At 38.1% G+C, this 564,150-nt stretch overlaps 3 protein-coding genes, 1 long non-coding RNA gene and 1 other non-coding gene across 17 annotated transcripts; 3 read left to right on the forward strand and 2 right to left on the reverse strand.

Moving 5' to 3' along the window:
- Positions 1–6,377: 6,377 nt before the first annotated feature.
- Positions 6,378–31,242, reverse strand: LOC135362959 (uncharacterized). The gene is made up of 3 exons (XR_010408512.1): positions 30,752–31,242; positions 29,703–29,853; positions 6,378–8,808 (listed from the first exon to the last, which is right to left on the reverse strand). It is a non-coding gene; the product is annotated as an uncharacterized LOC135362959 (long non-coding RNA).
- An 11,836-nt stretch (positions 31,243–43,078) lies between these two features.
- CXCL13 (C-X-C motif chemokine ligand 13) lies at positions 43,079–48,971 on the forward strand. Its single transcript, XM_045881773.2, has 4 exons — positions 43,079–43,228; positions 45,016–45,148; positions 48,032–48,112; positions 48,401–48,971. The coding sequence occupies exons 1-4, from the start codon at positions 43,165–43,167 to the stop codon at positions 48,453–48,455; spliced, it is 333 nt and encodes a 110-aa protein (XP_045737729.1). The 5' UTR covers positions 43,079–43,164; the 3' UTR covers positions 48,456–48,971.
- Positions 48,972–158,620: 109,649 nt separating this feature from the next.
- Positions 158,621–158,756, forward strand: LOC123849182 (small nucleolar RNA U109). Its single transcript, XR_006792008.1, has one exon. It is a non-coding gene; the product is annotated as a small nucleolar RNA U109 (small nucleolar RNA).
- A 65,272-nt stretch (positions 158,757–224,028) lies between these two features.
- Positions 224,029–338,719, reverse strand: CNOT6L (CCR4-NOT transcription complex subunit 6 like). 7 transcript variants are annotated; one of them, XM_045880930.3, is made up of 12 exons: positions 338,592–338,719; positions 295,594–295,715; positions 292,567–292,753; positions 291,223–291,308; positions 268,914–269,003; positions 260,680–260,748; positions 257,882–258,039; positions 255,494–255,648; positions 243,646–243,797; positions 238,802–239,029; positions 236,281–236,483; positions 224,029–231,411 (listed from the first exon to the last, which is right to left on the reverse strand). In XM_045880930.3, exons 2-12 carry the CDS (start codon positions 295,703–295,705, stop codon positions 231,199–231,201), a joined length of 1,653 nt encoding a protein of 550 aa, XP_045736886.2. In that variant the 5' UTR covers positions 295,706–295,715; positions 338,592–338,719; the 3' UTR covers positions 224,029–231,198. The 7 variants fall into 7 exon arrangements, with proteins under 7 accessions (XP_045736886.2, XP_045736889.1, XP_045736888.1 ...); XM_045880933.3 differs by lacking the exon at positions 338,592–338,719 and adding an exon at positions 337,760–338,080; XM_045880932.3 differs by lacking the exon at positions 338,592–338,719 and adding an exon at positions 337,480–337,618.
- Positions 338,672–485,584, forward strand: MRPL1 (mitochondrial ribosomal protein L1). Of its 7 annotated transcripts, XM_064584665.1 has the most exons (11): positions 338,672–338,811; positions 348,414–348,501; positions 349,478–349,633; positions 398,668–398,779; positions 408,762–409,020; positions 411,750–411,833; positions 413,453–413,524; positions 417,567–417,678; positions 434,881–434,987; positions 465,956–466,037; positions 475,922–485,584. In XM_064584665.1, the coding sequence occupies exons 4-11, from the start codon at positions 398,703–398,705 to the stop codon at positions 476,038–476,040; spliced, it is 912 nt and encodes a 303-aa protein (XP_064440735.1). In that variant the 5' UTR covers positions 338,672–338,811; positions 348,414–348,501; positions 349,478–349,633; positions 398,668–398,702; the 3' UTR covers positions 476,041–485,584. The 7 variants fall into 7 exon arrangements, with proteins under 7 accessions (XP_064440735.1, XP_064440736.1, XP_064440734.1 ...); XM_064584666.1 differs by lacking the exon at positions 348,414–348,501 and having other exon boundaries at positions 338,680–338,811; XM_064584664.1 differs by lacking the exons at positions 338,672–338,811; positions 348,414–348,501; positions 349,478–349,633 and adding an exon at positions 385,813–385,947.
- Positions 485,585–564,150: the final 78,566 nt, after the last annotated feature.

The raw sequence follows: 564,150 nt of genomic DNA on the forward strand, positions 1-564,150 counted from the left end.
ACTATGGAAAGAGCCAAGATGTCCATCGACAGATGAATGGATAAAGAAGATGTGGTATGTATATACAATGGAATATTATGCAGCCATAAAAAAAAAAAAACCCGAAATCTTGCCATTTGCAACGACGTGGGTGAAACTAGAGGGTATTATGCTAAGCGAAATAAGTCAAACAGAGAAAGACATGTATCATATGACCTCACTGATATAAGGATTTCTTAATCTCAGGAAACAAACAGGGTTGCTCGAGTGGAGGGGGTGGGAGGGATGGGGTGACTGGGTGATAGACATTGGGGAGGGTATGTGCTATGGTGAGTGCTGTGAATTGTGTAAGACTGATGAATCACAGACCTGTACCTCTGAAACAAATAATATATTATATGTTAAGAAAAAAAAAAGATAGTAAGAAGGGAAAAATAAAGGGCGGGAAATTGGAGGGGGAGACAAACCATGAAAGACTATGGACTCTGAGAAGCAAACTGAGGGTTCTAGAGGGGCGGGGGGTTGGGGGATGGATTAGCCTGGTGATGGGTATTAAAGTGGGCACGTACTGAATGGAGCACTGGGTGTTATATGCAAACAATGAATCATGGAACACTACATCAAAGCTAATGATATAATGTATGGTGATTAACACAATAAAATTAAATTAAATTAAATTAAAATAATAAAATAAAATAATAAGATAAAAGAAAAGATAAAGAAAAAACAAGCCAAGCCAACAGACTGATAGAAAATATTTGCATTGCATATATCTGAGGCTAAGAACTTGTATCCATAATATATATAGGACTTTTACAACTTGATAATCATGATAGAAACAATCCAGTTTTAAAATTGGGCAAATAATTTGATCCTAAAAATAAAAAAGATATGATAATGGCCAGTACATATATTAAAAGATGCTCATCATTTTTAGTCATCAGGGACATATAACACACGACATATAACGTACTAAATATAACAAATAAACCACACTAACACATTATTATATACCAAGAGAATGGCTACAAATAAAAACTGAGAATACCCAATGTTGAGAGTATAGAGCAACTGGAACTCTTGTATATTGTTGGGGCATATAGTACAACCACTTTGAAAAACAGTATGGTAGTTTCTAATAAGGTTAAACCTAAAGAGAGGATGAGGATCAAGATGGTAAAGTGGGAAGATCCTGAGCTCAGCCTCTCCTATGGACACACCCAACACTACAACATACAGAACAACTTTTTTTTTTTAACATATTATTTATTTATTTGACAGAGAGAGACACAGTGAAAGAGGGAACACAAGCAGGGGGAGCAGGAGAGGGAGAAGCAGGCTTCCCGCTGAGCAGGGAGCCCGATGTGGGGCTCGATCCCAGGGCCCTGGGATCATGACCTGAGCAGAAGGAAGACGCTTAACGACTGAGCCACCCAGGGGCCCCGCAACTCTGGTATTTCTATTCCCACTTACTATGAGCTATTGCTTTATTCATGCACTTAAGAGCCACAGTAGGAGTGTGTTTACACCATCTCTTGGTGTCCTTGCCAAAATTTTAAATCATATATCCTAGAAGAGTCTCTCAAATTGATAAGCTCTCTTTTCAAACAGTAATTTCTGACCCCTTGATCCAGCATCCACAGAAACCATCTATAATCTTCCAGTTAGTGTTTGTGAAAGATGGCTAGGTCCTGTATCTCCTTTGGGATACAGTCCCTTTTCTTCCTTATCATGCCCAGCATATCTCTCATTATTTGTGCTGCAACTTATAGGACAGTGACAAGTGGATGGTGGGGCCAGATCCTGAGGCAGGCACATGTTGTCTTGCAAGAAAAAGGCTTCTGCATGGTCTTCAAGTAAGAGAAGAGTGCTAATCCTTAACAGGAAGGAACAAACTATTTCTGTAGGAGGGAAATCTGGAGATTCAAGGTTTTACAGAGGAAGAGGAGCAATCAACAATCTACCCAGGTGTCCCCAACCCACATGTTACAACCTTGGTATGGCAGATCTGCTATGAGTGTTGAGAGTTTAAACTCTTTTGAAGTTCAGCTACTCTTACATTCGTTCCTGGTCCTCGATATTTTCAGCTCTTCATGCTGAGGGAAATGAGAGCTTCTTTACATGCAATTAAGGAGAACCTCTTCTTTTCACCTCTGGCTTATCTTTTTTCCAAAGCTTCAACTGAGTTTTAAAAAGGCACTCAATTCCACTATTTTTATAGTTAGTATTTCCCTATTTTTCCAATAGCAGAAACCAATACCAGCTAATGTATTTTCTTTTACCAGCATAGCATCCAACTTCATCACCTGTGATCATTTTAACACCTGCACTATCACCTTGTGCCAGTGGCTATATGTCTTCCACTTAACGACCAGCAGCACCACCTGCCACAGGCTGGATTCTCCAGGAAGCCGACTCTAAGATGGAAATTATCATGTAGGAGGTTTAACGCGTGAAGGGGAGAGGAGGATATAGGATTTGGGCAGAGGAAAAAACTGAGATATGATGCAGTCTGGGTGAGGTTTCAGTTGACCCCATGGAGATTTGTTTTTCTTTTTTTTTTTTTTTAAGATTCCATTTATGTATTTGACAGAGAGAGACACAGCGAGAGATGGAACACAAGCAGGGGGAGTGGGAGAGGGAGAAGCAGGCTTCCCGCCTGGCAGGGAGCCCAATGTGGGGTTCGAACCCAGGACCCTGGGACCATGACCTGAGCCGAAGGCAGACGCTTAACGACTGAGCCACCCAGGCGCCCCGACCCCAGGAGATTTCTGAAGATGAAAAACCTTTCAGAGCTGTTCACAACTGAGAAGGATGAGCCTTTACATCTCTGTGCCAACAGTCACTGGATATGGACCACCCAAAGAAGAGGCATGACTTTCGGCAAGGTGGCTTTCTTCAGCTAGAGGCACTCCCAGTAGTGGGGCAATAGCTTCTTTATTCCTGAGGGGGAATTTGGGCAGCACATCATAGAAACCATCCACCCTTCTCTTTTATGAAAACACTAAAATTTGCTCTGTGTATGTGTGGTCATTGACAGCATAAGCTGAAACTATATATACAGACATACATGCTCCCAGATATATCTCTAGATATAAATACTTCTAGATATAGATACTTCTACACACACACACACACACACACACACACACCTGAATATCTTGGAGCTCATCTTTGTGGCCCGCTTCACCTCCTAGAATTTCCTAGTCAGAAGCATTGCTGTGACCACAATAAGTTTTGTTTCTTTCATTCTCTCTCTCTCTCTCTCTCTGCGGGCCTTTCTCATTCTGTTTTGAATATGTTAGTGCTTACTATCTATCAAATACTTACTATGTACCAGGCCCTGTACTAAGAAATATACAGTGGATTTCCTTTCATGAATTTTATTTTTAAAAAAGATTTATTCATTTATTTTAGACAGAGAGAGAGCAAGTGAGAGAACGGTGGTGGGAGGGAGGTGGGGAGGGGCAGAGGGAGGGTGAGAATCTTAAGCAGACTCCCCACTGAGCACGGAGCTCAACACGGGACTCCGTGACTGAGATCATGATCTGAGCTGAAATCAAGAGTTGGGTACTTAATGAACTGAGCCACCCAGGTGCCCCTCCCTTCAAGAATTTTCTAATCATCACTTCAATCCTTTTTAGAAATCTTGAAATCAACAGTTTATGCATAAGAAACTAGAGATTTAAGGTGAATGATGTTTCTGAGTCCCACAGCTAGCTCTTGTTGAAATCTGTGTGTGAACCCAGATCTAACTCCATGTTTCATAATTTTAATGATTATAATACTTATAAAATACTTATAAAAAATACTTATAAAAAGCCACTTGCTTTTTTACCTCCATCTCCCTCGGCGGAGGGTCAAAAAGTGCATTGTGTGCCACTGTTCTTAGCCAAGCCCTGTTACTGACATTACATACTCCTAAACAGTGCCCCCCCCTTTTTAAGATTTTTATTTATTTGTCAGCAAGAAAGAGAGAAAGAAAGAGAGAGCACAAGCAGGCAGAGTGGCAAGAGTAGGCAGAGGGAGAAGCAGGCTCCCCGCTGAGCAGGGAGCCTGATGTGGGGCTGGATCCCAGGACCCTGGGATCATGACCTGAGCCGAAGGCAGATGCTTAAGCAACTGAGCCACCCAAGCATCCCAACAGTGCCCTTTCTGAGGCACATTTTATAAAATCATTTCTCTAAAGTTATGACTATTTTCCTATACATTCCCACAATAGTCAAAGGAAGACTTACCTGTCTTCTGAAATCTCAGCTGAAATCCCTCCTTCCAACAGTATTTTCCCCAGGTATTCCAGACCAAAATAACCTCCCTGTGCCTAACAAAGCTCTCCCACTAAGGAGAATTATTCACATTTTTACTGTTTAGTATCTTCATTTATGTATCTATCTGTTCCCCTCAACAAACTGTAAACAGCACAAACATGCTTTTACATTTCTACCCTTCATAATGTATTGCACATAGGAGACATCTCAAAGCACATCACATTAATTTTATATTAGTGCCATGTGTCATGAATTGCTTAGAAATATGTTTCAAGGTCTCTTCTTTTTCCTCATTCTCTAATAATGATGCAACTTTTGGGCTTTCTTAGGTTTCCCATAATGCTGAAATCCTTATCTATTCTATATATTTTTCACTCTGCACTTTGTCTCTTGTGTAACTCTGCTCTGGGAACCCCAGGCAGTTAAGTTTATTAGCAGTGATTAACACAGCTGGTTATTTTCCATATAAGGCTCTTGTGGATGTGTTCAAAATTTTTTTTTAACTATGATTAAACTCAGCAGATACAGGGAAAATGTTTTATGACTTACTGTATACAGTGGTTAAAGAGAAATTTTAGAATGGTTTAAAATCTCACTGTGTAAAGAATGGTCCATGGACCAGCAGCATCAGTATCACCTGGGAGCTTGTTAGAAATGCAGAACCTCATTCCCCATCCAGGTATGTAAAGTCAGAATCTGCCCTCTAACAAGATTTTCAAGTGATTGCTATGAATATTTAGTTTTGAGAAATACTGGTTTAAAAAAAACAATTTAATGGCACTATTTATGTAAATGGCTATGTCTGTTGCTTCATACAATTCTAATAATCCCAAGAACACTGAAGGTAGGTAAATGGTGGTATTTCTATGTTAACTCACCCCAAATCATTCTTCTAATAAGTTGAGCTGATCTCAGAACCCAGAGCTGTTTGCTTTGAAGACCCTCTTTCCAATGTTCTATTGCAGATATAGCAGACAACATCAGCATTTTCCCATCCCTGAGACCATACCATCCCAGAGTGCACTGGCTGGATTTAGCCTTGCCCCCTCTCAGCAGTTCTCAATCCCAGTGATTGACGGGCATTGATGTCTATGGTCCCCACCTCCTTGAGCCCCCAAGTGAGATAATTCTGTGGTGTGTGCTTTAGTATCTCAGAGTTTCTTTGCAGGATTAATATCCAATTGACCATTGTGATAGATGGCTTAATAATTCATCATTTGGTGCCACCTTTCCTACTTCCTAACAAACTATTAATCATTAAATCCTTATTTCAGGCTCCACGTCTGGAGGGTATCAGCATTAAGATAGAAAAGTCAGCTCGGTTCTTCAGAAAGATTCCTCACACAACAAAAGAAGCACTGAGAAGTGAATAACCTCCTTTTATATAGTGAATATAACACCATTAGCAATAGTGAATTTTTTTATAAGACTGATGACAGCTGAAAGATGAGACTCTGTGATCTTTATTAAAATAAAAATATCATTGGGGAATGCAAGAAAAAAAAATTGAGTCAACTCCTTCCCCAGTGGAGAGAGATGTGATTTCCCTCTAAAGGAATCTGTTATACGGATCTTTAGACAGAATCCCTTGTCTTTTGTTTACAACTATTATCTGTGGGAAGATTAAGCAAATGTCTTTGGAACATATATACTTTCTGTCCCTAAAGCCGTCATACATAAAAGTAAGAGAAATTGTAACTGAACCAATGTGAGTTCACTCCTTGGTGAGTCACAGAAACTACACCAAGTTGTCACACAAAGAAAACTTCATTTGCAGCAAATAGGATCACAGGGATGGTTTACAAAGCCATGACTCCTTAGAGAGGGTGAATGGGTGACTTTTGTTTAGGATTAGGATGGATATTTTATTTTTTTAATTTAAATTCAATTAGCCAACATATGGTTTATTTTTGGTATAGTGTTCAATGATTCAGTAGTTGTGTATAACACCCAGTGCTCAACACATCACATCCTTAATGCCCATCACCCAGTTACCCCATCCCCCCACCCACCTCCCTTTCCACAACACTGTTTTTTCCCCCCGGAGTCAAGAGTCTCTTCTGGTTTGGCTCCCTTTCTGATTTCTCCCCATTCAGTTTTCCCTCCCTTCCCCTCTGATCCTCTGCACTATTTCTTAAAATGCCTATGCTTCCCAGAGCAATCTACACATTCAATGCAATCCCTATCAAAATACCATCGACATTTTTCACAGAGCTGGAACAAATAATCCTAAAATTTGTATGGAACCAGAAAAGACCCCAAATAGCCAGAGGAATGTTGAAAAAGAAAACCAAACCTGGTGGCATCACAATTCCGGACTTCAAGCTCTATTACAAAGCTGTAATCATCAAGACAGCATGGTACTGGCACAAAAACAGACACATAGATCAATGGAACAGAATAGAGAGCCCAGAAATGGACCCTCAACTCTATGGTCAACTAATCTTTGGTAAAGCAGGGAAGAATATCCAATGGAAAAAAGACAGTCTCTTTAATAAATGGTGCTGGGAAAATTGGACAGCCACATGCAGAAGGATGAAACTGGACCATTTCCTTACACCTTACACAAATATAAACTCAAAATGGATGAAAGATCTAAATGTGATATAGGAATCCATCAAAATCCTAGAGGAGAACATAGGCAGCAACCATTTCAACTTAGGCCGCAGCAACCTCTTGCAAGACACATCTCTAAAGGCAAGAAAAACAAAGGCAAAAATGAACTTTGGGGACTTCATCAAGATAAAAAGCTTCTGCACAGCAAAGGAAACAGTCAACAAAACTAAAAGACAACCTATGGAATGGGAGAAGAAAATGACATAACAGATAAAGGGCTGGTATCCAAAATCTATAGGATAAATATTTTAGATAGGGAAGCCTTGTCATCCTATGTGGAGGCAGACATAAGATTGATCATGCGCCTTAAGGAAACATGCCTATACATACATTGCATGTCATATAAATGAGGCTGAGTCTCCTTCTTGGGTGGAAATTTTAGTATTATGATGAGGTAAAGGCAACTACCAGTCATGAGGGGTGGGGTCACTCCACAGTCCATCTGTGCAGGCCTTTGAGAGGAGGTGGGGGGTTAACTCAAAGGGTCTGGGTGGTCTTGTCTGGGCAGTTGCCATCCCCTGAGGGGTGGTTTCAGGTTTCATTTGCCAGAGTTAAGAGGCAAGCCAGAAAGAAGAGATTAAGGAAAAATATAAGACAAAGGCTAGTGAGTACAAGCAGGTAGACAGTAAAAGTTAGGTCTTGGGGTCTAGCAAGTGACAAAAATCTTACTGTGTAAATTGCATATCCCATCCTGATTGTGGCATAAATAAAGCAAAGCCTTTAAATATGTTTGTACTCAGGGCCAGTTTCATGGCCCTGCACTTGGTTTAATGCTTTGCTGTCACTGCCTTGAAATTCTTAATAATTGTGAACAAGGCACCTACATTTTCATTTTGCAATGGGTCCTGAAAATTATGTGGCCAGTCCTGTTTGTACTAATTAAAAATTGTTTGAAATATAGATTTTTCAAGATACAAGAAGGAAAAGTCAAACTAAAAGAACTATAGGAGTTGAAAGACAAAGTATCTTTGGGAAAACTAAAACCAACAAAGTTGGAGTTTCTAGAAACTTCTGGGAGTAGTCATTATGGTTTTGCTGCTCAGAGAACAGAAGGAAAGCAGTGACACCTGGAAATGATGTGGTACTTCTCAAACTTACACATCATAGGTGTGATTGCAGAGGACACATGTTCGATTTGGAGCCAGCAAGGAAAATTTAGATGACCCAGAAAATTAAGTGCAAAAGGAGCAAACTATTTGAGCTAGCTGTTCTGTGTCAGGCAAGCAAACAGACTGTGTTCCTAATGACATCTTGTATTTGCCAAACATTTACTCTATCTGTCACTGTTCTAAAGGACTTACAGTCATTATCTTGTTTAATCCTTACAGCAACCCTGTGAGGCAGGTGCTATTACTGTCCTTATATCACCAGTGAGGAAATTTGGGACAAAATGGGAGTAAGTGACTGCCTAGGCTCTTGCATCTAGCAAGTCCTGGAGCCTGGCTTTGAGCCCTGGCAGTCAGACTCTAGAGCTCAAATTCTTAATTACAACAGAGAACCCCCCTCCCCAGTGAAATGGCTTTGTACTCACAGAGGTGGATGAAGCATATATTGTGCTGAAGGGCCCCCAGTGGAGAAGTGAAAGGGGAAAGGCCAAGTCCCCAGTGGTGCAATCCTTAGTGCAGCAAAGTTCCCCATTCCCCCAGGGGTGAGGGATGGGGTGGGGGCAGCAGAAAATAAACGCAGACCTTGCGGAGCCCAAGCGGGGTTTTCCTGGGTCCATTTTGCTTCACAAGCACATTTTCCATGGATTTTCACCAGGCCGAGTCAGGTTGTCAGTGGTCTTCAAACTGTTCCACTGAGTTTGCAGGTCAGCTGACAGACTCAAATGTCTTCAGGGGAGAGAGAGGACTCAGTGGGAGGGGCTCAGGCTCCTGCTGATGAAAACTTGGTCAGCTGTACTTTCACCCAGTTTAGTTTAAATACAGGAATGATGAGTAAGAATCTGCAAAAAAAAAACGAGTTTGTGCAGCTGAAAATAAAAGTTTAAAAACCATTGCTCTGTCACTTCAAAACAAATGGGAGAAAAATGAATTAGCTGTAGGTTGATCACATGTCCCTCCCCTCCCCCTCCCTAAACACAACTCATGTTTGACCTGGGTCAGCAGAGAAAAGATGATACTGGTATTTGGTGTTTGTGGAACCCTGGACAGAACATATTTGAATCTTCTCTGTGCCAAAGGCTTACTGTGAGTTTATTCCTGGCTTAAAGTTTTTCTTAGGGGCGCCTGGGTGCCTTAGTCAGTTAAGCATCTGCCTTCGGCTCGGGTCATGATCTCAGGGTCCTGGGATCAAGCTCAAGTCAGGCTCTCTGCTCATCGAGGAGTCTGCTTCTCCCTCTGCCCTTCCCCCACCTCATTCAAGCCATCTCTCCCTCTCTCTCAAATAAATAAATAAATAAAATCTTTTTTTTTAAGTTTCTTTTAATTGTTTGCACCAGGTCCTTAAATATATATATATGTAATAGTCAAATAATTGTTGGATCCTGTAGGAAAGCAGAGGAAGGAACAGTTAATTCCAGGTGTTGAATGAAAGGAATGTCATTTGTAAGTGTTTCTGAGATGGCCCTATATGGAGATACATCTTTCTCTCTCTTTCCCCCCACCCCACCTTCTAAAACAAAAAAAGAAATGCAGTCCACTGAATGGATATGTAAGTAGTTTCCCAAGAGAAGGTGAAATAACTGCTTCATAGAAACAGGAACAAATCCCATGTACCTTGAAAAGTCTTCTTTGAGGGCAGGAACTTGATTTTTAAATATTTTCCTGGAGGACTCTCATATCCCATACACTCTTCAACATCTGGGCCTATGTGTCAAATTCCATAGACCTTTGTTTATGATCCACATGGACTTCTGTATGATTCAGCTCTTATTTGAGGATGACAGCACACCTTCCTTACTGATCTAATTCTAATAAGAATGTATCAGCAAGCAGTGTTTGTGGAGAGTCCAATGTGTATAGCCCTCTGGGATAATCCAAGTATTTACTATATATTTAATAATTTAAATTCATTTACAATTTTCTAAAACATCCAGAGCTAGAAATGTATGTCCCTACCTCTTGTTTACCAGTCCATTCAGGGGCTTAAAAAGTACACCTATCAGGGGCGCCTGGGTGGCTCAGATGGTTAAGTGTCTCCCTTTGGCTCAGGTCATGATCTCAGGGTCCTGGGATTGAGGCCCAAGTCAGGCTCCCCACACAGTGGGGAGTCTGCTTCTCCCTCTCTCCCTGCCTCTCCCCTTGCTTGTGCTCTCTCGCTTTCTCGCTCTCTCAAATGAATAAATAACATCTTAAAAAAAAGAAAAGTACACCTATCAGAGAACAAACTGGTGGTTGCCTGAGATGGGGGGGATGGGCAAAATAGATGAAAGGGATTCAGAGGTAAAAACTTCCAATTATTAAATAAATAAGTCACAGAGATGAAAAATACATGAATATGACTATGAATATAGTCAATAATAGTGTAATAACTTGGTGACAGATGGTGACTACACTTATAGTGAGCACTGAGTAATGTATACAATTGTTGGATCATTGTGTTGTACACCTGAAACCAATATAACATTGTATAGTAATTATACTTCAATTAAAAAAGATATACCTGTTACAAAAGCAAACCATTGCACAAAACCTTGACTCCCTATTTGGCACTGTTCCTTCAAATAATAGGGATTAGAGAAGAGACCAAGTGTAATTTAAGACATGTCAGCTCTAAAACTATTGCTATGGGTTTGTTTGTTTTTTTTTAAGATTTTGTTTATTTATTTGACAGAGAGAGACACAGCGAGAGAGGAAACACAAGCAGGGAGAGTGGGAGAGGGAGAAGCAGACTTCCCGCCAAGCAGGGAGCCTGATGTGGGACTCAATCCCAGGACCCTGGGATCATGACCTGAGCCAAAGCAGCTTAACGACTGAGCCACCCAGGCACCCCTTGCTATGTTTTTATTCCCTGGACCATACCCTTCTTTCCCCCTTTTTAAGAAAATTATTATTGTGGTAAAATATAAATACTGTGAAATTTACCATATACCTTGTTTTAAATTCTAAAAATAAGTTTTTAGAATGTAAAATGTGAAAATTGAGATCCGTGAAGGGTTTTTTTTCAATTTATAACTTGTTTTTCCTACAAGCACAGAAACTACCAAAATATTTCAGAACATCCTGTCCTTCCCTCTCCTAATTTTAGAGAGTGTTTCCTTGTCTCCTTTTATCCCAAAGCAGCCTTTTAAATAGCAATGAGTAAAATTTATCAACCAGTCATCTGTGAACTCAAAAACACAACTGTAAGAATGGTTTTAGATGTTCGACAAGTTGTACCTCTTGAGTTAGGTTGTAAATTATCATACTAAAGAAAATTTCAGGATTCCAGGATATGTCCCAAATTTTGATATTAAGAATAGTAACCACTCTTCCCACAAATATTTCTTGGCATGGTTTCTAATCCATTCAGAGCTTTTCACAAGATGGAGGGAAGCTATTTTCTCCTCTATATCAGGAGCTATATAACAACTAAAGCAGCATCAAGTTAGGATGGGCTGCCTCAAAGTAGACCCCCATCGTTGAAGAGATTGAAGCAGAAACAAAATAACCTACTGGGAATGTTGGCCAGAGGTAAAAGAGTGTCAGGATTTATAGACTTGGGGGACTTAAATGACCAGCACTGGCAAGGGACACAGTAATAATAAACAGGAATTTCTTTTGTTTTTTTCTCTCCAGGCCATCCTATTTGAATCTGCCACCTACAGTGTGAGCAATCTCTTGGATGCTCAGGCTCCCCTACAGAGTAGAGAAGTCTTCCACATCTGCAGGGCCCTGGGTATCCAGGAGGCACAAGAAGAGGCTGGTTGGGAAGCAGTCCTGGATGCTAGTGACTGGCCGTCTTCAAGACCTGTGAAAAGTAACTCAGCCTTTCTGGGCTTTGTTATTCTCAAATGCAAACTCAGGAAACAAGGCTCAATGCCCCTATATCTATTATGTGATAGGTCCTTGCCTCCTTCCCCTTCTGCCTAGGCAACAAATGTTGTTTAATATTCTGTTTCTTGGGGCACCCGGGTGGTGGACTGGGTTAGGTGCCCCACTCTTGGTTTTGCCTCAGGTCCTGATCTCAAGGTCGTGGGATCGAGCCCCCAGCCCTGCGCCAGCCTCCACGGTCAATGCCAACTCTGCCTTAGATTCTCTCTCCTCCCTCTGCCCCTCCCGCTTGTGCTCTCTAAAATAAATAAATATTTTTTAAAAATATATATTCTGTTTCTTCGAGTTCCTGGTCACTAGTAAATGCCAGAAAATCCAATACATCTTCTTCACATTTTTAATCTGGATGTAGAGAAGCAACTAGCAGTGTGTGCGACGGGAACGAGGGATTAGCACCCTCTTCTCTCCCAGCAGCGTAATCACACTCCTGAGGTTACCTGGTGTGTAATCTTAGAGAATAAATGTGCAGTCCCTAACTCCTCTTGCCGTTGCATATGGCCAGATGACTACATCTGACCCATAGAATATCAGCAGAAGTGTTAGATGGCCGTCTCTGGGCGTTCCTTAAAGGGCAGTGGGAAGCAGCTTTTTGAATTTATTTCATCATCTTTTCTTCCATCTGTTGCCTCCACCGAGAATGTGAGGCCAGGGCGGCAGCACTGCAGGGGCCACACTCTGGAGACCGTGGGGCAGGGAGGTGAGCGCGCTGGGTGGCTAGACCCTGAGCAAGAGCTGCGGTACTGCATGGGACCGCCTTCCGCCAAACCCACACCTAGCAGGAGATGCACATTGGCACTCCTATTTGGGCTTGCAGATACCCATTGAATCCTAACTGATACAGTTTTACCCACGCAAAATACTTTTTGTTCAGAAGGCTCTTCATGAGTCTCTGCCTAGGTGTAACTTTGGAAAGCTAGAGCGGGGCCGCTTCTGTGATGATGCTGGTACTGCTGGTGTTACCCATCACAGATATGGGTCCTCTGCCCATCCAACGTCATCCCTGGGGCCAAGTGCAGACTCAACACTGGTGAAGCGACCATCATCAGACCTAATTATACTCTCACTGGAAAGTCATGGTGTGCTGTGCTGTTGGAAGCCCCCAGGAGTCTTGCAATCTTTATCAGCTCTGTGTCCAACTCATACCCCTATTTTAAACAGGCTTCTTTGTTCTTGTGGCTTTACTGAAAATTCCAGTCATGTCCCCTGGTAGGCTGTTGATGAAGAATTTTTTTTTTCCCCTTGAGTGCTAAGCCCTTGATATTAGACCTGCTAGCTCCCTCAGGAATGGTATGCTCAGCTGCCTGAAAACTCTGCTTCTTTGCAGAGGATTATTGTCTTCTTTGGATGATTGTCTTTATTATTATAAGCAGATAACCCTAAAAGTCTTGGGGCTAGGTGCCCAGGATCCTTCAATTATATTCTCTCTCTCTCTCTCTCCCCTGCTCCCTTGCTTATTCTGAGCAATGCTAGTAACTAGAACCAAGGACTTACTCAAGGATCATACCCTGAAGAGCAGCATGCAACCCAGGGTGATGTATCTTTTAGAAACAGGCAGCAGAGGCACAATCTGGTCAGACCTTGGCTGTGCAAACCACTGATACACCCAAGCTTATGCACACCAGTGACCTCTCAGCCCTGGTGCAGACCATCAAAATCAAAGCTTTCACACAGATTGATCTTTGAGGTGTCCATACATGTAGCAGCAGAATACCTTCAGGACTTTTTCTGACTTTGCCTTTTCTTCATTTCCAAGGGATAGTTTTCAAACCCTGACATACTCTTCTCTTCCCTACTCACCTTGGTGTTAGGACAACCTGGCTTTTCCTTTCACTGAGATTAAAGGCCTTCCAAATTCTTCATATTCCTACTTCTTTGCTTAAAAAATACCACCTCCTAGTGAAAGAAGCCAGTCCCAAAAGACCACATAATATACAATTCCACCTAAAGGAAATATCCTATAGAGACAGAAATGTCTATAGAGACAGAAAGTAGTTCAGTGATTGCCTAGGGGTGAGGAAGTGGGCAGACAGAGAATTGATAACTAAAGGGTCCAGCTCTCTTTTTGATGATGAAAATGTGTGAGAATTATCTGTGGTAATGGTTGCACATGTTTTTGAATTTACTAAAAACTAAAACTTTACTAAAATTTACTAACGTTTTCATTACTCTACTGAAACTCTTCTATTTAAGGTCATTAGTGAATCATACACTTTAAATGGGTGAACTATATTTGTGAATTTTATCTCAGTAAAACTGTTAAATGCCATACCAGCAACTATGGTCTAGAGAAATACGTACTAAAATACAGGTTTTCAAGTGGTTGCCACTTGATTGAATATTGGTGTTTTTATTTACTTCTGCTTAAGTCAGTCATCAAAATTTAAAAATAAAAGTATCTCACATAAAAATCCAGTTTCTTGAATCTCCAGTATGAGTGGCTCCATATTCCTGCATGGGGACAAGTGCCTGGCTCACAGTTGCGTAGGAACCCTGAGATGAGACCTGAATTCTCACTCCATCAGGTTGACTTGTTTATTACATTATTTATTGAGTACGTATTAGGTGTCATGTACCTTTTCTCTCAGGATAAAAACCTCACAAATCTCTATAATCTCTTTCTACCAACTTCTTCCCCTTCAGCCTACAGACTTTTCCTGGTATCTACTAGCATAAAAAATCTATTAGCTAAACAATCTTCTGTTGATCCTGTTACTTTCTCAAGTCAGCTGTTATATCTTTCCCCTTTATTTTTACCTACAAACTTGTCAGGTGTAACTTATATTTGCTGCCATTTCTTTACCTCCTACTCCTTTTTTTTTTTCCTGGACATTTTTTTAAAATTTTTTTATTGTTATGTTAATCCCCATACATTATTACATCATTAGTTTTAGATGTAGTGTTCCATGATTCATTGTTTGTGCATAACACCCAGTGCTCCATGCAGAACGTGCCCTCCTCAATACCCATCACCAGGCTAACCCATCCTCCCACCACCCTCCCCGCTAGAACCCTCAGTTTGTTTTTCAGAGTCCATCGTCTCTCATGGTTCATCTCCCCTTCCGATTTCCCCCCCTTCATTCTTCCCCTCCTGCTATCTTCTTCTTTTTTTTTCCTTAACATATATTGCATTATTTGTTTCAGAGGTACAGATCTGAGATTCAACAGTCTTGCACAATTCACAGCACTTACCAGAGCACATACCCTCTCCAGTGTCTATCACCCAGTCACCCCCTCCCTCCCACCCCCCACCACTCCAGCAACCCTCAGTTTGTTTCCTGAGATTAAGAATTCCTCATATCAGTGAGGTCATATGATACATGTCTTTCTCTGTTTGACTTATTTCGCTCAGCATAATACCCTCCAGTTCCATCGACGTCGTTGCAAATGGCAAGATCTCATTCCTTTTGATGGCTGCATAATATTCCATTGTATATATATACCACCTCTTCTTTATCCATTCATCTGTCGATGGACATCTTGGCTCTTTCCACAGTTTGGCTATTGTGGACATTGCTGCTATAAACATCGGGGTGCACGTACCCTTTTGGATCCCTACATTTGTATCTTTGGGGTAAATACCCAGTAGTGCAATTGCTGGGTCATAGGGTAGCTCTATTTTCAACTTTTTGAGGAACCTCCATACTGTTTTCCAGAGTGGCTGCACCAGCTTGCATTCCCACCAACAGTGTAGGAGGGTTCCCCTTTCTCTGCATCCCCACCAACATCTGTCATTTCCTGACTTGTTAATTTTAGCCATTCTGACTGGTGTGAGGTGGTATCTCATTGAGGTTTTGATTTGGATTTCCCTGATGCTGAGTGATATTGAGCACTTTTTCATGTGTCTGTTGGCCATTTGGATGTCTTCTTTGGAAAAATGTCTTTTCATGTCTTCTGCCCACTTCTTGATTGGATCATTTGTTCTTTGGGTGTTGAGTTTGATAAGTTCTTTATAGATTTTAGATACTAGCCCTTTATCTGATATGTCATTTGCAAATATCTTCTCCCATTCTGTTGGTTGTCTTTTGGTTTTGCTGACTGTTTCCTTTGCTTTGCAAAAGCTTTTTATCTTGATGAAGTCCCAATAGTTCATTTTTGCCCTTGCTTCCCTTGCCTTTAGCGATGTTTCTAGGAAGAAGTTGCTGGGGCTGAGGTCAAAGAGGTTGCTGCCTGTGTTCTCCTCAAGGATTTTGATGGACTCCTGTCTCACATTGAGGTCTTTCAACCATTTGGAGTCTCTTTTTGTGTGTGGTGTAAGGAAATGGTCCAGTATCATTCTTCTGCATGTGGCTGTCCCATTTTCCCAACACCATTTGTTGAAGAGACTGTCTTTTTTCCATTGGACATTCTTTCCTGCTTTGTCAAAGATGAGTTGACCATAGAGTTGAGGGTCCATTTCTGGGCTCTCTGTTCTGTTCCATTGATCTATGTGTCTGTTTTTGTGCCAGTACCATACTGTCTTGATGATTACAGCTTTGTAATAGAGCTGGAAGTCTGGAATTGTGATGCCACCAGCTTTGCTTTTCTTTTTCAACATTCCTCTGGCTATTTGGGGTCTTTTCTGGTTCCATACAAATTTTAGGATTATTTGTTCCATTTCTTTGAAAAAAGTGGATGGTATTTTGATAGGGATTGCATTGAATGTGTAGATTGCTCTAGGTAGCTTTGATATCTTCACAATATTTGTTCTTCCAAACCATGAGCATGGAACGTTTTTCCATTCTTTTTGTCTTCCTCAATTTCTTTCATGAGTATTTTATAGTTTTCTGAGTACAGATCCTTTGTCTCTTCAGTTAGATTTATTCCTAGGTATCTTATGGTTTGGGGTGCAATTGTAAATGGGATCGACTCCTTAATTTCTCTTTCTTCTGTCTTGTTGTTGGTGTATAGGAATGCCACTGACTTCTGTGCATTGATTTTATATCTTGCCACTTTACTGAATTCCTGTATGAGTTCTAGCAGTTTTGGGGTGGAGTCTTTGGGGTTTTCCACATAAAGTATCATATCATCTGCAAAGAGTGAGAGTTTGACTTCTTTGCCGATTTGGATGCCTTTGATTTCTTTTTGTTGCCTGATTGCTGTGGCTAGGACTTCTAATACTATATTGAATAGCAGTGGTGATAGTGGACATCCCTGCCACGTTCCTGACCTTAGGCGGAAAGCTCTCAGTTTTTCCCCATTGAGAAGGATACACGCTGTAGGTTTTTCATAGATGGCTTTTATGATATTGAGCTATGTGCCCTCTATGCCTATACTCTGAAGAGTTTTGATCAAGAAAGGATGCTGTACTTTGTCAAATGCTTTTTCTGCATCTATTGAGAGGATCATATGATTCTTGTTCTTTCTTTTGTTAATGTATTGTATCACATTGATTGATTTGCGGATGTTGAACAAACCTTGCAGCCCAGGGATAAATCCCACTTGGTCATGGTGAATAATCCTTTTAATGTACTGTTGGATCCTATTGGCTAGTATTTTGGTGAGAATTTTTGCATCCATGTTCATCAGGGATATTGGTCTGTAGTTCTCCTTTTTGATGGGGTCTTTGTCTGGTTTGGGGATCAAGGTAATGGTGGCCTCATAAAATGAGTTTGGAAGTTTTCCTTCCATTTCTATTTTTTGGAACAATAGGTATTAATTCTTCTTTAAATGTTTGGTAGAATTCCCCTGGGAAGCCATCTGGCCCTGGGCTTTGGTTTTTTGGGAGATTTTTGATGACTGCTTCAATTTCCTTAGTGGTTATAGGTCTGTTCAGGTTTTCTATTTCTTCTTGGTTCAGTTTTGGTAGTTGATACATCTCTAGGAATGCATCCATTTCTTCCAGGTTATCTAATTTGCTGGCATAGAGTTGCCCATAATATGTTCTTAGAATTGTTTGTATTTCTTTGGTGTTGGTTGTGATCTCTCCTCTTTCATTCATGATTTTGTTCATTTGGGTCATTTCTCTTTTCTTTTTGATAAGTCTGGCCAGGGGTTTATCAATCTTGTTAATTCTTTCAAAGAACCAGCTCCTAGTTTCATTAATCTGTTCTACTGTTCTTTTAGTTTCTATTTCATTGATTTCTGCTCTGATCTTTATTATTTCTCTTCTCCTGCTGGGTTTAGGCTTTATTTTCTGTTCTTTCTCCAGCTCCTTTAGGTGGAGGGTTAGGTTGTGTACTTGAGACCATTCCTGTTTCTTGAGAAAGGCTTGTATTGCTATATACTTTCCTCTTAGGACTGCCTTTGCTGCATCCCAAAGATTTTGAACAGTTGTGTTTTCATGTTCATTGGTTTCCAGGAATTATTTTAATTCTTCTTTAATTTCCTGGTTGACCCATTCATTCTTTAGTAGGATGCTCTTTAGCCTGCATGTATTTGAGTTCTTTCTGACTTTCCTCTTGTGATTGAGTTCCAGTTTCAAAGCATTGTGGTCTGAAAATAGGCAGGGAATGACCCCAACCTTTTGGTACCAGTTGAGACCTGATTTATGACGTAGGATGTGATCGATTCTGGAGAATGTTCCATGGGCACTAGAGAAGAATGTGTATTCTGTTGCTTTGGGATGGAATGTTCTGAATATGTCTGTGATGTCCATTAATCCAGTGTGTCATTTAAGGTCTTTATTTCCTTGTTGATATTTTGCTTAGATGATATGTCCATTTCAGTGAGGGGGGTGTTAAAATCCCCCACTCTTATTGTATTGTTCTCAATGTGTTTCTTTGCTTTTGTTATTAATTGCCTTATATAATTGGCTGCTCCCATGTTAGGGGCATAGATATTTACAATTGTTAGATCTTCCTGTTGGATAGACCCTTTAAGTAGGATAGAGTGTCCTTCCTCATCTCTTATTACAGTCTTTGGTTTAAAATCTAATTTGTCTGATATAAGGATTGCCACCCCAGCTTTCTTTTGGTGTCCATTAGCATGGTAAATGGTTTCCCACCCCCTCACTTTCAATCTGGGGGTGTCTTTGGTTCTAAAATGAGTCCCTTGCAGACAGCATATCGATGGGTCTTGTTTTTTAATCCAATCTGATAGCCTGTGTCTTTTGATTGGGGCATTTAGCCCATTTACATTCAGGGTAACTTTTGAAAGATATGAATTTAGTGCCATTGTATTGCCTGAAAGGTGACTGTTACTGTATATTGTCTGTGTTCCTTTCTGGTCTATGTTGCTTTTATGGTCTCTCTTTGCTTAGAGGACCCCTTTCAATGTTTCTTGTAGGGCTGGTTTCGTGTTTGCAAATTCCTTTAGTTTTTATTTGTCCTGGAAGCTTTTTATCTCTCCTATTTTCAGTGACAGCCTAGCTGGATAGAGTATTCTTGGCTGCATATTTTTCTCATTTAGTGCTCTGAATATATCCTGCCAGTCTTTCTGGCCTGCCAGGTCCCTGTGGATAGGTCTGTTGCCACTCTAATGTTTCTACCATTGTAGGTTACATATCTCTTCTCCCGAGCTGCTTTCAGGATTTTCTCTTTGTCTATGAGACTCGTAAGTTTTACTATTAGATGTTGGGGTGTTGACCTATTTTTATTGATTTTGAGAGGGGTTCTCTGTGCTTCCTGGATTTTGATGCGTGTTTCCTTCCCCAAATTAGGGGAGTTCTCTGCTATAATTTGCTCCAATATACCTTCTGCCCCTCTCTCTCTTTCTTCTTCTTCTGGGATCCCAATTATTCTAATGTTGTTTCATCTTATGGTATTGCTTATCTCTCGAATTCTGCCCTCATGATCCAGTAGTTGTTTATCTCTCTTTTTCTCAGCTTCTTTATTTTCCATCATTTGGTCTTCTATATCACTGATTCTCTCTTCTGCCTCATTTATCCTAGCAGTTATTGCCCCCATATTTGATTGCACCTCATTAATAGCCTTTTTGATTTCTACTTGGTTAGATTTTAGTTCTTTTACTTCTCCAGAAAGGGTTTCTCTAATAACTTCCATGCTTTTCTCAAGCCCAGCTAGTATCTTTAAAGTGATGATTCTGAACTCTAGATCCGACATCGTACTAATGTCTGTATTGAGTAGGTCCCTGGCAGTCGGTACTACCTCTTATTCTTTTTGTTGAGGTGATTTTTTCCGTCTTGTCATTTTGTGCAGAGGAGAATAGATTAATGAGAGAAAAAAATGCTAACAGGGTAACAACGTTCCCAGAAAATATACTCTAAACAAATCAGAAAAGACCTGAAGCAGTGGGAAAAGAAAAGGAAAGAGAGAAAAAGAAAAAGAAAAAAAAGAAAAAGATAAAGATAAAAACAAACAAAAACAGAACAATACAAAAAAAAAAAAAAAAAACCAGAATGTGATCAAATATGATCAGGCTGGTATATAGATCAGTGCCACACACTAGATTTTGGGTGTATTTTGGTCTGTTAGAAGAAAGTGTCTCCCAAAATTTTAAAGAAAGAAAAACTTATATATGTACAAAAATAAGGGTTGATATGATGAAGGGATGGAACATGACTGTAAAGATGGAAATTATAAAAAATTTTATAAAAGGAATTGATAAGAAGTTGTTTGAAAAAAGAAAGAAGAGGATTTTAAAAAAAGAAAAAAGAAAAAAAAAGGGAGAGAATGTGATCAGGCAGGGGAGTAGAAAAAAAACATACACTAGAGATTTAGGGTATATTTTGATCTGTTAGAAGAAACTATCTCAAAATTCTAAAGAGAGAACAACTTATATATATATGCCAAAAATACGGGTAACTACTATGAAGGGATAGAATATGACTCTAAAAATGAAAAACAAAAATGAAAAATAAAATTTTTTTTTTTTAAAAAAAGGGATTGATAAGATGTTGGTTGAAAAAGGGAAAAAGAAAAATTCAAAAAAAAAAAAAAAGACAGTTAAAAAAAATTAACTTTGAAAGACTAAAGAATCATGGTGAAAAAGCCATGAATTCTATGTGCATTATTCCCCTAGCGCTGGAGTTCTGCCATTCTCATTGATCGGTAAACTTGGTCTTGGCTGGCTGTTCTCGCTGATCTTCTGGGGGAGGGGCCTGTTGCTGTGGTTTCCAAAAGTCTTTGCCTGAGGTGGAATTGCCCTGCCCTTGCCCCCTTCCGGGCTAAGTAATCTGCTCGGGTTTGCTCTCCAGAGCTTTTGTTCCCTGCAAGCTTTCCGTACAGCATCGGAGGCTGAGAGTGAAAATGGTGGCCTCCCAATCTTGCCTCGGAGGAGCCAAGAACTCGGGCCCTGCTCTTCAGTGAGCCCCCAGAGAAAAGCCGTCAATCACTCCCGTCTCCCTGGTCTCTGGCCGCACTCCATGCTCACCCGGCCTGTAACCAAGCGTTTCTATCTCTGGCACCCGACCCCGGGTGGAGTCTCCAGACCCAGCAGATCCCTGCGGTGTTCTCCCGCGCCGCTCCTCCTGGGGGAGGAAGAGGAGTCTCCCTGAATCTGCCGCTTGTTGGGTCCCTGCTGGAGGAGCAGTGGCCCGACTGTGCCGCAGATCACAGTTTATGGCAACCCCGAGCTGAGAGCCCACTCCTTGTCTCTGTCTCTGCAGCCGGCTTCCCCGCTCCGATACCTGGGAGCTCTGCCGCACTCAGCCACCCCCGGTCTTTCTGTGACCCCAAGGGTCCTAAGACCACACTGTCCCACGAGGGTTCCACCCCCCGCTTAGCCACCAGAGTGACGTCCCTCAGCGGAGCAGACTTCTAAAAGTTCTGATTTTGTGCTCCGCAGCTCTATCACTTGCCAGAAGCAGCCAACAGAGGCCCCTCCCCCGCTGTCTATCCTCCTGAATATTGCCTCGGATTCACTTCTCCGCATGTCCTACCTTCCAGAAAGTGGTCGCTTTTCTGTTCAAAGAGTTGCTGCTCTTCTTTTCTTCGATCTCCTGTTGTGTTCGTAGGTGTTTGGAATGGTTTGATCCCTATCCAGCTGAATTCCTGAGAGGAGACAAAATCCAGGTCTCCTACTCCTCCGCCATCTTGCTGTGCCTCCTACCTCCTACTCCTTTGCTAACAATTTTGATTTTCATTACTCTACCAAAACTCTTTTATTAAAGGTCATTAGAAAAGAGCATTAAATCATCAAATCTAATGCCCTTTTATTAATTCTCACTTTCTTCAATGCTTTGCCATCTTTCTGCCCAGAAAAATATAGAAAAATAGAAAAGGAAAAAAAATCATCTACTCCCCTAACATAGCAATTTTAAAACTCCAAGAAAATGGGTTTCCTTTTGTTTTCCCCAGACAGAGCTCTTCTGATATTTCGTGGATCTTCCTCAAGGACTACTCCTCTCCCTGTATACATTGGGCTGCCCCACTCATTCAACATATAATTAACTAAGCCAGGCTGTTATGTCCAGAGCAAATTATGCTTAGATACTGAGACTGTCTTTGCTAATGTTTTATTTAACACAGGTTCATTGCAGGAATTATAATTTGTAATAATAATATTTCAGAAGCAAATAGCATACAGGATAACATTTCTTAAGAAGCCAATAAAGAAATAACATACTCCAAACCAATAATAGATTAATTACACTATTGTTCCAAATAAGGGGGAGATGAAAGAAACAAAGTTCTAATTTAGGTGAGGTGTACCTTTCTACAAGGTTCTTGGAAGAGTCAGCTTAGCCAACCAAGAGATTATGTCCCACAGCCAGCACAAAGCAAAAGTCCCTTATGGCTAGAGCACCTGGCTAAGGGAATGAAGGCTCTGGTGTTGGCAGCCAAGAAGATCTCCTTCGCCACGCTGCTGCAGGACCTACTGCCTCAAGGGCTCTAGAGAACTACTTAGATCAGCAAAGGGTAGCCTTGCCCAGACCAGACTCTCTTGGCAAATCCCCACAAACTCTTGGTATTTAAAGTTTAAGTGACTATTACATCATGGCCACTCTTCCACATGTTCTTACTGATAAGTCCCCAGAGGCACCTGACAACAGTTGAGCTACTGAGTGCTTATCAAAACAACAGATGACAACAATACCCTGACACAGAATCTTCAATGTAAACACATTCACCTTTAGATCAAAACAACTTCACTTAAGTCACCAACAAGTGGATTTGAAATCATAACAAATCAATATACAACATGGGCCCTGGGACAAACAAGACCCTGTCCTCATAGAGTTTATAGTCTGGTGGAGTATTACATGAATGTATAATATTCAAGTGGGCAGAACTTCAAAAAAAAGAGACCACACACTGACAAAGGAAGGTGACCTAGATGAGATGGGTGATGGGATCAGGGAAGATGTTCATGGGCAAGTTATGTTTGTCCAGTTAACTTCTACTTATCCTTTGCTTCTCCCCTTATAGCAAATGAGCAAGGGTGGGGAGAGAGAAAGGGAGAGAGGAGGCATTCCAGGCAGAAAAACAATAACAACCACTGTGCAAGAAGGACAAAGAGAATACAAGGTGAGGCTCAAGAGATTAGACAAGATCTTCTAAGTCATGGTAAGACCTCTGTTTTTTATCCTAAAAGCAATAGTAAGGCACTGAAAGTTATAAGCAAGAGAGATGACATCATCACATCAATTTTTTAAAAAAATGGTTCTGCTGCATTTTGTAGAGAATTAGTACAAGAGCCAGAGAAGAGAGAGGTTACACTTAGTAGGCTATTAATGTACGCAGGTGAGAATTAATTGTTGTCAGAATCCACAGAGATTTAAATAAACAGAAGGCATGTGGACTTTTGGGATACCATCCAACCATCAGAAAATCTCAAGGCTTTGTCCCCATTCCCTCCAAACTCAAGAAGAAAGTATTCATATCTAAGTCATGGCTGAGGATACTGTTGCTCATGGTGTTGTCAGGGTTGGAGTTTTTTTATGTAAGGAACAAAGGCTTAAAACACTTTCTTTCAGTTAAGCAGAGTAATCTGACTGTGACAGGCTCCCCCTTCACCCCTTCCTCAGGTCAGAAGACCATGAAAGACTATAGACAGATTGAGGAGCCTGTTAGAAAAGCTACCCGAAGTCTTGAGCTAGAAGAACAAAAGTTTCTCTTGTGGTTCACTCTTTGTCCATCTGGACCACCTGGTTAGGTTTAGGCCCAAACCTCAGCCCTTTGGGAACCGAAAAGAGCTCAATGCAAAAGCAAAATCCCTCAAAGATACTTTTCCATTCTTTATCTGCTGACACATTTTTCTCTTTGCTCGCTTGTTCCTGCCAGCCTTATGATTTGACAAATATTATTCAAGTGTGACTGCTGCTGAAGCCATTGCTTCAGATAGTGAAGAAAAGATAGAGAGTAAAGGATGGGGAAATAATTTTCCTGCATGCACCCCTCAACCTTTTCAGAAAAAAACGACTCCTTCCCTTTCACTTCCTTTTGCATTTCAATTAAGACCTTTCTGTACAGCACTTCTTGTGTGGTACTGAGTTGTCCTTTCCCTGGGCCCCAGATGCACTTGCAGTAGGATATAAAAATCTATAAGACTTTGTTGTTACTTCACCAGATTAAACAGCATATAAATTATGATATTGCACTGACTGGGCCCTCTGACCGGCAGAGAAAGCATTAGATGCTCTTCCTCATCAAGGCCCTTTTTGGCCATATGGGAAAGTACTGGTGGAAGTAATGAAGGCATTGAGGATAACCATTTATCTGAAATGTACTCTTCAAAGACTAGGTGGGTTTATTTGGTGTTTGCTGTTATTGTTTATCTGCTCTGTCTTGTTCATTAGTGTTCATTTTTGTTGCTGTTGTCTTAGATTTCAACGAGCCCACCTGAAGAACTACATGGTACACCCTCTCCCTTCATTCCCACTTTCCTCCTTTAAAATTAAGTAAGTGGGAGCCAAGGTAGGACCCAGGGAAAATGGGCCAAGGATGCCACTGAAATTATTCTAGTTGAGGTCCTAAAATGGAGGGGGCAAGGGGGCTTCATGATGGAGATCCATCCCATTTAGAACACTACGTTTGAGCTTAGGGCCAACACACAGACAAATGGCATTGTTCCAAGGCCTACAATAGCCTTTAAATATTATTCCTCAAAAACTGTAGTGTGACCAAAATAGAGGGATACCCAGGATTTGTATCCCAACCACTGGTTAATACTTACCTATCCAGCTCTTCTTACCACCCAATTCTGTTCAAATCACCTTGGTCTACTTGCCATTCCACCAACATGCCCTGTCTTCATTAGACAGTGGATGAAACAAATGTGGGTTCAGAACAAGAAAGAAGTCCATTCCAAGCCTTTTGTCATTTTATGCTGACATTGTTCCAATATGTAGTGAATAGAGAAAATATTCTTTCTTTAGTTGCTACCTGAAATCAAAATAGTCTCAAAATTTGACAGAAAAAAAGTCAGATCTTTCCAAAATCTTCTAAAAATCTGAATTATCTTTAGAAGATACATTTTTTACAGTGTGGGAAAATTCACTGAAGAGAAGCCATGGTTCAGTTGGACTTTCTGGGGCACTGGAATGCCAAGGAATCAGCTGAGAGAGAAGGAGCATTATTATCAGCCCAGAATATCCAGCTCATTGACTATCTGAGAAAGTTGTGGCAAGAAGATAATTACCTGAAAGGAGATGGACTTCTACCCCTTAGGCAAGTGGTAGAAGACAAGTAGGATACTCTGATCTGCTTGCTTTACTCTAGGTTTTGCTTAATGGCAAAAGTAAGGAGATATAGTAGACATTGTAATCCGAGCATTTAAAATTCAATTATCCTCAATCCTAAAGCTGCTTTAATGACAGCTATAACTTATACCTTTCCAGAACCTATTATATGCTCTGAAGATTCTCCCTTCTCCAAAGACTTCAAAATGAAGACACACAGCTGGCTGAGCACACTATGTTGCAGTATGCCCAAGACTTCTTGCAAGCTTTTCTAAAGGAGTGCTCTGAATCACACCTCTTGGGCCACCATCTTGCAGCATCGCTGTATCTCAGAACCCCTGTCAGGCCACTGAAAGCAGAGACTTTACCAAAGCTGGTGGTTTCTTTATTTAATAAAAGTCTCAATCTTAGTATTTTGGTTATTTAAAATCTCTCTTGCTTATATGTAGCATCCTAAAAAAACAAAACAAATGAACAAAAAACCCAGACTCTTCTTTTTTTTAGAGAAAGAGAAAGAGAGTGTATGGGGGGGAGGGAGGCAGAGGGAGGGGGAGAGAGAGAATCTTGAGCGGGGTCCACGCCCAGCTCTGAGCCTGACACGGGGTTCAATCTCATGACCCTGAGATCATGACCTGAGCCAAAATCAAGGGTTGGATGCTTAACCAACTGAACCACCCAGGTGCCCCCAAAACAAGGTCTTAAATACAGAGAATAAACTGGTGGCTGCTTGAGGGGAGAGGGGTGGGGGGGGTGGGAAAAACTGATGAAGGGGACTAAAAGGTGCAAACTTTCAGCTATAAAATAAATCATGGAGATGAAAAGTACAGTACAGGGAATCTAGTCAATAAAATTATAATATTGTATAGTGACAGATGGCGGCTATAATTATCATGGTGAGCACTGAGTAATATAGAGAATTGTCAAATTACTATGTTGTACACCTGAAACTAATATAGCATTGCACATTAAACTATACTTAAAAAAAAAAAAACTGTACTTCAACAATAAAAAATAAATTACATAAATTAAATAATGGGATAAAATTTCTCTCCAAGTGTGGACGCTCAGGGGCAGGGGGACTCAGATAATGCAGATCAGGAACATTTAATTTAAGGACAAATTAAGTTTCAAAACATGTTTACTTAACTTGTGATAAACCTCAAGGTCTGCAGAGTAGTTTGGTGCTGATGCTACTGGCCAGGAAGCTACAGTACTGTTTCCTAAACTTCCTCAGGCACATCATATGAGCTTTTCCCATAATACACTCAAAAATGGTAATTACACAGCCTGGTGAGCAGAGCCTTTGACACTCCACCTCCTCTCCATTCATTTACACGGAGTCAGGGAAAGAGAAGCTGCTCTATCCAGTGAATACCAAATCTATGGCATTTTAAACCTAGTCCATGATTAATGATTCCTAATTATTAGGTAACCACACTCACTTGAAGAATATTTTTTTAGAACTACGCTTTTGGGGTAAATTAACTGGCTATGTATACTTTGAATGTCATGAAACATTTGAGAAGCTCTAATAAACCTGCAGTTGACTGAGAACCTTTCCACCTCCATAGGGCACGCAGCAAGTTTTATCATGAGAGATGAAATCTACACGTGCTGGTTTTCCTGAGGCCTTAGATGCCACTTACACCCGGCACTTCCCAGAGTTTGAGCCCCAATCTATTTAACAAGGACCTGTCAAAACAAGGTTATAAAAATAGAGTGTATTTTAAGTGTTTACATTTTAATAAATTAACACGTGTAAAATAAATAAACTTAGAACAACTGTGCTATTACAAAGTAACTTATAAAATTAATTCAGGCTGTTTAGTATTATAATGAGACAATTGTATAGTTGAATGGAAAAAAAAAAGTCTTTCACTCCTGTCTTGGGTCTCTGTTGTAGAATGTAAAACCTCATTTGAAGTTAAAGGTAAAGTCTAAATTTGATACATTTCCCGACATGAGGCCTGGGCCTACACCAATGGCCATCCTGGGTTAGACTTTGCTCTTCCTCCTTCAAAGGGACACACTGAAATCATATTTTTAAATTTTTTAAAGGAACAAGATTATTAAATTTGGTAAGAGAGAGCTATTCTTTAAACCAAGATATTGGCAGGATCCTTTTCTTTTTTCATCTTTCATAAGGTGTGCAATATCTCTGGCTAGGCAATAATATGGAATATCATGGTCTGGTTTTTATATACGGCTGACTGTGTATCTCATGCCACGGCAGCTGAATTAAGCGAAGTTAACAGGTAATATGTACAAGTGATCTAAAATTCCACTGTGTCCAGGTAACACCAAGTGCCCTGGGCAAGAAATACAGGCAATTACCTACACAAAGTGGCTCACCAGAGGTGCATATTCAGGACAGGACCTCCAACAGTGGGCAAGTATAGCTTTTTCACTCATTGCTTTTTTCCAACTGTAAATATTTTTTCCAACTGTAAAAAAAAATTATTTTTTCCAACTGTAAATAGAGGACTGAGCTTCATGTGATCTTACTGCTGGTCAGGGACACTTTGAGGGATAATTTTACAGCAGAGGTGAAAGTCCTGGGGGAAAAAAGGATGTAGACATCAATTGAAGATTGTGTGAAAATGAAGGATGGTCAGACACCAGAGTTCCCACATACAAACTGCAGACCCTGCTGCAGCAAGCAGGGCTGAAATGTGAGAGGGGGAGGACTCTGCCCTCTCCAGCAGGTGACAGATAATGGGAAACTACACTGTGTCCTGGCAGCTAGAGGTTTCTTCTTCTGAGTCACTCCTAACTTAGCAGCCTAGTATTGAAAGTCTGAGGAGGCTTCCCTGCCTGGCTCTTTAAAAGTAAATACAGCCTGGACTTCCTTTATTTGCAAACTAGTCAACAATGCTCAGAGTAAAATCCGGTAAATCTACTGTCATATTTGCTGAACCCGTCAAAACAAGAAAAGGATGCTATGTTGGAACATTTCCCTCTATTAACGAAAACCTCTAGTTTCATTTCCCCCTCCCCCCATCCGCGGCCCCATTCATTCACTAATGCATTCAGTCAGCAGAGGAGCCAGGGGATCCCATGAACTTTCATTGAACATGTTCTAGTTACAGTGTGAGGAATACAAAACTGTAAGGTTTGACCTCATCCTGCAGGAACTCACAGTCTAGCTAAGGATAATGTATAAAAATAATGTATAAAAACCAATGGTTGCATTCCTTAGGGTTGAATGCAATAATGCAGGTGGGTGCTTGGTAGAACAGTGGCTCAAAGGAGGAAGACGAGGAATCTGCTTCATTGGAATATTCACAAAGGCTGATATCTGTGCCAGGCAGTGCCAAATACTTTACCTCCTTCAGCTCATTTAATTCTCCAATGACCCTCACCTTAAAGATTAGAAAACTAAGGCTCCAAGAAAGCAAGTAATACACCCAAGGCTACGCATCTAATAAGAGGCAGAACCAAGATTCAAGTCCAGGTTTGTCTTTTCAGGTCTCTGATACTCCTCAGCCAGTGACTGATTGCCAGGACAGTGAGCATGAAACCGTCCAGTATATTTGGCTTGGGGGAATAGGGTCGTGTAAGGGATGGCAGCAGTGCAGACAGGCTTAAGCCAAGGACAACTTCTGCTTCTGACTGCGGAGGGCACTGGATAGAGGAGCCAGCCCTCAGGACTGGTATGAACTCTTGACAGCATTCTTTACCTTTACATCCTTTCCTGCTGCTTTCAAGGAATGCTGTGCCCACCTTCTCAGTCTCATCACCATTCCTTAAAAGGCTTTGGAACAATGCAGGGTACTAGCGCAGTAGCCAAGGAGATTTCTGTCTTGCTTCCTTTGTATGATCTTTATTTCCTCTTTTTACCTTCAGTAGATTCAGGAAAGAGAAAAAGTCTCTTCGGTTAAATGTTGCTACTCCCACATTAACTTTCCAAGAGGGCTGCTCCCCCCTATTTCCACCACTGTAGTCTTCATAGAAAAAGTCCCAGTGAACAATCATATGTTACTGTGAATTTGGGTACATACTTTATTCTACTGTTTCTTAAACCCGCCCCCACCCCCAGGAGGGTATAAGACAAAAAACAATTCTGAAAACTGGATCACTACAATTGGGGTGGGTGAGGAAGATTGGTCCCAACCCTCAGGGATTCTGGCGTCAAACCTGCTGCCCACCTCTGAGAATCAGTGTTCCAGCAGCTAAGTATCATCAGCATCTTCATACTCCAGTCAGCTTAGTTCAGCCTGATAGAAGTTCAGCTGTATTCACTACTGACAATGCTGATATCCCCTGAGAGAGCACGCCAGGAGAATTATTTAAAACCTGTAATCTCTTCTTATTTGTCCTTGGCATGTGTATACATCACCAATGGAGTTTCTCCCTAAAACTACCTACCTGGATGTTCTGTCCTTTAAATTATGAGTTCACTCTAGCCCAAGAGGGGATCAGGCTCTCACTTCCATTCTCTTCATCTGCCCTCATGGATTCTCTTTCTCCAGGTCTTTTCGTGGGTTAACTTCTTAGGCTCTGCTCACCCCCAACCCACCTGTTTCAAACATAGAGAAACGAGAACCAAAATGAACACTCCCATAGAAACCACTGCTCACTACCCTTAAAACCACTAAATGAAGTAATGTAGGTAAATCAAACCCAAGGAGATGAGGTTAGAAGGTTCCCTTTTACAACTACCAGAAATGAAAATTATCCCCCACGGCTGAAGCAATTTCCTCTGCGCCACTTCTATTTTCAGTCTGTCTAAGTTTCTATTTCAGGCTCGCGTGGCTGGAAAGGCTACAGATTATTATGGACATATACACTTTGTAACTTACAGAAGTACTTGCAGGGGCCTTGCTTTTATGGTAGGAGGGGTAGAGGAAATTGTTGAAAGTTATATCAAAGTTCTACTTCCTGACCCCAGGGCCGAACACCAAGCGCTTGGCATGGAGGTGACATTTGGCAAAGATTTGAGGAAGATTGTTTGCTCTACTGGAGTCACGGAAAGACTTTGAAAGATGTTCGTGTTTTCAACTGAAAACTGTTGAAAAGCTCAGGTTCTCTAATGTTCCTTTTCCATCAATTTGACGTAGGAAGTTTGGAGGAGGTTCAATCAATTCAATAGACAACACACAACACATTGCGTGTGCCTGCATCAGAAGGGTGATATGACTCTGCTTCACTCTTCCATCCCCCTCAACACCTGCACAGACATTCCCCACACTCATGTCTCCTGTACACCAAAAGTTCATGGCCCATGTTAGTTTGCTCCATGATTCAAGTACATAGAAGATGGTTTTAATGAAAGTGTGATCACAGCCCCTTGGGGTTTGCAGGGAACTTCCAAGTCAGAGGCCTTTGCATTGAGTGGCTCCAGGAGATGGTAAGATATATTTTTAATTCAGAAGAGAATAACCTTCAAATTTATATATAAATTGCTATCCACTTACCACGCATGTCTGATATGTCCTTTTTGAGAATGTCTCTTCTTAGTCTTTAGAAACCAGTTTCTATAGGAGAAAGGAACAGTCAAAGGTAAAGCAGAGTCTTTTCCTTCCAGCAGAGCAATGTGTGGGCCAAGGTCAAAAGTGCTTATTCAAGTCGCCATCCCACTTCAAAGAAGCTGATGGCTGTGGGGGAATCACAGAGGCAATTTACGGGAAGTTTGAACTCTTCACTAACTTCAGCCAATACAAGTATTATTCCTTTTTCAAAAAATAAATAAATAAATGGTTCCAAATAGAAATGCACTTGGCATAATAATTTAATAAAGCTAAACACAGTATCAAAGTGTTGATCATAAGTTTACCTCCAAAAGGCCTAAAGAATGCACTGTCCTTGGATACAAGTCACATTGTAATTCCCTCCTTTTCTGCTCCTGGGTTTAAAACCAAACAGCTAAGATAAGATCTGTTGGCATGGCAGTAGCCCATGAATTATCCCCTCTCCTACAAAGATGCCCCACACTAATCCTGTGGGACAGGATTAAGAGCATTCTAAATTCAGGGGACTTAGAATGAGTGCAGTTCTGTTCTCCAAACTCCAGTATAGGGCCGGTGCTCTGGTTTTGTGACTATAAAGAGCTTGTTGTGTTTTGTTTGTTTGTTTTTTAAAGATTTATTTATTTATTTATTTATTTATCTATCAGAGAGAGTGCACAATCGGGGGGAGCTGCAGGCAGAGGGAGAAGCAGGCTCCCCGCTGAGCAAGGAGCCCAATGTAGGACCTGATCCCAGGACGTTGGGATCATGACCTGAGCTGAAGGCAGACGCTTAACCAACTGAGCCACCCAGGCATCCCGAAAGAGCTTGTTAAAAACTTTTCATGCCATGTAAACTTTATCTATAAGAAATCCTACCTGTGTCATACTATTTACTATGTATATATGCTATTTATGGCTGGTATCACCATATTAGAATGGTTCTCAAACTTTACCAAGAATCAGAATCCTCTGGGGAGCTTTTTTTTCAATTGAGATATAATTGACATATAACATTGTATAAGCTTAAAGTGTACAATGTGGGGCACCTGGGTGACTCAGTCAGTTAAGTGTCTGCCTTCAGCTCAGGTCATGATCTCAGGGTCCTGGGATTAAGCTCAGCATGCGGCTCTCTGCTCAGCGGGGAGTCTGCTTCTCTCTCTCCCTCTGCCGTTCCTCTTGCTCATGCTCTCTCTCAAATAAATAAATAAAATCTTTTAAAAAATAAAGTGTACAGTGTGTTGATTTGATCCATTTATATACTGCAAAATGATTACCTACCACCATAGCATTAGATAATACCTCCAACACATCACATAATAACCATTTCTTTTTTTTTTTTTAGTGGTGCAAACATTTAAGATCTAGTCTCTTAGCAGCTTTCAAGTATATAATACAATACTGTTAACTATAATCAATATGTTGTGCATTATTAGATCCCCAGAACCTGGGGAGCTTATCAACCATGCAGCTTTTCTAGTCTGACCCCCATAAATTTGGATCCAGTAAGTTGGAGTCTGGAATCCACAGGTGTATAGGTTCCCCAAATGGTCCTGAAACCTAGAGGACCCAGGCCACACTTCACACAGCCCTGCCCTGGCTTTCTATCCATGTCATTTACCACCCTGTCCTTCATGCCAGCTAAGTGCCTGACACTGTCTCCCAAGACACACAATAGGATATTTCTCCAAAACAAGAAATTTTGAAAGCTGCACAGCTAAATGTACATTATGGTATGATTGGCTCCACTTTAAGTAATCCAGAGAGGTTAATAACTTACAAACAAGTGGGCAAAGTTGTAACTTTAACTCAGATCTTTCTTCTCTCTAGACCCCTCTCTGTAGGCACTCTTCTTTCATCATTTTCTTGGGTTCAGGTGGCCTCAGGGACTAGTAGAAACTGAAAGATTGCACCAATTCCCTGATTGTGTGCTGTTATGAATCACTTGCTAATAAAACAAAACTGTCTAAGTACATATTAAGCATTTTAAGAGCCAATTAGGCTTGAAAGTGTAGAGAGAATCATCTCCAATTTACAGTAAGAGCAATAACCATTGCCTCACATCATCTCCCATAAGTGCCCCCTGTTGGGAGTCATACCAGAGTTGGAGATCTGTCACTGGTGTTGCCATGAGGACTGAATGGACATTCCCTTGAGACCTGGGCTTTCAAATTCATGAGGCTTTGGGCGCCTGGGTGGCTCAGTCGTTAAGCGTCTGCCTTCGGCTCAGGTCATGATCCCAGGGTCCTGGGATCGAGTCCCACATCAGGCTCCCTCCTCGGGGGGAGGCCTGCTTCTCCCTCTCCCCCTCCCGCTGCTTGTGTTCCTGCTCTCGCTATCTCTGTCTCTGTCAAATAAATAAATAAAATCTTAAAAAAAAAAAATTCATGAGGCTTTGAGGAATTCAATCTCAGGAACTAAAATCAATGGAAATATGTAAATGGAGTGATGAAGAGATAGTAAAATACCTTCAATTTCAAAATCATTTTGTATTTTATAAAGCACTTTCACATACATTAATTTCTTATATCACCCGCATGTAGACAGATTTTATTCCCTTTCTGCAGCTGAGAAAATTTGGAGTTCAGAGTTTAAGTAGTCAGTTCCAGAAAACAATGAGCTTCCAAATCTAGGTCTCCTGATTCCAGTGAAAACATTGGAGTGTTTGAAGGCAAAGGTTGTTCTTATACAAAGGAACGCATGCCACAGTGGTATTATCAGCTGGGCAGAAACTCTGATTTCAAATCAACTAGTAGAGGAGAAGGGAGGGGAGGACCAGTGCTGCCCCAGACATGGGAGCAGACAGAGGGCTACTTGCAGGTAGGAGGACAGAGGTTTATCTAACAGTTACCAGGGACTGGACCCAGAGATTGGGCTGGCTGAAGGGAGAAAGAGGGTAGGGTCACTCTCTGAGTACTAGCAAAAGGGCAGCATCGCTCCTGTGTGATGTGGAATTCACACGGGAAGCCATGTTGTAGCAGGCAAGGCTGGGCATGCTGCTTTTGAGTTCTCTACCAAGATCCCTTCCACTTCATAATTAAGACAAAAAATTGTTGTACTAGAACATTTCAATCACCCTTAGTAAAAGTAATGCTAGTTTGGGGACGCCTGGATGGCTCAGTCGTTAAGCGTCTGCCTTCGGCTCAGGTCACAATCTCAGGGTCCTGGGATCGAGCCGAGCCCAGGGTCAGGCTCCCTGCTCAGCCGGGAGTCTCCTTCTCCCTCTCCCTCTGCCTCCTCCCCCACCCCCGACTTGTGCACTCTCTCTCTCTCTCAAACAAATAAATAAAATCCTTAAAAAAAAAAGTAATGCTGGTTGTGCTTTTCAACTCTGGGCCAGCCTGTGTTGCACTTAGAAACCCAAGGGCATGCAGTAAAGGTGCTAAATTTTTGGCTGACTTTCACAGGGCATGGGCCATACCTTTTTTTTTTTTTAAGTACATTGCATAATGCCTGACATATAGTAGACACTCAATTGTTTGTTCATTTGAAGGAAAGAACAGAGCAATGATAGTGATTTAGTTCACACATGGATCCTAAATAAAACTGAACCACAGAAGGAGATTTAATAAGCTTTTCTTTGTTCATGACTCACAGAGGAATGCAGCATAAAAGTGTGAAAGCCCCAGACTTTGACTATAAATGTAGCCATGTATGTATTGATATTACACTTCTAAAACTTTGACCTGCTTATCTTCCACCCACTACCCCTACCCCCGAGAAGCACCCTACTGGTTTCTGGGAGATGTGTAACAAGACTGTCAGTGATTTTTGCTCTAGCTTCCTTGCCAGGACCCATCACAGCTGCCCTGCAAAGGCCTTCTGAGGATCTGCTCTGTCACCTGAACCTTCATAGTCTCAGAGCTTTACCGCTATCTGCAGCACAGTTAGGGGAAATGGCCTCTACCCAGTTCTCTGTCCCACTTCCTAAGACAATGTCTTCTGGACTTCAAATAAGCATGCTTCTATCCAGAGATGTTATCACACAGAGTGTGCTCAATTTGGCATTCCAACCATCTATTAATGGTCCCAAATAGTCTTTTAGCTTGGGTGGGGATGGAGAATTGACTATCCCATGCTACCTCTTTATGGACTTTGTCATACTAAAAAAAAAAAAAAATTGTTGCCTTCACAGAACTAGACCAAATAACCCTAAAATTTGTATGGAACCACAAAAGACCCTGAATAGCCAAAGCAATCTTGAGAAAAAAAGAACAAACCTGGAAGTATCACAATTCCAGGTTTCAAAAGATACTACCAAGCTATGGTACTGGCACAAAAATACACACATAGGTCAATGGAACAGAAATATTCCATTGGGTAGAGAGCCCAGAAATAAACCATGCTTATATGGTCAACTAATCTACAACAAAGGAAGCAAGAATATACAATGAGGAAGGGCCAGTCTGTTCAATAAATAGTCCTGGGAAAACTGGACAGCTACATGCAAAAGAATAAAAGGAACCACTTTCTTACACCATACACAAAAACAAACTCAAAATGGATTAAAGACCTAAGTGTGAGACCTAAAACCATAAAACTCCTAAAAGAAAACCGAGGCAATAATCTCTTTGACATCAGCCTTAGCAGGATTTTTCTAGATATGTCTCCTGAGGCAAGGGAAGCAAAAGCAAAAATAAACTATTGGGATTACACCAAAATAAAAAGCTTTTGCACAGTGAAGAAAACCATCAGCAAAATGAAAAGGCAACCCACTAAATGGGAGAAGATATTCCAAATGATATATCTGATAAAGTATTAATATCCAAAATATGTAAAGAACTTATAAAACTCACCACAAATAATCTAATTAAAAATGGGCAGAGGACCTGAATAGACATTTTTTCCATAAAGATGGGCCACAGACACTTGAAAAGATGTTCAATATCATTAATCATTAGGGAAATGCAAATCAAAACTACAGTGAGATATCACCTCACACCTGTCAGAATGGCTAGTATCTAAAATACAAGAAATAATAAGTGTTGAAAGGATGTAGAGAAAAGGGAAAGCTGAAGCTCTACTGGAGGTGGGAGTGCAAACTGGTGCAGCCACTGTGGAAAACAGTATGCAGAGTCCTCAAAAAATTAAAAATGGAAATAATATATGATCCAGTAATTCAACTACTGGGTATTTACCCAAAGAAAATGAAACTACAAATCCCAAAAGCTATACATACCCCTATGTTTATTGCAGAATTATTTACAATAGCCAGTATATAGAAGCAATCCAAGTGTCCATCTATGGATGGATAAAGAAGACACACACACACACACACACACAATGTAATATTACATAGCCATAAAAAAAAGAATGAGATTTTGCCATTTGCAACAACAGAGATGGACCTAGAGGGTATTGTGCTAAGTGAAAGATGTCCTAGACAGCAGGAAAGCGAGCATCAATATAGTAGAGTCAAGGTTATTGGGTAAGTTTTTCCTCATTATATACCAACAAGTTGAGAGTTCATAGTAAACATGTTCTACTCAGGAGGAGGTAGGGTAGTGCCCAATCTAAGCTTCAAAAATATACACGTCCCATTACTAGCGGAGGAGTAGGGGACCCTATTTCTATTTATTGAGAATAAATAGAAATAAAGCCATAGAAGTAGAACTAGAGGAAAACATTTAAAATATTCAGGTACTGCCAATGAGGAAGGGGATATTAATTTAGAATACAAAATTGGAGTCTTTGCTGAAGATGCTCAACCTGTGAAATTCAGACCCCTAGTGGAAGGCAGAGTGATTGCACAGGGTCCTCAAATCAACCTGAAAAGTTGAGTGGAGAGCAAGGGAGTGAGGAAAGATGAAACTGGAGAGAAGGCCAGGATCCACATAAGGACTTAGCCACATAAGGACAATGAGAAGCTTCTGGAGCAGAGCAATGAGATGATCAGGTTTGTGTTTTGAAAAGATGACTGACTGGCTGTAGTGTGAAAACAGATTGGAGTAGGGATGGGAAGAGAGCGGTCAGCAGGCTCCTGTTGGACCCATTGGTCCAACAACAGACGATGGTGGCTTGGAATAGGAGATAGCAATGAGAGTGGAGAAAAGTGGACAAAGCCAAGACACTTTAATAGATACAAGTGGCAGCTCTTGGAGAACAAGATTAAGGGAAATGGAGGAAGGATGACTTACTGGCTTCTGAGCAACTGGGTGGATGACGATACCATTTACTAAGACTGGGAATACTGGAAGTAGAGCAGATTTTGGAGAAACTAAGTTCAGTTTTGAATATGATGGGTTGGAGAGACCTAAGAGGCCTCTATGAAGAATTGACCAGTAGGCTGTTGGGTAGATACCAATGTAAGTGGACTTACATCTAAATTTGAAGCAGGGAAAAGACATGCTTTCCAGTGAGAAGAGGAGCTTAAGGTCTGGTTAGACAAAGGGAAGACACTGGCAAAGAGATGTGAGGCCAAGAGGATTGCCTGGGGGCACCTGAGGTCTGAGGATCAGCTGTTTTTAATAGAACAGTGATATGCCAAAAACTTTCAAAAGTAAATAGGGGTGCTCTTGCTGGAAAATTCAACCATCGACTTTTATTTATAATATGCAGGACTCCGTGCATTGTTGTAAAATAAAGATATGCTCAGTGAAAAAAGCAGATGATGAAATAATATGCATATTATGGAATCCAAATGAAACAAGGTGACTATTTTGTTGATGTTCACTGTGCTGTTTTTTTTATTTATTATTATTATTATTTAAAGATTTTATTTATTTGACAGAGAGAGAGAGATAGCGAGAGCAGGAGCACAAGCGGGGGAGTGGGAGAGGGAGAAGCAGGCTTCCCGCAGAGCAGGGAGCCCGATGCGGGGCTCGATCCCAGGACCCCGGGATCATGACCTGAGCCAAAGGCAGACGCTTAACCACTGAGCCACCCAGGCGCCTCTGTGCTGTGCTTTAAAAGGCTGGAAAATCTGACTACACTTTGACATTGGTATGTGGCAGCCTCACTGTTCTCTGAAAACTTTCTGATGGTAGAAGGTTCACACCCAGCTCTGCTGAGGCTGTCATTGCCTGCCAGAGAACTGATGCGTCTGGTTTTGCAACCTTAGGGCCAGGAAATTGGATTTGGCCCAGAATTTGTTAGATGACTTCAGATTTTTAGGGGTTTTTCTCCCCTCTTTGATTAACATTTCAGCCTAACTCATATATATCTTAAAAAAGCAATAAACCAAATCAAATAAATGACTTGAACGTTGAAATAATAATGCAACGCTGCCCTCTTATCAGCACTGTAGTTTTTACCTGAGCATAGGCCTTTCCCTTCCCACAAGCTGTTTTTCTAAGTAATGCTGCCACCTAGCAGTCTTCTGGCAAATCACTGTACTAATAGGTGGGAAAGGAGTTTTAGGCACATTTTAGCTTCATCCGGGATTCACTGTTTTTGAGTTGAGCTCAAACAAAACTTGAAATGTAAATTTAATTACCTTGGGAAAATACCTTTTCTGCAGATATGGGTCTCAAAACCATTATCTGGTGAACAACAGACTTTTGCAAGCAATTCAGTTGAGATTCAATTGATGGCAAAAGGTAAGACACCCTCTTTGTAGGACTTCAGTACATTTGTAACTAAATACAAACCTCCATGGGTCTCTCCTTAGGGAAAATAGATCAACATTTTTGTTGAAAGTGGGTAAAAATAAAGTGTGGGTGATCAGTCTCAAAGAGGAACAGCTTTTTGACCAGAGGACCTTTAAACTCAAGGAATCATAAATGTTCAATGCAAACCTAAATGACATTTTAATTCATGTCAGGAGCTTGACTTACAAACTAAGCCAAAGTTGCTTCTTTAAAAAGATGACTAAGATCCAGAGACCCGCTGTACAACATCGTACTTAGAGTCAACAATACCATATGGTACACTTAAAAATTTGTTAAGAGGGTCGATCTCATGTTGTATTCTTACCACAATAAAATAAAATAAAATAAAAATTAAATAAAATAGAAAAAAATGAAAAACTAATATATTTTGTGTTTTCACAAAGGTAAAACAAAAAAAATCTAACATTTATTGAGTGTTTGTCATTTGCCCAAACACTGAGCAAAGCACTTTCCTGGCATCGTGTTCCCTGTAGAACTCTCTAAGAAGGTATTACAGTAATTAATACTATTCACTATTAATACAGTAATTAATACTATTAATACTCAGGAGGAACTGAGCCTTGAGGACCATAACAGGACAAGTAAGTGTTGGACGGGGATATAAACCCAGATGGTCTGATTTCAGAACCTGAGCTCTTACCTGCCAGCAATCTATTGGAAGCAAATAGATATCAGATTTTCAGCAGGTTAAAACATTTGTTAATGGAATGAAGTGGGTTTCTGTTTTCTACTTGAGTTGCTTTTTAAATGGCATAAAAGAAAATGTTCTCAATTTGGTCAGAGTGACCTTTGTCTTACCTTCTATTTTATTACACACTACTTAAAATTATAAGAATTTTATCCTTTAATCATCATCAACTCTATGATAGGTCCTCTGTTCAACGCCTATCAGCTAGCTAGATTGGTAGATACTTTGGCCAGTTTTGCCACCTCTTAGTGACATTTCACTTTTTGATATCTTGAGAGAGAATGTCTTTCTTGTTGATGTTACCCTCTGTATCTAGCTGTCAGTGGGCACGTTTGTCTCTGTACACTCCTAGGGGATCTATACATCATACCCTCAGGAGATGACTTGGTCAAACATTTCTCTGAAGACAATTTGAATATGCATGTGGCTCATGCTCTGCTACCAGTGTTTCTCAGACTTTCAGGTGCATTTAAATCACCTAGGAATCTTGTTAAAATGACCTGAGATCCTGCATTTTTAACAACCTCTCAGGTGAAGCTGATGGTGCTAGTCCATGGACTATGAATACTAAGGTGCTCAAGACTACTCAGTTTTTCTTGGGTGTGGGGAGAAAATCTGGTTTATTTCCAAAGTCAAGGGGGAAAAAAACCCTCCCCATTATTTTCTCATTTTTCCTGTTTTTATGTATCTTATCATAAAAATCAGGTTACAAACCAAGTTATGTGTTTTTTACATTTTTTTAAAGATTTTATTTATTTATTTATTTATTTATTTATTTATTTAAGAAAGAGCACAAACAGGGGGAGCATGAGCAGGGGGAGGGAGAGGGGCAAAGGGAGAGGGGAACAGGAGGGGGCAGGAAGGGCAGAGGGAGAGGGGAAGGGGGAGAGGGGGAAGCAGGCTCCCTGCTCATCCTGGGGGCTCATCCTAGGACCCTGGGATCATAACCTGAGCCAAAGGCAGACAATGCTTAACTGCTAAACCGACTAAGCCACCGAGGTGCCCCATGTGTTTTTATGTTTATAAACAAAGGTATCTATAAGAGCTATTTTAAAAATAAAATCCCTTTAGGCCCTAAGTCCATTGGTTCAATTTTTTTTTCTTAGATTCAAACTCTTTGCAATTTTTACCCCTAGTATAAATGAGATCATGGAGAGTCATACCTGAAACTTCTAGAATCATCTGGTTACCAGAGAGCTGCCCAACCTCCAATCCCATCTTGGGGCAGGCAGGTATAAGTCTCCTTTAGTCAGTATAAGTTAAATCCAGAACTCTGGGCATTAAAAGGACCAAAATCAAACTTTAGAATTGCTCTGGAAATAGCTCCTTGACCCAGTGGTCCTATTTTAACAAGACCCAATTGGGGAATTTCCTAGATTTATTCAGGTACTTTTGTCTCTTTCAGGTACCTTTGTCTTTATGTTCTTTCTCTTATTATCAGCATCACTCATTTTTGCTCTAACAAGGAGATATATAGCACATATAACAGAGGCAAATGTAGAACTGCTACACTTGGTTCCCAAGATCAAATTGCACAAGAGTGAAACAAATGAGACAGAGTAATAAATTGGCCATTTTCAAAAGAAACAAATTTCATTGCCTACCTACTCAATATAAGTGACCAGAATAATGTCATTCAGTCTAGGAATGCATTAGTAGGAGAATAGTGCCTAGGACAAAGGAGGTAATGGGCTTCCTCTAGTTTGCATTGGCAAAGCCATACTTGGGGTACTATGGTGTTTAGATGTGTGTGTACACAGGTGTGTGTGTGTGTGTGTGTTTGTCAGCAAAAGTATTGGAGGGCATAAAGAAGAGCAGTCATGATTTAGGAGAAACAATGAAAAAGACCCAACAGATAAGTGATGGAAAGAAGTTGAGAGAACTTCAAACTGTGTTGTAAGTTAAAGGACCTAGAGATATTTACCTCTGAAGTGTGTACATGTGGGTTTTAGAGTGGAAATTAGTTAAGACCTGGTTGATAATGGATGGATGGACAGACGGATGGATAGATGGATGAATGGACAAACAGACATGCTATCTATTGAATATATTATATGTGTCGGGCACTCTACCAAGAACTCTACATGTACTGTATGATTTCACTCTCCAAACAATCCTTTAAAATTAGTATTATCCCCATGTGAAAACTGGTAAATATAAGGCATAGATAAATTAAGTGACCTGTCCAAAGTCATTGACCGGGTGACTCCATAGTTTGTGCTCTTAACCTCTAGTTAATAACCCTGTGTGACAACCACAGACTTTCACTGCTCAGACCTCCCTTAAATAACTTGCTGGCCAGCCGTGAAAAGTACAGTTGGCTGACAGCCTCCAGCTGTTAACATCCCCAGGATCTGCTTGCACATTCTACCACAAACCATGCTGTTTCTGAGAAGCCCCAATGACAGCATGGCAGGGGTGGTAGGACCTGGATATTTCTGCCCATTGTGGGGCTCCTCTAGTAGTCTTTCCTCAGGATATCCCCATTAAGTTGTCACAGACTTTGTGGGATCAGTACTGCAGTCTGAGGCTCTCCCTGCCCACCTGTGTTCCTCCCCCCTTTATCTATGACAGGATTCATTCTGAAAACAATGACAACAAAAGATTTTTTTTACTCTAAAATCCATCTCAGCATCTGCTTCCTGAGGGACCCAAGTGGCACACACTGTGTCTTCAAATATTTGGGGTGCTATCATATGAAAGAGCATTTACAATTGTTTCCACATGGTGATAAGGGGTTAAATTAGGAGAAACTGACTGAACTATTAAGGAAGCAGCTTTCACATATGCATACGGGACAACTTTCTAACAACTAGACCTGTGCAAACATTGGGATCGGCTGTCTCAACACTGAGGAGTTTTCCGTCACTGCAGTCATTCAGGCCAAGAGGAGAACTGCTCGTTGTAAGGGGGTGTGACATCACCACAACCCCCATCGCATAGACTGTGGAGCATCGAGATGCTAAACATCCACAATGCTAAGTGAGTAGCAAAAATCAAATTGTTTAGGAAGCCACACCAGGAAGCCCAAACCTCTGATTTTTCAGTGGTTCAGTGGGTCTGCTTTCATATACCCATACCCATATACTCCCAGGACAGCCCAGTGGTACTCCAGGCCAAACCACCCACTGTCCACATACTTTTCTTTTCTTTTTTAATCAAAGAGCTCCTAGCAAGGGAGTTAAGACTATGGACTCATTGTCCTCATGGGCTATTTTGCAGGATCAAAGCCAAATTGCCCATATGCTTTGTTAAACAAAATATAATATTGACTTTAGTATCTGATGAAATTTTCATGACACCCTCCACTGACACCTGTTTTCAAGCTTGAGAACCTGCATCCCAGAGATGGAAAGATTCTCTTCCTCAAAGCTGTTGCCTCCCTTCCTTCATCAAGACACATGCACACCAATGAAGAGACACACATTTGCCCCTTCCAGGATTTCCACAATGGTCAAATTACATACGTAATTATAGATTTCAGATAACAAAATAAAAGGTGGGAAATTCTGGTAGAAAAACAGTAACCTAGTCAGCATGGGAATCTGTACATAAGGAGACATTCATTAGATCTGCAAATATTTACTGAGCACCTGCCAAAGGCTAGACTCTCTTACAGGGGCCGGGGGCACAAGGATGTGCTCGACAGAGTCCCTCGTTTCCTAGATCATGTATTCAAATGTCATTGAGAAAGCCTGCTGACCCTTCAATGAGAGAAGCAATCAAAGCCACGATCCCAGAGAGTAATCCTAAAGAGAGTGCTGTGGAACCGCCAGTCTGATGTCTTTTCCCTCTCTCTCCACCCCCAAATTTCTGCAGCATCCCTACCATTTAGAGTCTACATTTTCAAGAACTATTTCATTATACTTATAGTGCTCTGGAGCCAATTCATAAAATTTGCAAGAGGAGTTCAAAAAAAAGCAAGCTCAGCAGTATTTGGGGACTTTTAAAAATGATGACACAGCTAACCTATTGGAGACAAAGACAGTGGGAGGGCCCTCACTGGCCTAAATAAATACGAGTCTGTGTGCTCAGAAACCACAGTTTAGACCCAGAGCTGAAGTCTGAACTCCACCTTGAGGCAGAATGAGGTTCACCCTGGGATCTCTGCTGCTCATGCTGCTGGTCTGCAGCCTCCCTCCAGTCCATGGTGAGGACTTTCATGTAGCTTATCATTGTGCTTTGTGCAGAAATAGTCTTCAGCCATTTCTTTCTTTCTTTTTAATTAGAAAATGGGGAGCAATATGACTGGTGGCGGGGAGACTACTCAATTGCTTCTAGATTTCTAAAAGTAATGTGCTTAGAGATTTAGAGGCTAGAAGCATGGTTGTTGTTAAGATTCTTATCCATAGATGGAGATACTGAAGTCCAGCATCCGTGTGACTTATACTTGGTTTGTCTATTCCTGGTCTTTTTTGGATTCAGCTCTGCTATAACTAATTCTTCCCGTGTATATCTTCTTTGCTCTGCCTTTCAACGCTACCCCTCCTGACTAAATTCTTTATAGGGTTTAAAGATAATTGACCTCAACAGGTTGGTCTCCTGAAGGGAATGTTTTGTGTAATTCTATACGGCTAGCTCTGACATGAGCCATTGTAAGCACAACACGGGTACTTAAGTACATGCTTTCTACAAAGAAGCAGACTTCCAAGTCCAAATGGGGTGACTATGTTTGTGTAAATAGACAAATATCTAGTTGAAGCTGTAAGTTTTTATACAGCTGAAGAAATCCGAAGCATGTGCAGAATGATATACTCTGCTCAGGCGTCTGCTCAGGTGTAAAAGACGAATTTTTGTTCTTAAAGTTGCAAGCAATTGTTTTTCAATTGTTATTTTGCTTCACATGCTATTTTTATTCTTCAAGACCTTCATCTCTCTCTTCCTCTGTAAAGCTTTCCCATTGCCCTGGCAAGGTCCTCTGTTCTCATCATGCAGTTTGGATCTTGGGTGTGAAATAGAACATTCTGGGGCACCTGGGTGGCTCAGTTGGTTAAGCGACTGCCTTCGGCTCAGGTTATGATCCTGGAGTCCCGGGATCGAGTCCCACATTGGGCTCCCTGCTCAGCAGGGGGTCTGCTTCTCCCTCTGACCCTCTTCCCTCTCGTGCTCTCTGTCTCTCATTCTCTCTCTCAAATAAATAAATAAAATCTTAAAAAAAAAAAAAGAAATAGAACATTCTGTGACATTTTTAGTCTTTGTCCATTGGTTTCCTCCACCAAATTGTAAATGCCTTGAGAGCCAGGTCCCTTTTATTTCAAATACATGTCAAGCATGGTGGTAGGCACTGGGTTTAAAGAGGATAGAATTCATTAAAATACATGAGATAGATAACTTATAAAAGTATTTGGTGCTAATCACCAGTGTTGTTGAATAAAAATAATCCTGAATTTTTATTATTGGACTTTGGTTGGTAACGATTTGCAACTGATATGGAGGACCAACATATTACAAAAAACAAAAAATATCTTCCGTGGTATTTCCTTGGAGAGACGGGGGGGGGGGGGGTTTGGGCATGATAAGAACAATCCTGTTACAGCTTATTATTGCTCTGGGGACACTGTAAGGAATTCATATCTTTGGTTTTTATGTATTTGGAGGGAAGATCAGTTGACTTTATGCTGTATTAATTATAACTGAGTTTCAAGTCCCCAGAGTGGAGGTTCTCAAATTTTATTATATAGACAATTACCTGAGCACCAATATAACACTATCACAAATTTCAATAGGTGTGTTTTTAGAAAGCTGATTTTATTTTTAAGGTTTTGGTAGAAAATGTTTGAAAATAAGCCAAGACAAGCAGAAATACATAAACTAAAAGCATCTGGGTGAAAGTGCCGACTTGAAATTTTTAAATCTTCAAATGCACTGTATGAAAGATTAGTAATTAAAGTTATGCATTATATGCCAGGCGATTAAAATAACTGATTGTGTTTACAGGTGTTCTGGAGGCCTACAATACAAACTTAAAGTGTAAATGCATCCAAGAGACCTCAGGCATTATCCCGATCCACCACATTGACAAGCTTCAGATCCTCCCTCCTGGGAATGGGTGCCCAAACAAAGAAGTCATGTAAGTTGCAGAAGAAAAATTTATGTGATTCTTTTCTCCCCATGAAAATCAGATCAAATGTTGCCATATAGTATTTTTTTAGTATTGTTGACATACAATGTTGCATTCATTTCAGGTATACAACATAGCATTCTTATTCAAGAATCTCAGTGATTTCCTTTGAGAGTTGCTAACAATTCTCAAGCTAATAATGAGACTCAGTAATATCTGTTAAGTACCTATTTTGCCTCTGCCCTGAGCTAAGTGCTTTATGCACATTCACTCATCTTTAACAGCCCTATTAAGTTATGTCTAATGTTATCACTCCTCTACAGATGCAGAAACTGAGGCTTGGGGAGGTTAACTAACTGCCCTGAGGCATACCACTAGAAAGGGACAGAACCAGGACTCCACCCAGGTGTTCCCCCACCAAGCCTCTTCTCTCCTCCACCAAATTCAAATTGTCAGCAGAAGCAGACACTTTGCTCCCCAGAAGTTAAAGAGCAAGAAAATAAGTATTCACAACAGTCCTTGGTCTGAACATCTATGTTATGGAACTGTCCTTTAGCCTTAAGATCAACTTTGAAGAGTTAGGCTAAGGGCACAATAGTGGCTACAAGAAATTCAATAGGTATTTTCTTTTACTGAAATGTTTCTGTGACCCTTCCTTTTCAGTGCTTTCAGAGAAATCTGTTCATACTTCTATCATAGCATTTTCCATGGCACATCAAATGAGAATTTACACATTGCATATAAAGCTCCTTGTATAGTACCTGGCACAGTAATAAATGTAATAAATGTTAAGTGAATGTTAGCTGTGATTATCATAGCATCACTGTGTTGAAACAATCAGGTTTGTGGTGTTCTCTCTTTCTCTCTCTCTCTCTCTCTCTTTCACTCCCACCAGAAAATAAGTTCTCTCCAGAGAAGGATCAGATTTATTTGTTTCTCTACTCCCAGTGCTTTACCCCTTACCTGGCATAGAATAGAGGTACAACCTATGTTGCATTGTTACACTTAATATTTTAAATACAGCCTATAGATCTTTTGTGTATCACTACTTGGAACTTTTATTTCTCCTTCTTTGATCTATCTTTATGAACCAAGCACCCACAATACCTTGAAGTATTAGGTATAGCATCTTTCTCAGGGCATCCCTGACTTCATTTTCATTAGCAGCCCTTCCCTTGGACTTCTTTAGACTTTTGATATGTTTGTAAGCAGCTACTTTTTGTTTGTCCCATTTTGCTATGTGCTTTGGGTCTCTCTCGCACTAGTTGGATTCAACTTGCAAAAAAGAAATATGGGATATTAAAAATATGTATGAAAATTTTTCATTAAAAAGGCATTGTACTTTCCCTAATGTCTTTACCAATGAAGGTTCTAACTAAACCACAATTATTGTCCTCAAACTCAGAGATGTCAGTGAGCACTCGGTGGTATACACAACTGATGAATTGTTGAACACTACATCTGAAACTAATGATGTACTATATGTTGGCTAATTTAATTTAAATTAAAAAAAAACTCAGAGATGTCAAGTCTAACCATGACCTATTTGGGAGCAGTTCCTCTGGCTGTTTAAAAAACTGAGACTTTCTCTGTCTCTCTTTTTAAATTACATTCCCTCTACCATGCGTCATCTCTCACCTCTCAACCTGAGGAAGTAATGCACCCTAATTTTCTCTTTGTTAACTTCAATCATTTCGAAGTGACAAGAATTGGATTTTATATCTTCTCCCCAAATTTCTGTTTCTGAATTTTAATCAGATATAGAAACAAAAGCTGGAAATTATGAGAAACTCATAGCAATCGGGATAAAAATCCTATGAGTCCAAATGGTCAGAAATCTATTTTCCATCCTGAACTCAGAAACCAAATTGGAAGGTTCTGCCCAAGAACCCAACAGTGCTATGACCTCGTACCTCTTTAAGATTCATTTACAAGGGTAGTTTCAAAGCTAGATGGATGGATCCTTGCTATCTGCTATTTCATAACTAAGGTAAATGTGAAGAAATTGCTTTGTTCAAAGTCCACCCCAATAGAGAGTTGAGTGTCCCAGGGAACCTCACGTCTTCCACTGCATGTAAAATATTTGACACTGTGTCCAGCACTTGATAACCATTCAGATCCTGCGCATGTAGAGTGGTGGCTATCTAGAGGCAGATAACCTTCATTTGGATGCTGCTCTATCACTGCATTTGTTGTGCAGTCCTAGACAAGCTTTTTAAACTCTCTAAGCCTCAAGTTCCTCATCTGAATGTAAGGAAATAATAGTTCTCTAGCACAGGATTTGTGTGAGATTAAGATAATTCATGCTACCTGCTGAGCATAGTGATTGACACATTGTAAGTGCTTGATCAATATTAGCTAGTAATTATTATTGCTGCTTTTGTTGTTGTTGAATCTCTTAAAGCAGTGAAAACCTCACTAGAGGTTCAACAAAATGCAGATGTCACTCTCCCACATTAAATTTCATTGAATTTTTTTTTCAAATAAAATTTTCTCAAGAGAGTGTTCTCTAGAGTTTATTTTGTTCTCCCAAGCTCAATGGACAAATACATTTTAAAGATATTGTGATACAGATTTCGAAGTGAGCCAATCTTGGGGTCAGCTATTTGGCCCACCTCCAACTCATGTAAAGACTGTCAGCAAAGCATTAACCCTTGACACTTGAGATTCTATAAACTTCATCTTCAGCTCCACTGGCTCACACATGACCATTCTGCAAATGCTTTCCTCATTCCTCAGACCTCACACTACAAATCACCTACTTCAGATCCTACACTGCCCACCTCCAATTTCACTTCATCCAGGAATACTTTTATACCCAACTCTTCTTAAGTGCAGGATTGACTAAAATGTAACACTGCTTTATTTTTATTTTTGTTTCCTTTCCCCCAGAATTTGGAAAAAGAATAAGTCAGTCCTATGCTTGAACCCTAACTTGAAATGGACACAAAGATTAATAAAAATATTACAGAGGTAAGTCAGGCATACAAAGGGTTTCCAGATTCCAATTTGTACTGAAGGGTTTCTCTTTATTGGGAAATCAAAATGGAGACCATTTTAAATTTATGAGATATTCCTAAGACAAATACCTATTCTTCACTATTATTACTTTTCAAATGAGTGAGGGTGACTGATTTCAGTAGCTCAATAAACTAAATTGGAAGCCAGTATGTACAATATTCCTTGTTTGACATCTTTAACAGAAAGCCAGTTTCTAGTAAGTCTCTAAACATGACTCCCTTGTTTTTGTTTTTATTATAGAAAAAATGCTACTTCAACTCGACCAGCTCCAGTGCTTAAGAGAAAGATCAAGTGATGCCAATATCCCCACAAAGGACACCTGTATTCCCCCAGACCTGCTCTGGGTTTTAGTTCTGTATTTGGATGAACCTTTCTGAGAAAAAGAACTTCTCCATATAAGCAAGCATGAAAATATATGTAAAATAACCCTGAGCAGCTTATGGAGCCAAGTTGGGCTTTTTGAAAAATATGGTACCCTATATACTTGGGCTTTGCATTCTCATTCATCACAGAGGAAAGTTTCTTTGAGGGTAGTTACTTAGTAATAAATCACATAGGTTTCTTTTAATAGTATATCTATTGCTTAGTGCTAAATTTTCCTAGAAAATAAGGGAATAAGAATTTAAACCTCAAAATCTGAACATGTGGCTTGAGTTAAGAAAGAAATGATGGAATTCACTTCAATCATTTTACACTGTAAGAAAAGCAGGCTTCCATAAGAGACTTGAAACCTGCCTGGGAAACCCAGGGAACTTTATGAGACAGAGGGCTCTCATAGCTGATACCTTCCATTTAAAAGCTCAGTATTGAGAGAAATGGGGTCCTACTTTTAAGAGTTCTTTTATGAAATTTACTGTCATATGCAAAAACTAATAACATTCAATGATCCCCAGACTTAAACTCATAGAATATTCAGGAAAAGCATTTAAAAGCTGATGTTCAGATGTACTCTTTCATATAGTTGCTTTAATGAACTTTTTTTACTCACATCGTTTGCACAGACTTTTTTTTTTATTGGTCTCTGGTACCTGATTCTTTAATGCTTCTTATTAATCTAATGCTATTCAATAAACTTGAGTAAACATTTTACTTAATTATGAGCAACTCATTCTTAACAGAGCATTTGCTCAAATTTAGACATTCTCTGACTCATCACAATGAAAAGTAGGATTTCATCATATTAATTTTTATTTGCATGATGCTTGCCTATTACAGAAGATCTAAATTATGTGGCAATGGGTGAGTGAAGTTGTTCCTGATATTAACACAGTGAGAAAATGCTTGCCTGTGAGACCCTCTTTTCCTTGATATACTCATCATTATTTCCTCCAGAAATCTCCAAACTTTTACCAAAACCTATTTTCACTGTCTCATTATACTGATTCTTAAAATCGCCAATATTTCCTTTGACGAAGTTTTGCGCTGGGTTTGACAAACAGAAGAAGATCCTTAAACTCCCATTCCCTCCTTCCCTGGATGCAGCCTGGCTCTCCCAGCGGGCTGAGCTTCCCTGTCCTAGTGCCCCTCACTCCCCTTGCCGCTTTAGGGGGCCCCACTCCAGCATGCCCAGGTTTGAAGCTCTATCTGGCTCCTGCTTTCATTTTTCTCTTTTTATTTTTTTCTTTATTTTTACTAAATAGATTTCTTGGATGGAAGTAAAGAGAACCTATGCATCCTACATTTTCTGTTGTCTACAATTCAGTGTTTATTTATTTATCACACACACAAGGGATTATAAAATGCCATCAAAATCCTGTATTCTAGCATTTTTCAGATTTCTACTTTTAGAGGTCATGAATCATATCACTCTTTAGTTTTATTTTGGTCTTCTTTGAGAATGCAGCTAGATGAATATTCAGGATCCTCAAATAAGAAATATTACCATTTCATATGAGGCAGGTACTGTTATCTTGATAGCCACTAAGAGCCCTCATTTTACAGAGGTAGAATTTGTTAGTTACACAGGGGTTAAGTAACTTGCTCAAGGCCATACAGCTACTAAACAACAAACCAAAATACAAACCCAGGCAGAGTTCACACTTCTAATCACCACACTATGCTGACTCTATATGGAGTAGACATCACCAGCTGCATTTTACAGAGCAGAAACTGAGGCAATAAGACATTTACTTGCCCCAAATCACATAACTAGTAAGAGACAAAATCAGAATTCAAACCCAGAGCCTCCTGACTCCTAAGCAAATGGTCTTAATCATGACACCATACTGCCTAAAGTTTGCTTATCCCTAAATGTATTTCTTACCTCAGCCCTTTTGTCCACCATCCTTTTCAGGGCCAGCCAAAGCCTGAGAAAGTTCAAGCCACTCCTGGTTGAAAGGGCAACATGAAGACAGTGGGCAAATGTGGGATGAAGAGCAAAACAACAGGGCCAGGGAGGGTTCCCAAACTTGTTTTTCTTGCCATACAAGTAGCCGCTTCTCAAAGTCACAGTAGATTTAGAGGTATTCAGCCTGATTTGGGACAGGGATCTTAACCCACAGTTAAATGCAGGATGACTTGTTGAGTCAGTTAATGGAGTGTCTGAGGAAAAGTGATCATTAGCTGATCTGAGCGGGTTTGGGTTCAGGAAGGGAGAATACTGAAACAGTAAGATAGACTTTAGGTAATTCATGGCCACATACATACAAAATACACATACATATTAATTAAAATCCAAAGTAAAATAGAACCGAAGAGAAAAAAGGTAATGCTGACCAAAGCAGGATGTTCAACTCTGGGAAATGGAATGCAGGATCTAGAAGGCCAAGCTACACAGGGAGCTCTTAGTAGCAGAATGCAGGGATCCTCTAACAAAGTGAGTTGAGCCTCAATTGCTCTGCTCAAAACTATCTGACAGTAGAGGCCCAGGGAGGAAAAGAATTTTTCTCAAAGGTAATCCTAGTCATGAGGGCTCCAATATGACTCCGCCTGATGCTAATTAACCCCCAAAGGCCCCCACCTCTTAATACACTGAAGGGTAGAGTTTCAACATATGAATTTTGGGGAGACACAAACATTTGGTTCATTACAACCCCAGATCCTGTTCTGTTCTTGTAATTTTGCCTTTTCCAGAAGGTCATATAAATGGACTTACACAGTATGCAACCTTTTTTGACTGGCTACTTTCACTTTGCATAAGATTTTTTTTATTTTTTTTAATTAACATATACTGTATTATTTGTTTCAGGGGTACAGGTCTGTGATTCATCAGTCTTACACAATTCACAGCACTTACCATAGTACATACCCTCACCAATGTCCATCACCCAGCCACCCAATCCCTCCAACCCCCCTCCATTCCAGCAACCCTCAGTTTGTTTCCTGAAATTAAGAGTCTCTTATGGTTTGTCTCCCTCTCTGGTTTCGTCTTGTTTCATTTTTCCCTCCCTTCCCCTATGATCCTCTACCTTGTTTCTCAAATCCCTCATATCAGTGAGATCATATGATACTTGTCTTTCTCTGATTGACTTATTTAGCTGAGCATACATCCTCTAGTTCCATCCACGTCATTGCAAATGGCAAGATTTCTTTTTTTTTGATGGCTGCATAATATTCCATTGTGTATATATATATACCACATCTTCTTTATCCATTCATATGTTGATGCACATCGAGGCTCTTTCCATAGTTTGACTATTGTGGACATTACTGCTATAAACATCAGGGTGCACATACCCCTTCAGATCGCTACAATGTATCTGGGGTAAATACCCAGTAGTGCAATTGCTGGGTTGTACGGTAATCCTATTTTCAACTTTTTGAGGAACCTCCATACTGTTTTCCAGAGACTGCACCAGTTTGCATTCCCACCAACAGTGTAGGAGGTTTCCCCTTTCTCCGCATCTCCGCTAACATCTATTGTTTCCTGACTTGTTAATTTTAGTCATTCTGACTGGTGTGAGGTGGTATCTCATTGAAGTTTTGATTTGGATTTCCTTGATGCTGAGTAATGTTGAACACTTTTTCATGTGTCTGTTAGCCATTTGGATGTCTTCTTTGGAAAAATGTCTTTTCATGTCTTCTGCCCACTTCTTTATTGGATTATTTGTTCTTTGGGTGCTGAGTTTGATAAGTTCTTTATAGATTTTGGATACTAGCCCTTTATCTGATATGACATTTACAAATATCTTCCATTCTGTCAGTTGTCTTTTGGTTTTCTTGACTGTTTCCTTTACTGTGCAAAAGCTTCTTATCTAGATGGAGTCCCAGTAGTTCATTTTTGTCCTTGCTTCCCTTGCCATTGGCGATGTGTCTAGGAAGAAGTTGCTGCAGCTGAGGTCGAAGAGGTGGCTGCCTATGTTCTCCTTTAGGATTTTGATGGTCTCCTGTCTCACATTGAGGTCTTTCAACCATTTGGAGTCTATTTTTGTGTGTGGTGTAAGGAAATGGTCCAGTTTCATTCTTCTGCATGTGACTGTCCAATTTTCCAAATACCATTTGTTGAAGAGACTGTCTTTTTTCCATTGGACATTCTTTCCTCCTTTGTTGAAGATTAGTTGACCATAGAGTTGAGGGTATATTTCTGGCCTCTCTATTCTCCTCCATTGATCTATGCATCTGTTTTTTGTGCCAGTACCATACTGTCTTGATGATTGCAGCTTTATAACAGAGCTTGAAGTCTGGAATTGTGATGCCACCAGCTTTGCTATTCTTTTTCAACATTCCTCTGGCTATTCGGGGTCTTTTCTGGTTCCATACAAATGTTAGGATTATTTGTTCCATTTCTTTGAAAAAAGTGGATGGTATTTTGATAGAGAATGCACTAAGTGTGTAGATTGCTCTAAGTCACATAGACATTTTCACAATATTTTTCTTCCAATCCATGAGCATGGAATGTTTTTCCATTTCTTTGTGTCTGCCTCAATTTCTTTCATGAGTATTTTATAGTTTTCTGAGTACAGATTCTTTGCCTCTTTGGTTAGATTTATTCCTAGGTATCTTATGGTTTTGGGTGCAACTGTAAATGGGATGTACTCCTTAATTTCTCTTTCTTCTGTCTTATTGTTGGTGTATAGAAATGCCACTGATTTCTGTGCATTGATTTTATATCCTGCCACTTTACTGAATTCCTGTATGAGTTCTAGCATTTTTGGGGTGGAGTCTTTGGGGTTTTCCACATAAAGTATCATATCATCTGCAAAGAGTGAGAGTTTGATTTCTTCTTTGCCGATATGGATGCCTTTTCTTTTGGCTGTCTGATGGCTGAGGCTAGGACTTCTAGTACTATGTTGAATAGCAGTGGTGATAGTGGACATCCCTCCTATGTTCCTGACTTTAGGGGGAAAGCTCTCAGTTTTTCCCCATTGAGAATGATATTCACTGTGGGTTTTTCATAGATGGCTTTTACGATATTGAGGTATGTACCCCCTATCCCTACACTATGAAGAGTTTTAATCAAGAAAGGATGCTGTACTTTGTCAAATGCTTTTTCTTCATCAACTGAGAGGATCATATGGTTTTTGTTCTTTCTTTTATTAATGTATCACATTGATTGATTTGCAGACATTGAACCACACTTTCAGCCCAGGAATAAATCCCACTTGGTCATGGTGAAAAATCCTTTTAATGTACTATTGGCTAGTATCTTGGTGAGAATTCCTGCATACATGTTCATCAGGGATATTGGTCTGTAATTCTCCCTTTTGATGGGGTCTTTGTCTGGTTTGGGGACCGAGGTAATGCTGGCCTCATAAAATGAGTTTGGAAGTTTCCTTCCATTTCTATTTTTTGGAACAGTTTCAGAAGAATAGGTATTAATTCTTCTTGAAATGTTTAGTAGAATTCCCCTGGGAAGCCATCTGGCCCTGGGCTCTTGTTTGTTGGGAGAGTTTTGATGACTGCTTCAATTTCCTTACTGGTTATGGGTCTGTTCAGGTTTTTTATTTCTTCCTGGTTCAGTTTTGGTAGTTTATACGTCTCTAGGAATGCATTCATTTCTTCCAAATTATCTAATTTGCTGGCATATAGTTGCTCATAATATGTTCTTAGATTTGTTTGTATTTCTTTGGTGTTGGTTGTGATCTCTCCTCTTTCATTCATGATTTTATTTATTTGGGTCATTTCTCTTTTTTTGATAAGTCTGGCCAGGGGTTTATCAATCTTATTAACTCTTTCAAAGAACCAGCTCCTAGTTTTGTTGATCTGTTCTACTTTTCTTTTGGTTTCTATTTCATTGATTTCTGCTCTGATCTTTATTCTCCTGCTGGGTTTAGGCTTTATTTGCTGTTCTTTCTCCAGCTCCATTAGGTGTAGGGTTAAGTTGTGTATTTGAGACCTTTCTTGTTCCTTGAAAAAGGCTTGTAGTGTTATATACCTCCCTTTTAGGATGATTTTCCTGCATCCCAAAGATTTTGAACAGTTGTGTTTTCATGTTCATTGGTTTCCATGAATTTTTTTAATTCTTCTTTAATTTCCTGGTTGACCCATTCTTTCTTTAGTAGGATGCTCTTTAGCCTCCATGTATTTGAGTTCTTTCTGACTTTCCTCTTATGATAGAGTTCTAGTTTCAAAGCATTGTGGTCTGAAAATAGGCAGGGAATGATCCCAATCTTTTGGTACGCACTGAGACCTGATTTGTGACCTAGGATGTGATCTATTCTGGAGAATGTTCCATGGGCACTAGAGAAGAATGTGCATTCTGTTGCTTTGGGATGGAATGTTCTGAATATATCTGTGTAGTCCATTTGGTCCAGTGTGTCATTTAAAGTCTTTATTTCCTTGTTGATCTTTTGCTTAGATGATCTGTCCATTTCAGTGAGGGGGGTGTTAAAGTCCCCCACTGTTATTGTATTGTTGTCGGTGTGTTTCTTTGCTTTTGTTATTAATTGGCTTATATAATTGGCTGCTCCCATGTTAGGGGCATAGATATTTACAATTGTTAGATATTCTTGTTGGATAGACCCTTTAAGTAGGATATAGTGTCCTTCCTCATCTCTTATTATAGTCTTTGGTTTAAAATCTAATTTGTCTGATATAAGGATCGCCACCCCAGCTTTCTTTTGGTGTCCATTAGCACAGTAAATTGTTTTCCACCCCCTCACTTTCAATCTGGAGGTGTCTTTGGGTCTAAAATGAGTCTCTTGCAGACAGCATATTGATGGGTCTTATTTTTTTATCCAATCTGATAGCCTGTGTCTTTTGATTGGGGCATTGAGACCATTTACATTCAGAGTAACTACTGAAAAATATAAATTTAGCACCATTGTATTGCCTGTAAGGTGATGTTACTGTGTATTGTCTGTGTTCCCTTCTGTTCTATGTTGCTTTTAGGCTCTCTCTTTGCTTAGAGGACCCCTTTCAAGATTTCTTGTAGGGCTGGTTTGGTGTTTGCAAATTCTATTAGTTTTTGTTTGTCCTGGAAGCTTTTTCTCTCTCCTATTTTCAGTGACAGCCTAGCTGGATATAGTATTCTTGGCTGCATATTTTTCTCGTTTAGTCCTCTAAATATATCATGCCAGTCCCTTGTGGCCTTCCAGGTCTCTGTGGATAGGTCTGTTGCCAATCTAATGTTTCTACCATTGTAGGTTACAGACCTCTTGTCCCGAGCTATTTTCAGGATTTTCTCTTTGCTTCTGAGACTTGTGAGTTTTACTATTAGATATTGGGGTGTTGACTTATTTTTATTGATTTTGAGGGAGGTTCTCTGTGCCTCCTGAATTTTGATGCCTGTTTCCTTCCCCAAATTAGGAAAGTTCTCTGCTATAATTTGCTCCAATATACCTTCTGCCCCTCTCTCTCTTTCTTCTTCTTCTGGGATCCCAATTATTCTAATATTGTTTTGTCTTATGGTATCACTTATCTCTCGAATTCTCCCCTCATGATCCAGTAGTTGTTTATCTCCTTTTTCTCAGCTTCTTTATTCTCCTTCATTTGGTCTTCTATATCACTAATTCTCTCTTCTGCCTCATTTATCCTAGCAGTTAGAGCCTCCATTTTTGATTGCACCTCATTAATAGCCTTTTTGATTTCGACTTGGTTAGATTTTAGTTCTTTAATTTCTCCAGAAAGGGATTCTCTAGTATCTTCTATGCTCCTTTCAAGCCCAGCTAGTATCTCTATAATCATCATTCTGAACTCTAGTTCTGATATCTTACTAATGTCCATATTGATTAGGTCCCTGGCAGTCAGTACTGCCTCTTGTTTTTTTGTTTTTTGGGTTTTTTTTGAGGTGAGTTTTTCTGTCTTGTCATTTTATCCAGAGGAGAATAGATGAATGAGAGAACAAAATGCTAAAAGAGTAACAAGGACCCCAGAAAAATATAAACAAATCAGAAGAGACCCAGAACCAGGGGAAAAGAAAGGGAAAAAGAAAAAAAGAATAGGATCAGGCTGGTGAATAGGACAGAGCCACACAGATTTTGGGTGGATTTTGGTCTGTTAGAAGAAATTGCTTCCCAAATTTTTAAAAAAGAAAAACATATATATACAAAAATAAGGGTAAATACGATGAAGGGATGGAATATGACTGTAACGATGAAAATTAAAAAGAATTTTAAAAAAGGAATTGATACGATAAGAAGTTGGTTGAAAAAAGTGAAAAACAATTAAAAAAGAGAGAGAGAATGTGTCAGGTGGGAGACTAGGACAAAGTCATACACTAGATTTAGGGTATATTTTGCTCTGTTAGAAGAAACTGTATCCCAAAATTTTAAAGAAAGAAAAACTTATATATATACAAAAAATAAGGTTAAATACAATGAAGGGATAGAATATGACTGTAAAAATGAAAATTAAAAAAAAATTTTTTAAAGGAATTGTTAAGATGTTGGTTGAAAAAAGAAGAAAAATTCAACTAAAAAAATAGAAAAAGAAAAAAATAAAGAAAATTTAAAAAATTAACTTTGAAAGACTAAAGAATCACGGGGAAAAGCCATGAATTCTATGTGCTGTATTCCCCTAGCACTGGGGTTTTGCCATTCTCATTGATCAGTAAACTTGGTCGTGGCTGGGTGTTCTTGTGGATCTTCTGGGGGAGGGGCCTGTTGCAGTGAGTTTCAAATGTCTTTGCCTGAGGCAGAATTGCACCACCCTTGCCAGGGGCCAGGCTGAATAATTTGCTCGGGTTTGCTCTTGGTAGCTTTTGTTCCCTGAAAGCTTTCCATACAGCTTTGGAGGATGAGAATGAAAATAGCAGCCTCCCAGTCTATGACCTAGAGGAGCTGAGAACTCGGGGCCCCACTCCTCAGTGAGCCTCCAGAGAAAAGCAATCACTCCTGTCTTCCTGGTCTCAGGCCACACTCCGTGCTCACCTGGCCTGTGACTGAGAGTTTCTATCTCTGGCACACGACCCCATTTGGAGTCTCCAAACCCAGCAGATTCCTGTGGTGCTTCCTCCCCTCCGAGGGGAGGAAAGGGAGTCTCCCCGGATCTGCTGCTTCTTGGGTCCCTACTGGAAGAGCAGTGGCCCAACTGTGCTGCAGATCACAGTTTATGGCAACCCCGAGCTGAGAGCCCACTCCTCAGCTCTGTCTTTGCAGCCAGCCTCCCTTCGCTGATACCTGGGAGCTCTGCCACACTCAGGCACCCCCAGTCTTTCTGTGACCCCAAGGGTCCTGAGACCACACTGTCCCAGCAAGTGTTCCACCCCCCGCTTAGCGACCTAGTGACGTCCCTCAGCGGAGCAGACTTCTAAAAGTTCCGATTTTGTGCTCTGCTGCTCTATCACTTGCTGGTAGCTGGCTCCCTCCCCCCACTGTCTATCTTCCCATATATTGCCTCGGATTCACTTCTCCACATGTCCTACCTTCCAGAAAGTGGTCGCTTTTCTGTTCATAGAATTGCTGCTATTCTTTTCTTCGATCTCCTGTTGAGTTTGTAGGTATTCTGAATGGTTTGATACCTGTCTAGCTGAATTCCTGGACCAGACGAAATTTAGTTCCCCTACTCCTCTGCCATCTTGCTCCTCCCCCCACCTACATAAGATTTTGATAACATAATTCATCGTGTTATTGAATGCATCAATGGTTTATTTTTTGTTGTTGCTGACTCCTATTCCATTGTATGGATATACCACAGTTGATTCATTTACTAGTTGATGGACACTTGAGTTGTTTCCAGTTTTTGACTATTATGAATCTGTTTTCAACATTCACACCCAAGTTTTCATTTGTCTTGATTAGTGGAGGTTAATAGTAAGTCTTAAAATTCAGTAGCAGGATGCTTCCTACTTTGTTCTTTTTCAAAATTATTTTGGACCCATGTCCTTTGCTTTTCCATATGAATTTTAGAATCACCTTGTCAATTTCTACCCCCTAAAATGATTTTGACTGGGATTGTATTGAATCTTATAGATCTATTTGGAGAGAATTTGCATTTTAATGATACTGAGTCTTCTAGTCATGAACATAGTACATCTCTCCATTTATATAAAATTTTTCTAATATTTCCAGCAATGTTTTGTAGTTGTACACATTCAGATCTTATAGTCCCCCCAAACCAAACCATGAGCTATAACCAATGAAGGACAATCATATGAAGGAGCAAGACAAACAGTTCCTTATTTATCATCTATATCATTTGGGAAGTGGTCAGATGTGACTTCTAGCCCAACTTCAATTGGACAGTATTTCTCCCTCCTTCACAGAAAAGTAGTAAATCACTTAAAGTGGTAAGATGGGACACATTCTAATTCCCCCCGCTAGATCTACAAGTCTACCCAAATTTCCTCCTTTATCAATTCCCTTTTGCTACATCAGAGTAGGCACCTCTTCTCCTCATTCCTCCATGGCCAATCCCTCTACTGTGTTTTAAATCTCAGCCCCTCTTACCATCTCAGGAGCCAACAACTATCCTTTTGTCCTCTATAATCAGCCACTGCCTTCTAATTAGTTCCATCCCCATACCATTTAAACATATTTTAGTCTCTCCCATCTCAAAAACAAAAACAAACAAAAAATTCTTCCTGGTCCTCTTCTGACTATTGTCCCGCCCCTTTCTTTACCTCCATCACAGCCAAACCTCTTGAGTTGTCTATACTCAACGTCCCCATTTCCCCAGGTCTCTCTCTCTGTAGCACCCTCCAGATCAGGCTTTCACTCCCTCACTACCCCTAAGACAACTGTCAGTAAGGTCATCAATGACCATTGTAGCCATATCATTCAGCTATTTCCACCAAAGTGCTATGTAGCTCAGTGGCTTACAACAAAAGCATTTATTTCTTGTTCACGTGTCTTTAGTTGAGTTGAGGTTCAGCTGACAAGAGTGAGTTTGGGATTGATTCAGTCTATTTAGTTCAGGTCTATTCCATATGTCTCTTATTTTGGGGGGATCAGATGATACTCAGGGCATATTCTTCTCATGGTGAAGGCAGATGCAGAAAGGAGGTGAGCAAAAATATGCTATGCTTCCATGGTTGAGGCTCAACCAGTTTCTTACAGTCACATTTTATTGGCCAAGGCAAGTCATATATCCTTGCCCAATATCAGTGGGGCAGAAAGTTTATTTCAACCTTTAGTGGAACTGCAAAACCATATGGCAAAGAAGATGAGTACAGGGAGAGGTAAAGAATTGGGAACAGGGCGCCTGGGTGGCTCAGTCATTAAGCTTCTGCCTTCAGCTCAGGTCATGATCCCAGGGTCCTGGGATAGAGCCCCACATCAGGCTCCCTGCTCAGCGGGAAGCCTGCTTCTCCCTCTCCCACTCCCCCACTTGTATTCCCTCTCTCGCTGTCTCTCTCTCTCTGTCAAATAAATAAATAAATAAAATCTTTTTAAAAAAAGAATTGGGAACAATATTAAATCTGCCACAGTTGGCAAGTACAATGATCAATGTTTCATACTCATCTGATGGAACTCAATTTTTCAGGAAAAGTGGACTAGTGCAGTTACAGTCTCTCCCCTTGTCACTCAGAACAACACACTTCTGGATTTCCTCCTACCTTTCTGGCCACTCCTTCTCAGTCATATTTTCAGGCTCAGCCTTCTCTCTCTAACCACTCAATAATAGAGAAGGTGACTTTGTTCCTCTTTTATCTTCATATCCTTTCTCTCCAAGAGCTATCTAAGACCAAGTTTTCATTACCATGTAAACACTAATGACTCCCAATTTTTCATCCCTGGTTCTCTTCTGAATTTCATTCCATTCTACCCAAATGACTCTGCTATATCTCCACTTTGGATCTTGCAAAGGTACTTCAAAAACTCAATGTCAAGGACCAAAATTCATGGTCCAATTCCAGCACTACCTATCTCAGTGACAGCTCCACAATTGTCCAAATGTGCAAGATGGAAAACTTGGACTCATTTAAAAATTCATTTTCAATCACTACTAGCTCCATATCCAATCCATAACAAAACCCAGTTGACCTATTTCAATAAATATTCCCCTAATCTGTCCACACCCTCCATTTTTATCAATACCCTATGCCAAGATGCCATCAATTCTCACCTGAACCAATTAAATAGCTTAAAGTTGTGTGTATCCTCCACCCTCTCTGATGCCTCTCTATAATGTGCTAAGGTGATCCTTACAACATGCACATCAGATGATGTCACTCCTGTTTCATTTCTAAGTTCAAGGGTAATTTCCTCAGGAAAGCCTTCCATGTCCTTCCAGTCTATTTCAGATCTTTTGTCATATGTTCTCATAGCGTATCTCTTTTCCTTAAGAAGATTTACCTCAGTCTAATAATACATTGTTAGTGTGATCATGTAATAAATATATATGTCCCCTCATTAGGCTATAAACTCCATGAGATCAAGAACTATGTTTGGTTTTGCTCATCCTTGTATTCTTAGCATCAGTTATGGCCTGGAACATAGTAGGAGTTCAAGAAATATTTGTTGAATGAATGAATGCCTTGTAATTGTCTCATTTATTATTATTTATAATACTACAAAAATAACTTTTCACATGTTAATCCTATTTCTCTAACTGGATTAAAAATTTCTTGGAGACAGTGAGTCCAATTTTTGTCTCTCACACAGCATCCCAGATACTGAATAAAGAACTTTTGTGCAAAACGAAGAGCATCTTGTATAGCACATAATTTGTTTGGAATATTTAGGAAATAATTTTTTTTACCATAATACCTAGAATATATGACTAGGAGAAAGTAGGATCTAACTACATTTGTAACTACCACTGTACATCTGAACATGCTGGCAGATTTAAATCAATTGGTAATTGTCATTGAAATTTAATATAATTGTGTAATATTAAGATCTTCCAGTTAAATTCTTATTAAATTAGTAAATTTTAAATAATAAAACTATGTCATGATATTAGAGCACTAGTATTTTTCTAGGATACTACTGGGAAGAGCAAAATTAATAATGAATACATCCTCACTATAAATTTAAAATGACTAACTTTTATTAAATTCTTACTTGCTGTATCATTTAGGATCCCATTAGGAAACAGCATGCTCAGCTGGAACCTGAAGAGAATGCAATAAACTATTTCAGAGGTGTAGACAGGATTAAGGGAACCAATAAAGAATGTTGGGGCATCCAAGGACCAGTAACCATCCTGTCTTTAACTCCACTCTAAGCCAAGAGGTGGGAAGGAGAAGAAGGAGGAAGGGAAGGAAATGGTATTATGGAAGGTTTTTTTGGAGATCTGCAGGTTGGAAGCTAGATTGCCTGACAAAAACCATAGGCATGGAGGGATCAGTCACAAGAACTGAGTATAAACAAGGAGTGGAAGAAATAAATTCTTCTACCTCTGTTTCCTCTCATCCTCCGATCTCCTTTTCATATCCCATACCTAATTGACCAAGCACATCCAGCAGGGGTCAGATGAGGAAATTAAAGTTCAGAGAGATTAAAAAGTTTGCCCAGAGTCACACAGCAACTAAATATCAGTTCTGGTATTTGAATCCTAGCAGGTGGACTCCAAATACCATAATCTCATTTATTATTTTACATGTGCAGTGGAGGACTGTCTCAATTACAACACATTATAATAAAAGTTAATGAAGCCTACACACATATGTTTTCATCATATATTCCACTATTGAAAAGAATTGCTCATTCCTATGGTAGATAACCAATGTGACTTGCAAGCATTTTTTTTTATCCGAATGATAGACTCTTTCTTTGAAATATGAAAATTAAATAAATAAATAAATAAATAAATAAATAAATAAATAAATATCTTATATTTCAAAATTTAGGGGGCTAGAAGACCCAGAAAAAAATCCCTGATTTAGCACCCACTCTTAAGTAGATAATGGGACTAACATCATTCTCCCTCAAAGGTGGGTGATGAAGAGGGCCACCTCTCCATCACTGCCTCCTTGGCCTGATCCTTTCTGTTGATCTCTGGGCAAGACTCTCAGCAGGGCTTCCAGCTCTGTCTCTGAAACAGCCTCTGGTCTGGAGGCCCTTCTGTTTCTTGTCCACTCCTGAACAGTGCCCTCCCCACCAATCCAGAAGCTAGCCTAGGACCCTCTGAGAGCATTCGGGTAACCTCACAGGGCTCTGTAGCTCTTTTAAGGAACTTCTTCAGCATCCCCTAATGGTTAGCCCCCAAAATACCGTGATCCAATTGAAGACAGGCCGTGAGAGAGGTGACGTTAACTCTGGGTACAAATTCCCTGCTTCCTTCTCCATTCAGAGTGAGACCCCCTAAGAGTATCTCCTAGGAATCACAGACAGGTATCTCCCAGGGATCACAGACAGAGTCCTCCAACCAGCAACATCAGCATCATTTGAGAGCATGTTAGAAGTGCAGAATCTGAACCAGAACCTGCATTTTAACAAGACTCCCAGATGATTTATATGCAACTAAAGCTGAGAAGCTCTTTCTTTTACATTTCTCCCTGCCTACTCACTGCAGAAAGACAATATGTAATCAAATCTGAGGGCTGAACCATAATTCCCCCAAGCTAGGTCTGCAACCAGGGTAAGGATGAAAAGAGGTAAAGTCAGAAGATCTTGGATCAAAATTTGTCCTACTAGTGATTAACTGAAATATAATTAATTTCTGAGTCACACTAGTCTAAATTTTCAGATGAAAATAATATCTACCCTTTAGGGAACTAAGAATAAAAACATTTTCAGATCAGCTACATGTAACTTGGGATCATTTATGGGATTTGTAAATTCCAGGAAGTTGGGATTATTCTTCCATTTAGAATGTTATTCCACTGGTCTCCTACAAATAATTATGTTCAACCTTTTGAGTTTAAGCCTCTACTGGCATCCAGTGGCAGATGGTGCAATGTGGCAACATCAAACTCCCCAAACATGGGAATTTAGTGTACTCTAGAACTGATCCAGGAAGTTAGGGCCCAGCACCAGCATAGGACTCACCATATGACCTCCAAAATAGAGACTAAAGAGAGAAATAGAAGAAATGTGCTTAAAGTCCAATGTCAGCAGAGACCTGGGCACCTTTGGACTTATCGATCTGAGCAAGAAAATTTATACCAGGTCATTATTAGTTGCCAGGTGCCAAGCTAAAGAAATATGTGCTCAATGTTCTACTCTGCATCATTTCAAATTAGATGTAAAATAATTGCTGAGACTTCAGTCAAGCTGAGACCCACTATTCAGTACCAAGAGACTTCATCAAGATAAAAAAAAACTTCACAGTGAAGAAAACAATCAACAAAACTAAAAGGCAACCTTTGGAATGGGAGGAGATATTTGCAAATGACATATCTGATAAAGAGTTAGTATACAAAATATTTAAAGAACTTAACAAACACAACACCCAAAAAACAAATAATCCAGTTTAAAAAGGGGCAGAAGACATGAACAGACACTTTTCCAAAGAAGACATACAGATGGCTAACCAACACATGAAAAGATGCTCAATATCACTCTTCATCAGGGAAATGCAAATCAAAACTACAATGAGATACCACCTCACACCAGTCAGAATGGCTAAAATTAACAACACTGGAAACAGTGTATGTTGGTAAGAATGTGGAGAAAGGGGAACTCTCTTACACTGTTGGTGGGCATGCAAACTGGTGCAGCTACTCTGGAAAACAGTATGGAGGTCCTTCAAAAAGTTAAAGACAGAATTACTCTAGAATCCAGCAATTGCACTACTGGGTATTTACCCAAAGGATACAAAAGTATTAATTCAAAGAGATACATGCACCCTGATGTTTATAGCAGCATTATCAACAATAGCCAAATTGTGGAAAGAGCCCAAATGTCCATCAACTGATGAATGGATAAAGAAGAGATATTATATACACACAATGGAATATTACTTAGCCATGAAAAAGAATGAAATCTTGCCATTTGCAATGATGCAGATGGAGTTAGAGAGTATTATGCTAAGCAAAATAAGTCAATCAGAGAAAGACAAACACCATATGATTTCACTCATATGTGGAATTTAAGAAACCCAACAGATGAACATGGGGGGAAAAAGGAGAGGCAAACCAAGAAAAAGACTCTTAACTATAAAGAACACACTGACGGTTGCTGGAAGGGAGCTGGGTTGGGGTGGGGATGGGTTAAATGGGTGATGGGTATTAAGGAGGGTATATGTTGTGATGAACACTGGGTATTGTATATAAGTAATAAATCACTAAATCATATACCTGAAAGCAATATTACACTATATGTTAATTAACTGGAATTTAAATAAAAACTTGGAAGAAAAAAACATTTCTAACATACTTTGTAACAAACAGCAGGTTGGTTCACTCAATTTCCTTAACTAAATCATGCTTTAAGTCTTTCTATTTGCTTTACTTACATGTTCTGCCCTTTCTGCCTCCAACCTCCTGAAAGTAAAAAAATGAAGAGAAAAAAAAAAGCACACTGATTCTTGCTTTCAATAAAGGAGATGTTCCATTTATTAGATATCCAATATCTATGGATGGCCATAGATATTCCATTTTTAGCATGGTCAGTGTCCCTGATATATTATCATGATGTCCACAAAGCCAGAAAACATTTTTTAAAATTTTGCCTGACATCTAGTTTTGAAAGTTGTGGTATGCTTTATTGTTAATTGTAATGTGTAGACTCTCTGCCTAGGAGCAACTTCAAAGAATTCCATTTGGGAAATATAAGCACATCATTTTAAAGAATTAAAGCATCTTCCCACATTTTCTTATGTAGGATAACCTCATATGCAGATATACTTTTCACTAAAGTAAATGAGAATCTGAAAATCTCAATTGCAATGAGGGCATAGACAGGCGTTTGTTTAACAGGACTCACTATGCCACAATCACTCTAATCTGGATTCTAGTCTTTGGAGGTTTTTTTTTTTTTCCCTACTTGTTAAAAGTAAAAGTTTTTAAACCTTCCTTATGCATGCTCCCTTTTATTATCCAACTACCCTTAGATGATTAATGAAAGTGAGCTTTTTTTCCTAAATACTTCTTAGAGAGACTCTTGAATGTCTGACCTCAACAGGCCACTCCTGAAGGAGCTCACCTGGTGGCTAGGTGAAGAAAGTGGTCGTGTCCACCTCCAGTCCATGTTGTGGTGCTTCTGTGTAAAAGGCAGGTAGGGTGGTTCCACATTCTATGAATGCCTGTGATTTCTGGAAATGCTGGCCAGTTCCAAACTCTACTGACTGTAAGGGACCTTGAAGTTCCCTCTAAGTCTCTTGTCACAATGAGAAGAACCAGGAAGGCACTTTTTTTTCCTGGCAAAAGCTAAAATTCCAAGGAAGATTAAAATTGAGGAAGTCTTCTCTTTTTTGGCCCTCTTAATTGTCCATGTGCTCCAGCTCTGCATTCTTGAGTTCCTCAGAACAGAAAGGGAACCTCGGTGTTAGTCTATGACTAGTAAGATCATCCAGCCAATTCAAAGTGAAAAAATTTATGTAACTTTGGAAAAACCTTGGCCAAAATCTGAGGTTGGTTTTTGGCAATGCTAAACTCAACATATATTAACAACACAAATGCTTCTTTGTGTTCTGCAACCGTGGGACAAGCCGTAGATGTTGACATCTAGCATTAACTTTCATATCCTACCTGTGGAGTTGGTGGCAGAGTGTGGCATCTTACCAAAGGCAAAATGACAACTTGCTTGTACATACACTGTATATACTTATAGTTTTTTTTAAGTCCTTATTTTGTATCATCTCAAAATGTGAGTGAAATCCTGGAAGCAACTTTTCTACTGTCTGCTTTGTTTGTCCATAATCCAGTACTTACAAGACAAAGAACAATTTCTCCAGGATTGCACTTCATCCTGTCCATTTTTGAGACAGAAATACTAAAATGAGAAACATGCGTGTCACTCTCTAGCTGTACATTGAAAAAGTTTTCTTTTTTTGGAAAAGGTTTATTATTGAAAATGAAATCACTTAGGACTTCCAAGGAAGATGGCAGAAGAGGAGGATCCTGGCTCACCTCATTCCACAGATACAACTAGATAACACACTTGTCAGTGTAAATAACCCAGAAACAACCTGAAGACTAGCATAACATACTCTCCAGAGCTAAATGTAGAGAAGAGGCCATATCAAGGAGAGTAAAGAGGGTAGAGATTTGATCAGGAATGAAATGGACCCATGGGACTGTCCATGGGAGGGAGGGTTGCTGTGGCTGTGGAGAAGGGAGAGGAACAGACCCCACACCAGGCACTCCAGTCATGGGGGAACTGCACTGGGAAAATGAATCCCTATAATATTTGGCTTTGAAAACTAGAGGGGCCTGGCTTTGTGAGTTCTTATAGACAGTGGGGTTTAGCACCTGGAACTTAAAAAAAAAAAAAAAGCAGGCTTGGTTCTGAGAGAAGCAGGAAGGTGAAAGGAAGCTGAGCCCCTGCCTTTAAAGAGATAGCACAACAAAAAGCCCTGCAGAGATACAGCATAGACGCAACAGTTTGAAAAATGCCTGGGATATATGGGAAGGAAAGTCATATACTAATCTCAGAGTGTGTGCCAGAGGGACATTGATCTCTGGGAAACTTCTCCAAGAGCAAAGGAGCTCATGGGAACCATTTCCCTCCCCCAGTCCCCAGCCTAGATACACAGACACATGTGGGAATGAGCACAAACTCTTTCTACCTAGTTTGTTAACAATGCTCCCATCCCCATGTGTTTTATGGATCTGCCTCCTCCGATCCAGCCATCCTCACCAAGAGTTTTCCCAGGCAGCTGCAGGTACCTGCCCAAAGTGGACATAAGCAGAACTCACTGGCACCACATGCCCTGTCTCTGCCCTTCAACACACCCTTGGCAGGAGTCCATCCAAAGTGGTGCCACAAGCCTGGCAGTATGCAGGCAGCCCCAACAGGGGCCAGCACCACTCCAAAGTGACTCCTGCCCCAAGAAGAGGTGGAAATAACCATAGAGACCAGTCTAATTTTGGCCCCAGCAATGGGCTATGGGCAGACATCTGCTCTGACTGCAAGCCCCACCCACCAACAAAAGCCTCTCAAGGACAACACAGGGAGAGTACCCTGAAGCTCTGGCAAACATCTGGTCTGACCCAACTCAAACCCAAGGTGGCCCCAGACAGGACGATTAAAGCACAGGGCCCAAACTTTACCCGCAAGAAGCAAAGAGAGCCATTGACTGGACTAAAGGCAAAAGTGGCTTAGCCACAACAGTGGGGCACATGCAACACACATAGGAGACACCCTTGAAGTGCCAGGTTCTGGTGAACAGGGGAAATTGCACTGCAGGGCTATTCTTCATAAGACCACTGCTCTCAAGAGGAGGAGATGTAGCAGACTTTCCTAACACAGAGAAACAGACACAAAGAGTTAGATAAAATAACAGAGGAATTGTCCCAAATGAAAGAACAGGACAAAAATCACAGCAAGAGATCTAAATGAAACATATATAAGTAGTATGTCTGATAGAGAATTTAAAGTAATGGGCATAAAGACATACAGTGGACATGAAAAAAGAGTGGAGCATCACAGTGAGATCCTTTACAAAGAGATAGAAAACATTAAAAAGATCCAATCAGAGATGAAGAACTCAGTAACAAATTAAAAATCCACTAGAAGGAATAAATAGTAGACTAGAGGAAGCAGAAGAATTGATCAGTGACTTGGAGGACAGAGTAATGGAAAGCAATAAAGCTGGAGAGGAGAGAGAAAAACCAATAATAAAAAGTGAAAATAGATTAAGGGAACTCAGTGACACCATCAAGCATAATAACATTTGATTATAGGGATCCCAGAAGAGAGGGTAGAAAATTTATTTGAAGAAATAATAGCTGAAAACTCCCCAAATATAGGGAAGGAAACAGAAATCTAGATCCAGGAGGCATGGAGAGGCCCCAACAAAATCAACTCAAGAAGGTCCAAACCAGGACATACAGTAATTAAAATGGCAAAAAGTTGTGATAATGAGAGAACTTTAAAAGCAGCAAGAGATTATTTTTGCTTTTGTTTCCCTTGCCTCAGGAGACATATCTAGTAAGAAGATGCTATGGTCAATGTCAAAGAGGTGTTCTCCTCTAGGATTTGATGGTTTCCTGTCTCAGATTTAGGTCTTTAATCCATTTTGAATTTATTTTTGTGTATGGTGTAAAAAAGTGGTACAGTTTCATTCTTTTGCATATTGTTATCCAGTTTTCTATTGGGACTTCATCAAAATAAAAAGCTTCTGCAGGATGTAAAGTATGACACCATATACCTAAAACAGGTGGAGGGGGGAAGGAGAGAAGTAAAAATTTTCTGTTTTCAGAATGGGTTGCACTTAAATGACCATCAACTTAGTCAATAAAACTAAAAGGCAGCCTATGGAATGGGGGAAGATATTTGCAAATGACATATCTGATAAAGAGTTAGTATACAAAATATATAAAGAACTTACACCCAAAAAGAAAATAATCCAGTTTAAAAAGGGGCAGAAAACATGAATAGACATTTTTCCAAAGACATACAGATGGCAAACAGACACATGAAAAGATGCTCAACATCAGTCATCATCAGGGAAATACAAATCAAAACTACAATGAGATACCACTTCACACCAGTCAGAATGGCTAAAATCAACAACACTGGAAACAGTGTATGTTGGTAAGGATGTGGAAAAAGGGGAACCCTCTTACACTGCTGGTGGGCATGCAAACTGGTGCAGCTACTCTGGAAAACAGTATGGAGGTCCTTCAAAAAGTTAAAGATAGAATTACTCTACAGTCCAGCAATTGCACTACTGGGTATTTACCCAAAGGACACAAAAATACTAATTTGAAGGGATACATGTGCCCTGATGTTTATAGCAGCATTATCAACAATAGCCAAATTATGGAAAGAGCCCAAATGTCCATCAACTGATGAATGGATAAAGAAGAGGTGATATATATATATCAGCCATAAAAAGGAATGAAATCTTGCCATTTGGAATGATGTGGATGGAGTTATAGTATTATGCCAAGCAAAATAAGTCAGTCAGAGAAAGACAAACACCATATTATTTCACTAATATATGGAATTTAAAAAACAAAACAAATGAAATAAGAGATAGAGAATTTTCAGACCAACAAATGTTAAAGGAATTCATCACCAGTAAAGCACCCCTACAAGAAATGTTAAAGGGAACTCTGTGAGTGGAAAGAAAAGACCATAAGCAGGAGTAAGGAAAGTAGGAAGCACAAAAACAGTAACATTAAGTATATGTATAAAACACAGTCAAGGAATTCACACAATAAAAGGATGTAAAGTATGACACCATATACCTAAAACAGGTGGAGGGGGGAAGGAGAGAAGTAAAAATTTTCTGTTTTCAGAATGGGTTGCACTTAAATGACCATCAACTTAATTTAGATTGCTATCTGTGTAAGATGTTATATATAAACCTAATGGTAACCACAGGGGCACCTGGGTGGTGCAACTGGTTAAGCGTGTGCCTTTGACGCAGGTCATGATCTCAGAGTCCTGGGATTGAGCCTGAGTCAGGCTCTCTGCTCAGTGGGGAGTCTACTTCTCCTTCTCCCTCTTCCCCTCCCCCCACTTATATCCTCTCTCTCTCTCTCAAGTAAATAAATAAAATATTTTTTTAAATAACCAGTAATATTATTTGTGGAACATAAGGAATAACATGGAGGACATTAGGAGAAGGAAGGCAAAAATGGGCAGGGGGAATTGGAGGGAGAGATGAACCATGAGAGACTATGGACTCTGAGAAACAAATAGGGTTTTAGAGGGGAGGGGGGAGGGGGATTGGTTAGCCTGGTGATGGGTATTAAGGAGGGCATGTACTGCATGGAGCACTGGGTGTTATATAAAGACAATGGATCGTGGATCACTACATCAAAAACTAATGATGTATTGTATGGTGACTAACATAACATAACATAATTTAAAAAATAATAATAACCAGTAATAGATAAGCAAAAAAATTAAAAGAAAGGGAGCAGTTAAGATGGCAGAGTAATAGGGTAAACCTGAGCTTGCCTCATCCCTCAAACATGGCTAGATCAACATCAGATCATTTTGAACAACTAGGAAATCAATCTGAGGATTAAGAAAACAATCTATATAATTGGAGGGAGAGAACATGGCAGATGCAAGGTTCAGAGCCAGGAATCAGGGGAGAGAAAAGCTGTGGTGCTGGGAAGGGGAAGGAGCCCTTTTCATGGAATGAAGTCAGAGAGAGAGGGAGAGGGCAGGAGAAAGAGCGGCATGTAGGGTTCTCACAACACGCTATGGTAAGGGGATCCCCTGGGTTGCACTGGGAAAGATTGCTCCCTTCCTGGAGTATATTTGGAAGATGGCATTTTGCCTCTCCAAGGATAAAGGGCTTACTGGGAGCCACTGAATGGCTATTCAGCAGCAGAGGACAGAGGCATGTGCAGAGGGCAGATATCCTAGTTGCAGGTTGTCTCCGTGCATCACAATAGACTTCAGCCACCAAGTGCTCACCGTGCGACTGCTTTTCTGGGACAAAATGGTGCTAGGCACACCTCAAGTCTCTCATCTGGGGGAGGGGAGCAGGTCTGTGCCTTCCCAGGTCCTTCAAGATTTGGAGTTTTGAATCTCAGGCACCAGCCAGAAATAAAACACAGGAGAACTGTAGTGCCAGGTGTGCCAATGGCCAGGTATAGACAGGGTGAGGGCAGTGATCTGATGAAAGCCTAGGACATAGGAGAGGAGATTCTTTGCTTTTCTGTGAGGACCTCCTGAACAGTGGCAGCCATGAGTCACCCTCCCTCCCCAGGGAGGAGAGGGTACGGTGATGAGGAGGTCATCTTCCATGCTCCCCGCCCCCACCCCTCCACTAGTATGGTCAGACCTTGGAGAGAAACATAGTGCCTCCAAAGCAACTTGGTGGTTGCTTACACCAAACCTGCCCCCTGAGCCTGGCAGGGGCATCTTTGCAAGGGCAGGTCTATGAGCCAGTACAGTGGGCCTTTCCCTCAGAAGACCAACACAGATTCCCCCCACAACCACCTTCATGTACTAGATCTGCTGATCATAGAGTGCTCCAAAGCATCAGCTTCAGTTCTAGTGGAAATAGGATGAAGCTTTATTTTTTTTTCTTTTTCTTTTCTTTTATCACTTCTTCTTTTTTTCTTTTTTCTTTGCTATCAGGCTTATAGTTTCTTGTTCATTTGTTGGTTTGTTTGTTTCCTTTCCTTGTTTTTTGTATCAGCCTTCTTTTTTTCTTTTCTTTTTTCCTTCTATCTTTCTTATTCCTTGAAATCAGGCTTATAGCATTTCGTTTGTTTGCTTCTCTGTTGCTTTTCCTTTTCTCTTTTCTTGGATAAGGCCTTTGTTTAAAATCAGGCTTATCTTAACAAACAAATCAAAGCACACCTAGTTAAACATTCAAACACTCCCCACTGCAAGCAAGGAGGAATTCTGTAGAGAACTGACCTGTAGGAAAGAGCAGCCAAAACCCAACAGCAGGGTGCACACAGCATATACCAGAAACACTTCTTAAAGAGCCAGGCCCTGGACAGTATAGGACCTCTTCTTAATATAGCCATTACTCTCAGGAGCAGGAAACATAATAAACTTCCATAATACACAAAAGACAGAAACCTAGACATTATGACAAGATGAGAAATTCTCCCCAAAAGAAAGATCAAGAAGAAATCACAGGCAGGGATTTGCTCAAAGCAGATATAAGCAATATATCTGAACAAGAATTTAGAACAGAAGTCACAGGAATACTAGTTGGTCTTGAAATAAGAATAGAAGACACCAGAGAAACCCTGGGTACAGAGATAAAAGACCTAAAAACTAGTGAGGCTGAAATAAAAAATGCTATAACTGAGATGCAAAACCAACTGGATGTAATCATAGCAAGGATGGAAGAAGCAGAGGACTGAATAGGTGATAAGGAAGAAAAATTATGGAAATAATGAAGCTGAAAAGAAGAGGGAAAGAAAACTATTAGATCATGAATATAGACTTTGGGAACTCAGCAATTCCACAAAGTGCAATATCTTATCCTGAAATCCCAGGATAAGAAGAGTGGGACTGAATACCTCCTAATCTGGGGAAGGAAACAGGCATTCAAGTCCAAAAGGCACACAGAACCCCCCCAAAATCAACAAAAACAGGTCAACACAAAGACATATCATAGTCAAAACTGCAAAATACAAAGATAAAGAGAGAGAATTCTGAAAGCAGCTAAGAACAAAAGGTCCTTAACTTACAAGGGTAGACACATAAGGTTAGCAGCAGACGGGTCCACAGAAATTTGGCAGGCTAGAAAAATGTGGCATGATATATTCAACATGCTAAATGGAAAAATTTGCAGCCAAGAATACTTTATCCAGCAAGGCTGTCATTCAGAAAAGGAGAGAGAAAGAGTTTCTAAGACAAGCAAAAACTAAAGGAATTTGTAAACACTAACCCAGTTCTGCAAGAAATACTAAAGGGTACCCTTTGAGGGGGGAAAAAGATACCCAAAGCACAAAGACGAGAAAGGAAAAGAGAAAATCTACAGGAACAGCTACTTTACAGGTAATACAATGGCACTAAGTTCATACCTATCAATAATTACTCTGAATGTAAATGGACTCAATGCTCCAATCAAAAGACATAGGGTATCAGAATGGATTAAAAAAAAAAAAAGATCCATCCATATACTGCTTACAAGAGACTCATGTTAGATCCAAAGTCACCTCCAGATTGAAAGTGAGGGGGTGGAGAACCATCTATCATACTAATGGACATCAAAAGAAATCTGGAGGAGCCATACTTATATCAGACAATCTAGATTTTAAACCAAAGACTGTAATAAGAGATGAAGGAGGACACTATATCATAATAAAGGGGTCTAACCAACAAGAAGATCTAACAATTGAAAATAGTTATGCCCCCAACTTGGGAGCAGCCAAATATATAAACCAATTAATAACAAACATAAAGAAACTCATTGATAATAATATAATAGTAGTAGAGGACTTTAACACCCCACTCACAGCAATGGAGAGATCATCCAAGCAGAAGATCAACAAGGAAACAATGGCTTTGAATGACACACTGGACCAGATGGACTTAATAGACATATTCAGAGCATTTCATCCTAAAACAACAGAATACACATTCTTTTTCAAGTACACATAGAACATTCTGCAGAACAGATCACATACTGGGTCACAAATCAGCCCTCAACAAGTACTAAAAGATCGAGATCATACCAGGCATATTTTCAGACCACAATACTATGAAACTTGAAGTCAACCACAGAAAAAATTTGGAAAGACCACAAATACATGGAAGTTAAAGAACATCCTACTAAAGAATGAATGGGTCAACCAGGAAATTAAAGAAATTAAAAAAACAAACAAACATGGAAGTAAATGAAAACAAAAACACAACAGTCCAAAACCTTTGGGATGTACCAAAGTTAGTCATAAGAGGGAAGTATATAGCAATACATCCTTCCTCAAGAAGCAAGAAAAGTCTCAAATACATAACATAACCTTACACCTAAAGGAACTGGAGAAAGAATAGCAAATAAAGCCTAAACCCAACAGAAGAAGGGAAATAATTAAGATTAGAGCAGAAATAAATGATATAGAAATTTTAAAAAATGATTAGAACAGATCAGTGAAACAAGGAGCTGGTTTTTGAAAGAATTAACAAAATTGATAACTCCCTAGCCAGACTTATCAAAAAGAAAAGAGAAAGAACCCAAACAGATAAAATCACAAATGAAAGAGGAGATATCACAACCAATACCACAAAAATACAAACAATTATAAGAGAATATTATGAGCAATTACATGCCAACAAATTATGCAATCTCAAAAAAAAATTCCTAGAAACATATAAACTACCAAAACTGAAACAAGAAGACAGAAAACCTGAACAGACCCATAACCAGCAAAGAAATTAAATTAGTAATAAAAAATCTCCCAACACACAAGAGTCCAGGGCCAAATGGTTTCCCAGGGGAATTCTACCAAACATTTAAAGAATTAATACCTATTCTTCTGAAGCTGTTCCACAAAATAGAAACGGAAGGAAAACTTCCAAACTCATTCTATGAGGCCAGCATTATCTTGATTCCATAACCAAACAAAGACCCCACTAAAAAGGAGAATTACAGACCAATATTTCTGATAAACATGGATGCAAAATTCTCAACAAGATACTAGTTAATCAAATACAACAGTACATTAAAAGGATTATTCACCATGACCAAGTGGGATTTATTCCTGGGCTGAAGGGGTGGTTTAAGATCCACAAATCAATCAATGTGATATGCCACATTAATAAAAGGACAAGAACCATATGATCCTCTCAAGAGATGCAGAAAAGGCATTTGACAAAGTACAACATCCTTTCTTGATAAAAACCCTCAAGAAAATAGGGAAAGAAGGAACATACCTCAATATCATAAAGGCCATATACAAAAGACCAACAGCTAATATCCTCAATGGGGAAAAATTAAGGGCTTTTCCCCTAAGGTCTGGAACATGACAGGGATGTCCATTCTCACCACTGTTGTTCAACATAGTACTGGAAATCCTAGCCTCAGCAATCAGACAACAAACGGATATGAAAGGCATCCAAATCAGCAAGGAAGAAGTCAAACTGTCATTATTTGCAGACAACATGATACTCTATGTAGAAAACCCAAAAAACTCCACCAAAAAATTGCTAGAACTGATGCATGAATTCAGCAAAGTTATAGGATATAAAATCAACATACAGAAATCTGTTGCATTTCTATACATCAATAATAAAGCAGCAGAAAGAGAAATCAAGAAATTGATCTCATTTACAATTGCACCAAAAATCATAAGATACCTAGGACTGAATCTAACCAAAGAGCTAAAGGATCTGTACACTGAAAAAAATAGAACAGTTATGAAAGACATTGAGGTAGACACAAAGAAATGGAAAAACATCTATGCTCATGGATTGGAAGAACAAATATTGTTAAAATGTCTATGCTACCCAAAGTGATCTACACATTCAATGCAGTAGTTATCAAAATATCACCAGCATTTTTTTTCCACAGAGCTAGAAAAAACAATCCTAAAATGTTTATGGAACCAGAAAATATCCCAAATAGCCAAAGCAATCCTGAAAAAGAAAAGCAGAACAGGAGGTACCACAATTCCAGACTTCAAGCTGTATTACAAAGCTGTAATCATCAAGACAATATGGTACTGACATAAAAACAGACCCATAGATCAATGGAACAGAATAGAGAACTCAGAAATGGCCCCACAATGTATGGTCAACTAATCTTCAACAGAGCAAGAAAGAATATCCAATGGAAAAAAGACAGTCTCTTCCACAAATGGTGTTGGGAAAATTGGACAGCCACATGCAGAAGAATGAAACTGGACCATTCTCTTAAACCATACACAAAAATAAGCTCAAAATGGATGAAAGACCTAACTGTGAGACAAGAATCCATCAAAATCCTTGAGGAGAACACAGGCAGCAACCTCTTTGACCTTGGCCACAACTTCTTCTTAGACACATCGCCAAAGGCAAGGGAAACAAAGGCAAAAATGAGCTATTCGGATCTCATCAAGATAAAAAGCTTCTGCACAGCAAAACAAATAATCAACAAAACTAAAAGGCAACCTTTGGAATGAGAGAAGATATTTGCAAATGACATATCTAATAAAGGATTAGTATCCAAAATCTATAAAGAACTTATCCCACTCAATACCCAAAAAACAAACCAGTTAAGAAATGGGCAGAAGACATGAATAGACACTTTTCCTAAGAAGACATCCTGATGGCTAACAGGCACATGTAAAGATACTCAACATCACTCCTCATCAGGGAAATACAAATCAAAACCACAATGTGATACCACCTCACACCTGTCAGGGTGGCTAAAATTAACAATTCAGGAAACAAGAGGTGTTGGTGAGGATGTGGAGAAAGGGGAAACCTTTTGCACTGTTGGTGGGAATGCAAACTGGTGCAACCACTCTGAAAAACAGTATGGAGATTTCTCAAAAAGTTAAAAATAGAACTACCCTATGACCCTGGGGCAGCTGAGTGGCTTCATCAGTTAAGCATCAGACTCTTGATTTTGGCTCAGGTCATGATCTCAGGGTCATGAGATTGTGCTCCACATCAGGCTCCATGCTCAGCAGGGAGTGTGCTTGAGATTCTCTCCCTCTATATCTCTCTGCCCCTCCACACCCCTTCAAATCTCTCTCAAATAAATCAATAAATCTTTAACAAATTTTTAAAAAGAACTACCCTATGACCCAGCAATTGCACTAAGTATTTATCCAAAGGATCCAAAAATGCTGATTCAAAGGGGCACATGCACCCCAATGTTTATAGCAGCACTACCAACAATAGCCAAATTATGGAAAGAGCCCAAATGTCCATCGACTGATGAATGGATAAAGAAAATGTGGTATATATATATACAATGGAATATTACTCAGAGATCAAAAAGAATGAAATCTTGCCATTTGCAACAACATGGAATGAACTGAAGTGTATTACACTGAGTGAAGTCAATTAGAGAAAGATAAATATCATATGATTTCACTCATATGTGGAATTTAAGAAACAAAACATGAACATAGGGGAAGGGAAGTTAAAATAAGAAAAAGAGAGAGGGAGGCAAACCATAAGAGACTCATAAATATAGAGAACAAACTGAGTGTTGCTGGAGAGCAGGTGGGTGAGGGGAAAGGGTGAAATAGGTGATGGGCATTAAGGAGGGTACTTGGGATGAGCACTGGGTATTGTATGTGGATGATTAATCACTGGATTCTGCTCCTAGAACTAGTACTGTACTGTATGTTAACTAACTTGAATTTAAGTAAAATAATAATAATAATAATAATTAATAATAATAAAGGGAAAGGAATCTAAGTATATCATTAAGAAAGCCGACAAACCATGAGGGAAGAGAACAATAGAAGAAAGGAACAGAGAAGAACTACAAAAACAACCATAAAACAAGTAATAAAATGGCAATAAGCACATACTTATCAATAATTACTTTGAATGTAAATGGACCACACACTCGTCAAAAGACATAGGGTGATGGAATGGATAAAAAAGCAAGATCCCTCTATACAGTCCCTACTTGTAACTCATTTCAGACCTAAAGATACACACAGAATAAAAGTGAAGAGGTGGAAAAACATTTATCATGTAAATGGAAGTAAAAAGAAAGCTGGGATAGCAATATTTATATCAGACAAAATAGAATTTAAAACAGACTGTAAAAGAGACAAAGAAGGATACTACATAATCATAAAGGGAATAATCCAACAAGAAGAAATAACAATTGTAAGTAATTCTGCATCCAAGATGGAAGCACCCACATACATAAAGCACCTATTAACAAATATAGAGGGATGAAACAATAGTAATATAATAATAGTAGGGACTATAACACCCCACATGGGTATATCATCCAAACAGAAAATCAACAACAAAACAGTGGCTATGAATGACACATTGGACCAGATGGATCCATCAGATATATTCAGAACATTTCCATCCTAAACAGCAGAATACACATTCTTTTCAAGTGCACATGGAACATTCTCCAGAATATATCACATGTTAGGACACAAAACAAGTCTCAACAATTTAAAAGAGATTGAAGTCATATCATGTACCTTTTCTTTTTTTTAGATCTCTAAATTTATATATTTTTTAATTTTATTTTATTATGTGCCTTTTCTGACCATAACACTATGAAACTAGAAATCAACCACAAGAAAAAAATCTGGACAGGGGCTCCCTGTTCAGTGGGGAGCCTGCTTCTCCCTCTCCCTTTCCCCACCCCCCATGCTCTCTCTCTGTCAAATAAATAAAATCTTTTTTAAAAATCTGGGCAGAACAGAAATATGTGGGGGCTAAAATAATGTGCTACTAAACAATGAATGGGTCAACCAAGAAATAAAAGAGAAAGTCAAAGAATACAGGGAACCAAATGACAATGAAAACACAATGGTCCAAAATCTTTGGGAGAAAGCTGTTCTAAGATGAAAGTTTATAGCAGTACAGGCCGAACTCAAGAAGCAAAAAAAAAAAAATCTTAAATAAACAACCTAACCCTACACCTAAAGGAGCTGGAAAAAGAACAAAAAAATCCAAAACCAGTAGAAGGAAGGATTAGAACACAAATAAATGAAATAGAAACTAAAAAACAATAGAACAGGTCAATGAAACTAGGAGGTGGTTCTTTGAAAGATCAACAAAATTGATAAACCTTTAGCCAGACTGATCAAAGAGAGAGAGAGAGGACTCAAATAAATAAAATCAGAAATGCAAAAGGAGAAATCACTACTGGCACCACAGAAATGAAAAGGATTATAAGAGAATATTATGAAAAACTATATGCAACAAATTAGACAACCTAGAAGAAATGGATAAAATTCCCAGAAACATATAACCTCTGAAAACTGAATCAGAAAGAAATAGGAAATTTGAACAGACCAATTACCAGTACTAAATTGAATCAGTAATCAGAAAACTCCCAACAAACAAAAGTCCAGTACCAGATGGCTTCACAGATGAATACCACCGAACACTTAAAAAAGAGTTAATACCTATTCTTCTCAAACTATTCCAAAAATAGAAGAGGAAGAAAAGCTTCCAAATTCATTCTATCAGGACAGCATTACCCTGATACCAAAACCAGATACTCTACAAAAAAAAAAAAAAAAAAAAAGATTACAGGCCAATATCTCAAACGAACATAGATGCAAAAATCCTCAATCAAATTCAGCAAACTAAATACAACAATACACTTAGAAACTCATTCACCACAATAAAGTGGGATTTATCCCCAGGATGCATGGGTGGTTCAGTATTAACAAATCAACCAATGTGATACATCACATTAGTAAGAGAAGGATAAAAACCATATGATCATTTTAATAACTGCAGGAAAAGCATTTGACAAAGTACAACATCCACTCATGATAAAAACCCTCAACAAAGTAGGTTTAGAAGGCACATACGTCAACATAATAAAGCCTATATATGACAAACCCACAGCTAATATCATAGTCCGTGGTGAAAACAAAGCTTTTCCCCTAACAAGACAAGGATTTCCACTCTCACGGCCTATATTCAACATAGTACTGGAAGTTCTAGCCACAGTAATCAGACAACTAAAAGAAATAAAAGGCATCCAAATCACTAAGGAAGAAGTAAAACTCATATTTGCAGATGACAAGATACTATATATAAAAAACCTTAAGACTCCACCAAAAAACTACTAAAACTGATAACTGAATTTAGCAAGGTCACAGGATACATAATCAATATACAGAAATCTACTATGTTTCTATATACTAATCATGAAGTAACAGAGAAATTAAGAAAATCATCTCGGGGGAGGAGCAAGATGGTGGAGGAGTAGGAACCTAAATTTCATCTGGTCCCAGGAATTCAGCTGGATAGGGATCAAACCATTCTGAACAACTACGAACTCAACAGGAGATCGAAGAAAAGAATAGCAGCAACTCTCTGAATAGAAAAGCGACCACTTACTTGCGGAGAAGTGAATCTGAGGGGATATTCGGGAGGATAGACGGCAGGGGAGGGAGCCTCCATCAGCCGCTACTGGCAAGTGATAGAGCAGCAGAGCACAAAATCGGAACTTTTAGAAGTCGGCTCTGCTGAGAGACGTCGCTCCAGTGGCTAAGTGGGGGGTGGGACCCTCGCTGGGACGGTGTGGTCTCAGGACGCTCAGGGTCACAGGAAGACCGGGGGTGCCTGAGTGCAGGAGAGCTCTCAGGTATCAGAGCGGGGAAGCCGGCTGCAGAGACAGAGACGAGGAGCGGACTCTCAGCTCAGGGTTGCCATAAACTGTGATCTGTGGCACAGTCAGGCCACTGCTCCTCCAGCAGGGACACAACAAGCAGCAGATCCAGGGAGATTCCCCTTCCTCCCCCAGGAGGAGCAGCACGGGAGCACACTGCAGGGATCTGCTGGGTTTGGAGACTCCACATGGGGTCAGGTGCCAGAGATAGAAATGCTCTGTCATAGACTGGGTGAGCACAGAGTGCGGCCAGAGACCGGGGAGACGGGAGTGATTGCCTGCTTTTCTCTGGGAATTCACTGAGGAGTGGGGCCCCGAGTTCTAGGCTCCTCCGGGGCAGAGATTGGGAGGCCGCCATTTTCACTCTCGTCCTCCAAAGCCATACGGAAAGCTTGCAGGGAACAAAAGCTCCCAAGAGCAAACCCCAGCAGATTACTTAGCCCAGACCGGCAAGGGCAGGGCAATTCCGCCTCCAGCAAAGACATTTGGAAACCATGGCAACAGGCCCCTCCCCAGAAGATCAGCAAGAACAGCCAGCAAAGACCAAGTTTACCAATCAATGAGAATGGCAGAACTCCAGCACTAGGGGAATACAGCACATAGAATTTATGGCTATTTTCCCATGATTTTTTAGCCTTTCAAAGTTAATTTTTTTTTCTTTTAACTGTCTTTTCTTTTCTTTTCTTTTTTGAATTTGTCTTTTTCCCTTCTTCAACCAACATCTTATCAATCCCTTTTTTAAAAAATCTTTTTTATTTTTCATTTTTAGAGTCATATTCTATCCCTTCATAGTAGTTAACCTTATTTTTGGTATATATATATATATATAAGTTGTTCTCTCTTTAAAATTTTGGGATACAGTTTCTTCTAAAAGACCAAAATATACCCTAAATCTCTAGTGTATGGCTTTGTTCTAGTCTCCTGCCTGATCACATTCTCTCCATATTTTCTTTTTTTTAAATCCTCTTCGGGTGCCTGGGTGGCTCGGTTAAGCGACTGCCTTCGGCTCAGGTCATGATCCTGGAGTCCCGGGATTGAGTCCCACATCGGGCTCCCTGCTCAGCAGGGAGTCTGCTTCTCCCTCTGACCCTCCTCCCTCTCGTGCTCTCTTTCATTCTCTCTCTCGCAAAAAAAAAAAAAAAAATTAAATCCTCTTCTTTATTTTTTCAACCAACTTCTTACCAGTTCCTTTTATAAAATCTTTTATAATTTTCATCATTACAGTCATATTCAATCCCTTCATTGTATTTACCCTTATTTTATACATACATAAGTTTTTCTTTCTTTAAAATTTTGGGAGGCACTTTCTTCTAACAGACCAAAATATGCCCAAATCTAGTGTGTGGCACTGATTTACGTATCAGTCTGATAATATTTATCATATTCTTTTTTTTTATCTTTATCTTTTTCTTTTTTTCTGTCTTTTTTCTTTCTTTTCCCCCAGTGTCAGGTCTCTTCTGATTTGTTTAGTGTATATTTTTCTGGGGTTGTTGTTACCCTGTTAGCATTTTGTTCTCTCATTCATCTATACTCCTCTGGACAAAATGACAACACAGAAAAATCACCTCAAAAAAAAAAAAACCAAAAAACAAGAGGCAGTGCCGACTCCCAGGGACCTAATCAATATGGACATTAGTAAGATGTTGTAACTAGAGTTCAGAATGATGATTTTAAAGATACTAGCTGGGCTTGAAAAAAGCATGGAATATATTAGAGAATCCCTTTCTGGAGAAATAAAAGAACTAAAATCTAACCAAGTCAAAATCAAAAAGGCTATTAATGAGGTGCAATAAAAAAAGGAAGCTCTACTGCTAGGATAAATGAGGCAGAAGAGAGAATTAGTGATATATAAGACCAAATGATGGAAAATAAAGAAGCTGAGAAAAACAGAGATAAACAACTACTGGATCATGAGGGGAGAATTCAAGAGACAAGTGATACCATAAGATGAAACAACATTAGAATAATTGGGATCCCAGAAAAAGAAGAAAGAGAGAGAGGGGCAGAAGGTATACTGGAGCAAATTATAGCAGAGATCTTCCCTAATTTGGGGAAGGAAACAGACATCAAAATCTAGGAGGCACAGAGAACTCCCCTCAAAATCAATAAAAATAGCTCAACACCCTGACATCTAATAATAAAACTTACGAGTCTCAGAGACAAAGAGAAAATCCTGAAAGCAGCTTGGGATAAGAGATCTGTAACCTACAATGGTAGAAACATTAGATTGGCAACAGACCTATCCACAGAGACCTGGCAGGCCAGAAAGGACTCGTATGATATATTCAGAGCATTGAACAAGAAAAATATGCAGCCAAGAATACTATATCCAGCTAGGTTGTCATTGAAAATAGAAGGAGAGATAAAAAGCTTCCAGGACAAATAAAAACTAAAGGAATTTGCAACACGAAACCAGCCCTACAAGAAACATTGAAAGGGGCCCTCTAAGCAAAGAGAGAGCCTAAAAGTAACATAGGCCAGAAAGGAACACAGACAATACACAGTAACAGTCACCTTACAGGCAATACAGTGGCACTAAATTCATATCTTTCAATAGTTACCCTGAATGTAAATGGGCTAAATGCCCCAATCAAAAGACACAGGCTATCAGATTGGGTAAAAAAATAAGACCCATCAATACGCTGTCTGCAAGAGACTCATTTTAGACCGAAAGCCACCCCCAGATTGAAAGTGAGAAGGTGGAAAACAATTTACCATGCTAATGGACACCAAAAGAAAGCTGGGGTGGCAATCCTTTTATCAGACAAATTAGATTTTAAACCAAAAACTACAATAAGAGATGAGGAAGGACACTATATCCTACTTAAAGGGTCTATCCAACAAGAAGATCTAACAATTGCAAATATCTATGCCCCTAACATGGGAGCAGCCAATTATAGAAGCCAATTAATAACAAAAGCAAAGAAACACACCGACAACAATACAATAACAGTGGGGGACTTTAACACCCCCCTCACTGAAATGGACAGATCATCTAAGCAAAAGATCAACAAGGAAATAAAGACTTTAAATGACACACTGGACCAAATGGACTTCACAGATATATTTAGAACATTCCATCCCAAAGCAACAGAATACACATTCTTCTCTAGTGCCCATGGAACATTCTCCAGAATAGATCACATCCTAGGTCACAAATCAGGTCTCAACCATACCAAAAGATTGGGATCATTCCCTGCCTATTTTCAGACCACAATGCTTTGAAACTAGAACTCTATCACAAGAGGAAAGTCAGAAAGAACTCAAATATGTGGAGGCTAAAAAGCATCCTAATGAAGAATGAGTGGGTCAACCAGGAAATTAAAGAAGAATTTTAAAAATTCATGGAAACCAATGAAAATGAAAACACAACTGTTCAAAATCTTTGGGATGCAGCAAAGGCAGTCCTAAGAGGAAAGTATATAGCAATACAAGACTTTCTCAAGAAACAAGAAAGGTCTCAAAGACACAACCTAACCCTACACCTAAAGGAGCTGGAGAAAGAACAGCAAATAAAGCCTAAACCCAGCAGGAGAAGAGAAATAACAAAGATCAGAACAGAAATCAATGAAATAGAAACCAAAAGAACAGTAGAACAGATCAACAAAACTAGGAGGTGGTCTTTGAAAGAATTAACAAGATTGATAAACCCCTGGCCAGACTTATCAAAAAGAAAAGAGAAATGACCCAAATCAACAAAATCATGAACGAAAGAGATCACAACCAACACCAAAGAAATAGAAACAATTATAAAAACATATTATGAGGAACTCTATGCCAGCAAATTAGATAACCTGGAAGAAATGGATGCATTCCTAGAGATGTATCAACTACCAAAACTGAACCAGGAAGAAATAGAAAACCTGAACAGACCTATAACCACTAAGGAATTTGAGGCAGTAATCAAATATTTCCCAACAAACAAGAGCCAGGGCCAGATGGCTTCCCAGGGAAATTCTACCAAACATTTCAAGAAGAATTAATACCTATTCTTCTGAAACTGTTCCAAAAAATAGAAATGGAAGGAAAACTTCCAAACTCATTTTATGAGGCCAGCATTACCTTGATCCCCAAACCAAAGACCCCAACAAAAAGGAGAATTACAGACCAATATCCTTGATGAACATGGATCTAAAATTCTCACCAAAATACTGGCCAGTACGATCCAACAGTACATTAAAAGGATCATTCACCACAACCAAGTGGGATTTATCCCTGGGCTGCAAGCCTGGTGCAACCTCTTCAAATCAATCAATGTGATACAATACATTAATAAAAGAAAGACCAAGAACCCTATGATCCTCTCAATAGATGCAGAAAAAGCTTTTGACAAAGTACAGCATCCTTTCTTGATCAAAACTCTTCAGAGTATAGGGATCGAGGGTACATACCTCAATATCATAAAAGCTATCAATGAAAAACCCACAGCGAATATCATTCTCAATGTGGAAAAACTGAGAGCTTTCCCCTTAAGGTCAGGGACACGGCAAGGATGTTCACTATCACCACTGCCATTCAACATAGTACTAGAAGTCCTAGGCACAGCAATCAGACAAGAAAAAGAAATAAAAGGCATCCAAATCGGCAAATAAGAAGTCAAACTCTCACTCTTTGCAGATGATATGATACGTTATGTGGAAAACCCAAAGGACTCCACCCCAAAACTGCTAGAACTCATACAGGAATTCAGTAAAGTGGCAGGATATAAAATCAATGCACAGAAATCAGTGGCATTCCTATACACCAACAACAAGACAGAAGGAAGAAAAATTAAGGAGTCGATCCCATTTACAATTGCACCCAAAACCATAAGATTCTAGGAATAAATCTAACCAAAGAGACAAAGAATCTGTACTCAGAAAACTATAAAATACTCATGAAAGAAATTGAGGAAGACACAAAGAAATGGAAAAATATTCCATGCTCATGGATTGGAAGAACAAATATGGTGAAGACGTCAATGCTACCTAAAGCAATCTACACATTCAATGCAATCCCCATCAAAATACCATCAACTTTTTCAAAGAAATGGAACAAATAATCCTAAAATTTGTATGGAACCAGAAAAGACCCCTAATAGCCAGAGGAATGTTGAAAAAGAAAAGCAAAGCTGGCAGCATCACAATTCCGGACCTCAAGCTCTATTACAAAGCTGTCATCATCAAGACAGTATGGTACTGGCACAAAAACAGACACATAGATCAATGGAACAGAATAGAGAACCCAGAAATGGACCCTCAACTCTATGGTCAACTAATCTTCGAAAAAGCAGGAAAAAATATCCAATGGAAAAAAGACAGTCTCTTCAACAAATGGTATTTGAAAAATTGGACAGCCACATGCAGAAGAATGAAACTGGACCATTTCCTTACACTACACACAAAAGGAGACTCCAAATGGTTAAAAGACCTCAATGTGAGACAGGAGTCCATCAAAATCCTAAAGGAGAACACAGGCAGCAACCTCTTCGACCTCAGCCACGCCAACTTCTTCCTAGAAACATTGCCAAAGGCAAGGGAAGCAAGGGCAAAAATGAACTATTGGGATTTCATCAAGATAAAAAGCTTTTGCACAGCAAAAGAAACAGTCAACAAAACCAAAAGACAACTGACAGAATGGGAGATGATATTTGCAAATGACATGTCAGATAAAGGGCTAGTATCCAAAATCTATAAAGAACTTATCAAACTCAACACCCAAAGAACAAATGATCCAATCAAGAAGTGGGCAGAAGACATGAACAGACATTTTTCCAAAGAAGACATCCAAATGGCCAACAGACACATGAAGAAGTGCTCAACATCGCTTGGCATCAGGGAAATCCAAATCAATACCTCAATGAGATACCACCTCACACCAGTCAGAATGGCTAAAATTAACAAGTCAGGAAATGACAGATGTTGGCCGGGATGTGGAGAAAGGGGAACCCTCCTACACTGTTGGTGGGAATGCAAGCTGGTGCAGCCACTCTGGAAAACTGTATGGAGGTTCCTCAAAAAGTTGAAAATAGAGCTACCATATGATCCAGCAATTGCACTACTGGGTATTTACCCCAAAGATACAAATGTAGGGATCCAAAGGGGTACATGCACCCCGATGTTTATGGCAGCAATGTCCACAATAGCCAAACTGTGGAAAGAGCCAAGATGTCCATCGACAGATGAATGGATAAAGAAGATGTGGTATATATATACAATGGAATATTATGCAGCCATCAAAAGGAATGAGATCTTGCCATTTGCAATGACATGGATAGAACTGGAGGTTATTATGCTAAGCGAAATAAGTCAATCTGAGAAAGACATGTATCATATGATCTCACCGATATGAGGAATTCTTAATCTCAGGAAACAAACTGAGTGTTGCTGGAGTGGTGGGGGCTGGGAGCTATGGGGTGGCTGTGTATAGACACTGGGGAGTGTATATGCTATGGTGAGCGCTGTGAATTGTGTAAGACTGATGAATCACAGACCTGTATCTCTGAAATGAATAATATACTATATGTTAAAAAAAAAAAAGAAGAAGAAGATAGCAGGAAGGGAGAAATGAAGGGGGCAAAATCAGAGGGGGAGATGAATCATGAGAGACTATGGACTCTGAGAAACAAACTGAGAGTTCTAGAGGGGCAGGGGGTGGAGATGGGTTAGCCTGGTGTTGGGTATTAAAGAGGGCACGTACTGAATGGAGCACTGGGTGTTATATGCAAACAATGATCATGGAACTCTACATAAAAAACTAATGATGTAATGCATGGGGATTAACATAACATAATAAAATTTAAAAAAAGAATCTTATTTACAATTAAACCAAAAATAATAAAATATTTAGAAATAAACTTAACCAAGGAGGTGAAAGACCTGTACTCTGAAAACTATAAGACATTAATAAAAGAATTTGAAGATGACACAAACAAATAGAAAAATATTCCATGCTCATAGATTGGGAGAATAACTATTATTAAAATGTCCATTCTACCCAAAGCAATCTACAAATTTAATGCAATCCTTATCAAAATACCAATAACATTTTTCACAGCACTAGAACAAATAATCTTAAAATTTGTATGGAACCACAAAAGACCTCGAATAGCCAAAGTATTTTGAAAAAGAACAAAACTGGAGATATAATTCCAGATTTCAAGATATACTACAAAGCTATAGTAATCACAAAAGTACAGTACTGGCATAAATAGAGACACATAGATCAATGGAACAGAGTAGAAAACCCAGAAATAAACCCGTAATTATTAATAATATTCAACAATGGAAGCAAGAATATGCAATGGAAAAAGACATTCTCTTCAACAAATAGTCTTGGGAAAACGGGACAGCTACATGCAAAAGAATGAAACTGGACCACTTTCTTACACCATACACAAAAATAAACCCAAAATGGATTAAGGGCCTACATGTGAGACCTAAAAGCATAAAAATCCTAAAAGGGAGCACAGGCAGTAATTTCTCTGACATTGGCCATAGCAACATCTTTCTAGATATATCTCCTGAGAAAAGGGAAACAAAGCAAAAATAAACTACTGGAACTATATCAAAATAAAAATCCTCTGCATGCCAACGAAACCATCAACAAAACTAAAAGACAACCTGCAGATTGGGAGAAGATATTTGCAAATGACATGTTTGATAATGGCTTATTATCCAAAATACGTGAAGAACTTATACAACTTGACACACACACACAAAAATAACACAATTTAAAAAATGGGCAGAGGACCTAAATAGATGTTTTCCCAAAGAAGAAGACCTACAGATGGCCAACAGACACATGAAAAAGATACTCAACATCACTAATCATCAGGGAAATGCAAATCAAAACCAAAATGAAAAAAAAAAAAAAACACACCACACACAAGATATCACCTCACACCTGTCAGAATGGCTAAAATCAAAAACACAAGAAACAAGTGTTGACAAGGATGTGAAGAAAAAGGAACCTTTCTGCACTGTTGGTAGGAATGCAAACTGGTGCAGCCACTGTAGAAAATAGTATGGAGGGTCCTCAAAAATTTAAAATAGAAATACCATTTGATGGCCAACAGACACATGAAAAAGTGCTCAATATCGCTCGGCATCAGGGAAATCCAAATCAAAACCTCAATGAGATACCACCTCACACCAGTCAGAATGGCTAAAATTAACAAGTCAGGAAACGACAGATGTTGGCGGGGATGCGGAGAAAGGGGAACCCTCCTACACTGTTGGTGGGAATGCAAGCTGGTGCAGCCACTCTGGAAAACTGTATGGAGGTTCCTCAAAAAGTTGAAAATAGAGCTACCATATGATCCAGCAATTGCACTACTGGGTATTTACCCCAAAGATACAAAAGTAGGGATCCGAAGGGGTACGTGCACCCCAATGTTTATAGCAGCAATGTCCACAATAGCCAAACTGTGGAAAGAGCCAAGATGTCCATCGACAGATGAATGGATAAAGAAGAGGTGGTATATATATACAATGGAATATTATGCAGCCATCAAAAGGAATGAGATCTTGCCATTTGCAACGACGTGGATGGAACTGGAGGGTATTATGTTGAGTGAAATAAGTCAAACAGAGAAAGATATGTATCATATGATCTCACTGATATGAGGAATTCTTAATTGTAGGAAACAAACTGAGGGTTGCTGGAGTGGGGGGTGGGGTGGGAGGGATGAGGTGACTGGGTGATAGACACTGGGGAGGGTATGTGCTCTGCTAAGCGCTGTGAATTGTGCAAGACTGTTGAATCTCAGATCTGTATCTCTGAAACAAATAATGCAATATATGTTAAGGGAAAAAAAAAGAAGAAGAAGAAGGTAGCGGGAGGGGAAGAATGAAGTGGGGGAAATCAGAGGTGTAGACGAACCATGAGAGACGATGGACTCTGAAAAACAAACTGAGGGTTCTAGAGGGGAGGGGGGTGGGAGGATGGGTTAGCCTGGTGGTGGGTATTGAGGAGGGCACATTCTGCATGGAGCACTGGGTGTTATGCACAAACAATGAATCATGGAACACTTCATCTAAAACTAATGATGTAATGTATGGGGATTAACATAAGAATAAAAAAAAAAAAAGAAATACCATTTGATCCACTAATTCCACAACTGAGTATTTACCCAAAGAACACAAAAACACTAATTCAAAGAGATATATGCACCCCTATGTTTATAGGAGCATTAGTCATAATAGCCAAATTATGGAAGCAACCTAAGTGTTCTTTAATACATGAATGGATAAAGATGTGGTACACACACACACACACACATACACACACACACAGAGGAATATTACTCAGCCATAAAAAAAGAATGAACAACAACAAGGATAAAGCTAGAGAGTATAAAGCTAAGTGAAATAAGTCAGTCATAGAAAGGGTGAAATACCATATTTCACTCATATGTGGAATTTAAGAAACAAAACAAACAAATGAAGGGGAAAAAAAGAGAGAGAGAAACCAAAAAACAGACTCTTAACTATAGAGGACAAACTGATGGTTACTGATGGTTACAGAGGCGGAATGGGTGAAATAGGTGGAGGGGGTTAGGAGTACACTTACAGGATGAGCACTGGATAATGTATAAAATTGCTGAATCACTATATTGTACACCTGAAACTAATATAACACTATATGTTAACTACACTGGAATTCATTTTTTTTTTAAAAGAAAAAGAAATGTCTTGATTTCTGAACCTGTTTCCTTACCTGTAAATTAGAAGAGTGACTTGGACAACTGCCAAGGCATCTGTCAGTCCTAAAATTCATACTGCTACCCCTCCCACTTCCTTTCTTCCTCTGATCCTTCCTATCTCAGTAAATTTTGGCAGTACTATCCACTAAAATTAAACTTAAGTGTCAGCTTTGACCCCCCTCTCTCCCTAACTTTCCTCTTTAAACCACTCATCAAGAGCCTACTGTCCCCACCTCCATAACATCTCTGGGATCCATCCATTTTATTTCTACCACTGCATTTGACTATGTGAATGAGCTCTCCTTATTTGGGGAAGTGATTTTACAAGCCAGGAAGGTTTAGAATTACATTTTTAGAGATGACAGAATAAATCAAACTCATGTATTTATAAAGTAAAAGAATCTGGCCTCCCAGGAAATATGACTTCAATTTGAAGTGTTTAAGTCTGTGACTTTATGCTGAAAAGTTTATTTAATATCAATTTTAAGCATATTAGAGTCTAAGAAAATTCAATATGCAAAAATTTATAATTTTATGTATTTGATTAACAAGATTTTCTTAAATAGTCAGGAAGACTTGTGTGTTGGTTTTTTTTAGGAAGACTTAAGGTTGTAATTTTTCCTTGCCAAGCACTTTCAATACCTAGAAAAAAATGGAATATATTACATTATGATGTTTATTATAAAATTTTTAAAGGAATGTATCCAACCAAGTTTACAAATAAGCCTGACTGTTTAACATAAGTTTTGTTTGTTAGACTAGAGTTAAGCATTAATTAAACAATTAAAAGTGATTATTAATATTTATATAAATATTAGAATAAGATTTATAGGCAAACTTAAGCAACCACTAATAGTCCTTTCTGTATTTATATTCTCCTCCAGACATTACTGACTATGGTAAAAAGAGTTCCCTTTTATCATGGAACTGCTAACATGATATAGGGATTTCATCTGGAACACCTTAATCTGTGTCTCATCTCTTAATTAAATACTTGAGTGCAAGTTCTAGAACATACAGCAATTTAAATACTTTTATTCCAGTGTAACTTTTTATGATTAGTGTAGAGAAAAGCCACACAGTATCTCTCAGGGTCCTACTGAAATGCTGCATTCCAAATATATTTCAAAAACAGAGAAAATGTCTTAGCAACTTCATTTTCTCAAAACTATGACCCAGTCTTTACTAAAAATTTGTCCTTTTTTCTATATAACTAGAACTTCTTTCTTTTTCTCTAACTTCTTTCTCTGGCTTGGATTTGTTATTAGTTGGGTGATATTCTTTAAACATAGCTGTTATGGATTGATAAAATCTGTAAATACAAACTAAGTTACCCTATAAGAAGGAAGTTCACCAAGTCTCTGTCATAATAAAGAGGTTTCTCTGTATTCACTTTGCTAATATCCCCATCCATGCCATCAGTGTTTACTATCCTTCCAATTAATATGCTTTATTATTTTAAACTCAAATAAGCAGTAAGAACTGAATGAAGGGCTCTTCTACTTTACAGATCATCTCTTCCTTTGCCTGAAGACATTTTGGAAGAAATCCAGCTTGCTGCATTCTGACTTGTACCGTGCACAACCTTATGGAGTGGGGAAAGTTTGTGAAGAGATTTCTAGAGCCGAGTCCTCCCAGTGTCCTCTAACTATATGCTGAACTGAATGTGAACAAACCAAGCATGAGTCTACATATATAAAAATCCATAAGGTGGACCATCACTATTGCTACTTCCTTCTCCCCACCCCCACAACCTCCCTAACAGCTGATTATATGTATCTACAGTGTTTTTCCTTTATAGGAGGTAGAAAGTGAAGACTCACACAGATTATCCTCCCATGGTTTCTCAACAGGAGCACTGTTAGCATTTTTATTCCTGGCGTGAGTGCCTGCTGCACATTGGGAGATGCTTCTCATCTCTAGCCCCAAGCCACAAAATACCACTAATCACTGAAAATTTGTGGGAGCATATTTGTCACCAACATCACACCTGTAAGGCACCTCTCCCCACTCCCCCAAGAACCACTAGACCTCAGTAGAACACAGAAGACTTTCTACTACTGTTTTCAACCCCTTGAACTCTGTGTGGGGGACCAGCTCTTTGCCATATCTCTGCTTTAACAGAATGAATGTCCTCATAAATAAATGAAACCTCAAAGCCAGTCTTCACAGACTTTTTTTTTAAAGATTTTATTTATTTACTTGACAGTGAAGGACAGAGCACAAGCAGGGGGAGCTGCAGGCAGAGGGAGAAGCAGTCTCCCTGCTCAGCAAGGAGCCCAATGCAGGTCTCCATCCCAGGACCCTGAGATCATGACCTGAGCCAAAGGCAGATGCTTCACCAACTGGGCTACCCAGGTGCCCCTTCAGGCATTTTCTAACCCATCTTTCTGCCATTTGGCACAGAGCCCCAGCAGCAAGGAGAAGCAGGCGTTTATGTTGTGATATCAGCTTTAGCAGAAAAGGAGATGGTAGAATATTTGAGTTAGAAGGTATATTAATAATCATCTAGTCAAACACCCTCACTTTAGAGATGAAAGAATTGGGTTGTGAATCATTACCTGTAAAATATATTCCAAATGTTAGTTATTACTATGATAATTAGTAATTTTTATATTTACTATTACCGTATCTGTCTTAAAATTGCTTAGCCTCATGAGAGGCCATTTTAGTTCGGGTGTTCACCAGAAACTGAGCCTGATCCAAAGATGTGGGTGAAAGTACTTTATGCTAGCAGTGACCCAGGCAGTGTGGTGAGGACTGAGGAAGTGATATAGTATTGGAGGCTGTGCTGGGCCACCAGATCCGCCTTCAGGACTGAAGCATTTATTCCCTCAGCTGCTGGGCATGCAGTGGGCAGTCTCTGGGGATTGCCTTTATTTGCAGTCATGCTCCCTTCCTGGGAGCAGCCTGCATCCAGGGACTGGTTGACACAAGGAAGTCTATGTGCCACCCCCACCTTCCTAACTCCCAACAAATCTGAATGGTCATCCTAGCTTCACAGCTATCTGTGGGGTCACTGATACCTTTGCTGCAAATACCTCCTGCTCAACTTTTCCCTCTGCTCATCCTGCTCACTTCTCTTCCCCTGCAGGTGTTAATCCCAAAACACTCCCAAGTAAATGTTCTGCTTGCTAGTCTCCTTATCAGTATACTTAACCAGGGAGCCTGGCCTGCAAAGGTAGGTACCAGGAGTTGTTAGAAACAGAGGTTAAAAGGGGATTCTAGAGCTGAATCATGTGCCAGCCAGCTGGCAATGAGGACCACATTACTGGTCACACAGGGAGTTCACCAGCCCCTGCACAAGGTAGCAGTGGAACTGTGAATATTTTTACCAGTCATGAACAGGAATAGATGGCAAACTGGTTAAAGCAAATGCACTAGGAGATGTAATGTATCAGGTGTTTAAGAAAGGGGGGAGGGTGGCACGCCTGGGTGGCTCAGTCATTAGGCGTCTGCCTTCGGCTCAGGTCATGATCCCAGGGTCCTGGGATCGAGCCCCACATCGGGCTCCCTGCTCCGCGGGAAGCCTGCTTCTCCCTCTCCCACTCCCCCTGCTTGTGTTCCCTCTCTCACTGTGTCTCTCTCTGTCAAATAAATAAATAAAATATTTTTTTTTAAAAAGAAATATGGGGGTATTAATCATTACAAGACAAATGGAATTGGATGGCTATTGCTGAAAGCATTAAATGATTTGGGAAAAGGTAACAGAAGAACAAAATGATCACCAGCAATTAAAGACAGATAAGAAAGCCAGACGGCCTCTTTGGAACACATGTAGAGATTATCCTCCCCTGCTGGCAAAGAGCAGGGAAGTCTGAGGACCTAGTCCAGGCCTTAATCATAACAGCAGAACTCAGAGAAAGTTGAACTCTCAAACTAGCAATATGGGACTGCAATCATGGGACCCTAAAACTGAGATGGGATCTTTGGGGTTGATGCACTTGAAACATTAAATCCTCAGAATCCACTGGGGTCTTGAACCCACAGAAATGGGCAGCACTGTTAGAGTCAGAATGTTCCCCCTGGCCTTGCAAGACAATGTGTGCCTCTTTTGGTCTCTGCCTCACCACTTCTCCTTCTATCAGATCAGTAAGTAGAGTAGATCACAAGACAAATGTGAGGCCTACTAAGGGAAAAAAAGGCACTACACCCCAGAGGACCTAAAGCACCTAGTTAACATGTGCCAGTAAGACTTGCAAGAGCACATGTCAAAGTAAATTCTAAGAGTGCCAAGTCAAAGGGCTGGTAGGACATAAAGTGGGATAAGGCAGAGTTTACCAATATGGGAATGCTTCCTTGGGGTAAAGGATTTAACCCCAAGGCAGACACATTCCTAGGTAGTTCTTAGTCTGGGCTGTCACTTTCTCAAGCTCCTAAATGAAGTAGAACTGCTAAATTTGCTGTGGCAGACAGTGCAAGAGAGATTAAATGTTTCAGAAAAGTGGGCATGCTGGAGTGGAAACACTGTTTCATACAGGAAACCCCATCACACAATTATGTCCGGGGGCAAGGCTGAAAGACACTCAGTTTACTAAAGAGTTATGATCTCTTGCCCAGTGTTTAGAACTGAGCCCATTTTTTTGGTCCCATAAATTGTTGACGGAAGAAGGCCAGTTCCCCAGGAGAAAAGACTCTGGCAACATCGTAAGATATGCATATGGAAATGATTCTCCCAAGTTGACTCCAAACAGACCATTTACTAAGAAAACTCTATACAGGAGGAAGAACAATACCCACATATTTGGAGAACTTTTAGACACCAGGAGTAAGGTGGCACTGATACCCATGGCATGTGAAACACCATCACGGCCCAGATCCAGTTCACAGTAAGTTCACCAAGTTTACAGACCTACCCAGTAGTTATTTTCCCAATCACTAAAAGTATCATTGAAATAGTCATACTTGTAAGTTGGCAAAATCCCCACATTGGTTCCTTGGCCTGTGGTATAAGAGCTATTACAGCATGAAAGATCAAATGGGAACTCCCCCCACCACCCCCACCTGATACAATCCAGCAATACAGTAAATCAAAAAGTACAGCATCATGGGGAAAATGGCAAAGATTAGTACCACTCTTAAAGACCTAAAGGATGCAGAAGTGATAGTCTCTATCATATCTCCCTTTCATTCACCAGTATGGCCTATACAAAAGCCAGTGGGATCCTGAAAATAGCATTCTCCAAACTTACTCAAATATTTACACTAATTGTATACTGGGCCAGGTGCCGTATCTCTGACAGCAGATTAACAAGTCCTCAACCACATGGTATACAGTCATTAATCTGGTGAACAGTTTCTTTTCCATTCCCATCAGAAAGGAGATTCAGAAACAGTTTTTGTTCACTTGGAACAGACTACAATACACTATAAATGCTATATTTATAGTTTAGCCTCAGGACCAGGTTTACTTTCCCATCCTCTACCATAATATAATCTAACATTCCCCTAGAATATCACCCTGGCCCACTATATTAATGACATCATGCTGATCAGACTAGATAAGCAACAAGTGGCAAGTATGTTAAAAAACCTTACTAAGACATATGTGCTCCAGAGAGGGTAAGACAAAACATGGAGGCTTAGGAGTCAACCTTACCAATGAAATGTTTAGGGATCCAGTGGTCTTGTGATGCAAGCACCTGACTTAAGTTTCAATTGCCAGGCATCCATTTCAGAGAGGGATCCTCTACAAGCATGGTTATCTCCAATAAACACATTGCCACATGACTAGATGAAGACCAAGCTGGCTCCCCTAACTTAGCCTCCTTTGTTTTAGAAATCCTGGTTGATTCCAATAACTGACTATTTGAGGCACTTGTTTTTTGTCTTCCCAGTCTTTAAATTCCTACTCTTATGTTTAAAATTCACCAATTAAGAGTGAGCCCAAGAAACCTAGGTCCCCCACCCTCAACTCCAATAAAAGCAGAACCCCAGTCCCTTGCAGCACTCACTCTTGCATACTCACTGTCTTCTCTCTATCTGCAACCTCATGGTGTAGCCCCAGGTGTGCTGTGTAGCTTCCAGGTCCTGTAATAAACCTTCATTTTTTCAATTTCTTAAAGGTTATTGCTGAAGGGTGTCTTGCAATCCTAATAAGAACTGAAAGGGCTGGAACAACCACAACATTGGTTATCAGTAGGCTGAGACTGGCACACAATATCATGAGGGTGGGGCCTTCTTGATGGAAATGAATGCCCTTATAAAAAGAGGAAGAGACACAAGATCTTTCTCTCCACATGCATGCATCAAGAAAGACCATGTTACAAGAAGACAGACATCTGCAAACCAGGCAGAGGGACTTCACCACACACCAAATGTGCTGGCACCTTGATCTTGAACTTCCCAAGCTCCAGAACTGTGAGAAATAAATATTTGTTGTTTAAGCCACCCAATCTAAGGTATTTTGTTATAGCAGCCTGAACTATGACATGGACTCATGATGACAGGTTTATCAGCTGGTGAGAAGCCTGAAAGGAGAAAAGTAGAAAAAAGGAAACATGAAGGTCTGGGTTCGGAGCATGTGGATCTATGGGAGTGGGCACAGAGTGAAGACCTCTGCACTGCATGTTAACATCCATCAAAGCATATCCACTACGGAAGAGGCACTAAACAATCAAGTACATAGAATTATTTAATCAGATGACATCATCCATCTTCTGTCACCGGCCACCTGAGTGCTGGCACAGTGAGTCCATACAGAAACTGGCATAATCTCCATGGGATCAATGGCATGGCCTCCCATTCAACAATGCTGGTCTAGATATTGCTGCTACCAAACGACCATCCCAACAGCATCAAAACCCAGTCCTGAACTCCTGATTCAACACCATCCCTTGAGGAGCCACATGGTGCCAAAGTAACTACATTTGACCCATTCTATCCAAAAAGGGACAGAAATTCATTTTGACTGGAATCAACACATACTTTTGGTGAGGCTTTTCCTTTCCTGCCCATGGGGCCTTAGCCAGCACCATTAACAAGGAATTACAGAGTGTTTGATCCACATCACACTTCAGAACAAAGAACCCCCTTTACAGAAAAGTCGATGTGGCATCTAATGCATGACCTCTGGATCTACTGGTACCATCCTAAATCATGCCACCTAGATGATGCTAGCCTAATACAGTGATAGAAGGCCTTTAGGGGCACAACTGAGGTGTCGCTCAGAGACAACAGACAGAATGAGGCACACTCAAGGATCCAGTACACAGTCTAAATTAATTATCACTATATGGTGCTGTGTCTACAACATGAAGAATATATGGTTCTAGAAACCAAAGGGTAGGAATAGGTGGAGTGCTATTTATTATTCCCAGTGACCCTCTTTAGGATTTTCCCATTCTTGCATCTCTATGCCTTGTGTTTAGGTATACAGGTTCCCCAAAAGAAAAATGTTTCTGCTTGGGGATAAAGCAGGAATGGCATTAGATTTAAGCTATAGCAACCTCTGGCAACTTTGGACTACTCATTTCAAAGGACAATCAAGAAGAGTCACTATCTTAGGGAGGTGGGGGTGAGGGGAATCAGATAAGTGAGGCTCCCTTATACACGCAAAGAGGCATATTAAGAATATGTTTGACACCCAAGCAATTCACTTAGGCATCTCTAGGTATTCCCTTGCCCAATTTTGCCTATAAATGAACAACTTCAATAGCCACAGCTTGAGAAGGGAATGGCAACCAGGTTAAAAGCCCTCAAGAATGAGATAAACCCATGGAACACTACATCAAAAACTAATGATGTACTTTTTGGTGACTAACATAACATAATTTAAAAAAAAAAAAAAAGAATGAGATAAACCAGGGCACCTGGGTGGCTCCATCATTAAGTGTCTGCCTTCAGCTCAGGTCATGATCCAGGAGTCCCGGGATCAAGCACCACATCAGGCTCCTTGCTCAGCAGGGAGTCTGCTTCACCCTCTCCCCCCACTTCTCTGCTCCTCTCTCAACTCATGTTCTCTCTCTCTTTCTGTCTCTCTCACTCTCAAATAAAAAAAAAAGAGAGAGATAAACCACAATGGAGTGTAAAGGAGGGAGATAATGGGTATCATTCATAGCCTTGATGTCAGCCCTATAGAGGCTGTAGTTCATCCCTCCAACTTTCTTCTTATAAGTTTACCCCAGGAAAAGAGGCCTATCAGAATCCTAGAAGAGCTGCTCTATGACTTAGATGAAGTGAATCTGAGTGGAGCAAGGAGTGAAGCAAGCCATTAGCCTGTAAGGGGACTGTCGTCCCCAGGGTAGGTGTAGTGAATGCTGTGATGCACACTGCTCAGATCCCTCTCCAAGGCTGAAAGAACTGCTAGGAGTGCTGCTGAACACTGCAACCTCTCACCAGCCTTGCCTTAGCTCTCTCCAAATATTGCCTTCAGTGTAAGATCTATCTCATAAAATTATTCCCCTTTCCCAGGGACAGATTGAATTTGATAATAACTTGGCAATTCAGGGATATTATGGCCTGGCTCTTGCCCCAGTTCAGATAACTATTAAGAACCATCCCAGCGGGGCGCCTGGGTGGTTCAGTTGTTGGGCGTCTGCCTTCGGCTCAGGTCATGGTCCCGGGGTCCTGGGATCGAGCCCCGCATCGGGCTCCCCGCTCTGCGGGGAGCCTGCTTCTCCCTCTCCCACTCCCCCTGCTTGTGTTCCCTCATTTGCTGTGTCTCTCTCTGTCAAATAAATGAATAAAATCTTTAAAAAAAATAAAATAAAATAAAATAAAAAGAACCATCCCAGCTTCAGATCTCCCTGTGGGATCAGTTGATGCTTTTTATATAATTACATTACTGTTCAACTTCTCCCTTGGTCCAACCTTCCCTACTTCCTTCCCTTCCCTTCTTACTGATTAATCCCGAAAGCACTTTCTAGTTCATCTCCTTGACACTAATCTTCTCAGAGTCAGTTTCCTGGGAATCCCAACCTCAAACAGGGAAGGAAGTTGCATTGACAAGCACATTACTACTATGAATAACTAGGACTCTGTCTCCCTAGGGTCCTTCTCAGAGGCTATGTTGGACATGTCTCGGAATTTTCCCATTGAGAAATGAGGGAGTCAGAGTATTTATCCACCAATTCCTACCCTCATTAGGGTCATTCTGGGGGTTTTAACACTTTGGCACTTTCTTCCTGCTCTGTGCATAGGCTGAGGAAGCTCCTGCAGCTACAGAATACCATCAGGTAGAACATTTCAGGAAGCCATTAGCTTAAAAGGGGACTGCCATCAGTGTAGAGGTTACAAGAGGAACACTGGCATCACTGGCAACAGAGGTCATATGGAGCCATATAGCTTATTTCTATTGATGGGAGAAAGGCTAAATTATGTTTGTGAATGACAAAAAATGGACCCAAGAAGACTGTTGGAATAAAGCAACATAGTTTGAGGCCATGAGGGAAAACATCTAATAATTCTTTTTTAGTATATATTTTTGGTATGGGGTGTATAAGACAGTACTGGGAGAGGGAGTATGGGTGGGTGTGATAGGGTTGCTGTGGGGGAAAGGCCCATCCTGACCATATTTTAAAAACCTACAAGCATTTCACTGGTTCCTGAGTTGAAAAGGAGACAAAGCTCTTGAGGAAAGGAACTGTCGTGCTCATCTTTGATGTGGCAGAATGTCATAGGTTTGGGGGCCACCTTGCCTCCCCATGTCAGGCACCATGATTGATATGCCAGAAAAACTGGGCCTCAGATATCAGTTCTGCCACTCAACAGCTCTAGGACCTTAGCTTTGTTACTGAGACTCTCTACATCAGCATTTCATCACTTACAAAATGGAGATAATAGTACTTATTTCATGGGGTTGTCAAGAGCAGACAAGGAATATGAAACTGGCACAACTCTCAGCAAGTAGGGGTGCCAATGAATGTCCATTGACCTTTCCTCAAAGAGTATTTTTGGGGTGAATGAATGAATCTAAACTTACCTGAAAAGCCCATAACATTACACAAATCCAAAAGTTGTCATGAAGGCATTAATGAAGGATTATACTGTCATGAAGGATTGCTGTTGTCATGAAGGACATGACAATCCTTCAGTTGTCATGAAGGATTATATTGTTAGGACCCAAATTAGGTTATGAGTTCTGATTTCAGTGAAATCATCAGAGAAGCCTTCTAAAAGGCTCTAATATGGATAGTATTTAAATTTAGTTTCAAACTACAATATGTCTAAGTGGAAACAAGTGACAGCCACAGTGGTGACTGACTGAAATCACTTGGATCACTTGGAGTCTGCTTACTAATAGTGTCTTTAAAATGCCTTTTGAATCAAGGCCACTCTACTCTACTTATGACAGTTTGGTATTTAAAAGCATGCTCCATTTCTCCAGAGCTGTTTTTTTTTTTTAACAATTTTTAAATATGCGTTATATCATGAGTGGAAGAGTAAAAAAACACTTAGTACTTAATCCCACTAATTTTTCCTCTTCTGAGTACAATCCATCTTCCCAATCATTCCCCATTCATTTTACTCACTCCCTGAAATGCAGTGTTGGAAAGAATAAAATAACTTACTCAAGGCTACTGGGGGAGAGTTTCAGGATCAGTTGTGGGGATTTTCATTCATCTTGCAGAAACTTCAAATCCTTGCAGTTGTCGACTATACCCCAAATCCCTGAATCTGTCATCATCAGATTTTTTTAGAGAAATTGTAGAATGGCCTTATGCTTTATGGATTGACAAAAAGTCTGAACTGAAGGAAACCTTGAGAAAGTCACCACACACCAAAAGAAACAGAAGGAGTCAGTTCATGAAAGGCTGCCGAGGACAAGGCAAGTAAAGATTATTTATGTTAAGAAATACAGGGGCTGGGAATTGGCTTTGTAATCTGCTAATCACTATTTCAAGTTAATGCTCAGTCAAAGCCATCTCAATTTATTTGTAGTTGGCAACCAGTAATAATGATAATAACAATAGCTAATACTTATTGAGTTTACATTAATACTCAGTATTAATACTTTGTAATATTAATACATTTGTATTAGTACTCAGTAAAGTACTTTGTATTAAGTGTATACTTACTGAGTATTAAGTACAGTGTTAAGTGCTTACCATGTATTAAGTACTTTTTAAGTTTTATTTCAACTAACCCTCACTCCTGCCCAATGAAATGGGTTCTTTTATTATACCCATATTACAAGAGATGAGAAAAGTGAGGTTATAAGGGTTTATAACAATCTAAGTTCTGGCAGGAAAAAGAAAATGATCTCCTTCAAGCATTTAAATAAGGTGTTTAATGAAGAATCCCTTTGGCCTCCTTTATATAATTGTGAGTGGAGCTAAAAGGAACTACAGGGAACCAGCAAAAGCTGGAGTTGTGGGAGAGGTCCACTGCCAAAGTCATGGCCCTGCAGCAAAGGAGTGGGGACCAACTCCCTGCCCTCAGATCTCCTGCCAATTTCTCCCATTGGCTAAACCATTCAGATACCAGAGGGAAAGGTAGCCCAGGTGCTGTATTTGGTGGAAGGAAGCAGGGCAGAGAAAGATGGAGAATGGATCTGGAATGGAAAAAAAAGAATGATCGCTGTCACACGGCTACATGGCTTGCTCATGGCACCCAGTAAGAACCACTTGAAAGCTCATACTATGTGATGTATGATAGGCCCAAGGGACCTGCTGAACAACTTGAAAGCTCATACTATGTGATGTATGATAGGCCCAAGAGACCTGCTTCATTATTGTTCCCAACACAGGTCCTAGAAATGAAATAGAATACTTTACCTATCCATAGCCTATCTGTGGCAAGTTCAACCTTCAACCTGCTGAGCCTGAAGAGAAAGTGGGGACCAGAGATGGGTAGAGCTAGCTGGATCCCAGAGCTCTCTTGGAATAATGGTGGTAAGTGGGCAGGGCTGGCCTTATTCAGGGATTATGATTTTAGGGGCTGAAGAAAATTACACAAAGCAAAAATGATTACCTCTCTGCTTTCTCCCAAGGCAGTGATATACCTCAGTTTCAATAGAAAAGACAAAGTTATTATATTAGTTTCACCACCATCCTCATTTAAACTTTGATCCCTCCTTGCACCCAGAGATACAAGGTAATATGGTAGCAGAAACTTTATCCTTGGAAAGTATATTTTGATGATGATAATAATAATAATAATACAGTATAACTAAGCAAAGACTCATATAGCCTTTTTAGCTTATTAATTTATATTTAAATGAGTTAACTCAAGGAACTTTTAAAGCAGTCCTGTGAAGTAGACGAGACAGATATCGTGAGCCCCATATATAGATGGCCCTCAAGTGACAGAGATAAGACCTATGAAATCACTTTTTAAAAAAAATTTGAGTGTAGTTAACACACAATGTTACATTAGCTTTTAGGTGTACAACTTAGTGATCTGACAAGTTTATACATTATGCTATGCTCACAAGTATAGCTACCATCTGTCTCATTACATCGCTATTACAATATCAGTGACTGTATTCCTTATGCTCTGCTTTTTATTCCCATGGCTTATTCATTCCATAACTGGAAGCCTGTATTTCCCTCTCTCCTTCACCTATTTTGCTCAACTTCCTACCACCCTCTCCTCTGGCAACCATCAGTTTGTTCTCTGTATTTATATTTCTGATTCTGCTTTTTGTTTATTCATTGTTTTACATTCCATTTATGAGTGAAATCCTATGGTATGTGTCTTTCTCAGTCTGACTTATTTCACTTAGTATAATACCCTCTAGGTCCATTCATGTTGTCTCAAATGGCATGATGTCATCCTTTTTCATGGCAGGGTAATATTTCTAGTGTCTGCGTGTCTGTGTGTGTGTGCAGACATGCATTTTCTTTATCCATTCATCTATTGATAGGAACCTAGTTTGCTTCCATGTCCTGGCTATTGTAAATAATGCTGCAGTAAACATAAGAGTGCATATATCTTTTTAAGTTAGTGTTTTTGTTTTCCCTGGGTAAATACCCAATAGTGAAATTATTGGATTATGTGGTATTTCTATTTTTAATTTTTTGTAGAACCTCCATACTGTTTTCCACAGTGGCTGCACCAATTTGCAATAATGCAAGGGGGTTCCTTTTTCTCCACATCCTCACTAACACTTGTTTCTTGTGTTTTTTTTAATTTTAACAGTTCTGACAGGGGTGAGGTGATATCTCATTGTAATTTTGATCTGCATTTCCCTGATGGTGAGTGATGTTGAGCATCCTTTCATGTGTCTGTTGGCCATCTGTATGTCATCTTTGGAAAAATATCTATTCAGGTCCTCTGACCTCTGACCATGTTTTAATCACATTGTTTTTTAAAATTACTTTTGTTGAAATAAAGCTCTCTCTCTCTCCCTCTTATATATATATATATATATATATATATATATATGAAACCTCTTTATACATATAACCTCTTTATGTATGTAATCTTTAGGGACTCACATAGGTGTGTATATGTGTGTGTTGTGTGTATGCATGTTGTGTGTGTTGTGTGTATGTATGTTGTGTATATGTGTGTATGTGTATAAAACCTGAGGATTAGACTCTGTCCTCTCAAATGTGCAAGATGCAGGTACCTTCTATAACCATCAATGCCAGATTACAACTACACCAGTCAGGAAAACATTTTTGTGCACCAACCCTAGAGGAGGCAGAGAAGGCTTTGTAAGTAGAGGACAAGTTCCAGAAGATAGACACTACAAAAGCTGCCATGCCCCTTCCTCACTACAGATTTTCCACTTACAACAGACCTAAACTAAGGAGAAGCTTTCATTTGGATTAGGGAAAAAGAAATTCCAGTCCCATCTAATATAAACATTTTAACCTCCTAAAAAATCAAATTCTTTATTAATCCCTGAGAATAACCAGAAAAACTATGGTATTTGCCCAATATTTTGTCCAAGTCCTTAGAGACAAATGATAACAAAGAAGAAAGTTGCTTTCTTCTCACCTCTAAATGTCCTGACACTGAGGTCAATGGTAACATGACAGGGGCATGGTCTAGTGTCAGGGCTGGATGGACTGGATTGAGGAATGAGAGGGGTTGAAGAAATGTGGACAGCAAGAGTAGACACTCACTGGAGTTTTTTCCTTAAGAAATTCCCTTTCAGGGGCGCCTTGGTGGCTCAATCAGTTAAGCGTCTGCCTTCAGCTCAAGTCATGAACCCAAGGTCCTGGGATGGAGCCCCACATCGGGCTCCCCGCTCAGTGGGGAGCCTGCTTCTCGCTCTCCCTCTGCCTGCCACTCTGCCTACTTGTGCTCTCTTTCTATCTTTCTGTCATATAAATAAATAAAATCTTAAAAAAAAGAAATTCCCTTTCAAGAAGTTTGGTTGTGAAAGTAAGAGAAGAGACTGGAGGTGTGCTAGAGATGAATATGAGATCAATGGAGCAGCTTCTTTTCTTAAAGAGAGAAAAATTGAAATATGTTTAAATGCTATGGGGATGACCTAATGGAGAGGCAATGTTGAAGACAGAGAAAAGAGACAAGATATGGAATACAGGTCCAGAAAGGAGTGGGGAGGGGAGGACCTAGGCACATGGGGAGGTATTGGCCTTGAATGGGGATGGAGGGCAGTTACTCCATTCAACAGAAAGAAAGGAGGAAGGAATGGGTAAAAGCAGGATCTGGCTTTGTGGATCTGGGAATGGGAAAGTAATATATTTTTTCTAGAATAGTTGCAATTTTCCTTACGAAATTAGAAATAATATAATAGCAGAAAATAAAAAAATTGATCCATCTTCTCATTGATTCTGTCTTGCATACTAATTGCCAACTGGTATTTGAGAATCCAATAAGGGGATAAATTTTTCCATTCTTTATGTTTTTTACAGTGGTTGAGAATGTTTTTAGTAACATTGCTGAAAAGGTTTTTAAAATTCCAAATGATCACTTCCAGCTAGCTTTTTGGATCACCTATAATTAAATCATCCCACAGCTGCCAAAGTGGAGTTTTGGAAGTCCCCTACTCAAATGTAAACAGAACACTCTCTCCAATCCACTTTTCTCTTTCTTTTTCCTCTTATTTTTTTAAATTTCAGTCATCAGGACCCAACACTTCCTTCAGTGTGAAAATTAGAGGAAGCAGTAGCTGTGTATAATCCCTGTGGACAGATATTATTTTGCAGTTATAATCTCTGATCTTTACTGAACCCATAATCTTGCTCACAGTCTTTTTGCTTTTTTGAAGAAAAAAAGTTGATATAAAGGGTAGAGATTAAAATAATAAATTCCCATGTACCCACCACCAGAATCAACAAATCTGAATATATTTACTTCAAATCTTATTTTTTTCTTTGTACTAAGAAGAATAAAACGTAACTGATGAAGTTGAAGTCTTCTTGAATTGGAAAAGCCAACAGAGAGAAAGAATGCGAGACAGAGAGAGAGAGAGACTGAAGATACAGCAGAATGAGGGTATAATCAATTGACCAAGGTCCCTAGATGGCAATTGACAGCTCACAGCAATTCTGAGGAGAACATGTAATACAGCACAGGCAAAGATATTAGCCTCCAACAGTAGGGGTCCTCCTCTTGTCTCTTGCAGAAGGAAAGGAGCAAAAAGTGCCTGTCAATTCAGAGCTGGTAGCAAGAAGTTGAGAAAGTTTTTGTCTTACAGTTTCTATTTTTTCTGTGAGATGGAAGCCCATTCATTTGTTGAGAGTAAAGGGGTCATTGGTATGCTCAGGAGCTTGGGAAAAATAGAGATTTGAAACAACCCTTGGTGCAGGAGGCAAAGAGACATGATAGGGCTGTAGCTCTGCAGGTTGCTTCCTGTAGGGCTTTATAGTCAAGTCTCCCGAGTCTCTTCTGCCTCGATTTCTTCTGTAAAATGATAGAATTCAAATAAATGATTTATAAGGTCTCTTCAGGTTGTGAATCATAAGGCCTACCCTCAAGTTGCCCCCAAACCATTAGAAAGGTTTCCAAAGACTTTTAATAGAATTCTCTAATCAGGAGTACTCCAAGGCTTCATTTGCCTTTATCCTCAGATGGCAGTTTGACTGGCATCATCCCTACCTCAAATGACCCAGTCCCTATCCCCTCCTCATTGCATCCTTTCTCACTTTGAAGGTGGCATAACCAATTTCTCACGTGGGTAGTTAACATTATCACTTGAAGAACTACGAGATTTTTAAATTAACATCCAGTGCAATTATACTCTATAGCTTTTGTGTTTATGCCGTTGGTGAAAAGTAGTGTCTCTTCCCTGAGAACTGGTTATTAAAAACAAGAACAAAATGGTCTTAGATGAGACTTATCTGGAAAAACATATTTCTAATTTATATGCTTATTGTTTGAGAAACAAAACAAAATAAGCTACTCTGTGAATCTTAAGATTTGACCACCAGATATTTGGTCCGTGTTCAGCAGTAATCATTAACATTTCACTCCTGTTCACCAGTAAGTATTGATTCCAGTTTCCCTATGAAAAACAAAAGAAACCCCAAAGTCCTCTCTTCGCCATGAAGGAACTTGCATGACAATATACTATTGTTCTGGATTATTGAGACAATGGAAAAATAGCTCTCTAATCAGAACTTTCTCCTTTAAGTTTCAACATGAGCTGTATGAGCAGCTAGCATTGTTTGTTCAAGATAAGGACTTTTTTCATTGGAGCCCTTCCTTGTATGGGGAAGAAAAATGAAAGTCAACATACCACAGTGTGCTCAGGGATGTGTGACTTCAAACAAGCTATTACTTTTTGCCATTCTAACTGGTGTAAGGTGGTATCTCAATGTGGTTTTGATTTGAATTTCCCTGATGGCTAATGATGATGAACATTGTTTCATGTGTCTGTTAGCCATTTGTATGTCTTCTTCAGAGAAGTGTCTGTTCATATCTTCTGTCCATTTTTTGACTTGATTATTTGTTTTTTGGGTGTTGAGTTCGAGTTCTTTATAGATCTTGGATACCAGCCCTTTATCTGTAGTGTCATTTGCAAATGACATTCTCCCATTCCGTGGGTTGCCCCTTTGTTTTGTTGACTGTTTCCTTTGCTGTGCAGAAGCTTTTTACCTTGATGAAGTCCCAAAAGTTCATTTTTGCTTTTGTTTCACTAGTTTTTGGAGATGTATCTTGAAAGAAGTTGCTTGGCCGATGTCAAAGAGGTTACTGCCTATGTTCTCCTCTAGGATTTTGATGGATTCCTGTCTCACATTGAGGTATTTCATCCATTTTGAGTTTATCTTTGTGTATGGTGTTAGAGAATGGTCAAGTTTCATTCTTCTGCATGTGGCTGTCCAATTTTCCCAACACCATTTATTGAAGAGACTGTCTTTTTTCCATTGCATATTTTTTCCTGCTTTATCGAAGATTATTTGACCATAGAGTTGAGGTCCATATCTGGGCTCTCCTATTCTGTTCCATTGGTCTATATGTCTGTTTTTGTGCCAGTACCACGCTGTTGCAGCAATGTCCGCAATAGCCAAACTGTGGAAAGAGCTGAGATGCCCTTCAACAGATGAATGGATAAAGAAGATATGGTCCATATATACAATGGAATGTTACTCAGCCATCAGAAAGGATGAATACCCAACTTTTACATCAACATGGATGGCACTGGAGATTATGCTAAGTGAAATAAGTCAAGCAGAGAAAGTCAATTATCATATGGTTTCACTTATTTGTGGAACATAAGGAATAGCATAGAGGACATTAGGAGAAGGAAGGGAAAAATGAAGGGGGGGAAATCAGAGGGAGAGATGAACCATGAGAGACTACGGACTCTGAGAAACAACCTGAGGGTTTTAGAGGGGAAGGGGGTGGGGGGATGGGTATTAAGGAAGGCACTACTGCATGGAGCACTGGGTGTTATATGAAAACAGTGAATCGTGTATCACTACATCAGAAACTAATGATGTATTGTATGGTGACTAACATAATAAAATTAAATTTAAAAAAAAAAACAAGTTATTACTTTTTTGTCTTGGGCTCACCCTATCCTGAGAAATGTTTTCTTCCCCTTATTAACCTTTCTCTTTAGAAACTGAAGTATGTTTAATCTTAAATGTGGTAAGGAAAAGGTGATGGAATCACAGACTCTCAGAGTCAGAACAAATAGGAGAAGTCATCTAACCAAATTATCCCTCTTTCCAGATGAAGAAAGAGTAAAATCCAAGCTGGGTAATAGCCTTGCCAAGGTCATATCCTTGTAGATTTAAGAGTAAAGACAGGGCCAAAAATGGTTTATGGTGTCTTCCTTATTCAATGTTCTTTCTGTCATCTGAGCCTAATGTTGGAATAGAAAACGAAGAGGAAGACACACAACTCTAATTAATTAATTAATAATTAATAATTAATTAAGTTTGAGGATCTAGTCCTTGAAGTGTCTCCATCATTCCCACTTTGCGTACTGGTTGCCTACAGATTACAAAATAGTGAGAGAGAAGTTCCAAGAAAGCTTAATTCAAAAAATAAATATTAGAGACAATACAGAATGAATTATATACTTCAGGCACCACAGTGAATGCACCATTATTTCAAGGCAGAGAAATCACAAAATTTTGTTTGCATCCCATTTCAGAGATTAGAACTAAGGCCTAAAAGAGCTAAGCCCCACAGAATATCCTTGGCACAGCCAAAAGGAAGACTCCAGCCCTCTGACTACTTGCCAGCTTACCATCTTAAGCAAGTAACCTCTCCATATCTCAGTTTCCTAACCCATAAAATGGGTGCAATAATAGCACTATCCTCATAAGGTTGTTATGAGGACCAAAAGCATTAATATATATTTTTATAATAACTATTACTATAATATAATTATTAATATGTTATTATTACATGTTATACTATATGTAATCACAAACATTGTGTAGCACTATATTTCTATTTCTTGTTAATGTATCTAAAAGGGTCTTATGCAACATAACTGATTTGGGGGAATAAAAGCATAAAAAGGAAGTCTGAATTAGTACTTGTCAGATGGACTCAAGAAAAAATTTCCCCTAGGTACAGAACTGCACAATTGAGTAACCTGAGAGTAGAAGGAGGTTAATGGGGGGATAAATTGAAATATGGTTGCAGAGAGGTATGAAAGCACAAACTATCTTGTAAGATTAATCACCTTGGGCACTAATATTTCCAAGAGATACCACCACTCTTTGCCACAATGCTGACCAAACTTCAATGTAAACACTTGGGGTACAGTTTCCTAAGGGTAAACTAGCATACAGAACAAAAGGTAATCTGAGGTTTCTTTCTGTCCTGAATTCTATGACTTTAAGGGACTGACCTGAGACTACAAAGCCAATCAGTGGCAGGACCAGAGTTAAAATTCACATTTCCTGACTCTCACTACACTTTCACTTCTCCATTCTTGCTCCCATTACACAATTTTTTTGTGTGCTTTTTGTGTTTCTATAGGTCTGCTCTTTGCTCTTTTTAAAGTTGAATTTTATTAAGTTAGATAATGACTTTATCCTAATTTTTTTTAAAAACCCAATGCATTCAATTTCAGTCATTTGTCTTATCAATATTTGAGAGGTAAAAAGCTATGTGGAAATAATAATAAGAGTTAGATGGACCTAGTTAAAATTCTAGTTCTATTATTTAAGAGCCAGATGACCTTGGCCCAGCTACTTACCTTTGCTGATTCTTAGTTTCTCCATCTAGAAAATGGAATGAATAATATTGACTTCTCAGATTTGGATGAGGATTAAGATAACATTTTTAAAGGAACTGACACTCTACACCTTCTCCCTTGTGTTAGCCAGTACTCTCAGTTATAAGTGATAAAACTTTTTTAGCTTACTTACGAAAAGGAATTTTATTTGTGCCATGGAACTCAAGGATGGAAGGCAAGAGGTGCATGGTGTAAGCAGAAAAGCGAGACACCGTCAGATTGCTCCCATGTGAAGTTAGTTGGAACCCACACAGAACCAGAACCAGAGACAGCTGAGGTCAAGAGGACTGAAAAGGCAATAAAGGTGTGTGATCAAAGTGGCTCCCCAGAAAGAAAGGTGCTGTGCAAACAATGCATGTCTGCTACTCCCCCACTGTGGATAGGCATTGTGAGCACTGGGATCTGATTTACATCATAGGCAGCTTGTTGTTAATGTATGTCATAGGCCAGATGTTCATGATCAAAATTAATCCTAGCTCACTAAGGTAACATATATTTCCAATATTCTGCTACACCACATTGACATTATCATTCTAGACTTCAACTTGATGAGCCATACAGGCTGTTTCACAATTCTCATTTCCAACTGTTTTACCTTTTTCAGTATTTTCTCTGTGTCCTCGTTGATATGGAGTTCCATTTTGGTGATAAAATCTGTTGATGTTGCCTTTAAAGTTTCATTGACCTAGAAAAAAATAGTCTTACGGTTTTCACACCTGGTTCAGCTACCTTCACACATATAAACATTTGAGGAAGTAGATAAATCCTCAAAACACATCCAACCATTTGATTATAGCACATGAAATTCTAAAAACTGCATTGTTTCTGAGCCTTGGTTCACTTAAACTTCAGAGCAGGAAACACATGTTTAATTTTGTCTGTGCCAAAAATTCTAAGTGTAAACTTCTAAAGATTCAAATGAATTGAATCTAGAGATTCAATGACCAAGTACATTTGCATAGAAGCCAAACCTGGCTCCATCTTCTCTCTGCTTCTGACTCACCTTAATGTTACCTTTAAGTCTTAGTACAATTAGAAAAAATTCTCCCCTTGCTCTGCACTGGGAAGCTCTGTCTACACTTGAGACTTCTCCAAATCTTTGTTTCTATCCCGAGTGGCTTATCAAGAAACGTCTTCTGAACCAAATAAAGTATTCTCTATGAAATATGTACAACTTCACTTCAAAGCATGTTCAAATTAACAGAATGATATAAAGTATAAAGCTGCATCTTCCAAATATGGAATACTATTATTATTTTATGATCACATAAAAATCTAAAATTTTAGGTGTGGATCAAGGATATAGAGAGACTTTGGGCAGAGGCCTCTAAAAATTACACCCCTGAGTAAGTGAATTCTACTTTAATGTAATTAAGACTGGTCCAGAATTTCTCTTTCATTCCTACTTTCCTCAGTACAATGACAGCTTCAGAATCTTTTCCTGAATTTCAGATGATGATATTGTTGGGAAATAGAGTATTTCTAATACTGCAGGGGTACAGTGATGATTCGTGGCTTTTCCAGGTGTTTCCAGGAACCACAGGGGCCAGGACTGAAAATCAGTCAATTTGATATAAAAAACAGTGGGGGGAAAAAAAAAAAAACAGTGAAATGACTGGTTTTGCATAGGCCAGCCTAGGCAGTCTTAGCTACTCCTTCCCTACCTCTTCTTCCACACTTCAGCACATCTGTTTCTTCCAAGATTCTGAAGGCATTATGCTCAAGAGTTTGAAAGCACCTGCCTACCTTTTCTGCCGTCTTTTCTCTTTGAAGCAGCAGCAGCAGCAGCAGCAGCAAATCTGACTCATCCTTTGAGGTAGCCAAGGGCAGCTTCCATGGAAAATTGAGAAATAGAGCAAATCATATAAATGAAGTTCAGATGGCCTTGGAAATCTCAGCCAAGCATTATTGAGCTCCTACTCACTGAACTGTAAGGGGAAACCGAAATGAGTAAAACATAGTCCTTACTCTTAAGCTGCTCATCATCTCACTGGGAGGTAACTATATTGCCCAGCAAAATACAAGAGCTGTGACAGCAAGATTGAGAGAGGAGGGCTTAACTCTTACTGGCTGGACAAGGGAAAATATGCTGGGTTTTGAAGAGTAAGCAGTGTTCATACTTGTGAATATAAGAGAAAATTACTTTTCACGTGGAGGAAAGAGCTTGAACAAAGGCATGGGGACATATGAAAGTGTGTTGTGTGGAGATGGAGCCCAGAGAGTAGAAATGCTAGGAATAGAATGGCAGGTCTCCTAGGCAACAAGTACATTGTAGGGCCACCTGCCTGGATCAGTTGTTGGAGCACACAACTCTTGATCTTGGGGTCATGAGTTCAAGCCTCATGTTGGGTGTAGAGATTACTTAAAAAAATAAAATAAGAGGGGAAAGGAAAGATGGCAGAGGAGTAGGGGACCCTATTTCAACTGGTCCCCGGAATTGAGCTGGATATCTACCAGACCACTCTGAGCGCCCACGAAACCAGCCTGAGATGTAAGAAGATCTGGATCTCTACAAGCAGAATATCGCAGGCAGTTGGCTTTGAGGTATGAAGTGGGGAGCCGTGATTCCGCGGGCAGATATTGGAGGATAAATGGCAGCGGGAGGGTGCCTGGCCATGGGGATCCTACACCACCGGTGAGTGACAGCCTCAGGCGCTGGGGACGGGGCACAGACACACAGACCAGTAGTGGTGGGGTAAGGACTTTAGGGCAGCCTCCGGGGCGGAAACCTGGAGCCGCGGGGTCGCGCGTGCAAACTGGGAGGGCTGGCGGCTTTAGAAGCACAAAGGCAGAGATGTGCCCCAACCTGGAGGCAGGACTGGGGGCACTGCAGAGGGGTGCACAACCCAGGATGCTGCAGTTCATAGCAGCACAGACAGAAATGGAGACAGTGTGGCCTGGAGAGCTCACTGAAGAACAGACTGTGGTCTCTCTGCTCTGAGGCAGAGGGTTGGAAACAGTCTCTTCTGCTCTGACTCATGGAAGAGACGCATAAAGCCACCAGGGAAAGCTGCCAGAGAACAAAAGCCCCAAAAACTAATTCCCACTGAGCCCATCCCCCACCACAGGGGGGCAGGGCAACTCCTCCCAAGCAGGGTTGCCTGAGTAACAGCGTGGCAGGCTCCTCCCCCAGAACACAGGCTGGGAAAACAAGAGACCAGAAACCCTAAGGTCCCAAGAAAACAGGTGCATCTGTTTGGACTCTATACATTCCCTCAAACACCCATCAAAAGAATGACTAGGAGGAGGAGCCCCCCAAATAGAAAACACTCAGAGGTTATGACCTATGCTGAAGATTTACAAATGGATGCAGATATAACCAAGATGTCGGAGATGGAATTCAGGCTAGCAATTGTGAAGACAATGGCTAGAATGCAGAAATCAATTAATGGCAACACAAAGTCTCTAAGGGCAGAAATGAAAGATGAATTGGCAGAACTTAAAAATGCTATCAGTGAGATCCAATCCAATCTAGATAATCTAACAGCTAGGGTAACTGAGGCAGAAGAGAGAATAAGTGACCTGGAAGACAATATAATAGATAAAAAGGGAAAAGAGGAGGCCAGGGAAATACAACTCAGAATCCATGAAAATAAAATCAGAGTAATAAGGGACACCATGAAACATTCCAATGTCAGAATAATTGGAATCCCAGAGGGAGTAGAAGAGAGAGAGGACTAGAAGATGTATTTGAGCAAATCGTAGATGAGAACTTCCCTAATCTGGGGAATGAAATGAACATTTGCATCCTAGGGACTGAGAGGACCCCTCCCAAGATCAAGGAAAACAGGCCAACACCCCGGCATGTAACAGTAAAACTTGCAAATCTTAGAACCAAGGAAACCATCTTAAGGGCAGTTGGGGGAAGAGATTCCTTACGTACAGAGGGAGGAACATCAGAATAACGTCAGACCTATCCACAGAGACCTGGCAAGCCAGAAAGGCCTGGCAAGACATATTCAGGGTACTAAATGAGAAGAACATTCAGCCAAGAATACTTTATCCGGCAAGGCTTTCATTTAGAATGGATGGAGAGATGCACACCTTCCACGACCGGCAGAAACTGAAAGAATATGTGACCACCAAGCTGGCCCTGCAAGAAATATTAAGGGGGGTTCTATAAAAGGAAAAAGACCCCAAGAGTGATATACAACAGAAATTTACAGGGACAATCTATAAAAACAACATCTTCACAGGCAACATGATGACAATTAATTCATATCTTTCAATAATCACTTTCAACGTGAATGGCCTAAACGCTCCCATAAAACAGCACAGGGTTGCAGATTGGATAAGAAGACAGGACCCATCCATATGCTGCCTACAAGAGACTCATTTTGAACCTAAAGATACATCCAGACTGAAAGTGAAGGGATGGAGATCCACCTTCCACGCCAGCGGACCTCAAAAGAAAGCTGGGGTGGGGGGCAGAGCAAGATGGCAGAGGAGTAGGAGACCTGGATTTCGTCTGGTCTCAGGAAGTCAGCTGGGGATAGGGATCAAACCAGTCTGTACAAAGACTACAAACTCAACAGGAGATCGATGAAAAGAATAGCAACAACTCTCTGAACAGGAAAGCGACCACTTTCTGGAAGGACGTGCAGAGAAGTGAATCCGAGGCGATATTCGGGAAGATAGATGGTGGGGGAAGGGGCCTCCATTGGCCACTTCTGGAAAGTGATAGAGTAGCGGAGCACAAAATCAGAACTTTTAGAAGTCTGCTCAGCTGAGGGATGTTGCTCCAGTGGCTAAGCAGGGGATGGAATCCTCAGGGGACAGTGTGGTCTCAGGACCCTCGGGGTCACAGAAAGACCGGGGGTGTCTGAGTGTGGCAGAGCTCCCAGGTATTGGAGAGGGGAAGCTGGCTGCAGAGACAGAGCCGAGGAGCAGACTCTCTGCTTGGGGTTGCCATAAACCGTGATCTGCAGCAGTCGTGCCACTGCTGCTCCAGCAAGGACCCAACAAGCGGCAGATCTGGGGAGACTCCCCTTCCTGCCCCGGGAGGAGTGGAGCAGGAGTGCACCACAGGGATCTGCAGGGTTTGGAGACTCCACACGGGGTCGGGTGCAAGAGATAGAAACACTTGGTCACAGGCCAGGTGAACACGGAGTGCGGCTGGAGACCAGGGAGATGGGAGTGATTGCTTTTCTCTGGTGGCTCACTGAGGAGCAGGGCCCCAAGTTTTTGGCTCCTCCGGGGCAGAGATTGGGAGGCCACCATTTTCACACTCTCAGCCTCCAAAGCTGTATGGAAAGCTTGCAGGGAACAAAAGCTCCGGAGAGCAAACCCAAGCAGATTACTTAGCCTGGACTGGCAAGGGTGGGGCAATTCCGCCTCTGGCAAAGACATTTGAAACCACGGCAACAGGCCCCTCACCAGAAGATCAGCAAGAACAGCCAGCCAAGACCCAAGTTTACCGATCAATGAGAACGGCAGACCTCCAGAGCTAGGGGAATAATGCACATAGACTCCATGGCTTTTTTACCATGATTCTTTAGTCTTTCAAAGTTAATTTTTTTTAACTTTTTTTTTTTTTAATTTTTCTTCTCCCTTTTTCAACTGACATCTTATCAATACCTTTTTTAAAAAACATTTTTATTTTTCATTTTTAGAGTCATATTCTATCCCTTCATGGTAGTTACCCTTATTTTTGGAATATATATATGTTGTTCTGTCTTTAAAATTTGAAAGTTTCTTCTAACAGATCAAAATATACCCTAAAACTCTAATGTATGGTTTTGTTCTACTCTCCTGCCTGATCACATTCTCTCCTTTTTTTTTCATTTTTTTTAAATCCTCTTCTTTCTTTTTTCAAACAACTTATCAATTCCTTTTATAAAATTTTTTATAATTTTCATCTTTACAGTCATATTCCACCCCTTCATCATACCAACCCTTATTTTTGTACATATATAAATTTTTTTCTTTAAAATTTTGGGAGGCACTTTCTTCTCACAGACCAAAATACATCCAAAATCTAGTGTGTGACACTTATCTATGCACCAGCCTAATCATATTTGATCATATTCTGTTTTTTTTTTTTGTTTTGTTCTGTTTTTGTTTGTTTCCTTTATCTATTTCTTTTTCTTTTTTTCTCTTTTCTTTCTTTCCCTTTCTTTTCCCCTGGCTTGAGGTCTTTTCTGATTTGTTTAGAGTATATTTTCTGAGGACGTTGTTACCCTGTTAGCATGTTTTTCTCTCATTCATCTATTCTCCTCTGGACAAAATGACAAGACCGAAAAAATCACCGCAACAAAAAGAACAAGAGGTAGTACCAACTGCCAAGGACCTACTCAATACAGACATTAGTACGACGTCAGATCTAGAGTTCAGAATCATCACTTTAAAGATACTAGCTGGGCTTGAGAAAGGCATGGAGGTATTAGAGAAACCCTTTCTGGAGAAATAAAAGAACTAAAATCTAACCAAGTCGGGAAAAAAAGGCTATTAATGAGGTGCAATCAAAAATGGGGGTGCTAACTATTAGGATGAATGAGGCAGAAGAGAGAATAGTGATATAGAAGACCAAACGATGGAAAATAAAGAAGCTGAGAAAAAGAGAGATAAATAACTACTGGATCACGAGAGCAGATTTGAGAGATACGTGATACCATAAGATGAAACAACATTAGAATAATTGGGATCCAAGAAGAAGAAGAAGAAAGGGGGGGGGGGCAGAAGGTATACAGAGCAAATTATAGCAGAGAACTTCCCCAATTTGGGGAAGGAAACAGGCATCAAAATCCAGGAAGCACAGAGAACCCATCTCAAAATCAATGAAAACATGTCAACACACTGACATCTAATAGTAAAACGTAGGAGTTTCAGAGACAAACAGAAAATCCTGAAAGCAGCTCGGGACAAGAGATATGTAACCCAAAATGGTAGAAACATTAGAGTGGCAACAGACCTATCCACAGAGACCTGGCAGGGCAAGAAGGACTGGCATGATATATTCAGAGCATTAACGAGAAAAATATGCAGCCAAGAATACTATATCCAGCTAGGCTGTCATTGAAAATAGAAGGAGAGACAAAAAGCTTCCCGGACAAAGAAAAACTAAAGGAATATGCAAACATGAAACCAGCCCTACAAGAAAGATTGAAAGGGGTTCTCTAAGCAAAGAAAGAGCCTAAAAGTAAAATAGACCAGAAAGGAAGACAGACAATATACAGTAACAGTCACCTTCCAGGCAATACAATGGCCCTAAATTCATATCTTTCAATAGTTACCCTGAATGTAAATGGGCTAAAAGCCCCAATCAAAAGACACAGGCTATCAGATTGAATTAAAAAACAAGACCCAACAATACGCTGTCAGCAAGAGACTCATTTTAGACCCAAAGCCACCCCCAGATTGAAAGTGAGGAGGTGGAAAACAATTTACCATGCTAATGGACACCAAAAGAAAGCTGGGGTGGCAATCCTTTTATCAGACAAATTAGATTTTAAACCAAAAACTACAATAAGAGATGAGGAAGGACACTATATCCTACTTAAAGGGTCTATGCAACAAGAATATCTAACAATTGTAAATATCTATGCCCCTAACATGGGAGCAGCCCAATATATAAGCCAATTAATAACAAAAGCAAAGAAACCCATTGACAACAATACAATAACAGTGGGGGACTTTAACACGCCCCTCACTGAAATGGACAGATCATCTAAGCAAAAGATCAACAAGGAAATAAAGAATTTAAATGACACACTGGACCAAATGGACTTCACAGACATATTCAGAACATTCCATCCCAAAGCAACGGAATGCACATTCTTCTCTAGTGCCCATGGAACATTCTCCAGAATAGATCACAATCCTAGGTCACAAATCAGGTCTCAGCGGGTACCAAAATATTGGGATCATTCTCTGCATATTTTCAGACCACATTGCTTTGAAACTAGAACTCAATCACAAGAGGAAAGTCGGAAAGAACTCAAATACATGGAGGCTAAAGAGCATCCTACTAAAGAATGAATGAGTCAACCAGGAAATTAAAGAAGAATTTAAAAAATTCATGGAAACCAATGAAAATGAAAACACAACTATTCAAAATCCTTGGGATGCAGCAAAGGCGGTCCTAAGAGGAAAATATATACGAATACAAGCCTTTCTCAATAAACAAGAAAGGTCTCAAGTAAACAACCTAACCCTACACCTAAAGGAGCTGGAGAAAGAACAGCAAATAAAGCCTAAACCCAGCAGGAGAAGAGAAATAATAAAGATCAGAGCAGAAATCAATGAAATAGAAACTAAAAGAACAGTTGAACAGATCAATGAAACTAGGAGCTGGTTCTTTGAAAGAATTAACAAGATTGATAAACCCCTGGCCAGACTTATCAAAAAGAAAAGAGAAATGACCCAAACCAAAAAATCATGAATGAAAAGAGGAGAGATCACAACCAACATCAAAGAAATAGAAACAATTCTAAGAACTTATTATGAGCAACTCTATGCCAGCAAATTAGATAACCTGGAAGAAATGGATGCATTCCTAGAGATGTATCAATTACCAAAACTGAACCAGGAAGGAATAGAAAACCTGAACAGACCTATAACCACTAAGGAAATTGAAGCAGTCATCAAAAATCTCCCAAAAAACAAAAGCCCAGGGCCTGATGGATTCCCTGGGGAATTCTACCAAACATTTCAAGAAGAATTAATACCTATCCTTCTGAAACTGTTCCAAAAAATAGAAATGGAAGGAAAACTTCCAAACTCATTTTATGAGGCCAGCATTACCTTGATCCCAAAACCAGACAAAGACCCCACCAAAAAGGAGAATTACAGACCAATATCCCTGATGAACATGGATGCAAAAATTCTCACCAAAATACTAGCCAGTAGGATCCAACAGTACATGAAAAGGATTATTCACCATGACCAAGTGGGATTTATCCCTGGGCTGCAAGGTTGGTTCAACATCTGCAAATCAATCAATGTGATACAACACATTAATAAAAGAAAGAACAAGAATCATATGATCATTTTCAATAGATGCAGAAAAAGCATTTGACAAAGTACAGCATCCTTTCTTGATCAAACTCTTCTGAGTATAGGCATAGAGGGTACATACCTCAATATCATAAAAGACATCTATGAAAAACCTACAGCGAATATCATTCTCAATGGAGAAAAACTGAGAGCTTTCCGCCTAAGGTCAGGAACGTGGCAGGGATGTCCAGTATCACCACTGCTATTCAACACAGTATTAGAAGCCCTAGCCACAGCAATCAGACAACAACAAAAAAAAATCAAAGGCATCCAAATCGGCAAAGAAGAAGTCAAACTCTCACTGTTTGCAGATGATATGATGATACTTTATGTGGAACACCCAAAAGACTCCACCCCAAAACTGCTAGAACTCATTCAGGAATTCAGTAAAGTGGCAGGATATAAAATCAATGCACATAAATCAGTGGCATTCCTATACACCACCAACAAGACAGAAGGAAGAGAAATTAAGGAGTCGATCCCATTTACAATTGCACCCAAAACCATGATACCTAGGAATAAATCAAACCAAAGAAGCAAAGGATCTGTACTCAGAAAACTATAAAATACTCATGTAACAAATTGAGGAAGACAGAAAGAAATAGGTAAACGTTCCATGTTCATGGATTGGAAAAACAAATATAGTGAAGATGTCAATGCTACCTAGAGCCATCTACACATTCAATGCAATCCCCATCAAAATACCATCCACTTTTTTCAAAGAACTGGAACAAATAATCCTAAAATTTGTATGGAACCAGAAAAGACCCTGAATAGCCAAGGAATGTTGAAAAAGAAAAGCAAAGCTGGCAGCATTGCAATTCCGGACTTCCAGCTCTATTACGAAGCTGTCATCATCAACACAGTATGGTACTGGCACAAAAACAGACACATAGAGCAATGGAACAGACTAGAGAGCCCAGAAATGGACCCTCAACTCTATGGTCAACTCATCTTCAAAAAACCAGGAAAGAATGTCCAATGGAAAAAAGACAGTCACTTCACAAATGGTATTGGAAAAATTGGACAGCCACATGCAGAAGAATGAAACTGGACCATTTCCTTACACCACACACAAAAAGAGATTCCAAATGGATGAAAGACCTCAATGTGAGACAGGAGTCCATCAAAATCCTAAAGGAGAACATAGGCAGCAACCTCTTTGACCTAAGCCGCAGCAACTTCTTCCTAGAAACATCACCAAAGGCAAGGGAAGCAAGGGCAAAAATGAACTATTGGGACTTCATCAAGATAAAAAGTTTTTGCACAGCAAAAGAAACAGTCAACAAAGCCAAAAGACAACCAACAGAATGGGAGAAGATATTTGCAAATGACATATCAGATAAAGGGCTAGTATCCAAAATCTATAAAGAACTTATCAAACTCAACACCCAAAGAACAAAGAATCCAATAAGGAAATGGGTAGAAGACATGAACAGACTTTTCCAAATAAGACATCCAAATGGCCAACAGACACATGAAAAAGTGCTCAACATCGCTTGGCATCAGGGAAATCCAAATCCAAACCTCAATGAGATACCACCTCACACCAGCCAGAACGGCTAAAATTAACAAGTCAGGAAATGACAGATGTTGGCAGGGATGCGGAGAAAGGGGAACCCTCCTACACCGTTGGTGGGAATGCAAGCTGGTGCAACTACTCTGGAAAACAGTATGGAGGTTCCTCAAAAAGTTGAAAATAGAGCTACCCTATGATCCAGCAATTGCACTACTGGGTATTTACCCCAAAGATACAAATGTGGGGACCCGAAGGGGTACGTGCACCCCGATGTTTATAGCAGCAATGTTCACAATAGCCAAACTGTGGAAAGAGCCAAGATGTCCATCGACAGATGAATGGATAAAGAAGTGGTATATATATACAATGGAATATTATGCAGCCATCAAAAGGAATGAGATCTTGCCATTTGCAATGACGTCGATGGAACTGGAGGGTGTTATGCTGAGTGAAATAAGTCAATCAGAGAAAGACATGTATCATATGACCTCACTGGTATGAGGAATTCTTAATCTCAGGAAACAAACTGAGGGTTGCTGGAGTGGGGGGTGCGGTGGGAGGGATGGGGTGGCTGGGTGATAGACACTGGGGAGGGTATGTGCTATGGTGAGCACTGTGAATTGTGCAAGACTGTTGAATCTCAGATCTGTACCTTTGAAACAAATAATGCAATATATATTAAGAAAAAAAAAAGAAGAAGAAGACAGCAGGAGGGGAAGAATGAAGGGGGAGGAAATCAGGGGGGGAGACAAACCATGAGAGACGATGGACTCTGAAAAACAAACTGAGGGTTCTAGAGGGGTGGGGGGTGGGAGGATGGGTTAGCCTTGTGATGGGTATTAAAGAGGGCACGTTCTGCATGGAGCACTGGGTGTTATGCACAATGAATCATGGAACACTACATCAAAAACTAATGGTGTAATGTATGGTGATTAACATAACATTAAAAAAATTTTAAAAAACGAAAGCTGGGGTAGCAATTCTTATATCAGACAAATTAGATTTTAAACTAAAGTCTGTAATTAGAGACACAGAAGGACACTTTATCATTCTTAAAGGGTCTATCCAATAAGAAGATCTAACAATTGTAAATACCTATGTCCCCAACATGGGAGCAGACATCTACATAAGCCAACTGTTAACCAAAATAAAGAGTCATATTGATAACAATACGTTAATTGCAGGAGACCTCAATACTCCACTCTCAGCAATGGACAGATCATCTAAGCAGAAAATCAACAAGGAAACAAGAGCTTTGAATGATACATTGGACCAGATGGACCTCATAGATATTTACAGAACATTCCACCCTAAAACAACAGAATACTCATTCTTCTCGAGCGCGCATGGAACTTTCTCCAGAATAGACCACATACTGGGTCACAAATCAGGTCTCAACCGATACCAAAAGACTGAGATTATTCCCTGCATATTCTCAGACCACAATACTTTAAAACTGGAACTCAATCACAAGAAAAAATTTGGCAGAAATTGAAACACTTGGGAGCTAAAGACCACTCTACTCAAGAATGTTTGGGTCAACCAGGAAATCAAAGAAGAACTTAAACAATTCATGGAAATCAGTGAGAACAAAAACACATGGGTCCAAAATCTATGGGATACTGCAAAGGCGGTCCTAACGGGGAAATACATAGCCATCCAAGCCTCACTCAAAAAAATAGAAAAATCCCGAATTCACCAACTAACTCTACACCTTAAAGAACTAGAGAAAAAGCAACAAATGATGCCTAAGCCACGCATTAGAAGAGAAATAATTAAAATTAGAGCAGAAATCAATGAATTAGAAACCAGAAACACAGTAGATCAGATCATGAAACTAGAAGTTGGTTCTTTGAAAGAATTAATAAGATTGATAAACCACTGGCCAGACTTATCCAAAAGAAAAGAGAAAGGACCCAAATTAATAAAATTATGAATGAAAGGGGGGAGATCATGACTAACACCAAGGAAATAGAAACAATTATTAGAAATTATTATCAACAACTATATGCCAATAAACTGAGCAATCTGGATGAAATGGAGGCCTTCCTGGAAACTTATAAGCTGCCAAGACTGAAACAGGAAGAAATTGACAACCTGAATAGGCCAATAACCAGTAATGAGATTGAAACAGTGATCAAAAACCTCCCAAAAAAACAAGAGTCCAGGGCCTGATGGATTCCCTGAGGAATTCTACCAAACATTCAAAGAAGAAATAATACCTATTCTACTGAAGCTGTTTCAAAAAATAGAAACAGAAGGAAAAATTCCAAACTCATTTTATTGGGCCAGCATTACCTTAATCCCCAAATCAGACAAAGACCCCATTAAAAAGGAGAATTTCAGACCGATATCCCTGATGAATATGGATTCCAAAATCCTCAATAAAATCCTAGCTAATAGGATCCAACAATACATTAAAAGGATCATCCACCACGAGCAAGTGGGATTTATCCCCGGGATGCAAGGGTGGTTCAACATTCGCAAATCAATCAATGTGATAGAACACATTAATAAGAGGAGGGAGAAGAACCATAGGGTCCTCTCAATTGATGCAGAAAAAGCATTTGACAAAATACAACATCCTTTCCTGATTAAAACTCTTCAGAGTATAGGGATAGAGGGAACATTCCTCAAGTTCATAAAATCCATCTATGAAAAACCCACAGCGAGTATCATCCTCAATGGGGAAAAGCTGAGAGCCTTTCCCTTAAGATCAGGAGCACGTCAAGGATGCCCACTCTCGCCACTATTGTTCAACATAGTACTAGAAGTCCTAGCAACAGCAATCAGACAACAAAAAGAAATAAAAGGTATTCAAATTGGCAAAGAAGAAGTCAAACTCTCTCTTTTCCCAGACGACATGATATTTTATGTGGAAAACCCAAAAGACTCCACCCCCAAATTACTAGAACTCATACAGCAATTCAGTAATGTGGCAGGATACAAAATCAATGCACAGAAATCAGTTGCTTTCTTATACACTAACAACGCAACTGTAGAAAGAGAAATTAGAGAAATGATTCCATTTACAATAGCACCAAAAACCATAAGATACCTCGGAATAAACCTAACCAAAGAGGTAAAGGATCTATACTCTAGGAACCACAGAACACTCATGAAAGAAATTGAAGAAGACACAAAAAGATGGAAAAACATTCCATGCTCATGGATCAGAAGAATAAACATTGTTAAAATGTCTATGCTACCCAGAGCAATCTATACCTTCAATGCCATCCCGATCAAAATTCCAATGACATTTTTCAAAGTGCTGGAACAAACAATCCTAAAATTTGTATGGAATCAGAAAAGACCCTGAATCGCCAAGGAAATGTTGAAAAAGAAAAACAAAGCTGGGGGCATCACGTTGCCCGATTTCAAGCTATATTACAAAGCTGTGATCACCAAGACAGCATGGTACTGGCACAAAAACAGACATACAGACCAATGGAACAGAATAGAGAACCCAGATATGAACCCTCAACTCTATGGTCAACTAATCTTTGACAAAGCAGGAAAGAATATCCAATGGAAAAAAGACAGTCTCTTCAATAAATGGTGCTGGGAAAATTAGATAGCTATATACAGAAGAATAAAACTCGACCATTCTCTAACACCACACACTAAGATAAACTCAAAGTGGATGAAAGACCTCAATGTGAGACAGGAATCCATCAAAATCCTAGAGGAGAACATAGGCAGTAACCCCTTTAACATCGCCCACAGCAACTTCTTCCAAGATACATCTCCAAAAGCTAGTGAAACAAAAGCAAAAATGAGCTTTTGGGACTTCATCAAGATAAAAAGCTTCTGCACAGCAAAGGAAACAGTCAACAAAACAAAGAGGCAACCCACAGAATGGGAGAAGATATTTGCAAATGACACTACAGATAAAGGGCTGGTATCCAAGATCTATAAAGAACTTCTCAAACTCAACACCCAAAAAACAAATAATCAAGTCAAAAAGTGGGCAGAAGATATGAAAAGACACTTCTCTGAAGAAGACATACAAATGACTAAGAGACGCATGAAAAAATGTTCATCATCATTAGCCATCAGGGAAATCCAAATCAAAACCACATTGAGATACCACCTTACACCAGTTAGAATGGCAAAACTTGACAGGGCAAGAAACAACAAATGTTGGAGAGGTTGTGGAGAAAGGGGAACCCTCTTACACTGTTGGTGGGAATGCAAATTGGTACATCCACTTTGGAAAACAGTGTGGAGGGTCCTCAAAAATTTAAAAATAGAGCTACCCTATGACCCAGCAGCTACACTAGTGGGTATTTACCCCAAAGACACAGATGTAGTGAAAAGAAGGGCCATATGCACCCCAATGTTCATAGCAGCAATGTCACAATAGCCAAACTGTGGAAAGAGCCGAGATGCCCTTCAACAGATGAATGGATAAAGAAGATGTGGTCCATATATACAATGGAATATTACTCAGCCATCAGAAAGGATGAATACCCAACTTTTACATCAACATGGATGGCATTGGAGGAGATTATGCTAAGTGAAATAAGTCAAGCAGAGAAAGTCAATTATCATATGGTTTCACTTATTTGTGGAACATAAGGAATAGCATGGAGGACATTAGGAGAAGGAAGGGAAAAATGAGAGGGGGAGGAATTGGAGGGACAGATGAAGCATGAGAGACTATGGATTTCTTGTGGAAATATATGTGTATATATTTATATATATAAAGACAAACTGTGTGCTATCTCCATACTAGCCATCTGCCACTCACGTTGCTTTTCATTTCTACATGTTCAGAATTATAGTAGAAGACAAATATTTTAACTGTCATGAAAATATCAGTTGTACATCACTCTTGCCAATTTTCCCATATGAATATTTGGAGCTATTGTCTTGAGAGTACTGTTGTTCTTGATGAATCCCTTCCCTCTGGCTCCCATTGTGACATCCTACCTGTTTCAGGGCTTTGCAGCCAGTGAGCAGAATCTCCTCGCACAACTTTACAAGTTTTTAGGAGTTTTCGCAAACTTCCCACAGGAAAGAACTTAAGTGTTGGTGCTTTTCATAGCACTAGCCCACCCAGCCAACCTCTGAACAATCAACTTCCTGAGGACACTGATATCCACAACCTAAGGAATCACCTCTCTCAAGCACTGTACATTGTCTATCAGGAGCATGGGGGCAATAGAATCACTTTTCTTTCATTGACCTTTCATGACTGAACTTTCTAAAATAACCATGACCATGCCATTCCCAAGTTTAAGATCTTTTGGTATCTCCTTTATATCTTTCAAGATTAAAGCCAAAGTGCTTGGCTCAGCATACGGCCCTACAAGCTGGGTCCCCTGACTTTGTCATCTCCTCTAACTCTCCCTCATCCAACCTCTCTTACAGCCATGATACAGCTCCCTGGAGGAGTTAGAATATTTTATGCAAACCTGTTCCTTCTGATTAGAATTATCCTTGTTTTATTTTCAAAATTTTAAAAAAATGTATTTGGTTTAGAAGAGTGAAATAGTTCTACAAGACTTAGGTAAGTTTCTTACCCCTGACTCTTAATACCCAGAAACAACCAAAATCTACTCTTTTATTATGTCTTATTTGGCTCCATATTTCTAAATAACATGCTTATACTAGTCTTTTTTCAGGTTTTGATATTATTATTTATTGACTTCCAACTATATTGACTTCCAAGGATTTAGCTATCTAACACATACACATGATTTCCAGTATCTTGATTCTTCTAGTTACGATGTGTGGTTAGCTTAACATTTAGTGTTAATATTATTCTGACTTTTAAGTATTAGTCACATAAGGTCCATGTAGATACTTTGATTACAGTTTCTGTCCGGTTTTGTTTTCCCCCAATTTAATAATTGTCTTGTTTTCAATTTATTTTCTTTGTTTTCTCTGTACTTATCATTTATTAATCCCCAAGCCCCCTAAAAAAGGATTGCTCTCCAATAACTTCAAATGTGTCTGATAACCAGTCAGTTTCACCTTTTTCTTTGATACATCTGTCCTGATCTTTTCATTCCTGTTCCCATCTAGGCTGGTTGGTGCAGTTGTCATCCTAAAATCTTCCTTTATCCCTTCCCATGTTGGATCCACTGGCTACTCCCTCCTTTTGTTGGAGCACATCCTACAACAGCTTTCTAAAAGGGAAGGGAAACTTTTTGAGACATTGTGTCAAATTATAGGTTGGAAGTATTCTCCTCAGAAGTTTAAAGACATTGCTCTTTCAGCTTCCAGCCTCCAGCATTGGTATGAACAAATTTGATATGATTCTAACTACTGATCACTTGTATATAATCTCTGTTCCTTTTTTTAATCTCTGAGAGGTTTAAATATCTCCTATTTGGCTCAGGGTTCAGATATATCCTCGTTGATGTGAATCCTTTTACACATCTATTATGTAAAGTTTTATGGAATGAATTATTCCTCTTCAGAGTTTCCTTTACTTTCAAAGAGGATCCCACTTACTCTGGTCCACTAAGTTAATTACCACTTGTCCATTTTTTATAACTTCCTTTTTCTCTCAGTATCTTTGGTCTTGGGTTTTTGCCTTTTATTTTTTTTTTTTTTAAGATTTTATTTATTTATTCATGAGAGACAGAGAGAGAGAGAGAGAGAGAGAGAGAGAAGCAGAGGGAGAAGCAGGCTCCCAAGGAGCAGGGAGCCCGATGTGGGACTTGATCCCAGGACCCTGGGATCATGACCTGAGCCGAAGGCAGACGCTTAACCATCTGAGCCACCCAGGTGCCCTTGGGTTTTTGCCTTTTAAAAATTTCTTTAATGTCATTTCAGTGGGATTTGCATACTTTCAGTCTCTGTTAGAGGGTGGGCCCCACCACAATAGAGTAAGACTAGGTTTGGACCCAGAACAGGCTTGGGCAGCTCCCCTCCCCTCCTTCAGCCAGGCTGCTTTTTTCTGTGACTTCCCATGTGACCTGAGGCCTATGCCACACAGGACCCTCCATGTTCAGGCTGGGAACCAGCCAGGATGCTTGATCTAAATCAAGTGTTGACAGTATTGGAATTGAACACACTGGGCAAATAAAGTTGAGATTTAAAAAAATGTGAGAAAAAGAGGGACCTCTTCAGCCTTGAAACCTCTAAGTTCATTCCCCAGGGTGCTGAGAATCCCTCCTCCCCAGAGAACCAAGGTAGTTACAGTTTTTCTTCCCCTTGGTCAGTTGTTCCAAACCTTTTAGTTATAATGGCTCCCTTTTGTTGTATATATGTCCTCTTGCTCCCTGCAAGAGGGTGCAAAAACTCATCCTGATTTTTTTAAATGAAATTACCCATTTTCCGGGGGCGCCTGAGTGGCTCAGTCATTAAGCGTCTGCCTTCAGGTCAGGTCATGATCCTAGGGTCCTGGGATCGAGCCCCGCATCGGGCTCCCTGCTCAACGGGAAGCCTGCTTCTCCCTCTCCCACTCCCCCTGCTTGTGTTCCCTCTCTCTCTGTATCTCTCTCTGTCAAATAAATAAATAAAATCTTAAAAAAAAAATTACCCATTTTCCTTTAACTACTCCCAAGCAGCACACAAAAACAAATGAACAAACAAACAAACAAACAAAACCCAGTGTGTTCATTACAGTTTTAAGTCAAACCAAGCTGTTAACAGGGTAAAGAGTCAAAATATTCAATGAAAATTATATAAAGACACTCTAAAAGTACCATTAGTGCAAAGTCATTTGTGATTCATATTCTTAAGAAAAACAAAACTGGTGAGATTCAGTGATCAACATTTCATCACCTTCAGCTTCCTCACAATCATACTAAGGATGGAATTATTGGAAGCTGGCTAATGTGTTGGATTTTTTGAAATGGCATACTCATCAGTTTCCCCATGGTAGTTGCTTTTCCTTGGAACTGTTCTCTCTTCCAGGACAAATGTGCCACCCGTTCATATAGAGGGCACCAGCTGTCTCCTATCAACATCAAAGTGGTGTTAAGAGAGATGGACAAAACTCACTCTGACTTGCACCCATATAGGGATCTGGCCTATTTCACTCAATGTTTGCTCCAGGGTCTGCACAGGAAACATCTCAAGCTCCTGAGCTATAAGTTATAAAATAATAGACAAAAGCAGGAACAACTAACTCATCCTAGGAAAAAATTCCAAGTGTTGATAAGCCTATTTATGCTCAATTTATCATATTCAACTGGAAGTCCTCTGTTTAGAATACTCCTCACCTACCTATAAGGTTGGACCATATTAAATTACCAATAATCAACCATTTCTGATATAAGAATGGACATTTCATACAGTTCAACCCAAATAACTTCTACTTGTCCTTCAGGACTTGGCTCAGCTATCCCCTCATCAGGACTCCTTTGGCTTCCCTTATTTAGATGCTATTGCTCTGCTCCCACTGCATGCTGGGCATATCACTATGTAGTACTTATTTCACTATGATAGTGAAATACTACCTCTCTGTCTTTCCCACCAGACTTAAAGTAAGGAACCATGTCTTATTTAATTTTTAATGCCCTGAATGTAACTCAGAGACTTGTAAACAGTAAGCATTCAATAAGTGCTTAAGTAAATAAGAATAAAAAGAGAACAGCTGGCCGGGCAGTGTGTATTGGTGTCAAAATCCATAATCTTCTCATCTAAATAAGATCCAGGTATGGATGAGGCTCTTGGATGTATGTCCTAAATACATTCTTTTGAGTACAGTTCCTCTCAATCTGTAGATCTGTAAAACTAAAGCTATAATGATCTGTTTCATGTACACCCAAAGTACAATGATGGTACAGGCGTAGGGCAATCACTATAGATACTCCTTCTCCAGAAAGGGGGAAAACGAGATACACAAAGGAGTCACTGCCCATAGAATTCTGAAATTCAACAAGGAAAATGTTGGAGGCTCCTCCATTAGTTTTCAAGGTCCAAGAATAATTCTCTATGGCTCTCAGCTCTACTCGCTGGGCTACTGTTCCCCCTTGGAGTTATCCTTCCTTTTTCGTGGAAAGTAGCATTTGTTTGTAACTGAATAATTTTCTCAGCCTGCTTCCCACCAGTAGAATTTTGGAGGGCTAATTGCCTCTTTTCATTGTGTCCTTCCCTGTCCTTTTCAATCCAAGCCAGCAGTGTATCTGTGGATACAGTTTTCTCTAAAACTTTCTAGGACTTCCGTGAAATGCATTGGTGTTCACACTATTAAACAAATGCTGCACCCATAATCTTCTAAATAAGCTCTTCTCTACACTGCGCTCCTGCTGAGAAGGCTGAGACAATAGTGTAAGCTTCTCTGGGGCCTGTGAGATGCATGCTTTTTCTCTTTAAGTGGCCTTTTGTGAACTGAATAATGACCTGGTCCTTCAATCCTTCTGAAGTCTGAATATGTTACAGTTACTTCCTTGGCTTTATCTCTAGATCATTTTTCTGACAGTACACAGAAGCCATTTCTTAATTTTACCATTTTTTATTCTCTGGGGAGGAGGAGAATTTTCAAAACCATCCATTTCTGTCTCTCTCTCTCTCTTTTTTTTTCTGTCTCTTTTTTGATTAACCATTCTCCTTTCTTGCATTTCCCTTCCTTGCACAAGCAGCAAGAAGAAACTAGCACCTTAAACACTCTTCTTGGAAATCTCATCTATGTTACCAAGTTCATAGGTACTTTTTCTGCTTCCCATATAAGTGCAGATGACAGTTTTTCCACCAATACATAACAAGAATTCTTTCAGTTTCCAATAGCATGTTTCTCACTTCCCTTTGATCCCTCCCAGGCAGCATCCCCAAGGTCCAGATTTCTACTGCCAGTTTTTTCAAGGCAACTTAGGTTTCTTTTATTGTACTCCTCAAAATCTTTCCAGCCTCCTCCCACTGCCTGGTCCCAAAGCAGCTCTGAAATTTTTAAGTATTTGTTACTAAGGCACATCACCTCTAGTACCAAAATATGTATTAGTATTAGTCATGTATTACTTCATAACAAATTATCCCAAACTTACTGGATTAAAATAGCAAACATTATGTCACAGTTTCTGTGGGTTGGGAATCTAGGTGCAGCTTAGCTGAATCCTCTGGCTCAGTGTCTGTCACAAGGTTCCAATTATGCTGTCAGAGGGGCTGCAATCATCTCAAGACTTGAATAGAGAAGAGCCCTCTTCCTAGCTCACTTCCATGGTTGTTGGCAAGATTTGGTTCTTGGCAGGCTGTTGGACTGAGGGCCTCAGTTCCTCACCGGCTGTTGGCAGCTCATAGTATGGCAGTTTTCTTTATCAAAGTGAGCAAGTGAAAAGAGCCAGAGAAAGAGAGTACAAGCAAGACAGAAGTCACCATCTTTTATAACCCTGTCTCAGAAGTGACATCCCATCATTTATCCCATATTCTGTTAATTATTAGCAAGCCTCTCCAGCCCACATTAAGGAAGGGAATTACAAATGAGTATGAGTAAAAAATGGCAGGGATCACTGGGACCCATTTTAGAAGCTGCTGAACTAGAATTTCCTAAAGATGCATGATTGGGCAGTTACTATTTTTAAAGTTAATATTTATTCAAAGCTTTTATGTGCCTCTCTACTATTCTAAGTGTTTTGTAGACATTCATTTGATTGTCACAAGTCTTTTGAGGAAAGTACTATTATCACCCCTATTTTACATTTAAGTAATCTCAGAATTTAAGCTTAAGTAATTTAAATGTAAGAGTTTAAACAATTTACCAAGGATTTACAATAAGTAAGCAGTTAAGCCGATATTTATTTTTTTAAGATTTATTTATTTGAGAGACAGAGAGGGAGGGAGCAGGAGGAAGGGCAAAGGGGGATATATATATATAGAGAGAGAGATTCCTCAAGCAGACGCTGAGTGAGGAGCCCATCATGGGGCTCCATCCCAGGACCCTGAGATCATGACCTGAGCTGAAAGCAAGAGTCAGTCACTTAACTGACTGAACTACCTAGGCGCCACAAGCCAATATTTAAACCCAGGCAGTATGGCCCTAGAGCCCCTTAACTACCATAATCTATACCATCTTATAAAAAATGGGACTTCAGGGAAGAGTAGATTTGTAGTTGAATCTAGACATTGTGGAGTGTCCACTAAATAAAAAACTTCAGAGCAAATTTTCTTTCTTCTGAACTTTTCATGGTTGTAAAAGAGACAGGATAATAAATATCTCTATATTAACTTTAAGTTTTCCTAAATATTCTTTTCATGGGAAGAATGATGATTGGAAAGGTTTGAGTGACTTGCTCTAAGACACTAGACTCTATGCTGCTTTTATCATAATATAAATATTTTCCCATATCGTTAATCATTCTTGAAAAATATGACAATTAATGTCTGTACTTCTTGAGCTTTAATTCAATATGCATATCACACTGTTTCACTGACTATGGTATTTTATTTTATTTTTTTATTTTTTTGAGATCAGAAGGCCACAGAGCCATTCTGAACATACTTGACACATTTGGATTAAATCCTTTAAAGTTACAGTGTGTTGCTATGTGGAATTAGAAATTCTGAAGGAAAAATAATTAAAGCACATTGCTAGAACATGATAGTGTCAGGCAATATGGAATATGGACCCTCTTCTCTCCCATGCCCTTTGAAATTCCCATTTAAATAAAGGAACCATTATAAAATTAGGGGAACATAGCAACAACCCTGAAACTACTGTCCACGTATAAGATTCTTTGTGGTATCTCTCTTTGATAAAATGGATTTTTATAGCACTGATTTCCTTTTTTTTATTATTACATGATAACATTAAAGGTTTAAGAGACAGACAGAATTTTAACAGAAATTTAACGGTACCACACAATCTTTTTAAGATTCATCCTTTTTTTTTACACATATGTTTATTTCTTTTTTATTGTTGAATAGTATTTAATTGGGTGTAGAAACCATAATTTGAATGTACCTAATGCCACTGAGCTGTACACTTAAAATGGTTAAAATGGTAAATTTTGTTCTGTATATATTTCATTACAATTAGCAATAGATTAAAATTGTTTCACTACAAAATATTAGAAAGGAATATGGCTTGATAAGATCAGAAGTCTGTTCCAAAAGTTTTAAGTTGAAGTACTTAAGAGATTTTTCAAAGAAAAATGTGAAAATTGACTAAAAGAAACAGATACTAAAAAACTGGGATTTATAGTAATTTAAAGACTGATGTTTCAAGTGATAGTTTTTGTTGAATTTTTATTCAATTTGGAAACTGGGCTTACATATATAATAGAGTCTGATGTTGTATTACTCCATGATCATAGACTGTAATACAATCAGAAAAACAGAACAGATTTCTGAGTTGCATCTGAGATTCCAGCTCTGATTTGCTATGCGGTCCTAGTCAAAAAATCTTGAGTGCTCATAGGAGATCTCTACAGTTTTATTTCTATGAAAAAAGTTATCATTTAAAAGTAACACATGGGGGCGCCTGGGTGCCTCAGTCGTTAAGCGTCTGCCTTCGGCTCAGGTCATAATCCCGGGGTCCTGGGATCGAGCCCCACGTGGGGAGCCTGCTTCTCCCTCTCCCACTCCCCCTGCTTGTGTTCCATCTCTCTCTGTCAAATAAATAAAGTCTTTTAAAAAACAAATAAATAAAAGTAACACATGACTTTTATGTTTGATCATGACAGATTTTTTTTTCTCTACTATGGATCACATTATCCTGTTTATTTTCATGTATAGTAATTTTTTATTGTATGCTGAATATACTAGAATCCTACTTAGCAATAAAAGGAACTATAAATAACTTTAAAAATCAGAAGAAACAAATGAAAAATAAATAGCAAGATGTAGACATAACTCAAACCAAACCAATAATTACATTAAATGTAAACAGTCTCAACACTCCAAGTAAAAGGCAGCAATTGACAGATTAGATTAAAAACAAGACCAAACTATATGCTATCTATATTGGTTGGCTAGGGCTGCATAAACAAAACACCACAGACTGAATAAGCTTAAACAACAGAAACAGTTGTTTTTTTTCCCACAGTTCTTAGACCTGAGGCCTCTCTCCTTGGCTTGCAGATGGCCACCTTCTGACTTTGACCTCATATAGCCTTTCTCTGTGCTTAAGCATCCCTGCTATCTCTTCCTCTTCTTGTAAGGACATTTGTCCTATTGGATTAGGACCCCACCCTTGTGACCTCATTTAACAGTAAGTACTGCTTTTAAAAGCTCCATTTCCAGGGGCAACTGGGTGGCTCAGTTGGTTAAGAGACTGACTCTCGATTGAAGTCTAGATTCATTTTTTTAATATGGATTTCATTAACTTACTTTTTAGAAGCTGAAGATATCTTTCTGCCATGCATTTTCCTTAAACAAACACACAAAAACTGCTGCAAGGAAATTCTATATTTTTTGTATTAAACATAATAAACAATCTTAATATTTGTATCAGTTATGATTAGGTTTGCCTGTGTGTAACAGAGATTAGAAAAACAGTGATTCAAGAGAGCTAGATAGTTCTTTCTCTTTCACATAAAAGTAGAGGAGAATAGACAGTTCCAAGCTTATACAGTACCTGAATAGTCATCAGAGACTCAGGCTCCTTCTAACTTCTTTGCCATCCCTAAGCTGTTACCCTCATTCTCATAATCCAATGTGTGGATGGATATCTAACCAATATGCCCATGTTCCCAACAACAAGAGAGAGGAAGGAAAAAAAGCATTTGAGCACCTTTCAGGTGACTTACCAGAAATTCCATTTATATATCATAGGTCAGATTTTACTCATTTCATCACATCTAACTACAAATGAGTATTTTAGCAAGGTGGTTAAGTGACCAACTAAAAGTTAGGGTTCTATTAAGAGGAAGAGCAGAGTTAATACAAGAAGTACTTAGTACTCTCCTGAATGGTGTACAGCACCCTGACACTTTAGAAAAATGTGCAACCATTCAACCTTAAACAAAACAAAACAACTCATAAGCTTTTCTTCTTGGACAAAATCCATCACATTTGTTTTTCTTTAATTTTCAATTAATCTTTTAAGTATTTCAATAAATCTTCTCCACACCGTAATGCCAATTAGAAGAAAGGTCATTTTCCCTACTTTGGCGTCACTTGTATCCTTCCATAGCCTGTTAAAAGAAGCTTTAGAAAAAGTGTGACAGTGGGTGCCTGGGTGGCTCAGTCATTAAGCATCTGCCTTCAGCTCAGATCATGAACCCAGGGTCCCGGGATTGAGTCCCACATCGGGCTCCCTGCTGTGCGGGAAGCCTGCTTCTCCCTCTCCCACTCCCCCTGCTTGTGTTCCCTCTCTCGCTGTGTCTCTCTCTGTCAAATAAATAAAATCTTGGGAAAAAAAAGAAAAGAAAAAGTGTGACAGCAAACAGCCCTGTGTGGAGAGAGGCTATTTATTTAATACACACAAGGAAATGACCCCAATAAGAACTGAATCTAAAGAAAAAAGGCATCTGATATCATTCCCAACCTCAACTTTCCCTAAAACAGGTTTCACAAAATCTTAGAGGGATTAAAAACCCAGTTAAGTACTCTATAGTACTTCATGACACGTATATCTCCATATTCCACTTGACTTTGTTTTGTTATTGCTGTTTTTTTTTTTTTTAATTTCTCCTTGGTCTCTAAGACCAAATAATCTTTGAATTTCAACTGCTGCTTAAAACTATTGTCAAAAATGGTCATATAGAGGAGAGAGGCAAGATGGCAGAAGTATAGGGAACCTCATTTCATCTGGTCCCTTGAATTTAGCTAGAAAACTATCCAGTGATTCTGAACACCTATGAATTCAACCTGAGATGTAAGAAAAGAATTACTGGAATTCTACAAGTAGAAAAGCAACCACTTTCTGGAAGGTTGGAGGTGCAGAGAAGTGAATCTGAGGGCATATATTGGAAAATAAATGGTGGGTACGGGGAGCCTCCATAAGCTGGCTACCAGAAAGTGATGGAGCCCCAGAGGGCAAAATCAGAACCCTTAGAAATCTGCTCCAGTGAAAGACATCCCTGCCTGAAAGGTGCTCAGGTGGTGAAGCAGGGCAGAATCCTAGGTGGGACAGTGTAGTCTCAGGATCCTGAGGATCATAGTAAGGGGGGGGGGGCTGAGCTGGCAGAGTTCCCAAGCATTGGGTCAGGGAAACTAGCTATGGTCAGCTCGGTTTGCCATAAACTGTGACCCACAACCTGATTAGGTGACCACTCTCCATGCAAGGGCTCAGCAAAGGGTAGAAACACAGCGACCCTCCACCTTCCCCCGGGAGGATCTGTGTGGGCACACATGGCAGGAGTCTGCAGAGTTTGGTGCAGACAAAAGTGAAAACGGCTTTTCCCTGAGGGTTTACTGAAGAGAGGGGGCTGTGATCTTTCAGCTCTAGGGCTGGAGATCACGGTGCAGCCATTTTTATTTTCATCTTCTAAAGCAATTCAGAAAGCCTTCAGGGAATAAAAGCCACATAGAGCAACCAGAAGCAGCTTACACTGAGCCCAGCCCACTGCCAAGTGGCAGTGCAACTCTGCTCAGGAAAGATACCTGAGAATCAATGCAGCAGCCCCTTCCCCAGAAGACCAGCTGGAACAGAAGGTGAATACCAAGTTTACCAAGCACACAGAACTGCAAAACTCCAGTGATAGGGGAAAATAGTATATAGAATTTTTCTCATGATTCTTTTCTTTCAGTTTAAAATTTTCCTTCTCTCTTTTTTCTCTTTTTCCTTTTCAACTAGTTTCTTATTTTGTCAACTCTTTCTTTTTAAGTCCTTTTTTAACTTTCATTTTTACATTTACATTTTATAGATATATGCTTCATTTTTGGCTTCCATTCACTACATTTAATTTTATTTTAGTATATATATCAGTTTTGCTTCCTTTACAGTTTTGGGATTTAGTGTCTTCTAACAAACAGACCAAAATACACCCAGGACCAAGTAGATCACCTGGTTTTGTCCACCTGACAGACTATATTCTCTTCCCCACGCGTCCCCCTTTTTTCCTTTTTCCTTTCTTTTTTGATTTCTGACCTCTTCAGATTTGTCTAATGTGTATTGCATTTGGGTCATGGTTGATATTTTTGATTTTGTTCTCTTGTTCATCCATTCTTCTCTGGGCAAAATGACTAGAAGGAGGAACTCACAAGAAAAGAAAGAACCAGAGGTAATACTCTCTCCCACAGATCTAATCAATATGGATACAAGTAAAATGTCAGAGCTGGAATTCAGGATAATGATTATAAAGTTACCAGCTGGCTCTGAAAAAAGCATAAAAGACACTAGAGAATCTCTTAGTGCAGAAATAAAATCTAATCAGGCTGAAGTTAAAAATGCTTTAACTGAGATGCAGTCTAAAATAGATGCTCTAACAGCTAGGGAAAATGAGGCAGAAGTGAGTCAGTGACATAGAAGACCAGATGATGGAAAGGAAGGAAGCTGAGGAAAAGAGAGCAAAACAAATAATCGACCATGAGGGAAGGCCTTGAGAAACCAGCCATACCATAAAGTGAAACAATATTAGAATTATTGGGATCCCAGAGGAAGAAGAAAGAGAGAGGGAGGGATAGAAGGTATATTTGAGCAAATCATACCTGAGAACTTCTCTAATCTGTGGAAGGAAAGAGGCATTCATGTCCAAGTGGCAGAGAGAACCCACCTCAAAATCAACAAAAATAGATAAATGCACCAACATATAATAGTGAAGCTTGCAAATTTCAGAGATAAAGAGAAAATCATGAAAGCAGCTGGAGACAAGAGGTTTTTAACCTACGGGGCTAGGAGCATTAGACTGGCAGCAGACCTATCCACAGAGACCTGGCAGGTCAGAAATGGCTGACATGATATATTTGGGGTACTAAATGAGAAAAAACATGCAGCCAAGAATACTTTATCCAGCAAGCCTGTCATTAAAATAGAAGGAGAGATAAAAAAAACTTCCAGGACAAACAAAAACTAAAAGAATTTGTGGCCACTAAACCAGCCCTGCAAGAAATATTAAATGGGATCCTGTAAGTGAAGAGACAGCCCAAAAGTAACATAGACCAGAAAGGAACAGAGACAATCTACAGAAACAGGGACTTTACAGGTAATACAATGGCACCAAATTCTTATCTTTCAATAGTTACCTTGAATGTAAGTGTGCTAAATGCTCCAATCAAAAGACACAGGGTATCAGACTGCATAAAAAAGCAAGAGCCATCCATACACTGTCTACAAGAGACTCATTTTAGATCTAAAGGCACCTCCAGATTGAAAGTGAGGGGGTGGGAAATCATTTATCATGCTAATGGACCTCAAAAGATACCTGGGGTAGCAATCCTCATATCGCACCAATTAGATTTTAAACCAAAGACTGTAGTAAGGGATGAAGAGAAACACTATATCATACGTAAAGGGTCTATCCAACAAGATGATCTAAAAATTGTAAACATTTATGCTACTAACTTGGGAGCAGCCAATTATATAAACCAATCAATATCAAAATTAAAGAAACACATTGATAATAATACAATAATAGTAGGTGACTTCAACACCCCAATCACTGCAATGGACATGTCATCTAAGCAGAAGATCAACAAGGTGTAAGAGAATGGTCTAGTTTCATTCTTCTTCATGTGGCTGTCCAATTTTCCCAGCACCATTTATTGAAGAGACTGTCCTTTTTTCCATTGGATATTCTTTCCTGCATTGTCGAAGATTAGCTGACCATAAATAGGTCAAGCAGAGAAAGACAATTATCATATGGTTCCACTCATATGTGGAATATAAGGAATAGTGCAGAGAACCATAGGGGAAGGGAGGGAAAACTGAATGGGAAGAAATCAGAGAGGGAGACAAACCATGAAAGACTCTGGACACTGGGAAACAGAGGGTTACAAAAGGGAGGGGGTGGGGGGATGGAGTAACCGGGTGATGGGTATTAAGGAGAGCACATGTTGTAATGAGCACTGGGTCTTATATGCAACTAATGAATCATTGAACACTACATCAAAAACTAATGATGTACAATATGTTGGCTAATTGAACATAAAAAAAAAAAGAAGACCAACAAGGAAACAAGGGCTTTGAATGACACACTGGACCAGTTGGACTTCACAGATATGTACAGAGCATTCCATCCTAAAGCAACAAATACACATTCATAAGTGCACATGGAATACTCTCCAGAATAGATCATATCCTGGGTCACAAATCCAGAATCAACTGGTACCAAAAGATTGGGATCATTCCCTGCATATTTTCAGACCACTATGCTTTGAAACTTGAACTCAATCACAAGAGGAAATTTGGAAAGAACTCAAACACTTGGAGGTTAAAGAGCATTCTGCTAAAGAATGAACAGGTCAACCAAGGAATTAAAGAAAAATTAAACAAGTTCATGGAAACAAATGAAAATGAAAACACAACTATTCAAAACCTTTGGGATACAGCAAAGGTGGTCCTAAGATGGAAGTACATAGCAATACAAGCTTTCCTCAAAAAATTAGAAAAGTCTCAAATACACAAGTTAACCTTACATCTAAAGGAGCTGGAGGAAGAATGGCGAATAAAGCCTAAACCCATCAGGAGAAGAGAAATAATAAAGATCAGAGCAGAAATCAATGAAATAGAAACCAAAAGAACAGTAGAACAGATCAATGAAACTAGGAGCTGGTTCTTTGAAAGAATTAATAAGATTGATAAACCCCTGGCCAGTCTTATCAAAAAGAAAAGAGAAAGGATCCAAGTTAATAAAATGAATGAAAAAGGAGAGATCACAACCAACACTGAAGAAATACAATAATAAAAACACATTATGTGCAACTATATGCCAACAAATTGTGCAATCTGGAAGCAATGGATGCATTCCTAGAAACTTATAAACTACCAAAACTAAAACAGAAGAAATAGAAAACCTGAATAGACCCAGAACCAGCAAGGAAATTGAAGCAGTAATCAAAAATCTCCCAACACACAAAAGTCCAGGGCCAGATGACTTCCCAGGGCATTTTTACCAAACATTTAAAAGAATTAATACCTATTCTTCTGAAGCTATTTCAAAAAAATAGAAATGGAAGGAAAACTTCCAAACTCGTTTTATGAGGCCACCATTACCTTGATCCCCAAACCAGACAAAGACCCCACCAAAAAGGAGAATTATAGACCAATATCCCTGATGAACATGGATGCCAAAATTGGATGCCTATTGGAAAGATCCTAGCCAATAGGATCCAACATTACATTAAAAGGATTATTCACCACGACCAAGTGGGATTTATTACTGGCCTGCAAGGATGGTTCAACATTCGCCAATCAATCATTGTGTACACTACATTAATAAAAGAAAGAATAAGAACCATATCCTCTCAAATGATGCAGAAAAAGCATTTGACAAAATACAGCATCCTTTCTTGATTAAAACTCTTCACAGTGTAGGGGAAGAGGGAACATACCTCAGTATCATAAAAGCCATATATGAAAAGCCCATAGTGAATATCATGCTCAATGGGGAAAAATTGAGAGCTTTCCTCCTAAGGTCAGGAACACAACAGGGATGCCCACTCTCACTACTGTTGTTCAATGTAGTACTAGAAGTTCTAGTCTCAGCAATCAGACAATAAAAATAAATAAAAGGCATTCAAACTGGCAAAGAAGTTAAACTCACACTCTTTGCAGATGACATGATACTTTATGTGGAAAACCCAAAAGACTAAATCCCAAAATTGCTAGAACTCACGCAGGAATTCAGCAATGTGGCAGGATATAAAATCAATGCACAGAAATCAGTTGCATTTCTATACACTAACACTGAGACAGAAGAAACAGAAATTAAGGAATCTATCCATTTACAATTGCAAAAAAAAACCATAGGATGCCTAGGAATAAATCTAACCAAAGAGGTAAAGGATCTATATTCTAAAAACTACAGAACAATTATGAAAGAAATTGAGGAAGACACAAAGAAATGGAAAAACATTCCACATTCATGGAATGGAAGAAAAAATATTGTTAAAATGTTTATGCTACCTAGAGCAATCTACACATTCAATGCAATCCCTATCAAAATACCATTGACATTCATCACAGAGCTAGAACAAATAACTCTAAAATTTGTATGGAACCAGAAAAGTCCCCGAATAGCCAGAGGTATGTTGAAAAAGAAAATCAAACCTGGTGGCATCACAATGCCAGACTTGAAGTTATATTACAAAGCTATAATCATCAAGACAATATGGTACTGGCACAAAAACAGGCACATGGATCAATGGAACAGAATAGAGAGCCCAGAAATGGACCCTCAACTCGATGATCAACTAATGTTTGACAAAGCAGGACAGAATATCCAATGGAAAAAAGGACAGTCTCTTCAATAAATGGTGTTGGGAAAATTGGACAGCCACATGTAGAAGAATGAAACTCGACCATTCTCTTACACCATATGCAAAAATAAACTCAAAATGGATGAACGACCTAAATGTGGGACAGGAACCCATCAAAACCCTTGAGGAGAACACAGGCAGCAACCTCTTCAACGTTGGCCACAGCAATTTCTTGCTATATATGTCTCCAAAGGCAAGGGAAACACAAGCAAAAAATGAACTATTGGGACTTCATCAAGATAAAAAGCTTCTGCACAGCAAAAGAAACAGTCAACAAAACTAAAAGGCAACCTACTGAATGGGAGAAGATATTTGCAAATGTCTTATTAGATAAAGGGCCAGTATCCAAGACCTATAAAGAGCTTATCAAACTCAACACCCAAACAACAAATAATCCAATCAAGAAATGGGCATAAGACATGAACAGACACTTCTCCAAAGAAGACATACAAATGGCCAACAGACACATGAAAAAATGCTCAACATCACTCATCATCAGGGAAATATAAATCAAAACTACAATGAGATACCACCTCACAGCAGTCAGAATGGCTAAAATTAATAACACAGGAAACAACAAAGTTGGTGAGGATGCAGAGAAAGGGCAACCCTTTTATATTGTTGGTGGGAATGCAAGCTGGTACAGCCACCCTGGGAAACAGTATGGAGGTTCCCCAAGAAGGTAAAAATAGAGCTACCGTACAATACTAGGTATTTATCCAAAGGATACAAATATAATGATTCAAAGAGACACATGAACCCCAATGTTTATAGCAGCCATGTCCACAATAGCCAAACTGTGGAAAGAGCTGAGATGTCCATTGACAGATGAATGGATAAAGAAGATGTGGTGTGTGTGTGTGTTTATGATGGAATATTACTCAGCCATCAAAAATAATGAAGTCTTGCCATTTTCAACAATGTGGATGGAAGTGGAGGGTATCATGCTAAGCGAAATGAGTCAATCAGAAAAAGACAAATAACATATGATTTCACTCATGTGGAATTTAAGAAACAAAACAGATGAACATAGGGGAAGGGAGGAAAAATAAAATAAGAGGAAAACAGAGAAGGAGGCAAACCATAAGAGACTCTTAACTATAGGGAACAAACGGTTGCTGGAGGGGAGGTGGGTGGGGGGATGAGGTACTTGGGTGATGGGCATTAAGGAGGGCACTTGAAGTAATGAGCACTGGGTGTTGTATGCAACTGATGAATCACTAAATTCTACCTCTGAAACTAATAATACAGTATATGTTAATTAAATTGAATTAAAAAAATTAAAAAATAACCTTTACAATCCTATACATCCCAAATCCTATACATCCCAAATTTAAATTGAATTTAAAAAAATTAAAAAATAACCTGTACAATCCTATACAACCCAAAACTTGCTGAATCCACTTTGGCAAATACTGTGTTAAAGGATACACATGAGATACTCAGGATTTGATGACTTGGAAAAGCAAACAAAGTAAAACTAATTTGCACCTAGACAGGGGTTTATATATCAATATTCTGAGTAAAATCCAAGTCCCTAGTCACCTAGCTTCTATACAGAATCATAGGAAGTGAAAACACAAAGATGACTCCAGGTGCCTTGAGGAATAGTACAGACCTTTACTGTTGGGGTTTTATATAGCATACCATGCAGAAATCTTCCCAATTATTTTCTCTAAATATCTACATTTCCTAAATGTCTACATTCATCCAGTCATCAAAATAACTCCCCTGCTCTATTTTTATACATGTTTCTTCCACTATCTTGCTGCTCACCTCTGTTTGCTTCTTTCTTCATCTCCACTCTTTTTGGACCCATCTTCCAGCTGGTAGTAATTGCTAAGACTTGAGCCCAACTGATAGCTCTACTATTCCATTCTGGGACAGCTGTGGAACCCAGAAGCTCCAGTCCCCTGTTTCTCTTGCTCTCGGGGGGGGGGCGGGGATAGAAGGGAAGCCCCTTGACAGTCCTCTTCTCACTTTTATTCTTAAAGCTTTTCTTATGAGGTTTTACAGTAGAGCAGTTTTAGTGATGAGTTGCCTGTTATCTATCAGAGACAACACTTCTAATTGCATTGAATGTCCCTGAATTTTAATTTTAATTTTTTAAAGTAGTGCTAACAGTTCCTTGTTATATCTGATTTTTAATTTTTTAAAGTAGTGCTAACAGTTCCTTGTTATATCTGATTAAAGTCAATAAATATTCCCAAGGAATATTGACAAATTTTTGCAGATTCAAATCTATAAAATAGCTTCTATTCTACACTAAAGGATTTCCCCTTTCTACTTCAAAAGGATGATAAATTAACCAGAACAGTGCGTCCTCACTCAGAGCTACAGAAGTTGAAATCAATGAAGCTGAAAAATTAAGATAAAACTATAAAGGTAGTTGAGTCCTGGTGTGGGAGATAATGGTACCCCAGAATGGAAGAGGCGTGCCATTGATCAATACTTCTTTAGCAGATAGTCAACATATATCTGAACAAACTGAATATGGGTTTAGACTCAACTGGCACCACCACCCCATTCTCCATCTCCACCCCACTCTATAAATACACAAATTCTGATATGTTAACAGTTTTCTGGAAAAACATTTTTTAAAAGATTTTATTTATTTATTTGACACAGAGAGAGCGCGCGATAGAGTGAACACAAGCAAGGGGAGTGGCAGAAGGAGAAGCAGGCTTCCCGCTGAGCAGGGAACCTGATGCAAGGCTTGATCCCAGGACCCTAGGATCATGACCTGAGCCGAAGGCAGACGTTTAACAACTGAGCCACCCAGGCGCCCCTGGAAAACATTTTAAGGAGATTTCTGAATCACAATTTCATCCATTCTGTCAATTTTACTGGAAACTCCTGCCTTTTATTCCCATCTGCCTTTCTAATCTTATTTTTATTTTCCGCTTTTTTTCCAATTGATATTATCATAATAATTCTTATGTTGTTACATAGTTTTTGTTACTTTCTCTCCAATGGCTGTATAATACTCATCAAATAGTTGTAGCATAATATACTTACCATTCCCCTATTATTGGGCATTTGTATTGCTCTATTGGGTTGTGTATTAGTCAGGATAAGTTAGGTTATGCTATGGCAACAAACAGGTACAAAATATAAGTTGTTTAAGAGACAAAGATTTATTCTTGCTAATGCAAAGTCATCTGTAGATCTAAATGGCTCTTTAGGGCACCTGTCCTCCATGCAAGGGCTCAGCTATCTAGGCTGCTTTGATCCTGTGGTTTTCTTCTCTGAGTCTCAATTATAGAGATAGAGGAAGAAGGTTAGAGAGTTTGTGTGGGCTTTCACTGTCATAGCCCAGAAGTAGCACATACTTTCTTCACAGCCCATTGGTCAGAACTAGTTACTTGTCCCTCTCTGACTGCAAGAGTACTGAGCACACAGGGAGCCAATAGAATAAGGAGCATGGGATGAGCTGATGGACTAGGAGTGTTGAGCATGGAGGGAGCTAATAGTCTATTGGGTAAGCATTACTGTCTCTGCCTCAGGTTGTTTAGAAGACCTTTTTTTTTTTTTTTAAAGTAATCTCTATGCCCAACATGAGGCTCAAATTCATGACTGAGAGATCAAAAGGCACATGCTTTACCAACTGAGCCAGCCAGAGAAAACCCCTTTTTTAGACTTTTATATTTGCATTTATTTTTTCCCAACTTTATTGAGGTATAATTGACATATAACATTGTGTAAATTTAAGGTGTACAATGTGTTGATTTGATCCATTTATATATTCCAAAATGATTACCACCATAGTTTTAGCTAACACCTCCATCCTGTCACATAATTACAATTTCTTTTTTGTGGTGAGAACATTTAAGATCTACTCTCTTAGCAACTTTCAAGTATATAGCATGGTATTAGCTATAACCACCATGCTATACATTAGATCACCAGAACTTGTTAATTCTATAGGTGGAAGTTTGTACACATTGACCTCCATTTCCCCATATACTCCCACTCCCCCAAGCCCCCAACCATCACTCCACTCTGTTTCTATGGGTTCAGCGTTTTTACATTTCACATATAAACGATATCATACAGTATTTGTCTTTCTCTGTCTGACTTTTTTCACTTAGCATAGTGTCCTCCAGATTCATCCATGTTGTCACAATTAGCAGGATTCCCTTCTCTTTTTTGTGGCTAAATAATATTCATATTTATGTGTGTGTATATGTGTATAATATAAAATAACATAAGTTTTCTTTATCAATTTGTTGACATACACTTGGGCTGTTTCCATATCTTGGCTATTGTGAATAATGTTGCAATGAACATGGGGGTGCAGATATAAATCTGAGAGCCTTTTCATTTTCTTCAGATATATACCCAGAAGTGAGAATGCTGGACCATACAGTAATTTTATTTTTAATTTTTTTAGGAACCTCCATACTGTTTTTCATAGTGGCTGCACCAATTTACATTCCCACCAACAGTGCACCAGGGATCCCTTTTCTCCGTACTCCTGTCTTTTTGATGATAGCCATTCTAACAGGTGTGAGTTGTGATATCTCATTGTGGTTTTGATGTGCATTTCCCTGAGGCTAGCGATATTGAGCTCTATTTTTACCTTCTTGGGGAACCTCCATACTGTTTCCCAGGGTGGCTGTACCAGCTTGCATTCCCACCAACAATATAAAAGGGTTGCCCTTTCTCTGCATCCTCACCAACTTTCTGTTTCCTGTGTTATTAATTTTAGCCATTCTGACTGCTGTGAGGTGGTATTTTCATGAGGTGGTATTTTCATGTAGCTGTTGGCCATTTGTATGTGTTCTTTGGAAAAATGACCACATTCAATTATTTGTTTTTTTGCTATTGAGTTATATGAGCTCTCTATATATTTTGGATATTAACCCCTTATCAGATATATGATATGCAAATATTTTCTCCCATTCCACAGATTGCCTTTTTAATCTGTTGTTTCTTTTGCTTGCAGAAGCTTTTTATTTTCTTTTTAATTTTATTATGTTGGTCACCATACAATACATCATTAGTTTTTGATGTAGTGATCCATGATCCATTGTTTTCGTATAGCACCCAGTGCTCCATGCAATACATGCCCTCCTTAATACCCATCACCGGGCTAACCCATCCCCCCACCCCCTGTTTGTTTCTCTAAAACCCTGTTTCTCAGAGTCCATAGTCTCTCATGGTTCATCTTGCAGAAGCTTTTTAATTTGATGTAGTCCCACTTGTTTATTTTTGCTTTTGTTGCTTGTGCTTTTGGTATATATGACCACTTTTTAAAAGATTCACATATTTATTAGAGAGAGAGAAAGAGAGAGAGGGCACAAACAAGAGGGGCAGAGGGAGAGGGAGAGAGAATCCCAGCAGACTCTGCACTGAGTGTGTAGCCCAACATACTCGATCTCATGACCTTGAGATCACAACCTGAGTTGAAACTAAGAGTCAGATGCTCAACCTACATGAGCCACCCAGGTGCCCCATTTCTGACCATTTTTTAAGTTGAAATTCAATTAGCCAACATACAGTACATCATGAGTTTCAGATCTAATGTTCAACAATCCATCAGTTGCATATAACACCCAGGGCTCAACACATCTTGTGCCCTCCTTAAAGCCCATCACCCATTACCCCATCCACCCCCACCTACCTCCCCTCCAGAAATCCTCAGTTTGTTTCCTATAGTTAAGATGGTTTTTCTCCCTCTCTGATGACCCCCCATTCAGTTTTCTCTCCCTTCCCCTATGATTCTCTGCACTGTTTCTTAAATTCCACATGTGAGTGAAACCATATGATAACTGTCTTTCTCTGATTGACTTATTTCACTCAGCATAATACCCTCCCATAATATCCATAATACCCTCCATCCATAACATAAATGGTAATTATTCATCCTTTCTGATGGCTGAGTAATATTCCATTGTGTACATATATACACAATTGTGTATATACACACACACACACACACACACATATATATACCACATCTTCTTTATCCATTCATCTGTCAATGGACATCTCAGCTCTTTCCACAGTTTGGCTATTGTGGACATGGCTGCTATAAACATTGGGGTTCATGTGTCTCTTTGAATCATTATATTTGTATCCTTTGGATAAATACCTAGTATTGTACGGTAGCTCTATTTTTACCTTCTTGGGGAACCTCCATACTGTTTCCCAGGGTGGCTGTACCAGCTTGCATTCCCACCAACAATATAAAAGGGTTGCCCTTTCTCTGCATCCTCACCAACTTTGTTGTTTCCTGTGTTATTAATTTTAGCCATTCTGACTGCTGTGAGGTGGTATCTCATTGTAGTTTTGATTTATATTTCCCTGATGATGAGTGATGTTGAGCATTTTTTCATGTGTCTGTTGGCCATTTGTATGTCTTCTTTGGAGAAGTGTCTGTTCATGTCTTATGCCCATTTCTTGATTGGATTATTTGTTGTTTGGGTGTTGAGTTTGATAAGCTCTTTATAGGTCTTGGATACTGGCCCTTTATCTAATAAGACATTTGCAAATATCTTCTCCCATTCAGTAGGTTGCCTTTTAGTTTTGTTGACTGTTTCTTTTGCTGTGCAGAAGCTTTTTATCTTGATGAAGTCCCAATAGTTCATTTTTTGCTTGTGTTTCCCTTGCCTTTGGAGACATATATAGCAAGAAATTGCTGTGGCCAACGTTGAAGAGGTTGCTGCCTGTGTTCTCCTCAAGGGTTTTGATGGGTTCCTGTCCCACATTTAGGTCGTTCATCCATTTTGAGTTTATTTTTGCATATGGTGTAAGAGAATGGTCGAGTTTCATTCTTCTACATGTGGCTGTCCAATTTTCCCAACACCATTTATTGAAGAGACTGTCCTTTTTTCCATTGGATATTCTTTCCTGCTTTGTCGAACATTAGTTGATCATCGAGTTGAGGGTCCATTTCTGGGCTCTCTATTCTGTTCCATTGATCCATGTGCCTGTTTTTGTGCCAGAATTGTACAGTTTTAACATGAGTTCTTTGCTGTTGGATTTCTCAGCACCTTTAACATTCAAATGTTACTATAATTGGCCAAGAAGGAGACATGGTATGTCACATTTCTCAAATTTGACCACAGAATCCTTTTTCTCAAGGCATTTCAGGATACTACTGTTCCATGGAGCAAACTCTAGGGAATAATTCTGATGGATTGCCTACCTCTGTTTGAGTTAGAATGTGGCCTTAGTAGATATGGTAAAGAGAAATTTGTTTGCAATTGTTATGAAATAGCATCTTGCAAGATACATTTTTCATCTTATTACAATCTACCAATTGTTTTAACTATGAAATTGTTATTTTTCATTTATGTCAATATGCATGATCACATTCAGCTAAGTAATTTATTTCAAAGCCTCCTGTATTGTTCTCTCTTTGTGGCACCACATGTGGTTGGTCTCATTTTCCTAAGAGTGTGTAAACTCCATAAAGTCAAGTCATGCCTCCACCTTCACTAAATCATGCATAGCACCTGCTGCAGTGTTAGATGCAAGATCAAGATTCAGTAGGCACACCTTGGTTGAAGAAAATAAAACTTAAAAATGCAGCAGAAGCAAATTTTTATAAACTTCCTATGTATTTGATAACATATCATCTAAGTATTCTTGTACTTTAATTATCACTCTCTGCTCCTTTTTCCTTTGTCCCTTTTAGTACTAAGCACACCCTGCAAGGAAGATAGAGGCAATAAATCTAAACAAGGCAATCCTGAAAAGGTTTTTTTTATTTGTTCCAATATTAAGGATAAATCTTTGGCCAACTTAAAACTATTCCAACTAGTCTTTTGTTTGATTCCCACCCAATTTATTCATTAATTGGCCAACATTTTCATTCCCACTTTTCATGGCTGTCTTTTCCTTAATCATAAAATACAGTATCTTTCAGAACTTTTTCTTTGCTTTGTAAGTCAGGAAAATTTTCCCTACCATCTCATTCTGAAAGCACTTGGCAGGTAAACTTCTGTTTTCATATCCTTGTGTAAGAAGGTCCTTAGCTTAGTCTAATGGTATTTTGCCAAATAAACAATTTATAGTCTATTATTTCCACTGGAAATTCCCTTTTTCAAATTGAAGAATTTCACAATAAAAAAAATCACTAGTCAGAGAAACCCCAAGTTCTTCTTAGCTTTGGCATTTGAGGGGTGCAATTTAATGGGGTCATTATTCATATGACCAGGTTGATGACACCAATCAAATTTATAATGGAAAATTTAGGACCAAGTATTTCTGTCAACAGTTTCATTGTTCCCACTTCCCTTGTCTGCCTGCTACTTCCTCCAACCCCTTCATCCATAAAATCATTGGCCTCTCTGCCTAGACCTCTTCAGACCCTGCCCTTACTATCCTCTCAGCCTTATCCCTACCCCTAATCTTGTCCCTTATCCTTGCTTCTTCCGATTAACAACCTTTGTTGGCTTCTTTCATTGTTCCTTTCCAAACTTTATTAACTGGGCGCCTGGGTGGCTCAGTCATTAAGCGTCTGCCTTCGTCTCAGGTCATGATCCCAGAGTCCTGGGATCGAGCCCCGCATCGAGCTCCCTGCTCCGTGGGAGGCCTTCTTCTCCCTCTCCCACTCCCCTTGCTTGTGTTCCCTCTCTTGCTGTACCTCTGTCAAATAAATAAATAAAATCTTTTTTTAAAAGTTTATTAACTGTCCACATACTTCCTGTTTTTTCTCAAGTATCTCAATAAGTGGCCTTCCTTTCTTCCAGTCTAACCCAAAAGCAAGCCAAGATATGATTGGCATACTCTTCACTGAAGCTTCCAGACTATAGCTCCAAAACATTTATCAATAATCACATTTACTGGGGCGCCTGGGTGGCTCAGTTGGTTGAGCGACTGCCTTCGGCTTGGGTCATGATCCTGGAGTCCCGGGATCGAGTCCCGCATCCGGCTCCCTGCTCGGCAGGGAGCCTGCTTCTGCCTCTGACCCTCCCCCCTCTCATGCTCTCTCTATCTCATTCTCTCTCTCAAATAAATAAATAATAAAAAAATCAAAAAAAAATCACATTTACTCTGTCCATACAGGATTCTCCCAACATTCCTATGGCTGTCCTCCATAGCCTCTAGGGCCATCCCACAGCTTCCTTGAAGTCAAACTCAGTTTTCATTCCTACCACACTCCCTACCATCCTGTATATGGATTACAATATCAAAGCTGACCATCCAGCCAACATCCTGGCCTCCCAGCTCCTCAGACTTTTCCTCCTTTCTTTCTTTCTAATTCACTCCACCTAGGTGCATCCCAACCACCCATGCCCATACAGTCATTCCTTAGAGGTTTATATTGACTGCTGACCAGGTCTAAGATTTTGTAACTGGCTTATCAAACAAGCTGGACTCAGTAGGGGTGACATTATAAACTAGTTTAGTGTTTATTTTCATACAACTGTCTTTGAGTCCACTGAGCTTGTTCAGTCTTTGCCATTCCTGAATGAAATTTCAGGCAGATTCCATGTTTTTTCTGGTTACTCTTGGGTGTTAATATATAGCTTCATCTTTGATTTAGTAAAAAAGTTCAATTAAATCTAAATCAAAACTCTTTTAGTCCATTCAATTGTTTCTTCCCCTCTATTCTTTGAGCTATTTCCTTCTATCTCCTCCCTGTTGCTGGTTAATTAGCCACTCATTTTGACCTCTAGGGAAGGTGAGGGAGGTGGAAGGGAAAGATTTAAGGAAAAGGAGAAGTCTCATTACACTGATGCCCCTGAAATCTCTGTGTTTCATGCCCAAATTCTGGCTCTTTTTCTCTTTAGTGCTTTTATGAATTTTTAGGACACTCATCTACATTCCTTTACCAAAGGCGTTGTCTCCTCCTTATGGTCACACACAACATAGCTCTCAGGCTCTGACTTCTGGTGGCCTCTGAGGGTCTGACCTTCTCACTCTTCCCAAGAAGACTGTATGGCAGAAATCCTTTAAGACAACTCAAAAACAGCTATCCATAACTCAACAATAGAAAGATAAATTATCCAATTTTTAAAACTGAGAAAAGGATTTAAATACATTTCTTCAGAGAAAATATACAAATGGCCAATAAACACATGAAAAGATGCTCAACATCAATATTATTAGTGTAATGAAAATCAAAACTACAATCAGATGCCACTTTATACCTAGTAGGTTGGCTATAGTTAAAAAAAAAGGACAACAAGAAGTGTTGACAAAGATGTGGAGAAATCTAAACTCTCATACACTGCATTCTCATTGTTGGTGGAACTATACAATGCTACAGCAGCTTTGCCAACAGTCTGGAAATTCCTCAAAAGGATGAATGTAAAGTTACATATGACTCAGCAATTCCATTCTCAGATATATACTCAAGAGAACTGAAAACAGACATTCAAACAAAAACTTAAAACACAAATATTCATAGTAACATTATTTATAATATCAAAAACAAATATCCCTCAACTGTTGAAGGGACAAATATGGTATACCCACACAATGGAATATTACTCAGCCATAAAAAGTAATGAAGCACTGATTCATGCTATAACACAGATAAACCTTAAAAACATTATGCTAAGTGAAAGAAACCAGATCAAAAAAGGGGGGGGCAATATTTTGTATAATTCCATTTATATGAAATGTCCCAAGTGGGCAATCTATAGATACAGAAAGTAGATTAGTGGTTAACTACAGCAGATGGGTGGGAGGAATGGAATAGGGAGTGACTCCTAATGGATATAGGGTCTCTTTTTGGGAGATGGAAATGTTCCACAATTAGACAATAGTGATAGTTGCACAACTCTGTGACTAATCTAAAATCCACTGAGTTGTATACTTTAAGAGGGTAAATTTGATGGTAAAATAAGGCTGAGGAAGAGGAGAAGGAGGTCACTATATCAGGTCCATATCACTGCCACTGTGGTCCTTTCCCCTTGCTCTAACCCGCCACCCTCTAATTAGGCTTTCCCTATGAGACATGTTTTTCAGGAACTAGTCTCTGTATCAGCCAAGTTTCAGGAAGCATATGTTAAGCTCTCAAAGTGACTCTGAAAAAGTAGTGTGTTACAGATAAAAAGAAATGAATGAGCATGGTTGTGTTCCAATAAAACTTTAATTACAAAAATGGGTGGTGGCCAGAGTTGGTCCATGGGTCTTAGTAGACTTATCCTGTTCTACAGTCAAGTGGAGGAATTTAGATAGTGAAGAAGGATACTTGACACCTTTGTTCAACTGGAAGAGCCCATTTTAACATCCTGTTATAGTATCACATGATGAAAACTCTCTCCCCAACCCTACTATCAAGATAGTCCCAACACTGAGACACCACTTTGCCCTCATTACCCCTCCTGTCCCTTCACACCTCTCTATTTACCTGATTGCCTCATTTCAGTCATTTCCTTACATCCTGGTCCACAATCTCAATTTTGCTATGCCTTCATCCTACATTCACTTACCCCCCTGATCTCATACCACAACTTCCTTAAGAATTCCCAAGTCTCAGGAAATCCAGCCTTGTGGGACTTACCTGGTCCTGTACTGCCCAGTGGTGCCAGGGCAATCTCACAACCACAGTGGTAAATTGTTCTATCACACAGTTAAATCTCTGGCTGCATCAGAGCCTTGCCACACACCAGCAGGCTTTTCTCTAACTCTTAATTTCTGTCTTGCAGAGATGGTAGGGACCACCTTTATGAACTCTCATTATCCAAATTAAAAGTGCTTTGTATCTCAATCTATACCTAAATTGTCCAATATGGTGGCCACTAGCTACATATGGCTATTGAGTACATGAAAAATGTGTAGCATAACTGAGGAACTAAATTTCTAAATCTTATTGAAGCTTAATTCATTTAAATGTAAAAACTGAAGCAGTGTAAAATATTTTCTGCTAAACACACAGTTTGGTGTTATCAGGACTATTTCACTGTAACCACTGAAAATGTAGCATGTGAATTAAGATGTGCTATAAGTATAAAATGCACACTGAATTTCAAATACTTAGTAAGAAAAACATGTGAAATACTTCATTGATAGTTTTATAATGTTACCTGTTGAAATAATAATATTTGATATTATTTCTATTAGACAGTATGATGCTATACTCTTCTCAGCTCTTCCTGTATCAGAAGAATAAGGAACTTTTTTTTTCCCTTCAGGGCCATCTCCTACAGAATTATCCTGAATGCATTTATCCTATAGAATGCCACATAGTATTCCTTTTCTTAATTATCATCAAACATTTCCTCTCTACTAGTTCATTTTTTTATCAACAAAATATCAGAAAATAAGGGAAGATGGTTAGTGGCCAGTTCTCTGAGGCTTCCAGGAGGAATGAAGAAAATGACTCAGAGTCAGCCCAGATATCCAAAGCTAAGGGCTGAAAAGTCCAAAGGGAATTTCTTTCCTTACCCAGGTGATTAGAAGCCAGGAAGAGAAGAGGCCCTATCCCCCAAAATGGAAGAGACCCTCAGTATATTTGCATTAGTACAGTTGCTAGTTATGTCTACCTAAGTAATAAAGAACTTGATCTAGAATTTAATCCAGACAGGGTTCCTAAAAACAGACTGAGACAGTCCACCAATTGGAATTTTGGAAATGTGTTTATGAAAGACTTATCTGCCTTCATTTCAGTAAAGACCAACCAATAACTATTTGTGTTTGAGGGCATTTTTGCTCCTATTTCTTGTTTTTTTTTGGGGGGGGTTAAGATTTTATTTATTTATTCGACAGAGAGAGAGACAGCGAGAGCAGGAACACAAGCAGGGGGAGTGGGAGAGGGAGAAGCAGGCTTCCCGCTGAGCAGGGAGCCCGACGGGGGGCTCGATCCCAGGACTCTGGGATCATGACCTGAGCCGAATGCAGCCACTTAACTGACTGAGCCACCCAGGTGCCCCCTATTTCTTGTTTTTAATACTATTTTTTTTTATTCTGCATAATTGCTAACAGTAAAAACAAAAAGAAGAAATGATGAATGTGTGTCCTCTTTTGAGAAGGAAATTATGTTTCTCTTCCCCAAGACTCATTGGGTACTGAACCTGGTTTCCAAATGGAAATAGAAGCTAGCAGGTCAAATATCTGGGCTTCTAAGGAAAAAAAAGAAACACTAACCATTTCAGAGGCCCAAGCTGGGCTTTTGCAAGTCCACTACTCCTTAATAAAGAAGAGTGCTGGATCCATATTTTATTTTCATTTTATCTTCAGTCTATCAAAACAAGAGGTAGTGGCTGGTTTTATGTCTGAGTTTCATCTTTGAGTTTCATTTTTGAATGTACCTGAATAATTTTTAGAAACTTCCCTTTCAGGATTAAGGAGTGCACTTGTGATGAGCACCAAGTGATGTATGGAAGTGTACTATTTTGTATACCTGAAACTGATATTACACTGTATGTTAACTAACTAGAATTTAAATAAAAACTAAAAAAAGAAAAAAAGAAAAAAACCTTCCCTTTCAAATCTCTGGTTTCAGTGTATAGTCTTTGATAAGCTTCTGGCATAGAGAGAAGATTTTTTTTTTAAAGATTTTTATTTATTTGTCAGAGAGAGAGGGCACAGGCAGGGGGAGCTGCAGAGGGAGAGGGAGAAGCAGGCTCCCCATTGAGCAGGGAGCCCGATGCGGTACTCGATCCCAGGACCCTGGGATCATGACCGGAGCTGAAGACAGACACTTAAGGACTGAGCCACCCAGGTATCCCGAGAGAAGATTTTATTGGTAGCCAGGATTTTGACTTTTGAGATCTCTCTGTGTAGACCTTTATGGATCTCTTTGTGTAGAGACAAGAAAGAAGAGAGATTTTGTGTGTGAACATTTGTACATGAGTGCATACCCATGTATGACATGATCCAGAAGGTAATGCCAGAATAAAATTAATATAAAACTGGAATTTTAAAGAAATCTGAGCTGCCCTCAAATGAAGGTAAATCTGACTTCCTTCCAAAGAGTATGGTATGGAAATGGGAGAAAGTAACTTTACGGTAAAGAAAACTAATAAATACTATTATCAAGCAGGTGGTCCAGTCAACATCAACAGCAATAAAACATGTTGATAGTATGTACCTTTGATATGATGTGATGAGAATGGCCCTTTATTTCTGTGGCCTTCCTCCCCCAAACACCTAACTCAAGTCTAGTCATGATTTTACTACATCAAAAACTAATGATGTATTGTATGGTGACTAACATAACATAATAAAATAAAATAAAATAAAATAAAAAAAGAAATCAGAAAAGTCCCAAATGAGGGGTGCCTGGGAGTCTCAGTCAGTTAAACGTCTAATTCTTGATTTCAGCTCGGATCATGATAACAGGGTCGTGAGATCAAGCCCTGCATCAGGCTCTTCCCTGGGCATGGAGCCTATTTAAGATTCTCTCTCTCCCTTTGCCCCTCTCCCCAGATTTTTCTCTCTAAAAATAAAAAAAAATCCCAAATGAGGGATATTCTACAAAATACCTGATGAATATTCCTCAAAATTGTCGAAGTCCTCAAAACCAAGGAAAGTTGGAGAAACTGTCACAGCCAAGGGGAGCCTAAGCAGATATGACAATTAAATGTAATGTGGTGGGGCATCTGGGTGGCTCAGTCAGTTGAAGTGTCTGCCTTCTGCTCAGGTCATGATCCTAAGGTCCTGAGATTGAGCCCCGTTGGAGCTCCCTGCTCAGTGGGGAGCCTGCTTCTCCCGCTCCCTCTGCTGCTTCCCCTCCTTGTGCACACACTGTCTTTCTCAAATAAATAAAGCAAATAATAAATTAAATAAATAAATAAATAAATAAATAAATAAATAAATAAATAAATAAATAAAATGTGGTATCCTGAATGGGAACCTGGAAAGGAAAAAGAGCATTAGGTAATTAACTAAAAAAGAGCATTAGGTAATTAACATAATTTATTCAGGTTTCTGAATAAATTATGGATTTAAGCTAATAATAACATAATGCTGGTTCATTAATTATTGTAAATGTACCATACTAATGCAAGATGTTAACCATAGTGGGGAGGGCATGTGCTATGGTGAGCACTGTGAATTGTGTAAGACTATGAATCACAGACCTGTACCCCTGAAACAAATAATACATTATATGTTAAAAGTAAATAAATAAATAAATAAGTGATGTTAACCATAGGGAACCTGGGTGCAAAATATATGGGAATTCTTTGCACCCATATTGTTCTAAAATAAAAGGTTTATTAAACATAAAAAAGAGAAATGTTGCTTGTTTGTTCTAGTATAGGCCCCTAATAGATTATTTTAAAAAATGAATATAAATGACTTGTTATGAACCTTGCTGTAAAAACATCCTGGAGTCCATGCCATATAATTAAAATAATTACCTTATAAATAAGTAATTCAATGCCCCAAATAGTATTCCAAACCCAAAAAAGTAGGTGGATTCCTGGATCACACTAACCTCAAACAGATAAAAGTTTTAGCCTAGCCAATTATACTGCCCATTCTGGTATTGGCTGGAACCCACCATTATTTATGCCATTAGTAACTGGATTTTCTTGGAAGAAATCCTTCTCAGTGTAATAAACCATAAAGTTCAAACTGAGTAGCAATAGGCAACTTTTAATAACCCAATCTGCTCCCAGTTGCAAAGTAAACCAATTTGGAAAGAAGCTTGTAGACATATAAAATAAAGTATTTGTTTTATTTGCTAATCCCATTTTTCTGTTCAGTTTTTTCTCAATTTAGGTAATAAGTTAAAGTTATAGATTGACTAATACTAGTTTCCAATTGAAAAGCAGAATCTCTGTAACTCTTACTTTAACTACTCCTTTAACTTGAGACACAATGCTAGATTTTTCAAAAGACGTTGCAAATTGAATGTTACGGTATTATACTTTCACAAATGATCACCTTCAAAAAGCATTTAATTATCATTAGGAGTTTGTGCAACTTTTTCGTTAGAACATAAATAGTGGTAATGAGAAAAACAAATCATTCATGTCACCCATTCACCAAATATTGAAGCATCATCTGCCATGTCCCAGGCCCTATGCTAAGCATAGGGATATAGTGGGGGCCAAAAACAGATGCAGACCTTGTCTTCTTCGTGCAGGTGACATTAGCCAAGTAATTTATGTCAGGTTTTGTAACTGATTTGATTCAGCAGCCTCAACAACTTGGGTGTAAACACAGAACTATTTTATTTTTCTAATAAATATTTTTAATTCTGCTCTGCTAATCCTCCTTTTAATGGATAGCAGGACCCCTACTATCATCTCTGCCCTACTCCATAATTTGCTGTCCCTTCCAGTTACATAACAGAATGGTTTTGTTTACGAAGTTCTGTTTATTTTTAAATATCAATCACTTATTTCATAGACACTCCCTTAACTACCTTGCAACTAGACTTACAGCTTTAGGCAGGTATAGGTGGCGCATGTGGGGATTTCCTTTCACAGCACATCCTCCTTCCCTGCAATTTCCCTTCTTTTGAGTCTAACCCCAGAGGGGTCAGAAAAAAAGACATCTGGTTATGGAACATCCCAGGCAATGCTGATGTATCCTTTCTTTTATCATCACCACTGATCAAGCTTGCTGTCCATAGACATGGTGTGGGGAACCAGTGCCCAACAGGTTTACTGATGAGGAGTTTATCCCAAGTAATTTGTCTAGGTTTGGTATTCCCTTGGAGATTCAGCCATATTTTCCAGCTGGAGGCCTCATACCGTGTTCTTCTGATGTGCATGCCCCTTTGTCACCCACTGGAACAGCAAGCCTGCAACCCCAAATTTCAACTACGCTCCATGGTCCCAATTCTGCAGTATATGGAAATGGGCCAGATCCATTTTCTGTACATATCTGGAAACACAAATTTCCTTCCTTGCCTGCATTATCATACACATGTATTCTCAGACCTCTTTCCTGATCTTTCCCCTTCTCAGGTGAGAGCAGGTCAACAAGACCGTGACAAAGAGCAACTTGGAAAGAAAGTGCCAATCTCCAGATACCCTCTTACTTACTAGCAATTCTCTTGCCCACCACTCCTTGCCTCCTAGGCTTTGGGGGTGGGGAGGGGCTAACCAAGTTTACCCCTTCCCTACAAAGAAATTGGAAGAGGGAAGTATTCCATGCTGCTGTCTTCAATGGCAACTGTGTATCAACTAATTATGCAGTGGCCTATACCCCAGCCCCTGAGATGTCTGAAGCTCCTGGGCCTCCATCAGGAAATATGGGAAATTACAGGTGAAATATATGTGAAATGTGTACAGGAAATAGAGTTCAAGCAATCCAGATGCAGAACATCTGTTTTGCAGTATCTATTAAAGCTGAACACACAGTTCAGCTTTAATACTACTGGTCATACAGTCAACAAAAATGAGTACATAAGCACCCCAAAAGGTACAACAGTATTCATAATAGTCAAAACCGAAAAGAAATAGAAATTTAGTAAAACAGCTAAATAAATTGTGGCATTCACACACAAGAATACTTTGCAGCAAAGAAAAGAGAGAAACTCTTGCTATATGAAACATGGATGAATTTCACAAATACAATATTGAGGCAAAGGAGTCAAAGGCAAAAAAAAAAAAAAGCCATTTATGTGAAGCTTAAAAGTAAGTAACATAAATGACAGTGCTAGGTATCAGGATAATGATTACCCTTGGGGAAGAAGGATGTATAGTTGTGGGAGAATAGGGTGGTGTTAATGTTCTATTTCTTGATTCAAAGTGTTTATTGAGCTCTACACTTTACAATCTGTGCATTTTCCTGTGGATTACATAAATTACACTTCAACAGAATGATTACTTTTTAAAAAAGGACAATGTAATTCCTTCTATAAAAAGTTAGCAGTTGTTATGTAAAAACTGTGCCCAAAGAAGCAGATTTAACACATGTAGCTTCAGGAGTTAGTACTTATATATTTCCAGATAAAGCATGACTTCATTTGGAGCAAACTTATAAATTATTTTGCTCATTTTCAATTCTAAGTGTTTTTTGCATGTACAAAAGTAAAGTGAGAACTACCAATATGTTGGCTCCAATAGCAGAAGAAGAACTTCTCAAAGTGTTAAATTACGTCAGTTTTACTTCAAAGCCTTTAGACACTTCAGAGAGAAAGTCATTTAGGATGAGTCCAATGAAAATTCATTGTTTTCTTCTATTGCAGGGAATCAAGGTTAGAAGTTCATTATGATGAAAGTGAAACAGCTCTCATTATTGTGAATGCCATTGTAATTCAGTTTAAAATTTCAACATTCAAGATAAATTTACTTGGCTTTTGTAGTAATGATATTTTGGCTTAACATACATAAGTATATACTTCTATTGCAAATGTTTTTTTGCAAATATTTTTAAATAGAACTGTTTTATAGGCCTACCAGTGTAACAAAGCCAATATCTTACATAGTTAATAAATTCCAAAAATTATATAATTTTAATAATTTTAACCACTCCCTCTCAAAAGTGTCCCAGTTGAGTTATATATTATATATAAATTAAGTTCACTCTCATCTGCTCCTCATTCTTTGGGGAGCAGGAATACACCCATTACATGCTACATTAAAAAAAGGAGTTCTCAGGGCTTCCAACCTTACAGTAAATTAAGTTCCCTCTCAAAAGTGTTCCAGTTAGGAGTGGCATCAATAAGATGACAGAATGGGAAGCCCCAGACCTCATTCCCCCAACAGAGACACCAACTTAACAGAAGTAAAAAAGAGTCTTTTTGGGAACTCCAGAAAATAGTTAAGAAATTACAGTACTCCAGGCTAGTGCACAGGCAAGAATAGTGGTGTTGAAATGAATAAGAAAAGCCACTGCCTTTTTTTTTTTTAAAGATTTTATTTATTTATTTGAGAGAGAGAGAGAGAACACATGAGAGGGGATAGGGTCAGAGGACGAAGTAGACTCCCTGCTGAGCAGGGAGCCCAATGCAGGACTTGATCCCGGGACTCCAGGATCATGACCTGAGCCGAAGGCAGTCGCTTAACCAACTGAGCCACCCAGGCGCCCCAAGCCATTGCCTTTTATCCAAGATAACCCTTTCACCCAGCTGGCACAGCTCAGCTTGATCAGGATAAAATACTCAACTCATGGCTTCTCTCTCAGGAAGGAAAGAAAGAGTAACGTTCCAGAGTGTGCTTTTCTTTTCTTTTTTTTCTTTTTTTTTAAATTTTATTGTGTTATGTTAGTCACCATACAGTACATCATTAGTTTTTGATGTAGTGATCCACGATCCATTGTTTTCGTATAACACCCAGTGCTCCCTGCAGTACGTGCCCTTCTTAATACCCATCACCGGGCTAAACAATCCCCCTCCCCTCTCCCCTCTAAAACCCTATTTGTTTCTCAGAGTCCATAGTCTCTCATGGTTCATCTCTCCCTCCAATTCCCATCCCCCACTTCATTTTTCTCTTTCTTCTCCTAATGTCCTCCATGCTATCCACCCTTTCAAGTGCTACCAAGGACTGGTTTCTGTCTAACCCAATTTGGAACACTGACAGGGAGCTGACATACTTTGGATATCTGAGGGACACTGAAAACGAAGGAGAACTCAGTAGCTTCTTGCAGCACCTGAGAACCTGCAATTCAGATAGACATCAGAGGAAACAAGAGGTTATGAACTTCAGAAAAAGAAATAGGCAAACCTCTCTAGCTGGGAAATCCTATGTACAAGCCCAGAAGACACATCTCCAGAAAACACTTTAAAGGCCTCCAGAATCTCTAGCCAGGCTGATTGGTAAAGGTCTTCCCCCATACAAAGCCAGTCTATAAAGAATGGGAGAGGTGCCCATTCTTTCAAATGCCCAAATTTCAGCAAAATATAACATAGCAGATGAAGCAACAGGGAAATATGGCACAATCAAAGAAACAAAAATCTCTAGAAACTGACTCTAAAGAAACAGAAATCTATGAATTACCTGAAAAATAATTTAAAATAACCTTCTTTTAAATGGTCAATGAGCTCTAAGAGAACACAGATAGACAACTACCAAAAGAAAAAAAAATCAGGAAATGATGCATGAACAAAAATGAGAGTATCAAGAGGGAGGGGCAAGATGGTGGCAGAGTAGGGGACCTCATTTCATCCGGTCCCTCAAATGTAACTGGATATCTATCAAACCATTCTGAACACACATGAATTCAACCTGAGATGTAAGAAAATTTATCTGGACCTCTACAAGCAGAAAAATGACTACTTTTTGCAAGGTAGGAGGTGCAGAACCTTGAATCTTTGGGGGAAATGTCAGAAGCTAAATGGAGGGGGGAGGGGGCCTTCATAAGCCGGCCACCAGAAAGTGATATAACACTGGAGCACAAAATCGGGACCTTTAGAAATCTGCTCCAGTGAGAGACATCCCTTTCTGAAAAGGGCATGGGATCAATAGGGCAGAATTCTAGGTGGATCATTGTGGTCTCAGGATCCCAGGAGACTCAGAAAGAATGGGGGAGTCTGAACTGATAGAGTGTGCAAGCAGTGGAGCAGGGAGACTGGTTATGGTCAGTGAACCCAGAAGGGACTCAGCTCCGGTCACCATAAACCTTGAGCTGGGCCGGTAGGGAGACCACTCTCTGCCTGACCACCCTCAAAAGGACTAGACGGTGCATCCCAGGGGATATATGAAGTGGCTTGTACCCACCACTGAGCAACAGCTCTCAGGGCAGTGTGGCCCCTGAAAGGACAGCAGGGGGCACCCAGACATGACCTGGGAGCTGTGGAAGAGGGTGCATGTGCAAGCCCATGGCCACTAGCAATTGCAAAGGCACAAAGCACAGAGATGGCCTTAGGTCTCTGGAACTCCCCCAGGAGAGTTGCAGCAGGTGCGAATAGCATGAGTCTGTGGAGTTTGGTACACACAGAAGTGGAGATGGTTTGACCTGGAGGGTTTATTGAAGAAAAGGAACCCCGACCTTGTGTCTCCAGGCCAGAGATTCCCACATGGCCATATTTGCTCTGACCCTCCAAAGAGAAGTGGAAAGAGAAGAGAAAGGGACAAAAGCCACACAGAGGACCAGCTCACATTAAGCCCATACCTCTGACAAGGGTGGGGCAACTCCACCCAAGCAAAGACACCTGAGAAGCCGAGCAGCAGGCCCCTCCTCCAGAAGACAGACTGGAAAAACAGGTGAATGATAAGCTTATTTCTCAAAGGACTGTAAAACTCCAGCGCCAGGGGAAATAATATAGGGAGCTCCAGGTGTTCCCTCATGACTCACTTATACTTCAGGCTAAAATATTTCTTTTTTGTTTCTTTTCTTTTTCTTTTTTTTTTTTTTACCCTGTTCCCATTTCAAATAGATTCTAATTTCCCAAATTATGTTTTTAAGTTGCTTTTTAACTTTCATTTTTTTCATATCTATGTTTTATAGATTTATGCTCCACACTAGTCTGTTTTTCACTCTCTCTATATATGAAGTTCTGATTTCTTTGCAATTTTGGGATATAGTATCTTCTAACACAGAGACCAAAAATCAGTCACAAGCAGGTAGATCACCCTGCTTTGTCCACCCTGAGAGATTATAGTCTCCCCCACCCCTTTTATATTGTTTTGGATCATCTTGGCTTTGTTTCCATATCTGTGGTAGCTTCTGACGACCTCGGATTTTTTCTAGGGTGCATTTTGCTTGGGTTGTTAATATGTTGGACTCAGCATTCACTCAACCATCTCTTGACAGAATGACTAGGAGAAGGAACTCTCAACAAAGAAAAGAACCAGAGACAATGTCCTCTGCCACAGAACTAATAGATATTGATATAAGCAAGATGTCAGAGATAGAATTCAGGATAGCAATTATAAAGCTTATAACTAGGCTTGAAAAGAGCATACATGACAATATGGAATTTCTAAGGGCAGAAATGAGATCTAATCAGGTCAAACATAAAAATGCTATGAATGAGATGCAGTCTAAATTGGATACTCTAACAGCTAGGGTAAGTGAGGCAGAAGAGAGAATAATCACCATGATCTAGAAGACAGGCTGATGGAAAGGAAGGAAATTGAAGAAAAGGGAGATAAACAACTCATAGCACATGAAGAGAGACTTAGAGAATTTAATGATACATTTAAAAGAACCAATATCAGGATCATCAGGCTCCAAGAAAGGGTGGGGGGGAGGGCTAAAAGATATATTTGAGCAAATCATGGCTGAGAACTTCCATAATCAGGGGAAGGAAACAAGAATTCACATCCAAGAGGCAGAGAGGACTCCTTCCAAAATCAATAAAAATAGATCAACACCCCAACATATAAGAGTGAAACTTGCAAATCTTACAGCTGAGGAAGCTATCCTGAGAGCAGATAGGGGGAACAGATTTCTTACCTACGAAGGGACAAACATCAGAATTACATCATAACTATCCACAGAAACTGGCAGGCCAGAAAGGGCTGGCAAGATATATTCAGGGTACTAAATGAGAAGAAAATTCAGCCAAGAATACATTATCCAGCAAGGCTATCATTCAGAATGGAAGGAGTATAAAGAGTTTCTAGGATGGACAGAAACTGAAAGAATATGTGACCACAAAGCCAGCCCTGCAATATTAAGTGGGATACTGTAAGCGAAGAGGGACCCCAAGAATAACATAGACCAGAAAGTAACAGGGACAGTCTTACAGAAACAGGGACTTTACAGGCAATACAAGGGCACTAAATATGTATCTTTCAATAGTTACTCTAAATGTAAACTGGCTGAATGCTCCAATTAAAAGACACAGAATATCAGATTAGGTAAAAAAGCAGGACCCATCCATACGCTGTCTACAAGAGACTCATTTTGAACCTAAAGACACCTCCATATTGAAAGTGAAGGGATGGAGAATTACTTACCATGCTAATGGACCTCAAAAGAAAGCTGGAGTATCAAGCCTCATATCAAACAAATCAGACTTCAAACCAAAGACAGTAGTAAGAGACGTAGAGAGATACTATATCATACTTAAAGGGTCTATCCAACAAGAAGCTCAACAATTATAAATATCTATGCCCCCAACATGGGAGCAGCCAATTATAAAAACCAATTAATAACCAAAGTAAAGAAACATATCAATAATAATACAATGATAGTAGAATACTTCAACACTCCACTCATAGCAATGGACAGATCATCTAAGCAGAAGATCAACAAAGAAACAAGAGCTTTGAATGACACATTAGACCAGATGGACTTCAAAGATATATACAAAACATCCCATCCTAAAACAACAGAATACACATTCTTCTCAAGTGCACATGGAACTTTCTCCAGAACAGTTCACATACTGGGTCACAAATCAGGTCTCAACTGATACCAAAAGACTGAGATTATTCCCTGCATATTTTCAGACCACAAATCACAAGAAGAAATTTAGAAGAAACTCAAACACCTGGAGGTTAAAGAGCATCCTGCTAAAGAATGAATGGGTCAACCAAGAAATTAAAGAACTTAAACAATTCATTGAAACTAATGAGAATGAAAACACATTGACTCAAAACCTATGGGCTACTGCAAAGGCAGTCCTAAGAGGGAAGTACAAGCCACCCAAGCCTCTCTCAAAAAATTAGAAAAATCTAAAATGCACAAGCTAACCTTACACCTAAAGGAGCTGGAGAAAAAACAGCAAATAAAGCCTAAGCCCAGCAGGAGAAGAGAATTAATAAAGATTAGAGCAGAAATCAATGAAATAGAAACCAGAAAAACAGAACAGATCAACAAAACTAGAAGCTGGTTCTTTGAATGAACTAATAAGAATGATAAACCTTTGACCAGACTTATCCAAAAGAAAAGAGCCAAATTAATAAAATCATGAATGAAAGGGAAGAGATCACGAATAATGCCAACGAAATAGAAAAAATTGTTAGAAATTTTTATCAGCAACTATATGCCAACAAATTAGGCAATCTGGAAGAAATGAATGCATTCCTAGAAACTTATAAACTACCACTACTGAAACAGGAAGAAATAGGCAATCTGAACAGACCTATAACTAGCAAGGAAATTGAAGCAGTAATCAAAAATCTCCCCAAAAAACAAGCGTCCAGGGCCAGATGGCTTCTCATGGGAATTCTACCAAATATTTATATAAGAAATAATACCTATTCTACTGAAGCTGTTTCAAAAAATAGAAATCGAAGGAAAACTTCCAAACTCGTTTTATGAGGCCAAATTACCCTGATTCCAAAGCCAAAGACCCCACCAAAAAGGAGAATTACACACCAATATCCCTGACAAATACAGATGCCAAAATACTCATCAAGATCTTAGCCAACAGGATCCAACAGTACAATAGAAGGATTATTCACCATGACCAGGTGGGATTTATTCCTGTAATGCAAGGGTGATTCAACATTCGCAAATCAACCACTGTAATAGAGCACATTAATAAAAGACAAGACAATAACCATATGATCCTCTCAACTGATGCAGAGAAAGCATTCGACAAAATACAGCATCCTTTCTTGATTAAAACTCTTCACAGTGTAGGGATAGAGGGAACATAACACAATATCATAAAAGCCATCTATGAAAAAAGCCCACAGTGAATATCATTCTCATTGGGGAAAAACTGAGAGCTTTTTCCCTAAGGTCAGGAACACAACAGGGATGCCCATTCTCACCATGATTGTTCAACATAGTACTAGAAGTCCTAGCCTCAGCAATCAGAAAACAAAAAGAAATAAAAGACATTCAAATTGGCAAAGAACTCAAACTCTCACTCTTTGCAGATGACATGATACTTTATGTGGAAAACCCAAAAGACTCCACCCCAAAATTGCTAGAAATCACACAGGAATTCAGTAACATGGCAGGATATAAAATCAATGCACAGAAATCAGTTGCATTTCTATACAATAACAATGAGACAGAAGAAAGAGAAATTAAGGAATTGATCCCATTTATAATTGCATCAAAAACCATAAAGTACCTAGGAATAAAACTAACCAAAGAGGTATATTATCTATACTCCAAAAACTACAGAACAATTATGAAAGAAATTGAGGAAGACACAAAGAAATGGAAAAATATTCCTTGCTCATGGATTGGAAGAATAAACATTGTTAAAATGTCTATGATGCCCAGAGCATCCTACACATTCAATGCAATCCCTATCAAAATATCATCAACATTTTTCACAGAGCTGGAACAAACAATCCTAAAATTTGTATGGAACCAGAGAAGAGCCCAAATCACCAGGGGAATGTTGAAAAAGAAAACCAGAGCTGGGAGCATTACAATGCCTGACTTCAAGTTATATCATAAAGCTTTGATCATCAAGACAACATGGTACTGGCACAAAAACAGACACATAGATCAATGGAACAGAATAGAGAGCCCAGAAATGGACCCTCAACTCTATGGTCAACTAATCTTTGACAAAGCAGGAAAGAATATCCAGTGGAAAGACAGTCTCTTCAATAAATGGTGCTGGAAAAATTGGACAGCCACATGCAGAAGAATGAAATTGGACCATTCTCTTACACCATACACAAAGATAAACTCAAATGGATGAAAGAGGTAAATGTGAGACAGGAATCCATCAAAATCCTAGAGGAGAACAAAGGCAACAACCTTTTTGATATTGGACAAAGCAATTTTTTTGCAAGACATGTCTCCAAAGGCAAGGGAAACAAAAGCAAAAAATGAACCCTTGGGACTTCATCAAGATCAAAAGCTTCTGCACAGCAAAGGAAACAGTCAACAAAACTAAAAGGCAACCTACAGAATGGGAGAAGATATTTGCAAATAACATTACAGATAAATGGCTGGTATCCAAGATCTATAAAGAACTTCTCAAACTCAACACCCAAAAAACAAATAATCCAGTCAAGAAATGGGCAGAAGACATGAACAGACACTTCTCCAAAGAAGACATACAAAATGCCAATAGACACATGAAAAAATGCTCCACATCACTTACCATCAGGTAAATACAAATCAAAACCACAATGAGATACCACCTTACACCAGTCAGAATGGCTAAAATTAACAAAACAGAAAACTACAAATGTTGGCAAGGATGTGGAGAAAGGGAAACCCTCTCACACTGTTAGTGGGAATGCAAGCTGGTACAACCATTCTTGGAAAACAGTATGGAGGTTCCTCAAAAAGTTAAAAACAGAGCTACCCTATGATCCAGCAATTGTACTACTGGGTATTTACCCCAAAGATACAGATGTAGTGAAAAGAAGGAGCACATGCACCCCAATGTTCATAGCAGTAATGTCCACAGCAGGTCAACTATGGAAGGAGACAAGATATCCTTCAATGGATGAATGGATAAAGAAGATGTTCATATATAGAATGGAATATTACTCAGCCATCAGAAAGGATGAATATCTACATTTACACTGGCATGGATGGTACTGGAGAGGATTATGCTAAGTGAAATAAGTCAAGCAGAGAAAGACAATTATTGTATGGCTTCATTCATATGTGGAACATAAGGAAGAGTGCAGAGGACCACAGGGGAAGGGAGGGAAAACTGAATGGGAAGAAATCAGAGAGGGAGACAATCCATAAGAGACTTGACTCTGGGAAACAAACTGAGGGTGGTGGAAAGGGAGGTGGGTGGGGGATGCGGTAACTGGGTGATGGGTATTGGAGGGCACGTGATGTGATGAGCACTGGGTGTTATAGTGAACTGATGAATCATTGAACATTATATCAAAAACCAGTGATATACTTACTATACCTTGGCTAATTGAAATTTAAAAAACAAACAAAACAAAAAAAAATGGGAATATCAACAAAGAGACAGAAACTATAAAAAAGAACCAAACAGAAAATCTGGAGTTGAAGAATCCAACTAAACTGGAAAATTCACTAGACGGTTTCAAACACAGACTTGATCAAACAGAAGAATCAGTAAACTCAAACACGTCATTTTTAATTGTTGAGTCAGAGCAGCACAAAGAAAAGGATGAAGAAAAGTAGAGAGGCCCCTGGCTTGCTCAGTCGGTGGAGTATGATTGATTTCAGGGTTGTGAATTCAAGCCACACATTGGGCGTAAGAGATTACTTAAAAATAAACTTTAAAAAAAAAGAAAGAAAAATGAAGAAGACCTAAGGGATTTATGAGATGCCACACAGAAGACCACTCATGGGAGCATTTGTGGTCTTGTAGGAGCCCAGAAGGAAGAGAGAAGACCAAAAAAAAAAAAAGAGAGAGAGAGAGAGAGGTTACTTAAAGAAATAACAGCCAAAATGTCTTAAATCTGAGTAAGAAAATGGACATCCAAGTGCAAGAAGCTCAAGAGATACCAACTAGTATGAATACAAAAAGTCCCTCACCAAGACACATTATAAACAAACTGTCAAAAGTCAAAGACAAAGAGAAGATCTTGAAAACAGCAAGAGAAAAGTGACTTTTCATGTGCAAGGGAGCTCCCTTAAGATTATCAGCAGGTTTCTCAGCAGAAACCTTGCAAGACAAAAGAGAGTGTGGTAATACATTCAAAGTGCTCTAAAAAAAATCTTCCAAATAAGAATCCTATATTCAGCAAAATTGTCTTTCAAAAATGAAGGAGAAATAAACATTCCTGGATAAACAAAAGCTGAGGAAGTTCATCACCACTAGACTTGCCTTACAAAAAATGCTGAAGTGAATCCTTCAAGTTGAAATGAGAGGATGCTGGACAGCAAGATAAACACGCACAAAAAAATATATAGCTCTCTATGAGAGCTAAACATATAGACCAATATAGAATCCTATAAAAGTGTAGTGGTGGTCTGTTGGTGGGAATACAAGCTGGTGCAGCCACTCTGGAAAACAGTATGGAGGTTCCTCAAAAAGTTGAAAATAGAGCTACCCTACAACCCAGCAATTGCACTACTGGGTATTTACCCCAAAGATACAAATGTAGTGATCTGAAAGGGCACATGCACCCCAATGTTTATAGCAGCAACGTCCACAATACCCAAACTATGGAAAGAGCCTAGATGTCCATCAACAGATGAATGGATAAAGAAGAAGTGGTATATATATATACAATGGAGTATTATGCAGCCATCAAAAAAAATTTAAGTCTTGCCATTTGCAATGACATGGATGGAACTAGAGGGTATTATGCTAAGTGAAATAAGTCAATCAGAGAAAGACAAGTATCATATGATCTCACTGATATGAGGAATTCTTAATCTCAGCAAACAAACAGGGTTGCTGGAGTGGTGGGGGGTGGGGGGGATGGGGTGGCTGGGTGATGGACATTGGGGAGGGTATGTGCTATGGTGAGTGCTGTGAATTGTGTAAGACTGATGAAGCACAGACCTGTACCTTTGAAACAAGATAGTAGGAAGGGAAAAGTGAAGGGGGGAAATCGGAGGGGGAGATGAACCATGAGAGACTATGGACTCTGAAAAACAAACTGAGGGTTTTTTGGGGGGAGGGAGGGGTTAGCCCAGTGATGGGTATTAAGGAGGGCATGTATTGAATGGAGCACTGGGTGTTATAGGCAAACAATGAATCATGGAACACTACATCAAAAACTAATAATGTAATGTATGGTGATTAACATAACACAATAAAATAAAATTTAAAAAATAAAAATAAAATGGTGCGCCTGGGTGGCTCAGTTGGTTAAGCAACTGCCTTCGGCTCAGGTCATGATCCTGGAGTCCCTGGATCGAGTCCCACATCGGGCTCCCTGCTAAGCAGGGAGTCTGCTTCTCCCTCTGACCCTCCCCCCTCTCATGTGCTCTCTCATTCTCTCTCTCTCTCAAATAAATAAGATCTTTAACAAATAAATTAATTAATTAATTAAAATAAAATAAAATAGATTGTTACAACTATGTTTTAGATAATCCCATGGTAACTTCAAAGAAAATACCTAGAGAATGAGAAAGGAATCATAGTACGCACTACAAAAAATTAACAAAACACAAAAGAAGACAGCAAAAGAGGAATAAAATAGCTACAAGACATAAAGAAAAATTAACAAAATGACAATAGTAAGTCATTCTTTATCAGTAATTACTTCATATATAAAGGGATTAAACTTCCCAAAAGACATAGAGTGGCTAAACAGATTTTTAAAAATCCAACTATAAGCTGTCTACAGAAGTCTCACTTCAGATGTAAGGACACATATAGGCTGAAAGCAAAAGGATGGATGCAAACGGTAACTTAAGGAGAGAAGGGGTGGGCATAGTTTGTCAGACAAATAGACTTTAAGTCAAAAACTGCCATGAAACAAAGGAGGACAGTATGTAATGAAAAAAGGGCCAATTTGTTGGGAAGATATAATAATTTTGAATATATGAGCATCTAAAATCAGAGCACTCAAACATATGAAGCAAACACTGAGAGAATTGAAGGAAGAAATAGACAGTTACACAATAATAATGAGACTTCCATATCTTTTAATAATGGATGACCAACTAGACAGAAAATAAGTAAGAGAAAACAGAGGACTTTAACAATACTATAGGCCAATCGGACATAACAGAACACTCCATCAAATGGGAGAATATACATTCTTCTTGAGTACACATGGAACATTCTCTAAGATGGAGCACATGTTAACCCACAAAACAAGTCTTAACAAATTTAAGATTGAAATATTAGGTATCTTTTTCAGTCACAATAGAATAAAATTAGAAATCAATAGCAAGGGGTGCCTGGGTGGCTCAGTCAGTTAGGCATCTGACTGTTGGTTTTGGCTCAGTTCATGATCTAATGGGTTGTGGGATTGAGCCCTGTGTCAGGCTCTGCACTCAACATGGAGACTGCTTGAGTTTCACTCTCCCTCTCAGTCTGCCCCTCCCCCACCATGTACGCTCTCTCTCTCTCTCTCTCAAATAAATAAATCTTTTTTAAAAATTGCTAAAAGCAAACTCTTAGCTAGACTAAGAAAAAAAAAGAGAAGATTCAAATAACAAAAATCATAAATGAGAGAGAAGACAACTGATGCCACAAAAATTAAAAAGTATTAGACTATTATGAACAATTAAATGCCAACAAATTGGATAACGTGGAAACACATAAATTCTTAGAAACATACCAGGACTGAATTATGAAGAAGTAAAAATTTAAAAAAAATCTGAACAGACCTATAACTAGTAAGGAAATTCAATCTGTAAACAAAAACTTCCCAACAAAAACAAGTCCTGGACCTAAAGGTTTCACTGGAGAATTCTGTCAGACATTTAGAGAAGAATTAAGCCAGTCCTTCTCAAACTCTTCAAAAAATTCAAAAGGAAGAAGCATTTCTAAACACATTTTTTTAGGCCAACAGTGTCTAGATACCAGGGCCAGACGAAGATATTATTAAAAAAAAGAAAAGAAAAATACAGACTGATATCCCCAATGAATAGTGATGCAAAAATACTCAACAAAATACTAGAAAACTAAAGCATTTTGTTTTGAAGAGATTATACACCATGACCAAGTGATATTTATTCCTGGAATGAAAGGATGCTTCAACATACAAAAATTAATCAATGTGGGGTGCCTGAGTGGCTCAGTTGATTGTGTCTGACTCTTGATTTCAGCTCAGGTCATGATCTCAGGGTTGGGAGACTGAGCCCTGAGTCAGGTTCCATGTTCAGTGAGGAGTCTGCTTGAAATTCTCTCTCTCCCTCTGCCCTTCCTCCCTATTTATGCATGCTCTCTCTCTCTCCCTCTCTCTTTCTCTCTCAAATAAATAAATAAATCTTCAAAAAATTAATCAATGTAACACACCACATTAATAGAATGAGGGAAACAAAAAACACATAATCATCTCAATTGATGGAGGAAAAAAATATTTAACAAAATTCAACATGCTTTCATGATTTAAAAAAAAAAAACCCTCAACAAACTAAAAATAGAAGGAAACCACAGCAACATAATAAAAGCTATATGTGAAAAACCTACAGTAATCATCATACTCAATGGTGAAAGACTGAAAGTTTCTCTTTTAACATCTGGAACTAGAGAAGGATGGATATTCTCACCATTCCTATTCAGCATGGTACTGGGAGTCCTACTCAGAGTAAATAGACAAGAAAAAAGGCATTCAAATTGGAAATGAAAGAGTAAAATTATCTCTATCTGCAGATGATATAATTTCTATGTAGAAAACCCTAAAGATTCCACAAAAACACTGCTAGATAATCTAATAAATGAGTTCAGGAAAGTTGTGGGATACAAAACGAACACAAAATATCAATTGCATTTATATATACTAATAAAAAGTAATATGAAAAGAAAATTAAGAAAACAATATACAATAACATGAAAAATTAAAATACTTAGGAATTAAATTAACCAAGAAATGAAAGATGTGTATAATGAAACTACAAAATATTGCTGAAAGTACTCAACAGTGAAAAACTGAAAGCTTTTTGCAAGGACGTCAAATCTCACCACTTTTATTCAACATATTATTAGAAGTCCTAGCTGCAGCAATCAGATAAGAAAAAGAAATAGGGCGCCTGGGTGGCTCAGATGGTTAAGCGACTGCCTTTGGCTCAGGTCATGATCCTGGAGTCCTGGATCGAGTCCCGCATCGGGCTCCCAGGGAATCTGCTTCTCCCTCTGACCCTCCCCCCTCTCATGTGCTGTCTCTCTCATTCTCTCTCTCTCAAATAAATAAATAAAATCTTTTTTAAAAAAAAAAGAAAAAGAAAAGAAATAAAAGGCATCCAAATTGGTAAGGAAGAAATAAAACTGTCACTATTTGCAGATGACATGATACTTTAGATAGAAAACCCTAAAGACTCCACCAAAAAAATTATTCTAACTGATAAATAAATTCAGTAAAATTGCAGGATACAAAATCAACATACAGAAAGCTGTTGCATTTCTAAACACTAATAACAAAGTAGTAGAAAGAGAAATTAAGAAAACAATCTCAGTTACGATTGCACCAAAAAGAATAATATACCTAGGAATATAATTAAATAAGGAAGTGAAAGACCTATACTCTGAAAACTGTAAGACACTGGTGAAAGAACCTGAAGACAATACAAACAAAAAGATATACCATGCTCATGGATTGGAAGAATTAATATTGTTAAAATGCCTATACTAGCCAAAGCAATCTGCAGATTCAATGCAATTCCTATCAAAATAGCAATAGCATTTTTCACAGAAACAGAAAAAACAGCCCTAAAATTTGTATGGAACCAAAAAAGACCCTAAATAGCCAAAGCAATCTTGAGAAAGAAGAACAAACCTGGAGATAGCACAATCTCAGATTTCAAACTATACTACATACCTATAGTAATCAAAACAGTATGGTACTGGCACAAAAATAGATATAGATCGAAGCACCTGGGTGGCACAGTTGGTTAAGCATTTTTGTTCAGGTCGTGATCTCAGGGTCATGAGATCAAGCCCCACATCAGGCTCCATGTTCAGCACAGAGTTTGCGTAAGACTCTCTCTCCCTCTGCCCCTCCCACCCCCCCTCTCTCTCTCTAAAATAAACAAATAAATCTTTTTAAAAAAAATAGACACATAGATCAATGGAACAGAATAGAAAGCCCAGAAATAAACCCTCTGTTATGTTCTATGACAAGAGAGGCAAGAACATACAATAAGAAAAAGACAGTCTCTTAACAAATGGTGCTGGGAAAACAGGGCAGCTACATGCAAAAGAGTGAAAGTGGACCACTTTCTCACACTACACACAAAAATAAACTCAAAACAGATTAAAAACCAAAACGTGAGTGGGAGGAGCAAGATGTCGGAGGAGTAGGAGACCTAAATTTTGTCTGGTCCCAGGAATTCAGCTGGATAGGGATCAAACCATTCTGAACACCTACAAACTCAACAGGAGATCAAAGAAAAGAATAGCAGCAACTCTCTGAACAGAAAAGTGACCACTTACTGGAACATAGAATGTGTGGAGAACTGAATCCGAGGCAATATCCGGGAAGATAGATGGCAGGGGAGGGGGCCTCCATCAGCCTCCTACCGGCAAGTGATAGAGCAATGGAGCACAAAATCAGAACTCCTAGAAGTCGGCTCCACTGAGGGACATCACTCCAGTGGCTAAGCGAGAGGTGGAATCCTCATGGGACAGTGTGGTCTCAGGACCCTTGGGGTCACAGGAAGACCAGGGGTGCCTGAGTGTGGCCAGAGCTCCCAGGTATCGGAACAGGGAAGCCGGCTGCAGAGACGGAGCCGAGGAGCGGGCTGTCAGCACGGGGTTGCCATAAAACGTGATCCGCGGCACAGCCATGCCACTGCTCCTCCAGCAGGGACCCAACAAGTGGCAGATCCAGAGAGACATCCCTTCCTGCCCTGGGAGGAGCGGCTCAGGAGAGCATCACAGGTATCTGCTGGGTTTGGAGACTCCACACAGGGTCGTGTGCCAGAGATAGAAATGCTCGGTCATGGGCACCTGGGTGGCTCAGTTGGTTAAGCGACTGCCTTCAGCTCAGGTCATGATCTTGGAGTCCCAGGATTGAGTCCCACATCAGGCTCCCTGCTCAGCAGGGAGTCTGCTTCTCCCTCTGACCCTCCTCCCTCTCATGCTCTCTGTCTCTCATTCTCTCTCTCACAAATAAATAAAATCCTTAAAAAAAATAAAAAAAAAAAAAGAAATGCTCAGTCACAGACCGGGTGAGCACAGAGTGCCGCTGGAGACCAGGGAGATGGGAGTGATTGACTGCTTTCTCTGGGGGTGCACTGAGGCGTGGGGCACCGAGTTCTTGGCTCCTCCAGGACAGAGATTGGGAGGAGGCCATTTTCACTCTCCTCCTCCAAAGCAGTATGGAAAGCTTGCAGGGAACAAAAGCTCCCGAGAGCAAACTGAGCAGATTACTTAGCCCGGACTGGCAAGGGCGGGGCAATTCCACCTGTGACAAAGACATTTGGGGACCACAGCAACAGGCCCCTCCCCCAGAAGATCAGCAAGAACAGCCAGCCAAAACCAAGTTTACCAATCAATGAGAACGGCAGAACTCCAGCACTAGGGGAATACTGCACATAGAATTCATGGATTTTTTCCCCCTGATTCTTTAGTATTTCAAAGTTAATTTGTTTTAACTTTCTCTTTTTTTTTGAATTTTTCTTTTTCCCTTTTTCAACCAAAATCTTATCAATCTCTTTTTTTTAAATATTTTTTATTTTTCATTTTTAGAGTCATATTCTATCCCTTCATAGTATTTAACCTTATTTTTGGTATATATATATATAAGTTGTTCTCTCTTTAAATTTTTGGGATACATTTTCCTCTAACAGACCAAAATATACCCTAAATCTCTAGTGTATGGCTTTGTTTTAGCCTCCTACCTGATCACATTCTCTCCCCCCACCCTTTTTTAAATCCTATTCTTTATTTTTTCAACCAACTTCTTATCTTATCAGTTCCTTTTATAAAATCTTTTATAATTTTCATCGTTACAATCATATTCCATCCCTTCATCGTATTTACCCTTATTTCTGTACATATATAGGCTTTTTTTCTTTAACATTTTGGGAGGCACTTTCTTCTAAAAGACCAAAATATGCCCAAAATCTAGTGTGTGGCACTGATCTATGCACCAGTATGCTCAAATTTGATCATATTCTGTTTTTGTTTGTTTGTTTGTTTTTTGTCTTTTTCTTTTTTTCTTTTTTCTTTCTTTCCCTTTCTTTTCCCCTGGTTTCAGGTCTCTTCTGATTTGTTTACTGTATATTTTTCTGGGGCCATTGTTACCCTGTTAGCATTTTGTTCTCTCATTCATCTATTTTCCTCTGGACAAAATGATGAGACAGAAAAAAATCACCTCAAAAAAAAAGAACGAGAGGCAGTACCAACTGCCAGGGACTTAATCAATATGGACATTAGTAAGATGTTGGAACTAGAGTTCAGAAGGACGATTTTAAAGATATTAGCTAGGCTTGAAAAAGCATGGAAGATAATAGAGAAACCCTTTCTGGAGACATAAAAGAACTAAAATCGAACCAAGTTGAAATAAAAAAGGCTATTAATGAGGTGCAATCAAAAATGGAGGCTCTAAATGCTAGGATAAATGAGGCAGAAGAGAGAATCAATGATATAGAAGACCAAATGATGGAAAATAAAGAAGCTGAGAAAAAGAGAGATAAACAACTACTGGATCATGAGGGCAGAATTCGAGACATAAGTGATAGCATAAGATGAAAGAATATTAGAATAATTGGGATCCCAGAAGAAGAAGAAAGAGAGAGGGGGGCAGAAGTTATTTGGAGCAAATTATAGCAGAGAACTTCCCTAATTTGGGGAAGGAAACAGGCAACAAAATCCAGGAGGCACAGAGAACCCCCCTCAAAATCAATAAAAGTAGGTCAACATCCCGACATCTAATAGTAAAACTTAGGCGTTTCAGAGACAAAGAGAAAATCCTGAAAGCAGCTCGGGAGAAGAGATCTGTAACCTACAATGGTAGAAACATTAGATTGGCAAAAGACCTATCCACAGAGACCTGGCAGGCCAGAAAGGACTGGCGTGATATATTCAGAGCACTAAAGAAGAAAAATATGCAGCCAAGAATACTATATCCAGCTAGGCTGTCATTGAAATTAGAAGGAGAGATAAAAAGTTTCCAGGACAAATAAAAACTAAAGGAATTTGCAAACACGAAACCAGCCATACAAGAAATATTGAAAGGGGTCCTCCAAGTGAAAAAAGAGCCTAAAAGTAAGATAGACCAGAAAGGAACACAGACAATATAGAGTAACAGTCACCTTTCAGGCAATACAATGGCACTAAATTCTATCTTTCAACAGTTACCCTAAATGTAAATGGGCTAAATGCCCCCCAAAAAGACACAGGCTATCAGAATGGATAAAAAACAAGACCTATCAATATGCTGTATTCAAAAGACTCATTTTAGACCCAAAGACACCCCCAGATTGAAAGTGAGGGGGTGGAAAACCATTTACCATGCTAATAGACACCAAAAGAAAGCTGGGGTGACAACCTTATATCAGACAAATTAGATTTATACCAAAGACTGTAATAAGAGATGAGGAAGGACATTATATCCTACTTAAAGAGTCTATTCAACAAGAAGATCTAACAATTGTAAATATCTATGCCCCTAACATTAGAGCAGTCAATTATATAACCCAATTAATAACAAAAGCAAAGAAACCCATTGACAACAATACAATACAGTGGGGGACTTTAACACCCCCTTCACTGAAATGGACAGATCATCTAAGCAAAAAATCAACAAGGAAATAAAGACTTTAAATGACACATTGGACCAAATGGACTTCACAGACATATTCAGAACATTCCATCCCAAAGCAACAGAATACACATTCTTCTCTAGTCCCCATGGAACACTCTCCAGAATAGATCACATCCTAGGTCACAAATCAGGTTTCAACCAGTACCAGAAGATTGGGATCATTCCCTGCATATTTTCAGACCAAGTGCTTTGAAACTAGAACTCAATCACAAGAGGAAAGTCAGAAAGAACCCAAATACATGGAGACTAAAAAGCATCCTACTAAAGAATGAATGGGTCAACCAGGAAATTAAAGAAGAATTTAAAAAATTCTTGGAAACCAATGAAAATGAAAACACAAGTATTCAAAATCTTTGGGATGCAGCAAAGGCAGTCCTAAGAGGAAAGTACATAGTGATACAAGCCTTTCTCAAGAAACAAGAAAGGTCTCAAATACACAACCTAACCCTACACCTAAAGGAGCTGGAGAAAGAACAGCAAATAAAGCCTAAACCCAGCAGGAGAAGAGAAATAATAAAGATCAGAGCAGCAATCAATGAAATAGAAACCAAAGGAACAGTAGAACAGATCAATGAAACTAGGAGCTGTTTCTGTGAAAGAATTAACAAGATTGATAAACCCCTGGCCAGACTTATCAAAAAGAAAAGAGAAATGACACAAATCAACAAAATCATGAATGAAAGAGGACAGATCACAACCAACACCAAAGAAATACAAACAATTCTAAGAACATATTATGAGCAACTCTATGCCAGCAAATTCGATAACCTGGAAGAAACGGATGCATTCCTAGAGATGTATCAACTACCAAAACTGAACCAGGAAGAAATAGAAAACCTGAACAGCCCTATAACCACTAAGGAAATTGAAGCAGTCATCAAAAATCTCCCAAAAAACAAAAGCCCAGGGCCAGATGGTTTCCCAGGGGAATTCTACAAAACATTTAAAGAATAATTAATACCTATTCTTCTGAAACTGTCCACAAAAATAGAAATGGAAGGAAAACTTCCAAACTCGTTTTAGGAGGCCAGCATTACCTTGATCCCAAAACCAGACAAAGACCCGATCAAAAAGGAGAATTACAGACCAATATCCCTGATGAACATGGATGCAAAAATTCTCACCAAAATACTAGCCAATAGGATCCAACAGTACATGAAAAGGATTATTCACCACCACCAAGTGGGATTTATCCCTGGGCTGCAAGGTTTGTTCAACATCTGCAAATCAATCAATGTGATACAATACATTAATAAAAGAAAGAACAAGAATCATATGATCCTCTCAATAGATGCAGAAAAAGCATTTGAGAAAGCACAGCATCCTTTCTTGATCAAAACTCTTCAGAGTATAGGCATAGAGGGCACATAGCTCAATATCATAAAAGCCATCTATAAAAAATGCACAGCAAATATCATTCTCAATGGGGAAAAACTGAGAGCTTTCCCCCTAAGGTCAGGAATGCGGCAGGGATGTCCACTATTACCACTGCTATTCAACATAGTACTGGAAGTCCTAGGCACAGCAATCAGACACAAAAAGAAATAAAAGGCATCTGAATCGGCAAAGAAGAAGTCAAACTCTCACTCTTTGCAGATGATATGATACTTTATGTGGAAAACCCCAAAGACTCCACCCCAAAACTGCTAGAACTCATACAGGAATTCAGTAAAGTGGCAGGATTAAAATCAATGCACACAAATCAGTGCCATTCCTATACACCAACAACAAGGCAGAAGAAAGAGAAATTAAGGAGTTGATCCCATTTACAATTGCACCCAAAACCATAAGATACCTCGGAATAAATCTAACCAAAGAGGCAAAGAATCTGTACTCAGAAAACTATAAAATACTCATGAAAGAAATTGAGGAAGACACAAAGAAATGGAAAAACGTTCCATACTTTTGGATTGGAAAAACAAATATTGTTAAAATATCTATGCTACTTAGAGCAACCTCTACTTTCAATGCAATCCCTATCAAAATACCATCCACTTTTTTCAAAGAAATGGAACAAATAATCCTAAAATTTGTATGGAACCAGAAAAGACCCCGCATAGCCAGAGGAATGTTCAAAAAGAAAAGCAAAGCTGGTGGCATCACAATTCCGGACTTCAAGCTCTATTACAAAGCTGTCATCATCAACACAGTATGGTACTGGCACAAAAACAGACACATAGATCAATGGAACAGACTAGAGAGCCCAGAAATGGACCCTCAACTCTATGGTCAACTCATCTTTGACAAAGCAGGAAAGAATGTCCAATGGAAAAAAGACAGTCTCTTCAACAAATGGTATTGGAAAAATGGGACAGCCACATGCAGAAGAATGAAACTGGACCATTTCCTTACACCACACACAAAAGGAGACTCCAAATGGTTGAAAGACCTCAATGTGAGACAGGAGTCCATCAAAATCCTAAAGGAGAACACAGGCAGCAACCTCTTTGACCTCAGCCGCAGCAACTTCTTCCTAGAAACATCACCAAAGGCAAGGGAAGCAAGGGCAAAAATGAACTATTGGGATTTCATCAAGATAAAAAGCTTTTGCACAGCAGAAGAAACAGTCAACAAAACCAAAAGACAACCGACAGAATGGGAGAAGATATTTGCAAATGACATATCAGATAAAAGGGCTAGTATCCAAAATCTATAAAGAACTTATCAAACTCAACACCCAAAGAACAAATGATCCAATCAAGAAGTGGGCAGAAGACATGAACAGACATTTTTCCAAAGAAGACATCCAATAGCCAACAGACACATGAAAAGGTGTTCAACATCGCTCAGCATCAGGGAAATCCAAATCCAAACCTCAAGGAGATATCACCTCACACCAGTCAGAATGGCTAAAATTAACAAGTCAGGAAATGACAGATGTTGGTGGGGATGCGGAGAAAGGGGAACCCTCCTACACTGTTGGTGGGAATGCAAACTGGTGTAGCCACTCTGGAAAACAGTATGGAGGTTCCTCAAAAAGTTGAAAATAGAGCTACCCTATGACCCAGCAATTGCACTCCTGGGTATTTACCCCAAAGATACAAATGTAGGGATCTGAAGGGGTACGTGCACCCTGATGTTCATAGCAGCAATGTCCACAATAGCCAAACTGTGGAAAGAGCCAAGATGTCCATCGACAGATGAATGGGTAAAGAAGATGTGGTATATATATACAATGGAATATTATGCAGCCATCAAAAGGAATGAAATCTTGCCCCACATTGGGCTCCCTGCTTGTCGGGAAGTCTGCTTCTCTCTTTCCCACTCCCCCTGCTTGTGTTCCCTCTCTCGCTGTCTCTCTCTTTGTCAAATAAATAAATAAAATCTTAAAAAAAAAAAAAGGAATGAAATCTTGCCATTTGCAACAATGTGGATAGAAATGGAGGGTATTATGCTGAGCGAAATAAGTCAATCAGAGAAAGACATGTATCATATGACCTCACTGGTATGAGGAATTCTTAATCTCAGGAAACAAACTGAGGTTTGCTGGAGTGGTGGGGGGGAGGGATGGGGTGGCTGGGTGATAGACACTGGGGGGGAGGGTATATGCTATGGTGATTGCTGTGAATTGTGTAAGACTGTTGAATTACAGACCTGTACCTCTGAAACAAATAATACATTGTATGTAAAAAAAAAAAAAAAGAAGAAGAAGAAGAAGATAGCAGGAAGGGAAAAATGAAGGGGGGGACATTGGAGGGGGAGATGAACCATGGGAGACTATGGACTCTGAGAAACAAACTGAGGGTTCTAGAGGAGAGGGTGGTGATGGGTATTAAAGAGGGCATGTATTGGGCGCCTGGGTGGCTCAGTTGGTTGAACGACTGCCTTCGGCTCAGGTCATGATCCTGGAGACCCTGGATCGAGTCCTGCATCGGGCTCCCTGCTCAGCGGGGAGTCTGCTTCTCCATCTGACCCTCCCCCCTCTCATGTGCTCTCTATCTCTCTCTCATTCTCTCTCTCAAATAAATAAATAAAATCTTTAAAAAAAAAAAGAGGGCATGTACTGAATGGAGCACTGGCTGTTATACGCAAACAATGAGTCATGGAATACTACATCAAAAACTAATGATGTAATGTATGGTGATTAACATAATAAAATAAATAAAATAAAAATAAATAAAAACAAAACGTGAGGTCTAAAGCCATAAAACTCCTGAAAATAAACATGCAGTCATCTCTTGGACACAAGTCTTAGCAACATATTTATGGATATATCTCCTCATGCCAGGGAAACAAAAGCAAACATAAATTATTGTGACCACATCAAAATAAAAAACTTTTGCACAGCGCAGGAAACAATCAAAGCAAAATGTCAGCCAACTGAATGGGAGAAGATATTTGCAAATGATATATCCAACAAGGGGTTAATACCCTAAATATAAACAGAACTTATGGAATTCAACACAAGAGAAGCAAACAATCCAATTAAAAAATGGGCAGAGGACCTGAATAGACATTTTTCCAAAGAAGATATCCATATGGCCAACAGACACAGGAAAAGATGCTCAACATCACTGATCATCAGTGAAATGCAAATCAAAATACAATGAGACATCACCTCATACTAGTCAGAATGATTAGTATCCAAAAGACAAGAAATAACAAATATTGGTGAGGATATGGAGAAAAGGGAACCCTGTGCATCCAAAAACTGGGTAGAAATGTAAATTGGTGCAACCTATGTACAAAACAGTAAGGAGATTCCTCCCACCCCAAAATAAAAATAGAAAAACCAAATGATCCGGTAATTCCACTACTGGGCATTTACCCAAAGAAAACAAAAACACTATCTGGAAAAGATATGTACCCTTATGGTTATTACAGCAATATTTACAATAGCCAAGATATAGAATCAACTCGTGTCCAGTGACAAATGAAAAAAGAAAATGTGGTGTATATATACACAATGGAATATTACTTAGCCATAAAAAAAGAGTAGAATCTTGTCATTTTTGACAACATGGATGGACCTAGAAAGTATAAGAAATAAGTCTTATACTTATTTATATATATTTATATATATATATATTTGACTTATATCTGAAATAAGTCAGACAGAGAAAGTCAAATATCACATGATTTCACTTATATGTGAAATCTAAAAAACAAACGAAATAACAGACTCTTAAATACAGAAAACAAACTGGTGGTTGCCAGAGGGGAGGGGAGTGGGGGATGGGCAAAAAAGATTAAGAGATGCAAACTTCCAATTATAAAATAAATAAGTCACATAGATTAAAGTACACTACAGGATCAAAAACTAATGATGTAATGTACGGTGATTAATATAACATAATAAAATAAAAATTTTTTAAAAGTACACTATAGGGAATATAGTCAATAAGATTATAACAACATTGTATGGTGACAAATGGTGACTATAGCTACCATGAGAGCACTGAGAAATGTATAGAACTATTGAATCAATATGTTGTATGCCTGAAACTAATATAATGTTGTATGCCAATTCAAAAATAAAAAAATGTGTTTCCCCCAAAATAAAAAATAAAGCATTGTTGAAAGAAGTTAAAGATAGAAAGGTATCACATGTTCATGGATTGGAACACTTAAAGTTGTCAAAATGTCCCTACTACCTAAAACATCTACAAATTCAATGCAATTCCCATCAAAATCCTAATAGCATTTTTTGCAGAAATAGAAAAAAAATCTTAAAATTCATATGGAATTTCAAATGACCCCTAATAATCAAAACAATCTTGAGAAAGAAAAACAAAGCTAAAGGCTTACACTTCCTTACTTCAAAACTTACCACAAGCTGCAGTAATCAAAACACTATGGTACTGGCATAAAGATAGATATGGGCCAATGGAACAGAATATAGAGCCCCAAAATAAACCCTTACATATATGGTCAAAGAGTCTTCTGCAAGAGTGCCAAGACTATACAATGCAGAAGAAAAAAAATCTCTTCAACAAATGGTGTTGGGAAAGCTGGATATCCATATACAAAAGAATTAAGTTAGATCCTTACCATATACCTTACACCATATAGAAAAATTAATTCTAATTGAATTAAAGACCTAATGTAAGACCTGAAACTATAAAATTCCTAGCAGAAAACTTAGGGGAGAAGCTTCATGACTTTGGATTTGGTAATGATTTCTGGGATATGAGACTAAAGGAACAGACAACAAAAGCAAAAATAGACAAATGGCACTACATCAGTTTTAAAACTTGTGTACAGCAAAGGAAATAATCAACAGAGTGAAAAGGCTACCTATGGTATGTGAGAAAATATTTGCAAACTGTATTATTTAGCAAGGGGTTAATATCCATAATATATAAAGAACTCTGACAATTCATCAACAACAAATAAACTGATTTAAAGATGGGCAAAGAACTTGAATAAACATTCCTCCAAAGAAGATATACAAATAGCTTACAAGCATATGAAAAGATGCTCAACATCAGTGATTATGAGAGAAATGCAAATCAAAGCCACAATGAGAAATTATCTCATACTCGTTTGGATGACCACTATCAAAAACACAGAAAATAACAAGTGTTGAAAAGAATGTGGAGAAATTGAAACTCTTGTGCATCATTGGTGGGAATGTAAATTGATACAGCCATTATGGAAAACAGTATAAAGGTTACTCAAAAAATTAAAAATAAAATTACCATATGATCCAGCAACCCAACTTCTGAGTATACATAGCCAAGGAACTGAAAACAAAATTTCAAAGAGATATTTGCACACACATGTTCACTGCAGCATTATTCATGAAGCCAAGAGGTAGAAGCAACCTAAACATCCATTGAAGAATGGGTGAATAAAAGTGTGGTATACACATACAATGGAATATTACTCAGCCTTGAAGAAGATGAAAATCCTGCCATTTGCAACAACATGGATAGCCCCTGAAGGTATTATGCGAAGTGAAATAAGCCAGACACACACACACACACACACACACACACACCACTTGCATGATTCCCTAATAGGTATTTAAGTAGTCCAACTTTTAGAAAGAGAAAAAAGAATGGTGGTTGCCAGGGGGTGGGGAAGGGAAAAAAGAGTTTCTGTTCAATGGGTACAGAATTTCAGTTTTGCAAGATGAATAATTCTAAGAGATCTATTGCACAACAATGTATATAGAGTTAGTTAACACTATTATTAAGAAAGGATATTTTATGGTTTTTATAATTTTTTAAAAAAGTATCTTGCTTAAATCATGTTATGTGGTTTCCCTACCCATGACACATAGTGAATCATTCAACTGATCATTCCTTTTTGAAGCAAGCCATCTCCAACACTCCTCTCCAACCTACTCCAGAGAATGAATCACTCAAAGCTGTGAGTTATGATAAATCTGCCTGAGGTGAGGGTGGTGTAGAGAACATTCAAACATGGCTTTGCTTATGCTCTTCCCAGTTTGAAAAGTACGTGACTTATTTGGGGGTCTAGTTCCTCTCTTGTGGCAGGAGAATGAAGGCTGAAGTAGGTGAGCTTGGAAAGATCTAGTGTTATAGAAAGCCTTTCAAACTCTGACCCCATCTAAACAGGTGGAAGTTTACCCTCTAGTCAATGGAAAATCTCTAAAAAGTTTCCACAGAGGTGAGTGATAAAATCCCAGTTGTGCAAAGGATGTACTGACAATGGCAAAGACTAGAAGCAAGGAGACCAATTGGTGTAGCTCAGCTGGTGTCATCTGTATTTTTGCAAAAACTTCTTAAAGAAATTGTGGAAGGTACTAATTTAGGAGATGTTTTTGAGATAGAAGAGGATTTGGGACTAATAGGTAAGGGGATTAATTGAAAAGCAATTAAAGAAACAAATGCAATTCACTTGGCATAGGCCTGGCGCATAGTAGGCATCCAATAAATATTAATTTCTCTATTTCTTAAAAGTGCACATACACTTCACAACTAGCATGAGTTTTCTGTTCCTTTGTTACTGGAATAACTGACTTTTTAAAAATAAATATATTTTCATCTGGGAAAAAATGTCAAATACAATAAATAAATAAATAAAACAGCCACTTTGGAAAATTTTTGGTAATATTTGACAGAATTTGGTTACATTGAGTAAAGTTGAAGATACTCATATCCTAAGACCCTCCAAGTCCACTTCTGGCTATAACCCCTAAAGAGACTCTCACACATGTGAAAACTGGAACCAACCAAAATGTCTGTTAAGAGGAAAGTAGATAATGAATTGTGGGACAGTCATGTCATGGCATGCTATACAGTATTTCAGCATGGGTAAATTCCAAAAATATATTAAGCAAAATAAACGAAAAAATTGCAAAGGGATATGTATGACCATTGGTTTAAAGCCTATTAAATAATACTATATAACAAGTAAGGGAAGAGGCTTGTATAAAGGGGAGTGCACAATAGGGCTTAATTATATTTATGACTTTAATGTCTTTGAAAAAAGGACTTGAGCAAATATAATATAATGGTAGGATTTGATAGAGGTGGATATACTGGTGTTCATCACAAGATTCTCTACTCTTCAAAGGGGAAAGAAAGAGAGAGAGGCAACCAAAAAATAGACTCTTAACTATAGAAAACAAACTGACGGTTACCAGAGGGGAGGTGGGTGGGGGGATGGGTGGTATAGGTGATGGGATTAAGGAGTGCACTTGTGATGAGTACTGGGTGATGTATGGAAGTGTTGAATCACTATATTGTACACCTGAAAATAATATTACACTGTATGTTAACTAATTGGAATTTAAATTAAAACTTTAAAAAAGAACAAGATTCTCTACTTACTCTTATGTTTGAAACGTTTGCAATAAAATACAAAGAAAAATGCAGTAGCCAACTGTCTATTGTCCACTAAGCTGCAGAATAAGATTATGTCCAGTATTTGCTAAATGTTTTAGAACAGAAAATGGGTCACTTTTTTTTTTTTAATTTTATTTATTTGACAGAGGGAGAGAGGGGGTGGATTACAAGTAGGGAGAGGAGAAGCAGGCTCCCTGCTGAGCAGAGAGCCTGGTGCAGGGCTCCATCCCAGGACCCTGGGATCATGACCTGAGCCAAAGGCAGGTGCTTAACCAAATGAGCCACCCAGGCACCCCTGGGTCACTTCTTTAACCTTGAATGATCTCCATAGAAACAGCAACCACGTTGGTGCACCAGAGTTCTGAGATATTGGTGCTCATTTTAACTCTGATCTTGAGCAACTCAGTAACTATCTTATGGAGAGGAGTCCAAGATGGTGGAGGAGAAGGAGACCTCAGTTTTGTCTAGTCCCAGGAATTCAGCTAGATAGCAATCAAATCTCTCTGAACACCTGCGAACTTAACCAGAGATCTAAGAAAAGAATAGCTGCACTCTACAAATAGAAAAGTGACCACTTTCTGCAAGGTAGGAGGTGGGGAGAAGTGAATCCAAGGTGATATATGGGAAGATAAAGAGCCTCTGTAAGCCAGCTACCAGAAAATGATACAGTAACAGAGAGCAAAATTGGAACTTTTAGAAGTCTGCTCCAGTGAGGGATATCCCTGACTAAAAGGCACTCAGGTGGCAAAGAGGGGCAGAATCCTACGTGGGACAGTGTGGTCTCAGGATCCCCAAGGTCATAGAAAGAATGCAGGTGCCTGAGTGCTGCAGGGTTCCTAGGCGGGAAAGCTGACTGCAATCAGTGAGCCCAGGAGTGGGCTTTCTGTTTGATGTTGCCCTAAACCACAAACCACCACAGGGTGAAGTGAACACTCTCCAAGAAGGGGCCCAGCAAGCGGCAGAACAGTGGTGATATACCCTACCAGCCCCCAGGAGGAGCAGCATGGATGCACGCCACGGGAGTCTACAGAGTTTGGATACTGGAAACAGGGTCATGTGCCTTAAATATATATGATGGGTCCCAGGCTGGGTGAGCACAGAGTGCAGTTGGATACAGGAGTAACTGATTGTTTTTCTATGAGGGTACACTGAGGAGTGGGGCCCCAAGCTCTCACCTCCAGGACTGAAGATTGGGAGGCTGCCATTTTCATTTTCATTCTCTACAGTGATGTGGAAAAGAGCCACACAGAGCTATCGGGAACAGATTACTTAGCTAGGCCCCCTAGCAAGGGCAGTGTAATTCCCTCTGGGCAAAGACACCTGAGAATCAGTGCAACAGGCCCCTCCCCTAGAAGAACAGCAAGAATATCCAGCTAAGACCAAGTTTACTAATTACACAGAACTGCAAAACTCCAGTGCTAGGGGAAAATAGAATAGAATTCATGGTATTTCTCCCATGATTCTTTAGTCTTTCAATTTTAATTTTTTTCTTTCCTTTTTCAACCAATTTCTTATTTTATCAACTCTTTTTTAAGTCTTTTTTAATTTTCATTTTTACAGTTACATTCTATCTTTTCATTGTATTTAATTTTATTTTTGTATATATATATAAGTTTTTCTTTACAATTTTGGGATATAGTTTCTTCTAACAAACAGATGAAAATATTGCTCTGCTCTGTTCACCTGTTTATATTCCTTCTTTTTTTGTTTTTGATTGTTTTTGTCTTTTAATTTCACTTTTACAGTTACATTCTATCCCTTCATTGTATTTAATTTTATTTTTGTACATATGTATGTTTTTCTTTCCTTATAATTTTGGATCTAGTTTTCTAACAAACAGAACAAAATACACACAGGATCCAGTGTAATGCTCTATTCTGTTCACTGTATGATTATATACTCTTTTTTTTTTCTTTTCTTTTCCAGTTTCAGGTCTCTTCTGATTTGTTTAGTGTATATTTCTCTGGTGTTGTTGTTGCCATCTTAGTATTTTGTACTCTTGTTCATCTATTCTTCTCTGGACAGAATGACAAGACAGAAAAACTCACCTCAAAAGAGAGAACAAGAGGCAGTACTGACTGCCAGGGACCTAATCAGTATGGAATATAAGACATCAGAACTACAGTTCAGAATAAAGATTATAAAGATACTAGCTGGTATTGAAAAAAGCATAGAAGACACTAGAGAATCCCTTTCTGGAGAAATAAAAGAACTAAAATCTAATCAAGTCAAAATAAAAAGGCTTTTAATGAGATGCAATAAAAAATGGAGGCCCTAACTGCTAGGATAAATGAGGCAGAAGAAAGAATTAGTGATACAGAAGACAGAATGATGGAGAATTAAAAAGCTGAGAAAATGAGAGGAAAAACAACTACTGGATCACGAGGGGAGAATTCAAGAGACAAGTGATACCATAAAGTGAAACAATATTAGAACAATTGGGATTACCAAAGAAGAGGAAGGGCAGAAGTTATATTGGAACAAATTATAGTGGAGAACGTGCCTAATCTGGGGAAGGAAACAGGCACTGAAGTCTAGGAGGCACAGAGAACCCCCTCAAAATCAATAAAAATAGGTAAACACCTTGACATATAGTAGTGAAACTTGCAAATCTGAGACAAAGAGAAAATCCTGAAAGCAGCTGGAGACAAGAGGTTTTTAACTTACAGGGCTAGGAGCATTAGACTGGCAGCAGATTTATCCACAGAGACCTGGCAGGCCAGAAACGGCTGACATGATATATTTGGGGTACTAAATGAGAAAAAACATGCAGCCAAGAATACTTTATCCAGCAAGCCTGTCATTAAAATAGGAGAGATAAAAAAAACTTCCAGGACAAACAAAAACTAAAAGAATTTGTGGCCACTAAACCAGCCCTGCAAGAAATATTAAACAGGATCCTGTAAGTGAAGAGACAGCCCAAAAGTAACAAAGACCAGAAAGGAACAGAAACAACATACAGGGGCAGAAAAGTTCTTCAGCCCCTGCACACGTGGGTTCTCCAGCACCTCAGAACCCGCTGCTATTCACAACAGATTCTGCCACCTCGCCAGTCCGTGTCACACCTCCATCCAGGCGTCCTTGAGCTGACTTCACCAACTCCAAGAGAACCACCCCAAGATCTTTTTGCAAAAGACAGTAGAGGAGGGTCAAATCCCTGTTTCCTGAAAATCATTAATCGCACCGGGACAAGAATGAGAAAATGGTTTCACTGGCAAATTCTATCGACTATTAAAAGAAGAAATAATTTCAGTATTAAGCAGACTTTCAAAAAAATACTGGGGGAGATCAGGGGGCGGAGCAAGATGGCAGAGGAGTAGGAGACCTGGATTTCATCTGGTCTCAGGAATTCAGCTGGATAGGGATCAAACCATTCTGAACACCTACAAACTCAACAGGAGATGGAAGAAAAGAATAGCAACAAGTCTCTGAACAGAAAAGTGACCACTTTCTGGAAGGTGTGGAGAAGTGAATCCGAGGCACTATTCGGGAGGATAGATGGTGGGAGAGGGGTCTCCATCAGCTACTTCTGTCAAGTGATAGAGCCGCAGAGCACAAAACCGCAACTTTTAAAAGTTGGCTCCACTGAGGGATGTTACTCTGGTGCCTAAGTGGGGGGTGGAACCCTCATGGGACAGTGTGGTCTCAGGACCCTCGGGCTCACAGAAAGACCGGGGGAGCCTGAGTGTGGCAGAGCTCCCAGGTATTGGAGCAGGGAAGCTGGCTGCTGAGAGGAGCCGAGGCACAGGCTCTCAGCTTGGGGTTGCCATAAACCGGGATCCAGGGCACAGTCGGGCCACTGCTCATCCAGCAGGGACCCAACAAGTAGCAGATCTGGGGAGACTCACCTTCCTTCCCCAGGAGGAGCTACGCGGGAGTGCACCGCAGGGATCTGCTGGGTTTGGAGACTCCACACGGGGTCGGGTGCCAGAGATAGAAATGCTCAGTCACAGGCCGGGTGAGCACTGAGTGTGGCCGGAGACCGGGGAGATGGGAGTGACTGACTGCTTTTCTCTGGGGGTTCACTGAGCAGCGGGGCCCCGAGTTCTCGGCTCCTTCAGGGCGGAGATTGGGTGACCGCCATTTTGACTCTCGGCCTCCAAAGCTGTACCAAAAGCTTACAGGGAACAAAAGCTCCCGAGAGCAAACCCGAGCAGGTTACTTAGCCCGGACCGGCAAGGGAGGGGCAATTCCGCCTCCGGCAAAGACATTTGGAAACCACGGCAACAGGCCCCTCGCCAGAAGATCAGCAAGAACAGCCAGCCAAGACCCAAGTTTACTGATCAATGAGAACGGCGAACTCCAGAGCTAGGGGAATAATGCACATACAGTCCATGGCTTTTTTACCATGATTCTTTAGTGTTTCAAAGTTAATTTTTTTTTGTCTTTTTCTTTTTTTTGAATTTTTCTTTTTCCCTTTGACAACCAACATCTTATCAATCCCTTTTTTAAAAAACATTTTTATTTTTCATTTTTAGAGTCATATTCTATCCCTTCATAGTAGTTACCCATATTTTTGGCATATATATATATAAAAGTTGTTCTCTCTTTAAAATTTTGAGATAGTTTCTTCTAACAGATCAAAATATACCGTAAATCTCAAGTATATGGTTTTTTTCTACTCCCCTGCCTGATCACATTCTCTCCCTTTTCTTTTTTTTTTTTAAATCCTCTTCTTTCTTTTTTCAAACAACTTCTTATCAATTCCTTTTATAAAATTTTTTATAATTTTCATCTTTACAGTCATATTCCATCCCTTCATCATATCAAACCTTATTTTTATACATATATAAGTTCTTCTTTCTTTAAAATTTTGGGAGGCACTTTCTTCGAAAAGACCAAAATACACCCAAAATCTAATGTGTCACACTGATCTATGCACCACCCTGATCATATTTGATCATATTCTGGGGTTTTTTTTTTTGTTTTCTTCTGTTTTTGTTTGATCTTTTTCTTTTTCTTTTTCTTTTTCCTTTTTCTCTTTCCTTTTTCTCTTTCCCTTTCTTTTCCCCTGGCTTCAGGTCTTTTATGGTTTGTTTAGAGTATATTTTCTGCGGACATTGTTACCCTGATAGCATTTTGTTCTCTCATTGTCCTCTGGACAAAATGACAAAAAGGAAAAAATCACCTAAACAAAAAGAACAAGAGGTAGTACCGAATGCCAGGGACCTACTCAATACAGACATTAGTACGATGTCGGATCTAGAGTTCAGAATCATCACTTTAAAGATACTAGCTGGGCTTGAAAAAAGCATGGAAGTTATTAGAGAAACGCTTTCTGGAGAAATAAAAGAACTAAAATCGAACCAACTCAAAATCAAAAAGGCTATTAATGAGGTGCAATCAAATATGGGGGCAGTAACTGCTAGGATAAATGAGGCAGAAGAGAGAATCACTGATATAGAAGACCAAATGATGGAAAATAAAGAAGCTGAGAAAAAGAGAGATAAACAACTACTGGATCACGAGGGCAGAATTCAAGAGATAAGCGATACCATAGGACAAAACAACATTACAATAATTGGGATCCCAGAAGAAGAAGAAAGAGAGAGAGGGGCAGAAGGTATAATGGAGCAAATTATGGCAGAGAACTTCCCTAATTTGGGGAAGGAAACAGATATCAAAATACAGGGGGCACAGAGAACCCCTCTCAAAATCAATAAAAATACGTCAACACCCCGATATCTAATAGTAAAACTTACGAGTCCCACAGACAAAGAGAAAAACCTGAAAGCAGCTCAGGAGAAGAGATACGTAACCTACAATGGTAGAAACATTAGATTGGCAACAGACTTATCCACAGAGACCTGGCAGGCCAGAAAGGACTGGCAGGATATATTGAGAGCACTAAAGGAGAAAAATATGCAGCCAAGAATACTATATCCAGCTAGGCTGTCACTGAAAATAGAAGGAGAGATAAAAACCTTCCAGGACAAACAAAAACTAAAGGAATTTGCAAACACGAAACCAGCCCTACAAGAAATCTTGAAAGGGGACCTCTAAACAAAGAGAGACCCTAAAAGCAACATAGACCAGAAAGGAACACAGACAATAAACAGTAACAGTCACCTTCCAGGCAATACAATGGCACTAAATTCCTATCTTTCAATAGTTACCCTGAATGTAAATGGGCTAAATGCCCCAATCAAAAGACACAGGCTATGAGACTGGATTAAAAAACAAGACCCATCAATATACTGTCTGCAAGAGACTCATTTTAGAACCAAAGACACCCGAGATTGAAAGTGAGGGGGTAGAAAACGATTTACCATGCTAATGGACACCAAAAGAAAGCTGGGGTGGCCATCCTTATATCAGACAAATTAGATTTATACCAAAGACTGTAATAAGAGATGAGGAAGGACACTATATCCTACTTAAAGGGTCTATCCAACAAGAAGATCTAACAATTGTAAATACCTATGCCTCTAATATGGGAGCGGCAAATTATATAAGGCAATTAATAACAAAAGCAAAGAAACACATCGACAACAATACAATAATATTGGGGGATTTTAACACCTCCTTCACTGAAATGGACAGATCATCTAAGCAAAAAATCAACAAGGAAATAAAGACTTTAAATGACACACTGGACCAAATGGACTTCACAGACATATTCAGAACATTCCATCCCAAAGCAACGGAATACACATTCTTCTCTAGTCCCCATGGAACATTCTCCAGAATAGATCACATCCTAGGTCATAAATCAGGTCTCAACCGGTACCAAAAGTTTGGGATCATTCCCTGCCTATTTTCAGACCACAATGCTTTGAAACTAGAACTCAATCAAAAGAAGAAAGTTGGAAAGAACTCAAATACATGGAGGCTAAAGAGCATCCTACTAAAGAATGAATGAGTCAACCAGGAAATTAAAGAAGATTTTTAAAAATTCATGGAAACCAATGAAAATGAAAACACAACTGTTGAAAATCTTTGGGATGCAGCAAAGGCAGTCCTAAGAGGAAAGTATATAGCAATACAAGCCTTTCTCAAGAAACAAGAAAGGTCTCAAGTACACAACCTAACCCTACACCTAAAGGAGCTGGAGAAAGAACAGCAAATAAAGCCTAAACCCAGCAGGAGAAGAGAAATAATAAAGATCAGAGTAGCAATCAATGAAATAGAAACCAAAGGAACAGTAGAACAGATCAATGAAACTAGGAGCTGTTTCTGTGAAAGAATTAACAAGATTGATAAACCCCTGGCCAGACTTATCAAAAAGAAAAGAGAAATGACCCAAATCAACAAAATCATGAATGAAAGAGGAGAGATCACAACCAACACCAAAGAAATACAAACAATTCTAAGAACATATTATGAGCAACTCTATGCCAGCAAATGAGATAACCTGGAAGAAATGGATGCATTCCTAGAGATGTACCAACTACCAAAACTGAACCAGGAAGAAATAGAAAACCTGAACAGCCCTATAACCACTAAGGAATTTGAGGCAGTAATCAAATATCTCCCAACAAACAAGAGCCAGGGCCAGATGGCTTCCCAGGGGAATTCTACCAAACATTTCAAGAAGAATTAATACCTATTCTTCTGAAACTGTTCCAAAAAATAGAAATGGAAGGAAAACTTCCAAACTCGTTTTAGGAGGCCAGCATTACCTTGATCCCAAAACCAGACAAAGACCCGATCAAAAAGGAGAATTACAGACCAATATCCTCCTGATGAACATGGATGCAAAAATTCTCACCAAAATACTAGCCAATAGGATCCAACAGTACATTAAAAGGATTATTCACCACCACCAAGTGGGATTTATCCCTGGGCTGCAAGGTTGGTTCAACATCCGCAAATCAATCAATGTGATACAATACATTAACAAAAGAAAGAACAAGAATCATATGATCCGGGGCGCCTGGGTGGCTCAGATGGTTAAGCGTCTGCCTTCAGCTCAGGTCATGATCCCAGGGTCCTGGGATCGAGCCCCACATTGGGCTCCCTGCTTGGCGGGGAGCCTGCTTCTCCCTCACCCTCCTGTTCCCCAGTTTGTGCTCTCTTGCTCTCTCTGTCAAATAAATAAATAAAATCTTTAAAAAAAAAAAAAAAGAATCATATGATCCTCTCAATAGATGCAGAAAAAGCATTTGACAAAGCACAGCATCCTTTCTTGATCAAAGCTCTTCAGAGTATAGGGAGAGAGGGCACATACCTCAATATCATAAAAACCATCTATGAAAAACCTACAGCGAATATCATTCTCAATGGGGAAAAACTGAGAGCTTTCCCAGTAAGGTCAGGAATGTGGCAGGGATGTCCACTATCACCACTACTATTCAACACAGTATTAAAAGCCCTAGCCACAGCAATCAGAAAACAAAAAGAAATCAAAGGCATCCAAATCGGCAAAGAAGAAGTCAAACTCTCACTCTTTGCAGATGATATGATACTTTATGTGGAAAACCCAAAGGACTCCACCCCAAAACTGCTAGAACTCATACAGGAATTCAGTAAAGTGGCAGGATATAAAATCAATGCACCAAATCAGTGGCATTCCTATACACCAAAAAAAGACAGAAGAAAGAGAAATTAAGGAGTCGATCCCATTTACAATTGCACCCAAAACCATAAATACCTCGGAATAAATCTAACCAAAGAGGCAAAGAATCTGTACTCAGAATTCCCATGAATTCTCATTCCCACGAGTATAAAATACTCATGAAAGAAATTGAGGAAGACACAAAGAAATGGAAAAACGTTCCATGCTTATGGATTGGAAGAAAAAATATTGTGAAAATGTCAATGCTACCTAGAGCAATCCACACATTCAATGCAATCCCCATCAAAATACCATCCACTTTTTTCAAAGAAATGGAACAAATAATCCTAAAATTTGTATGGATTCAGAAAAGACACCGAATAGCCAGGGGAATGTTGAAAAAGAAGGGCAAAGCTGGCGGCATCACAATTCTGGACTTCAAGCTCTATTACAAAGCTGTCATCATCAAGACAGTATGGTACTGGCACAAAAACAGACACATAGAGCAATGGAACAGACTAGAGAGCCCAGAAATGGACCCTCAACTCTATGGTCAACTCATCTTTGACAAAGCAGGAAAGAATGTCCAATGGAAAAAAGACAGTCTCTTCAACAAATGGTGTTGGGAAAATGGGACAGACACATGCAGAAGAATGAAACTGGACCATTTCCTTACACCACACACAAAAGGAGACTCCAAATGGTTGAAAGACCTCAATGTGAGACAGGAGTCCATCAAAATCCTAAAGGAGAACACAGGCAGCAACCTCTTTGACCTCAGCCGAAGCAACTTCTTCCTAGAAACATCGCCAAAGGCAAGGGAAGCAAGGGCAAAAATGAACTATTGGGACTTCATCAAGATAAAAAGCTTTTGCACAGCAGAAGAAACAGTCAACAAAACCAAAAGACAACCGACAGAATGGGAGAAGATATTTGCAAATGACATATCAGATAAAGGGCTAGTATCCAAAATCTATAAAGAACTTATCAGACTCAACACCCAATGAACAAATGATCCAATCAAGAAATGGGCAGAAGACATGAACAGACATTTTTCCAAAGAAGACGTCCAAATGGCCAATAGACACATGAAGAAGTGCTCAATATCACTCGGCATCAGGGAAATCCAAATCCAAACCTCAATGAGATACCACCTCACACCAGTCAGAATGGCTAAAATTAACAAGTCAGGAAATGACAGATGTTGGCGGGGATGCAGAGAAAGGGGAACCCTCCTACACTGTTGGTGGGAATGCAAACTGGTGTAGCCACTCTGGAAAACAGTATGGAGGTTCCTCAAAAAGTTGAAAATAGAGCTACCCTATGACCCAGCAATTGCACTCCTGGGTATTTACCCCAAAGATACAAATGTAGGGATCCGAAGGGGTACGTGCACGCTGATGTTCATAGCAGCAATGTCCACAATAGCCAAACTGTGGAAAGAGCCAAGATGTCCATCGACAGATGAATGGATAAAGAAGATGTGGTATATATATATACAATGGAATATTATGCAGCCATCAAAAGGAATGAGATCTTGCCATTTGCAATGACGTGGATAGAGGGTATTATGGTGAGCGAAATAAGTCCAACAGAGAAAGATATGTATCATATGACCTCACTTATATGAGGAATTCTTAATCTCAGCAAACAAACTTAGGTTTGCTGGAGTGGGGGGTGGGGTGGGAGGGATGGGGTAACTGGGTGATAGACACTGGGGAGGGTATGTGCTCTGGTAAGCGCTGTGAATTGTGCAAGACTGTTGAATCTCAGATCTGTACCTCTGAAACAAATAATGCAATATATGTTAAGGAAAAAAAAAAGATGATAGCAGGAGGGGAAGAATGAAGGGGGGGAAATCGGAGGGGGAGACGAACCATGAGAGATGATGGACTCTGAAAAACAAACTGAGGGTTCTAGAGGGGAGGGGGGTGGGAGGATGGGTTAGCCTGGTGATGGGTATTAAAGAGGGCACATTCTGCATGGAGCACTGGGTGTTATGCACAAACAATGAATCATGGAACACTACATCGAAAACTAATGATGTAATGTATGGTGATTAACATAACAATAAAAAAATTTTTTAAAGAAACAATATACCGAAACAGGGACTTTACTGGAAATACAATAGCACTCAATTCTTAGCTTTCAGTAGTTAACCTGAATATAAATGTGCTAAATGCTCCAATCAAAAGACACAGGGTATCAGACTGCATAAAAAAGCAAGAGCCATCCATATGCTGTCTACAAGAGACTCATTTTAGATCTAAAGACACCTCCAGATTGAAAGTGAGGGGGTGGAGAACCATTTATCATGCTAATGGACCTCAAAAGATAGCTGGGGTAGCAATCCTCATATGACACCAATTAGATTTTAAACCAAAGACTGTAGTAAGGGATGAAGAGAAACACTATATCATACTGAAAGGGTCTATCCAACAAGATTATCTAAAAATTGTAAACATTTATGCTCCTAACTTGGGAGTAGCCAATTATATAAACCAATTAATATCAAAATTAAAGAAACACATTGATAATAATACAATAAGAGTAGGGGACTTCAACACCCCACTCACTGCTGGACAGATCACCTAAGCAGAAGATCAATAAGGAAATAAGGGCTTTGAATGACACACTGGGCAGATGGACTTCACAGATAAGTACAGAGCATTCCATCCTAAACAAATACACATTCTTCTTGAGTGCACATGGAACTTTTCCAGAATAGATCACATACTGGGTCAAAATCAGGTCTCAACTGGTACCAAAAGATTGGGATCATTTCCTGAACATTTTCAGATCACAATGCTTTGAAACTTGAACTCAATTACAAGAGGAAATTGGGAAAGAACTCAAATACATGGAGGCTAAAGAGCATCTTACTAAAGAATGAATGGGTCAACCAGGAAATCAAAGAATTTTAAAAACTCATGGAAACCAATGAAACTGAAAACACAACTGTTCAAAACCTTTGGGATGATGCAAAGGTGGTCTTAAGAGGAAAGTATATAGCAGGGGAGGGGGGGGCGGAGCAAGATGGGGGAGGAGTAGGAGACCTGGATTTCGTCTCCTCTCAGGAATTCAGCTGGATAGGGATCAAACCATTCTGAACACCTACAAACTCAACAGGAGATCGAAGAAAAGAAGAGCAACAACTCTCTCATCAGAAAAGCGACCACTTTCTGGAAGGTAGGACGTGCGGAGAAGTGAATCCGAGGCGATATTCGGGAGGATAGACGGCGGGGGAGGGCCTCCGTCGGCCGCTTCTGGCAAGTGATAGAGCCGGGGGGGTACAAAATCGGAACTTTTAAAAGTCTGCTCCGCCAAGGGACGTCACTCCGGTGGCTAAGCGGGGGGTGGAACCCTCCGGGACAGTGTGGTCTCAGGACCCTCAGGGTCACAGAAAGACCGGAGGTGCCTGAGTGTGGCAGAGCTCCCAGGTAACGGAGCAGGGAAGCCGGCTGCAGAGGCGGAGCCCAGGCAACCTCAGCTCGGGGTTGCCATAAACCGTGATCCGCAGCACAGTCGGGCCCCTGCTCCTCCAGCAGGGACCCAACAAGCGGCAGATCCGGGGAGACTCACCTTCCTCCCCCGGGAGGAGCCACGCGGGAGCGCACCGCAGGAATCTGCTGGGTTTGGAGACTCCACACGGGGTCGGGTGCCAGAGACAGAAACGCTCGGTCACAGGCCGGGTGAGCACGGAGTGCGGCCGGAGACCGGGGAGACGGGAGTGACTGACAGCTTTTCTCTGGGGGCTCACTGAGGAGCGGGGCCCCGAGTTCTCGGCTCCTCCGGGGCGGAGATTGGGAGGCCGCCATTTTCACTCTCCGCCTCCAAAGCTGTACGGAAAGCTCGCAGGGAACAAAAGCCCCGGAGAGCAAACCCGAGCAGATTACGTAGCCGGGAGGGGGCAAGGGCGGGGCAATTCCGCCTCCGGCAGAGACATTTGGAAACCACGGCAACAGGCCCCTCCCCAGAAGATCAGCGAGAACAGCCGGCCAAGACCAAGTTTACCGATCAATGAGAACGGCAGAACTCCAGCGCTAGGGGAATACTGCACATAGAATTCATGGCTTTTTTACCATGATTCTTTGGTCTTTCAAAGTTAATTTTTTTAACTGTTTTTTTAATTTTTCTTTTTCCCTTTTTCAACCAACATCTTATCAATCCCTTTCTTTAAAAAAAAACTTTCATTTTTCATTTTTAGAGTCATATTCTATCCCTTCATAGTAGTTACCCATATTTTTGGCATATATATATAAGTTGTTCTCTCTTTAAAATTTTGAGATAGTTTCGGGCGCCTGGGTGGCTCAGTTGGTTAAGCGACTGCCTTCAGCTCAGGTCATGAAACTGGAGTCCCGGGATCGAGTCCCGCATCGGGCTCCCTGCTCGGCAGGGAGTCTGCTTCTCCCTCTGACCCTCCTCCCTCTCATGCTCTCTGTCTCTCATTCTCTCTCTCTCAAATAAATAAATAAAATCTTTAAAAAAAAAATTTTTGAGATAGTTTCTTCTAACAGATTAAAATATACCCTAAATCTCTAGTATATGGTTTTTTCTACTCCCCTGCCTGATCACATTCTCTCCCTTTTTTTTTTCTTTTTTTAAATCCTCTTTTTTCTTTTTTCAAACAACTTCTTATCAATTCCTTTTATAAAATTTTTTATAATTTCCATCTTTACAGTCATATTCCATCCCTTCATCATATCAACCCTTATTTTTGTACATATATAAATTTCTCTTTCTTTAAAATTTTGGGAGGCACTTTCTTCTAACAGACCAAAATATACCCCAAATCTAGTGTGTGGCACTGATCTAATACCAGCCTGATCATATTTGATCACATTCTGGTTTTTTTTCTTGTCGTTGTTTTGTTTTGTTTGTTTTTCTTTGTTTTTATCTTTATCTTTTTCTTTTTTTTCTTTTTCTTTTTTCTCTTTCCGTTTCTTTTTCCACTGCTTCAGGTCTTTTCTGATTTGTTTAGAGTATATTTTCTGGGGACATGGTTACTCTGCTAGCATTTTGTTCTCTCATTAATCTATTCTCCTCTGCACAAAATAACAAGATGGAAAAAATCACCTCAACAAAAAGAACAAGAGGTAGTACTGACTGCCAGGGACCTACTCAATACGGACATTAGTACAATGTCGGATCTAGAGTTCAGAATCATCACTTTAAAGATACTAGCTGGGCTTGAAAAAAATATGGAAGTTATTAGAGAAACCCTTTCTGGAGAAGTAAAAGAGCTAAAATCTAACCAAGTAGAAATCAAAAAGGCTATAAATGAGGTGCCATAAAAAATGGGGGCGCTAACTGCTAGGATAAATGAGGCAGAAGAGAGAATCAGTAATATAGAAGACCAAATGATGGAAAATAAAGAAGCTGAGAAAAAGAGAGATAAACAACTACTGGATCACAAGGGCAGAATTCGAGAGATAAGCAATACCATAAGACGAAACAACATTAGAATAATTGGGATCCCAGAAGAAGAAGAAAGAGAGAGAAGGTATAATGGAGCAAATTATAGCAGAGAACGTCCCTAATTTGGGGAAGGAAACAGATATCAAAATCAATCTCTCTCAAAATCAATCTCTCTCAAAATCAATAAAAATAGGTCAACACCCCGACATCTAATAGTAAAACTTACGAGTCTCATAGACAAAGAGAAAATCCTGAAAGCAGCTCAGGAGAAAAGATATGTAACCTACAATGGTAGAAACATTAGATTGGCAACAGACCTATCCTCAGAGACCTGGCAGGCCAGAAAGGACTGGCAGGATATATTGAGAGCACTAAAGGAGAAAAATATGCAGCCAAGAATACTATATCCAGCTAGGCTGTCACTGAAAATAGAAGGAGAGATAAAAACCTTCCAGGACAAACAAAAACTAAAGGAATTTGCAAACACGAAACCAGCCCTACAAGAAATCTTGAAAGGGGACCTCTAAGCAAAGGGAGACCCTAAAAGCAACACAGACCAGAAAGGAACACAGACAATATACAGTAACAGTCACCTTCCAGGCAATACAATGGCACTAAATTCCTATCTTTCAATAGTTACCCTGAATGTAAATGGGCTAAATGCCCCAATCAAAAGACACAGGCTATCAGACTGGATTAAAAAACAAGACCCATCGATATGCTGTCTGCAAGAGAACCAAAGACCATTTTAGAACCAAAGACACCCCCAGATTCAAAGTGAGGGGGTGGAAAACCATTTACCATGCTAATGGACACCAAAAGAAAGCTGGGGTGGCAATCCTTATATCAGACAAATTAGATTTTAAACCAAACACTGTAATAAGAGATGAGGAAGGTAATTATATCCTACTTAAAGGGTCTATCCAACGAGAAGATCTAACAATTGTAAATATCTATGCCCCTAACATGGGAGCGGCCAATTATATAAGGCAATTAATAACAAAAGCAAAGAAACATATTGACAACAATACAATAATATTGGGGGACTTTAACACCCCCCTTACTGAAATGGACAGATCATCTAAGCAAAAGATCAACAAGGAAGTAAAGACTTTAAATGACACACTGGACCAAATGGACTTCAGACATATTCAGAACATTCCATCCCAAAGCAACGGAATACACATTCTTCTCTAGTACCCATGGAACATTCTCCAGAATAGATCACATCCTAGGTCATAAATCAGGTCTCAACCGGTACCAATAGATTGGGATCATTCCCTGCATATTTTCAGACCACAATGCTTTGAAACTAGAACTCAATCACAAGAGGAAAGTCGGAAAGAACTCAAATACATGGAGGCTAAAGAGCATCCTACTGAAGAATGAATGGGTCAACCAGGAAAGTAAAGAAGAATTAAAAAAAATACATGGAAACCAATGAAACTGAAAACACAACTGTTGAAAATCTTTGGGATGCAGCAAAGGCAGTCCTAAGAGGAAAGTATATAGCAATACAAGCCTTTCTCAAGAAACAAGAAAGGTCTCAAGTACACAACCTAACCCTACACCTAAAGGAGCTGGAGAAAGAACAGCAAATCCTAAACCCAGCAGGAGAAGAGAAATAATAAAGATCAGAGCAGAAATCAATGAAATAGAAACTAAAAGAACAGTAGAACAGATCAATGAACCTAGGAGCTGGTTTTTGAAAGAATTAACAAGATTGATAAACCCCTGGCCAGACTTATCAAAAAGAAAAGAGAAATGACACAAATCAACAAAATCATGAATGAAAGAGGACAGATCACAACCAACACCAAAGAAATACAAACAATTCTAAGAACATAGTATGAGCAACTCTATGCCAGCAAATGAGATAACCTGGAAGAAACGGATGCATAGAGATGCATACATAGAGATGTACCAACTATCAAAACTGAACCAGGAAGAAATAGAAAACCTGAACAGACCTATAACCACTAAGGAAATTGAAGCAGTCATCAAAAATCTCCCAAAAAACCAAAGCCCAGGGCCAGATGGCTTCCCAGGGGAATTCTACCAAACATTTAAAGAAGAATTAATACCTATTCTTCTGAAACTGTTCCAAAAAATAGAAATGGAAGGAAAACTTCCAAACTCATTTTATGAGGCCAGCATTACCTTGATCCCAAAACCAGACAAAGACCCCATCAAAAAGGAGAATTACACACCAATATCCCTGATGAACATGGATGCAAAAATTATCACCAAAATATTAGCCAATAGGATCCAACAGTACATGAAAAGGATTATTCACCACCACCAAGTGGGATTTATCCCTGGGCTGCAAGGTTGGTTCAACATCCGCAAATCAATCAATGTGATACAATACATTAACAAAAGAAAGAACAAGAATCATATGATCCTCTCAATAGATGCAGAAAAACCTTTTGACAAAGTACAGCATCCTTTCTTGATCAAATCTCTTCAGAGTATAGGCATAGAGGGCACATACCTCAATATCATAAAAGCCATCTATGAAAAACCTACAGCGAATATCATTCTCAATGGGGAAAAACTGAGAGCTTTCCCCTAAGGTCAGGAATGCGGCAGGGATGTCCACTATCACCATTGCTATTCAACATCATATTGGAACTCCTAGCCACAGCAATGAGACAACAAAAAAAATAAAAGGCATCCAAATTGGCAAAGAAGAAGTCAAACTCTCACTCTTTGCAGATGATATGATACTTTATGTGGAAAACCCCAAAGACTCCACCCCAAAACTGCTAGAACTCATACAGGAATTCAGTAAAGTGGCAGGATATAAAATCAATGCACAGAAATCAGTGGCATTCCTATACACCAACAACAAGACAGAAGAAAGAGAAATTAAGGAGTCGATCCCATTTACAATTGCACCCCAAATCATAAGATACCTAGGAATAAATCTAACGGAAGAGACAAAGGATCTGTACTCAGAAAACTATAAAATACTCATGAAAGAAATTGAGGAAGACACAAAGAAATGGAAAAACATTCCATGCTCATGGATTGGAAGAACAAATATTGTGAAGATGTCAATGCTACCTAGAGCAATCTACACATTCAATGCAATCCCCATCAAAATACCATCCACTTTTTTCAAAGAAATCGAACAAATAATCCTAAAATTTAGATGGAACCAGAAAAGACCCCGCATAGCCAGAGGAATGTTGAAAAAGAAGGGCAAAGCTGGCGGCATCACAATTCCGGACTTCCAGCTCTATTACAAAGCTGTCATCATCAAGACAACATGGTACTGGCACAAAAACAGACACATAGATCAATGGAACAGAATAGAGAGCCCAGAAATGGACCCTCAACTCTATGGTCAACTCATCTTTGACAAAGCAGGAAAGAATGTCCAATGGAAAAAAGACAGTCTCTTCAACAAATGGTGTTGGGAAAACTGGATAGCCACATGCAGAAGAATGAAACTGGACCATTTCCTTACACCACACACAAAAATAGACTCCAAATGGTTGAAAGACCTTAATGTGAGACAGGAGTCCATCAAAATCCTAAAGGAGAACACAGGCAGCAACCTCTTTGACCTCAGCTGAAGCAACTTCTTCCTAGAAACATCGCCAAAGGCAAGGGAAGCAACGGCAAGAATGAACTATTGGGACTTCATCAAGATAAAAAGCTTTTGCAAAGCAAAGGAAACAGTCAACAAAACCAAAAGACAACCGACAGAATGGGAGAAGATATTTGCAATTGACATATCAGATAAAGGGCTAGTATCCAAAATCTATGAAGAACTCATCAAACTCAACACCCAAAGAACAAAGAATCTAATCAAGAAATGGGCAGAAGACATGAACAGACATTTTTCCAAAGAAGACGTCCAAATGGCCAACAGACACATGAAGAAGTGCTCAATATCACTTGGCATCAGGGAAATCCAAATCAAAACCTCAATGAGATACCACCTCACACCAGTCAGAATGGCTAAAATTAACAAGTCAGGAAATGACAGATGTTGGCGGGGATGCGGAGAAAGGGGAACCCTCGTACACTGTTGGTGGGAATGCAAGCTGGTGCAGCCACTCTGGAAAACAGTATGGAGGTTCCTCAAAAAGTTGAAAATAGAGCTACCCTATGACCCAGCAATTGCACTACTGGGTATTTACCCCAAAGATACAAAAGTTGGGATCCGAAAGGGTACGTGCACCCCGATGTTTATAGCAGCAATGTCCACAATAGCCAAACTGTGGAAAGAGCCAAGATGTCCATCAACAGATGAATGGATAAAGAAGATGTTGTATATATACACAATGGAATATTATGCAGCCATCAAAAGGAATGAGATCTTGCCATTTGCAATGACGTGGATGGAACTGGAGGGTATTATGTTGAGCGAAATAAGTCAAAAAGAGAAAGATATGTATCATATGACCTCACTTATATGAGGAATTCTTAATCACAGGAAACAAACTGAGGGTTGCTGGAGTGGGGGGTGGGGTGGGAGGGATGGGGTGACTGGGTGATAGACACTGGGGAGGGTATGTGCTCTGGTAAGCGCTGTGAATTGTGCAAGACTGTTGAATCTCAGATCTGTACCTCTGAAACAAATAATGCAATATATGTTAAGAAAAAAAAAAGAAGAAGAAGAAGGTAGCAGGAGGGGAGGAATGAAGCAGGGGAAATCGGAGGGGTAGACGAACCATGAGAGACGATGGACTCTGAAAAACAAACTGAGGGTTCTAGAGGGGAGGGGGGTGGGAGGATTGGTTGGCCTGGTCATGGGTATTGAGGAGGGCACGTTCTGCATGGAGCACTGGGTGTTATGCACAAACAATGAATCATGGAACCCTACATCTAAAACTAATGATATAATGTATGGGGATTAACATAAGAATAAAATTTTAAAAAAAAGAAGAAAGTATATACCAATACAAGCCTTTCTCAAGAAACAAGAAAGGTCTCATATACACAAGCTAACCTTAGACCTAAAGGAGCTGGAGAAAGAACAGCAAATAAAGCCTAAACCCAGCAGAAGAAGAGAATTAATAAAGATCAGAGCAGAAATCAATGAAACAGAAACCAAAAGAACAGTACAACAGATCAACGAATCTAGGAGCTGGTTCTTTGAAAGAATTAGTAAGACTGATAAACCCCTGGCCAGACTTATCAAAAAGAGAAAGGACCCAAATTAATAAAATGAATGAAACAGGACAGATCACAATCAACAATGAAGAAATACAAACAATTATAAGAACATATTATGTGCAAATATATGCTAACAAATAATGCAATCTGGAAGAAATGGATACATTCCTAGAAACTATAAACTACCAAAACTGAAACAGGAATAAATAGAAAACCTGAACAGAACCAGCAAGAAAATTGAAGCAGTAATCAAAAGTCTCCCAACACAAAAGAGTCCAGGGCCAGATGGCTTCCCAGGGCAATTCTACCAAACATTTAAGAAGAATTAACACCTATTCTTCTGAGGCTATTTCAAAAAATAGAAATGGAAGGAAAACTTCCAAACTCTTTCTCTGAGGCCAGCATTACCTTGATCCCCAAACCAGAAAAAGACCCACCAAAGAGGAGAATTACAGACCAATAACCCTGACAAACATGGATGCCAAAATACTCACCAAGATCCTAGACAATAGGATCCAACAGTACATTAAAAGGATTATTCACCACAACCAAGTGGGATTTACTCCTGGCCTGCAAGGTGGTTCAACATTCTCAAATCAATCAATGTGATATACTACATTAATAAAAGACAAGACAAGAACCATATGATCCTTTCAAATGATGCAGAAAAAGCATTTGACAAAGTACAGCATCCTTTCTTGATTAAAACTCTTCACAATGTAGGGGAAGAGGGAACATACTTCAGTATCATAAAAGCCATCTATGAAAAGCCCACAGTGAATATCATTCTCAAATGGGGAAAAACTGAGAGCTTTTCCCTTAAGGTCAAGAACACGGCAGGGATGTCCACTGCCACCTCTATTATTCAACACAGTACTAGAAGTTCCAGCCTCAGCAATTAGACAACAAAAAGAAATAAAGGGCATCCGAATCAGCAAAGAAGTCAAACTCTCACTCTTTGCAGATGACATGATATTTTATGTGGAAAACCCAAAAGACTCCACCTCAAAATTGCTAGAACTCATACAGGAATTCAGCAACATGGCAGGATACAAAATCAATGCACAGAAATCAGTTGTATTTCTATACATTAACAATGAGACAGAAGAAAGAGAAATTAAGGATTTGATCCCATTTACAATTGCACCAAAAACAGTAAGATGCTTAGGAATAAACCTAACTGAAGAGGTAAAGGATCTGCATTTTTTTTTTAATTTTTTTTTTAAAGATTTTATTTATTTATTTGAGACAGAGAGAATGAGAGACAGAGAGCATGAGAGGGAGGAGGGTCAGAGGGAGAAGCAGACTCCCTGCTGAGCAGGGAGCCCGATGCGGGACTCGATCCCGGGACTCCAGGATCATGACCTGAGCCGAAGGCAGTCACTCAACCAACTGAGCCACTCAGGCGCCCTAAAGGATCTGCATTTAGAAAACTATAGAACACTCATCAAAGAAATTGAGGAAGACACAAAGAAATGGAAAAACTTTCCATACTTTTGGATTGGAAAAACAAATATTGTTAAAATATCTATGCTACTTAGAGCAATCTCTACTTTCAATGCAATCCCTATTAAAATACCATCAACTTTTTTCAAAGAAATGGAACAAATAATCCTAAAATTTGTATGGAACCAGAAAAGACCCCTAATAGCCAGAGGAATGTTCAAAAAGAAAACCAAAGCTGGTGGCATCACAATTCTGGACTTCAATCTCTATTACAAAGCTGTCATCATCAAGACAGTATGGTACTGGCACAACAACAGACACATAGATCAATGGAACAGAATAGAGCCCAGAAGTGGACCCTCAACTATATGGTCAACTAATCTTTGACAAAGCAGGAAAGAAATCCCATGGAAAAAAGACAGTCTCTTCAACAAATGGTGTTGGGAAAATTGGACAGCTACATACAGAAGAATGAAACTTGACCATTTTCTTACACCAAACACAAAGATAGACTCAAAATGGATGAATGGCCTAAATGTGAGACAGGAGTCCTCACAGGCAGCAACCTCTTTGACCTCAGCCACAGCAACTTCTTCCTGGACACATCGCCAAAGGCAAGGGAAGCAAGGGCAAAAATGAACTATTGGAACTTCATCGAGATAAAAAGCTTGTGCACAGCAAAGAAAACAGTCAACAGAACCAAAAGACAACCGATAGAATGGGAGAAGATATTTGCAAATGACATTACAGATAAAGGGCTAGTATCCAAAATCTACAAAGAACTTATCAAACTCAACTCCCAAGGAAAAATAATCCAATCAAGAATGGACAGAGACATGAACAGACATTTCTGCAAAGAAGACATCCAAATGGCCAACAGACACATGAAAAAGTGCTCAACATCACTTGGCATCAGGAAAATCCAAATCAAAACCACAATGAGATACCACCTCACACCAGTCAGAATGGCTAAAATTAACAAGTCAGGAAACGACAGATGTTGGCGGAGATGAGGAGAAAGGGGAACCTTCTTACAGTTGGTGGGAATACAAGCTGTGCAGCCACTCTGGAAAACAGTATGGAGGTTCCTCAAAAAGTTAAAAATAGAGCTACCCTACAACCCAGCATTTGTACTACTAGGTATTTACCCCAAAGATACAAACGTAGTGATCCAAAGGGGCACCTGCACCCTAATTTTTATAGCAGCAATGTCCACAATAGCCAAACTATGGAAAGAGCCAAGATGTCCATCAACAGATGAATGGGTAAAAAAGATGTGATAGATATAGATATAGATAGATATAGATAATGGAATACTACTCAGCCATCAAAAAAAAAAAAAGAAATCTTGCCATTTGCAACAACGTGGATAGAACTAGAGGGTATTATGCTAAGTGAAATAAGTCAATCAGAGAATGACAATTATACAATCTCACTCATATGTATAATTTAAGAAACAAAAGAGAGGATCACAGGGGAAGGGAGGAAAAAATAAAACAAGACAAAATCAAAGAGGGAGACAAACCATAAGAAATTCTTAATCACAGGAAACAAACTGAGAGTTGCTGGAGGGGAGGCAGGGGAGGATAGGATAACTGGGAGATGGACATTAAGGACGGCATGTGATGTAATGAGCACTGGGTGTTATATAAGACTGATGAATCACTGAACTCTACCTGTACAACTAGTAGTATATTATATGTTAATTAATTGAATTTAAATTTTAAAAAAATTTTTAAATAACTGTCTTATGACCTTGAGCAAGTCATTTCATTTTGGCCCTCAATCTCTTCACCTCCTCTTCCACCAAAACAGTTAAGGAGATAGTCTTGTGAATCTTATAAATAACAATCACTGAACACTACATCAAAAACTAATGACACGTTGGCTAATAGAACATAATAAAAATAAATAAATAAAGATAATAATAACAAGGATAGCTACCATGTATTGCTCCATGCCAGAGATGCTGGTAAGCACTTTATTTAGGACTAAATGGTACAATGCATTCATGTCTTGTTATTGTCTCTAATCTATCCCTCAGGAAACTAACTTGCCAACAGACAAATCAGGGATTTTAACTCAGATGCATCTGTCACTTTTTGAGTCCAAAGTCCGTGCATGGTCTTAACCTGACCCAAAGACTCTTACAGTCAGATCATACTATTAGTGAGTATTCCTTCTAATGTTCTGAGTAGGATGGCCATGTAACTTATCCTTCAAAGTGGGACACTTCAAGTGTAAAAGGGGCACTGTTAATAATTATGCCAGGCATAAACCAGGTCTGTACTAGCAAACCAGAATATGTGGTCACCATAGTTCTGACTCTGTAGCAAACAAATTCCTACAGCCTTTCAATGAAAGCCTTTTCTTTTTTGGGGAAAAAAACCACAGTGGTGGTTTGTTGTTGTTGTTGTTGTTTTTAAGATTTTATTTATTTATTTGACAGAGAGACACACAGTGAGAGAGGGAACACAAGCAGGGGGAGTGGGAGAAGGAGAAGCAGGCTTCCCGCAGAGCAGGGAGCCCAAGGCGGGGCTCGATCCCAGGACCCTGGGATCATGACCTGAGCTGAAGGCAGACGCTTATTGACTCAGCCACCCAGGCACCCCACAGTGGTTTTCTAGTAGTAATCAAATAGGTTATTTAGATGTCTAATCTAAGGTTCTGTTGCTCTCAGCACCAGAAGTTCTCCCAACCCACCTGGCAGAAATAGAGGGCTAGAATGGTGCCTTCTGATGGTGTCTTTATACATAGCTGTTGCCCACAGTGGGGCACAGCAGCTGCTCCAAAGTCCTTCCGTGGCTTATCTCTTATTGCCCCGTTCATGTTCTACCTACAGTTTCTGCTTCCTCCCTTCCTGAGGCACTTAGAAAAATCCTATCTGCAAAGAAGGCTCTCACTCCCGAAGCCTTTGATATAAGAATGGGATGATGTCGCCCTCTGGTGTTACTAAGGAGGCAGCAAGTGGCTGTCCAGATTGGTCAGGATAAAGGTGCCTAGCCCTTACCAAGCAAGTGCATTAACACATTTTCCTATTTAATTTCATACAACAGCTTTGAAGTTCATTCTTATAGTCTCCATTTTTATAGATAAGCAAAAATGCTCAAAGAGATTGAGTACTTTATTCAAGGTCATACAGCTAGGAAATAGATTGAAATTTGATCCCAATGTCTAGCATTAAAACCCATGGTCTTTCCTTGTATCATTCTGTAGGCCACATAAAAACTGAGTCTTTAAATATTCAAAATATATTAACAGAACACTATTTTATAAAAGAAATTAAAATTGAGGATAGTTTAACTTATTCCATAAAGAGATCTCTGAGGACTTTAATATGACGTATATGTAACGGTACATACTTGGGGGCTGGGAGGGGGAGCAGTTCCTTTGTGCCTTTGCTTATGTGATTTTTTTCACTTGTAATGCATTCCTACTTCTTTGTTAACATTTTCAAAAAAAAAACACTATCTTTCTCATTGATCCTTGTTTCTCTCTTACTTCTGAACCTCCTACCACTTTCTCTGTACCAGATTTCTTAGTCACCTTGTATTACAGACATTGGTGAATCTAATTCTGCCATCCACCATCCTTGTATTACATAATAAACTACCTGAGAGCTGAGACCACGTCTTACTTTTTTTCACTTCAAACCTCTATAGTATCTATCACAGCACTCCACAAAGAATAAATCCTCAAAGCATCTGTAGAATTCAGACTACAATAGATGTCAGCCACTGTCCTTGATGAGATTTTAATTCCAAGACATTAATATCTTCTTCCAACTTGATAACATCCCACTGGGTCCTCTTACAGAGTGAACTAGCCAAATTAAATGTCAAATAGCCTGACAGGATCAAAGCTCTCCTAACATCCACATACTAGCAAAAACATAGGTTAATGAATGTTAGGGCTGGGCTGGAGGTATGGTCTCTTTCCACATCTCAAGAGTGGAGGCTGTGGGGGCAGTGTTCTGCCATCCTTGTCTCTGTCTTCCCTCATTCTCCCATCCCCCTCTTCCATATTTAGTAGTTACTCTGTTCTACCCTAGCACCATCTACCCTCTCATTCAATTGCTCCCTTAAATAGAACCTTTCTACTTTTTCCTTTCCCTAAATGGTTTTCACTGATTCTGGCTCTTGTGAGTCCTCTGTTTTCAGGGAAATGTGGCTAACCTCCTGACCTCTAATTCTGCTACAGACCAGCTGTCTTCCCACAGGCCATGTATTAACCCTGTTTAAGCAAGTCTTTAAATTCCTGGGATGCTCAGTCAGCAGCATCATGAGCAGCAGCACCATCTGCTAGGAGTTTAACCCCTGGCTCCCTGGGTTTTAACAGTGGAGGTGGATTAGAAACCCAAGCTTCCATATGTGACTAGGTATGAGCCATATAATATTTTAATGGTTCTCTGCAATTCCACTCAGTGTCAGCAAAGTAAGGTTTGATATTGAAAATCACTTTTATGTTAGTTTCAGTGATACGTAATAGCAAAATACTAGAAGCAACTTACATAGTCATTCAATAAAAAATCCAGCCCTATAACACAACTAAAACATTTTAAGTGGCTTTAGAATATTCTGTGGTTTTGAAGTATATTTATTAACCTGGAGAAATGCTTAAGTTATAATGTTAAGGTGGAAAAGTAGAATATAAAAATGAATTAAATAGAACCACTCTGAGGTATTTTTATCCAATTATTTTTTCCTGCACATACATTCTGAAAAACATTTAAAAAGAACTGCTATTGATTTAAAAACCACTTTTACATATTCATAGTAATAACAAATCAGTGCAAATACAATAGCTCTGCTGTAGGTACAGCATGTTAACTAGTATAAACCCACAGCTGACAGGTGGGATAAACCATTTTCATTGCTTCCACCAGGTCCTGGAACATTCTTCTATTACCAATTCTTCAACAATGCCACCATAAAAAACAAACAAACAAACAAAAAACTACTTTATTTCTCTCCTTTCTTCTCTCTTTCTTCTCAAAGTTATCCTAGGCCCTCTTCTTGGCACCTCTCTGAGTCACAGTTCAGGGGAGTAGAAAAGCAGAACACAGTAAATACTTCTCCTATTCCATCTTTCTACCAAGAATCTCCTCCTTGAATCCCTGAGAAGACACGGGGCACTGTCACTAGAGAAAAACTGGTTGCCCATGAGTACACAATTCTATTAAAAGATGACAGTCTCCCCACTGTACTTTCAGACAGGCAAGATTAGAATTTCGTATACTAATTGCCTAATTCTGGCAAATAGGCAAGTAAACACAATACTTGCTTTTAAAAACTGTAATATAAGGCACTCCCAGGCCTTTGACATATATGCAGAAAGGATCTTTTTTCTCCCCCCTGCATTTGTTCTCAGGATAGGGCAAGAAACACTGAGAGCCCACATGACATAACACTTGTCCCTCCAGACAGCTGAGTATTCCATGGATAGACAGTGGCATCTACTTGGCAGAGTTCTTTAATATGTATTTAGAAAGCAGATGTTTAAAACACAATTCCACCCTGTCAGACAAAGAACCATTTCCAGTTATTCCATTTGTATTCAAATGTAATCATGTCAGAGGAATACCCATAGATAACATTAGAGGGGGGAAAAAAGGTCAGTATAGGCCAGTAACAAACTCCATTCATGGTAGCTTGAAATTTGAGGAAGAAGTATAGAGGAGAGGTACACGGAGTTATAGATTCAATTGATTCCTTGACAAGTTTTCCATTTTTACGAATGCCCACACTTGATAAAGTTTTCATTGTCTTTTACTGACTATAGCAAATATACACATACACCACCACCCAAACTGTAGACATCAAGCTTCCAGATATCCACAAAATGGAAGACGTTGGATTTGAGACAATTATGAGCCTAAATCATAATAAATAGAGTTGACAAATGGAGTTTAGTATTGAACTTTTAGAAGCCCCTTATCAGGGGCACCTGGGTGGCTCAGTTGGTTAAGCGACTGCCTTCAGCTCAGGTCATGATCTTGGAGTCCCTGGATCAAGTCCCGCATCAGGCTCCCTGCTCGGCGAGGAGCCTGCTTCTCCCTCTAACCCTCCCCCTTCTCACGTACTCTCTCTCTCTCATTCTCACTCTCTCAAATAAATAAATAAATCTTTAAAAAACGTCCCTTATCAATAAAAGTATAAGACAGCAAAATAAATAGTCTATTGATGACGTTCTGCACAACTTAAATTAGTAATAATGGGTCTGTACTTAATAAAATGGATATTACTTGGAGAAAGATATTAGTTATCAAGTCCTACTGGTCATACATCTGCAATATATCTGACTGACCTCTTTCTTTCCATGGCTCCCCAAACCTTAGACTAATCTTGACTGGAATCTTTTATTCACCCTGCCCAAAAAACCAAGAGAAGGAGCAGGACTAATGATGGGAAGATTTATTTAATTTGGAATGTAGTGAAATTAGATGTGCCCAAGAACTTCCAAAGAGGCAGTCAGAAACAGAGGACTAAAAATAAAGAAAGAGAATAGAGGTGGAGACAGACATTAGGGAATCATCTAAGTGAAAATGATGGCTGGAATAATGAATAAGAAAGGAAGTCGGGCTGATGCTTGGAATAATTCAAGGGTAATAGAAAGAAAAGGAACAAGATAGATAGGGAAGAAATGATTTTTCCTGAGTCTTTTTTAACTCTTCTGAAGGTTCACAAAGGCCAAGAGAATGGAAAATTCTCAGAATTATCATGATTGAATGTGACACAAAGGCACAAGAAATGAGGACCAAAGTCATTGATTTGATGTTTAAGAGTTGACAGACTTTTGGCTTCTGGGTTCACTACTCCACTAACATGCTTCTCTCCAGGTCCACAGGGTTTAAAGGGTGAGTGAGCCATGAGAGAAATAAAGAACAAGAGTAGAGTTTTCCCTTTCCTTCACTGTCAAATTTATTTCCCATCTTCTCTTTCAAGATGAGAGGCTCATGAAATCAAATGAACTTTCTCCAGAATAAAAGAGGCTTAATTATGTCCAGTTAACAGTTGAACTATTTTTCAATATGCCAAATAAATAAATTGGCCATTACATTTCCTTCAGCTCCGCTTATATTTTAATTTTTTGTATATTTTAAAGACACTTTTTTTTTTTTAAGATTTTATTTATTTATTTGAGACAGAGAGAATGAGAGAGAGAGAGCACATGAGAGGGGGGAGGGTCAGAGGCAGAAGCAGGCTCCCTGCCGAGCAGGGAGCCCGATGCGGGACTCGATCCTGGGACTCCAGGATCATGACCTGAGCCGAAGGCAGTTGCTTAACCAACTGAGCCACCCAGGCGCCCCTAAAGACACTTTTTATTAATGAATATGAACATAACTATTTGAACAATAATGAAAACTGAAGATCCTATAACTCTTAATGCCAGAGTTGGGAAGCCAGTTAGTGGTCATCTAGCCTGGCAGTCTACAGAAACTGTATTTTCTCCTATGATGTTCCTGTAAGTAGCAGCAAGGAAGTCTCTATATAGTCATATTTAAACATTTCTAATCTCTCCAAATTATTGTTCCTTGTGTCTTTAAGGGGAGAAAAGAACAAAGAGAGGCTATTAAAGAGGGTCTCAATAATTTATTCCTCTCCTATATGATAATTATTTTCAAATATTTGAAGGGCCATCATATTTCTAAGTCTTCTTCAATGAATTCACTTAATAAACATTTATTGGGTGCACTGTGAAAAGATGACAAAAACTGTTCCACACTCCAAAAATAGTAAGTTGCAAAAAGAACCTAGTTTTTTATATCTTCTCACCTCCTTAACTTACTCTATTCCTCATCTAATGGCTCTATTCTTTTTTTTTTTTTTCAAAAGTATGCCTATGTGTTGGCCTGCATCAAGAAAGTAGAAGAAACATTCATTTTTGCCTTCTTCATACTGAATCCTGTATTCAATGTCACATGGTTTGTTAAGAGGTTTGTAAAGTCAGATGTTTATGGTGATTACCAAAAACATCCCCCAGGTTCTATCGGAAGTCATTACCATGTCAAATGGAGAACCTGGTCATGTGGATAGTACCCACGACTCTCTCAGAAACAACTGCTTGACCAGTTGTATTGAGAAGAAACCCAAACTGGAGGGTTAAAAGAAGTGTTATACAGGGCGCCTGGGTGGCTCAGATGGTTAAGCGTCTGCCTTCGGCTCAGGTCATGATCCCGGGGTCCTGGGATCGAGTCCCACATCGGGCTCCCTGCTCCTTGGGAGCCTGCTTCTCCCTCTGCCTCTCTCTCTCTCTCTCTGTCTCTCATGAATAAATAAATAAAATCTTTAAAAAAAAAAAATGAAGTGTTATACAAACTAATGAATCATTGAACACTACATCAAAAACTAATGATGTACTATATGTTGGCTAATTGAATTTAAATTTAAAAAATTTAAAAAGAAGATGTTAGTTGAAAAAAATAAATAAAAGTAGCAGCACATTCTCATGCTGTCAGACTCTCTAACAAATCTTTCCTCCTTTCACTAGGGGAAAAAAATGGAAGATGTTCCATGGATTATTAGGTCAATGCCTGAATCTAACTTCCTGATTGCAGGGTAAAGAATTCACATATTCAAAATATAGTCTTTTTTTTTTTTTGGAAGTCTGAAATAGAATGTAAACTTTCCAAATTTATCTGATTTTTGGAAGATACAGTTCAGAAACTATTAAAGGCATAAGAAAGGGGCACCTGGGTGGCTCAGTTGGTTAAGCGACTGCTTTCAGCTCAGGTCATGATCCTGAAGTCCCGGGACTGAGTCCCACATCGGGCACCCTGCTCAGCGGGGAGTCTGCTTCTCCCTCTGTCCCTCCCCCCTCTCATGCTCTGTCTCATTCTTTCTCTCTCAAATAAATAAATAAAATCCTTAAAAATAAATAAATAAAGGCATAAGAAAATGTTTTGCAAGAATATTGTTGGCTTAGAATAAGACTTTTTTTTTTTATTATGTTAGTCACCATACAATACATCATTAGTTTTTGATGTGGTGATCCACGATTCATTGTTTTGGTATAACACCCAGTGCTCCATGCAGTACATGCCCTCCTTAATACCCATCACCGGGCTAACCCATCCCCCCACCCCCCTCCCCTCTAAAACCCCCAGTTTGTTTCTCAGAGTCATCTCTCATAGTTCATCTCTTCCTCCAATTTCCCCTCCTTCATTTTTCCCTTCCTTCTCCTAATGTCCTCCATGCTATTCCTTATGTTCCACAAATAAGTGAAACCATATGATAATTGACTTTCTCTGCCTGACTTATTTCACTTAGCATAATCTCCTCCAGTCCCATTCATGTTGATGTAAAAGTTGGGTATTCATCCTCTCTGTTGGCTGAGTAATATTCCATTGTATATATGGACCACATCTTCTTTATCCATTCATCTGTTGAAGGGCATCTCGGCTCTTTCCACAGTTTGGCTATTGGGACATTGCTGCTATGAACATTGGGGTGCATATGGCCCTTCTTTCACTACATCTGTGTCTTTGGGGTAAATACCCAGGAGTGCAATTGCTGGGTCATAGGGTAGCTCTATTTTTAAATTTTTGAGGACCCTCCACACTGTTTTCTGGCTGTACCAACTTGCATTCCCACCAACAGTGTAAGAGGGTTCCCCTTTCTCCACAACCTCTCCAACATTTGTTGTTTCTTGCCCTGTCAAGTTTTGTCATTCTAACTGGTGTAAGGTGGTATCTCAATGTGGTTTTGATTTGAATTTCCCTGATGTCTAATGATGATGAACATTTTTTCATGTGTCTCTTAGTCATTTGTATGTCTTCTTCAGAGAAGTGACTGTTCATGTCTTCTGCCCATTTTTTGACGTATTTGTTTTTTGTTTTTGTTTTTGTTTTTTTAAAGATTTTATTTATTTGAGAGAGAGAATGAGATAGAGAGAGCATGAGAGGGGGGAGGGGCAGAGGGAGAAGCAGACTCCCCGCTGAGCAGGGAGCCCGATGCGGAACTCGATCCCAGGACTCCGGGATCATGATCTGAGCCAAAGGCAGTCGCTTAACCAACTGAGCCACCCAGGCGCCTGATTATTTGTTTTTTGGGTGTTGAATTTGAGAAGATCTTTTTTTTTTTTTTTTAAGATTTTATTTATTTATTTGACAGAGAGAGACACAGCGAGAGAGGGAACACAAGCAGGGGGAGTGGGAGAGGGAGAAGCAGGCTCCCCGCAGAGCAGGGAGCCCGATGCGGGACTCGATCCCAGGACCCTGGGATCATGACCTGAGCTGAAGGCAGTCTCTTAACCGACTGAGCCACCCAGGCGCCCGAGAAGTTCTTTATAGATCTTGGATACCAGCCCTTTATCTGTAGTGTCATCCGCAAATATCTTCTCCTATTCTGTGGGTTGCCTCTTTGTTTTGTTGACTGTTTCCTTTGCTGTGCAGAAGCTTTTTATCTTGATGAAGTCCCAAAAGCTCATTTTTGCTTTTGTTTCACTAGCTTTTGGAGATGTATCTTGGAAGAAGTTGCTGTGGGCGATGTCAAAGAGGTTACTGCCTATGTTCTCCTCTAGGATTTTGATGGATTCCTTTCTCACATTGAGGTCTTTCATCCATTCTGAGTTTATCATTGTGTATGGTGTTAGAGAATGGTCGAGTTTCATTCTTCTGTATATAGCTATCTAATTTTCCCAGCACCATTTATTGAAGAGACTGTCTTTTTTCCATTGGATATTCTTTCCTGCTTTGTCAAAACTTAATTGAACATAGAGTTGAGGGTCCATTTTTGGGCTCTCTATTCTGTTCCATTGACCTATCTCTGTTTTTGTGCCAGAACCATGCTGTCTTGGTGATCACTGCTTTGTAATATAGCTTGAAATCGGGCAACGTGATGCCCCCAGCTTTTTCTTTTTCAACATTTCCTTGGTGATTCGGGGCCTTTTCTGATTCTATACAAATTTTAGGATTGTTTGTTCCAGCACTTCAAAAAATGTCATTGGAAATTTGATTGGGATTTGCCTCAGTATCTTGTCTGGCTTCTCAGTTCTTCCATGACCTGTGTAACCAATCCCTTGCACTGAATTTCTTCTGTTTGTAATACCCAAAGTGGTTTCTGCTTTTCTGAATGGCTCCTTACTGATATAGCTCTTGGTACCAGGAATGGTCACAGGAAACTGATACTCAACATGGAAGTGGGATTGAGTTGTCATCTATTTGACCAGAATACAGTGAAGACCTCCTTACACTAGTAATTTGTGGCATGCAGTGGCATCATAATTACTTAAACTATAAACTGGTTTCTTGAGACATAGTACAGGGTAAAGATGAGGCTTTGTTCAAGTAATTGATGCACTTGACCAGCTTAATAATTCTGATTAACAAGAATTGTGATTAACAAGGAAGAGTGTACACAAAAATAAGCCTAAGACCTTGAACTTTTAAAACAAAATCTTAAGCTATGTAGCCCCTATAGCCATAAGACAGCCATAAATCTTAAGCTATGTAACCCCTATAGCCATGGCTGAGAAGCAGGCCCAAGTCTTAATAATACAGGCTGCAAAGTTGCAACATTAAATTTCTTATCAAGTATTTTATGTTAAGTTAAGGGCCCTGGATGGAAAGGAGTGTTTCGCTGAGACTTTGGATAGTGACATTTGGGCAGACAGAGTGGAGGCTGTGAACTCTCAACTCCCAACTCCCTGGACCTTCCTAACTAGCAGAAGCAATTCTCCTCTCCTCAACTGGTCAATTTAACACCTCACCTGAGGCAACCAATCTTCACTTGCATAAAAACATTTACATGACTTCACTGTGGCAGCTGTCTGAGAAAAGAATACTGATTCTCTGCAGAAGCCATTCTAACCACTCATCATTGTCTCTAGTCTCACAACAAGAGTTCTATCCCAACACAGCCCAGATGGAAAAGTGCAGGACCCACTCCAATAAGAGACGCAAACACAAAAAAGGACCTGCAGAATTTTGTCTGTATTGAAAGAAATCTGGGGAACATGTATGAGAATATGTCTTAGTCTATTTGGGCTGCTATAACAAAATACTGCAGACTGGTAGCTTATAAACAACAAATTTATTTCTCACAGTTTTGGAGACTGGAAGTCCAAGATCAAGGCATCAACATGGTCACCTTCTGGTGAGAGCCCTCTTTCTAATTTATAGCTGGCACCTTCTTACTGTGTCCCCACATTGAGGAAAGGGCATAGGATCTCTCTAGAGCTTCTTTTATAAGGCACTAGTACCATTCACAAGGGATCCACCTTCATGGCTTAAATACCTCCCAAAGGCATCATTTCCTAATATCATCATCTTTGGGGGTTAGAATTTAAACATACAAATTTTGGAGTGACACAGTCATTCAGACCATAGCAAAATATATTCTAAAAGCACTCAGAAGAATGAAATAAAGGTTGGATCACACTGAATTTATTGACAAGGCTATACTTGCCTGGGATTCAGGATTCAACGTGTTGGCTCAAGCACCAGGGCTGGGGGTGGAATTAGCCACCTTTTAGGTTAGTAAAATTAGGCCAAAAAGGTATAAAGTAGAGATGGCAGAACTTGCTTGGCACACTGAAGAACAGTGCTATCAGACAGAAATATAATGTGAGCCACATACGTGCTAATTTTCTAGTACTCATATTTTAATCAAATATATATTTTTAAAATTATTATTTCAAGTGCTCAATAACCACATGAGGCTAGTGTCTACCACACTGGGTAGCAAAGCATAGGTAAAGGAGTCTGGAAAATCCTAGAGATGGGTATCTGGAGTGCATTCATAATGTACAAACTGCTTAGCCACTCCCAAACATACCCACACTGTGAAGGGTCCAGAAGACATTTCTCTCAGCACAGTGTTAAGAAATTCATTGGTGAAAGCATATTCATATAAAGGATAGTTGCATCCTGTTATATAGTAGCAACAGAATGTGGTTGTTCATGGATTGGAAGACTTAATGTTGTTAGAATATCCATACCCAAAGTGATCTACAGATTCAATGTAATCCTTATCAAAATCTCAATGGCATATTTTTTAAAGTAGAAAAGCCCATGTTAAAATTTACATGGAATCCCAAGGGATCCTAAATAGCCAAAACAATCATAAAAAAAATAAAGCTGGTAGACTCACTCTTCCTGATTTCATAACTTACTACAAAGCTGCAGTAATCAAAACACTGTGGGACTAGCATGAAGATAGACATAGAGACCAATGGAACACAAAAGAGAGACAGCCCAGAACTAAAGTCTCATGTACATAGTCAAATGATTCTTTGTAAGGGTACTGAGATCATTCAATGGGAAAAGGACAGTCTTTTCAACAAACAGTGCTGGCAAAAATGGATATACAATGCAGAAGAATGAAGTTAGACCTTAACTTAATACCAAACACAAAAATTAACTCAAATGGACCAAAGGCCTAAATATAAGACCAAAACCTAGAAAACTTCTAAAAGAAAATATAGGGCAAAAGCTTCAAGACACTGGATTTGACAATGATTTCTTAGATATGACACCAAAGGCACAGGCAACAAAAACAAAAATAGACAAATTGGGCTTTACCAAAATGAAAAACTTCTGTGAATCAGAGGACACTATCAACAGAATAAAAACACAAACTCCAGAATGGGAGAAAAATATTTGCAAATCACGTATCTGATAAGGAATTCATACCCAGGATATATAAAGAACTCCTAAAACTCAACAATAAAAAAAAACCCAAGCAACTCAATCTAAAATGCACAAAAGACTCAAAAATTTCTGCAAAGAAGATATACAAATGGCCAATAAACTCATGAGAAGATGCTCAACATCACTAATAACTAGGTAAACACAAATCAAAACTACAATGAGACATTGCCACCTCACACCCATTAGGATGGCTCCTGTCAAACAAAATGAAACAAAACAGAAATAACAAGTGTTGGTGAGGATGTGAAAATACTGGAACCCTTGGGGCGCCTGGGTGGCTCAGTTGGTTAAGCGACTGCCTTTGGCTCAGGTCATGATCCTGGAGTCCCGGGATTGAGTCCCGCATCGGGCTCCCTGCTCAGCGGGGAGTCTGCCTCTCCCTCTGACTCTCCCCGTCTCATGCTCTATCACTATCTCTCTCAATAAATAAATAAAAATCTTAAAAAAAAAAAAAAGAAAAAAGAAAATACTGGAACCCTTGTGTTTGCTGGTAAGAATGTAAAATGGCACTGCCACTGTGGAAAACAGTATGGTGGTTCCTCAAAAAATAAAAACAGAATTATTATAAGTTTCAGCAATTCCACTTCTGGGTACAGGCTCCAAAGAATTGAAAGCAGGAGCTCAGAAATATTTGTATATACATGTTCAGAGCAGCATTATTCACAATAGCTAAAATGTAGGAGCAACTCGAGTGTCCATCAACAGAAAAAAGGATAAGCAAAAAGTAGCGTATATACAATGGAATATTATTCAGTCTTAAAAAGAAATTCTGACACATGCTACAACAGGGATGAAACTTGATGACATTATTCTACATGAAATAAAGCCAGTCACAAAAAGACAAATACTGTATTCTACTCATATGAAGTATTTAAAGTAGTCAACTAAATAGGAACAGAAAATAGAATGGAAGTGGCCAGAGGCTTGGGGAGGGGGTTGGGGGGAAGGGGGGTGAATAATGAATTGTTATGCAATGGGTATAGAGTTTCAGCCTGCAAGATGAAAGAGTTCTAGAGATCTGTTGCATAACAATGTGAATATACTTAACACTACCGAACACTTAAAAAATGGTTAAGACAGCAAATATTATGGTTTTTACCACACACACAAAAAAAAGATAATGTAAATAAAGCGCAAGAAAAAAAGATTGGTTAAAGTGTGAGAACAGATGCTGAGTGGTAAAAACAAAAGTGTGTGCTAATGATTTGCTTGCTTGCTTGCATGTGCATTCCTCAATCTTTCCTCTATTCTGAATATACCAGGGGAATATTTTTCCGGCTTCTTTGCCTATCACTTCTGGTTAGGTTCAGCCAGTGAGAGACATGGTAGAAAACTCTAAGGAAGAAGAGAGAGAAAGCCAGCATCTTTCTCTTTTACTGCTACAGGTAGCATTTCCAGCAGACTCTTGAGTCTTCTCTGTGATCCCAGCCCCTAAAAGATAGCTCCTCCCTTTGTGACACCTCCCACAGGCAGTGCCTGCCATGGTTCTAGCTCCTGATAAGTGAACCCACTCTCTTAGAGCTGGTAACCCCATCTTCTCCTGATTTCCAGTAGCTTAAATGCTATAGTGGCTATTGGAAGTTGCTAATCTCTGGTTTGCCTTACAATCCACTGTTTGACTTCATTTTTTCCTCCTCCTTTTAACTCATGCCCTATATTCTACTCACCTTAATTGAAATAGCTTATCTTCTGTTTTTTCAACTGAATCCTAACTAATACAACCTTTTATTATAGACACTTCCAAACCAAATCCATAGGAAGAGACCATAAATCCCCATAAATTGTACCATTTGACCCACACACCTTTTTTCCTTAAGATTTATTTACCTTAAAGAGAAAAGAAGAGAGGGTGCACACAAGCTGGGGAGGAATAGAGGAAAAGAATCTTAAGTAGACTTCCCGCTGAACACAGAGCCAGAGCCCATACACAGGGCTCAATCCCATGACCCTGAGATCATGACCCGAGCAAAAACCAAGAGTCGGGCACTCAACTGACTGAGCCACCCAGGCGCCCCAGATCTACAGACCTTTTAAAATAAGGTCTACAATTTGTTTCTGTTTTGCACAGCTTTAAGTGTTTGATATACATTTATGAAATATACACACATATATACACACATACATACTAGGAACTTATCATATATGTCAAGTACTATAGTCTTCTTTAGTAAGATTCTTAGAATCCGGGAGAACTAGTATAATTACCCACCCTGTGGATATTCCAGGAAAGAGATTTTGAGATGGAGATTGGCATTCAGGAAGTTTTTTAGAGAGTGCCAAGATCAAACCTGTGAAGGAAGCAATGCAGTCACAACAAAGACCTCAGCAATTGCCATGAGGGCTCTGGAGCTGGCCATGTCCATTCAGAATTGTCACAGGTCTATGTGAGGGGCTAAACTTATTAACCCCACATTCACCAGCCATTGGCCACAGATAGGTATCTCCTCCCAGAATGGGGCATGGTGTTGGGCAAGGCAGCTGTCCTTCCTCAGTCTAGGGTACTTATCAGGAACATTCTCAGTGGACAGCCCACTCCCAGATGAAAGAGTAAGTTTTTCAGTCCTGAAGAGGGTAATCATAGTAGTATACCACATCACTACCTTGAGCCAGTCACTTGTTTTGTATAATACATTTTGAAAGTATCTCCATCCTCTGCCCCACCCCCAAAACTTACAAGGGAAAGATTAGTAAGATGAGCTACTTTTGTGTTGCAGCTGTTCTGGGGCTACAGTTGATACTCATCATCTCCCTCCTCCACTATCCACCCACCCTAAGCTTCCTGTCATTCTCAACTAGCATCTCTACTGCTCTTAATGGCTGATCTAGTGGGGTAACCTTGGGAAGCGTACTCAAATAGAGATTAATGTACAATGAGTGGGAAACTCTGAAGATGGGACAGCGTTTCAGAGGTGCTGAGGTGGACTTAGACTGAACCTTAATAACCACTATCTCCCAGGCATTGGATGCCCCCAGGAAGGGGTCATTTGGGGCTCACAATGCTGGTGTACAAAGATCCATCATATTGGCATGAGAAAGTAGGGTTGCTGTTACACAATGGGAGGCAAGGATAAGCATATCTGGAACCCAAGGGATTCATGGGGCAGCTCTTGGTTCATGTCCAGGGATGGCTGGGCAAACTCAACCAACCATGCCCAACAAGGACAAAACATCTTGTTGGGATGAAGGTCTTGGTTGCCAAACCTTAGGAAAGCAATCTAGATCCACTGGTGTGCTGGTGCAAAGCTGAGTAAAATCTGGAATGCATGACAGAGAAGGTGACATATATTAATCATAGCCTCAAAATCAGCTGCAGCAATGCTGTACCTTGTTCTCCTACTCCTCTGTATTTTGTTGAAATTACAGCACATCATTATGTCAGACTCCTCGGATGTCTCACATCCTCTCAGCTCACTTCCTTACTGCCATCATAGCTTGGCAACCAGTTGCACACAAGTGTAACTTAACAGCACTTTGCCTTTTGCTTTCTGTACCACCCACTGCATTTCCCCACTATTATTAAATGGGATTCCTGCAGGAATCTACTTAGTGAATCTAATAGATGCACAGACAGAAAAAAGAATTAACACCCTTTTCTCATGGGAGCCCATAAATTCCTCTCCCATCCCTCATGAAGACAATTTTGAGGTGCATTCTACTCAGCTCCTCAAAGGGTCAGTGGCAAGTTTATGTCCCAGCTGCCCACAGAGGTGATAGGCTTAATATTGCACCCTTGACTTGGCTTTCCCTCTTTCTCTATTGTTATTGTTACATGCCTACTCTTTTCTTGGGATCATTTCTCCAAATAAATTACCTGCATGCAAGCTCATCTTGGTGTCTGCTTTTTTCTATCATTTCACGAGATTCAGTTTCTTACACCCATTTTACCAGCTAGGGTATTTTATCAAGGCCACATGATGGAATAAAAGGACACTTGGTTAGTGTTTATTTTAGGAGTATCTTCTTAATAAGCCTTCCATTACCTTCCCTAAGCACTTATTAAACTGGACAGCTGTTTTGTTTTATGCTCTTCAAGAATAATCTGGTCTCAACCACACCGTATCTTAAAATCATTTTTCAGCTGAATATCCCTAAACAGAGTTTCAAAATTGCTATTTCAGTGTGCCTTTCCCTCCCCCTTCCAAGATTCTAAAAATTTAAGATACCTTTACTATGACTAAAACCCTTCAATATTTTGTGTGTCATAGATAGAAGAGTGTTTGGAAAGTGAATTCTTGGGAGGATGGGGAACCTGTCCAACTTTACATCCCCAAAGCATCTTGTTCAGAGTAGATACTTGAAATGTTTGTTGAATGAGTTTACTCTAGGTCTTGGGAGGTCCACTTACTAAGACCGGTTTATGCTGTAACTCAGCAGATCTGATGGTTGTCAGTCAGGATGGGCTAGATCATGTGCAATAACAAAACTTTATGAAGACATTGAGATTTGGCTGTTGTTTCTCACTCACACTTCATTTTCTGTGTAGGTCAGCAGGGAAACTGTTCATCAAAGTCAAAGATCTAGGATGGGAAGCTGAATCTCAATATATGCTCCCATTATCACCAAGGCAAGAAAAGGGAATATGGCAAACTGCACACTGGCCTTAAAGCCTTGCCCCAAAGTCCGTCCGCTCAGATTTCTTCAGCCAAAGCAAGCCGTAACTATGGCTAACTTCCAAATCTATTCTAAACAAAGTACTATTTAAGCAGTAATATAGTTTTCAGCAGAGGGGGGAGGGGAATCCAGCATGAATTTCTAACTTTTTGCCTAAATTACCTTGGCTTCTTACTTCACTTTCCAAGAGATGTACTGACCTAAAAGCAGACACACACTGCACAGATAAAGAGTAAAAAACCAAGACAAAGGTATGCAGTTGCAAAATGGCCATTTATTGCCTACAGGGGAAGGAAAGGGAGGGAGAGAAGAGGAAGTACACAGGTGCAAGGAAACAAGCATATATTTAGCCCTATACATCATGTGTGAGCAGTACCCAATCTCCAAAATGGAAAAAAGTATTTTGTCATCTGACATAGTAGTTAAGGTTCTTAAGCACCTCCCTTCTGAGCTGCCACAAGATTTAAAAGGCAGGACTGCTTTGTTTAGTCAATGTTCACATTAATGAAAAAATACTACCACCCAACTGTGTCCTTTTGCACGCACATCTTGTACAGTGTCTATTGTGAAAAACATCTCAGCTGAGCAGTTTGGTCAAGTTTCAGACCTCATCAACTGTTTAACTGTAATAAATAGAAAAATAAAGCAGCTGGTGATTTTGTCAGAGAGAATGTGTTCAGTTAAGAGCAGAACCACCTTCTCCAAGGATGACAGAGAGTTAAATGATTAAAACACCACAGAACCAGTCTATTAAACATTAAACACTAGTAAGCTACAATTACATGGCACTTCATTACGTCTTCTAATTAAAAAGAAAATGAATGAAAAAACAAGAAAAAAGAAAGAAAAGAAAATCTTAGATTTTAAACTGATCACTGGAACACAGTAACAAATTGATTTAGTGCTTGGCTTTTTCTTAGGACAAACACAAAGTAAATATACAACCCAAAACAGGAGAATTTGTTCTGGAATAGTATCAACAGAAACTCCCAAGTATTCAGGGGGAAAATTACCAAAGTATCTTGCTCAGTTTTAAACTGAAGTGCTTTGCTTTCCAACCATCAGTTACAAAAACACTTTATAGGCCACAGAATAACTCAAATTTATGCAAAACAATGAATTATTAATTTAATGCCAAATAATGAAAATAAATGAACCCTTCCCTATTCAAATGGTAAATTGAGTTGAAGAGTAAATCATGTCATGGACATTCAGTTGGCACTTGTTTTATGGTTGAAAGAAATCACAATAGAACCATAGTGAATATGACCAACACCCTGGCCTTTTCGAAAGAGAAGGTACAGACACACTCTTTCTCTTAATAAAGAAACAAAAAACTCCCTCCATACCACCCCATCCAGAGGTAAAAAAAAAAAAAGCCAAAGTTTGAAATGTTCATCCGCCTCAAAATATTCCAAGTACTCCAATGAACGCTATTTCTCAACTTCTCCTAGATGAAAGAAAAGCTTGCATTTGGACAACTGTACGAATGCCCATAGTGCACTTCTCAGTGCTGCTGGTGTTTAAGAAATTTGCCACTCACAACACTGAACAATTCCAGATCCAGTGTGCAGTAATACAGCCATCCAAACTCCTCCCCCCCCCCCCAAAAAAAGTTGGCAGAGCACCGCTCAGGAATTTCACAGGTAAGGGAATATATTTTTAGTAAGTTAAGCACAGAGAAAGAACAGTACAGCTTCTGAATACATACAGACCCAGACTACTGCATCACTTATTGTATCAAGACTGAAACAAGCAGCAAGAAACTAGCCTGTTAAGAAGCAAAGCCATTGTTTGACACATCAATGCTGAGCCAATTGTGTAGTTAAGACAAACAAATGTGGTACATATAACCATTGATAGCGTCAAAGAAAATACACTTATATGTCACGTAACTAGAAATTAACACAAAACTGAAACAAGCAAGAAAGGACCACTTCTGAGAGGGTTATCATGACTCTTATGCTTTTAGATTTAAAAGTGACAGATATATAGTAGGAAAATTATCTAAATCTGTGGAGATTGTTGTAACAAAAAGTACTACTAATAGGTGCCAAACTATGCCTTCTCAAAGTCTTTGAAAGCTGCATGTACCAAGCTACTATGCCAAAAAGAGTCATATCACTTGGCATTTACATACCCTTTTTAAAATGTGATTTATTATGGTTTCTGATAACACAATTTCTAATTTCGGGACAATGCTACTGAGTTTATACTAAGTGCCATAAAAAATGAACATTTAATAGGCAGAAATGTCCTTATTTCATATGCTTTGAAAGTAAAATCTATTTTACTTAAAAACATTCCATTACTTCAATGTCATAATGTATGTTGAATAAAGCCCCAACATGCTTGTTTTCCTTTGGTTCCAAGAATAACCCAAACAAACTTATGCCAAAAGAAATTACTAAGTAGGTTAACAAAGCTTGTTTTTCCTAGTATCTCCCTACTTCTTGCCGTAGGACTTGAGTAATTCAACAGAGAAACTTACATAAAGAAGGTATTTGGTTAAAATAAGAAAACATGCATGCTCTCCCTTACCACCTTCCTGAAAAGAACTATTTTTTGTTTTCTTTTTGTGGATCTTGTTCAGAACACCCTAAAGTATATGTATAAGAGCTTTCTTTTTTCTTCTCACCCTTAAGCTTTAGGATGACACTTATACAACACAGATTTTCAAATCATTCTGTAAAATGAAAGATGCTCTTGGCATCCTGTTCTTAAACAGATTACAACTTTGGTAAATAAGCCAGGTTAAAGATGTACTAATTTATTTAAGTTTCAATTTGAATTTGGTGATCATGATGCCTTAAAAAAATTAAAACCACTCAAAGCAACCATAAGTATAGAAATTCTCATCTGTCTACAAATTGAAAACTTTAGCTGAAGTTCCTGGCTTAGAAAAATATTCTACTTTTCCCAGCTAATTTGTCTACCTGTAATTCTCAGAGTTCTACAAACATGATGTAATTCAGAAGGAAAAGGTTAAACAAATCTACACATAAGTTGATTTTTTTTTTTTAAAGGGGAGGGCAGGTCGGAGAGTACCTTATAAACGTGAGAATTCACATTTCTGTCAAAATATAAGTATATATGAGTGCTACTTTGAAAACGTGCCATGAAGTCATTGCTTGCTATATAACCATTATTCTATGGCCTGCCAAATGTATCAGAAACTGATTATGTTTTCTGTGACCAAAGCTACTGCTCAGTCAGTGCATTTTACAAAGCTATTAAAATCTCTCAGAATATAAGACTTAAAAACAAATAAGTACTGTAAGTACTGGGACACAATCAATTTGCTAGAAAACCTAGCTCTGTATTAGGAATGAAAACCATATGCCTCTCGTTCCATCAAAGAACATTATTTAACCTATTTTGTCTTGTGCTTTCTCTACTTCTTGCTATTTGATTTGGAAGTATAGATGGCATTTGTGATTTTTAGAAACTCTTGGAAATGCAAATACAAACTTAATTTTTCACCCACTTAACAACAGATACTTAGGAGATACAATTTTAAAATGGAACACAGTTATGTTTGCCCATGTCCCAGTTTTAATGTGCCACATCCTCAATTCTAATACAACCCACCATAGAATCAAGTGATACGAGCCTTAGGTATCTTTCAGCTTTCTCCCTTCTCTGTGATTCAATACATAACTGTAACACACCAAATAATATAGGGACAAATAAGAAATGAAGCTTTATATTTCTGCAAACTACAACACTAAAACACAGTGGCTTCTTTAATACATTCACACAGGATGCTTATTAGTAAAATTAAATATCTGCCTATGAATATCAGAAAAGTAATTTGAAAAGAAAGAGCTTGGAACAAGGCAAATGGGGGGGGAAGGGAAGCTGGTCTCAAAACCCATTGTGCCATTACCTGACTTTTACATGTGATATTCAAACGAACGTTCACACGCCTTACATCAAAGAAATGAAACAAAAATATTCAGCTACGTTGTACAAAATTTTTTTTACATAAAACATCATAAATCTTGAACAGATTTACTATCATCTGAATTCTAAAAAGTTGCCTATAGAATGGTGCTGGGATTCTGTTCTCTGCTTGCTTTTAGGCAGTGCTGTTGCTTAAAAGTTGACACCAGGCACAATATTTTAAAACAAAGTCAACAAGCAAGGAGCAGTAAGTGGATTTGAGCCTTTCCCAGATGTCAGTCCTGAGGATGCTGCAATATTCCCCATCAAAATGTGTAAAGCTATGAGGCGGATACTGATGCCTGAGAGAGTGGGTGACTTGACATGCACTTGTATGACTGTTGTAATAGCAAACAGTGCAGTTTTCCCTTCCTCAAACAACACTGTTTTAATAAATTTAAAGAACACTCCAGTTCTTAGACAAGTACCAGAAATCATATTTAACAGTTAAAAAAAAAAAAAAACACATTATCACAACCTAAAAATGCCCAAATTTTCTCTTAACTTCAGATAAAATATGCAGCAGCCCCATGGCATAAAGCTTATTAAACTTATTCTGAGAACTAGAAAGTATATAAGCATAAATATTTACTTTCATTGACAATATACCATATGTCATTCACCTCTTCCTTTTGGCTTCTCACTGCCAAAGTTCCAAATGGCATGCGTTTTAACAAGACAATACTGAGGAGAGCAGCATTTCTGATCATCTGAATTGGCAGCTCAAAACAGATACCACTCCTTTTACAAAGGGAACAAAGGGTGAAAGGTGTGTGAAATTTGGGCAGTGGGCTAAAGGGAAACCGTGCACATGAAATTTGGGTTACCATGCCCCAAGTGTGTGTGCCACCCAAAACATAACACAATTACCTACTTCAACAGAGCTACTACCAACATTTACTAAAACCACATTAAAAATACACAGGATAATGAATGGTTTGAAAGAGTGCATTTGGAAGCAGAGAGAACCCAATTACACACCTTCCTGCAACAGAGTGCCTCGATCATACACAAAATAAACTTAAGCTGTTTACAATGTTTCCCAATTTTTTTTTATTTTTTTCCCTCTACATTTAACTATTAAAAAAGTTTTTTATTAATAAATGGGCTCCTCTGTGGTTCATATACAATCATAAGTGAACTTTAAATTCCATTTTATACAAACATCTCAAAAAATATTGGGAGTGAAGTATGGTAGGAAATATTGCTCACATTGCTAATTAACATGCGTATATGAAAGGAGGAAAATGTTTTGTTAGTGCATATACCTCCAGAGCAGAAAACCCACCCAAAACAAAAGATTTCAAATAAAACATACAGTAGCTGATTACAAAAAAAGGTAATGTCCACAAAATTAAGTTTTTCATGCTATTCTACTTTCCAGTACTATGGTTCAGGTAATCAATTTGCATGGCTAGATGTTGAATGTTTGAGGTATATAAGAAGGGATACCTGCACACTGAGGAAAATCTGTCACCTTAAAGGTTGTTTGTTTTTCTGGTACTTTACCATTTTTAAAAGAATATTTTATTTACATCAAACTTCACTCAACTACAATGACATTCCAATTATAATAGATGACAAACAACGCCTCTATCACTAGGCACTTTTAAAAGGGAGTTTAACTGGCTTTACAGAACCCTTCTGATGCAATCCCATTATGACATTACATCATCCCACCACCCTCGTCCCACTAAAATTATCCTTCTGGGGAAATATTATCTTATATAGCCTGATTAATTTACTATGGAAGAAATTAGTATAAAATGACCAAAGGAAATGCATCATTTAAGACTAATAAAACAGCCTAAGATGTTAGGTTTGAAAGAGGAGGCAAATTGTATATATTTAAAACTAATTAAATAATTTAAATTTGACCTGTACTTTATATATTAGTGAGACACAAATATAGGCTATTTTCTTTTAAAATTTCATTCACATAATGGAAAATTTCTTGTTTATTAAAAATATCACATTTTGAGACTAGAAACAGTAAAGTGCATGAAAAGTTTAAAATATAAATTTCAGAAAACTCTTATAGCAGCAAAAAAGCAGAATAAAGAAAAACTTAAAAACACAGACACAACCTTTTCCTGTTAACTGTGCCATAATTAACATCAAGTAGCCAACCAATTTTTCCCCCAGAAAACGGTATTACGTTAACTGCCTCGAGTCACACATTTTCAACTGGCCCCTCCTGGGCAAAAAAAGGATTCCAACATTTCTAAAGAGCATCAACAGTTGGGAATAAACCAGTAGCTTCTTAATTCAACCCTGACAGACAATGGAAACAAAGATTAAAAGCATATAATGGCCATTTGGCAACTAGAGTCAGGAAAAATGATCCTAGGTTTTCAGCTACTCCCTGTTCTCTCCCCCCGCAAATCCTTTCCATCGTTACCTCAAAAAGCCAAAACCAATAGCCACTTGTCCTATTTCAGGAAACAAATGAGATATTTGTATCGCTTTTCCCTTTTAAAACTTTGATCAGGGCCTTTTCATTCAGTAGTTGTTTGTTTGTTTTTAAAACATTTGACTGTAACAGCAAAAATTATTTAACAGATCATATAATACCTGTTTCTCTAGCACAATCAGGCAGAAAAAGGTGAATAAGAATAATGAAAAATACTGGACACTAATTTTGTGGGCATCCTAAATATAACAAATTTTATTTTCAAGATCTGTGGCAGTAGAAATTACCCACTGTTTCCCAATAAATAAACTGGAGAGAAAGGCTTAAAATTAATACTTCTAATGAGGTTATAACTAATAGAGGAACTAAATACAGAGTGATTACTAAAAAAAAAAAAAAAAAAAAAAAAATAACTAGCACTTGCCCAACCAACTGTCATGTGCTGTTGAATGTTTGATTTCAAAAGCATATTGTGCAACCATCTTTAATTTCTCTATTTTTCATATTATGGTTAAAGGCTATATCATAGTTTATGTACAGATCTAGCAAATTTAAGTGCTTTGTTAATGTGCAAAAGACTTGGGGAGCCAAAAATCAGTTTGTTATAATGGAAAACAAAAATCCAAGAAATTTTTCCTGTAAGGCATGCCACCATTCAGTTTAAAATGTCGTCTTTATAGTTTTTAAAAATTGTCTTTTACAAAAATGGTTGGCTCATTTGAAACCATTCAAAATAAAATATTTGTTTTGGAAAAACACACTCTTGTTGGGCCTTGAATTGGTGATTTATTATTTATGAATGTTGACTCCTAATATAATATGAAGAAGGTCCAATTTAAAAACATGTTAAATTAAAAATTTGGAAAGAGTAATACTTTGGTTCCAGCCCTAGTGCCAAATGATACCAATATGCACAAAAATGTACAAAATCTTAGAGCAAACACATAATGAAAGGAACCTGAAGAAGCAGCTTAAGGATGGCCATACTTCACTCCTACATACTTTGATTTACAACTGTACAGGTCCATAGCAACAGATCCCCCCGTCTTTGCGGGGCAGTACTCCACTACCTCCGATTAGGCAAGTGAACACCATTGACAAGAGGCAGAAGTGGAGGGTGGAGTTCAAGTTGTGTTAACAGTGAGAAGTGGTCTGAAGGGATGTGAGGGTGTGGACACCCAGTGATGTTGTTCTCAACCAGCCATTGAGGATCTAAAGGCCCCAGGACACCAAGCACGTTCATATGAGTCTTGGAATAGAAAATGTAGTCAATCACGCCCTGGAAAGAGATTGGGGGTTGGGGAAAAAGAAAAATATATGCTTAGAAAGAAAGAAAAACTCAAGATATATAAAGAACAACCAATTATTTGTAAAAGCTAAATACCTGAGTAACCTGTAATTTTGGTACCTGTTGTCTTGACAACAGGTCAAACAGGACTCAAGTCTTCAGTGGGTATTACATGAAATAAGGATGGCTCAGTAGGGAAATACAGGACCCTACTGGAGTCATAAAGCCCTGCATTTGTGCCTAAGTGGTAAGCAAACTGAGAAGCTAAACACACCAAATTATGTCTAGGCATCTTTTAAAAATGGCTTGCCTAGGTTAGTGAAATCTAATACATCAGTATAAACATTTTGGGAACTACACTATATCAGTTACAACAAGCTGATTTTATATAAATGCATAACGAAAAGGTATGACTCAAATTAACTTTTTAATGTTAACTGGCATTATTTTCAATTATTTGCACATCAAGATAACCAAACACATCTGAATGAAGCCATGGTAAAGCATGTTTTCAGATTTGCCAATTCTAGTTCAGCTTTCACACATACGCTACATACATACAAAATACTACATACAGTTAATTTTTCTAATGTGTTCTTTTTCACAATGTGTTCTCATTTTCACAAATTCTGGTATATTGTAAATTCTGGATTGCTTAGCAAAAGACACACACACACACACACACCCAACTGGTGATTTCAGCTCAGATCTTAACCTCAGGGTCTTGATCTCGGGGTCATGAGTTCAAGTCCTGCCTTAGGTGCAGCACTGGGCATGGTGCCTACTTAAAAAGGGGAGGAGGGGAGAAAGTCACATTTCTTCCTATCCATGTCAAGAGAGCCTGAGCCCAAGTGTGGAGAAACATTTCCAGATCTGGAAGCATCTATTTAGAAATGCTACACATAATGAGTTCCAGTAATCTTTTAAATGTTATCACAATGAAATGGGCTACTTAAAAAAAATTTTTTAATGAAAAAAATTTATATTATGAAATTTGGAAATAATTACCTCAAGTTTGTTGGTTTTGACATGACCAAGACCAAAATAACGAGATTTTTTTTTAATTTTATTTTATTATGTTAATCAGGAAGAAGGCTTCATTCAACATTTAGAAACCTTAACCTTGCCACAAATTAGGGTACCTACTTGAATCCAAGAAAGGACTTTCTGCCATTAATATTCCAAGTCCAAATAGTTAAAAAATGATATTAGTACAAGGTATTATCCTTTCATTTTGGCTAATGCCCAGTTTTACAGTGACATTTTAGGAAAAGGGTTAACAAGGGTCAGGGTGGATTTATCTGCCTTTATGAGACCACCCTTTGCTTCAACTATAAAGTAAACAAAACACAAGTGAAATACTCTGTTACTTAGGTTGAATAAACCTCCTGTATCACTTTATTAGAGTGCCATTATGTACACGAGCTGCTAGACTTACAGAATCCTTTGCAAACACAGGCCCCAAGAAGACATTAAACATTCTAGAAAGATGTATTTAATTGGAGGCATCACTTGTTAACTATTTTCTTAGTGTGAAACAGCCAGAGTAAAAGCTCTTATCAAAACCCTTACCAAGGACGTATCTATGAACTCACCCAAATATCTGTACATATGTATTTACATTTATATACTGTCATATCCACAAAGTAGGTTATTAGACTAATGATTCCTAACCTTGTTTTGATTCAAACTTTTTAAACAGCTGTAATGTGGGAAAACAGTCTTTATATTAGGAAATTCTGTAATAAGTCTATAGAACTGTATTTGAAAAAAAAAGTAAAAATAATGAAAATAGTTTATGAGCTGGCATTATGCTAAGTTTTGTCTTATAAAAGAATGTTAAGAAAATTATATACTATAAATTTCATAATGTCAAAGAGAAAGATTTACTTCTTGACAAAACAGGAAAAGAGTCCTTCCTCTCTTCACTAACTGGCTCAGGCACACCCTTAGACTTGGGCGGGGGGGGGGGGAGGGCAGCTGCAGCAAAAATTCTGAATTAAGCTGTTAATTCAAGGTATCCTGGTGTTACGGTCTGAAGGTTTCTGTCCCCCGAAAGTTCACATGCTGAAATCCTAACTCCTAACATGATGGAAGTAGGAGGTGGGGCTTTGGGGAGGTAATGAGGTCATCAAGGTAGCATTCTCAAGAATGGGATTAGTGCTCTATAAAGAGACCCCCGAGAGCTCTCTCAGACTCTTTGCCATGTGACTGTCTGCAACCTGGAAGAGGGCCCTCATCTGAACCCAACCATGCTGGTACCCTGACATTACACTTCCAGCCTATAGAACTGTGAGCAATGAATTTCTGTTATTTATAAGCCACACAGTCTACAGCCCATATTCTGTTAGCTATCCTGAAGACACCTGGTCTACAAGTAATTCTCCTTACTGCTTACCCACCCTTTGGTATCTTCCAAATCAGTTCTAGATTAAGGGAATCTGGATTCTAAATATCACTCTTCTACATTTCTAAATTATTCAAGGACCAAGAAAGTAAACAAATGCTAAGCCAAGTGAATAAAATTTAACAACACTCTGCTGATGCAATGGCAGAACATTGTATTTAGATCTGTATGTAATGCTAATTACATGATTTTTTTTTTTAAGATTTTATTTATTTATTTGAGAGAGAGAGAATGAGAGAGAACACATGAGGGGGGGAGGGTCAGAGGGAGAAGCAGACTCCCTGCCGAGCAGGGAGCCCGATGCGGGACTGGATCCAGGGACTCCAGGATCATGACCTGAGCCGAAGGCAGTCGCTTAACCAACTGAGCCACCCAGGCGCCCTACATGACATTTTTATATTTGATATTACCTATCCTTTTTTTACTGACTTCAGTAATGGGATGGCATAAAATGCTTTACATAAAACTGAAAACAGTCACTGTTATTTGGACTAAAAGCTTCATTCTCTGTTGTTATGTATGCCCACAGTTATTCTCTGGTCATCCTGTCTTTCCATCCCCTCCCCTCCTCCTCCTCCCCCCCCCCCCATCTATCGGGCCAGCCAGTATATTTATCTTCCCATACACACCTGTCTCTCATGGATTTACAGCTCTGTCCTTCTGTCTCATCCTATCCTACATACTCAAACAAAACACTCTCTGAGTCATGCCCTTCTTCTGGTTCTTTACCTGTACTTCTTTGGACAATGTAAATGGTTCAGTAAGATTTTTGATTCAATATCAACAAAGGATTTTAAAAACAGTTCAGATGGTTAAAAAAGATGGCTCAGATTAATATCCCCAATTTCGTTTCTCCAATTTCCTTTGATGGACAAGGAAAAATAACATTTATCAAAGCCTAGATGAGGTAGAAATGATTTGGTCTTTTTAACCACACCCATACCAAAACAACAGTAACTTATTTTAGGGAACTTTAATTTAGATTTTCTGGGTTGTGCTGGCAGAGATGTATTACATACCACTACAGTCACAAGGATAGAAATTAACCTACAGTAAACTGTGCATCATGAAGTCTAAAGGTTTTCCTCTAAGGCTGCAAGAGAGCAGTGCTGTGCAACAGTCGGCTGGTACCTGCTTTCTTAAGTGCCTCATCTCCACTCTGAATTCAATGGTACTATGTTGGGAGCTTGAAATCTACCACAGTGGGAATACTTACACAGAAATCAGCAAACACTGCAAGTTAGTGTTTCTTTTTTTCAGGAAGCTGGTTATTAAATATCTACCAGCACATTACTGAGTTTGAGTGATTTGAATAAAACTAGGGATAGTATATCTACTCTAACAGCAAAAATAGGGGTAGGGATAGCAGAGATAGGGATAGCAGACAGTCACTAGGGATAGTATTATCTACTCTAACAGCAAAAATACTAAAATTAGATTCAATTTACGCAATTTTTTCCTCCACTTCATGATCACGAAAGTCGACTAATAACATCACACAAATTTCCCTTCTTCCTCCTATTTGTTCCTTAGAAAGGGGCTAACAAGCACTGAAAATATAAAAGGGTTACTGGAGATGTGAAGAGCCCCTTTCGAAAACTTCCTTTGGTATTTTTATTATATTCCCTCTAGGCTTCTTACATCATACCACTTTCTAACATCTGCATTTTTTCAAGATAGTGTAGACCTTAGTATAGATGCCTGAAATGCCAGAAAGTCAGGGTTACAATGGAGGAGCTAACTGATCAGATAATTGGCAAAGGGAAAGTAATCCTACCTACAGAAAACCACTACATTCAATCTTTCTAAAGAATAATTTGTCTTGCACAGTGGGTCCTCTAAATTTTTTTATTTTGAAAAAAATATCTTTTTTCTTTTATTAAGATGGAATGTTCCACTACCTGGGAATATATTAATTTGACTACATGGATATATATTTTTATATATATAAAATAGACCCTAAGTACAACCATCTCCCAAAGAAACTTAGAAAATTTAAAGATAAATAAGACATCAATAGTACAAAAAAAATTCTGAGACAATATTATGTAAATTCATTCAAGGTGAACTTACCCATATACCCATATCAGGTTACTTATTATTTAGATCCTTACTGAAAGTTAGGGATGATATGGACAAATGCAGATTAACTATATTAATAAATATAAAGTGTTTTCAACAGTGCCTGGCACATAGTAAGCATTTTGGAAGTTTTTGCTATTTATCAGTATTACTTGAAATGTGAAAATATTAGGGTTTTAAAAAATTCTCAAATCAGTAATAACAAAAAGCAAAGCTAACAAATCTGACATTTAGAAGCATACTTAGTCAAGACATTTTGAGAATCTAAAAATGCTTGAAGATTATATAAGTAAGCATTATAAATAATATCTTTCTTGTCATATGTTTATATTTGAAATAATTTCTGTATCAGCCCAGAGGCTGTCACTCACTTTGAAATCAAAGGTGTAATTGGTGTAAGGCATCAAGTTATTTTCATAGGCGCTCTTCAGTTGGAAGCCATGTGTGATTCTCCCTTCTGAGCTTCCATTCTTCCCATTGCAGCTGAAGTTCATAAGACACTCATTGTACCTTAGTTCCTTGAAGTCTTTATGGTTGTCAGCTACTCCTCCATTGCTCAAATATTCCACGACACCTAGTAGAATAAAGAAGGAAGAAACAGTACCATTTAGCATTTAAACCTTATATTAAGACTTTATGACCAAAATTTCATTGTCAGGTGGATATACCAGGTTTGGAATGGTTTAATTAGGTTGAGCCATATGCAATTGTCTTTTTGTGGTTGTCACTGTTTAAAAAAAAAAAAAAAAATCAAACACCAACAATTTCATATGGTTAAATCAAACTGAAGGATATTTGCCTATTTAGGAACAAAGTACCAGGATCATCCAGAAATATCTTCAGTTTTCTTAATGATACTTCAAAGCTAAAGATGATTCCCTGAGCCCAAGGTAGCATTCACCAAGAAGGTCTTAACCCTGAAAGCTTTTAGATTATTATCCTAAACCACTATGTCTCGTTAATATTTCACTATTCTATGCAGTCAATTAACAACTTTGGGAATATGTAAAATATAGCATACATAATAAAAAGTCATTTACAACAGAAATAGATTTTGCACCTTCAACACTTTGATGTCTAGGTTAGGTAGAAAATATTCTTTATTTTGAACTACAGTGAGGTTCTTTCAGTCTCATACTATAAGGGACATTACATGCTACTTGGTCAAAAATATTAGATATGTATAAAAAGCTAAAAAGAGTAGAAGCATTCAAAAAATACATTGCTTCCATTTAACAAGCAAACATGAAAAATGTATCACAACCCTTCTGATGATGATCAGTGAACACCGTTCGCCATCTCTACCTGTGATCAGGAATGACAGCAACATATCATGAGTTAAGTGATGAGCACAGTTATCAGTACTGTGAAAGGCGAAAAGCAACTACCACTTATCTAGCACTTACTACATGCTAGGCACTGTCTCAAGTGCTTTATACACTTAACCTCACAAACAACTTTGTGTGGTGGATGAAATTATTATCCCCTTATTTAAAATTAGGAACTTGGAGATTGTGCTTGTACGTGGTAGAACCAGGATCCAACCCTGATAGTCTGGCTCCATAACCACCTCACCAGGCTGTGCTGTGCTGTCAAATGACAGCTCACCAGCTTAAAAAAATCAAATGAAATGGGAGAAACTTGTACTTGAGAGCATTTCAACTCAAAAAAAGGACTAAGAAAGGAAGACATGGGTAAGGTGCCAACTGGGCTGGGGGCTGAAGACCAAGTATTTGTAAAAGGATGATTTCAGCATTTATTTATTAAGGAGAATAAGTAAAGATATTTTCTAGATTTGTGACTTACAAGTTTCCAACTGCAAGTATTTGGGTTATTTCACATTTATTGTTGAGAGATTATTTTAAACAATTTAAAATAGCTTATTGAAAATATAAAAAATTTAGAATATGCTTCAGTAATAGCAAAACAGTAATACTTAAATGTTTTTACATTTGAACTTTAACATCTAAAATGCAGAATTAATTTTTACAGAGATCTAAAATATTCTAAGTCAGGACATAAAATAGTTTAGTGTAGTTCAAGAAGTAATGTCAAATCCAAGAAGAATACAGATCAGTCTTCTGCACCAAATTAACAGTATTCATTTATCATTTAATGAATTCACAGAAAAGTTGCCAACCTTATTAAACTACCCGTGCTATTTCCTGGCTGCCTCTTCTCCATTGCACTCTGTGCCTCAGGAGGCTGATTTTTACTTGCATCAATGGCAACCTCCCTCCCACTCTCCCTTCTAGTTGGATTTGGTCAATGGGCAGCATCGGCAGGAGAGGAGAGTGAGACTCCCATTTTGTTGATGCCAAATAGCATCACTTAACTCCAAGCCTTCACTCCTACTACATAACCCTCTCCTTATAACTACTTTTTCCAAGTTCTGCTAACAGTTCCCACCATTTTCAAACCTTTAGGTATAGGTGTGGTAAAGGGTCCCTAATTCCCTTCGTAGTAGAGTACTGCATCACCCATTATTTTGTGTCCCTTAACCCTGTACACATTTTTGGAAATAGCTTCTTTACTAAACTCTCAATTACCCCATGTCCTATTATCCCTGGATTCATACTAATGCACTCCCTTAATTTAGCAGAGAAATTCTCCACTCAAAAGTTGGGAGCTAGCTAGCCCCTCAACTAGAAGTTATAGCAAAACTGGGCGCCTGGGTGGCTCAGATGGTTAAGCGTCTGCCTTCGGCTCAGGTCATGATCCAGGGTCCTGGGATCGAGTCCCGCATCGGACTCCCTGCTCCTTGGGAGCCTGCTTCTCCCTCTGCCTCTCTCTCTCTCTCTCATGAATAAATAAATAAAATCTTTAAAAAAAAAAAAAAAAGAAGAAGAAGTTATAGCAAAACTGAAAGCAATGAGGCAATGTTATAAATACCTGAATCTGGCAATGAGTTAAGATCTGCACATAGCACCAGCGGGATGGAATTAGGATCTGCAGTTGGGCTGCCAGGCCTACTAGAGGCTTTCTCCAGAATGTTTTTAACCTCTGAGACAAACATCATGGTCTGGATGAGTTTCACATCAGAATACTCTGGGTCCCAATGCATGTGGGCATTTGCCACTATAAGTAGCTGTTTGTCTGCAGCATGAATAGGCTTCATACCTAAATTTAAACATTATAAAAAAGAGGATAAGATTATGCTTTACGGATCAAAAAAGCAATTATCTTAAGGTTTTCTCCCAAAAACCGATAGCCCCTTCTTTTTTTTCCATTAATTTGTATCTTCCCTTTTATCTCATAATATAGTTTTTAGACACTAAAGTGCTAAGATTCTGATAATCCCAACATGGGAATTACTCCTCTAGATCAGGGTAGACAAACTTTTAGCCACAGGCTAAATCTGACCCACCACCTGTTTCTGTACAGCCTGTATGAGCTAAGCCTCGTTTTACATTTTTAAAGGAGTCTACAAAAATTTCTTCGAAAAGACTGTGACAGAGACTGAATGTGGCCCACAGAGACTAAAATATTAACTATCTGGCCCTTTACAGAAAAAGTCTGTCAACTGCTGCTCTATATGCCCAAGTTAAGAATTATATCATGGGGGCACCTGGGTGGCTCAGTTGGTTAAGCGACTGCCTTCGGCTCAGGTCATGATCCTGGAGTCCCGGGATCGAGTCCCGCTTCGGGCTCCCTGCTCAGCGGGGAGTCTGCTTCTCCCTCTGACCCTCCCCCCTCTCATGTACTCTCTCTCATTCTCACTCTCTCAAATAAATAAATCTTTAAAAAAAAAAAAAAAGAATTATATCACGATATAATTAACAGTTGATTATAGTACCTTGATTTGCTGAGTTCTTAGTGTCAACAAGCACTTTAAATATCTCTGTCATGTAAAGATCACAATTACTTAGTGAGGCAGGTTTTCAGTTATTTGAATGACCTAAACTTTAATTTAAATTCTTCCCACTGCCCAGTACTCATTCACCTTGCATTTCCTGAGCACATCAGTGATGGATCAATAAAAGGCAGTAACACTGTATTAACTTACACAAATTAAGTAAGGAAGGAAGTTTCCTACCAAAACAAATTCATACCAAACACCCAAATAAAGTTATTTTAAAAAGGAGACACAGGTAATAGCGTGCTCTCAAAATCTGGACACGTGGGTTTTAGACCTGGCTTTTTTACTGTTTATTTTGGTGTTGGGACAGTCACTTAACTTTTTTGGTACTCAAGTTCATTTGGCAAGTGAGATATTCAACTAGAAAATGTAAGGTTCTTTCCTCTCCCCAAAATTCTGTTTTATAAATTTTGTCAAAATAAGTATTAACATAGTATTAACTTTCAAAATGGAAAATAAGGTAGTTAAAAATTGTGAAAATTAAATTTGGTTAACAGGTACAGACAAAGACATCCATAAAATATTTAAAACATAAAGCTCAATGTGCATGGTATGAGGCCTTTTAAATAAAACTATACACATACAGTCTCTGTTGAGTAATGAGTAAAGAAATTAGCAAGAGCTACTTCTAGAGAGTATGAATAAGGAAACTTTTCTTGATTTCTACTAAAATTTCTATAGAACTACCCTATGATCCAGCAATTGCACTATGAGGTATTTACTCAAAGGATACAAAAATACTGTTTCTAAGGGATACATGCACCCCAATGTTTATAGCAGCATTATCTACAATAGTCAAATTATAGGAAGAGCCCAAATGTCCACCTATTGATGAATGGATGAAGAAGATGTGGTTTGTGTGTACACACACACACACACACACACACACAGGAATATAATTCAGCCATCAAAAAGAATGAAATCTTGCCATTTGCAATGACGTGGATGAAGTTTAAGAGTATAATGCCACGTGAAATAAGAGAAAAACAAATACTATATGATTTCACTCATATGTGGAATTTAAGAAAAAAAAATGGATGAACATGGGGGGGTGGGAGAAAGAGAGGCAAACCAGAAAACAGGCTCTGAACTATAGAGAACACACTGAGGGTTGCTGGGGGGGGGGGGCGTTGGGGGGGGCAGATGGGCTAAATTGGTGATGGGGATTACAAAGGGCACTTGTGATGAGCACTTGAAAGTTGTATGTAAGTTATGAATCACTAAATTCTATACCTGAAACTAATATTACACTGTATGTTAACTGGAATTTAAATAAAATCTTAAAACTACAAAAAAAACCTCTATAGAAATGTCTTAAATTTTTCTATTGAAAATATAAACTCTGCAGACAAGACCTAATTTTTTAAGTCTACTATTTTGATAAAGTTTCCTTCCACCTTACTAAGATATAATTATCTTCAATATTGAATATAAAAACAAGTAACTGAAGTGTCTGCTATATGTGACAGGAGTAGTCATTTTTAAAAAATTCTACTGAGGGACGCCTGGATGGCTCAGTTGGTTAAGCATCTGCCTTCGGCTCAGGTCATGATCCTAGGGGTCCTGGGATCGAGTCCTGCATCGGGATCCTTGCTCAGCGGGGAGCCTGTTTCCCTCTCCCTCTGCCTGCCGCTCCTCCCGCTTGTGCTCTTTCTGACAAATAAAATCTTAAAAAAATAAATAAAAAATTCTATTGAGGCATAACTGACATAACATTTTATTGCTTTCAGATGTACAACATAATGATTCAGTATTTATATACACTGCAAAATGGTCACCACAGTAAGTCTAGTTACCATCTGTCACCATATAAAGTTAACTCTTGGGATTTACTCTCTCAGCAACTTTCATGTACACTTTACAATATGAATGACTACTGCCCTCATGCTGTACATTATATCCCATGACTTATTTATAAGTGGAAGTTTGTACCTCTTGACCCACTTCATTCTTTTTGCTCACTCCCCAATCCCTCTCCCCTCTGGCAATTCTATAATCTCTGTATCTATGATTTTGGTTTTGTTGTCTCTGCTCATTTGTTTGTTAGATTCCACATATAAGTAAGGTTATACAATATTTCTCTTTCTCTGACTTATTCCATCTAGCATAACGCCCTCAAGGTCCATCCATGTTACTGCAAATAGCAGATACTTTTTTATAGCTGAACAGTATTTCATTGTGTATATATACTACCTTTTCTTTATCCATTCATCTGTTGATGAACACTTAGGCTGCTTCCATGTGGTGGCTACTGTAAATAATGATGCAATAAACATGGGGGTGTATATCTCTTTTCAAGTTAGTATTTTCATTTTCTTTGGATAAATACCCAGAAGTGGAATGGCTAGATCATATGGTATTTCTGTTTTTAATTTTTTGTGGAACCTCCATACTGTTTTCCATAGTGGTTGCACCAGTTTGCATTCCCACCAACAGTGTGCAAGGGTTCTCTTTTCTCCACAGCCTCACCAAGACTTGTTATTTCTTATCCTTTTGATAACAGCCATATTAACAAGTATGAGGTGGTATCTCATTGTGGTTCTGATTTCATTTTCATTTCCCAATGATTAGTGATGTTGAGCATCTTTTCATGTGCCTTTTGGCCATCTCTGTCTTCTCTGGAAAAATGTCTATTCAGACACTCTGCCCATATTTTAATCTGATTGTTCATTTTTCTTGCTATTGAGCTTTATGAGTTGTTCATATATTTTGGATATTAACCCCTTATTGGATGTATGATTTATAAATATAGTAAGTCATTTTTAAAGCAATTGGGCAAGATAAAATCTTATAGACAAAATTCTCTATGCTCCACTCTTTTCCTAGAAATTTTACAGTGTCACTTCTGGCTGTAAGGGCCATCAGCACCTTCTATAATATTAAATTCCTCTTGTAGGAATAAAAGATGTATTTCGAAATGTGAAAGTATCTGCTGTATAATTTCTAATTCCTTTTCTGAAAATTAAAAGAAGAAAAAAACTCCAAAAGAAATTCAATTTTCATGTTACCAGAAAAAGAGGTACCTAACTTTTGAAAAGAGTAAGACTGGAAAGGACATAAAAGTAGGTAAAAATGGAAAGATCAAAAAAGAAGAAGAAATTTAAAATATCATATCAAAGATTATCTGATGATGGATAAAATTAATAACAGAAAGAAAAGGAGAGGATTCACAGATAGGCATGGTCTGAATAATTCAAATCAATACTCAAGGCAAACATCTTTTCTTCTACAGTAAGAACAGAAAAAAAGTTTAAAAATAAAGCCCTAATGTAGTCTTAACATCTTCTCCTTGCTCTTGCCTAAAATATACTAGTTAAGTAAACAATGAAATGCTCAAAGGCGGGCAGGAGAAAGGGGGAAAAAAGGTCTGGATATGCAAAGTACATAATGAGTTTGACTTTGAAGGAAGCTATAAATAATCTAAAATGCAAAAGCTAAGTACCAGGTAGATAAAAGATCCCGCTCTTACCTGACAATGACTGAGATATAACAAAAAAATTAGAGAAACTTGCCAAGTACTTAACCTTAAAGACAAAAGATTTCACACTCAGGAAGCTAAAAATATGGCTAGAAAGAGAACCAACTCATCATAACTTCCAAATTCGGCCTAACTAAAGCATTTCCTACTTCAAATAACCTTTTTGAAGTAATGGCATATCAAAGGCTTTCCTTTTTCACAGATTACCTGGTAAGTAATATCCCTAGATATATATGATGGTTTACATAATTAGTGCTATTTTCCTGCCCATCTCCCCTAACTTTCCTCAAAGACAAAAAAAAAAATTGTGCAATAAATAAGGCAAGAGTCTGTATGCTTGAGATGAGAAAGCATGAGATGGTGTTTATTTTTAGTAAGAATATTTTAAACTGCACTCACCTGTTCCAAATAGTTCTTTGTGGACCTCTAATACCACAGCGACACCAATATTATCTTTTGTCATCACTCTGTTCAACATAGCTTCGGATCCATCTGAATTAGCCATTGCCACTTGGTTGAATTCCACTGTATGCTTTTGCACCAATGTAAATCTAAAAGGTACAATGCATTATTAGTATGGTATTAGGTACTTGGACTATCATGCTAAAAGACATTAAATGAGGGAGCACAAGACAGAGACACTATTCACTGTCTCCCCAGTCATTTTCCATCTACAAGGGGACATGCGATCAGTTCTGGCCAGTGAGACATAAGAAGTGTGATTAAGAGGCGCCTGGGTGGCTCAGTCGTTAAGCTTCTGCCTTCGGCTCAGGTCATGATCCCAAGGTCCTGGGATTGAGCCCCACATCGGGCTCCCTGCCCTGCAGGGAGCCTGCTTCTCCCTCTCTCACTCCCTCTGCTTGTGTTCCCTCTCTCGCTGTGTCTCTGTCAAATAAATAAATAAAATCTTAAAAAAAAAAAAAAGTGTGATTAAAAACTTTCTTAGAGGGTGCCTGGGTGGCTCAGATGGTTAAGCATCTGCCTTCGGCTCAGGCCATGATCCCAGGGTCCTGGAATTGAGTCCTGCATCGGGCTCCCTGCTCAGTGGGGAGCCTGCTTCTCCCTCTGCCTCTCTCTCTCTCTTTCTGTCTCTTATGAATAAATAAATAAAATCTTTAAAAACTTTCTTAGAAGTGCGGCCTAGCAAAGACTGCATATATATCCCTTTGCCCTTTTATGGCTTTACCCCAGTGGTAAGAAGCAGGAGGGCAAAAACCAACCCCCTATGGACTGGGAAGCAGCTGAACCAGTTCTGGACTGCCATATCTGGACTTGTGTGAGAACACTGTCCTTCTCCCATTTCTTTAAGTTACTGTTAGAACTTTTTGGTATTTAAAGGTGAACACAACCTTAACTCAGTCAGCAGACTGACAAAGAACAGAATAAAATCTACCTACCCTGTTTGCAGTTTTATTCTTACCGCTCAAGAGATGTGTCACGCCCTTAACTAAGGAGAAGGCAATTTTTCCACCTGGCCTTTACTAAAAAGCAGTGTTACATGTATGTAAGGCTTCAGGGGAACAACTTCTGTAAGGTGAAAAATGGCTCTCCATGTGACTACAGTTTCTGCATGGATAGTATTTTCTTTACTTCCAAATTAAGTATTGTAGATTTATAGGACTTAATAGAATTGAGCCTAGCACTGACAAAGTCATACTGATAACATACATATGACAAAGTCATACTGTTTTGGGTCAAGCCATTTAACCTCTTTCAGCCTAGTTTTATTGATTTGTAAAATATTTATAAATGGCCAAAACTAACTAAATATACTACTTTTCACTAAGTATTACGTGGAGAGAAGACACCTCTGTTCTTTTAACAGGCTTCCATCCCATCTTCCTCCTAGCTTTGAAACAGAAGCATGCACTCATATCTTTATAAATATGGACTAAAATCTTACTATGCTGCAGGACACTGCTAGATGAAACCGTACTCCTCTCCCTGCCCCAATTCTGAAGTTCTCTTGCACTGAGAAGTATAAAAGGTCAGGGTGATAAAAAGGAGCATAGTTCTCACCCTCTACTTTAAGGCGGTGACATTTAAACTGAAACATAAAGGATGAGGAGTTACCAAGGTGAAGAATGGGATTAAGAGCATTCCAGATAAAGGAGGAAGATCCTGAGGCAGCAAAGACCTCTGCACATTTATGGGACAGAAAAGAATGGAAGGGTATGAAATGATGTTAGAGACGAAAGGGAACAATGGAAGGTTCTAAGTAAGAACACACTACTTTATATGTTTTAAGATCACTCCAGCTGCTTGGTGGAGAATGGATAACAGGAGCTAAAGTGGGAACTGTGAGACCAAACAAAGTTTTTGAGGTTGTATGAATGACAGATGATGGTGGCTTGGGCTAAGGCAAGAGAAATAAAGAGAAGAAGGAAGATTCAAAATATGTTCTATAGGTAGACTTGACCATCCTCCATACCAGACTTTTCCAAACATCTAAGCAGTAGACATCTTTTTCAAACAATTTCTGGTAAGATTCCCGTACATAGAACAAATTTAAGTAGTATTACTTAGTCACTGGAAACAATGACTCTGTTTTGATCAATATAAAAATTTTAAATCAGAGGGTATAGATGATTATAATCTTATATCCATCTCTGTATCCAGTTTATTTCTGTATTTTTGGTTTTGGTTATAGAGTATTAATAAAAATCCTGATTCACAGAGACACAGAGATTCAATTGATAAATAACTGACCTTGAACTCAGAAAACCTAAGCAAGCAGGCAAAAACTTGATTCAGAGGTCTGCACAAAAACAAGTCAACTAAGCAGCACCTCCAAAACATGTTATTAATTTCTGAAGTGTTAAAATTTGGTATTTGAAACATTTGAGTGAACATGTTATTTTAAAATTACAGTTTATTTGTATTTACTTTTTTATTAAAATACCTTCTAAATATTTACAGAACTCTTAAGGCTTATTTACAGGAACGTTGTAGGAAAGTATAAAAATCCTGCTTAATAAATAATATTTTTAGTATTGGTATATTTTACTTCTACCAAAGTCAGGCCATTGTGAGAGAGAGGGGCATCTAATAATTAGAAATGTCTTCCTTAACGACAATTTGTTTCCCTGTACCTTTCTTCCATAAATAAAACCTAGTATCTCTTCTACTTGACACTGTTATTTTAATTTTTTTTATTTTATTATGTTATGTTAGCCACCATACAGTACATCATTAGTTTCTGATGTAGTGTTCCATGATTCATTGTTTTTGTATAACACCCAGTGCTCCATGCAGTATGTGCCCTCCTTAATACCCTTTAAATATCTCCCCATCACATCTTTCCTAAGAAAAGAAATGGCCAATTCTTTATATGATATATGGTGTGAGATGTTTGTTCATTTGAACAACTCAAGTTTACCCAAAGGTACAGTACCTAGAACTGGGCATAAAAGAACTAGTGCCTTCTTCATTTTAGACTGTATTTTTATTAATAAAGACTGAAATTGTACTTTGGGGAAAGCCGTATTAATTATAAGCCAAATAAGAACCAAGATGTAACTAAAATTTCCTGGACTTCTTCACTCTTAAACCAGTCCTGCATTTCATAGATGCTTAAAAACAAACAAGTAGGGGCACCTGGGTGGCTCAGTTGTTAAGCGTCTGCCTTCGGCTCAGGTCATGATCCCAGGGTCCTGGGATCGAGCCCCGCATCGGGCTCCCTGCTCGGCAGGGAGCCTGCTTCTCCCTCTCCCACTCCCCCTCCCCCTGCTTGTGTTCCCTCTCTTGCTGTCTCTGTCAAATAAATAAATAAAATCTTAAAAAAAAAAAAAAGAAAAAATTACCGTACAATAAACATACTGTACAGATTTGGGAATAAGGAAAAATATAAAGAAAATTTAAAGTTACCTGCAACGAAATATCCCCACTAAGTCAATGTATTTCCCCCAGACTTTTCCCCATGCATTTGCATACAAATATTTCTATACAATTATAATACTCTATAATTTTATATTTTGGTTTATTAATAAACATTCTATAAGGAATGAGCACTTATAAAATTATTATTCAAAATCAATATTTATGATTGTACTATAGTCCACTCTAGAGAGTCACCATAATTTATTTAATATTTTGTGGTAGACATTTAAATTAGTTCTGATTTGAGCTATTATAGCTAATGCCATTATAAACACTTCTACATATATTTTTCTGTACTATCAAATGATTTTATCCCTCCCTCTTTCACTTCCTTTAATAATCTAAGTGCAGCACACTTTATTTCTGTTGAGTATCATTTCATGAGTTTCTTTTTCTTTTTTTAAAGATTTTATTTATTTGACAGAGAGAGAGACAGGAAGAGCAGGAACACAAGCAGGGGGAGTGGGAGAGGGAGAAGCAGGCTTCCCGCTGAGCAGGGAGCCCGATGCGGGGCTCGATCCCCAGACCCTGGGACCATGACCTGAGCTGAAGGCAGACGCTTAACGTCTGAGCCACCCAGGCGCCCCCACTTCATGAGTTTCTGTTCATTAGTTCGCCCACTCACATATTACAGGCACTTTTTAAATTTTTAATTAGTTAGTTAATATACAATTTTGTATTAGTTTCAGGTGTATGATATAGTGATTCAACAATTCTACACGTTACTCTGCTCATCAAGGTTAAGTGTACTCGTAATCCCCTTCACCTATTTCACCCATCCCCCACTCACCTCCCCTCTGGTAACCATCGGCTTCTTCTCTACAGTTAAGAGTCTGTTTCTTGGTTTGTCTCTCTTTATCCCCCTCCTTTGCTTATTACTTTTGTTTCTTAAATTTCACATGAGTGAAATCATATGGTATTTGTCTTTCTCGGACTTAACTTCACTTAGCATTATACTCTCTAGCTCTATCCATGTCGTTGCAAATGACAAGATTTCATTCTTTTTCGTGGCTAAATAATATTCCATCACACACACACACACACACACACACACCCCACCCCTTTATCCGTTCCTTCGATCAATGGACACTTGGGCTGCTTCCCTATCTTGGCTATTGTAAATAATGCTTCTATAAACATAGGGTGCATGCATCCCTTTGAATTAGTGTTTTTGTATTCTTTAGGTAAATATCCAGTAGTGCAACTGCTGGATCGTAGGATAGTTCTATTTTTAACTTTCTGAGGAAACTCCATACCATTTTCCAGAGTGGCTGGACCAGTTTGCATTCCCACCAACAGTGCACAAAGGTTCCTTTTTCTCCACATCCTCGCCAACACCTGTTGTTTCTTGTGTTGTTGATTTTAGCCATTCTGACAGGTGTGAATGATATCTCATTGTAGTTTTAACTCTATTTCCCTGATAAGTGATGATGAGCATCTTTTCATGTGCCTACTGGGCATCTGTATGTCTTCGTTGAGAAATGTCTGTTCATGTCTTCCACCCATTTTTTTAATTGGATTGTTTGTTTTTTTGGTTGTGGAGTTGTGTAAGTTCTTTATATATTTTGGATACTAACCCTTTATTGGATATGTAATTTGCAAATACCTTTCCTCATTCTGTAGTTTGCCTTTTAGTTCTGTTGATTATTTACTTCGCTGTGCAAAAGCATTTTATTTTGATATAGTCCCAATAGTTTATTTTTGTTTTTGTTTATCTTGACTCAGGAGACCTATCTAGAAAAGAGTTGCTACTGCTGATGTCAGAGAAGTTCCTGATAAAGGACACTTTGAAATTTCATTCTTTTTTCCCAGAAGATTAAATATCTCTGCCACCTTTTGATTTTCATAAATCTTAAGTGTCCATATTGGTCTTCTCTGAAATCATCAAAATTCTCAATAGGACAGAACCAATAATAAAAATAACACATGCTGCCCATTACTGAGGATCTACTTTGTATCAAGACTTGTGATAGGTACTGAATTCATACATATCAGTCCTCAAATTTGCAAAAAAATTTGCGAAGGGGTGAATATGGAAACACACTACCCAGATTCCTCATCAATCCTTCAGGAATTGCTCCAGCTGCAGAGAGCTACATCACCCAAGGTCAAGTACTTCTAGGAGTGGCCTACATCCAGTTATAGATCAAAAGCAAAACATCAAAGTTTATGGATTTTGGTCCCTCCTGGGTTAACTCTCACAGGCCATTTCAGTTCCAAAGCTACAGGTAGGGTCAGCTGAGGTTGTCAGGCTGACAGAGCAGAACAACTTTGTTCTCTATGCCCAATTCTATTTCTTCCCTGTTCCCTGTCACAAAGGAACACCGAACTACCTTATCTTTTCGAAAAATGAGGTGATTTGTTCATCTTCAATATCCTAGAACTTCTCCTACACTGCAACATTCATAACAGATTACCCATGCCAGTTCTGCAATCATACTTTCACAAGATCTTTTAGTACCATGTGATATAATTATCTTGATTTGGAAACCTAACTAGTTCAGGCAGTTTAGCGACTCTCTTGTTTTACCAGTCTCCTCTTCACCTCGTCTTTATTAGTCTTTCCACTTTGAACAAAATTCTCAATAGAGATCATGAAAGCAAAATAGAAGTTGTACAGCTGTTTTATACCTTGATCCTCAATTAGTGATTACACAATCCACAATGGGTATATCCCTTCTTTAAGTGCATGGTATTTAAAATACCCTTCTTAGCATTTTCACCAAGCCTCTGCTTCTTAGTCTTCTTGGCAAAGATCACAGGTTCAGTCAACTTCTTTTTAAAACACATGCCTGGTTACTGACTTTTCTTCATTTCTAAATGAATCCTGACAATTATTCAATTTATTAATTCTTCCACCTACCTCTTCAACTTTCTTCCTAATTGGTATAATTAATTATTGTATTGCCTCACTTTTGAATTTTACAACTTCAAGTATCAGCTTTTTAATATCTGTGGTTTCAAAAAGTTCAGAAAAATAAATGCAGTTTTCCTAAACAGAGTACAGACATCCTTATAACTAAAACTCCCTTCCTTGGCCCTTACAAATACTAAAGAGGATAGGGTCACACTCTCAAATTTTATCATTTCAGCTTCACCAAGTTTGTTTTTTGTTTTTGGGGTTTTTTTTTCTTCCAGATTTATTTATTAGAGAGAGCACACATGGGGGGATGGGGCGTGGGCAGGGGCAGAGGGAGAAAGTGTCCTAAGCAGACTTCAAGCTGAACGTGGAGCCTGATGCAGGGCTTCATCTCACAACCCTGATATCACGACCTGAGCTGAAACCAAGAGCTGTATGCTTATCCAAATGCACCACCCAGGTGCCCCTTCACCAAGAGCTGAAGAACCAAAGAGATAGTTGAGAACTAAGGAACCAAAGAAAGTTCCTCCTTTACAGTGAGAATTAAGCAAGAGCAAGATAGGCTTCTTGCAGGTAAGAACTTTTCAGGTACTCTGCCTTAAGAAAATCTCCAGCACTAGTACAGATAGCTGTAGTCTCCTACACTTTGTCTCGTTTTTGTGTTTATTTTATACAGTATTTATAATACATTTATAGTATAGTAAGAAATAATTACCCATATTCTATTCATACTACCTAACCAATACTATTTCTTAATTTCCCCTCCTACACATAACCAAATACACTCCACTCTGCTTCGACTTTCTGTCTCACAGATTTACCTATAGGTGACATTCTGACATACAGAGATGTCTTCCTCATTCTTTCTATTAGATGCTAGTTTTGAATAAAACATACTGGTTTACGTTACTTTCCATTCACCAATCCAAACCATCAATCCTTGGTTAATATGTAAAATCTTATAATGTGTCTCTATTTCAATTCATTTTATTATTCCTATTCTATAAGAATACACAGATGCTGTAAGTATTAATCCTCATGCTATTTTTTTAATTTTAGTCTAAGAATTCTTCTTTTTATCTTTGTGAAAGTCTTATTTTATAGAAAGTCAAATGGGTATAGAGAGATATTATATGCTATAATCAAAAAACAAAGACCCCACCCTTCTTACATGATTTGAGGAAGATTATTAGGTTGAATGTTTCAAATACAGCCTTCAAACAGAACAATGAGATAATTCAATTTCTTACTAGCTTGGATCTAGAAGTAATTTTATGGGCTGTGATGTGATTAAATCAATGGTAGAGAGGACAGTGAATGCCAACTATGAGCAAGTGAAACAATATATAAGACTTGAGTAATAGTCCCTCCCTGAATTCATTTACAAGCCAAAAGAACAAAAGGTACATAGTCAAGAAAAGAATATAAGTACACAAAAGTAAACTATGACCCTTTCTGGATCATATTCCAGCACTCTTAAACCTAAACCAAACAGAAGTTTTTACTGTATATTTAGGGTAAGAGGCTATAAAATGTGTTCTTGGGTCCCTTTAAATAATCATGGGAGTGATTGCTAAAATGGAAAAGAACTTGCTAAAAAAGGTAAGCTTAGACACTGGGATAAATCGGGAAGAAAAGTAGATATGCACTGTCCTGCCTATCTCTGTACAACTCTTTGAACCACTGAAACCACTTTTACATTCTTAATCATTTTAGCCCCAGAAGACACCTCTCAAATTAGGTGAAAGTTATTACTCTCTATATTGTGCCAGTGGTGGCACAAAGCAGTAATTTTATGTTCCAGATTAAATTTATGGGAGAGTGAACAACAGAAACCAGAAATCACAATCTGTTTTTTAAAAATCACACAAATTCTGGGCGCCTGGGTGGCTCAGTTGGTTGAGCGACTGCCTTCGGCTCAGGTCATGACCCTGGAGTCCCTGGATCGAGTCCCGCATCGGGCTCCCTGCTCGGCAGGGAGCCTGCTTCTCCCTCTGACCCTCCTCCCTCTCATGTGCTCTCTCTCTCGCATTCTCTCTCTCTCAAATAAATAAATAAATCTTTAAAAAAAAAAAAATCACACAAATTCTAAACGCAACCACCACCGATGACACAGGAAATCAGTATCTGAGAAACCAGTGAGAAGGAATTATCACATTAGGTCCTTTTGGAATGCTATTATAACCTCTGGATGCCCTCTTCTCAAGCACAAAACTACCATCATAACATAGGAAGGAAAAGCAAAGACTTGGCCTTACCTGGTAAATCTGAGACTGGAAGCAGGTTAGAAAGCAGAGACAATACAGCAAGGACTGAGAACCATGACAAGCTAGTTCTAAGTTCTATTGGAAGAGACTGCTTCTCCACAGTGTAATGGTCACCTGTTCTAACACTGTCTCATCTTTCCCTTTTTCACTGGCTGTCATGATCAGATCAGAACTATTAACTTCAGGAGCAGCAAGTAAGTCTAGTATCTAGGCCTTGTTTCATCTCCATTTTTCTCCATTTTCAATTTCTTCAAATTGTGTACCTGGATCCAAGCCTACTTCTACTAACTGCTAAGTCTATAGGACAAAATATGGCAAAAGGAAATTTAAATTTCTGAGCCTAAAAAACTTATCTATAGTAAGTCTTTCCATACACACACAACAAAAAAAAATGCATACATGTATCTTATAAAATCTTTGCACTGAAGATAGTCATAGTTACTGAGATAAAGGACAAAGCAAAAGCGGACTTCTAGCATTTTATGAATAGAAATTTCTATTTTCTGGTATCTCCATGCATCTAACTACCCAAAAAGTGTCATAATGATGACCAAAAGGTCCTGCCAAATCTTGAAGTAACTTCTGAAGCCCTGAAGATTAAACTACAATGAATATGATGCAAGGGACTATTTTACTGTATTCCAGTTCTCTGAAAATTGGTAATCTATGTCCTAGTCTTTACTAAGCAATATCCTATCCTTTCATCACAATGGATAAGAAATTTTTATCACAGCATTTTGCTAAAAACAGTAATTATTATAGTTTCTATTTATGGTTACCTACTCTGTATCACCGCTTTCCATGAAGGGAAAAATTCATCAATGAAGATTAGGAATTATGAGATACTCTGGTTTTAGAAGAATGAGACTTTGAGAATGGAGACTTCAAGTACTCTTCTTCCAGCTATCTTCTGACTTTGTCAGTTTTGTTAACTACATAAAGAAATTATCTTAGATGGTAACATACAAATAAATACAAATGAGGAAATAAGCCCAGAAAGGGTAAGTGACTCATTCAAGATTATATAGCTATGTAAGCAGGAGAACCACCTGGCTTCACAATTCTTTTCTTTGCACAGTATTATCTCTCCGATCTGAAGAAAGAATAGAGTAAAGGCATGGTAGTATACTTTGTGTTAAATTTCAAATAGTTTGGCACTGGATAGTTAGCTCATACAACATCAAAAAGTATTTGATACTGCTCACAAAAGAATATATATACTCAAAGGATTCATCTGTTACTGGATTCATGCTACTATTCAGGCAAAAAGAGTTGACATATGGAAGAAAACCAAATGATGCACCTAATTATTTCCTATGTGTCACTTAATTCAAGCATCAATTTTTAAAAGTGTTTGAAAGTTTCCTAGATATTAGTTATAATTGTTAGTTCAAAATCTTAACTACCTCTAGTAAATTATCAAGGCATTTTAGATTTTCCTCTCAAACTGTGATGGGGATGATAAAAATTATATTATCTTCCTTTGGGAAAAACAATGGAAAATGGAAAAAGAACTTGATGTTTTATCTCAATATTACCAGTACTCTTTTTTCAATTATGGTGTTTCAAGGAAATGTGTATATGAATATAGGTAACAAACATCAAATTCAAGGCAATTTTTCCAAATGAGGTAACCTTTTAAGAGGTACAAGTAATACCAAAAGCTCAGTAAGAAACCTAAAAATTCAGTTTAGCACCATGGTTAAAAGCACTGACTATGAAGCCACACTACTCTCTGTACATTTGTCTCCTCATGTATAAAAATGAGAATATAGCTCTACCCCTAGCTCTGAGGTTGCTTTAAAAATTCAACAAGAGAATCCATAAGAGGCCTACCAGTATATGAAAGTAATATCCATTGTTAGTCTGAAATTAGTTAAAAAAAAAAAAAAAATCGCCAACCAACTAGAAGAATTTAGTATATTCTAACCTCAAATACTGCAGGCCTATCCATTAAGTATTAGCCAAAATGAGAATATCTCAGGGAATAAAAATTCAGAGAAAAGACAGGAAAGTAGATACAAATAAATGAGAAAAAGGAGGCCAACTATCTTTCAAATTCACTTAATTCATTTACTTAACATAACATGCTAGTAATATGCCTGTATCAATAAAAACATGTAACTGGCTTTGTGAGAACTGGTAATAAAAAGGGGGCAATCCTGGAAAATAGTATACGCTTATCCTATAAGTAGATGATTCCTAATCTAATGTATCAAACCCAAATTATTAACCATGGGACTCAACCTCGATCAGATTTTACACATTTCAGTCTTCTATTGGAGATTCCTTTGTATTTGCCTTTCGGGGTCAAAAATATGCTTCCCTCTTTTCCTCAAGATAATAACTAAATATGCCTGTAATCATCTAGCTACTCAGCCAGCATTCAAAAGGAGACAGATTTCTGAGTGTGCTGTGGCACTCCACCTTCGAGTAGGAAATGCAGTTTCCTAAATCCAATGCACACAAGATAACAAAGGCTTCTACAAGATCATTTATGTATTTTAATAAGCAGATCCGTGACGTTCTCACCTTTGACTTACTTTAATCAACTATATCAACAGCCCCCAAAAAACACAAATCATGTTTTCTCTGTGTTTGGTAATGACTGCTTTCTACTGTCCTATTTCAGTCAATCCTTTAACTCTATTGTCCCTCTTCCACCCTCCCTCATCTCTATTTTATTTTGATTTTCTTATACAATTACCTTTTCCTACTAGACCAGAGCTCTGAGTGGGATTAGGAACTATGCCTTATCTATCTTTATGTCTATCTTGACTAGCATAGCACCTGTCACAAAGCAACTGCTCAGTAAACATTTAGTGAATAAATGATTATATATATGAAATGTTAATTGAAAAGGATGAAAAAGGTTAACAAAATGAATGATTCTGAAAAAGCCAACTACCAAAACAAAAATCAAAGAAAGAAACTCAGATCACTCATGTCAAATCTTAAAAGGCACTACGCTTTTTTTTTTTTTTACACCAGAATTAGTATTTTACTTCATGAAAATATATTTGGAAATATGATAACACCATATTCAAGTATATACCTCTCAAAATTTTTAGTGTAATTTGGCAATAAAGCATAAAGTATAATAAACATTCTTAAGAATACAGCCTAAGAAATATAACATTACCAACAGTTTTAATTTTTACATTGCTTGCTTTCCAGGTAGCTTTTGTTAATTTGTGTATTAAAGAAGTATACACTACTATGCTTTGTTTCCTTAACTCACTTTTCTGTTTTGAAGAATATTGCACAACCGTCCACATGCTTTCTTTCCTGCTCAGACATGATTTTGGCACGTGACTTTGGAGAAAAAAATCCATCATATCCACGCTCCTTCAATGCTGGCAGAAAGAGAGTGAAGTATTGCTCTGTTTCCACTTCCTGAGGTGAAAGAAAAGTTACCACCGACATGACAGAGGAAAACTTTAAGATATAAAAATGTTTAGCAGTATAAGATGTGACTAAGTTAAAATAATTCACATAACAAATATTATCTATCCTACCTTACCACTAGCAGCAGTCATTTGATAATGGCAGCTTTTAAACCTGAAAGAACATGAACTGTGGCATGATTTTCTCTTGCTTACCAGCTAGTTGGTCCCAAGTCTCTTTAGTTCCAATTTAGAGTTCATCCTACTATACATCAATTCCTTAAAACTGGTAAAATTGGACATATTATAGATTAAGCAGTAAGGAGTAGTAAATTTTATTTAGAGGGGTAATTTTTAAAATTATTTATCTTTCTCAACTGCAATGGAAATGAATGATACCCAAGACTGAGAAGTTTAAGATCAACAAAAAGTTCTACTTTAAGGAATTTTTAGGTACCTGAACACCAATCATCCAATGGTCTCTGTTAATCCAGTATTTTTAAGTTAGACTATTTTATTCTTTGACCCATAAAATATTTTTAATCAATCTTTCCAAATGAAATAATCAAATGTCAAGATAATGATTTATCTATGATGATGCTTAGAACATGATTTTATAACAGTAAAAACAACAGCCTAAATGTTCAACAGTAGAGAAAATGCTAAATCAATAAATATATATTCAGATAATGAATTGGCTTTGAAGAATTTTAGTAAAATGGAAAGTGCATTAAGTACAACAGTGTGATCTCAACTTTATTTTGAAAATAGATCTGTAAATAAATAGGAAAAGTGAATTTTAAAAAGTGTACAACAAATATTTCAGAAGTTTTAACACAAAAACTATTTTTGGATTATGAGATTAGGTGTTTTCCTCCATCATTCCTTGTATTTTTTCAAAATACTCAATTTCTCTAGAATGAACATTTTATACTATGGTATCACCTTTACAATAAAAAAAACTTTTTATTTTCTTATTTTTAAAGATTTTATTTATTTGACAGAGACACAGTGAGAGAGGGAACACAAGCGGGGGGGGGGGGGGGAGGGAGAAACAGGCTTCCCGCCAAGCAGGGAGCCCGATGTGGGACTCGATCCCAGGACCCTGGGACCATGACCTGAGCCAAAGGCAGACGCTTAACGATTGAGCCACCCAGGCGCCCCAAAAAATACTTTTTAAATTATGTTTTTATCCTTCAAACTATACTTAGAAGAATGTGAGGCTATCATTACTACAAATACTAAATAAAAAAGAGGACAACTAAGTAACTACCTTTGTTTGCCTCCTTCTCCACCAATTCTATGTCAGTTCTGTGTTTAGAAGAAAATTTAATTTTAAAGATTTTTATTATTTCCCAGGAAGTCATATGAACCATAGACAACATAAATTATCAAGCTACTCTAGTACAAAAAATTATTTAAAAAGTAATACCCTCCTTCTCAGGCTATGCTAAAAAGCAGCTATAAAATTCTAATACTTAAAATTTTAAAATACCTTCATAAACATGTAATATGCTTTGAAAGTTGCTAAGAAAAAGTTATTAAATACTACCTAGAAACCTTGGCTAGTTGACTGTTGAAGTGCTGAAACACGTATTTCAACAAAAAGGTGTTTGTTCAGTTAAATTTATTATAATAAAGTGTTATAAGACAGAAAAGTCTAAATTTCAGAGATGGTTTTTAAAATAATGCAAAAATGCATGACTTACAGCACAATATTTTTAAATGTTTAGAATGTTTACCATTAAGGAACAGTGGACAAATAATATTTTTTAAAGATTCCATCATAAGTTAAATTCACATTCTTAAAAGACACAACCTTCTGCAGTTTTCTCTTTCAACAATGCAAGTGATATGTTCATAAGATGAACTGTTAACATGAATAATGGATGAGATTATTTTCACTTAATAGTAAATGAGTATAGGTGAATGGCTGTACTTAGCAAAACAGTTCCACTGTGGAAATGTCTTACTTGCTTATTAAAATTGCCCTTTTTAAGAGGAGAGAAAACAATTCCTTTTGAGTTCTGTTTTGAACACAGACTCTCTCTCCTGGAAGTAAGATCTATTAAGTTCACCTTTAAGTTTCAGACAATTTTTTTTTAATTTTTTTTAAGATTTTATTTTTAAGTAATCTCTACACCCAATGTGGAACTCAGAACTCACAACCCCGAAATCAAGAGCTACTTGCTCCACCGAGTGAGCCAGCCAGGTGCCCTCAGACAATTAATTTCTAGTGTTACCTGAAGACTAATGATATCTGCATCACAGTTAACAATTTCTTCCATAATTCCCTTTTTCCTGTATTCCCAGTTTAATGCCCAGGATGGGCAATAGCCGTATAGCTGCCGGGTGGCGTATTTATCACATAACACATTGTAACACATAACCGTGAATGATGCTAAGAAGTGGGAGAAAAAAAAAAAAAAAGACAAAAGGGAGAAAATTAGGCAAGCTTTTCAAAAAGAAGTATCATGTGTATACCTGCACAAGCACAGATGGCACACAAACCTATCCCAAATATCATCATTGTGAAATGCCTTTTCGGCAAAATTCTGTTAAACTATATCTACTAAGACCTCATTGGAGTCCATCACATCAAAGTTCTTTCACTAGAATTAGAGTTCATATTTTAGATTTTTAGGAAATTTATTTTAATAAAAATTCAAATTATAAGTCAGAATGCTAATTTTTTGCACATAATTTTTTGAGCAAAGCTCTATATAAGTGGAACAAAAGTGAATTTCACTTTTGTTCATTAAAAGACTCTAACTTCATCAATTTTTATTAACAAAATACCCACTATTTAATACTTTTGGGAGCCTCTTACTGCTCTTATTGCTTTAAGCCAGAAGGATATGGACTAACAAAGTTTAGTTATAAGAGAATCCTTTTTGCCAAATCATATAATCATTTCTGAAACTGAATTCTCACTTTAAAATGCCCTTGAACAATAAAAGAACTGTGAACAGGAGAACAGAGTTTATAGCCTTGCTACCCAAAAATGCGCTCGAAGACCAAGAGCATCAGTTATCACCTAGGAACTCAAAAATGCAGACTCTCTGGTACCACAAAGACCTACTAAGTCAGAACCTGCAGGCTGACAAAATCCCCAGGTGATTCACATGGACATTAGTTTGAAAAGCCCTGATTTTTATCAGTAATTCTCTATCCATGCTGCCCATTAGAATCACTCTGTACAGTGTTTTTTAAACATGCTCATATCCAGGGACCTGCTCAAGACGAAATAAGTTAGTGTACTTAGGGTCTAGATATTAGTATTTTTAAAAAGCATCCCAGATGATTATAATGGGCAGGGATGGTTGTGAATCACATACTTAAATAAAAGGTGAGGAATCCAAATAATGAAGTAATAATACTTGATTGAAGTTGGTTAAGATTTAGATAATGGGGAAAGTATTAAGAGAAACTCAGTTCAATGGTCCCCTGAGGATCAAACTGCAGGCCATTTTGTACACTCTTCACTTTTTCACTATCTGGTACTGATTCTTACAGACAGTTTTGTAGCTATAAATCATAAGTTATTATACACATCTCCCTACTCACCAGAAGTAAAAGCCATTTTATTTAGCACTCAGATTCTACTTAGGAAAGTACAACACACCCCAAGGAAAATCCATACTCTTTTTTCAATAAGGAAAACCCAAGAACACATTACTTTGAGAATTCAACAACTGATGAAATCATGTTTCTGTTGTTCTTTTTCTTAATGAAAATGTACATATGCAGTATTAGGAAAGCTTTTCTTCAAGATTATGTTCACTAGTGCTCGAGAGAGGATTACTTTGAAGAACCATAAAATGGCATTTTTAAAATCAGAAAGGGAACAACTAATTATGCATTAGGGAAGGCTAAACAAAATAAATCCACCTAAGTTAAGGCTTTGAAGAAAACCTTAAATATTCCTTGTACTCAGACCATCAATGTGCATCCTGTTAATAGAAGTGTTGCTCATAATGGAGCACTGACACAGTGCCTCCTAGAAAGGCTGATCCTGTGACTCTAAGAGTGTGCTAGTTTTAAAATTACTGCCTCTGGAAGACACAGAAATGTACTGTATATGCTGTTATTTCTCAGTGTTATTAAAATGCAAAAGAACCATGAAGATGTTACACTTCCTACATTTCCCAATTTCAAAGCAAATAATTTTTTCTGAATCCTCTTAAAAAAGTACACAAACAGAAGGACTTTAAAAGTACGTTAAGTTCTGTGATTCACCCTTTAAAAATTACTAAGTTGTCAGTATTCAGTGACTGATCCAATCTTGGTATTAAAACAATAAAATTTTCATTTGTTAATTTTAAAATGAAATTAGATATAATGAAAACTTACTTTTGTGTGATTAAAAAGAAGGCATTTGGAGAAATACTAATTCACAACTTAAGTAGAATTCCCAATCCTAAAATGTCTAATAAGTAGTAAGAAGCACTATAAATGATGTCAAATCATTATTAGTCTCCACAAAGAGATAAAGGTTTATATTTTCTACATTACCGCAGTTCTAGAAATGCTAAACTATATCCTTAAATTGCTCACTCACACTCTACCATTTCTACACCATTGGCCTGGTATCATACTTTGTTTCCAATATTGCAAATACAGACTCAGTCTAAATTATTCTTTCACAAGTGTTACCACTCTACCCACTGAAGAAAGATAAAGTGCCCAAGTAGTTTAAAATTTCCAGAAGAAAATTCATTATTTTTCATTTTTTCTTTTTAAGTCACCCAATACCCTGTGTGAAGAGGCCATTTGGAAGGCTTTATTTTCTTATTTGGAAGGCTTTATTACAAGGAATAATTGTAAAACTAAGAGCTACATCATTGTGAAAGATAGAGGAGAATCCTACACACGGCCTTAAAGTGGGTTTTATACTTTCAAATCTACCTGTCAGTATTTTTTGAAGCTCATCTACCTTGTGGACATAAAATGAAGACTAGTTATAATTGTATCACAAAGCCCAAATGGCATTTCAAGTATTTCTGAAAAAAATCAAAGAAAAATAAGAAAAACTATTTACCTGATGGCAGAATTTGGTCTCGTTCTTTTAATGTAATCCATGGCCTCGGAGGAAGCTGCTCTGGATGAACTGGGGGGAGGAAAAATCTTTTTTAAACATAAGTTAATTTCATGTGCTTCTAAAATCAGTATCATTTACTTTATAATGTAAAACCAACTTCTGTTTTCTCTTCTGCTATAATGGCCCACAACTGACTTAAAAATCTAACACTGAAATATAAAGAAGATTTAGAAGCCAAAGGAAGTTTAAGCAGACCTATGCAGAAAACACATAACGAACATATGAAAAGAACATTAGGAAACTCATTATTGGCATTTCCATTTACACACTATGAGAAGTACCTATTTAAAACCTTAAATAAGATCAGGGCACCTGGGTAGCTCAGTTGGTTAAGCACCCAACTCCTGATTTCAGCTCAGGTCATGATCTCAGCGTCTTGGAATGAGCCCAGCCATGGGCTCTGCTCTCAGCAGGGAGTCTGCTTGGGATTTTCTCCCTTTCCCTCTGCCCCTCCCCCTGCTCACACTCTAAAATAAATAAAAATCTTAAAAACAAAAAACAAAAACCACAACCTTAAGTAAACTCTTATGTCTTAATTACCAATGTAAACAATGTAAATTTCCCTGCTGGGAAATCAAAGCTATGTGAAGTTCCAAAATACTAATAAACTGAAATATTCAAATATCTTTAAAATAGAAAAAAATACATGTGAATGCATAATAGAAATTAATGAATTTTATAATGGGGCTTTCATTTCCTAATTTTAAACTTTATTTTATAACATCCATGTAAAACAAGAGATTAGAACTACATTATACAGAAAAAAGGAAGGCCCTGGTTAAACATTAATTCCTCAGATATAGTTATCAATACCATTGAACTAAAAGCTACCCAACTATCAGATGAGAGAAAATTCACTAAGTTAAGATGTAACTTTGCTTTTACTTTTTCCTTTTAAGAACACTGACAATTACAGGACAATTAGATTCTAAGTTTGGAGATTTTCCCAGGGAATGCAGTGGCTGAGAAATGTATTCCTTTAAAACAAAACACTCTTATCTTCATCCAGCCACAGAAATTTTGCCCAGAGTATTTAAGATCTTTAAAAGTTTCACTTTACTAACCATTTTGGTGTTCCAAAAGCCTATCTAAAGGATGCATGTTTTAACATCCATACTTTTCACAACGTGTAATGAACATTATTTTGCATAGTCCATATCTTGCCAGGAAAGGAATGAAGGTTATCATAAGATGACAAACCATCCAGCTGAATCAACATATTGAATCCTGGAAAAAATCATGCCTGCCAGGAGTGCCATGCCACAATCATGACAACTATCTAAAAAATGGGAAGCCCAATATATAAATACAATGAAGTGTAAACGAACTTTCTAGCTGTTGGGTTCCTTATCAATAGCAAATGGTTAAAAATTCAGAAATCAAAAAATCCTCAAAATAAGGTGATGCTGACATTCTGGTGCTTCCCAAAACTTTACTAACATATTTTAATTAATACATCACAATATATCAGTGTAAGTAAAATGCATAGTATTCAGCAACAATATCCAAAGAGCCAAAAACCTATGAAAAAACACTATCTCACCAGTAACCAGGAAAAATAAAAAGATGAGAGAGCATGTTTTTATCCAGGTTGTCCCCAAAATTTTAATATATCCAGAACTGATGATGGTGATAAGATATGAATACTTGCATATATAGCTGGTAAGAATATAAACTGGGAGCTATCTGGGAGGACAAGCTGGATCATCTTTTAAAATTTAAACATCCATGTCCCTGTGACTCAGCAATTCTATTTCCTGGGATCAGCCCTATCTCCTTAAAGAAGCATTCAAATAGATATTACACTATTGTTTATAACAGCAAAAACAAGGGTAAATGGCTAATATCCATTTTACAGAAGTCTATGCTATAGTTTAAGAAAAAAAGGATAGATACATGTGTGCTAAAGTGGAAAGCTATACAAGAAATACTGAGTGAAAACAACTAGAAAATATACAATGATGAGGCGCCTGGGTGGCTCAGTCAGTTAAGCAGATGACTCTTGATTTCAGCTCAGCTCATGATCTCAGGGTCCTCGGATTAAGCCCTGCATTGGGCTCCCAGCTCAGCAAGGAGTCTGCTTGAGGATTTGCACGCTCTCTCTCTCTCTCTCTCTCTGCCCCTCTCCCTGCTTATGCATGCACTCTCTCTCAAATATATACATAATGATAAAATAGAGTATGTTTATTAGAAAACATTTTAAAAACACACATGAAAAGCAGTATCATAACATTTCTACTGGTATAATTTTTATAGTAAATGTCTATCAAAATATCTACAAGAACACAAACCCAACTTACAAGTGTGTTTACTTACCATAGAGGGGACATAGAATTAAAGGTATTGGTCAAAGAAAATTTTAGTCTTAACAGAAATTTTTATAAGGAGAATAATATATTCATGTGTGACATATACTTAAAATTAATGTTTTTTAAGATGAAACTGCAATGTCAGTGATATGACAAACCATCAAATAAAGACTGTTTAACATATATATATGGTCCTAGACACAGTACTAGAATTTGAATCAATATGGAAGTCTGTTCTCATGAACAGAAGAGACAGCAGTTAACATAGTAATGTGTCTTTCAGGATCATACCTAAAATGTGATAGAACAGTAATCCTCCCATTTTTATCTCCCATACATGCTACACCAGGTGCCAGACAGTACTGCCACCAGCCTTGGAGCCATGAGGAACAGATTGGGGGCAGGGAGTAGGGCAGCAAGAAAATCCTGATTTCTCTGGCCAGTGAAGCCAAAAAGGAGACGTACGGCAAGCATTAGGTGGGAAACACACTTAGTGGCAGTGGTAATCCAACATGCTAATGGCAATCTCTCTAATAGAGCCCGAAGAGAGACAACCCATCCCAACACTCCAGTAACCAGCAGCATTGGGCCTGGTTTGCCCACAGTAAGGGTGTCAGCTGAGCCTGGAAGAGCGGACAGAACCCACATGCTAAACCTAAACTGGGCAACTGCCTGCTAAAATTGAGATTTAATTTTAAAAGGATCAACAGTCTCCAAATACAACATTTAAAATATCCAGGATACAACTGAAAATCATTGGTCATACCAAAGACCAGGAATTATCACAAATTAAATGAGAAAAGACTATCAACAGAGACCAACACAGAGAGGATTCAGATGTTGAAATTGACAGATTTTAGAGCAGCCATCATACACAGCTGCTTCAAGAAGTAATTACAAATTCTCCTGAAACAAATGAAAAAATAAAAAGCCCCAAGAAGCATAAGTTCTACTTTTTGAAAAGATCCAAAATGAAATTACTCAACTGAAAAATACAATAATCAAATAACAAAACTCACCAGAAGGGCACAAAAATAAAGATAACCAAAAAAAAAAAAAAAAAAGAGTGAATCTGAGTATTTCATTTGAACAGTTAAAAGGAAAATAAACTGGGGGGGGGGGAAATGAACAGAGCTTGAGAGACCTGTGGAACTGTTAACAAAAGCTCTATGACTCATATCATCAGAGTCCAGAAGGAAGAGAAGAAAGAGCATGGGCTTAAAAAGTATTCTAAGAGATAATGGCTAAAATGTCTCAAATTTGGTAAATGACATAAACGTACAAATTCAAGAAGGTGAGCAAACTTCAAGTAGAATAAACCCAAAGAAGTCCACACCAAGACACATCATAAACTGCTGAAAACTAAAGACAAAAAAAAATCTGAAAAACATCAAAGAGAAAAGACACATTACCTATCAGGGAACAATGGGTTTCTTTTCTGAAACCATGGCAGCCAGAGGAAGTAGCCCATTTTCAAGTGCTGGAAGAAAAGAACTGTCAAGCCACAAATTCTGTATCTTGCAAAAGTTCCCTTCGAAATCAAGGGGAAATTGGGGCACCTGGGTGGCTCAGTCGGTTAAGTGTCTGCCTTTGGCTCAGGTCATGATCTCTGAATCCAGGGATCCAGTCCCTGCTCAGCAGGGAGTCTGCTTCTCCCTCTCCCTCTGCCCCTCCCCCTGCTTGTGCTCGCTTTCTCTCTTTCTCTCTCTCTCTAATAAAGTCTTTTAAAAAATTTAAAAAAAAAGAAATCGGAGGAAATAAAAATGTTATAAAAGGAAAACCATGAAACTTTGTTCTTAGCAGACCTGCCCTTAAAAAATGGCTAAAGGAAGCTGTCTAAACAGAAAGGAAATAATAACAGAAGAACTGGAACATCAAAAAGTAAAGAACAAGCAGTAAAATTAGGGGTAAACGCAATGGATTATCCTCTCCACATGAGCTTCTTAAATCATATCTGAGAGTTAAAGCACAAATTATAACATCTGTGTGGTACTCTGTGTAGGTAGAGGAAATATTAGAGACAATTACATTTTAATAAAAGTGGGGAGTATGAAGGCACATAAATGGAAGTTAGGCAGCAATAATGCACTTGAAGTGATAAAACCATTATCAGTAGATTATGCTAAATATGTATATTGTGATATCTAGACCAACCAGAAAAGAATTTCAAATCAGAACTCTAGGTTTCCCTTCTTTTCACTACATCTGTATCTTTGGGGTAAATGCCCAGTAGTGTAATTGCTGGGTCATAGGGTAGCTCTATTTTAACTTTTTGAGGCACCTCCACACGGTTTTCCAAAGTGGCTGTACCAACTTGCATTCCCACCAACAGTGTAAGAGGGTTCCCCTTTCTCCACAACCTCTCCAACATGCTGTTTCTTGCCTTGTCAATTTTTGCCATTTGAACTGGTGTAAGGTGGTATCTCAATGTGGTTTTGATTTGAATATCCCTGAGATGCCCTTCAACAGACGAATGGATGAAGAAGATGTGACCCTTATATACAATGGAATATTACTCAGCCATCAGAAAGGATGAAAACCCAACTTTTACATCAACATGGATGGAACTGGAAGAGATTATGCTAAGTGAAATAAGTAGAGAAAGTCAATTATCATATGGTTTCACTCATTTGTGGAACATAAGGAATAGCATGGAGGACATTAGGAGAAGGAAGGGAAAAATGAAGCAGGGGGACATCAGAGGGGGAGCTCTATGTCAGACAAATGAATAAAATCTTAAAAACAACAACAACACAAAAAAACACCAATCTCAAATATACTCTTCCAAATAACAGAAAATAAATTTTATGATGCCAGTATAATCTTTATATTAAAACCTGACAAGGATACTGAAGAAAGGAAAATTATTGGCCAATCTCACTCAAACTCACATGCAAAAAATCCTAAGTAAAATATTAGCAAGCTGAATAAAGGGATATATAAAAATACTATACTACAACCTACTTGAATTTAAGAATACAAAGGTGGTATAACATGAAAAATAAATATTTACCAAATTAGCAGAATAAAGGACAGAAAATATATGCTCATCTTAATAGAGAAAGAGCATTTGATAAAACATTTGTTCATACTAAAAAATTAAAAACATATTTAAAGAAATAAAAGGAATAGGAGAATAGAATAGGAATAGAAGAACAAGCTAGGAACAGAAGAAAACTTATTAATCTGATAAACTTCCTTAACGTTAACTATGTAAAAATTATGGTGAATGTCACATTTATTTGTAATTATTAAAAGCTAATAAATTTTGAAATTAGACAAATTATCACTACTTTTAGTTAGCATCTACTAGTGATTTTAGCAAGGGCAATAGGGCAAGAAAAAGAAATAAAAGATACAAGAATTAGAGAGTAATAAAAGTGTCATTATTCACAGATGATACAACTGTAGAAACTGAAATAAAAATAAATTAGGATTAAAAAGAGTTTAGCAAAGTGGCTGAATATGTATTTACCAAAGGCATTTACAAGTGTTCAGCAAGGTACCTGAATACCAATAAATATACAAAACCCAACTATATTCCATAAATAAGCAATAATAATCTTATTAAGATTCATTTCCAAAAAGACTGTTTATGAGGGCATCAAAAAAGTCAATACCTAGAATAAATGTAATAAAAACCGTGAAGACCACTACACAGAAACCTAAATAAAACTCAATACTGGGAGAAATTAGAGAAAGCACAATAAATCAACGAATAACCAACATTGTTAGGTTAGAAAATCCAGTGTTGTAAACATGTCAATTCTTTCCAAAGCAACCTATAGATTCAATATATTCTCAAACTTAATCCCTACCTTTTGGGGAGGGGAGAAATTAGAAAAGCCAATTCCAACAATTTTAATGAAAATACAAGGTAAAGGAAGCATAGGGCAAAACTAGCTTAGACTTTAGAATCAAATCAAGAGGAGAGACTTAGTCTACTGAATCTTAAGACATTTTATAAAAAGACCATAATTAAAGACACTGTTATATTGCCATAAAGACTACTGGAAATGAGGGCGCCTGGGTGGCTCAGTCGTTAAGCATCTGCCTTCAGCTCAGGTCATGATCCCAGGGTCCTGGGATCGAGTCCCGCATGGGGCTCCCTGCTCGGCGGGGAGCCTGCTTCTCCCTCTCCCACTCCCCCTGCTTGTGTTCCCTCTCTTGCTGTGTCTCTCTCTGTCAAATAAATAAATAAAATCTTAAAAAAAAAAAAAAAAAGACTACTAGAAATGAATAGAGAATACAAAACATCAGAAATAAACCCATACATACAATGACAATTTATGACAAAGATGACACTAAAAAACAGTAATGAAAGGACAGTCTTTTCAATAAATGGCTCAAGGTCAGTTTAATCTATTATCATGAAAAAGTTATGAAAATTGACTCCTGTGTTACACAAATTGCAATTCTAGGAAGATACTAGCTTTAAATGTTACAAGTAAAAAATGGAATTTTTAGATACAGGAAAATATATCCTTGAGCTTGAGGTAGGGAAAAGTTCTTAAACAGGACACAAAAGCAATACCATACTAGAAAAGACCAATAAATTCAATTATTTAAGATGTTTTCTGTTCATCAAAAGACAAATTAAGAAAGAGGAAAGGCAAACGATAGCATGGGAGAAGATACCTGCAATATATACACCAACAAATGTCTTCTATCTAAAGTACAGAAGAACTTCTTATAAATTACACACACATACACCCCACACACATGCCGTATGAATGATCAAGTGGCTACATCTATTTAGACAATGAAGATATGTATTTTTAAAGCAGGAAGGAAATAGCGTACACATACTATATATATATATACACACACACACACATACATAGCTAAACTCTTAGCCATATATTCTTAATTTATTACTAAAAGGACCTCTTAAGTTTATTATCTCTCTCCCATCAATCAAATTTTAGTCTTTATAGCCAAAAAATTTTAGAGGATATTAATTTGGTTTTACATTATTGTAAATATTACTATTTTAAAAAAATTTTGTATGCAGGTGTCTTCTGTAATGGAGAGAATTAAAAAGAGTACATATCCTGTAAATAAAGATTAAATTCCACCCTTTTCTTAAAAAAAAAAAAAGTACAGACAACATACTGTGATGATGGCCTCATGCTAGAATCTACATTTCTCTCGCTCTGTTTCAGGATTCTGTATTTTAGAAAGACATTATTCCAAGAAAAAGATCTGAATTTAAGCATCTACATACTTTGAGTGTAGATACATAAATACATATTTTGAGTGCTTAAGCAAAAAAAAAAAGGTTTTAAGTCAAATACTTAAAAGATTCCTTATATAGAAAAATTTCCATTTGGAATATAACTATTTTAGTCAGATAGCTCTAGTGTTCTTGATCAAAATCCTGCTTGCAAAATTTCCACAACTGTGTAGTGAATCAAACTAGTAATTTCATGCACAAAAAATGTGTACAGTGTATGGGATCCACGTAATCTCCATCAAATTCAAACAATTAATAACTATGTATTTGTGATTAAGAGCAAGAGAATCTTGGGTTCACAGCTCTGGCATTAATCAGCTATGTTAACTTGGGAAAATTAATTCATTCTCCCAATCTCAGAACTTGCATCTGTAGAATACCAGTAAAAATTGGGACCTCTTAGGTTCTTAGAAAAATTAAATGAGATAATGTAATTAAAGCTCCTAATATATTGCTTGGTAAATAGAAAGCTCTCAGTATATGAAAAGAATGTCCCATAATAGGAAGAATTCTAAAACTATGAGAAGTTATTAAAAAAAAAAAAAATGGTCAGATGCTCTTAAGCAACATGTGACATATTAGCTAGTAGTAATACATGTAGAGTTCACTGACTAATCACTAAGAGTTACCTGCAAGATTGTCAAGCATGAAGTTCAGTAGCTTTCGGGTTCCATCTGGGTCCTGGTATAAATTGAGAATATCCTGTGATAAAGGATTGCCTAAAGCAGAATAAAAAAATAAAATCTGTAAGACTTACAATTGTAAGACCAGACAAATGTACACAATAAAATACTAATTTTGTAAAGTGAATTTTAAAGTATTTAGTCAGTTACATAAATTTAAAGAAATTATGTGAATCTAAAGAAATACTGTTAAGATAGTCATAAGATTTCAAAAATGTTTTCTCGATTTCACTGTTTATACTATATATCCACAATTTGTTTGCCAAAATCACATATATAAATGTACTTATTAATCTTAGTCAATTCTGAAGTAATATCACAATTCAACACCCTGAATTAACCTTTGTAAGTTCTACATTTATCTTTGAAGACGGAACAGTCCTATATGAGAAAGAATGAATGCTATCATAAAAAAAAAAAAAAAGGGAGGGCCTTCCTAGTTAGAATATTTATATTACATATGGAGAAAGGAAGATATTTCAAGTGAAAAGAAAACCTTGTACAAACATGAGTTAGTGAAATGTGAGAAGAAAATAAGAATTTTTTCATTATGGTGATCAGGAATATCTGAGTACTAACAGTACAGATGTATCAAATATCAAAAAAAAAAAGCTATTGTTAACAGTCTATATATTCCCTTAAGAAATAAAGGAGGAATTTGTTGAGACAGGCATGAAACAACAGTCTTGCAAACAGATTTCAAAAGACAAAAACCATGGAACTTCCAGAAACAAAGGTTTTAACTACTGAAGCAAACAAAATCTTCAACACACAAACTCAGCAGAATGGCTAAAATTTAAAAATATTGACCAGAAAGTGATTTAAAAAAAAAAAGTAGAGTATTTGGAACTCTCATATTGCTGGTATATTTCAACTGTGGTGAAAATCTGGTTGGCAGTTTCCAATTCACTTGAAAGAGAAAAAGGAAATTTCCTGGTGTGACAAAAATGCTCTATATCTTAAGGTAGGCAGTGGTAACACATGTGTATACTTTTATCAAAATTAGTCACAGTACATACTAAAACATTTGGTATTTTAATATATAACTATAATTCAAAGTATTAGGGGGAAAAAACTATGATCAATGAGTTAGGCAGTACATCAGACACAACTAAAAATAAAATTAGTGAACAGAAAAAATACATTCAAAGAAACTACCAAAAATGCATCACCAAGAGTCAAAAAGATATAAAGTAGGAGACAGTAACAGATATGTGAGTTAGATAAGAAATCTTAACATATATTAAATTGGAGCTCTAGAAATAGAGAACAGGAGTTGGGTCTCTGGCTCAACATATGAAGAACTCCACAATTGAAGTCATAAGGCAAACTGCTGCCCTGAACACAAACAAGCAGATATAGAAAATCACAGCCGAGTGGCAGCAAAAGTCCGGATACAGAAGCCCAGAAATGGAACTAGTATCAGTTGGCACACTTTGCGTCATAACTGACAAACTGGTGGAGGCTTGGAGAAAATTAGCTTGAGAGTTAAAAAAAAAAAAAAAAAATCAAAGGGACCCAATCTTAGGAGCCTCTAACACTTCCCTGAGTTTTATCTCCAAGAGCCCCACCAGGTTTTTTATATAAAGACTGGAAAAAAATTCCCCTTGTGCTTCTGGTGGGAAAGGGAGAGTGGGGGAGTGGGGGCGTGGGGGAGGGGGTAATGCTCTCCTTAACAAGTCCTGCATGCAAGGAAAACTTTTTACCAGAATATAATCAGGTGAGGCTTTACCATTTAACTTCAAGTAAATACCCCACACTCCAGCCCCCTCTAGCCTGATTTGGGGCAGAGAGAGTAGAAAGGAGCATATCTAACTCAAAGGCCCATTAAAAGACTGAGACCTAATCATAAAACTACAGGACTCTTCCTCTCTTTCCACATCTTACAACCACTTTAGTATTGCTCCTGTGTAATAAGATGATTATGGTAAATGGAACTATAAGCCTCAGAGTCTCTGAGAAAACCCAAAGGCAAAAGAGGAGATAAAAACAAGAAAACTGAAGGAAATTTTAGACTCTGATATACAACAGCAGCAAACAGTAAACACAGCCTAAGTCCTAGCCAGAAAGAGAGTTTGGAAAGAAGTGAGAAAATGCATTATTTAAAAAGAAAAAGGGTGCAAACTTTCAAAAGATAAACTTTTTAAAAATGAATAAACTAATGAAGTGGGGGAAATTGGAGGGGGAGATGAACCATGAGAGACAATGGACTCTGAAAAACAAACTGAGGGTTCTAGAGGGGAGGGGGGTTGGAGAATGGGTTAGCCTGGTGATGGGTATTAAAGAGGGCATGTTCTGCATGGAGCACTGGGTGTTATGCACAAACAATGAATCATGGAACACTACATCAAAAACTAATGATGTAATGTATGGTGATTAACATAACAATAAAAAATTAAAAAAAAAAATCAAACTGGGGGAAAAAAAAAAAAAAAGAATAAACTGACCCAAGCAGCACAATGTATACAAAGAAGTATATGAAAGGACTTCATTTTACTTTGTACTGCAAACTAGAGAATGCCAATTGCAAGTAGAAAACTATAAAACCTATTAAGGAAAATAACCAATTACTTAAAACAAAACCAAAACAAAAAACATGGTAATGGCAATCAAGTTCATTAGCAACAATGGAAGCTGGAATACAGTGGGAATATTTTCAAAGGGTACAAAATGGTATTGAAAACTTCAACACTCCTCCACTAGTTATCAACAAAAAAGTAAACAAAGGAAGTAAAGATGGAGATCAGAAAAACACACCAACCAACTTGACCTGATATTTATGTAATACTGTACTCAAAAAGAGGAAAATATACAATCTTTTCAAGTTACAGGAACATTTCACCAAGACAGACCATATTCTGGGCCAGAAAAACTGTAACATGTTTAAAAGAAATGAAATCAGAGCATACTGACCATAAAAAAAAACCAGAAAACAACAACAGAGAACTAGAAAATCTCCAAGTACTTTGAAATTAAACATCATACTTGTAAATAATCTATGGGTTAAAGACAAAGTCACAAAAAATTTTAATTTAAATGAAAATACATTATCAAAATTGTAAGATGAACCTAAGTCAGTGTCTAGAGGGAAGTTTATAGCATTAAATCCTTATACTGGAAAAAAAAATCTAAAATCAATGACTTAACTTCCATATTAACAATCTTAAAAAAGAAGAGCAAATGAACCCCAAAGAAACCAGAAAGAAATAATAAAGAGCAGAAATCGATAAAATTTACAACCAAAAACATGAGACTACTACTGAACCTAAACATGGTACTTTGAAAAGAGAGACAAAAAAAATTGATAAACCTACACTTGATCAAGAAAAAAAAAAAAAAAGACACAACTCAATAAATACCAAGAATTAAATAAGGAATAGATCTTGGGACATCAGGACAGGGAATACTAAGAAAGCTTTGTTCTTAAGTTCAATAACAGAAAAAATGACCAAATTCCTTGAAAGACAGAAAATATCACACCTCACTCAAAAAGAAATGGATAGAAAACTCAGCCAAAAATGGCAGAGTAAGGACCTCCAAAAATGTGCTCCTTCACAAGAGCAAAATGGCAGAATATGGGTAAGGACAGTAATTTGTGGAATTTTTGCCTTCTTCTAGTCCCTCACTGCCAAGGCAGCCTGGCAACCTGGCAACCAAAATTGAGCTAGAGCCTTTCAAAACCTCATTCCCCAAAGTAGCCATTTATCTGACTTGTGTGGTGGCAGTTCCTTGACTCTTGCCAAGTGCTAAAAGCCTTCCACCTGAAGGGGGGAGAGGGTGTAAGGGCATGTTTGAGGAAACCATTACTGGTAAATGATTTAACTTATGGCTGTCTGAGCTCATAGAAACAGGTAAGGCAAACAAAAGACTAACCTAAATGCTTAAAAGAAAAGCTTGGGAGTAAGATGTCACTAAAGGCTTTGAAAAGTTCTGATATATTCCAGGTTATCTAGAAAACTGTAAACGTGGCTGGCTTTGCATATGCTTAGGAAAGACCTGAAAACAGCCTAAGCTCTCACCTCTTCCTCATCTTGAGGCTGTGCACAAGTCAGAAGCTGAACACTAAACTGAACAGATTTCAATGGCTCAGTCAGTAGAACATGTAGCTCTTGATCTCGGGGTCATAGGTTCAAGCCCCGTGTTGGGTGTAGAGATTACTTAAAAATAAAGTCTTAAAAAAACAAAAAACAAAAAACAAAAACCTACAGAGGCCAAAACGTAGAAGAATGACATATTCAAAGTGCTAAAAGAAAAAAACTGTCAACTAAGAATTCTGTATCTAGCAAAAATATCCTTCTTAGATGAAGGAGAAATTAAGACATTCCCAGATAAACAAAAACTGAATGAGTTTGTGACTAGATCGGCACTACAGAAAATATGAAAGGGATTCCTACAGGATGAAATGAAAGGACACTGGATGGTAACTTGAATCCATATGACAAAAATAAAGAGTACCAATAAAAGTAACTACATAGGTATCTATGAAGACAGCATAAATATAATTAGTGGTTTTATCATTTTCAATCTAAGAGACAACTGCATACAGCAAAAATGATAAATCTATGTTGATGGCCACACAATGTACCAAGATAATACTTACGACAATAACAGCATAAATGAGAAGTGAATGGAGCTATAGGTGCAAAGTTTTTTTATATTATTTAAATTAAGTTGATATTAATCCAAATTAAGAATACTATAAATAAGATGTTAATTTCAACCCCCAGAGTAATCACTAAAAAAACAGCTCAATATAATATAGCAAAAGAAAAAAGGGAATGAAATTGGTACACTGGAAAATACTCATTTAACACACAAAAAAAAGGCATTAATTGAGAAACAGAGGAACAAGAAGGCACTAAGACATAGAAAATAGCAAAATGGCGACAAAAATCCTACCTTATCAGCAAATACATTAAGTATAAGTGGATTAAACTGATTAAAATGCAGAGATTAGCAGAATGAATAAAACATAATTCATCATATGCTGTCCACAAAAGATACAATATAGATTCAAAGACACAAATAGATTGAAAGTAAAAGAATAGAAAAATGTATGCCATGCAAACAGAAAAAAGCTAGAGTGTCTATACTAAGAAATGGATAATCTCAATGTCCTTTATCGATGAAAGAAATTGAATTAGTTAAAAACTTTTCAACAAAGATAATTCCAGATCCATATGGTTTTACTGGAAAATTCTACCAACCATTTAAGAAAGCAGTAATACAAATGTTATGCAAACTATTCCAGAAAAAAGAAGTGTTAGTTACACTTTCAAACTCATTTTATGAGGTCACCAGTATTCTGAAAGCAAAGACATTGTAAGAAAAACACTACACAATATGGCTTATGATCATTAATGTATAAATCCTCAATAAAATAGTATACATTTAGATATATACTAGTGTATATATTTAGATAATATATCTCAATATATTAGAGTGAGAATACATAATCACCAAGTCATTTTTAAAATGGGAATAGAGGCTGGTTCAACATCTGAAAATCATTAATGTAATTCAACATATAAACAGACTAAAGAAGAAAAGTTACATGATCATCTCTACAGTCACACACAAAGTATTTGACCAAATTCGACTTGCATCAATGACAAAACCTTCAAGCAAATATGAAATAGAAAGAAATTTATTTAACCTGAAAAAGCATCTACCAACAAACTTGTCACTTATATATTAATGGTGAGAGACTGCTTTTCCCTAAAATTGAGAACAAGGCAAGGATGTGCACTCTCATCACATGTATTTAATACTCTCCTAATACTATCACCAATGTGATAAGGAAACAAATTAAAAGAATATGTAACAGAAAGGAAGAACTGAAACAGTTTCTATTCACAGATTAAAAGTTTGTAAAAGTTTACAAATGTTGAGAGAGACCAGGTCAATATATTTAAAAATCAACTGCATTTTAATTCTATAATATCAATGAATAACAAGAAATTTAAAAAGCACTACCATTTACAACAGCATCAAAAATATCAAGTATAAATACCGCAAAATATTTGTAAGATCCACATGCTGAAAACTATAAAGCATTAAAGAAAGTAAAGAAGGCCTGCATAAATGAAGAGATATACTGTATTAATAGATTGGAAAACACAATCTTAAGTCTCAAGATTAAGAAACTGAATCTCCTCAGACTGATCTAGGTGTTCATCACAAGCCCGAAAAAAATTTTAGCAGGATATTTTGCAAAAATAGTAAGCTGATTCAAAAATTTGTATGGAAATGTATAGCATCTAAAGGTATAAAAGCAAACGTGAAAAATAATCATGAAGTTGAAGATCTCATGCTACATAACCAGTGATATCAAAAGGTAGGATAGTATAATTTAAAAAATCCATAATTACAATATATGTGAGGCAACTGATCTGAACCCACATTAAAAACAAAATAAAGTCAGAATGGATTAAAAACAAAGTCCAGGGGTGCCTGGAGGGCTCAGTCGGTTAAACACTGGACCCTTGATTTCGGCTCAGTTCATGATCTCAGAGTCCTGGGATCGAGTCCCACACTGGGCTCCCCCTGCCTCAGCAGGGAGTCTGCTTGTCTCCCTCTCCCTCTGCCCCTCCCCCTGCTTGCACACGTGCTCTCTCTCTCTCAAATAAATCTTTAAAAAAAAAAAAAAAGGCAAAGTCCAGCTATATACTATTTGTAAGAGATACACCTAAGCATAAGTACACAGAAAGGTTGAAAGTAAACAGATGAGAAAAGATATATTAGACAAACATTAACCAAAAGAAAACTTGCACAGCTGTAATATTAGACAACATAGACCATAGATAAAAATATTTAACAAGGGAGGAAGAGGCTCACACTACCTAATATCAGATTCTATTCACTAGATGGTTTAGAAATATATACAATACAGCAAATATACAGCAATATATAGGTGTAGGTGGTATACCTAATAAAATAATCTCGAAGAATATAAAGCAAAAACTGAGTGAACTACATGGGGAAATGAGCAAATCCACAATTTTAGTGGAAATTTTAGCATTAATCACCTTAATTACTAAAAGAGCAAAGAGTCAAAAATTTGCAAAGATATAAAAAATTTGAGCAACAAATTTGACCTAATGGACAAATATATAGACCTGTGCCCAACAATTAGAAAAACAATATTCTTTCTGATGCAGTAAAACATTTACAAAAATTGATCACATACTAGGTCATAAAGAAGAATCAACGAATGTCAAAGAATGGGTTCATACAGGTTACCCTAACTGCGTATAATGCAGTTAACTTTAATGCTAACAATTAAAAAAAAGATATATTTAAAATCATGTATGAATGGAAATGTTAAATAATCAATGGATCAAAGAAGATATGATAACCTATATTAAAAGTACTTAGGCCAAAACAAAAATGAAAATACTTCATATCAAAATTGTGGGATGCAACAACAACAAAAAGAGCCAAATAGGCGTATTTATAGCCTTACTTAAATGCTTACATAAAATAAGAAAATCTAAGTATAAACTAAACCATATATCCAACTTAAAAAGAGAAAAAAGGAAAATATATATCTAGACAAAACAGAATAAAGAAACACAGAAATGAACCAGTTTTTGAAAAATAAAAGGCAACACTGATTCAATGAAAATAACATAACTGACAAAATCCCTGGGGAGGCTACACCAGAAAAAAATAGCACAAATAAGCAATGTTAGAAATGAAGAGTGGGTGATACAGCTATAAACAGAACAGAGTCTAAAAATATATCAAGACAATATTATGAACTTTCATGCAAATAAATTTGAAAAATTAAAAAGCTAACAAATTCCAATAGTACATATACAGTCCAACAGAACTAACAATCGTCAATGGTTCTTGTAACTACAAATATACTGGGATGGTATTTAAGTATCTTCCACAAAGAAACAACTGGCAATGAGAGTTTTATAGAATTATTCTACCAAAATTTCAAGGAACACATTAGTTCAATCTTATACAAACTCCTTAAGAGAACTGATTAAGAATCTTACTTAGGTCTGTCTTGTTCATGAGCATATGTTTAAAATTCCTAAAATTTTTTTTGTTGGGAGAGGCAGTTCACCAGGGACCTGTGCTTCCCTCTTCATTCCTGGTGAGTGTGACAGATTCTGAGGCCTATGAGTCTGATACTGAGCAGTTTCTATAGCTAGTTATATAGGCAACTAAACAGGTTAAGGCAACCACAGCAATATTTCCATGTAACTCTTTGCCCCCCTGGGGAATCAGAACTAGTTTTTTGCTGCTCACTACAGTATTCGGTGCTTGCTTGAAAAGTGCTGGAGTGTTGGACATGAACTACTCAGTTCCAATGCAAACTCACTGTGTATAAAGCATATGTCTGGGCCCATCTTGTTGTCTGAAGTGATAACATTCTTTGTCTCTGACCCAGGAGTCTCATTGTCTTCTGCCACTATCCATGAAACAAAAATTGGCTAACTTATTAACTTATTAGTAGAGTAAAATCTCAGGGCCTTGGGGTGCCTGGGTGGCTCAGTCGTTGGGCATCTGCCTTCGGTTCAGGTCATGATCCCAGGGTCCTGGGATCAAGCCCCGCATCAAGTTCCCTGGTCAGCGGGAGGCCTGCTTCTCCCTCTCCCACTCCCCCTGCCTTTGTTCCCTCTCTCTGTCTCTGTCAAATAAATAAAATCTTAAAAAAAAAAAAAAATCTCAGGGCCTTCACAGTCCTTGACAAATATTATCAAAATGCACCACGATGGATTTATCTCAGTAATGCAAGTGAGTTTAAACTGGAAAAAATGGGGGCACCTGGCTGGCTCAGTCAGAAGAAAATCTGACTCTTGATCTCAGGGTCATGAGTTCAAGCCCCACATTGGGTGTAGAGATTACTTAAATAAATTTTAAAAAATGAACAAATAAGTAGAAAAAATGTATAGATATAATTTATTAATCAACCTATGAAATGAGAAAATTATCCCACAATAGATGATGCATTTGATAAAATTCAGCCCTCACATAAGGATTAGCAAAACAGAAGAAAACTTCTAGAAACTAAAAAAAAATGTGTTTTACGAAAAATACAAAGCAAATATGGAAAAATATTAGAAGCATTTCTTTTGAAATTGGGAATAGAAGCATGCTCACCCAGTATTAATGCTTCTACTCAATGCTGTACTAAACATTCTGGTCAGACATTAAAATAAGAAACATGCACATGAAATGATCATCTGCATATGAAACCTGAAAAAATTTGCAGACAAATATTCTGAAAGGTAAGAATTTAACCAAGAAAGCCTACTACAGATGAATTTTTTTCTTAATTGTATTTCTATACCCCAACAACAAATAGGCAGAAAAAGCAAATTTAAAAATAATTGTAATAGGGAAAAAAAAGTATAAGGTACCTACGAAACAAATCCAACAAAAGAAGTGCCTGAGCAAAGATGTGAAGCTATAAAATTTTATTTGAAGACGTTAAATAAGATCTAAATAAATGAAGATGCCAAAATTCAGATAGGAAGACTCAATATATTAAGATGTCAATTCTTCCTAAATTGATCTACACATTTAATGCAATTCTGAAGTCCCAAGAACATTTTTTATCAAACATAACAAGCTGTTTCTTATGCATGAGGAATCCGAGACAGCCAAACTGCCAAGACACTATGAAAGAAAAATGTACGGGGAATTCCCAAAGCAGATATCAAGTTTTAATATAAAGCCATAATAATGATTATGATAATGTGGTAATTAGTGCAAGGTTCAACAAATTGATTTCTGGATATATAAAATGGAGATACAAAAACAGACCGTGACATAGGTGATAGAGAGGTGACTCTGCTGATGATCAGTGGGAGAAGGGAAAACTATTCACTAAATGATAGTGAGACAGTTGATTATTCATAGAAGTGACTACATCACTCCATAAATGAGACCCTTCATACCATATTAAAAAACCGGTTCCAAAATGGTATTGGAATGCAGCAGATAAACGTTAATATTCTCACACCATATACAAAAATGAACTCAAAATGGTTTAATAACCTCAACCTGAAGCCATAAAACTCCTAAAAGAAAACATAGGCAGTCAAGTCTTGGACATGGGTCTTAATATCTCTGTGAAGCTCTTTCCTCAGGCAACGTAAACAAAATAAGTAAAATAAATAACTGGGACTACATCAAACTGAAAAGCTTTTGCACAGTGAAGGAAACCATCAACAGAACAAAGAAACAACTTAATGAATGGGAGAAGATATGTGCAACTGCTGTTATCCATAAAGGGTTAATATCCAAAATATACAAAGAACTCATATACATCAACACCAAAGAAAATCTGATTAAAAATGGGCAGAGGACCTGAATAGACATTTTTCCAAAAAAGACACACAGAGGGCCGACACACGAAAAGATGCTCAACATCACTAATCATCAAAGAAATGCAAATCAAAACCACAATGTGATATCACCTCACACCAGTCAGGATGGCTAATTTCAAAAGACAATAACCGGTGTTAGTGAGGATGTGGAGAAAAGGGAACCCTGTTGGTGGGAATGCAAATTGGTACATCTACTATGGAAAACAGTATGGAGATTCCTCAAAAAGTTAAAAACAGAAATCCAATACAATCCAGTAATTCCAGTTCTGTGTTATTTACCAGAAGAAAATGAAAACACTAATTCAAAAAGATATGCAGTCCTATGCTTACTGCAACATTACTCACAATAGCCAAGATATGGAAGCAACCCAAGTGTCCATCCATAGATGAATGGATAAAGAAGATATAGTGTGTGTGTTTGTGTATGTGTGTGTATGTATATATACGGGTATACATACACACATATACATACACACAATGTAATATTAGTAAGCCATAAAAAATGAGATCGTGCCATTTCTGACAACGTGAATGGGCCTAGGAAGTATTATGCTAAGTAAAATAAGTTAGAGAAAGACAAATACCATATGATTTCACTCATATGCAGAATCTAAAAAACAAAAACAAATGGATAAACAAAAAACAGAATCAGACCTATAAATACAGAGAACAAAGTGATGGTTGCCAGATAATTGCCAATGGACAAAATTGGTGAAGGCTCCCAGTTATGGAATGAATTAAGTTAGGAGAATAAAAAGTACATCATAGGAAATACAGTCAGTGGTATTTAAATAGTTACATGGTGACAGATGGTAGCTACACTTGTGGTGAGCAAAATATAACTTAGAGTTGTTGAATCACTATGTTGTACACCTGAAACTAATGTAACACTGTGTGTCAAGTATACTAAAAAAAAAAAAAGGACCTTAAAAAAGATACATGCATCCCTGTTTATTGCAGCTTTACAACAGCTAAGATACCGAAACAACCCAAGTAACCAATGATAGATGAATGGATAAAGATGCAGTGTATATATATGCAATAATAGCCATAAAAAAGAATGAAATCTTGCCATTTACAAAAACATGGATAGGCCTAGAGGGAATTATGCTAAGTGAAGTAAATCAGAGAGAGAAAAACAAACACCATATGATTTCACTTAGATGGGCACGTGGCTGGCTTAGTCCATAGAGTATGTGACTCTTGATCTCAAGAGTCTTGAGTACAAGACCCATGATGGGCTTAGAGCTTACTTAAACACACAGGGGTGCCTGGGTGACTCGGTCAGTTAAGCAGCTGACTATCGGTCTCAGCTCAGGTCATAATCTCAGGGTCATTAGATCCATCCCCACGAAGGGCTCCGTGCTCAGCAAGGAGTCTGCTTCTGTCCCTCTGCCCCTCCCCACACTCACAATTGTGCTCTCTCTCAAATAAAACTTTTTTTTTTTTTTAGATTTTATTTATTCACTTGACAGAGAAGAGAGACAGTGAGAGAGGAAACACAAGCAGGGGGAGTGGGAGAGGAAGAAGCAGGCTTCCCACAGAGCAGGGAGCCCGACGCGGGACTCGGTCCCAGGCTCCTGGGATCATAACCTGAGCTGAAGGCAGATGCTTAACAAGTAAGCACCCAGGCACCCCTCAAATAAATGAATCTTTAAACACACACATACATCCCAAACAAAAACCAAAACAGTCTCTTACAGAGAAACTGTGGTTGCCAGCAGGGGGGGTTGGTGGGGGGTGGGTGAGAGGAAATGGGTGAATTGGTGAAGGAGATTAAGAAATACAAATTTGCAATCATAAAATGAATAAACCATGGGGATAAGTACAGCATAGGGAATATAGTCAATAATATTGCAATAATGTTGTATGTATACTCAACTTAATCTGGTGAGTATTTTGTAATGTGTGTGTCTCACACACGCACACACACAACTGTCAAACCACTATGTCGTACACCTGAAACTAATATGTCAACCATACCTCAAAAATTTTTTTAAAATTTCAAATGAATGAGAGAATTTACCATGAAGAGTAAAACTTTACAGAACTTTTAGGAAATAATACAGAAAAACATTTTTCTAACCTGGGGTAAGGTAGGATTTCTTTCACAAGTTATGACTTCATAAAGATTTTTAAATTCAACTACAATAAAAATAACAAATCTACTCATTAAAAGATACCTAAGAAAACAAAAAGAAAACCCAGAGTAGAAGACGACATTTACAATACAAAACACACAAAACTTAAGAATTCCTATAAATAAATACTTAAAGTGAAAATGAGCAAAAGACATCAATAGCAACTTCAAACAAGAAACATGGCCAATAAATATATGAAAAGGTGCTCAATCTTACGAGCAATTAGGAAAACACAAATTAAGAGAACTAGAAGCTATTTCACACTCAGTAACAGACAAAACTTTAAAAAGCTGACAATACTATGTGTTGGGAAGAAGACAGAAAAATGGAAACTATATTACTTTGGGGAGTGTATTTTAGTACAACTACTTTGTAAAACATTACGGCATTACCTAATAAAGCTAAGGAAGTACAAGCAGATCTCTACAACCCAACTATTCCACTCCTAGAACTCTATCAGGAGATATGTACAAGAATGTTCATGGCTGCATTGCTTATAGGAGGCATAAAAAGGGCAAATAATCTAAATAACTACTGTAGAATGAATAATTATACCATATTCATATACCAGAGTACAACAAAGCAATTAAATTACTATTACATGCATGCATGAACATGGCTGAATCATAAAAACATAAAGCTGAAAAAAAGCAAGTCACAAAATATATTCAGTAGGATTTCATTTATCTCTATAAAGGTTAAAACACTGGTAATAGTTACATATCTGGCACATAGTAGGTGCTCATCAATACCTGTCATTTGATTGAAAGAAAAGTAAAATAACAACACAAAAGTCAGGATGGTAGTAATCTCTGGGAGAAGGGATGAAAACGTAACTAAAAGGCACACATGAAAATCGTAAGGTACAGGGGATCTACACCAACGAGGTGTGATTGTGCCTATTTCCCAATAATCTCACCAACAGTTACTTTATCAGCTTTTTGGAATTTTTCCAATCTAACAAGTAAAAGTTGAGTATAGTTCCAATTTGCATTGTTATTATTATGCATAAGTTGATGAACTTCCTGTTTTAAAATCTTGTGTATATCCTCTTATATGAACTATTAATATACTCTCTACTAGATTTTTTTTTATTATTATATTACTCACCATACAATGCACCACTGGTTTTGATGTGGTGATCCACGATCCATTGTTTTCATGTAAAACCCAGTGCTCCATGCAGTACGTGCCCTCTTTAATACCCATCACTGGGCTAACTAATACCCCTCCCCTCTAAAACCCTGTTTATTTCTCAGAGTCCATAGTCTCTCATGGTTCATCTCTCCCTCCAATCCCCCCCATTTTTCCCTTCCTTCTCCTAATGTCCTCCATGCTATTCCTTATGTTCCACAAATAAGCGAAACCATATGATAATTGACTTTCTCTGCTTGACTTATTTCACTTAGCATAATCTCCTCCAGTCCCGTCCATGTTGATGTAAAAGTTGGGTATTCATCCCTTCCGATGGCTGAGTAATATTCCATTGTATATATGGACCACATCTTCTTTATCCATTCATCTGTTGAAGGGCATCTCGGCTCTTTCCACAATCTGGCTATTGAGGACATTGCTGCTATGAACATTGGGGTGCATATGGCCCTTCTTTTCACTACCTCTGTGTCTTTGGGGTAAATACCTAGGAGTGCAATTGCTGGGTCATACAGCAGCTCTATTTTTAAATTTTGCTCCACACTGTTTTCCAAAGTGGATGTACCAACTTGCATTCCCACCAACAGTGTAAGAGGATTCCGCTTTCTCCACAACCTCTCCAACATTTGTTGTTTCTTTCCCTGTCCATTTTTGCCATTCTAACTGGTGTAAGGTGGTATCTCAATGTGGTTTTGATTTGGACTTCCCTGATGGGAATGATGATGAACATTTTTTCATGTGTCTGTTAGCCATCTGTATGTCTTCTTCAGAGAAGTGTCTTTTTATATCTTTTGCCCATGTTTTGACTTGATTATTTGTTTTTTGGGTGCTGAGTTTGAGAAGTTCTTTATAGATCTTGGATACCAGCCCTTTATCTGTAGTGTCATTTGCAAATATCTTCTCCCATTCTGTGGGTTGCCCTTTGTTTTGTTGACTGTTTCCTTTGCTGTGCAGAAGCTTTTTATCTTGATGAAGTCCCAAAAGTTCATTTTTGCTTTTGTTTCACTAGCTTTTGGAGATGTATCTTGAAAGAAGTTGCTGTGGGCCAAGTCAAAGAGGTTACTGCCTATGTTCTCCTCTAGGATGTTGATGGATTCCTGCCTCACATTGAGGTCTTTCATCCACTTTGAGTTTATCTTTGTGAATGGTGTTAGAGAATGGTCGAGTTTCATTCTTCTGCATGTGGCTGTCTAATTTTCCCAGCACCATTTATTGAAGAGACTGTCTTTTCTCCATTGCATGTTTTTTCCTTCTTTGTCAAAGATTATTTGACCATAGAGTTGAGGGTCCATATCTGGGTTCTCTATTCTGTTCCATTGGTCTATATGTCTGTTTTTATGCCAGTATCATGCTGTCTTGGTGATCACAGCTTTGTAATATAGCTTGAAATCGGGCAATGTGATGCCCCCAGCTTTTTCTTTTTCAACATTTCCTTGGCGATTCAGGGTCTTTTCTGATTCCATACAAATTTTAGGATTGTTTGTTCCAGCACTTTGAAAAATGTCATTGGAATTTTGATCAGGATGGCATTGAAGGTATAGATTGCTCTGGGTAGCATAGACATTTTAACAATGTTTATTCTTCCGATCCATGAGCATGGAATATTTTTCCATCTTTTTGTGTCTTCTTCAATTTCTTTCATGACTGTTCTGTGGTTCCTAGACTATAGATCCTTTACCTCTTTGGTTAGGTTTATTCTGAGGTATCTTATGGTTTTTGGTGCTATTGTAAACGGAATCATTTCTCTAATTTCTCTTTCTACAGTTGCGTTGTTAGTGTATAAGAAAGCAACTGATTTCTGTGCATTGATTTTGTATCCTGCCACATTACTCAATTACTGTATGAGTTCTAGTAATTTGGGGGTGGAGTCTTTTGGGTTTTCCACATAAAGTATCATGTCGTCTGCGAAAAGAGAGAGTTTGACTTCTTTGCCAATTTGAACACCTTTTATTTCTTTTTGTTGTCTGATTGCTGTTGCTAGGACTTCTAGTACTATGTTGAACAATAGTGGTGAGAGTGGGCATCCTTGATGTGTTCCTGATCTTAAGGGAAAGGCTCTCAGCTTTTCCCCATTGAGGATGATACTTGCTGTGGGTTTTTCATAGATGGATTTTATGAACTTGAGGAATATTCCCTCTAACCCTATACTCTGAAGAGTTTTAATCAGGAAAGGATGTTGTATTTTGTCAAATGCTTTTTCTGCATCAATTGAAAGGACCCTATGGTTCTTCTCCCTCCTCTTATTAATGTGTTCTATCACATTGATTGATTTGCGAATGTTGAACCACCCTTGCATCCCGGGGATAAATCCCACTTGGTCATGGTGGATGATCCTTTTAATATATTGTTGGATCCTATTAGCTAGGATTTTGTTGAGGGTTTTGGAATCCATATTCATCAGGGATATCGGTCTGAAATTCTCCTTTTTGATGGGGTCTTTGCCTGGTTTGGGGATTAAGGTAATGCTGGCCTCATAGAACGAGTTTGGAAGTTTTCCTTCTGTTTCTATTTTTTGAAACAGCTTCAGTAGAATAGGTTATTATTTCTTCTTTGAATGTTTGATACAATTCCCTCCCCAGGGAATCCATCAGGCCCTGGACTCTTGTTTTTGGGAGGTTTTTGATCACTGCTTCAATCTTGTTACTGGTTATTGGCCTACTCAAGTGTCAATTTCTTCCTGTTTCAGTCTTGGTACCTTATAGGTTTCCAGGAAGGCCTCCATTTCATCCAGATTGCTCAGTTTATTGGCATATAGTTGTTGATAATAATTTCTAATAATTGTTTCTATTTCCTTGGTGTTAGTTGTGATCTCTCCCCTTTCATTCATAATTTTATTAATTTGGGTCCTTTCTCTTTTTTTGGGTAAGTCTGGCCAGTGGTTTATCGATCTTATTAATTCTTTCAAAGAAACAACTTCTAGTTTCATTGACCTGATCTACTGTGTTTCTGGTTTCTAATTCATTGATCTCTGCTCTAATTTTAATTATTTCTCTTCTAATGTGTGGCTTAGGCATCGTTTGCTGCTATTTCTTTAGTTCTTTAAGGTGTAGAGTTAGTTGGTGAATTCAGGATTTTTCTTTTTTGAGTGAGGCTTGGATGGCTATGTATTTCCCCCTTAGGACCACCTTTGCAGTATCCCATAGGTTTTGGACCAATGTGTTTTCGTTCTCATTGATTTCCATGTATTGTTTAAGTTCTTCTTTGATTTCCTGGTTGACCCAAACATTCTTGAGTAGAGTGGTCTTTAGCTTCCAAGTGTTTGAATTTCTGCCAAATTTTTTCTTGTGATTGAGTTCCAGTTTTAGAGCAGTGTGGTCTGAGAATATGTGGGGAATAATCTCAATCTTTTGGTATCGGTTGAGACCTATTTGTGACCCAGTATGTGATCTATTCTGGAGAAAGTTCCATGCGCGCTCGAGAAGAATGAGTACTCTGTTGTTTTAAGGTGGAATGTTCTGTAAATATCTATGAGGTCCATCTGGTCCAATGTATCATTCAAAGCTGTTTCCTTGTTGATTTTCTGTTTAGATGATCTGTCCACTGCTGAGAGTGGAGTATTTAGGTCTCCTACAATTAACGTATTGTTATCAATATGACTCTCTATTTTGGTTAACAGTTGTATTATGTAGATGGCTGCTCCCATGTTGGGGGCATAGATATTTATAATTGTTAGGTCTTCTTGTTGGATAGACCCTTTAAGAATGATATAGTATCCTTCTGTGTCTCTAATTACAGACTTTAGTTTAAAATCTAATTTGTCTGATAAAAGAATTGCTACCCCAGCTTTCTTTTGAGGTCCACTGGCATGGAAGATGGATCTCCATCCCTTCACTTTCAGTCTGGATATATCTTTATGTTCAAAATGAGTCTCCTGTAGACAGCATATGGATGGGTCCTGTCTTTTTATCCAATCTGCAACCATGTGCCATTTTTTGGGAGCGTTTAGGCCATTCACGTTGAGAATGATTATGGAAAGATATGAATTGTCATCATGTTGCCTGTGAAGACGTTGTTTTTATAGATTGTCCCTGTAAATTTCTGTTGTATATCACTCTTGGGGTCTTTCTCCTTTTATAGAACCCCCCTTAATATTTCTTGCAGGGCCGGCTTAGTGGTCATATATTCTTTCAGTTTCTGCCAGTCGTGGAAGTTCTGCATCTCTCCATCCATTCTACATGAAAGCCTTGCCGGATAAAGTATTCTTGGCTGCATGTTCTTCTCATTTAGTACCCTGAATATGTCTTGCCAGGCCTTTCTGGCTTGCCAGGTCTCTGTGGACAGGTCTGACGTTATTCTGATGTTCCTCCTTCTGTACGTAAGGAATCTCTTCCCCCTAACTGCCCTTAAGAGGTTTCCTTGGTTCTAAGATTTGCAAGTTTTACTGTTACATGCCGTGATGTTGGCCTGTTTTCCTTGATCTTGGGAGGGGTCCTCTCAGCCTCTAGGATGCAAATGTTCGTTTCATTTCCCAGATTAGGGAAGGTCTCATCTACGATTTGCTCAAATACATCTTCTAGTCCTCTCTCTCTCTCCACTCTCTCCGGGATTCCAATTATTCTGACATTGGAACGCTTCATGGTGTCACTTATTTCTCTGATTCTATTTTCATGGATTCTGAGTTGTTTTTCCCTGGCCTCCTCTTTTCCCTTTTTATCTATTATATTGCCTTCCAGGTCGCTTATTCTCTCTTCTGCCTCAGTTACCCTAGCTATTAGATTATCTAGATTGGATTGGATCTCACTGATAGCATTTTTAAGTTCTGCCAATTCACCTTTCATTTCTGCCCTTAGAGACTCTATGTTGCCATTAATTGATTTCTCCATTCTAGCCACTGTCTTCACAATTGCTAGCCTGAATTCCATCTCCGACATCTTGGTTATATCTGCATCCATTTGTAAATCTGCAGCATAGGTCATAACCTCTGAGTCTTTTCTATTTGGGGGGCTCCTCCTCCTAGTCATTCTGTTGATGGGTGTTTGAGGGAATGTATAGAGTCCAAATCGTTGACCAGAACCCAAGCAAGATGCACCTGTTTTCTTGGGACCTTAGGGTTGCTGGCCTCTTGTTTTCCCAGCCTGTCTTCTGCAGGAGGGGCCTGCCGTGCTGTTACTCAGGCAACCCTGTTTGGGCGGAGTTGCCCTGCCCACCTGTGGCGGGGGATGGTCTTGGCGGGAATCAGTCTTTGGGGCTTTTGTTCACTGGCGGCTTTCCACTCTCTTCCGCGAGTCTGAGCAGAAGAGACCATTTCCAACCCTCTGCCTCAGAGCAGAGAGATCGCAGTCTATTCTTCAGTGAGCTCTCCAGGTCACACTGTCTCTGTTTCTGTCCGTGCTGCTATCAACTTCAGCATCCTGGGTTGTGCGCCCCTCTGCAGCGCACCCAGTCCTGCCTCCACGTCAGAGCACGTCTCTGCCCTTTGTGCTTCTAAAACCACCAGCTGCTCCCAGTTCGCTCGCAGGACCCCACCGCTCCAGGTTTCTGCCCCGAGGGCTGCAGTTTGCAGGCGCGACCCCGCCCCTCTGGGTTTCTGCTCCAGGGGCTGCCCTAAACTCCTTTCCCCACTGCTACCCGTCTGCGCATCTGTGCCCGTCCGCAGCACGCGAGGTTGTCGCTCACCGACAGTGTAGGATCCCCAGGGCCAGGCACCCTCCCGCTGTCGTTTATCCTCCAATATTTGCCTGCGGAATCATGGCTCCCCACTTCGTACCTCAAAACCAACCGCCTGCGATAATCTGTTTGTAGAGAACCAGATCTTCTTACATCTCAGGCTGGTTTCATGGGTCCCCTACTCTTCTGCCATCTTCCCCCCTCCCTCTACTAGATTTTATTACCAATTTCTAGAAGCTCATTATATAACACAGAAATGAGTACTTTGCCTCCTGTATGAATGACATATTTTCAAAATGCATTTCTTAAAAAGGTACTCTTTTTAATTTCATGACTACAAAAACGTGTTATTCTTTTATATTATATTTCATGAATAAATTTCACAAGTAAAAGAAGCTTCTACTGCCATGGTCCATTTTATTTTAAGGGAGATAAGTAACTCTTGGAAGCAAGCTAGAAATCTTCACATCTGCTGAAGTTCTAAATAGTTTACAACCTGGGACTTTAATGTTTAATGTGTGAGGACAATTCTTTGGCCCGTATGTCAGATAAAGTATTGCCTTACACCTTAAGACATGAGTGAGTTCTAAATTATTTAAAATAACTATAGAATAACTGCTTTTACTTACTTCTTCTATAAAATTAATACACTCTGGATTTTTCTTTTAAGTGACTTAAGGAAACACTTCCAAATTACTTGACTGGCCATGTCTGTAGTTTTTAAATTGGTCTTCTTATCCTAACTCCTCAAATACCGTACATAGCCTTCACACACAGTCCTCAAATGTCAAAACAGAATTTCTAGAAATTAGCTTGTTGGGCCAGGATGATCAAACTTATTATCAGTATTTCCCTATCTGTGCTTCAGAGGAAGACAAGGAAATAGGAAAAAGGTGCTCCTTTTTTCAGTTTCAAGACAAAATGGCATCTCAGAGGTTGTGCATTCTGTTTCTTTTAAATACATCACAGTGCCATTTTAAATGCTCCACTCCACTCCCTCCCCCTTTCTAGACACAAAGTACCACTATGTGACTACTAAAATAGATTAGAAAATTATTTCAATTTTTACCTTCCTAAGACTATAAAGCTACGATTCATTAGGGACATTTTACTTGCTCAGTTGCTTCATTAAACCAATCCTGTTTTTACCATCTCAAATTTTTGAAAAATGGCAGAAAAGACTCTGAGTTTCCTTCATTTCTGAAAGGTCCTTGGCTTTTCTATAGACTCTTCTATACCGGATCACCTGAATGGAAAGTATCCTTGCAGAAAAACTGATTCTCAGAAAAGAAAAGGACTGTAGTTTAATGAAAACTATTTACAGGCATGAACAAAGCTAAGTTAGAGTTCACAAGGCAGAGCTGGTGCCTAATCTGAAAGACTAGAGGTCTAAGAAGAGATTTTAACAAATGTGAATTGGGAGACAAAAAGACACTAGGATCAAAGACCAGCAAAAACAGTAGTTTGGAAGATTAAGATTTTAACTAGTAAAACAGAATGAGGGCCTGAGGAAATAATAGATATTCAGAATGATTCATTCAGTTGATGCTTATATAAATTTTATGGGAATGTATCTTTATGTGAGATAACACAGAATAGAGTTATGTAACAGTAGGATATATAATATTTGCTTTTTCGGGAACATTACATGGTACAAAGGGTAAATCACGGAGTTCAACAGTAAATTATCCATTTGTCACTGATGTGCTCTCCATCAATATTAGCAGGAGGAAAATAGCTGTTCTAACTGGTGTTAAAAGAAACAATGTTATTCTTAGAGACAAAAAATTATTACAATCAGTATGAAATCGTATGTGAATTTCATACTTCATGAATCTAAGATTATAAATAATGACAACCATTCCATAATATTATTTAATAGAAAGGAACAAACCTGTTCCCACTCCAACTCTAGCTGGATGGTTATTTCAACTATTTTTATAAAAATAAGATTTAGCATATATAGATTAAGGTGAAATATCCCAACAGGTGCCCCGAGTTCAACCTCAAGAAAATATTTTAGGTAAGTATCCCCTGGTCCACTTCATATAATAAAAAAATGTTATCAATAAAGTCCTACAGAGAAACTAAAAACACAGGACAGATAATTCATATAATTATGTAATTTACAAAAGGTTAACTGTACAAAGAAGTCTAATACCATTTCTGTCATTTCAACTAATGTCAGGATTCTTTCCATTCATATTCAAGCTTCATTCTTAATACTCCATTATATGACATAAGCAAATGCAAACAGAACATTTTCACAGAGACTCAAATTGTCTTTGAAGAAGGAAAATAACAAAAGGGTTTATTTTCCAAGGCTGTGATTAATGTTCATTCCTTATGAGCACAGAATAAAATGTTTAACCAATACAGTACATCTGTATTTAGTACTCTGAATTCAAAATAAACCCTTCTTCCTATGCTATGCTATAAGAGAAAACTACAACAAGTTTCAATATTTATATGAATTGAGAATGACTTTCATTCCAAACTGACTGAGATGAGATTATCAAGGAACATATATTTTGGATTATATAGTTTATTTAGAATAATCAGACTTATTAGGTATAGTTCATTTTTACTGTTATCATTTTTTTCTCTCTTATAAAACATGTCAATGCTGTTTTATCTACTCTACCAAAATTTGACATGGGTCATTCTGGCTAGGGTTTACTTTATTAAGTCATTCTTTTAAAAGGGTGGGGGAACTACAGTGTTAAATTTAAAATACCTCCTCTAAGAAATGTCAGAATTTTATAGAAAATTAAACATATATATAAAAAAATTTCCCCAAACAAGTTTGTTAAAATGATGGCAGCATGCTAAAATTCTGAAACTCAATTTGATAATGAAGAACCACTTTATTTCAAAAGAAAGCATATTTACATTCTTAAAATTATGCTAAACCTGATCTATATTGTGACCAAAATTGTCTTTAAAAGCCTCACAAACACTTCAATACTGAGTGTTAATGCTGTCATGTCAAAAATCACTCACCTTTCAAACCTAGAGTTTGTAGCTGGAAGAGCCGACCAAGTTCATAAGGCAAAACCCGTAACAGATTGTTATTTAAAAGCAATTCCCTGTTTAAAAAAAAAACAAACTGTTTAGTTTAATATATCAAACTTTATTAATATCTGCAACTGTTTTCTTAACCCTTCCCTAATATACCATGAGTGATATTTACATTCAAGGCACATTTCTATACTTTCAATCCAAAAATGTTGTGCAAGATTAAAGTACCACAAAATGTGTAATTGCCACAACTGTTAACAGTGTTTCTATAGTTTACTCATTCTCTAACACTGATTATTAAAGTTGTAAGAATTGTATATCATTCTCGGGCTAAATCCATCCCCTTTTCTCTCTCACCCAAATGTCTAAGAGATACAAATCAGAGGGACAGGTATTCTTAGTATCCAAAGACAACCAATATCCTTGAATCCAGTCTAATTCACAGAAAAAATAGCCAATCACCTTTACCAATTTTAAAATTGATTACAACTGTTATCACATTAAGATACTATGATGAACAATCACTGACACAGAACATAAAAACTGAAAATAAAGCATAAGATAATACAGATAATAGGATAATATAGATAAGATCCATGTTTATGATTTTGAAATTTTGGCCAGACTCCAGAAGAAATAAACAACCCCTCATTAGATAGCTAAAAAGTACTTAAAAAAAAAAAAAGAAAGAAAGAAAACAAAAACATACAATAAGGAGATAGTGAGGAGCAAGATTCTAAAACAATATATAAATGTTTAATTTTAAATATATGACAGCAATTTTTAAAAATTACTCCTCAACATACAAACATGGAAAAGCAATCCCTGTTGATACTGAGAACATTTATACAAGGTCTTAAGGGACATACAAAATTTTTTCCTATGAAGAAATTCTTAAAGAATCCTGAAGGACTAGAAATAAATCCATTTATTATCAAGTTTTAAAGGTTTCCTTAAAGATTTGTGATATATAAGTATACTTTTCCTTATAGAACAAAGATATGTTCCTAAAAGTTTACTACAAGAACAGATTATTTTCCCAATTACTTACAATTATCACACACTTGAGCCTAAAGTGAGACTCAGTATTTTAACCCCACCCCACCTCAAGTCTGTCAAAAGAAATATAAGCGCATTCTAGCTAGAAACCTTCAAGTTAAAGGAAATGTTCAATGGAAGCCAACTCAAGCATTGTTTAGACAGTTTATGTCATTTGTTCTTTAAACACATGGAAATCCTCCTGTAAGAGGCGTAATATCCCATAATTTTCTTATTTGGTAAATTTAGAATTTTATATAGTGAGTCATATCTATAATATTTTCTTACCTGAGAGACACCATGTTTCCTAGTTCTGCTGGTAAACTTCTGAGTTTATTGGATGACAGATCCAGGTAAACCAGATTATGAAGCTTGGCAATATCAGGTGGAATGCGACTAAGGTAATTGTCATTTAGGTGCAGTGCTGTCAAGTGTGTCAATGACCAAAGTGACGTACTTAAGCTCCGCACTCTACCTAAAAGGCAAAACACTGAAGCATTAAATTTAAGGCCAAAGACAAGGATTCAACTTAAAGAAATAAAAAGTGGTAGAAGAGACTGCAATATATACAGATACTCCATCTTTGACATTTCATTTTGTATTAATACCATTTGATTGCTTCTAAACACACTTGGCCCTTCTTTAATTTCATGCCACTTCTGCCTGACAACCAATATTTCTCATGAACTTTCCATGTATTAAATGAGATGTGGCATAATGAGGAGACCGCTGGAGTCAGGGTGATAAGGTCTCAGGAAAAACATGGGGCTGACTTAAGCTTTTGTGATAGAACAGTCTTGAATTTTAAGGCACAGTCCTAACAAAAATATTTCTTACATACTCCACAAAAATTAATAGTGCAAGATTTATCCATATTTGGGGCCTGGATTATTCTACAAACGTTAAATAGATAAGAGTAATAGATTTAGAACCAACCTTAGATTGATCACTAGAAAACCATTTTACCCCTAAAGGAGATAGCTTTCCCCTTTCTGATGGTACAATTAACAACTCTGGTTTAAGATTTTCCATTAAATGCAATATACTCAAGTAAAATGGTCACACATTAAGCTTTAGCAATCAGTCAGCATCTGACAGCTCAATGGTGGAACATGTATTAGAAAACGTCAGAAAACCTATTTCAGAGTCCTGATTTTTACCACTTACTAGGTATATAAACCTGGACAAATCACCCAGCTACAACTGCTCTAAAATGTGATATTATCTTAATAATTTATGTGAAGATCATTTTATAAACTTTACAAAAATAAAATAGAATTTAATTTTACATCACTATCAAAACAACAGATTTTGATTAAAAGAGCACCGGAAGGTAGAGAGGGCACAAAATCTCAAACAATAAATGTTATTTTTCACACAGCTATCAAGCAGTAAACTCAAGCTTACATCTGTCCAGGGTTCCTTCTGTCACAGGTTCCTTCATACTGTCTATAAGCAGGCTTAAAGTGCCATCATTTTAACAACTAGGATTTTGTATTTATAGGAAAGAAAGTTTTCAAGTTAAGAGAGGTTCTGGTAAAGGAAAACTATTTCAGTTGTACCCAGGATTTAATCAAGTGGTTCTCAAGCAGGGGCAGTTTTACTCCCCAAGGGACTTTGGCAATCTGGAGACATTCTTGGTTGTCAAAACTAGAAGAGTGCTAATGGCATCTAATAGGTAGAGGCCAGGAATACTGCTGAACACTATGCTGTACAACTGAAACTAATGTTATCACTGTGTGTCAACTATACTTCAATTAAAATAATTATAACTTATGTAAATTATAGTCCTTAAGATCTCCAGTGCTATGTATTACGGCAATCTTTTATCCCATGTGTGTTTTAATGGAATTCTTTACAAGATGGTAATATCTCATGTTAATATTCATATGTATTTAAACTTAATATATGCCTAATATATTAATATACGTTAATACTAACTTATATTTAAACATATATATGGGAAACTATCATATTATGGACCCAAATTGCTCGATAACTATCTTCATAGCCAAAATTCTTGTCTACCAATGAAGTATCATTGTCTACCATGAAATTAATGTCCATTAAATCTTTAAAAAGGAGAGACAGAGAGAGTAGCACTATTGGCATCTAGTGGGTAAAGACCAGGAATGCTGCTAAACAACCGACAGTGCACACAACCGCCCCCAACCACAAAGAACTATCTGGCCCTACGTGTCAGCAATGCCAAGTTGAGAAACCCTGGGTTAGCCCATTAGGATTTACTCATATGTTCATTCTGCTGATTACCATCACCTATCTACCCGGTTACCTTTTAGCTAAATGTACAGGTAATTCTTGCTATTGACACTATGATGTGAGTTTAATGCTTCCAAATGAAAGCCTACTGGAGGAAAAAAACCCATTCTACATATTATCTGTACTGTACCAATTCATAAAAGAAAGAGAGTAATTATATTCTATTTTTAATACTTTTAACTTTATAGTAATTTTAGATTTACAAAAAAGTTAACAAGATAATAGAGTTCCTATATACACCTGATCCAGTTTCCCCTAACGTTAGCTTCTTATATTACCATGGTACATTTGTCCAAACTAGGAAACTAATATTGGTACATTACCTTTTATTGGTACATTACTAATTTACAGATTTCATTTGGATTTCACCAGTTTTTACACCTTTTTGTTGTAAGAGTCAATTCAAGATACCATTTTGCATTTAGTCATCATATCTCCTTAGTCCCCTCAGCTATGACAGTGTCTTAATCTCTCCTTATTACTCATGACTTTGACAATTTTGAGAATTACTAGTTAGGTATTTTGTAGTCCTTCAGTTTGGGTTTGTCTGATTTTTTCTCACTAGTAGACTGGGGCTGTAAGTTTTTAGAAATCATATTCTATTTTAACAAATCCTAAACATGAACGGTCATGTAACACAATTATTAGTTACTTGTTAGAATAAACCAACAGCTTCTAGGTTTCCTACTCTGCCAACACTAGGATGACAGAAGAATAGCAAAGATTTCAATTTGCAAAAATACTCTGAATAGCCAAAACAAAATATATTATATCAAAGAACCTGATTTACTCAGAAACTGAACTCCCAATGTCCTCAATTACAGATGCCAACCCTGGCCCAAGGTATTAATCTCAAAAGAATGAACAGAAACAAAGATATTTAGTCACAGGTAAATTAAACACTAGTACCCTCTGCATCTTGTATTTTCTCAATTAGTTCATCTATTTTAAAATGTACAGCAAAGAGGTAAATACGACAATTTGTATTCATTATTGTTATTATATCCTGGTTTAAATGCTTCAGATTCCACTCACCCGAGATTTCTAATTCTGCCCAGTGAGATTTTTTCCCATTGGCTACCTCCTCTGCTGACATGATGGTATAAATTCTGCGAGGATCTGGAGGATCATATTTTTCCTTTGGCATCCCTATTAGTCTGTTTAAACAAACAAAAAAGATGACCATCAATTACTACAGTCTTAGAGAAAAAAAGAAAAATGGGATGGTAAGTTTTCTTTTTCTCTCCCCTTGCCAGGCTACTAAGTCATTTTTTACTACAAATTCTCACTAGAAGGAAAACACAGTATGTTAGGCTCTTGCAGGAACTCAGGAACAGATGCCTAAGGAAAAATGCAAACAATGACATTGGATTTCACATTGAACTTTGTGGTTGCTTCCCGAACATCCATTCTACCCCAAACATCCATTCCCTTCTCCTTCCTTTAGCTGCCTTGCTTTCCTAAACAGACTGACCCTACACCAGTTTTCTGAATGGACTGACTAGTCTAAGAATATCAAAGTAATCCATCCTCCTTACCCCAGTGATATTCAAATATCTTATATCTAAGACAATCAGCACATGACATTCCCCTTGTCACAGAGATTAGTTCAGAAGGATCTAATAATCATGAGGCTTAAGATTCATTCTATGCTTATGGAAGGAGCAGGCTTCTCTCTCCTGCTAGTCATAAAAGAAGAATATAGTCCTCACACTGCATTGACAACCATCCAACAATAATAAGAGAAGACAGCCATAGAAGTCAGAGTCTAGAAAATAGAGAAACAAAGAGCCCTCACCAAATCATACCTGTAGGACTCCCAAACACTGGGCTTTTTGGATACACAAGGCAATATACTTCCCTTATTGTTTAGGTTGTGTTTTCTGTTACTTGCAGTCAAAAACATCCTACATAATGATATTTTCTTAGTATGAGCCAGTCTTGGTTTAATCTGTTGTTCTTAAGTAATACCATTTCTTTTCACTCTTGCAAGTGTCCAACTTGGGGGGGGGGGGGGGCGGGGAAATGCACCTGGGTGGCTCAGTTGGTTAAGCATCGAACTCTTGATCTCAGCTCAGGTCTCAATCTCAGGGTCCTAGGTTCAGCCCCATGTTGGGCTCCACACTGGGCATGGAGCCTACTTAAAAATAGTTTAAAAAAAAAAAAGTCCAAATTTGAATGATGGAGCTACATGGCCACCTTAATTGAAATATTATATAGTCTTCTTTATGTAACTGCAAAAATAATCACCAAATGATCATGAGTGAGGACAACTAGATATAAAAATCCTCAAGTGTGCAATGTATGAAGCGTATGACAAATGGCCCTAAAGTAACCATTCGAGGGGTACAACACAAGAATTACTGCTTGGTAGCTGGCAGAAAAAAAAATCTAGTTCAGATCTAGCAAGAAAAGCAAATGACAAAGCCCTGAGCTTTAATTAAAATCCTGCATGCTATCTGTAAATTGCCTTTTTTTTTTTAATAGTTGGTTCTTTGCTCACATTTAACACACACACACCAAAACCAAGTGCCTAATATGGGAGTATTTCCAAGTAGAGTTTAGAACCTATAATTCAATGGAATTTACTTTCAGGTGGTAAATAAAGAAAAATTAGTGGTATTCTAATTGTTTCAAAAACACAGCTAGTTCATAAGAACACAATCAAAATTTCCCATACCATATCTACTCCTCATATTTCTGAAGGTAAAATAGTCACTTTCCCCTTTACTAAAAGGGGAAAAGAGAAAGTTTTCCAGATCTATTCAACCGGTTTAACAGTAATTTACTTCCAAGTTTCCAGGTTAAGTCCTCTGCTTTAATCTTACCATACAATTTGGTTAATACTAACCCATATTTTATTTCCCATACATATCCCAGATCGTCATACAGCACAAAGAATAGGAGCATTTTCCACAGGAAAAAAAATTTTTACCACATTCAATCTATGTAAATTTTTTTTTTTTTTTTTAAGATTTTACTTGTCAGAGAGAGAGAGGGAACAAGCAGGGCGAGTGGCAGGCAGAGGGAGAAGCAAGCTCCCCACTGAGCAGGGAGCCCCATGTGGGACTCTTATCACAGGACCCTGGGATCATGACCTGAGCCAAAGGCAGACGTTTAACCAACTGAGCCACCCAGGCGTCCCACTTCTAAAAGTAAAATTTTTAGAGGACAAGGTTTTTGGAATTTCTACTGTGCACAAGGCATGTGTATCTCTGAGTACTTCTGCATACTAATATAAGATTCCACAAAAACACAAGATTAAGCAAAGCCAAATTAAACAGATCCAAACCCAATGACATGCTACAAATCCATTCACTACATTGCAGATAGGTAAAAAATAAAGACTGCAAAATACGCAAAAATAAAAAACTGTTTCATTAATTTTACATCATTTTCATTAAACCACAGAACACAGGTTTAGTGGGGTGCCTGGGTGGCTCAGTTGTTAAGCGTCTGCCTTCAGCTCAGGTCATGATCCCAGGGCCCTGGGATCGAGTCTCGCATCGGGCTCCCTGATCGGCGGGAAGCCTGCTTCTACCTCTCCCATTCTCCCTGCTTGTGTTCCCTCTCTCGCTGTGTCTCTCTCTGTCAAATAAATAATATCTTAAAAAAAAAAAAAAAAAAGAACATTAGGATTAGAGGTCAACTTAATGTGGCTTTTAATCATGGCTCCCACTGGATGGTATGTTCCTTAAGGGGACTATGTGTTATTTCTGTGTGGAGGCATGTCCTTTTTATATTGCTGTATAGTTCCTACCACATAGTAGGCACTTAAGATAAATTTGTGGAATGAGTATATGCTTTATAATCCTAAAATCTGCCACCTTCCTTTCCTCCCACCTTTTCCATCTCACAATTTTCAGTCAACGCTTTTCTGAAAATTAATCCCAGGAAATGGTAATTAATCCACATGTTCAATTCCACTAAATATTTTAATAATCTAGAAAGGTCAATTATTACTATCTCTTCTTGGTCCTCTAATTCTTATTTTGAAAACAGCAACTATATGGAATTTTTTTTTTCATAAATTTCCACCTTCCTAAATCCACTAAAATTTACAAAATCTGTTCCTGCAAACCAAATCCATGAAATGTTTACCACTGTTTATATGTAAAACCAAAGTAATATTAATAGTGTCATATTAGGGGTCAGAGATCTCTTTGAAATTTGATTAGGAAGCCAATGAAAATACAAGTCACTTAATGCAAAACGAATATAGATTTGGATTGTCTGCTTAAAGCTTTAACATCTGACATTTGGGTTAACTAACAAGCAATTTAGTAGAGTCTACAGTTCTGGGATAATGTCTCTGGGTTAGGAAAGTATTTGCTATCACCTTATATTAAATGTACTGATAAGTTTTAACCTGGTTATCTTTGGTCAATTCCCCAGTATTAAAACTTGCCATTCTTGCCCTGGGAACTGTACTCTTCTCCACCTGTCCTTGACCAGTCTATAGATTACCTGTTACGGTTGGCCCTTGAATGACTTGGTGGTTAGGAATGCCAATCCCCCATATATTTAAAAACTCACGTATAACCTTAGACTGCCCTAAAACTTAACCAGTAAAAGCCTACTGTTTGTTGACTGGGAGCCTTACTGATAACATAGTAGATTAACACACTTTTTGCATGTTATATGTATTATATACTGTATTCTTAAAGTAAGCTAGAAAAGAAAATGGTATTTAGAAAGTCATAAGGAAGAGAAAATACATTTACGGTACTATAAAAAAGTCTGCTTATAAATAGACCTAAGCAGTTCAAACCCAACATTGTTCAAGGGTCAGCTTCATTACCCTCATCCTTTGTGATAAGGATGTTTTATTTTCCTTTTAGTTGTACTCTTTCAGCATAGTGACAAGAGGGAGCAATACAACTACCTGATATGTGGGGAAAAAGTAGTTAACAAGAAATGCCAAATTCTTTATAGCGTTGTTTGAGAGTAAAATATATATTCTATAACTTTATTTTTCAAGTAGTGCTATTAAAATGGTGTAAGCTATATGAGGGCAAAGATATTGTTTATCTGTAAAAGTTCTGTAGTAGTTCTAGTGCTTGGTATAATATGTGGTATAATACATGATGGTAGTAGACCTGAAATAAATATTTGTTGAGTAAATGTTAAACTGGTCAGAAACATGAAATTCCAAAGAGCCGAGGTTATTTTTTTTCCATAATGATGTGTGACTTTACCGTCATAAAACATGGGTTTTGTTTTGCTTTGTTTAGAGTAGTGTTTAGTGTTTTGTTCAGAGTGGGAAATACTCATGAAAACTTTGGGGTTCTTTTTGAATGTTTGCATTCTTATCATCTATGGACTTTAGTTGAATATATCATTGCAGATAAATGCCATCCAGAGAGGCCCTTGGTATAGAAGTAGAGTGGGGAATGCTAATGATATCATTATTTATCTCAGGGTGTCCTCTAAGCTCTTGAGTGTCAGTCTTTATTTTTAACAGTATGATCCTACTATATGCAGTGTGACTTGCTAGGTACTGTTTTTTAGTGTCGGGTGGTGAGCCCATTCAGGGAAAGTATAAATTTTATGTGACAGTTATAATGATTAAGAGTTGTGTATAGTTAAAATAGATACTGATGAGGAAACAGAAACTTCAGAAATGCTGCAGCTCAAGGGGTTATTTTGCTTCACTATAAAAAAGGTGAACTTAGATTTATATTCTCAGAAAGGAAAATAGTTTTAATGCTTAAGACCAGATGGGAAGGATGGATGTTAGGTGGTTATTCATTAAATAACAAATAAAGTGTTTCATAACCTTTGGGAATAAATGCCAGTCATAAGACATATTTATTTGAGAATATATAATATATAATAAATCATTGACATCTTGCTCTAAAATGTAAGCAGAAATATCTAATGTGGGCTTAATTTTGTCTTCCTCCAGGGGCGCCTGGGTGACTCAGTCGGTTAAGCATCTGCTTTGGGCTCAGGTCATGATCCCAGGGTCCTGGGATTGAGTTCTGTGTTGGGTTCCCTGCTCAATGGGGAGTCTGCTTCTACCTCTACCCTTCCCCCCTGCTCAGGATCTCTCTCTCTCAAATAAATAAATAAAATCCTTAAAAAATTCTTTTTGTCTTCCTCCAACTCTGGGAAATTTGCTAGCAGTATTTCTGCCCACTTAATATTTGTATGGAAATAAGTATGTGTCTAATGATTTGTATTTTAGGGTTGAGCAGTTAGAAGTCTCTGATTCATTATGAAGCAGTCTGCGGTAGTTGTAGCATTCTTTTTTTCTTAGACTGAATTCTAAGTGAAATAATAGTAATTGTGGTGAACTATAGATGTGGATAAAATGACCTTAAATTTAGACAGCATGGTGAGAGGGAAGCTCTGGTTTAACACTGTAAGAACATTTTCTATGTACTGTATAGGTTGTTCTTTTATTATAAGTTGTTCTAGATAACCACTATTAACAGAAGTCCGGATTAGTTTTTTTGTTTTTGTTTTTGTTTTTTGGAGGGGGAGTAGTTGTGTTATTTTATTAGCCTCAGATATAAAATCTGAGATTTGGGATTCTTTAGCAATAGTATATTTGGGTATATTTCACATATATTTTATAATATGCTATTCACTGAAACAACATGATATGTAAGTATTTTGCATTATATTTATGGTTTTGGAAAGTCCAATTTAAATTTTTATAGGGCAAAGTAGGTCTAGTGCTGTGTGTAATATTGCTTGTAACTGGGCACCTGGGTGGCTCAGTCGGTTGGGTGGCCTACTTGATTTCTGCTTAGGTCATAATCCCAGGATCCTGGGATCAAGCCCCACATTGGGCTCTGCGCTCACAGGGGAGTCTGCGTGAGGATTCTCTCTCTCCTTCTGCCCCTCACCCTGCTTGCTCTTGCAAGCTCTCTCTCTTTCTAAAGTAAATAAATTTTAAAAAAATATTGCTTGTAACTGAAAAAAATTGGAATACATTTCCCATACAGTTTGTATTTTATGAGTTTACGTGAAGTTTTTTCTGTGGAACAGAAGACTGAGAAATAAACTAATGAAAAATTTCACATGTGGTAGTGATTAAATAGCCTTAAGTGGTGGAGATTAAAACTAGTTTACTTTTAGGATAGTTCATGTAGGAACTAAGAAGTACGACATAATCAGGTTCTTGGTCCAGGACTGATGGTAACTCTCAGAAATTTTGCACTAGAATCTGGGAGGGTCATGTAGATGATATGCTAATTTTCAATGAATGAAAAGTGGATGGCAGGTTTAAAGAAGCTTATGTAGTTAGCATTTGGGGAGCTAGGCGAGTATTTTTTTATAGTGTTGAAATGGGGTTGAAGATTGGGAAGTTAAACAGGTTGTGATGCCAAAGGGGCTTTTATTGTACTCTGTTACATGATCAGGATTCCTAGTATAAATTAGGTTGATGTAACAGGAGGATCCTTTGGGAACTGATGTAAGATGTTGTAAAAATTAGAACTTATGGAAAAACCAGTTCAAAAACGTACCTGTTTCATCAATTTGAAAAAGAAGATAAAGAGTTAGCTGTTAGGCTTTCCAAAAGAAAACATTTCTATTTTTTGGATAAAAAGTATTAATCACTCATTAGTTAAGCCTTAGAACGACCTATGAGACTGCTAGAAACCACATTACCAGTGTCACGTTCAGAGAGTTAAATTACATTTGAATTATTTTATATTTCACAGTATTTTGAAGTAGGTTTTTGTGGTATGTCTCAATGTGAAAAGTTGATGCTGAGGAACTGAGAGGGGAAAATAAAGCTGAATAGGAGGCTTCAGTATTACCAATTTCCCAAATTTGAATTCTCTAAGTCTTTAGTAGCATATGTGAAAACCTGATCCCAGGGTCCTGGGATCAAGCCCCACATCGGGCTCCCTGCTCAGCGGGAAGCCTGCTTCTCCTTCTCCCTCTGCCTGCCTTTCTGCCTACTTGTGCTTTCTCTGTCAAATAAATAAAATCTTAAAAAAAGAAAAAAAAAAAACAGCAGTAACAAGGATTCTTTTGGTCTTTAAAAATAAAACAAAATCTTAAAAAAACAGCAGTAACAAGGATTCTTTTGGTCTTTAAAAATACTTGAACTCGGGATGCCTGGCTGGCTCAAACAGAAGAGCATGCAACTCCTGATCTTGGGGTCATGAGTTTGAGCCCCATGTTGAGTATAGAGATTACTAAAAAAATAAATTTTAAATAAATTTTTAAAAAATAAAAATACTTGAACTCAACAGCTCTTCTTTCTAGTTGCTTTATTCTTAGGAATCTACTTCAAATCCCAAGCCAAACTAGTTACCTACCCAAACAAAATGTATAGGTATATATGACAATAAAGCCTGTGGATGAAAATGAGATGTCATAATAGTTGCTATACTTCTATCTAAAGGTAATCCAAAGGTAATCTTATGGTAACCCACAATGATAACTAAAGGAAGCTTCTAACTCTATAAAGGAGTAAGGGCACAGTCTACTTGTCAGCTAAAGAAAGTACTACGAGAAGAGGAAAAAAAAAAAAAAAAACGAAAAGAACCAGAATATAACTCCTTTTCTGGAAAATTTGGAAATTTTCTCTCATATGTGGGATACCAGAAAACAACAGCAGCTACACAAAACAAATAAATGCTAAAAGGAAAAATAGAGACCTGGGATTATAAATCTATCAATCACTTCAAAATTCCAAAATAATTAGACAAGTTTCCTTTTATTTCATCAGCTACCAATTTGGATAACCAAAGCTTACAACTCTATCGTTCCAAATTAGGTCTTAGTTTCTACCTAACAGTCACTATGCTTTAATGCCTCTTGTATTTACTTACTTCCTCCCACTTATCTAAACATATTGAATATAATCTAATTATCCCGCGGTGGGGGAGGGGGGATAATTGGACTAGATTAGAATTTTCACATCAATTTTTTCAGGACTATGATTTCTTTCTCCTACCCCTTCTTATCTTTCCACTTTTTTGGTGTAGCTTTTGTTTTCTATTTCCTCTGATACATACATTTTCACGTCTTTCAATTCCTATCCACCCTTCATGGCTCAAGTCATCCGTCACCTCTTCTTCAGAATATTTCCCCCTTTAAAAATCAACAAGCTAGGGGCGCCTGGGTGGCTCAGATGGTTAAGCATTTGCCTTCAGCTCAGGTCATGATCCCAGGGTCCTGGGATCGAGCCCCACATCGGGCTCCTGGCTCAGCAGGGAGCCTGCTTCTCCCTCTCCCTCTGCCTCTCCCCTGCTCATGCTCTCTCTCTGTATCTCTGTGTCTCAAATGAATAAATAAAATCTTTAAAAAAAAAAAAAAATCAACAAGCTAATTCTAAAATTTATACAGAGGAATCTAAAATAGACAAAACATTTTTGAAAAAGAAATATAAACTTGGGTGTACCCACTATCTAATGTTAAGACTTACTATAAAGATCTAGTAATCCAGACAGTATTGTATGGATGAAGGGATAGACACATGTAGTTCAAAGGAATAGAACTGAGAACTAGAAATAGAACCACACCTTACAACCAATAGATTTTGCAAAGGTAATTCCATAGAGATTAGTTGTTCTAGCAGCATTTGTTGAAAAACCTGACAACCACATGCAAAAATAAACAAACATCAATCCATAACTTGTACTATAAACAAGCTTACAAGGATCATTAAATTTAAATGTAAAACCAAAAACCATAAAACTTATAGAAGAAAACACAAGAGAAAAATCTTTATGACCTTGGATTAGGCAAATAATTCTTAGATAAAAACATAGAAAGTATGATCTGTAGAAGAAAAATATTGATAAACTGAATTTCATGAAAATTTAAAACTTCTTCTCTTTGAAAGATAAATGAAAAGACATTCCCAGGACTGAGAATAAATATTTACAGAACACAAATCTGGAAAAGCACTCCAGAATATATAAAGAACTCTCAAAACAAAATCATAAGAAAAACAACATAATAAAAAAATTGGCCAAAGATTTCAAGAGGCACTTCACCAAAGAAGAGACACTGATAAAAAATAAGCATATGGGAAAAATGCTCAACTGTAGGCATTTGGGAAATGCAACTTAAAAGGACAATGAGGTATCACTACATGCCTATTGGAATGAGTAAATTAAAAACTTACATTATCTAGGGCCAACAAGGATGCCTCACACATACCCATTCTTGTGCGTATGTTTATATATATATGTAAACACATATTCATTTATATTTTTATAAATAATATTCATGCATACATACACACACACCTACCCTCACATTTCGATGGTGGAAAGCAAAACAGTACCACCACTTTGGAAAGGAGTTTGGTTGTTTCTCACCAAGTTAACATACTCTTATACAACCAGCAATTCCATCCCTAGGTATATATCCAAGCAAAATAAAAACTTACATTCACAAAAACCTGTACATAAACGTTTGCATCAACTTTATTTATAAGCCACCACACTTGGAAACAACTCAAATATCCTTCAACTGACAATGATAAACAATCAAATGACAATGAAATTATCAAATTATCAAATGATAATGAGAACTAATGATAAAAACAATATGGATGAATGTCAAATGCATTATGCTTAATTAAAAATACCATTACCAAAAGGCTATGTACAATGTACCTCACCATAGTAAAGGCCATACAACAAGCCCACAGCAAATATACTCAATGGTGAAAACTGAAAGCTTTTTCTTCATGATCAGGAATAAGACAAGGAGGCTCACTCTTGCCACCTTTATTGAACATAGTACTCGAAGTCATAACCAAAGCAATTAGGCAAGAAAAATAAAAGGCATCTAAACTGTAAACAAAGTAAAACTGTTTGCAGACAACGTGACATTATATATAGAAAACCCTGAAGACTCCACCAAAAAACTGTCAAACTAATAAATTCAGTGAAGTTGCAATATACAGAATACACAAAACTCTATCTCTATACATTCATAAACTATCACAGAGAAATTATGAATACATCCCATTTACAATTGCATTAAAGAACAAAATACCTATGAATAAATTTAACCAAGGAGATGAAAGATTAGTACAATGAACACTCTAAGACATTGATGAAAGAAACTGAAGATGACACAAAGAAATGGAAAGACAGTCCATGCTCATGGACTGGAAGAATATTGTTAAAATGCCCATAATACCGAAAGTAATCTACAGATTCAATGTAATCCCTATCAAAATTCCAATGGCACTTTTCCAGAGAAATAAAACAAGTAATTCTAAAATTTGTATGGAACCACAGAAGACACTGATAGCTAAAGCAATTCTGAGAAAGAACAACAAAGCTGGAGACCTCATACTCCTTGACTGTAAACTATATTACAAAGTTATAATAATCAACACAGCATGGTACTGGAATAAAAAGACATGTAAATCAATGGAATGGAATAGAGAGTCCAGAAATAAAGACACATATACGATCAATTAATTTAAAACAAAGGAGCTAAGAATATACAATAGGAAAAGGTCAGTCTCTTCAACAAACTGTGTTGGGAAAACTGAACAGCCACATGCAAAAAAATGAAACTGGATCTATATCTTACAGTGTATCCAAGAACAACTCAAAATGGATTAAGGACTTGAACATAAGACTCAAAACCATAAAATTCCTGGAACCTCCTTGACACAGGTCTTAGCAACGACTTTTGGATTTGATACCACAATCAAAGGCAACAAAAAACAAACGTGGGAGTACATCAAACTAGAAACCTTCAGCTCAGTAAAGGAAATCCATCAACAAAATGAAAAGACAGCCTACCCAATGGGAGCCTACCCAATATTTGCAAATCATATATCTGATAAGGGGTTAATATCCAATATATATAAAGAACCCATACAACTCAACTGAAAAAACAATCCAATTAAAAAGCAGGTAGACAATCTGAATAGACATTTTTCCAAGGAACACCAACAGATACATGACAAGGGGCTTAACATCACTAATCATCAAGGAAATGAACATCAAAGCCACAATGAGATAACACCTCACACCTATTAGAATGGCTATCATCACAAAGACAAAAGGTAACAAGTGTTGGCAAGGATGCAGAGGAAAGGGAACCCCTGCATACTGTTGGTAGAAATGTAAACTGATGAAGCCACTAGAAAAAACAGTATGGAGTTCTTCAAAAAAATTAAAAATAGGGGGAGCCTGGGTGGTGCAGTTGGTTAAGCATCCGACTCCTGGTTTCAGCTCAGGTCATGATCTCAGGGTCCTGAGACTTTCTCCCTCTCCTTCTGCCCCACCCCCCACCCCCTGCTCTCTCTCTCCCTAAAATAAGTAAATAAATCTTTAAAAAAAATTAAAATAGAACTACCACATGATCCAGCAATTCCACTTCTGGGTATATATCCAAAGGAGCAAGATCACTATCTCAAAAAGATGTATGCACCCCCATGTTCACTGTAACATTATTTACAATAACCAAGACATGCAAGCTGTTATCTATCGACAGATACGTGCATGAAGAAAACGTGGTATAATACACATACATACACACACACACACACAGTGGATTTTTATTCAGCCATAAAAAGGGAAAAAATCCTCTCATTTGCAACAATATGGATGTACTTTAAAGGTACTATGCTAAGTGAAATAAATCAGACAAATATTATATGATCTTATACATGGAATCAAAAAAAAAAAAAACTGAATTATAGACACAGAATAGACTGATGGGCAAAATGAGTAAAGGAGGTCAAAAGGTGCACCTTCCAGTTAAAAAGTATGTCTTGGAGCACCTGGGTGGCTCAGTCATTAGGCGTCTGCCTTCAGCTCAGGTCATGATCCCAGGGTCCTGGGATCGGGCCCCACACTGGGCTCCCTGCTCAGCGGGGAGTCTGCTTCTCCCTCTCCCACTCCCCCTGCTTGTGTTCCTGCTCTCTCTCTCTAATAAATAAAATCTTAAAAAAAAAAAAAAAAAAGTAATGTCCTGGGGATATAATGTACAACATGGTAACTATAGTTAATACTGTACTATATATGTGAAAATTACTAAGAGAATAAATAGATCTTCAGGGGCACCTGGGAGTCTCAGTCAGTAGAGCATAAGACTCTTGATCCTGGGGTCATGAGTTCTAGCCCACATCAGGCATGGAGCATATTTAAAAATAAAAAGAGAATAGATCTTTAAAGTTATCATCAAAGAAAAATCTGTGTGGTAATAGATGTTAACTAGACTTACTGTGGTAAGCATTTCACAATATATATAAAATCATTATGCCATACAACTAAAACTAATAGAATGTTATATGTCAATTTTATCTCAATTCCTTAAGGACTATACACTGTATCAATCCATTTATATGTCATTCCAGAATAATCAAAACTATTGGGAGAGAAAACTGGTAAGTGGCTGGCAGAGGCTAGGGCTGGAAGGAGGGATAGACTGAAAAAGGAATGAGGGAATTTTTCTGTGATGTGAACTAGATATACTGGTTAATTATAATTACTCGTAATATTACCATCAGAAATACACTCACGATATAAAATAAAATTTAAGCCTTCTTGTCTCTTGGTAAGGCAGAACTTGGGGGAAAAAACTGCTTTACCATCCAAAAACGATTAAGAGAGTAAAAAAAGGAAAATAACAGATTGTAGGATTTCCCTATCTCTAACTTCTCCTCAAGGCATTTATAAATATGTTAGACCAAAAAGAGCATCAACTGACCAGCAAGTAAAATCACATAACTTAAATTCACAGCATTCTGCAGACTCTTGGTAACTTAATGTCAAAGAGTCATAATAAGTCAACTTTGTTATTGACTAATAAATGCCAACAGGGTTATGTGACCTGGGTCATCTGAAAAGTAAAATCCCTCCCTCCCTCTCTCCTTCCCCTGCACCCAACACACAGAAGAGAGGGGGATTACAAGCAGTTCAGGACCGCTGAAAATTATCACACCAAGTAATGAGAAATTGTGTTGTATAAGAGAGCAGAGGAAAAATCATGGGAAGTTCAAAAGTCTGTTTTGCTTTCCTGACTCCATCCTATAGATTGTTTTCCTAATATAAAAAACTGCCAGCCATAAGAGTCTAATAATAAAAATGATACTATTAATCCTGGTTGCCTCCCGCTTTCATTCCCTTTTACTTTCTTCCGCTCAATAGCATTTCTTCTAGTCACACTTCCAAGTGGGCCCATATCTTCTCCTAAGTCAGCTGTCACATTCTTAAAGAAATTATAAATGCCTTAAAAGCCCTGTACTTATATGAAATATAAGTATATATAAGATATATAAAAAATTCTTGTCACTTCCCATCATAAAAGCAAACATAAGCACAGCATTGACTGTCACATTTTTTTTTTTAAGATATTTATTTATTTGAGAGAGAGAATGAGAGAGAGAGAGAGCATGAGAGGGGAGGGTCAGAGGGAGAAGCAGACTCCCTGCTGAGCAGGGAGCCCAATGCGGGACTCAATCCCGGGACTCCAGGATCATGACCTGAGCCGAAGGCAGTCGCCCAACCAACTGAGCCACCCAGGTGCCCCTGACTGTCACCATATTTAACTCAAGCTTTTTAGCCTGCACAATTATTAGTGAACAGATACAGTTAGATCTGGATAAGATCCAATTAGATCCAATTCTAAAATGTGTACTCATACTCTTCTTTGAAATTGAGAGAATCCACTTAAAACAGTCTCTAAATTCAGGATTCTTTAGGGTCAGCAATTAGCCTATTGTCTAGATCTAAAATAAATCTACCTTTGAAAACATATGTGAAAAACTACATGAAATAAATATAAGGTAGGAAATCTAGACTTAGACTATTCCATCTCAAAGAATGCTTTTATACCTCAGAAGAAACAACAAACTCCCAAATTTATGCTTTATGAGAGTTAATTGAAAATTCCTACTCAGCGATACTTGGCTATAATTTTAGAAATGTTTATTAGGCCATCTGAAATTCCTATTCAAAAATTTCAGAATTAACATGTATTTAATGAAAAACACAGTAATTTAATGTATATATGAATGGCTGCATTAAAAACATCATAAAATGTCTAAATTAATACTTTTTAATAAAAGACACTATAATTTAATTTTTAAACATGGATACATCAAATACAGCAAGAGAAAGAGCTATAGCAATTCAGCTCCATAAAACTAAGGCAGACAAATGAATTGCCTTAAGGGAAAAAAATTTCCTAAAATTCAGTTTCCTCATGATTCTCTTTTAAGATGGGAAATTAGAGTACAAGAAATATACCAAATAATAAACCCCCATGTTCTTAGGAGACAGTTCTGAAATGAGTAAGTGAAAAATCACTCTCCAGTGATGATTAGGAAGTGATGCCCGTCATTCTAAAACAGTGACAAAAATATGTGTACGAGTAACTAAAAGGCTATATATTCTATACAATGTTAGTACAATTAACTTCAAATTATTATTCTCCTTGCTTTAAAGAACTAGCCTCCAATAAAACCAGTAATTTGCTAATAACTATTTTGTATTGGTAATAACTATTGTAAGTTTCCTTTAACAACTACCTGAAAATTCTATTATTTTTTAAACATATGGGACTTAAGTAATGAGTTTTTCAAAGTTACATAAAATATAACATACTACAAAAATTGGTTTACCTGGAATTCTATCAGTTGGTTCTAATACTCACCATTTGGGCTAATTTACAGTTCTGAAATAAATAATCCCAAAGAAAAACATTAAGTTGCAATCAGTATAGTGTGGATATTTACATTTTTGTAGCCTAACCAGAAAACTGGTAATCTATATTTAGTAAAAAGCATCTCTCTAAAAACCAGAAGTCTACTCTTCAATTGTGGATGAGCACTAATTACTAAAAATCGTTGAACATTTAATAAGTATGTGGGAAAGCATTCAAGATGTATTGCTAACTCAAAACAAAAACTGATTACATATACCATAATCCCATCTTTGTAACAAAACAACATATATATACAAAATGTGTACCAACATGTATGAAAAAAAAGGTAGGAAAGAATGATAGGAGGGGCGCCTGGGTGGCTCAGTCGTTAAGCGTCTGCCTTTGGCCCAGGTCATGATCCCAGGGTCCTGGGATCGAGCCCCGCATCGGGCTCCCTGCTCCGTGGGAGGCCTGCTTCTCCTTCTCCCACTTCCCCTGCTTGTGTTCCCTCTCTCGCTGTGTCTTTCTCTGTCAAATAAATAAATAAAATCTTTAAAAAAAAAAAAAAAAAGATAGGATTGTGGGTAATTTTTCTTATTTAGCTATATTCACTTTTCTACAATGACAATATATTGTTCTTATGAAGAAAGGACTTTTTATTAATAAACTTCATTTTTTAGGGAAGTTTTAGGGTCACAGCAAAACTGAAGAGAAACTAGAGAGTTCCCATAAACTCTCCTTGTCCCCAACAGTACAACCTCCCCCAACTATAAACATTCAGCACCAGAGCGGTACATTTGCTACAATCAATGAACTTTTACTCACACATCATCACCCAAAGTTCACAGTTTACAAAAGAGTTCACTCTTCTTTTTTACATCCTATGGATTTCATCATATCTATAATGACATCTACCATTGTAGCACCATACAGAATAATTTCACTGCCCTAAAAATCCTCTGTGCTCTATACCCCTGGCAACCACTAATCTTTTGACTGCATCCATTGTTTTGCCCTTTCCAGAAATGTTATATAGTTGGAATCATACATTATATAGCCTTATCAGACTAGCTTCTTTCACTTAGTAATAACCTAGATCTGGGTTCCTCTAGACCTTCCCATGGCTTGATAGCTCATTTCTTTTTCTTTTTTTAAGATTTTATTTATGGGGCACCTGGGTGGCTCAGTTGGTTAAGCGTCTGCCTTCGGCTCAGGTCATGATCCTGGAGTCCCGGGATCGAGTCCCACATCGGGCTCCCTGCTCAGCAGGGAGTCTGCTTCTCCCTCTCACCCTCCCCCTCTCATGCTCTCTGTCTCCCATTCTCTCAGATAAATAAATAAAACCTTTAAAAAAAAGATTTTATTTATTTATTTGACAGAGAGACACAGCGAGAGAGGGAACACAAGCAGGGGGAGTGGGGGAGAGAGAAGCAGGTTTTCCGCTGAGCAGGGAGCCCGATGTGGGGCTCGATCCCAGGACCCTGGGATCATGACCTGAGCCGAAGGCAGATGCCCAACGACTGAGCTACCCAGTCGCCCTGATAGCTCATTTATTTTTAGCACTGAGTAAATTCCATTATCTGGATGTGCCAGAGTTTATTTATCCACTCACCTACTGAAGGACATCTTGGTTATTTCCAAGTTTTGGCAACTATGAATAAAGCTAATATACATCTGTGTGCAAGTTTTTGTGTGGATGTAAGTTTTACGTTCATTTGCATGAATACCAACGAACATGACTGCTGGCTGGATCATATGGTAAGACTATGTTTAGTTCTAGAAGAAACTGCCAGATAGTCTTCTAAAGTGGCTGTACCATTTTGCATTCCAACCAGCAATGAAAGAGTTCCTGTTGCTCCACATCTCCAGCATTTGGTGCTGCAAATGGCTTGTGGCCATTCCAATAGGTATGCGGTATTTTGTTATTATTTTTAGTTAAAAACTAAAAAGGCACTGACATATATTTGAAGATACACGTGAGACTTTCACATTTTAAAAAATAATCTTTGTCATAATTCTAATAACCTAGCACGTTATCAATACTGAGAAAGTTATATATTACCTACAGATAGCTGCAAAAATATCAAGATAAATAACAATCTTGTATTCTACAAAATACAGATAAATAAAAGGAATCCTGCCAAATAAGAAAGGTAATTTAAAAAGAACTCAGATTCACAAAATTAATGAGTTATGTAAAGCGATCACTGTCCATTTAAACATCCACATTTTCTCTGATCAAAGGCAGTATTTTTAAGCATTTCTGTGAAATGTTTAGTTGTTAAAGCCTAAAGCCATAGAAGTAATACTATGGCATACAGTTTCTCTAAGGTTTACTCATCTCTTACACCCATAGTATTTTCCTAAAGCTTTTTCCATATTCTGATTAAGGAAATTAACCTGATTTTCCTTGAGCATTATTTAAGCTATGTAGTATATTTTCTTTTATAAATCATTCATATACACATTAACACAGTATTTTTTAAAAACTGTGAAAAATATTCTGATAAAGCAAACTGCATCTAAAGGAAATGCCAGATGTCTGGTTTTTTTTTAAGATTTTATTTATTTATTTGACAGAGAGAGAGAGAGCGAGAGCAGGAACACAAGCAGGGGGAATGGGAGAGGAAGAAGCAGGCTTCTTGCCGAGCAGGGAGCCCGATGTGGGACTCGATCCCAGGACCCTGGGATCATGACCTGAGCCGAAGGCAGACGCTTAACCACTGAGCCACCCAGGTGCCCCAGATGTTTTTAATTTAGAGATTCAAAACCATATTCTTCCCAGAATATAGACACACACATCTGAAACATAAACATTATATTTAAAAGGATGTTTTAATAACTACCGGTAACACCTATGTACTTATTCGTTAATTATTCAATATTTAATTCAAATAAAATACCCTGGGTTACCATTCCTTTTTTTTTTTTTCCTGAGGAGCCTAAAAGTCACTTACAAATGCCCCTGAGGACAACAGTCCACCTCCAAGCAGTAATTTTCTTTCTTGGGGTAGAAAATATTTGTTTCCCCAACCACCTCTGAGCACACCATTAGAAGTAAATTAGAAATGATTCCCTGTCTCTCCTTTTTGAAACCAAAGTGTAGTAACATACAAAAAAAGCTTAGGCCTGGGTGTTACGTTATCCATTGAAAATTACTCTAGATGCCCAATTCCATAAATCCACACATCGATACACATCAATAGAAGGCAAGAAAGGATTTTTTTTTTTTTTAAGATTTTATTTATTTTTTAGAGAGCGAGCGAGAGAGAAACAGCATGAGAGGGGAGAGGGTCAGAGGGAGAAGCAAGCAGGCTCCCCACTGAGCCGGGAGCCCGATGTAGGACTCGATCCCAGGACTCTGGGATCATGACCTGAGCCAAAGGCAGACGCTTAACCATCTGAGCCACCCAGGCGCCTGAAAGGATTTTTTTTAAGCTACCAGTTTGAGGAATCATCAACTGACCCATCCCAGTAGCACAACTAAATCAAGTAGCTATACTAAAATGAAAATAAGAAAGATCTATTGCGTAAAACTAATGGCTAAAAAATAAGTACTGATAAATATATAACTGTCATGACTCCAAGAAATGCTAAAATAAGAAATCAGTCTCATATTACAGCACACACTGAAATCCTCTCTAAAAGTACGGTTCTCAACCAGCTGTGATTTTGCTCATTAAGGGATATTTGGTAATGTCTGGAGACATTTTTGGTTGTCACACCTGGGGAAATGGGGCTAATGGCATGTAGTAAGTAGAGGTCATGGGTGCTAAACATGAGCAATTTCTTTGCAATAATGGTTGTCTAATACTGAAAGAATGTTTCCTTAATTTTTTGTGCTATTCACAACAGACTCAGAGCATAATAAAGTTTAAGCTGGGCACTTGTGATGAGCACTGGGTATTGTAAGTGATGAATCACTAGAATCTACACCTGAAACTAATATTACACTGGATGTCACCTACCAGAATTTTAATTAAAAAAAAAGTGTAGTGTAAATATTTACATTTTATAATTTGCAGAGATTTACCTCATTCCCAAGAACATAACTGACTGCATAATGATACATGAAAAAAAAAAGCTGGATTATTAATATTTCCTCATCACTTTCTTAAGACTAGACAATCAACAAATTAATTTCTATTTGTAGCATATGCCTATTTCTGTGGCGCAAATACCCCCATGTACTTTTGTGGTACAAAATTACCCATATTTTGAAAGGCAGGTTTCAAGCTGTCAACAGGATGCCCAGTAACTATCATTATACTGTATTTCAGAAAAAAAGTAACCTCAAAATTATAACAGTAAGATATAGTAAAATAAGAAAATTATGAGTTTTCAGGATTTGTTTCTAATATGGTTTAATTCCATGTTAAGTAACTAAATTTTAATAGGTTGGATTCAGTAATTGACTTGCAAAATTCCTGGAAAAATTAGCAACTGGCTCTTTCAAACCAGCCCAAGCCAACTCTAGCATACCACTAAGTATGTAACATCCTGATTTCCTTCTCCTATAGATGCTCAGTTCCTTGGAATCAATTCTGCTTCACCAAAAAATTCAAATCAAACATCAACTTGCTCCTTGTTGTACCTAGCAAACTTAAGTTACTTCTACTCCATCTCCAAGGAGGTTCATTCATCAAGTAATAAGACATAGGAGTTGTTCTTTATGAGAATGCATACAACGTATTATAGGAGAACAGAATTAAAATTTTACAAATAGGGGCGCCTGGGTGGCTCAGATGGTTAAGCGTCTGCCTTCGGCTCAGGTCATGATCCCAGGGTCCTGGGATCGAGCCCAGCATTGGGCTCCCTGCTCGGCGGGAAGCCTGCTTCTCCCTCTCCCACTCCCCCTGCTTGTGTTCCCTCTCTCGCTGTGTCTCTCTCTATCAAATAAATAAATAAAATCTTAAAAAAAAGAAAAATTTTACAAATAGAAGGAAACAGATGATCTGTATACAGTCCAGTGATTTTCAACCCTGGACAGCCTTTAAGGAAGAAACAATATGATTCTATATAAGCTCTTCCATAAAGCTGAAGTGAACATTATGTAATATCAAAACCAGATAGCACATGAAATTTTTTTTTAACTTTAGCAAATCAAATCTATAAATGTATAAAAAGGGAAATACATCATGCCAAGTGGTGATTGTCTCAGGAATACAGGGGCTAACATAAAAAAAAAAAATTCAATATAATCCACTTATATTCAGATTAAAAAGCATTTGGAAAAATCCAACCACCATTCCTATTTAAGAAGAAAGAACTCTCATTTAAATAATAAAAGGGAATGTACTCAGCCTGATAAATGGCATCTATAAAAAAAACTATAGATCTGATGAGACTTACTTAATAGTTAATCTCTAAATGCTTTCCTGCAAAAATCAGGAACAAGGCAAGGATATCTGCTCTCACTTCTTTTCAACTTTGTACTGAATATTCTAGCCCACACAATTAGACAAGAAAAAAATAAAATAGGCATGGAGCCCAGGAAGAGGAATTAACTCATCTTTGATCTCAGACAACATAATTGTGTATATATACGTAGAAAAGCCTACAGAGACTAGAAAAAAGATGCAAGAACTAACTAATAAGTTATTTAGCAAGGTTGCAGGATACAAGATAAATATATCCCCCCAAAATCTATTTTATTTTTATATACAAGTAATAAGCAATCAGAAACTGATTTGTTTAAGTAGGCTTCACAGACAGCATGGAGCCCAACACAGGGAATGAACTCAAGACCCTGAGATCAAGACCTGAGCCGAGATCAAGAGTCTGATGCTTAACCAACTGAGCCACCCAGGTGCCCCAGAAATAAATTTTTAAATACTATTACAGTAGCATCAAAAAGTATACAATACTTGGGGGTTAATATAAAAAGAAATGTGGAAAAATCGCATAATGCATAAAACTTGTTAAATCACTAGGCTATACACCTGAAACATAACATTGTGTCAACTATATTCAAATTAAAAAAAAAGATGTGCAAAACCTTAACACTGAAAACCGTTAACACATACTGACAAAAATTAAAAAGCTAAATAAATGGAGACATGCATCACCTTCAAAGAACAGAGGATTCAACACTGTTAAGATGTTAATTCTTCCCATATTGATCTACAGATTCAATGTAATAATTTCAATCAAATTCCAGCATGTAATTTTTGTAGAAATTGACAAGCTCATTCTAAAATGTAAATGGAGGGGCGCCTGGTTGGCTCAGTCAATGGAGCACATGACTCTTGACTTCAGGGTCATGAATTCAAGCCCAACATTAGGCTTAGAGATAAAAATCTTAAAAATAAATAAATAAATAATAAAATGTATATGGAAATACAAAGGACCTAGCTTTGAAAAGGAAAAACAAAATTAAAAGCTTACACTACCTGATTTCAAGAGCTATTATAAATAGCTCTTGGTAATCATGGCATTGAGATATTAGCAAAAAGATAAACAGATCGAGAGAATAGAGAGTCTAGAAGTAAATTCACATATATAAGGTCAATTAATTTTCAACAAAGGTGCCAAGGCAATTCAATAGGGAAAGGATAATCTTTAATAAATAGTACTGGATCAATTACAGTGCCATATTAAAACAAATAAGCCTCAACCTTTACCCCACACCACATACAAGAATTAACTCAAAAAAAGTAACATGTATTAATTTATATGCCTTATTAATTCACTAGTAATCACAACTATTCTAGGTTGTAGGAGTTTTCATTATCTCTTATTTTAGAGAAGCAGGAGGAACTGTAAATATAAATGCTAAAATTATAAAATATATAAATTATAAAACACAAGAAAATAGTGATCTTAAGTCTGGCAAAGATTTCTTAAATAACAGAAAAGCATGATCCATATAACAAAAAATTGGTAAGTTAACTTTCATCAAAATCAAGAACTTTCCTTCTTTGAAAGGCATCAAAAAAAAAAAAAAACAACAACAACCAATCCACAGACTAGGAAAAAAATATTTGCAAATCATACAATACAAAGAATGTGTATCCAGGGGCGCCTGGGTGGGTCAGTCAGTTAAGTGTCTGCCTTTGGCTTAGGTCATGATCCCAGGATCTCGGGATCAAGCCCCAGATGGGCTCCCTGCTCAACGGGGAGTCTGCTTCTCCCTCTCCCCCTGTCACTCCCCCTGCTTGTGCTCTCTCTGGAAAATAAGTAAATAAAATCTTTTTTAAAAATAAAAAACAATGGATATCCAGCATAAACAAAGAACTCTTAATAATAAAACTTTTTCAATGGACAAAACATTTTAACATATAGTTCACGAAAGAATATATATGGATGGCAAATAAGGCACATCATAGGATGCTTAATGTGATTAGTCATTAGAGAAATGAAAATTAAACCACAATGAGATACCACCACATACCTACTAGAATGGATAATATTAAAAAGACTGACCAGGTAAGAATGTGGAGCAACTGGAATTCTCGTACACTGAAGATAATGAAAACTAGTACAACTGTGGAAAACAGTTTCACAGTTTCTTAAATAGTTAAATATATATCTATATGACCCAGACATCCACTACTAAATATTTACCCAACAAAAATGAAAACATATGTCCAAAGACTCAATTGATCTCTAATGTTCTTAGTTTTATCTGTAATAGCCCAAAACTGGAAGCAACCCAAATGTCTATCAACAACGCTGGTAGATAAATAAATGTAGTAAATACAACAATGAAATATTACTCAGCAAGAAGGAATTACTTATTGATACACATGAGAACATGGAAAATTTTCAAAATAATTTTGCTGAGTGAAAGAAAACAATTTTTTTAATCACTACATTGTACACCTGAAACTACTATAACACAATATGTTACCTACACTGGAATTAAAATTTAGAAAAGAAAACAATTTTAATAATTTCAGAAAACTGATTCTTTGGGCAAATTGATTTTCAAAAATTTGATCTAGAAGCAGGGGAGTTAAGTAATAGGAGGTCCAAACAAGTATTCATTTTAAAATAGTCCACAATTTCTATATTAAGAAGTTGGTAATTCAATTCTCATTTTTCTTCATATGAATAGCCCCCTCAGAAACTGCAAGGATAGATGGGTAGATGATAACATGGCTAGAGACCCAGGAATACCCACAGCCTACTACTATCATACCCTTAACACCCTGAATCCAAGTACCTACACAATGGACTACACAATGACTCAGAAACAGTTCATTTTTCTGACATAGAAACAACAAATTTAACACCTACTACTGTGCAGCTGACTATTCAACAGAGATAATCCAAGAGAAACCATGTCCCCATTTCTCTAATGAATTCTCACACTAGCAGTTCCTTTCTTTCATTTCCTACTTCCTCACTAAAACAAATCCAAATAAATAAGAAAAAATGGTTTGGGGGTTTTTTTTATACTCTTATCCTCCAAATTCACTGTCAGCCTAACTCAAAGAGTATACTCACATCCCTCTTAGAAAAGACAGCTATAAGATATCCAGGTAAGCAAGAAAAAGACCACACAGATGGAGAACAAAGTTTCCACCCTGTTATATACTCAAGATGCTATTATGTAGTCAAGACAGATCTATCCATCTGGCAAGTGTTCCATGATAAACATGGAAAGTCATCTGTCTATTCTCCAGCATTCTCCTTAGCATACTGATCATCAAAGGTCACTGTATCTGACTGCGGCAAATGCTCATTTGAATTTTTTTACCTACAGTAAACCTACTAAAGTTAAGTGGGAGAAGGAAAAAACAAAAGCAAGAGAACTATATTCACAAGGATGTCTACAATATCAGAAAAATTTACTTCAAGCATTCTAAAACTGCTAATCATTAAGAAGTACTGCCCAAAGAAAAGTATTCTCCTAAATCAATTGGCAGTGCAAACTGAAAGATGAGTAAACACGAATCCACAGCATGTGTCTTCAAACCTACCAGAAATGAAAATATCTATGCTGCTATAAACAAAGAGTAAATATGTTAAGAGTGAGTATGTTCAGACTCAAGACAAATTGCAAGGGTAGCTGTAAAAAGATCACTTTTTTTGTTAAAAAGCAAGCATATCAACAATTGAGAGTTCTTATCAACTTTGACATATCCACTAGAAAAACTGGACTCAGCCAACATGTTTAAATGTGGAAAAAGAAAAAATCCTGAAGTAACATTCTAATACTTCATACAAAATAAAATACTTCACCTTTTTCCTTCTCCTACCTTCCAATTTCAGGCTTTCCCTCTCTACTGAAATATCATCTGTGTATTAACTAAGACTATTAGTTAATAGTCTTAGTGCATTGGGCGCCTGGGTGGCTCAGTTGGTTAAGCGACTGCCTTCGGCTCAGGTCATGATCCTGGAGTCCCGGGATCGAGTCCCGCATCGGGCTCCCTGCTTGGCAGGGAGTCTGCTTCTCCCTCTGACCCTCCCCCCTCTCATGTACTCGCTCTCTCTCATTCTCTCTCTCTCAAATAAATAAATAAAATCTTTAAAAAAAAAAATAGTCTTAGTGCATCAAGAAAATATGAACACTAATTCAAGAAACTGGTTTGTTTTAAAAAACTGAATCTGATAGTATCAAAAGCTAAGAATCTAATGAATCTCTCCTCATAATGAATAGCTTTTCTAATTATTTTAGCTTTTCTATTTCTTTAGAAAATAATTTAATTAAATCTTGACTGATATGAAAGTCTCCAAGTAACCAAAATAACTATTCCCATACTTTTGACCTAAACAAAATAATACAATGCTTCAGCATTAAATATACTCAGGAAGACATACACTTAAAAGGTGTTAAAACTAGTTTGACATTTCTGAGAACGAGGGTTTACAATTTGGAAAAGCCATTATCTAACTGTACAAGATTCCATTAAAAACAGCAGAGTAGGGGTGCCTGGATGGCTCAGTAGTTTAAACGTCTGACTCCTGATCTCAGCCCAGATCTTGATCTCAGGGTCCTGAGTTCAAGCCCCACGTTGGGCTCCATGTGGGGCGTGGAGCCTACTGAAATAAAAAGAAAAGAGAAAAAAATAGAGTAAAACAGAAAAACCTTAGTAACCAAACTCTAAAACTTGATAAGGCACAAAGAAAAGCTCCATCCAGGAAGGGTTCCAAGGTGCCAGCATCTTAATTATGAAAGAATTTAAAAGGCAGGGCCAACGCTGACTCACATTGATCCAAAACAGATAGCATCAAACAACAGAGCTAATCCTTAACTTTTTGGCATGAATAAATGCCTAGGAGAGTACCACTCTACTCATACAAATGACTGCCAAGAAAGTGGTGCTTTGTACTAAGCGGAAAAGGTTGGAAGGGAAGGGGTGTCAGCTTTAAAATAGTTCCTAAAATAGTTGCTTTATTACAAGGATAAAGAATAAGAACTTACAAAGGCTTTCAGTCAAGCCTGGTTCCAGGAAAAGGACACTTTGGCCCTATGTGAAAGCAAAAACCAGCCATTGTAAAACACAGATACCCAGATTTTGTCAGTAAGAAGGAAGAGCATTTATTGTTCATCATTTCCCACAAAGGTAGCAGAATCTTTAACTTGGATTCCTACTTTTTTCCTGGCAGGTAGGTAACTCTGCAAAAGCAACAAAAAACAAACTAAATATAAAACTCTTCTGAATTTCAATCCTGCAGTCAAAATGCCAACTTGACAAACTCATCAAAGGTTACAGAGAAACAAATTTCCTGTTTTGTTACTTAAACTCATTACCTTCCTCCTAAGCTAACCAATACAGAATTTCCTTCTTGTTTTGAGGCTGACAAAATGAGGACAGTATACTTGCAACATACTAGGAACAACAGGCAGTTACCCAGAGTCAAGGAATAGAATTTGGTATCATGTTCTAAAACCCAATTACATATAACCCATGTCTATTTTTTCTTCACTTGAGAAAAATCTAAATGAACATTTTTATTAGCAATTTTTAAAACCGTACTTTGAGGTTATTTTATTAAAAGAAGAAAAGAAAGTGTAATGCTTTATAAACATTTGTCAAAATTATTGCATTACAAACATGTCAAAAACCCATTATTTTTAATTATTAGAACTGTGTTCACTGCCCTAAAAACCTTATAGTCTAGGAAAGATAAGAAAAATGTAAACAGTGATTACTGTATTATAAACATTCATGTATCCCCCATCTCTTTCTAAAATACACAAAGGATATATTACACTGTTTACAAATAAGTGTAACTTAATGAAGAATGTGTACAAATTCCATAAAGGGCTACTAAGAAGAATAAAATCCAAATGGAGAGGTAGTTCCTGACCGACCTAATGGATTAACTGTGAAATGTGCTATAAATACTGTAATTCTAACAGTAAAAATGACTGAAACTTGTCTATAACTTATATATACATATACCATATATGTATTAGTATTGCTATCCCTGTCCTCTTACTAGCATCCTAACAATGAAAGAAAAAGGAAGAGAAAAAGGAAGCGTTACAACTATTCTTCAAAGATATAAAAAATGATGGATAATGTCCCATACGCACTATCATCCCTCACGTATGCTATATGGCTTTACTTAGTCTTCATCCTATTAAAATATGGCTCTCTCTCATCACTCCAATGAAAACTGTTCTTACTAAACATAAATGACAAAAAAAAAACCTAAATGACTTCAAGTTTACTAAATCAATTTTCAGTCCCCTTTTTAGTCAGCTCATCCTGTATGATTTCTGATTTTAAAAACTGAGGACCACCCTCTACTTCTTAAAACCTCCCCTCCTTATCTTCTGAATCAATTATAAAGAGGTTGAAGGAAGACAAGAGTTTGAGTGGGAGAGTAAGAAAACATGTACTGAATGTCCAGTCTGTCCAGATACTGTGCTCGATGATTTGCACACATTATCACATTTAATGTCACAAAAATTAAAACTACATGTTATTACCAATGAGGAAGCCGAAGAACAGAGAAGTTGTGAAACATCCAACATCTCACTGTTAATAAGTGACTAGACTGAAATTTGAATACACATGACTCCAACCACAAAATCCAAGATTATTCTACTACACTATGACAAATTTAATTCTAAACATTTATAGAGGAAAATGCAGAATAATAATCTTTTAATCTTGGGAGTGCACAAAACTTTTCTAAACAAGGTAAAGACCTTAAGATTAAACGATACAAAAAAATTTAATGTCTATAAGGCAAAGAGCAAAGTCATATAATCAAAAGATCAAGAGGAAATGGGAGCAAAGTCCCTGTAATATTTATAATGGATAATGAGGTAATGTTTCTAAAATATAAACAGCTTTTATAAATCAATAAGAAAAAAAAATGTAAACACCCCAACAGAAAAATTGGGAGTAAAGGTCATGATCAGGCAAATCACAAAAGACTGGCCAAAAAATAGTGAAAAGAAATACAACCCCCTATTAATCAAATAATTGCAAATTTTAAAAACATATGGCTTGGGGCACCTGGGTGGCTCAGACGGTTAAGCGTCTGCCTTCGACTCAGGTCATGATCCCAGGGCCCTGGGATCGAGTCCCACATCAGGCTCCCTGCTCCACAGGGAGCCTGCTTCTCCCTCTGCCTCTCTCTCTCTCTCTCCCTCATGAATAAATAAAATCTTTAATAAAAAAACATATGACTTTATTATCAGAGTGGCAAAGATTAATAATGTGAATAAGAGTTTGGGGAAATAGGCACCCATTACACAGCTGATGTGAATAGAATTTTATACAATTCTAAAGGGTAACCCAACAACATGTATCAAAAATTTTAAATGTGCAATCATTTTTTTTAAAGATTTATTTATTTATTTGAGAGAGCGAGAATGAGAGAGAGAGAGAGAGTACATGAGAGGGGGGAGGGTCAGAGGGAGAAGCAGGCTCCTCGCCGAGCAGGGAGCCCGATGCAGAACTCGATCCCGGGACTCCGGGATCACGACCTGAGCCAAAGGCAGTCGCTTAACCAACTGAGCCACCCAGGTGCCCCTAAATGTGCAATCATTTTAACCCAGCAAGTCCACTTCTAGAAATTTATACTTCAAAAAAGTGTGAAAGGGGGAACCTAGGTACTTAGTGAGTTGAGCATCTGACTCTTGATTTGGGCTCAGGTCATGATCTCAGGGTCATGAGATCAAGCCCACATCGGGCTCCCCACTCCGTGTGGAGACTACTTAAGATTCTCTCTCCCTTTCCCTCTGAGGCCCCCGTCTCTTAAAAATAAATAACTAAGGGCACCTGGGTGGCTCAGATGGTTAAGCGTCTGCCTTCGGCTCAGGTCATGATCCCAGCATCCTGGGATCGAGTCCCGCATCGGGCTCCCTGCTTCTTGGGAGCCTGCTTCTCCCTCTGCCTCTCTCTCTCTCTGTCTCTCATGAATAAATAAATAAAATCTTTAAAAAAAAAAATTATAAAAATAAATAACTAAGTGTGAAGTGTACGTATGAATCTTTTCCCTGCATTACTGTTGATAACTGTCCAAGATAAGGAAATAAATTGCCAATCGATAAGGGACTGAATTATAGGACATCAATAAAATGAATTACAATTCAGCCATTAGAAAGAATAATGTGTGCAAATGTAAAATGCTGCCTCTGCTGTGAGAAAGTCTGTCTGTTTTCAAAGAATTAAAACAGAACTGCCATATGATCCAATTATTACGCTCTCAGGTATATACCCAAGAGAACTGAAAACATATGTCCACACAAAAATGTGTACATGAATGTTCACAGCAGGATTATTTATAATAGCCAAAAAGTGGAAATTACCCAAATATCTGTCAGCTGATGAACAGATGAACACAATATGATATACCCCTATGACGGTATATTACTCAGCCATAAGTAATAAAGTACTATTACATGCTACAACATGAAATAATCTTAAAAACACTGCACTAAGTGAAAGAAGCCAGACACAAAAAGTCACATATTGTATGATTCCATTTATATTTAATGCCTGGAACAGGCAAATCTATGAGAGGAAAAGCAGGCTGGTGGTTGCCAGCAGATGAAGAAATAGGCAAATTAGAATTGCTAATAAGGATAAGGTTTCTTTTAAGGGTGATGGAAATGTTCTAGAATTAATAGTGATGGTTCACAACACAGTGAAATACTAAAACCACTAAAGTGTATACGTTAAAACAGTGATTTTTGTATTATGGTGATCTCACTTTTTAAAAAATGCTATCAATTTTTAAAAGCATGAGGCATATCTACTGATGGAAAAAATGACCATAATATGCTGTTGAATCAGAAGACAAATGTAAAAAATAGTATATAGAATCCTTCTATTTATGTTTATGTGGTTATATACACACATATTGCCCAGAAACACACAATTGTTCACTACTACTAACAGTCTTGATCTCTATGAGACAGGATGACCAGGAAATTATGCTCTTCAGTATTTTTTTATATAAGGAACATGTATTTCCAAAAGCAAACATGAAAAAATATTGCCATGTGAAAAAAAAAGGACAGTACTATGACAAAAATACACAAAATAGACAGAAACCAGGAGATAATACAAGCAAAGATTACTAACCTGGGGTCCATAAACCTCAGGAAATCTATAAATTTGCATAGGAAAAAAATTACATCACCACCTTCACTAATGTCTAATGAAAATTTAGTACCTCTTTCAATTAGAACTAAAACACCTACCATGATACTAGCAGTAACTGTGATTTTGGTCATTAACACAAGTTATATTTTCATATCACATTATAGTTGTTACAGATATCTCAAAATATCATCTGTATGTACCACAACTTCAAAATTATGATAATTATTATACTCACTACTAGATCTTGTAATTTAAGTGTATTAATAAGAGGCACATTAATATATCACAAATTTGTTTCTATACATTTTAGTATTTTAATGTAACAAGTTCCTTTTTAACCTTATTTTTTTTCATTCACTTAAAATCATTATTCTAAAAAGGCTCCAGCCTTCTCCAGTCTGCCAAAGGGTCGACAGCACCAAACATCCACCTATATCCAAATATACCAGTCATCCATTAGAGGCAGGAAGGGACACCAATCATGAGGATATTCTAATTATTCAGGCATAAAGCAATTAGGGCCTAAATCCAGGGAAAAAACAAAATCATTCCAATTTTAATCAATTTGTCTAACACAGAATCCATAATTTTCCTCCCCAAATTATCTCCCCCTCCTTCTGATTTCTCAGTCATCTCTGACTTCTTCCTTCATATTTAATCACCAATGTCACTTTATTAAAAGCTCTAGCTATCCCAACTGACACAGATTTCTTGACTTACCACTTCATATTTTAACTCTTTAAAAAAGAGCCTCCCTCCTTCTATTCTGATCTCAACTGATTCTGCATACCTCAACCAGATAATCTTCTTAAATAATTATTCCAGGGGCGCCTGGGCGGCTCAGATGGTTAGGCGTCTGCCTCCGGCTCGGGTCATGGTCCCAGGGTCCTGGGATTGAGCCCCACATTGGGCTCCTGGCTCAGCAGGGAGTGTGCTTCTCCCTCTCCCTCTGCCTCTCCCCCTGCTCATGCTCTCTCTCTCTAGCTCTGTGTCTCAAATGAATAAAATCTTTAAAAATAGTAATAATTATTATTCCAAACTGTCACCAACCTGCTCAAAAGCACTCAATGCTACCAATGTGTTTAACAGTCATATTGGTAATTGTGAGATTCTAGAACCCTATTTGCAGTTACTATTAATCAAAAGTAATATATTGCTATGTCCTATAAAGTATCATTTAAAACAACATTATAACAAAATTCAGGCATTAATAAGAGAACCTCAATTTATAGATGTAAAAAACCTCTTGGCTGCTCTAGAGTTGAATATAGGATAAAACTAAAATTCTTGGGCGTCTGGGTGGCTCAGTTGTTTACACGACTGCCTTCGGCTCAGTCATGATCCTGGAGTCCCGGGATCGAGTCCCGCATCGGGCTCCCTGCTCAGCGGGGAGTCTGCTTCTCCCTCTGACTCTCCCCCCTCTCATGCTATCATTCTCTCTCTCAATAAATAAATAAAAATCTTTAAAAAAAAAAAAAAAACACTAAAATTCTTTACCTAGGCATTCAAACCCCTCCCTAATAATCATGTTCCAATTTGCCTTACCAGCCTCCTTGTTGTCACTGAACCCCTGGAAGTTAACCAGAAATTAACTAAATTTCCCTCTCAAACTTGAACCTGGACTTGCCTTTCTGTTACTACATATTTGTTGATGTCATTTCTACCATTTGCAATGCCATTTGATTATTCATTCATTTAGTAAACAGTAACTAAGCCCCTAATATATACTAAACACTCAGTACACTGATACACAGTAGGGGTTTAACCCCCTGCAAACAACTTGGGCTACAAAGTGAGGTATCTCTGCCCTTAAAAACTCACAGTTTAATGGAAAAGTAGAAATAGAAACCAGGTAAATACAAGACAATATGGTAAATGTTATGAAAAAAGAATGCACAAGATGCTAGGGAAGCACAGAGAAAGAACATAAAACAAAGACTGGAAGTATCATCAGGCAAGATTTCTCAGAGTAGGAACAAGCTAAGGTGAATTATTTAAAAAGTCAATGAGGTCATCAAGTGTAAAGTACTGTAGGCAAATACAAACCATAAACCAAGCTATAAGTTACTCAGTATGACAAGTCTAGGGAATATGTTCAGGAGAGAGGAGTAATAAAATGATAAAACTGGAGAAGTACACAAGGACAAGATCATGATGGGTCTTACACATAATCCTATGAAATCTCCACTTCCTTCTAAAGAAAATAAGCAGCAGCAGGATATCCTGGAAAGTACACAGGTTTAGGAATTCCAATGACCTAAATCTGAATTTGAGCTGTCATTTCCTTGTTATGTGAGTTTCATCAAATTTGCCTCTCTGAGCTTCAGTATCCTCAACTATAAAATAGGGATTAATAATATCAATTTTGCCAGGATTCTAACAAGAATTCATGTAAATCTCCTAAGAGAGGTCAGCAAATTACAGCTTGGCTTGCCAGCAATTAATGGTTTTACATTTTTAAACGATAAAAAAAATAAAAACTACAACAAAAAAAGAATACAGGACAGAGATCTTAATGTGACCCACAAAGCCAAAATATTTACTATGTAAGGACCTTTACATAAAACACCAACTCCTGCCCTCAGCACACAGTATGCAACCAAAAAATAGTAACTATTACTATTATTGAAGGATTTTTAAAAGAGAACTTAAGCAGTGTCAAATGAATTTTGCAAGGATTTCTCTGGTGACAATGTATACAAAGGAACAGAAGTTAAAGAAGCAACAATGGATGCTGCAGTGTTCCACTACCTTTTCCTTTCCTTCCTTCTCCTAACCATAAAGGAGAGATCAACTTCTACCTCCTCTTTATCCTTATAGATTACAAACTGGTATGTACTCTATGTTATAGCACTTAATGGTCTTTGTCAGTTAGCATATTCTTACACTTGCTATTTATCAGGGCTTAAATCCCTTATATGTATAAGTAGTGTAAGAGTAAGTATTCTGGAGTCAAACAGATCCTACTCTAAATACTGATTTCACCAACATTTAAGACTTGTTATTAACTTGTATGGATCCTAATAATAAGAAACAGTACTGGCTAACTTATATTGAGTTCCAGGTTTTGTTTTTTACTATGGATGTGCCACATACTACTGTTCTAAGCACTTTATAGATATACTTGATTTAATCTTCACAACAACCTTGCAAGATAAGAACTATTATCATCTCCCTATTACAGATGAGGAAACTGAAATATGGTGTAGGGAGTTTCCCCAAGAGCTAGAAGTGAAGGATCCAAGGGCTCACATTATTAACCACCTACAGAATGAGAATCATTCTCTACTTCACAGGATTTTCATGAAAACTAGTTTAGATTACTATTTAAAGGGAAGGGGATGGCTTTTCACAGTCCTTAGTTCTCAGCAGTCCAATAAATACCTGTTCCATTTCCTAGTAAAAAAGATTACATTCCAAACTTTTTATTGCCCAGAACCCTGAATACAATAGCTGGTAGCCAGCAAAAACTTAGTATTTATTAAGTGAGATATACTTTAAAGTGATTAAAATTCTTGTACTGTTTCAAGATCATATTCTGTATATTCATGATATATTATTTCATAAATTACAGAAGACTGCACTGACATGAACCTACAGCAGAACATACTCTTGCCTATTTCTTGGTTTTAAATTTAAAGATGATCAGACAGCAACGAATATATACATAAAGATCTCAAGAAAGTCTTTGTATAAAGAGACATTACAGTTAGTATAGCCTATATTTAGTTCTATTCTCTTAGTAGTATTTGTAACTGGTATTATATAACTCTGATCTATGTTACTCATTTAGGGAATCTAAGCAATGTGGGAAGAGAAAAAGATTCTAAACTCTAAGATTACAGAGAGGTTCTCTCTGCAAAAAATGAATATAAGATAAAGTGTTGTAACTTCTACTTTGTGTCACCAATTAGTGTCACTAATTTCTACTGTTAATAAACAATATGAAAGCCCCAAAATACCTGGCATCTATTCAGTATGAATGAGTCCCTCACAGAGCAAAGTGAACTACTTATTTCTTCAAAAAAATTAAAAATAGGTTTTTATCTGTAATGAGATTTTAATGTGGTCTGAAAAAAAATGATAGGTATCTTGCTACAAAAGAGAATACAGAACAAAAAATCTATTACCACTTAATAATTTTGACTTGTAAACAGGAAGATTCTGGCTAATCCAAAGTTATTTAACTTCTGCGATGTATAACATGGGACAGAAATAAGTCTTTTTTAAATATTTATCTAATCAGAATGTAGCTGCATGGACACACAATTGAAGTTCCAAAAACTAAAGGGTAATAATCACCACATCAAATGAAACATAACCTTAGTTTGCAGAACAAAATTTCCTAAGAAAGCTATCAAGTTTTTTAGAAAACTTACAAAAACAAAACCATTCATGCTGAAATATTTTGGGAAAAAGTCAGTTAACAACCAGGTTCAAAGTAAATATGGAATTCTTCATTAAATATACCCTCGATAATCACAAAAATGTGTTCCCATCTTTTTAATCCTATGGTTAGCTCTTCATTTACGGTTTAGTATTCTGCTTAACTGTGTCCCCCTCCGAACTAGCTATCAATGTAATCAGGAAAAAAACCCTCACACTGTTTTTATTAAACGTTTTTTGAAGAGAAACAATATTCTCCACTACTCAAGAAGGCTGAATTACTCAGAAAATCTTCAGTAAAGGATTAAGGGCCCTCCAAATGTGTATATGGATCAATGGGAAGGCAATTAGAGAACATATAAGGAGTACGGAGGGAAGGAAATAAGGGAGAGGGAAAAGAGGGTGGTGAAAGCCAGCTCCTCTTTCTCAAACAAGTTAAGCATTATTACCTGCCTCTCAATACTGGACACAGTATCTTCACTTTTGTAATCCATATTTCATACTTCCCTCAAAATTCAACCCTAACACCCCAGAACCCCTTCATGAGAGAAACACTCAACAAACTAGAAATAGAACCTCCTCAACCTAACAAAGAGTATCTATGAAAACCCCACAGCTAACAACATACTTAATAGTGGAAGATGAATGCTTTCCCCCAAGATCAGGAAGAAGACATGATTATCTGTTGACACTTCTTTTCAACAATGTACTGGAGGTTTCAGCCAAGACAATTAGACAAGAAAATGAAATAAAATGCATCCAGATTGGAAAAGAAGTAAAAACTATCTTTACCAGTGACATGACCCTTGTTATAGAGAAAATGCTATGTAATGAACTAAAATAGTATTAGACCTGATAAATTCAGCAAGGTTGCAAGACACAAGATCAAGAGACAAAAATCAATTGTATTTTTATACACTTGCAATGAACCCCCCAAAAATTAAAAAAACAATTCCATTTATAATAGCATCTAAAAGAATAAAATATTTAGGAATAAATGCAGTAACTTAGACTCTGAAAACTGAAAAATATTGTTGGGAAAAAATCAAAGAAAATCTAAATAAATGGAAAAGACTTAGTATTGTTAAGATGGCAATGCTCCCCAAATTATCTACAGATTTAACACAATTCCTATCAAAATTCCAGCCGGCTTCATTGTAGAAATTGACAAGGTGATCCTGAAATTCATATGGAAACAGGAAATACCCCAAATAGCCAAAACAATCTTGAAAAAGAACAAATTTGGAGGACTTCCCCTTCTCAATAATAAAGCTATAGTGGTCAAGACAGTACTTGGTATAAGGAAAATCAAATAGATCAATGGAATTAAACTAAGTCCAGAAATAAACCTTCATGTTTATAGTTGACGGATTTTCCAGAGGCATGACAAAACAATTAAATGGGCAAAGAACAGTCTTTTCCACAAATGGTACTGGGACAACTAGGTATCTGCATGCAAAAAACATAATGTTAGACTAGACTCCCTACATCAGGTCATATGCAGAAATTAACTCAAAATGGATCATAAATCTAAGTGCTAAAACTAAAAAACTCTTAGCACAAAACAGAAGGATAAATCTCCATGACCTTAGATTAGTAAATAATTTTCTTAGATAGGACACCAAAAGCACAAGCAACAAAAAATTAAACTTTCATCAAAATTTAAAACTTTTTTTCTTTAAAAGACATCATCAGGGCAGTGAGAGGATAACTCACCAAGTTGGGGGGAAATATTTGTATCTATAATATACAAAAGACTCTTACAACTCAGTGATCAAAAGATAAATAACAACTTAAAAATGGGCAAAGGATCTGAATACATACCTCTCAGAAAATATATATACAAATGACCAATAAACAAATGAAGACTCAGCATCTTTAGGGAAATGCAAATCAAAACTGCAATGAGATAACTAACACTCACTAGGAGAGCTATGATCAGCTATGATCAAAAAGATAGTAACAAATGTTGGCAAGGATGTGGAGAAACTGGAGCCCTCATACACTGCTGGTAGGGATGTGCAATGGTGAGGGTGCTTTGGAAAACAGAAGTTCCTCAAAAGTTTAAATACAGAGGCACCATGGGGCACACCTGGCTGGCTTGGTCGGTAGAGCATGCAACTCTTGATCTCAAGGTTTTGAGTTCGAGCCCCACACTGGGTGCAGAGTCTACTTAAAAAATGAAAGCTTTAGGGGCGCCTGGGTGGCTCAGTCGTTAAGTGTCTGCCTTCGGCTCAGGTCATGATCCCAGGGTCCTGGGATCGAGTCCCACATCGGGTTTCCTGCTCGGCAGGAAGCCTGCTTCTCCCTCTCCCACTCCCCCTGCTTGTGTTCCTGCTCTCGCTATCTCTCTCTCTCTGTCAAATAAATAAATAAAATCTTAAAAAAAATAATAAAAGCTTTAAAAAATAAAGAAAGAGAAAATAAACACAGAGGCATACAATCCAGTAATTTTACTCCTAGGCATATACCCAAGAGAACTGAAACTATGTACACAAAAACTTGTATATGAATGTTCATAATTGAATTACTTATAATAGCCAAAAAGTAGAAATAACCCAAATGTCCATTAGCTGATAAACAAAATGTAGTATATATGCATACGATAGCATATTATGCAGCCATAAAAAGAATGAAGTACAACATGGATGAAACCTTGAAAATGGGGTAAGTGAAACAAGCCTGTAATAAAAGACCACATATTACATTAAGATTCCATTTGTATGAAATGTTCAGAAAAGGCAAATATAGTCAGAAAGCAGATCAGTGATTGCCTAGAAGTAAGGGTATGGGAGTATGGGGGGGGTACTCTTAAAGGATATAGGATTTATATCTCAGGTGATATAAATGTTCTAAAATTATGATGCTGGCTGCACAACTGTGAATATACCAAACACCAGAGTTACATATTTTAAATGGGCTACTTCTATGGTAAGTGAATTCTATCTCAAAAAAACTGTTACCAAAAAAACCCTCCCAATTTTTTAAGTAGTCCCTGACCCACCCACCATTCCATTTCACATTACTCCCTCAGAATGTCTGCAAAGAGCTTATACTGTAGTGACTTGGGCTTGTTCATTCATTGTTTTGAAATAATTAAATTATATGTTTTATCTCCTTTCCTCATAACCTACATGCTTTGCAAGGGTTTCTTCTACTTCTTTCATACTTTAGAACCAAGTATAATAATGGGTAAGAATGGGCCCTCAAGTAAGGGCTGGAATTTTCAAAATGCAAAATATTAAAAATATATACCATGGAGTAGTTAACAAGACTACTCAGAAGACTTCCTTTAGGGGTGCCTGGGTGGCTCAGTCCTTAAGCATCTTGCCTTCAGCTCAGGTCATGGTCCCAGGGTCCTGGGATCGAGCCCCGCATCGCATGCATTGGGCTCCCTGTTCGGCGGGAGGCCTGCTTCTCCCTCTCCCACTCCCTCTACTTGTGTTCCCTCTCTCACTGTCTCTCTGTCAAATAAATAAAAATCTTAAAAAAAAAAAAAAAAAAGACTTCCTTTGGAGGAATACAGAATATATAAAATTCCTCAGATCCTTAACCCAACTGTTCAGAATAAAAATAAGTGGAGAACATAGAGATAAGGTTTCACATTACAATAATCCTAGGTAATGAAAGAGTAAGTTATGATTTAATTAAAATTAAAGTTGCCCAGAGATAAAATTCATTTAATATATTAGAGGCTCACTGTTAGTGCAGTTAAAGAAAGTTGTAGTATTTTCATCATGAAACATGAGCACAAGTTAATAATTAAACCTTTGTTGTTTATTTGATGATTTTATTGTTGAGTGAAGTCTCACATATATTAATTAAAATGAGTTTAGAATTACAAAAACAGCAACAGCAAACAAGAAAACACAGTAAGGTCCACCTAAATATTTCCTTAAAGTATAAAGTAATAATAATATTTTATCCTAAAGAGAGAGTGAAAATTCAAAACTGTGTTTCCCATGGAACTGTAACACAGAAACTGAAATTCAAAGTCAACTGATTTCAAATTACAAAGAGAAAAACTCAAACAGCCGAAGCCCAATAGACCACAATGACAGTTGATAACTAGATAGTAAAGGAGAGACCTACTAAAGGTTGTAAAATCCAATTGTTACGTTCTCTGTAAAATTTGTATCTTTAAATAGCTAGATTCCACTTGTCGTTCAAACTCCTCATAGGAGAGAGCTCTTCCTCCTCTTGTGGCTTTAACTCCTTCCTTCTCCCACCACCCCCCCCACCTCCCCACCCCAATTTTACTCTTTGAAGATGGAAAGCAATTTTTAAGTATTATAACTCACCTTTTTGACATAATTTCATAAATACATGCTACCATCTAAAACAACATCATGAAATGCCCCAAGCTGTCCACCATCTGGGGACTACATTCCCATCCCCCTTGCATTCAAATAAGGCTCTGTGACAAATTCTCACCAGTCCAATGTGGGCAGATGTTTGTCACTTTAAGTCTGGGAGTTCTTAAGAAATGGCCTGTAAGTAACACACAAGGCTCCAAAGCCCTAAAGAATGCTAGAGCCATAGATGTTAAGGAGTGTGGGTCCCTCAAATACCACATGGAGGAAAGCCACAAGCCTGCTAACCAGGAGCACCTGCACAGAACTGTTACATGTGAGCAAAATACAAACTTACATGTGTTAAGCCACTGAAATTCTGGTGTACTTATTACCCTAATTAGCATTATCCAAAGTAATACATGCACAAAGTCTTAAGTATTTCAATTCCCCCCAAAGACATTTGTAAGGGATACTTTGGAAAGATTGTTTAAAAGCCCTTTAAGTAACATTAAATTTTAAAATCTAAACAATTTTCCACCTTAATTTTGTTGTAACATAATTACTTTAAACAATGATAGCATGAGCAGTTCCACTGTTAATAAATTTTACTGTCCACATGTCTTAATATTTTATTTTAGTTCAGTATATTTTCATGATTACAAAGAAATGTTTTCCTCAATTTTCTCAAATTAAAAAATTATGAAGTGTTTTAAAACACTGTAATTCATAATGTCTAATTTGTAATATCTAATATCTACTTAAAGGCAAAATTCCTATTATATTGTTCTTAAAGTATTAAAAATTATCCATAATTTGTGTATTTCTTTATTTTATTATCATCTATAATTCTTAAGGTAAGAATTCTTCCTTTAAATATAACCATATGGGCGCCTGGATGGCTCAGTTGGTTAAGCGACTGCCTTCGGCTCAGGTCATGATCCTGGAGTCCCTGGATCGAGTCCCGCATCGGGCTCCCTGCTCGGCGGGCAGTCTGCTTCTCCCTCTGACCCTCCCCACGCTCATGTGCTCTCTCTCTCATTCTCTCTCTGTCAAATAAATAAATAAAATCTGTAAAAAAATAAATAAATAAATATAACCATATGGCAGATAACTGTTCACTGTAAATGTACACATACCCATAAGACACACACTTAAACAAAACCATGACATTTTGCATTCTAAAAAAGTTCTCCCTGTGCTTCACAAAAGTGTTAAAATTTTAGTGCTTTATAGGTTTTTTTTTAAAGTTTAACATTGCTGATATAAATAAAAATAAGGCCTAACTGGGAAACCTGGCATTAGTAAACAGATAGTACAAACTTAACCCAATGAAACTCCTCCCACATTCTCTTCACCCTGCCTTCATGAAAAAAAAAAATCCTTCTTTAACCTCTCCATTGCCTTTAAATTCCATATCATTTTTTCCCACAATACAATTAAAATTAAATGAACAGCACATTTACTACTCCACACAGAATAAAAATGGAAAACTATTGAAAGCTGACTGAGGATTTTTCCTTAAACCATTCAGGAAAATATTCCAAGAGGTTTTTGTTTTCCAAATCAGTCAACATGAACTAAAAGAGTTACACAGCAATTTTGGGGGCACTATTCTTTGTGAATCTATAAAGGTAAACTAAACCATTTTAATGCTTGATTGTATTGGAACATATATGTGCTACATACAGTGTGAACAATTTTTTCCAGGGCTACATAGACAGAATTCATAAAGAGCAGTGAAACTGAGAGATGCCTATTCAAAAATATGGGGGTAAAAATGTATGACTAGATAGTCTCTATAAACTAATATACTAGGCCACTTTAATGACAGTCTCATTTCTAGGAAAGACATAAAATACAACTTAAAACTGTTTATATATACTTTATGTATTATCAAAGGACTTTGAAATGTTCTATTGTCTTGATTTTTAACCTACAGTTACATAATACTGCTCTCAATTATCAAATGGGTATTTGTACTTTTTTTTTTTTTTAAGATTTTATTTATTTTTTGACAGAGAGGGAGACAGCGAGGGAGACAGCGAGAGAGGGAACACAAGCAGGGGGAGTGGGAGAGGGAGAAGCAGGCTTCCCGCTGAGCAAGGAGCCCGATGTGGGGCTCGATCCCAGGACCCTGGGATCATGACCTGAGCCGAAGGCAGACGCTTAACGACTGAGCCACCCAGGTGCCCTGGGTATTTGTACTTCTATACATGTTTTTCAGTGACCACAATCAGGGCTGCAGGAGGAGGAATATTTAACTAAGCATCTACTATGTGCCAAACATGTTTTCTCATTCTACCCCCAGGTCAATCTTACTATAAATGTATTATCTGCTTGTTACAAATGAGAAAATTGAGGTTTATAGACATTAGGTAACTTGCTAAGGTCAAAAAGCTAAGAAAAATGGCCCAGCCAGAGTTCTGAGGTCTGTAAAACAAGTCCTTTTTTCCACTAAACTACTTATGTTGTTTTTCCAGCAGTGGTCATAGAGAACAGCTCTCCACTCCTATTCTTCCCTCCACTCTTGTTCCCAGTGAACAGCCTGGAACATTTCTTTGTGAGACCAGGTTTAGAAACAGAGCTATCTGGCCATTATACAGAGCATGGTCTGCAAAGATCCAATCTGTATCATGACTTTATCCATACGGTTTTAGCTAGATGAGCTTACTAAATGCAAACGGAAAGAGGGTGGAGTAAAGTAGATGAGCAAATAATTATCCAAATACCATTTATATTTGGGTCTACAACGCACTGTACACCTATTGGCAGCTTTATCTTTATAGTTCCGTTTTGCTTAGACTACTCTCAAAATAGCTTTCCAGGAGCACACACTGGGTAGACAATAAAGGCTACTTGATCTAGGTTTTGGAGATTCTGAGCGAAAACTTGTTTGTTTGTACGTGACTATCCTGATTGACAATTAAGATAAGTAGAGGCAATACGGTAGTAAAATGTAGTACTGTGCTTCCAACGTGTACAAACGGCTCCGCTAAACTCCCTGAACACAATCCATCTAAACAGCTAAATAGGCCGAGTTAAGGACGATGACAGCTACAGTAACTTCCTCTTCCTCACCGACCTCCTCAGCTCGGCGCGTACACGCCTTTCCCCCTAGGAGGCAGGATAAAACAATTTCAAATGCACAAAATCGATCCAATCCCACCAACACCACAGGACAGGGAAGCCAGGCTCCATTTCTTCCCCCGCCTCTCAAGAAAAATGTTATCTTAAAAATTGCATACATATTATCCAAGAGAAAATACTTGCAACGAAAACTGAAAACGTGTACTCAGTCTCTCCACCCAGCCTTCAGGGAAAGAGGAAGGGAAGGGATCTCAACACCGCGTATTCCCGAGATTTTACTGCTTTGATTCACTTTCCCTCAGGTCCCACCGCCGGCTAGGGGAAGAGCTTGCAGTTCGAACGCCAAAATCTGCCTTCGCCTCTCCTCAGCAGACGCGGAGGCGGCCGAGGCGACGGCAATCCGCGCGCCCCGCCTCCGACCCTCACCTGCCCAGGCCCGAGGCAGCGCCCTGGGCCCCCGCGGGCCCGGCGTCCCGGGAGGCGTCCGAGGAGGGCGGCGGGAGGCTGGCGCGCTGGCTGGCGGGCGCCGAGGCGGTTAGGCCGCGCTGCAGGCCGGCGCGCTTCCTGCCGGGCCCCGAGAACAGCGGCGCGGCCCCGACCCGCGGCTCTCCCGGCCTGGCTGCTGTGCGCGTGCCGCGCACACACTACCCTCCCCGGCCGGGCCGAAGCCGAGCAGCTCTCACCTGCGAGGCACCGGAGCCTCGGCCACAAAAGGGGGGGGGACGGACACGCCACTCGGGGGGTCCCAGACACACGAAATCCGCCCCCAGAGTCCCGGGCCCTGGGCGCGGACCCCCCAACACACACACACACACACACACCCCGGAACCTTCGCCGCCTCCGACAGCGACGCGGGTCAGCCCCACAGCCGACACACACCCACTCGCTCTGGGTCCTCAGGCCGCCTCCCCGCCCGCCAGAGTCCCAACTCGCACACCCACACGCACATTTGTCCCTCTCCCACCTCATTTCCCCGGGGACGCGCTCCTCTTGCCACCACTCTCGATCTACTCGGAGGCACAAAAACACTCTACCTCATTCTCTTCCTCTGGCCCAGGAGAGGCAACAGCAGCCATTTCCCCGCGGCAGGGGAAACACACACACACAAACACGCGCGCGCGCGCACCAGGCCCCCACAGATGCTTCCCCTCCGAAGCCGCAGACGCAAACACAAACACCCACGGGCGGGCCTCGCTCCCGCCCGCCCCGAAGGGAAGCCGCCGCGACAGGCAGGGCCCGCACCCCGCTCGCGGGCGGACGGGCGCGCAAGGCGCCCGGGCCTGGGGTCGCGGAGGGCCTGCGCCCCCTCCTCACCTGCATTCAGCGCGCCGGGGTCCGGGCGGCGACGGCGGCGGCGGCGGCGGGGCGGCTGCTGCTGGTGCTGGTGCTGCGGCGGCGGGGGAGGCGGCGGCGGCGGTGGCGGCGGGGCTGAGGGCAGCAAAGACATGCAGGCAGCCCGCCGGGGGGAGAGGCACCGGCCGGAGGGGACGCGGGGCGGGCGGGCCGGGCCGGGCCGCCTGAGGAACAGCAGAGGCAGCGGCGAAGAGGACGGCTGACGGGAGCGAGGAGACGGACTGGGGGCGGGGAGGGGGACGAGGGCCGCGCCGCCGGGTTTCAGGGACGGTGACCCTGGGCGCTCAGGAGAGGCCCCGCGGCCGCCGACGCGAAAGCCCCCTGCCGGAGGAAGCTACGCCCCCGCAGCCTCCGAAGCCGCGGCTATTACTCCGAGAGCCGCGCAGAGCCTGGCCTTGGCCTTGGCCTCCTGGCACTGGGGCTGCCGCCGCTGCGGGGGTTGCTGCTGCGCCTGCCGCTGCTGCCGGGCCCAAGGCTGCTGCACAGAGACGCCAGCTTTCGGTGCCTTCGCTCTCGCTCACACACGTTCACACCCCCGAAGGCCGGGGGAGAGGCGTCCGCGCGATATCGGTATTGAGATTAATAACAAGGTGCAGAGAGTGCGAGAAGGAGGAGGGTTGATTGACGTGGAGGGGCTGGCGAGAGTCAGTCACTCCCCTGCGCGGGGGTGAGGGGGAGGAGGCGGAGCTCCAGCGCCGCGACTCGGCCCCGCCCCCTGGTCAGGGCGTTTGGTCTTGGCGCGCGTGCGCGCGTGGCTGCCAGGAGTCTTACCCATTTTCTCCTTTACCCTTACCGCTTTTTTGCTCTCTTTTCTTGGCTTCAGTGACGAGCAGAGCTGGGAAGACTGGTAGGGTATCAAAAATCTACGTCCACAAAGCCGTGGTGGGGAAGAGACTGGCGAACCCTCCTCAGCCTGTGTTCGTGCCTGGACTCGGCGCTGTTTACTGCATGCTCGCCAGAGGCTGCCTGACTGCGAAGCTGAGCGCTGGTCTGGGTAGCTAATGAGACGCCAGGTGAGGTGAAGTGACGAAGGAGAGGTTTCCTGACATCTTCGATGGGTTTTTTTGTGGGTTTTTTTTACATAAAACATCTGTAAGTTGTGTCGCGAAAGGTAAATAAAAGAACCTGTGACGCTCTGCGTTAATCCCCTTCCTATTTGCTAATTCTCCCCTCTCGCGATAGAATTACGTTTGTTTGGCAGTGCCCCCCCCCCCCCGAATGAAAACATCAAAACGGAAACGAGAAAGATTAATGTTTACTTGGTGAATGTGGCCTTGACATTTTAAGTTTCTGGGGTTTAATTATGTTTTTGTGGATCAGCTTCTGCTTTTTACCACCGGTAGTCCAAAAATTATACCAGCTCTAGAGGCAGAATACTGCTATTGCTTGCAGTTTTGCACAATCTCTCGATGCATGCTCCGGGCTTGCGTACTTAAACAAGCAGCATAGGTATATTAGCAGCGTAGAGTATTTTTTCCCCCCACAGGGGTGTTGTTCAGCATACTAAGTATGTTGTGTTGGTTGCAATTAATTAGGCCTTTATTATTGAAAGCCAAAGGTCTTCATTACCTCGGGGGGTGGGGGGCGGCGGGCGGGGAAGGTGTGGTACATACAAATCATCATTTAGCCAGAACTGGTCGGATATGGAGTCCACCATTGCAAAAGAACAATTGCACCACTTTCATTTTTGTCACCAGAAAGTGAGTGAGTGAGTGAAGAAGCCCCTTAAGATATAGAAGACTGGGCTACTTTGTTTTCCAACTGTGTTAAGTTTCTTTTTTTTTTTTCCGTGTTAAGTTTCTATTTCCCTCTCTAGCACCCCCATTCCAGCCTCTGTAATAGGTGTCAAATGGCCTAATCCTGGAGGAAGCCTCACTCATTCCCAACTATCTTCACTCTAGGCTGACATATATGAATAGTGATCTCTAACTTTGTAAGTAACAAAGAAACGAGGCACTTCAGGAGCCCAGACTAGTAAACCTGCCTGAATGGCCTTTTGCCACAGCATTTCTATTTGGCACACACTCTTCCCCCAAGGAGAAATACTACAACTGCTGAAGAAAAGAGGAAAATAAACACCCGAAAAATACAAATGTGATGATGGCATATCCTCAAAAGATTTAAGCTTCTTAAAATACCTATAGATAGATAAATTCCTAGCTATTCGTTTATATATATTAAACAAACATCTATGGAGGGGATATTATGTTCCAGACATTGTATTTAGCCTCAGAAACACAAAGATAAGCATATATAGTCCCTATTCTTACGTAGCTCACAATGGTTGTAGGGGAAACAGACTCTAAACAGGAAATTCTCACAGAACAACCAGAAATGAAATTATGAAAGGTAACACAAAATTAATAGTCACAACAATACCCAGGAGGATAAGGCTGATAGCACTGGCATTTTTACTGGAACCATATGCTATCTCTCTCTGCTATCACTCTCACAGGCTGACTAGCAAGTAGCGACTGGGGTGAGGAAAGAGGGGATAGCCTTTGCAGATGTTAAGGAAGCACTAATAAATGGTGTGGTTTGCTAGTCTTGAAGCTCAGGTTCATATGGGGAATGTTCATTGTTGGTCTCTGAATTTTATATAGTAAATGATCACAATCCATTGAATAATTGTAATTGTGACATTCGGAGTTAACAATAGTAGGTGGCTTTGTTTGTTTTTTTTTAATTAAAAAAAAACAATCGAATGCAGGTTAAGTTTAAATAACCTCTACTCTCAGGAATGTTCTCTCTATACCATAGCAAATGTATTGACTCACCGAAAACAAAAAGAAAGCAAAACTTCTATATATTAATAAAAATAACTATATCATCCCAAAAACAGATTGTTTTTCTCATTTGCTATGAGATTGAGATCAGAGAAATAATTTTCCAAATAGTTGGCATTGTATAGATGCTGAGAAATTAAATCATCATTGATACTAAAAAACTCCTAAGATTCCAATTAAAAATACATTGCAATAACAACAAAACATTAGCACTTAAGCCATTTTTAAAAAGCAGTTTTATAGTAGATCAAAGTTTGCAACAGAATGGTAACCTGTTTTGATGTCTCATTACATGGGAATTTTTCATGTTTGTCAGACATTGCAATTTTTTATTAACATTAAAAATAAGAACACAATAGAAAAGTCTCTCTTTTAAAAAAAGTGATTTATCCCACTGAAAGCTTCTGGCTTAAGTAAGGCCTTTTTGACCAAGTTGGTAATAGCAGCACTGTGTAGGTACAATTTGTTCTGAAACAACACTTACGTTTATTTGCATTGTTACAGAATTGTTCATTTCTTCCCAATTAAAAAAAAAGTACTTGATGTTCTAGTGACCACCTGTGTCTTTTCCAAATTAGCAATTAATATTTGATCTGAGTATATCTGATCTCCATGTTTTTTCTGTCAGTAGCATAGGTAACTGGACCTATAAGATCCCTGAGAACTATGTTCTTTTATCTGTTTTCTGAAATTCTGTTGAACAGTTTGCTCAAAAGGCAAAGGTTTAAAGTTTTTTATTTAAGAACATCATTACTATTTGATAAAGAACTAAATTTGACTTTACTGATTTTAGTACACTTATATTGGTAGCTACATAATTTTTCAAGAAAAGTATCACATTTATTTAGTAAGATGTAATTGGTAAAATAATTAAATGTAATTTTACCTGATACTCAGTACAGCTTTTAAACAAGTATTAATCAAGATGATCTTGAATTTTTACTTCCCAGACCTCCGGACAGGGCATCCAAACTATATTCCAGTGACATATTCTACCCTTTCCTGAACCACATTCCTCTCTATCTTCCCATCTTAACTCATCTTATTCCTCTTCTGTCTCCCTGTATCCTCATTACTTTATTTCTAATATTTTTTGAGCTGCCATCTACCATGGGTATATTCATCCAAGAAAGGTGTCTTTACTCACTGCCTCTGCCCCTCTCCAGGTCCACCAACTCTCTCTGTCCATCAACCTCCCCTTTATTCCTTTCTCTAGAATGACTATGGATGACACCAAGGACCATCACGCCACCCTGGCCAAAGATGAACATTTTCCACCATTATATAGTGTGCCATATGATATGTTAGTCCTAGATAAAATGGCAAAGCAGGCAAAGTTCATCTTGGTGCCCTCCTGCCTTCTCTTTCTTTCTATACTTCCCATCTCAAGTTCCTTGATCCCTGAATATTCAGAATCTCCACCCCAGCCCCATCAACATCAGCACCACTCTTTCTAGTACTTCGCTTATTCCAGAAATTTTCTAATTAAGCACTACCACCATCAGTAAATATCTAGTACTTCAGTTTATCAAGGACTTGCAGGCACCTGGCATGCTATCCAATCAATACAATCAATTATTTTAATGCTATATTCCAAGGATCCTCATGGGGTTTTGAAAGGTATACTCCAGAAACCACCTAGGGTACAGAGGGGACCAGGTAGGTGGGACTTCAACTAGAAAGTTTCTGTTTTACATATTGACCATCTATTTGTCTCCCTGGTAACTTTCCTTTTCCTACAGACAATATTCTTTTCTTTTGGAGAAACTATTCCTGCCTGTTCTATAAACAGGTGACTTTAGTGGCAGCTGCAGCTCAGTCCCCCAACTTCTTGGCTGCAGAGTGGGCATGTGACTCAAGCCAAAGCAAGCAGAGCTCTTTCCCAGGAGGTGTTCAGGTGGAAATAAGGAAAGAAGGGCTGTCCCACTACAGTGGTAGTCTGAGGAAAGAAGGGAGTCTTGATAATGGCAAGTGGCCACATACTGCTTTTGTGGAATGAAGCCATTACACAGAGATGAAAGTAGAGCAAGTCCTAGTGGAACACCAGTATGAGGTGCCAGTCACCCATGGGGTCCAGCTGCACCTTTTCACATAGTACGCTTAACTAGTCAATTCTCTTCTACTTCTAGACTGACTTGAGTCAGACCTCAAAACCAAAACATCCTGACTAATACATTGTGTCTCTGCATGAAAGTTCTTTCAAAGAAGGCTAACTGCTGCTAAATAAGTTTGAAAGTCACTGAACTAAACTATAATAAGACATTATTATTGGTTGAATCATAGTCTACCAAACGTTGAAGGTCACCTTGTCCTAATTCCTCATATTCCACATGAGGAACCTAAGGCAAAGTGACTTGCTAAACATCACACAGGCAGTCAATGGCAAAGTCAATGTTAGGAACTGATCTCAGTTGTTCTCTTTGTTACACTATCCTGTCACCTGTTTAATTCCTCCCAATGATATTTTTAAGAGGGAATTACTTAGAGAAACAACCTTAATCTAAAATAATAAATCACAACAGTGGCAATTTCACTTACTGACTGCTTAGTGAGAAGCTGTTTGGCTGCATGGAGGCCATAATAGATGCCTTTCCTCTTTAAGCCTCTCAGATGTGGTTCATATTGGGCCCAAACACACTCTTTTGAGTCTAAGACAGGTCAGAGCTACAGGTTTTAACACCGTCTTTAGGCTTAAAATTTCCAATCCAGAGTTCTCGCCACACATTCAGACCTACGTTGTCAATTTCCTCCTGGATATCTCCACCTGAACAGTCTGTACATATTTCAAGATCAGTATGCTTAAAACTGAGCTCATTGTCTTTCCTCCCAACATCTATTCCTGGCCTTGGGGAACCCTCTCTCATTAAAATAGTACCACCATGGGGCACCTGGGTGGCTCAGTTGGTTAAGTGACTCTTGATTTCTGCTCAGGTCCTGATCTCAGGTTCATGGGATCAAGCGCCTCGTGGGGCTCTGCTCTCAGTGCAGTCTGCTTGGGGTTCTCTCTCTCTCCCATTCCCTCTCCCTCTGCCCCTCCCCCTGTTTGCACACACTCTCTCTCTAGGTAGATAAATAGTCTTTTGAAAAAAATGGTACCACCATGCTAATAGGAATGGTTCCCCAATGCAGAACCCTAGGAATCATCCTTAACTTTTATCTCCCATCATCACCACAATCTACCAATTTGACCTACTAAACACTTTCATTAATCTATTCCCTCCATCCCAGTGAACTGCTAATGTCTTAAGTCAGCCTGTCTCTTGCCTGCGTTTTCGCATTTTGTCTATTAAGGCATCCCTACTAAGTATAATCCCAACATCCTTCTAATACATATTCTATTCATTTTACTTTGCTCTTCAAAATCTTTTTCAATGACTTCCCATAATCTATAAGTGAAAAGCCAATTTCACAAGCATATATGGCCCTTAATGATCTGCCTCTCCCTTACCACCACCACCTGAAGCCATTAACTATCAGCCTCTCTCTCTCACCCCTGCTTTTAATGAACCACTTATTTCCAAAGCAGGACATGCTCTTTTAGATGTTTTTGCACAAGCTACTTACTCAGCATGGTATGCTCTTTCCCATTTTTGTCCTCCTCTTGAAATCATGTTTCAAGCTTTAGCTCAAGCATCACTTCCTTTGTGGAGCCATCTTTAAAAGTCCTACTGTGTATTTTCTTAGCACACTGTGCCCCTTTGATTACAATGTATGTGGTTAAATTAACTAGTAAATTCTCTTCTACATCTAAATTAATTTGAGCTAGACCTCTACAACCAAAACATCCGGACTAACACATTGTTTCTGCGTGAGGGTTCTTTCAAAGAAGGGTAACTGCTGCTAAATAAATTTGGAAATCACTGAACGATAAGGCATTATTCTTGGTTGAATCATAGTCTTTAAAAAGAGACATCTCATTTGTGGAGATGAACTAGAAAAGATTCCCTGTCTGCTTGAATGCAGTCTATCAGAGCCCAGCCCGCACTCACTTTTTGGCCAGATGTCTGTGCAAAATGCGAACTGAGCAACCATGTCATGGTATACTGTCATTATCTATGTAAGTATACATCTGTCTTTCACAGCCTAGATTTTAAGCCCTGTTTTTTTGTTTTTTTTTTTAAAGATTTTATTTATTTATTTGACAGAGAGAGACACAGCGACAGAGGGAACACACACAGGGGGAGGGGGGAGGGGGGAGGGGGGAGGGAGAAGCAGTCTTCCCGCGGAGCAGGGAGCCCAATGCGGGGCTCCATGCGGGGCTCCATGCGGGGCTCCATGCGGGGCTCCATGCGGGGCTCGATCCCAGGATCCTGGGATCATGACCTGAGCGGAAGGCAGAGACTTAACGACTGAGCCACCCAGGCGCCCCTTTAAGCCCTGTTTTTATTCCTAGCACATCACAGAGTGATACATAATGCTCAAGAAACATCTGTATAATTAATTAATTACTGGTAGCACTTCTTAAACCAAACCACTTGGCCTTAATTTACTAACAATTAGCTGCTATGCAAGAAATCAGAAATAACAGTAACTTAAAATAAATTTTATTTTGCTCTCACATAAAGGAAGTATGGCAGTAGTGAATTCAGGGCTGAAATGGCACATCCATGTTCAGCAGGGATTTGTCTCCTCCCTGCTATCCTTAGAACATGGCTCCATTTCCAGCCTCAGCATCCAATACAGCTGTCAGGGCCACCTCATATGGCTGTGCACTTCGTTTACTGCAAAGGCACCTGACCAAGAAGTGAGTGGGATCTATATACTGCAAGGTAATGCAGCTGCCCAGAAGAGGAACTTTTTTCTAATTCATCTGCAAGGAACGGTGTTTCTTTCTATTCTGTTCAAAGGTACCAAAGAGTAAGTTATCTGCGATATGGCCATTGAGATTCCAGCTATCCCACCCATTCTCCTAGAAGGGCAAAAATTACCCCCATGTCTGGGCACTTTCCTGGAAGGCCTATTTCCTTGCATTTCTTTGGCCCAAACTTAATGACAGGACACAACTAGCTGAAAGGGAAGCTGGGAAAGAGTGTTTCAGTTAACCGTACTGCCACCATAAATAAATACACTGGGAAGCTTCAGGATAGGTGTAGCATACATACAATCCATCATTTCAATATTGGATGGTTGATGAGCCCAAAGAAATACACTAAGGCATTGTACTGAGTTTCATAACTAAAAATTTAAACTCTAACAAAGCAAACTTAAACTTATGTTTATCTAAATTAAAGCAAGACACTTTCAATAAAATTTTCATGGTCTGTTTTTTTGAAACCAATCAATCTCTCTCTAAAAAACCAGTAGAGTTTATTTTTGGTACACTGAACACTCTTTATATAAATTCTGAGTTGTCGAGTAGAAGGATTCTCTTACCCTTTATAAATTAAAAAAGAAAAATGTCCCCTTAAGAAGGTGATACTCCTCACCCTGTTACCATTAAAGTTTTAGGACTGTGTGTTTTGTATTCATACCTATATGTCTAAGCCAATGGATTCAGACACCTTTCCAAACTCAACACATTCTTCCTTCACGCCCCCTAAATTTCATCCAAACTTGTTCCCTGCATATTCCCTGACTCCCACTCTGTACCTTTGTTTGGCATTGTTCTTGGCTTCCACTTCTCAGCCTATCTCCGCATAATCAAAACAAGCACATCTTTCAAACACCAGTTCCAGTGCTCCTTCTTTTGTAAAGCTTTACTTGATGTACCCCCCACAACCAGAAGTATCTCCCTCCCCATCTGAATACCCACAGCACTTTGAGAGAAGGGACTCTGATGTTTTATTTGGTATAGTAAAAATCCTATGGCTTTTGGAGTAAGATTTGAGTCAAGACAGGATACAAATTCTGGCTCTGCCTCTCACTATGCCAGACAAATTGCTTAACTTCATCTGAAACATAAGTATAATATGTACTTGCAAGGTTGGCATGAAAACAAGTGAAGTAATAACTGTTGTCAGACACTCAATGTTTCTTGACTAAATTAATAAATATAGTATACAGGCTTGTGCTGAGTTATCTTATTTTGAGTCATAATGTGAATTTTTCGAAGATACCTTCAAGGAGCAGTTAATATACTTTCTTCCATTAGATTTTATCAGAAGTAAAAATCATAAAAACAAAACACATTTAAAAAAACACACTGACATAATTAAAAGACAAAATCACAAGTAGAAAATACTTAAACCATGTGTTTACTTCAAGAAATTTCTTCACCAGAAATCTCCAGGTAACCAGAGCCTGAAAAATTGTGGAAATGCACACATCTGTTTACACTGAGTTAGGAGGCAGGAGTGATGTGTTCTACTTCCAATATTGTTATTAAATACTTTCCCTACCTTTGGCAATTTGCTAGGATTGTCATTTCCCAGCTTCTTTATCTATCAAAAACAGTGGAGTAAAATCAAGACATTACATACCCTGAACAACCTAATGGTGAAGATACCAAGTGTAAATATTATGAAAAATACTAAATAATTTTAAAAATGCTATATATTATTATGTTTTATAATTATGTTATTAAACAAAGACAAATAAGTGGTTAAAAGAAGTTATGTCTCTTTTGGCTCTCTTCCTGCAATGAATTTTTTTTTTTTTTAAGATTTTATTTATTTATTTGAGAGAGAGACAATGAGAGAGAGCACATGAGAGGGGGGAGGGTCAGAGGGAGAAGCAGACTCCCAGCCAAGCAGGGACCCCTATGCGGGACTCGATCCAGGGACTCGATCCAGGGACTCGATCCAGGGACTCCAGGATCATGACCTGAGCCAAACGCAGTTGCTTAACCAACTGAGCCACCCAGGTGCCCCCTGCAATGAATTTCTTCTTTATGAGCTATAATGCCTTGTTTTCTGATAACACACCCTAATCAATTCCCCAGAACAAACCCACCCACCTAACCTCACCTTTTTCTTCCTTACTTGTTTCCTTTGATAGTGCAGAATTTATAATTGTCTGATCAATTAAGTTAATATTTTTACCTGATCAACTCTTTTGGTGGATAGAAGAAATTATATGCTAATGCATGGGTTGACCCATATAACTGCTTTACCAAAAATACCAAATGTCACTGTGTTCTCATGCTAACTGCGTTGAGGATTTGCTTTTTTGTTTTTCTTGTTCTCGTTTTTCAGGGCAACCTGCAATTCTGTGTACCAAGCATGAGCTAGAGATTGAAATCATAGATTATATAATGTCAATCCAGGCCCCACACTGATACGTGAATCTGTTAATAAAAGTTATAGTCAGTTGCTGTAGGGGTGCTTTTTAGTACATTGTGCTTAAGGGGTGATTTTTCAGATAAGAAATTTCTATGAAATTCCAAATTTCTAAGAGAATGTAGATGTTCAACCTCTGGATTTATTTGTTTTGATTATATGCTTTTTAATTAAAATATCAGAATATTCAATAGGGAAGTAGGAGTGAATTAAGAAACAATCATGGAACACTACATCAGAAACTAATGATGTAATGTATGGTGATTAACATAACGTAATAAAATTAAATTAAATTAAAAAAAAAGAAAGAGTAGAAAAACAGGTACATTTTATCAAGATTATACTACCTGGCATGTTATTCTGAAAGCATGCATAGTACCATAATTTTCCTAAAGTGTTGTGAGGAATGGATACTTCATGTGCTCTAAAATTTCTATGAAATGTCTATGAAGCATTTTTATATTTCTTTTAGGAACCAATTACACTTTTCTGGGATTTTTCCTGTCAACAAAGTACATTTAGTATAGCCTCTAAAAATGTGTCCCCTACTATGCAGAAGAGATTGTTGCACTAATTACACTATTGGGCTGAGACCAAAGTTTCTTCCCACAGAAAGGAAGATGGCTGGTTGGCTGACTTACCCCATTGTACATGAGAAGCTGGAACAGCAAGAGAGAGAATGGTGGACAGGCAGCTACAGGTAAAACAGAGAGAGGGTAACAGGTCATATCCTCATGGTGTGTGTTGCTGAGGAGGCTCTGCCCAGATGTCCAGCTAGCACATCAGAGCTAGAAACCCGATCTCCTCCGATATTAAAAAAAAAAAAAAACAACTAAAAGTGCAGAGTTACACTTTAGACCCAGCAGCCCTACCACCAGTAAACTGTGCTCTAGAGAATGTCAAGCTCTAGCCCATCTGGTTTGCCACTCCTGTGTCCTCAGGACACCAGTGAGTAAGGGGCCCAACAGAAAAAGGATTCCATCCACCATTTCCTAAAGTGGGGAAAGAAGCCTAATCCTTTTCTCTGTGTGTCTTTAGGAGACAAGAAGAGTTTACTCTTAAATTGTGAAAGGCTCTCAGAAATATTTGACTGATAGAAGAATGGGGGATAGGAATGGGGTGAGACAGAAACATTTACATGAGGGTGCCTGGGTGGCTCAGTTGGTTAAGCGACTGCCTTCGGCTCAGGTCATGATCCTGGAGTCCCAGGATCGAGTCCCGCATCGGGCTCCCTGCTCAGCGGGGAGTCTGCTTCTCCCTCTGACCCTCCCCCCTCTCATGTGCTCTCTCTCTCTCATTCTCTCTCTCTCTCAAATAAATAAATAAAATCTTTATAAAAAAAAAAAAGAAACATTTACAGGAGACTAGAAGTCCAGCGTTCACTTGTAGAATCGAGACCCAGAAAAACTTAGCTTTTGTCAAATTCCCTTCCTAATATACAGCCTGGTAAGTCATTGGGAAACTCATTTCCTTGAGGGCCATATATTTTGTTGTTAATAGCCCTTTATTAATGAATTGCATTGTAGAAAATATAGACAAACAAAAATAAAAATGTTACATTTCTACTACATTTAACACCTTAGTGATGTATGTCTTCCTGGTTCTCTTTCTATATTTTATTTTTATTTTTATTTATTTATTTATTTTTTTAACGATGTTATTTATTTATTTGACAGGGAGAGACACAGCGAGAGAGGAAACACAAGCAGGGGGAACTGGAGAGAGAGAAGCAGGCTTCCTGCAGAGCAGGGAACCTGATGCAGGGCTCGATCCCAGGACACTGGGATCATGACCTGAGCCGAAGGCAGACGCTTAACGACTGAGCCACCCAGGTGCCCCTCTTTCTATATTTTTAAACTAAATCAATTCATACTGTGTATGCTGTTTTGTAGCCTGCTTTTATCAGCCAATGATGTCCACCTATTTTAGTAAATATTTCTTTTATCTAACACATAGAATATAGTCCTAAAAATTCCGTAATGACACAAAAATGGTTTGTCCAAACTAGTCTCCAGTCCAGAACCACACATTACATCGAGTTGATATGGCTAAGTCTCTCTTTATCTAGTACTGTCCCTTTTTTATGACCTTGACTTGAAGGAACTGGGACAATTATCCTGGAGAATGTCACACTTTATGATTTGTCTAATTTCTTCCTTGTGTTATCATTTGGTTTATTCCACTGTCCCCTGTGGGGTTTTTTTGTAAATTGGCTGTTATACGTAAGGTTTTAATGAATTCAAAGTAAGTATTTCTGGCTAGAATACTTAATAGGTACATTCTGAATACCATATTGCCTCTCCTCAGAAGACACATACTATCTGTTGACTCACAATAAATAATACTGATGTGGACCCTGGATTAGAGTGATGACATTCCCTTCACCCACCCAGAAATGTAGCTTAATGACTTGTGAGGTAGAGACTTAATAACTGGAAAAATGTAGACTTCAGTATTGCTTTTATCCTTAAGAATTTTATGTTAGTAAATAATTAATTTGGCTTTAGAATCCATTATCTGGCTGTTTTGTTTTTATTTGGATGGTAGACTTACCTTCATGATTAAGTTTTACTTTGTATATTATTAAAATTAGTTCTGATATACCATCTCCTGTGGGAAACTGTGGCCCAGAAGTACATTGTATGGCAGAGCAAATAAACTAGATGTTAAAATTTTGCGTCAGATATTCCACACATTAAATAATTTACATTTTGAAATTTGACATTTATGTAATCTAGAATAACTCTTTAAATGCTAAACAGGGGCACCTGGGTGGCTCATTCGTTAAGCATCTGCCATCAGGTCATGATCCCAGAGTCCTGGGATCAAGCCCCACATCAGGGTCCCCACTCAGCAGGAAGCCTGCTTCTCCCTCTCGCACTCCCTCTGCTTGTGTTCCCTCTCTCGCTGTGTTTCTCTCTGTCAAATAAATAAATAAAATCTTTAAAAAAAAAAAAAAAGTGCTAGGGCGCCTGGGTGGCTCAGTTGGTTGGGCGACTGACTGCCTTCGGCTCAGGTCATGATCCTGGAGTCCCGGGATCGAGTCCCGCATCAGGCTCCCTGCTCAGCAGGGAGTCTGCTTCTCCCTCTGATGCTCCCCCCTCTCATGCTCTCTCTCTCTCTATCTCATTCTCTCTCTCAAATAAATAAATAAATAAATCTTAAAAAAATAAAAATAAAAATAAGTAAAAAATAAAGTGCTAAACAACAGGTTTTTGGTTTGGGTTTTTTTTTTTTTAACTAATACCAACTGCTGATACACCCACACAAAACAATTTTGGCAAACTTCTACCAGTTGACCTTTAAAATAATCATTAAAGAGATTATGCTATTTTCTGCAACAGAGATAATTTTGTTATTTGTGTTCTTTCCAGAAGTACACTCCACTTTTTTATTTAGTTTGTCTATATTGGTGGCCCAATCCCCCAAATAACCAGGAAAGCACAATATATCCACTATTTCAAACCATCTAATTTTTTTCCTATTTGTTTTTCATCCATAATATTATATTCTGTGCATACCTACACTGTGCTCCATATCTACATTGTATTATTTTTATATATATAATATTTTAAACTGAATAGACCAGCCAAACCTGTTTTTTTTGGACTGATTTTATGAAATAGAACAGTCTTTTAGTGTGAAAAGAGCTTCTATTTCACTCTCTTGTTCTAAAATGATTCATGCTCATCACACATTTTAATTTGTGTTCTTTTTTTTTTAAGATTTTATTAATTTATTTGAGAGGGAGAGAGAGTGTGAGTAGGGGGAGGAGCAGAGGGAGGAGGACAAGTGCAGAGCCCAACGTGGAGCTCAATCCCAAGACCCTGAAATCATGACCCAAGCCAAAATCAAGAGTTGGACACTCAACTGACTGAGCCACCCAGGCGCCCCTGTGTTCTTTTTTTTTTTTTTAATTTGTGTTCTTTTGTTAATTTTTTCAGTTTCTTCTTCATTGTTTAGTCAGCCTAAACTTGCAAGTTAGAATTCCAACATATAATGTGATTTAAGACAATCACTACACAAAACAATTTCCCTCATTGCTTATTACAATGCCTGAAAATTAACCATAGGGACTCAGTACTTTGAAAATAAAAACTTGGGGCGCCTGGGTGGCCCAGTTGGATAAGCGACTGCCTTCGGCTCAGGTCATGATCCTGGAGTCCCAGGATCGAGTCCCACATTGGGCTCTCTGCTCGGCGGGGAGTCTGCTTCTCCCTCTGACCCTCTCATGCTCTCTCTGTCTCATTCTCTCTCTCAAATAAATAAATAAAATCTTTAAAAAAAAAAAAAGAAAAGAAAAGAAAAACTTTTCTAAAATGCACATTGCCTTGGGCGCCTGGGTGGCTCAGTCGTTAAGCGTCTGCCTTCGGCTCAGGTCATGACCCCAGGGTCCTGGGATCGAGCCCCACATCGGGCTTTCTGCTCAGCGGGAAACCTGCTTCTCCCTCTCCCACTCCCCCTGCTTGTGTTCCCTCTCTCACTGTGTCTCTCTCTGTCAAATAAATAAATAAAATCTTTAAAAAAATAAAAAAATAAAATGTACATTGCCTTAAATTAGTATATTCCAACACCTGCTATATAGAACACTACTTCCATGAAATTCTCAGGGTTTAGGGAAAGAGGAAAATCTGTGGCAAATTATGTACAGGAAATGCTACAACTGTACTTCTCTTGAAAACTCACAATACCCTTAAGCTGAACAAAAAAAAGTGAAAAGTCTTACCTAAGGAAACATGTCTAACTTCATTTAAACCAGTGCTTTCTCAAATATATTGATGACCGAACTCTATTTACTTAAGACCCGTAAATGTCCTATTGTATCAGTATTCCATGGACCATACTTGGGGAAATGCTTATAATTATAGGACCAGAAAGCTGGAATTCTTGTTACTGATAATGTATCCCTAGGCCTTAGGTTTTTCAGATAAAGAAACACACTTATAAAAATTAAATGACTTGGCTTAAATAATAAAGCCAAGATTAGAACCCATATTTTGTTTCCCATGTGATTCCTGGGAACCTAAACAATACATTTCTATAATTCTCTAATTAAAATAAAGCACACAAATTATTTGATCAAAATGCTACCAAACTACAAGAGGCCTCTTCAGTTGGGTTACTGTGATTCCATAAGTTATCATAGGGGAAGGAGTGTGAGTTCTTGAGGGTTTTGTTTGTTTATGAAAATGGGATCAACCCATAGGTAATGCTTTGAAGTTTTCTTTTTTCACTTGATCCTGTATTATTTTTTTAAGAGTCTTTTTAATTCCAGTTAACATAGCGTTATATTAGTTTCAGGTGTACAATATAGTGATTCAACAATTCCATACATCACCCAGTGCTCATCACAACAAGTGTGCTCCTTAATCCCCATCACCTATTTAACCATCCCCCCACCCAACTCTCCTCTGGTAATTAAAAGTCTGTTTCTTGGGGCACCTGGGTGGGTCAGTTGGTTAAGCAACTGCCTTCGGCTCAGGTCATGATCCCGGAGTCCCTGGATCGAGTCCCGCATCAGGCTCCCTGCTCAGCAGGGAGTCTGCTTCTCCCTCTGACCCTCCTCCCTCTCATGCTCTCTGTCTCTCATTCTCTCTCTCGCAAATAAATAAAATCTTAAAAAAAAAAAAAAGTCTGTTTCTTGGTTTGTCTCTCTCTTTTTTTCTACTTGCTCATTTGTTTTGTTCCTTAAATTCTGTATCAGTGAAATCATACGGCATTTGTCTTTTTCTGACTGACTTATTTCTCTTAGCATGATACTCTCTAGCCCCATCCATGTATTGTAAATGGAAAGATTTCATTTTTTTACATGGCTGAATAATATTCCATTATATATATATGTATATATATATATATATAAAATATATATGCCACATCTTCCTTATCCATTCATTAGTCAATGGACACTTGGGCTGCTTCCATATAAATAATGCTGCTATAAATTGGGGTGCATAAATCCCTTCAAATAAGTGTTTTTGAATTATCTGGGTAAATATCCAATAGTGCAATTGCTGGATCACAGGGTAGTTCTATTTTTTAACTTTTTAAGGAAATTCCATACTACTTTCCACATTGTCTGCACCAGTTTGCATTCCCACCAAGAGTGCATGAGGGTTCCCCTTTTTCCACATCCTTGCCAATACAGGTTGTTTCTTGTGTTGTTGATTTTAGCCATTCTGACATGTGTGAGGTGATACCTCATTGTAGTTTTGATTTGCATTTCCCGACAATGAGTGATGTTAAGCATCTTTTCATGTGTCCATTGGCCATCTATATGTCTTTTTTGGAAATATGTTCATGTCTTCTGCCCATTCTTTAATTGGATTATTTGTTTTTTGGGTGTTGAGTTGTATAAATTCTTTATATATTTTGTATACTAACCCTTTATCGGATATGTCATTTGCAAATATGACATTTTTTTCATTCTGTAGGTTGCCTTTTAGTTTTGTTGATTGTTTCCTTGAAGCTTTTTATTTTTATGAAGTCCCAATAGTTTATTTTTGCTTTTGTTTCCCTTGCCTCAAGGGACCTATCTAGAAAAAAGTTGCTACAGCTGACATCAGAGAAGTTACTGCCTTGCTCTCTTCTAGGATTTTTATGGATTCAGATCTTACATTTAGGTCTTTAATCCATTTTGAATTTATTTTTGTGTATGGTGTAAGAAAGTGGTTCAATTTCATTCTTTTGCATGTTGCTGTCCAGTTTTCCCAACACCATTTGTTGAAGAGACTGTCTTTTTCCCACTGCATATTCTTTCCTGCTTTATCAAAGATTAATTGACCTTATAATTATAGGTTTATTTTGAGACTCTATTCTGTTCGATTGATCTGTGTCTATTTTTGTGCCACATTGTTTTGATTACTACAGCTTTATAATATAACTTGAAATCCAGATGAGGCCTCTAGCTTTGCTTTTCTTTTTCATGATTGCTTTAGCTATTCTGGGTCTTTTGTGGTGACCTTATGTTATTAATATATTTTCTTGCCATTAAATATAATCCTAGAGCATGGCTTTCAACTCCATTAGGCCCAATATTCCCTTCTAATAGCAAATATTTTATAATGCCTTCCTTATTATCCTGAGATGAAATGCGTAGGTAATATATTCAATGAACATAAATAAGTTTTATTTTTTGAACAAGTTTTTTTTTTTTTTAAAGATTTTATTTATTTATTTGACAGAGAGAGACACAGTGAGAGAGGGAACACAAGCAGAGGGAGTGGGAGAGGGAGAAGCAGGCTCCCTGCTGAGCAGGGAGCCCGATGCAGGGCTCGATCCCAGGACCCTGGGATCATGACCTGAGCTGAACGCAGACGCTTAACCGACTGAGCCACCCAGGCGCCCCTTGAACTCAAGTTCTTAAAAGCAATACAATGCATTAGCTGTAAAATATAGGATAATAAAAGCAAAGCAATTTATAATGAAATAATATAATGAAGTGCTCAGACATGACTTCATTAGAAGGCAGAATGAAGAAGTTAGATGCTTGTACCTATATGTAGCTTTAATTCGAATGTCATGGCCAAAAAAGCAGACTGATATTCATGTGTTGATTTGTCATAGGAGTAACACTGTTGAGTGACAGGATTTTCCCAAAATGATGAATTGTCCTTGGTAAAATTCCAAGCAGAACAACATTCATTTTTTCCCTCTATTTACATAATAGCTGCTTTCCTAGAAAATTCATATTAACCGTGGGGAAAAAAATCTTTTTATATTTTGGGGCGCCTGGGTGGCTCAGATGGTTAAGCATCTGCCTTCGGCTCAGGTCATGGTCCCAGGGTTCTGGGATCGAGCCCCACATCCGGCTCCCTGCTCCGCTGGGAACCTGCTTGTGTTCCCTCTCACTGTGTCTCTCTCTGTCAAATAAATAAAGAAAATCTTTTTTTAAAAAAAATCATCTTTTTATATTTTAAGTAAAATGGAGTTCAGTTCTAGGTTCACATCATTATACACAGGGTTTTAGGTTGGGTTTTTTTTTTTTCTTTTTTACCTGCACTAATGTCTAAAAGGGACATTGAAAATCATGTAGGTGGGCTCCTGGGTGGCTTAGTCGGGTAAGCCTCTGCCTTCTGCTCAGGTCATGATCCCAGGGTCCTGTTCCCAAGTCTGGCTCCCTGCCTGGCGGGGAATCTGCTTCTCCCTCTCCCTCTGCCCCACCCCCCTGCTCGTGCTCTCTCTCAAATAAATAAATAAAATCTTTAAAAAAAAAAGAATAGGTGGGATGCCTGGGTGGCACAGTTGGTTAAGTGGCTGCCTTTGGCTCAGGTCATGATCCCGGGGTCCTGGGCTTGAGCCCCGCATCAGACTCCCTGCTCAGCGGGGAGCCTGCTTCTCCCCCTGCTTGTGCTTTCTCTCTGACAGATAAATACATTAAATCTTTTAAAATAAATAAATAAATAAATAAATAAATAAATAAATAAATAAATAAATAAATAAATAAAATTTTAAGAAAAGAAAAAATCGTGTAGGATGCATGGGCAGCACCTTTCTATGTGGAAGAGTTTTCTGAGAATTCTAGGACATACAGTATCTTCAGCCCCTGTCCACTAATCCCAAGTATTATTCCCCACTGCCACTCCCATGATTATGTTGTCCAAAAACCTTTCATACAAACTCTCAAAATGCCCATATCCATGGACACACCAATTAAGAACTACAGTTGTAGAATGTGTTTTAAAAGACTGCTTAACATTCCATTGAAATAATATGACACTAGGGGCGCCTGGGTGGCTCAGTTGGTTAAGCGACAGCCTTCGGCTCAGGTCATGATCCTGGAGTCCCTGGATCGAGTCCCACATAGGGCTCCCTGCACGGTGGGGAGTCTGCTTCTCCCTCTGACCCTCTCCCCTCTCATGTGCTCTCTGTCTCTCTCATTCTCTCTGTCTCAAATAAATAAATAAAAATCTTTAAAAAAAAAAAAAAGAAATAATATGACACTAGTGGATTACCAACTATTCACCAAATTCAAGGACACAGTCTCCTTAAATCACCAAATAATCGTAATACCACTTACTGAGAGTTTACAATGTCCCAGACATTTTATTTGCATTTGCTTGTTTAACCTTTTTCACCACCATATAAAGGTAAGTAATAGTATTATTTTCCCCCATTCTACAGATAAGAAACCTGAGGCTCAAAGATGTCAAATAACCTTCTTCAAGGGAGCCAGGATCCAAATCCAGGTCTTTTTAATGTTTAGGTCCATATGCTTAGCTAGAACAACATATTGCCAGATATAGTTTTTTTGTTGTTGTTGTTGTTTTTATTTGACACAGAGAGAGAGAGCACAAGCAGGGGGAGTGGCAGCCAGAGAGAGAGGGAGAAGCAGGCTCCCCACCAAGCAGGGAGCCCAACTCAGGCCTCGATTCCAGAACCCTGGTATCATGACCCGAGCTGAAGGCAGATGCTTAACCGACTAAGCTACCCAGGCACCCCACCAGATACAGTTTTTATTACTTCTTAGAGCAGCCATTCTCTTTCTGTTCAGTGCTTTTCTTACCTTCTGATGCAGCTTCCCTTCATAATCGCCTTTCCTTTTTGATCTTTTTTTTTTTAAAGATTTTATTTATTTATTTATTTATTTGAGAGAGAGAGAGAGAAACAGCATGAGAGGGGAGAGGGTCAGAGGGAGAAGCAGGCTCCCCGCCGAGCCGGGAGCTCAATGTGGGATTCAATCCCAGGACTCCAGGACCATGACCTGAGCCGAAGGCAGTCGCTTAACCAACTGAGCCACCCAGGCACCCTCCTTTTTGATCTTTCTAGAACAGTTCTTTTCTGGAAATATGAGCCTGTTTGCCACTCCCTCCTCCCTGGGCCTTTTCAAGTGAAGATCTGGGGGCGCCTGGGTGGCTCAGTCGTTAAGCGTCTAGCTTTGGCTCAGGTAATGATCCCAGGGTGCTGGGATCGAGTCCTGCATCAGGCTCCCTGCTCAGCGGGAAGCCTGCTTCTCCCTCTCCCACTCCCCCCCCTGCTTGTGTTCCCTCTCTTGCTGTGTCTCTCTCTGTCAAATAAATAAATAAAATCTTTAAAAAAATAAAAATAAAATAAAGTGAAGATCTGTGTTGGATTTGGATCTGCTACAATTGGTTCTAATTAACGTCCCTACCCCCAGGTAGTCTCTGAATGAATGACTCAATATAACTGAGCAAATTTAATTTTTAAAGGAGCTTGAGAATTTTTAACCTGAACCAACATGTCCAGGGAATATCCTATTACATGTTCATTGCCTCTTTTTCCTCCCTAGCCATTCACTTTTTAAACTGCTGGATGGTAGTTTTAATCCCACTATTGTCATCTGAAAACATTATTTCAGTGGTTATGAATTACCTCCTCATTAGTGGAGTGATTTTTTTCCTCCATTACTAGAATGGAAGTAATCTGGGGGCGCCTGGGTGGCTCAGATGGTTAAGCATCTGCCTTCGGCTCAGGTCGTGATTCCGGGGTCCTGGGATCGAGCCCCGCATTGGGCTCCTGGCTCAGTGGGGAGCCTGCTTCTCCTTCTCCCTCTGCCTCTCTCCCTGCTCATGCTCTCTCTCTCTGTGTCTCAAATGAATAAATAAAATATTTAAAAAAGAAAAAAAAAAAAGAATGGAAGTAATCTGAGGACAGAGAATGTATGTCATTTTGTTTCCCCTACGATACATTGTAATGCTTGTACATAGTAAATTCACAGTAAATAACCATTGAGTGACTACAGGAAGCTGAGTTCAATCTGATTTAGCACAATAATTGCAAGCTAAACATGAACAGACTTCTTCACATAGATCCTTTGTGTTTTGTTTTCCACACCTATAAAATGAGCCAAATTCACAGGGTTGTTGGGAAGATACAATGAGATATTTATGGGTGTTGCTAGAACTATATTAGCGCATAGAAGACATTTGAAGAATAGCTTTTCTTTCTGTCTTTTCCTCACAGCCTTTTCCCCTTCACAGAGTGCTTTGAGCCAAAGTAATGAAGGTTCACATTTTGAACCTTGTATGTACAGGCTTTTTTCCTTTCTGTGTGATCTGCATACGGAACTTGGTGGGATATCAGAATCAATCAACAAACTTAGTTTTTATATTATTCTTATTTTAATAAACACAGAGCCCATTTTCCTAATTACAGATGAAAGAGGAAACTACAGTTTAGTATCCTCATGATGCAGAACTAACTTTCCCACCTGTACTATGACTGTATGTATGTATCTCTTGAGAGAATGTTCAGCTTATCGTGTTGTGATGCAGTCTGAGCAACCACGTTGATACTTGCCAAGGAAAGGGGCTGCTCCTCAGACAGGAGCATTTTTCTGAGTGGGTGGGCCAAAAATGATATGAAGTAAGATTTGATCTTCAAAGGTCAAAGAATCAGAATGTTTGGAAGTGTATTTTTTTTTAATATTTTATTTATTTATTGAGAGAGAGAGCCCTCGCAAGTAAAGGGGGAGAGAGAGGGACAAGCGGACTCCACGTTGAGCGCAGAGTCCGACTTGGGGCTCGAGCCCAGGACCCTGAGATCATGACCTGAGCCAAAACCGAGAGTCAGATATCCAACTGACTGAGCCACTCAGGCTCCCCTGGAAGTGTATTTTTGAGTGATTCCTATTAAAGATGGCTCCCATGATCCACCATGTGGTAACAAAAGGAGAACCAAGAAGGAAGGACACAGATAAGATCTGGGGGTTTTTTTGGTTTTTTTTAAAGATTTATTTATTTATTTATTTGACAGAGAGAGAGAGACAGCGAGAGCAGGAACACAAGCAGGGGGAGTGGGAGAGGGAGAAGCAGGCTTCCCGCCGAGCAGGGAGCCCGATGTGGGGCTTGATCCCAGGGCCCTGGGATCATGACCTGAGCGGAAGGCAGACGCTTAACGACTGAGCCACCCAGGCGCCCCTGTTTTGTTTTTTAATTGTCTTTTTTCCCCCCTCTAGGGTAGCACATGATCTTCGGAGGCATGGTATAACCTCAATCCAGATTATCCAAATTCACACTAGTATTTAGCTATTGTTTAGGTTACCTTTTGTTATCCCTCAATCTTTAATAAACTTTTTTTAGTTTTTAGGTTTTTTTTTTTTTTACATAATCTCTACCCCCAATGTGGGGCTCAAATTTACATTCCTGAGATTAAGAGTCGCATGCTCTACCTCCGGAGCCAGCCAGGCACCCGTCTTTAATAAACTAAATGCATTATAGGAAACCCGGAGAGGGTCGTTTGCCCACGCCTGGGCCAGAGTGCCAAAAGCAGGATCTGCACCCCCTCCCCAGTATGATTATCTCAGTGACAATCAGTTTAACGATCCCCATGCCAAAGGAAGGCCAGAGGAAAAAGGCATGGCCACATGGTCCAACTATCTCCTGATCATCTGGAAATTCTTCTAATGTTAAACTTGGAAGATCTGGGTTATATTTTTGTAAAGAAAAACAGAATCCTAACACATGATTCACTGCTTTATCGTCAGAGCCTTCCTAGTACATGGTGCTTACTGAGAATTTGTAGAATGAATAATTGAGCCAATATAGGGCACCTGGGTGGCTCAGTTGGTTAAGCGACTGCCTTCGGCTCAGGTCATGATCCTGGAGTGTCAGGATCGAGTCCCGCATCGGGCTCCCTGCTCGGCAGGGAGTCTGCTTCTCCCTCTGACCCTCCCCCCTCTCATGCTCTCTCTATCTCATTCTCTCTCAAATGAATAAATAAAATCTTAAAAAAAAAAAAATTGAGCCAATATATACTTAATGAGCTTTGTCTTACTTTGTGACTATTACTGTGTTTCCTAACCAGCATCTAACATACAATACAGGTAACTTTTATTCAGGTTCAACTCAGTACCTACTTAGTACCTCCTATGAAGAAGGAACTTAGCTAGTTGCTCCAGGAGACACAACTATGAATAAGACATGGCATCTTGCCTTAAGGAATTAAAGATCTAGTGGCTGAGATAGACACAGACATAAATAACTATTTCTTTTATGTGTATCTTCAGGGATATCTGAAGTTCCCTAGCTTATTACCTTTCTCTCTTTTTTGTAAGCATTTTTCAATTTCTCTCTCCTGTAAGAATACTTGTGCTTTTGTGCTTCATCTTCCTTGCCTGATTTACTACCTTGACACCATTCTTGGATTCTGTCATATCAACAATTCTTATTGTTCTAATAGCTCTTTCCTCTCTCTTTTCAGTAAGCTTTAAATACATCCTTCTTGACTGGGGAAAAAACTTCCCTGAAGGCTTTTCTTTGATTATCTCTCAAGTTAGGTTGCTTTTCATTTCTTAAAAAGTTTTTCTGTACTTTACGTTGGCCATTCTTAACTTTTAATAGAATAGCCCTCTTTATATTTTCCCCAGAAGATATTAGGTAAATGTTTTATTAGTAAAGTGAAAAATCTGTGCCTAAGGTGTTTTTTCCCTTTAACTCATAATATATTACAGAAGCTGGTTGAAATTCTTAATGGTGGACATAGGCACAATATTGTTTCATTATAATAAAAGACAATAAGCATAGTTACCTGAAATCTGAGGTGTGCAGCAACGGTCCAATAAATAGAGGTAAGACATTCTAAACCTCTCCAGTTTTCTCCAGTTTGGTAAGGAAAATGAGATATTACTTTGCATTTTTTAACAAATATTTTATTCCTGTGTTTCTGATTTTGCATAGCACCTTACAATTTACAAAACTTTTTAATGTACAATCAGCTCATTTGATCTTTACAACAGTATTGTTTTGAAGAAATCAGAGTTATATCATCATAACTGTCATTTTTAGCAGATAAGATAATTCAGAGATGCCAGATGACATCTCCATGTATGTGGCAAATCTAGATCTCAAATTCAGCCATTCTTACCTTTAGGACCTGATTCTTCTGCCTATAATAATAATGCTATACATTATTTCATCAAGTCATTTACATTTAAATTTAAATGTGGTTTTACTCTCTCTTGAAGTTTCTGAACCACAACCTCTCTTCTATAAATATTTTTCACTAAACCCTTGTGTAGAAAATTAGTATAGATTATTTATATGTTTAACAGGTAGGACTAGACTTTTCACTATGTGGAATGTGGACCTTAGTAACTACTAATGGAGATAGTGCTATTTGAAGCATAGGGGCTGGAGAAACCCAGGAGATGAACTCCATGGACCTAAATAATTGCATAATTGCATTAGACCCAAAGACCGCTTTCCAATGAGCCCTATTTAGGACTGCATAAAGTGAAAACACTGACCCAATTGTCTATGTCAATGAATTAGCTCCAAATATCAAAAATATTGGAGAGTTAAGGGGATATTATATTATTAAATGAATATAAAAAAGATCTGACTTTTTGTTCAAATGAAATTCTGTAGCATTAGATATTTGTCTCAGTGAAACAGCATGGGGCAGCTTGACAATTTCTTAAAGTCAAGGTAAATGAATAGAAATCATCAGAGAGTTTTTGAATAGAAAGGTTAGATGGAAATGACAAACTAAAAATGAAGTAAAAATATAAGACTTAATAATATTACTTCCAAAAGTCTTCACTAGTCTTACGTATGTTTAAATCGTATAAAACTAAGTCTCAAAAGTCTCATGCACTTAACTGCCTGCCATACTGAAAGGCAAACTGCAAATCAGCCAATGGTAAACAAATTTTCTTAAAGCCTTTTCTTTCCCATGCCTCTCACATAATACCAGACTCCAAATGACAAAAAAAATTTCCTTCCAAAAGTTTAGTTTTAAAATAGTGGTCTAAAGGCACCTGGCTGGCTCAGTCAGTAGGGCAAGCAACTCTTGGTCTCAGGGTTGTGAGTTTGAGCCCCACACTGGGTGCAGAGATTACCTAAAAATAAAATAAAATAAAGTAGTGGTCTAACAGCCTATTTTTGCATCCTGGGTATTCATGAGTTGGATGTTTGTCACTCAAGTAGTATGACAACCAAAATCAGGTAAGAAAATTCAGTAAGGTCCTTTAAGATATGGGTTAAAATCTCTGTATTTTTATCATATTTTTCTATCGTATTCCTAAGATTATACATTTGTGGACTAAGATTTAGCATAAAGCAAAGAGAGCCTTAGAACATAAATATGTCAGCATCAATGTAATCCTTATAATTGAGAATAGAACCTGATTTAAGATACTTAGTAGATGTAACAGTCTTTTCATGTACTCCTAGAATTTAGTGCTGGGTTTTGTTCTGGCTGTTGGAAAGTCTTTTTATCTAAAACATCTTATGAGCAGTTTACGTGGGGCACATAGAATGTTTTACTCAGGAGACTAAATTGTTAATCTTGCCTTTGATGTTTCTTGTACATTGCTCTATTTTTCTGTTCTCAGTCGCAATTTCATGTAAGTCATAAAGGATTGGTAAGCACCTAATCATGCTATATTTTGTATACTTATCTTAAAATATTACCCTTTTTTTTCAAATTTTGTTTTATTTTCTTGGGAAGCTTACATCTCCTGGAAACTTCTTTCCCTGCTATATCCCTCTAACCTAGATACAGACCCAGGTCCTGAGTTGACTGTGCTTAACAGCCAGCTGTGTAATTTTGGAAAAATCTCTTCTTCTTCTTCCTCTTCTTTTTTCTTAAGATTTTATTTATTTGAGAGAAAGAGAGAGAGTGTGCAGAAAGGGAGAGAAAGGGAAAGAATCCCAAGCAGGCTCTGCACCAAGGGCAGAGCCTGACATGGGGATCAGTCCCACCACCCTGAGATCATGACCTGAGCCAAAACCAAGAGTTGGGCGCCTAACCATCTGAGCCACCCAGACACCCCTCAGGGTATTCCTTCATAAATATTCTTTGACATAAAGCAAGTGTTCAGAAACACTCATCGAAGGAATAAATATTAGCCTGGTTTTCACATGTGTGTTTGGCCAGACTTATGAAGGTCTTGCAGATATCAATAGAATGAGAGGACTGGGGGTACCCGGGTGGCTCAGTTGGTTAGGCGACTGCCTTCGGCTCAGGTCATGATCTCAGGGTCCTGGGATCGAGCCCCGCATCGGGCTCCCTGCTCAGCGGGAAGCCTGCTTCTCCCTCTCCCACTCCCCCTGCTTGTGTTCCCTCTCTCGCTGTCTCTCTCTCTGTCAAATAAATAAATAAAATCTTTAAAAAAAAAAAAGAATGAGAAGACTGGCTGGGAAAGGGGACGTGTTATAGTCCTCCCTGCTGGAAGTATCCAACATGAAGTGATTCAAGTCTAGGAATCATTAAGGACCAGCTAAAATCCTGTGAAGAGTGATGACCAAATTTTGATACTGTGATTATTTTGAAGTTTTCAGCTCTTACTTTTATGGTCATCCAAGGACTAGGAAGGGGCTGAAGATATAAATTCTCTGTACCTTGCTACTCATACACCAGTGTGGCAAGGAAGCACAATAGACCACTCATCAACTAGGAGAAGCATACAACACTGGAAATATACTGTTGGCAATCTTTGGGTAACTTAAGATTCTCTTGGGTTCTCATCAATTGTAGGAGAGGTTTGACTGTCAAATTTTCCAGTACTTTGGGAATTTCTACTTTCTTGGGTCATCTATTGTAATTTAGTATACAGAAAAACAAAGTCTGGATGAATAAACATGTTAATAGTGGTGAGTCCTGGAGAATGGGATTGCTGGGGAAAGACTTCCATATTTTTTATATTCGTTGGATTTATATTACTTTTGTTATTAAAAAAAAGAATTTTAATGTGCTATATTAACAATCTTAAACTGAAAATAGGCTTGTCATCCAGACATTTCAGGCAATGGGTATCATTCTCAGCCTGTCAAGAGTTATTCTCTAATTTCTGGAGTAGATTTTACCACTATGGCTTAAGTTTGTAGATATTTGGAAGAAAATTGTTTTCATTTGCTTCCTTCTCTTCACAAGTATTTGATTATGTTATTGTATCCAGAGATTTCTGTGTGTTTATTTTGTCAAGGGACAGACTTGATACATATATTCTTGGTACATAGCAAGTGATCAATAAATGTTTGTTGAAGGAATATATTAAATAAACCTTAATCCTATTCTATTTTGAAATCAGGAAAACTTTTAAAACAGAAGGATACCAATTTGGGCTCTGAAACAGTGTTGTTGTTGTTGTTTTTCCTTAGTAACCTTAAAGATTTTATAATATTCTCTAAAAGTTATCTTTTTAATTTTCCTACTTATCTTCAGGGAAATCTGATCTAACAAATAAATTGATTGTGAAAAAATCTGACTTAACAAATTAAGTCGTATATGATATCTCGGTTTCTAAAGAAATGATTAAATAAAGCATTTTATGTTGGCAAAGCACTTGTGTATTATTTAATTAGCTGTTCCTCACAGCTACTCCTCTGATGCTATTATCTGAGTTCAAAGGGAGTGATTAAATGAATGGATGGATGAATGAATAAATGCTTTGCTTAAGATCCCGAAGGTAAGGAGCGGCAAAGACAAGTTGGTGTTCATTGGCCCCTCCCTTGACTGTCCCAGAGCCCTGTTGTCTCCCCGGAACAAAGAGGTAGAACTGCAGAGGCAAAGACAAGTTGGTGTTCATTGGCCCTTCCCTTGACTGTCCCAGAGCCCCGTTGTCTCCCTGGAACAAAGAGGTAGAACTGCAGGGCTTTCTCCCATGGCAGTAATAGTGGGTCATTTGTTAATGCTTGGCAGGAAAAGATGAAAGACTAAGCCAGATAAGAAATGTCTGCTTGCTACAGGTATGTAAGCATCTTGGTTTATAACTTATCTATGGTAAATATCATGATCACTATTAGCTAGGCTTTGCACCTTTTCTTTCTTTTTTTTTTTTTGGCTTTGCACTCTTTAAATGCACAAACTCACATTTCTTCTCCAGTGCCAAAATATAATTTCCTTCTGGTCCATGCCTAGGAAGAGAGAAACAGAGGAGAGAGAGAGAGAGAGAGAATATGAACAAAGTTTAAATGGATCTGAATCACTGAGGTTTCTTTGCTGTATTTTATTGAATTTCACATTTTCAAATTGATGAAATGGTCCTTACTGAAAAAAGTATTGGTATTGATAGGTATACTTTGAAGGAAGAGAGGGAAAATTATATTTTTGGCAGTAGGTGAGCTTTTACTAAACCTATTTTCCTTTCCTTACTACATTTTATTGAGTGTTTTCCTAGAGCTTTTTTGGAATTAACCGAGTTGCCCCAGGAGGAAACTTGTTTGCATGCAGAAGTGAGGATTTTTTTCCTCATTTCATTTAATGTTCACATGAATTTTTATTTAATTTCTTTGGCTTTGGATATTCACCTCTCTTCATCATCTGTGTTCTGAATAGCATTTTCCCTTCACCTATTGTTCATGTCAATGAGGCCTTCACAGTTGCATTTACAAACTGTTTTGGAAATTAAAAGTTTTTCTTTGTGGCATGTGACTCTCAGAACACAATCTACCCTTGCCATGTGCCAGTAAATGCCTAGACCTTTCCGAAGCTAAGCAACAGTGCAGGTGGTTGGGAGACATCAATGTTGAACTAAAGCTTTTGACTAATAGGCACAAAATCCCTTTTGTTGCATAGTTGTGTTTCGAATATGAATTCTCTGAGTGATTTCTGGGTGCTGTACTTTTTTCAATTCCAATCTCTGGTTCTTAGCTTTACCTGCCTCTTTGAAGTATTGACCAGCATTATGTCGCAGGATAATCACTGACAAATGTACATTATTATTGTGCTGGCTTTAATTCCCTACTAAAATTTAAATATATTTGAGGTATTATTAATATCCATTTACAATGTCCTTTTCATTCTTAATATGGAACAAATCCTGCTGGATAACATTATACAAACAGCAATTTGATTTCCTGAAAGTAAACCTAAGTAATGAAAATTCCTACCCCTCAGGCTTATGCATTATTTTAAATGTCAAAATCTGCCTAGAAAAATCAACTGTATTCCCCTCCCAGGTAGTTAGCTACAACCAGAAAGGAAGAAAGAATTGAAATACTTTTAAATGTTGTTACAGCATTAAATAAGTTTGTCTTGAGTTTCTAATATAAAATGTCTAATAGAAGTCCCTCTGTTTGGAAGATGCAGCCCAATTCCAGACTTTTGTTTGGGAAAAGATCATTTAGAAACAATTGCTTTTAGTCCTTTTGCATTATTAAGTTCCATTTTTCTCATTTTTTAAGGAATGTGGCAGGTATCCCTACCTTTTATAGGTGCCAAAGGAGCTTTGTGATGAAGTTATTACTGTTTCTCCCTTGTCTTTATTAAAAGCCTTCAATCCCCAAGGACTCAGTGACAAGTCAAGCTCCTTAGCGTAGCAGGCAAGGCTGCTTTTTCTACCAGGTGTCTCACCCATCTTTCCTAACTTACAAACATCCTACACCACTTGCTTTCTGAGAACCCTTTCTGACGGTCCCTGCTTTTGTCAGTGCCAAACCCCTTCCAGAATCCACTATGCCTTGGATTTTCGTTAGAACTTCTATTACAAAGTCAGCTGTGGAGGCTTCTCAAATACCAACGTCCCTCCCAGTTAGTGATTCCCCCAGGGCAGCGGGTTTCCTAGGTGTGGTATCCTTTAGGCCATCTCAAAGTCACCTCATCACCCTGGAAACTTGTTAGAAATGGAAGTTCTCCGGTGCACTTTAGACCTAGTGAATTAGAAAGTCTAGGGGTGGGACCTGTTGTGTTTTAACAAGCCCTTCTCTGGATTCTGTCCCACAGCCCTATGGCATTAATTCAAGTATCTCCAGACTCTCACTCGTTTTCATAGCAGGTGCTCAAGAAGACTTTGATAAAAAACAATCCTTCTAAACAAGCAAATAAAAACAAAAGTAGTTGCCTAAAATGGGTTAACTAAAATAAATTAGCCGGAAGCCGATTTTTCCAAATGTTATTAATGATCAGGGCTCTTAATGAACAATTTACCTAAAGTTCAATCTCCTTTGAGTGTTTTTTACATCCTTATCAGTTTCCACACCTACACATTCTTTAAGCCACTAATGATTTCTCAAGTTTCATTTGAAACCTGAGATCTACCCCACCTGGGCTAAGTTATTCTCTCTTATGTGTTCCCAAAGTGAGTTAGCTGCACGTTTCTCTCACAACATTATGAATTTCTCATGAGTAGAACTCTTGCTTTTCTTGTTATGTCTTATATAATGCCTTGTATATAGTAGACATCTGAGGAATGGTTGTTGGCTTCAATGATAGCACACAGTAGAAGAGCAGATAGTAGACTGGAGCCATGCCTTGTGCTCAGATGGCACTTCTTCACTAGCCATGTGACTGGGCAAGTTTTTTAAAAACCACTCTATGCCTCAATCTCTTTATCTATAAAATGGGCATAATATGTAATAGTACTCATGTCATAGGGTTGTCGTAGAACAAAAGGAGTTTATATATCTGACGTGCTTAGAACAGTGCCAGCATATAGTAAGCATTATATACGAGTTAAATAAGGAAAATGATTTTTTTTTTTAAAGATTTTATTTATTTATTTGACAGAGACACAGCGAGAGAGGGAACACAAGCAGGGGGAGTGGGAGAGGGAGAAGCAGGCTTCCCGCGGAGCAGGGAGCCCGACATGGGGCTCGATCCCAGGACCCCGGTATCATGACCTGAGCCAAAGGCAGACGCCCAACGACTGAGCCACCCAGGCGACCTTGGATATGTCTTTTATCAGATACATGGCCTGCAAATATTTTCTCCCAGTCTGTGGCTTGTCTTCTCATTCTATGAATATATCTTTCACAGAGCAAAATCTTAAAATTTTAATAAAGTCTAATTTGTCAGTTTTTTCTCTCATGGATTGTGCCTTTGTTGTTTTATCTAACAAGTTACGGCCCAAACCAAGGTCACCTAGAGTTTCTTCTATGCTTCTAGAAGTTTTATAGTTTTGTGGATCACATTTCGGTCTATGTTCCATTTTGAGTAATTCATGTAAGGTGTAAGCTATGTGTTAAGGTTCATTTCTTCTGCATTTAGATGTTCAATTGTCCAGCATCATTTGTTGAAAAGACTATTCTCTTCTTTTTAATGTCAAATTCTATTCTTTCTCTCATGAGAAAACACTCTATTTTTATAGTGTGTTTTGCAACAAATTTCTAGACCCAAGATGGAGCTTGCTTCTACATGGGATGCTGTGTCAGCAAACTGAAAGTGGGATCACTTTTGTGTCCCTGTAAATGCTCTCCTTGGCCAGGAACATAGCATATCAGTCAGTCGATCCACAAATGCCAAGCCAACTTGGGCCTTCTCACCCCAAACAAGGTTGACTATTTGGCCCCAGCCAATCAGATATTTTCTGTTTTTCATTTCCTTGTTCTTTATTCCTTATCCTATAAAAGCTTCCCATCTTCCACCCCATTTTACAGTTCTCCAAAAGAATACTTCAGGAAGTGCTTTTTTTTTTTTGCATAACCTAAATTGTTTTCTTTTTTTTTTTTAAGATTTTTATTTATTTATTTGAGAGAGAGAGAATGAGAGACAGAGAGCATGAGAGGGAGGAGGGTCAGAGGGAGAAGCAGACTCCCTGCCGAGCAGGGAGCCCGATGCGGGACTCGATCCAGGGACTCCAGGATCATGACCTGAGCCGAAGGCAGTCGCCCAACCAACCGAGCCACCCAGGCGCCCCCTAAATTGTTTTCTTTAATAACTTTTTAACATGTGACTCAATGTTTCACTTCTTTGAATAGAAGCCTTTTATTTAGTTCATTTGGAATGTATGGCTGGTTAGTTAATCATAAAGATTTTTTAAAATTTAAAATGTATAGAACTCATTTGTTTGCTGAACTTGTCTTTGAATATGGATCTGCTGATTGTTCTAAATTGTCTTTCTTTTTCCATAAAACACACGTAAAATATATCACCTATGATAGCTAGTGTTTTCAGCTAAATTCTTAGGTTTAAAAGTGGGTTCCACCATGGAATTATCTACAGCATCTTACCTGGCCTGCCTGGGCTTTAATTTCCTCATCTGTTAAAATGAGAGTAATAATAGCACTTATAAGAGAATAAGTTAATATATGTTAATCACTGATAACATTTGTCTCACACATAGTAAGTATGCTATAGGTATTTGCATTAAAGTGGAACAAGAACTTGTGGCACAATCTGAATGAAGAATCCTAGATTTTTGGTCTTTTTTCTTTGCCTTGTTACCTCAAATTTGGCAGCAATGGTTTTTAGCGGCTTTTAGCAGCTTTATCAAAATTCCAAAGCACTCAGATACACTTTCATATAAAAAAAAAACGTTTCTTGGGCGCCTGGGTGGTTCAGATGGTTAAGCGTCTGCCTTCGGCTCAGGTCATGATCCCAGGGTCCTGGGATCGAGTCCCACATCGGGCTCCCGGCTCAGCGGGGAGCCTGCTTCTCCCTCTGACCCTCTCTCCTCTCATGCTGTTTCTCTCTCGCTCGCTCTCTAAAAATTAAATAAAATCTTAAAAAAAAAAAACGTTTCTTGTACACACATTTCATCAACAAACATAGCAGATTTGGGAAAACAATGAACTCAGGTATAAAACTGCACTAGTGGGATAATTAGTGAGCAGACTACAGAAGAGACTGGAAGAGAACTTGGCTGACTGACTTTATTTTGACCTCAGACTTTCTACTTGGGTTCTTCTTTCCAGCTGGTCTCCTGGCTCAGGCAGAAAAGCCTGACAGCAAGAGGACAAAGCATCTCCTGATGGGAATTAAAACTACCCCTCAAGCAATAAAAACTGCCCAGAGCCAGCAAGACCAGACACGTGATTGACTCCAAGACAATGATCTATTTGACCTTCGTTGCCTTCCTGCATGTACCCACCCACCTTTGTCCCACATATTCCTTATATAAACCTGGAAGTATTTTCAGTACTTTGGAGTTTTTGAGACGCTAGGTTAGTCCTCTGTCTTCTTGGTGTTGGCCTCACTGAACTAAATTCCTTTCTTGTTTCACCATTACTCATTTTTCTGCCTTTGGATTTTGTCAGTGGTGAGTGGACCAACCTGGTCTGTTTGGGATCCCGGGAACCAGGTGCTCTTCCACCCCTGTGCCCTGGCTACAAGATTACTAGCCAGGTTTTCAGGGTGCAGTGGAAATTAGTCAATTTGTTTACAAAGGCACTGGACGGGTTCAATTAATTTGGTTAACTGATTATGTGGCAGTTGGTTAATAGGATGAACAAATGCAACAAGACCATCTTTTCTTTATCGGTATTTTTAAGCCAGCAGTGACTAGACCGTGGCAAAGTTTAAATGGGCTCTGTGGAGCAAATTAGGACTTTAAAAATAGGTATAAAGTTTTCTTGACAATGGAGATTACATTTTGAGCATCACAACTTCAGTACAACTATAGTCTCTCATGTCAAGCAGGGGCCTGTGTCAAGCAATGATGCAAGCAGTTAAGGTACTGCTGCTAGGAAATACCACCGGGACCAGCGTCAGCTGACACCCCAGAACCGATAACGAGCAGAACCAGAGGAGGTATGCGGGGACCCAAAACTGATTATATCCCTTTAAAAAGGGAAAGATTTTGGCAGCAAACTCTCAGACTCTTCAGACCTACCCCTCTATGTCTGACCTCTTAAAAAAGGCAACTGGTACCGAAGGCTCTGCCCGATGGGTCTCTGAACAGAACCGAGATCCTTCATTGCTTGAACATAGGAAGCCGTAAGTGCTGAGAGCTGACCAGGACCAGACCGAGGCCTTATCTCAACGGCGTGCTCATAGACTTCACGTTTGACTCGTTAACTTCCTACACCCTTCTGTTATCTTGTTTGTTGTGGGGCTTGTCTTCTATCCTGCTTTGTGTGCTGTGTTGGAAGCCAAGTTTAACCACATGGTGAAATGTCCTTGAGTTTGGAATCCTGAATCTGCTTTATAATTGTGATTTAACTTTGCTTTATGAGTGAATAAAGCTGACATTGTGGAAAGACACAACTCATGTGTGCGCATTCATAGCGTGCTCATGGCAACAACAAACCTAATAAAGTGTTCCATTATATTTCCACACGTAATGTAAGAAGTCAAGTTTAAGTAATGGGTTGAGACTATAGTGGACAGACTTCAAAGAATAATTCTGGCCTGGAGATTAAAAAATACCTCAACTAGCACTGATGCAGGCTGGCTGGGTCCAAGGACCCAGACGGGGCAGGGGACTCACAGGTCCAGCCAAGAGGGTTTTTGGCTTCTGGCAGGATAGAAATCAAACGCAAATTGGGGGGCGCCTGGGTGGCTCAGTCGTTAAGCGTCTGCCTTCGGCTCAGGTCGTGATCCCGGGGTCCTGGGATGGAGCCCCGCATCGGGCTCCCTGCTCGGCGGGAAGCCTGCTTCTCCCTCTCCCACTCCCCCTGCTTGTGTTCCCTCTCTCGCTGTCTCTCTCTGTCGAATAAATAAAATCTTTAAAAAAAACCCGCGAATTGGAAGGAAGTGAGAGCAGAATTTATTGAAGACATAGAGAGAGCAGATACAGACAGAGCGTCTGGGAGACTCGGAAAGGAAAGGAGAAGACTCTTTGCTTGGGTCTGGGGTTTTTATTGTGGATTGTGCTCTGGTGTATAGGTCTTCTCACACATCCAGGAACTGGTTAAAACAAAACCGAATGCTCAGTTGTCCTCCATAAATCACTCATGCCCTGGAGCCAGGGGTCTTGTTGAATCAGTGGTCTTGGAAAATGTACATGCAGAGCTTGCCAGTCACTCCTTAGATGTTATCTGTTGTGCTGGAAGACTCCAAAGAAATCACTAACTCCTTGACCCTTACAAGGAGAACATACATTATCTGTATGATAAGGCATATGTGGGGCAGGGTGTAGGTCCTAACGAGAATAGAAGCAGGAAAAGGGGCAAAAAGCAGTCCTTTGAGGGGTTCCCTTGGTTTCCCTGTCTCAGCACTATACCATATCTGCAGCATATAAAACTGATTCAAAGTGGAAAAAACTCACCCAGGATTCAAATGGAAAAAACATTTAATAATTCATCCACTTAAAAAGTGTAGTTGAGTGAGCTCAGACTAATTCACTAGAAGCGTTTATCTTGGGGCACCTGGGTGGCTCTGTTCGTTAAACCTGACATTAAAAAAAAACACAAAACAAAAAGCCTGACTTTAGTTCAGGTCATGATCTTGGGGTCCTGAGATCAAGCCCCACATTGAGCCCCATGAGCCCCACACGGAGTCCCACATTGGGCGCCACGCTCAGCAGGGAGTCTGCTTCTCTCTCTCCCTCTACCCGTCCCCGCCACCCCACCCCCCGCTCATGCATGTACACCCATGCTCTCTCTCTCACAAATAAATAAAATCTTAAAAAAAAAAAGCTAGTTTACCTAAACCACTTTGACTAGGAGTAGTGTCCAAAAGTATATAAAATAGAAAAAGCATCAGGATACAAAATATCCACCCATTTAACATAAAGTGCAAATTGTAGAAATAATTATCAACTATAATAAGGTTCAGATGGAAAGACCCTTAAGTAAATCACTTAAAATATGGAAGGCAAAGGACTTTCTCTAAAAATTTAGTCAGACCCTTACAAGTGGTAATTTTGCAGCTTTGGCCTGGTGTTTTGCTAATGGAACTACCATTAAGAGGTTTATTCTTCAGCAATAGGCCTATTTCTTATTCTGATAGACGTCAGAGCGGGACATTTGAAAAGGAATGGGATTAGAGCGTGCAGACTCAAGTGTCTGCAGGGTCTTGGCCACTTTGTGAGAAGCAACAATGCTGATTGTGGTGCAAATGGAGCTTGATGTGCTGGCTCAAAAGTGCAATCCCTGCTCAGCTCCAGTGGGTCATGGCCAAGTAATGCGGACCCAGTATGGCTTGGTCTGCTGATTATTTTCAAAAGAAGACAGAAATGTAAAATGTTAGCTTAATTAATGGTCAGTATAATTAAAAAAATATTTGTGGACCAATAGTGTATTAACAAAGCATATTGTCTCTGAGAATTCCTATTTCTCCTTAGGAGATGTGTATGCATGTCTGTGTGTGAGTGTATGAATGACCTAATAGCTTTCTGCTTAGACAGTTGAAAGAAGACTGTGACATTTTGGCAACTCACACTAAAGGGAAAAGTTAAAGAGGATCATACTCTAGTGGCTAAGCCCTTCTACTTTTCTATGGGCCCTGGAGCGTGCTAAATAACATAAAGAACTGTCTCGGAGTCTCCAGGGCATTATTCTAGACCAAACAACTCCAAATATTGGATGTGTATTGTGTTGGAAGGGTTGTAAGTCATGGGAGAAAGACCATCTCATGTACAGAAGGGGTTTCAGCAGACTGGTGCAGCATTGCAGTTTGGAAATAAGATGAAGGTGGTGTTCTTACCATAAAACATAAACCTCAGGGTAGAGTTACGAACAAAAGTCAACCCTAAGACAACCTGCTATGACATCTTACCTGTGTTTCCTTTGAACTGTGGAAATCGCGATTGTTAGCATATCGTTAAAAATTTTTTGCCAACACATGTAATTCTCTTTGTTTATCCCACCAGTTCAGTTAAAAGTCTGATCTAACAATACAATGACCAGGTGTCTGTATTAGTCAGGGGCCTGGCAGGAAACAGATGGCAAATTCAGAGTTTAACCAAGGAGAGTTTAAAAGGGGGACTATTTACATAGGTGTGGGCAGGGTTAAGGGCACTGACAAGGGATGTTGAAATAAACATAGATGAGAAAGGGAGGGACCTACTGCTATGCCAGGCCTGAAGGAACAAGGGGAAACATGGTGTGATTAGAAATGAGGTGAGAGGGGCACCTGGGTGGCTCAGTTGTTAAGCGTCTGCCTTCGGCTCAGGTCTTGATCCCAGGGTCCTGGGATCGAGCCCCGCATTGGGCTTCCAGCTCGGAGGGAAGCCTGCTTCTCCCTCTCCCCCTGCTTGTGTTCCCTCTCTCGCTGTCTCTCTCTCTGTCAAATAAATAAAATCTAAAAAAAAAAAAAAGAAAAAGAAATGAGGTGAGAGCTAGAGCTACAGAAGGAAAGCTGCCTGGAAGAACTGAGGGCCATCCACAAAACACAGTCATCTCCAGGACCACAGCCAAACAGAGGGAGCCGGGCAATACCTTGGTTTCCCCTTCGTACTGTACTCTGTCTCCTCCTGGAGCTCCCTACCGCCAAATCCAGTGAGCAGCCAGAGGCAAGGGAACCCAGGTGGTACTGCTTAAAAGGGTCAGTCTCTAAGGGTACACCTGGCAGGATGGACAAAAATGCAGAACAAATGTGGCTGGTGGCAAACAGAGTATAATCAGTATAATATTCTGTTAAGATAAGAGATTACTAGTAATTTCCCAGATTATAGAAAGGAGGGGAAAAAATCTGTTAGGAAAAATGAGTAAAGCGAATGAAATATTTTTGTAGCAGGTGGATTTGTGCCAACATGATAAGGACAGTTTCGTAAAACTAAGTAGTTTCTTTCTAATCTACTAAATTATTTGAAAGAGGTAACATAAATGACAAAGGAGGGTTAGCCAGTGAATATAGTTTATTCAGATTTTGCAATGAATTGTGATAATGCCTTCTTATAGACGATGAAAGATACTTAATTCTCATGGAATAAGGGATAAGGTAAATAGTCATAGGTAACTTGGTATGATTTAGCAAATCAGTAAGAAACAAAACAAACAAAGACAAAAAGAAAAACCCACACTCTTTTTTTTTTTTTTAACATTTTATTTATTTATTTGACACAGAGAGAGAGTACAAGCATGGGGAGCAGCAGGGAGAGGGAGAAGCAAACTTCCCACTGAGTAGAAACCCCCCAGGCGGGGGCTCAATCCCAGGACCCTGGGATCATGAGCTGAGCCAAAGGCAGACGCTTAGCCGGCTGAGCCACCCAGATGCCCCCAAACCACAGCCTCTTTTTTTAAAAGATTTTATTTTATTTATTCATTTGACAGAGAGACAGCGAGAGAGTGAACACAAGCAGGGGGAGTGGGAGAGGGAGAAGCAGGCTTCCCGCCGATGCGGGGCTCGATGCGGGGCTCGATCCCGGGACCCTGGGATCATGACCTGAACCGAAGGCAGAAGCTTAACGACTGAGCCACCCACGCGCCCCAAAACCACAGACTCTTAACTATAGAGAATAAACTGATGGTTGCCAGAGAGTGGGTGGGGGGCTGGGTGAAGTAGGGGATTAAGAGTACACTTCTCATGATGAGCACTGAGTAATGTACAGAATTGTTGAATCCCTGTACTGTACATCTGCAACAAATGTAACACTGTATCTTAACTATACTGGAATTAAAATAATAATAATAATAATAAAAATTTAGCAAATTAGACAAGGATTTCATATTACAATGGACCCTCAACGAGGATTTGAACTGCCTGGTTTCACTTATAGGCAATTTTTTTAATATAAATACAGTATAGTACTGTAAATGTATTTTCTCTTCCATATGATTTTCTTAGTGACATTTTCTTTTCTCTAGCTTACGTTATTGTAAGTATACAGTATATGATACATATATCTACAAAATATGTGCTAATCGACTGCTTATGCTATCCATAAGGCTTCTAGTCAACAGTAGACTATTAATAGTTAAGTTTTTGGGGAGTGAAGAATTATTCATGGGTTTTCGACTCTACAGGGGGTTGGCACCCCTAACCCCCATATTGTTCAAGGGTCAACTGTAGTTCAACTCACAGTAAGTTAAGATATAGGGTACATGTGCCATATTTCAGTGTGTAACCTGGAATTTGATATATTATAAAAAGGTGCAAGGAAAAAAAACCTGCTAACCTTGGCCAAAGAAAATCTAGGAAAATCAAACATTGGATGAAACCTAACAAGCTTCATAAGCGGGCAACATTACCGTAAAAAATAATCATAGTTGCTTGTCTTATTCTGAGATGGCTCTCTACATGCAGCTGGTGTCTTCCAGGCCAAGGGTGAGCTAGAGCCTGGGTATTTCTCTGCCTTTAGGACTCCACTAATAATGATTGGCTCTACACTTCACCCTGCAGTGCTCCTGAACTCCGGATGGATGCACTGGTTGTTGCAAGGAAGTGTCACATCGAGTGGTTCCAAACACATTTGCTACTGCATTGTGTCAATCCTCTTTGTCCTCTTCTGCTGCTTTTGGCTCCTTTCTGTGTGTAAGAAAGGTGCCAGAGCCAGCACAGCTATTGCTGTCCCAAGTGTGTCAGACTGCAGCATGGTACGTTTGAGAATTCTTCTCATGTCCTCTTGGTTACCTGGTTCCCATAAACAAGGCCTGTGCTCACAGGTCCCTAAGTGGTTTCAGTGAAATGTCTCTTTTACACATTCTTCTTTTGCCTCCCTGCCCATGGTGTAACACTCATGCTTGTAAGTCCCTGGGCAGAAGCAGGGGCAGAAGCAGGGCCCTGAGGCACACACTCAGGCTTGCCTTCTCTCCCACACTGGTGCTGTGTCCTTCAAATGCTCTCACCTCCCTTACAAGGAACAGCTCCTCAGAGCCAAGCAAAGACACCCTGCAGCTCTTCTGTCCGTCAAAGGGCATCTGAATCTCGAGACGCACACAGCTTGAGCTAAGAGGAGCCCTCCTATGACACAGCCCCTACTTCCTGAATCTATTCTGTGTGCTGTAAGAGTGGTGAGTTGTGGTAACACTGCAGAAATCCCCACCCACTGTCAGCCGCGGAAGGCTCCAGGCCTCTTCCGATAGTGAGACATAGGGAACCGGAGCATCTTACTCTCTGTGAGTTTCTGTAGCCCTCCTTCTGGAGAGAGTTCTGGAAGAATTACAGGTTTTGTATTAGTTTTGGTGGCATCAACTATTTTAGAACCTAGATTATTACAGTTGAAAATAAATGTTATTTAGAAACCCATCTATCCTTATTTCTAATCCCAGCCATTACTGTTTTCCTTTGACCTTTGGAGAAATTCATTAATTTTTCTAAATACAATGTACTTTTCCTGATGGATAAGGATGCTCATTACTCCCTTTCCTTGGGCCCCTGTGTATCTCTTTGACCTGTGCTTGTTTTCTTTGCTTGGGTTAGAGCTCTGCCATCTCTCCTAGAGGAGCCGGAAGCATCTTATATTGTCCATTAAAAATTAACCCTTAACAATTATTCATAGTTGTTTAGCATAAATTAACAAGATGTCATTGACACTGAGGAAGTGCAATGGAGAATCACATGCCACAAAAATGCTGTCATCCCTATTTTCAGATGGAAAGACTAAGGCACTGAGCAGGGACATAACTTGCGAGCGCTGGCCATGCCAGGAAAGCCTGACCTGAACCTCCGGCTTCTGGATTATTAAAGGTTCCTCCACTCTGAGTCTCTTTTCTCCCCGTCACTCTCCCACCGTTCCCTCCAACACCACTGCTCTTCTACCTCTACCACTTGCTAACTAAGGGAAGAAGACAGATGCTCACCCACTTGCAACAACAGAAAAGTTGTTAGAATAAGATGATTTAGATAAAGACGAGATGCTACTATACATGGGTGAATATTGGAGTATTTAGACTCAATATTTTTCAGATAAATTGACTAAGAAATAATTCCCAAGATTCCCGAAAAACCTTGGGCTCCTTTCCTGAAGCAGTAAAGAGGAAATGTCTGGAGATAGAGAAAGAGCTTGTTAACCCATAAGACTGGGGCTTGAACTCAGCCTCAGTTCGACCTTATACAAAAGAAAGAGAGGACCTGAAAAAAGTGCAACAACAAAATGTCAAGTTCACTTCTAAGTCTACAAAACAATAAAGCCACACAGTACAAAAGGGAGGAAGAGAGTCACATCCTTTCTGTTACTTACAGCCTCCTCTTGTGGGTTGGGCACACTCTTCTATGAAAATAAAACATTTTCCTGAGAATTGCTTTGTTGGTATTGTTACTTTTCTCAGAGCTATAAAATGTTTAAAATATGCATTTCCAGGGGCACCTGGCTGGCTCAGTTGGTAGAGCATGTAACTCTTGATCTCAGGGTCATGGGTTCGAGCTCCATGTTGGGTGTAGAGATTACTGAAAAAATAAATAAACTTGAAAAAAATTTTTTAAAAAGTTGGGTAAGAGAGGGCTCTTAAAAAACAGATTAAAAAAGTAAAAATGCATTTCCATATTTAGATAAATATTTCAAGCAAGTTTTACCACTGCATACATTGAAGATAAAAATTAACTCTAATTAGTGTTTTGTTGGTGCTTGTGACTTCCATGCTTGGCTTTGAAGATCAAAAAATAATACATATGTGCTTACATATTATTTACTTTCTCCCACACACTCCGATATTATCGGGCCATTTTCTTTTTTCTTTTTTTTTTTTTTTTAAAGATTTTATTTATTTATTTGACAGAGAAAGACACAGCGAGAGAGGGAACACAAACGGGGAGTGGGAGAGGGAGAAGCAGACTCCCTGCCGAGCAGGGAGCCCGATGCGGGACTCGATCCCGGGACTCCAGGATCATGACCTGAGCCGAAGGCAGTCGCTTAACCAACAGAGCCACCCAGGCGCCCGGTCGGGCCATTTTCTAATTTAAAACTTCGGCGTCAAAAATACTGAGTCATGGGTGTATGTATGTGTGTTTTTTAAACTTCTTTTTTTTTTTTTAAGATTTTATTTATTTATTTTTTGAGAGAGAGAGAATGAGAGACAGAGAGCAGGAGAGGGAGGAGGGTCAGAGGGAGAAGCAGACTCCCTGCTGAGCAGGGAGCCCGATGCGGGACTCGATCCCGGGACTCCAGGATCATGACCTGAGCCGAAGGCAGTCGCTTAACCAACTGAGCCACCCAGGCGCCCCGGTGTATGTGTGTTTAAACACCACAGTCTCAGGGCAGTGAAGCCTGAGGAAGGTGCAGTGGTCAAATATACTGAGCTGATACTAGGCTCTAACATTAGCTGTGTGGCCTTCGGCAAGTCACTAACTTCTTGGAGCCTCAGTGTCTTTATCTATAAAATAGGAATTAAGCAAGATAACGATATGTATGGTGCTTAGCACAGTGTCCAGCTTGAAGTATTGTGTGATACATGCATAATAGTGGTTATGAATGCGTCTCTGGAGCCAGGCATCCTGGGTTGAAATCTCAGCTCAAGTACTTATTAATTGGGCAAGTTTCTTAACCTCCCAGTGCCTCTGTTCCTTCATCTGTAAAATGAGAATAATTATAGTGCCTATCGTATAGAGTTGTTGTGAAGATTTAAACACTTAAAATATGTAAACCTTTCCAAAAAGCGCCGGGCACACAGTGCGTGTTCAATAAGTGTTAGCTATTAATATTCTTCTAAAATTGTGCTAATGTGGTAGCCACATGTGGCTCTTGAGCATCTGAAATAGACTTAGTCCTCATTGTAATATGCTCTATGTGTAAAATACATATAGAAATTCAAAGACAGTATAAAAAAGAATGTAAAATGTCTCAATATTTTTTATATTACACATTGAATTGATATTATGAATATATTGAGTTAAATTGTTAAAATGAATTTTGTGTCTAATTTTTTAATGTGGCTACTAGAAAACTTGTAAGTATGTATGTGACTTGCATTATATTTCTATTGGACAGAGGTATTCTAAAACATAGAAATCTTAAAGCAAGAAATTCATCAAAAAGAAACTTATTTTACCTTAAAAAAAAAAGAAACTATTTTTTGGTTTAGCTCAAATCTGGGTTACTTGTGGTATGCTTTTAGTCATAAATAAAGAAGTACTGAAGAGAAGCAAAGGAATTACAATGCACTAAGTGAAGCCATTAGAAGTTGCTGCAATTTAGGTTGTGTTAATTTTTCCAGGAGAGATGCTCCTTTCTCCTCTGGATGTTTTGTTCAATTTTGGGATTACATTTTAAGAGAGACACAGGCAATCTAGAGTATATTCTTGGTAAGCCTTCTAGGAAAATGAGAAGTTTTCATCACTGTGCCGTGGAAGAGAGGAACTGTGGGTGGGTAAGAACATGAACATACTCAGCTAAGTGAGAAGACCTGAGAAGCATGACTGAATACCAGGAATGTAGATTTGCCACGTGGAAATGGAATTGGAAATGGGATTGACCCAAAGGGTTCGATTGGGTCCAAGTTAGAGGGAAGATGATTTCAGCTTTAATATAGGGAGCAGCTTTACCAATTAGAGTTGTCCAAAAATGGAGTGAACTACCTTATAGAATATTCAAGAATTTGCCACCATAAATTTAAGCAGAGAATTATAGATAGGGTTAATACATCCGGTAGATAGAAAACCTCAGAAGCTTTTCAAACTCTGAGATTCCATGATTAAGGCTTTGCCACTAATTCTGGTAGAGAGCTGCCAATTCATGCATCATGACCAGAATAACTAGAGTTCCATGATTTTAATTAGTTTTCTAGTTTAGTTTTTTTTTTTTTTTTTTTGGTTAGATACAGAAGTTAATTTGTTTTGGTAAGATACAGAAGTTCACTGGTACTAGCTCAAGCAAACAGGAGTTATTGTGGGGTTATATATATGGTAGATAAGGATCTCACAAGAACGCAGGGAGAGGGATAATGATACAGCAGACTTGACGGAAACTGTAACAGGAACTGAGGCTGCATCTGCTGTCTTCCTCTCAGAGGCTGGCTGATCTCTTCTTCATGATAACTTTGCTTTCCTCCGCATCCTCGTTCTAGTCTATTATTGAAACTGACTGGCTTCATGTAACTCTGTTCATGCACCATTTCTGCTCACTACTAATTTCAGAGGGTCTTTCAAAGCTTCTCTGGACTTGAATCTACTCATGACCTTACAACTTGGGTTCTCCCACCTAAATGTTTTGGTCTTTCATTTTCCCCAATTCCAGTTTTATGAGAAAAAGGATTGGCCTAGCTTTTTTTTTTTTTTCAAGCCAGATTACTGGCTACAGTATGGTTGGACTTTCCTTAGGTGAGATGGCTTCAACTGGTCCAGATAGCTGGGGTTGGGGAATTTTATTTATGTGGGAGGGGGAAGTTTCTGCCAGAAACAGATGTGGGTGGGGCAGGGAGTTATTGCTATTTCTAGTATCACTACTGAAAGATGGAGGTCATGGAGTTTATACTCAGAAATTTGGGAATCCACTTCAGTTTATTCTGTGTATTTTTTTTTAATCTTTTTTTTTTTTTTAGATTTTATTTTTTTTTATTTTTCGACAGAGAGAGAGAGAATGCAAGCAGGGGGGAGTGGGAGAAGCAGGCTTCCCGCTGAACAGGGAGCCCAATGTGGGACTTGATCCCAGGACCCTGGGATCATGACCTGAGCCAAAGGCAGACGCTTAACGACTGAGACACCCAGGCGCCCTTATTCTGTGTATTAAGAAGAGAGACCTTATTCAAAAGATTCTGGTTTGAGACTAATGATAGAAATATGAATTTTATTCTAAGATGTGATCTAGGAACTTGTTACTCAAAGTGCGTTTCATGGACTAGCAGCATCAACATTGCTTAGGAGCTTGTTAGAAATTAGAAACTCAGGCTCCACCCGAGACCTACTAAATTAGAATCTACATTTTAATAAGATTTCCAAGTGATTTGTATTCACATTGAGGTTTGAGAAGTGTGGCTCTCGAATAAGTTGGTCTGGTTTAGGTCTTTTAAGTTACCAAAGGCTTTTACTAGGAAACTTCCTGTAGTGTGCTATAGCCATGTGAGAACCAAGTGCTACATTGTCAGAATTTTGTGAATAGGTTGATTTTATGTAGAGCCAGTTGTTAAACATTTACCAGCATTCCACTGGACAGTTCTTTTTTTTTTTTTTAAAGATTTTATTTATTTGACAGAGAGAGACAGAGCGAGAGAGGGAACACAAGCAGGGGGAGTGGGAGAGGGAGAAGCAGGCCTCCCGCCGGGCAGGGAGCCCGATGCGGGGCTGGATGCAGGGAGCCCGATGCGGGGCTGGATGCGGGGCTGGATGCGGGGCTGGATGCGGGGCTGGATCCCAGGGCCCTGGGATCATGACCTGAGCCGAAGGCAGATGCTTAACGACTGAGCCACCCAGGTGCCCCCCACTGGGCAGTTCTAAATCTCCTAATTCAATCTGGAATTAAAATAGTCTCCTAGAGGTTGTGGGACAGAATAACTTCCATATTGGGATGGGTGTGGAGCAAGACAAAATGAATTAATTCCTCACCAAATTTTCCACCTTATGACTAATAAATCATTATTCTAGATAGATGTTTCTGTATAAAAAGAAATAATCTCATCTAAAACTAATGATGTAATGTATGGGGATTAACATAAGAATAAAAAAATAGAAAAAAAAAGATCATATGATCAACTTCTCAAACGTCAAAAAAAAAAAAAAGAAATAATCTGAGTTTGCAGTAAGCACAAGGAGGGAAGGCAATCTCAGATTTGGTGATACTTGAAATATGGATAGACAAACAGGCAGAGACCAGAAAATTTCCCAGCTGGCAGCTGGACAGTTTTGGAGCTGAAACCTAGGTATGGAATAGCAGTTTCTATATAGAGGAGAGGTAAAGGTGGGAAGATTCTGGTCCTAGAGACATACCACATATGGGAATTAATGCTTTTATTGCCTATATTATACTGAGTATAAAATTGTTAAACAAAACAACTCCAAGTTAATGATAGGTGTGGATGCCAGTGTTTCATGGTATTACATAGGGAGTGGTTTTTAAAGTGTGGTCTCTGGACAACTACACCAGTTCTCAGCATCACCTGAGAACCTATTATAAATACAAATTCATGGGCCACACCCAGGCCTACTGGATCAGAAACTCTGGGGTATAGAGCCCAGCAATCTGTTTTAACAAGGCTTCTGGGTGATTCTGATGCATACCATTGAAGTAGGAAATGTCACTGAGTTCCTTATTTTTGTCCAATAAGAGAATCCATTTTCAACTTGAACCTAAAATGGGAAGTGACTCTTCTTCCAAAGGAGTTTCCAGAACAACTGAAAAATGGTTGAAGAAAGCAGAGAGCACAGATCAAGGGAACTACAGGGTTAGGCAGATATTAAGAAGCTTTTCCGAGGGAAGTTAGCCAAACAGGCAGACATCTGGCATGTTGCCAAGACTCCTGGGGAGTATAAACCTTCCTAGAAATCTACTGGGAAAAGTTGCGTTTAAAGTGAACTTTAAGGAAGTGCATAAACACAGCCTAAAGACTTTCTGCAAATACTAATAAAAGTTCTGATATAAAGAATGTGACATCCTAGCCCATGTATCATACATGTATCAGCATATATTATATTAAGAAATAAGCAGATAATGGAAAAAAGGTACTAGGACAGCTTATTCATTTTGCCTCTCTGGTTAAGTGCTCTCACTGGTTCCTCACTAATGACAACTTGTAACATTTAACGAGTGCTTACTCTGTGCCAGGTACTGTGGTAAGTACCTCAATAAATTATCTCATGAGCCCTGTATCCCAGATAAGGAAATCGAGGCCCAAAGAAGTATAGTACCTTGCCCCAGGTCACATAGCTGGTAAGTGATGATACTGAGATGCAAACCCAGAAAGTTTGGGTCCAGAGTGCCATTGCTTAACCAAAAGCTCTACTGCCCCTCTTTAGTGAGAACTTCATTACATATTAAATATTTAGAGGCTTGGGTTCCTATTTCAGAGTATGAATTTTTTGTAGTTTTTAATAAGTATCAAATTAAATAACCTCTTTACATATTGGTATATACAGATAACTGGACTCTGGACCCCATCTGACTAATGCCATCAAGTTCTGGTGGTCAAAGTGGGCAATCAGAGAAATCGCACCTCTTTAAGAAGGAGGCTGCTTTAATAAGCTACTACTATAAGCATACTACACGTTACTCTGAGTCCCAATATTAGGTGCTTAAACTATGTCGTTATAACAGGAGACATAAAGAAGTACACAGATGGGGGCCAAATGACCCTGGGTACAGAAAAGGGGAGTTGTAGATGCTCAGGAAAAGCACCTTTAATCACCTTTTTTGTCTGGAAATGGATTTGGTGAACTTGCCCCAATTCTTGAATTTACCTTCAAATGAAATTAGTTTTTAAGCATCATGAGAGCAATGGCTATGTTGGTTTCGTTCGCCGCATCTATGCATAGCCAAGCACACTGCTCGACACATGGCAAACAGGTACATATTTGTGAAAAGGGAGGAGAAAAGAAGAGAAGGAGGGAGAAAAGGAAGAAAGTTGTAAAGGTAGATTCAAGTTCTTTGAATTTGTGTGTGTGTGTGTGTGCGCGTGCGCCTAACAGTCATAAATGGGTATGGAACCTTTGAAGTAACTGCTTAGGTATTAATAGGATAGGGGAATAAATTAGAAATCTTATTCTTCATGTAGTTGGGTACAATATATACATATGAAATAAATCATCTGGGAAATACCTACTTTGATCCAGTCCAACTTCTCACGGGCAGCTTCATGGAAGAAGTTAATTTTGCTAGCTTGCTGTGTGTGTGTGTGTGTTTGTGAGAGAGAGAGAGAGAGGGAGAGAGAAGGGATAGAGGAATGTTGGCAGGGTGTTGAGGCTGGCAAGATAAGCAGAGGCCAGAAGGGAGCTCCAGAAGTAGTTACTGGAGGGCTTTATTTAAACTGGAAAGCGATATAATCGGCGATCAGATTTTTTTAGATTAAACTACGCTGACAACAGCTGTGACGTAATGGAAAGGATACTGATTTTTTTTTTTCCAGCTCTAATAACCTGTGCGTAGGTCTCAAGACCTGCCATTTTAAAACCAGAAGAGTTATATCAATTTTTTTCAAGTATTATTCAATTGATCCTAATGGCTCAGCTGGCCAGCAGAGGGAAAATATAGAGCTGATTAATGTTAAGATGAAGTTAAAACTACGCTGATCTCGAGTTGAGATAAAAAGAAAGTTTGTTGGGGCACCCGCCTTGGGCGGTAGTGGAAAGTTTTGTGATTTTAAAGTTTTTACAAGGCTGGAAATGGGGCGATGGATGCTGGTCAGATTCTTCAGATTTTGTTTTTCATGCTTTCCTGGGGACTCTCTCAATATATTAAAATTACCGTCCTGAGTACAAGTGAAGACTCAAAAAGGAAAGAAGAAATAAAACAGGGTAACGCCAACAGGACCATATTTTCCATGAGGGCAGATTTCTCTGAAGTTGGTTTAAGCTGTCGTACCGGAACCACGAAACAGAGGGTCCTACCGCGGAAGACTGACTGTAACACCGCCACGGGGCACCGGCGTCATTCGCGGTTCCTTGGCGGCTTGAAAGCCTATTTTGGTTCCCGCCCCTTTTCCTCTTGCTCTTTCTAATCCTTCCCCCTCTGCAATTCCGGGCAGGAACCCTTTTTAATTTCTTCTAAGTTGAAGCGTAGGACCAATTTCGCCAACACAATCCGGAATGGTCAACATGGCGGCCGCCGTAAGGTGCCTCGGTAGAGGTAACCCAAGGAGTTATCTGGGCTTGGGGGGAAAACAGCTCTGGTATGGAGTCTTCTGTTGTAAGCCGGACTCTCCTAGGCACGGGTCTGCACTGGGGGCTCGAAAAGCTTTTCAGGGCTCTAGGTTCTCCAGAGGGTTATTACTACTTAAAAGCGACCTTATCAGATGTTTCACTCCTTTCTGGAGCGTTCCTAGGGGTGGAGAGGGCGGGGGATGTGCACTGCCCCTTCTGCAGCCACCCCTAGGGACGGAGCTGAAGACGCGGTTCTGTTTCCAATACTGGCGGTGTGGGCTGCGCGGAAGAGCTTGAAAAGCGAAGAGAGTTCTGGTATGAGAAAGGTGGTATGTTTAAGTGATCTACGTCTGTAAACTTTAACACTTTACAAAATGCTTGTTGGTGCTTTGGCAATTCTGATTCTTAAACGTCCAGACGTTGTCTAATTCGCATCAACATTTATCATTTGGGGACTAATTGTGTAGTACTTCTTGTTAGCAGCTCTTTTCAGCAGTTAGTAAACTCCAATGTATTGTCTAGGAGGACAGCCCTTTTTTGGTACAATGCTTTTTTTTTTTTTGTACAGTGCTTTTTAATTTTTTTTTTTAAGATTTTATTTATTTGAGAGAGAGAATGAGAGACAGAGAGAGCGAGAGGGAGGAGGGTCAGAGGGAGAAGCAGACTCCCGGCTGAGCAGGGAGCCCGATGTGGGACTCGATCCAGGGACTCCAGGATCACGACCTGAGCCGAAGGCAGTCGCTTAACCGACTGGGCCACCCAGGCGCCCTAATTTTTTTTTTTTTTTTAAAGATTTTATTTATTTGACAGAGAGAGACACAGCGAGAGAGGGAACACAAGCAGGGGGAGTGGGAAAGGGAGAAGCAGGCTTCCCGCTGAGCGGGGAGCCCGATGCGGGGCTCGATCCCAGGACCCCGGGATCACGACCTGAGCCGAAGGCAGACGCTTAACGACTGAGCCACCCAGGCGCCCCAGTGCTTTTTAATTTTTGTTTGGTGTTTTTGAATGTGCCCGGCTAGCTCAGTCGGTAGAGCATGAGACTCTTAATTTTTGTTTGGTGTTTTTGAAGCACTGATACGTATTGTTATTTAATTAAGGTAGCTTTTTAGGTGGAGGCAGTAGCCAAGGCAGTAGCCAGCATCACTCCCATTTTACGGCGGAATCAACTGATCCTGTTAAAGTATGTGGTAGCAAGTGGCAGGGGCAAAACTGAAGCTTCACTCCTAGGCCAGTGATTTTTTTTTTTTTTTAAACTACATCTTAGTTTTCTCTTTGAGCTTCTTACAGGAACGCCTAGTGTTAAGAGAGGATTCTGTGTTTGGGATAGTTGTTTAAAAGAGTGGTGGCAAGAGATCACAGCAGACCCTGATAACTACTAAGTGAGCAAACCAAAAAGTGTATCTTTACTGAAAAGAGACTTATGGTATTTTCTTCATGTATGACAGAAATAACATGATGTTAGACAAGTCAAATAAACCAAAAAGAGAACTGAAGATTATCATTCTCTCCTTGCCACTGTTCTCTTCTCTTGGCTTCTAGGATTCCTGACTCTTGATTTTCTTTTTATCTCACCTGTCATTTCTCACATTTACTTTGCTGGCTCCTCCTCTCCCCAATCTCTTACCTTGGAATGTCTTAGGAGCCAGGATCCCATCTTTCATCTTCATGTCTTTTGTATATAAATTCACTCCTCTTGTGATTTCATCCAAGTCTCCTGGCTTTGACTATTTTCTATATCGTAATGGCTCTCAAATTTATATCTGCAGTTGGGACCTCTTGTGGACTTTAGATTCTTAAACTCATCTGCCAGTTCTAGATCTCCACTTGTTCATCTCTTTAGCACTTAACACTTGTCTAAAATCAGACTCATCATAGCCTGCAGTTTTCCCCATCTCATTTCAGGGTAACTTCATCCTTTCAGTTGTCTGGGCCAAAACCTCAGAATATCCTCAACTCCCCCTCTTTTTCCCACACTTCACATTAAATGGTTGACAAATCTGATTGGTTTTACCTTCGAAATAAATCCAAAATCTAACTTTTCACTATACTATAGCAACTACCTTGCATGCCGTTACCATTCCTCACCTGGATTTCACTGTATTTTCAACGAGTATGAAATTGGTCCTTTAAGAACTAAGTCATGTTACTCTTTTTTTTTTTTTAAGATTTTATTTATTTATTTGAGACAGAGAATGAGATAGAGCATGAAAGGGTCAGAGGGAGAAGCAGACTCCCCGCCGAGCAGGGAGCCCGATGCGGGACTCGATCCAGGGACTCCAGGATCATGACCTGAGCCGAAGGCAGTCGCTCAACCGACTGAGCCACCCAGGTGCCCTAAGTCATGTTACTCTTGTGCTTGAAACTCTGCAAGGCCTCCCCATTTTTCTTAGTCCTTAGAATGGCCTACGGGTGTGCTGTCTTTATTGTTATCCACTATTGAGCACTTCAGATGTGGTTAATCTGAATAGAGTATGTCAAATACACATTAGATTTTGAGGACTTAGTACCCAAAAAAGTAAAATATCTGAATTTGTTATGTTGATAACATGTTGAAATGATAATATTTTGGGGTATTAGCTATAATAAAATATGTTAATCTTTTTTTTTAAGATTATTTATTTGTCAGAGAGAGAGACAGCGAGAGCAGGAACACAAGCAGGGGAGTGAGAGAGGGAGAAGCGGGTTTCCTGCCGAGCAGGGAGCCCGATGCGGGGTTCGATCCCAGGACCCTGGAATCATGACCTGAGCCGAAGGCAGACGCTTAACTGACTGAGCCACCCGGCTGTCCCCCCCCCCATTTTTTTTAAAAAGATTTTATTTATTTATAAATAAACACAGAGACACAGAGACAGACACAGAGAGAGAGATAGCGAGAGCAGGAATACAAGCAGGGGGAGTGGGAGAGGGAGAAGCAGGCTTCCTGCTGATCGGGGAGCCCGATGTGGGGCTCGATCCCAGGACCCTGGGATCAGGACCTGAGCCGAAGGCAGACGCTTAACCAACTGAGACGCCCAGGCGTCCCGAAGACTTTATTTTTGTGTTTTCTTTTGTGATTCTTAAATAAGGACATTTTCCTTGTATTTCTGCATGCAAAAGAATATAACATATATAAAGAAAAATGTAAAATTCTGAATACTATTAATCTTAAAGATATAGAACATTATCAATTCTTCAAATGCCCAAGTGCCTTTTTCTTTCATCTCCTTCTTCCCCAGTAGTAAACACTTTGCCTGAATTTCTATTTTATCCGTCCCTTGTTTTTATGTATAGTTTTAATGCACACACATACATACAAATAATATATATCCATACAGTATTGATTAGTTATGCATGTTTTTGAACTTAAAATAATACCAAATAAATTCTTCTGCTACTTACTTTTTTTGCTCAAAATTATGTTTGTGAAATTCATCCATATAACATATAGTTTAGTCATTTTTACACTTCTCTAGCTTTCCATTATAGGAATATACCACAGTTTACCCATTCTACTATAGATAAATGTTTGGGTTCTTTTCTGCAGTTTTACCATTACAAAGATGTTATGATGATGATGATGATGATTTATTTTAATTCCGGTATAGTTGACATACAGTGTTATATTAATGTTTCAGGTGTACAATATAGTGATCTAGCAATTCTAAATATTGCTCAATGCTCATCATGATAATGGTACTCTTAATCCCCTTCACCTATTTCATCCATCCTCCCACCTACTTCCCCTCTGGTAGCCATCTGTTTGTTCTCTATAGTTAACAGTCTGTTTTTTTTTTTTTTTTTCTTTTTTTGGTTTGTCTCTTTTTTTCTTTGTTCATTTGTTTTGTTTCTTAAGTTCCACATATGGGTGAAATCATATGGTATTTGTCTTTATCTGGCTGACTTGTTTCACTTGCTGTTACAATTTTTAGATCAATCCCGTTGTTGCAAATGTCAAGATTTCATTCTCTTTTATGGCTGAGTAATATTTCATTGCATGTATATACACACACACACACACACACAGACCCCACATCTTTTTTATCCATTGATTGATCGATGGATACTTGGGCTATTTCCAAAATTTGGCTCTTGTAAATAATGCAGCAGTAAACATAGGGGTGTATATATCTTTCCGAATTAGTGTTTTCATATTCTTTGGGTAAATACCCAGTAGTGGAATTAGTGGATCATATGGTAATTCTAATTTTAAATTTTTTTTCTATTTTTTATTTTTTGAGGAACCTCTGCACGGTCTTCAGGGTGCCTACACCAGTTTACATTCACCAGTAGTGCTCGAGGTTTCCTTTGTCTTTGTATTGTTGCCAACACTTCTTTCTTGTGTTGTTGATTTTAGCTATTCTGATAGGTGTGGGTTGCTATCTCATTATAGTTTTGATTTGCATTTCCCTGATGATGAGTGATGTTGAGCATCTTTTCATATGTCTGTTTTATGTCTTTTTTGGAAAATGTCTGTTCATGTCTTCTACCCATTTTTAATTGAATTATTATTGTTGTAGAGTTGTTTAAGTTCTTTATATATTTTGGATACTAACCCTTTATTGGATATGTTATTTGAAAATATCTTCTCCCATTCAGTAGGTCATCTTTTAGTTTTGTTGTTTCTTTTGCTGTGCAGAAGCTTTTTATTTTGATGTAGTCTCAATAGTTTGTTTTTGCTTTTGTTTCTCTTGCCTCAGGAGATATATCTAGAAAAATGTTGCTACAGCTGATGTCAGAGAATCTACTGCCTATTCTATCTGCTAAGATTTTTATGGTTTCGAGTCTCACATTTAGTGTTTTTTTTTGTTTTGTTTTATTTATTTATTTTAGATAGTGTGAGCAGGGGAAGAGGCAGTGGGAGAGGGAGAGGAGAGAAAGAAACTCAAGCTGACTCCCCTCTGAGCATGGAGCCTGATGCAGGGCTCAATCCCACGACCATGAGATCATGATCTGAGCTGAAACCAACAGTTGAACATTAAACCAACTGAGCCACCCAGACACCCCTTGCGTTTAGGTTTTTAATCCATTTTGGGTTTATTTTTGTGTATGGTATAAGATAGTGGTCCAGTTTCATTCTTTTGCATGTGGCTGTCCAGTTTTCCCAGCACCATTTATTGAAGAGATTGTCTTTTTTCCATTGCATATTCTTTTTTTCCTTTCTTATTTTTTTTTAAATGCCTTTTTTTTTTTTTAAGATTTTATTTATTTATTTGAGAGAGAGAATGAGATAGAGAGCATGAGAGGGGGGAGGGTCAGAGAGAGAGGCAGACTCCCTGCTGAGCAGGGAGCCCGACGTGGGACTCGATCCCGGGACTCCAGGATCATGACCTGAGCCGAAGGCAGTCGCTTAACAAACTGAGCCACCCAGGCGCCCTCCTTTCTTATTTTTTTAAGGTTTTATTTGAGAGAGAGTGCAGAGCGAGAGAGCGAGAGAGAAAGAGCACAAGCAGGAGGGAGGGGCAGAGAGAGAGGGAGAAGCAGGTTCCCCACCAAGCTGGGATCCCCATATGGGGCTCGATCCCAGGACCCTGGGATCATGACCTGAGCCGAAGGCAGATGCTTAACTGACTGAGCCACCCAGGTGCCCCCCATTGCATATTCTTACCTCCTTTGTCAAAGACTAATTGACCATGTAATTATGGGTTTATTTCTGGGCTTTCTATTCTGTTCCATTGATCTATGTGTCAGTTTTTTGTGCCAGGACCATACTGTTTTGATTACTGTGGATTTGTAGTATATCTTGAAATCTGGGATTGTGATACCTCCAGTTTTGTTTTTCTTTTTCAAGATTGCTTTGGCTATTCAGGATCTTTTGTGGTTCCATACAAATTTTAGGCTTATTTGTTCTAGTTATGTGAAAAATGCTGTTGATATTTCGATAGGGATTTCATTAAATCTGTAGATTGCTTTGGGTAGTATGGACATTTTATTTTATTTTTAAAGATTTTATTTATTTATTTGAGAGAGAGAGAGAGAATGAGAGAGAGAGCGCATGAGGAGGGGAGGGTCAGAGGGAGAAGCAGACTCCCCGCCAAGCAGGGAGCCTGATGTGGGACTTGATCCAGGGACTCCAGGATCATGACCTGAGCCGAAGGCAGTTGCTTAACCAACTGAGCCACCCAGGCGCCCTAGTATGGACATTTTAACAATATTTGTTCTCCCAACCCATAAGCATGGAATATCTTTCCTTTGTCTCATCTTCAATTTCTTTCTTCAGTGTTTTATTGTTTTCAGAGTACATGTCTTTCATCTCCTAGGTTAAGTTTATTCCTTTGTATTTTATTATTTTTGGTGCAGTTGTAAATGGGATTGCTTTCTTAATTTCTCTTTCTGCTATGTCCTTATTAATGTAAAGAAATGCAGTGGATTTCTGTATATTGATTTGTGTCCTGCAACCTTACTGAATTCATTTATCAGTTATAGTAGGTTTTTAGTGGAGCCTTTCTTCTTTTCTTTATATAGTATCATTTTATCTGCAAATAATGAAAGTATGACTTCTTCCTTACTGATTTGGATCCTTTTCTTTCTTTTTTTTTTTTTTTTTAAAGATTTTATTTATTTATTTGACAGAGACAGAGACAGCGAGAGCAGGAACACAAGCAGGGGGAGTGGGAGAGGGAGAAGCAGGCCTCCCGCTGAGCTGGGAGCCCGATGTGGGACTCGATCCCAGGACCCTGGGATCATGACCTGAGCCGAAGGCAGTCGCTTAACCAACTGAGCCACCCAGGCGCCCCTGGATCCTTTTATTTCTTATTGTTGTCTGATTTCTGTGGCCACGACTTCTAGTACTATGTTGAATAAAGGTCATGAGAGTGAACATCCTTGTCTTGTTCCTGATCTTAGGGGAAAAGCTCTGTTTTTCCTCATTGAGGATCATGTTAGCTTTGGGTTTTTCATATATGGCATTTATTATGTTGAGGTATGTTCCTTCTAAACCTACTTTGTTGAGAGTTTTTATCTTGAAGGGCTGTCGTACTTTGTCAAATCCTTTTTCTGCATTTATTGAAATGATACTCTGTTTTTTATTCTTTCTTATTTATGTGATGTATCACATTGATTAATTTGAGAATATTGAACCACACTTGCATCACAGGAATAAACCCCACTTGATTGTGGTAAATAAGTTTTTTAATGTATTATTGGATGCAGTTTACTGATATTTTGTTGAGGATTTTTGAGTCTATGTTTAGAGATACTGACCTTTAGTTCTCTTTCTTTGTAGTGTCTTTTTCTTGTTTCAGCATCAGGGTAATGCTGGCCTCAATAAATGAATTTGGAAGCTTTCCTTCCTTTTATATTTTTTGGAATAGTTTGAGAAGAATAGGTAACTCTTCTTTAAATGTTTGGTAGAATTTATCTGTGAAGCCATCTGGTCCTGGATTTTTGCTTGTTGTTTGGACTTTTGATTACTGATTCACTTTCATTGCTGGTAATCGATCTGTTCATTTTCTGTTTCTTTCTGCAGTCTTGGTAGATTATATGTTTCTAGGAATTTACCTATTTCTTCCAGGCTGTCCAATTGGTTGGCGTATAATTTTTCATAATATTCTCTTATAATGTTTTCTATTTCTGTGGTGTTAGTTGTTATTTCTCCTCATTTCTGATTTTGTTTGAGTCTCTCTCTCGCTGTCTCTCTCTCTTTTGATGAGACTGGCTTAAGGTTTATCAATTTCATTGGTCTTTTCAAAGAACCAGTTCTTGGTTTCATTGATCTGTTCTATTGTTTGTTTGTTTGTTTTTAGTTTCATTTATTTCTGCTCTAGTTTTTATTATTTCCTTCCTTCTACTGGTTTGGGGTTTTGTTTGTCCTTTTTCTAGCTCCTTTAGGTGTGTGGTTAGGTTGTTTATTTGAGATTTTTCTTGCTTCTTGGGATAGACCTGCTATGAACTTTCCTCTTAGAACAGCTTTTGCTGCCTCCCAAAGATTTTGACCACTGCGTTTTCATTTTCATTTGCATGTATTCTTTGATTTCCTGTTTGATTTCTTGGCGACCCATTCATTGTTTAGTAGCATGTTATTTAACCTTCACGTATTTTTGTTTTTTCCAGATTATTTTCTTGTGGTTGATTTCTAGTTTCATAGTGTTGTGGTCAGAAAAGATGCATGGAATGACTTCGATGTTCTTGAATTTGTTGAGACTTGTTTTGTGACTTAATATATGATCTATTCTGTAGAATGTTCCATGTGCGCTTGGGAAGAAGGTATATTATTCTGTTCTGTTCTGAATATATCTGTTAGATATATCTTGTCCAGTGTGTCATTCAAAGCTACTGTTTCTTTGTTGATTTTCTGTTTGGATGATCTATCCATTGATATAAGTGGGGTGTTAAAATCTCCTAGTATTATTGTGTTACTATTGATTATTCCCTTTATGTTTGTTATTAGCTGCTTTATATATTGGGTGCTCCCATGTTGGGTGCATAAATATTTACAATTGTTATATCTTCTTGTTTTGTTTTTCCCCTTGTGATTATATGGTGTCCTTCTTTTTCTCTTGTTACAGTCTTTATTTTAAAGTCAGTTTTGTCCATTATAAGTATTGCTACCATGGCTTTCCTTTCACTTTCATTTACATGATAAATGCTTTTCCATCCCTTCACTTTCAACCTGCATGTGTCTTTCTTTTTAATTAATTAATTATTTTAAAAGATTTTATTTATTTATTTGTCAGAGAGAGAGAGAGAGAAACAGTGAGCACAAGCAGGGTGAGGGGCAGAGGGAGAAGCAGACTCCCCGCTGAGCAGGGAGCCCAATGCGGGACTCGATCCCGGGACCCCAGGATCATGACCTGAGCTGAAGGCAACTGCTTAACCAACTGAGCATTGTCCCCTGTTCATCGGAATCTGGCACTTCAGGCGTGTCTCCTGTGAGTGTTGCATGTGCCCTGTTGTTGTGGCTGAGCCATGTTTGCCTTCAGTCCAGTCATCTGCAGTGGCTCTCTTTGCCTATTGTGGGCAGGGTTTGGTCCCTGTGTTGTTAGTGGACTGGTCTGGGGACACCTTGGGCTTAAGTTGAGTCAGACCAGGCATTTGCCAGAGATGCAGGAGCACCTAACTGCAGGTGAATGTGGAGGCAGGGTGCTTGGTGCCAGCAAGGTCCAAGCTGACAGGACTGGACCTCCAGCCCGGGAGACTGAGGCAGGTTGTGTTGGAGGGGGCAGATCTACAGAAGTGCTCTGGGTTGGGATGCATGGTGTTAGCAAGGTTTACGTGGGTCTGTTGTGAGAGGAGACCTGGATCAGAGGCCTGGCTGGAGGGGGCATGTCAGCTGGAAAACGGGGGTGAGGGGGTGGGCGTGGGGATGGCGGCAGGGTCAGGGAGAGTGCACTGTTAGCAAGTTAGGTAGCAGGTGTTGGTGCTGCACTGGTTGCCAAAGATATTAGTGTGTTTATGCTGGGGGTGAGTCATGAGAATGGTACCTGCTAGTAATTTTGTTCCTGGAGAGGTCTCCCAAAGATCCCTGCCTCTCCAGCACATGCTCTGAGATTTGTATAAACAAATCTCCCTCTTGTACACCCCAGGCATTTTTCAAACTGCTGCTCTTGTGCTGTATCTGCATGGGGGCTGTTTGTTTTGCTGTTTCTTTAAGGGTGGGGACTCAGTTTCTCTTGCCCTCCTGGCTCCCTGTTTCTCACTCCTGGCTCCCTCCTGTCTCTCACTCCCGTCTCTCCCATAAGCCTGCTGATTTTTAAACTTCCAGATGTTAAGCCTTGCTGATTGTTAAGAACTCCTGAAATTCAGCTCCTCTGGTTTTCAAAGCCAGATGTGATGGGGATTGGTCTTCCCTGTGTGGGCTCCCTGGTGTGAGGGTCTGTTTCTCTCTCCTCTCTGTGCCCATGGTGTTCCTCCCTTCTATGGACAGTCCTGCAGGTCCATTTAGCTCCCAGCCACATCTCTGTCCTTCCTACCTTCTTCAAAGTGGCCTCTTCTCTACATTTAGTTGTGGAGTCTGTTCTGCCAGCCTTTGGGTCATTTTCTGGGTTATTTATACTGAATTGGCTGTTACCTAGTTGTGTCCCCAGGATGAGGTGAGCTTATGGTCCTCTTACTTTGCCATTTTCCCCAGAAGTCTCCTGATGTTATGATGTTGTTATTTTTGTGCATGTCTCTTAGTACACATGTGCAGGAGTTCCTCTAGGGCATATTCCCAGAAGTGGAATAACTGCATCATTGATATGTGTATGCCCACCTCATTGAATTATGCCATATTGTTTTCCAAAGTGGTATTCCAATTCATACTCTTGTCTACTATGTGTAAAATTTACCCTTACTTAACATTTTCAGCAATCCCAGACTTTTTAAAAAAAGTTACCAATCTGATGTATGTAAAACATTGCTACTTAAATGATCACATCTAGAAACTGTTACCTGTCCACAATTTAATCAAAGCCTGCTTGCTTTACTGAAGAAGTCTTGTGAAAAAAAATATTGTCAGCTGCAGTAAATAATATACTTAGTAATGTGGTTGATTTACATGCTGATGTAATTTTAATTTACAGGCCAACTGACCACTCTTTAAATAGCAAGGTGGAATGATATTTTATTGTGGTTTAAATTAATATTTACGTGATTACTAATGAGATTGTGCATTTTCCCCTACATTCATGTATCATTTATGTTTCCTCTTAAATTAGAAACTTGTTTATCTCTTTCGTTTATTTTTTATTTTTATTTTTTATTTTTTTTAAGATTTTATTTATTTATTTGACAGAGACACATCAAGAGAGGGAACACAAGCAGGGGGGAGTGGGAGAGGGAGAAGCAGGCTGATGCAGGGCTTGATCCCAGGACCCTGGGATCATGACCTGAGCCAAAGGCAGATGCTTAACGACTCAGCCACCCAGGTGCCCCTCTTTCATTTACTTTTTAATTGGGTTGATCTTACATATTCTGGATACTAATCCTTTGTTATATAGGTTGCTATTCTGTTCTTCCAGTTTTTTTTTTTTTTTTATTTGACAGAGAGAGAGACAGCCAGAGAGGGAACACAAGCAGGGGGAGCAGGAGAGGGAGAAGCAGGCTTCCCACTGAGCAGGGAGCCTGATGTGGGGCTTGATCCCAGGACCTGGGATCATGACCTGAGCCTAAGGCAGACGCTTAACACCTGAGCCACCCAGGCGCCCCTGTTCTTCCAGTTTTTGGCTTGTCTTTCACTTTCTTTAATAAACAGATGTTCTTAACACTAATAAGTCACTTTTTGGCTAGTGCTTTTGGGTTTTGTTTGTGAAATTATTCCCTCCCAAACAGTCAAAAAGATATTTTCCTGCATTCTAAAAGTCTTTAGTTTTGCCATTCAAATGTAAATCCTTAGTCCACCTAGATTTGATGTTTGAGTGTGTGTGTGGTGTGAGATAGGGATCTAAATATACTCTTTTCCGTATGGATAATCCCTTTCCTTAACACCACTTAATTGAATTATTCGCATAGTGATTTGTAATAGCATTTGTCATATTTCCGATATCCGCATGTGTATGGGTTTGTTGCTGGGCTCTCTTTGCTTTATTAGTTTGTCTTTCTCTACTTGTGCCAATAGCCAAGTGTCTTAATTACCATAGCTTCATAACAAGTTGATACCTGGTAAGGCAATTCCCTCCACTTTGCTGTTATTCTTCAGAAGTACCATAGGCAACTCTATGAATGTATAGCATATATGTTTATTATGTAAATAAAGAAAATTTAAATTTTTTAAATTATTGTTATTTATTTATTTATTTGACAGAGAGAGACACAGTGAGAGCGAGAACACAAGCAGGGGGAGTGGGAGAGGGAAAAGCAGGCCTCCTGCTGAGCAGGGAGCCTGATGCGGGACTCGATCCCAGGGCTCCGGGATCATGATGTGAGCTGAAGGCAGACGTTTAACGACTGAGCCACCCAGGCACCCCTAAAATTTAAATTATTAAAAAGAAATTCAGGATACATATACATATTACATAATAGTAGAGCTAACATACTCTATTGAGCCTGAACTGGATTAAGTTAAAAATAAGTGAAGACAGGGGTGCCTGACATGCTCAGTTCGTAGAGCATGTGACTTTCGATCTCGGGGTTGTAAGTTCAAGCCCCACGTTGGGTGTAGAGATTACTTAAAAATAAAATCTAAAACAAAAAAGTAAATGAAGGCAGAATTGTTCAGTTAGATGTTTGATTGGCTTTAGTTTCAAGAATTGCAGTTTCTACTCTTAGTTTTTTTGTTTTTAAGATTTATTTATTTATTTATTTGAGAGAGAAAGAGCACAAGCAGGAGGGGCAGAGGGAGGCAGGGAGGGAATCCGAAGCAGACTCCACACTGAGCACCGAGCCCAACACTGGACTTGATCCCGCGATCCTGAGATCATGACCTGAGCTGAAACCAAGAGTTGGACACAACTGACTGGGCCACCCAGGCACCCCTACTACTACACTTTTTAAAGAATGGTTGAGACTCCGAAAATACTGACTATTTTTGTTTTGAAAAACATTGGTTAAGAATGTAAAAATTAGGGCGCCTGGGTGGCTCAGTTGGTTGAGTGACTGCCTTCGGCTCAGGTCATGATCCTGGAGTCCCTGGATCGAGTCCCGCATCGGGCTCCCTGCTCGGCGGGGAGTCTGCTTCTCCCTCTGACCCTCCCCCCTCTCATGTGCTCTCTCTCTCAAATAAATAAATAAAATCTTTAAAAAAAAAAAAGAATGTAAAAATTATGGATGTAATGGTTAATATTAATATTTTACATGTTTTTTTCCTTTCAAGTCTTGATACATCATCAAAAGCATGGTCTTTCCAAGATGGCTTATCAGACACCTCTTTATCCTTGTTCTGTATATGTTCAGGTGCCCAGCAGACATTTTGCTGCTGCTATAAAGTAAGTATTTTTTTTATTAATTTTGTTTGTTTTCATTTAAAATTTTGATTAAAAAACATTATGCTTTTGTCCCATAAAGATGTACAGGGACATACAGTTGTGAAAGTTAAACATCTCTGCTTTTTTGACCCTTTGTGGTTGTAAAGGAAAATATGACTTATAGTATACTATACTTAACATTTATTGAACACTGACATTCAGTGGCTGATTTAGGTTCCGCAGCTACTTTATGTGGAAGCTGTTGTTAGCATGTTCTTTTTTGAGTTGAAAAGCATGGCGTTGAAAGATTATGTAACTTGCCTAGGTTCACAGAGGTAGTAATTGTTGGAGCTAGGACTTTGTGACATAATAAATATTTATATTGGTCTCTGCCTCCAGTTCCTGATACAGAGCTCCTAAAATTCCTGTAATCTTCTGAGTGATAGGGATGCTAGGAGCATCTATTATTCTAATATTTGGTCTTTGACCCAGTTTCTGATACAGAGCTCCTAAAACCCTTGTAATTTTCTGGGTGATAGGAGCACTTTTGTTCTATTTTTTTTTTTTTTTTTTTGCATCTTTTGTTCTAATAAGGAACTCTTGGGGCTCCTAGATGGAGGCTGGTCACCAGAAAGACCAAGCCATGATTAGAAGCTTTCAGCCCCACCTGTCATCCAGAGAAGCTAGAGATTGAATTCATAATCAATCATGCCTCCATAAAAATCCCTGTATTATGAGGTTCCAAAAGTTTCTGGATTGGTGAACATATACATTTGCCCAAAGGGTGGTGCACCCAGACCCAGCGGGAACAGAAACTCTTGTACTCCAGACTCTTCTGGACCTTGCCCTGTCCACCTATTTATCTGTATCCTTTATCATATCTTCTATTATATAATAAACTGGTAAATGTTAAAAAAGTGTTTCTCTGAGTTCTGTGAGTTATTCTAGGAAATTATGAAGTCTGTGGAGGGGGTCATAGGATCCCTTGATTTATAGCCAGTTGGCCAGAAATACCAGAGGCCTTGAATTGTGATTGGCATCTGAGGTGGAGGCAGTCTTACGGAACTGAGTCCTTAACTTCTGGGATCTATTCAGGTAGATAGTATCAGAACTGTCTTCCATTGTTGGATACCTGGCTTATATCAGATAATTGGTTGGTGTGGGAAAAAAATCCACACATTTAGTGTCAGAATTGTTGTTTCTTATTTAACTGTATATCCTGTTCTACATCTTGCTTGCTTGCTTTTAACTTAATATATCTTGGAGATTGTTTCAGATGGAGCTGTCTAGTTATTTTTTTTATTGAGATATAATTGAAATATAACATTAGTGTCAGTTGTACAACATAATGATTCAGTATTTGTATGTTTTGGGAAATGCTCACCACGGTAAATCTGGTTAATATCTATCACTATACAAAGCTACAATTTCTTTTCTTGTGATGAGAATTTTTTTTTTTTAATTTTTTTTTTTTTTAAGATTTTATTTATTTGACAGAGAGAGAGCGAGAGCAGGAACACAAGCAGGGGGAGTGGGAGAGGGAGAAGCAGGCTTCCCGCCAAGCAGGAGCCCAATGCGGGGCTCGATCCCAGGACCCTGGGATCACGACCTGAGCCGAAGGCAGACGCTTAACGACTGAGCCACCCAGATGCCCCTGTGATGAGAATTTTTGAAGACTTACTTTCTTAGTAACTTTCAGATAGACAGTACAGTTTTATTTATTTTTAATTTTTTAAATTTTTTTTTTTTTTTTAAAGATTTTATTTATTTGCGAGAGAGAGAATGAGAGAAAAGAGCATGAGAGGGAGGAGGGTCAGAGGGAGAAGCAGACTCCCTGCTGAGCAGGGAGCCTGATGTGGGACTCGATCCCGGGACTCCAGGATCATGACCTGAGCCGAAGGCAGTTGCCCAACCAACTGAGCCACCCAGGCGCCCCAAATTTTTTTATTTTTTTAAAGATTTTATTTATTTGACTGAGAGATAGAGAGAGCACAAGTAGGCAGAGTGGCAGGCAGAGGGAGAGGGAGAAGCAGGCTCCCCGCTGAGCGGGGAGCCCGATGTGGGACTCGATCCCAGGACCCTGGATCATGACCTGAACCGAAGGCACACGCTTAACAACTGAGCCACCCAGGCGCCCCAACAGTACAGTATTATTAATAATAGTCACCATGCTATACATTACATCCCCGTGATTATTTATTTTATAACTGGAATTTTGTACTTTTGACCACTTACTGCCTCTCTCTGGTAACCACCAATCTGTTCCCTGCATCTGTGAGATTTTTTTTTTTTTTTAATATTTCACGTATAATAAGTGAGATCATATGGCATTTGTTATTCTCTGACTTATTTCACTTAGCATAATGCCTTTAAGGTCCATCCATGTTGTCTCAGATGGCAAGATTTCATTCTTTTTTTATGGCTGAATACTATTTCATTGTGTATATGTACCATATTTTCTTTATCCATTCATTTGTCAATGGACATTTAGGTTGTTTCCATGTTTTGGCTATTGTAAATAATGCCGTAATGAACACGCATATAATATTTCATTGTGTGAATATACAATAATTTATTTAACCACTTCCCTGTTTCCCCCTATGGCACACATTTATCTTCTCAATCTTTTGCTATTATAAGTGAATAATCATGTACATAGACCTTGTCAAAGATTATGAATGTATTTGTAGTATAAACTCTGAGAAATAGAATTTTTGAATCAAAAGATGTGTGCATTTATAATTTTGATAGGTAATAGGTAATACTAAATTGCCTTCATAGAGATATTGCTAATTTATGGCCTTACCAGTATATTGTATTAGAATGTCTACTTTTCCATATATAGTATAGTTAAAATTTTTGAACTTTGCCAATTTGATAGGTAATAAATAGTATCATCAAGTTTTAATTTTTTTTTCATGTCTGACAATGAGAGTTATTCAGTAGCTTGATGAGAAGTTGTGGTTATTTTTTTTAAGATTTTTTATTTATTTGTTTGAGAGAGAGGGTGCCCAAGCATGCATGCATGCTGGGGGGAGGGGCAGAGGGACAGGGGAGAGAGAATCCCAAGCAGACTCCTTGATGAGCACAGAGCCTGATGTGGCGCTTGATCTCATGATTCTGAGATCACAACCTGAGCTGAAACCAAGAGTTGGACGCTTAACCCACTGTGCCACCCAGGTGCCCCTGTGGTTTTTTTAATGTACTGACTTCATAATACACTAAAAAATCGTTTTTGTATGGCAAAAGAAAATTTTTTTTATCAGGATCTGAGACAGGGTGGAGAGGCTTGTGTTTGCTTCTCTCTTCTCTCTTGTCATTTTGAATCTCTTCGTTGGTCCATGTATGTGCATGTACTCATGGTTTGCGAGTGGCAGATCCCTGATAAAAAAGGCCAGTTTGATCATCTCTGACTTTGGTTCTGTTTCTTTGTTTTTTTTTAAAGATTTTTATTTATTTATTTGAGACAGAGAGAATGAGAGACAGAGAGCATGAGAGGGAGGAGGGTCAGAGGGAGAAGCAGACTCCCTGCCGAGCAGGGAGCCCGATGTGGGACTCGATCCCGGGACTCCAGGATCATGACCTGAGCCGAAGGCAGTCGCTTAACCAACTGAGCCACCCAGGCGCCCCGGTTCTGTTTCTTTGTTGATAATAGGTTCTTTTTCTTCTTCATGTATCTCAAAATTTTTTATTGACTGCCAAACATCTTGTGTAGAACAGTTGAAGCCAAAGTACCTAGTATTTATGCCCGGGAATGCACATGCCTGTTGTCACTGTGTTGAATCAGTCCAGTCAGAAGTCGAGCTAGGTTTTGGTTTTGTTGTTGCTATGGTTACCACCAGCTTCACATTTCTGTACTTTACCTTGTGCGTAGGATGGGGGCTGGGTTGCTTGGAAGGTTTTTCTCAGTGTTCCCGTTTTATGCTCTGTTTTCTGCCTTGCCAATGCAGGCAGCTGTGCCTCAGAGGGGGAGGTCTCTATACTCTTGCTCCTTCCCTAGTATAGATTGCTGTTGCTTATTAGTGCTTGCTAGTCTGGAGATGGGTGCAGGAGGGATCCTCTGTTTTCCAAACCAGACTTTATCTTAAGTGGGCGCAGTGTGGCTGGACCTTCGGGATGGGGTTTTCTTAGTATTTCTATCCCTTCTCCCCATGGTATTTATCTACTGCCGGTCTTTGCCAGAGTGTCCAGGCCCTTCCCCCCAGCTTTACTGTACTGTAGAGGATACTGTGCTCCGGACTATTTCCTGACCTACCCCCAAGGGTAGAAGTTTTTGTTTTTTTTCTTCTTTCTTTTCCCTATACACATGGGTGATTACCTGTGCCCTACATGGTTTCAGGGTTACATGCCTTTCTGGCAGCAGTGGCTAATCTCTGTACCTGTACTCTTTAGGGAGGCTTTCTAGTCTCCTGGTCTGCTCCCGTCTTTCCCAGGAGCATCTGGTGGAGGTCTGTGGAAAGAGCCTACAAATTGAGTATGAATTCCCATTGTGTTTGAATGTCCCAGGGGCTTTCTAGTAGCCCTAACATTCTTACCTGTTTGCCTTCCTCTTATACTCTGCTACAGGTGAGAGTGTCCTGAGTATGCATGTGGAGTGGTAGAAGGGAATGTGGGCTGATTCTTCTTGGATTTAAGGCTACTTGGCTGACTTGTGATCTCAGCTTTGTGATGCATTCAAGAAAAGTTGTGATTTTATCCGCTCTCTAGTTGTTAATACTCTTTCCAGTTTTTATTTTTTAATTTTCATTTATTTGTATTATTGACTGGGTTTTATTCTTTTGGCTTTCACATTGTAAGCATAAGCAGAACTTCTTCATTTAGTTTCATGAATAAACCAGGGTCAGAGATATTAATGAATTTATTTACATGATTATACTGAGAAATGAGTTGTCCAGATGTTTGCATTCCATTAATAATTACATGCCCTAGGCGTTTTCTCTTTAGTTCTGTTTAGTTTGACAGAAGTTGTGTATCACCATGCCCCCCAACTTCCATCCCCCAATTCCTCAATGTAAAGGGTTTTTCAGCCTTGAAGGGACTTGGATCTCTGGGGTCACAGATCTTCAAAGGTCTTGAAGTGAGCTTTATTATAGCACTGAATTTTGTTTGTTTGTTTGTTTTATTTGAGTATGACCATGGAATTATTTTTCCTTTCATGCTTTTAGAGTTAAGGGACAAATGAGGCAGGGGGAGAGTTACTACCTGAGTGTAATCTCTTTCTTTTTTTTAAAGATTTCATTTATTTGACAGAGAGAGACACAGCGAGAGAGGGAACACAAGCAGGAGGAGTGGGAGAGGGAGAACCAGGCTTCCCGCGGAGCAGGTAGCCCGATGTGGGGCTCGATCCCAGAACCCTGGGATCATGACCTGAGCTGAAGACAGACGCTTAACTGACTTAGCCACCCAGGCATCACTGAGTATAATCTATTATTACTCATTTAATCTATGTGGTTTAGGTACCCAGGTAACTGCAGCTAAATTCTCTTTGATTCAGACTGCCAGGCATTTTTCCCTCACCTTGGCAAAAACCTTTTTTAAGTATGATTTATTTTTAGTCCCCAAGAATCAAAGTATTTAAGCTCTCCTGATAGGGCCTTACATAATTGCATGAACAACAGAGGTCTTCTGGATATGATTCTAATGAATAAAGATATACATTTTTTGGAGGGTCATGGAAAACTGGCAGTGGGTCTGTTAAATTAATTATTGACAGATTTTGTTCAGTTGTGCTTTTTTTTAATTTCGGAAGAAAGTGGTTTTTTTAGAGTCCTATTTGATCTCTGCTATAATGACATTATGCTTTTTTTTTTCTTTAAAACAGTGTTCCATTTGTAACTTAAAAATATTTTTACTGAATCAGCTCAAATATTTTGTGAAACAAGGACCAAAGTATAAATAAACAAATTGCTGTATACTCAATGCACTCTATGTATCAGACTTCTATTGGGTGTTGCATATATTTATGAATTTAAAAATCATGTTTCAGTCCCTGGGAATTTGATATTAATTGCAATTTAAATGGACAGGTTCGGCCATGATAAAAAATTTTGTGGTGAAATCAGCATTTATGTAAAGTAAGTCTGTAGGTTACAGCTAGGACATTTATTTGTTTTGTTTCTTTTAGATGGAGAGTATTTTACTAAAACATGCTCTTTAGGCTCCTTCTTTTATTGGCCTCCCTATTCTTTTACTAAATATAAAATAAAAATGTGATTTCTCCAGTTTGGAAGATTTGGAATTTTGTGGAGTACTTCCAAAGTAGCTATTGAGGCATGTTGCATCCATCCACTTGGACACCTGCTTAGACTTGTCATCAGTCCAGAAGGACACCTGTGTCCCATTAAAAATGAGCATTGTCATTATCTGCTATTCTGTTGAATTGCTTATTAGCTGAGAGGATGCTGTTAGTTGTGGTAATAAGGATTCATTGAGGGCTAAAAAGTGAGAATGGAATTATACATTGGATTGGATTTTGAGTTTCTTTTTTAAAAATTTATTTTACTGTCATCTGTTTCTTTCACATAAATTTTATAGGACCTATATTAGTTTTCTGTTAACAAATTACCACAAACTTTGTGGTTTAAAACATTGGAAGTTTGTTATCTTGCAGTTCTGTAAGTCAAGTCTGTCATGGATCTCACTGGGCTAAAATCAAGGTGTCAGCAGGGCTTCCTTCCTCTCTAGAAGCTCTAGGGGAAAATCTGTTTCTTCTCTATTCCCACTTTTGAGAGGCTACCGACATTCCTGGGCTTGTGGCCACCTTCCTCCATCTTCAAAGCCAGGAATGGCAGGTTCCCTTTCATGCTCGAATTTCTTCTGTCTTTTTCCATCTCTTTCAAATGTAGGTGGGAAAGGGGAAAGTTTCTCTGCTTTCAAGGACTTGTGTGATTAGATTGGCTCCTGGATTATCCAGATTATCTCCCCATCTCAAAGTCTTTAGCCCTAAGCACATCTGCAAAGCCTTTTTTGCCATGTAGATATAACATTGTTGGAAAGCCATTATTCTGCCTACAACAGAACTCAAACCTTTTTCTAGAAATATTACTTAACTAATTTAAAACTCTATGGTTAAAAGATTATAGGTGTGATTTGAAATAGTGTTGAGAAAATATATGCTATTATCTCTAGCTCTTTTTTTTTTTTCCCTGTTTTCTTAGGTTCAAACTCTTATCTGCTCTCTTAACTTACCTGTTGAACATATTTTCCTAGATATTTTGTAAACACCTTGTTAGCTTTTGTTATATACCAAACCACTCAAGAATTCTTTATCATTGCCCACACATCTGTGGGTCAGCTGATCTAAGCTAGGTGTGGATGGGTGTCTCTTAGGACTTTGTCTGGGCTTGCTGCACATCTGTGAGTCTGCACGTCAGTTGTGAATTGTCCAATCTAGCCTCTAGCCTGGGGCTCTGTGGGGGCAACTCTGTTTCGCAGTCTCTTATTCTCCTGCCTTTGGGGTGGCACAAGCATGTTCTTATGGAAATGGCAGAAATACAAGCATGGAAGTGGGAACACATGAAGCTTCTTATTGGCCTAGGCTTAGAGCAGAGAACTGTCACTTTTGCTTTATTATATTGGCCAAACTAGTCACATGACCAATCCAAGTGCTGGGAAATATGCTCTACCCCTTTAAATGGGAGGAACTGCAAAGTCACCAGCAAAGTGACTTGAATGAAGAGAGGGGATAAAGAATTAGGGTCAGTGATGCAACTAACCCCACACTCAAACTCTGTATTGCCCCAAACTGAACTCATCTCACAAGAAACCTGTTTTGCCTTTATTTCTGGTCTTAATGATACTATGCTATGTCTGGTCACCCAAGCCAGAAACGTAGGAAGTATTGTATAAAAATAGTCTTCTTTTTTCATCTTTATTTTTCTGCAGTATTTACTTTATAAATATCTAATCTCTCATCTTCTCCAGCCTCTTACCATCACTGCTGTCATATCTCCTTGAGAAGAAAGGGAGGGGCTAGTCTTTATATTGTCTCCAATCCGACTTCCTTCAAATCTATCTCTCATATTGTAGCCGGAATATTCTACTGGAAATACAGACGTCACTCCTATTCTGTAGCTTCTCATTGCCTCTAGCGAAGGCCCTCTATGATCTCGATTCTCCAGCCCCATCTTCAGATGTTTCTTGCCTTCTGTTTTGCCCTGTAGTTCAGGAGTCAGCAAACTATGTCTAGTGGGCCAAAAAATCTGTTCTGCCATCTATTTTTGTATGGTCCGTGAACATAGTTCTTACATTTTTAAGTGATTAGATAAAAAAAGAAAAAACAGTATTTTGTGACACATGAAAATTATGACATTTAGGCCATTTGTTTGTAAATAACGTTTTATTGGAACATGGCTACACTCATTCATTTTTCAGTGTCTATGGCTGCTTTCACATTACAGTGGCATAATTGAAATACTGAGGTAAGAGACTATAAAATATTTCCTGTCTGGCCCTTAGAGAAAAATTTTGACCCCTTCTGCTCTCATCAGAATTTATAATAGCTCTCCTTGTGTACTTGTATTCTGTTTGATGACTCAGTAATTTTATTATGTTGTTTCTTTGCCTGGCTAACTCTACTTTTTAAGATAATAGCTTTATTGAGATATAATTTACATACCATTCAATTCACCCATTTAAAATGTACAGTTCAGTGGTTTTTAATGTATTCACACTTTTGCCACCATCACAGTGTTATTTTTAGAACATTTTTGTTAACTTGCGCTAAAACCTCATGCCTATTGGCAGTTAGGCCCCATTTTTCTAACCTCCTCTCCCAGCCTTGGACAATCACTAAATCTACTTTCGTTTCTGTGGATTTGCCCATTCTTGATGTTTCATACAAATGGAACCATAAAATATGTGGTCTTTTGTGACTGGCTTCTTTCATTTGCATAATGTTTTTAAAGTTTATACTTATTGTAGCTTGTATCAGTACTTCATTCCTTTTCACTGCTGATTAATATTTTATTGTGTGGATATATCACATTTTGTATCCATTCATCTGGGTTATTGGACATTTGGTTTGTTTTTACTTTTTGACTGTTAGGAGTAATGCTGCAATGAACATTTGTGTACATGTTTTCATGTAGTCATATGTTTTCATCTCTCTTGGGTATATACTTCAGCTAATTCTTCCTTATCCTTCAAGAATTGATGTTAGGGTCATCTTCTCTAGAACACTTTCCTAGCTTCCTAGACTGGATTAAATGTCTTCCCTGCGGCTCCGAGAACACTGTGTCAAAGTACTTACCCATTGTATTGAAATTATCTGTTTGCATGTCTGTATCCTCTATTCCTCTAAACTTTTGGAGAGCAGCATCAATGCCTTATCCAACTTTGCATCAACTGCAAACAGTACAAAAGTTTACTTAATATTTGTTCAACTAGAAACATTGTAAAGCAGTCTATGCTTTTGAATTAAAATAAACTTAAAAAATAAAAATAAAATAAACTTTATCTTTTGTTATTTTTTGTGTTTTATGTACATTGGCTTTTTATTTTTTATTTTTTTAAAAATGTTATTTATTTATTTGACAGAGACAGACTGAGATAGCGACAGAAATAGCCAGAGAGAGCTTGAGCGGGGAGGAGAGGGAGAAGCAGGCTCCCAGCTAAGCAGGGAGCCTGATGTAGGGCCTGATCCCAGGACCCTTAGGTCATGACCTGAGCCGAAGGCAGATGCTTAACCGACTGAGCCACCCAGGCGCCCCTACATTGGTTTAAAAAAAAAAAAAGTTTTTTTTTTTTTAAAGATTTTATTTATTTATTTGAGAGAGAGAGAGAATGAGAGAGAGAGAACACATGAGAGGGGATAGGGTCAGAGGACGAAGCAGACTCCCTGCCGAGCAGGGAGCCCGATGCGGGACTCGATCCAGGGACTCCAGGATCATGACCTGAGCCGAAGGCAGTCACTTAACCAACTGAGCCACCCAGGCACCCCCCCAAAAAAAGTTTCTTAGAATATGTACTCAGATAACTGATCTTGAATTTGTCTTTTTTTAAGGCCTGCAAAGAAAACAAAAAAAGGTGTGAAAGACAAAGCATCAGATGAGAAAAAAGATGAGATAGAAAAAATAAAGTCATACTCCTTTATGGAAGGCGAACCTGAGGATGATGTCTACTTAAAGCGCTTATATCCAAGACAGATATATGAGGTGGAGAAAGCTATTCAGTTACTTAAGAAATTTCAAACTCTGGACTTTACTAATCCAAAGCAAGGTGTTTATCTTGATTTGACACTGGATATGGCACTGGGGAAAAAGGTATGTAGACTCAACTAAAATAAATTTATTTGTGAACAGGAGCTGTATGAATTGCTGTTTCCTAATTTTTAAAGTTCCTTTTTTCTTATAATAATTTTTGGGAAGTCTTATGTTCTTTCTATACTATGGGATGAAAAATTTTGTTTTTATTTTCCAAATATAAAAATACGTTGAACATACTCTGCAGAGTCGATGAACATTTATCTCCTAGTTACCTGAAAATCACTGGTATAAATTTCATAAAGTAGTGTTAAAATTAATTGAGGTATTACTGTAACTTTGAAAAATGACTTAAGCTGCCTGGTTGTCATATTCCTTTTCTGGTATGAGGGTTTGGGATTAGAGGTATGTTCCTTAGAGTCCTGCGTTGAGACTAAGTTTGCATCAGTGGGGTGCCAAGCCCCTCACTCTTGCTTCAACCAAAACTTTTCTGCTTTATTTGTTTATATGCAGTTCCTTGGATGACTTTTGTTTATAAAACTCTAAAAGTAGTAAAAATACTGAATTAGAGTTGAGGTCCATTACAACTCTAAATCTCATTTAAGAAATCTAATTTTCTTGGAAATGGTATTTTAATTTTTATTCTGAGGATGTCTTTTGGTCAAACTAGAAGGTACAAATTTTTGAATACAGTGTAACAACTTCAACAACAACAGTGGTTGAACACTTAGGAGGAGGCTGTATAGTGTAGCGCTTAATAGCATGGGCCCTGGAGTCAAACTACAGCACAGGCCAGAATCCTGGTGTCACCACTTACTTGCTTTTTGACTTTGGGTTTCTGGTTTAACCTTTTCAGATCTATTTTTTCCGACCTCTTTATAAAGGGAGATAAAATGCTTAGTTTACACAGTTTTTAAGAGGATTAAATGAGGCAGTGCATGTAAAGGACTTGCTAAGTGTTTAATAATCACAATCAACATTTACAGGAAACTTTCTGTGTACCAGCCACAATGCTAAGTGCTTTGCATGCATTTTCTCATTTAATCCTATAATAACCTCAAAAGAGGAAGCTGAGACAGAGAAGCTGAAGTAACTTGTTTATGGTCACAGAATAAGAGGTGAAGTTAGGATTTGAATCAAGGTCTATCTTATTTCATAGTTCTTATTTCTTAGAAACAGTTTATACCAGCCATGCTGTAATTTTATTTTATAGCAGTTTTACTGTTAGTTCTTTTACTTTAAAAATGTTGTAGTATCCAAGATGATCACTTTCTCAGTCAGCCATTAATGTACTGTTGACCCTTGAATAACATAGTTTTGAATTGTGAGGATCCACTTACATGCAGAGTTTTTTTTTTTATAAAGGCAGTATACTACTGTAAATGTATTTTCTCTTCCTTATTTTCTTAATATTTTCTTATCTCTAGCTTTCTTTGTTATAAGAATACAGTATCTAATACATACAGCATACCAAATATGTGTTGGTTGACTGTTTATGTTATCGATAAGGCTTTTGGTCAATAGTAGGCCATTAGTAGTTAAGTTTTGGGGGAGTCAGAAGTTACATGCAGCTTTTCAACTGTGTGGAGGTAGTGCCCCAACACCCGAGTTCTTTAGAGGTCAACTGTGATTCATAATGAAGAGTTGTAGGACCACAAGCTTCATTTCAGAAATGAAAGCCACTTGTAGACTATTAACATTGAAAGGGTACTGTTGTTTTCCTAAGACATTTTTTGTTTTCGATAGAGTGCTTATACAACAAGCCAGTGTTTCCCCAGTATTGTGATTACTTGCCATTGAAATATTTACTGAAACTAGTTGTGACATGTTAATGGCAAAGGAATGCCAGTCAGTAAAATTGAGTTGCATGTCTGATGTCAAGTATGCTTAAGAGTTCGTTCTTTTTTGTCTGAAAAGAAATCCTCCGGAAGTTATCTCTACTCAAAGTTTTGCTAAAAATATAACCTTTCAATCAGTCTGAATTAGGGAACAACCTTTTTTCCCTTTCTTCTAGACTTTAAAACTGCACCAAAACTATGGGCCTAGATTTTCCATGTGAAGTCTAAGTGATATGAGCCACAGGGCTAGACAGGTCCTTGGCTAGAAAACAACAAAGAAGTTCTGAGGCCCTGTAGAATCTCCATTCATATTTGGGTGCCTTAATGCATGCCATTATATATTTTGGATTTTCCAACCGACTTCCCAAAAATCTTTGAAAGTGGTGGGCAGTCCATGTTGTTTCAAAATAGACCCACTCAGAAGAGCCTTTCAGACTTGGCATTCTGTCTTAGATTTAGCGTTAATAGTGACCTACTTAGCAGATTAGCTGGATATTTTCTGTCGTCTATTATGCATAGCTGTGCTCATGTCCTCCTTGATGGTGTTAAAAAACTACATGTTCTTTTGAATTTAATTCAAGTTAGTAAACATTTATTGATATCCATCATGTAGAAAGCATTATACTAGGTGCTGGGAAAGATATGGATATGCAAACACATCACTTAATACATGAGAGATTGTGATGAATGATGTAGAGTTAGAAGCCAAGTGCTGTGGCAGTATGGAGGTGGGGAGAGAGATGCAGATTTTCATTATGATTTCTTAGAAAAGAAATAGAGTCTCTTATGCTTTAAATTGTAATCAGTGAATAGTTCTAGATTAATTAGAGGACATGTGGTAGAATTAAAATGTTGAAAACAAAACATCAGTTTTGTTTTTTTATAGATGTGAGATATATAGAAAAGATGAATGAATTTTTCATTATTATTTTTCCATTGTTGTGTATCTAGAAAAAAGTGGAGCCATTTGCCAGTGTTCTTCGTTTTCCATACCCATTCATTTCAGAAATCAATAAAGTTGCTGTATTTACAGGGGTGAGTAACCTTTGTCAACCTTTCATATCATTTAATTTTTTGTACATATCACATTAATCAGTGCTTAGATTAACTGAATGAGTAGACTATTCACATAGTCTTATTTTCCCCATTTGAAGCAGTTAGATGACTTATTTGAGGTTATGTCATTTGAGAAAGAGCTAAACTAGAAAATTAATTTCATCATTATTAATCTACTACATTATGTTTCTCACAAGAAACTGAAGAGAAATAGAGAATTTGTCCTACTACCTCCTGCTTCCTACTCAGTACTCTCTTCAAATAAAAACAATAAAATTATTATTATTTTTTAAAGATTTTTATTTATTTATTTGACAGAGAGAGAGAGAGGAAGAGCACGTGTGCGCACATGCAAGCACATAAGCACCCAAGCAGGGGGAGCGGAGGCAGAGGGAGAAGCAGACTCCCTGCTGAGAGGGAACCTGATGTGGGGCTCGATCCCAGGACCCTGAGATCATGACCTGAGTTGAAGGCAGATGCTTAACCGACTTTGCCACCCAGGTGCCCAGTAAAATTGTTTTAAAGCAATGGGCCCACTTAGTGCTGTGAAGACACAGAAACCACACTTAAAAATACCTAGTCTGGAAAACCAGGAAAGTCGAGGTTGTAACAAATAGAATTATATGGCTCTTTGTCAGTCTTTTTGTATTATAAACATTTGAAATGTATTTATGAATTTGTTTTGTAGAGTGTTTTCATTTTTCTGTATCTACTTCACTTTCAAGGAAGAGATTCTTTACTGTTTTTTTTTCTAGAAAAGTGGAGAATATAGCTGTTGGAATGCTACAAAACTTGAGTGACTTAAGGGAGTGATATATTTTCACAGTAAAATGAAATGGCATAAAGGGAACATAGAAGATAACTAATACTGTATATATATATATATATATATTTAAAGATTTTATTTATTTATTTGACAGACATAGCAAGAGAGAGAGAGAGAGAGAGAGCACAAGCAGGGGAAGTGGGAGAGTGAGAAGCACGTTCCCTGCTGAGCAGGGAGCCTTATATGGGGCTGGATCCCAGGACCCTGGGACCATGACCTGAGCCGAAGGCAGACGCTTAATGACTGAGCCACCCAGGCGCCCCTACTGTATATTTTTCTTTTGAATTTTCAAACAGCTGGCTAAATTTTTTTTTTTTAGTTTTTAATTCTAGTTAGTTAACATACAGTGTTACATTAGTTTCAGGTGTACAATATAGTTTTGATTCTAGCATTCCTTAAGTAACTTTTCCTCTTTGGTTTGATAAGATGTCTCCATTTAAGTTAGCAAAACTAAATATATCTTAATCTTTTACTTTTGGAAGATGATGTATTGAAGGCATTGAAGAATTAGATTGAGCCACTTCTTAGGTTCCTAATATGTCGTTTCAATGTATTTCCTCATGTGTTAGTCAAGAAACACCTTAATCAACTACAAAGTAAACTTGTTCAGTATACAGTATCTCTGATACATCTGATTGAGAAATGATGCATTTTGAGTTAAAAGTAAAAACCACAATTTTTATTTTGAACTGTGATATTATTTCTTACAAAATACTTGAAATCAGACTGAATTTGTTTAAAGATTGATATTCAAACTATTGTATTTTTATAGAATGCATCAGAGATTAAAATAGCAGAAGAAAATGGAGCTGCATTTGCAGGAGGAATTAATCTAATTCAGAAGGTACAGTGTTGTTTTCATATTCATTAGTTATAGAAATTGTTCTGTTATCTTTGCCATGCATTGATTTATTTCATGTGAAACATAACCACTATGCCTATATCTTTTGACAAATGGTTAGTAAAGCTTTGTAGAATAGGGAAAAATTTTCCTACTCTTTTGAGTCTCAAAATCAAGCTAAGAAAAAACTATCCAGACAGTCTGATATTAATTATGCTTGATTTACATCATGATTTTTTAACCCCTTGTTTCCTATATGTTTGTGAGAGTTTTTGTGGGTAGACTGGAAAGAGCAATATGACTCTTTGTGGTTTTGAATGCAAGATTTAAAATGAAATTTAAAAGGTAGTGATATCATGAATATCACTGTTCATGTTTTGAAGATCAAATATTTGTTCTGCCTTCTTGGAGTGAAAAGTGTGATTAACTTCACAGATCACAAAGGATAATATCTGACCTCTGTAGTAATACAATACTTCTGATTACTCTTAACTTTTACTCCAACCACTTCGGAGTGGCACAGGCTCAGCATGAGGCACCAAGTGGTTATGTAGCCTGTGTTAAGAAAGTAGCAAAGAATTTGTGGAGCTGGTTTGCAATCAGAACAATGTTGTTTTGTTTTGTTTTGTTTTGTTTTTTAAGAGGGAAGAAGAGGCATGTGTGTTGAATTTTGGGCGTTCTTTTTTTTTTTTTTTTAGATTTTATTTTATTTATTTGACAGAGAGAGAGAGAGATAGCGAGAGCAGGAACACAAGCAGGGGGAGTGGGAGAGGGAGAAGCAGGCCTCCTGCCGAGCAGGGAGCCTGATGCGGGACTCGATCCCAGGACCCTGGGATCATGACCTGAGCCGAAGGCAGACGCTTAACGACTGAGCCACCCAGGCGCCCTTGGGCGTTATTTCTGAAAATACAAATTTCTAAAGTGTTCTAAATTTGTTTATAGAATGCCTTTTTGTTTTTATTATTTATTTATTTATTTATTTTTTAAAAGATTTTATTTATTTGACAGAGAGACATAGCTAGAGAGGGAACACAAGCAGGGGGAGTGGGAGAGGGAGAAGCAGGCTTCCCACAGAGCAGGGAGACCGATGTGGGGCTCGATCCTAGGACCCTGGGATCATGACCTGAGCCGAAGGCAGACGCTGAACGACTGAGCCACCCAGGCGCCCACCTTTTTGTTTTTAGAACAGGAGAAAGTGATTTGAAAATTTCTCTTTGCTCCATATCCAGATTTTGATTTGGGGAAAGTTTGCACTGGGCCCTTCCTTTGGGATGTACAAGAGTGTTTGTAGTGTGTTTTTTCCACCCCAATAGTACTCTAAATGTGGTGGGGATTCTGGATTTTTAAGGAGAGTCTCCAGAATGATTTTTGGGAGTAGCACTGGTGGAAAATACGAAGAGATTATGCTTTCATGCAGACTCTGGGTCAAAGTCAGAGGGTGGTATCCAGTTGTTTCTGATGTATCATAAGCTTTAATTTAATAAAATTATTAAAATTCTTTTAATTTTTAAAAAATAAGCAATACCACAGATTCTTTGGAATTAGAGAATAGAGCTTAGTTTCTGGAGCCAGAGAACTAACTATTCTTATTAAATCAGTGTACTGCCTTCCATCTGTTGTTTTTTTTTTTTTTTCTGAAAGCATAAGAGTGTCTTGTAGAACTGTCAAAACAACAATAGTTTAAATGAAGTTAAATGTTAAGCAAGAAATTACTTCTCAAGAAAGAAATGGTAAGGGAGCAGAAAGTCTTCTGTAGAATTAAGTTTATTAAATAAAACATATTTGAAAAAGTAACCCAGGGCGCCTGGGTGGCTCATTTGGTTAAGCGACTGCCTTCGGCTCAGGTCATGATCCTGGAGTCCCGGGATCGAGTCCCGCATCGGGCTCCCTGCTCAGCGGGGAGTCTGCTTCTCCCTCTGACCCTCCTCCCTCTCATGCTCTCTGTATCTCATTCTCTCTGTCTCAAATGAATAAATAAAATCTTAAAAAAAAAAAAAAAAGAAAAAAAAAGAAAAAGTAACCTAAATAAGGAAACCAAGTATATTTTGAAATTATTTGGTAAATAAGACGTTACAGTACAGAATTTCTCTTTAAGGGTGCCAGTGGTGATTGATTACTAGAGGGAAAATGCCAGTTGTATAAGGCATCACTAGCATATTCTTGCAAGTTACTCCATGGAATCTTTCAAAGCTTATCCATGTTATTTTATTTTTTTAAATTTTCTAAAGATTTATTTTTTTACCTGAGAGACAGAGTGTGCACACAAATGGGGGGAGGGGCAGAGGGAGAGGAAGAATCCTTAAGCAGAGTCTGCCCGAGCTCAAGACCTGAGCCAAAACCAAGAGTCAGCCGCCCAACCGACTGAGCCACCCAAGCGCCCCTCATCCATGTTATTTTTAGAAGCTATTCAGATTATGAAATAATTTCGACACTTTTGGTAAATAGTATCATGGCTGTGATTTTTTTTTTACACATTTCTGTACTTTTTAGTTAGGTTAAATACTATTTTACTTAGCACTTATAGAAGGTAAATGTAGGGTAAATTTACTGAACTAATAGTCATTTTTTAAGTTAGGTCTTTAATAAATTCATTTTGTTTCAGAACTTCATTTTTACTTGTCTCTAAAGCATGGTTTTCATTTATATGGTTTTGTATTATTCCAAGAGGTGATCTTAAGGTTAACTTTAACATAACTTTTAAACAGTTTTAAATTTAAAGGAGTGTGTCATAAAATCCGTATTGAAAGGTCTTAGAGTAGAAATTTCACACACAGTTCTTTGACGTTTCAAAATTGCCTCTGTTTTCATATTTCTATGAATAAGAGCCATTGCATATGTTTGAAATCTGGATCTGCTCTTTATAAGTGCACAGACTGACTAATCTGTCCTAAGCCCTCAGTTTCCTGATCTGGGATGTGTGGTCAATATTAGTACTGGCCTCATAGGGTTATTACAAAGACTGGATGAACTAAATCATTTGACATGTTCAGCAGATTGCTTGGTACATGTGGTAAGTGCTCATTTAATGCAAGTTGTTACCATTAAGGGGACCACAGTAAGTTATTTAGGGAGTAAAGAATTTGGAAAAATAAGAATAGTAACAGGAAGGTAAAATTCCAGAGTCACTGCTTAATTTTGCCATGGTACAAGATTTTAGGGTTCACTGTGTAACCCCAAACCATGTCTTTGAATGACATATTGTGGTAATATTATATGCAAAAAGAATCATTGGTAAAATATTTGTTGTCCAAGCAGTATTATTCTAAAAAGTTGCTTTTTTGTAATCAATTAAATGTTTTTGTAATCATTTTGTAATCAACTAAATGTTTAAATGGAGTATATTGTAGTAGTCTAATAATTATTTCGGATGCTTGTCTGAATTAATTAAAACTGTCTTTTAAAAATTGGATATTATTCTTTTTGCTATTAAAATGGAATTAGAGTGTGGATAAATAAATTATAAATGAATTTGTCTTTGACCATCCCACTCCTCTTTTATTTTTAGTTATTGGAGGCAAATAGAATTTTAGTTTCAGTTCTTTGTGAAAATAATTATAGATTAGTTCTCTTGATGCTCTAAATTTAGGAAAGCAGTGTGGTTGCTAGTGATTTGGTTGCTAGTGATTTGAGTATTATTAATTTAACATATGATATATTGCAAAATTTTCAGCATTGTTTCTTCAGTTTTAATGGACATATGAATTCAACTTTGTAGGATTATATGAGCCATGTATACACATCAGTGCTATCTTCTAGTTGATTACACCTTTGCCTAACATAACCCCACAGAAGAATTAAACCCAGTAAATGGGTTTTTGTTTTGTTTTTAAAGGATGTGGCTATTTTTAAAAGAGAACATCAGAAAATGTTTTGGTTCTAATGGTTTTCATAATTGGTAAATGTGTTTGTAGGATCTTTGAAGGAAAGAATTGTGCTTAATGTCTGTTTTCTAAATTATAAGGGAAATTACAACATTATACTTTATTTTCAGAAGGATAAAGCTTTTCATATAATCTAAGGTTATCTTTTTTCCCCTGATTTTCAGATTTTGGATGATGAAATTCAATCAGACTTTTATGTAGCTGTTCCAGAAATAATGCCCGAGCTTAATCCATTAAAGAAAAAGCTGAAAAAAAGATTTCCAAAACTAACTCGAAGTAAGGGAGAATTCTTTTTACTATTTTTATATGCGTCAACAACTTTCTAATATGTATGTTTAGTTATAAAACAAAACTGCTAATATATATGTAGAGTAAATAATACGTTCTGGTATTTAAATTTCATGTTGTGTAAGAACATGTGGATTTGATTTTTTTTTTCTTTTGGCATTAATATTGGTAATCTAATAATTTGAAAACCTAGTTACTTTATGATACCAGTTCTTTAAATTTAGGCCATATTCAGGTTTGAAATTAATGGCACATATTACCCATCAGGTATGTTATCATACTGTTTTATTTTATTTTATTTTATTTTATTTTTTATTTTTAAAGATTTTATTTATTTATTTATTAGAGAGCGAGCGAGAGAGAAACAGCATGAGAGAGGAGAGGGTCAGAGGGAGAAGCAGGCTCCCCGCTGAGCCGGGAGCCCGATGTGGGACTCGATCCCAGGACCCTGGGATCATGACCTGAGCTGAAGGCAGTCGCTTAACCAACTGAGCCACCCAGGCGCCCATCATACTGTTTTATACTTATTTATCAATATAATATGTATGCTTATTTATGTCAGCATTCAACATATATATTTATATATTATATAAATACACACATTTATATACACATATATGCATATATATATGTATATATGTGTATATAAATACTTACTGTGTACATGACTCTGTAGATATTTCCTTAAGGAACTTTCCCCTTATGGATATTTCCCCCTTAAGAAATCTAGTAGGAGGTAATGTTGCTACATAAATAGCCATAGTGTTAAGTATTATATGATAAATTCACAGGATGCCAAAGGTGTTTAGTAGAGGAGGATTTCACACATTGTTGGGGAAATCAGAGAAGGCATGCTGAAGGAGGTAACATTTATTTATTTTTTTTTAAAGATTTTATTTATTTATTTGACAGAGAGAGAGAGGGAACACAAGCAGGGGGAGTGGGAGAGGGAGAAGCAGGCCCCCCGCCGAGCAGGGAGCCCGATGCGGGGCTCGATCCCAGGACCCTGGGATCATGACCTGAGCCGAAGGCAGGCGCTTAATGACTGAGCCACCCAGGTGCCCCAGGAGGTAACATTTAAACTGTAACTTGAGTGGCACCTGGCTGGCTCAGTCAGTAGAGCGTGAGACTCTTGACCTGGAGGTTGTGAGTTCAAGCCCTACGATGGGTATAGAGATTACTTAAAAATAAAAATAAAATATATTTTTTAAAAGATTTTATTATTTAATTGGCAGAGAGAGACAGCGAGAGAGGGAACACAAGCAGGGGGAGTGGGAGAGGGAGAAGCGGGCTCCCTGCCGAGCAGGAAGCCCGATGTGGGGCTCGATCCTGCAACCCTGGGATCATGACCTGAGCTGCAGGCAGTCGCTCAACCAACTGAGCCACCCAGGCACTCCTAAAAATAAAATCTTAAAAAAGAAAATAAACTGTAACTTGAAAGGGGTGCCTGGCTGGCTCAGTTGATAGAGCATGTGACTCTGGATCTCAGGGTTGTGAATTGAAGCCCCACGTTGGGTATGGAGCCCACTTAAACAAACAAACAAACATAAAAACTGTACCTTGAATAATTGGATGAGTGGATTAAGGGTGGTATTATTTTATATAGAAGGAATCTATTAATGATATACATTGAAGTAAGTCAGATATTATAGGCCATGTACAAAAAATATCAGTTAATTCTCTTTGGCTTGTAGTGAATGGTACCCCTACATTGAAATGAAAGAAAATAATGGGAATCATATTGGAAGATGGATACCATATTGAGAAAGATCTTGAATAAGATCCTAAGAAGCTTGGACTTTTATTCTGTTTTTAGCAGGAATCTCTTAGAAGTTCTTATTATTTATTTATTATTTATTTATTTATTTTTAAAGATTTTACTTATTTATTTGAGAGAGAGAGCACAAGCAGGGGAACGGCAGAGGGAGAGAGAAGCAGACTCCCCGCTGAGCAGGGAGCCTGACTCGGGGCTCGATCCCAGGAACCCGGGATCATGACCTGAGCCAAAGGCAGCTGCTTAACTGACTGAGCCACCCAGGTGCCCCTCTTAGAAGTTTTTAAAATGGGGAGTTCCTTAGAGCTTTAATCTAGAGAGAATTTATAAGATGTATTGGCATTAATCAAAACTAGAAGTTGGGAGACCAGTTTAAGTGCAATTGCCAGAGACTAATAAAGGTATTATTTAAACTAAAGTCTTCATGATGAGACTGTAGTAAGGCGATAAATGTCAAAGACACTAGGTCTTTGTGCTACAGTTAGGAATGGACAGGTTGAGGGAGAGAGAGGCAGGGAGTCATATGATGCTGAGATTTTGAAGCCTAGGGATCTCCTAATAAGTTGATATTAATGGAAACAGGTAATAGATTAGGGAGGAATATTAAGTTCATTTGCTGACATAGTTTGGTTTGGGTGTGCTGAATTTGGGGTAAATTTTGTAGTATAAACAGAACAAGTATTTCAAATTGTTTTAGTAGATTCGTGTTCAAATTTTAATTCAAGTTGAACTAATTCATCAAACATGATAGCCACTAATATACTTAACCTGAATTATAGATCATGTTCTGTACTTTAAGCAAATTCAAATGTCCTCTCCGATTCTTTTATTGTTGTAGAATTTTATTTGTTTTTGGTAACCTGCACTGAATAACACATCCTTATTAGATATCTGACTGAGGTTTGGTACGTTTTGTTAGGGATATCCATTATGGGAGTATCTGTTGTCATGGAATCAGACTTATATTCTTTCCTAAGTAAAACCTGAAACTGAACATTATTTTAAAAATTTAAACCAGAATTACAGTTGAATTTGATGAAAATATTTTTCAAAATTTTTTTTGTTTCCAATTAAATTCAAGCTCACTAAAACCAAACAATACTAAATATAGTCAATTAAAAGTGAAACTGAATACCAAATATATCAGTATCCTGTCATCTCCTTGCTTTACACAGTGAAATGATTTTTCATAGAAATTAACTTTGTCACCTTTGCTACTTTTCCATTCTCTAATAATCCTTTTGGCCTCAATTTTCTTTATTCTTCAGGCTTGAGTTATTTTTATTACTGTTTTCATAATAAAACTTGAGACTATTTTTTAGCCTGAAAGGTTTTCAAATAATTTATTTCTTTATCTCAAATAAGAAAACTGTCCCTTTAAAATGTTTATTTTTTTAATTGACTTTCCTTTATTTACACTTTCATAATGAGTCATAGCTTCCATATACCATGGTCAAGTTTCCTAGGTATGTAGTCCCCCCGCTTCCATTTGCTTTAACAAAGCATGAAAAAATAGACCTTTCTCCTTCTCTAACATTGTCTTTTCACCCCCCGCCCACCCCCACCCACCCCCGCCCCAGGATCTGTTTAACAGCACTGGCAAAACATTTGTGTTCTTTAAACATGAAGACAAACGATTAACCTGTCAAAAATGTTAAAACAGAATACACCAGATGTGCATTAGAACAAATGAGGCTTGTATTATGCATTTTCAGAGCTTATTCCGATTTTTGTTTAGGAACATTTGATTCCCCTTATATCCAACAAAGACTTTAGGGTAAAATAGAAACTACGTTTTGAGCAAATGGATGAAATTAAAAAACAAACAAACAAGCCCCTGCAGCTGAGCTCATTAGTTTCCCATTTTGTCTTACATTTTGTTTTACTAATGGGAGTGGGTGTAACTGTCTTGGCTGGATTGAGTGTGCACATTTTGCAGCATGTTTAATGCTGCATTTTTATTCATTTTATTTTAATTGCTTACGTAACTGTAGGCAAGTTCTCTATTTTTCAAATGCACATTTGGCTTCTTTTTCTAGTATTATTTCTTTTTTATTTTTTAAAAGCATTTAAAACTTGCTTTTTAAATTTCTTGGAAGAAATTGGGCTTCATTTTGCTTATCAACTAGCTTTTTTTCTTCCAATGTAAGTGCCCTCTGAAATTCTTTCATCTTTAATATAGATAGGTTTTATTGATAAATTGGATTTTTAAATTGCTAACCTATCTTTTAGCACTTACTAAACAAAAAATACGAGTATGAAAAATATCTTGACTTAGTGGAATTAGTTTTTTATTATACATATTAACCCATGAATGGGTATTATGGCATATATGGAGAAAGTTGAATTCTTTTAAACCATGCTAAGTTATCGGCAGGTAGGTGGAAAAGGGACATGATTAGGAAATTGGACTCACTAATGTGTATTCCTCTTAACGCATAGTGCTCCAGTTGGAGTCTTGTCAAAAGGATATGGTAGCAGTCTTGCCCAAAGAGTATCCATATCTACTGAGTAGGACACCGCTTTCTGTATGGAAGTTGGTGTTGTTAATCATATTTGAGGCTAGTGGATGTGAACTTACTGAAACTTAATGTGAAATATTTTTAATTCATAGATTGACATTATGTACTTAAAGAGTATTGGTTGCATTATTGAAATAATTAGAACTCTTTGGTTATATAAAGAAACATACTAAGACATAGAGAATTTTTGCACAGTAATGAATTCGAAATTTTCCAAATTTCCCCCCTCATGTATTAGTTTAAAAACTATGTGTGGGGGCGCCTGGGTGGCTCAGTCGTTAAGCGTCTGCCTTCGGCTCAGGTCATGATCCCAGGGTCCTGGGATCGAGCCCCACATCAGGCTCCCTGCTCAGCGGGGAGCCTGCTTCTCCCTCTCCCACTCCGCCTGCTTGTGTTCCCTCTCTCGCTGTGTCTCTCTCTGTCAAATAAATAAATAAAATCTTTAAAAAAAAAAAACTGTGTGAAAGACTCCAATGATTATTATGAATAATTATAATTATTAGAGATGAATTATTGATATATTACAGCTGGTTCTATTATTCTTTCCTTCATTTCCTTTACTCTAGCTATAGTGGCCTCCTTGTGCTTTCTCACACACATTAAGTGTTCTTCCTTCTCTGATCTTTGGACTTACTGTCCCATCTGTCTGTAATGCTCGTTGCTTATTAGCTTGGTTCACTTCCTCATTCAAGTATCACCTAGACAGAGTGGCCTTCCATAACTATACTATATAAATTATTATTCCCCATGCTCCCTTATCACTATATTTTTCATTGTTGTGATTTTTTTATACTTTTTAGGACTTAACACGCTTAGCATCTTACTCTGACAACCACCATATTGTTCTCGGTATTTATAGCTCGTTTTTGCCTTTTTGTGTGTTTGTTTGTTTTGTTTTTTAGATTACATATATAAGTGAAATCATATGGTATTTTCCTTTCTCTGACTTATTTCACTTAGCATAATACCCCCTGGGTCCATCCATGTTGTCACAAATGGCAAGGTCTCATACTTGTTTATGGCAGAGTAACATTCCATTGTATATATATACCACACCTTTTTTATCCATTCATCTATTGATGGACATTTGGGTTGCTTCTGTATCTTGGCTATTGTAAATAATGCTGCAGTAAACATAGGAGTGCATATATAAATTTTTTTGAATTAATGTTTTTATTTTCTTTGGGTAAATACCCGGCAGTGGAATGAATTACTGGATTGTATGGTATTTCTATCTTTAATTTTTTGAGGAACCTCCATACTGTTTTACACAGTGGCTGCACCAATTCACATTCCTACCAACAGTGTACAAGGGTTCCTTTTTCACCACATCCTCACCAGCGCTTGTTATGTCCTGTGTTTTTGATACTAGCCATTCTGGCCAGGTGTAAGGTGATGTCTCATTGTGGTTTTGATTTTCATTTCCCTATGATTAGTGATGTTGAGCATCTTTTCATGTGTCTTTTGGCCCTCTGCATGTGTTTTTATAAAAATGTCTATTCAGATCCTGTGCCCATTTTTAATTGGATTGTTTTTCTGGTGTTGAGTTGTGTAAGTTCTTTATGTATTTTGGCTATTAACCCACTATCTGATATATCATTTGTACATATCTTCTCCCACTCAGTAGGTTGCCTTTTCGTTTTGTTGATGATTTTCTTCACTGTGCAAAAGCTTTTTATTGTTTTAGTGTAGTCCCATTAGATTATTTTTGCTTTTGTTTCCCTTGCCTGACGAGACATACCTAGAAAAATGTTGCTAAGGTTGATGTCAGAGATTACTGCCTATGTTTTCTTCTGGAGTTTTATGGTTTTAGGTCCCACATTTAGGTCTTTAACCCATTTTGAGTTTATTTTTGTGTATGGTATAAGAGTGGTCCAGTTTCATTCCTTTGCATGTAGCTGTCCACTTTTCCCAGCACTATTTATTGAAGAGATTGTCTTTTCTGCATTGTGTATTCTTGGCCCCTTTCTTGATGATTAATTGACCATGTAAGTGTAGGTTTATTTCCTTCTCTTTTTTTTTTGGATCTTTAAAATCTCCTTTTTATTTATTTATTTTTCCATTTTCAAGATATGCTTTTATTTCTATGCATTTTTTTATTATGTTAATCACCATACATTACATCATTAGTTTTTGATGTAGGGTTCCATGATTCATTGTTTGCATATAACACCCAGTACTCCATTCAGTATGTGCCCTCTTTAATACCCATCACCAGGCTAACCCATGCCCCCACCTCCCTCCCCTCTAGAACCCTCAGTTTGTTTCTCAGAGTCCATAGTCTCTCATGGTTCATCTACCCCTCCGAATTCCCCCCCTTCATTTTTCCCTTCCTACTATCTTCTTCTTTTTTTTAACATACAATGTATTATTTGTTTCAGAGGTACAGGTCTGTGATTCATCACTCTTACACAATTAACAGCACTCACCATAGCACATACCCTCCCCAATATCTATCACCCAACCACCCCATCCCTCCCACCCCCCACCACTCCAGCAACCCTCAGTTTGTTTCCTGAGATTAAGAATTCCTCATATCAAAAAAAAAAAAAAAAAGCCTCATATCATATGATACATGTCTTTCTCTGATTGACTTATTTCGCTCAGCATAATACCCTCCAGTTCCATCCACATCGTTGCAAATGGCAAGATTTCCTTTTGATGGCTGCATAATATTCCATTGTATATATATACCACATCTTCTTTATCCATTCATCTGTCAATGGACATCTTGGCTCTTTCCATAGTTTGGCTATTGTGGACATTGCTGCTGTAAACACTGGGGTGCACATACCCCTTTGGATTCCTACGTTTGTATCTTTGGGATAAATCCCCAGTAGTGCAATTGCTGGATCATAGGGGAGCTCTATTTTCAACTTTTTGAGGAACCTCCATATTGTTTTCCAGAGTGGCTGCACCAGCTTGCATTCCCACCAACAGTGGAGGAGGGTTCCCTTTTCTCTGCATCCCCACCAACATCTGTTGTTTCCTGACTTGTTAATTTTAGCCATTTCCCCTGTTGTCTATCTTCCTGACTATTGCCTCGGATTCACTTCTCCGCACGTCCTACCTTCCAGAAAGCGGTCCCTTGTCTGTTCAGAGAGTTGCTGCTATTATTTTCTTCTATCTCCTGTTGAGTTTGTAGGTGTTCAGAATGGTTTGATCCCTATCTAGCTGAATTCCTGGGACCAGATGAAATTTAGGTCTCCTACTCCTCCGCCATCTTGCTCCTCCCCAGTGTAGGTTTATTTCTGAGCTGTCTGTCTGTTGCATTGATCCATGTGCCTGTTTTTGTGCCAGTACCATACTTTTCTAATTACTACAGCTTTGTAGTATATCTTGAAATCTGGGATTGTGATATCTCCAGCTGTGTTCTTTTTTTTTCAAGATTGCTTTGGGTATTCAGGGTCTTTTGTGGTTCCATACAAATTTTAGGATTCTTTGTTCTAGTTCTGTGAAAAATGTTGTTGGTATTGATAGGTATTCTATTCAATCTGTAAATTGCTTTGGGTGGTGTGGACATTTTAACATATTACTTAACTTTAACATAATATTAATTCCTTCAGTACATGAACATGAAATATCTTTCTATTTGTTTGTGTCATCTTCAGTTTCATCCGTGTTTTATAATTTTCAGTCTTTCACTTCCTTGGTCAAATTTATTCCTAGGTATTTTATTCTCTTTTGGTGCAATTGTAAATGGGATTATTTTCTTAATTTCTCTTTCTGCTACTTCATTGTTAGTATATAGAAATGCAACAGATTTCTTTATGTTAATTTTGTATCCTGTAAGCCTACTGAATTCATTTATTTTTTTAAAGATTTTATTTATTTGAGAGAGAGGGAGCTAGCATAAGCAGAGGGAGGGGCAAAGGGAGAGAGAAAAGCAGACTTCCTACAGAGTGCAGAGCCCAATGAAATGAACTTTCATAGTTCATTTATTGAATAAGCATAGTTCATTTATTGAATAGCCCAATCTCCCAGGACCCTGAAGTCATGATAGCTGAAGTCAGATACTTAACCAACTGAGCCATCCAGGCAACCCTCATTTATTACTTTTAATAGTTTTGGTGGTCTTTAGGGTTTTCTGTATAGTATTATATCATCTGCCAATAGTAACAGTTTTCTTCTTCCTTACCAGTTTGGGTGCCTTTTATTTATTTATTTATTTTCTTGTCTGATTGCTGTGGCTAGGACTTCCAGTAGGTGTTGAATGAAAGTGGCAAGAGTGGTCATCCTTATCTTATTCCTGATTTTTGAGGAAAAACTCCCAGTTTGTCACCATTGAGTATAGTGTTAACTGTAGATTTGTCATATTTGGCCTTTATTAGGTTGAGGTATGTTCCTTCTGTATTGATGTTGTTGAGAGTTTTTATCATGAGCGGATGTTGAAATTTGTTACTGTTTTTTCTGTATCTACTAAGATAATCAGATGATTTTCATCTTTCATTTTATATTTTTTGTTGTGGATGTGTATTTGGTTCCTCTCATTAGAGTATGAGCATTTTTTCGTTTTGTTCACTATTTTATTCCCATGGCCTAGAGTAATATGTGGCACATAGTGGAACTCAACAAATACTTGTACAATGAATGCACATTTAATGCAACATTCAGTTGATAGTAGATACAGCATTAAATTAATCAACTGAGGAATGAATTATCTACAACTTATAGATTTTTTTGGATTAGAATAATTGTATGTACAGTTATTGAGTATCTACTACGTCTCAAGCCTTGAGTGTGGTGAGTATGAACAAGACATACAAGGTCCTTACTGTCACAGAACTAACAGTTTTTGTTTTTTGCAGCAGGCAAACTGGTTTAATTTAATATTTAATCATGCTCAGATCCTCTAGTTAAACAAAAGAACAAAAAACAAAACACATAGCTCCAAAACCTTTATTTGATTTAGCTATCCTTTCTAGCTATGATCTTATCTTCTCTGTTGTTTTATACGAAGTTTTCTAAACAAGTGGTCTTCACTGGTTAGGTGTCTCCATTTCCTTTCCAAGTGTTATTCTTTCTTACATCCTTCTCTCTTGTAATTCAACTAAAATGTTGCTCTCAGTAATAATCATCAGTCTTTCTTTTACCACATTCAAAGATCTCTTCTTAGAAGTTTTTTTTTTTTGTTTCTTGAGACTTTATTTTACACTGTATGATCTTTACCTTTCTTACTAACTGTTCCTACTTTGTTTGGAAAACAAACTTTGGCTGTCTTGTTTTATTCTGCTTGCTTCTTCCCTGTGATATTCTTGGGTAAAGAAGAAAAGAGAATATTAGGGTGAAATACCTGATCATATAGTTTAGTACTGATTATGTTCATTATGGAAATTGACAGAATTAGAGGAAGAGAAAGGGAAAGGAAGAACGAGGAGAGAAGTAGAAGAACATAAAGGTACAGAGAAAAGAGAAAGTGAAGAAGAGAGCAGTTACATAGCAGTAAGGGCTAGCAGAGGCCTAGAAATAGCAGTGAAGATTTAACATTGGGCTATATTGAAAAGCAGAATAGAATAGTAGTTAATATAAACCCCTCGGTCTTGGGTTTATCACTTACAATGACCTTGAACCAATTTTTTAACATTTTTGTGCCGCTGTTTATTCATCTACAAAATGGGTTTCATAATAACATCTCTCTATAGTGTTTTTGTTACAGTGTATGTAAGAGCTTAGCACAGGCTGGGTGATAAGTACATAATATAAATGAACTGCAATTATTATTGACTCCCTACAATTTAGGTACAAATACGTAAATTTGTACCTTAGGTACAAATACCTAAGGTAGCTACTTATTCTCTGCAATTAATTTAGGAGTATTCATTCTTTTTCATGCCTTCATATATCATTTCTACTTTCATAGTTCATTTATTGAATAAGTACATAACAATTGAGTACCTACTATGTGCCAGGCAGTGCACTTAGTACTGAGGGTTGAAAGATAAAAAGATAGTTCCCATCTTTAAGGAGATAAAAATTGAGAGGTGAGAGAGACAAGAACAAACCGCTGCACTAAAATGCAGAAAGTGTACTAGTGTACAGCATACAAAGTGCTGAGAAGAGTGAGGGACTACTTTGCAGAATCAGATTATATAAAGAAGATAGCAGTTAAGTTGAGAGGTTAAGCATGAATAAGTATTTTCTTTTCTGACATGCATGGGGAGAACATTCCAGGTAGAGGAAATGGCCTATACTAATGCACAAAAGTATGAGAAACTCAGTTGTGTTCAGGAGATTATAAATACCTTTCTATCATTTGGCACATAATATTTTATCAGATAGTGGTGGTCAGTGGGGTTAGACAGCAGCAATAGGCAGTGGGCCAGATCACCAAGGGCTTTGCGTGACATACTGTGGAGATTAGATTTTATCCTTTATGCAGTTAGGAGCCATTGAAAAGTGTTGCTCAGAGTAATGGTGTAAAATTTGCATATTAGAATGACTCTATGTGGGAGATGTTTAAGTGATAGCGTGGTAATAGGGAAATGATGAAACTCAAACAGACCAGTAGGAGGCTAATGCAGTAGCCTAAGTAAAAGATGAATAAGGACAGAATTTGAGCAGTGGCAAAAAGACAGAGAGGAGGAAAGCTGTTGTGGGATACTGAGGAGGCAGAATGAACAGGAGTTACTGATTAGATATGGGAGGTAAGGGAGAGGGAGGAATCTAGAATGATTCCCTGATTTCTGTTGTGAGTAACCCAGTGTATACTATGAAACATATAGGAGGTGAAACAGGTTTGGGCATGATCATAATATCAGGTGATGGAGGGAAGATGGAGTTAGGCTGGCACATATTTATTCTGTTTTCCTGGAAGTCATTATTAAGATGAAGTAGCTTGTGATAAATAAATATGCACATTGTAATCTCTAGAGTAAGTAAAAAACATACATAAAGAGATGCAGGTTAAAACTAGGTAGAAGAATAGAAAATAAAAAAAGATATACTAAAATATTTTTGTTTAAAAGAAAAGAAGGCAGTAAAGGAAGAACAGAGGAACATATGAGATGAGACAAATAGAAAACACATCAAAATAAAGACCTAAATCTAGCCATATCATTAGTTTTGTTAATTGGAAATGGAATGGATAAACATTCCACCCAAAAGTCAGAGATTATAAAACAAAGAAAAAAGAATCCAATTATATGGTGTTTACAGGAGACACACTTTATATTCAAACATACAAATAAGACTGAAAGCAAAATGATAGATAAAGATATACCATGAAGGGCACCTGGGTGGCTCAATCAGTTAAGCGTCTGCCTTCAGCTCAGGTCATGATCTCAGGGTCCTGGGATGGAGCCCCACATCGGCCTCCCTGCTCTGCAGGGAGCCTGTTTCTCTTTCTCCCTCTGCCTGCCACTCTCCCTACTTGAACTCTGTCTCTCTATCAAATAAATAAATAAAATCTTTAAAAAAAAAAAAAAGATATACCATGAAAAGAGTAAGCATTAGTGACTTGGATTGACTATATTAATACCAGACAAAATAGACTTTTGAGACAAGGACTGTTAGGAACAACTTTATGCCAATGAAATGGGCAAATTCCTTGTAAGACACAGATCACCAAAGTGTCTAGAAGATAATAGAAAATCTACATGGATCTATATCAGCTGAAGAAATTGAATTAGTAATTTACAGCTTCCCACAGTGAAAAGTTCAGGACCACATGACTTCTTACAGGTGAATTCTATCCAACATTTAAGGCAAAAATAATACCAATCCATTAAACCTCTTTTAGAAAATAATGGGGAAGGAACACTTACAAACTTATTTTATGAGCTCAGCATTACCCTGATATCAGAGGTAGACAAGGACATCACAAGCAGAGAAAACAACAGACCAATATCCCTCATAAACAGAGAAGCACAAATGTTTAACAAAATATTAATTGAATCTGGCAGTATGTTTTTATGTATATATGTATGTATGTATTAAAGGTTAGTAAACATTAACCAAGAAGATTTATTCTAGGATTACAAAGTTAGTTTGACATCTGAACATCAATATAATATATCATGTTAATAGAATAAAGGAAATAGACCTTAAGATCATCTCAGTAGATGCAGGGAAAACATTTGACAAAATCTAATAGCCATTCATGCTAAGAACTCAGAATACTAGAAATAGAAATGAACTTCCTCAGCTTGACAAAGCACATCTATGAAAAATCAGCAGCTCATATCATTCTTAGTGATGAGACCATTAAGACTGAATGCTTTCTGGGCGCCTGGGTGGCTCAGTTGGTTAAGCGACTGCCTTCGGCTCAGGTCATGATCCCGGAGTCCCGGGATCGAGTCCCGCATCGGGCTCCCTGCTCTGCAGGGAGTCTGCTTCTCCCTCTGACCCTCCCCCCTCCCATGTGCTCTCTCTCTCATTCTCTCTGTCTCAAATAAATAAATAAAATCTTTAAAAAAAAAAAAAAAAGACAATGCTTTCTGCCTAAAGTCAGGAACAAGGTAAAGATTTGTGTTCTCACCACTTACGTTCAGCATTGTATTAAAGGTCAGTGAAATAAAGGGCATACATATGGGAAAGGAAGAAATAAAACTGTCTTCATGCCCAGAAGTTAGGATTCTAAGTGAGTGAATTCTTTTTTTTTTTTTTTAAGATTTTTTATTTATTCACTTGAGACACAGAGATACAGAGAGAGAGAGAGAACATGAGCAGGGAGAGAGGCAGAGGGAGAGGGAGAAGCAGTCTCCCCGCTGAGCCAGGAGCCTGATGTGGGGCTTCATCCCAGGACCCTGGGATCATGACCTGAGCTGAAGGCAGACACTTAACCATCTGAGCCACCCAGGCGCCCTAAGTGAGTGAATTTAGTGAGGTTAAAGTATTTAAGATCAATACACAAAATCAACTGTATTTCTATACCAGCAATAGCCAATCAAAATGAAATTTATAAAACAGTTCCATTAATAAGAGCATAAAAAGTCAAATAAAGGAATAATAAATCAAAATAAGGAATAAATTTAACAAAAGATGCAGGACCTACTTACAGAAAACTGCTAACTGTTGCTAAAAGTATCAGGAATACCTAAGTAAATAAAGGTACATGGCATTGCTATGGATTTGAAGGATAATATTGTTAAGAGGGATTTTTCCTACATTTTGTACAGATTTAGTACAGTCCCAATCAAGCTCCCAGAAGCTTAAAAAAAATTTTTTTTTTTGAAATTGACAAACTCATTCTAGTATATAAGTAGAAATACAAAGGACCTAGAATAAAAAATGTTTTTAAAAAGGAAGAACAGGGGCGCCTGGGTGGCTCAGATGGTTAAGCGTCTGCCTTCAGCTCAGGTCATGATCCCAGGGTCCTGGGATCGAGTCCCACATCGGGCTCCCTGCTCCTTGGGAGCCTGCTTCTCCCTCTGCCTCTCTCTCTGTCTCTCATGAATAAATAAATAAAATTTAAAAAAAAAAAAAAAAGGAAGAACAGAATTGGAGGACCTGCATTAGCTGATTTAAGACTTTAGTCTATAGTAATCAAGACAGTGTGCTTTAACATAAGGATGGATGTGTATAGATCAGACATTGAGAGGTAAAAAATAGACCCAAGCCTAAGGTACAACTGATTTTTGACAAAGGTACTAAGATTATATGGGAGAAAGAACAGTTTTCAGTGAATGTTTCTAAAATAACTGGATATCCCTTTCCTCCCATCAAATATAAAAATTAATTAAAAATGGATCACAGATCTAATTGTAAGGGTTAAAGCCATTAAATTCTAGAAGAAAATTTTCTGGAAGAAAATCTTTATGGCCCTAGATTTAAATCTTATGGCCCAAAGATTTCTTAGGACACAAAAAGCATGAGCCATAGAAGAACTTGCTAAAATGGACTATCAATATTAAAAACTCGGCTCATGGGAAGACACCACTAAGAAAATGAAAAAGACAAGCCACAGTTTGGGGGAAAATATTTACTACATATTTATCTGACAAAGGACTTATTTCTAGAATATACAAAGAACTCTTATAATTCAGTAAGAAGACTATTTAAAAAGGGGGCAAAAGAACTGTGAACAGACAGTTTACAAAATAAGATACACAATTGGCCATTAAGGACTAGAAATGATGCTCAACATCTTGGTCATTAGGTAAATGCAAATTAACATCGACAAACTTTGCTTATAAGACAAAGAGGTAGAAAAGGGAATATGTAAAGTCAAAGAAAGATTTTATTTGTTTTGGGATGGAATTGGCCTGAAAACTCAAATCTGCATCATTACCCCCAATCTATCACTTTTTTTCTGGTTTCTTATTCTAACTGTACACACACTGTATATTTTTTTTCAATATTCCATCAGAACCTTCTCTTCAGTATGTTTTAATGAAAAACTATTTCTGTTTTCTTCCTAAGCCCTGGTCTTTCACACTCATTATTACAATGTCACTATGAGATCAGACTCAAAATTATGAAGTCATTTATTTGTTCATTCTTTCAGCAAAAATTTGTCCTTTTGTACTCCCACTAATTACCTACCTGCATCTAGACAGAGATATCAAGTACGTGATTGGAGATCATGAGAGAGATTGTGGCTGGAGATGTAAATTTGGCAGTTCTTGGAGGATAAATTGTTTTTAAAGCCATGTATCTGGATGAGATTGCTTAAGGTGTGATTGACTAGAAAGAGATGTCAAAAACTGAGCCCTGAGGTAGTTTAATCTTTGTAAGTCACCTAGGTGAGCTGAGGGTGAGGTGGCCAGCCAACAAATTGAGTGGAACAGCCAGTGAGAGCAGTGTTTCAGAGGACAAGTCAGGATATTTTAGGGAAAAAGAGAGATACACGCTGAACTGCTCTTGATAGGTCAAGTCAGAGGAACATTGAGAAATGATTAATGGATTTGTCATTGTGAAGGTCATTGGTGACCTTGACAATATTATTTTCAGTGGATGATAACCTGATTCAAGTAGATTTAAGAGAAAATGGAAGGAGAAGAAGTAGAGAGAGAAAGGATAGACAGCTGTTTTGAGAAAAACTCTTAAGGGAAGTATTGGTCACTGGAAGACAATATGAAGTTGTAGACTTATTTTAAGATGAGAGATTTTATAGCAAGTTTGTAAGCTGATGACGATGATTTAGAAAAGCATGTCTAAGAAAATCGACGGTGTAGTAGAGAGAAGGGAGGGGTGGGATCCAGTGCACAAATGAAGAGGGTTGGCCTTTGCTGAGAGCATGAACTCTTGATTCACCATGACAGAAAGGAAGGCATTGTGGTTAACATAATTCTTGAGCTCTCACTATGTAGAAGGCACTATTCTTGAGAAACAAGCTTAAGTAGAGATATAAATGATTTAACCAGGTTTCTGTTTTTTTGTATATCACTTTTAGCATTTACTGTTTTATTATACTGTTTTTCATACTGTTTAATACCAGTTACATCAGAATTTGATACTAAAAAAAGGTAGCATTTTTTTGGCGGTAGTTCCAAATGCAAGTCCCTTTTCTCCCCATCAATTACAATTAGATTGTAAGCTCCTTGTGGATAATTGCTTTCATTTACAATGAAGTGCTCCTGAGCCATAGTGAACAACTCCCCAGATGATCCTTGGCAGTAATGTATGCTGAAGATATACTGTACTCTCTATATAATGAGATCTTCATGTTGACTTATCATGGGAAGAATTATTGGAGACATATAAGAGTGGTGTGTCTTTAGCACATTCCTTATTGTCTATCTTACTCTTCAAATAATATTTTCTATGTACAAAATTGAAAAATTTTCAAGTTAACGTATGTTGTCATGAAATATTAAAAGCTTGTATTTTTGTGTATTAAATTTGAGTTAAATGTTAATGACTAAAAATTTGGAAGGTACAGTTTATTTTTGAAGTCTTCTGTATGATCTGTTGAAAATTCTTAATTTTTACCTTGACTTCATTTTTCTCCTTCCTATATTCAGTTGTACTTCTTTTTCTACCATAATGGAGGACAAAGTGACATTAGAATCCAAAAAGTTGAGTTTCAATTCTTTTTTTTTTTTTTTTGAGTTTCAATTGTTAACTCTTTTTTCATGCCAGCTTCTGTAGCCATTTATGCAGTAATGAACTGCCTCTAGACTATCAGTCACTGTGATTATTATTTCTACTGCTAAATCTTGTGACTTCTAGTACCTTTCCCATTTTTATGGTAAGGCAGGTCAGGTGAGTTTCACATGACAGTAGGTAAAAACTTCCTAAAAGATTTCAAGACTGTACTGTTTGCTCTTATCACAGAAAATATTATAGATTTTAATTTGTCCTTAGGTTTCTAAAGGGTGATAAGCATCATCCTTGCATATACTTATTTACTGGTGTGCAACAATATTACCACAAATTTAGTGGCTCAAAACAACACACATTTACTATCTGTTGGTTTCTCTCTGTTGGGAATGTGTGTACACCTTCTGCTTCAGTGTCTCATAAAGCTTCAGTCAAGGCATCAGTCAGGGCTGTGGTTTCATCTGAGACTTAAATGGGGAAAGATCCACTTCTGGACTCATGTGACTTTGGGGCAGGATTCAGTTCCTTGCAGGCTGCTAGGTTGAGGGCATCAGTTTCTTGTCTTGGGGCCCTTTCCCTATGTCAGCTTAAAACATTGCAGCCGCTTCTTCAAAACCAGTAAAGAAGAGAGTCTCCTCCAAGATGGACATTACAATTTTATGTAACGTAATCATGTACATATAAACATCCTGTCTCTTGGTTAGAAGCAAGTTGCAGCTCCCATCCACACTCAAGAGGAGGGGGTCACAAAAGGGCATGAAACCAGGAAATGGGCATCACAGAGGCCACTCTATAAAGTCTGTCTGCTATAACTTGTTTGCTGTATCTTAATATAGGATGAATGTTTCTCTTATTCAGTAATTTTTGTTATTTATATGTAGTGATAACTGGATTTTTAATTTTTCTAACCAGATTCCATTGGCCGTGACATCCCCAAAATGCTTGAATTATTTAAAACTGGACATGAAATTAAGGTAGATGAAGAAAGGGAGAACTTTCTCCAGACCAAAATAGCAACAGTAAGTTACAATGGAAATTGTTATTAAATAACCATCTTTTTTTTTTCTTTTGCTTGAGTGACTGATAATTTAATATAATATGCCAGTCCTTTGAACTTGTTCTTGGCACTAACATCAGGAGTAGCAGTAAATATATAGAGAGATAATTTCTTTTTATTCTGTATATTGAACTCATAAATTTTAATGGTATTTGAGAATTCCTTCATGTGCTACTCAGTGATACTGTATTTTGTCTTATTTGATTGTTCTATGTATGTATTTTTTGCTCTCTAATATTCTAAGTTTATTGAGAGTAGGGATAGATCTTGTATATCCCCTGTGGAACATTGCATAATGCTGAGTGCATAGTAGGTATTTAATGCTACTATACTGGAATTGAGTAATTTGCTTTGTTTTTATGAATTGTTTTGATTATCCCTGCTTGTGTTTTTTTTTTTTTTTTAAAGATTTTATTTATGTATTTGAGAGAGAGAGAATGAGAGACAGAGAGCACGAGAGGGAAGAGGGCAGAGGGAGAAGCAGACCCCCCGCTGAGCAGGGAGCCCGATGCGGGACTCGATCCCGGGACTCCAGGATCATGACCTGAGCCGAAGGCAGTCGCTTAACCAACTGAGCCACCCAGGCGCCCTCCCTGCTTTTGTTTTAAAAACTGCCTACTTATAGAAGATGCTGGAAATCAACTCTCAAAGCTATTTTTTTTGGACTCTGATATAGATATGTCAGGTTTATAGGACTATGTTTTTAGATATAGTTATTTCCTAATATCTTCTTTATGCTGAGGAATCTCTAAAATTTTTACTGTTCAGTAACCATAGGAATAATAGTGATATTGATAATAAAATTTAAACAGTGCCTAGCAAGTGCCAGGCACTATTCTAAACACTCTTCATTTCATATATTCTCTCTCTTAATCTTCAACACTATGAGAGGACAAATTATCATCCCCATTTTATGGATGAAGGCCAAAGAGGTTAAATAATCTTTCCAAGGTCTCACAGCTAGTATGAGGCAGAATAGGTATTTGAATGTTGGCAGTCTTTTCATGAGTCCAGGCTTTTTGCCCAAAACCGTCTTGCCTCAGGCCTGGAATTACTTGAATAGCTGTTATTCCTCTTCCCATCCTGCTCTTAGAGGAATTCTGCATTATAGCCCACAGCTAGTAGTCCAGGCTAATTGAGCTATGCCCCACTATAGATCATCAGAAGTAGAGAAAAGGTACTTAGCTAGTTTTATGGAAGGAAAACTTGCTTTAGAAAGAGGGCAAAACAGTGTAATCCAGTCAGGGACTGGGAAAGCCCTCATTGCTGTCATTACATCAGAGCTCGGCATCAATTGTGTGGCATTGTGTTCTGCTAAAATCTGATGTTGCACTTCCCTTATTTCCAAAAGGCCCTTGGCAGTGCTTCTTGTTTGTTAGGGATGATAACATTGTAATATACAAAAATGAAAAAAATGGAAATTTTAAGAAAATATTGTAAAGCTGTGGAGTCTTAGGTTTGAATACCTGTTCTGCTCCTTATGGGATGGCAGACTTTAAACAAGTTTCTTAATGTTGTGTCTCCAATTCCTGAGCTATCGAATTTATGTAGTAATATTTATTTCACAATGTGGTTTTGAAGATTAAATAAAAATTTGAAATGGTAGCAGCAATTGTTAGTGTTTTTTGTTTTTAGAGATTCATTTTATTTTATTTTAGAGCGAGGGGGAGGGGCAGAGTGAGAGACTCTTCAAGAAGATTCCCTGCTGAGTGGGGATCCCAACACAGGGCTTGATCCCACAGCCTGTGAGATCATGACCTGAGCCAAAACCAAGTTGGATGCTCAACTGACTGAACCACCCAGGTGCCCCATTGTTACGGTTTTGGTTGGACTTTTGGGGACTATAGGACATCTTTATAAGACTATTTCTTTTCAGCTGGATCTTTTCTTTTTGTTAAGTAATATTTTCAGTAGTTAATAGTTTATATGGATCCTGACTCTGTATAAGAAACTGTGGCATCTCATTTATTCTTCTCAACAAATACCATAGTTCTTAAGTGATTACATGAGCTCCAGGTCAGACTACTTGTATCATTTAGAGGTAGAATGTTTTTTCTTAATGAAAAATAAATTAATTTCTGTGTTTAAGAGAATCTTTTTGAATACTACTTAAATATTACAGTATTATATAGTATAGCAGATTAAGAGAGTGGATTTTAGATTTATACTCTCTGGATTCATATCCTAGTTCCAGATTGGAATTGTGTTCCCTTGCTCTCTGAGCCTCAGTTTTCTCCCCATTCCCCATTTCCCCTAAATGCAAAATGAAGTTAATAATGATGCATATTTTCTAGGCTAGGAAGGAGTAGTTGAAATAATGACTATAAAGCAGACTTCTACTTCTGACTAACATGGAGTAACAGGGACCTGATTTACTCTTTCACCTAAGATAATCAGCATTACCTTGATACCAAAATCAGGCAAAGAAAGATACAGTCCAGTATCATTCATGAAAAATAGATGTTAAAATTATAAACTAAATTTTAGCCAGTGGAATCCAGCAATATATATGAAAAAAGGATAACATGTCATCACCAAGTAGGGTTTATCCTAGGAATACTAAGTTAGTTTAACATTCAATGATCAATCATTAAAATTCACCATATTAACAAACTATAAATCAAAAGCTGTCTGATTATCTCAGTAGATACAGAGAAAGCATTTGACAGAATCCAACATTCATTCCTGATTAAAAAGTCTCAGCAAAGTAGGAATACAAGTTAATGTCCTCAACCTGATAAAAGGCATCTAAGAAAAACCAACAGCTAACATTATTTTTTTTAAATTTCTGATTTGAATGGAAATGCCTCTAGTGTTTTTTGTTTTTTTTAAATTTTATTATGTTAGTCACCATTCAATACATCATTAGTTTTTGATGTAGTGATCCACAATCCATTGTTTTCGTATAACACCCAGTGCTCCATGCAATACGTGCCCTCCTTAATACCCATTCCCCCACCCCCCTCCCCTCTAAAACCCTGTTTGTTTCTGAGTCCATAGTCTCTCATGGTTCATCTCTCCCTTCGGTTTCCCTCCCTTCATTTTTCCCTTCCTTCTCCTAATGTCCTCCATGCTATTCCTTATGTTCCACAAATAAGTGAAACCATATGATAATTGACTTTCTCTGCTTGACTTATTTCACTTAGCATAATCTCCTCCAGTCCCATCCATGTTGATATAAAAGTCGGGTATTCATCCTTTCTGATGGCTAATATTCCATTGTATATATGTACCACATCTTCTTTATCCATTCATCTGTTGAAGGGCATCTTGGCTCTTTCCACAGTTTGGCCTTTGCAGACATTGCTGCTATGAACATTGGGGTGCATATGACCCTTCTTTCACTACATCTGTGTCTTTGGGGTAAATACCCAGGAGTGCAATTGCTGGGTCATAGGGTAGCTCTATTTTTAATTTTTTGAGGAACCTCCACACTGTTTTCCAAAGTGGCTGTACCAACTTGGATTCCCACCAACAGTGTAAGAGGGTTCCCCTTTCTCCACAACCTCTCCAACATTTGTTGTTTCTTTCCCTGTCCATTTTTGCCATTCTAACTGGTGTAAGGTGGTATCTCAATGTGGTTTTGATTTGGATTTCCCTGATGGCTAATGATGATGAACATTTTTCATGTGTCTGTTAGCCATCTGTATGTCTTTTTCAGAGAAGTGTCTTTTCATATCTTCTGCCCATTTTTTGACTTGATTATTTGTTTTTTGGGTGTTGAGTTTGAGAAGTTCTTTATACCAGACCTTTATCTGTAGTGTCATTTGCAAATATCTTCTCCCATTCTGTAGGTTGCCTCTTTGTTTTGTTGACTGTTTCCTTTGCTGTGCAGAAGCTTTTTATCTTGATGAAGTCCCAAAAGTTCATTTTTGCTTTTGTTTCACTAGCTTTTGGAGATGTATCTTTTTTTTTCTTAATTTAATTTAATTTAATTTAATTTTTTATTTTTTTTTTAAAAGATTTTATTTATTTGACAGAGAGAGACACAGCGAGAGAGGGAACACAAGCAGGGAGAGTGGGAGAGGGAGAAGCAGGCTTCCCGCAGAGCAGGGAGCCCGATGCGGGGCTCGATCCCAGGACCCCGGGATTATGACCCGAGCCGAAGGCAGCCGCTCAACTGACTGAGCCACCCAGGTGCCCCTGGAGATGTATCTTGAAAGAAGTTGCTGTGGGCGATGTCAAAGAGGTTACTGCCTATGTTCTCCTCTAGGATGTTGATGGATTCCTGTCTCACCTTGAGGTCTTTCATCCACTTTGAGTTTATCTTTGTGAATGGTGTTAGAGAATGGTCGAGTTTCATTCTTCTGCATGTGGTTGTCCAATTTTCCCAGCACCATTTATTGAAGAGACTGTCTTTTTTCCATTGGATATTCTTTCCTGCTTTGTCAAAGATTATTTGACCATAGAGTTGAGGGTCCATATCTGGGTTCTCTATTCTGTTCCATTGGTCTGTATGTCTGTTTTTGTGCCAGGACCATGCTGTCTTGGTGATCACAGCTTTGTAATATAGCTTGAAATCGGGCAACGTGATGCCCTCAGCTTTGTTTTTCTTTTTCAACATTTCCTTGGCGATTCAGGGTCTTTTCTGATTCCATACAAATTTTAGGATTGTTTGTTCCAGCACTTTGAAAAATGTCATTGGAATTTTGATCAGGATGGCATTGAAGGTATAGATTGCTCTGGGTAGCATAGACATTTTAACAATGTTTATTCTTCCGATCCATGAGCATGGAATATTTTTCCATCTTTTTGTGTCTTCTTCAATTTCTTTCATGAGTGTTCTGTGGTTCCTAGAGTATAGATCCTTTACCTCTTTGGTTAGGTTTATTCTGAGGTATCTTATGGTTTTTGGTGCTATTGTAAACGGAATCATTTCTCTAATTTCTCTTTCTACAGTTGCGTTGTTAGTGTATAAGAAAGCAACTGATTTCTGTGCATTGATTTTGTATCCTGCCACATTACTGAATTGCTGTATGAGTTCTAGTAATTTGGGGGTGGAGTCTTTTGGGTTTTCCACATAAAGTATCATGTCGTCTGCGAAAAGAGAGAGTTTGACTTCTTTGCCAATTTGAACACCTTTTATTTCTTTTTGTTGTCTGATTGCTGTTGCTAGGACTTCTAGTACTATGTTGAACAATAGTGGCGAGAGTGGGCATCCTTGACGTGTTCCTGGTCTTAAGGGAAAGGCTCTCAGCTTTTCCCCATTGAGGATGATACTCGCTGTGGGTTTTTCATAGATGGATTTTATGAACTTGAGGAATGTTCCCTTTATCCCTATACTCTGAAGAGTTTTAATCAGGAAAGGATGCTGTATTTTGTCAAATGCTTTTTCTGCATCAATTGAGAGGACTCTATGTTTCTCCCTCCTCTTATTAATGTGTTCCATCACATTGATTGATTTGCAAATGTTGAACCACCCTTGCATCCCGGGGATAAATCCCACTTGGTCGTGGTGGATGATCCTTTTAATGTATTGTTGGATCCTATTAGCTAGGATTTTGTTGAGGATTTTGGAATCCATATTCATCAGGGATATCGGTCTGAAATTCTCCTTTTTGATGGGGTCTTTGCCTGGTTTGGGGACTAAGGTAATAACAGCTAACATTATACTTACAGGTAAAGACTGAATACTTTCCTTCTAAGACCAGGAACAAGTTAAGGATATACACTTTCACCACTTCTGTTCAACATTGATCTAGGGATTCTAGGCAGTACAATCAGGCAAAAAAAAAAGGCATCCTGATTAGAAAGGAAAAAGTAAGATAGTTATTATTCACAGATGATATAATCTAGCTACTAAAACAAAGAAGTAAGTTAAGGTTGCAGGATACAAATATACAAAAATCAGTTTTGCTTCTATATAACAGCAACAATTAGAAATTAAATTTTTTAAAAAATTAAAATTTAAAAATAATAATTTATAGTAATATCAAAAATAAGAAATACTTAGAGATAAATCTGACAAAAGATGTGAAAAATCCATTCACTGAAAATTTCAAGACACAGTTGAGGGAAATTAAAGAAGATCTAATAATTGATGAGGTGTACCATAATCATGGATCAGTAAATCCAGTATTGTTAAGATGTCAGTTGTCCCCAAAGTAATGTATAGATTTAGCACATTCTTGATCAAAATCCTATTTAGCCTTTTTTTTTTTTTTTTGTAGAAACTGGCAAGCTGATTCTAAAATTCATATGGAAATACAAAGGTTCTAGAATAACTAAAACAACTTCAACAAATAGCAGTTAGAGGTCTACCTGATTTCAAGATTTATAAAGCTACAGTATTTAAGACACTGTGGTATTGACATCAAAAAAGTCAAAATGATAATGGAACAGAATAGAGTCCCCAAAACCAAAACATATGTGGACAACTGATTTAAAACATGTTGCAAAGTCATTTTTAAGGGAGAAACATTACGTCTTTTTGAGAAATGGTACCAAAACAATTGAATATCGATATATAGTAAAATAAACTTTGACCCATAACTTCATATCACATATAATTAGCTCAAAGTGTAGCAAAGACCTAAACATAAAGCCTAAAATTATAAAATTTGTGGAAGAAAAAGTTGAGTTAGGGAGTGATTTTTTTTTTTTAGATATGAAATGAAAAGGATAGCATGATTCACAAGAGAAAATGATAAATTGCACTGTATAAAAATTAAAAGCATTTGCTCTTTAAAAGACATTGTTAAGTCACAGACTGGAATGAAATATTTACAAATCATATAACTGATAAATTCATAGTACATAAAGAGCTCTTAAAGCTCAGTAATAAAAAAAACCCAGTTTTAAAAATCAGCAAAAGATTTGAACATACCTCACCAAGGTGTGACAAACACATGGCAAACAGAGGACAAATACTTTGAAAGATGCTCAACATTATTAGTTGTTACAGAAATACAAATTAAAACCACAGTGAGATATCACTACACATCTATTGGAATGATTAAAATTAAAAAAGACTGATCATAGCAAGTATTGGTAAGGATGTGGAGAGATTGGAACATTTACACTACTCTGGCAGTGTAAAATGATACAACCTCTTTGGCAAACAATTTGGCAGTTTAAGAAATTTAACATCCAGGAGTGCCTGGGTGGCTCAGTCAGTTGGGTGGCCAACTCTTGATTTTGGTTGAGGTCATAATCTCAGGGTTCTGGGACTGAGCCCCACGTTGGGCTCCACACTCAGCGGGGAGTCTGCTTCAGGATTCTCTCTCTCTGCCCCTCCTCCCACTTGCTTGCTCACTCTCTGTCTCTAAAATAAATAGATACATCTTTAGGAAAAAAAAAAGCAATTTAACATCCACCTGCTAGATATCCAGTATTCCACTTTTAGATATTTATCCAGGAGAAATGAAGACATATGTCCATACAAAGACTTATGAACAAATGCTTAGAACAGATTTATTTGTAATAGCTAAAAACTGGAAACATTCCACATGTCCACTGACAGGTGAATGTATAAACAATCTTTGTTATATCTGTGTAATAGAATATTTTTTAGTTATAAAAAAATAATTGATACATGCTTTAACATGGATGAATTTAAAAATGATTATACTGAGTGAAAGTCAGAGGAGTACATACTGTATGATTCTATTTATATAAATTCTGGCAAATACAAACTTATATAGTATCATTAATGTATAGTGAAAGAAAGCAGACCGGTCATTGCTTTGGGCATAAGTGGATGGGGAGGGGTGGGAAGGAGGGATTACAAAGGAGCACATGGAATTTTGGGGGTGATTGACATGTTTGTTATTTTGACTGATGAGGTTTTCACGGGTATATGCATATGTCAAAACTTAATAAATTGACACTTTAGGATTGTGCAACATATCCTGTGGAATACCATTCAACAATGAGTACTATGGATGCCTGCTCTGATGTGGATGATTCACAAAAGCATTATGCTCAGTGAAAAATCAGACATAGAAACCACATATATGTGATATCATTCATATGAAAAGGCAAAACTATAAATAAGAGAAAAACTAGATGAGTGGCTGCCTTGGGCAGGGGTGGGAGCAGTAAGTGTAGGCATTAACAGTAAATGCATGAGGGATCATACTGGGGTGATGAAGATGTTTTAAAACTGATTTATGGTGATGGTTGCACAATATGATAAGCTTACTAAAAAATCAAGAAACATAAATTAGAAAATGGTAAATAATATGATATGCAAAATATACCTTAATCAAGTTAAAAATGTTCAGTGTGTCAAGTATACTCCAGTATGGTTATTTAAAAAGGAATAAAAATGTATTTACAGTTGTATCTAATGTAAGTATTACGTGAATTTTATTTATAATTATCAGAGATAACAAAAAAAGATTTTAAAGCAAAGTAATATATCTTTCTCAAAAGTTTGAGATTTCTGTGAGTGATGTTCTTCTTTTTTTTTAAAGATTTATTTATTTGAGAGAGAGAACACAAGCAGGGGGGTGCAGAGGGAAAGAGAATCCCCAAGCAGACTCCCCACTAAGCGTGGAGGCCCACATGGGGCTCAATCCCAGGACCCTGAGATATGACCTGAGCTGAAACCAAGAGTTGTTCGCCCAACCGACTGAGCAACCCAGGCACCCTGAGTGATGTTATTCTTACTGTACAGTTGGAAATATTTCAGGTTTTTCAGGCTACATATAATCTCTGTAGCAAATTCTTTGTTTTATTTTTTACAATTCTTTAAAGTTGTAAAGAGTATTCTTAGCTCACGGGCTGTACAAAAATTGTCAGCAATTGGATTTGGCTCATGAACTATAGTTTTTTGACCCCTGATCTAGATACCTTCCTTCCTTCTATATACCAAACTGAGAACCCCTAATAGGTGTGTGATACTGTCAGTGCTCCTTCATCTGCATACTCCTTCTAAATCCAGTCCTCATATCACACAGGTGGCAAAAACAAATGAACAAAAAACCCAACATCTTCAATATTTCCAACTGTATAGTTTCTTTTAGTTTTAGTTTTTAAACTATACTGTATATAGTTTTCTCTTTAGAGAAAAGGTTTGCTGACCCCTGATCTAAAAAGATGTTTTTTGGAAGAGTGAAATGTATTAATTTTGTGTTTCTATTTGCCTGTAGAAGAGAGACTATCGTACTTCGGTTAAATTGTTTTGGTATCCCTTGTTACGATTCTCAAAGGGTCTGTACTCCCACATGGCTTCAAAATCCAGTTCTAGTATTGATGTAATATAAGATTGATCTTGATTAGTTTAATCTGGCTTTCCTTCTGTATCAAAGTGATGAGTACAATAAGTTGAATGATCTTTCTTAGTTATCTGACTTGAAGATTAGTGTCTTGGTATTAGAACTCAACCGCTGGGGCGCCTGGGTGGCTCAGCCGTTAAGTGTCTGCCTTCGGCTCAGGTCATGGTCCCAGGGAAGCCTGCTTCTCCCTCTCCCACTCCCCCTGCTTGTGTTCCCTCTCTTGCTATGTCTCCCTCTGTCAAATAAATAAAATCTTTAAAAAAAAAAAAAAAAAAGAACTCAACCACTAATGCCCTTGGGTATCAAACCTATACAAATGCTCTTATAGCCAACCAGTATCTAACACTTGTCAGCAGTGTTACTTATAGGTAAATTAGTTTTGTTGCTTAATCTTTCCTACCATTTGTGTCTATAATTTACATATTCATGAGATTGGCTATGACTGCATGCTGTCAGATCAAATGCTCATATCAGTGAAAATGCCTTTTTTTTTTTTGAGAGAGAGAAAAAATATTTTTCTATGTTTATTTCTTTCATTTGTGGCTAAATATTCTTTTTTTTTTTTTTAAGATTTTTTTATTTATTTGAGACAGAGAGAATGAGAGAGAGAGAGCACATGAGAGGGGGGAGGGTCAGAGGCAGAAGTAGGCTCCCTGCCGAGCAGGGAGCCCGATGCGGGACTCGATCCCGGGACTCCAGGATCATGACCTGAGCCGAAGGCAGTCGCTTAACCAACTGAGCCACCCAGGTGCCCCTGTGGCTAAATATTCTTTATTTTTTATTTTTTTTCAAGTTTGTATTTATGAAAATGCATTTAAGTGATATGTTGAACATCATGCAAACACAACAGATTATCATTGGAATATTTTATTTTTCAGTCAACAGACTGTCAAGTGGTCACCATTTATTTTTTCTCAGCATGAAGAATAGGTTGGGATAAAAGTAAATTGCTAAGTGACCAGATTTAAGGGCAAGATTTTAAAGCATAAAACTAAAAATAAAGATTCATAGGGGAGAAAAACACATTTAACTGGACCCTAACTTACTTTAAAATTATGGTTCTTTCCATGAAAAAGAGATGAAACTAAGGTAGATCCTCTAAAAATTTTGAGACATTAATTATGTACCTGGCTAGCCTGGCTTGTATATATATTCTAAATAGCAGTTCAATTTCAGATAGTAATTTGATAATTTTAAAAGGATTTATCTGAGTTTATAATATAGAAAACAATATATAATGTCCACATAACTCTGTTGACACTTTTATTTTTTTTTATTTTTTATTTATTTATTTATTTATTTTTTAAAGATTTTATTTATTTATTTGAGAGAGAGAGAATGAGAGACAGAAAGCATGAGAGGGATGAGGGTCAGAGGGAGAAGCAGACTCCCCGCTGAGCCGGGAGCCCGATGCGGGACTCGATCCCGGGACTCCAGGATCATGACCTGAGCTGAAGGCAGTCGCTTAACCAACTGAGCCACCCAGGCGCCCCTCTGTTGACACTTTTAAATTTTCAAATTAATATATGCACTTGGTTAAATTCAAGCAGTTTACAGAAAGGACACACTAAAGTCCCTCTCCTTGCAATGTTTTCTCCTAGAACTTTTATTAATAGTTTTTTGTTTGGATGCCTGGCTGACTCAGTCAGAAGAGCACCTGATTCTTGATCCCAGGGTCATAAGTTCAAGCCCTATGTTGGGTCGTAGAGATTACTAAAAATAAATACACTTTTTAAAATGGATTTTTTAAAATTAATTTATTATTTTAGAGAGCATGAGCATGGGGAGGGGCAGAGGGAGAGGCAGAGATAATCTCTAGTAGACTCCCTACTGAGTGTGGAGGCCAACATGGGGCTCCATCTCAGTGAGATCATGACCTGAGCTGGAATCAAGAGCTGGAAGCCCAACTGACTGAGCCACCCAGGCGACCCTAAAATAAATACACTAAAAAAAATAGTTTTTTGTCCTAGAAATGTTAAGGCGTAACAAACACCCTTATAAAAATTCACTCACATACAGGATATGCCACACACACTGTTCCATACCTTTCTTTTTCACTTAAAATGGCATGGATGTCTTCAAAGATGCAAAGTGATCTGCTCTGTTCTTTTTAATGGTTGCATAGAGTTGTATTCCCTTGTGTACATGTACAATAATCATTTCCTGTTGATGGACATTTAGATCATGTCCAGTTTTTTCTATTACAAATGATATTTTAATGACATTCTCACAAATACATATTGCCAGTTTTTTCCAAGTATACCCAGAAGGCAAATTTCCAGAAATAGAATGTATATTGAAAATGTTATTGTAACCATCGCTAAATTGCTTTCTAAAATGTTCATATTAACTTATAATTCATCCAGTAGTGTGTTATAGTGCCTCACATAGTCACCAGAATTAGATATTATCGAATGTAATCATTTTATCAGTTTGTTAGGTCATATATTACTGGTGTGTGTGTGTGTGTGTGTGTGTACTTTTAATAGCTTAAAAATTCCAAGGTAAACATTACCATTGTTTTCTTCTTTAGTTATAGTCTTCTGTTCTTAAGATTCTGAGTTTCCTCATCTGTTCCCCCTCATTCTTACTCCTTTTTTCTCACATTTGTAGACCTGTTCTGATTCTCCCCCACTCTCTTTTTTTTTCTGTGTGGGCTCCTGTGACTCCCTTTACTGTGGACCCTGTCTGACTCACCTCTACCATGACTTGCTCTGTTTACTAGTGCCTACTAAATGAAACTGACAAGAGCTATGGTCATTGAAGGTGCTTGTAAAATTGAAGTGTTTACAAACACTGAGATTGCCTGGCATCTGCTAATTACTAAAAATAAGGCCTTTTCTGCCTAGTGTTTGGGACTGATTTTTCTGACCCATAATGTATTAGAGATTTTCACTGCATCCTATATTAAAAATATCTTCATTTATTGATTTTTCTTAAGCTTTATTCTTTGAATAGGAAAAATTATTAGTTCATTTATAACCTAACCAAAAAAAAAAAGACAAAACAAAACAAAAAACAAACTAATTTAATGTATTTTATTTAATAAATATTAAGTACTGACTCTTTGCCATAGTGTGATACAAAAAAGAAGACCTTTTTTCTTAAGAAAGACACATCTAATAGTGAGATAAATATGGAAATAAACTACAGTAAAGTGTGGTAAGTGTAATAATAGAGATACATATAAAATATGAAGAAGTTGCACAAAAGAAGCAGGGATTGATGTAATCATGGCATGGAGTAGATCAAGGGTGGCTTCTGTGAGGAGTCTGAAAATATATACCAGGTATATTAAGGGTCATTGTTCATATTTTAAAATAATACACAAAATGATGAGTGGACTCCTACACATCTATATTGGTTTAGCTGGTTTTTGTTTTGTTTTGTTTTGTTTTAAAGATTTTACTTATTTGACAGAGAGCGAGAGAGCACAAGCAGGGGGAACAGTAGAGGGAGAGGGAGAAGCAGGCTCCCTGCAGGGAGGCTGATGCGGGGCTCTATCCCAGGACCTTGAAATCATGACCTGAGTTGAAGTCAGACGCTTAACCATCTGAGCCACCCAGGCGCCCCTGGTTTAGCTGTTTTAAAGGGACCAAATAACAGTGACTTAACCACAGTAGAAAGTTATTTTTCTCCCAAGTTTCAGTTGGTGGGCAGTTTGGGGCTATTCTGCTCCAGAGTCATCCAGGGGTCAAGGTTCTTCCCCCCACCCCTTTTTTTTTTTCCATCTCCTAGGGTCTTTTATTCTGTGTGGTTGAATCTTGCTGATACCATGTCTGATTTGTAGCCTGTGTGAAGGAGGCAAGAAGGAGGTGGAGAGCAAGCAGCTTTCTTTCAAGCATGTGAACCATTGACCTCATCATTTCTGCCCCCATACCATGGTTCAGAGCTTACGCACATGGCTTAGCTGAAAATCTGTGCTAGCTGAGTGGCCATGTGCCCAGAAAAACTTTATTTAAAAGAAGACTGGCTGGATTTGAGAGACAATTAAGGCTTTGGCACAGCTGAGGAGGAGCCAAGAAACCTAAAAGAATAAGAAAAGGAATTTTTGTTCATTTTGTTTATTGCTGTATCCCCAATTCTTAGAATAGTACCTGACAAATAGTAGGTGCTCAATAAGTAATTGTTGAATGAATGAATATACAAATATATGAATAACAAAAGCTACTGCCAATTGAAGATCAGTTAGAAATAAAGACATTTTAAATGTATATATAGTGAATCAATGTCTTGTTTTATAAAAATTTGATTTATACCCAACTTTTCAAACAGTCCTAATGGAGTAATATTAAAAGTGAAAATTTTAATTCCTGGAATTTCTCAGAATGAGAGAATTACAGAAATGTTTAGCCAGGTATATATTTTGACATTACACAAGAAAATTAAACTGTATCCAGATATTATAGCATAAACCTGCCAGAATAAAGACTTTGAAGTAATTTTCAAAGGGTGCCTATTAGTATTTTATACCACAAATACATTTTATGTTAGCTATGAGGCTTTCAGAACATGCCTTGTTTTTTTTCTCTTTGATAGATTTCTTGTGTGATTTAAGATACTTAGCCTCCAGCCTACTTTTTCAGACTTCTAAGTGTAATTATAGGACAGCTGCATTGTTGATTGGCTTTCTTGTTTCCCTTTATTTCTTATTTTCCTTTATTATAAGGTGAAAGTTCTAATTTTCAATTAATATGGGATTTCCCATTTTACAGAGGCACACATAATACTTCTATATTCGTCAAATACTAAAATGTTCTTTGTCTCCTTTCACTTTTGTTAATGTTGACTGCCTCACATATTTCCAAAACAGGTGTGGTAATGTTGTAGTTGCTGAGAATGGTGGAGATTAAGGGACAGAACTTTTCATTAGGAAAAAACTACTAGAGCTGTAAAATATGGCACATTAAGACTTGTAGTAGGAAGCATTTATCCGGAACAGAGGACATGCACTGTAGTTTAAAAGGAAATTTGCAGTGTGCTTACTTGGTGTATTTAGCCTATTATAGTATTTAATACCCATAATAAATTATATGACTCTCATGGCCTGTTACATATACTCCTAAAAGAGCCTATAAAATCAGCCCTGTGTTTCTGTATATATGTTTTCAACTAGCACTAAGCTTTTTTTTTTTTAACCTGGCCCCCTCAATTGAGCTAACTTTTATGTCTGAATCCAGCTTTTATTAGAATCTCATATATGGGCGCCTGGGTGGCTCAGTTGGTTAAGCGACTGCTTTCGGCTCAGGTCATGATCCTGGAGTCCCAGGATCAAGTCCCACATCAGGCTCCCTGCTCAGCAGGGAGTCTGCTTCTCCCTCTGACCCTCCTCCCTCTCATGCTCTCTGTCTCTCATTCTCTCTCTCACAAATTAAAAAAAAAAAGAATCTCATATATGTAGAAGTACTCATTGTAGTTTCCATGGGTTTTAGGCTTTGATTTTAAAATTGAAAAGTCTTTTGTGATTAACAAAGTTGGATAAAGTTTGAGGATAAAGACATAGGTTTGCATTGTAATGCACACTGGACCTTTTAAAAGGTGCAATGTACTATGAATCTACTTAGTTTCAGATAGTTTTTTTTTTGTAGTCTTGTTTCCTTTATTGTTTTGCTGTCAGCACAGCAACTTGTCAGAATTTTCCACACTTTATAAAAAGTGTTTGGTTTTTGAAAGAATGGTTAGTGAAGACCTGCTGTATTTCCAGTCAACTTTTTGTTTTAATTCTTCATTTCAAAGGAATTCTTTTCAAGTATACATGTAAATAAAGTGAGGATTTTTAAAATGACTTTTCATTATAATATTTTCTAAAAAACCATAAAATCAGGAGTCTTGATGTTTTATCTTAATTTTATCTTAGAACAATGAGGGTCCAGGGTTCATAGCACTTTAGAAAAGAAAATCTGAAGGGCAAATAAACAATATTCATTATGTTTCTGGTAAGAAAGTAAAGAAATTAAATACCACACATTTTCTTGCTTTATAATTTTTTACCTCTAGTTAAGCTCTTATTTGTAAATGTCCTCAATGTCTGCATATTTTTCTTCAGTTTTTTATTTTGAAAATCTTTAAATGAATGGAAAAGTTGAAAGACTAGTACAGTGAACACCTATATACTATATTCTCATCACATAGATTCACTAATTTTCCGCATTTGCTTAGAAAACCTAGTAAAACCTAGTAAAAGTAGAGAAAGTAATAAATATCTTTTTTTATTTTCTAAAACACAGAAAATTAAGTTGCAGACTTCATAACGTTTCACCCTTACATATTTTCTCACACAGAGCCTAAGTATATAACATTCTCCTATATATGCTTTTCCAAGTAGTTTTATTTTTTAGTATGGCTTTTAGAATTTGTTTATTGGTACCTTTTCCTATTTATAATTTATTTATTTGCTCTTTTTCTTTATCCTGTTACCCTGAGATTTTTGCTGTTGTTGGTTTTCTAATTTTCTAAGTTTTATATCAGATTTGTAAGTTTTCTTTTTGTTTGTTTGTTTCAGGTTTTTATTTAAATTCTCATTAGTTAACATATAGGGTTGTATTGGTTTCAGGAGTAGAATTTAGTTATTTATCACTTACATACATCACCCAGTGCTCATCCCAACAAGTGCCCTCCTTAGTACCCATCACTTGTTTAGCCCTTCCCCCCACCCCCCACCTCCAGCAGCCCTCAGTTTGTTCTCTACTATAAGAGTGTCTTATGGTTTGCCTCCCTCTCTCTTTTTTCCCCCTTGCCCTTTGTTTCTTAAATTCCAAAGAGTTTAAATCTGTGATTTTGCCCTGATTATATGTCTTGATATTTAGCTTTCTTGTCATTATTTTTTAAATAATGTGTCATGGTACTTTTTAATCTTACTTGGCAGAGTATTTTAAAATTTGGAACCTTTTTAAAAAATATTAGGAACCGTTTTTGACTTGTTTACGTTTTAGTTATATTCTAGTTTGCCTTTTGTTGAAGAATGCATTGTTTGTAGTTTTCTACTTTTTAAAAATTTCTAGAGTCTTTCATTATGGCCTGTGGTGTAAGATTGGTATTCTTTTTTCAAGTATACCAGTGACACTTGAAAATAACATGTATTGTGAGGCTTCCAGGTAAAGATAGTGTATTGAACATCACAGTGATAACTGATTAGAAAATGCCAAATCTAAGTCAGCAATGGAGAAAGCCAAAAGAACTACTGTAGTCTACATTTCAGGATCTTGCAAAAGGCTTGGGATCTCCCTCTAGGTACCTCTGGAACTGGTTAGTGGTATGTCTGGGGATGGGACCAAAACCCTCTAAAATAGGGAGCATTAGTTAAAACTATTGAAGATTCTTACATACTTCATGACACTGGGTAACTGCCCTTTCCCATGCTAGCAGATGGATGGAAAGATTAAAACAGTTTCTAACCTGGGGGAGGTTGGGAGTTGAGAAAATTGAAATGGAGATTAGTGAATCTATGCATACTGATGCTGAGAAATCCTTCCGCTATCCCCTGTCCTTCCACCTCCCCTGATTTGGCTTTCAGAACTCTGGCAGGAGGGGATTAGATGAGGCTTGGCTCAATAATAATAATAATAATAATAATAATTAATAATAAGCAGCAGTAGTAGTAAGGTTTGTTTTCAGGTTCCCCTTTCCCTTCTTTCTTCCTTCCCCTCCTTCTCTTTCCTTTTTTTTTCTTCTAATAGCTCTCTGAAGTTTTTCTTTTCTATTTTCTTCCTCCCTCTCCTTTTTGCTTTTCTTTTTTTTACTTCTTTTCTACTCATCCTTCCCTCTTTGGCTGTCCACCTATATATTGGAAAGACAAAAATATAATTAAATTTATGGGAAAATTAGTATGAATTAGTGGGAAGTGAATACCACAGAATAGTTTTTCAGTGGCATTCAAGTTAATTAACTTTGATTAGATAGGTTATCTCATCACAAAATGTTGCCTGGTAGATGCTGCCTGAGTTAATAATGCTATATCATTAATGCCTTTTTAATCACAAATGCCTATTTAAAAATGTTTTTAATACTAAAGTTTGTTCTCTAAAGATGTTTAAATGTTTTCCTGTAATCATAGTATTCATTTGTTACGTTATAAACTTTTTAAAAACATTTGATGGTCTGTGAATTATTATTAATTCCAAATTAGTGGCATCAGTAAATTTATTATGAAACATTGATTCCTCCTGTGAGTGAATGAAGTCTTACTCTTCCTATTATTTTCTTATATTACAGGACAAGATCCCACTAGTATACTATAAAAACAAGTAAATAAAAGAGAGTGTTCTAAAGCAACTATATACTTTAAAAATATGTGTGTCATTTGTTCTGTTTCAGTTTAGAAACTATTTCTATTCTTTTAATTTATTAATATGTACCCCTTCAAATCACTATGTTTGTATCCTTTGGATAATTAAAACATAAAATCTTGAATGATTTTGAATGAGGAACACTTGTAAAAACTTCACTAAATAGTATTGAAATTTTGAGGAATATCTTTAAAATATGCATTATGTAATAGACCGGCTTTGACGTGAACAGTTACCATAGCATTAAAGGAAAAGCAGCTGTAGCCCTTTTACAGTCATATAAATAACCAGATTTTGAAGACTTTTAAATGATAAAGATATTGGCAGATAAAACCTATGCTCATTTTCTAAAAGGAAAAAAACAGGGTAAGACAGCTCAGATTTACATTTATACCAAATCATGCCAAGACCTAATTTAACTAGTGTTTCTTGTTCAGGTTTCAAAAATACTTGGATCTTTGACACAATATAAAGGCAGTGTCTTTGATGTGCTTTTTCTTCTTTTTAAAGTTGTAGACATGGTTCATTCATAGGCTTGTATCACTATGCTTTGCTTATGTAATAGTGAATTGTTTTGTGGCAAGAAATATTGTTAACCTGGCAGCTGATAAAAGCTGAAGTATATTGTAACAAAAATAAAAAAGTTCAGGGTAAGGGAATATAAACATAGTAAAATCTTGTGTTGAAATCAGAGCCTCCAGTTTTAGTGAACATGTTACAACAGGAAAAGTCAATGTGTTGAAGTTCAGTTAAACAAGATGTGGATAATATAGTATGCGGAAATTGAAGGCTTATTTTATAGCAACGAGGCCCATAAACTGTGAAAGTGGCAAGTGACGATTATTGCTTAAATCAGTTAGATAGAAGCCATAGTTGGATAAAAAGTGGTAGCCCATTGGCTCATAGCTCACTACCACTTGCCCTCCTCCTTTTCTTGCATTCCTTCCAGTTGATAATTAACTTTTCATTTGTTGTATTATTTCTGGTGTACTACAATGTGCTGTCTCATAGGTAAGGGAATTATAAAGAGAAGAAAATAAACTGTAGAAGTCAAATTCTGTACTTGTTATTTCTCATTAAAAAAGAAGGAAGTAGATTGGAGATAGATCTTAGATCTTCAAGAGTATGGGGCTAAGAAAGAGGAGAGAGAAACAAATATTTATCCAGAACCCAATATGTGCGAGCATTCTGCTTGATGCTTTATTGTGAGAGATGTGTATTTAACTGGGATGAATAATCCTTGTAGTATGTTATGTTACATCCTTTGGATGGATAGTCATCAGTGTTATTACCAGTAGGAGTATTAGGTCAAGAATCATTTATTATTATTTCCAATTTTCTTACCTATATTGTCATGAAATTAGAAGATAATTTCCCAGAACTTTTGGGAATTGAAGGTGTGACTTTCCCCTTCTATCAGATATAAATAATAGCATAAAAAAAACCATACCATTTGAAAAAAACTGCTAACTTTTCTTTTTAATTCATTATATTAACTCAATAATGTAGTGATCACTGATTAATAGAATAACATGATGAAAAATATGAGTGTGTCGTAACATGTAAAAGGGGAGTACACTGACTTGCTTTCCTTTCTTAATCCATTTGTTAATAAGTAGTTGTCAGTATACTGCATACACAGCTTTCTTTTGTTAACTTTACTTCAAAGACCAGTGATAAGTTTCATAGCTTTTAATGCAGTCTGTTTTTATCCAAATGCTGGGAGAGGACATTGAATGGATCTGAAAGATGATTCCCTGTGAGTGTCATCAGTGTTACTTTCAAACAAATAACATTCACTAATACAGTATATATAGTAAACAATAAAACACCAATAAGACCCTTTATGAATTATTAAATATATTAAATAGAAACACAAAATTAAGCATTTTCCAAATAGCTTTAGCATAAGCAATGATGAAAGCTGCTGTTGCCTGAGAGCACCCTCCTTCCCCCATGTAGATTTTGGTAAACATAGGAATTTTTCTTTTTAATTTTATTTATTTGAGATAGAGAGCACAAGCGAGGCAGGGAGGGGCAGAGAGAGAGGGACAAGCAGACTCCTCACTGAGCAGGGAGCCCGACGCGGGGCTCGATCCCAGGACCCTGAGATCATGACCTGAGCTGAAGGCAGATGCTTAACTGACTGAGCCACCCAGGGGCCCTGAAAGTTAGGAACTTGTTAAAGTAATGTAAAGCATAACTCATACCACAACTTGTCTTTTGCATGAATTTTTATATATTTGGAGACAATGTATTCTAATACAGCAGTTGGCAGACAGTGGCTCTGCGAGTCTGTTTTTGTACCACTTGTGAGCTTAGAATGATCTTTTAAAGGGTTGTGAAAAAAAAAAGGGAATATGCAGCAAAAATCATATGTGGCTTTAAAAGCCTATAATATTTACCATCTAGTTCTTTGCAGAAAAAGTTTCCCGACCCTAAAATATAAATACATAACACAAAAGCCTGAAGATCTGGTTCCAGGTGATATGGTGTAATCACATGACAACCTGTCTCTCGCACTGAATGCAGCTATTATAAAACCTGGACAGAATGCATGGAGTAGCTATTTGAAGACTCTGAAAAGGGGCGCCTGGGTGGCTCAGATGGTTAAACGTCTGCCTTCGGCTCAGTCATGGTCCCGGGGTCCTGGGAGCGAGCCCCGCATCGGGCTCCTGGCTTAGCAGGAAGACTGCTTCTGCCTCTCCCCCTGCTCATGATCTCTCTCTCTGTATCTCTCTGTCTCAAATGAATAAATAAAATCTTTAAAAAAAAAATGAAGACTCTGAAAAGTAAATAGTAACAGGCAAATTACGGAAGACCAGAATTTGAAGTACCACCACTCAGCACTGGTGGTGAGTTTGCCATTTTTCTCCTTGTGTTGTCACATTAACTGGTCTCACCATAGCCTGAAACTGGGAAGTGGACATTGGCACAGGCAGAGAGAGCTTCAGGAGAAGCCCTTTACTTCAGGCTTGAGAAGTAGAGATCATGGATCCTAGTGGGGACAATTGGTGCAGGAAAGGGTACAGGTATCTAAAATTTGAGAAGGGGGAACCTTCCTTTCTGACTGGAGGATCTGTGGTCCCAAGAGCGGGGGCATACTGTCTTTGCTTCTTTTCTCTGTCCTGTCAGTTGGCCCCCAATGCAGGAGCAGTTACAGAGAGTAAGTGGCAAAATAGGGTAAATAAAGCCCCAGCTTTCTGGCTAGGGTTCCAAAAGGAGGGCCTTAGGGAACCAGAAAGTACTGGGAAGATCAAGGAGGGGGGGGAACCTGGGAAAGGGACCTCATAAAAATTATTTATGAACTACTGGAGATGAAATTAATGGAGATGACAGAGGAAAGAAAGAAAGATCATAGGAATTATCCAATCTGAAAAGCAAAGACAAAAGATTGGAAAAAAAAGAAAGCCTTAGGGTCCTATGGGCCAATAACAAAGATGTATCTTTCCTATTGTGTCCCAGAAGGAGAGGAAGCCCAATGCGGGGCTTGAACTCATGATCCTAAAGAGTCAGATGCTTAACTGACTGAGTCACCCAGGTGCCCTTAGAGTTGAAACATTTAAAGTGAAATCAGAACTTACATTCACACAAATATCTGAACACATGTTTATAGGAACTGTATTGAAAAGCATCAAAAGCTGGAAAAAAACTCAGTTGTCCTATATATGAATGGATTAAAAAACCCCATCTGGTATATCATACAATGGAATACTACTCAGTGACAAAAAGGGTGTGAACTATTGATAGAACAACTTAAGTGAACCTCAGAAAGGTTACATTCTATAACCCAAGTGAAAGGAGTCTCAAAAGGTTATGTATTGACACCAAAGCACAGGCAACAGAAGAAATAAATGTGGCTTCATCAAAATGTAAAACTTCTGTGCATCTAAGATCACTATCAGCAGAGTAAAAAGGCAACCAACTGAATGGCAGAAAATATCTGCAAATCATATATATGATAAGAGATTTGTATCTAGAATATGTGAAGAACTCTTATGCAGTAGTCCCCCCTTGTCTGTGGTTTCGCTTTCCAGTTTCAGTTCCCCACAGTCAACTGCGGTCTGGAAGTAGATGGTCCTCCTGACGCATTGTCAGGAGGTCAGTAACAGTTTAACACTATGTCACAAGGCCTGTGTCACTCACCTCACTTCATCTCACCATGTAGGCATTTTTTTTTTTTAAAGATTTTATTTATTTATTTGAGACAGAGAGAATGAGAGACAGAGAGCATGAGAGGGAGGAGGGTCAGAAGGAGAAGCAGACTCCCTGCCGAGCAGGGAGCCCGATGCGGGACTCGATCCCGGGACTCCAGGATCACGACCTGAGCCTAAGGCAGTCGCTTAACCAACTGAGCCACCCAGGCGCCCCATGTAGGCATTTTTTAAAAAGATTTATTTATTTATTTGAGAGAGAAACAGCAGGCAGTGGGGAGAAGCAGAGGGAGAGGGAGAGAAAGAGACTCTCAAGCAAACTCTCTGCTGAGCGTGGAGCCCGGCGCAGGGTTTGATCTCACAAACCTGAGCTCATGACCTGAGCCAAAATCAAGAGTCAGACACTTACCTGACTGAGCCACCCAGGTGCCCCACCATTAGGCATTTTATCATATCACAGCATCACAAGAAGGGTGAGCATAGTACAGTAAGATATTTTGAGGGACAGACCACATTCATGTAACTTTTATTGCAGTATATGATTATAATTATTTTATTATTTTTCATTTCTTACTGTGCCTAATTTATAAGTTAAACTTTATCATAGATATGTATGTATAGGAGAAAACCTAGTATAGAGGTTTGGTACTATCTGCAGTTTCAGGCATCCACTGGGGGTCTTGGAACGTTAGTGGGGGGACCACTGTAACTCAATAATAAAGTGATAAATAATTCAAAAATGAGCAAAGGATCTCAATACACATTTCTCAAATAAGATATACAAATGGCCAATAAAGACATGAAAAGAGGCTGAGCATCATTAGCCAACAGGAAAATGCAAATTAAAACCAAAATGAGTTACTGCTTCATACTTACTGGGATGGCTATTATAAAAAAAAAACCCAGAAATAAGTGTTGGCGAGGATACAGAGAAATTGGGACCCTTGTGCATTGGTGGTGGGGATATAAAATGGTGCAGTTGCTGTGGGAAATGACATGACAGTTCCTCAAAAAATTAAATATGGAATTACCATAGATCCATAGATTCTAGTTATAGATAATATACCCCAAAGAATTGAAAGCAGGAACTCAAGCAGGTGTATGTACAGCCATGTTCATAGCAGCATTATTCAAATAGCCGAAAAGTGGAAGTACCCCAATTGTCCATGACAGATGAATGGATAAACAAAATGTATATTCAGGCATACTTTGGCGATACTGCAGGTTCAGTTCTAGACCACTGCAGTAAAGTAAATACTGCAGTCAAGTGAGTCAAATGAATTTTTTGGTTTCCTACTGCATATAAAAGTTATGTTTATACTATACAGTAGTCCTTTAAAGTGTGAAGTAGTAGTATGTCTAAGAGAACAATGTGCATACCTTAATTAAAAATTATTTTATTGCTAAGAAATCCTAGCCATCATCTGAGCTTTCAGTGAGTTGTAATCTTTGATGATGGAGGGTCTTGCCTTGATGTTGATGGCTGCTGACTGATCAGGGCAGTGCTTGCTAAAGGTGAGGTGGCTGTGGAAATTTCTTAAAAGCAGTCAGCAGTGAAGTTCCTTGTATCGATTGACTCTATAACAAATATAATAGTGAAAAAGTTTGAAATATTGTGAGAATTACCAAAATATGACAGAGATATGAATTGAGCAAATGCTGTTGGGAAAATGGTGCCGGTAGACTTGTTCAATAGAAGGTTGCCACAAACCTTCAATTTGTGAAAAACACAGTATCTGTGAAGTACAATAAAGTGAAGCTCAAGGAAACGAGGTATGCCTGTATGTACAATGGAATATTACTCAGTCTTAAAAAGGAAGGAAATTCTGACACGTGCTATATATAACATGTATGAACCTTGAAGACATGTTAAATGGAGTAAACCAATTGACAAAGGATAAATACTCTTATGATTCCACTTGTTTGAGGTACCTAGAGCAGTCATTTTCGTAGAGACAGACAACAGAATGGTGGTTGCCAGGGCCTGGGGGCAGGGGAGAATGGAGAACTAGTGTTGAACGGGTACGGTTTTAGACGAGGAAGATGGAAGAAGTTCTGGAGATGGATGGTGTTGAGAGTAGCACAACAATGAGAATGTACTTAATGCCACTGAACCTCATACTTCAAAACAGTTAAAATGGTAAATTTTGTGCTGTGTATATTTTACCTACCACACTTTTAAAAAAATTACAAAGGAAAGAAAAAAAGGTTACATACTGTTACTCCATTTGTATGACATTTTTGGGAAGACAACGCTATAGTGACAGCAAGGGTTACAAGGGTTAGGAGTGGCTATGAGAGATCAAATGAAGGTTTTTTGGTTGTTTATCATATATTATGGTGGTGGTTCCTCAAATGTATGTGTGAGTTAAAATTCATGGAACTGTACACCTAAAAAAGGCCAATGTAACTGCCTTTTAATCTTGAAAATATAATTAAAAATTATCTAAGCTGTAACAACAGAATTAGCCTGTTGCAGCTGTGGTGGTGGTGAGGGCAGGGGTTTTGCTCTTTCCTCCACTATCACTATGAATGAGTCTCATTTCAAAAAAACATGAAGAAGTAAAGTATGCCCTTGTAATTTGTAGCATCATAAAGGCCTGGTTTTGTAATTTTAAATGCTAAACTGAAACTAATTTTTTTATTAACAAGTACATAATAAAATATTTGAAAAATATTAAATAGCATAAGAATATAAAATTCATTCAAAGATTGCGTTTGGTAACGTTGCTATCATACTATATATTAACTTTTGTATTCTCTTTTTCCTTAAATACTGTTTCTTGAATATTTTTCCAAATTACTAAAATTCTTGCAAGATATAATTTTAATAGCTATATTGTCATGTCATGTAGATATCTCATAATATATTCAACCTTATTCCTTTTCTTGGGCATTTAGACTGTTTCTGGTATCTCTCATCATGTATATCATTCCTGTGAACATAAGTGCATGTCTTTCATATGTACAGAAATACAGTTCTGTATATAAATGTGTAACTCTTTATTGGAAGTCTGAATTTAGTGGGATCCAAACATGGAATGGTTTTTCTCCGCTCTCTGATTCTAGCTGTGCCACGTGTACTTTTTCCTTTCTCTGTTCCCTTCTCTGGCATGTGAGATAGATCTCACAATTCCAGTGACTGCCAGTAATTAAAAGTGCAGTCTAGGGCGCCTGGGTGGCTCAGTTGGTTAAGCGACTGCCTTCGGCTCAGGTCATGATCCTGGAGTCCCGGGATCGAGTCCCGCATCGGGCTTCCTGCTCGGCAGGGAGTCTGCTTCTCCCTCTCCCACTCCCCCTTTGTGTTCCCTCTCTCGCTGTGTCTTTCTCTGTCAAATAAATAAATAAAATCTTTAAAAAAAAAAAAAAGTGCAGTCTGATCCAGTTCCTAGGCAAAGATTTCTCTTGCCCAGTTTGGAACCAGGCTTTTATGGCCCATGTGATCTAAAGTGAGGCGGGCTTTATTAAGTTTTCACTCACACCTCCTCCCACTGTAGACATGAAGAGTGCTACAATGACTTGATTCAGTTCTGAAATACCTTGCCCCAATCGCCTTCCCAGACTTGACTCCTCTGGGGTTAGAGGCCTGATGAAGGGAATAAGGGAGAAGAGGCACATGCCTCTGCTTACCTACCTATATTTCTTGTTCCCACATTGATTATTGCAACTTCTCTGGCTAGCCCTTTATTGGCTTGATGTCCTTCATAGCACATGTTCAGCCAGCTAGTCTCCCCTCCTGACAGGTGCCCCCTATCTCTGCAGAGTAGCTGCTTGAAGCCTTGCCTCCTCACTTGGCCTGCTTCTACTCAGGTGGATGTTGATTATAATAGGACCTTTTTGGCTCCTTTAATTGTTGGCATCTTTCTTTAGAGTATAGGGTACTACGTGCCTTTTTTTGCTTTCAGTTTTAGGACCTAATCATCAGTCCTGAAGAAGCTTCCAGAAAAGCCCCATACAACATCTTCTTCCAAACACATATCTAAGCTTAGGACAGCTGTTAAAACAGTTGCTAAACATTTTTCCTCCTGTTACTTTAAATGGCAATGCAATACTTAGCCTGACAAAACATTTTTTTTTTTTGCTTCATCTGCATAGTAGGTAGATACATAGTAAAAGTCTCTCAGCACCTAACAAAGCTTTCTGTTAACAACACAAAGATCTTTTTTGATCTGGCAAAAATTAGTGGTTGTTTTTGCCCATTCACTTCCTCAAACATCCTTCAGTCTGTCTTCCACACCAGAGGTCTGCAGGCTGGCCTGTGAACCATTTCTAGCTCTTTACCTGTTTTTGTAAGGCACGTTTCACTGGAGCACAGTTGTGCTCATTCGTTCATGTATTGTCCTTCTTTCGTGCTAAAAAGGGCAGAGTTGAGTAGTTGCAACACAGACTGGCCTGCAAAGCCCAAAATACTTGCTGTCTGACCATTTATAGAGAAAGTTTGCCAGTTCCTGTTTTACCTCCTTCCTGTGGAATTCTTCCTAAAACCTAGATCAGATATACCATTTGTCTGCTGAGAAACATTAGTTTCTCACTGCTTGCAGTTCTAAATAAAATCTTTAGCTTTACATTCAAATCTTTCTGTAGTCTCCAATCAATATGTCAAGTTCAAATTCAGTATTTCTTGCTATTTTCAGTGATTCAGGCTGAAGATTGGCAGCTTACAGGCTGAATTTGGTCCCCATACTTATTGGGTCCATATAGTGGTTTTGTTTTGTTTCTTGAATCAGCATTTAAAAACTAGATGATATCACAAAGAAATTCAGATTTCTAGTTCTTGACAAGTCAGGAATTCTGTTAACCCTGGCCCCACAGCCCCCAGTGTAACAGTCTATTAGTGCTGAGTAGCTTCCTGCCTCCCCCATATGGAGTGGTACTGTCCACTTCTGCACAGCCTGCATCACCCAGGTGTTGTAGCCATATTGCACCCAAACCTAGTCCTCCTGAATCCTACACATTACCTGCTCTGGCCACTGTAGGCATTTGAGTTTGCAACGCTGGGCCTAGATATAGTGAGCCACGTTATGGTCACCTGTTCTACCTTGTTACCACATTATCTCATGCTACACCTTCTGCCTAGAAGATCCTCATTGTCCCTGAAACTTCTTCATCCTTTAAGACTCAGTTAATCTTTAAGACTCACATGCCCCCTTCTTTGGGTAGCCTTCTCTGTCAAAGTCAGTCACTTCTTCCTCTGTGCCTTGGTGCTACGTTGTTCATATAGTTAGAGTGGCACCTGTGATGTTGTATTTTAGTTACCAGTTTGTAAGTTTCTTGAGGGCAAAGTTTGTATCTTATTCATCTTTTGTTCCTAGTTCCCAGCATGATGATGGATAGAGTGGGAGCCAAAAAAGGGTTGCTGAATTATATGATGTTACCACCTAAAAGCTTGGAAGGTAATAAAGGATTCATTTGGTAGAGAGAAAAATTCATATTTTTCCCACCTAAATGCATCTTCCTTTCCATTAAGCATTTCACTTAGTTTCCTCTTTTTCTACCCTATGTTTATAACAAACTCATTTGTGTTTTCCAGGCAACTGATACTTCATTTCTCATAAGGGTTACCAACACTTAAAAACTGTGTCCAGGGTTAGATTTCTCTGCCTTTAGTTAGAGCTCATGCACACAGCTGCTGAGCTGCTCTTTACCAGGGGTGTGTGCCCTTGGATAGGTTATAAAGTTTTCCAAGTCTCAGTTTCTAATGGTAAAAAAGGAATTGCAGTAGTTCCTATCTCAAAGGATTCTTGGGAGAAATGAATGAGAATATTTACATAATGCTTAGAATAGAGCTTGGCACAGAGTATTTACTCAATAAATAGAGCTGCTCATTCAATCAATTATTCTTATTACTTTCCTTAATGTTGTGTAGAAGGCACACAGATTATCTTCCCTTTTCTTGGTTGTGACTGTTAGGAGTCATGGTGATTAAGACCATTGGCCCATCTGCAGAAACTGTATGCCAGGCCATCCTTTATTTAATCTTAGAACATTGCATTTGGAAGAGATTTTGGAGATCAGATGTTCTAACAGGTGCTTGCCAAAGGAGCAGTCCTCTCTCCAGTTTCCAGTTAGAGATGCTCATTCATCTATGGGCTATCAGAACATTTCAGTGACAGCAGCTGACCACTTTGGGGAGGATCATGTGATTGTTAAAAAATCATGTGAACATTGCTTGTTGTTGTCGTTTGTTTCTTAGTTTTATTCCCCTGTAAAAGGTAAATAATTAAGTCAAATCCTTTTTCTACACTGTAGTCCTTAGTCCTCCAAAATGTTTTAAGACTTAACCTTTTGTCTAGCAGTTCTCCAAGTGTGACTAGAGATCCCCCCCCCCCCCACAACCCACAATTTGTTTCCCAGAGGCAGGAGTCCCTCATGATTTGTCTCCCTCTCTGATTTCTTCTCATTCAGTTTTCCCTCCCTTCCCCTATGATCCTCTGCACTATTTCTTATATTCCACATCTGAGTGAAACCATATGATACTTGTCTTTCTCTGATTGACTTATTTCACTTAGCATAATACCCTCCAGTTCCGTCCACATCGTTGTAAGCGGTAGGTATTCATTTAGGGAATTATTTCTGACATAATAAAAGATGTTAAGCACAAGGTAGGATTCAGTAAGATAGTCTTTTCTTGAAACCATATCTGCTACAGAATGAGGAATAACTATCTTGTCCTGTAGTGGGCAGTCACTTTAGCTAAACATAAATAGTATTGTAACTAGATACTCAATTAGATGTAATTGTACTGTAATTAGATACTCAAATGCACATGTATGCACATGTGCAAATATGATGCTTACCATAGTTCAGGGTCCACCAATCCCAGTTTTTTTTTTTTCCTTTGGTGTACCAAGTCTTATGCTTTGATACTGAGAATCTAACAGATAATAAATCATCTCAAAATGGTCCATCCTTACCTTTGTAAGATTACAAATTGTTATTGCATGAGAGCACCATGAAGTGCAGAGTAACTGAGATAGAGGTAGAGAAGCAAGCAAATGTTGCTTTCCTGAGTTATCTCTAGGTTATTTTCAGCCCAAATACATTTCCTATGCAAATTTTGATAAAATTCATGCATGCATACTTTTTTTGACCATAATTAACATCAGTAGCCAATTAAGTAATCACATTTTATGGTTTAGATAAACCATAAAATATATAGATTTTTCATAATTTTATATAACATCTAAAAAAAAGGTAAAATGAAGTACTACGGTTATAAATATTTTAAAATTCAACAGAGGACACAGTACTAAAGATTAGAGGTGCTAAAATTTGGACAAAAATGTAAACTGTGTTCAAAGACATTTTTATATATTTTAGAACTTAATGAAATCCTTGAAGTCATCCTAATAATGAAAGTCACAGAGGAAGTATATGTTGCATGTGTTTAGCATCTTATTTTAGCTAACTGTAAACAGTGTAAGTCCACAAAAGTATTGTTTGATATATTAGTTCAGTATATTATAGTATAACAGTGTAGAGCATAACTTAATTGTAAATAGGAAAAGCATATGTTGGACATCTTGCTTTTTCTTGTATCTATTACTTTCCCAAATTTAAGGTAGCTATAGGTCTTTAACAAAGGGTGAAGGAACTTCTAGGGCTGTGGTGGTTACTTCAGTTGATAATAGAAAGAAGGACAATTTGATTAATGTAGAGAATTAAGAGAGGAATGAATGGAGACACATGTTGATACCATTAGTTTCGTTTTACTTTGTTTTGTTTTGTTTTTTAACATAGCAGGTGCTTTTCCTGCCAGTGAACTACTTGATTAAAGCTGTAAGTTCTCTGGACTTAAGAAGGTGAATTAAGCATTGCTTGATTTTTTTTTCTCTCTCAGAACTCCCGCTTATGTATTGGCTTAAGTGAAAACTCCTCCAATAATGTCCAAACCTTCTCATTTAGGGTTTGATATTGTATCATGTCCAAGTGAGTGTCAAATGTTGTCTGGTGATGATGAGAATATTTTTTTTTCATGAGGAATTCTCTTCATGCTTACAGAGCACATTTCTCACAGGGGTCTCAGAGTCCCTGGAAAATAGAAACCTTGCTTGAACTTGAACTATTACCATGTGATTTTTTTTTTTTTTTTGCCAGTTACGCTATTACGAGTTTTACATGAATTTTTTAAAAATTGATTCGTTTGGTAAAGTGTAAAATCCTTTAAACATTGGGATGTAATATAACTGATTTTAACTGGTATATTTTAGAAGAGTAACATGCATTGAATTTGAATGATAAACATAAGCACTTTCCAAAGTTGTGAGCTAGGTTTTATGAATAGGGCTTGTTCACTATATATTTACTTACTATAATTTTCATTGAATAGCAGGATATTTGTTATTGCATAGAGTGTTACCATAGCATCCTGAAGATGTCTCTGTATCAGATATGTGTTGTGTGAATGTGTGTGGTTAAGTAGTCTTATTTTGTACTCCTGAAAGCATGAATTTCTTTTTTTTTTTTTTTAAAGATTTTATTTATTTATTTGAGACAGAGAGAATGAGAGAGACAGAGAGCACATGAGAGGGGGGAGGGTCAGAGGGAGAAGCAGACCCCCTGCTGAGCAGGGAGCCCGATGCGGGACTCGATCCAGGGACTCCAGGATCATGACCTGAGCTAAAGGCAGTCGCTTAACCAACTGAGCCACCCAGGCGCCCCTGAAAGCATGAATTTCTAAGCATTTTCTTAGTTTCCTTTAAAAGTAAATCAATAACAGAGGTGCCTGAGTGGCTCAGTCGGTTAAGTGTCTAACTTCCACTCAGACCATGATCTCTGGGCACCATGTCAGGCTCTGCTCTCAGCATGGAATCTGCTTGTCCCTGTTGCCCAACTCCCCTTGCTTGTGCTCTCTCTCAAATAAATAAAATCTTTAAAAAAAATAATAAAAAATAAAAGTAAATCAACAAAAAACTTCAAGAAAATATCCCTAAAACCTTGGGTGTAGGGATCAGGGGATGGTGTATTCTGCCTCAGGATGTGCTTTGGGGAAAATACTTGGAAATCAAGGAATCTCAAGTAGAGCAACTTCAAAATACTTTACTAAGACATGTTCCGTAAGATAATTAAGTCTTGACATGTAAAGACATGTGAATGTAGCATTCTAAAAGAAGAGTTACAGAAGTTTTTTTCTTTCACAGTAATGTCTCCTAATAGATAGTTTGCATTAGTTGAATATTTGAAAAACACTAAAATAAATACTTGTACAGTTACCAGAAGTTGTATTATCTTCTCACTTTCACATTATTGTTATATATCCTTTAATTTCAGCTGGATATGCTAAGTAACCAGATAGCTGCGAATCTGCAAGCAGTCATCAGTGAAGTTTGTAAGCACAGACCACTCAGTTTGGGTAAGTGATTTGCCTGGGGTACACTTCCCTAGAGCTCTGGGATTCTTTAAAAATGTAAAATATTAAGAAAACAATCAAGGTAATAGCAAGTACAATATCCAATAGCAGCAATATTTTCGGGGATTAAATAAATAAAATTTAACTATCCAAAGGATTCCTAATCCCCTTATTAACAAGTTATAGTTGTTTGGAGAGGAGACCTCTTTAACGTGAATAAGGAATACATCCTGAAATCTTTGTAAATTCCATTTTTTCTACCATTAAATGTAATAAACGTTGAAAGAAAGCTGTAACTGATTGCCTTAAACTTGCATTGGTGTTAAATAGAAACTAAAATCAGGGGCGCCTGGGTGGCTCAGTTGTTGAGCGTCTGCCTTTGGCTCAGGTCATGATCCCAGGGTTCTGGGATCGAGCCCTGCATCGGGCTCCCTGCTCGGCGGGGGGCCTGCTTCTCCCTCTCCCGCTCCCCCTGCTTGTGTTCCCTCTCTCGCTGTGTCTCTCTCTGTCAAATAAATACATAAAAGATCTTAAAAAAAATAAATAAATAAAATCATTTATGAAATATTTTTTGGCTAGATCATTCACTTTATCACTGGAACTAGCAATTGTCTTTTTTAATCTTACTTATTTTTAAAAAAGAACAAAGTTTTTAATCATGTCATGAGAGTCACCTCTTATAAACAGGGTGGTTCATGGAGAGCAGTGAAACTTGATTGAGATGTGGGAGCTGTTTCATAGGCTGGGAACACAGAGCCAGACCCTTACTGTCACGTTATGTGCCAAGCATGTTGTCTCCTCAGACGAATTTCACTCCTGGCTGGTTGCAGCCCAAAAAGGGTTCATTATACTCAGTAGACTCTTCATTTATAGACTTAACATGATAGGACTCTGTCAGGTTTAGTTTTATAACCAAGTGTGTAATTAAAACATAATCCTAAGCTATTTTTTACCTTCTTTGGGAGTTAGCCACTGGTGAATAAATACCTCACTTGTTAATTCTGCTGCCATAGATATGATCATGGTAGTTAGTAATTGTATGTGTATGCATTTTTAAAATCTTTTTTTTTTTTTAATTAATTTATTTATTTGAGAGAGAGAGAATGAGAGAGAGCACATGAGAGGGGGGAGGGTCAGAGGGAGAAGCAGACTCCCTGCCGAGCAGGGAGCCCGATGCGGGACTCGATCCAGGGACTCCAGGATCATGACCTGAGCCGAAGGCAGTCGCCTAACCAACTGAGCCACCCAGGCGCCCTGTGTATGCATTCTTATATTCCATGGAGCACTGATTTCAGTATAGGATCTTCTGAGACTATGGCAGGAATGAAATGATGGACAGCAAATCTCTAAAAGCAGTGTGTCCTCTTTTTGCCATTTTTTAAATTGCAGTGTAGTTAACATACAATATTCTTTTAGTTTCAAGTGTACAATGTAATAATTCAACATTTGTATACATTGCAAATTGATCACCACCATAAGTCTAGTTACCGTCTATCACCATACAAAGTTAATACAGTAACACTGACTTTATTCCCTGTGCTGTACATTATATCCCCTTGGCTTATTTATTTCATAACTGAATGTTTGTACCTCCTGATTCCCTTCACCCATTTTGTCCCCTCCCCCAAATCCCTTCCCCCCAGCACCCACCACCCTGTTCTCTGTATCTATGAGACTGAGTTTGGTTTGGTTTTGTTAGTTTGTTTTGTATTTTAGATTTCACTTAAAATGAAATCGCTGATACTTGTCTTTCTCTGTCTGACTCATTTCACTTAGCGTAGTATCCTCAAGGTCCATTACTGTCACAAATAGTAAGATTTCATTTTTTAAGATGCCTGAGTAGTATTCCATTGTGTGTGTACGCATGCGCGCGTGCATGTATGTGTGTGTGTATACACCACATCTTCATTCATTCATGTATGGATGGACACTTAGGTTGTTTCCATATCTTGGCTAATGTAAATATGCTGCAAGGAACACAGGGGTGCATGTATCTTTTCAAACTAGTGTGTTCATTTTCTTCTAATATATACCCAAAAGTGGAATTGCTGGATCATATTGTCATTCTCTTGGTGATTTTTTGAGGAATCCTCATTCTCTTTTCCAGTGTCTGCCCTAATTTACATTCCCACTAACAGTGCATGAGGGTTCTTTTTTTCTCCACATCCTGCCAACCATTATTTTTGATAATAGCCACTCTGACAGGTGTGAGGTGATAACTCGTGGTTTTGATTTGCATTTCCCTGGTGATTAATGATGTTGAGCTTCTTTTCATGTGCCTGTTATCCACTTGTATGTCTTTGAGAAAATGTCTATTTAGATTCTGTGCCCAATTTTAAATTGGATTTTTTTGGTTATTGAGTTGTGTGAGTTCTTTACAAATTTTAGATATTAATCCCTTATTAGATATATGATTTGCAAATACCTTCTTCTGTTCACCAGCTTGCCTTTTGATTTTGTTGATGGTTTCCTTTGCTGTTCAGAGCTTTTTAGTTTGATGTAGGCCCATTTGTTTATTTTGTTATTTTTGCCCTTTGTAGTCATCAAAAAAAACCCCTGCTAAGACCAATGTTGAGGAGCTTACCAAATGTGTTTTCTTCTAGGAGTTTTATGGTTTCAGGTCTTACTTTCAAGTCTTTAATCTATTTGAGTTAATTTTTGTATGTGGTGTGGGGTATTGGTTCAGTTTCCCTCTTTTGCATGTAGCTGTTCAGTTTTCCCAACACCATTTATTAAAGAGACTGTCCTTCCTCCATTGTATATCCTTGCCTCCTTTGTTGTGGATTAATTGACTATATATGTATGGTTTTATTTCTGGGCTCTCTATTCTGTTCCATCAATCCATATGTCTTTTTATGTCAATACCATACTGTTTTAATTACTGTAGCTTTGTAGTGTAGTTTAAAATCAGGAGGCTTGATATCTCATTCTTTGTTCTTTCTCAAGATTGCTTTGGCTATTCAGGGTCTTTTGCGGTTCCATACAAATTTTGGAATTATTTGTTCTATTTCTATGAGGAATACTATTGGAATTTTGATAGGATTGCTTTGAATTTATAGATTGCTTTGGGTAATATGTACATCCTAACAATATTAATTCTTCTAATCCATGAGCATGGAATATCTATTTCTTTGTATTATCTTCAGTTTCTTTCATCACTGTCTTGCAGTGTCCAGTATACTAATCTTTCACCTTCTTTATTAGATTTATTCCTAGGTATTTTATTCTTTTCAGTGCAATTGTAAATGGGATTGTTTTCTTAATTTCTCTTTCTGGTAATTTGTTGTTAGTGTATAGAAACAATTGATTTTTGTATATTGATTTTGTACCCTGCCACTTTACTGAATTTTTTTATTGGTTCTAATAGTTTTTTGGTGTAATCTTCATCTTTTTTTATATATAATATCATGTCTTCTGCAGACATGGACAATTTTACATCTTCCTTTCCTATTTGGGTGCCTTTTTTTTTTTTTCTTTCTTGCCTAAGTTCTGTGACTAGGTATTCCAATGCTATGTTGAGTAATAGTGGTGAGAGTGGGCATCCTTGTCTCCGTTCCTGATCTTAGAGGAAAAGCTTCCAGCTTTTCATCATTTAGTATATTAATTGTGGGTTTGTATATGACCTTTATTATGTTAAGGTGTGTATGTTCTCTCTTTAATTGCTTTGTTGAAAGTTTTTTATTTTTTTATTTTTATTTATTTATTTGCGAGAGAGAGAATGAGAGACAGAGAGCATGAGAGGGAGGAGGGTCAGAGAGAGAAGCAGACTCCCTGCTGAGCAGGGAGCCTGATGTGGGACTCGATCCCGGGACTCCAGGATCATGACCTGAGCCGAAGGCAGTAGCTTAACCAACTGAGCCACCCAGGCGCCCTGTTGAAAGTTTTTATTGCAAATGGATGTGACTTTTGTCAGATGCTTTTTCTGCATCTATTGAGGTGATCATATTTTTATTTTTCATTTTGTTAATCTGTATCACATTGATGTACACATGTTGAACCATCCTTTCATCCCTGGAATAAATCCCACTTAGTCATGGTGTATGATTCTTTTAATGTATATTTGAATTTGGTTTGCTAATATTTTGTTGAGGATTTTTGCATATGTGTTCATCAGGGTTATTGACCTGTAATTTTCTTCTTTTTTTTGTGGCGTTGTTGTCTAATTTTGGTATCAGGGTAATGATACTGGCCTCATAAAATGAGTCTGGAAGCATTCTGTCCTCTTCAGTTTTCTGGGAGAGCTTAAGAAGGCTAGGTACTAAATCTTCCTTGAATGTCTGTTAGAATTCACCAGTCAAGCCATCTGGTCTTGGGTTTTTGTTTGTTGGGAAGTTTTTGATTACTGATTCATTCAGTCTCTTTGCTATTATCAGTCTGTTATTATTTTTTGTTCTTCCTGATTCAGTCTTGGAAGTTTGTTTGTTTCTAGGTATTTGATAATTTTTGCTAGCTTGTCCAGTTTGTTGGCATGTAATTGTTCATAGTAGTCTCTTGCGATCCTTTGTATTTCTGTGGTATCAGTTAAAATTCTCTTTCATTTCTGATTTTATTTATTTGAGCCACCCTTTTTTTTTCTTAGTGAGTCTAATTAATGGTTTGTCAATTTTGTTTATCTTTTCAATGAACCAACTCTTAGTTTCATTCATCTCTTCTATTGCCCTTTTAGGTCTATTTCGCTTCTTTCTTTTTTTTCCATTTATTTCCACTCATATCTTTTTTTTTTTTTTAAAGATTTTATTTATTTATTTGAGAGAGAGAGAAAGCTGAGGTGGGGAGGGTCAGAGGGAGAAGCAGACTCCTCACTGAGCAAGGAGCCCGATGCGGGACTCGATCCCGGGACTCCAGGATCATGACCTGAGCTGAAGGCAGTCGCTTAACCAACTGAGCCACCCAGGCGCCCTCCACTCATATCTTTATTATTTCTTTCCTTCTGCTAACTTTGTTTCATTTGTTCCTCATTTTGTAGTTCCTTTAGGTTTTAAAGTTAAATTGTTTGAGATTTTTCTTGTGTTTTTGAGGTAGGCATGTGTTGCTATGAAATTCTCTCTTAAAACCACTTCTGATGCATCTCATAGATTTTTGTATGTTATATTTCTGTTTTCTTATGTCTCTAGGTATTTTTAAATTTTTCCTTTTATTTCTTTGATGACCCATTGTTGTAGCATGTTATTTAATCTCCATGTTTATGTGGTTTTTCTAGTCTTCTTCTTGTAATTGATTTCTAGTTTCATACCATTGTGGTCAGAAAAGATTCTTGATATGATTTCAGTCTTAAATTTACTGAGAGTTGGTTTTTTTATTTTTATTTTTTATTATCTTAGTCACCATACATTACATCATTAGTTTTTGATGTAGTGTTCCGTGATTCCTTGTTTGTGTATAACACCCAGTGCTCCATGCAATAAGTGCCCTCCTTCATACCCATCACCGGGCTAACCCATCCCCCTACCCCCCCTCCTCTCTAGAACCCTCAGTTTGTTTTTCAGAGTCCATAGTCTCTCATGGTTCGTCTACTGAGAGTTGTTTTGTGGCCTAACCCATGATCTGTCCTGGAGAATGTTCCATGTGCACTTGACAAGAATGTATGTTCTGTTTTGGATGGAATGTTCTGTATAAATCTATTAAGTCCATCTGGTCTAATGTGTTGTTTAAGCGTGATCTTTCCTTATAGATTATCTGTGTAGGTGATGTAACCATTGATGTAAGTGGAGCGTTAAGATCCCCTACTATTGCTGTCAATCTCTTCCTCTAGGTCTGTTAATATTTGCTTTATGTATTTTGGTTCTCCTGTGTTGGGTGCATAAATATTTATACGTGGTATATCTTCTTGCCAGGTTGACTCTTTTATCTTTATGTAATAATGCCCTTCTTTGTCTTTTATTACAATCTGTTTTAAAATCTATTTTGTTGGGTAAGTTCAGCTACACCAACTTTGTTTATTTCCATTTGCATGGAGTATCTTTTTCCATCCCTTTACTCTCAGTCCTTACTTTTTTTTTTTTTTTTTAGATTTTATTTATTTAGTTGACAGAGAGAGAGAGAGCACAGAAACAGAGGGAGAGAGAGAAGCAGGCTCTCTGCTAACAGGGAGCCTGATGCGGGGCTTGATCCCAGGATCCTGGAATCATGACCTGAGCCGAAGACAGACGCTTAATGGACTGAGCTACCCAGGCACCCCTCAGTCCTCACTTTTTTTTTTTTATTTTTATTTTTTAAAGATTTTATTTATTTATTTGAGAGAGAGAATGAGATAGAGAGAGCATGAGAGGGGGGAGGGGCAGAGGGAGAAGCAGGCTCCCCGCTGAGCAGGGAGCCCGATGCGGGACTCGATCCCAGGACTCCGGGATCATGACCTGAGCCAAAGGCAGTTGCTTAACCAACTGAGCCACCCAGGCGCCCTCAGTCCTCACTTCTGAACTGAGTCTCTTGTAGGCAGGGTAAAGATGAGTATAGATGAGTCTTGTTTTTGTTTGTTTGTTTGTTTTTAAGGATTTTACTTATTTGTCAGAGAGAGAGAGTGCAAGCAGGGGGTGTGGCAGGCAGAGAGAGAAGCAGGCTCCCCGCTGAGCAAGGAGTCTAATGTGGAACTCGATCCCAGAACCCTGAGATCATGACCTGAGCTGAAAGCAAATGCTTAATCAACTGAGTCACCCAGGCATCCCTTGTTTTTGTTTTTAAATCCATTCAGCCACTGTCTTTTGATTGAGGATTTAGTCCATTTACATTTAAAGTAATTATTGATAGGTGTGTAGTTATTGCCATTTTGTTAATTGTTTTCTGAGTGTTTTTGTTGTTCCTCTTTGTTTCTTCTCTTTCTCTCTTTTCTTCTGGTTTGATAATTTCCTTTAGTGTTATGTTTAGGTTCCTTTCTCATTTTCTTTTTATATTTGTGGTAAGTTTTTCTCTTTATGGTTACCATGAGGTTCACATATACCATTCTATGTATATAGCAGTCTGTTTTCAATTGGTAGCTTAAAACTTAATTGAAATTTATTCCAGAACCTGCATTTTAATTGCACCCTCTGTATTTTATGGTTTTTATGTCACATTTTACACTTTTTTCATTTTATGTATCCCTTAACTAATTGTTATAGTTTTAGTTAGTTTTGCCACTTTTGTCTTTTGACTTTTATGCTAGCTTTATAAGTGAGTAAATGTACTACCTTTACAACATATTTTCCAGTGAGATTTTTACTTTAGTATGTTTTCTTACTATTATTAGTACTCTTTCCTTTCAGCTTAAAGAAGTTCCTTTGACATTTCTTGTAAGGTTGGTTTAGTGATCATGAACTCCTTTAGCTTTTACTTATCTGAAAAACTCTCTCTCTCCTTCTATTTTGAATAATAACCTTCTTCGTAGAGTATTCTTGGTTGTAAGTTTCTGTCCTTTAAACACCTTGAATATGTCCCATCAGTCACTTTTGGCCTTCAAAGTTTCTTCTGAAAAATTTGCTATTAGCTTTATGGGGTTTCCTTTGTATGTGTCAAGTTGTTTTTTTCCTACTGCTTTTAGGATTCTCTCTCTCTCTCTCTCTCTTTTTTTTTAAAGATTTTATTTATTTTACAGAGAGAGACACAGTGAGAGAGGGAACACAAGCAGGGGGAGTGGGAGAGGGAGAAGCAGGCTTCCTGCTGAGCAGGGACCCCGATGCAGGGCTTGATCCCAGGACCCTGGGATCATGACCTGAGCCGAAGGCAGACGCTTAACGACTGAGCCACCGAAGCACCCTAAGATTTTCTCTTTAACTTTTGACATTTTAACTATAACATGTCTTGGTGTAAATCTCTTTGGTTTTTATCTTATTTGGAACTTTCTGACCTTCTTGGATCTGGATGTCGATTTCCTTCCTCAAGTTAGGGTTTTCAGTTATTATTTCTTTGTATAAGTTTTCTGCCCCTTTCTTTTCCTTCCAGGACCCCTGTAATGAGAATGTTATTCTGCTTAATGTTGTTCTATGTGTTCCTTAAGCTATTTTCACTATTTAAAATTCATTTTTCTTTTTGTTTCCCTGTCTGGGTGAGTCCATTGCTGTGTCTTTCAGGTTATTGATCTGTTCTTCATCCAGTCTGCTGTTGACCCCCTCCCGTGTAGTTGTCAGTTCAGTAATTTTATTCTTCAGCTCTATTCTTCAGTGACTTTTGTTTGGTACTTTCTTTTTTTTTTTTGTTTGTTTGGTACTTTCACATATTTTTCTCTCTCTTTGTTGAAGTTCTCCTTGTGTTCGTTCATTCTTCTCCCGAGTAAGCATCTTTATGACAATTAGTACTTTGATCTCTTTATCAGGTAGATTATGTATCTCCATTTCATTAAGGTCTTTTTCTCAGGTTTTGCTTTGTTCTTTCATTTGGAACATATTCCTCTATCTCCTAATTTGGCCTGATTCTGTGTGTTTCTATGTATTGAAATAGCTCCCTCTCCCAGTCTTGAGGGAGTGGCCCTGTGTACAAGATTTTCTGTGGGGTTTAGAAGTAGGAGGGAGCCACACACTCAAGGGGCATCCCCTGTATGGGCTTCACACACCTGCCAGCTGTGTGGGGGGTTTGGTGGGATGGGTGTGGGGTGCTTGTCTGTCTGTGGCACGGTAGGAATGAGGTAGCAGGGGTGGGGTCTCACCTGGCTGGCTGTGCAAAAGGTTGCGTTTTTGGGTGGGGCTGCTCACCTGGCTGGTTGTGGTTTGGCTGCAGCACAGCAAGGTAGTTGTGCATGGGGCTCTTGCCCACCAGCTGTGCTTTGGCTGTGGCACGGGGGTGCAGAGCATGCCCAGTGGCATTAGCAGATTAGAGTGGGATTGCCAGCATGGCTGTTGCAAGCACTGGCATTAGCAGGGTTGAATGAGATTGCAAAAATGGCATCCACCTGCACTTTCATCCCCAGAGAGAGTCTCAGCAGGTTCCTACTTTCCAGCAGTTGCTTTAAGATTAATAAGGCGGTTTACTTCACATACAGTCTAGAGGCTTTTCAAACTGCTTCTTTTGCACCAGGTTGTGGAGTGAGTGAGTTTGTGTGTGATCCCTTTAAGAAATTCTCTGTTCTTTCCAGTTCTGTGGTTCTCCTGGATACACTCTGTTGGTTTTCAAAGCCATATATTTTGGGAGCTCATCTCTCTGGTCCAGGACACAGTGGTTGGGGTGCCTGGTGTGGGAGACAAAACCCTTGGTCCTCAGGGAAAAGTTCTGTATTTTTGAAATCCTTCCTGATTGTAAGTCACCTTGCCTGGGATGGGGTTTTCAGAGAGTGTTGTCTCTGACTTTCCTGCCTGTCTCAGTGCAGCCCTTTTATCCTTTGTTATGGATGTGCTGCTCATCTGGTCTTCAGGACTTTTTCGAGGATTTTATTCCATATGTAGTTGTAGATTTGCTGTGTCTGTGGGAGGTGAGTTAAGGATCTTCTTATGCTGCCGTCTTGAACTATCCATCTTTTTTTTGCCATTTTAAATGAAGTCCCTCAATTGTTCTTATGAAAAAGAACATTAAAGCTTTTTAATTTTTAGGGAATTTTACTGAATGTTTGGTAACACAGTAATAGCATCAGTGCTGTGTCAAATAAATATTTAGAATATTGCCATCAAATGTAAATATCATCACCTGCTCCCTTCACTTTCAGCTTTGCAGTAAAATAAATTCTAGGTGGTTATCTTCTGGAAGAGAGAAATGAATTATTACAGAATATGTAGTTTCAAGGATAAATCTCTAGTATGCTAGAGTACAGTTTGTCTTCTACGCTAGACATGAGGGAATATTCCTTATAATTCAAAATATTAGTTCAGTAATATCAGTACTTTTCAAGGAGAAAATATAACATGAGTTTTATAAGGTTTGTCGTATGTTTCTATTTGCTCATATGTTTATGGAATAAAATAAAAGTTGATTCTTGTGTTTGTTTCCAGGACCTTTCGTGGTACGAGCTTTCCTTCGTACTTCAACAAGTGAAGGTTTGTTACTAAAGATCAAGCCATTGTTGCCTAAAGAAGTAGAAACCGAAGAAAGTAACAAAGAAGATGCCTAACAATGTGATATTTTGAAATTATTTTCAGTGGATTAAGAAGCAACAAAGAAAATTATAAAACTGTATATAATTTCTACATTTGGTGTCTTGTTATTTCTCAATCCTAATACTTGACAGTGAATTTTAACATTTGGAAAATCTTACAACACTTATTTTTTTTTTAAGATCTTATTTATTTATTTGAGAGAGAGAGCACGAGCAGGGTGAGGGTCAGAGGGAGAAGCAGGTTCCCTTTTGAGCAAGGAGCTTGATGCGGACTCCATCCTGGGACTCCAGGATCATGACCTGAGCCAAAGGCAAACACTTAACTAACTGAGCCACCCAGGCGCCCCACAACAACACTTTCAAAAATAAGAAAATAAAATTTTCTCTGTCTGAACTTGTATTTTAAATCCTATTAAATTGTCTTCCTTAAAATTCAGATTCTGCATGCTGGTGATTATAGCAGCAATTTCTAGCTTAGTAACTTTCCCTTGAGAGCAATACCATCTGAGGGAAAAGTAATATTCTCAATTTTCATAAGACAGAGAATGGCAGAGTCATGAGCTATATCACAAATATGACTATTTTCTAAAGAAAAAGTGTGGCAAGTGTTCATTCTAAAAATTCTAAATGTCCTTTGTGATAGCATGAATATAGAAAATGACTAAGACATTAAAACATGTGGGTGGGAAATATTTTTTCCTTTTAGGAATTAATTTACAATATTTATGTTTTTTGGTAATAACAATACTATATAACTTAATGGTGCTTTGCAATATACATATAGTGTATCATGTTTTCATATACTTAACCTCATTTGAACTTGAATTCCTTTGCTTAATAGCAAGTAATAGGTTTGGTTAGTGTTTGTTGAATGAACATCCGATGATGTAGATAGAAAAACTTCATTTAATGGAGAAGAATCAGGCTAGGAAGTTGAGAGTCTTTCATCAAGTGTCAGTTTGCAAACTGTTTTTGGTGTTTATTTACTGGTAGGTGACAAAATGGAAAGCGTAAGGATGATTTTGGCATGCAGTTACCCACTGTCCTTTCTTTGGAATGACTTCCTTTACTCAGAGACTACTTTTTTTTTTTTTAGTAGATGTTCAAAAGCTTCTTCTTTCATGAAATAATAGCGTTGATAAATTTGTTGGTGGGTTTTAGTAACACCCACTTTGTACAGAGTATTTTGGCAGTTCCCAAACTGTTTTTGAAATAGACTTGGTTGGAGAAGTCCAGATGACGAGCAACCACTGTACCTCATTAAGCTTTTTCCCACAGGAAAATTAAAATTTGAGGGCTGTTTATCAAAAACAAAGATTTTATTTATTTATTTGAGAGAGTGATAGCACATGCAGGCAGGGGGAGAAGCAGACTCCCCGCTGAGCAGGGAGCCCGATGCGGGACTCAATCCCAGGACACTGAGATCATGACCTGAGCTGAAGACAGGTGCTTAACCAACTCAGCCACCCAGGCGTCCCACCAAAAACAACTTGAACATTAACTACAAAATGGTAATAGCAGTTACCTTCTCTTGAGTGCCTATTACTATCTTATGCTTTACATGCATCCTCATTTCATCTTCATAGCAGTTCAGTGAGGGAGGGTTGGTACTCCCACTTACAGGTTAAGGAAATTGAAACCTGTATGAGCTCCCCTAAAGTAAGACTCCAACCTAGATCTGATTTTAAAGTCTGTTCTCTTAACCATTGGGGTATTTGATCTCCTTTTTATATATTCTAAGATAAACTGTTTAGCTGAACAGTTTAAAATTGTAAAAACATTGGATATTCAGTGTCTCCATATCTCTAGTTATAGAGTTATGGCAGAGCTGATGTGAAGAAAGAAATAAAAGGGTTAGGAGTGATATGAGAAAAGAGTAGTGTAGGATGGGGAGAGAAAAAGATACTTGTTTTTCCCAGTTACTGTCTTTTGAAAGCTTACTGATTAATCATTATTTGAAGATCCTAATTTAGAGTAGAAGTTCTATTATTATATTTGTAGATCTTCTGATTAGTAGATTAAGTGTACTCTTATGATGGAAAGTTTTAGAAACACTATAAATGCACAAAATAAATCTATTCATAATCCTACTACTCAGAGATAAACAGCATTAATATTTTGGTGTTCTTCATTGTCTTTTTCAATCGACAGAGACAGAGAGAGAGAACATACACACACATGATGCTATAAAGTAAGCATTTTTCCATATTAAAATCTCATATGGAAAGCATCATTTTAATGGTTGAGCAATATTCCATCCTGTTGATGCTGTAATTTATGGAATCATTTCTTAATTGTTGGGCATTTAACTTGCTTTCAGATTCCCCTCCTCTATTATTTACAGTGCTTTGGAGAAAATCGTTGAGTATAATTTATTTTCCTCTCTATTCCTAGCAGTGACATTCCTGGGTTAAAAGGTATGATGTGGCTAGAAGTCTTAATTATGTCTTAGAAAGGTGCCTTTGTGATCAGAACAAACCAGAACAAGGAAATATGGCTGGAAAACTTGCTCTGGGCAAGAACATTCCAGGGTTTTATTAACTGGCCTGTGGATAAATTATTCCCTACCCTTCCATTAAGCATTTTTCCTATTGGCTAACTAGAACTAATGTTGAGTGTTTATAAAGGTTTATTTCTGGAAAATAGAACTGTACTAGATTACCCTTAATGTAAATATTTCTCTTTTGTATTATTATTATATTTTCTTCTTAGAGAACAGAAAGTTAAATCTTATATTTAAAGAGATTAAAAACTTAAAAATTTTAAGTGCCAGTGACACTCAAACTTTAGCCTGCATCCAAATCCCCTGGTAGGCTCACAATCACAAATTTCTGGGCTCTGCTTAGCAGTCCAGGGTGGTCCTTGAAAATTTACATTTCTAACAAATTCCCAGGTGATCATATTGCTGTTCCATGGACAACACTTGGAGAACCTTTGTTATTTACTAATGGCTCTTTTAATCCTGGCTAGATTAAAAAAAAAAAAAAAAGCAACTCTGGCTGTGGTACCAGCAACAACTTATTTAAAAATTCCAGGGGCACCTGGCCCGCTCAGTCAGTAGAGCATGCAACTCTTAATTTCAAGGTCGTGGGTTCAAGCCCCATGTTGGGCATGGAGCCTACTTAAAAAAAAAAAATTCCACAGGTAATTCTAATGCAACAGGATTGAGAATCACTGGTATATGCAATTAGCTAGGTTATAAAGAAAAGTAAAATTTTCAATTAAAAGTTACAAGTGATTTTTAAAACATAATAAAAAGATAATGCACCAAATTTAAGAGCCAGGCTAATTTATAGGTTTCTGGTCTATCTCTGTGTGTAAATAATTTAAATTCTGGGTTCTCTGTGAGAAAACAGTTCAAAATCTGGAATCTTCTGTAAGATAAGGACATCATAAAATGATCACTATACTTTCTGACAAAATTTTATGATATACTTTTTGCAGGTGGCATTTCATTTTGTTAGAAATAATGTGATATTAATATTACTAATATACATGTGAACATAAATTTAATGTTTTGCTTTTTTTTTTTTTAAGATTTTACTTATTTATTTTACACAGAGAGAGAGAGAGAGAGCACAAGCAGGGGGAGCGGCAGTCAGAGGGAGAGGGAGAAGCAGGCTCTCTGCTGAGCAAGGAGCCCAATGTGGGGCTTGATCCCAGGACCCTGGGATTGTGACCTGAGTCGAAGGCAGCTGCTTAACCGACTGAGCCACCCAGGTGCCCCAAATTTAATGGTATTAGGATTATCTTGTGAAGGACCAGATGCTTGGCGGGATATGGGTGCCCTTACTCAAAAGTGAGTTTTTTTGTAGCTAGCAGTTAATCACAGTGTCCAGTAGGTGGCGATCATAACCTGTCATACAACTTTTAAAGAGCTTTGTGCTTATTGGTAAACACTTGTTTTTTCGTTTGACTAGAAAGATAAAAAAAGTAAAATTATTATATAGACCACTTGGAGCTTTGTTTATAATGGGTCTTTTCTATTTCATTTTATTCTGTTTTGGATATACCATGGACTTTGCTTTAGTTGTCATTGTAAATAGTGCATTTAGAATTCTTTTATTCCTATTTTAACTTTTATCATAGACTTTTTCAAAAATACAGTAAATTTTAAAAAATAATGAACACCTCTTTACTTGTCACCCAGCTTCAGCAATTACCAGCATTATGCAATTGTGCTAGTTACATCTATCCCTTTCACCAGCTGCCAGTTTGTCCTTATGCCTGCTAGGGTAATTAAAAGCAAATTCCATATATCCAAAGTCAGATATTCTATCCATTAGGCTACATGGCTCTCTGAAAAATCCCATATGTCATCTCTCTTAACGTATAGCATTTTAAGAATAATCAAGCTATAATTACAAGAAGATTTTAGGTCTCAGAACCCATTGTTTTTGTGTTCTACTCTGGCCATTGAGGGCATTTAGTTTTTATTATATTTTTCATGTAATGCTGGGCAGATATCTATATGTTTTTCATGTAATAATGGGCAAATAATCTATTTCTGTTGCTCTGAGAACTTAGTACATAGTAACATGATTAGCTATAAAAGGTTGTATATAAATATCAATACTTGAAAAAATGTGGAAGAAGTTGGTATCTTCACTTAAATTTTTATTTTTTAATCAAAGTGTAAAATTAGAAATGTAACTATTATAAGGAATAGGTTGAAAAAATATTTTCATCTGAGCATATCCAAAGGAATAAGAAGTTTTACTATATTGTTTTATTAAGAAAATAGAAGCATAGGGCGCCTGGGTGGCTCAGTTGTTGGGGTCTGCCTTCGGCTCAGGTCGTGATCCCAGGGTCCTGGGATCGAGTCCCGCGTCGGGTTCCCTGCTGGGTGGGAAGCCTGCTTCTCCCTCTCCCATTCCCCCTGCTTGTGTTCCCTCTCTCGCTATCTCTGTCTCTGTCAAATAAATAAATAAAATCTTAAAAAAAAAATAATAGAAGCATATTAAATAAATTTGGCAAAGTGGAGAAAGAACACAGTGAAAAATTTAAAGAAAACAATGGCCCATAATTACTTAAATAACCACTTAACATTTTGCTGTACTTCCTTTGTTTCCTTTTCTCTATGTGGAGGTCTCCTTTTTCCCTCAAATAGCGTAGCTGTGGCCATGTTGGGTTCAGAGTAGAAGAGAGACTTCTTGGTTCTGGTGGTTTCCCACATCACCAGCTCTTCAGTCACTTCCTTTTGAAAAAAGGCAACCAAAAACAATCACTAAGTATTTGCTGAATGAAAGGTCTAACACTTTCTGTATCTTGTCAAATGTTACATAAATTTTATATTATTATTTCCTAAATTGGTAATTGCTTTAATGAAAACTAATTTATACATTTTTTTTAAATAGAAAAAAACAGTGTTTCCCAAAGGGCAACAAGTATATACCATTTAGTGGCACAAGAAATGAATTTTAATGGTAAGTGAACCACATTTTAAATTAACAGTTAAGTATATCTTTAATGTATCATAGAAAAATATAACTAACATATAAAGACCATGATTTCATGGGTATCATGACATGGGATGACATTACAATAGGTGATTATTTGTAAAGTCCATTTAAAAACATTAAGTAAATTATATAAACATATAAACTGCTTTCCAAAGTGGCTATCTTATTTTACGTTCCCTCCAGCAGGGTATGAAGGTTCTAGTTTCTCCACATCCTTGTCAACATTTGGAATTGTCTGTCTTTTTTATTATAGCCATTTCTAGTGAGTGTGTAGTAGTCATATTTTAAGTGAGAAAATGAGTTTTTCTGCTGAGAAAGTAGGTATAAATGATAGTAGTTTTTAAATACATACCAGTGCAAGATGGAGCTTGGATACTATGAAGCTCCACAAGTAGAGCTAGAACTAGTGTAGATTTTATAAAGAAGCAAATTCTGGCACAAAGTTAAGCAAAATTTCAATGCTGTGGACTCTTGAAAAGTAGTGGTGATCTTCTTATTGAGCATATTGACATCCAGCTGTATCAGTTAGCATTCTTCAATTACTGTCAATGGAAATTGACTGACTGACTTAACCGGAGAAGGAATGTATCATAAGGATTTGGGATGATTCACAGAATCTAAGGAAAAGTCAAACAGCTGGTATTGGGAAAGTATAGGAAGCAGCTCATGGAATCTAAGTAGCAGGAAACAATGGACAGTTTCCTCAGAGAGCTACAAAATTAGCTCTGTTTTCTGACCTTGTCATTCCACTCAAGATTTAAGTTCTCAAGGCAGAGAGTCTGCTTGGCCTAGTTTAGTTTACACACCCACTCCTTAGTCAGGAGAAGACAGAATTGATCATCTCACCTAAAGTGCATGCAGTAGGGTAAAAGAAATTCCCCAGGAGAACATTGCAGTGCTTTTACCAAAAGAAGCTACTGCATGCTGGGCCGGAAGACAATAGATGCCCACTACATTAGGTCACTACAGCTTGGATGGATATTTAGGAAGAATTAGGAGCACTGATTGGAGGGTTAACAAATCTCTAAGGCCCATTTATTCCTATGATTTCTGTGAAATCAATAGCTATTATTTCTATGAGTTCAATATTTGTTACTCAAAGTATTTTTACACACAAAGCAAATATTCTTTGAATGCAGAAAAATAATGTTGCCCATTTATTTTTGGAGGGGAGAGATGTCAATTTCATTTTGTTAAACATAAACATATGAATAGATTCCCATGGTAAAAAGATTCAGTCGGACCAAAACTTCTGTGAATCCCCCACCCAACCTCCCTGGTGGCTCCATGTGAATCTTCTATACTTAACACAAATTCTGTTCCCACATCTACACAGTCAACTGCCTGTTGGCATATGGATAAAAATGGATCGTATTATACTATATTTAATGTTTTACAATTAACCTTTTACTCAACAATATCTGGAGCATTATTCCATGACTACTATATTTTTAAAAAGTTTTTATGTTGCTCCATCATATAAATGTACCCTGATATATATATATATATTACCAGGTGTATGTTACTAGTTCCTACTGATAGATAGGGTTTTTTTTTTTTACCAATATATTATTTTGATGAACATAATTGTTATGTGTGTCTTTGTAAGTATGAGCAGATACTTCTCTAAGGTAGAGTGCTAAAATAATACAGTGATTAAGAGCACAGACCCTGGAGTCAAACTATAAGGATTCAAGCTCCAACTCTGCTATATACCTGTACATTGTTGTTATTGCCCAGTAATTTTAAGGCAAGTTTTACTGACTTAAAACCTAGATTCAGAAATCTGAACACCTTGATAAATTTTCCCAAAGTAAGTATGTACCTAGCACATAGATCAAGAAATAGATAATACCAACACCCTAGAAGCCCCTTCATTCCTTCCTTGGAAACTACTATTCAAGGTGACCAGTATCATGACTTCTAAGACCACATACTTGTTTTATCAATTTTTAAACTTTATGTAAATGGAATAATAATTATCATGAGTATTTTTGGGGGGAGGTCTGGGTTCATTCAACAGTATGTTTATGAAATTCATCATATTGTGTGTAGTTTTGATTTTGCTCACATGGTAATTGCTGTAGAATATTCCATTGTGTGAATGTATCACAGTTTTTCCATTCTACTGGTGATGAATGTGTGGATTGTTTATACAGTTTGGGGTATTACAAATAATGCTGATAGGAACATTCTTGTACATTCTAGTGAAGTTTTAGAGTTACAAATAATGTTGCTTATTAATATCTTGTCCATTTCTTTTGGTGAACATATATATGCATTTCTGTTGGATATATACCTAAGAAGTGCATTTCCTGGATCATAAGTTAGGTATATGCTCATTTATAATTGATAATGCTCAACAGTTTTTCAAAGTAGTTGTGACAATATACACTCCCAACAACATGTAAGAGTTATACCTGCTCCATATCCTTGCCAATAATTGGTTTATCTTTTTCATTTTAACCATTTTGCTGAATGGACATTATCTAGTAATATTTGAAGAATTTTTCAATTGCATTAGTAGAGGAAACAGAATTTAGGATATCACTCTCCACAGATTAAAGTTGTAATATGGTGAGCTAGAGTTTTCTGGGATTTATAAAATAATTTTTTCTTAAAAGGTGATAGAAATCAATCATTTCCTGATTCCAACAAATTACTGGCTTCCTGGGAAGGGATTAATTTTGTTCAGATTATCCTATGTAATGAAGGGTTCTCTGTCAGACTCTAGAACCTGGGTTTGAACATTACCCCCTCTTTAAATCTGAATCCCAATATTCAATAAAATTAGGCCTCTAAAGTTTTAAAAGTATTGTTTCTGGTACATTATGCAGTTTCAAATACTACTACTCAACCTAGAATTAGGACTGCAAATTCATGGCTTACATTCTATCATCCCCCATCTCTGACCAGGCAAATTGCAACAGATGGTGCGAATCACTGAATTCATTCCCACTGACTTCTACATGGTTTCAGATTTTTTTTTTTTCTCAGTCCAGTGCTCTACATAGTCACACTGTTGATTAGAAGTGTGGTGGAACATTAAGACACTTTTTTCATCCTATACCTCAAGGTACAAGGTAATTTGCTGAGTCTTAAAATTTTCTAAAGTGTTGCCGTGTTTGTCAGCCCTATATTAGGCTAAAAAAAAAGAGCCTCATTCTTAGAAAGCTGCAATTTAAATCTATTACTTAACCCCAGGGACTGAGGAGCAGGCTTACTTTTAGTTTAGTATTGTTTCATTTTTAAATTTTCTTTTTCCTTTGAACATTAATCAAAAAAATTTTTTTCCCATTTGGACTAGCAAAAATTCTGAGAGGGTTGCTACAGCTTCATAGGTCAAATTAAGTTTTGCCTGGAGTCACTTTCCAGACCAGGTACAGGAGGGGGGAAACCAAGGAACACGGCAGTTTCTGTATAAAAGACACTGAAATCAGATTATGGGAGGTCTGTGGCAGCTTCAGTTTGTGGGGCACAGCACCAGAGATATAGGTGCTTGGTAGAGAAGCTCTAGGAATCTGCAGGGATGTCAAAAGAGCTTTTGCTGTTTGCTAAAGAGCACATGCATAGAATGAAATGCCATAGGTCAGGCAAAAAGCTGTTACTGGGGAACTATAAATTGGACAATTCCCAGAGCTTACACATGGGGGAGATACATATGAGTTTTTGCCACCAGAGTGGCAAGACCTCATTGAAAATCTTGGGCGTTCAGTAGATACCCCAGAGTCATGCCTTAGAATGGGCTAAAAGGACTGTAAGTTAAGGCTACTCTAGACCAATACTAGCAAAGTTTAAAAACAATTTAAAAAGGATCAAGCTGATTAGCAAGTAACTGCCTGCCAAATTCAACACTTCAAATGAATAAAACAAAATCTAAGATCTTAAGAACATAGGACTGGGGCGCCTGGGTGGCTCAGTCGTTAAGCGTCTGCCTTCAGCTCAGGTCATGATCACAGGGTCCTGGGATCGAGCCCCACATCAGGCTCCCTGCTTGGTGGGAAACCTGCTTCTCCCTCTCCCACTCCCTCTGCTTGTGTTCCCTCTCTCGCTGTGTCTCTCTCTGTCAAATAAATAAAATCTTAAAAAAAAAAAAAGAACATAGGATTTATGGTGTCTGGTACCCAATAAAAATTATGACATGCAATTAAGCAGGAAAATGCAAAGAAGAAAATCAATAGAAACTGACTCAAAATGACAGAGATTAATGTAGTAGCAGATAACACTGAACTTTAAAGTAACTCTTATACATACGTTCAAGTATGTAATGGAAGACATGAACATAATGAGGAGAGAAGTGGAAGATACTTAAAAGAAGCAAAGGGAACTTTAGAGCTACAAAATTCAGTATCTGAATGGGAAATTCATCTATGGATTATCAGCTGATTAGGCACTGCAGAAGAAAAGAATAGTGAACTTGAAGATACTGCAATAGGTACTATTCAAATTGAGCTACAGGGAAAAAAAGTAGTAATAAAAAGAACACATTCTCAGTAACCTGAGAAATATTCCAAGTGATCTAACGTATGTGTAATTGGAATTCCTGAAAAGAGCAGGGGAGAGGAGCAAGAAAAAAGAATTGAAGGAACAATGGATTAATTTTTTTCAAACAAGGTGAAAACTGATTCCTACATCTAAGAAACTCAACAAATTCCATGCAGGATAATAGAAAGGAAAACTAATATAAGGCATATCATATTCAAATTGTTAAGAAGCACTGATAAAGTGAAGCTCTGAAAAGCAGAGGAAAAAAAAGAAACATTAAATACAGGTGTACCAAGATAAGAATTACTACTGATTTCTTGTCAGAAATAAGCCAAAACAAGGAATGGAATGATAACTTTAATATGCTTTTTAAAAAAGTTAATCTAGGATTCTATGTCAAGTGAAAATAACCTTTAAAAATGAGAGCAACATAAAGACATTTTTGGGCAGACAAAAGCAAAGAGGTTATTTCCAGCAAATCCAAATTATAAGAGATGTTAAAAGAAGTTCTTCGAGAGGAAGAAAAATGATACCAGATGCAAACCTAGTTTCATACAAATGAATGAAGAATGCCAGAAATGGTAAATATGTGGGAAAATATGGAAGTTTTTTTTCATTTTTTAAAAAGATTTGATTTATTTGAGAGAGAGAGAGCATGAGCGGGGTGAGGAGCAGGGGGAGAAGCAGAATCCCCGCTGAGCAGGGAGCCCGATGCAGAGCTTGATCCTGGTACTCCGGGATCATGGCCTGAGCTGAAGGCAGACGTTTAATTGACTGAGCCACCCAGGTCCCCCTGATTTTTTTAAATTTTTATCATTAAAAATATTACCTTTCAAAGCAAATGTAGTAACAGTGTATGGTGGGGTTTATGACAGTTTGAAGTAAAATATATGAAAGTAGTAGCATAAACATTGGCGGGTTCCATATACATGTCTTACTTCAGCTGGGTACAATTTTCCCGTGTTCATCTGGTGTTTTTTAGTGGATGAAATCATACATAAAATCAAAATTTAAGTTATATTACATTTTTTTGTACTGTGTTAGAACAAATTTGCATTGTCAAAAATAAGCATTATAGTAGAACTGACTGTACAGTTCACTGAGTTTGACAAAAGTTTATACCCATGTGACCATGATGAAAATCAAGATGCAGAACATTTCCATCACCTCAAAGAGTTTACTTAGTGCACTTTGTACTAATTCCTGCCTTAGCCTCAAGCAACAGTAGATTTGCATTCTCTCACTAGTTTTGCTTGCTCTAGACTTTCATATAAATGGATCATATGATGTGATGCATATATTTTATGTTTGGTTTCTTTTGCTTAGAATAATGTTTTGAAATTCATTCGTGTTGCTGTGAATATCAAATACATTGTTCTTTTTTTATTGCTGAAATACATTCTCCCATATAGATATGCCAAGTGTATTTATCCGTTCAACAGATGGGTATTTGTGTTGTTTCCAGTTTGGGGCTATTATGAATAAAAGACTTCTGTGAATATTCATGTACAAGCTTTTTTTTTGTGGACATTTGCTTTCATTTCCCTTGGATAAATAATGGAACTGCTAGGTCATATGGTAACTGACAACTTTCTCAAGAAACAACCATATAGGTCTACAAAGTGGTCATACCATTTTATACTCCCCCCAGCGATGTCTAAAAGTTGAAATTACTTCATATCCTCAGTTGGGTTTTTCATCTGTTTAATTTTAGCTATTCTAGTGGGTGTATAGTGGTATCATTGTGATTTCAATTTGCATTTCTCTGGTGACTAATGATGTTGAGCTTCTTTTCATGTGCTAATTAGATGCTCTCATATCTTCTTTTGTAATTAGAACGAGGTGTCTGTTCAAATGTTTTGCTCTTTAAAAATTGGATTGTCCTATTATTGAGTTATAAGAGTACTTTATATAATCTGGTTTCAAGTCCCTTGTAATGTATGTGTTGCAAATATTTTCTTGCAGTTGTGGACTGACTTTATGTCTTTCAGAGAGTGGAATTTTAAATTTAAGTTTAAAATTTTCATATCTATTTTATTAATATTTCTTGTATGGTTAATGCTTTCTGTGTCCTAAGATATCTTTTCCCTTCTCAAGGTTGCAAAAATTTTCTTCTATATTTTGCAGTATTACATTTCTTCTATTAGGTTTATAAGTTTTTTTTTTTTTAATTTAATTTATTTATTTGACAGAGAGAGACACAGCAAGAGAGGGAACACAAGCAGGGGGAGCGGGAGTGGGAGAAGCAGGCTCTCCACGGAGCAGGGAGCCCGATGTGGGACTCGATCCCAGAACCCTGGGACCATGACCTGAGCCGAAGGCAGACACTTAATGACTGAGCCACCCAGGCACCCAGGTTTATAAGTTTTAATGTTCATTTTTAGGTTTTTGGTTTATTTAATTTTTTTTAAAAGATTTTATTTATTTATTTGACAGAGAGAGACACAGCCAGAGAAGGAACACGAGCAGGGGGCGTGGGAGAGGGAGAAGCAGGCTTCCCGCGGAGCAGGGAGCCCGATGCCGGGCTCGATCCCAGACCCTGGGATCACGATCTGAGGATCTGAGATGAAGGCAGACACTCAATGACTGAGCCACCCAGGTGCCCCAGGTTTCTGGTTTATTTCAAATAGATTTTTTTGCCTGGTATAATGACTGAAGTGGATTTTTTCCATGTAGATCTAATTTTTCTAGCACCATTTGTTGAAAAGACCATCTGTTCTCCCATCTTTGACAACTTGGTCAAAATTAATCATATATGTATAGGTATATTTTTGAATACTCCATTTTGTTCCACAGACCTATTTGTCTGTATACTAATACTGCACTGTCTTGATAACTATGATTTATGATAAGTCTTAAAATCAGATAATATAAGCACTCCAACTTAATTTTTTTTTTAAGTTTGTTCTGGCTGTTTTAGGCCATTCATATTCCTATATAAATTTTAGAATCAGCTCATAGTTTCTACATAATGGGCTGTTGTATTTTGATTGAGATTTCATTGAATCTACATTTTAACTTAGAGAGAACTGGTACGTTAACAATATTGTCTTCTAATCCATGATTAGTATCTCTCTCCGTTTATTTAAATTTTCTTTAATAGCTCTCAGCAAGAGAAAGGTTGAGGAAGTTCTTTTCTTTTTTTTTCTTTTTTTTTTTTCTTATAGATTTTATTTATTTATTTGACAGAGAGAGACACAGCAAGAGAGGGAACACAAGCAGGGGGAGGGGGAGAAGGAGAAGCAGGCCTCCCGCTGAGCAGAGAGCCCGATGCGGGGCTCGATCCCAGGACCCTGAGATCATGACCTGAGCCGAAGGCAGACGCTTAACGACTGAGCCATCCAGGCACCCCAAGGAAGTTCTTTTCTATTTCTAGTTTGCTGAGAATTTTTTGTTATTGTTGTTCATGATGTGTTAAATTTTATCAAGTGCTTTTTCCACACTTATATAGAGAACCATATGGATTTTCTTTTTTAGTTAACATGGTGAATTACATTGGTTGTTTTCAAATGTTAGACCAACTTTCTGCTTCTGAGATAAATCCCACTTGGTCATGCTGCATTGTCTTTTTTATATGTTGCAATTTAGATTTGGTAAGATTTTATTAGAAACTTTTCCAGCAAGGTTCAGGAAAGATTTTGGTCTTTAACTTTTTATTTTTTAGTAATAACTTTACTTTTAGCATCAGGGTAGTGCTGGATTCAAAATGAATTTGGAAGTACTCCCATTTTCTGAAACTTTCAGTAAGATAACTATTATGTCTTCCTCAAATAGTGAATAAATATTAACCAGTGAATCCATCTGGAACTAGGGTATTTTTTGTGGGAACATTTTAAATGACTGATTTCATTTATTCAAATGATACAGGGCTATTCAGGGTTTTTAAAAAAATTTTCTTCTATCAGTTTTGGTTTTGTCTATTTCTTCTAAATTATCAAATTTGTTGCAATAAATGTCTTTAAAGTATATCTGCATTACCCTTTTAATATTGATAGTATCTATGGTGATGCCCCTCTTTTCTATACTGGTAATATGTGTCTTTTTTTCTTGGTTCTTCTAAGCTAGAAGTTTATTATTTTATTGATCTTTTTAAAAAAGCAGCTTTAGATTAATTGATTTTTCTCTGTTGTTTATGCAGTTCATATTTAATTGAAAATTTTATAGCAGCTTTATTAAGGTATGTGACATACCATACAATGCACCCATTTAAAGTGTACAGTTTTTTTAGTATATTCAGAGTTGTGCAATCATTACCATCATCAATTTGAAAAAAATTTATAACCCCCAAAGGCAATTTCCTATCCATTCATTCTTCATTTTCCTAACATACGTACCCCAGCCCTAGGTAACCACTAAACATTCTATCTTTAAAAAATTTGCCTATTCTGGGCATTTGATATAAATGGAATCCTATAATATATGGTCTTTTGTGACTGGCTTTTTCACTTAGCATAATTTTTTTTTTTAAAGATTTTATTTATTTATTTGAGAGAGAGAGAATGAGAGAGAGCACATGAGAGGGGGGGAGGGCCAGAGGGAGAAGCAGACTCCCTGCCGAGCAGGGAGCCCGATGCGGGACTCGATCCCGGGACTCCAGGATCATGACCTGAGCCGAAGGCAGTCACTTAACCAACTGAGCCACCCAGGCGCCCAGCATAATGTTTTTAAGGTTTATCTATGCTATAGCATGTTTCAGTACTTCATTTATTTTTATTGTTGATTAATATTCCATTGTATGGCTACATCACAGTTTGTTTACCCATTCATCAGTTAATGGACATTTGGATTATTTCCGTTGTTTGGATATTATGAATAATAGTACTATAAACATTTGTATACAGGTTTTTATATGGACATTTTTAAAAAATTCAATTTAATTAACATATAGTGTATTAGTTTCAGAGGTAGAATTTAGTGAGTCATCAGTTGCATACAACACCCAGTCTCATCACATCAAGTACTTTCCTTAATGCCCATCACCCAGTGTCCGCATCTCCCCACTTACCTCCCCACCAGCAACCCTCAGTTTGTTTCCTATAGTTAAGAGTCTCTTATGTTTGGACATCTGTTTTAATTTCTCCTAAATATTTACCTAGTGGACCAAATGGTTACTCTATGTTTTGTCTTGGGAGGATATACCAGACTGTTTTCCAAAATGGCTGCATCATATTTTCCTGGCAGTGTGTGAGGATTCCAATTTCTCCACATCCTCACCAACACTTGTTATTATCTGGGTTTTTAAAAAATATAGCCATTTTAGTGGGTATGAATTGGTATCTCATTGTGGTTTTGATCTGCATTTCTTGGATAAAGATGTGCTTATTGGACATTTGTTTCTTCTTTGGAGACATGAATATTCAAAATTTTTGCTCATTTTTTAACTGGGTTATTTGTTTTCTTTATTGATTTGTGGGAGGTCTTTATGTGTTCCAAATACACGTTTCTTATCAGATAAATGTTTTGCAAAATTTCTCTCCCATTCTTTGAGTTGGCTTTTCATTTTCTTGATGGTGTCCTTTGAAGCACAGAAGTTTTTACTTTTGATGATGTCTGCTTTGCTTGTTTTTGTTGTTGTTGTTATTGTTGTTGTTGTTGTTGTGTTTTTGGTATCTTATTTAAGAACACCCTCCCCCCTTTTCCCAAGGTCATGAAAATTAACACCTGTGTTTTCTTCTAACTGCATTAATAGTTGTAACTCTTACATTTAGGTCTTTGATCCATTTTTAGTTAAATATTCATATGGTTTGAGGTAGGGGGTTCAACTTCATTCCTTTTGTGTATGGATATTTGGTTGTTCCCCCACCATGTATTGCAAAGACTACTCTTTTCCCCTGCTAATGGTCTCGGTACCCTTGTTACAAATCAAGTGACTATAAATGTGAGGGTTTATTTCTGGACTTATTTTGGTCTTTTAAGTTTCCATACAAATTATAGAATTAGTTTGTCAATTTTTGCAAAAAGCGAGCTGGAGTTTGTGTGTGTATATGTGTGTGACATGTGGGACATTTTTAACTTTTATTTTATTTTTAAATTTTTTTTTTTTTTTTTTTTTGAGAGAGAAGGAGAAAGCACGGGGGAGGGAGGGACAGAGGGAGAGAATCTTAAGCCGGCTCCACTCAGTGTGGAGATCAATCTCAAGACCCTGATCATGACCTGAGCTGAAATCAAGTCAGACATTTAACCAACTGAGCCACCCAGGTGCCCTTGACACGTGGGACATAAAAATTGAGATATGGGGCACCTGGGTGGCTCAGTTGTTTAAGCATCTGCCTTCGGCTTGGTTCGTGATCCCAGGGTCCTGAGATCGAGCCCTGCATCGGGCTCCCTGCTCTGTGGGAGGCCTGCTTCTCCCTCTCCCACTCTGCCTGCTTGTGTTCCCTCTCTTGTGCTGCCTCTCTCTGTCAAATAAGTAAATAAAATCTTAAAAAAAAATAAAATAAAAAATAAAAATTGAGGTATAATTGACATATAACATTATATTAGTTTTGGGTGTACAGTATAATGATTTGATATATGTATATATTGTGAAATGATTACCACAATAAGTATAGATAACATCCATCACCACAGGTAATTCATTTTTTTTCTTGTAATGGGAACTTCTAAGATCTCTCTTAGCAACTTTCAAATGTATAATATAATAATGTTAACTGTAGTCACCACGCTGTATATTACATCCCCAGAACTTATTCATCTTATAACTGGAAGTTTGTACTTTTGACCATCTCACCCATTTCAGCCATCCCACCTCTGGTAACCACTAATCTGTTCTTACTATGCATTTCTGTATGGTCGGTAGTTATGTCTACTCTGTCATTCCTGCTTTTGATGATTTGAGTCTTCTCTTTGCTTGGATAATCTAATTTAAATTTAGTTTGTCCATTTCATTGATTTTTTTCAAAGAACCAAGTCTTGGTTTTATTAGTTGTCTTTATTGTTTTTTATTTTCTAGTGTTTATTACCACTTTATTATGTCCTTCTTTCTGCTTGCTTTAGATTTAATTTACTCCTCTTTTTCTAGTGTCTTAAGGTAGAAGGTTAGGTTATTGATTTGATATCTTTTTTCTTTTTTAATGAAGGAACTTAAACCTATAAATTTTTCCTTAAGTGCTGCTCAAGCTGCATCCCATAAGTTTTGGTTTGTTGTATTTTTATTTTCATTCATCTCAAAGTATTTTCCAATTGCCCTTGTGGTTTCTTCTTTGACTCATTGGTTATTTAGTATGTTCTATGTGCATTTGAGAAGAATGTATATTCTGCTATTGTTGGGTAGAGTGTTCCATAAATGTCCATTATTTCTAGCTGGTTTAAAGTTGTTCAAGTGTGCTACCTTTTTATTAGGTAGTATCTTTTTCTTCTTCTCCTCTTCCCCCTTGCCCTCCTTCCTCTCCTTTTCCTGTTGTCAAAGAGTCTGACTCTTGCTTTCCTAACCCCATTTTTCTACCTCCACTAATCTTGTCATGTAAATCCATTTTTTCCCATAAAGGCTTAATTATTCTTTTCTCTTAAATTGTTTAGTAAAATGATTCCGCCTTTAGTATTATTTTTTTAAGGTTTCAAAAATTTACTGATAATTGGCAATAGCTGACCTTAACATTTTAACTGTCAACTAAGAGAGCATATTTACCAACAGTTGCTCTTTAATCCTAAATACAATGTACCCTTTCTTTATGTTCATTTAAAAATAAAGGGTTGATTTCAACTATTGCTCTTCTCTCAATATTGCCTGTAAGGTAGAAAGCAATTTTGCATTGATTAAAAGCCTAAATTAACCATTAAAAGCAGGTGGACTTACCAAGTCATTTCAATGTATTCATTGATAATTCAAAGGAATAATAAATCAGAGCCTTCATTACATGTAGTGAGTTTGGTAGAAAACAGTGAGAAAGCTGATCATATAACAAATATGTGTTCCCATGGGAAAATAATATTTGAGTATAACAATGATAACCCTCAATATTTTAAAAGAATAAAATTCAAAACAATGGAATCCTTTGAGTTCCTACTAAAAGTAAGTCATGGTGTAAGTTTGTTCTTAGGATAGTATATAATTTTGAAGGCATGTTTTAAGACTTATAGCCAAGTTTTAATATTGAGGTCAACAAATATCATTGAGCATCTAGTTGTGAGAACTAAAATGACAGGAGTGAGTGAATAATGCTGTCATTGTTTTTCCAAATTTTTATTTTAATAGATCTGTCTTGGATGGTTAATTCTAGATGATACTAAGTTTCTCCTGATTTGGTGATAGCTAGAAATAGTGATATGTATAAAAATGAATGAACATTCTCTTAAAATACACATCTTGTCAAAAAATGAACTGCTTTTGTTGGTAAATTTTAGCTTAAACTTTTAGTCTAGATGTAAATTAGGAATCCCTCTCATTTTCTTATCAGATGCTATTCTTTCTTTATAGCTCTTATTAAATTTATTGTATGTTCATCTGTTTAATGCCTATGTCCCATGTCTGGCTCTCATGTATATATTTTTTACCACTATATATCCTGTACCTAGCACCTTGCCTGGCGTATATTTGCACTCTAAAAAAATTGTTGAATGACCAGATAAATAAAATGCCTAGACCTCAAAAATCAGCCTTAACTCCGTTCTGACTTAGGAAATAGCTTGAGCAATTACTTACCCTCTTTCTGCCTTTTTTTGCCTTCCACAGTTTAGTGAATAATAATGGTATCTTATATATACTACATTACATCTCTGTACTAGTCAAAACATTTTTATAGCATTCACTGAGTGTTCACTATGTGCCAGGTACACTATTGAACCAAAAAAAAAAAAAAAAAGACAAAACTGTGCATTCATGGAGCTTACATTTCTAGTAAAATCTGTTGTTTTGTTTTGGTCCTCACAACAAACATATGTATTATGGCTTAATATGTTTAGTATGTACAGTGGGTAGGACTGATATTAATTTACTAATGCAGACATAGAGAGTTGGTAAAGTTTTTACTCAAGATCAGTCAGCTAGTGAATCCAAGCACTAGATAATGTCCAGTGTTTTTCTTCCTCCCTAACTCCTCATCTATTGTGTAGGAATTTTTTGAGGAAAAGTAAGACCAATTTATTCAACATCTGTAAAATATACTGCATAAACACAAAGTGATAGCATGATTCAGGTTTTTTAAAATTGAGCTATAATTGACATACAACATTATATTAGTTCCAGATGTACAATACAATGATTCAATATTTATATACATTGTGAAATGATCACCACAATAAGTCTGGTTAACATCCAATCATAATTCAGTTTTAAAAAATTTTTTTTTATTTTAAAGATTTTATTTATTTATTTGACAGAGAGAGAGAGAGCACAAGCAGGGGGAGTGGCAGACAGAGGGAGAGGGAGAAGAAGGCTCCCCCAGGAGCAGGGAGCCCGATGTGGGACTGGATCCCAGGACCCTGGGATCATGACCTGAGCCAAAGGCAGTCACTTAACCAACTGAGCCACCCAGGTGCCCCCATAATTCAGTTTTTAAAGTGGTTTTAAAAACTATAGTATTTTAAGATATCTTAAATCCAAAGAGGGGTGCCTGGGTGGCTCAGTTGGTTATGCGACTGCCTTCAGCTCAGGTCATGATCCTGGAGTCCCAGGATCGAGTCCCGCATCGGGCTCCCTGCTAGGCAGGGAGTCTGCTTCTCTCTCTGAACCTCCCTCCTCTCATGCTCTCTATCTCATTCTCTCTCTCAAATAAATAAATAAAAATCTTTAAAAAAAAAAAATCCAAAGAGAATTTAAAATTTAAGCTTGAATTCCTTTGTTTAGATATGGCCTGTTATTTATGTAATACCTGACTCTTATACCTAGACCATCGACTAGTTTGAGCTTCTTATTGTTAAATGTTCCAATACTGTATATTAGCATGGGAATCTAGACAGTGCCCATAGTAGATGACATATTAGTTGCTAAGCAAGGGAAATTATTAGGCCTTCTGCTGCCTCTTATAAGGTGTGTTATTACCCAACTCATTTTCTGAACTCACACACCAAATGCACCATGAGTAATGTGAATTATAGTAGCTTGTATATTTTTTGACTAAATAAGCAGTTTATGAGAAAAAAAAAAACAACTTTTTGCCTCCTGTCAATTTCAGTGGATGCCCTGGAAATTTTTTTTCATCCTTTAAATTTTGTTTTCAGGAGATAATCTTTTATTAGATCATCAGATATCCCATATTCAAACTTAAACAAGAATTTTTCTTTGTTATGAGTTTACAAGTTCTTTAGCACTGAAAATAAACTATAGAGAATCTGGTATTTTATTTCGAGTACTTCAAATTCTAGAAAGCATTAAAATGCCCCCCAAATGTGCTGAGGCTTACATAGAGGAACCTAGATTGGAAAATATATCTATTTGACAGAAATTCCAAAGTAATTTTTTTGTAAATCTGCCCTAAAGGTCATACCTTTGATATACTTTAATTGGACTTTTATCCTACTAAAGGGTTAGATTACCATAGAAAAACACTTCTCAAAGTGTATTTCTTGAGTGTATTTCTTAAAGATATTAACAAGTGTTATTGGAGAGAAGGAAGGTTTCTGTAATCAAATATGATGAAAGTGCTAAAGAGGTTTCTTTACTACCTGACTTCTCAGAATTGTTAATACATTAATATGTTAGCGTGTATTATATAATCCCTGGTAGGTGGCATTTTTCACATTTTACCACCGAATTTTTTTCTTTTTCCTTTTTTAAAGATTTTTATTTATTTGAGAGAGAGAGAGAGTACATGAGCATGCAAGTGGGGTGGTGGGGAGAGGGGCAGAGGAAGAGGGAGAAGCGGACTCCTCACTGGGCATGGAGTTTGATATGGGGCTTGATTGCAGGACCCTGAGATCATGACCTGAGCTGAAGGAAGATGCTAAACCCACTGAGCCACCCAGGCGCCCCCAGAATTTTTTTCCATAGGAGTGTCTTGTGAGACTAAAGTTATTCAAAACACAATCTCGGAGTATATGTGAGTATTTGCATATAGCCTGTGAAGTCTGTATTTGCTACAGGTTACTCCTCCGTCCTCTCTCTGGGCACTCTCAGTTGTACCCATGGCCTTCAATGTCGCTTGTAGTCTGATGTTGCCCATATATGTAAATCTATCAGCTCTGTCTCCTGAGCTCCACATCCGTATGTACATCTGCCTACTTAACTTTTCCAACTGGGTACTAAGGCCTTCAAATTCAGTTATCCAAAAGTGAACTCAGTATCTTCCTCTTAAATCTGCTCCTCCTGCTTCTCTCCTATCTTATGAAAGATCACTAATATCCACTTGGTTGCCCGAGCCCTATACCTGGATCCAACCTTAAGTCTTGCCATTCATTTCTCTTTTCTCATCCAGCCATCAACATGACCTAATTATCCCAGTTCTGTGTATCTCTTAAGTAAGTCCACTTCACTCAGATTGCATCTGACTTAATTTAAGCCTTCATCATCTTATACAGATTGCTAAAATACCCCTTTAACTTAGCACTGTTCAGTAAGATGCAATATAATGCAAGCCACAAACCCAAATTGTGTACGGAATTTTAAAATTTCTGATAGCCGCATTAAAAAAATAAGGCAAAATAGGTGAAATTAGTTTTTATAATATATTTTTATTTAGCCCAACATATCAAAAATACTATCATTTCAACATATAATCAGTATAATATGTGTATAAATTATTGATATTTTACATTGTTTCTTTTGTGCTAAGTCTTTGAAATCCAGTGTGTATTTTACACTTTCGGCCATCTCAGTTTGTGCTAGCCATAATTGAAGAGCTCAATAGCTACATGTGGTTGATGGCTATAATGAACAGCACAGCTCTTAAGTTGTTTTTCTTTCTGTAGATTCTGTCCTTCTTACGCATTCTCCCCAAGGCAGACAGTGTGGTGTACCTGATTGTATCACTCCATTGTTTAAGATCCTTGGTTGATTGCACATTGCCTCACCCTTCAAGACCCATGATAATAAGCTATACTTACCTCTCCAGCCTCATTTCATTTAACCCTACTCTAAATTCCATGCATACTGATTTATTTGAGGTTATTTCCCACAGATATCATGCTTTCTCTCCTCTAGCCTTTGAACATGTGACTTCTGCTTGGAATAATTCTTCCCTACCACTTTGCCAGGTAAATTCCTGTTCAGGTCTCAGCCTAGATTTCATTTCTTCCAGGAAATCTTCTCTAAAATGCCAAGTCTGAATTAGGTGCTACTCCTATGAACTCTCATTGTACATTTACATGTATAATATTAGTACTTACTGAACTATATCTTATATATAGTTAAAATATATTTTTTTTATCATATCATTTATTAATAACTTATCTCTAATAGCTAGACAGTGAACTATAAAGATAGGAGTTATGTCTGATTAATTATTAAATTAATTATTAATTAATTAAATCATAAATCAATTCTATGATTTAACTAACTAGACTAAAAACTCCTTAAAGAGCAAGCACATGGTATGTGGTCAATATAGGATTTTGAAGTGAAAGAATAGAAAAAATACTGTGACAGCCAAAAGACCTCTGGCCTACCTTCTCTGATGCCATCATTAGTTCCTAATTCCCTACAACTGGAAGTATATTCATTCTTTTTTTTAATTTAAGTTTTTATTTAAATTCCAGTTAGTTAGTTTAGTTTCAGGTGTCCAAGATAGTGATTCAGCACTTCCATACACACCCAGTGCTCATCTAGAAAGTGCACTTCTTAATCCCCATCACCTATTTTACCCATCCCTCCAACCACCGCCCCTCTGGTGACCATCAGTTTGTTCTCTAGAGTTAAAAGTCTGGGGGCAGCTGGGTGGTTCGATCGGTTAAGCGTCTGCCTTCAGCTCAGGTCATGATCCCAGCGTCCTGGGATTGAGCACCCCCATCGAGTTCCCTGCTCACCGGGGAGTCTGCTTCTCCCTCTGCCTGCCGCTCCCCCTGCTTATGCTCTCTCTCTCAAATAAATAAATAAAATCTTTAAAAAAAATAAATAAAAGTCTGTTTCTTGGTTTGCCTCCCTCTCTCTTTTTTTCCCCTTTGCACATTTATTTTGTTTCTTAAGTTCCACATAAAAGTGGAATTGTATGGTATTTGTCTTTCTCTGACTTATTTTGCTTAGCATTATACTCTCTAGCTCCATCCATGTCATTGCAAATGGCAAGATATCTCTCTTTTTTATGGCCCAGTAATATCCCATTGTATATATATACCACATCTTCTTTATCCATTCATCAGTCAATGGACACTTGGGTGTTTCCATAATTTGGCTATTGTAGATAATGCTGCTATGAACTGGGGTGCATGTATCCCTTTAAATTAGTGTTTTTATATCCTTTGGGTAAATACCCAGTAGTGTAATTGCTGGATCATAGGATAGTTCTATTTTTAATTTTTGAGGAAACTCCATACTGTTTTCCAGAGTGGCTGCACCAGTTTGCATTCCCAACAACAGTGCATGAGAGTACCTTTTTTCTCCACATCCTTGCTAACACTTGTTATTTCTTGCGTTTTTGATTTTAGCCATTCTGACAGGTGGGAGGTGATACCTCATTGTGGTTTTGATTTGCATTTCCCTGATGATTAATTATGTTGAGCATCTTTTCATGTGTCTGTTGGCCATCTGTATGTTGTCTTTGGAGAAATGTCTGTTCATGTCTTTTGCCCATTTTTTAGCTGGAGTATTTGTTTTTTGGGTGTTGAGTTGTATAAATTCTTTATATATTTTGGATACTAACCCTTTATCAGATATATCATTTGCAAGGATCTTCTCCCATTCCTTAGGTTGCCTTTTAGTTTTGTTGATTGTTTCCTTTGCTGTGCAGAAGCTTTTTATTTTTATGAAGTCCCAATAGTTTATTTTTGCTTTTGTTTCCTGTGAATCAGGAGACCTATCTAGAAAAAAATTGCTACAGCCAATGTCAGAGAAGTTACTGTCGCTATTTTCTTCTAGGATTTTTATGGATTCAGGTCTCACATTTAGGTCTTTAATCCATTCTGAATTATTTCTGTATGGTGTAAGAAAGTGGCTCAGTTTCATTCTTTTGCATGTTGCTGTCCAGTTTTCTCAATACCCTTTGTTGAAGAGACTATCTTTTTCCCATTGGAAATTCTTTCCTGCTATGTAGAAGATTAATTGACCCTATAGTTTTGGGTTCCTTTCTGGGTTTTCTGTTCTGTTCCATTGATTTATGTGTCTATTTTTGTGCTAGTACCATACTGTTGTGATTAATGTACAACTTTGTAATATAACTTGAAGTCTGAAATTGTGATGCCTCCAGCTTTGCTTTTCTTTTTCAAGGTTGTTTTGGCTATTCAGGGTCTTTTGTGGTTCCATACCCATTTTTAGGATTATTTGTAATAGTTCTGTGAAAAATGCTGTTGGTGTTTTGATAAGGATTGCATTAAATGTGTAGATTGCTTTGGGTAGTATAGACATTTTAACAATATTTGTTCTTCCAATCCATGAACATGGAATGTTTCCATTTTTGTGTGTGTCATTTTCAATTCCTTTCATCAGTGTTTTATAATTTTCAGAGTACAGGTCTTTTACCACTTTGATTAGGTCTATTCCTAGGTATCTTATTGGTTTTGGTGCAGTTGTAAATGGGATTGATTCCTTAATTATTCTTTCTGCTGCTTCATTGTTGGTGTATAGAAAAGCAACAGATTTTTGTACATTGATTTTGTATCCTGTGAGCTTACTGAATTTGTTTATCAGTTTTTGGTGGAGTCTTTCAGGTTGTTTTTAGATAGAGTATCATGTCATCTGCAAATAGTGAAAGTTTGACTTTTTCCTTGCCGATTTGGATGCCTTTTATTTCTTTTTGTTGTCTGATTGCTGTTGCTAGGAATTCCAGTACTATGTTAAATAAAGTGGTGAGAGTAGACATCCCTGTCTTGTTCTTGACCATAGAGGAAAAGCTTTCAGTTTTTCCCCATTGAGGATGGTATTAGCTGTGGGTTTTTCATATATGGCCTTTATTGTGTTAAGGTATGTTCCCTCTAAATATATTTTGTTAAGGGTTTTTATCATGAGTGGATGTTGTACTTTGTCAAATGCTTTTTGTGCACCTATTGAAAGGATCATATGGTTATTTTGTGATGTATCACAATGATTGATTTGAGAATATTGAACTACCCTTGCATCCCAGGAAAAAATCCCACTTGATCATGGTTAATATTCTTTTAAATGTATTGTTGGATTTGGTTTTCTAGTATTTAATTGAGGCATTTTGCATCCATGTTATCAGGGATATTGGCCTGTTGTTCTCTTTTATAGTATAGTCTTTTTTTTTTTAAGATTTTATTTATTTATTAGAGAGAGAGAGAGAGAGAGAAAGAGAGAGAGAGCACAAGCAGGGAGAGCTGCAGGCAGAGCAGGCAGAGGGAGAAGCAGGCTCCCAGCTGAGCAAGGAGCCCAATGCAGGCTTGATCCCAGGACCCTGGGATCATGACCTGAGCTGAAGGCAGATGCTTTTTTTAAAAATGTAATTTAATTTTATTATGTTATGTTAGTCACCATACAGTATATCATTAGTTTTTGATGTAGTGTTCCATGATTCATTGTTTTCATATAACACCCAGTGCTCCATGCAATACGTGCCCTCCTTAATACCCATCACCGGGCTAACCCATCCCCCCATACCCGCCCCTCTAAAAACCTCAGTTTCTTTCTCAAGAGTCCATAGTCTCTCATGGTTCATCTCTCCCTCTAATTTTCCCCCCTTCATTTTTCCCTTCCTTCTCCTAATGTCCTCCATGCTATTCCTTATGTTCCACAAATAAGTGAAACCATATGATAATTGACTTTCTCTGCTTGACTTATTTCACTTAGCATAATCTCCTCCAGTCCCATCCATGTTGATGTAAAAATTGGGTATTCATCCTTTCTGATGAATGAGTAATATTCCATTGTATATATGGAACACATCTTCTTTATCCATTCATCTGTTGAAGGGCAATTCGGCTCTTTCCACAGTTTGGCTATTGAGGACGTTGCTGCTATGAACATTGGGGTGCATATGGCCCTTCTTTTCACTATATCTGTGTCTTTGGGGTAAATACCCAGTAGTGCAATTGTTGGGTCATAGGGTAGCTCAATTTTTAATTTTCTGAGGCACCTCCACACTGTTTTCCAAAGTGGCTGTACCAACTTGCATTCCCACCAACAGTGTAAGAGGGTTCCCCTTTCTCCACAACCTTACCAACATTTGTTGTTTCTTGCCTTGTCAATTTTTGCCATTCTAACTGGTGTAAGGTGGTATCTCAGTGTGGTTTTGATTTGAATTTCCCTGATGGCTAATGATGATGAACATTTTTTCATGTGTCTGTTAGCCATTTGTATGTCTTCATTGGAGAAGTGTCTGTTCATGTCTTCTGCCCATTTTTGACTTATTTGTTTTTTTGGGTGTTAAGTTTGAGAAGTTCTCTATAGATCTTGGATATCCGCCCTTTGTCTGTAGTGTCATTTGCAAATATCTTCTCCCATTGAAGGGAGACGCTTAACCAATTGAGCCACCCAGCTCTCCCTACAGTATAGTCTTGATCTGGTTTTGGTGTCAGGGTAATGCTGGCCTCATAGAATGAATTTGGAAGTTTTCCTTCCTTGTCTGTTTTTTTTTTTTTTTTGGAATTGTTTGAGAAGAATAGGTATTAACTCTTCTTTAAATGTTTGATAGAATTCCCCTCTCAAGCCATCTGGCCCTGGACTTTCGTTTGTTGGAAGATTTTTGATTCAGTTTCTTTGCTGGTTATGGGTCTGTTTCAGTTTTGGTAGTTTATATGTTTCTAGGAATTTATCTATTTCTTCCAGGTTGTCCAATTTGTTGGCATATAGTTTTTCATAATATTCTCTTATAATTGTTTGTATTTCTGTGGTGTTTGTTGTTATTTCTCCTCTCTCATTTGTGATTTTATTTATTTGGGCCCTTTCTCTCTGTCTGTCTCTCTCTCTCTCTCTTTTTTTTTATAAGTCTGGCTAGAGATTTATTAAATTTATTAATTTTTTCAAAGAACCAGCTCCTGGTTTCATTAATTGGTTCTATTTTTTTTTTTTTTTTAGTCTCTACATCATTTATTTCTGCTCTAACCTTTATTATTTCCTTCCTTCTGCTGGCTTTAGACTTTGTTTATTGTTCTTTTTCTAGTTCCTTCAGTTATAAGGTTAGGTTGTTTATTTGAGATTTTTCTTGTTTACTTGAGGTAAGCCTGTATTGCTATATACTTCCCCCTCTCTTAGGACAGATTTTTGCTGCATCCCAGAGGTTTTGGACTGTTGTTTTCATTTTCATTTGTTTCCATGTGAGTTTTTATTTCTTCTTTGATTTCTTGGTTGACCTATTCATTGTTTAGTAGGACGTTGTTTAACCTCCATGTATTTGTGGTCTTTCCAAATTTTTTCTTATGGTTGACTTCTAGTTTCATAGTGTTATGGTCAGAAAAGGTTCATGGTATCATTTAAATCTTTTTATATTTGTTGAGGCCTGTTTTGTGGCTTAATATGTGATCTCTTCTGGAGAATGTTCCATTTGCATTGAAAAGAATGTGTATTCTGCTGTTTTAGGATGGAACGGTCTGGACCAGATGGACTTAATAGATATATTCCTTGTTTAGTTTTTGTTTGTCTGGGAAACTTCATCTCTCCTGTTTGAATGGATAGAGGATAGAGGATTCCTGGCTGCAGATTTTTCCCATTCAGCACTGTGAATATATCATGCCACTCTCTTCTGGCCTGCCAAGTTTCTGTTGAGAAGTTTTCCAGCTAGCCTTATGGGTTTTCCCTCATATGTTAAGAACTTCTTTTGTCTTGCTGCTTTTAAGATTTTTTTCTTTATCATTATAGTTTGCAAATTTAATTACAATAGGTCTTGGTGTTGGCCTGCTTTTGTTGATTTTGATGGGAGTTCTCTGTGACTCCTCATCTGGATGTTTGTTTCCTTTCCCAAATTAGGGAAGTTTTCTTCTATTATTTCTTGAAATAAAGTTGCTGCTGCCTATCTATCTCTTCTTCTGGGATTCTTATAATATGAATGTTATTATGTTTGATGGAGTCACTTAGTTCCCTAAGTCTATTATCGTGTTCTATAATTCTTCTTTCTTTTTTTTGTTCAGCTTCATTAGTTTCCATTATTTTGTCTTCTGGGTCACTAAGTCATTCCTCTGCTTCTTCCCACCTTCTATTCATTGCATCAAGTCTGTTTCCAATCTCATTTATTGCATTCTTTATTGATTGATTTTTTTTAACTCTTTTATTTCTGTGGTGAGGGTCTCCTGATGTCTTCTATTCTTTTCTCAAGCCCAGTGAATATTCTTATGATTGTTGCTTTACATTTTCCAGCAGGCATGTTACTTATATCTGTTTTGCTTAGATCTCTGGCCGTGGCCTTATCTCGTTCTTTCATTTGGGATAAATTCCTCTCTCTTCACATTTTGCCTAATCTCTGCCGCCTTCTCTGTGTTAGAAAAGCCAGTTATGTCTCCTGCTCCTGAAAGTAATGGCCTTATGCCCAGGGTCTGGTGCTACAGGGAATGTTTCTGGAGTGTGTTGCATGTACTCTGCTGTTGTGTTGTCGCTGGCTCTGTCCTTCAGGCCAGTCATCTGCAGAGGCTCTCCTTGTGGCAATGTTTGGTCCCTGGCCTGAATGTGGTGAGTTTTAATTAGGTGTGCTCTGGTTTGCTTGTGAAATGAGACTGGACACCAACTCTACCAGAACAGAGGCCCTGCAGAACTGTCTGGTCAGGGGACATGGTGTAGGCAGGATTTTGTGTTGGTTTCTGTCAGAGGGGCCCACCATGTTGGGACTGAGGCAAGCTTGAATTAGAAGGTTAGTCCTGGCAGAGTATAGGAGGATGGGGTTTGGCATAAGCGGGTTAGGCAGCCAGTGTTCACGCTAAGCTGCTTTCGTCAGGTGGCTGTGTGTTTATGCTGAGGGACGGGGAAAGAAAATGGCACAGACAGCTCCTTTGTACTCAGAGAAGCATCTCCTAGAATGCTGCCTCCCAGGGATGTGCTCTGAGAAGAGTGAATAATCTCCCCCTTTGTGCCCTATGTGTTTTTCAGATTGCTGTTTCCTTGCTGTCTTCCCTTGGGCTGTTTGCCTGCCTTCCCTCCTGGAGAAGCACAGTGCCCTCGGGGCTCTACCCTGTTAAGCAGGCTGACCTTTAAAACTCCAGGCTTTAAACCCTGCTGGTTGCAAGAACTCATGAAATTCAGCCCCTCTCATTTTCTAAGCCAGTGGCTTTGTTCTCCTTGTGCCTTCCCTGGTGTGCTTCTCTCTAGTCCTTCTCTGTGACTATGGTTCCCTGCCCCCTGCAGCACACAAGATCTGTTTTGCCCCTAAACCTACCTTCTTCATTGTGGCCTCATTTATCCCTTTCGTTGTGGATTTTGTTCTGTCAGTCTTTAGGTTGATTTCTTGGGTATTTAGGATGATTTGATAGTTATTGTGTTTGTGGGACAAGATGAGCCTAGGGTCCTCCTATTGCTTTCTCTGCTGTTTGTCAAGCACTGGGCTAGGTATTTCCTGGCATTGTGGGAAATAGCATGCCTTATAAATCAACAATAATACATATTTCTTTTACATTAGTTGATAGTATGATAGCCATAAATTAGCATGCATCAAAAAATTATCCTGAGTTAAAATTCTGTGATTACAGGAAACAGACCCATTTCTGATTAACATAACAAACCCAGGGGATTTATTGGAAAGATACTGGAGGTAGGCCACAAAATAGAAGGAAGAACTAAACAACCAAACTTTAGGAAGCTTTGGAAAGGACAGAAACAAGATAGCTCCAGATTTCTATCCTCAGGAGCTCACAGACATGGTTATCAATTATGTTTCCATCAGATTACTTGGGTAGGTTCTAGGTGTATTTGCTCGGGAGTCAAATTCTTAGGGGGAAAAAAAAAACTGGGCCACAATTTAAAAAAGAAAAAGAAAACAAAAACTGGTCTAGCATCACATATCTACCTCTCTGGTCAAGATCAAGGAGTAGTCCTGGAAGAAGGTGAAGTATTAGGAAAGTATTCTAGGAAGACAAAAACAATATCTTCTACTGTTATGAAAATATCACTCAGGGACTAAGTGTCATGGAGTGGGCACCTAAAGGGCTTAGTCAACTTTTTAATGATTATTATTTTAATTATCTATTTATCATGTAGAATATCCAATAATCCAAGTAAGATTTCAGTCTTTGTATCTGATTCATTCATTTATAATTTATATTCATTTATTCAAACATAGAGGATCTATCATGCCAGATACTGCTAAGTGACAGGGTTATAAAGATGAATTAAACATAGTCCCCACCTTCAGAGGACTTGATCTTATATGAAAATTGTTATGGTTGGATAGTATGGAGAAATTGGAGTAAGCTTCATAGAAGAGTTTGTGCTAGGATGAAATTACCCACTGGACAAACAGTGGGAAAGAGTTCTAGAAATCCAACAGAGGGAATGGCAGATGAGCAGTAATGAAAATAGAAGAGAGATTTATGTGTTTAAGAACTACATGTAATTCAGTATTTCAGTAAAATAATGCATCCTTATATATGTGTGTTGGGAGGGTTGGGGCAGTGAAAATGGTTAGTGATGAGACTGGACTGGTAAGCAGGAGCCAGATTGTGAAGAGCTTTGTATAATAGGATCAGGGATTTAAATTTCATCTTTATACAGTGGGAATGCATGAAGAGTCTGGAGCAAGGAACTGTGATGATCAGATTTCCATATTAAAATGAGTACATGGTGGCTATATAATCAACAGATTGAATGGAAGAGAAATTAAAGTTAAAGAAATTTGCTAAGTATTATATTGTAAAATCAAGGAGAAGAATGATAAGGCTTGAACATGAGCAATGACAATTGAGAGAGGAGGCAGATAAAGAACATATTTAGGAGGTGTTGTATAAGACGTTATGAATTGGGAGTTGTCTTTTTTTTAATTGGTGTCCAGTAATAGAAGACTGAATTCAGGGGTGACTGGGTGGCTCAGTCATTAAGCGTCTGCCTTTGGCTCAGGTCTTGATATCAGGGTCCTGGAATCGAGCCCCGCATGGGGCTCCCTGCTCAGTGGGAAGCCTGCTTCTCCCTCTCCCTCTCCCCCTGCTTGTGTTCCCTCTCTCGCTGTGTCTCTGTCAAATAAATAAATAAAATCTTTTTTAAAAAAAAAGACTGAATTCAAATAATAAGGGAGTTCATTGGCTCACATACCTGGGAAGTTCAGAGGAAAAGAGATGTTAGTCTCAATAGTGTCATATAAAAAGTTTGTTTTCACCTTGCAATTCTGCCTTCAATAGTGTCAGATTATTTCAAGCCTAGTTTCCTTCCTGGTGACAAAATGACTGCAGCAATGTCTCAAAATACCACAAGATCCAGAAAGGGAAGGAATGTGGGTGGCCTTTTAGAGGTTTTCTTTGAAGAGAGAGAAAACTAAAAGTTATCTTCCCATTCCTGACCTAATCATTATGGCCAGGAGATTTCAAATTTGCCTAAACTTGTTTATCTGAACCTAATCACTTTAGCAAGGAGTATGAGCCAAACTTTGGGAATAGGATCAACTTCCCACAAGCATAGGACTCTAAGGAATGGGATAGATCCCAAAGTGAAAGCTTAGACAGGAGAGATGAGTGCTAGGTAAGTCAATTTAGGAGATTGTTTACTATGGGGTGTGCACTCTTGCCAGAATATTGATGGTGAGAGGAAGAAGAATATACAGAGAGATGCAGGATGGAAGGAAATGATTTTTTTCTTTCTACTTTTCCCTCCTCCATTTCCCCTTCCTCCCTTCCTCCTTCCTTCCTTCCTTCCTTCCCTTCCTTCCTTCCTTCCTCCTTCCCTCCCTCCCTCCTTCCCCTCCTTCCTTCTTTCTAAGATAATTAAGCATGTTTATAAGCTCATACATTAAGTTACATCTCATTGGCCAACACTGTGTTACAGGGCTATACCAGCTTCAAGGGATGCTGAGAAAAGTACTACTGGCTATGCAATAGAAGGAAGCAAAGGAGAAAGAAAAGGGGAACAGCTGGTGAGTTAGCTAAACATAAGAATTTGCTATACTAGTTCTTTTGAAGTCTTTTTGTCCCCAACTCCCATGATTTGGGGAGTGTGTTTTCTTTTTGTGTTTGAGATATTAAAATTACATGACAATGCTGTAGGTCTATTACAAAGTCAGAGTTCAACAATGTAGGGGAAAGGCAATGCATTCCCTTCCTTTTTTTTTTTTTTTTTACAAAGATTGTAAAGTGAATGGAGTGGGAATTGGAAGCACATGCTCCAGATTTTACTTTACAAGATAATGCTGAGGCAGGAATTTTGTCTTCTTGGATGGACCTCCAGCCAGTGGGAAGTGAATGGCTCCATGGGATAGATATGAACACTTGAGTCATAGAGCATTAAGTCTTAGCAGTCAGTGTGTGACACAGTAACTCTTTGATCTGGCACAATAAGAAGTGTCAGCTTGTAGATGACACTCTCATACCAGTATTGTGACAGCTGATTCAGATGGCTATGTGGCCCCAAATTGCTGAGCCGTTTCTTCAACCAGAGATAGCATCAGAAATGAAGATGAATCCAAACTGATCGATAATATGAAAGAGGTGATCCAGCCAGAGCAGACTGCCTTCTCACCGGCAGGAGTGCTACTCTGCCTGGGGTTCTGCTTTATAAGACAGCCTTTTGGACAGCAGCCCTCAAGTAAGGGCATGATGCAAAACATCTGTGGATCCCGCCAGGATCTATTGACTTACCATGATTTCGTTTTTCATCACTCACTCCCTGATAATAGAAACAAAGTCAGAAAGATTGAATGTCTTGAAGGGGTCAGTGTTTGTGGCCCTGGAAATACACATTGCTTCACTTCCTCATTTATTTCTCATCAGTGGATTTGATTCAGCAGTTATCCAGCAGCAGGGAGACCATTATTGCATGAAAATATTCTGTGACAGTGACATTCATTCAATTATCTTAGCTAAGCCTGGACCCTGGACTTCCTGGATCCCTCTAAAAATGTAAGACAAGCAGCTTACATTTGAATAGTGATTAGAAATCTTAAAATTTTGGAAAACTCAAGCTTATACATATTTAGTGACAGCAATAGCTAATTTTCCATTCTTCAGGTAAAAAGTTCTGGAGGTATGAGAGGTGCCTGGGTGGCTCAGCTGGTTAAGCTTCCGACTCTTGATTTCAGCTCAGGTCATGATCTCAGGATCCTGGGATTGAGCCCTGCATGGGGCTCCACACTCCATGGGGAGTCTGTTTAGGATTCTCTTTCTCTCTCCCTCTCCCTCTGCTCTTTCCCACTCGAGTGCATGTGAGTGCTCTCTCTCTCAAATAAATAAATCTTTTTTTAAAAAAAAGGCCTGTAAGTATCAAAAACAATGAAAATTCTCTGAAAATTTCCAAACATTATTTGTATTATTTTATATACTTCAGTATTATCTTCTATCAAACCCTTTCATTAAAACAGCTATGGAGTAGCAACACTGATGTTTGACTTCACCTTTCTGATGCTCTTCAGGTCCAGGTGAAAGGAGTAAATAGCAAATGAGAAGACCCTAGTATCTTGAGGAAGAGAAAAGGGAGGAGGAAAAGGAAGCATCTAGACAACCCACAATCTCTAGTCTATCACTGAAGTAGCTATTCAGTAGTCTATCACTGAATAGTAGTGTTGACTATTTCCCTAAGGCATTTGTAATCGGAAACAGCTCTGCCCATTTCAATCTGTCCTTTTTGGAGAGCATCTTGAGTGACATGATATTACCCTATTATGTGAACAAAGACACTGATTTTAATTACATGGAAATTGATGTTTACTGTGAGCTTTTCTGAAGAGTAATTATTACATTGAAAAAGATCCAAAGAGTAGTTATTCATCTTTATGAGCTTTGATTTGGGTGTAAATGCAGCTTATCTCTAGTCTTCAATAGTGAGAATGAATTTGTGCATTAGGTCCACATTTATATGTCATTTTTTTTTTTTTCAGATTCCTAGCACATGTGTAGTTTTTGCCTATCCACAAAAATTGACTTCAAGGCTTTGTTTAGCTTACTTCCTTCTCAATATATTACTGCTTTTATTTTTTCCTAAGTATGCTTGCACACATTATCAGAATTTTTGCTTCCATGACTAGAAACACTGTCTTTCTCAAGGTCAGAGATCCTGTCTTAATCAGTTTTGCAGATCTCCCAACAAAACACAAAGTTTGGCTTGTAGGAAGCATTCAAATAAAAGTTGAAGGAAATGAATCTAGCTCAAATAGATGATTTGAGACAAATGAAATAATCTGCATTGCTTTATCTGAAAAAGAGATAGTTTGATTTACATCACAGATGTATATGTATTTTGAGGATCAGTATATAAGGGTAGGAGATGAATTGCTCAGAAGATGATTGCTGTACAAAATTCAAGAAAAAAATCACCCTCTGGTTCTCTGCTGTGATGTGTCTGCATAAAATCCTACTCTTTGTTTTGCTGATGTTGCAAGTACCTGAGCAATTTGCTGTTCCCACCTTCTTGGATCTATATGGTATTAATGCTTTACAGATTTCTCGTTTCCATTGAATAGCTGCTCTTCAGATTTAGTATAATTTCAGAATTTAATTAGGAATCAGAGCAAAGGTCAATTGGTATCTCACTGTGTGGGCTGAAAGAGGGGTGTGGAAGATGATTACATTTTTGTCTGGTGCCCATTGCTCATTTTAAAGGAGAACCTGAAGCTAACAATGGTGTGAGGCCAGGTATGTTTACCCATTTGCTGTCCCTGATAGCTGAAGCTACTTCATCAACATTGATTAACATGCTCTGGCAGGTGCAGGTCTTTAGAAATCAGTTTAAATGATTAAATACTTCACTGGGTGGGAGCAGGGTTGGGGGAGGGTGTTCTGTTCTAGAACATACGCCCCAGCTTTATTTCCTGCCCATGGTCAGGGGATCCTGAGGGACCGGACAATTTTCTATGACTCTTTTCACTCCAATGGGATTTGGAGTCTTTGTTTAAAGATTCTCAGCCTGCTTTAAATATGCTTTTACCCTCTGACCCACTAATTCCCTTTTTAGGAATTTAATAGAATGAAATTGTCAGAGATCCATTTGGATATTCATGTGTAGATCACTTTTTAACATGTTTATGATGTCAAAAACCTGGAAATAATCAAAATACTTAAGTAGGAGATTGATTAAATAATGATACAACTGCACAATGGAATTCTATGAAGCCTCTAAAAATCATTTATTTAAAAAGTTGGAAAAATGCTCATTATATAACATGAAGTGAAAAAAGCAGAATTCAAATATAGATATACATAGTTGTAATTTTGTAAAACACGCTAATTATATATTTCCCAGTTAATCCTCTCTGTATTTTCCAGATTTTCAGTTAATCTTCAATAATAACCAAAAAGCAGTGATTCATATACAAAAAGTGTGGGAACCAACTAGGAAGCAGAGACTGTAGAGGTAAGAAGTAGGGGTGACAAAATCAACAGGGTCAAGAGGTATCTTGGGAGAAGATAAGTGTGGGAGAAGGTCACTCTGGCCTGGAGATCTCTGAGAAAAAGGTGACCACTCCATGCCAAGTCAAATATAGACAGAGCTCAATACTGCTTCCAGATGATAAATGGTTAACCCTTGGTTGATGTTAAGGATGATCACCAGGTCTGGCTCTGTTGGCTGCGGTGAAGTAGACAAGAAGGGCAAAGTTTGGGTCATCAGGTATAACAGCCCACCTGGCTAAGGAGGGGTCTGGAAGAAGAGATGGAGGGACAGATCTTGTAAATGGTGAGGGAGAGGAAGTAAGCCCAGTAGGCAGAGCAAGAATAAGATTTCCTGCCAGATTGGCAGAACAAGCATTGGGAAATACAGGGTTGGGTAGTATTTGGAGATCCAGACGTAGCAGAGGGAGACTTAAAAAGTTCAGTCTCCTTTGTCAGTCCTCTGCTTAAAACCCTCCAGTAGCAACTCAGTTCACTCAGAGTAAAAGCCATAGTCATAAAGTCTAAATTTTCAAAGTGTGCCCTTGGAAATTGGCTTGAGGTATCATGTTGCCCTCTTCCCCATGGTTCTTGGCCTTTGCAAGAGTGACAGACTCTTCCAAACCCTCAAAGAGCCACACTTCTAACCTGGGAAACTTGGAGTTTACAGCAGGTTTAATCCAGAAGGGGGCCTATGAAGGGAAACCTTGATAAATAGATGCAAGTTGGAAGCTAGGTGTGGGAGACTGTGGGGAGTGCAGTGAAACTGAGGATTTGGGTCTGGGGGCATAAAGTGTCATCGTGCCCTTAAAGTAATTGCCTTTGTGCAGAGATGGAATCCTCTGGTTCAAAGAGTGTCACCAATGTGCTCAGCTACTCTAAGCAGGTTTAAGTAATAAGACTGTGTATTTGAGATGTACCTGCCTGCATTTCATTCATTTGTTTCTCCAAGATCTGAAATTATATCACAGTTATCCTTGCTATTAACTGGTTGGCTGAGTGGATACGCAAGCAATCATCATGGAAAAGTAGGGTGAGGAGAGAAAGTGATGCAAAGGAGAAGACAAGAAGGAAAGGCAAATCTCTCAGACAGTGATGTCAGAAGGTGGTCCCTGGAAAGCCCAGGGAACTGGTCAAGATGGTGTATGGCTGTTACCTGACCTATTTCATCAAAGCAGAGTCAAAAATGCTGCTGTTAGAGTTTTGAGTGAACATTCGCATTATGCACCCAGGAGCCCTTGGTCTAAATCTACCCCAGCTCTTCTGAGGTCAAAGACGGAGTCATTGAGAGAGCTGAAAATAGAGAAACCCTGTGTGCCTGATGCCTGCCTGTGACCTATCTGTGAAGCCACACAGAGCAAGGTGTGTGCACACAAAGCATTATTATTATTATTATTAGTGATGGGGGGCAGGGCTTGCCGGTTTGGAAACATCTTTCAAACCAGAGAGGTTCAGCCTTTGCAACTTGCACTGGCACCTACACAAAACATGTACTCCTTTTTCTTCTTAGGAGAAGGGACTTTTTCACAGAATAAAAGATTCAAAGATGTTTTCATAGACGTGAATGGTTCTTTTAAAGCAGCACCTTTTTTCTTATTTAAATGTAAATGGACCTGAAAGCACCAGATTTAGATGTTACATGCATTTCTAGATGACCCTCTCCTCTACCTGTCTAAGCCAACACAGGGAAATCCAGCACTGAAAGTCTGTGTTCAAAGCTCCTCAAAAATACAGACCAAAGTAACCACACAGGGTTCTTGGTTCCATCTACCTGTTTTTGCTAGGTCTCGACTTTGAGTCAAGTGAAAGAAATGCCTTTTACAGTGCTTGGCATGGGGCCGACCCAAGCCATGTGGTTTCCCAGCGAGGCTAATGATTTTGTGTATCCACCAACTGTTTCTACATAGATACTTCTCTGCCTGAGCATGGCAAGTAGTAAGAGGACTTTTGTGGCAGTACTTGGTATTTTTTATCTGTGCTGTCCAAAACAGCAGCTATTAGACACATGTGGCTGTTTAAATTTAAGTGCAGATTAATTAAAATTAAGTGTAATTTAAAATTAATTATTTACTCACAGTAGCCACTTTTCAAGTGCTCAATAGCCAGCCACATGTGGGTAGTGGTGGTTGTATAGGATAGCACTGATTTAGAACTTTTCCACCATTGCAGAAAGTTTTTCTGGACAAACATGTATGTCCCTCGCAGCATAGCGAGAACCTGGCAGTTCGTCTACTGACAAGGCAGTTGTTTTTTTTTTTTTAAGATTTTTATTTATTTGCGAGAGAGAGAATGAGAAACAGAGAGCATGAGAGGGAGGAGGGTCAGAGGGAGAAGCAGACTCCCTGCCGAGCAGGGAGCCCGATGTGGGACTCGATCCCGGGACTCCAGGATCATGACCTGAGCCGAAGGCAGTCGCTTAACCAACTGAGCCACCCAGGCGCCCCTGACAAGGCAGTTTAATAGCGATCTATTATACTCTAACATTCATTCATTCAGTAAATATTTATTGAACACCTCTTATATTTCCTGGTGTTGCTTGCCAATGGGCTAAGTAGGTACCTGCGGTTTCAGATTTCAAAGAAGGCCCTGAGATAGAGAATGGAAATGACTGGGGAAATGACTGGGGTGGTATTTGCAGTGAGGCAGTTGATGGTCACTGGCAATCAGAAGTGGGCTCAGGGGACATGACCTAGGACACCAAAAGTGTCTGCTACAAAGCTTTGTAACTGTAATTATTTTGTCTTTATTTTAACATTTGCTGTTATTATGACTTAAAATGTTTTTAGCAACCAATAGTAATGCCATCTAAACATTGATCTGATGTGGTCCAAATGATAGTGCTAAAAAAATAGGCATGAAAATCAGTATCTTTGGAATAGAAGTTTCATATGTTAAAATAAGGCCAAAGACCCTAATATACCAGGCTGTTGCTTCTGGGGAAAGTATGCTATGATATATTAGAGATAGTCTTGAGAAAATGTACGGCAAAAATAGGCAACAGTAGTGGTAGATACATGTGCTGTGAGAATTCGTCTCTCCCTAGTTGCCATTTTTCCCTATGAGAAAATTAGTGGAATTATGCAAGGCTAAGGAATACAGTGATCCTCACATAGGGTGGCCCTGAACAACTTTCTTCACCTACGTACATTTCCAGTGAAGGCTCCCTATAGATTGGCACCCTAAGCAACTGCCCAGCTAGGCCACCCTAGATGGCTATGTTCAGTCTGGCACATGATAATGAAAAAAAAAAAATCATGCCTTCCTCTGTAATACCAATTTCACCCTCTTGCCTTGGGTAGGAACCACGTGGCTAGGTGGGATCAACTTCTTCCCTATCTCTAGAGATGAGTTCTCATTAGTCTTCTCTGGCTATGCTATTGGCTCAGGCCAATATGTCATTTTCCCAGGTCTGAAATTACTGTGGTGAGTGACTTCCCTGGCCATAGTAATTTTTTTCAGAGGTGCGAAAGTCCAGGCAGTGTGAAGTGTAAGAATTTTATTTTATGGTGGGAAGGAAAGGAAGCCCCTCTTTCCCCCAGTGTAAATGAGAGAATTTTGGTCCTGGGAGCTGCTACCAGGGGAAGCTAGCCCAACTGAAAAACCACTACAAGAAGGAGGGCACAACCAAAGGAATTGCAAAAAATGGGAAGCAATGGCCCTGATGATCTTACAAACCTTTGGCTCAACTGACACTAAAGTTTGCTCTCTTTCTGGTTGTGTGAGTCAATAGATGCTCTTATTCTCTAAGTCAGTTTAAATTGTGATTGTACTATGGAAAGCTTCCTGACTGATGACTTAACAGACATTTAGAAATAAATGTTCCTTTTCCTTCTATTCCGTTGATGGTATCTTCAGAGCAATCAGGACTTAAAACAAAAAGTCATACATGAAACCAGTAGAAGACTCTGCCTTTTTTTTCATGACCCAAATCAAATGTTCTGGTCTTTTTCCATTCAACTTTCTTTTGGTATAACCTCATTATTTTATTATTAATCCCTGATCACTGGCGATTCACTTCTAAATTGATTTACATTGCTTATGAAGTGAAACATCATCTACTACTCAGTTCAATTACTGAATTCTGATTGCTTACATAAATAAACAACTCTCTGCATGTCTGGGCACTGCTGACCTCAGATTGGTCAAATTCACTTTTGGTCCCAGTGGTGGTCCATGATGTGCATGTGTAGGAGTTCTGATTGTAATAATGCTCTGGAGCAACAAAGTAATGTTGCAGCTTCATATTTTACAAAGTACATAATCGCTTCCATTTGTCCTAGATACATATCTAACAATGTCTATTTCAACACATCCTGAAAATTATCTCCCAATAGAAATGGCTGAAAATATGAATGCATTTATATTTTATAGTTTACACAAAGACATTTGTGTAAATGAAATGTATAACAGTTTGGACACTTTCTGCTGCCAGTGATGGAAGACCCAACTTAAAGTAGTTTAACAGAGAAGGGGAATTTATTGGCCTGTATAACTAAAAAGTCCAAGGTTTTCAGCTGGGGCAGGATTTGAGGTTCAAGCAGTGCTGTCAGAATTCAGCTTCTGTGTCCACCTCTGAGCTCTTCTCTCTACTGTATTGGCTCCAGGTGGAGGCTGAGGCTCCACAGTGTCCTCTAGGCAGCTCTAGATTCCCTCATATCTCCAAGTCCAACGGAAGGGATAGTCTTCTCCCACAAAATCTCAGAGAGGTTCCAGAATTTACAGTTGTTAGTATTGATTGGCCTGAGCCAAATATTGTGACCAAGAGATAGAACACACAGATTGGCTTAGAATAGGTCATATTCTCAACCCCTTCATTCAACGGAAGAGGTAGTTCTCTGGAACCACATTCCCACCTAAGGAGAATCCTAAATATGTGTACATTGTATATTCTTATCTCAATAAACAGGGTGTGGGTGATGGGATGTGAAACAACCACAAACCATCAGAAAGTGAGGCCATGTACCATTCTTGTGTTTGGTCTTCACGGAACTTATGGTGATCTAGCCTAGACCTTTACCACTTACTATATCTTTTCACATTTGGGTTCTTAGGAAGTTACCAAGTTGCCCTTTAGTAGGGCTTCTTTGCCTTTCCTTCTGGCCTGATTCCAGTCTCATCTGAGCATTGCTTTCTCTGTGAGCTCAATTCTTGTCAGCCAAAGTTCATGGTTATACAAGGAACTGTTAAATCCATTGGTCTTTCTTTCTTTCTTTCTTTCTTTCTTTCTTTCTTTCTTTCTTTCTTTCTTTCTTTCTTTCTTTCTTTCTTTCTCTTTCTTTCTCTCTCTCTCTTTCTTTCTTTTTCTTTCTTTCTGTCTTTCTTTCTTTCTTTTCTTTTTCTTTCTTTCTTTCTTTCTCTCTCTCTCCCTTCCTTCCTTCCTTCCTTCCTTCCTTCCTTCCTTCCTTCCTTCCTTCCTTCCTTCCTTTCTAAGCGAATTTCATTATCCTCATGGTAGGATTTATGGCTTAAGCCAACAATGGCTAAGAAGAGGACTATGCTTGATAGGTTTCTGAGGCAGCTAATTTTGATAAATAGAAAATTAGCCTAGGGGCGCCTGGGTGGCTCAGTCAGTTAAGCATCTGCCTTCGGCTCAGGTCATGATCCCAGGGCCCTGGAATTGAGCCCTGCATCAGGCTCCCTGCTCAGTAGGGAGTCTGCTTCTGCCTCTCCCTCTGCCCCTCCCCGCCCTGTTCGTGTTCTCTCTCTCTCTCACTGTGCTCTCTCTCTGTCTCTAATAAATAAGTAAAATCTTAAAAAAAAAGGAACTAGCCTAGGAGAGCAGGTAGAGTACATTGGAGCCATCTAATATGATGTGGCCTTGGTTTTATTCTTAAGTATGGTTGAATTTGTTCTGGTGTATTTAGAGGTCTTAGGATGCTTCTGGATGATCTCTCTTGGGACCAGTCTCCTGAAGAAGAGTTGGTTTCATTTTTAGAGGATAGCGTCCAAATCTGGAAAGTTAAAATTGCCCACCCAGAAATTTGCTGAGCTTCTAATTTGGCTGTTAATCAAACAATCTAAAAATAAGGGCTGCTTTAAATAAAAGACCAAAATAAATCACTCAAGAGTCAGTCCCATATCTGATCCTGTCCAGTAGGCTAATTATACCACCAAATCACTTATCTACGCCCCCTTAAAGCTACCATGGTTGCATTTGTTTTTTGCACCTAACCAATCTGAAACCCCCCCACTTTAAGTTACATGAAGAAATATACATCCTTCTTTTCGCCTATTAAGAGAGCATATTTCGTTAAAATATTTTGCCAAGGGAGATGTGGCCTAGAGTGATTTCAAAGAGTCCAAAGAGAAAGCTGTAATAATGTGAGACAACTGGGGGGTGTTGAGAAAAAGTAATGAACTTGGAGCAAAAAAACCCCAGAGTTTAAAGAAGTCCAGCCATTAGTGTGTTATCTTGACCAATTTGCCTAACTTCTCTGAGCTTCAGTTTCTGAAGAAAACAGAGAACAAGTTAAAGGGGATCTAAAGCAACATAGTAATTTGACCCTCCTTAGAGCTGGAAGGAATCAGGTAGCCTTTATAAACATTCTCTAAATACTTAAACCATTGTGGGTAGATGGACTCTTTAAAATTATAACAATAATACCTTCAATTTACGTAATTTTGCCCTAGAAGAATTTGTCTAAAAAAAGAATAATTTATTCTAAAATATTTAAATGACTAGAGTAAATGGCACCTATTTATATACCTGCCAGTGTTTTATCATAATGTTATGATGATAAGCATTCTAAGAACTGAATATAAGCCAACTACTACTGAGCTCATAGGTTCTCATAGGTACAAATCCATATCTAATTTGGATCACATCCAGAACTGATGAGCTTTCTTGCCCAGCCTTAACGTGGAGACAGAGAAAAGAATGCGATGGGCTTGGGAGGAGAAAGCATTCAAACGCCAAGTTGAGATGTTTTGCATTCCAGGTCCCACACTCAGCATTTTAAAATTAGCCTCTTTATTTTAAAGAAAGGGTGGGTTTTTCTGACTGCATTATATGGTTCTTGCCCGACTATTTCTTGACATTTTGCTTCTTGTATACTGTTACTCACATGAAAGCAAATAATATTTGATAAATACTAATTTCCAAAAGATAATTTTTTTACCCAAATTTATTTGTTTAATTTTTTTATTTTTACCTATTCAGATTTAATCCAAACCAATCTAAACTTCAAACCCAAATCAAACAAAAAAGAGGGAAAAAAAAAAACCCTGAAAAATCTTTCTTTAAAGCTAGCTTTCCTTTCATTAAAAAAGTAAGTTCGGTTTTGTTGGGAACCTTTCCATACCACTTTTTAAAAATATAATTCTATCTTCTCATGATGATCCAGGTTGGAATAATAGCTTCAAAGCCTTTTGGAGTGATAATAACCAATCTTGGTTAATTTTGTAACTTCCTTCCTCCTTATTTCCTTCCTTATTCTATACCTTTATTTTTTTGAATCACATATCACATACATAATATTAACTTATTGTAACTTATTTTATTTTTAAGCTTAATATAAATTATAACAGCTTTATTGAGATACAATTCATATATCATGCAATTCACCCTTTTAAAGTGCACAATTCACCCTTTTAAAGTGCACAATTCAGTAGTCTTAATATATTCACAGAGTTGTGCAATCATCAACCACTATATAATTCCAGAACATTTTTATCACCCCTGTCCAAAAGAAACTCTACCCATTAGCATTCACTCCCCATACTCTTCTTTCCCTGGGCCCTGGCTACCACTAATATACTTTGTTTCTTGGGTTTGCCTATCTTGACAAATTTATTTACATTTCATATAAATGGAATCATACAATATGTGGCTTTTTGTGTCTGGTTTCTTTCATTTTGTAGAAAGTTTTTAAGGTTCCATCCATGTTGTAACATATATCAGTATTTCATTTCTTTTTATTGCCTAATAATATTACATTGTATGGGTATACCACATTTTATTTGTTCATTTATCAGTTTATGGACACTTGGGTTGTATTAGGCCATTATGTTGCTATGAATATTCGTGTGCAAGTTTTTTTTTTTTTTTAAGATTTTATTTATTTATTCATGAGAGATAGAGAGAGAGAGAGGCAGAGGGAGAAGCAGGCTCCCCGCTCTACGGGGAGCCCGATGCGGGACTCGATCCCAGGACCCTGGGATCATGACCTGAGCTGAAGGCAGACGCTTAACCGACTGAGCCACCCAGGTGTCCCTCGTGTGCAAGTTTTTGTGGGGACATATGTTTTCAATTCTCTCAGGTTGTACCTAGGGATGGAATTACTGAGTCATATGGGAACTCTATACTTAACTTTTTGAGGAACTGTCAACCTGTTTTCCAAAGTGGCTACACCATTTTACATTCTCATCAGCTGGTACAAGGGTCCAATTTCTCCATATCCTTGCCAAAACTTATTATTGTCTGTCTTTTTTATTATAGCCATCCTAGTATGTGTAAACTAGTATCCAATTGTGGTTTTGAGTTAAGTGTATTTTGATTTGCAAGCATTTTTCAGAATTTTATGATATTCTTTATGATGGATGGCCACAGTTAGCATTTGTTGAACACCTTTCTAAACAATATCTCATCTTGTGAGTATAATTCTTTTCCTTCCACAAAGAGACCAAAGTAAGGAAAGTGCTGTTTGTGGTTTTAGTTAAAAGTGGAGTCAGTATTTGCACCCAGAGCTGTCTGACACCCATGTCTTTATTGTTGTGCAAATTAATTATATGCTGTGGAGATACATTTCAAATCAGGTCTTCAAACTCACAGCCTTTGAATTTCTAATTTGGAACACCAAATCCCCCAGTGACTTACTCTGTTCATCAGAGAGACTTTAAAATCTTTGGGAACACCGTGTTGGGTTCCTGGTCTTAAGTCCTGAAGAAGGATCAAAAGACCCTCAGCTGAGGAGCAGTTTGTCTCACTTCTTTTCTCCTTGCCCACCTCAATCAGATTTGTCTGATTCTCTGACTATTCAGCTGGATGATGTAGCCCTTCGTTCATCAGAGAGACTAAAATTTCTTGTACTGATATAAATAATTTCCTGCCTCAAAGGATAATTGATTACATTATCTAGTTGACAGTCCTATAAAGCCAGAAAATCCTGCATTATGGGAGGAGTAAATCCAATACTTTGGAGAAGGAGAGCCAGAGATCTTTGTAGCTGTAGCTGCCCTCAAGAAACTACCCTTGTGGGGCGCCTGAGTGGCTCGGTCGGTTAAACGTCTGCCTTCGGTTCAGGTCATGATCCCAGGGTCCTAGGATCGAGCCCCACATCCAGCTCCCTGCTCAGCGGGAAGCCTGCTTCTCCCTCTCCCACTCTCCCTGCTTGTGTTCCCTCTCTCGCTCTCTGTGTCAAATAAAAAAAAAAAAATGAGTCCAGTCTGTTTGGCTTTCAGTCTATTATTCTACCTATACATAATTTTTATTCAAGTCATATGGGCACATGGCTAAGAGTAATAATTCCTTGCCCCATCCATTCCACCTTTACCCCATTCTCAAGAGTCAACCACTGATAACAAATATCTGGTAATGCTTTTATGTCTCTAAATATGCTTTTTCTATCATTGATTTATCAATTTTAGACATTATGTAAATTTGCTTCCTTTATAATAAAAGTGAGATGAGATATTCATTCAGTGATACCACTCCCCACTTTCCTAGTAACTTTAAGAGGTATTACCATACCTTAATTTTTTATTTCATCAATTGTAGGTATTGTCCTTCATTGCCCATCTTGTAAGATGAAGATATTAGTGACTCTATCCTTGCCTTTAGTTCTTCTCCACTCCTTCCTCTTCCCAACTAACATCTATACTTTCTCATTTGCATTGTCAAAGTTGATAACACTTATGGTCTACTCTGTCACCAAAATTTAATCTTCCATACATTGCCTATAGGTTGAGTCTAAAAAATGAAAGGCAATAAAATGTTGTCACTATTGTGACTTTATGAAAATTATGAACTGATACAGTATTATACTATGATTACATTTTTCCTAGTATAGCTTTTTTCCTCATGAAGTTTCAAAAACTCCCTTTTTTCTTGAACTATTTACCTTTAGAATAGTCTCGACTAGTTCTATACATAATATCAGATGTGGTATTGTGTGCAGCTTTTTCTTGGAGGCTCCCCCACCATCTCAGGCAAGACCTTCTATCCATCTTTTCCAATTTGAACTGCCTCAAGACCAGATGCACAGCTGTCATCCTGGGACTTCTCTTCACTTTCTTGATTCTTTCTCATGTTTTACTGGAATACATCCTCAAGAAATTTTTAAAGAAATGTGTGTGGGAGGTAAATTTTCTAAGTTGTTGTGTATCTGAAAATGGATTTAGTCCTTATCACATTTGATTGATAGTTTGTGGGAGCGTATAGAATTCCAGGTTCAAAATTATTTTTTCATTAAAACTTTAACAATGTTATTCCACTGTTTTCTAGCAACTCATATTGTCATTGAGAAGCCCAATGCTATTCTCAGTCAAATTGCTTTGTAGGTAGCAGTTTTGTTTTTTGGGAAGATTTTAGAATCTTGTCTTTGTTCTTTGTGTTCACAATTATTATATGGACATTGGTCTTTTGTCATTCATTGTGCTGGGCAATTGGGGACTTTCTTAATATGGAGATGTATGCCCTTCATCTCTAGAAAATTTTCTTATTTATTTGAATATTGTCCTTATTTCTGTTTTTTTAAATTATTTCTTGGAACTACTATTAACTGATATTGGGTCTTTTGGATTGATCTTATTCAATTTCTTTAGAAAAGACCCCTCTCTATTTTCTTTAAGATAAATTCTAAAAATTCTTCAAGAGAGCTGGAGTTGGGAACTTCTTTGAAAACATGCTTTAAAAAAAATTAATTTCTGGGGGCACTTGGGTGGCTCATTGGTTAAGCTTCCAACTCTTAGTTTTGCCTCAGGTCATGATCTCAGGGTTGTGAGATTTGTGAGATCAAGCCCTGTGTCTGGCTCCGCACTGAGCATGGAGTTGGCTTGATATTCTTTTTCCCTCCCCCTCTGCTCCTCTCCCTGCTTGAGTGTGCGCTCTCTCATAAATAAATAGATAGATAAATAAATAAATAAATAAATAAATATTGTTTACAAAATTAATTTCCCTGTTTCCGCCCAGTTTTATTGAGATATTATTGACATACATAACTATATAAATTTAAGGTGTATAGCATAACAGTTTGACTTACATATATTGTGAAATGATTAGTGCTGTAAGTTTAGTTAGCTTCCATCATCTCCTACAATAAAAAGCAAAAGCAATAAAAGAAAAGAAAAAAAACCTTTTTTTTTCTTTTTGTGATGAGAACTCTTAGGGCTTACTCTCTTAACAACTTTCATATATATATCACACAGCAGCATTAGCTATAGTCATCATGTTGTATATTACATCCCTAGTACTTATTTATCTTATAACTGGAAGTTTGTATTTTTTGACCACCTTCCTCCTGTTCCTCCTGCCCTCACCCTTCACCTCTGGTAACCACAAGTCTGATCTCCCTCTTTTTCTTTTTCTTTTGTACCACATACAAATGAAATCATACAGTAATTGTCTTTCTCTGTCTGACTTATTTCACATAGTATAATGCCCTCAAGGTCCATCCATATTGTCACAAATGGCAGGATTTCCTTGTTTTTTTTTTGTTTTTTTTTTATGGTGGGATAATATTGCATCGTATGTATATACCACAATGTCTTTATCCATTTATTCATCAGTGGACATTTAGGTAATTTCCATGTCTTGGCTATTGTAAATAATGCTGCTATGAACATGTGAATACCTCTGTTTTTAGTTCAACAGCTCAGTGCCACCATTTGTTGTACCTGGTATATCTGTGTCTTGTGCCTGTCTTGTATTCTTCAGATTGTTTTTCTCCTTAGTTGTATTCCCCGCTCCATCCCCAATACTTACATGTACACCAACACTTCCTCTCTCTCTCTTTCTAGACTGAGGCTTCTTCTCTCTTCCTACATCAGTAAATACATCACTGTCAGATCTTAGTCTTCCAGAAATTGATCTAACCTATTGTTCGCTATTGGAGCTATTTCTCTCTCTCTCTTTTTTTTTTGGCATTAAAATTGTTCCTCTTATGTTCTGTTTCTGTCATTTGAATAGCATCTCAGTAGGAAGAGGAAATAAACATATGTGATTGTTTCAGCAAACTGACCCTCTAATAAACCAGGCTCTTTGTCAGAACCTGCCTACCTTTGCTCTGCCCAAGTCCTTGTTACTCATTATCAATAACTCAGTGTTCTTTGGATTGCCTGATTTTGCTCTACATGATCCATTATCTAGACTCAGTTGCTTAGGTTTGCCATTCTTCTTCTCGGTATAGAAAAATTCCTTGTTATATTATGAAACGGGTCTGAGAATCACTGCTCAGTGTTTAGGATTAGTGATTATTAACTGAGAACTATAGCCCAACTGTAGTAAAATTATTATTTCCCTTATATCCTCTTAGAGAAATGAAAGTGGTGGAATAATTAGCTGTGTGTTTGGGGTGGGATCTAGGGGAGTGAGAAAGGAAGGGGACGACCAAGTCATAATTTTCATCAAGTGGAGCATCTAGAAATTACTAAAGAAAAGTGATGAACTTTATTTTTTAATTATTTATTTTTTTATTTTATTTTTTTATTCTTATGTTAATCCCTATACATTACATCATTAGTTTTAGATGAAGTGTTCCATGATTCATTGTTTGTGCATAACACCCAGTGCTCCATGCAGAATGTGCCCTCCTCAATACCCACCACCAGGCTAACCCATCCTCCAACCCCCCTCCCCTCTAGAACCCTCAGTTTGTTTTTCAGAGTCCATCGTCTCTCATGGTTCGTCTACCCCTCCGATTTCCCCCGCTTCATTCTTCCCCTCTCACTACCTTCTTCTTCTTCTTCTTCTTTTTTTCTTAACATATATTGCATTATTTGTTTCAGAGGTACAGATCTGAGATTCAACAGTCTTGCACAATTCACAGCGCTTACCAGAGCACATACCTACCCCAGTGTCTATCACCCAGTCACCCCATCCCTCCCCCCCCACCCCCCACTCCAGCAACCCTCAGTTTGTTTCCTGCAATTAAGAATTCCTCATATCAGTGAGATCATATGATACATGTCTTTCTCTGTTTGACTTATTTCACTCAACATAATACCCTCCAGTTCCATCCACGTCGTTGCAAATGGCAAGATCTCATTCCTTTTGATGGCTGCATAATATTCCATTGTATATATATACCACTTCTTCTTTATCCATTCATCTGTCGATGGACATCTTGGCTCTTTCCACAGTTTGGCTATTGTGGACATTGCTGCTATAAACATCGGGGTGCACGTACCCCTTCGGATCCCTACTTTTGTATCTTTGGGGTAAACACCCAGTAGTGCAATTGCTGGATCGTATGGTAGCTCTCTTTTCAACTTTTTGAGGAACCTCCATACAGTTTTCCAGAGTGGCTGCACCAGCTTGCATTCCCACCAACAGTGTAGGAGGGTTCCCCTTTCTCCGCACCCCCGCCAACATCTGTCGTTTCCTGACTTGTTAATTTTAGCCATTCTGACTGGTGGGAGGTGGTATCTCATTGAGGTTTTGATTTGGATTTCCCTGATGCTGAGCGATATTGAGTACTTTTTCATGTGTCTGTTGGCCATTTGGATGTCTTCTTTGGAAAAATGTCTGTTCATGTCTTCTGCCCATTTCTTGATTGGATTCTTTGTTCTTTGGGTGTTGAGTTTGATGAGTTCTTTATAGATTTTGGATACTAGCCCTTTATCTGATATGTCATTTGCAAATATCTTCTCCCATTCTGTCGGTTGTCTTTTGCTTTTGTTGACTGTTTCCTTTGCTTTGCAAAAGTTTTTATCTTGATGAAGTCCCAATAGTTCATTTTTGCCGTTGCTTCCCTTGCCTTTGGCGATGTTTCTAGGAAGAAGTTGCTTCGGCTGAGGTCAAAGAGGTTGCTGCCTGTGTTCTCCTTTAGGATGTTGATGGACTCCTGTCTCACATTGAGGTCTTTCAACCATTTGGAGTCTATTTTTGTGTGTGGTGTAAGGAAATGGTCCAGTTTCATTCTTCTGCATGTGGCTATCCAATTTTCCCAACACCATTTGTTGAAGAGACTGTCTTTGTTCCATTGGACATTCTTTCCTGCTTTGTCAAAGATGAGTTGGCCATAGAGTTGAGGGTCCATTTCTGGGCTTTCTATTCTGTTCCATTGATCTATGTGTCTGTTTTTGTGCCAGTACCATGCTGTCTTGATGATGACAGCTTTGTAATAGAGCTGGAAGTCCGGAATTGTGATGCCGCCAGCTTTGCTTTTCTTTTTCAACATTCCTCTGGCTATGCGGGGTCTTTTGTGGTTCCATACAGATTTTAGGATGATTTGTTCCATTTCTTTGAAAAAAGTGGATGGTATTTTGATGGGGATTGCATTGAATGTGTAGATTGCTCTAGGTAGCATTGACATCTTCACAATATTTATTCTTCCAATCCATGAGCATGGAACGTTTTTCCATTTCTTTGTGTCTTCCTCAATTTCTTTCATGAGTATTTTATAGTTTTCTGAGTACAGATCCTTTGTCTCTTTGGTTAGATTTATTCCTAGGTATCTTATGGTTTTGGGTGCAATTGTAAATGGGATCGACTCCTTAATTTCTCTTTCTTCTGTCTTGTTGTTGGTGTATAGGAATGCCACTGACTTCTGTGCATTGATTTTATATCCTGCCACTTTACTGAATTCCTGTATGAGTTCTAGCAGTTTTGGGGTGGAGTCTTTTGGGTTTTCCACATAAAGTATCATATCATCTGCAAAGAGTGAGAGTTTGACTTCTTCTTTGCCAATTTGGATGCCTTTGATTTCTTTTTGTTGTCTGATTGCTGTGGCTAGGACTTCCAATACTATGTTGAATAGCAGTGGTGATAGTGGACATCCCTGCCGCGTTCCTGACCTCAGGGGGAAAGCTCTCAGTTTTTCCCCATTGAGAATGATATTCGCTGTAGGTTTTTCATAGATGGCTTTTATGATATTGAGGTATGTACCCTCGATCCCTATACTCTGAAGAATTTTGATCAAGAAAGGATGCTGTACTTTGTCAAATGCTTTTTCTGCATCTATTGAGAGGATCATATGATTCTTGTTCTTTCTTTTGTTAATGTATTGTATCACATTGATTGATTTGCGGATGTTGAACCAACGTTGCAGCCCAGGGATAAATCCCACTTGGTGGTGGTGAATAAACCTTTTAATGTACTGTTGGATCCTATTGGCTAGTATTTTGGTGAGAATTTTTGCATCCATGTTCATCAGGGATACTGGTCTGTAATTCTCCTTTTTGATGGGGTCTTTGTCTGGTTTTGGGATCAAGGTAATGCTGGCCTCATAAAATGAGTTTGGAAGTTTTCCTTCCATTTCTATTTTTTGGAACAGTTTCAGAAGAATAGGTATTAATTCTTCTTTAAATGTTTGGTAGAATTCCCCTGGGAAGCCATCTGGCCCTGGGCTTTGGTTTTTTGGGAGATTTTTGATGACTGCTTCAATTTCCTTAGTGGTTATAGGTCTGTTCAGGTTTTCTATTTCATCCTGGTTCATTTTTGGTGGTTGATACATCTCTAGGAATGCATCCATTTCTTCCAGGTTATCTAATTTGCTGGCATAGAGTTGCTCATAATATGTTCTTATAATTGTATTTCTTTGGTGTTGGTTGTGATCTCTCCTCTTTCATTCATAATTTTGTTGATTTGGGTCATTTCTCTTCTCTTTTTGATAAGTCTGGCCAGGGGTTTATCAATCTTGTTAATTCTTTCAAAGAACCAGCTTCTAGTTTCATTGATCTGTTCTACTGTTCTTTTAGTTTCTATTTCATTGATTTCTGCTCTGATCTTTATTATTTCTCTTCTCCTGCTGGGTTTAGGCTTTATTTGCTGTTCTTTCTCCAGCTCCTTTAGGTGTAGAGTTAGGTTGTGTACTTGAGACCTTTCTTGTTTCTTGAGAAAGGCTTGTATTGCTATATACTTTCGTCTTAGGACTGCCTTTGCTGCATCCCAAAGATTTTGAATAGTTGTGTTTTCATTTTCATTGGTTTCCATGTATTTTTTTAATTCTTCTTTAATTTCCTGGTTGCCCCATTCATTCTTCAGTAGGATGCTCTTTAGCCTCCATGTATTTGAGTTCTTTCTGACTTTCCTCTTGTGATTGAGTTCTAGTTTCAAAGCATTGTGGTCTGAAAATAGGCAGGGAATGATCCCAATCTTTTGGTACCGGTTGAGACCTGATTTATGACCTAGGATGTGATCTATTCTGGAGAATGTTCCATGGGCAGTAGAGAAGAATGTGTATTCCGTTGCTTTTGGGTGGAATGTTCTGAATATGTCTGTGAAGTCCATTTGGTCCAGTGTGTCATTTAAAGTCTTTATTTCCTTGTTGATCTTTTGCTTAGACGATCTGTCCATTTCAGTGAGGGGGGTGTTAAAGTCCCCCACTATTACTGTATTGTTGTCGATGTGTTTCTTTGCTTTTGTTATTAATTGCCTTATATAATTGGCTGCTCCCATGTTAGGGGCATAGATATTTACAATTGTTGGATAGATCCTTTAAGTAGGATATAATGTCCTTCCTCATCTCTTATTACAGTCTTTGGTTTAAAATCTAATTTGTCTGATATAAGGATTGCCACCCCAGCTTTCTTTTGGTGTCCATTAGCATGGTAAATGGTTTTCCACCCTCTTACTTTCAATCTGGGGGTGTCTTTGGTTCTAAAATGAGTCTCTTGCAGACAGCATATTGATGGGTCTTGTTTTTTAATCCAGTCTGATACCCTGTGTATTTTGATTGGGGCATTTAGCCCATTTACATTTAGGGTAACTATTGAAAGATAAGAATTTAGTGCCATTGTATTGCTTGTAAGGTGACTGTTACTGTATATTGTCTGTGTTCCTTTCTGGTCTATGTTGCTTTTAGGCTCTCTCTTTGCTTAGAGGACCCCTTTCAAGATTTCCTGTAGGGCTGGTTTTGTGTTTGCAAATTCCTTTAGTTTTTGTTTGTCCTGGAAGCTTTTTATCTCTCCTTCAATTTTCAATGACAGCCTAGCTGGATAGAGTATTCTTGGCTGCATATTTTTCTCATTTAGTGCTCTGAATATATCCTGCCAGTCCTTTCTGGCTTGCCAGGTCTCTGTGGATAGGTCTGTTGCCAATCTAATGTTTCTACCCTTGTAGGTTACATATCTCTTCTCCTGAGCTGCTTTCAGGATTTTCTCTTTATCTATGAGACTCGTAAGTTTTACTATTAGATGTCAGGGTGTTGACCTATTTTTATTGATTTTGAGAGGGGTTCTCTGTGCTTCCTGGATTTTCATGCCTGTTTCCTTCTCCAAATTAGGGAAGTTCTCTGCTATAATTTGCTCCATTATACCTTCTGCCCCTCTCTCTCTTTCTTCTTCTTCTGGGATCCCAATTATTCTAATGTTGTTTCGTCTTATGGTATCGCTTATCTCTCGAATTCTGCCCTCGTGATCCAGTAGTTGTTTATCTCTCTTTTTCTCAGCTTCTTTATTTTCCATCATTTCATCTTCTATATTACTGATTCTCTCTTCAGCCTCATTTATCCTAGCAGTTAGTGCCCCCCCCCCTTTTTTTTTTTTAAGATTTTATTTATTTGACAGAGAGAGACACAGCAAGAGAGGAAACACAAGCAGGAGAACTGGGAGAGGGAGAAGCAGACTCCCTGCTGAGCAGGGAGCCCGATGCGGGGCTCGATCCCAGGACCCTGAGATCATGACCTGAGCCGAAGGCAGACACTTAACGACTGAGCCACCCAGGCACCCGAGCGCCCCCTTTTTTGATTGTACCTCATTAATAACCTTTTTGATTTCTAGTTGGTTGGATTTTAGTTCTTTTACTTCTCCAGAAAGGGTTTCTCTAATAACTTCCATATTTTTTTCAAGCCCAGCTAGTATCTTTAAAGTGATGATTCTGAACTCTAGATCTGACATTGTACTAATGTCCATATTGAGTAGGTCCCTGGCAGTCGGTACTACCTTTTGTTCTTTTTGTTGAGGTGATTTTTTGCGTCTTGTCATTTTGTGCAGAGGAGAATAGATTAATGAGAGAACAAAATGCTAGCAGAGTAACAATGTCCCCAGAAAATATACTCTAAACAAATCAGAAAAGACCTGAAGCAGTGGGAAAAGAAAGGGAAAGAGAGAAAAAAGAAAAAGAAAAAAAAGAAAAAGAAAGATAAAGATAAAAACAAAAACAAACAAAACAAAACAACAACAACAACAAAAAACCAGAATGTGATCAAATATGATCAGGCTGGTATATAGATCTGTGCCACACGCTAGATTTGGGGTGTATTTCAGTCTTTTCGAAGAAAGTGCCTCCCAAAATTTTAAAGAAAGAAAAACTTATATGTGTACAAAAATAAGTGTTGATATGATGAAGGGATGGAATATGACTGTAAAGATGGAAATTATAAAAAATTTTAAAAAAGGAATTGATAAGAAGTTCTTTGAAAAAAGAAAGAAGAGGATTTAAAAAAAGAAAAAAGAAAAAAAAAGGGAGAGGATGTGATCAGGCAGGGGAATAGAAAACACCATATACTAGAGATTTAGGGTATATTTTAATCTGTTAGAAGAAACTATCTCAAAATTTTAAAGAGAGAACAACTTATATATATAAGCCAAAAATACAGGTAACTACTATGAAGGGATAGAATATGACTCTAAAAATGAAAAATAAAAATGTTTTTTTTTTTTTAAAAAGGGATTGATAAGATGTTGGTTGAAAAAGGGAAAAAGAAAAATTCAAAAAGAAAAAAAGACAGTTAAAAAAAATTAACTTTGAAAGACTAAAGAATCATGGTAAAAAAGCCATGAATTCTATGTGCAGTATTCCCCTAGCGCTGGAGTTCTGCCGTTCTCATTGATCGGTAAACTTGGTCTTGGCCGGCTGTTCTCGCTGATCTTCTGGGGAGGGGCCTGTTGCCGTGGTTTCCAAAGGTCTCTGCCGGAGGCGGAATAGCCCCGCCCTTGCCCCCTCCCGGCTAAGTAATCTGCTCGGGTTTGCTCTCCGGGGCTTTTGTTCCCTGCGAGCTTTCCGTACAGCTTTGGAGGCGGAGAGTGAAAATGGCGGCCTCCCAATCTCCGCCCCGGAGGAGCCGAGAACTCGGGGCCCCGCTTCTCAGTGAGCCCCCAGAGAAAAGCCGTCAGTCACTCCCGTCTCCCCGGTCTCCGGCCGCACTCCGTGCTCGCCCGGCCTGTGACCGCGCGTTTCTATCTCTGGCACCCGACTCCGGGTGGAGTCTCCAAACCCAGCAGATCCCCGCAGTGCGCTCCCGCGTGGCTCCCTCCGGGGGAGGAAGGTGAGTCTCCCCGGATCTGCCGTTTGTTGGGTCCCTGCTGGAGGAGCAGGGGCCCGACGGTGCCGCGGATCACGGTTTATGGCCACCCCGAGCTGAGAGCCCACGCCTGGGCTCCGCCTCTGCAGCCGGCTTCCCTGCTCCGTTACCTGGGAGCTCTGCCACACTCAGGCACCCCCGGTCTTTCTGTGACCCCGAGGGTCCTGAGACCACACTGTCCCGGAAGGTTCCACCCCCCGCTTAGCCACCAGAGTGATGTCCCTCAGAGGAGCAGACTTTTAAAAGTTCCGATTTTGTGCTCCGCGGCTCTATCACTTACCAGAAGTGGCCGACAGAGGCCCCTCCCCCGCCGTCTATCCTCCCGAATATTGCCTCGGATTCACTTCTCCGCACGTCCTACCTTCCAGAAAGTGGTCGCTTTTCTGATGAGAGAGTTGTTCCTCTTCTTTTCTTTGATCTCCTGTTGAGTTTGTAGGTGTTCAGAATGGTTTGATCCCTACCCAGCTGAATTCCTGAGAGGAGAGGAAATCCAGGTCTCCTACTCCTCCGCCATCTTGCTCCACCCCCTATTTTTTATTTTTTAAAAGATTTTATTTATTTACTTGACAGAGAGAGAGAGACAGTGAGAGCAGGAACACGAGCAGGGGGAGTGGGAAAAGGAGAAGCAGGCTTCCCACCCAGCAGGAAGCCCGGCGCGGGGCTGGATCCCAGGATCTGATCTAACAACTGAGCCACCCAGGCACCCCTGAACTTTATTTTTTAAAAAAGATTTATTCATTTATTTGGGAGCATGAGCGGGAGGGACAGGGAGAGGAAGAGGGAGAGAGAATCTCAAGCAGACCGCGCACTGAGCATCAAGCACTGTATGGGGCTCCATCTCAGGACCTTGAGATCATGACCTGAGCTGAAATCAAGAGTTGAATGCTTACAGACTGCACCACCCAGGTGCCCCGATAAACTTTTCTCCATCATCAGTAAAGATAGCCAAGAAGAAATAGGCTTCTGTTGCAATATGATCAGTTTTTAGAAAAACTAGAAAACATTTCTGAGTGAGAAAGAATTCCTGTAGGAAATCATGTACTTTCATTTCCTTAAGTATCCTTAAAAATAGGATAGGGACTTATTTTGTTTTCTGTAAGTATTTAAATGTGATCCAAATTAGAAGCAGAAGTATGGACTAGAAGACCTATCTAGCTTCTTCTGCTCCTAGGATGACGATGAGAAATAATCACAGTAATGGTAATTGGTATCACTTATTGAGTACTTGCAGTGTGCCCACTTCTGGGCTAAGTACTTTACATGCCAGTCTCATTTAATTCCTACAACAGCCCTTGGGGTAAGAAATATTAACATTTATACTTGACAGAGAAGCCCATTGTCCCAGATCCCTAAAGTAACAGCTTCAGGTCTGGGTCTGTTTGACCACCAGATGCTTGCTTTCAAATGCCACATGAATTTGTCTCTTCTAGGATGACATGATTTACAGGTTCAAAAACAATGCCTTTACCTAGGACCACTATGCCCTTATTGTTCTAAGTAATATTTGTAGTTGTATTTTTTAGTGATTTGTTCTTTGCCCTGCATTTTATCATCAAATCAGACTGAAGTGATGATGCCTCTATTTCTAGAATTTGAACTATTGTCAGAAAAATGTGCCATCTTCAAGCTGTTTTTCAAAGTCAGATGACTTTTCAGTACTTACACAGAACACCCTTAGAACTCCATATTCTCTGTGAAGCTTAGCAACTGTCCTGAATGGACAGTTTCAGGAAATGGCTTTCTAGCCCAACCCATGGCTGTCTCAACTTTTAACAGCCTTGTCGGGGTGCTGGCAGATCCTAACCAGAGCAGGTGAGCACTTCCTCATAGGGACACTCTTCACAATGGTCTTTAAAAATTGTGGCAGCTTCATGTAGGGTAAAAAATTGGGTAAAAGAAAAACCTTCATCCCACAGAATTTTTAGATAGATTCGATTTTACTTTACAATCCTCAGCTACATGTTTATTTTTGCTCTCGTTGGCTTTATTGTTCATTAAAGAGTTGTTTGCCCTTTTCCTCTTTATACATATGAATGAATTGAAAAGAGCATACTTATTTTGAACTACATAAAAGACACCAGAACAATAGGACAAGAAAGGAAGGAAGGAAAGAAGGAAGGTAGGAAGGATGAAAGAAAAAAGAAAAGACCTTTTACCATGGAGGTGAAGAGAAATCCAGTTGCTGCAGATCCCTATTATATCACAAAGGGTTAATTATACCCCTAATTAAATGCTGACAACTAAAACATATTCACACAATTGCAGTTAGCCTACAAGGTGATTGTTGTTATAAAGGAATTCTGCAGTCCTTTTAAGTGCTTATACCTGGGTTTTTTCCCCCTTTATAGTATTTATCCTGGGGTGACCAAGTAAGAATCCTTCAGCAGCTGCTGGCTGACTTGTCACTGCCCACTACCATCCCTACTCCATTCCCTCCCTCCCTCCTTCTGAACTCAGTTTGACCAAGATTGTTGAAAAGATGATGGCAGAGGCAACAAAAGAAACTTGTTATATTATTTTTGTTTGTGATCTTGCCTTTCCATTCACGTCTGTCTATAATTATTGACCATCTCCATCCAAGAATATGTGATGATGTTAATCACAGCAGCTGAGTAAACACGTTTCTCTTAACTTTGCTTTATTTCACTATAAAGAACACACCACTGATCGATCCTATATGTCACTGTCACATTCTGGACCTTAGGCTTTTAGGTTGCTCTGCGCTAGAAAATAGGATAGAACTGATATGCTCCTGTACAAACAAAAAAGGGCATTCTAATCACATTTGTATTATGTTTTAAGCTGCTCTGCTTCACAAATTAGTTTTCCCTCCTTTATGTAGAGGCTTTTAAGAATTCTCTGTGTTATTACCATCATTACTACTAGTCTCAGCAATGAGAAATTTTCCACTCTTGGGAAAATAGGAGAAAGAGAAAGTGACTCTATCTACACAAAAGCTGAAGTGCCATAACTGCATTTTAGGACATGTACAAAAGCCTAGAAAGTTTATTGATTGAAATTCAACAACAGATATCAAAAGTATACTTATAAAAGTATAGAGATTTACCAAGTATAATGTATAGAAAAAAGACAAACATGTAATTGGGAAAGAACCCAGCATGTATAAAATTTTAATAAATGACATTGAAAGACATGACAAATCAATCAGAAAGGGTAAGGTTGGGGGTGCTTGGCTCTCTCAGTCAGTAGACCATGTGGCTCTTGATCTCAGGGTTGTGAGTTTGAGCCCCACGTTGGGGGTACAGGTTACTTAAAAAAAAGGGTAAGATTATTCATTAAATGGTCTAGGGAGACATGTTTTGAAAAAAGATCAATTTAGATTTTCACCTCACACCATATGTGAAAATTTATTCCAGATGGACTAAATATAAACTATTAATAAATAGGGAGAAATTATAAGTGATTGGTCTCTGGAAGGGAATGTATTCTGTTGGCATTAGAACAAAGATAAAAATTATAAAGTATTTTATCGTCAACTGACTCATAACAGTGTTGAACTTCTGTATATCAAAAACTTAGTTATGACAAAAAGGATAATATCTTTTATACATACAATATGTAAAATATAACTTACATAATTATATAACTTATACAAACAGACAAGAAAAACACTAAGACCTCAATAAGAAAAGTGGGCAAAGAACATGAATAGTTAATTCACAAAGGAGGAAATTTCAGAGCCTAATAAAGATAAATATTCAATTGCATCTGTAATCAAAGAAATGCAACTAAAATAATGAAATGTCTTTTTTTTCTTCTATCAAATTAGCACCATTTCTATATTGGTTGGGCCCTGTGGGAAGCAGATGCGGAGGTGGAGTTAGGAATTTTGGGAGTAGGGCATCTGAAAGATAAAAGCGGGAGGAAGCAGGGTCTGACATTCATGTATTATGAATATTCTATCACACTACATGACAATCTATCAAGAAAAATAGGCAATTAGTGCTAATAACATTCAAATATAAACCCATTTAATCTTAACAACATTATAAGGCATGTGCTTTCTTGACCCTTGTATTAGAGGTGAGGAAACTAAGGTACAGAAAGAATAAGTAAGATGTCCAAGACAGAGTTGGAACTTGAGCCCAGGCAACCTGGCTCCAATGTCTTTAGTCTTTGGTCTTATATTACACTGCCTTTTAAGTATAATATACAATATTAAGCAGTTTTTAAAAATGTTAAGAAGGAATTTTAATCATGTGAGAAAATATGTTATAAAATTATTTGGAAAGAGCTGAATTCAAAATTATATAATGAAATCCCAATTAACTCTAATATTCATAAAGTAATGAATGATAACAGAGTAAATTATTAATAGTCACTATTGGGTGAGAGGTTAGGTGTAGGATACCCAGCTCATCCTGGCTTGCCCTGAATTTTCCTGGTTTTCCCCATGTTCTGGGAATTCCATCAATTCTTGGACAAACTGGGATGATTAATCAACCCTAATGATTTTAATTATCTATTTATATGATTTTGGTCCCTGCATCAAGTTCTCTAAAATGAGCATCTATTACCTGGGTAATCAGGAAAACAACAATAAGAAGCTTTTGGGAGAAGAGGAAGAAGCATGTTGGCTGTATTGGTTGAGGAGAGATCAGGATTAGGGGAGAAGCATCCAATATAATGACCCAGATTGAAGAAATTGAACAGGTAGCAGGAAATTTTAGTTCATTTTCTTATTCATTAAACCCAGTGCTAGGCCCTGGCGATACAGAAATGAAGACAGGTGACAAGTCACTTGCTCTCAGGAGTTAACATTCTAGTAGGTTAAGGCATTCAATAAACAAATGGCAATACGCATATGTTGTGATGAATGTTATGCAGGAAAGAACTAGGGTGACAAAACAGAGAGTAATGGGATGGGGATACTCTAGAAGGAGGCTTGGAGAAGGCCTCTGTAGATTGGTGACATTTGACTTGGGACTGAATGAGAAGTGGCATTATAAACATTATTAATGCAAGTATAAAACTGAAACATGGGGAAAGAAAAGATTTCTAGCAACTCATTACTTCCCAGACCTGGGATTGAGACTCATCTCTGGAGATAGAATTCCTTGGCATGCTCTCAACTTACATGAATGTTAACTAAAAGAGTATGTGAGAAACTAGGCAGGTTTGCAAAATTGGAACTTTTTAAGGAGAAAATGCATGAAATATCAGTTATCAGAGACTTTTTCCTTAATGGATTCTGAAGCAGTAATAAAACAACTTGAATCTATAATTTTTCACCAAAATAAGAGCTTATAAAAATTAGACTATTGTCTGTGTTTGAATGATCTCATTTTAGCATGATTCTGCTTAGAAGCAATACAAATTTTAAATGAATAAAAACTAAGAGGGGGTGATCCAGGATGGCAGTGTAGGAAGATCCTGAACTCACCTCCTCCCACAGACACACAAAATATACAGTGACATATGGAACAACTTCTTCTAAAAAAGAAATGAAAACTAGATAAACTGTTTCTCCACAACAAGAGACTGGAGGAAAGATGGCGGAGGAGTAGGGGACCCTATTTCAACTGGTCCCTGGAATTGAGCTGGATATCTACCAGACCACTCTGAGCACCCACGAAACCAGCCTGAGATGTAAGAAGATCTGGATCTCTACAAACAGAATATCGCAGGCAGTTGGTTTTGAGGTATGAAGTGGGGAGCCGGGATTCCTCGGGCAGATATCGGAGGATAAATGGCAGTGGGAGGGTGCCTGGCCTCGGGGATCCTACAGCCCCGGTGAGCGACAGCCTCACGCACTGCAGACGGGGCACAGACTCGCAGACTGGTAGCAGCAGGGAAAGGACTTTAGGGCAGCCCCCGGGGCGGAAACCGGAGCGGCGGGGTCACGCCTGCAAACTGGAGGCAGCTGGCGGTTTTAGAAGCACAAAGGGCAGAGACACGCCCTGACCTGGAGGCAGGACTGGGAGCGCTGCGGAGGGGCGCACAACCCAGGACGCTGCAGTTTATAGCAGCATGGACAGAAATGGAGACAGTGTGGCCTGGAGAGCTCACTGAAGAACAGACTCTGATCTCTCTGCTCTGAGGCAGAGGGTTGGAAATGGTCTCTTCTGCTCTGACTCGTGGAAGAGACCCAGAAAGCCAACAGAGAACAAAAGCCCCAAAGACTGATTCCCACTGAACCCATCCCCCGCCACAAGGGCACAGGGCAACTCCTCCCAAACAGGGTTGCCTGAGTAACAGTGCCGCAGGCCCCTCCCGCAGAAGACAGGCTGGGAAAACAAGAGGCCAGCAACCCTAAGGTCCCAAGAAAACAGGTGCATCTTGCTTGGGTTCTGGTCAATAATTTGGACTCTATACATTCCCTCAAACACCCATCAACAGAATGACTAGGAGGAGGAGCTCCCAAAACAGAAAAGACTCAGAGATTATGACTTATGCTGCAGATTTACAAATGGATGCAGATATAACCAAGATGTTGGAGATGGAATTCAGGCTAGCAATTGTGAAGACAATGGCTAGAATGGAGAAATCAATTAATGGCAACATAGAGTCTCTAAGGGCAGAAATGAAAGGTGAATTGGCAGAACTTAAAAATGCTATCAATGAAATCCAGTCCAATCTAGATAATCTAACAGCTAGGGTAACTGAGGCAGAAGAGAGAATAAGCGACCTGGAAGACAATATAATAGATAAAAAGGGAAAAGAGGAGGCCAGGGAAAAACAACTTAGAATCCATGAAAATAGAATCAGAGAAATAAGTGACACCATGAAGTGTTCCAATGTCAGAATAATTGGAATCCTGGAGGGAGTGTAGAGAGAGAGGACTAGAAGATGTATTTGAGCAAATCGTAGCTGAGAACTTCCCTAATCTGGGGAATGAAACAAACATTCGTGTCCTAGAGGCAGAGAAGACCCCTCCCAAGATCAAGGAAAACAGGCCAACACCCCGGCATGTAATAGTAAAACTTGCAAATCTTAAAACCAAGGAAATCATCTTAAGGGCAGTTAGGGGGAAGAGATTCCTCACATCCAGAGGGAGGAACATGAGAATAACATCAGACCTATCCACAGAGACCTGGCAAGCCAGAAAGGCCTGGCAAGACATATTCAGGGTACTAAATGAGAAGAACATGCAGCCAAGAATACTTTATCTGGCACAGCTTTCACTTAGAATGGATGGAGAGATGCAGAGCTTCCACAACCAGCAGAAACTGAAAGAATATACGACCACTAAGCCAGCCCTGCAAGAAATATTAAGGGGGTTCTATAAAAGGAGAAAGACCCCAAGAGTGATATACACCAGAAATTTACAGGGACAATCTATAAAAACAACGTCTTCACAGGCAACATGATGATAATTAATTCGTATCTTTCCATAATCACTCTCAACGTGATAGGCCTGAATGCTCCCATAAAACGGCACAGGGTTGCAGATTGGATAAAAAGACAGGACCCATCCATATGCTGTCTACAAGAGACTCATTTTGAACCTAAAGATACATCCAGACTGAAAGTGAAGGGATGGAGATCCATCTTCCATGCCAGCGGACCTCAAAAGAAAGCTGGGGTAGCAATTCTTATATCAGACAAATTAGATTTTAAACTAAAGTCTGTAATTAGAGACACAGAAGGACACTATATCATTCTTAAAGGGTCTATTCAACCAGAAGATCTAACAATTGTAAATATCTACACCCCCAACATGGGAGCAGACATCTACATAATACAACTGTTAACCAAAATAAAGAGTCATATTGATAACAATACGTTAATTGTAGGAGACCTCAATACTCCACTCTCAGCAATGGACAGATCATCTAAGCAGAAAATCAACAAGGAAACAAGAGCTTTGAATGATACATGGGACCAGATGGACCTCACAGATATTTACAGAACATTCCACCCTAAAACAACAGAATACTCATTCTTCTTGAGCGCACATGGAACTTTCTCCAGAATAGACCACATACTGGGTCACAAATCAGGTCTCAGCCAATACCAAAAGATTGAGATTATTCCCTGCATATTCTCAGACCACAATGCTCTAAAACTGGAACTCAATCACAAGAAAAAACTTGGCAGAAATTCAAACACTTGGAAGCTAAAGACCACTGTGCTCAAGAATGTTTGGGTCAACCCAGGAAATCAAAGAAGAACTTAAACAATTCATGGAAACCAATGAGAATGAAAACACATTGGTCCAAAACCTATGGGATCCTGCAAAGGTGGTCCTAAGGGGGAAATACATAGCCATCCAAGTCTCACTCAAAAAAATAGAAAATTTATACACTTATACACTCTTATACACTAACAACGTAACTGTAGAAAGAGAAATTAGAGAAACGATTCCATTTACAATAGCACCAAAAACCATAAGATACCTCGGAATAAACCTAACCAAAGAGGTAAAGAATCTATACTCTAAGAACTACAGAACACCCATGAAAGAAATTGAAGAAGACACAAAAAGATGGAAAAATATTCCATGCTCATGGATCGGAAGAATAAACATTGTTAAAATGTCTATGCTACCCAGAGCAATCTATACCTTCAATGCCATCCCGATCAAAATTCCAATGACATTTTTCAAAGTGCTGGAACAAACAATCCTAAAATTTATATGGAATCAGAAAAGACCCCAAATCGCCAAGGAAATGTTGAGAAAGAAAAACAAAGCTGAGGGCATCATGTTGCCCGATTTCAAGCTATATTACAAAGCAATGATCACCAAGACAGCGTGGTACTGGCACAAAAACACATATAGACCAATGGAACAGAATAGAGAGTCCAGATATAGACCCTCAACTCCATGGTCAAATAATCTTTGACAAAGCAGGAAAAAGCATGCAATGGAAAAAAGATAGTCTCTTCAATAAATGGTGCTGGGAAAATTGGACAGCCACATGCAGAACAATGAAACTCGCCATTCTCTAACACCATTCACAAAGATAAACTCAAATGGATGAAAGACCTCAATGTGAGGCAGGAATCCATCAAAATCCTAGAGGAGAACATAGGCAGTAACCTCTTTGACATGGCCCACAGCAACTTCTTTCAAGATACATCTCCAAAAGCTAGTGAAACAAAAGCAAAAATGAACTTTTGGGACTTCATTGAGATAAAAAGCTTCTGCACAGCAAAGGAAACAGTCAACAAAACAAAGAGGCAACCCACAGAATGGGAGAAGATATTTGCAAATGACACTACAGATAAAGGGCTGGTATCCAAGATCTATAAAGAACTTCTCAAACTCAACACCCAAAAAACACATAATCAAGTCAAAAAGTGGGCAGAAGATATGAAAAGACACTTCTCTGAAGAAGACATACAACTGGCTAACAGACACATGAAAAAATGTTCATCATCATTAGCCATCAGGGAAATCCAAATCAAAACCACACTGAGATACCACCTTACACCAGTTAGAATGGCAAAAATGGACAGAGAAAGAAACAACAAATGTTGGAGAGGTTGTGGAGAAAGGGCAACCCTCTTACACTGTTGTTAGGAATGCAAGTTGGTACAGCACTTTGGAAAACAGTGTGGAAGCGCCTCAAAAAATTAAAAATAGAGCTACCCTATGACCCAGCAATTGCACTCCTGGGTATTTACCCCAAAGACACAGATGTAGTGAAAAGAAGGGCCATATGCACCCCAATATTCATAGCAGCAATGTCCACAATAGCCAAACTGTGGAAAGAGCCAAGATGCCCTTCAATAGATGAATGGATAGAGAAGATGTGGTCCATATATACGGGGAATATTACTCAGCCATCATAAAGGATGAATACCCAACTTTTACATCACCATGGATGGGACTGGAGGAGATTATGCTAAGTGAAATTAGTGAAGCAGAGAAAGTCAATTATCATATGGTTTCACTTATTTGTGGAACGTAAGGAATAGCATGGAGGACATTAGGAGAAGGAAGGGAAAAATGGTGGTGGGGGGGTTGGAGGGAGAGCTGAAGCATGAGAGACTATGGACTCTGAGAAACAAACAGGGTTTTAGAGGGGAGGGGAGAGGGTGGATTGGTTAGCCTGGTGGTGGGTATTAAGGAGGGCATGTACTGCATGGAGCACTGGGTGTTATACGAAAATAATGGATCATGGATCACCACATCAAAAACCAATGATGTTGTATGATGACTAACATAACATAATAAATTAAAAAAAAAAAAAGAAACTTCAACACAGGAAAAAAAATAAAAAGATGGGTAGGAGAGTCAGAGACTCAGTCTGGCCAACTCCCCCTGCCCCAGGCATGATGATTCACAATACAGAGGGATCTCACAAGCCTGGAGCTTATCCTGGAGGAGGAAGGGGTTTGTGCCCCACATCAGGCACCTTGGAATCTGGGCCAGAGAGATGAGCCCCCAGAACATATCACTTAGAAAAGCAAGAGGCTTACTTCCAGTGGTCCCAAAGCGCTGTAGGGAACTGAGATTCTCATGTAAGAGGGCTCATGTGCAATCTCACTCACCCTGGAACTTAGTGCAAAAGCAGCCCTTTGAAAGTGCCTAGACTATATGTGAAGAAGATTCATTTGCTAATCTCAAAGCATCTGCTGGAGGGTTAGGGAACAACTAGGACTCTCCAGAGATGGAGGAACCAGTGGATGCCATTTTTGTGCTCTCCCTCGACCCTACTAGCACAGGTGGGTGCACATGGATGAGGTATGTACTAAGGCCAGAGGGATCAAAGAGCACAAAGAACTACAGCATTCTCTTGCTTCCTTGCTAAAGCCAGTGGGTATATGCAGACAAGGCACTCTGCTGCTGTGTCACTGAAGCCAGTGGCATATGTAGTCAAGGCATGTACCCATTGCCTGGCTGAAGCCAGTGAGGGCCCCACCCTCTGTTTCCAGCAGCCTTGCTAAAGCTGGTATGTGTATGCAATACACACAGGAAACACCTCTTGACTGTCCGGCCTTGGTGGCAAGGGGCCCTGTGTTTCTGGGCGCCATAGGACTATAACCATGGGAAACACAGCTCTTGGCAAGGTATACCCCCAGGGCACTGCACAGACAGTAGATTGAAACACACTCCTAGTCTTCCTATGTAAAAGGTCTATTTATGTGTCCTGGAGCTTTAGCTTGAGGGTCATGCTTTAGATTTGCCACACATCTAGGTTGTGTAAGTGCTCTCAGGGCATCTAAGCAGGGAGACTCCATCCTGAGTACTGCTTTGGCCTCACTACAGCTCAACAATACTTCCCATAAAAGAGCTTATACATTCATTTGGAGCCCCAATTTTTGCAACTGTTGCCCAGGGAACACCTTCAGATTTCCTGGGCTGGAGGCCAGCAGGGTTTATAATTGCAGCCCCAGATGACTGTATATATTTGCAAATTTGACAAGCTGCTGCCTGAGGGTCTGGCTTCCAATCAGCCTGAAACTAGGTGCTAAACAAGATCCCTCCCCTTGGAACACTGACAGGTCTTGGCACACCCTCAACAATAGGGACTTACCAAGAATCAATCAGCTTGCTGAGATTATCACAAAAATTTGAGCGACAACCAAGAACTAGGACAAAGTTGAAGAAACTTCCCCACCAATACAAGGCACTCCTTCAGGACTGGGAGAGGTAACTGTTGTGCCTAACATAGAAACAATCCCAGAGAGTCAAGCAAAATGAGGAAACAGAGGAAATGTTCCAAATGAAGAGTAAGATAAGATCTCAGAAAAAGACCTTGATGAAATGGAGATAAATAATCTACCTGATAAGGAATTTAAAATAATGGTCATAAAGATATTCACCAAACTCAGGAGAAGAATGGATGAACACAGTGAGAACATCAAGAAAGAGATAAAAACAGAGATAGAGAGAGAGAGAGAGAGAGAGAGCAAGTACTAAATAGAAGTCACAGAGGTGGAGAATATAATAACTGAACTGAAAAATACAATAGAGGACTTTAACAGCAAATTGGGTGAAGGAAAACAGATCAACGATCTGGAAGATGGTAACGGAACTCATCCAAACAGAGCAGGAAAAAGAAAAAAGAATTTTAAAAAGTGAAGGTAGGTTAAAGGATTTGTGAAACAACATTAAGCAAAATAATATTCACAGGAGAAGAAGAGAGAGAAGGGGGCAGAAAACTTATTGGAAGAAATAATGGCTGAAAACTTCCTTAAACTGGGGAGGAAACAGACATGCAGACCTAGGAAGCCCAGAGTCTTTCAAGTAAGATGAATCCCAAGAGATCCACACCAAGATACATTATAATTAAAATGTCAAATGTTGGGCGCCTGGGTGGCTCAGTCGTTAAGCGTCTGCCTTCAGCTCAGGTCATGATCCCAGGGTCCTGGGATCGAGTCCCACATCGGGCTCCCTGCTCAGCAGGAAGCCTGCTTCTCCCTCTCCCACTCCCCCTGCTTGTGTTCCTGCTCTTGCTGTCTCTCTCTCTGTCAAAAAAAAAAAAAAAAAAAAAAAAGTCAAATGTTAAAGAAAAGTCTTGAAAGGCAGTGGGAGAAAAAATAACTTGTTACATACAAGGTAAACCTCATAAAACTATCAGCAGATTTTTTCCCATAGGAAAATTGCAGGCCAGAAGAGTGGCATGATATAGTCAAAGTGCTAAAAGAAAAAAATCCCCAGCAGTTACCATTCTGAATTGAAGGAGAGAGCTTTCTAAGCAAAAGCTAAGAGAGTTCATCACTACTAAACTGGTCTTACAAGAAATGTTAAAGAGACTTACTTAAGCTGAAAAGATGTGGCACTATTTAATAAAAGAAAACATACGAAAGTCAAAATCTTACTGGTAAAGGTAAATGTGTAGTCAAGATGGTGGAGTAACACTTAAAAAGCTAGTATGAAGTCTAGAAGACAAAAGTAATAAAATGAACTTAAACTACCATCATAAGTTCAGGATACATAAAATAAAAATATGTAAAATGTGACATCCAAAACAAAATATGGGATGTGGGAGTAAAAATGTAGCTTTGAAATAAGCTCAAATTTAAGTTGTTTTCAACTTAAAATGAACTGTTATATACGTAGGATGTTATATGTGAGCCTCGTGGTTGTAACAAAGTAAAAACTTAGATACACAAGAGAAAATGAGAGAGGAATCTAAAAATGACACTAAAGAAAGTCATCAAAGCACAAGGGAAGCGAGCAAGAGAAAAAGAAAGGGGAGCACCTGGGTGGCTCAGTCGGTTGAGCATCTGCCTTTGGCTTGGGTCATGATCCCAGGGTCCTGGGTTCGAGCCCCGCATCGGGCTCCCTGCTCAGCAGAGAGCCTGCTTCTCTCTCTTCTTCTGTTGCTCCCCCTGCTTGTGCATGCTCACTCTTTCTCCCTCCCTCTGCCTCCCTCTCCCTCCCTTTCGCTCTCTGTCAAATAAATAAATAAAATCTTAAAAAAAATAGAAAAGAAAGGAACAGAGATGAACTACAATAGAAGCCAGAAAATAATTAACAAAATGGAAATGAAAACATACTTACTAATAATTTGAATTTAAATGGACTGACTTCTCCAATCAAGAGATACAGAATGGCTGAATGGATAAAAAAACATGACTCATTTATATGCTGCCTATAAGAGATTCACTTCAGATGCAATACACAAACTGAAAGTGAAGGGATGGAAAGAGAAATTCATGATGAACATAGATGCAAAAATCCTCAACAAAAGGGGCGCCTGGATGGCTTAGTCAGTTAAGCATCTGCTTTCAGCTCAGGTCATGATCCTGGGATTGGGCCCCATATTGGGCTCCCTGCTCAGTGGGGAGTCTGCTTCTTCCTCTGCCGGCATGTGCTCTCTCTCTCTTTTTATCTCTCTCAAGTAAATAAATCTTTAAAACAGATCCTCAACAAAATACTAGCAAACCAAATTCCACATTAAAAGAATTGTATACCATGATCAAGTGGGATTTATTTCAGGGATGCAAGGATGGTTCAACATCCACACATCGATCAATGTAATACACCACATTAACAAAATGAAAAATAAAAATCATATGATAATCTAAATAGCTATAGAAAAAGCATTTGACAAAATTCAACATCCATTTTTGATAAATACTCTCAACAAAGTGGGTATAGAGGGAATGAATGTACCTCAACATAATATAAACCATAATGACAAGGCCACAGTTAACATCATACGCAATGGTGAAATGTTAAAAGCTTTTTCTTTAAGATCAGGAACAAGACAAGAATGCCCACTCTCCCCACTACTATTCAACATAGTATTGGAAATCCTTGCAATTAGGCAAGAGAAAGAAATAAGGCATCCAAATTGGAAAGAAAGAAGTAACATTGTCATTATTTGCAGATAACATAATACTGTATGTAGAAAACCCTAAAGACTCCACCAAAAACCATTAGAAGTAATAAGTGAATTCAGTAAAGTGGCAGGGTACAAAATCAATATACAAAAATTGTTGTGTTTCTATACACTAACAATGAACTATCAGAAAGAGAAATTAAGAAAACAATCCCAGATGGAGACACACTTGTGAGCATAGCATAACATACAGACTTTTTAAATCACTATGTTATACACCTGACACTAATGTAACATTATGTTTCAACTACAATTTTTAAAAATTCCATTTACAATTGCATAAAAAAGAATAAAATACCTAGAAATAAATTTAACCAAGGAGGTAAAAGACCTGTACACTGAAGACTATACATAACTGATGAAAGAAATTGAAGAAGACACAAAGAAATGGAAAGATTCCATTCTCATGGATTGGAAGAATCAATATTAAAATATTCAGGGGCACCTGGGTGGCTCAGCCGGTTAAGTGTCTGCCTTTGGCTCAGGTCATGATCCCAGAGTCCTGGGATCAAGCCCCACATCAGGCTCCCTGCTCAGCAGGAAATCTGCTTCTCTCTCTCTCACTCCCCCTGCTTGTGGTTGCTCTTTGCTGTTCTCTCTCTGTCAAATAAATACATAAAATCTTTAAAAAATATATTAAAATATTCATAATACCCAATGCAGTATACATAGTCAATGCAATCCCTATCAATATTCCAATGACATTTTTTACAGAAATAGAAGAGACAATCCTAAAACTTGTATGGAACTACAAAAGACCCTGAATAGCCAAAGCAATATTGAAAAAGGAGAATGAATTTGGAGGTGTTATGCTCCCTGATTTCAAACTATACTACAAAGCCATAGTAATTAAAACAGAAGGCATTGGCATTAAAACAGACACGTAGATCAATGGAACAGAATAGAGAACCCAGAAATAAACCCACACATTTATGGTCAATTAATTTATGACAAAAGAGGTGAGAATATACAGTGGGGAAAGGACAGTCTCTTTAGCAAATGGTGCTGGGAAAACTAGACAGCCACATGAAAAAGAATAAAATTAGACTACTATCTTACATCATATACAAATGTTAACTCAAAATGGATTAAAGACTTGAATGTAAGACCTGAAACCAAAAAACTTAGAAGAAAGCATAAGCTCTTTGGTATCAGTCTTGCAATAACTTTTGGTTCTGACTCCAAAAGGAAAGGCAACAAAAGTAATAATAAACAAGTGGGACTGTATCAACCTAAAAAGCTTCTGTATAGCAAAGGAAACCATTAACAAAATGAAAAACAACTTACTAAAATGGAAAAAAATATTTGCAAATCATATATCCAACAAAGAGTTGGATTTTAATATTTTAAAGAACTCACAAAACTCAATAGCAAAAACACAAAAAACCCAATTAAAAATTGGGCAAAGGATCTGAATAAATATTTTTCCAAAGAAGATATACAGATGGCTAACAAGCACATGAAAAGATGCTCAGCATTACTAATCACCAGGGAAATGCAAATCAAAACCACAGTGAGATATCAACTCACACCTGTTAGAATGGCTAGTATCAAAAAGAGAAGAAATAACAACTGCTAGTGAGGATGTGGGGAAAAGGGGATCCTTGTGCACTGTTGATGGGAATGTAAATTCATGCAGCCACTATGTAAAACAGTATGAAGTTTCCAGAAAAAACTAAAAATGGAACCATAATATGATTCAGCAATCCACTTCTATGTATTTATCCAGAGCAAAAATGCTATTCAAAACAATATATGCACTCCTGTGTTCATCGCACCACAGCATTCACTATAGCCAAGATATGAAAACAACCTAAGTGTCCATCAATGGATGAATTTATAAAGAAGATATGTGTGTGTGTGTGTGTGCATTCACTGAAATGTTTGTCAGCCATAAAAAGAATGAAAAAGAGTGAGATCTTGTCATTTACAACAATATGGATGGATCTTGAGGGCATTATATTAAGTGAAATAAGACAGAAAAAGACAAATACTATATGATTTCACTTATGTGTAGAATCTGTAAGAAATGAAACAAATGGACAAACAAAACCAAAATCATACATACAGAGAACAGAATGGTAGTTGCCATTGGGGAAGGGGTTGGAGAGTGGGTGAAACAGGTAAAGGATGTCAAGAAGTACAAATTTCCAAGTATAAAATAAATAAGTCATGGGGATGTAATGTATAGCATGGTGACTATAGTCAGTAATATTATAGGCCATACTTGATAGTTGCCAAAAGAGTAAATCCAAAAAGTTAATTTTTTATAGTGACAGATGGTAACTAAACTTACTGTGGTGATCATTTTGCAATGTGTACAAATATTGAATCATCATGTTGTACACCTGAAACCAACATAATGTTGTATGTCAATTATACTTCAATTAAAAATTTATAGGGGCACCTGGGTGGCTCAGTTGGTTAAGCGACTGACTCTTGATTTTGGCTCAGGTCGTGATCTCAGGGTCATGGAATAGAACCCCATGTCGGGTTCCATGTTGGGTGTGGAGCCTGCTTGGGATTCTCTCTCTCCCTCTTCCTCTGCCCCCACCCCAGCTCATGCATGTGCATGCTCTCTCTCAATATAAATAAATAAATAAATAAATAAATAAATAAATAAATAAATAAAATTTTAAAAATAAAGAGATTTAACCAGTAAAATTTTAAAAAGAAAGAATAACATAAGGAAGTTGCACTCTCCTTTTCTTCTTTTAGCAAATGTATAATTCCTTAAAATAAAGACCAACCATGTGGTTTATAGGGGAAACCCAAAACATTCCAGTCTTGCCAAAGTCAACAGAGTTCTTCTGGAGTCATCAAACTAGTAGAAGTTGTCTTCACCAAAACTCTTAAACATTGAGAGCTTGTTCTGTAAAAAGTGATAATGGGTTCACAGGACTTCTTGCCTCCTTGGCAAGGTAGATGACAATTAGCAGAAGAAATTATTCAATAAATTCAAAGAACGGTCACCACTGGAGCAGGGAAGGAAATGCTAGGAGCAAGAGAGTTTTGCTTTATTGTTTGTTTGTTTGTTTGTTTGTTTTTAAACTAGAAGTGATTGATATACTCCTAAGGTCTAGCCAGGTAATATATTGAGACCAAGTGTCATAGTATATTTTAGATTATGGTGTTTATAATAGAACTTGTCCTAAAAAAGACTGTAGTATTTGTTCTTCCACATTTCTTTCTGTTTCTATCCCTCTCCTTTCTGAAAATGCTCTTTAGGAAAAATTGTTAAAATGCTTATTAAACAATTTTTGTGCTTTAAGCTGATTATGAGTTTGGATTTTAAGAAAGGAAATAAGCAGTAGAATGGATTTTTTAAATCCTCAGAAAAATTTCTTGGAGGAGATGCTTTTTTGGGGTAGCAGTTTAGGTTGGGTATCAGTGTTTGCTGGTAGGCTTATCGTAACTGAGAACACTGAGCTTTTCTTAAAAAAAAAATTCCTTAGCTGGAATGAATAATTGAAAATGCTGAGCCATGAGAACTTCAAAGATTAATTTCTCCATTAATGGCACAAAGTGATAGAGAGAAACAATCAGGCTAAAGAAGAATAATCAAGCTAACCCAACTGGGACATTTCATCTGATATTCAAAATTGCTTGGCCAAAACTTTGATCTCCTTCAGTTTTGTTTGAGGGAGTTTTAGGTCATTTAAAACTGCAGAAACCTTCTGTCTTTGTAACTTAGAACTGTGTTCTGATATATATATATATATATTTTTAATCTCTTCAGGTAATAGGATACAAAGTGCTATTTTGGGGCACTGTGAGCTGCAGGGTGGTTTTTAATGACCAGTGTCAGACATTCCCAGAAGGCCTTGGGTATATTTTTAATGTGCTTACTTGATAGCCACAAGTCCATTCAGTTATATTAAACTTGGAGACAGCCCATCTTAGTTTGCTAAAGAAAGAACAATGATGCAATAGGAAGTTAGATGGCAAAAACAAGACACCTGTGTTCCAAGAGCAACCAAATAAGTCAGACCCACTACAACCTGGGTCTGAGTAACATTTGTGGATGGGGTAGATTTAACTGAAGATTTTCTTTTTAGTGACCAATTCTGTCAGTAACAGACATATTCTCCAGATTTATAGCTAAGAATATAGATGTTAACTTATAATAATATCAGGTAGATTGTATTCTCTTTGTCAGTGAAATATTCATACTGTATAATTCTAACTTACCAAATGTCTTCATGAATGCCAATTAGGATTATTCCATGGTCATGGAAACTTTCTTCTTCAGAGATTGTAAATCAGATTATTATAACTATTGTTGCCATCAGTGTTATTAACAAAATCAGCACTGTGTTAGAGTTATATAGAGTTTCTGCCTGTATTTATTTAGTTACTGTTATGTTTCAGGCACTGTTTTTTGGCCTATTTAAAACATCACCCCTGTTCCTTACAACAGTCCTACAAAGTACACATTATCAGCCCCATTTAATACTTTAGGAAACAGAGTTTAAGTAACTTGCCCAAGGGTTCCAAATGATTAAGTGGTAGATTCATATTCCAGTAGGAGCTTCTTTGATTCTAAAAATAAATTCCATCACAATCACCATTTCTCCAATTTATATATTGCTTTTTGTTCAGAATTAGTGGATGGAGTCACTTACTTGAAGCAAATGTCCTCCTTCTTTCTTTGCACTGGATTGCATTTACTGAATATTCACAACTTCTTCAGTGCCATGGCTGTGTACCTGGTGGGGGTAAAAGAGGAGAGAAATCAGGGTGGAGACCTCCAAAGCATCTTTAATGTTCTAGAAAATGAATGAAACATGCACAGTACCTTTAACCCTAGTACTTGGAACTCTAGTAGGATTAATTACATACACAAATCTTGTTTGAGTTTTTCACATCTTGGGCTGCAGAACTGTTAACAGGGACTAGTGATGTGGGTGTGTTACAATAATATCCAGTTCTGGCTGAGTCCTTTCCAGGTATTGAAGTACTTGACATTCATTACCTTTTTAGTCAACACATCAATTCAATGAGTTCAGTACTATTGTCATTATCATCCTCATATTACAAATAAGGCCAAGGTTATTCATATGCTTATTGGTAGAACAGGACTTAGAACCTATGACTTCACATCAAAATACTGTAATTGTTTATATGATATTTGGTAATTGTTCAGATTAGTGTTCTTAAATGTCCTGACACTGTGAAGTATTGTAATTCTCAAACATCCCAAGTAATTTGTAGTTAAAATATATAAAATTGAAATTTGCCGATGGTTTACTTTTTGTGTGTGTGAATTAGAGTATATTCAAGGATTTCTCTTAAATATCATCATCCCCTACTTTTTGCATTCAAATATATTTTCTTTTGTATGACAGAGATGTTTATAATAGCAGTTGATATGCAGGAAACTGAACACAACGTTGTCTGTTAGCAACTGTGCTTCTTTATCTATCCCCCCCTTTTTGGTACTTCAAAAATGGCCACCTTAAGAGCCTGACACAGTAAGTCCTTGGTAAAGGCATGGGGGTAAGGAACAGAGCGGTTAAAAGCATAGATTTCAGAGTTGAAGCCAGCCTTCCAGCACTTACCAGTTCTGTAATATCAGGCAGGTTATTTACCCTCTTCAATCTTTGGTTTCCTCATTAAGGAAATGGGATAATAATAGTACCCAACTCAAGGGGTTGTTGTGAGGATTAAATAGGATAAAATAAGTGGAAGTGTTTAGTACAGTGCCTGCTTACTACAAGTGCTTAATTATGTTAGTTGATATTATCTGCTATTTTAAAAGAGTTCTTTTTTTTTTTCCTGACTCAGAAAGTCTAGTTAGACTCTAACAAAACAAAATAAGGGACTGTATCTTTGCCTTTGGGGTGAGCTAAGGAAATCTGGGACAGAAATGGATATATAACATTTGATTTATTTTATTAACAATGCCATGTTATGAGAGGAGGAGGGAAAATATAGTTAATAAGTAACTCTGGGAGGCTTAATAAAATACTTACTCTTTGTACCTAACCTTGTAAACCAGTAAGCACCTTTTTTTTTGTAAGCACCATTTTTAAGTCTTGTTAGCAGTAACATTGCATCTAAGACGATGAATAATTTGTATGTGGGGAAGCTTTTCATCATTCCTTGCTTGTTGTTGATTAAAAAAAAATCATTAGCATCATGGAAATTAGTGCATTTTGAATTCTTGTAGAATTTATTTTTATCCTTATAAGTGACTTGAAAATAGCTTAAGCTATCTGCAGATAGAGTTAAAAAGAAAATCCACATAGGGGTGCCTGCCTGGGTGGCTCAGTCAGTTAAGTGTCTGCCTTTGGCTCAGGTCATGATCACAGAGTCCTGGGATTGAGCACCACATCAGGCTCCCTGCTCAGCGGGGAGTCCAATTCTTGCCCTTCCTCTCCCCCTACCCCTCTCCCCTGCTCCTCTCCCCCTGCTCATGTTCTCTCTGTCTCAAATAAATAAATAAAATCTTTTTTTAAAAAAAGAAGAAAATCCACATAGATGCAGACTGACTTTCAAGGAAGCTGAGTGGGTTTTAGGTTGCACAGTAGGAAGCATCAGGACTAGGGCATGATTCTGATTCAGAGGGAACCTTCCCCAAAAGTATTATTAGACATTACCTACTATGATGTGGCAGTCAGCACTACTGCTCTCATTCATTTTTCTTGATAAGTTGTTTGATAGTATGATAAAACACTGATGACATATCTAGGTAAGCTCTGTCTTCAACAAGTGCCACACAGGTTTCTCATCTTTGATAATATTCTGCAAGTATTTTTTGACTCAGGATCATGTATCTTTATACTACCGGAGAGCAGCAAAGATTTCTGGCTTTTGAGATGAAAAGTAGAGTTTCATATTGTGTCATAAACACTTTCTATGTGCATTTTTATCTTCCCAGTCTCTTTTGTGCCTACTTCTCTGCTACCTGGGCAACTAGCACAACCTTCCCTGTCTGATGTGTTGACTAAATACCTACTTATTGCCTGTAGTAAGTTATTTTTTCCAGCAGGAGGAGTATGATGATTAAGCTGGCATCAGTCTTCCTTCTTCAACTTATTAAACACAAAAAGGACTTTAGCAACAATAAAAAGATGTCAGAAGTAGGAAATGATGAAAAAATTGGAGAAAACAATTTTTTCTTTTGATATTAATCTTACTAAGCAAATGACTTGAATGGAAAGGCTGTTACACAAATTCCATTGCTGATGAGGAAGTTGGTGTGATTAAGTAAAACAAACACCGGGGCACCTGGGTGGCTCAGTCGTTAAGCGTCTGCCTTCAGCTCAGGTCATGATCCCAGGGTCCTGGGATCAAGCCCCACATTGGGCTCCCTGCTCAGCGGGAAGCCTGCTTCTCCCTCTCCCACTCCCCCTGCTCGTGTTCCCTCTCTCACTGTGTCTCTCTCTGTCAAATAAATAAATAAATAAAATCTTAAAAAAAAAAAAAAGTAAAACAAACACCAAACAAAAGCTAAATTTAGACTGGGAAATATGAGTTATGGTCCTAATCTTGCCAACCACCAGCTAGATAATTTCAGGTTAGTTATTGAACTTTTTTAGAACACAATTTCCTTATGAGTAAAATTAGAGGATTGGGACAGATGTTCTGAAAGTCCTGTTACAATTCGTCATTTGATGTTCTAAGATAAACAAAAGCCAACATCCCCAGTGAACAATTTACTAGAAGATGATCATGAACCTATCACTGTTAATCAATGCTTGCACTATTAAAAAATGGTGTAATTCTACCCAGAGGATTTTAAGATGAATAGAAGTGTAATAGGTAGAAGCTTTTCAGACCAGAGAAAGGCAAACGTGGATTCTAAGTGATTATAAAAATATAACCAACTGAAGTAACTCAGCAAAAAAAGTGAGCAACAAAACAAAATACAAAATTAAAACCCCAAAGAATTGTTGACAAAATTTCTTTGAATCCTTCCAGGAGATTTTGTTTATATTCATTATAAACACTGCAAGTTTTCCTTTATAAAAGATAGTATAGAATTCCATTTCTGGACTTGGTGAGTAACTGCTCCCAGACTTTCCTTCCCACTGTACGTAGCTAAAAACTCAGCAAAATACATGAAACAGCTGTTGTTAGACATTGGGCAATAGACAGTGCAAGACTATGATCTAATCCTTGAGAGAAGGGAAACAAAGAAGCTGAGCCCAGCAATCACCCTGAATTTCACTTGGAAGCATTTTCTAGATTATGATATAGGGAGGGAGAACCCAAGCAGAGCATGGTGGTCTCACTTAATTGAGGGGATAGAGTTTGGAGGAAGTAGAGGTGGCTGGTACCTGTGGGGAAGGATAGTGGAGAAAAGAAGTGAGTCCCCTTGAATTAGTGAATACTGAATGGTCCATTTGTGAAATCCTTATGAGTCCAAATAAGAAGGGTGCTATAAATGATACAATTTCCAGAGTTAACAATGGCAGGAGATGTTTGAATTCTCATCATCCAGAATGGAGCGACCTTGTTGAATTCCTGGGACATTCATGGAGAATCCAGAGGATCATGCCTTAATGGCACAGCTAAATTAGCCCTTGAATAAAAGCTAGTCTAGACCTATCTTAATAAAATATAAAGACAAGCCTCAAAAGGATCCAGCTGATCTGCAAGTAATTTAACTTACAGTAACTTAAGAAACTTAATGAAATGGTACAAGAAATTTCAGCACTGGACAAAAAAATCTAGATAATTAACAATTTAAAACTCACAATCTCCAAACTCTAATCAAAGTAATTGCATATACAAAGAAGCAGTAAAATGTGACCTATAATCAGAAGAAAAATCAGTCAATAGCAAAAGGACAAGAGATGACAGAAATAACAGAATTCACAGACAAGAGTTTTAAAACACATGTTATCAATACACTCAAGGATTTAAAGGAAAACATGAACATAACGAGGATTATATATATATAAAGATTGAATGGAAATCTGGAGCAGAAAAATGAAAAATCTGAAATGAAAAATTCACTGTATCAGATTAACAACAGATGAGGAACTAGAAAAAAAATCAGGAAAAACGAAACTGTAGCAGTAGAAACTACTCAAAATACAGTACAGAGAATAAAAAGATGCAAACAATTAAGAGACTCATTGACCTGCAAAACAAAACAAGAAGTCTAACATATACCTAATTTGAGTCCCAAAAGTAGGAGGGGATAGAAAAATTATTTCAAGAAATAATTCCCCCAAATTTCCCAAATTTGAAATAAACTAGAAGTCCACATATCCAATAAACACAAGGAGCTCCCAAAGGATGAAAAATAGATAACACCAAAACATACTGTGATTGAATTGCTGAATAACCAATGATAAGATAAAATCTTAAAAGCGGCCAGAGTAAAAAAAGACATATTACATATAGAAGGAAAAAATATGATCCATCAGAGATAATGCAAGCCAAGAATTTTCAAAAACTGCTAAGTGACATCAATTCACAATTCAAGAAACTCTGTGAAACCCAAATAGAAGATTTTATGCATAAATATATATATTTTATATATAAGATATATAAAATCGAGGGGGCAAAGATGGCAGAGGAGTAGGGGACCCTATTCCAACTGGTCCCCAGAATTGAGCTGGATATCTACCAGACCACTCTGAACACCCACAAAATCAGCCTGAGATGTAAGAAGATAGATCTGGATCTATGAAAACAGAATATCACAGGCAGTTGGTTTCGAGGTATGAAGCAGGGAGCCATGATTCCGTGGGCAGATATCTGAGGATAAACATAAGGGGGAGGGAGCTGGCAGTGGGCCTATACCACCGTGGGTGATGGCTTCCCACGCTGGGGACAGGGCACAGACTTGCAGACCAGTAGCAGTGAGGAAAGGACTTTAGAGCAGCCCCCCAGATGGAAACCCGGAGTGGCGGGCCAGGCGTGTGAACTGGGGGCGGCTGGTGGTTTTAGAAGCACAGAAGGCAGAGATGGCCCGGACCTGGAGGCGAGGACTGGGAGCCCTGCTGAGGGGTGCACAATCCAGGACACTGCAGTTTATACCAGCAGAGACAGAAATGGAGATAGTGTAGCCTGGAGAGCTCACTGAAGAATAGACTGCTAATGGACACCAAAAGAAAGCTGGGGTGGCAATCCTTATATCAGACAAATTAGATTTTAAACCAAAGACTGTAATAAGAGATGAGGAAGGACACTATATCCTACTTAAAGGTCTATCCAACAAGAAGATCTAACAATTGTAAATATCTATGCCCCTAATATGAGAGCGGCCTATTATATAAGCCAATTAATAACAAAAGCAAAGAAACACATGGACAATAATACAATAATAGTGGGGGACTTTAACACCCCCCTCACTGAAATGGACAGATCATGTAAGCAAAAGATCAACAAGGAAATAAAGACTTTAAATGACATACTGGACCAAATGGACTTTACAGATATATTCAGAACATTCCATCCCAAAGCAACAGAATACACATTCTTCTCTAGTGCTCATGAAACATTCTCCAGAATAGATCACGTCCTAGGTCACAAATCAGCTCTCAACCGGTACCAAAAGATTGGGATCATTCCCTGCCTATTTTCAGACCAGGTGCTTTGAAACTAGAACTCAATCACAAGAGGAAATTTGGAAAGAACTCAAATACATGGAGGCTAAAGAGGATCCTACTAAAGAATGAATGGGGCAACCAGGAAATTAAGGAAGAATTAAAAAAATTCATGGAAACCAATGAAAATGAAAACACAACTGTTCAAAATCTTTGGGATGCAGCAAAGGCGGTCCTAAGAGGAAAATATATAGCAATAAAGCCTTTCTCAAGAAACAAGAAAGGTCTCAAATACACAACCTAACCCTCCACCTAAAGGAGCTGGAGAAAGAACAGCAAATAAAGCCTAAACCCAGCAGGAGAAGAGAAATAATAAAGATCAGAGCAGAAATCAATGAAATAGAAACCAAAAGAACAGTAGAACAGATCAGCAAAACTAGGAGCTGGTTCTTTGAAAGAATTAACAAGATTGATAAACCCCTGGCCAGACTTATCAAAAAGAAAAGAGAAATGACCCAAATCAACAAAATCATGAATGAAAGAGGAGAGATCACAACCAACACCAAAGAAATACAAACAATTCTAAGAACATATTATGAGCAACTCTATGCCAGCAAATTAGATAACCTGGAAGAAATGGATGCATTCCTAGAGATGTATCAACTACCAAAACTGAACCAGGAAGAAATAGAAAACCTGAACAGACCTATAACCACTAAGGAAATTGAAGCAGTCATCAAAAATCTCCCAACAAACAAAAGCCCAGGGCCATATGGCTTCCCAGGGAAATTCTACCAAACATTTCAAGAAGAATTAATACCTATTCTTCTGAAACTGTTCCAAAAAGTAGAAATGGAAGGAAAGCTTCCAAACTCGTTTTATGAGGCCAGCATTACCTTGATCCCAAAACCAGACAAAGACCCCATCAAAAAGGAGAATTACAGACCAATATCGCTGATGAACATGGATGCAAAAATTCTCACCAAATACTAGCCAATAGGATCCAACAGTACATTAAAAGGATTATTCACTACAACCAAGTGGGATTTATTCCTGGTCTGCAAGGTTGGTTCAACATCCACAAATCAATCAATGTGATACAGTACATTAACAAAAGAAAGAACAAGAATCATATGATCCTCTCAATAGATGCAGAGAAAGCATTTGACAAAGTACAGCATCCTTTCTTGATCAAAATTCTTCAGAGTATAGGGATCGAGGGTACATACCTCAATATCATAAAAGCCATCTATGAAAAACCTACAGCGAATATCATTCTCAATGGGGAAAAACTGAGAGCTTTCCCCCTAAGGTCAGGAACATGGCAAAGATGTCCACTATCACCACTGCTATTCAACCTAGTACTAGAAGTCCTAGCCTCAGCCATCAGACAAGAAAAAGAAACAAAAGGCATCTGAATCGGCAGATAAGAAGTCAAACTCTCACTCTGTGCAGATGATATAATACCTTATGTGAAAAACCCAGAAGAGTCCACCCCAAAAGTGCTAGAACTCATACAGGAATTCAGTAAAGTGGCAGGATATAAAATCAATGCACACAAATCAGTGGCATTCCTATACACCAACAAGACAGAAGAAATAGAAATTAAGGATTCGATCCCATACACAATTGCACCCAAAACCATAAGACACCTAGGAATAAATCTAACCAGAGACAAAGGATCTGTACTCAGAAAACTATAAAATACTCATGAAAGAAATTGAGGAAGACACAAAGAAATGGAAAAACGTTCCATGCTCATGGATTGGAAGAACAAATATTGAGAAGATGTCAATGCTACTTAGAGCGATCTACACATTTAATGCAATCCCTATCAAAATAATCTACTCTTTTCAAAGAAATGGAACAAATAATCCTAAAATTTGTATGGAACCAGAAAAGACCCCGATATCCAGTAGAATGTTGAAAAAGAAAAACAAAGCTGGTGGCATCACAGTTCCAGACTTCAAACTCTATTACAAAGCTATCATCATCAAGACAGTATGGTACTGACACAAAAACGGACATATAGATCAATGGAACAGAATAGAGAGCCCAGCAATGGACCCCTGAACTCTATGGTCAACTAATCTTCGAAAAAGCAGGAAAGAATGTCCAGTGGAAAAAAGACAGTCTCTTCAAGAAATGGTATTTGGAAAATTGGACAGCCACATGCAGAAGAATGAAACTGGACCATTTCCTTACACCACACACAAAAATAGACTCCAAATGGTTGAAAGACCTCAATGTGAGATAGGAGTCCATCAAAATCCTTGAGGAGAACACAGGCAGCAACCTCTTCGACCTCAGCCGCAGCAACTTCTTCCTAGAAACATTGCCAAAGGCAAGGGAAGCAAGGGCAAAAATGAACTATTGGAACTTCATCAAGATAAAAAGCTTTTGAACAGCAAAGGACACTCCCATTCTATCGGATGTCTTTTGGTTTTGTTGACTGAGCCACCCAGGCGTCCCAGATATGAGGAATTCTTAATCTCAGGAAAGAAACTGAGGGTTGCTGGAGTGGTGGACGGTGGGAGGGATGGGGTGGCTGGGTGATAGACATTGGGGAGGGTATGTGCTATGGTGAGCACAGTGAATTGTGTAAGAGTGATGAATTACAGACCTGTACCTCTGAAACAAATAATACATTATTTGTTTTAAAAAAGAAGATATCAGGAAGGGAAAAATGAAGGGGTGGGGGTAATCGGAGGGGTAGATGAACCATGAGAGACTATGGACTCTGAGAAACAAACTGAGGCTTCTAGAGGGGAGTTGGGTGGGGCAGGTGTTAGCCTGGTGATGGGTATTAAAGAGGGCACGTATTGAATGGAGCACTGGGTATAATATGCAAGCAATGAATCATGGAACACTACATCAAAAACTAATGATATGGGCACCTGGGTGGCTCAGTTGGTTAAGCGACTGCCTTCGGCTCAGGTCATGATCCTGGAGTCCCTGGATTGAGTCCCGCATCGGGCTCCCTGCTCGGCAGGGAGCCTGCTTCTCCCTCTGACCCTCCCCCCTCTCATGTGCTCTCTGTCTCTCTCATTCTGTCTCAGATAAATAAATAAAATCTTTAAAAAAAAAATAAAAAAAAAACCCCAAAATACCCACTAATGATGTAATGTATGGTGATTAACATAATAACATTAAAAAAAAAGAAAACACACTGAGATACCACCTTACACCAGTTAGAATGGCAAAAACTGACAAGGCAAGAAACAACAAATGTTGAGAGGTTGTGGAGAAAGGGGAACCCTCTTACACTGTTGGTGGGAATGCAAGTTGGTACAGCCACTTTGGAAAACAGTGTGGAGGTGCCTCAGAAAATTAAAAATTGAGCTACCTTATGACCAGCAATTGCACTCCTGGGTATTTACCCCAAAGACACAGATGTAGTGAAAAGAAGGTCCTTATGCATCCCAATGTTTATAGCAGCAATGTCTGCAATAGACAAATTGTGGAAAGAGCTGAGATACCCTTCAACAGATGAATTGATATAGAAGATGTGGTCCATATATACAGTGGAATATTAGTCAGCCATCAGAAGGGATGAATACCCAACTTTTACATCAACACGGATGGCACTGGAGGAGATTATGCCAAGTGAAATAAGTCAAGCAGAGAAAGTCAATTATCATATGGTTTCACTTATTTGTGGTACATAAGGAATAGTGTGGAGGACATTAGGAGAAGGAAAGGGAAAATGAAGGGGGGAAATTGGAGGGAGAGACAAGCCATTAGAGACTATGGACTCTGAGAAACAAACTGAGGGTTTTAGAAGGGAGGGGTGGGGGGATGGGTTAGCCCGGTGATGGGTAGTAAGGAGGTCATGTACTACATGGAGCACTGGGTTTTATACAAAAACAAGGAATCATGGATCACTACATCAAAAACTAATGATGTTTTATATGGTGACTAACAGAACATAATAAAATAAAATCTAAAAAATTAAAAAAATATATAAAATCTTCTATTTGGGGATACATACATACATATATATATAAAATTATAATAGCTCAAGTAGAATTTATGTCTATAAATTAGAAAATATAAGGAAGACCAAAGGTAATCATTCTTGTTGACATCTATAAAATAATGACTACAAATGTATACAAAAAAAGGCAGAGCAAAAAACAAACAAACAAAAAAACCACCAAAAATCAAGAGCACATAAAATGGTAGAATAAAAATATTTTTAACCTAAGAGTAGGCAGGAGAGGAAGAATATAGAACAAAAAATGGGAGTAATTTAAAAAAAACAAGTTGGTAGATCTATACTCAGCCATATCAGTCATCACTTTATGTCCAAATGAGGTTCTCCCTTGGTGTCACTCTGTTGTAAAGATATCAGCTCAGTGTATGTGGAAAGGAAATGATATCCAGAAGAACCATGGGCATTTCTGGCTTAAAAACACTGGGAGAGCTGGGAATGGGATAGGGAGCTGGATAATGAATCAAAATTTTCTTGCATTCCATTCCATTCTCTCAATAATGTATCTGCTTTCCAATGTACAATACTTATCTTTTTGATTTTTGATTTGAGCTCTGCTTGCTTTAGAAAGGAAAACACCTGATAACAAAGCATTGATAGCCAGATGATCTTCACTGCTGATTTTTGTGATTCCTCACATTCTGCTTTTTCTCCTCATCTCTATCCCTAGAACTTCAGAATCAAATATCTTATTCCTATTTCAGTGTAGTTATGAAACAGTAGGTGGAGAAAGTTTAAGGTCCTGGGTAAAAAAGAGATTTATAAAATTCAGAGTGCTTTTGTCTCCCCTACTTCATGCTATATGTAGTGCATACATTTCTTATTCTTATCAAGCTTTCAAAGCTTTATTTGTGTTTCAGAATTAATTAACCTTTAATTCCTGTAAAGGTTACTTAAATGTTCATTCAAAACATATTTTTGTATGTGTGCAATAGGCATTACTAAGTACTACCAATCATAGTTCCATCATTACATTCTTTTCTGTTTGAGATACTGTCCAATTTCCTTCTTCCTGCCACCTTGGTTTCTGTGCACCATAAATTGCCTCTCATAGAAGCCTGTTTTTACTTGTCCATTGACTAGCCTGGTCAGGGCAAGTCACTTAATCTTGTATCAAACTCCTCATCTGTGGAATAGGAACAAAGCTTGGCATTATGTTTGTAAGGTTACCTTCTGAAAATGAACTACTGCTTTGGTACCATTTAGTGTTTCTCCAGTAAGCTGCAGGATGCTGACTTAGAACAGCCTGTGAGAGGGGGTGGTATTGTGGGAGAGGTGTAGACTGCAAGACTACCACCTTGAAAGAGTAAACTGTTGCGGTCTTTGTTAAGGTAACCTTGATCAGACTGCCACAAACACACAACTGAGGCATAATTCAATTCATCCTCACTTGGTCTATAAATTCATAATACTCATGATATTAATACTACTTAAGATACAAAATGTATTTTCATTCCATTTTGCTAATGTGTCTCATAGTTTTAAAATAGCTTCTAGTTAGGGCGCCTGGGTGGCTCAGTCGTTAAGCGTCTGCCTTCGGCGCAGGTCACGGTTCCAGGATCCTGGGATGGAGTCCCACATCAGGCTCTTTGCTCGGCAGGAAGCCTGCTTCTCCCTCTCCCACTCCCCCTGCTTGTGTTCCCTCTCTCACTGTGTCTCTGTCAGATAAATAAATAAAAATTAAAAAAAAAATAGCTTCTAGTTATTTCACTATAAGAGGATTCCATTGTCATTGTGAGCTATGTCTTAGGTCCTATAAATGGTATCATTTCTACATGATGTGTTTAAATTTATAAGCTCTTCTTCATAGTACATATTGTGTAGTGTATAAATCACATGATCCTGTGAATCCAGTGAACAACATGAATGTTGGTGGTATAGATACTCTCCATGGTGAGAGCTTGACTGCTTTCATCATCAAGTAGTCTGCATTTGTGTGACCCCAAAACTAAGTCCTTTAGGTCCAGAAAATCAATCTTGGCTTATATTTCTTTATTTAAAATATGATTTTTACTCACAAATTCAAAATTTAAAAATAAATTTTAAGAGAAATGTTTTTAGTCAAAATATACTCAAAAATTTTAAATTGGTTTGTAGTGATTCATAAACTCTCTCTGAGATAGTCTTAGATGGAGTAGATATACAAGGAGAAAACAATTATTTGAAGATTGATTCTCAAAGCTCTATATCTATTTATCTGTATCTATCTATCTATCTATCTATCTATCTATCTATCTATCTATCTATCTATCATTTATAGGAAATACAGCTAGCACAAAAGATGACAAAAGTTTGAAAATAAAGAAATAGGTGTATAAGGAGCATTCTAACAAGAAAAAAATATATTGAGTGGTAATAAAAATATACAACAGGGGCACCTGGGTGGCTCAGTTGGTTAAGCAACTGCCTTCAGCTCAGGTCATGATCCCAGGGTCCTGGGATCGAGTCCCACATCGGGCTCCCGGCTCAGCAGGAAGCCTGCTTCTCCCTCTCCTACTCCCCCTGCTTGTGTTCCTGCTCTCGCTGTCTCTGTCTCTGTCAAATAAATAAATAAAATCTTTAAAAAATAAATAAATAAAAATATACAACATAGAATTCAAAAGGATGAAGTGTTAACTAAACAAAAGGAACATTTTATGTTGGAAAAATAAATAAATAACTTATCTATCTAGTCAACAATCCCCAGGCATAAACATATAATTACTTGTTATAGCATTAGCTAAATTCAGTATCAAAGAAAATCAAGGAAGAATTAAAACCTCATGGATTCCTTTTCTATTTATACTACTATTTTCAAGGGTAATTATACATTTCTACAACTCAGAAACAGTTTTGTAGTTGAGGCCCCCATTTTTTAAAAAAAACTTCATGTATTTTTATTTTTTTTAATTTCACATCAAAGATTCTAAAATAGCATACATTTTAGGTACCCATGGGTTTATTTTTTTTAAAAAGATTTATTTATTTATTTTAGAGAAAGAAAGTGTGTGTGAGAGTCGGGGGAGGAGCAGAGGGAGAGAATCTTCAAGTAGATTCCCTGCTGAGTGCATAGCCTAGCTCATGGCTTCATCTCACGACCAGTGAGAATCATGACCTGTGCCAAAACCAAGAGATGGAAACTTAACTGACTGAGCCACCCAGGTGCCCCATCATATGTTTATTAATAAATAAATTTCATATCTTTTTTTGTCCTTGATCTAGTCATATGTAAGAGAGTTATGTTGAAGTCATCCATTATGATGTGGTTTGTGTTAATCACTCTATTACTCACACTTTTTGCTTCATACATTTTGATGTTATATTGTTTGATCCACAAAGTTGGATGGATATAATATCTTCTTGATGGACCATAACTTTCTTCCAACATAAAATGTTCCTTTTGTTTAGTTAACACTTTATCCTTTTGAATTCTATGTTGTATATTTTTATTACCACTCAATATTTTTTTTCTTGTTAGAATTCTCCTTATACACCTATTTCTTTATTTTCAAATTTTTGTCATCTTTTGTGCTAGATGTATTTCCTATAAATAGAATATAGATAAGTTCCACCCCTTAAAAGGAGCTCTTATCCACTCATATTTATTGTGATTACTAATATATTTTTTTAAGTTTTTATTTAAATTCTGGTTAGTTAACATACAATGTAATGTTAGTTTCAGATATACAATATAGTGATTCAACACTTCCATACAACACCCAGTGCTCATCATAACAATAGCATTCCTTAATCCCCATCACCTATTTAACCCATCCCCCACCCACCTCCCCTCTGATAACTGTCAGTTTGTTTTCTATAGTTAAGAGTCTGTTTTTTGGTTTGCCCCCCTCTCTCTCTTTCCCCTTTGCTTGTTTGTTTCTTAAATTCCACATATGAGTGAAATCATATGGTATTTGTCTTTCTCTGACTGACTTATTTTGCTTAGCATAATACTTTCTAGTGCCATCCATGTCATTGCAAATGGCAAGAGTTCATTCTTTTTTGTGGCTGAGTAATATTCCATTTTATATATAAATGTAAATATTTATATACCACATCTTCTCTTCTTTATCCATTCATCAGTCAATGGACACTTGGGCTATTTCCATAATTTGGCTATTGTTGATAATGCTGCTATAAACATCAAGGTGCATATATCCCTTTGAATTAGAATTTTTGTGTTCTTTAGGTAAATACCTAGCAGTGCAATTGTTGAATTGTAGGGTAGTTCTATTTTAAACATTTTGAGGAAGCTCCATACTGTTTCCAGTGTGGCTGTACCAGTTTGCATTCCCACCAATAATGCAAGAGGGTTCCCCTTTCTCCACATCCTCCCCAACACCTATTGTTCCTTGTGTTGTTGATTTTAGCTATTCTAACAGGTGTGAGGTGATACCTCATTATAGTTTTGATTTGTATTTCCCTGAGGATCATAAAAATCCTAGAGGAGAACACAGGCAGTAACCTGTTTGACATCGGCCATAGCAACTTCTTTCTAGGCAAGGGAAACAAAAGCAAAAATAAACTATTGGGACTTCATCAAAATAAAAAGCTGCACAGTGAAGGAAACAA

This window comes from Mirounga angustirostris, unplaced genomic scaffold (genome assembly GCF_029215605.1).
Source record: "Mirounga angustirostris isolate CCGP_5_RB_7025 unplaced genomic scaffold, mMirAng1.0.hap1 SCAF_2, whole genome shotgun sequence".
In the NCBI taxonomy this organism is placed as follows: Eukaryota; Metazoa; Chordata; class Mammalia; order Carnivora; family Phocidae; genus Mirounga; species Mirounga angustirostris.

Coding starts and splice junctions, on each gene's coding strand:
- CXCL13 (XM_045881773.2), top strand. CDS start 43,165: ATGAGGTTCACCCTGGGATCTCTGCTGCTCATGCTGCTGGTCTGCAGC. Junction 45,149..48,031: donor TGCCCAAACAAAGAAGTCAT/GTAAGTTGCAGA, acceptor CCTTTCCCCCAG/AATTTGGAAAAAGAATAAGT. Junction 48,113..48,400: donor TTAATAAAAATATTACAGAG/GTAAGTCAGGCA, acceptor TTTTTATTATAG/AAAAAATGCTACTTCAACTC.
- CNOT6L (XM_045880932.3), bottom strand. Junction 269,004..291,222: donor ACAAACTCTAGGTTTGAAAG/GTGAGTGATTTT, acceptor ATTCTGCTTTAG/GCAATCCTTTATCACAGGAT. Junction 231,412..236,280: donor ATTACACCTTTGATTTCAAA/GTGAGTGACAGC, acceptor ATCTCTTTCCAG/GGCGTGATTGACTACATTTT.
- MRPL1 (XM_064584663.1), top strand. CDS start 386,162: ATGTGCACTGCCCCTTCTGCAGCCACCCCTAGGGACGGAGCTGAAGAC. Junction 434,988..465,955: donor TCCAGACCAAAATAGCAACA/GTAAGTTACAAT, acceptor CTTTAATTTCAG/CTGGATATGCTAAGTAACCA. Junction 466,038..475,921: donor GCACAGACCACTCAGTTTGG/GTAAGTGATTTG, acceptor GTTTGTTTCCAG/GACCTTTCGTGGTACGAGCT.